The 478,744-nt window shown below is 42.4% G+C and overlaps 2 protein-coding genes across 3 annotated transcripts; one reads left to right on the top strand and one right to left on the bottom strand.

Moving 5' to 3' along the window:
* Positions 1-24,843: 24,843 nt before the first annotated feature.
* LOC308118723 (inactive dipeptidyl peptidase 10-like) lies at positions 24,844-156,011 on the top strand (the record flags this gene model as incomplete). The annotated part of the gene is made up of 26 exons (XM_080478234.1): positions 24,844-25,177; positions 109,387-109,498; positions 113,366-113,461; positions 121,156-121,250; positions 121,857-121,931; positions 133,341-133,393; positions 133,781-133,862; positions 135,347-135,467; positions 137,004-137,158; positions 140,381-140,478; positions 140,558-140,681; positions 140,758-140,796; positions 142,067-142,174; positions 142,634-142,725; positions 143,106-143,153; positions 144,326-144,447; positions 146,132-146,179; positions 148,123-148,221; positions 149,945-150,014; positions 150,146-150,340; positions 152,178-152,232; positions 152,320-152,419; positions 152,700-152,758; positions 154,644-154,716; positions 155,009-155,082; positions 155,877-156,011. Exons 1-26 carry the CDS (start codon positions 25,118-25,120, stop codon positions 156,009-156,011), a joined length of 2,388 nt encoding a protein of 795 aa, XP_080334360.1. The 5' UTR covers positions 24,844-25,117.
* Positions 156,012-162,732: 6,721 nt separating this feature from the next.
* On the bottom strand, positions 162,733-430,772 carry dpp10 (dipeptidyl peptidase like 10). Of its 2 annotated transcripts, none has more exons than XM_080478071.1 (26): positions 430,565-430,772; positions 272,614-272,728; positions 269,921-270,016; positions 231,986-232,080; positions 225,309-225,383; positions 199,880-199,932; positions 198,782-198,863; positions 193,576-193,696; positions 190,889-191,043; positions 190,380-190,477; positions 189,168-189,291; positions 187,570-187,608; positions 185,712-185,819; positions 183,348-183,439; positions 183,106-183,153; positions 182,113-182,234; positions 177,850-177,894; positions 175,712-175,810; positions 175,550-175,619; positions 172,176-172,370; positions 169,459-169,513; positions 169,237-169,336; positions 168,069-168,127; positions 166,563-166,635; positions 166,075-166,148; positions 162,733-164,369 (listed from the first exon to the last, which is right to left on the bottom strand). In XM_080478071.1, the coding sequence occupies exons 1-26, from the start codon at positions 430,622-430,624 to the stop codon at positions 164,232-164,234; spliced, it is 2,391 nt and encodes a 796-aa protein (XP_080334197.1). In that variant the 5' UTR covers positions 430,625-430,772; the 3' UTR covers positions 162,733-164,231. The 2 variants fall into 2 exon arrangements, with proteins under 2 accessions (XP_080334197.1, XP_080334198.1); XM_080478072.1 differs by lacking the exon at positions 430,565-430,772 and adding an exon at positions 301,411-301,861.
* Between the last annotated feature and the right edge of the window lie 47,972 nt (positions 430,773-478,744).

The following is a 478,744-nucleotide window of genomic DNA, read 5'->3' as shown; positions in this document are numbered from 1 at the left end:
TTCTGCTCCAGCTGTTTTGTTTTCTGCTTTCCAGCAGCAGCCCGAAGAACAGACGCTCCCCTGGATGCTCGCCAACGCGTGGGGCGTCAAGTGAAATCAAAGTGTGCGTGCATCGGCTCAGACTTTACAGTTAGCGGGGCTCCACGGCTGCCATGATGGCCGCCGCCAAAGACGGCGATCCAGTGGAAACGCATCAATAATGCAAAGTCTTTTCTCTCCTCGTCTTTAACAACCTGCAGATGAATGGGCTGATGGAAATGTTTAAATTCTGTGTGAAGCAAACTGCTCCAACAGGCTCTTCTTAATGACCGGTAGCTCACACGCAGCACAGCCCTTCAGAAATATTCAAGCTGAAAGTTTTATTTTCCAGGACTGCGAGATGCATCCCCATGGTCTGGCTCTTACTGCGGCCTTGTTTCAACACACTTCATCTGTCCACTTGTGATGTACATGTGTGAGTGCACGAGTAATAGCTTCCATTTGTTTGCACGCCAATAATATTCAGCTTCACAAAGCAGCTTCCTTCACTCAACAGCCACATTATTAGACCACCTCTAACTACCTGTTGACTACCACAGGCGGGGTTAAGGTGAGACGGTAAAGTTCAAACTGAGGCTTGTAAATGACAAGAAAGGTGATTAAAGTTTTTCTTTAATCTGCCTCTTTAATTTTCATTTTAATGTGCTTGTAGATTTTTTTAACGAAAAGTGCACTAGAAATAAAATGTATTATTGTTATTATTACTATTAAAGTGACTATGAGTGTGGATGTGGATTGTATTATATGTCGAGGTTATTGCTGCACAAACACTGTGGAATCCTTCATTGCGGTTGTTGTCAGTCTACTCTTGAATGTGCAGAAAACCTGTTGACAGTGACGGTAGTTTGTATGCGTCAGCATCACAAATTACAGAAGTTCTTAAACTACCAAAATGCAATGTTAATTTTACTGTTGTTACTTGAAAACGTTGAGTAACTAAGACCTTAAAGTGTCCATCAATGAGTCCTGACCTGATTTCAACTGCAAAATGTTTGAACAGAGCTGAAATTTGAAGCTGTAGAACGAATTCCTGCAAACTTTAGAGAACCTGAACACATCACAGAGGAAGAGACAGAAACCAACGGCAGACAAGAGGAGAACAGTCCAAACAGTTTAACACAGAAGCTTCTGGGTTGATATAACGGACACTTAAAGGTTTCCTAATCGTATTTTGTAACAGGTGGTGGATTTTCTCTCTAGGTTTCTTTATTTCATGAAAACAATAATAAAAACTACGAACATAAAACATTTGTTTGTTAGGATCTTCATAATTACCGGTGATTTAAAAGAATCGGCATTAAGAAGGGTTGTTGTTGTTATTCAAACCCAAGTTGTAGCTATTTTTCATTATTTCCATTGATGCTTTGACATATTGACTCTTCATGAGAGGCAGACGAGGGGCTTGGTGATATAGACATTTAAAATCTCTGCGTCCAACTGAAATCTGTCTTTCAGGGGATGAACTCGCTCTTGGCTCTCGTCACAGAACAAACAGATACTAAACGAATAGATTAAATTCAACATGAAACGTCAAACAGTCATAAAAGCATCCAGTGGATTAATTTCTCGGTCTCCTCATAGAAAAAGAAGATTAAATAAAAGTCCCCGGCTGAATAGAAAAACGCCAACAAATTGAGTCACGTCCAAAGGGAGCCTCTCAACTCTGAACGTTATACAGCAGAAAGGCTGACGTTTAAATTATTATTTCATGAGAGTTTTGAGCCGAAAGTCATCTTGAGATGCTGACCTTCATGTTTTTTGAGGAGTTTGAAGTTTGTTAGTTACTCCTGACAGGTCGATCCAATCGGTGGAACACTTAGCTGCTCTCTGGGTGCTGCGCTACAGCAGCCCTCTTCTCCCAGGATGTGGAGGTTGACTATGGCCGTTTTCCAATACCCATACTTGTCTATACTTGTGCTCTCGTGTACTCGTGAAACGTCATCAGTGGGAGACCAAGTACTGTTCCAATTCTTAGGCCGTTTCTCACCGAGTACACATGGAATACCCGGATGTATCCTCGCTCCGCCCACTTTTTCGAGGATGCATCGACACTGACCTGTGCAGACTTCGGAAGCTAATTTACCCATAATAAGCCGGAGGAGATCGAGGAGGAGGAAACACACAACGGTGCGTAAAAATCTGAAATATTAGCGTCATTGTTCAACAGAGTGCAGTTTTAAGAGTATTTTAGGCCAGAATATAGTTGTTTAAAATGTTGTTATGAGGTTGATATTTCAAGATCACGTTTACTTAAACATTTGTTCTGAGGTTTTCATGAGATCTAAATGTTTTGGTGTAAATCTAACAGTGTTCATGTACATTTAAATTTGCTGCAGAGGGGAAAGATCATGTTTAAAACTATTTAACTTGACTGAGAGGTGAAGGTTCTACTGGCCATAGTGTTTTGTCTCAATTGCACTGAAGTGTTCTACCCATTATACTGGAGGTTCTACCGGAGGTTCTATCGGAGGTTCTACTGGTTCTACTGGAGGATGCTGTGGATTCAAACTAACACCATGCACTATTGTAATCCAGGACTCCTGAGGAACCTGAAGCCTGATCCAGTGGAGAAGAGGAACTCCTCCAGATGAGGAGTGAGGATTGTTTTTGATGCTTGAATTATTACATGTATATATTTTATCCATACATGAGTTAATAACTTACTGAACTGGTAGTGTGTCATTCTTTTTGTTCTATGTCCTCCTCATAGACCTCATAATTGTTGAAATTCACCCGAGACAATTTCTTCTTTAAAGCAACATTACGTTGTTTATCAAATAACACAGAGAAATGTTAAGTTCTATATTTTACAGTCATATACAATCATTTACAGTCTGTTGATCTCTCTGTTGATCTCTCTGTCTTTATCCATCTATCTCCATATATTTACACGAGTAGAGAACATGACCACATGAGGAGAGCTTCCTGTCTAGATGTGGTTCTCCTCTCTGAGGCCTGGAGGTCGTTCTTCAGGAGCAGGTAGCTGGACAGTGAGTGTCGCTCGCACATCACTTCCTGCCAGGTCCCTCTGGACGCCCTCAGTGTCACCTGGTCGTCTCCATCATCATCCCTGGACCTTCCTCCTCCTCCTCCTCCTCCTCCCTGGACCGTCCTCCTCCTCCCTGGACCTCCCTCTTCACCTCCATGATGTCACCCGATGCCACACAGACAACACTCAGACAGCAAGGACGTCTCTCCAGGCTCTCAGAAAGACGGAGCACCAGCAGGTTTGTCCTGGTGTCTGTTGGGTTTCAACCTGCCTGTCAGTTAAAATTCACATGAAAACATTTGATATATTTTGATGTAATCATGAATCAGAATTCATTGTGTAACTTCATGTTCATGATTTTGATCATTGAAATAAAGCAGGTTGCCATTCCAGTGATATAATAACAACTGTGCACTGCAGGTATGGATACAGTACTTCCTCTGTCCCCCATCAGAAAGTACTTGGTGGATACAGTACTTCCTCTGTCACCCAGCAGAAAGTACCCAGCTGGTACCAGTACTTGCTGGTACATGGAGGATCTGTGCAGGACAAGAGCATCCTGCACAGATCCCCAGTTGCCAATGTACACATCAATAAGCCTCATATATTTGTATTTTTTAACGACAGGTAGATGCAGGAAAGATTCTACCTTGCTGACATGTTTCAGCTTCATCTGTAGTCTTCCTCAGAGCTTCATCTGGTTGTGATGACATGTCGGTCTTTATCAGGTGACGGGCCAGATGAGGCTCTGAGGAAGACTAGAGTGCCACCCACCCCCTTGACCCAGATGCAGAAATAAGATCAATAAATTCATCAACTGTAATAATGTCCAATATCTTTATGCCAAATAACATCAACAACAAATGTGAATGACTAAATTTAAAATGAAACCAATCAGCATTTAATGATGTCCGTGGCTCACGGCGCTTTTTGAATCACCCATGACCAGACCTGCTCGGTGATTGGCTTAAAGTCAGTTCTGGTTTGATTATTAACCCTGTCACATCTCTTCTAATTTAAATAGTTTGAAAGGAGAAATTTGGCTGAAAAGCTTCAGGTTCAACTTTCTCCATTGTAGTTATTTCTAAATGCACACAAACAGAAATGCGTTCAGCTCGCTCACGACTCTATCAGTCATATTTTAATCCTGTTTGGCATCTAGTAGTCTCGCTACTGTAGTAGCACCAGCAGCTCGTTCACATGTCGGGGGGCGGAGTTACGTGATGCACCTGAACGCATCACTCAAAGCCGTCAGCTCCAGCAGTTAAAACCAGACCAACATGGCGGCTCAGACCCAAACTTTCTCTTTTATTACTGAAACAATTCAGAGAAATGTATTTCTGAAAACACTGGAGGCGAGAAATCAGCTGTGCAGTTGAAAAGTTAAAACGCCTCTTCAAAGACGTGTGGCTGCTGTGAGGGGGCGTGGCCTGCGGTGAGGGGGCGTGGCCTATGAGTTTGACAGCTTCTGCTCGGAGTATGAACAGTCCTGGCAGCTGGCTGACGTCACAGCCCAACTTTCTTCGTGTTCTTATGGCTTCTAAATGGGAGTATGCAGTAACGCATCATCTATTATCATAATGTAATGGTCCCGACTGGTGGCGTCGGTTGTAGCTCCTAAATGTGGTGAGCTAAATGTTTATATCTACAGTAAAGCTCCCCCAAATGATTCGCTGAAGATGCTGCGAGGAGTTAAATCTCTTCAGCTGGATGAAGTGGGCTCGGAGTTGAACTGCTCCTCATGGGAAAAAGTTGAACTGCAAAGACCGCATTATCTCTTCTCCTCTCGCTCATTTGATCTCCTTTGAACCTCAGAAGTGTCACATCTCGTGAAGGCATCGTCTTCTTCTTTTTTCCTTTTTTTCTCGGCGCTGACTTTGTCTTCACGGTAAGAGGCATACTAATGTTGAAGATCAGCTCGGCCCGAAATAGAAAGGAATATTAGCGCGGCATTAAATTTCCGGAGAGTTTCTGCAGGTGCATATTTTTTAAAAATTTATTTAGAAGCGGTGCCCCTGGGATGTGGAGGGGAAAAAAAGGAGAAACCTCACATGCGGAGAAACAAAAATAGCTGCAAGAAATCAGAACAACAATAACAACAGGAGCTGCAGGGGAGATTGACGAAGTTGGGGATATGGAGTTTTAGGAATCATTTGATCTGTCGGAAAGGTGTGGATATCCTCCAACCGGGAGAGAGAAAGTGGAGATGATTCACTCTATGAAGTAGGCACACTAATAATAAAAGAATCCCACGAGCTCAACTATTGTGTCATAGGACACACTTCACAGTCTGATATCGTTTAAGTGAATGTGGCCATGGTGGGGAAGTGGTGAAGCGATTAGCACTGCCACTACTGGGCAGCGACATGGATTCCATTCTGAAGGCTTCCTGTGTGGTGTTTGCATTTTCTCTCTGTTCTCACATGTGACCCTCAAAACTAAGATCAGGTTACAGCAGCAACGCCAAGGCTGACACGAGAGCTGAAAGAGATTGGTGTCGTCCCCCCCCCCCCCCCCCGCCATCGCCTTTATTTCCATACAACACCAACATCAAGTGGAATATTATGTCACAGCCAAGCAGTAGTAAAAGTGACAATAATTGAACAAGATTCTTCACTGTCATTACAAATGAACATACTGCACAATGTGACAGAATTGTGACGCATCATGAAAACACAACACAACACAAATACATTTAATTTCTAATGCACTTTTCATTTAAAAATCTCAAAGTGCTCCAAGCATAGGGGTGGGAATTGATAAGGTTTGAGCAATATCAATGCCACTGTCAAGTCTGCTTTTCAGTCCAATTCCTTATCAATTCCTCTAACGATTCCTGAGTATGTCTTTGAGGGGAAAACAGTAGTTTTACAGTCTTCTGCACCAAAAGGAACAATTTAATTTTTTCCAAACATGAAACTTGAATTATAATTGTTCCCTTCAAAAAGAACAGTCAAATGTGTATTTGCCTTCATTGGATGCCCCTTGGAATTTACACTTTTTAGAATTTTGCGCTGTTGATAAGACCTCTGGGAGGTCGGGGACTGGAGAGGAATGAGGAAGTGACGTAGCAGGAGGAACGCGTTCTCTCGGTCTGCAGGGAATCCCGAGTTTTCATATTGTGTTGGTGCTTTATTTGTGGGGATTTTCAACAGAATGATCTAATAAATAGACATACAGTAGTAGACCTCTATATGATGTTTATATGTTGTTAAAGCTAGAGACTCACGCATAAGAAGATCTACTAGCATATGTCTACGCTGTCGGCTCGTTGGAGCAGACATTCACACACGGGACAGATTGACGGCTGTTCATTTATTAAAAGTCCCTCATTAGTCCTCCGACAGGACATTTCTTCACTAAATGGACCGTCTTCAGCAGCCACACAGCGCAGCGCTCTGGGGAGGTGATGGAGCTGAGGGTGTAGCTCAGGGAGTCATGGTGCAGGTTGTTTTGACTATCGGAGTAACCCGGAGTACCGGAGGAGAACCAGCACACGGAGAAAGAACATGGAAACTCCACACAGAAAGGCTCCTGCCGGGATTCGCACCGAGACTTTTTGTTATTCTTAACTGGACCTTGTGGCTGTGAGGCGAGAGGCGATGGACTCTGTGGATTCAGGACGTGGTGAGTGGAACATGTATTAACGTGTCGTATTATTTAGTCGTTTATCGTCTCCCACTTTAGACCTTCTTCCGCCATGTTTTCTCCTGGTTGCGTCGCAGAGTGTGTGACGTCATGCAACGCGACTTGACGTCGTGCTGGAAAATGAATCATTACTAAGAATCGAACACATTTAAGGTGTACGATTCTGATGGAATTCAACCATTTGAACCGGTTCTCAGTCAGAACTGGTTTTCGATTCCCATCCCTATACAAGCACATTAAAAAGAAGCAAAATACACCAAAATTAAGAATTTTAAAAATTCGCTTTGGATTTTTTCCGCAGTTTTTTGGGACTTATTCTGAAACGTTAGCCGTAAACGTCCCAAAATATATTCAATTGGTCCTTGGGTGATGACAAATCATCCCTGAAGATTCCCGAATTTCATGCAATTCGGGTGAGTAGTTTTTGCGAAAACTTAGTAAAATACGTACAAACCGATAAATCAACACACACAGATGAAAACACAACTTTCTCGGCCAAAGGTAATCAGCTTTAATTCACATGATTGTATAAAAGGGCAAGTAGCAGGCTTCATACCATTTCTACAAAACATCTATACAAAATACTAACTGGTCAGATAGTTGGTGGACGACTGCTGTGTAACAGATTTCTGGGTGACATTGACAAACACTAACTGGTTGTTATTGCACACTGTCCTTGTGTCGGAGATGAGAATATAATGAAGGTCTCAATGCCGTGTGTGAATATGGCAGCGTAGCCTTGTAAATGATGGATTCCTGAATCCTTACATTGTCGGAACGTCGCCATCCCCGTGCTGCTTATTTGCTGCAGTGGTTCTACAGTGCGGGACAATGCAATCTGCACACAAACACCTGTTGTGGCGCTCGACACAACACACTGTTCCGTTTCCCAGGGAGGCTCATATTGATATCCTGACTGGACGGGAAAACATATTGCAGTCAGTTCCAGTCCCAAGGTGCACATCTTTAATTCCAAGTCTAAAAACTATTTTGTTCAGAGTCTGGGTGTCAATCATGTTTAATTCATGGGATTTGTGTTTTATATTCCGCTGCTCTACGGCGGGCTGCTACTTCTACTCAGCGCTTCGCGCTGCAGAACAACTACTGAGTAATGAATTGTGTCAACGCAGACTGCAGGCTCCTTTATACACAATCCATTTGCTGACAGGGTGCTAATCAATTAGCAGAAAGGGATCTTTGTACTGGAGGAAAATTGAACTGCTGGCAAATGATATATGGGCTTTTCAGTCTGCTAATTACAACGGTATGTTGCAGTGGTACTGAAAGAACATGAAATAAGACTCTACTTGCATGACCACTGGTTCTATTGGAAAACTGTGTTAAACTCTTTGGACTATTAAAGTCTGATCACCTCCTTATGGCCCAGGGACACGTTCTCATTCGTTTCTTTTTCTCTATCAAAGACAACAGCTGTAATTTATCTGTGTAAAAGCAGCTCTGCCTCTCACACTTCTGATCCACCACCATTTACGGTCTTAAATAAAGAATGAAGATTTAAAATTGCCCCAGGTCATGGGCGCAGACGGCGATCTCCTGCTGTGTCGGGAGCTGATTTCACCCACTTGCCAGCCTTTAAATAAAACTTTTTGGTTTGATGTTAGCCTGCATTGGTGAACATAAATTCACAGTGATGATGGAAACTGAAATGACCTGATAAAAGAGACCGTTCTTGATCTCCAGGATTCTTGGCACACCGTCATACAGTGTATTACTCCCTCCAATAGTCATTACATTGTCTTCATATCATCAAGAGTTGCTGTCACGGTAACCATGACGACTGCTTGCCTCTCCATCAGCCTCACTTACATCAATTTCCCAGAGGCTTGGCCTCACTGACAGCCTATTCCCGGGAAACCAAAGGTTGGCATTGTGCTCGATGGTAAAACTCCCATGTTTCTGGCAAAAATGTGTTTTTAATCAATGTCCCTTGGTCATTTTAGCACACACTACAATTCACCAATATGGTGAATAAGTTGTTGCTATTGTGTTTGTGTGGAGAGGTTGGGCAATCGGTAATGATTGGGGTTGACAGGGATAGTCTGAAGGCCTCTTGTGCTTTAATGAAGGAAACAAATGATTTGAATGGAAAATGGTTCAGATCCACACTGAGAAACCATGACAGGATGATCTTTCTCATCATTTCCCATCAAAAACATGCAAGTGGGGAATATTGGTGTGTGTGTGTGTGCGTGTGTGTGTGTGTATCTATGTATGTATGTATGTAAGAGATGGAAGGAAGTAATTATATTATTTACTTGTGACAAGGGGTGAGAGTAAATAAGTTTTTACTTCTTCTCACTCCTTTTCGAATACTCATCTGACGATGTTTTTCTTGATTTATTTTATATTATTATTACTGTTATTCATTTATTTATTTATTTGAGAGGAAAACTTTGTTGTTAATTTTCTTTTCTTTTTTTCTTATTGTTTTTGTACCTTATTCGAAATAAACATTTCAATCAATCAATCAATCAAGTCACTGCCAACAAAGTGTCCGAGGGCAGAGTTGTTGGATCTTCATCTTTGAGGATGGTTCTGACTAGTGTGTTCTTTCACTTCCAAACAGCAGGCTCCCTGTTGAGGGATACAAGCTGCACTTATCAAATCATTCACCTGACCATTTCCTGCCCAGAGCATGAAGACCGTGAGGGATGGAGTTAGAACGTCTATACGTGCTATAAAGCACCTTGTGATCTATATCTGAGAAAGATGCTATATGAATAATTTTACATACTTTCATAAGGCTACAATTGACCTTTGGCTAAGCCCCACCAACTTAGTTAATGTTGTTAACTTGGACAAGCCGACATGCAGGTTTACGTGGCGACGGTCAGTATAGAAACCAGTCAGACAAAAATAAAGGAAATTAGTTAAATATTTTTGAAAACAACCAAAAAGTTATGAGCTCTAATGCTTCTCTACAGAGTTTAATGCTGAGAATGTTAGTCCAGGAAGTTGGCAGTTAAAGGTGGTTGGTTAAGGTTAATAAAAAAAGAATAAGTCGGGTTCGCACCAGGATTTATTAGAATCTGATCAAACAGGACATCTCTTCTCTGTCGGGTTTTAATTCCAGTCTTTCTCGTCTTTCTAAGTTTGTTCCTTGTCCTGTTAGTTATGTGGTTTTGTTTGTCTTGTTGTGTCTCTGCCATGTCCTTGTTTGGACTTGGTTTGAGCCTTCATGTACCTAAACTCTGACCGAAGGGCAAAAAAAACCTCAACCCCAAGTTTGTGCGAAAGTCCCTGACTCCAGTCCTGCTCCTGCTTCATCACCATCACAGATGAATTCACCGGAGAGGTCTCGCATTTTATTGCATTACATTGCCAGTGGCTGTTTGTTATCCAAGTCCGAGAAGTTGTGCCAGAAGAGCAGTGAGCGGCTGCACGCATGCAAATCAATCTCTACGATGTAAACCTACGGCCATCACTGGCTTTTCTGTGTATAACCACAAAATTACAGGGCAGAGTTTGTTCTCTTAGAAAAGCTTGAAAACTGCCAGAGGCACAAATGAATTGAATTAGAGGGAAAAGAAAAAAATTGTTATAAGTCAGACGAGAGCCAGAGAATCACAGGGTAACATCGATGTGCAGCTAAAGTCACAAAAAAATAAAAATAAATTATAATTCTTTGTGTGGCTCCTATTGAGTAAAAATCATATTTCAGGAGCAAAATAATTACAATCTTTTAATAATCGTTCAATCAACCCTGTTCTCCAGCACTGACTGGTGCGTGTCTGCAGACCAAATCTAAATATATGTTCTGAAGGCAAATCACGGGTGTTCCGCGAACGCACTCCGAATGGAGTGAAAACAAATGACGGCTGCCGCTTTCCTCTTTTCATCCTGCACATTATGATTGCTGTCAGATTGTAATACGCCTTCTGAAATCGGTGGCTTGGTAAATAGATTTGTAACAATAAAATAAAAAGACCAAAGTGAGTCTGAAGAGGCTCGTCCCCGTCTCACACTGGATGTTTTGCGACTGTCGTAGGAATTGATTTGTCTTTCTGTCAACTGAATGTGCCAGATACCTTATTATGAACGATCGCCAGCGATTCTGTATGGTAACATTAACACAGTTGCGCATACAGATTCGTGTTTGTTAAAATGGGCAAAGCGAAGGCTGTTTTCTTTAGAAGGCAGACACAAGTTTTAGTATCGACTCCGCTGGAAGTCCTTTAGACTTCTTTCATTGAATCGGACCTGGCTGTGAATTCAAATGAGCTTCGCCGCTTCCATCAAATTGGGGCTCGAAAACTAAATCCAGTTGACTCCTTGTACACCGAGGTAAATTTTCTTCTATTTGGGTAGTTTTCCTCTCCCAACAGATAAATGGGCTGTTTTATCGTCCCTCGGCGATTGTCTTCAGCCTGTGGCTGCAGTGAATCAGATGAGGTGGGACACCTTTTCATTGCTTCCTCTGGAAGTGAGAATCAGTGATATGATTTATGGGAGTGTAAACGTCTGAGAACATAAACTTCTCAGTGTTTTGGTTGTTTGTTTGTTTTCCCCCCACTGTTCTCTCTTGTCTTGTTTGTGTTGTTGACCACCATCTGCACACTAAATTGGCCCTTTGGGGCTGAAGCTTTACGATGCGAGTCCAGAGCGTCGGCGCTCCGTCAGCCTCGCCGGTAATTTGTCTCAGACTCAGCATGTGGATCAAAGCAGAAGCCAAACAGATGTGACTTCATCAATCACGTTTATTTATTTGCGGCCCCTGGATGAGTGAACTTAGTTTATGTTTTAGGCGCCGAGGTGTTTAGCGGTTACTTCTACTTTATCTAAGGCGATTCAAGTGAAAACGCATCGATTTTTGTTTCAGAAAAGTTTAGAGAACTCCTGAAAATCATGTCGTTTTTCTGTAAGGCCTCTAGTGGGTGCTGTTTTTATGTAATAAAAACCACCTGCTGTACAGTACACTGTTAACCCGTTGACGTTGACTCGACTCAAACAATGTGACGAAACCGGTGGCCTTAAAAAAGAAAGAAGCTTAAACGCTTGACTTCAATGCACTAAATGCCAAGTTGATTTAACTTAAAATCGTCTGTAATGTCAGTTACTCTGTACAGTGAATACACTTTGTTTTTCCAAGTTTAACAAACTAAATTCCAAGTTGATTAAACTTTAAATATTGTAATATTTCAATTGCCTTGTCCAATTACTTTTACATTTCTGTTGAATTGATCCAGAAATCTACATAAAGAAAACATCAAACACGCGGCCGTCTCCCAATCGGAAGGCAATGAGGTAAACTCAACGCTCAACATGATGGTACACGTGAAGAAATGTGTCTTCTTAAATGATAAAACAACGTTTTAATGGTAATCCACTGCCTACAACCAACCCAGAACTCTGGTTTCCACAATCATATATTTATTGATTTTACAAAGTCTGCTAGTTTTTAATCGACTGTGCTTTGACTCTTCTAATAAAACAGGTAGCGCTTAAAAGTCCACCTGTGTGCGAACGCCTGCCTCCGGCTCAGTCCACCAATTTACCATCAGTGCACATCGTCAGTCTCGTTTCAATGCAGCTTCCACCGGCAGCAAGCGTGTTAGGAATTGATGGTCAATTCACTAAAACTCTGCCTGCGTTGTAACTGCTTTTACTGCTGCCCGTTAGCTCCAGCGGGGCGTTTATCGGCTTTATCATGGAATCAGGCCAACGGAGCGCAGGTTTGCTGCATGCTGTAATATTTGCAATATAGGGAGGGAATTTAGGAAGGGAAAAAAATTAAGTAAAGGGCAAAAACATCAAATACACCTAAAGGAACTCACCTTAAAGCAGCGGTTTTATCTGCTTTATCACAAACAGCTGACAAAAGTATTGAGACTCTTGAACCTTTCCACAAGCCACTGTAGGAGCAGCAGTTTGCCTTTTATTTTTCAGCTAGATTTATAGTTGATTTTCTGTAAAAGATTTTTTTGACATTTGCAGTGTCAAACACAAAAGCTCCAATCTGGCCAAACCACCAAGCAAATAGTCAAAATTTCTGAGAAAATATAGATTTTTTTTAACAAATGTCATAAGAGTAGTGTCACAACACGACACTGAGATATCAGTGATGCTCCCATGAGGGTTAGCAAACAGCATTAGCCTCAAAGCCATGCTGTCAGGGTGAGTTTGAAAAAAAATACCCATAATGCAACAGCTATAGGAGAAGATTGTTTTTGGACATTTCACTGTGTTTTGCACCAGAGGGTTTCATTAGAATTGACTTTATGTTGAGATTTTGTAGTCATTTTCAGTAGTAATTGTTTGGTTTTGTGAAAATATATGACAAATGCATTTTAGCTAATATTTTGAATCAGAAGAATTTAGCAAGAGGAATATCATATATCATTTATTGCATTAAGAAATCTGCATTCAACAAAATAAAGAAAATGACTGAAAAACTCCCACATCAAATCAATTTTTCACTCACCACCAAATTCATGGCACCAAAGTGAAAAGCAGCAAAGAGGGACATTTGATCATAATCCCAGTGAGCCACAGGGGAAGAGTCAGGAAGCGGACAGAAAGGACAGGAAAAGACGTCGCCTGAGGCTAATCCTCCCACACTTAAAAAAAAAATAAAAAGAACCGGCCTCAAAGCAACCGCTGTAAACAGAAAAAAAAAAAAAACAGCCGAAGAAAGAAGCATGATTGACGAAAATCAGCTCCGATACTAAGTAAAACATGGTGAAGTGACAGAGCGCCTTGCATTTCAGTTATTACGAGTTTTTACTTCAGCTGCTTGAGAATACCAACTATCGAGTACTCATACAGCCTATTTCATATTCCGTACACAATCAGTACGAGAAGGCTATGTATTGCTGTGAACCACCTCCGCACAGCCTCTGATCAACCCCCACCACAGTGTACTCTCCAGGATTACTATTCTAACAACACATCATCATGACGGTACAACTAACCTCTCCTATCTATCTACGTACTGCGCTATGCATACTGTACTCCATGTGGTATCGGACCCGATACTGGTATCGATATCCCTAGTTATTACTCCCAAAATGAGCCAAGTAGAATCAAATCAGCAACAGTAAAATGTTCTGAAGTTTTCACACCAGCTTTGAAATGGACAGAGGCCCAAACACTTTCCCGAAAGGGAGTATTTCATAAATTGCTGAAATGGCTGAAATTGGTTTAATCTTCATTAAAATGATATTTAAAAAAAAGATATTCCACTACTTGGATAAAGTATGCTGTTACAACTTGACTGTTCTAAAAGTCATTGGTCATTTTTCTATAACAAGGAGATCCCGGGCTCCGCGCTTTCATATTATCACTCCACAATGAGAATGACTAAAATCAATGTATTAACATTAACTCCCAGTGTGGTACGCTTTTGTTCTGGCGGTTATCCGATTTCCAAAGCTGTACTTACCACGCGGCACTTCCTCCAATACTAGGTCAAACATCATTAAAATATAATAAAACATGTCTCACTGGTGCCTACGTCGCAGGCTCACTCCTCGATTCATCACTGACGTCTCGCTGCGAGGGCAATTCCCTTTGTGGATTTAGTTTCTCTTTCTCCCCCTCATTCTTTCAGTAATTACAAAAAGTCTTAAATAGACCCCGACATTAATCATTTCCCGTCGGCCGTGCGGCCTCGCGCCGCTGTGAAGTGTGTCACGGTGCCAGTTAGCGAGCTGCCGAGAATCCAGAGAAAAAGAAAAGCGGAGATGTGGGTTCAAGGTTGAATCTGTTCTCTCCTCGCTATAATGTAACTGTAATGAGTATTCACATTAAAGCCGCAGTCGGGTTGAAATGGCATTTTGAAGATAAACTGAGTGAGACACACTTCATGGGCTGATCACAGTGGAAGTGAGCGATTCACCTGAAGGAATCTCCATTTTGCTCTTCAAGGAGCGGCTCAATTCCCAGCGCCCCCCCCCATACCCCCCCCATACCCTTGGCCCTATATACCGTCACCGCTCTCTTCAGAGACCTCAGGCTCATTCATAATTAATGGGAGACATATGAAGAGGTGAGGGGGGAGTGTGGAAACAGGGCTTCAGGAGGTGGGCCACGTTAAAGCAGAATAGTAATGGGAAAAGGTATATAATAATTCTTTTTCTTTTTTAAAAAAGGACCGCAGTGCATTACCTGTGCAGCATAAGTAGTGATTATATCAGCTTCCACTTTAAAAGGAGGCAGGGAGGTAATCAGAGTGGAAGCGGCGAGGTCACAGTGCACACAGAGAGTGAATGGACCTATTCTGCTTCCACATTAAACTAAATGCTCGCAACCAGAAGCTCTGCAGTGCTGTATAACTACGCCGAACAAAGAGGAATGGCCTTGTTTGTAGAAATCATTTTCCTGGTTTCACATCTGCTGCTTACAGAGATTTCAGAGGAACGTTTCCCAAGCTGAGGTGCGGGACTCCGATGAGAGCCACAGCTTTTTTATTAAAGAGTTTATTAAAACTGTCCTGGTTTATGACCTCATCTCTGTGGTTACATGAAATCCACTTAATTTTTTAACTTGTTTTCTTTTTACAATTAAGATCACCAGGTATTACAGGAGAAACATGCAGACTAGTGCAGTTAAATATCCTCACACGCTTCCCGTTTTTCCTGAAGACTGTGATTGAATCTCTTCTTTTCCCTTAATCCCAGAGATTTGGGCCTTTTTACAGTCAAAAAGATGATTTTACACACGAGGGATTAGAGAATGAATGCAGCCTTTTCCAGCACCTCTTCATGAATTCCCAGTCTACATCGAGGAGGCATTAGGATTTGCTATTCTGGTCGACTTTTGTGGGGTTTGACAGTTTCATCTCCGAGGTGTTGCAGTCTTGACAAAATGAAAATGAATCAGAAGCACCGAGCTCGTCTCTGCCATCAGCTCGTATTTATTGTGTGATGAATGGAACATCCAGTGCTGCAATGTGACGATTATAATCAGCGTTACAGGAAAATATTATGGTGTTTGTTTTTCCACCAGGCAAGGTGGGTTTATTTAATTCACAGTGATTTACACGGCCACACAAAGATGCAATAGAAACATAAAGAGTGGAAATGCATTAGAACGAAGCAAATGAGTAATCCATGAAAGGGGAAAAATAAATAATGTAAAATCTTTATCAAACTAAAGGAAGTAAAATAAGTAAAATCTGTTGTTCTTTGGAAAGCCCGAGCAAAAGATAAATGTTTTGAGTCTTGAATTATAAGAAATGAGTGTATCAGCTGCTTCACCTCGTTTCTTCTGACTCTGGGAAAACTTAGCAGAGCTCTTCCTGCGGAGGTTTTATATTCTACAAGTAAATCTGTGAGGTATTTGTGCTCCAGACCATTCAAAGTGCAGGTGTAATGTGCTCCCTCCTCTTTGTGTTGGCGAACGTTCTGAACCCAGCCGAATGGAAATAAAAGCAAGTTGTGAATGTTGAGTGTGTTGTGCTGTGATGGGTGGATGGATGGATGGGTGGATGGATGGGTGGATGGGTGGATGGATGGATGGGTGGATGGGTGGATGGGTAGCAGTAGTGACCAAAAGGGCAGAGCAATAGTGTAAGTTGCAAGTAGCTGTGAGCCTTATATATTCATTGTATGAAATCATGGCGATGAAACAAATTGTGTCTTTGTGTTGTTAGAATATACTAACAGAAGAAAGTTCTGCTCCTTTTACATTTACATGCATCTATCATCATTCCAGGTAACTATTTAGGCCACAACTGTTTTGGTCGACCTGCACTGCTGTCATGTGATCATTTATAAATTTAATCCAATACCACCTCAGCACAGTCACGAAGCAGATGGTGAACACAGGGGAACAATTTGGAAGTTGGACGGGTGGGATTTGGTGGAGACCATAGGGACATGCAAATTAAGGTTTCCAGGTTGATTCACCTTCGTTGTAACCCGTTTAAAATACTCAATATACATTGAGTTGACAGCCGGGCTCCGTTTGGGCCAGCCCACTGGGGCCACAGGGACGGTTCTCAAGGTCCTGGGGAGTTTCTCTCCCAGTGAACAGTCACCTTGACCACACTACAAGCAGATGTGATTCAGAACAGACGCTCACAGTGAAGATGGGCACTCATAAATATAATATAATATCAAAGTGCATCACAGTGTACTGGAAAAACCTGCGAGAGCAGCAGAATGGACATTAGATGAAAGGGAGGGTAGAAGTCGCTCTTTTCACATGTAAAGACTCCACATTAGGATTGTTTGTGCTGTTGGTTTGTGGAAGTAGAAACGCTCAGATCAGCACCAAGGAGATCAAAAAAAAAACTACAACTTTGTTTACAGAGCCACTGAAAATCTTTTTAGAAACGACTCCCAAGGTGGAACTTTTCAAAAATGCTAACGGACAAGTTAACGGACAAAAACGCTTTTATTTTTTGGAAACTCTCAGAATGTTTCCTCCAGAGTGTCATGACTCCCAGTTCATATTCTTGGTACTTTTATTTTGACAATCACTGTGATAACAATCCAACTTGGTTGTCTGTCCTCAAAGGGTCTGTGTATTCGCCATTGTTGTTGTTTATAGAGTGACTACATCACCCTCAGTGTTTCTGCCATTTCCGTGTGAAGACATCGCTTTCAAAATGTTGTCGTGTAACGAACAGTGAGCGGACCAAACACAGGATGGGATGGACTTTAGAAACCCTGTATATCCTCACAGTCGATCTTATTTATGTGGCTGAAGGAAGAATAAGTGCAACTGTTTTCATTATAATAGAATCACTGTAAAAAATAAATAAAAATTCACCACAATGATATAACCTTCCTTTACAATCAAAATGTAATGTGTGAGCGTGAAGCAAATGAAACCAAAATGAAAACATTTCTCTTTGTTTCCAGCTACCAGGATCTGTACTGCCTTAGACTCAAATCAAGTCTGATTGTTTGCAAACTAAATAAGCCAGAGCCATAGATCTCAACATGTAAAGGTTCGGGGACAGAAAAGAGACTTTTTTATTTTCAATTTTAAATATTCCATTATTTTCTTTACTATTGATGCTTTTGGTGTCGACCGGGCCTCAGGAACAGGATTTCATAGCAGGTCAACCTACCGACAACAAGGCAACTGTGGCTACAGGTTGTTGTTGATGTTCCTGACAGTGGGAGATCTTTTATGCTGCTTTCAGTAAGACTGAGTTGGTGCAGGATCAATAAGTCATGTCTTCAGTAAATGAGAGGTTCGTGAAATACTGCAGTACCAAAGCTGCCCTTCACTGGACACAATAGCTTTTGTTCACTGAAGTGAAACTGTCTTGTTTCTTTGGTGTTGTTACTGTAGAACTATGCTAACCTGGTGCAACTCTGGAGCTGTTTTCATTAGTGATGCACTTTATTAGTGATACCACAGGTTTAAAGGCATCATATTGTGCAAAATGTACTTTCTATTGTTTTTGTACTAATCGTCCCCATACCTGGAACGACGCCCCAGAAGTGAAGACAGTCTGTCCTCTCTGTCCCTGGCTTGTTTCAGGTTTTAAAAAGTGTGTTGCTCCAACCAGCCAATCAGAAATCAAACCCTATATAGTGTCATAGGGGGTTTAGCCAATCCCAATCAAGGTAGGCCCTCCCTTTGACTCCTCCCACAATTAGGCAGCTCTGCTCTGGCACATGGCACCATGAGAGGAAGTACTTCCTCCTCTTCCCAAGATGGGCATGTGTGAGCTCACACAGACACAGCAGATTCTGAATGCAGCTCCTATGATCCAATATTCAAATGGAGGAAAATCAAGGAGGAGCTAGAAACTTAGAATACTGAAGGTTTCTGGACCGACCAGACCAGGAGGAGGAGGAGAACAGGAGGAGGAGGTGAACAGCTGGAGGACAGGAGAACTTTAAAGAACGAGTACAAGTGTTAACATTTTTACTGATACTGAGTACTGACATCATGTAACACTCGCTGGGTTGTATCTGAGTTTTTACAAGAACGAGTGCTTTGTGCAGTATCGGATGTGATGACTGATACTGGTATCGGTAACGGTGCATCGCTATTTTTCACATATTAACTGAGTAAGTCAAAAGTCATGATGATAGTAACGAAGCTTGTCATAAGTACACCGTACTTTTACGTTCGTACATTACTGTGTGGATCATATAAGTGTAACGGACTCCAGTTATTGTCTGAGATGAAGCGGTGCATAAACCAGACTCCTGGATTCATCACCTTAGATTTTCATCAAAGCTGAATGTAAATAGATCAGATGAAAAGTTGAGCAGGAAGTGATGCTCTTTGGAAAAGGGCTCGTGTTGCGTGAAGACGATTCAAACAGCATTTATTTGTGGAATGATAAATAAATAAAGTCCAATAATTAACTGTGAACAGTAACGTTCCAGGAGCGCTGACGGCTCCAGGAATCCATCAAAGAGGGAAGACTGGCGCTCCGCTCGTCTCATCTGTTTTCGCATCCACCTCGCGCTAATATGCCTCGTCTGTTGGAGGAACCAGAAAACACATCAGTGGCTGCTAATGAAAGCACCGGACAGAAATAACAGCGTCTGGCTTCGTGGGTGGGAAGAGTGGTTTACATTTTGTGTGTGTGTGTGTGTATGTGTGTGTTGTGTGTTGTGTGTGTGTGTGTGTGTGTGTGTGTGTGTGTGTGTGTGTGTGCTGAGACGCGCAAAAACAAATAAATAAATGAAAGAAAGAGGAGATGTGACAGTTAACGAGGATATGTACAAACATCCAGACTCTCTCTGGGAGTGAAAGATGAATGATGACTGAGGGAGAGATGAAGCAGAGACGCCCCTCGTGCTTTCATTTCCTGCCGCAGATTGAGGGAAGTGGGGTGGACAGATTGACGGACAGATTGCGGCATCAGGAGGTCAAGTTTGGACTGACGCAGCGCTGCTCCCTGACCCGTACGCCGCCGTCTCCTTCTCCAACCGACGCGCACCTCCGAGCTCTCGGCCGGGCCGGCGGGGAATAACCCTGTCATGTAGATCAAAGAGGAATCGATCATGGCGGCGTGGAAGCGTGTACACACACACACACACACACACACACACACACACACACACACACACACACACACACACACACACACACACACACACACACACACACACACACACACACACACACACACACACACACACACACACACACACCCGCGTGTGAATGAGCGCTGCCACGGCAATGGGTAACAGACCGAGACAGATTAAAAGGAATTTCTGAGTGGACAAAGTCAGAGTTGTGCTGCGCTGTCACTGCAGAGGAACATCACATGGCTGCCTGGATGAGTGGGTGAACCTGCGCTCGTGCGTTTCGTTCTCGATTCCAAGTTTAGACCGAAAAAAAAAAAGGATCAAAATCAGAGCATTAAAAGCACCCTGAAGTGAGGGCGTAAATAGAAATCAAAAGAAGGCGAAAAATAGAACAACTACAAGGAACTAAATAAAGAACAGGTTTAGATAAAGAATGAAGAAAAAAAGACGTTATGTAACGTCAGGCATATTATCCGCGGGCCACAGATTATAAAAGAGTCTGAGGGATTAGTACACTTGGCACCCGGGTGGGCAAGGCCAGCGTGGCAGGACTGAATGCACTGAATCAGCTTATTGTAAGCTGGACCAGATCAGCCACAGCAGCTGATCTCTTTAAACAGATACCGTGTAATAGTGGGCTTAAGAAGCAGCAGTCATGTCTCCTTTTTCCCTGCAAGAGGAGAACTGTCAAGAAGAGAAGTGGCCGAGTGCACAAAAACTGAGGCGTGGAAACAGGAAGAACGTGGCTTTTATCCGCCTGCTCAGCAGTGTTTCACTCTCCGGTTTTTTCTTTTCCTCATTTTAGGGAAAAGTTCTTCCTCCGGGGCCAAAGTCAGGACAAATCACAAAGAGTCTGAAACGAGCTCATGGACAGGCTCAGTCTAATGCGAAGCTCAGAAGACTGGTGAAACACAATGAATGGTGAAACAATTTCAGTATATTCACTATTCATTCAAACGTGAGCAGGGAGGATCCCCTTTTGAGGAAATAGTTTATCACATGAATTCTGGGTCAAACAGATGGGAGGAGCTAATTGGATGAACTGCCTCCCTCAATAAAAGACAATGAAGAAGGTGCAATAAATAACATAACCTGCAACAGGACCATGGGATTTGACCACTCTCTAACCTCTAGGCCATCACTGCCCCAATGGGTTGGAATATAATCCCAGAATTATTAAAGGTCCCATAGTTTTTCAAATATTTCACAGGTTTCAGACGTCAAACCAAATTGTATTCAATGAGTATTTCCTCAAGTCCAGTCCTCACAGGCCTTGTGGCCACACATCACTGTTAAAAAAAGAAAAAACATTAGAAAGTGTATTTTGCATAAAATGAGACCTTTAATAAATACGCACAAAAATCTCATGTTGACCTCAACAGGTCGGCTTCGTCACGCGGTGGTTCTGTGATCAGCACACTGGTCTGGGGTTCGATTCCCAGTCCAAAGATCGGCTCCCGGTTCCCGAGAGCCTGTTGAGAATTAAGAGACTTTGAAAGGTAAATGATGGGATTATGGCTGTTTCACATTGGAAACGCACAATCTGGATACATAATGTTGTGGTTGCTCAGGTCTCGTTGGCAGACATGAATAATTGAATTTCTAAAACGATGGAGGACGACTGGCTGTGTATTCTTGATCTCTTTGCTACAGTGAATAAGATTCTTCTGTCATGATACAGAACTGTCAGTTGTTGGGATACACGCGCCTCCGTCTTTTCTAACTTCATGGGAAATGTGTGTGTGTGTGTGTGTGTGTCGGGAGGGGGATGCCAAACTCAAACCTCAAACACATTTGGTACTCCCTGGGTGTTCCTGTTGCCTCCAAGAAGTCAATCTCCAAGTTTCACTCCACTTCTTCTCCTCCTCGTTTCATGTCGCTGCCCGTGAAACAGATCTGAGCTCCGCTTCCCGGTTGGCATTTTGCCGCTCGACCGTCGGACAATGACACATTTCCCCTCGCGCCTCGACCTTTTTGCGCATCAAAAGATTCCGTCTCCCCCTCGCTGAAAGCAGACGCATACTTTCAAGTGAAGGCGAGCCGCAGCCATCAAAGCGTTCCTGCTCATTGATGTCGAGATCACCGGGCGGAGTGGACCATCCCCAGAGCTTCAGTCACCGAGCCCTGACTCCTCAGAACAAGACACAACCGGCATTACTCCCTCTGTCGCACATTTCCCGTCTCCCACGCAACTAGTGTGTCGTCCTTCGGAGCATGTTTCAGGCTTATTCTCTCAAACTGGAACACCAACTCGGATAAAATAACAACAAACCCTGTGGAAATGGCTTTTTTTTTTTTTAAGCAACCTATAATAGTTCTGTGCTGAGATATTTAATATATGTAAATGCTAAGGGGAAGGTTTTATCTCAGGAAATACTGTCTGAGCAGCAGCAATCCAGCGTTTTCTGAACTAAATTTACCACCAAGGAAGAAAAATCCATGGATGAACAACGAGCTGCCATTGAAAGTGGATGAAAATGGAGGTTTCTGTCATTTGTGTCCAAAGCACTTTTCCACGTTGATCATATTCACTCATTGAGGCTGAGAGTCTTGCTCAAGGACACTCCGACCACTGGGGGATTGATTTAATTTGATTTATTTAACCAGGAAAGTCCCGTTGAGATTAAAATCCTCTTTTTCAAGAGAGTCCCGGCCAAAGAGGCAGCAAAAATACAGTTACAATTTCAAATGACAAAACTCAAAATAAAATTACACGTTATGAAAAACAGCTACAGTTTAAAGAGCTCGTCTCAAGTGCTCTCAATCTGGACATTCAATAGAATAAGTTCAGTGATTTTCTTTTTGAAGCATGTTCCATGTAGAAGGAGCAGAGTCAGCAAAAGACCTTTTTCCCAGTTGTGTACGGGCAGATGGAACATCGAGCAACAAATGATCATTTGAAGGTAAAACTGTAAGAGTCAACACTCCTCCGTGTGATTAAGTTACAGATATAGGAGGGCAGTAGACCAAGCACAGCCTTAGAAATAAAAGTGTGCAAATGCTTGATCACTTCTTCTTAACAATAAAAACAATAAAAACACAAGTATCCATTCAGCTTAAGGGGAATTTACTGCCGGTCAATGGAAGTACACGTTACACGTACAAAGGACATCCATCAATTGAGGATATTTAATAAGCAATTTCCCCGCGAGGTCAACTTTGTTGCGCAGGTCTGCATGTGATTGCAATAAAACATTGGCTTTGAACAACTTTATCACGCTGATAATCCTCATATAAGATGAGTATGCAATGTTTAATTTATATTTACATGTGTGAATAATAATGACCTTTTTATTCTCCCTCCCCTGCCTCATTTCTACTCCACTGACTTTTTTCCAATCATCGTAAACGAACGCTCGCTCGGCGTTGAGGATGTTGCTCAGTCCAGCTCTCGTGCAGTGCGCCATTTACCCAGCGCCGTCGCCTCGACCTTCGGCGAGGTTCAAGGAGGTTCAGCTGAGAGTGTAACCCTCCTCCCCGCTGGGTTCTGCTGCACCAGCCTCAGGCAGCAGACCTCCAGACAAGACCTTTTCAGTCCTCCGCCCGCCGACACACTCGTAATAAAGGCACTCTAAATGGAGGCCAAAGCGGCACGACCTGCCCGCGACACATTCGTCCTCATTATTCACGCCGACGCCGTTCTGTTCAGAGGAAAGATCATTTCCCTTTTTGTTCAAATCCAATCCCCAAGCTGCTCTCAGCTGATTGTAATCCACCGGGGCCCTCATTGTCTCATTAACCTCTTATCATGTCATCTGTTTCATTTCACTGGCATTAACATACGGTTACGCTTAGATGCTGGATTGAATTAATCCTGTTGATGTGATAGAAGAGGTTCTGTGGTCACTATAACAAGATCAATAAAATTAAAAAATAAAATAAAATCTAGAGTGGAGATGTGTTGGGTTAGGTCCACACAGCTACATATTATTGCTAAACAAGGACGTACCACTAAAAACATAGAACATCATACATGACATCACAACACAGAGGGCTTGTTGTGTGCTGAGGCAGCAGATTTAGAAGAGCAGATGCTGATCAGGAAGGCCAGCGATGGTGTTGGAGTGTCTCTGGCAACAAACAAGAGAACGGTGCATCACTGCTATGATGTAGAACAACCTTCATCCTCTATATGAAGTTCTCGTGAAGCAGCTTCAGCTGAAGACACTTCAGGACTAAATGCTCCTCAGAACACAGCATGCACTTTTACTGAAAAGCACACAGAAAAGTACCACATTTAAATGGAATCCAGCAGCTAATCACTACTGCACCGTACTTACTGACATCGATGAAATAATCTTGAGGATAGATGCTCTATAATCTGGACGTTACTGGAGCAAGCACTTCTTAGAAAAAAAGCATATAAATCTGCTGCAGGTCCTGTAGACAAAGTGTAATGTTGATGTCACTCAGAGTGACGGTTAGTTTGAGAAAAGCAGGTTTGATGAGACCGAAACAGAAACTGTGTGCGGTGGACAGAGTTGGGTCTGGAAGCACTTTGCCGTGCCGTACCAGCACATACTGGGCAGTGAATACGATTCTATAGCATATAAAGTATACGTGTGTGTCTGTGTGTGTGGGTCCCAAAGTCAATGTTGGAAATGCAGAATATATATTTCGCATATACATGAGGAAACGTCTCTGAAACACAATAACGGCCGCATCCCTGCTCATTTCCAAATATGATAATAAAAAAAACCCAGAGGGTTGCACATTGTGACACACATTCTGTATAGACGGATGCATCCACATTGAATGGACAGCATCTGACACAATTCTCACTATGCTAGTAGATCAGCTCCAGCATGTGTTATCATGTTTTGTTTTTTTTCCTGGCGATCGTGAGCAAAGGAACCTTTTCAGTTCCTTGAAGAAAAGAACCTGGAGATACAGACGACGGGAAACTACGTGAACTGAAGGTTTCGGGTAGTTTTGGGTCAAAAAGCAGCTTCACTGATCAGTTCAGTCAGTTTACAACCCATGGCTTTACACTCCATTGTAAGAAGCTGTTGTGATCATGTTATATAACCTCTCTCTCGGCTGGATGAAGGTGGATACTTCACCAAATGAATCGAAGGTCGAGCCCCTGCACGCGCCCCCCACCTGTCCACCCTCGTCAGGAAACATTCAGGTTGATATTTGTGCGTGTCGTCCAGCAGCAGGATTGTTCTCAGCAGCCTGTGACGGTCGCTGGATGGATGAATGAAAGTCTCCTGCCTCGCGCTCACATCTGGCGCACCGGCTCAGCCGAGGCTTTACGCGCGCGCGGCATCATTGGCTGAGAAGCCACGCGTGTCACACACAGAGGAGCGGAACCAGTAAACAGCTCGTTTCACTGACTCTGCATCGTGGGCTTGTTAGTGTCCGAGCGAGCTGTGCTCTGCAGGTTTTCCTCTGCGCACGGATTTAGTCTTTTTCGCCCTCGTTTTTCTTTTTTTGTGTGTTTTGCGTCCTGGAGCGGATCTGAGCCATGAACCAGAGCGCAGGGGCGGTGCAGCACACCCGGAGATACTCCGTGGAGGGGGGAAAGGTAAGAGCCACTTCGTTCAGCTTCACTATTGAAGGTGCGCAACCTGCAGGAAAACTCTTATGAAAAAAAAAAAAAAAAAAAAACTTGTGAGGAAGTTTTGAGGACTGTACCACGTGGAGAACGCGCCACGCGCTGCGCGCATTTTGGCCATAGACTGCGCGTCAAGACGCGATCGGTGCAGGAACAATGTTGGATGAATGATTTAGCTGAAAAGCGGGACAAATGGTCTCTTCCCGCGTGAGGACGGTCCTCTGCGGAGCATCCGCTGGGTTAAATGATTCATGCTGAGCCTGAACGTACAGACAAATATGGCAGGACTAATATTAACATTTCATATCGAACTTGGCAGAGGACCTCGAAACGCACTTATGGAGGGGAAAAAAAGGAGGGACGTCAGATTGTGTTGCGAGACGAGTTGATGAAGAGCAAAGTGGTGTGAGGGAGGTGGAGAGGTTTACTGGGCATCTCTGGAGAAAAGAACTTCAACTTACACATGGAAACATCAACACGCACAAAACAAAGTGACACAGGAAACACGAGCATCATAACAACTCCTGCTGAGGAACACACAAGTGTCCCATGCATGTATAAATACAAGGAATGAATGAAGGAGACATTTATAGGATGTCTGAATTCATGAATGAGCATGAATGAGTAATACACACGCAGTATCTGTATATGTATAGCAAACATGTCATGTGCGTGCATACAAATGTATATTATGATAATATTGCCTATGTAGGCATATGTTTATGTAACTCTGTGTGCATATTTGTACTTACGTACAACTGTTACATCGCTTACTCAGTCATAAGTAAATGTACAAACAAGCGACTGAGATGTTTGCGTGAAAGAAAATCACGCTTACATTTACTAACATACTTGCTCAAAGTGATCTTTTCTTAGTTTTACACAGAGAAAAAAACAAATGGGAGGATCAAATAAATTAGGAATATAAACTGCTCTAGAAGGAGGAGGGTTAAAAAGAAGTGGGATTGTTTGAACATTATACAATAGAACTGTAGGAGTTTGCAAAACATTTCAATAATAATCCGTCAATATGAATTCCAAAGAATGTAAACAACAATAGATAGAATAGACAGACAGACATCTTAACTTGATGTTTGTGCATCAAATCAATTCAACTTTATTTATATATTACTACATAGAACACGTTCATTATAAATACTAAAGTTCAATCTAAAACAACACGTAATAAAATAGAATGAAAAACTTGCTGGGAGTGTGCAGAGAAAGTTCTCTGTTATTGATTTTAAAGCAATTAAAATGACTTTATGCCACTTGAAGAGGGATTAACATGAGCCATAGAAGCAAAGACACAAAGAAGAAAAGAGAAAAAGCAGCGCGGAAAAAAACTTAAATGGAATAAAATGAGAAGATTGGTGTAATGTGAGATGATAATCAAAGCCAGCAGCAGAGTTGAAGAAGACTTTTGTATATTTAAGTGTATTTTTCTTCACGTAAAGCAGCAACTCGGCTCTGTTGTTTGGCCTTGACCTTGTAATTTGTCTTCTGTCATCTTCCAGGGAAACTGAGCGTTCTCCACGTTTCAGTGCTGAAAACTAGTGTGAGTGTTTTTTCTGCAGGATGAGACGCCGCGTGCACAGAGATGAGAAACTGAGTGTGTGACGTGCGAGGCTCATGTATAAGCTGAATCAGTGCTCGTGTATCTCAATATGTGTGTGTGTGTGTTCGAGTCCTGGCTTTGCCCCCCTGTACATGTTCTCCCTGCCTGCTCATGGGTCTTCTTCAGGTGTACTTTGATTTTCTCAGCCCAGTTGTTGATGTACCTCTCTAATACGTTGTCAATACTTTTCTGAAGGAATTTCATCATTTCACTCACACAAACATGTATTTACAGCATTTATATTTCACGAAAGATACCTGTGCTTGTTGCTGAAAGCGTCCCGGAATCTTCCGAAGATTCCCGAAACAAGATGGTGTTTGTACGCTCGATCTGGTTAAAACCATTAATGACCAGTTTCACAACATTTAAGACTGAAATACTTTAAGACTCTTTCTTTGAGAAAGTCCGGCTTTTTTTCTGGATGAATCGGTCAAATGTTGTGATTTTCGTTTGAACTGCTGCGACGCCATCTTTGATATCCCAGAATCCCTTGCGGCAGGTTTCCCAAGATGACGTCACTTTAGTGAAACATAAACACAGTTTGAAGGCTGCAGATTCCAGTTTGTTTGTAAACATATTGACTTTGGTGTGATGGATTTAGTTGGAAATGAGTGGGGATGGTCTTGTTTTGAGGTCTTGGTTTGTTATCTGTGCAGAAAGTATATTTTTAAGCTTTTTTCTGGTACAGTAAAGAGTGTGTGTGTGTGTGTGTGTGTGTGTGTGTGTGTGCGTGTGTGTGTGCGTGTGTGAGAGGATAATTTCGCCGTCACTGAACTGTGAATGAGTGAGAATGTTAATAAGATTCACATTTTTATGGGCGTGTCAAGTGATGTGTGAGTTTATAAAGAACTGTGTGTGCATTTGTCTTGTATATGAACTAATCTCAGAGAGCAGACCTTGTATAATATACTACACACCACACACACACACACACACACACACACACACACACACACACACACACACACACACACACACACACACACACACACACACACACACACACACACATACATCTCATTTTATACACACAAAACCCATTATTCACACACAATTATCTTCATGCTCACTCATCCATGTCTGCGGTGTGTGTGCGTGTGTGTGTGTGTGCGTGTGTGTGTGTGTGTGTGTGTCTGCACTCCAAAACTGTGTTGTTTATTCGATAGGTGTGATTGTTGAAAGCCGTTTTCACGCCACGCTGTCAGAAGCTCCATTCAGCTCCCTCAAACTAAAATGTTGACCAGAGAATGTCTGATGTCTCTCTAAGCGGTGGATCAATGTTCAGAACGTAAACGCGATCCACGTGATTGATTGTCACTGTGGAAGCGTCGGACCGACGGGATAATGGCCGAACGGACCCGCAGAGTGGCGCTGCTATTTTTAGCCCAGCATTACCTGCAATATGTGGCTGAAAATGGAGGGTTCTCTCCGAGGAAGAGAAATTAATTTCACTCACCTTGGCTGTGCGCTCCACTCATTATACTCCATTCTGGAGCCATTAAGAGCAGCTGAAGCGAAATTGGAAAATGAGGATGATTGTGACATCGGGGGGGGGGGGGGGCTTCGGGAGAGACGAAGAAATATGTGGAAATGTCTGGTGGTCCGTGCTTCTGTACTCTGGTAACCCCTGAGTGAGAGATCCAGGCTTTTTTTCTTTTTATCAAATTTTGTTTATTTTCTTCTTGAATGTGTGATTTTATACATGAGTTAATCCATATTTCAAACAAGAGTATCTGTGGTTTAAACCCAAGCGAGTGGAAAACACAAGCAGAGGATCGAGTTGGATGGCGTCACACCATCAACGTAGCCGCCTCAACCTTTGAGAGTGAACGTAGGAGCAACTTAGCTGAAAAGAGACAACAACGGAAAGACCGGATAGCACAGCCATCAGACCCAGATGACCAATCCTTTATCTGTCGACACTGCAGCCGAGCCTGCCGTGCTCGCATTGGACTTATGAGCCACGTGAGGTCTTGTGGGAGAAAACGGGGTGGACCTCCTTCATGAATCTTCGTTCGCGAAGCCAAAGCCATGAATCCATATTTCAAACAAGAGTACCGGTGAACTTCAGCTCCAGGTACGTCTCTGTGGCCATTATTGGCCGTGTGTCCACCTGATGTCCCGCGAGCATTACTCCTCCAGGCTGATGGGGAAAAGCAATGAATGCAAATGAACTCCAGCTCAAACTCTGCGGGGACCGATCAGGCGAAGAAGACCAAAGTCATCCAACAACGACGCCATAAAAGTGAGCGTGCGGCTGACAGCCTGTTTAGACTATAAGCATGAAGGAGGTTCAGTTTGTGTTGTTTTTGATTGGTGTTCAATCGAGACAGCATCGGAAAGGAAACAAACCCTCGTAGTTTGTCTGTACCAGTCAAAATCTCACATGCGAGAGGAAGCTGCCGTATGAAAAAGGGTCAGAAAAAACTCTAGACTTGATTTGTTTCCTGATAAATTTAAGAATTGATTTAAAGACAATTCAGGGGAGACTGGATACGTGAGAACAGCAGGTGATGATCTTCCTTTGGTGTGAAAAAAACCAAAATGTTGTGGGCGTAACTCTGTTGACAGTCTATGTAGGTTTTCTCTCAAAACTGAAGGACATGATTTCCATGTAAGCTGGTGACCAACAAATCATTTCCCCCAATGTCAGCTGGGATGGAGTTCAGCTCCTCATGACCCCCACCTGGATGAAGCTGGAGGGATTTAAGATGGAGGGATTGGTGGATGTGGCTGCAGGGGAAAGTAGATGGAAAGAGACTGACCTTATCACTCAAGGATACAGAACAAGACCCCGCAAAACTGTTCATCAAACAGAGAACGAGTTTTAAAAACAAGGTAAAATGTTTTGTCCCTACTGTTTTATTTTGACACTGATAACTCTACAAGAAGAAAACGCACAGAGGAATGGGGAAACCAGACCCAGCCGGAGCAATCAGGGGAAAACAACAGACAAGGTGTCGTGTTATTCTGTTTCTGAGGAACAGTTCACAAGTGAAACACTAAAACGGTCCACAAAGAAAACTGACAACTTGAGGAAAATAACACGAAATATGATAAAACAGAAACACCAGTAGCGGGGAGCGAGGTGGGGCGATCAACAGAAGACTCTGGAACAAAGGCAAAGGAAATACTGAGATTATGGGTTTCAGGTGAAGATCTTTTCAAGCCTGCAGCACAGATGAAGAAAATCACTCAATAAAAATACACTTAACCTGTAATTTATTTAAAGCAGTTTACACTTTTTGACTATTCTCAAGGTTTTGGCTTGAGATTTGATTTTTCTTTTCTTACTTGAATATCATATAAGGACATTTTCCGTGTAAAAGTAAACTATATAAACGGTTTTATTAGAAATGAATAAAAACTAAAGTCACCCTTGTAAAAGAGATCTTGATCTCAATGTGTTTTATTTTCCTAATCCATCATAAATGTACTTCTGTGCCGAATAAATATCTATGAAAAAGAGTGTAAAAATGAATACATATTAATTAAAAACATGAATTAATAATCATCTTTATTGTATTATTTAGTATATATGATAACTCAAACTATTTATGGTGTGTGGATTTGTGGATTTATTGCAAAGGTTTTTTTTTCATTCATTTCATTCATTTCCAAATTTATTTCGAGCTACACAACACAGGCATAAAAGCCAGAAAAAAATACAATAAAAGAAAAAATAATATCAACACTCTAGCTCGAGGTTCAACCACAATAATAATAAAATGTATTTGTTGGTTCATGCCTGACAAAAGTCACTACAGAAATCATGATATAACATTCTGATCTTTAGTAGACATTGCCTGTGGTGAACCGTTGTTGGTGTAGCCTTCTTTTACCCAGAACTGGACTTTAATGGTGCAGATACTTGAAAAGTGACCTAAGAAAAGACAAATGGCCAGTAAGTAAAAACATTGAAAACACAGTATTGTCCCTAATAGACATGAATTCAAACGTATCCCTCTTAACATCTGGATTTCAAAGTTGTAGTTTTGCCAAATATGTACAATGAGTCATTTACCTTTTCCTTTTTTTTTTGTGTGTCCTGAACGGTACTGAGAAGCTTGTGTAACAAATGTGTGCTACACTAGTTGATCTCGTCTGTGATTGGACAGTCATGCGGACAATCATGACTATATATGACTGAATATGGGCCAAAAGTCTCTGGATTTTTTCCAGTTATTAGAGTTATGCTCATGAAATGTGTAAATCCTGCCGGCGGTGACAGGAAGCAAAGGGTGAAAGGAAACAATAACTGTAGGAATCTGTCTCCAGGTGAAAACGCTGTCATGAGGGATCATTTAGCATCTATCTTCATCCATTGGATCTCTTCTTTTTTTCTAGTGTGTCAATAAATATGTCTAGATCAAACAACACTCTTTTTCTACCAGCAACAACTCCCGACTCCTTTCATTTCATGCACTATACATCCGTCTTGATCCTGCTGTTATCAGAATAAAGACGAAGTGCTTCTCTCTCTCTCTCTCTCTCTCTCTCTCTCTCTCGCTCTCTCTCTCTCTCTCTCTCTCTCTCTCTCTCTCTCTCTCTCTCTCTCTCTCTCTCTTTCTCTCTCTCTCGGCGGACCCTCCAAATACTTGAGGCAAGACTCGGAGCTCAGAGCGAGATTTCGAACATCACTTATCCTTCATCCCTGCCTTGCTCTCGTGAGTGTATCTTCAGTTGTGATCACAAACCTTTTTCTTTTTTTTTTTCCTGAACTGTAGATTGCCATTATCTGACTTTTGTTTGGATTCCCCAGCAGGGACGTTGTGATCAAAAGAAATATGTCACCAGGATATAAAAGTGCTGAGGGGCTGGACTGCATCTGCTGTGGGGAGCAGAGGAGATGAAAAGGCACATGGCGCCGTTTGGAACAGTGGGTGTTTGCCTTGTGCTCACAGCATGACTGGTTAAGGTTTGGCTCTGAGCTTTTATTGTTGTGTGCTTTGTTACCTCTCTTTTTTATTTTTTGGTGTCACATCTCTTTCCAGTGGGTTGGAAGAGCTTGCGTGAAACACACTTATCCATTTATACACAGTCAAGTGTGCAGCCTGGATGGTAGAATGGCTCTGATGCTTCAGAAAAATACAAGAAAACATGAATGGTGGAGAGAAATATGACCAAACAAACGTGTACAAGCTTAAGCGCAAGCTGCCTCATTTCACTTCTGCTCTGTAGAAATCAATTATTCATGCGTTTCTGTAAAGCTGTACACAAAGAGGCAACAAGCCTCTCTCAAAACCAGAGAGCGTCGATCGAGAGTGTATGAATGGGACATGAAACAAAAGCCCCGTCAGGAGCAACATTAGTTCCCCTTGGGAATAAAATTGGTACCTCTCTTGATGGAAATATGGCCGAAGCACTGATGCATTTAGAATGCTGACACATGGACTCTTGTCCATGTGTCAGCACTTGATTGGCGATACATTTGATGCACCTTGTGGGGATAATAAGTGACCATGTACGTTGGTGCACGCCGGTGCACGCCGGCGTTTTGTGCACGTCGCGGTGCGATGGAAATGTGCGGTAATGATGCCATGCGAAAGTGCCAAAAATGTCACATTTCTGATACGCTGTCGAGATTCGAGATTCCCCGCTACCCATCCCCCCCCCCCCCCTCCCCTCAGCAACACCTCAAGTCACAGTGGCCATGTAAATGACCCTGTGTCAGATCTCCCAGCGTGGGCCTGCAGCTCACTGCAGGGCCTGTGTGTGTCTGTCAGACCCGACACATTCAAGTTCATCGAAGTTCAAAAGATATCATTTTCACCGTGAGGTATCATCAACTTATCTTACTCTCACAACACCAAATTTAAGATTAACCCACGTAGTCAATAATAGCACATACAACTGTAAAATATCAGGGGAAATCTTGGATCAAGCATGTAAAGTTTTAGGCTCATTGCAGCATGTAGAGCAGAGTGACTCATCACTTCTTGTTTCAAGGCGAACCGTCAGGTTTTCAGGAGGCTTCCATGACCACGCCTTTTGACTTTTGCAAAGAATTTTGAGGCCATTTTCTTCGGGAAGGACTGTTATAAATACGGGCCAAATTTGAGGTTTTCCTGTTGGGATTAGATTATGGATGTCATGACATTTTTGTGCTTCATGTCCCGACCAATCTCAAGGATGGTATCACAACGTTTGGGGCCGTGATGTGTTGCATTTTGCGGAATATAGATATGATGATCATAGAATTGGATTGAACAGGCAGGTAAACCCACGGATCCGTCACAGGTCTAACACAGAGAAACAGTCACACGCTTAGTTCAAACATGTAAAGGAAAACCCAGAGACACCGACAAACCCAGAAGGGTTAGTAGATATTTTCCTCTCCATCATCTCCCGTGCAGCTCTTTGGCTCATGCTGTTATCAGACTTTAATACTATAATGTACTGTAGGTATAATAGCAATGCAGCAGCGTCTGTTTACACGCATCCTGAGATTTGATTTTTAAGAAGAATCCTTATTGTGCGTGCGGCTGGGTGTGAATGGAAGTGTTCACACTTCCACAAACCGAGCGCGCTGATGTGTGTTTGTATGTGTGAACACGTTCTCAGAGAAGGATGCACACAGTATGATAATACAGTGTTGAAGTTGGACATGGAGTTACTATATTGCAGCATATATAGATATATATATATATCTATATATGCCCTGATTTTGGTATTAATTTTAGGCATACACAAATACCCATACCAGTGTTAGGTATACTGCACGGAGTACTTGTACTAATAAAAGATATCAAATCCGTGCTACATGCTACATGCTAAAGAGCTCGGGGGCTCACAGGCCAACAAAGCTTGTGAAACATGATTAAAATAGGACCGATGATGGGACTGAGGGTTTTGTGTTCCCTCCACCCGCTCCAGCTTAAAATACATTACAGAAAAAAACCTCACTGCTTACCACTGGGCTCTTATAGAAAGAACCTGTACTATAAGTGGTAGAACTTACTTTTGTTATGCTTTTGTTTATCAGCTATGTTGAAATGCCAAAGCCATGAAAACTATACCGTGGATGTTCAAGTGTGAGATCAATCTTATCTGAAATTCAAAAGCATCAGATAAAAATTTTACATTTTGAAAACAACTGGAATGCAAACAGCATTTAATAAGTAATTGTATTGGTGCTCGTTATCGGCCAGTAACTAAAGGTTAGTACTCATGCTTGTACCGGCCCTTTAAAAAAAGTGGTTTCAGTAGATGATCCCTAGTTTAGCTATATGTCAATCCAGGATGAGGTAAAAGTTTTAGTAACAGAGGTTTGCAACAGCATTTAGGTGACATTGTTTGTTATATATTCTGATATTGTTTGTTTTGTTATTGACTTTATTGTTGCACCCCGCAAAAAATCATTAATGTCAAAGATCTGCTGTCTGAACTGGATTTTCTGAATTTAACTTTCATATTCAGGTCATTTAGTATTGCTTCTCTGTCCAGCTACAACTGGAGTGGCTTCCAACAGAATAAACGCCAAGCGTCCAACAAATATGACTCCAGTTTGATAATCCTCTGCGGTATTCATCACAAACAAAGAGGAACTTCAGTGTAGTTTACTTCTACAGCGTCTCATGTTTGCTGCAGCCACAAGAGGGTGCTGTTAAGATAAATAAATAAATGACTGTGGTTCTATGAGCACACAGCTGAAACAATATTTTCCTCCAAAGCAGTGTAAATGATTGGCATCTACTTAAAACAAGATGACCCCCCCCCCCCCCTCCCTGTTGTGGCTGGTCGCAATCACCTCTATTTGAAATTCATAGAATGAAAACTGGGAGATTGGGTGAAGGATTATGAGCTTGTCCAAAGTGATGGTTTGTTCTGGAAAACAAGCCAGAACTTGTCCCTTTGCCCTCGATCCAGTGTGGGAACCATGGAGGACTCCCAGGGTAATTGACAGACGTGAATGAAGTTGTGGCACATTTATTGTTCCGTCCAGGGAAATCTGCTGATACACCGCATGTGGAGCTCAAGGGAAATCCCTTTGGCACATTAGTGTTCACCTGAGAGAGTCCCAGGCACCAAACCAGCGAGCTCCCGCAGATGGGCGGACCGACGGCCGAGCGCTCGCCGCCTCGATCCCGGTAGAGCAGCTTTCAGGGGATTGGCTGAACAAGAACCCCTCATGAAAACCCAACACATCTCCAGGGCGGCTCACGTGCTCAATCAGCCGTGACAACTCTTGCAGCTTCGTTGGAAGTTGATTTACAGTCAGTAAATATGAACCAAACAGCTGAGCGTTCTCTTAAACGACAGCTGAGAATCATCCCGAAGAATGTGAGACATTACATTAAAATAAAGAATATTCACTACAGCCAATTATTTACCTTACTATGTTAAAGTTGTACGCTCAAAGGAGTGCGTTAGAAAACCTAAAAATGATTTCCCTGTTATTTTGAAACCTTCAAAAGAAGACAAAGTCTCTCCTTAATGTTTTCAAGTGTAATTTCTTAAGAAGGAAATAAGTGTGTTAGGGTTAGTACATGTGTTCTGTGTATTGACTTATCCACACTCAGGAGAGAAAGGCTGAGTGCTTATAGTGGGTAAAGAGTAAACAAGGATTGATGACGTCTAAAGCCCCGTTTGTTCCACAATGTTCCAAGTGAAAACACATAACTTTAGCAGTTTTGGTTTCAGAAAAGTTTACACGGCAGCATTTTAATAATAATGTCAACTTCCCGCTGAAGCGCTGAACACGATGTAGTTAGCATGTTGGGCCACTGCTTTGTGCTGTCTCTGTGAGATTAATAGTAAATGTGTTTGAAATTACAGTAATTTTCAGACTATTTAGCGTACCTGAATATAAGCCTCGCCCACCAAATTAAAAAAAAATTAAAAAAGGGAAAGGCCATAGTTACGTGATGCACCTGAACGTATCACCCATGCATTAGCAGCATGAAGCTCGTTAACCTGTACAAATCCATAACCTGGCGCGTCATTGTTCCAAGCATGTGAAAAAAGTAACGGCTTATAGTCCAGAAATTACGGTAGGTGTGATGGTGTTGGAGAACAACAATATTAAAGTCAACAGCCTGAACTCTTGCTGCCTTTTTGCACGTGATTGACGTGAAAAACAAGCGCGACTAAAACGGAGCCCCGTGAGACGGTGGAGGGCTGCAGGCGCACTGCTTTTATAGTGTTTGACAAGCCGCTGTGCTTCTGCGTCTTCAATACAGGAATGGCTGCAGACAGATGTCAGAGAGTCCACGACAGGATTTGAATTGTTATTGAAAGATGCAGCGCGCCGCTCAGGATGGATCCGTCTGTCGTCTGTTGTGTGGCGTTGGCTCTCCTCCACGCAATGAGGATCTTTGAAAGTGGTTCAACTCTTACTCAACCGCCGCCAGCTGGAGCTTCGCTTTGTCGTATGTAAGCTCTTTAGAGTTCGTGTGGCAATTGTAAATAGTAAACAAAACAACGAAGACGGGATGAGTGCGGGCCTCTTGTCGTCAGACCGATCTGAACACTCGCTAACACTCCACTCTCTGTCACTCTTGCTTTCGTATTCGCCAAAGAGGCATTAAGCAAAAGAGACCTGATTCCAAAAGTACACTTCAGCATCTATGGAGCACTTTTAAAAGAAAAATGAAAATCATGGGCCGTTGGTTTGAATGTTGCCTCAACTAGATTTTATTTTTTGTTTCCAGTGTGTGTGCATTCAAGAGGTGGAATTGATAGAACAGCTGGAAAATTGTTATGAGCTTCAGTTTGAAAGGAGATGATAGTGGCTGTGTTTAACCGACAGCTTTCTGCAGAGTGCAGAGCTCTGGAGGCTGGATGAAGGCAGATTGAAGGCTGGTTGAAGGTAGATTGGAGGCTGGATGAAGGTAGATTGGAGGCTGGATGAAGGTAGATTGGAGGCTGGATGAAGGTAGATTGGAGGCTGGATGAAGGTAGATTGGAGGCTGGATGAAGGGAGATTGAAGGCTGGATGAAGGTAGATTGGAGGCTGGATGAAGGTAGATTGGAGGCTGGATGAAGGTAGATTGGAGGCTGGATGAAGGTAGATTGGAGGCTGGATGAAGGTAGATTGGAGGCTGGATGAAGGTAGATTGGAGGCTGGATGAAGGTAGATTGGAGGCTGGATGAAGGGAGATTGAAGGCTGGATGAAGGTAGATTGGAGGCTGGATGAAGGTAGATTGGAGGCTGGATGAAGGTAGATTGGAGGCTGGATGAAGGTAGATTGGAGGCTGGATGAAGGGAGATTGAAGGCTGGATGAAGGTAGATTGAAGGCTGGATGAAGGCTGATTGAAGGCTGGATGAAGGCAGATTGAAGGTAGATTGAAAGCTGGATTAAGGCAGATTGAAGGCTGGATGAAGGTAGATTGAAGGTAGATTGAAAGCTGGATTAAGGTAGATTGAAAGCTGGATGAAGGTAGATTGAAGGCTGGATTAAGGCAGATTGAAGGCTGACTGAAGGCTGGATGAAGGCTAGATGAAGGCTGATTGAATGTATGTTGAAGGCAGTCAAGCAATCCTGATATATTATATATCTGACCAGAGGTCTAAAGCTTTTTTTTCCCTCATCGCCTGTCAGTTTCATTTTACTGACATGATTTCATATAATACTGCAGCCTTAAGTGTTCTTGTTGTGTAATGTAATACTTTAGTAAGAATAGCTGCACTATAGGAGATTGCTTTCATTTCAACAATACGTTTCTTTTTTGCTTCAGTTATTTTCTAATAGTGGAGCTTATATAAGGCGCAGACAGAATCACTCTGATATTCCCATCAAATAATTAAAGTCCTCACAGCTTCTCTACAGGTATGAGCAGCGGAAAAAGTATTTTATGAAAATAACTTGTCTCCTGTGTTGCGCAACGATGTATGACAGATATGTGTGTATGTGAGCTAATGAGTGGCTGCTGTTGTATAAAAGGTATCAGGAATCATATTACTGACTACTTCATCGTGGGGAGAGGCTGTTTCATGTATTATTACAGAAACTGATAGCAATTTTCCACCTTTTTCTCCAGGCGTCAAGGCAATCAACAGAAATTGCGTATGCCTTCTAAATTGTAATCACTTGCTTTAACAATGCACATCAGTTAAGTGTGCCCATTTGAAAAATAACTGCGATTTCTCCACTTTTGATTTTGATTATTTGCACTAAATCATGCGCTCCAGTGTTGTTGTAAAAAAACAAAAAAACAAAACAGACTGATTATCATGAAATGTGACAAACAACATGTAAGCAACACCCTGTGAAAAAAACAGAATGCGTCTTCACTGCTGGTTATTTAAGGCTGTTTGGGGAATAAGAGCGTTTTTCTGGTTCTGCCGGGAAAAAATATCCATCCAGAAAAGTACTTCTGCTCACTGCAGCCACCAATAGCTTCTCTGCTCAGTCATCCCAGCTCTGTGTCCTGCTGCTCTTTGAAAAAGGCCAGTGAGGCGTGCAACCTAATTGGGCAGCGCAATCATTCCCTCCGGAAATCGTGGGAGCTAAACCCAGCCGTCAAGCAAGCAGACAACAAGGGGCAGCACCTTCAGCTGACATTCACAAGAGGGGGCAGGACGGAGGGAAATGCTGAGAGGGGGAAAGTCTTTGCCTGCTCTCAGTGTCATAAAGATTCATAACTTCCAAAAAGAAGACCTGGAGAACTGCACTTGTGTTCATTTTGAACGCTATCAAACTAGCATTCGCCTCAATGCCAGGGTGACTTTGTAAAAACACAAAGTATTTTTGGACGTTTCGTTGTATTTTGAACCAGAGGGTTTCATTGAAGTTTCCTTCGTGTTAAAATTGTCGTCATTTTCAGTAATACTTGTTTGGTTTTGGGCAAATGAAGACGTTTTCATCACGTATATATCGCCATTTCCGGATTATAAGCCGGTACTTTTTTGAACAATGACGCGGCTAATTTCTGTATTTTTACGTGTTATCGAGCTTCATGCAGCAGATCCATGGGCGATGATTTCAGGGGCATCAAGTGACTCCGACCTTTCCTTTTTTTTTTCTTTTTAAATTTGGCGGGTGCGGCTTATTGTCAGGTGCGCTCAATAGTCCAGAAATGACGGTACTCTGGGCCACAGCAAAGAAAAACGTATTAAGTTGTTATGGGACTATTTAACTGGTGTGGCCCATTGATCTGTTTATGGCCGCTGAACTAAAACGTGTTTGACGGCCCTTTCCTTAAGCCTTTAAGGTTCACTATTAAAGTGAACTTTTGGTACTCTGTCTGGATGTGTTCAAAGAAAAACACTATTATCATTAAGAGATGTAGATGGAAAATGTTCCCAACCAGTCACTTCCTCATTCTTCTTTCTGTTGTCCATTTTTGACAGAAAGACTTTCAAATCAAGATAGAAATGCATGTATAAAAACGGCAGGAAATCTGAGAAATAATTCTTTAACCTTGACTGGATTCTGCTGTCCAGCTGTGTTTCACCAGAGGCAAGAAAGTTTCTGCCATCTGCAGCGACATGATTCATGCTGTGACGGTGAAGCTGGAGCAGAGCTGATAGTGAGGGGAGATTATTGGAAGACATGAGCGAGGCTTCCCGTCCTGGAGCTTTTTCTTTCCCTTCAGTCAGGTTCTTGAATGGCTGACGCCACCGCGGCACGCTGAACGTAACGCAGGCTACATTTACTCAACGCTCCGTCCCGCATTCACGGCGCAGTGTTTTCAAAACGACGTAGTTCGCATGTCAGGCCACTAGTTGGTGCCGTCGTCTGTTTTTGTCATGAAACCAAGCACATCGGCGACATTAATAATGGCGAGCCCACGGACAGGGAAGGTGTCGTCTACGCCCGTCTACACGAAGACGAAGTTGCTAATCTCGAGAAGCGGCATTTTTCAGTGAGTCGGAGCGTCGCCGTCGCGTAAACGGACGTCCAAAACGCTTGTTTTCAGAGTTAGCCGTTAAACCAGAGCAGGTTAGGTCGTCTGCTCTCACGACATTTTGCTCCTGACCGGACGGTCCAGACTCATCAGTCATTGTTAAACAAGCTTATTGGATGTTGGGTTGGACTTGTTGATCATCAACACTTGGATAATGGACATCCATTAAATACACAAGACCGATTTGAATGCTTACGGAATAAGACGACGGTACAAACGTATGAAGGATTTTGCAGATGGATGATTTACTGTAAAATTCTTATTGCAAGTGCTCCTAATAGAAAACAGGCTGTAGTTGAAGGCAGTAATGGATTTTCCTTCTCTGTGCTGAAGCGTGTGTGACCACAGAGATTCAATTGGCATGAGATCTATAAACTGTTTTGTTTTGGGGTTTTTAACCAATGTCACTAAACTCAGTGTCAGTGTTTTACTTTTCTTTATCTTTCATTCTTTCTTTTCCTTATATCTCCTATTTCTTCATTTGGATTTGTTCAGGATCTTCTGTTCTGTTTGAGTTGAAAAAATTTGAAGAATAAATAAAAACTAAACTGGGGGAAAAGAAACGCTCGGTGTCAATGTAAAAAGAAGTGACAAAAGCATGTGGATAATTTATGAATACCAAAGTATGTCTGCTGCTTTGTCTATAGAGGAGCATAGGAACATATAGACACTGGAGGAAAAAGCAGAAAACGAGGCACCGGTGGGACACAAACTGGACAGAGAAATCCTAAACATCACAATCAATCAATAAATCAAGACGTTATTCACATTCACAAGACATTTAGTCGACATTACGGAGCAGGAAACATTGGAAATAAGAGTCAGAAGAAACTGAGAAGGAAACAAATGGCAGAGCGGAGCTAACGGAGCGAGCGAGATAAGATGATGAAGATGATGATGAAGATGATGATGCAACACACAACCCCAGGACACAAGCGATCATGTTTCTTATCTTGAGTGTCGTTTCAAGACGTGTTTGCCAATAGAAGCGTGAGAATGAAAAAATACTGCATGGATTTAAAAGATGAGAGGAGTTGTGGCCAATTGGACCAACACTTGTGAAGATAGGGTACAGATTAACATTTATGTTAATTTCTATATCTTACCTCAGATTTTACGCTGTTCTTCACAATCCACACGTTTTAGTGAATTTAAAAAGAAAAACAAAGAGAGAGGTTGACTGAATTTTCTCATCAGGGAGATTTCTGCTAAAACCACAAACACAAGGCCACTGCCTCAAATCCAACCGTGGCCTTTTTTCTTTTCTCTCCAATCTCAACAATTTAAAATGCAACGGGATTATCTACTTTTGTTAGATTCAGCTTCAGTCGGTACAAACGATTCATCTAAGCTTCTGTTTTGTTTTTAGGAGGTCAAGAATCTGCTGATTCAAGCTGATCAGTCTGACAATGCCAGTTGCATAATGTCAAATATTCTTACGTAACTATTTCCAACGATCACTTTCACATTATGTAGCATTTTGTTTTAATCCATGTTATCAGCACGTTGGATATTATATATTAATATTATATGTTATTATATATAACACCTTTTATAAGTCAATTACAAAATGTGTAGCTGGATAATACCTGTATTGTTTCAGTATCGAGTTCTGGAGAGATTCGGTCCTCAGACTTCAGCCAGGCCGTTTAACAAGCCTTCGCTTTTCTTTGGACCATTTCTTTTTTTTAAAAAATCATAAAAAGTGTTAAAAGTGTTTCTACCTTCTGATATGATGGAGCTTTTAGAGACGAATCAAAGACCGGAAGCTGCTCAGTCCCTGAGGCAGTGAGGCAAACTCAAATCCGAATGTTTCCACCACACTGACTCACAGTTTGCAGGTCTTCCCTTCTTTTTTCTCTTGAAGTCTATGTTTGGTGGGATTTTTTTATTTATTTTTTATTTTTTCCAGCCCCATCATTGCCGGTAATATCATGGACCAACTGTAGTTGAACTCTATTGTTGCTTCATCAGTCTACGTCCTGTAAAGTTACGTGTCGGACGGATCGCCCGTCTTTTTGCTGACTCACATTCAACGCAGGTCAAAGTTGTTTCAGTCTCTCGATCACTGTAGAAGCAAACATTGTTCTTATTGTCCATCTACTGAGCATGTGCAGAAGAACTATGAACCATGGAGCAGCCTTTCCGCCGCACGCCTTCTCAAAAAGTTGCGTTTTTTCACCCCATTTCCATGAAGACGGAGACAAGAGTGTTTTCAAAAAGTTGCGTTTGGAGTGGAGTGGACACAGCCGCCCACCCACCCACCCACCCACCCATCTTTCTAGGCATCCACTCACCAACACGTTGATCTATCCATCTGTCAGTGCATCAATACGTAGATCAATTCTTCAACCCTTCCATTCATCCAACCACCCGTCCACCCATCATCCACACATACACCCATCTATCATTAAATCTGTCCATTCTACCCATCCTTCTTTTTATCCGTACATCCAACCACCTTTCACCTTCTAACGATCCATCCATTCATTCAGCCATTGATCTATCGACCCACCAGTGCATTAATTTGTCTCTTTATTCATCCATCTATCCATCGTTCATCTAAGTGTCAAACTGTTCACCTCTATCATCCAACCACCTGTCTACCCATCATACATCCAGCCTTCTTCCATCCATCTTTCTATTTATCTATTCAGGGACCCATAGATCTGTCTATGCATCACTGCATTAATATGTTCATTAATTCATACAACCACCCTTCATGTGCTGTTTGTCCATTCATTCACCCGTCAATCCTTCAGCCGTCCATCCATTTATTCATTGTCTGTTCATCCAACTTTCTATTCAGGCATATTACTTTGAGGTTCTTGGTTATTGGTCTTGACCAACCAAGAGCAAAAACCAAGACCCTCTCAAAAGCACCAGTAGTGCAAAAATATGAGAAGATTTCATTTTCCTTTCATCGCTCTCTTTGACCTTTCTCACTTCCCCGTCCCACCACTGCATTCTTGCAAGGTACAGGAAAATAATCAAAAGTCCCCGTTCAACGAATTTTAAAAGAATCCTTTATTGTTCACACAAACATCCTCCGTGAGAAAACCCAGCAAACTTTTCCAAATTGGGTCATCGCTGCGCCTTTACCCCCCCCCCCCCCCCCCCCCCCCCCCCCCAACAAATTAATTATTCTCAACTGTCATTAAATCTGGTGCCGTACACACTCCAACGGCAATTATGATAATTTGTTGTCTTTGATGGTTTCAGGCCTGTCAGGTCTTCATACGAGAAATGCTCCACATACAACAAAACATTTGAATATCAGAAGATTTGCTGCATAATTTCTAATCGCGGAACCTGGAACGTTGAAAAGTTCACGAGCGCAGCAGAAGTTTGGTCGTCACAAGTGTGAGAAATGCTCCGTGCTGCACGATATTCAGATATCTACAAGTAAAACAGATTCAGAATTGATCAACATCTGTTTAATTTGCAGGCGGCTTGATGGTTTGTGTTTTTTTATTTGCGTGGCTTCATTGAAGTATGAGCTATATTAGGAGGGAGTTTCATTCGCAGTCTCACCTTTTTCTTTTTTTAATTTACGCCCCTTCCTTGATCTCCAGAAATAGCTCCTGTTAATGAGCTCAACCGTGTGGGAATAACAAGTTTTTCATGAGAGGTGGCAAAAAGACGGCAGTGAGCGAGAAGAGAGGGAAAGTACAAAGAACGCACGAAATCTATCAAAACACAAGAAGAGAAAAGGAAGCCGTGACAGAAAGAAAATTTGGCGTGGGGAGCGACGGGGCGGAGCTGCAGAGGCGGCGGGGGGGGGGGGTGGGGTGGGGTGGGGTGGGGGGGTACGATCTGACTCCAGAGGATGGAGGCAGAGTCTGGGGAGTCAAACACCGGCGGCACAGAACTCCAAACACTTCCTCGGCTCAGTGTCGTCTCTCCGAATGGACAAACAGGATTATTAGCTCTAAAGTTCTCCAAGTGAATCTGGGTCGGGGGAGAAGTGATGCTTCGGGGGGGGGGCATATAATTTGCTGGGGAGCGAGCGTGGACTGTGTAATAAGCTGTGTTCTGTTTTGTTGTTGTTTTGGTGGGGTTTTCATCCGCCTCCGCCCTCATTAAAACTGGATCATATTCGAAGTGCATACATTGATTTTGATAAGTGTAGAAGACGACGCGCAGCAGCCGAGGACCCGGCAGATTCAGCCCGAGTCGACATGAAAAACAAGCTGCCTGGAGGTGACGGCATTTACAGCAAATAAAGCAAATCTGGATCATCCGATTATTTCACAAATATCTCATAGTTACTAAAAAAAACCCCAAAAAAAGAACTAGAATGTGAAGTTTTCTTCATTTTCATGTAATTCAGTTGAGCTTCTTACAGCTGTAGTCGCCTGTAATTGTGTGCCTGTAATTGTGTGCAGTTTTGAATAGAACCAGCAGATGGCGATAATGTTAGTGTACATTTAAAAATAACCATGCCAAATTTGTCCTTTCAAAAGGTAAATTAGAAGTCAATAATGACAATAATGACAGTCAATAATCAGAGACTCACCGTTTGTTGTCTTCAGCTCAACGTCTCGTAGAAACACCAGAACCAACCAGAGCTGGCTTTAAGCCAATCACTGAGCCAGGGGCCATTTAAAAGTCTCAGAAAAAAAAGCGAATACAGTTCAGAGCCCTTTCTTAGTTTGTTGGCATAATTATAGATTTAATTACAGTTTGTTAATATATTTTATATTTAAGAATATATAAACTTCCTTGCTTCCAGTAGGTGGTGCAGCGCCCTGGCGCCCTCTATTGGCCAGCCACCACTGTGCAATAATGAACACGCCATAAACACACAAATGCACGACATAAAGTTAAAAGGTAAGAGATTTTGGTTCCTCAATAGGGGGATAACCACCATATCTGGCAACACAGGTCGGCTCGTGTTTATCTATTTTCCAGTGGTTGTTAAATACGAGCCGACAAACTCGAGACAACATGACGAGGGAAAGAAGAAGAAGAAGAATTAAGAAAAAGCGGCGGCAGCCGGTGCAGTGGCTTTTCTTCAATCTTTAACATTTGACAAGACAAATCTCCTGCCGATGAAATTCCCCGTAAAGTTCATTTACTATTTACACGACTCAGTGCAGATCACCTTAAACTAAAAAAAACTAAAGTATTATTGGAATGGAAACAACAAAAACAACAGGGAGATAAAAAGAGAAATCACCATATTTATTAATAAAATGTCTATAATTGCTGCTGATTGCATGATGTGGTTACAGTTACATTAAAGTACCATTACAGAGCATTGTTTGGGTGTTTGTTTCCTCCATCATTTTGAGCGTATCAAGGACTTCCTCCCGTCTCATAACTCTTGGAGAGTGTGGCTTATCAGCTAATGGATCATCATGAACATATTCGGAGCGGCAGATGGTATCTAAACCGCTGGATTGGAAGCAAATGGAAATTACCGTTCTCCTGTTTAATTTTAGCATCAGATCAGCAGAACCGAGGCTTTGTAATCTTTCTTTTCATCGACTCGCTTGATGATACACTGGCGCAGACGCTGGGAAGTTGCAAATATGAATCCGATATTACAGCCGTGACATGATCCACGCCACAAGGGACCTGGAACTCAATCGCAATTACCTACGCAGACCTCCCGCTGCCGATATCGCAGTTTCTAACAAACACTCGCCATTTATCAAGAAAAGTGAGAACAAACACAAAGCTGCAACAAAAAAAAGCTCATTCTAGCTTGTCAAGCAGGTTCAGTGGGCCTGGATCGATGCAGACCGTCGATTTGATTAGATTGAAAAGACTTTTGAGATACAATGGATATGAAGGCTGCAGTGCAACAGGCAGCTCCCAGTCCGGGTTGTTTTTAGTTCACGGTTTCGTTTTGTGCCTAAGGAGATGTTGTTTTTTTTGAAGTGGCACTAAAAAACCGCTGAAAACCATTAGCCTGGTGTTACCTCGTGGAGTTCTCGACTGTCAGAAAGCCTTACATCAGACGCTTACTCTGGAGATCCATGCTCATATTGCTCGTGTTTCCTTCTACGTATGGGACATGTTTCAAGCCACATTTGAAGGCAGTGGAATTTCTGTTAACTGTTTTTATTCCCTCGTCGATGTCTTGAACAGCAAAAATGATCGCACACCAGAGATTTGTATGACGCCGGCGCAGGGAGTGGAGGTCCGACGCGTCGCATCACTTTGGTAAAACTAGATGTAGTGGAACCAAAAGAATGTTTTCAGAGGCACTTTTAGCTGAAGCTTTTGTGTATTAAAAGAGAAAACTTGTGACTGAGCGGCCATGTTGGTTTGGTTTGAACTCCAGGAGCAGACAGACGTCCAGGCGACACATGTGGACGCAAAACTTTCCGTGGCTCCAGATGGGTTCAATGTTTTACGGAGAAAACCGTTTCATCAGTGAATACATAGTTGAAGGTTATCCCGATTCATTCATTGAAGTGCCCTTGAGTTCCAGTGAACTGAGCGTGGAAAGTTTGGAGATCGTTTCCATGGCTTTAGTTGGAGAGGTACAACAAAAGCTTCAGACAAAAAGATCATAAGACAGAGACCGAACAAGTCGCCATGAATAGGTTGGCTGGACAATAAGAAAAGCCATCATTCTAGCAACTGCAATTTAATTAGATTCCAATTCAATATCTGTGAAAGCATGTGGCAGATTACCAAGGATAAATGATCAGATATTGTCCCGGTAAAGCCATTAAAAGCATTTATCTGCTGAGACAACATCCAGTTGGATTTATGTTTGTCTTTGTCAGGCATTGCCACCTTATGTGTCTTTTTCTGGTCTTGCGCCAACTCAGAGTCTTCAGGAAACACATTGTCTGGAAAGAAATATTGAAGGCCATTATTGAACTTGGGGGACTTTTTACATTTCATCACAAATGAGCTATGTAACTCTAATCCTTTAATGATGTAGTGTCTTCATATCACTGATGAATCAGAATGCTGTGGTCTAGTTCAATGGTTCCCAACCTTCTTCTTTAGGGAGTCAAAGTTTTACCATTGAAAACGTAGGCGACCTGATCCTGAACCACACCCTGCACATTTCCCAAAAAACTGAAGGAACCTCATAATAAAATACTATATGTAAAATCAAATTTCACTGTTATATTCTGAAACGATGAATACCTTTCCTCAGACGATGGGTGTTCTCAGGATGTCTGGACCTGCTTCAGTTTGCAGTTTCAACCTTTCATTCACCAGTTTTTCACCACAAAAGATGCATTCAGCTTTTGTCCATTGCGACAATAAAGCCATATTCTCTGGAACTCTCCTGGTACATTCTTTTCCTTTTTGACGGATTCATCTTATCTCTTTGGCCTGATGCTCTGCCATTTGTTCTACCACTGCTTACACCCCTAATTCCCCTTGGACCAACTCAACCGTGAGTTTCAGAGCTTTGTGGTTCCTGAGAAAACAATTTTTTTGCTTCACGTATCTCAGATCTCGTTCTTTTGGTCCCTTTTCTACGACAAGTGAGCATTTTTGAGTATCTTGGTTGTCGCCAGGTTTTACGAGCATCCAGTGTTAATGTCTACTGTTGGTTTTAGAAAGTGTAACACACATAAGATTTGGGCCATAATTGAAATAACTGATACAGAAATTTAATTTTAATTAATTTAAAAATATTTAAAGGAAGCACCCATCTATATTTTCTCAGTTTTACATTCCTAAATTAAGAAATTTAATTCAATCAATGAGGCTAAAAGAGAGACGTGGATAGCGGACCAATCAGAGAAGCTGTTATGGACAGGTGGTGTCGCCCCCTGATGACGTCAGTCCCAGTTGCAGTGTGGCGTTACCCGGCGCCTGCAGATCGACAGGGGAGAGACGCATGTGGAGCAGCACCCAGAGAAATAACTCCCAACGGATTTTTATTATAAGAAAAAAGTAGTTTCTGTTTACCTCCAAACTTTTACCAAGTTCTGATCTCGGTTCAACAAACAATAAACCAAAGGAACCAAAAATCATAGAAACACGTTAAAGTAATAAAAATTCATCCGGATTTTGCATTAACTGTGAATATCAAATAGTATCTATCGGATTGGTATCGACAATACTGACCGTGTGTTTTACTTGGTATCGGGCCGATACCAGATCATGCAGCATCCCACACCACCACAGCCCACCCCTCACACAGAGATCTGTGAGCACAAGTCTTGCCCTCATGCACTGTTTACTAACGGTTTTGCACTCACACTGTTCTGAGCAACAACTCTTCCGGAGTGATTTTAGTGGATTGAAATAATTTTAGTGAACTTGTGAATTATGGCAGCGTAATTGCTAAATTCATACAGTGCACATTTATATAATGCACTTTAAAGGGGCATATGTGTAAACAAGAACAGATTGTGAAAACAATTCATTCTGACTTGAAAGTCAAGACGTAGCTTTTGTTCATAATATTCCTCTGGCGCCGCTGTCTGTTGACAGGTCAGGTTTTTTTGTTTTGAGTTGTCTTCTTTTTTTTAGTACAGACCCCCCCCCCCCCCCCCCCCCCCCCCCCCTCCCATAACACACCTGTTACAATGGTCAGACAAACCTTTTTCTTTGACATCTCTTTGGAGATCTGGACTCATTCACTGTTTACTTCTGGACTGAATACCATTGACGATTGTATATTGACCTTGAGCTGTGTGGTTTTTCATTTATGTGGTTGAGGTTCACTTCAGGAGATTGTGCATGAGTGAAGTAAATAACTCTGAGTTTGCAGATTAAGATTGAATGTGATAACTGGACTATAAGGTGAGTCTATTCTTCAGGGTATCAGGGTGCACCCGAATAGACAACTTCTAGATGGATATATATATATATATTTTTTTTTTTCTTATTGGCCAAAATTTAAGGTTGTCATATACCTGTTGTACTGTAAACTATTTGTTTACATAATTTTATTTGATTACTAAAGTTGGCAATTGTTCCAAGTTTAAACGGTGTCCGAGTGTCTTTCCAACACTCCATCAAGCTCCAGTAGTCGAACCCACTGGTCCATTCTTTTATTCAACCGAAGAGTTCATTGTTCAACCATTCTAAGGTCACAGGAGCTACGAAAGCAGAATATTTTAAGAGAACTCTCCTCTCTGCTTCTCAGTCTTCTTAGGACCTCCTCCACTATTCCACCTGAGGTGTACAATCGGATGGAGGAAGAGGTAAGAGGGCAAAGGTCATAGGAGTTCATCACCGGCCGTGCTATCGTTGAATGTTTTCTCTTTTCTTTCCATTCCATCAATACGTTCTTTTTCCATTCGTCTTTAACAGTATCGGTGATGGTATATCAAGCCAGGTTTTGACCACATTTCACCTTCAGATTGTAAAGAAGAGCAACACTTTATTTTCTTTGTACAGGAAGTGAAGCTGCTTGGTTGTTTAAGGAACGGCACAAAAAACAAAGCTGACACAACCTTCACAATAAAACAATATTCTTCCATATTTCCCCTCCAATATGAGGATGAAATGATTTGTACTGAAAGTTTTAGTTGAAAATATTTTCTTTATTATTGTGCAGAAGATGATCTTTGGAAAATTTGCAGAAAATCACACGTGTCGGCTAAAAAAAAAAAAAAAAAAAAAAAGGCTGGACACAGCTGCTCTGCATGTTATCTTCTGCAGCACATTTCCAGCTGGCTGAGCATTTCCTTCACATATGTGTTGCATGTTGCAAACCGACGCCGCGTGTGCACTTAATGTGTTTTTGGATACCTGTCAATTCTGATTACAGCTAATGGCGTACGGCTGCAGAGTTATCGCCTCACTCCTTCACAAAAGGAGCGATTTGATGAAGAACGGAGGTGTTTCCTCCCCGCTTGGTAATAACAACTGTCAGCTCATGAAAGGTTTTCCAGAACACAGCTGTTCTTCTCGTGGGGGGTGGGGGGGGGGGGGCCTCCATAGCAACTCTGAGAGGAGACGGGGCATTCGGAGGAGCGCATGCTGGTGAAATATGTTAAGGAATGAAAGGAGAGAGAGAGAAACTGGCTGGAAGGGAAAATATTCAGATTAGCCACAGCTTTGTGAGCGATTCTTCGTCTGTTACCCCTGAAAATATACTTTATCTGTAATACATCTACCTTCCAAATCCTTTAACAATACGCATTTATGTATTTCTAAAAGGTGAAAGAGAAGGTATGTACTCCAGATATCATTCACAATAACAGCTATAATATATCAATTCAAGTTGTTAATCAATGGATTTACCTCTTTAGTTGAATGGTTGTGGTTGCTTGTTAACCAGGTGCACCACTATTACTAGCTGTGATGTGCAGATCAACGACTAACTATTGTGTGAAAATGTCAATATTTACATTGTAGGTACTGTTGATTTTAGTTTTTTTTTACGTTTGTGATTCCGATCCGTGTTTTGGTCCAAAATTGTAGCTTTGAATATAGATTAAAACATGAAGTAGTTGTCAGGAATAATCTTTCAGAATTGAACTGAATTAAAAACACTTATATAATTAGTAAATAAGTAAAGTTTATATATAAAGTGCTTTTCGCAGATTAAAAAAAGAATTCTAATTTCTAAAGCCACTAACAGCGGCAACTCGTGTCCCAACATGAAAACTACATCGTTTTCAACGTTTCTGCCTTTTTCATCCAAACTGACCTAATTTCAACACGTTGCCGTGGTAACGGGAAACTTTGATGATGTGAAAGCGCAAAAACAATTCAGTATGGCGCGACGACTACGACCGGCTGTGGTTTGGCAGGTAGAGCTGGTCGTCTCTCTGTCGGAAGGTTTCAAGTTTGATTCCCGTTCTGTCCACATGCCGAAGTGTCCTTGAGCGTGACGGCAGCGGCCATGGTTGTATGAATTGGTGAAGGTGACAAACAGCGTGAAAGAGCTTTAGGGACTGCTCTAACATGCTCTATAAGTGAAATCCGTTCAGTAAAACTTTGCAAGGTGATGCCGTGATTCAGATTCCTCGTGTTTCAATTGAATTGAATTCAATTATTTGATAAAATAAATGTCCTCTAACTTGAGTTCTGTTGTTATGGTCGTCTGGTAACCACATGCCTTGACTTGTTAATTTCACATTCAGGTCACAGATGTGGGATTTAATCCTTGTTCTCCGTCTTTATGAACTCCTCCATACATAGACGAGCGGGATACTCAAACAAATCCTGATTCTCGTGTGGATTCTGAGTAAATCCAGGCCAAAGTCAAGATTACAAACTGTGTGCTTCACCTTCAGGTTCCTTGTTGAGGGGGAGTTCATTTTCGTTATCTCGTTAACACACACACACACACACACACACACACACACACACACACACACACACACACACACACACACACACACACACACACACACACACACACACACACACACACACACACACACACACACACGCAGTATCTTCTCCTAAAGAGTATTGATTACATTCGGCCCGTTACCAGCTCCGCTCTGCTCTGCTTCATACACTCTCCATGCTCTCAATTTCCTATCTACCATTTTGTCCTTCATTGCACCTCCATCCAGATGCTCTTAATCCGCGCAGCTTCTCCGTATCTATATCTGATTACACTTGGGTTTACGGGCGTGCGCTGTGCGTGCACCCAATATCAGCGGAGAGCCCTCCCACGCCGCTTTGCACGCCGCCGTCGGCAAAGCGGGGATGATGGCCGCCATCATCCAGATCTGAGGTTCAGGTGAAGAGAGAGGCGGCGGACGCTGCTTCGTTATGCTAATCCTCCACAGGCCGCCGCGCACACGCTACCGGCTTCAGCTCTGAGAAGGAATGAAGCCGCGGCGGCGGCGCCCTCAGAACATGGGACACCATAGGACGAACCGCGGGGAATGTCCGCCGTTGATCCCAGATAGGAAGGACGCATCACGAGCAGTGTGTTGCCACAGTTACCTTTAAAAAATGTAATCTGATTACTAGTTACGAGTTACTTCTTTAAAAAGTAACTTAGTTACGTTACGGATGACTTGTTTTTAAAAGTAGCTGAATTAGATTACAAGTTTTTTTAGTCACTTTCAGCAGCTGCCCCCCCCACCACACACACACACACACACACACACACACACACACACACACACACACACACACACACACACACACACACACACACACACACTCGTTATATTTATATCTGACTCAAGCTTTTATGATCTGATTTTTACTATTGCTGGTATTTATTGACCCGGTGATGTAGTTGTAGTTTGTTGTTGCACTATTAATTCATTTGCACTACCTGCTCTATGCGACCTTTTAATTGCCCCCCGGGGACAAACTGAGTCTTTCATTGATTGATTGGTTGGTTGGTTGTTTGAAAAAAGGGGCGGGGCTTCCTGCCAATATATCTTTGTATTCAGGAATTTTACAAAAATAGTGTAACACCTCTGCAGTTGTGTTATTGAAGGTTAATAATCAATGTTTATTTTGTGTGTGTGTGTGTGTGTGTGTGTGTGTGTGTGTGTGTGTGTGTGTGTGTGTGTGTGTGTGTGTGTGTGTGTGTGTGTGTGTGTGTGTGTGTGTGTGTGTGTGTGTGTCCATCCATTTGGAGGAAGCAGCGCCCGGTTCTGATTAATCATAAAGCAGCTTACAGTGGTAACGCACAGTGACTTGAACAATCGGATTACTGGTTTGGAAATGGCAACGCGTTAAATTACTCGTCACGGAAGAAAGTGGTCATATGACAGCAAGTCGTTACTAACGACCGGCGTCACTGATCACGAGTGTTCGGACCGAGGGCCGCGTCCACCTGTCAACATGTCCAACACAACCATGGAGAGCGTGACGATCCTGTTGCACCTTTATGAAAAAGATTTCAAGATGTAAAAACCATTTCTCAGCAAATTTCCTCCCGTGCAGCCGATCCTCTGATAGGAGACGTATAAAAAGTCTTGTGGGTGGATATTGGCTGGAGGAATACTGGCTGGGATTGAGATTGTTGGCGGAGATGAAGGGGAAAAAAACGTCTCCACGTACAATAAGGAAATCTGTAAATATACTTGAGCTGAACCCTCCTGCATGTTCTGGGATCACAGTGTGTGTCCAGTGTCCAGGAGGACGACCTTTCACCGGTCAACACGTAGGGAGCTTCAGTATCTGTAGCATTCAGTGTATCAGAGTTGAGTTTTATGATCGGTGCCTGAATCAGTGATCAGTATCAGATAGTACTGTACGTCTCTGTGCGGACGCTCGATGAAGAGAAGGTCCACTACGTCTGAGGAGCCCGAGGAGTCGCTGGATAGGAAGGATCATTCTCACCAGGTAGAATCAAAAACAAACTGATTTCACTGAATTTTCAAGTCTTCTGTTGCACTGATGCATCATGGGAGTGTTCACCCAGTTTAAAGGCACGGCGTAGATATTAAAGTAATCAGATTGAAGTAATGAGGACAATTAAGAGCATATACAAACATGATATTCTTTCATGATATTTAGTTACACACCATAAATATCACTTTTAATCAGAAATACATACATTTTGACACAATACTGGGTTTAAAAAAAAAAAAAAAAAGAATCTTAGTGGAATTAAAAAGAGAGGAGGATGAGAAAGGATGCGGTGCAGTGGTTAGTGCTTTCACCTCACAGCCAGAATGTTGTGGGTTCAAATACTGTCCGGGTTCATTCTGTGTTTGTTTCCTCCTCCAGTCCTAAAACATGCAAGTGAGGTTAATTGGTGACTGTAGGTGTGAATATGAGTGTGTGACTTGTCCAGGTGTATTCTGCTCTCGCCCATAAATACCTGGAATTAGTTGCAGTGGGACCTTGAACAGGATTAGGTGATATAGAAGACAGAGGGACAGACGGACGTCCACCCATCGACTTCATTTTATGTTTTTAACCTGCAGAAAATTCAACAGATGGACACGGCGCCTCATCGTCACCATGCGCCTCTGTGGTTTCCTCAGAAATGAGTTGAGGAGATTCAGCTGCTTGTCGTGTAGTATTGAAAAAAGGAAAGAAAGGATTGTAACGAGCATTTGTAAAGCCCAAATGACAGAGTGAGTGAGAAGCCGTTTCATACCTGAAGAATCCATGAGGTCGCTCGCAGAGCGAAGTGCCGCGAGGCGTTAGCATCAAGGCTGCTTGATAGATTCACACTGTGTGACGGCTGGAGGGATGGAGGGAGGGAGGGAGGGAGGGAGGGATGGAGGGATGGATGGATGGATGGATGGATAGCTACCTGTTAGTTGTGTTTGTCTTGTGTCGGCTGCTTTAGTCGTCTGACATCTTGATACTCAGTATTTACACACGGCTCTGAAAGCACTAAAAGCAGAAAGACATGTTGTCTTTCACACATTTTTATCGCAAACACTTTTTTTCTTTATTCGTGTGCGCAGAGACGGACTCTGTCTTCTTGTCACACTGAAATTGGATCATAATTAAATCTGGAATGTGAAGACGGAGCAGAAGCCGGGTCAGGCCAGGTTACAGTGGAAGAGAGATTATTCTGTTAAGATGGAACATTTCGTTTTAGTATTGGAGCTTCCTGTTTAGATGTGTAGGATCTGTACGTTAACCTTTCATTTTCTTTTTGTACTTTGGGTTCAGGTTCCATACTAATGTGTAAAATGCCGGAGTCAGAGATAATCATACTTTCAAGCACATTGCCTAATTCGATATACATCATCAGAATAAATGAAAGTGTCATCAGGCCCATAACAGTTTCTCAGAGTTGCAGTTTGTGTGTAGGTTTAGCATTTCCTCACATATGGAAACGCTGTCACCACATCACTCTGTCTGCATGGCTGCTTTTTCATCTTCAACTTCTCATGCTACAGTGCATTAAAAAAAAAAACAGGTTTGATTCTGCTCAGCAGAAATCACTGCATGGTCTGAGAAAACCATCGTCTGTAAGCACAGTTCATCACTGCATCCCAAATAAGGCTGCGCCAAGTCGAGCAACTCTCAATAATTGATGCCTGATTAAAAATGAATGGATTTACATAAAAAAAACAAGTGAAATCGCATCGTTTTTGCATTTTAGTTTCAGAGAAGTTTTGCTTTTTCACGCCAACGTTTTGAAGACGGAAGTGGCAGAAAAGCTGAAAATGATGTGATTTTCAAGTTGGGCCACTAGTGGGTGCTGTTGTTCCTTCAGTGGCTCGTAACGCCGTTGTTGTGTAAGCATACAGATGGACGTTTTGTGTTTTCACTTGAAAGCGTTGCCTATAAACAGGGCCTAATACATGTTTAATTTGGAGGTATGGAGCGCCGCATTATGTAATAATGGTGCAATGTGTAGAAATGTAAGACATTTTCTACTTAATATGTAATGATGCTGCATTTTGTAATAAAATTCTTGAACACATTTTCTAATAAACTTGGTAGACATTCTACCATTGTGATGTTGGCAGGACATTCGCAAAATCAGAGAGTGACACAACTGAATCAGAAATGATTTTGTCATTATTAAACATAGAAACATATATATGTATAAAGGGCCAAATTGATTACATAATGCACAAAATCATCACATTTTCTTCCCCCAAAAAAGTTGGAACACTCATTTTGTAAAAACTGTTGTAATATTTAACAAGTTATTACAATCTGGCAGATTACTACAAAATGCTGCATTATTACATAAGTTGAAAATGTATTACAGTATTACATGTTGCACCATTATTACATAATGCAGCGCTTCTTGAATTGCATTTCTTGTTGTATATTTTGCATGCAGACATGCTGTTCTTCGTGTTCTCATCCCCCCCCGTCAGTGTTTAAACCAAAGCTTTCCGTCCATCTCGACTATTTTCCTACATTCAGGAGCCTCCTGTGCTTTCCCGCCACATTAAGACATCATCTGCATTTACAGTGGAAACAATAAAGCTCTTTGAAGGTCAACTTCTTTTCTTTTTTCTTTTTTTTTTTTAAACTCTGTGAATCTTTTCAGGTTGTCCTCTTCATGTCTATCTTGTCCCACTTCCTTTTCAAAAGTTTGAAATCACGACAGAGAAGACGTCAGTCTGGCAAAACCTCAAACGCCTCCTCATGTTAGATTCTAATGCTGAGCTGAAGTTGGCTCTGGAGACACTCCCGTCCGAGTGTGGCAGCAGTGAGCAGACGGAGGCTCGGGGTCGTTGGGGGTCACAGTTCAGTCTGCGCTCTGGCGCTGAGCAATATTCTCTTTTCATGTAGAGTGAGTCACTGAGACGGTAATGAGTTATCACATGACTGCGCTCACACCAGTCAGCCTGTATGCGTTAATTATGTCCTCCTGCTGTACTGTGAAACGTACACGATACACAGCTTTATGACTGTAATGTATGCGAAGACTCCATGAGGCAAAGGCCAGAGGTCGCTATTAAAACTCTGCTTTGTTCACTCCTTTCTCACCTTGTCAACCCCAGAGAAATTAATTTCAGGCGCGATGTTACATCACATTAAGCCTGACTGTGTCCTCGTGGTTGTTTTTGCTCATTTTTCAGGGGCAGCAGGATCAGATTATTACTACAGCCTGCGTCTGCACCGCGCTGCTCGTCCCTCCCTTTTCTAATTATGATAAACCGCTGGCTGCTGCCCCGCCTGTGATACATTTACCTACTCCTCGCTAAAGTAAGAGAACTATTATCAAATTTATGCAGCTGTCATCCCCTCAGGCAGGTCTTATGAATCAAGCTGTCAAAGCCTTGTGCTGCAGCAGCGCCAGAAATGGGTGTAATGAATGGCTTCAACCACCAGGGGGCAGTGTAACACTGAGCAAAAAACTGCTTGGTACATTGGAGGAGCAATAAATGAAGAGGACTAAGAAAGATGATAATAATGAGAGCCGTGTGGTCCGGGTGAATACACCCGATGGTAAAGCTTCAGCCGGGAATCGCAGTGTGTGTTCGCGTCAGCTGATCGCTCGTCTCCTGCTCTGAAGGGTGCAGCGGGACGACTTCATCCTGGTCATGTGACCGTCCTGCAGCTTTCGCTGCTGCTTGATTACACTCAGCTGCAGCCCAGGCTTTGACTTCTTGCCTCATTCCAGCTGCACGCTGAAAGATAATCAAAGAGCCGCGGTGACCCCGGCATAACGGAAATGTAAATGACACTGGAAGAGTTCAGGCCTTCATGCAGCAGCACTCCTTTTAAATAACACTGATGGATGATGAACTCCTTGGTAAAGACACGTGTCCACTGTCATCTGCACAAGTGGAAGCAGGTTACATCACCCAGCGTCGAGTTTCAACACCTCGATACTGCTGACGATGTCTTGACGTGCCCACTGCAGGAGGGTTCAATCTGGTGAGGAACAATGATTCTATAGTGAAAAATGGTGATGGACTGGAGCTGTGCAGGATGTACCCGGTCTGTACTGAAAGCTGGAGGTTGGGTAAATGGATGCAGTTCCTGAGTTCCACACTGGGAGTCACAATGTTTTAAGTAAAATTGGAGAACAAACCAAACTGTTGAGACTGAAAATGACCAGCCGAAGGATCAGTGTTGGTTTGTGAAAATGTGCATGCAGAAGTGGTGGAACCTTCATTTTTACTGGCCCAAGCAAGTTGAGATTAAACTGCAAAGAGTTTCATATTCCTGTCGTAGGCCATTTAGGATATCTGAAAATCCATAAAACCAGAAGGAACCAGTCAGGTAGAGCTTTGCACCCATATATCAATTCAGTTAAATCAATAAATGTTTATTACTATGGCTCCAAATACAACACAGTCATCTCAACGTACTTTTATTGAGAAAAAAAAAACTATTTCTCATGGAGCAAGTAGAGGAGAGGGTGGAAAGAAAAGAAAACCCCTTTAACAGGAAGAGACCTGCAGGACCAAACTATTTGCTGTTGCGTCGTCTTGAAAAGAGGTTAATCTAGTAAATCTGTCATACAATGAATAAACAAACAAAAAGAGACAAACACATGGAGACTTCTGTCTTAAAATGCTACTTAAGTAGATATGAATTGCACAGCGTTGCTGGTGTTAAACACGTATGAGGACGCACACTGAAAAACTAAAGTGAGTTCACTACTGTTTAACCCGACCTGCTGGATGGGAGAGGTGGAACGCTCGTCGTCAAAGAGCAGCTTGTAAACCAAGAGAAGTGTTGTTATTATTATTAGCATTATATTTTTTATTTCTGATCGGGATCGGTGGACTCGCCGTTTAAATTAGCGAGGTGGAAACGCGTCAGCGCTTTGAAACGCTGTCGTTTTCTGCATGACTTGTTCATAATTGTGGCCTGATCTGTTATTAAAACATTCACGGCGCTGCAGCCGAGGGGAAGACAACCCTTCAGTGAGTCACCAGTTGAACTTTCTTTGGCAGCGGTAATTTAATCCGAGTTCCTCCTGCAGCCGCGGCTCGGCCCCGCACAATGCTCGGGAGGGCTTTCAGACCGATCGCTCCTCACAGATCCTCAGTGTGTGTCTGCTGTGAAAGACTTCCTGCGCTCCGTCGCCGCCTCCCTGCTGGACCCGGGCCAGGTCTCTGACTGTAGGTCTCAGGACTTCCATTAGTTCAGTGTGTGATTGTCCTGCGGCCCGGGCTGGTGGACCGTACGGCGAGAAGCTCCTCATGCAGTCGATCTAGAAGTAGATCTGCAATTCTTGATTGGTTAACATCAGAACATCTTTCTTCACTAAGTTGCATTTACAGCAAATGATCTTAGCACCTTTTGTAAACATAGTTTTATCGGTTAGATTTCAGATGAGCAAACATATAACTCCCCTTTACCAACAGTACTCTGAAGGCGTCATGTTAAATAGTGACATAAACATGCCGTTTCAAAAGAGGCGACACACTTTGTTTCTTGGTGGTTGAGGCAATCGGGTCGTTGTTTATTGTCCCGGAAGTTCTGAAAATTCAAACTGCATCGTGTGATATTTGTACAGATTCTATGCTCGTGTAATTTAAAATATGTTACTGAGTTGGACAAACACTTAAAGTTAAATGAAAGTAAAAGACTTTTCTTTGTATTTGCACAAAATAAACATATACCAGAGAATTACAAGACGATGAAACCAACGGTGCAGGAGAGGAAAGAAGCTCAACATGTTTAAATGAAATCCTCCCCGTTAATATACGTATATTACTGTAAAGGAAACTAAAATAACAAAGATTGGAGGAACAACAAGCAGAGAAATATAACAAAGACGCTAATTCACTTCAGTTCAATTTTATTTGTATCGCGTCAAATACAACAGTCATTTCAAGATACTTTAACAGAGAAAAACCAACAATAATTAAAAAAAACAAAAACTGTTAATTAAACCACAAAACATGTCAACTCAGAATCAGTGGAATCTTATTTAACAGGATTTCACTGAATAATTTAGCCTTTAAAAGCGTAAAGCAGTTGAAATGATCTGCCCGTGGAGTTCCAGAGTTCAGAGAGAAAACCTGATGATACGAGGAAACAGACATGACGAGTCGTGATTATAAGTTGATTGTTGACTTATGAGATCATTAACATTAACTGTTTGTCTGCCTGCCTCCTGATTGGTGTTCCCGTGCGGCAGAGGACGGCGGCTGCCGCTCAGTTGTTTTCCAGACAAACCGTCAAACCCTTCCAGAGTGGAGCTGCTCAAACATGAAGCATGTCACGCTTCCAAAAGGATATCAGCAGCTTGTCAGTTGGAAGAATGAATTTGTGCACTTGGGCCTAGATTGTGCCCCCACACCCCCACCCCCCCACCCCCCCTGCTCTCTCCCTATCTCTGTCTGGAGCGCTTAAATTCATTGGCAGTGATATCAAAGGCTGCTTTCAGGAGATAGCCTATCTATAAATTCATCCAATGCCCCCACCACAACCACCGTCACGATCCTCCAGAGGGGCTGGGAGTTCTCCACTTCAATCATGCTTCATGCATATCATATCACTTCATATCTGATAGGAAAATGAAACTCGAGGGGAGACTGCGTATGCCGGTGGGGGGAGGAAAAAAGAAAGAAGGAACGGAAGAAGAGAGAGAGAAAGACGGCTCAACTCTGTCGTTCTCTTTGGGAACAGATGCGTGTCCACCGTCGGCAATTGTGACGGAGAGAAGACATCCAGGAAATTGTCAGAACATCCCTCTATTGTTCTGCCCCCCCCTCCTCTTTTATGTGCAATCAAATCCTTCATGGACAGGAAGTGGACCCCGGTGGAGGAGACTCATAATTTATGCTAATAGTCTGAGTCAGAACAATTAGGAAATCCTGATTAATTGTCATAATGGGGATTATGAAGGTGCCATAAGCAAACTTAATTAGATGTGAGACTCCCAGCGATTGTATTTCAAATGAAATGGGAACGCACACCGCTGATATCGAAGAGAACTGTACAGTGAGGAACCCTCTTTGGATTATACCTGATATTTCCTGTACTTTACCTCAAAATGTTTAACTTTGCGATCTATCATCTGCCGTGCTGCACTTTTCCTTTCAACTCTATGGTATCATACTTTTATTTTTGCGGGGCCTCAGCGGCAGCTTCAAGGAAGGCGATACGGGTTTTCCGGCAGATTATTTTCACGTGAACAGGTTCCAAAGCTCAAAACATTTAAAATATGATATAATATTCCTGTTTTGGGTGCCAGGTCACTTGAAGTGTTATTCTCACCTGAAAAAAAAAACTACAAGCTAAACTCAAAGGTATTTTTATTTGCAAGAGCTTAGAGTTTAGCTCATTTTTAGCACTAAATAAATGAGCCCCGTATTCCAGGAGTCTGTAACCTGTGGCTCTTCAGCTCCCCTGTAGTGGCTCCCTGACATTTTCACAAAATGATTTGTAAATATTTTCCTTATACATTATATTATTTTATTTTTTTGCATGCCAGACTAATTTTCCAAAAAGGATCTAATCCCGGCAAAAACTGCTAAATAAAGTAAAACAGACAGAATAGCTGCAGTTGCCTCCCGAAATGGATAAAATGGATAAAACAAATCAAATAATAATATATACGTATATATATATATATATATATATATATATATATATATAAAAGCGGTTCAATTAAAATGATTAAAACTACTTCTAGAGAGTTTTTTTCAAGTAAAGAAAAAAGAAAAGAAAGGGGGCTAAAGAAAAGAGTATTAATAAAGCTGAAACTGCCGTCACCACGAGGAAACATGCAGCAGATATAAATAATAAAAAAACAAAAATCCGAAAAAAAAAAGGAAAAACCTCTTAAAATGCCTACAAGAGCTAAAACACTGAAATTGTACCGATGACACATAATTAATACAAACTAATTTAAAAAAAAAAAATATATAGGCATTTTTTCAAATGATGTTTTTTCTTCATCTCAGAGGATTAAATGGTTTGTGGCTAAATACAAATTTTCTTGGGTGGAAAATAAAGGTTGCAGACCTCTACCACAACAGCGCCAACTATTGGCTCGACATACGAACTACATTTTTTTCTGTGTTTGTGCTGTTTCTGAGTAAACGCACATCATTTGCTGAACGTTGCCGTTGAACGTGGACTCTTTTTTCTACTATCACCTTCACATCACGTCACTTCCTCTGATTCACTGGAACAACAGTTAAAAGACATATTTGGTGTCTTTGTACTTCGTGGCAGCCGTTCACAGTACTGTAAACGGTACTTTACAGAATTCTTGACATATACCCAATTGTTTTGCTACATGTTTGGTCTTCAAAGTCCCAGAAATATTGATTCTCTTGTTTGTGATTACCAGCATAAGGTGCTGAATACATTCTGCACGAAAAGACCTGAACTTTGTTCAGCAGAAGTAGTGAAACTGCACTTTGATATGAATTTTCTCCACATAGACATAAAAGAACCCTCTCTTTGCTTTCTTCTTTTTTTTCCCACCGAATGTAACTTATCAGACAGAGACATACACATCTTTTAAGTCTGCTTGCTTTTTAAGTGTGTGTGTTTTTGTGTGTGTGTTTGTGTGTGTGTGTGTGTGTGTGTGTGTGCAGCGTCCATTTAATAACCCAGACACTGCCTTATTCTCTGAGGCTGTTAGTACTATTCCGAGGGAGGAATACGAGTAAACCAACCCTCTCAGACATTCTCTGTAAAAAGTTCACGAGCAGAAAATAAATAAATAAATAAATAAAAAAGACGGTTGCCTGCTTTCTCCGGAGGAATACCATGGGATATCTTGCAGCTTTGCATCCGTCTAGCCTTTCACGGACCGGTGTGTTTCTGAGCACATCTCTGACACTGGGAGGCTTGTCCATGCTCCATTTATTTATCTATTTACTGCACTGCTCAGACATATCTGGCCATCCATGTCTGCCGAGCCAGGATGATGACACTCTCCTCCAACACCAAGGCATCGCATTCAAAATGAAAAGAGGGTATACTCTTTTCTTCCTCGAGAACCACATAAAGCAAGTTATAATGAGGTTTCCTCTCTTTTTTTTCTTTCCCATCAGCAATACCAGAATTAATGGCACAGAGGAGTATAAACACTTTAAACGTTCTAACAGCCGCACACTGCACACACACACACATTATCTCCCTTACAAAAAGCTCCTTTTCTCCTCCGTATGGAAACAACCGCCATCAGCAAATTTGCCGTAATGAAGCATCTTGAGCGTCAAGCAATGAGTCATGCACTTCATGAAATCTTCTGCAAAACACTCGAAAGTTCAGCTTCGCTCTTCATTTTTAATGCAAAGATAAACCTGTCCGTTCCTCTGAGCTGCTCGGAGATTATGAAAAATATTAAATAAATCAAGCCAGCAAAGGAGAGCTCACGCTCAACTCGCTGCTGTTTAGAAGTGAAAACGCAGCTGGAGGAGCATCGTAGAGGTCGACGTTTAAATCACCCTTCTGACAGTCCGACAGCTTTATGAACATATTCCACCTCGAACTGGGATCAGCAGACTACAAAACAATGTTATATTCATTTTAACTTCTATATGGATTATATAATAGCAAGGATGCCAGTTTTCCTCTGCTGATATACATCGTTGGCCTCATTCCTTCTAAATGGTTACATAATGAGTCGTCAACACCTATTACACACACACACATATATATAAATATATACATAACAATAGAAGTTAATGGAGTGTTTTTTAATAATATTCCCTGCAGGAAGGATTATAAAGTGAAAAGTATAGGACCTAAGACAGAACCCTGTGGAACTCCATGTTTCACTTCAGTCTGGACTGAAGAGTTATAGTGAACATGAACGAAGTGGAACCTGTCTGATAAATATGATCGGAACCAATTTAGTGCTGTACCTTTAAGCCCGATGATGTGTTCTCGTCTCTGTAATAGGATGTTCTGATCAATAGTATCAATGTTCTGATCAATAGTATCAATGTTCTGATCAATAGTATCAATGCTCTGATCAATAGTATCAATGCTCTGATCAATAGTATCAATGTTCTGATCAATAGTATCAGTGCAGCATTGAGATCTAACAGGACCAGAACAGAGACCAGTCCTTCTGTCTGAGGACAAGAGACGATGATTAGTAACTTTGACCAGAGCGTCTCTGAGCTCTGATGAATCTCCAACCTGACTGGAAAGACTCAAATAGGTCATTTGTACTTAAATGGTCACACAACTGACTTGTAACCACTTTTTCTTGGAGTTTAGAAATAAAGGAAGGTTGGATGTTGGCCTGTAACTTGCTAAGACACCTGGGTCAAGGTTAGGTAAGGTAAGGTAAGGTAAGGTAAGGTAAGGTAAGGTAAGGTAAGGTAAGGTAAGGTACGGTAAGGTTAGGTAAGGTAAGGTAAGGTTAGGTAAGGTAAGGTAAGGTTAGGTAAGGTAAGGTTAGGTAAGGTAAGGTACGGTAAGGTTAGGTAAGGTAAGGTAAGGTTAGGTAAGGTAAGGTAAGGTAAGAAGAGGTTTAACAACAGCAACCATAAAGGTTTGTGGTACATAACCTGTTATTCGAGATCTGTTGATCTGATCTAGTACTGATGTACTGGAAAATATCTTTAAACAGTTTAGTAGGTATTGGATCTAGTAGGCAAGTTGTTGGTTTAGATGAAGCCACGATTGAGAACTCAATGAGCTCTAGAGGGTGGAAGCTGGATAACTGGAAATCTCTTATCATTGGAACATTGGAAACACTTCTGTGTGGAGTTTACGTGTTCTACCAATGATAGAAAATATGCAGTGGGACGTACATAATGAGACGCAAGTTCTCTTCAATATGCAGATTGGGTTTTGTAGTGTATCTGATCAAAGTTGATATTTAAAATATCTAAAACACGATATGTTGATGGTGTCGCAGTGAACACGTTCACCACGTTCACCACGTTCGCCACGTTCCAGTCTGGTGATTGATGGTGGATTTTCAGCATTTGGGTTTGAGTTCCTTCCCACCGTCCAATAAGGTTAATTGTTGAATATTCATGTACTGTAGGCGTGAGTTTGTGTGTCTCTCTGTGTTTGTCCTGTGATGGACTGAGGACCTGTCCAGGGTGCATCGGCTTTAACCCATTGTTAGTGGATGTCTTGGCGCCCAGCGATCCTGAATGGACTTTTGACTTAACGCCATATAGAAGATTGGTTGGTTGGAATGTTAACAGAAAACAAATAGTTTTCCAAGATGGAAAGATTTGGCGCGACGTGACGTGTTCATCCAAGAAGCTTGACAAGATATTTCCATTAAAAATGTAAAAGTGCTCACAGTTTGATTTCAGATCTGCCCCTGCAGAAAGACGGCGCCTGGTGCTTCGGTGGGAAATGTTTTCCTTCTGCGTCCTGACAGGAGGAGCCGGACTAACCAACTGTAATCACCTGCCGGATCGGCGAAGCAGAGCTTCCTCTTTGATCCTGGGCTTATGATTGAAACCTGGACAGCACCTGAAAGAAAACCCAGCTGTTTTCATCTGCCTCTTGGTTGATTATTTGCCCTTTGTTCCACCGGTCCATTATTCCAACCTGATCTGGCTGATCCTCGCCGTATGTATTTCCAGCTTGCAGATGAGGTCAGTCATCTGCTGCCCATAATTGATTCCCTGGCTGGGAGAAGAATAAAAAAAGGCACACTTACTGGGTGCTGCTCCATCTGGTACACTGTCCTTTCTAACATGATCAAAACCAAATGGGTGAGGAAACGCTCCATGAAATATCAAAGGCACCGCCGGGGCTTTGTCTCATATCTATGGAAATTTATGTTTTCTGCAGTGACAGGCTTTTCCCGGCACTTCTTCCTCCGTCTCTTTCACCTGAAAGCCACCGCAGTGTCAAGGAAACACAATCCGCTGGCTTTTATGGACACAACATATACCCTGCATCTGCTTTCGCTGAGATTTAGGAAGCAATATTTTTTGGGGAATGAAACAGAAACACGGTTGAAGCGAGATCGGGGCTTTCTTCACCGAATTAAGTAATAATGATTAATGACGATGTAATTAGCGACATTAAACAAACAAAGCTTGTTATTTGTTTCAAAGCTGCTGTGTGTTACCATCAGCGTAAGTTAAAGCTATTTTAAAACTCTTACTATTTAATTAGACGACTGTCTATTGGAGGCGTACCTCCTTAGTCGTGACAGCAGAACTATTAGCATTAGCAATATTAGCAATAGCATGTATCCATGCAACTTTAATGCACAGATTATAGAGCATCTTCCTCCACGAACATCCAAATTATAGAACATCATCTTCCAATTAACATTCAGATTATAGAGCATCTTCCTCCACCAACATCTAGATTATAGAGCATCCTCCTCATTTAACATCTAGATTATAGAGCATCTTCCCCCACTAACATCTAGATTATAGAGCATCTTCCTCCTTTAACGTCCAGATTATAGAGCATCTTCCTCCACTAACATCCAAATTATAGAACATCATCCTCCAATTAACATCCAGAGTATAGAGCATCTTCCTCCACTAACATCTAGATTATAGAGCATCCTCCTCATTTAACATCTAGATTATAGAGCATCTTCCTCCACTAACATCTAGATTATAGAGCATCTTCCTCCTTTAACGTCCAGATTATAGAGCATCTTCCTCCAATCAACATCCAGATTATAGAGCATCTTTATAACTTTTTAAAGGCTATGTGTGTAAAAACCCATATACACCATTTACATATTTTCAGTTTGAAAAACAAACAAAATCCAATGTCTGTCTTCATTTCTACTTGTGATATATTTTTAATGGAATTCTGTTAATTATTATAGAAACCTGATCCGACAACGGAGCATCTCTGTACTATATAAAAAGTCTTTATCTACAAAACAGACTATTTGCTGTAAGGTTTACTAGAAACATAGTGTTGATGAATTATTATATTATTTATAGCAGATATTGCACATGTTCTACTTTCTACAATAGTTTTTTCTTATAGTTGCGGGTATTTTGTTAAAGTTTCTGCCACAACGTGAAGGAAAAAAGTTTGTCACAGATTGATAACTTTTTTTTTTTTTTTAAACTTACAAAAGCAACACCTATCCTAATGTTAACCTTCAGGCCCCATTTACACGAAAACCTTTCAAGTGAAAAGTTGAGATTAGATTAGTTTTTTATTTGTCATACATATACATAGTATGACAGTGAAATGCAGCAAATGTCCATGAGGCTCTACAGACACACACAATATTCCAAAAAATGAAACAAACATAAATACGTAAAACTATTATATATAAAAGTCATGACACTGCATGCACACAATAGAAAATGCTGTGCATCCAAACAGAGAATGGGCAGTCGAAGTGATGTGTTGGTCTGTTTGTGAGGTCCAGACAGGAGGTCAGAGTTCAGTCCTGACAGGGAACAAGCTCCTCCTCGGTCTCTGTTTCCTCCTTGATGAGGCGAAGACACCATAAACATTAACAATGGGAGTAGGCAGACAATTATATAAGTTGGATTGCTATTTCTTTTGACTCTCAAGTAGAAAACTACCAAGTCCCTGGAGATTATGGACTGGAAGTCGTGTCACTCTGGAGGAAAACGTCATTGTTATTCTCCGACTGCTCGTGCATGTGCGGAAGAAGTATTTGCTCCGGCCGTGGTGCCCAGTCGCAGTGTTTCTGCCACCTCTGCAGAGTCGGACCCTTAGTGTTTCCAGAAAGGTTTGTTTTCGTTCGTCTACACAACGACTGAGTTGTCTCACAAAAAGTTGTCTCGCAGGATGTTTGATAAGTTTCTCTTTCTTTGCTCCGTCCTCCGTCCTGCCAATCAAAAGTTGTTTTCTCTTTTACTTATAGTCCAAAGTGCATCTTGTCAAAGTCCAGCTCTAATCAGCCGGCTGTGGCTGGAGGTGCTGGTCGGCGGGCGATGGTCGAAAAATCAAGTCTATCCGCTTAGCCCTCGCACCTAAATCACCATTAAGCAATATGATATTATTGAAACAAATGAGTCTCTGTCAAGTGAAAGCACCGCCGATCCCTCGGGGGGATCAACACTCACCGGCTCCTCTCGAATTAAAGCTGCTCTCTGCTCGTTGTTTTGCTTTGCTGCTCGGTATGATGATGTCCCAGAGGCTCTGCCTGACTCCTTCCCTCCCACTCAGCCCACCTCCAGAAGTGTGGGCAGCAGCACGCACCAGCCGGACTCCTTTCACCCCGTACCAAATAACAGCGAGCCAGAGTAAACAAACTGGAGTTTTGAAAAGAGTCAAACACTCAACGAGCCAGAGAAACTCTGATACTCTGCTCCGGAGTCGGTGGAACAAAGGCAGGTGGAGAACATCAATTAATATTTCATTTGAGGGGTAGCTGGGGAAAGAAAAGGATTTCAGAGCATCACCATCACGCTGACTTTATGTGAAGTTCAGGTGAAGTAGGAAAACACATCTTCTATTCTATATTATCGCAACTTGATAAATCAGTTGAGCTGTAGCGCTTCATGACACACAACAGAGCTGGCACACTGCTGGCTCCGCCCCCCCCTTCTCCGCTCTCAGCAAATCACATGACACCTCACTTCAACTGACACAAACCAACAGAACATCGTCATTTAACCTTAACGTTGCAATGCGCCGTTGGCGAAGGTTATGCTCTCTACCGAGTGCCTGTTCTAGTTCTAGTTGACAGTCGCCTTAAAAACAATCCAGCTTGGTCGTCTGTCCAAACGGATGTGTGTGTTCTCTCATTGTTAATGTTTGGAGCGTGTTTGAAGTGTGTGTGGCTTCAGTACAAAAAAAACAAACAACAGCATCCAGTAGTGGCCCGACATGAAAACTATATAGTTTTCTGTGTTTCTGCTTTTTCCATGTAAACTGACGTTGTTTTCCAAAGTGAAACGATTTTTTCCTTTTTTCACTTGAAACGTTGTCGAGCTTTTAAGACGGAAAGAATTACATTTAAGATGGATCCGGTAGATTGAACCAGTGAGGGCCATCTTTTGTATAATGCCAAAAGGTATGGTTCCTTTTTCATGCTCTTGCCAGATTTACTTCATGATCAAAGTTTTTCCTTTTATTTATTTTTTTAATAACACCAACGTGCACTAACGTTTCCCTGTTCTAGTTATTCTCGAGGAGTTATTTGTTGGTAAAAGTTTAGTTAGAGTGTGTATTATAAGATGGTGGTAGGACCAACCAGTCATCTCTGTACTATTTATACAAGTTTGGATGTTTTGTGGAGATTTAACTGTGATGTACAGATGGATGTCAAAGGCAAAATGTTATGTGGAGAATTTCGTGAACCATAAAAAAAACCAATAAAGGAATAAATAAAAATGTTGTCACGTAAACAAGGCCTGAGTGGTCCCTTCAGAGGCAGGGGGATCTGTCATTTCTCCAGAATAAAGTAGTTGATTTTTTTAATCTCATGTACATCAGGAGTTTTGTGTTTCAGAGTTTTCACAAAAAGTCCGATAAATATAGAAAAACTGTCAAGAACGCCTTCGCTCATGTTTAATTCATTTAGAACCAAATATGTCAATTTCTTTCACCCAGACTGAAACATTTCCCATCTAATGTTCTCACGAAGCAGCTTCAAATATGGTTCAGTTCAACAGGAGCTCTCTTGTAAATAGGGTCAAGGCCATTAGTGGGTTCAAGTAAAGAGCACTGACATCAACTCTTTGGCAACCAAAGCTGACTGATTGATCTCCGATGTTGGAGGTGTTACAGAAAGTGGATTTCAATCAACCACCCAGACGTTGCCAGTTTTCCATTTCAGGCACATTTGATACTCACCGAAGGGTTTCAGTGTGAGCTGGAGGAGAGAGAAACTCGACCCGGACTATTTTAGTGTTTTTTTTCCTTCTTGGACCAAAGAATTGAAGGTGTGCGCTGTGTTTGCAAGGTCAAAAACACAATACAACGCCGAGGACAAAAAAAGTTAGGAACACAAACAGATCACATGAAAACTATAAACTGTTTTCTGTACTTGAATGTAAGCTTTTGTATCTACATCAGAGGTGCCCAGAATGTTGAAGTTGACTCACAAGTAGGTACAAGTAGGATATGGTTAGAAATATGTGTCTTTGTTAGTCCTTTGGGGAAATTCCTTTTGTCCACATTGACCCATCCGATTTACAGTATGTGTTGGACGACCACATTAGTTCTGTCGGCAAGATGGGTGTCATTACATGGAAAGGGAAAAGGATTTGGTGGAGATGTGACAGATTCGATCTGTTGTTAATTTATTGTTTCCATGGTAACGTTAGACCTGCTTCATCACGAAGATGGAGCCGATGTTAGAAACGGGTGAAAAACACATTGGCAGTTCCTGTAGATTCCGTCACTGTTGTATCTTATGAACAATAAACAGTCGATATTTTGGGAAGTTTCTGTGGATTTTTGACGAATGAAACCGCACGTACTTATGACGTTTGTTGTACAGAAGCAGCTTAAAAAATCTCTAAACCAGGAGTGTCAAACATAAGACCTAAAGTGAAACAGTTGCCAGGTGAATAAATAACCAATCAAACTGAGAAAAAAACTTTACTCTGTTGGTTTTACAAAATCCAGAACATTCCTAGTTGGGATCTGGGTTCTAGATGATTTCAAGTTGTTCTAGGGAGATTATTGCTTTTGTAACTTACATGATCTGCTCCTTTTTCAGTCATCCTGAGTTTCCCCGAACGCTCCGATGAGCGGGTTCCTTTAAATGTTGTCGCCGCAAGGAATTGTGGGGGAACATGAACTGGTCTCCTTTGATAAAGGAAGCATCAGTGGTTCCTAGGCTAAAGGAGTTTCTAAATGAAGCATCAGTGGTTCCTAGGCTAAAGGAGATTCTAAAGAAAGCATCAGTGGTTCCTAGGCTAAAGGAGGTTCTAAAGGAAGCATCAGTGGTTCCTAGGCTAAAGGAGGTTCTAAAGGAAGCATCAGTGGTTCCTAAGCTAAAGGAGGTTCTAAAGGAAGCATCAGTGGTTCCTAGGCTAAAGGAGGTTCTAAAGGAAGCATCAGCAGTTCCTAAGCTAAAAGTGGTTCTAAAGGAAGCATCAGCGGTTCCTATGCTAAAGGAGGTTCTAAAGGAAGCATCAGCGGTTCCTAAGCTAAAAGTGGTTCTAAAGGAAGCATCAGTGGTTCCTAGGCTAAAGGAGGTTCTAAAGGAAGCATCAGTGGTTCCTAGGCTAAAGGAGGTTCTAAAGGAAGCATTGAGCCTCCTTTCCTTAGCTTATAGAGAATTCCAACGCCCCTTATCATGGCCGCCACTTAATCACTTCCAGGGTTAAGGAGAAGTGGATAGGAAAGGAGATAGGAGGGACTGTTAGCACACACCCTTAGTCTCCGAGTGAGGACAGAGCAGCAGGGGGGAGAGAGCCTCGGCTGTGCAGGAACTGAGAGGGAGAGACTTACAGGGACTGGGCTTCTCAAGCCCGGGGCACTGAGCACTGCAGAGAGAGACCCCATTTTGATGTGTGTGTGTGTGTGTGTGTGTGTGTGTGTGTGTGTGTGTGTGTGTGTGTGTGTGTGTGTGTGTGTGTGTGTGTGTGTGTGTGTGTGTGTGTGTGTGTGTGTGTTTGGGGGGGGGGTGTCTATTATTCAACCCGTGGCTGTTTGAGGAGGCGAGGGTGGGGGGCAAAGTGAGAGGCACGTAGCTGAGTGCTGGCAGCGTACTGTCTGTCCCACCTCTCTCCTTCATGTTTCTAATGAGCAGCAGAAGCACGGCCTCGTGACTCACTTCTCAGCTCAAGGTCTCTGTCTGCCTCCTTCTCTGCACACAGCCTGCGTACTAATTCACATACAGAGAGACTTTGGGCTGGGGAGTTTACTACATGGAGAAAAAAAAACAAGAATATTCAGCCAAGAGCTGGTGATTTAAAAGGCGAAAGAACATGGCCAGGGCACGAGGTGTCTTAAATTTCAGAGTGGCCGCGGTGATGTGTATGTAAAATACAAATGTATGTATCTATAAATATGACCCGGTTTCCTTGGTAGAGTCAGAACTTAGCTGAAACCAATTATTGCCTCGGACCTTTAAAGCGTTGACATGATAGCTTGATTTTATTTTTTTTATTTATTTTTTCAGCCTAAGCCTTGCGACAGAAAGAAGAACACCAAGTAAAATACAATTAAAAACTTTGGGAGACTAATGTAGAACTGTGCAAGCCATGAAATTGGGAAGGTACATCAAAGACAGCAGGTCAGTACAGGAGCTAAAGCCCAGAATCCAAATGACTTTCTGCTAATTGCCTAATGAATGCCGAGGCTGGAAAACGGCCAGTCTGAGTGAACTGCCATCATCTGTTAGTGTAGAGTTCTTGGAGGAAAAAGAATCTGCAATCGTACTGTTATCTATGGAGGTGGACAGATGCAACAGCCGGTGCTTGGCAAAGTACGAAGGCTCCGGTTTTTGCATAGTTTCAAAACACATGGGAACTTCGAAATACAGAAAATGAATGAATCATTCAAAAATAAGTAATTGATGGTAGAGGGGGAAGCAAACGTTTTGCATTAACATGGCCATTGCCAATTACAGTAGGTCAAATCGTAATACAGCCTGTCAAAACTGTTTATTACAATACACATGTTCAGTTGCATTGGTATAAAAGACACACTTATTTGTTCATGTCCCGATGTAACTGCAGCGTTGATATTCCTGGTCCAGCAGTTGCTGTTCCAGAACCTTCTGCGAATTTGTTCCTCAGCTCTGCTTTTAGCCCACGATTATCCTGAGAAGTTTTCCTGTAGCAGCATTCTGTCACAGTGACACCCGATATATGTTTTGCTCTATACAGTGAGTTACTTCTTTATATAAGTCACCTGACCAACCAGACGACTGACAAAGGTGCAACAATTTTGGCAAATATTGTAAAAGGCTGTGTGAGTTCCCCAAGCTCTTGTCAAACAACCATATTTCCCAGACTTTAATAAATGAGACTATATTTAAGTCCCATTTATTTCTTCATTTCAGCTCTGATGATAATCCTGGTCCAGCAGCTTCTGTTCCAGAACCTCTTCTGAATTAGTTTCACAGCTTTTAGCCCACAAATCTTTGTTTGTTTCGTCACGGTAACAGTTTCTTTTCTCCGGCCCCTCGCACATTTCTCACACACGCTGAACTCTTTATTGTTTTGGAGACATTTTATTCTTGCTCAGTGAAAAAAAACCCAATACTAATACAGGTTTTTCTGTGGTACTGTAGCGTCTTTCTGCTGTTATACAGTGACATCTAGTGGTCACACATGGTATGTTCCAGTCCATTTTAAAGTCACAAAAAAAAAGAGGACTATATATATATATATATAGTAGAGAAAATACAGTAATTGTCCCACAGCATACTGTAAAAACATATTGGGAGATGGCCCTAGATGGCCCTGGCCATGGAAATTCCCCTTGACTGTACTGTACGATCAAGTTGAAACAATAGTCAGAGTTTGATCATTTTCACTTCTCAACAAAACAACGTTAATCGCAGACAATTGTGGAAATATGAAACGTATTTAAGAAGCATGCTTATCTCAAAATAAGCAGCAGTGAAGTCAAGCAGTTAAATAGTCCTAGCTCTAATTCTTCAGCTGCAGGAGTTTATTTGCAGTTTTTTTCTGAGAAAATTACTTTTAGAATAAATGTGTCCATGATCGACTGAATCACCCGGCAAGAAGCATCTCGTGGTTGAGACGAACTGATTCAATTCAATTCAATTCAACTTTATTTATATAGCACAAAATACAACACAGTCATTTCTAGGTGTTTGTAACAGAGAAAAGAGAAAAACCCAACAAATCCACATGAGCAAGAAGATTTATTTGCAACTGTGGAAATGAAAAACTCTGCTCTGCTCTGCTGCTCTGATCACATTCGTATGTCGTCTATTAACAACTTAATGCATTTGAGCTGCCAGTTTAATTAAGAATGTACAAAATATTAATAATACAGCGGTGGTACGGTGTGTTATTTATTTGTACATATAAACTGTGTTCTTGAACCCAGTGGATTTCTTTGTGGTCAGGGGTTTCTAAGTACAATTGTGCAATTAATCTTGCTTGACAATGTAGTACAAGATGCTGGCAGCTCTGACAAGACTCCTCATGATCCACGTAAAAGGATTCAGATTGAGGCTAAAACTCCCATTCGTAAAAGCACTTTGTAAAAAGGAGCATGCTTTCCTGTTTGGGTCTGTCGCTTCTCTTGGTCGTAGTTTTGACTCCAGTTCCAATCATAGTTGGGATGAACTTTCACCCCATCAGTCCTCCCATGGCGCGCTGGCCTTCATCCAGCCGCTCAATTACAGATGTGAAATGACTCATAAAGATAATAAAAATAAAATGTTTATTCATGTGGAATAAAAAAAAAAAAAACATTCATTAAATGTGCAGCATTCTTACAAACAATCCCATGTGGCAATGAAAGAAACATTTTCTATCTGGTGACCTTGAAAAGGTCTGTCAGCACTCTTTTTTACTTCTGATTGTTTGCTTTATATCTTCTGCTCCTGCTTCTATTAGAACTCCGTAAATGTGACATATTCACACTCTGATCCATTTGAAGAACCAGTTTGTTGCTGATTTTCATGCAGGCATGTTTGAATATTGACTCTTAGGCAGATATTTTTTATTTTTTTTTGTGGAAAGACGACTGTGAGCTTCCACTTAGCAAGCCACGGGAATCCTTTGATTTTTTTCCTCGTCAGAGGTTGCAGGTCAAATTTCACTGATCTAGCCGGGCCCCCGTATGTATGTACTCGAAGGGGCTTCCATTTCCACTTAACATCCCAGCAGGTCGAGGCATCATGCAGGAAAACGAGACAAACGGCGAAGGCGAAAATGCCATTAATCCAATTACCAGCTTGCTGTGAGGCATAGATTTCCTGTAGCCCGGCATTTTACAAAGCGGCTCCTCAACGCAGCAACTCCTCGCCTCAACCTTCCTTTAAAGAGACGTAATAACTGAATCGAAGACAAAATAGAATAACTTTCACAACTGTCCATTTTAAATGGAGCGAAGATAGCCGATCCCGAGAGGAAATGAATTATCTGTCACATGGCTTTGACTGGAATTGTGGCGGTATCTGAGTACTGAGGCTCACACCAACTCTTTTGAATATGAGCGCATTAGCATAATCTGTCGGGCTGATTATGTTTGGGCAGCGGTGACATAAAACTCCGGCCCTGTGATTAGGCTCCGTGGGGCTGTCAGCCAAGGCGGCTGAAAAGCAATCAGCGGACCAGATTAAAATGTGCGGCGGAAAAACAAAATGAGGAAGGTGCGGACTACCAAAACGGCAGCGGCGCCATGTTCCACCCTGCTGGAGGGGACGGGTCAAGAGATGATGAGTGACAAGTTGGTTAATAGAAGAGTCCATCACCTCCTTGTCCCGTCCTCCTGGCTGATAAGTTGGAAGTTAGCCGTTGGTCCCGCCGGTCCAACGAGTATCGCACTACGTCACGGCTGCAGCTGGAACGGTCACCCGACAAAGCATCCCGTGGTCATATGGCCGAAAATATGCAGTGACAAACGAGGGCGAGCGTCATAATTTGATCCTCATCCGGGCGCATATGCTCGGTGGCACTTTGGCCTTTGCTGTCATCGCTCTGCCTGAAACAAAGGATGACTCGTGAATATTCATGACCGGAGCCCAGTCCTGAAGCGATGCTGCAGACGCCCCTGTGGATTGTGGGTACTAATGGCGTGGTGGAGCCCATCTGTTCGGGCAGGTCTGTTGCACATTAGTCTGATGCCACAGGTGCTCCTTTGACAGCGTTTTGAGGCGAAGAGACACTGAACAGTGAGGGCGATTACAAGTATTACACCCAAGTGTTATACCAGGTGAGCTGCAGTCCACTGACTGTCTACTATTTGACCAAGAACTAAAGGAATCTATTGTTCTACTGTAAAGTTAGAGCAGACACAGTCACGTGGCTCTTAGGTGCCTTGTTAAGTTGTACAACTTTTAGGATTGGTAGTTTTATATTCAAGAGTCACCGTAGTAACAGTCCAACTGGTCGTCAGTCCATATGAAAACAGCTGTCCTCCAGAATGTATAAAGTGTCTTTATATGGCATTCATTGACATTAGAATATCTAATCTTGATAGAGTAAAAGCCTCAGACATCCTGGGATCTCTGGTCCAGGTTAGAACCTACTAATATTAAATAAGAAGAAGAATGCGTAGGTTTTATATAGCACTTTTCTGGACACTCAGACGCTTTACATTGCATTATTCATTCCCTCCATACTCGACATAATGACAAAGCTGATTGATATTGTTCAATTCATACAAAACACAGCCTTCATGTGTTCACAATCGCAGGAAGGTGCCAAGTGATTACTGTGTTGATTACTTTGGATTAACTTGCTGCACTTGAAGTAGAACTCTTCAAGCTTTGCTTTTCGTGTTTTCTGATATTTGATATTCTTACATGTTTGCAGGCAGCGTGATTTAATTGATGGCGGCGCTTCGCCCACGCACTGATTCCTGCGGAGGAACTCCTGATGAAACTTCCCCTCAATAAATACCTCCAGTTTGACTCTGTCCCCGTCTTACACGCCTTTTACATTTTTCTCGACGTCCGCTTTGATAATTCCTCAGTTTAATAATGTCTCCAAAGAATAACGAGATGGTTTCGACGCTTATCTGTGCTCCAAAACGCCACCTCCTACACGCTTAATTGTATCACCCAGCTCGAGATGGACCAAAGTGCTATCCCCGGAGATAAATCAAAGCATGAAATGTAATGCAGTCCTAAGCACCTGCTAAATTGCTCCCCACACAATTTTAGCCGAATTACAACAGCAAAGTGTAGGGCTTGAGAGCGTAACTAGATTGTTCATGCTATTAGGGAATCGAAAATAGTCTGCGAGGCCGTTACTACAACCGTGTCCAATATTGGCTGGGATTTTTTTTTTTTTTATCTCCCCGTCACCAAACCACCAGAAGGTTTTTTAAACGGCCTCTCGAGTCATCGGGAAGAAAAGTTTATTTCCCTCAAAGCGGTTCTGTGAACACACCGAGCTGCGTAGTCAAATCATTTTCCTTTTCCCCTCCTCCCATTCACATCATCGAGGACATCGTGCCTCTCAGGTCAGAAGCGTACGAGCCGCCGCGCCCCAACTAATTCAGTCAAATTACAGAGTCGAAGCCCAGAATAAAAAATGCGTTTTTGCTGTTGCTGAGTAGTCTGAGGATACTTCAGACTGTAGTGGTGATGACTTGATTCTATGTGGCCGCTGGCAAAACTCCACAAGTTCACAGTCGCTGTACATACGCTGTTATGAAAACAGCCAATCCCGAAATTCTTTGCATCGTGACAGTGGATGTTTGTAACAGCCAGATTCACTCAGAATAGCTCCGGGAATACAGATGGACGTCTCAGCTCAACTATGAAACATCAAACAAACATTTTCCTTCTTATGAGTCTGACCAGAAAGAGACAGGCACAGATTACGTACATTTTTTTTCAGTTATATCAAATACTTTTAAAAACCACGCTGTCTCCTCTTTTGACCGGCAGCCTGTTGGGCAGTGTTTGGTGGAAATGATGAGAGACGTAGGGCCCGTGGACTAGAAACAGCCAAAGAGTAGAATTCAGCCGTAGGATGACTTTTTCCAGCTCTGAGAAATAATGACATTTGCTGTGATACATTTTTTGACCACCAGGGGCGCACTTTAGTCCTTATTCTGTGGTGAGGATTTCTACACAGATGTAGACGTGTCGACAATAAAGCTCATTTCTAGAAATTAACAAGATATTCTGATCAAAATATGAACAAAACAACTATTTTCTTGAGTTCCAGCTACATGTGGCCAAAGGTTTTATACTTTTGAAAATGTAAATAGTTTTAATATCATTGTTGAAATTGCAGTTCTTTGATTCAAATTTAAGGTTTGTCATGTGTTGAAAAAGGATAATTCATTAAATGTGAACTTATTAATGATATAATAATACTTTGTTGCACTAAAACAAAAACAAAGATGTAGAGTTACGGTCATTTATATATTATAATGCTATTTACTAATTCATTCATTTGAGATCAAATTACAGTGTATGTGGCCATTGAAGTGAAATGAATTAACACCCCTGATTTATAGCTTTCTTTTTATAGCTTGATTTGTAGTTCCTGTGATGAAGCCCGGTTTGGAAGGAAGATTTACAAATTTAACATGATCAAGTCTTGAACCTGCGATATCAGTCTGAAGCTTTGGGTTCGTTTGGTCATGAAGGAACTCTAGTATGTCATCGTCAAAGTGGATAAACCTGCTCATCATCATCAGTTATTTCTCCGGGCGCTTCGTCAAATGACTCAATACACCATCTCATGATGAAAGCTGGTACTGCAATTCTAAACAGACTGCTTCTCGTTAAACTAGTAAACTGCTTTCAAGCCCAGTCGTGTATCTGTCACACTGCCGGGCGGCTGTGCTCTCAGGTGATACATTATTGAATTACATATGTGAAGGTTTATTTCAATCTTACAAAAATAACTTTATTCTTTTACAATGAACTATTTCACAACTTAACTTGTACAGTTCATTGAGAAAAATACACAAAACAAAACTTTAGCCACCGGGTCTAATACGTAAATGTTTAACGAGCATACAGCTCATACAACTAATAGTATATTTAATGTCACAGAAAATCATAGAGAAGAGGAATAAGTCCTGGTGAAGTATATTTGAAACCAGTTCTTTCTATTTAATGCTAATAAAATGTATTCAGACGCTTAAAATCTCCATCCATTTAAAATATCTGAACAATAAAGTAAAATACTATAATTGATTGCAATTAGAGTAATTCACAACATTTGGTGGTCTTATATTTTACACTTGACAATAGTTTATCAATTCACATAAGCCCAATGCTGAAGTTTATATTGATACGTATAGTCAGAATTATGACCACGGTTGAAGAATCCTTCTTGGATGAGTTTTCCATGGTAACAAGCAGAACTCAGGAAACACAAAATGCCACATTGGATATTTAATTGCCTTCGGATTGCTGAAATGTTTCTTTGTCTTGAACTTACGTTAAGTTCCCTATAATTAGTTCAGAATAAGCCGTGTACATCGATTGCCGACAGCCTTGCAGGCTATCGTGACATCCATGGAGGTACTGGAATCTTAGAGTACTCTCCCATAAACACAGGATCTGACAGGATTTCACATTTCTTTGCTATGAACGGTCTTGAAAACACACACAATTCTTACAATGCTTTAGTAGATGTAAACTGAAAGACTTTCAGTGCTTCTTGATAAGAATTTCCTTTTGTGTTTCTTCTGAGAATGTGAATTTAATGACTAATGTTGGGGTCTTTACGATTCAACACGTAGAGGCGGGCCTGTGCCGTACGATCTTCAACAGAGTCCTTTATGTTGAACGTAATCACGTTTCATCATCGGTCACAGGGCGCTGCCGCTTTAAGGACTCTGCCTTACATTTAACTTCCATACAGCTGATGGAATATGAAGCAACACAGTTTGATTCAGTTTTTAAATCTCCAGTAGCTGGAACAACTTCTGTCACTGCTCAGTGCCGAGTACCGACTCTGACCAACATGAGTGCGGCTGAAAAACCCAAGAATCAGCCGGCGTGCACAGCTGCAAGTATTAAAAGATTATCACGCTTAATCATGGAGGGCCTAATTAAAACACCAGGGCAAAGTATGAGGAGTTTCTCCTTCTGCTCTGTGATTTCTGGATGTTTTACACCCCTCCACAGCCCAGTCGGGATGGGATTAGTCCTCCCAGGGTGGTCGGATGACTTAAATATTACATGGTCAGTGGTTTTTGCTCGTTTGCCCGTAATTTAACTTGAATCCGCGGGGAAGTTTTGCATATGAAAGAGCGTGTGTGTGTGTGTGTGAGCTTGCACAGAGTAGTGCATCACCGTTTCTTCAGCTTCATGAGACAGCTGAGGAAGATGAGGGATTTGTCGCCAAACTATAGATTCATTCTGCACAGAAATATCTAATAAAGTTCTTTCTAAAATCAGAACCTTATACAGAAAGAATTCTGTTGGTTTATATACTTGTCAGGTTTTTATCTTTCTATCCTTCCTCTACCCAGTATTTCATCCATCCATCCATCCATCCATCCATCCATCCATCCATCCATCCATCCATCCATCATGGGTGTTCAAGATGGCGGCTGACCTCGGGTTTGGAGGACGAGCCATTCTATCGAGGAATCGCTTTTCCCTGGAAACCCTTAACGTTAACCAGCGTTAGCAGTGGTTCTGTTTCTATGGAAAGCAGTGGAACGTTCCAGTCGAAGCTAATACATACAAATAAGCCGGGCCTCCGCCTGAACCACCTCAGATTAAAATGTACTGAGCTCTGATGGAGGATTCTGAGCATCCAGCTATCTCATGCCAAGAGTGATGTATTAATAGGTTGGGCTGTTTTTTTTGGGGGGGGGGAGAAATGTTTGTGTTGATGAGCTTGATGAGGTCTGACTGTAACAACAGAATCACAGAGACGTAGCTTCCAGTGAATTACTGAAATTAACCGGGGCATGCGGCTTCATTCGACGAGCCTGAAAGCCCGGTGCCAGCCTGTGAAATTGATTACAGATAGGCAGGATGAAAAGCATGTTTTTCAAAAGCAAATTATCTCACCTCTACATTTATAGCACATGGCGATCACAGAAGATTATAAGATCAGAATTGCTGGGCTTTACTTGATGTTGAAAACCTTTGTGGAACGACGTTTTATTGCCGATCTTGCTAATATTTGATCACGTGCATGTGACCTGTGAAACACCACCGTCACCCCTCATATTATTATTATATTCTAGCCTGTGTATACATACAGTAGATACAAACCAGCGTCTCAGTCGTGCAGGTCCTGGTTGGTCGGTTTCTATAAACTGTCCTAAAACTGTCCTGCCTGTCTCATGTCTGGATGTTCACTAAAATGTATATTTATTCTCTTGTAAAACTGTAAAATAAGGACTTTTTCAAGTGAAAACACAAAACTTTCATTGCATTTTGGGGCGATGCTTGGAGCCACTGAAAACACAACTTTCTGAAAAATGCCCTTAAAAGGTGGGAACGCTGAATCGGCTGGCTGGGTTTGTCTGTCAGATCTGGCAACCCTGGGTGATATTTTACGCTCCTCTTCAGGTCAGACAGAAGTGCCGACAGTTTTATCTGTGGTCGTTCTGCGCTCAGAGCTTCGGCTGTCACTGTCAGTACTGCTGGGCATTTCCAGTGCACAGAACCAGAAAGTGGGACGTTAATGTGACCGGTTTAGTTGATATACACACTCAAGAGTACCTCCAAATATATGAACGTATGAATGGCCTTGGCTAAGTTTTAGACCTTCCGAACCAGTTCCCCAGTGTGACTGCTGACCGGCTCATCCACAATATGATCACCTAAATTAGACAATTCTGATTTGAACTTTTTAACTCACTTCTGAATATTTATGCTTTTTATTGTAAAACACATTTTTTATACACATATTGAGCACAGAGCTACAAGTGTTGCTTGGTTCTGAGGCTCACCATCGTCAGTATATAGGAATGCTAGTCTACCTTTTCTAGAGGCGGGACTGTTTCTTGTCTGGGACCATTAAAAACACAACTGCTCACCCAGATAAAATGAAATTGTCAATTTCCATGCACTCCCATGGTAACGCTGAAACGTCAGCATCTGATTCCGAGGAGATTCCTTCATCCAGTGATTTTTAACTGAATTCTGAAACCCTGTTTGCTCATGCAGTGCGAAGGCTGCACAGATATGAGCTGTTCTCGTCTTTCTTGCACTGGTTCCTGTGCATTTTACAGTATAGTGTGGCACAGCCCGGGGCTCTATATTCCGTAATGAACACAGCTCAGATATGTCAGTAATGGGTTGCTTTCTGCTGGAGGAACTGTGCCCGGAGCAATACACAGAGTGACTCGGTTTCTCCGATCCGACGCATAACAATTTCATATCTCCTCATCTTAGTGACACTCGAAAGACTTAAACCTCTCAGCGAAGTTATCTCGATGCTTTTGATGAGATGCAGCTTTGTCAGCTGGGAAAACAAAGGAGACTGCTCAGCAGGCCGTAATGTGCTTAAAAGATGCCGATCCACGAGCAAGACAAAACAATCCACATTGCTTTGATGGAGTGGAAAGTCTGATCCATGGCGGTTCAGCATGCTTCATTAAATCCAGGGAGGAAGTGTTAAAGATCTCCTAATAAGCAGAAGGCAGACTTAAACAGATCTGTTCTGGATACTTTTGACTAAAGCCAAGACTGAATACAGCTGACGCCTTCAGGGACGAGCTGATGTTCTCAGTGTGTGGTTTCTAAACAATCCGGAAGGTGTGATACTTTATTTCCTCTAGTTTTGTGGTTATAGAATAGAATAGAAAGAAATACTTCATTGTGCAAGACCCAACATTGTTTTCCCCAACCATCAACCACCAAACAGTAACCCAGTGACAACAACTTTAGCTGGTGAAATTTTACTGTCCAGAAAGTTCTGGAGAGACTTGAAGGTTTTCTTTTCTCCTTCAGTCAACTAACTCATTCTCAATTAAATGAAAAACCAATTCAATTCAATGCACACATTCAAATTTATTTTTGTTATCAATACAATATGTGCTGTTATATTTTCTCAAATAAATAAATAAATAAATAAATATATAAAGCTGTCAAATGTTGTATAAAGCAGGCCAAGTGTTTTTTTAAGTTAGAGCGAAATCAGCAGATCTGGCAACCCGGGTATCATCGGCAGGTACATCCTGAGCCAACATGCCCCGTGTTGCCAGATCCGACATGTTTCCACCCAGCGAGGTTTGTCTCCAACACGTTGAGAAAACAACATTTGATTATAGTTGTTAGTGCTCGCCGTGATGCCTTGGTTGGGCGAAGAAGTCTGTGTTTGTTGCATGGATGGATGATTGCATGCTTTCAAAACTCTACTTGTGCTGCAATTTTCCTTCATTACACGTGTGATCATTTCAAGTGCGGAGAGAGGTTGTGATCTTTGCTGGGATTTGTTGAGTAGGACAGGTTTTATGTTGGATTTGTGCTGCACAATATCAGTAAGATCTGGCAACCCTGCAGAAGTAAATAACGACATTATCTGTGAGAGTATTTGGACTATTCTAAATACTCGATGTACTCTGGTGAGACACCTCAAAGAAGAGCAATCAGTGAAAAAACGATTTCAGATCTGGATTTCTTGACTACGGTCTGCAATATATGTTATGTACTATCTATCTGTAGCATATAACCAGAGTATATGGGCTGATATTGATGAATGGGTGCCAATTAAAAAGGGGATTTTTGCACTTTACTGAAACCAGCAAAGGCCCAGCAACTGCAGTTCTGTGCCGCTCTGACAGATGTCAGATTTTGCCCTGTATGTCAGGTGGTGTCCCGCAGGGCTGGATTCTGGGGCATCTCACTCTCTCCGTTTTAGATCCCTTGAGATAGTTTTAACAAACCATTTCGTCTCTTTGCAGGTGTTCTCCAACTTTGCTCAACCTTGGTGTTCTGACCTTATTCAGGAGTTTGCAGAAAACAAAAAAACTAAAAAAACCTTCTTGCCACTAGTAATCATGACTTGCACCGCTAATGGACCACGTCCCACAGCTTTCCACTTCATAGTCGTGTCTTATGTAGACGATCAACACTCATGGGGTCAGGTCTGGATTTTACTAAGGAAATAATAGTTAACTAAAATCTAAACTTTGAACTTCGAATTGAAAAGACCTTATTCACACTTTTAGCTCCCGTCTTGATCATGAGCAGGGATTTCAGAGTTCTTCTTTCAAGGTCAGAAATATGGCTTCATATCGTCCTCTTGAGTGAATTTCCTTCCAGGCTGCTGTGTACAGGGCAGCATTTCAAACTCTCTGTTGCAGAGTCTTACGAGGTCAGGCTTCTGCCAGAGTGGCTGAACCAGGCTGATGTTACCTGCTTCCCTTTTGTGCAAAAAAAAAAGGAAGAAAGAAAGAAAGACGCTAAATCTATTGTCTGCTTCACATCCTCAGACTGGTGGTGATTGAGTGTTTTGAGGGCACAGAAGCTACTGAATGCCACCTGCATCTGTAAAGCCCTCTGAAGCCGCCTACGGTGAAAAGCTGCAGTGCAAGGGCCAGTCCATTTATCATCCATTTATCATGAACCTGAACTGACTTTTGATTGTGTGGATTCCTTTTTTTTTTTTTTTCAAAAGAGGCAAATATGTTCCTTTTGGATGACCTAGCTGATGATTAGGGCCGAGTTCCAAGTGGAAATGAAAAACTTTTGTTGTCTTTTGGGTGTTTGATCACAGAGTTTTGTACGAACTTTGCCGAGTCTGAATCTTGACACGTTTCTCAGATTGACCTCATATCATGGAGTATACAGAAGAAGTGGCTCTCTGTGGTACAGCTGTAGCTAACATGTCATTAAATCCCATCTTTCTGGGAGTTCTGTCATCTGTCATCTCCTTTTTGATGGTTGTGGACAGATGATGTTTCTGTTTGCAGCGTCTACCGGGTTCGACCCCGCGGCCCTTTGCAGTTCCGAGGAAACAGATAATCTTTGTTTCTTTAGAAAATGAAAGGACTGATTGTATTTGGTGAACTCTTCCATAATGCACAGACAGTAGAACTACATTTCTGAGCCCCACGAGACGAATCCACTGATCCTGGTGAGCTGGTCGTATTTGTCAAGTCAAGATAAGCGTTCCTCCTCACTGGGCGATGTTCTGCCCTGCGTAGGACGGCCGTCACCGCCGATCCTTCGCGTGTTAAGAGGTGACTCCATCAATACACCTATCGCTGATAAATCTAGTAAAGCGGCCGGACCTTTTGTTTCAATATAATACGGTTGCAAAAGGTCAAGAATGAATTCAAGAGCTCAAGAAAAGCCTCTTTCATGTAGGTTCAGAGCCATTACGGTTCACAATATATTGCAAATAATAAGAGCCAACAAGTCAGACTTTCTGAGCCCACGATAATGATTGCTTTGAATCCAGGTTAAATAGCCCTCCGTGACATCCACTTATGGCTATCTGTGGGAGTGAGCATTGAGCCGCCGTACAATGCCTGGAATTAATGAAATGGAACAATGCTGGAACGCCACGTACACATCTGAGACGAGGACCGCAATTCCAGTTTGTTGCCTTCCCTGATTTTCCGCGGCGGACAGACTTTCATTGCTGCTGGCTTCTTGAAAGAGATTGTAGTTCAAACCTTTCATTCAGCAGCTCCTTTTGAAGGTCTGTCAAACGCTCTGAAAGCATCAGTGGATATGAGTTGAGCAGAAATCACATTATACGCATGCATGCCTGCTATTACCGCTGGAATAAATTGCTTTTCTCCCGGCTGTTTTGCAATGCAATAAACTGATGAGCTCAAAAGGAGTTAAAATCGATATGGTGAATTGATCTGCCTCCGGCTACTGCCAAGGATGTAAACAAATCCCCCAGTCTTTTTTTTGTCTGGGTAGAGCGGTGCTGGTATGAATTATTTCATATTTAAAGTAAACAAGTTGGTTGCCATATCGACACTCTCCTCTATTATTTTCTAAAACTTCTCAGCAGTGTTGAGTCACTGGAGGAAGATTAACTTTTTTGTGTGACGTTATGTCAGAGACTCCGCGCTGCATCATGTAACAATAGTTAATAATAATAATGTAATAATAATCATTAATAATGTAACAAATGTTCAACTCATTATGTAATAATGTGCTGCATTGTAGTAACTTGTTACATATTGCAACAGTTATTACAAAATGTGGGTGTTCCAATATTTCTTTTTAAGAAAATGTAATAATTTTCTGCATTATGTAATAACTTTTGCCCTTCATCCATATATACATGGTTCTATGTTTAATAATGAGGAAAAGAATTAAGATTCAGTCGGACTAGAATCCCATATCACTCTTGGCTTTAGCTCATTTCCTGCCAACATACCGACGGTAGAACGCAGCTCTAAATCAGGTTGAACTTTTTAGATCAGCCGTTGTGGCTGGTAGATTGTTAAAGTTACAAGCAAAACAGTATTTCTACCAGCCATTTCTTTTTTATTGACTTAAATTAAACCAGATTGTAAATTAAACCAGATTGTAAATTAAACCAGATTGTGCCACTGAGTTTATTTAATCATTTCACTTGCATTTTGTAATAACTGTTGCAATATGTGACAATTTATTACAAAATGCGGCAGATTACCACAAAATGCTGTGTTATTACACAATGAGTTGAAAATGTATCACATTATTACATAATGCGGCGCTTCAGGGCTTCTTCTGTGGTTTCCTTCTTTTTACAGTCAAGACTCCCAGTAAACCGTCCCTGACTGTCTTTTCCTCTGCCTGCTGTTAAAGCCAATCCCTCTTTAGCGGCACATCGGAAGACGCCGTTCTCCCCACCCCGGACCGCCCCCATCATTTCGCCTGTCAGCCAGACATTCCAGCGGCTCAATGAAGATTAATTATGATCCGGTTGTCGTCGGGGCGGCCCGGGTAATGAGCCGGGCCGCGTGGAGAGGTTTTTTTTACCCTCCCTGTCACATGCAGTATCCCGTCTCATCTGCGTGCCACACTTCCAACAGGCCCGGCCTCGCACGTCAGGCCTCTCGGTGACAGCAGAGCTGAGCAGAGACAGGAAATACGCGCCTGCCCCGCCGAACGACACAGTACCAACCTCATTATGTCTGCGTGACGCTCGTACCTGCTTTGGTTGCACGTTCGAGCGCCGTCACTGTCCAAAGGTGGAAGGAAAGCCACAGGAGCCGTCGACAAGGTGCGCGCATTGTTATTTGGTAAGGAAATGACAGGAAACTATTTATAGTTCCCATAAGAAAAAGAAGAAAAGATGGTATCCAGTTGCTTTGTTTCCAAACGCTGCAGAGACATTGGTTCCTCTTGACAGTTACTGTCGTCAGGAATATCTTTTCTATTCTTTCTATTCCATATTATTTCTATTCTCTTCACCAATGTAAAGATTTGAAAGGCTCTCCAGTCATTTCCACTTCCAAAACTTTAAAGCCAAATGTTGACTCTAAAATCTCCAGCCTCTTGAAAGGTTCTTCTTTTATTGTGGTAGTTATAGCAGTGATCAGTGTAAATCGTATTGATGCATTTCTTCTTGTTTCTAGTTCTTTGATTGTTTCTGGTTACAGATAAATCACACACACAAAAAAGTATTCTCCACAAGTCATTCAACTGTTTTACGCTTGAGAAATTAATCAGTACATAACCTGAAAATGAAAATAATGAATAGCAGTTCTGTGAAAACCCGGCCAGGTATCAACACTGCTGAATTAGCTTCGTGTTTGTGAAACAGCTCTTGTTAATTCGTTCATCACTTTATATTAAATTCAACTTTTCAGTCACAAAGCAATGTTTCATAGAGGTTAATGTTGCTCTTCTACCACACTACCATGTCCCTCTAATATAAACAAACTGGATGTTTTTGTGTTGAAGCTGCAGGGAAAGAAATGCTGTTTTCGTTTCCAGGTTTGCCTATACTCTCCTTGTTTGTAGCAGGATTCAGTAAATGTGCATTACCACTTTCTTATGAGAGGCATTGAAGCGCCTCTCATTGAGAAACTGATGCTATATGTTATATCGATATTGCAGAATGAAAGATTCCTCCTCTCCATCCTGATGGAAGGTCATCTGTAATCACTAGCATGTAATCAAGCCTTTACAGAAACACGAGCACTATTTCATACAATCCCAAGACTTGTAAACAAGAAATGGTGAATATTGTGTGATCTTGTTCATTATATTGCTTTTGAAGACGTTTTATCACGTCAGGTGTTCGGCGTCCTAATCTATATGATAGATAATATTCTGGTCAATGGCATTCAAATGAATGAACTATAGAAAGAATCAATGTTTCCACGTTGGGTTTTTACCAAAACGGACATTTGCCCCTCCACCTTTTAAAAAAATTAAAAAATTAATTCATTTACATGGACCCACTAATCCACCTGGTTGAGAGCTGTTATGAGCATGCCAAACCTGCAGGGGGCAGTGTAGCAAGAAGCATGAAGCCATGATAGCCAATCAGAATCTTGGAAAAAAAAAACCTGATGCCAGGAATTGTGACGTAAATATCCGCCTACCCCCGGAGACACAGAGTCTGTCCAGATCTCCACTGTGTCCAAACTGAGTTTTCAGGAATCATCGTTTGTGGCGAGTCGCAGCTGCGTTTAGGTGTAAACGCCCAAACGCAGAGAAATACCACAGTTTTTTCAAATACCCAGGTACGTGTAGACGTGGCTTGAGGTTCACTCTGCCAATAACAGAGCGATTCTTTTACAATTACTATGCTGTGTTGTTACTGTCGACTTCCAATATCTTCTATTGTAAAAAAAAACAAATCAGCATTCATCATCATTTGGAAGCTGGATTGGACAAAATAAATCCCTGCAGTCTGGATACTGGAGGTCACTTCTCCATTTCCTTCAATCTGCTTGGATTTCAAGTCCCAGCGGCTCTCATTCACTTGCTTCGAATGAATCGCGTCCAGTTCGTCGTCATATTTCACAGAAAAAGACAGATGCCGTTTGGAGGATCTAACATTCGCCGATCCACGATTTGGTTCGCTGGCGTGTGTCGATGTCCCTCAAGGTTAAAAGCTCCTTAGCTGCTGGCAGGCGCGCTCTGGCTGCGTTTCCGCGCTCGCCGACGCCGTCCAAGTGGAGACTTGAATCCTCGGCAGCTGTGGCTCTGCAGGGGCGACGTAACCCTGATGCCTGATGACTGTTTCCTTCCAGCAGAACCACACACACACACACACACACACACACACACACACACACACACACACACACACACACACACACACACACACACACACACACACACACACACACACACACACACACACACAACTTGTTGCTGGCTGCCTGTTTATCATTGAAGTGTGTCCTTTCATTACAATGATTAACGGTGACACGCCATCGGCAGCTTTTTGTGTACCTTGTTTTGGTGAGTTGTGCGATCTACTCTTGTTTATGTGTAATTAGCAGCAGACCTCCGTCGACCTCTTTGTGTTGTCTCGGAGAAGTGACATGTCTCACCACTTGAAAAAAAAAAAAGGAACTAGTGGGGATAATTATGCAGAAGTGCAACGATGGTGATAATTAATGGAACTATGAGTCTCATCAGAAGAGCAGAACATCAGTTGAAGCACAAATCATGCTGTAAAAAAACAAAAAAATCTTCTTCGGTGGATAAAATGCAGCAAGAAAAGAAATAGGTCTCCAAAAAAGATTGCAGCTTCAGCACAATTCTGATGAGTCAAAGGAAAATGGCTCATCAAAAGTTTATTATCTGATTGTGACAGTGAACCGACATTTTGTCGTACACTTGTTTGATTTGACAACCGGATTCCTTCCAAAATAACTTTGACCTCCTTGGTAAAAACAGCTCACATATTTCAGTAGATGAATTCATTTAACAGATTTATAATTGCAAGTTGCTAAAACCATTGGCTAAGTTACAAGAGGGAAAACATATTTCTATATTTAGTTGAAAAAAACGTAAAATCAGTCCAAATGGCCAAAATTTCAAATAGAAATCTTCCGTCTGATACGCAGGTGTTTCTATTTGTACTGTTATTTCTCTTTGACAGAGAAATGTATCTCTTAGCCACGATAGCGTTCACTGCCATTCATCAAACTGGAAACTTGTGGAAGCTTTTTAAATTTCTTTTATTCTTTCTGAAATAACCTCGGGCATTTTAACACCATCGAATCTGAAAAAACAAAGGCTGAGCCATCACTGTATTACAGCCTGTTGATGAGTAACTTCCATCTATTAAATCCTGAGGAGAGACAACACAGAAGGATTCACGTCAGCAACACATTTCACACAACACACAGCCGTCACAATCGGCTGATAAACTGACTGACCTCATTTTCATAATGCAAATTGAAGTAATTGTGACACTGCAGATAAATCAATCGATTGCAGTCCCTTCCTGTTTCAGCCGGGACGAGCAGACTACCTTTACCGGACTTTTCCTGTTTTTAATTAAAAAGCTCATTGAAGAGAGATGGATCGGCTGATAACGCCGCTACCTTTTTTTTTTCTTTTCTTTTCTCCGTGACCTCAATTTGGCTCCGCTCACCTCTGCAAATGAGTCTGGGGAAGCTGTCTGTGCATGAAAACTCACTTTGTTATAACCTGTCAGATGAATTCATTAAACCCGGCCGACGGTTTTCTTTCCTTAACGTTGTGAATCGTCGTCGGTCGGAGGCGGGAGTCCTCGGCGCCGCCTAATGGGCTCGGACCGCTGATTAAAGCTGAGCTGAAACGTTTCAGGTGAACGTGGAGATATTAATGTCGCCGCGGGTTTTCTCTGCAGCTCTCTGAATCGCACGGTGACACCGAATATTTTAAAGTTGCTTTGGAAGTACTTCCCTGTAAGTAATACTATTAAAATCCCCCGTTAGAGTAATGGAGGAAATGGGTGAAATGTAACTAATTTGGTGAACGCCATAGCTTTTTGTATTTACCCTGGAAGGGAATTATATGCTACCCAGTTCATTTGACATTTGCTAAAAGAACTTTGTAGTTTGGTGGTAATTATAAGGAAAACAGTGTTTAATTAGTAATCTCACTTTCAGTTAATGGAACGAGTTTTACACATGACCGAGAAGGTCGTGTTTCCCTCTTTAAAGTGTTTGTGAGGAACTCAGTGTGGAACAGCAGAGGAAATTTCACCTATTTGTTTAGAAAAAAATACACATTACATTACATTAAAACTATACGTCAAATATTTTATTTATTTATTCATTCATTCATTCATTCATTCATTCATTCATTCATTCATTTATTTATTTACAGAATTTCCCCATCAGGGACTATGACTTGTGCATGAATATGTGAATATTGTGAAACAAGGGAGACCCAAAAAGCTTGCGAGCTCATCGTGCAGAGGTCCATCACATCCACCCATCATATGTGGGCAAAGGCAGTGAAGTAAGATCACGACTTTAACAGGGGCTATAAGAGGGTGACCTCTTTTCTCACAGTTAACATGAAACCCAAAATGAAAACGACATAATTTTTCTGCCATTTCCATATTAATGGACAGTAAGTAGTTGGTCTGCACGCGCTCAGTAGACGGACAATAAGAACAATGTTTACCTCCAGAGTGTCGTGACTCTCAGTCCATATTCTCCTGGGACTAGTTTTATAGTTGTCACCGTGATAACAATCCGACTTGGTCATGTACTCGTCATTGGTAATGTTTAAGAGTGTTGTTCTCTGTATGCATGTGTCATTCATTACAAAAAAAAAAAAAAACAGCACCCACTAGTGACCCAGCACGGTAACTACATCAGTTTAGGCGTTTCTGTCGTTTCCATTTAAACTGAAAATCTTCAAAAACGTCGCCGGGTAAACGCAAAACCTTTCTGAAAAGACAAGAGACGTAACTTCAGTTTATTAAAGATTCACGGAAATCTAATAATTTCTGGTTTTATCTTAATATAGTACGCAGGCTGCTTCATGCGTTTCTTTGAGGGAGATACTTAAACTCCTTGTCTTATCTTACATATGGCCCTACACACACACACACACACACACACACACACACACACACACACACTTGCATATATTCAGCCCACCTCTTTAGAAAACAGGCAAGCTGTGGCGGCTTGATAGCATATTTAGAAACGCAGCGCGAGCAGCACTCCAACCATATTGAGAGCCTTCAGTGCTAATGTAACACATCCTCCCGCCTCCTGGATCTGCTGCCTCCGCTCGCTGTGGAAATGCCTCTAATGTATCATACCGCACTTCATTGTTCCATCAGGTCACATCATTACTTCAGTGTTTGGCGAATACACAGTGTGTATTTACAACACAGCCCAAAGCTGTGAGTAATTCAAAAAAAGACTTACAAACTATACTAATGGTTTATACCCATACTGTAGATCAGACACAGAACAGTCTTTCCCCATTGATTTATATCCTCCATACTGGCTTGTTAAAAGATGTGAGGTTGTTGAAGTTCACTTTGCCCGCTTTCCCAAGATCTTTTTCACTGCGTACACTCAATGATCAGATGCAGATACTTTTCAAATGCCTGAATGATTTTAAACGGCTTTTGCCCTTCTGGAAGCCAAACACTTAAAAACAGCTGATTCAGCATTCGTGGTCATTAAAGTGAAACACCTCGTTTGTTGGTATCATGAAAATGCACCGAGTTAAGTAACAGATGGGTAAGTTATATTGGAACATATACACCTCATATAGCAATTTAAAATACAGTTATCTGCATAAAAACGTGCAGACGCAGTTGATAACTGCTTGTGTGACAAAATGTATGTGAGTTGTTAAAAACACCCATAATGCAGCAGCTAGGGGAGACTTGTTTTGGACACTTCATGTGATGCAAAGATACAGAATGACGTGAATACAACAGTTGATAAACTCAATTAGGGAAGTCAGTAAGTTGCTTCTGTTTCCCAGCCAATAAATATACAAGAAAAAAACAGTTTGTTTATAACCAGACCTGCAGAATGTATCTCAGATTTATCATCATCCTGCTCTTAACATGAACAATAAACAGAGTCTTGACTGAAGTGTGATGAAATGTTGGTCAAAGTTTAAAGTGGCAGAATTCTAAATGCCCTAACTGATCAAGATTCATTCACAAACGTGTGTGATCGAAGCATTTTAAGAGCTAAATTGAGACAAAGAGCAGTAATGTGGAGGAAGATCACGCGTTCGTATTCATCGCAGATCGTTGCTTCTCCGGTGACTAAAATCACATTTACGCGTTTCACCTGATATCCTGCAGCCTCACTCTAAGCCCTGATTCAAAAATCTTCACTCCTGCCTCTCAAACTTCCAAAGAAAGATGTGTCCAAAGGGAAACAAACAGACTTTCTCTCAGACAGCGAGCGGTGTAACCCCCCCCAAGGATTCGCCTGGAACAGGGACAACCGGAGAGCAGCTCCAGGAGAGCCGGGGGAATGAGAGCATGAAGCAACGAGACTGTGGAGGGAATCCAATCCAGGACACGCAGAGTGGTTTCAAACAAGGCCGGTGCTGGCAGCTGCTCCAGGAATGGAAGATATACAAAGTCTTTTGGATCTTTGAGAAGTTTAGGTGTTGTGTTTGTGACCAGTGGAAGACCCCAAAGATTTCTCCTGAACAGGGACAACAAACGACCAGCAGGAAGTTTGGCAAGAGTGTCGAGGAAATTCAGCGAGTGCCAAAGAGACCAAGGAGGGAAAAAAGAAAAGAGCCAAACACATGAAACCTTCCAACTTTTACAAACTTAAGTTACTCTGTATAGTTGAATTGTGTTCACTTTGTCATTCTAAAAAAGACTCTTTTTTAACGACAGGTTTGCTAATGCAAATGCATTATTCAAAAACAATGACTGTAAATTCATTGTTGTAAATACTGGAAGGACCTCATGAGACCAAGAGTACCTGTCCTGGCCCATGGGTAGCTGGTACTCCAGTACGCTGCATCAGATATGAGGAGTTGGACGGGTCACTTTCTCCTACTGAAATACAAATCCTGTGTTTATCTATGCAACTGGCTCCATTCTCCCAGTTCCAGCATACTTGATCAATTCATTGAACTGACGTTCAATAAGGTCACTGTAGGTCACAGTGCACGGGCACATGGTGTTTCATTGACAGGGGGATATCGTTGTGAATTCTCCAGGATGATACCATGGGCTCACAGCGGCTGCCTTTAAACACAGACGCCTGCCAATCACCAAGATGTGGGTTTTGATGCAAATTATTTGTAACCCCTGACAGAAAACTGCTAAAATCTGCAGTTTTAAAATCTCAGTGAGACAGAAATGGAGATGAGCTTGGATAACGAGGTGTCAGATGTCAGTGGAAGCTGGAAAGTTGAGCTAAGTGGAACTTATTTGGACAGAATGCGAGTGAGAGTTTGGATCACTGCCAGCAGTGAACAGAGAGATCAACAAGATCTGCGGGCGCACATGGGACGGAGCACATGTCTCAGGAAAACCTGCCGCTTGATCGGGGACCAGCCACACGGACGACCTCCATCTGTGCTGGAGATGCAGACCTGTTTCAGGGCAGATGGCCTCCGTCTCCTCCCTCCTGGAGACGTCTCGGGAGGTGAAAGTGCTGACGGGCCATGTTGGTACTGGGCGTGCAGCACCCACCGGCCAGGTAGCCGGACATCACAGTGTCACTGTGGACGTGGCGACAACTTGCATGTGGATCAGGCTCCTGATCCTTCTGCCTCCTTTTCCCTGTGGCCCGACTCCACGAGGGGATGAAATGGACGTACTGAGCCTCTGAACCAAACATGCTGAGTCAGCAGAACACATTAACAGGTCCCTTGCTTGATTTAGTACAGACACAACTTAAAGTAAAAGTTTTCCTGATGATGATCTTAAAGCACATAAATGAATTGCAAACCTTTTTTAGGGCAAAAGTAGTTTTAACACTGACACTGACATTTGAGCCTGCACGGTACGGTACGGTACGGCACGGCACGGTACGGCACGGCACGGTACGGCACGGAAAGGTATGGTACGGTACGGCATGGTACGCTACGGTGTGGTACGGTACGGCAAGGCAAGGCAAAGCGCACCCAGACCCAACTCTGTTGCACGTTTCCACTGCAGAGTGTACGGTTAAAATGTAGGCCAGGTTGTGTACAGCCGAGTACAGCCGAGTACAGCCGAGTACAGCCGAGTACAGCCATAAGCCTCCGTTCTCTGTGACACAGCTTGGAAAACTTTCTCATTCTGAACAGCAGCGTCCCGCTCCGGCTGAACACCAGGGGGCAGTGTAGCACGTCCAGTTAAAAAGTTTCATGACATGTTGTTTCTTTTGTTGCATATTTTGTACCCAAGCGTGCTCGTCTCCACTCTTCATCCATCAGACGAAGCATCACCCTCTCATCTGTTGGCCTGCTACTGGTTTTAGCCGTTTTCCACGGGACAGTTTGTTGTTTTGTGATCGGCTGCGTTGGGACTGAAGCTGACAGGAGGAGGAGGAGGAATTGTCTTCAAACTCACTCTTTAAATGGGTGAACACATTAAACTGCTGGCCGACGTGTTGTATATGGACCCCCTACACAAATGTGCTTATGATAAATGCTCTTGACTGGAGAATGGACCCCCCCCCCCCCCCCCCCCCCTCATCTCGTCCAGATCTCAGAGAATATCAGTGCTCATCATGGGTGTCGTTGGGACAAAACAGGTTTTGAAAATCTATTTAGTTAATTCACACTTTATTATTTAGAGTTATATATTTCTGTAAAAATAAAGGTTTGAGCTACTTAAGTATGTAAAAGAAAAAGTTCAAAATGAAAATGAGTTTTTTGATTAATAGACTTGTTTCCCTATCAAACTTGATTTGTGTCGACTCCGTCAGAAACACTAAGAAGAAACACTAATTTAAATTCTTCCAGGCCAACAAGGATCTAACGTTCCTAATGATGTTGTTATTGGGTTTAGTCACTCTGATGTGTAATAAAATACATCATGTAAACTTAAGTTGTGATTTCACACTATTCTGAAAAGTCTGGAAAAGATTTCTAAATGTCTTCACATTCAAACTGGTCCTTTATGTGGTGGTGGTGGGGGGGGGGGGGGGACCCACAAATGGACCCACAAATTCCATGTGGGTCCATTTACAATCTTACACCAAAACAAATCAACAAGTCATTTTCTTCAGCTCTGCTCTCACTGCGTGCACACAACGAAAGACTAAAAACATAGAACCTCAGTAAATGTTGCTTTATTTTCCTAGTGAGAACTTAGAGATGCTTTACTGCTGAAGGTGATGACACGTCTATACTTTATACCGTAATATCCAGAGATCTGCGGAGGACAGCAGTGCCTAAAATCCTCTTATTTCTCAGACGTCCATAAAGTGCCTCAGCATGTGATAGCATCTCTCTCTCTTTTTTTTGCATGTCTGACTTTGTTGTGGCAGATGTTTCCCACTGATCTCTGTGTTTGCTTCAAGATGACTATCTTTGTTCGGAGTTAACAAAAAAAAAAAGAGAGAGAGAGAGAGAGAGAGAGAGAGAGAGAGAGAACGCTGTGGCACTGAAAGCACCTCACCGCTGTCATTCGCTGGAGTTCCTTATTCAACGTTTGACCTCCGCCTGGGTTCAGAATCACAAATGCTGTTCAAGCCAACATGTCAGAGGTTGTGCGTGTGGTGACAATAGAAGCTGCTTTGATAACGAACTCAAGGAGAAGTTTGGAAAAGCTCAATGCAGTTTAAAAAAGAATTATGGCATATCTGAAAAGAGAGCAGTCAAACATTTAGAAATCTGAGCTTTAAAGTGCTGCTCTTGCTGAATCACATCACATTTTCTGTTTAACACTTTTATTAGTCTTGAGAGGTGAAGCTTTCAACTCACTTTCAAGCATAATTACCTGTTAGTTTTTACTTTGACAAACTCTGCGCTCTGCTTTTAACAGTGCAGTTCCACCGACATTTACTCATTCGAGCCAGTGACAATCCGACGTCCGAAACTATACGAGGGTCTGATTTACTCTGATCCCGCATAAAGAATGCTAAATGGCATCGCTTTCGCTCTTTTGATTTTTGCTGCACAGCAGAAAATCTTCCAAAGAAAAGTCCAATAGTTTGTGGATTTAAATAGAAACAATCTGCGCCACGATAAACGTTTGAGTCTCAGTGAGCTGATAACGAAGCAACCAAGAGAAACACTTTAATCAAATGGACAAAAATAAATCGTCTGCACGTCACAGTCTCACTGAAGTGTGAAGATAAACTGGAAAGTATCATGATGAACTTTTGAAATGTCAGTTTAGTCTTTAATTGCACATAAACCAGAGTTTTGGTAATTAGAGAAAAACTTAATGAAAACAATAATCTAAGAGGTCTTCATGTTAAAATGACTGGAGCAGCTATAAGTAGTTTTTAACATACTCAGTGCAACATGAACTACCGTTTTACTTCATATAGAACTTAAAATACACCAAAAGTTAATAAGCAGGAATGCTGAGCCCAACAAACACAAAATGATGATAAACCATGGAGTTGGCTTTCACCCTGAATAAAATGTGGAAAATAAATATGAATTTGGCAAAACAAAAAAAGAAAAGTGGAACGCAACATGGTGGATGATCAGTGACACACAATACATCTTATAAAGTGGGAAACGCCTCTCAACACAAAAACAACAGTTTCTCTCCTGAAGGCCGGGCGGCTTTACGTCTCGTTAATGTGACTGCGTTCTCAAGTAAAGACAACGAGGCCACTGGAAACACAACTTTTCGAAAATGCTCCCAACGTGGAACTTTTTGAAAATACTCCCGACTCCATCTCCATGGCAACCGGCAAAAACAACCTTTCCTAAACGCTGCTACTGTTCATGTGCACTACGGCTGGAGTAACTAGTAGTTCTGCACATGCTCAGTGGATGTACAATCAGAACAGTGTTTTCCTCCAGAATGTCACGACTCGGTACTTTTATTTTGACAGTCACTGTAATAACAATCCAACTTGGTCGTCTGTCCACTAGAGTCTGCGTTCTCCCGTTGTTAATGTTTATAGTGTATTATCCTCTGTGCACGCGTGTGTGTGTGTGTGTGTGTGAATGTGCGTGTACGTCTGTGTACGTCTGTGTACGTCTGTGTGTGTGTGTGGTTTCATTACAAAAACAACAGCGCCAACTCATGGCCTGGCATGCGAACTACACTGTTTTCAGCATCTTTGCCGTTTCCATGTAAACAGACATCATTTTCAAAACAAGAAACTTTGTGTATTCCTCCTTTTCAAAAGCTTAAAAAAGCGACACGATCAACAAGAATTCTAACGTTTTCAGACGTTTCAAATCACAATTAGCAGTTGGAAAAGCCAGGATTACTCCCTGAAGTTACCTCAATAAGAAAACATCCACAGTCGTAGTATCGGCCCCGGGACCATTTCTATTTTACCTCAATAAACAAAAGGGATCATAATAACATGCAGACCACATTAACTCTTTATATTAATGTCATCATATTATTGTGATTCATAGGTTCAATTGAGAAATGATATTAAAACAAATAACTGTCTGGAAGCACAGACAAGAGCCCACAAATCAAATCGGAATATTGTATTGCATTTAAATTCTCTCTTCTAACTTGGTTAAAAACAATCTGCTGCCACCTGAAGAAGGAATCACCACTTTTCTCTGAGCTGAACTTAGGATGAAAGTATTTCTTTCCTTAATCTTCAATTTAGATTTCAGTGTTTCGCTCCACATATCTGGAACAAGCTTGCAGAAAACTTGATCAGTTACAGCCTTTTCAGCTCAGAGCTGAAGGATTCTCTCTGTGCCGCTGACTTTTACTAAATTAAACTGATAATTTATTCAAGTGTCACGCAGCAGTACAGCAGGTCTGTACGTTTCTAGTTCTCCGTCTCTCGCACGGTAATCGTGTCTCACTATACTATTGATCTGCTTTCCTCATCAAGACTTTTTTCTAAATTACGTCTTGTTTTATTTACATCTCAATGCATTTGTTATGGTCCTCTGCAATAGTTCATTGTTGAATTAAGTTCTCCAACCAAACCTGTTTTACTTTCAAGAGGAAACGTAGTGAATTCAGGACGGCCAGCATTTCACTGTTCCATCAACAACCTGCACAGGAAGTATTAGTGTGTGAAATATTCAGATTAGTGTTTTCATATTTAAATAAAATAACTGATTTCTACAGAACAGTAGAAGAATAATCTGCTAAGGATAAACAATTAAATCCATTCAGGTCCGTACAGTTGTGTCGTGTTTAGCATCAACAGGGAGAATATCACTGCTATTTCCCTCTAATGGGATCGATTTTGGGTTCAGAGTTTTGCTCAAGGAGATTTTGACATGTGGACCTGCAACCTTCCGATTCAGAGGCGACCGCTCCACCAACTGTGCCGCAGCCGCCCTGCTTGTTAACCATTAGCATTAGTGATATGCTCGCTGTTAGCGGCCCGCAGCAGACCTCGCCAGTCCAGCCCTGCTGGAGCTGATGGACGAGGCGCTGGAACCTCCCCTGGGAGTTCTTGGTCGGGGTGGTGCTGAGGAAACCACAGAGCGAACAGACCAGAGCCGACCATGCGATGGAGGTACCTGGTCCTGGCTCCACCCCCTGTACCACTCCTGCTTTGGTCCCGCCGACCAGCATGTGGCCTCCCAGCTGCAGCCGGTTCTTCTTCATGGGATTTCTGCCTGGATGCTGGAGGCTGGTGCTGTGGAGGCGTGAGCCACCGAGGAGCCATTACCGGCCGGTGTAGCGTTAGCAGCCAGCGTAGCCTTGCCGGCTGTGGCCCCTCCCACTACTCCTGGTGGTTCGCCCTGTGCCCTGTTGACCTCCTCTGGCAGAACCGTCCTGGACAGTTTGGAGGTTCTTCAGAAAAAGCCCTCCCATCCTTGTACTGGAAGTACTGCATTAGTGGCCTGAGTGGCATTAGCAGCCTCGCAAAAAATCAAAACAAAACAAAGATTGGTGGATGTTTTTTGGGGTTTTTTTTCCTTTCGCTTCAAGCATTTATTGTTTTTAGACCCATATTGATTGGCAGGGGAGGTCGGTGTTAATACATTTGAATGGCTTTTGTTTCTCAGACTCCTGACAGGCAGTTAGAGGGAGAAATAACTGGATAAAGACGAGCCTTGATTACCTGGCGTCGCAACCCGGGGGCCCCTTGTTGGTGTTTTGCTCTTGTTTTCTCTCCTGTCTTCAGGTGAGACCCCCCCCCCCCCCCCCCCACCCCCCCACCCCTCCTGAAAGTACTCGTGGATGTGAGCTGTTACCATTGTTGCAGTACAAAAGAGCTTCACTGGAGCCACACAAAGAAGACAGACCCGGGGAAAAGATGTCTGAAAAGCTGAAAAGAGAGACTGCAGCTGAGGGGCTGCGTGTAGTTTGAATAATTTTGGATGTGTTCCAGTTTCGTGGCCTCGCTTCTTGCTTGAATATGAACCTGGTCTTTATTTAACTCCTCTCAACCTTCACGGGTGGAACATCTAGACAGCGCCTTTCTCTGCATAGTGTGGCCTGTAGGAACAGACAAGCCAGTGGAAATGTTTGATGCTTAGATAAATAGAGAGACTATGTCTCTTTCTTAATTATTCATACACTTGATTTATAATATTTAATATGATGTACACACGTGAAATATGTTCAAGATGGAAGGTTATATAGCAGATACAGCATGTAAGTAGGTGGTTTGTCCTGAAGGTGTATGCATGAGGTGACCTTCCTCCTGTCCAGGATGAGTAATGAAGCCAATGTTTCTCCATCTGTATCGCACTCTCTTATCTCCTTCGGTTTGTTTGCAAAGATTACAATTTCCATAGACGAACCTTGCAAAGGTTTTCTTTTTTCTTTTTTTTCTTTCTCCCACTCCTTCTCTTATTATTCAGTGTCCTGAAAAATCGCTGAAGCACAGCAGTCCTCCCTGGTTTTCTAGATGACAGAAATGTCAAGTGGTCCCAGCCTCACACTCAAAGAGAGGTGACATATTATCTCTGCAATTCAGCCTTTGGGATATTTATTAGAATATTTCAGACTGCCAATTCATCATGAAAATGTTGCTCCTGCCCGGCAAACTGCGCCGTAATAAAGTATTGCATTGAGGCATTGCAGGCACTAACAGAGGAGCATGCTGATGTCAGACACATTAAATACGTTTCATAAAAATGGATGTCAGAAGATAAGCCTACAAGACCATGTCACATCTAAATAAGGCGGTGCCTCAACCTAAACACAGTTACTTAAGCTGACAGTCAGCATTATTGTTGAGTGAGTGCTAAATCATGGGAAAATGTTAATACTGGAGTTATACAGTCATCAGCCATAACATAATGACCGCCGGCCAAATGTTGCGTGGCTCTTTCTGTTGCAGCTAAAGAAGACCTGTAGTATCGAGTCATGTAATCAGAGAGTCTTGATCTCATGTGATCCAGTCTCCAGTTCACCGCTTTTCCATCATTGGGTCACTTTTGATAGATACTAACCCACTGCAGACCAGTAAAAGCCCGTAAGAGCTGTACTTCTGGAAATGTTCCGACTTTATCGTCCAGCAATCACAGTTTTATCTGTCATATATATTGTTTCAAAAAGCTTCAGGGGTTTGCACGTATCATCTGGAATGGAGACACGAGACCATACGGAATTCTATATCTTTTATCAAACTACAATTTTTTTTATTTTTTTTTTCAAAGGCGAATGTGAAAATTCACCATATTATTTGTAAATAGTATGCATAGGGTGTATCAGGCAGACTTTAATCATGTTTAGCATGTAGCATCGCTGGTGTGTGAGCCCTGAAACTCTTTAGCATGTAGCATCGCTGGTGTGTGAGCCCTGAAACTCTTTAGCATGTAGCTTGTAGCATCACTGGTGTGTGAGCCCTTAAACTCTTTAGCATGTAGCATGTAGCCTTGCTGGTGTGTGAGCCCTGAAACGCTTTAGCATGTAGCATGTAGCATCGCTGGTGTGTGAGTCCTGAAACTCTTTAGCATGTAGCATGTAGCATCACTGGTGTGTGTGAGCCCTGAAACTCTTTAGCATGTAGCATGTAGCACGGATTCACTGAGCAGTTAAACTACTGAGCCACATCGGGACAACTCTGCTGGTCCAAATGAGCCATATTTCTCCTCTTGATATTTTAGCAGAACATAATTCATAGTCCGTCTTACTTTTGTTATTCTTATTAATATTAAAGAATCTCCAAATCACAGATGTCACGTAGTACTTGCCAGGTTTTATCAGGGATTTTTTTACGACAATGAGTACTCTGTGCAGTATCGGACCTGACGCTGGTATCGGTATTGGTGCATCCCTGTTGAATAGCAAAGGGATGATGAATTGTCTGAAGAGTGATAAGATCTTTGAAGGCCTTTTTCAGTTTTTATGCGCCTGTAGCTCTCAGGCTGCTTTGTGCTGATTCAGAGCCGGTCAAGTTTCAATGGATTTTGTTTTAAAGTGTCAAGACTTTGTAAAACCAAGCATTATCACTTTCACCAATACTTTGTCTTTGCTTTGAAAATGTTTCAGAAAGAAAAAAATATTTCCATTTGCCTTTCTAAAATCACCTCCCATTTGCATTGATGTCATTGGAAATACATTCTCCTTCCAGACTCTAATACTCTTCCCAAAAAAAATCCAATAATTAGTTTTTGTTCCACACATACATCATGAGCATATCCCTCTTCATCAGCGACTGAGAAAAACCTTCAGTCAGTGACAGTTGTACTGTGGGACGGGAATAAAAAGCTCTTTCCTGCAGCTGAGATGAGCTGAATTTAGAGCAGAGAGGCTTGGTACCGGTCTCTCGGGTGATGGAGGATGACAGTGATAAATACTCCCGACACTGATGCGGTGGAGCACTCCATCAAATGCACACGGCCACACTCACTCAGGGATCTGGGTTTTTTAATGAGTGAACACAAAACGCTTATAGGAAGAGGACTGGGGTCTCTGGCTGCTGAATAATTTGCCGCTCGTGGTTTAAAATAGGTGTTTGAAGTAGCGGTGTAACACTTGGTGTGACTTTATGACGAAGCTTAGGTCGTGTTCACACATTTTGAAAACGTATTGTTTTTGTTTTCATTTCAGAATAGTTTCACATTTTTACGACACACATTGGAAAACGATGTCCGTTTCCATGGAAACGACAGAGAGCATGATGTCGTTCGCGTATCGAGGCACAAGTTGGGGCTGATGGTTATTGTTGTAATGAAACACATTAACAATGGGACTTCGTATGGACAGACAACACAGTTAGATTGCTGAGACAGTGATTCTCAACTATAAAGCTAGAAGAAGTATTTTCTACGGCAGGAGCAGGATTCTATGTGCAGGAGCAGCGTTTTCCGCCATCTGCATGGAGACAGCGTCTGCATGTTTTGAAAAATTAGTTCTCTCAGAAACGTCTCATGTGCTGACATAATCACCGATGTGTTTTGCTCCTGTTTCTTCACCCGCTACTCCCAGTTAATGCACAAAGTTCTTTTTCACAGTAAAACAAGTAAGAATCAGCAAAACAGGAGCAAACCCGTGTTCGAAATGTCATATCATTAATGATCTAGATGTGCCAATAATATTTGGCGGCCCCAGAAAAATCGTAGGTTTAGACTACATTTGAGTCTATAAATCATGAAATATGGGATTTTGTTCAGTTTTATTGATTTTATGACAAATGAATGGGACATAACAGCGTTAATTTCTTACTTTTGTGTAAAAGCTGAACTTTAAAATACTTGTCAGAAAGTCACACGGATCCATTTATTTTACACTTCAGAGTAATTTAATGAGTTCCCTCTAAAGGGTGAAACAGTTATAATACTGCTGCTGATGTCTGCTCAGGTTGGCCATAGAGGTGATACCTGGAGCTCTGCATGTTCTCAGGTGGTGCACCCTGTAAAACATTCAAGAACCAGACCTTTGGAGGTTTAGATTACATCTCGAGACTCACGCTGCCGAATCAGGCGGACCATTTCTCATCATGACAGTCTTTAATCCTCATCCATCCCTTTTCCACTCACTCATGTTCCAGCACAACTGCGCGCAAACTGAGTGGTTCTACCAACATGTGCTACAATCTTTCTGGTGCACACAGTTGGAAACGTGCGGTGTGTGATGTTGTCTGTGGTGTGTGTTGCTCCTGCGTCACACAGGCGGTGGGTCCTGTTCATTCGGTGTCACTGTCGGTCCTCAGCTGGTTGGCTTCTCCTCCCGGTGTCAATAAGGTTTGTGCAGAAAATAACACGCGGCCTGTTCTGCATCGTTTTCCCCGGCATTTGACTTGAGGACACTATCAACAAGCCGGAGGCACACTGTCGGGACAAAAGCCTTCATTTAAGATGAAGATCATGCCTCACATTCCCCGCTCTCCCAACGTGACGCAGGTTTCCTACCTTCCTCTCGCTCTGTTCTGCTCAATTTCTTCAGCCGTGTATCTTCAAAACAGCACCTGGCACTGTGCTACGTATGGTCGAGTGCATTTCACTTGAAGTGAAATCACACGGCGCTCTAACAGAGGGGGGAAAAGGAAAATAGTGTGCACACTTGAGTCAGGGAGGAAGCGCTTTGGCTCTCTGGACAGGTTCGCAGGTGAGATGTGGTATTTAGTGCCCGCTTGGAATTATGCTGCTGCCTTGTGAGTGGAGGAGCCCTCCAGCACGCCGTTGACAAACAGAAAGGCTGCGTCGCCGTGCCTTAAAGAGCGGCAGAAGTCTCCTGCACCGTCTTACGTGGGAGACCCGTGCACGCATATTTCCCTGGCTGCATCCTTTCCTTCAAAGGCAAACTGGCTTAGCGGGTGTGGAGCAGATAAGAAGATTACACGTGTGCGGTCGAAGTAATTTAACCCAGAAATCCTCTCCGCTTTTCACCTTGGTGTATTGATAGTCGTGATGGATGGATAGTGGTTTTCCAGTCTTGTCTTCCAGGCGCCGGGGATACAATCATCCCAGGCTTTGCTCAAAATCGGCATCAAAACAAAGTTGTGACGGAGCCAGGAACAGATCCAGAGCAGACACTGTAGCCTACGGCACATCCTGTGAAGCACACAGAGGTGGTGTGTTTTCAAGTTTGTATTACGGCTCAGGGTTACTTTTGTTTGTCTGTGTTTGGGAGCCGCGCTTGCAGACTGACTGTTGTAGTGTTGACTTTCCAGACCAATGTTGAGACAAAAGGTTTTTTCCCTGAAGAGACTCTGGTCCGGATCAAACAGGGGAATGTGAACACGCCCCTAGTGGTGGTCCGTTTCAACGCGGGACTCTTTAGCCTCATCTAGACAGGTCATCTAACGCCACCAGATGACATTTCTGACAGAGTAGAGAATCCAGTCGGATGGTAGTTTTATTTTGATAGTCATCATAGTAATAACAATCCAACCCGGTCGTCTGTCCATATCAATGTCCGCGTTCTCCCACTGTTAGTGTTTATAGAGGATTGTTCTCTGTGTGTATGTGTGTGTGGTTTCATTACAAAAACAGACAGCGCCCACTAGTGCCCCGAAATAAAAACTACATTGTATTCAGTGTTTCTGCTACTCCTGCGTGAACCTGAAACTTTTCTGAAACGAAAAGCGCGAAAACGATTCCGATGTTGTCGCGTAAACAGGATCTAATATTCTTTGTGCCAAATAGTAAGACTGCAGACTTTTAACTGATTAACCACGTAGACATCTGGTAAATTTGTCCATTTAAGTTTGGGGATGTGGGGATGACGTAATCTTCCAAACACCAGCTTTGACTTGTTCCACTAGTGGTTGTCAATAATTATCAGGCTGGGAAAAAAAACTGCTTATTGAATAATAGCAAAGTTATAAAACAGTCATTCCTTTTAGTGTTGTGGTTGTCTGAAGCTCCCAAACAAGAAATACAACAATAATGAATCAATATTAATCAGCGCACCTCGTGTTTCTGCTGCTGACAAACATGTTTTATTAGTTTGGTTTTCACACTGCCCTCTCATTTCATCTGTATGAAACAAACATTGCAGGAGACATAATGTTTTGCTCAGACTTGAAATGTATGCAGCAAACAGTGTTTTACTTCATAGGCATTAAAGCTGTAACACGCTGACCTTAATGAGTTATTACACTGACCCACACCATTCTGATATTCAGCAAGACTATATTAACTGTGAGAGCATTATTAAAATCAAATAATGAGGGAAACTGTAAAAAATAACAGAATGACTATAATAACTAACTTGTTACTTTTTATTTGTAGAAACTTCAAAGGACTAGAAAGTGACATAAAGCTTTTAAAAACATCCTTTTGAAGATGGAGTGTGTCAGATATGCTGGAATTCATCTCAGGAAATAAAGACCAACAGATAAGCCACAAAAAAAGCCAGATGTTTCTTGGTGAGACCCGATCACCTTCACCAACGGAAGTCGGTTCGTTGGTTCGTGTTTTCATCTGTGTGTATTTATTTATTGGTTTGTATGTATTTATTTTACTAACTTTTCACAAAAACTACTCACCCGCATGGCATGAAATCTTCAGGGATGATTTTTCATCATCCAAGGACCAATTGATTCGATTTTTGAATAAATCCCTCAAAACAGAGGACAACATGTCACATCATGGAGGAGATCGAAGGAGATCAGCATCTGCTGCCATGGTGACGCTCCCTGCTCAGTACAATTACAAACCAGACTATTTAAAACAGAAAGGTGAACATTCTGATATGTCAGCCTGGGACGACTGCTTTGAAACAAACAAATGGTTTGATGGTAAAACGATGCCGTGCGTTACAGCTCACCTGTGTAAAAGCTTGATCTGCTGTCCAGCATCACAGTCGGGTACTGCTGTGGAACCAAAAGGTTTGGAACTGCTCCTTCGGAGATGCTTCTCAAACTCCTGCTGCTGTGTGTCGCTGCAGGTTTTTTAATAAACTCGGTAAACCGGTATATACTGTATATGTGTGCTGTAACTAGATTTCTTTTTCTTTATTGGCTTCGAAGGCTGCTTCCATGTGATGTGAGCCTCGTTGGGCCAGTGTGGAAGCATCAAACAGAACCTGTACGACGGCGTCTCAGGCCAAAAGGTTAAGGAGTGGTTAAGTGTGAAATAGCTCAAAGGCTGAACAGGTTCAAAACTCTGTCTGAAGCCTTCCTGCTGTGCTATACATACTTAAACGTACCAAACACATTAGGCCTAATCAAGTCTCAGCAGGTGGTATTCTGTGCAACTACAGAAAATCTAAAAATGCCGTAAAATATAGGCTGTTATATTTGTACAGAATGGTGGAAGTTTTCTTTCCATCCATCCATCCATCCATCCATCCATCCATCCATCCATCCATCCATCCATCCATCCAGTAGTTTAAGCCGTATAGGTCTTGGACCAATCGCACACAAATAATACGAATAATAAAGAAACACACAATTACCGGTTCAACAAAGGCCATTTCAATTCAATTTCATTTCTCATTCATTTCATTTAATTTCAAGGCACTTTTACAGAGAAAAACCAACAATTCCACCCGAGCAACTAGAGGAGATGGAAAGGAAAATTGTTTTTAACCTTTTAACAGGAAAAAAAACCCTGCAGAACCAGACTCAGAAATGAAGACTGACTCAGAGGAGGAGACTTTCTTCATACTTTCTGCTGATCCAGGTGGGGTTAGAGAATTGAAAGAGAGGAAAGGACAGGACAGACAGATTGTTTGGAGGATTTCAAACCCTGGTTCGGTTCAGGGGGAAGTGATTCTCTATTGAATCCAGCAGATATAAAACCACTCGCTGCAGACAGGTGGGGGCGGGAGGCTCACGCCACAAACTTCCACATAATAGTTATGAAGTGTACCATGTTTGACCGTGCAAGTTTGCTTTTGAATATTGAAAAGAAACTAACACACCCCGATCAGCCACAGCAAGAAGATAATCCACAAAGAAAAAAGGCCAACCTGGAAATGAAGCTGGTTCCTCTGAGGAAACGATGCGAACCACAATGGTTATAAAATGTCTCATTCCAGGAGAAGTCATAGGATTAAGGACTCATGTGGACCAAGCCTGGACATCTAGTCCACGGATGGCTGCTCGAAGCAGTATGCCCCGCAACGCGTTTCACATAGACAATGAATGAGAAGCACGAAATCGACGGATCCTGTGGCCATCAGCACATCTCCAATATCGCTGTAGTTCAGCGTTTCCACAAGCAGCCGACTGAAGCGAAACACACTGAAGAGTCTGACCAGAAGCCAGAAGCTTGAAAAGGACCGTCTTTGTGTTTGGAGTCGGTGGACTTTGAAACACAAACACCTCTACAGCTTTTTCAAGCAGTTGTTGCCCTCCGTCCTGCTATTCTCACTCTTTATCCTTCAACTCCAACCTGGCAACACAGAAGTTCTTCCCCTCGGTCCTGTTCAAACTGTGTTATTCCTCAACACTTCAAAGTGGATTTGTTCTTCATCTTTAATTAAATAACTGAAGTATTTAGGCTGGTATTGTGTTATATTTCAAATGCATCTTTGTATGACCTTGTATCCTTGTATCTGTGCAAAGTGTAAATAGATTCAAACCAAAGAAAGTGAGAAGAGACACAAATAAAGCAAAGTGGTTAATTGGTGAGATATAACAGGAGGGATGTGTATGTCATTAAAATTACATTTGGATAATAAAACTAGAATAAAGCATATTGAAGCCTCCTTTTATACGTTCTTCACTCTGTTTTGGTCAATAAAACATTGACAAGAGGGACTGGATTTTCTCAGAAGCAACCTGGAGGTCCTCCAAAGGGAAAATGTAGAGCTACGGATGGAAATGATGTCAATATTCAATTAGAATGGTAATGTTCACTTTTTCTACAGTCAAACTAAAATGTGGATAATGAAGCCGAGGAAATGGGATATCAATAGTCTGCAACAGTAATAACGTCTTATTTTATCCATTGAAAGGATGCCGTGCTTTTTGTTTGTTTTGCAAACAAATTTCATTTAGCGCTCCGCTCCCTTTCGAGTTTCATTTGAACTGGATTCATCTGAGGAGTTTTTCTTTCCTCGGTTTATTTAATGGCTTTTTAAGCAATTTCTAAGATGGATATGTTTGTATTTTGAGCAATATCTTCACGGGGGGGAGTACGATTTCAGGAAATACAAGTGTATGAAAATGAACTCGAACCCTGCGACGAACATAACGGCCAGGATGTGTCAGTGGAATTGTGAGTAATGATGTGACAGGGAATGGCGGATAATGTTCCCCCGATGTGTAATGAGGGCCGCTCCAGCTAATGGCGCCAAACGAAACGGGGGGAAAACACAGACAGAGCAAACAGAAGGGATGTTGAACCTACGCCAGCGGAGGAGTCCTCTCGTGGAAACCGTCTCGTCCTCCTGCGGGAATGTGAATCAGAAGGAGCCACGGGGATGATGGGTAAAATGCTCAAGTTGTAGAGTGGAACTACAAGGATCGGGGGGGGGGGGGGGGGGGGGGGGAGCTGGCGAGGCTCCAGGGTGTTTATCTTACAATCATAATTCCAATTAAAACACTCACAAAGCAAATAGAACCATAAATACACAGACGGGGTTCCTGTAGCCCGCGGCTCTGTATGCGAGACAGCTTTATTTATAAGACGGCTCTGTCAGTGCAAATGAAATAAGGCGCTGCATAATTGATGTCAAGAAGATAAAGGGTTTGAGACACGTCCAAAAATGGGTCCGGTCTTCGGAGAGTCGATCCCTTTTCCTTCTTTCTTTTTCTCAAGCCTGAAGCGTTCATCAAACTCGGCACAGGGAGAGCGGCGATGACTCAGGCTGGAAATCCATAAATAGAGGAACAAAGCAGTCTAACAGCAACAAAGTGAAGACAAAAATAAAATGCAAACATTGTCCTTCTGCTTGAATGTTTGTAGTCAATCTAATCCTTTTCTTTATTCTGCTCTACTTTATGTGAACACATGCCCCCGGTTTGTCCAAGTGAACGTCAGGCATTGGGCAGGTCACCAGTACATCAATACACAGAAACACAATCAGTTTAACAGTTTTCTTTAGTCTTGACCCCCAAACCACCAGTCCGTCTTGGGTTGTACATTTTGTCCTACTTTTGTCACCAATCAAAAAAAAAAAAAGAAGGAAGGATTTCCTGCAGTGATGCAAGGTGATTTGCTCCAGGGTTTGAGTCTGTTCCTGTTATGTCTGATTGGCTTTTCTCGGGGTAATCCTGTTTCCTCCCACAGTCCAGAAACGGGCAGCTGAGATTAACCGGTGACCCTCAAAGTATGAACGTGTGAATGTGACTGTCTTTGCGTTGGCCCCGGGATGGACCGGTAACCTTGTGGCAGATTGCAGTTATTCACCACAAAGCTCCTTTTTCAGTCATCCTGAGTTTCCCTGAACGCTCCGATGAGCGGGTCATTTAAATGTTGTCGCCGCAAGGAATTGTGGGGGAACATGAGCTGGTCTCCTTTGGTAAAGGAAGCATCAGTGGTTCCTAGGCTAAAGGAGGTTCTAAAGGAAGCATCAGTGGTTCCTAGGCTAAAGGAGGTTCTAAAGGAAGCATCAGTGGTTCCTAGGCTAAAGGAGGTTCTAAAGGAAGCATCAGCGGTTCCTAGGCTAAAGGAGGTTCTAAAGGAAGCATTGGGCCTCCTTTCCGTAGCTTATAGAGAATTCCAACGCTCCTTATCATGGCCGCCACTTAAACACTTGCGTCCATTTTACATGAACGGGAGCTTCCACAAGAAGTCCAGAGGAAAAACAACTGCAGCGATGAGGCCTCACGCTCTGGAGCCTCAGTCACAATCCAACAATGACGATACTCAGTGTTTATTTCTTCTCTTTCTCTTTGTGACTGTGTGAAAGTCTCCATGTGTCAGGGACAGACATTGTTTTGCTTACGCAGCCCACACTCCGCGGAGGACAATCTTCCCCCGCTGTCAGAGCTTTACCCCCCCCCCCCCTGGGGAACACCGTGAGCTTCTCATGCCCTCCGATTCCTGCACCAGCTCAGTCAGCCACTGCTGAGCCTCTAAAGCCCCGAGTGGCCGAAGTCTTCAGCTCGCTGCACCGCAGGAAGTCCTTTCTCCTGTGCTGTTTGGATTAATTTGCTTATTTTGCATCGTGTACTTGTTTTTCACAAGCTTTGTTTTCTTCCCCCTTGTTCTCTTTGCAGGACATCGGGCCCATCGGGGGGGACAGAAACTGGAAGGGCATCGGCATTTCTCTGCTGGTTATTGTGTTGGTGCTCTCGCTCATCGGGCTGTCCATCGTTCTGCTGTCCAAAGGTGAGGACTCTGAAACGTTGATGGAAATGAGGCTGTGGGTGAAGATGAGACAACCCACCACGGGGTTACACTGATAGGTGGAACCGGCAACACTTAGCTGAGGATGCAAAACACCACTGCACTTGTACGAACACTGTTTATTCTTGATGACGTGGAATAACATTTTATTGGCCGATACTCAGAGTAGCCAAGGCAAACTACTAAACTACTGAATGAATTTTGTGTGTGGGTGTGTGTGGGTGTGTGTGTGTGTGTGTGTGCGTGCGTGCGTGCGTGCGTGCGTGCGTGCGTGCGTGCGTGTGTGTGGTTTCATTACAAAAACAAACAACAGCGCCCATTAGTGGCCCAACGTGCGAACTACATCAGTTTTAGTGTTTCGCCCATTTCTGTGTAAACGGACATCATTTTCAAACGTTTTCATGTAAACGAGAAACGTTTCTGAAACTCGAATGCAAAAACGTTTTCACCTGAAACGTTTACACAAATTTCAAGTGAAAATGCATCGTTTTTAAGGTAATCTGGTCCCAGTAAAATATGGTGTATTCTACGTTATTTGTCCGTAGTTATGTTTGTGTTTACCTGTTTGCCCTGTGAAGGGATGGTAATCTACTTCACTCAATGTCAGCTGGAATAGGCTCTGATTCTAAATGGTGTATTTAATAATAAATGGTATAAAAGATGGTACTCTGTTACAGATTTATAATATTTCAGATACTTTAAGGTCAGCACATACCAGCCAGTGAGAATTCTCCGTGTCTTGAAAATACAAGTAATACGAAATACAAGCAAATTTTCCCAAAACACTTTTTTGAATATGAATTCACAGCTTGATTCCAGGCTTGGCGGCTTTTCGTATGAACTTTATATCTTCTCCCTCTGTACATAGATTTTCTCTGTTAGTTACTCCACTTTTTCCCAAGAGGCGCAGTGAAGCTTTTAAAGACCTGAAATCTATGATATCTATTATTTGGTGAGATATCAAACTCCTTTGGGCTGCATAAAGCCCAACGTGATCTAGAGAGAAACCAGACCCATCAGATTACGGTATAATAATCTATAAATCATCAAACAAACACAATTCTGAATGTTCTAGCTTTACAGAATATGAGTAGACTAAGATTAAGTTATTAAAAGTTTTGGTTCAAGAATGGAGAATTGAGCTGGGCAGAGCTGCTGCCTATGAACAAATATCATATAGGATGCTGGACAGAAGTTTTTATTTGAATTTCCGTCTCCAGACGTCGCAGTAAAGATCAGTTGGAGGCGCGAGGATGTCGATGAGCTTCTACATAATATTTTTGCCTTTAATTGACTGGTTTCATTGTTCAGCCATCTTAACCATTATCTCGACTGTCTTATATAGCAGTTTATTTGTACACAAAAAAAAAAAAAAAAACTGCAAGTCTTTCCACCTCACTCCAAACTTCACTACATGTCCTTGTTTATTCCCCCTGTAGTTTCACGTTGCTTCTATCTGCAGCCTAAACTGAGCTCCTGTAGACTATGAAATAGTTTCTCTTCTCCTCTTATTAGTTTTTAATTGAATATTAGATCTTATTTGTTCTCTGCAGGCCTCCTATAGCTCAGTCCAACACTTTACAACGTCACAGTCACACAACATTTATTTGGTAGGAGAACAAGCATGATCGTCAATAATTATATCAAAATCAACATTTTCACAGCAAAGAATATTTTATTCTTCAATGAAAAGCATGAATGATGTGCAGATATCCAAACATGTGTCAACATTTAGGAAATGAGAAATGAGATCATAGATCTATAGAATTAGTCTCACCTGTGTGGATTCTACAAATATAATTCCTCAGCATCTTGGAAAGAAAATTCCTACAAATTCCTCCTCTGCTTCAGCATATATTTGAATATATATACCACATGGTATCAATTGACCAATCACGTTGCTCGTTACTGCACGTAATACAAAACTGAAAGTTAGTCGTGAGGTGTGTACTCGAGCCGATAATTCGCTATATTTTGTTGGAAAAATATTGATTGAGACAAAATTAGACGGTGAAAGTAGTGATGGTCATTATATATTTATATTTTAGAGGCTTTGAACAACGTGTCCACTGTTTTTTCTGAAAATCGAAAATTGCTCGCAGCCTAAAACCAAGCTTCTACACAACCCGATAAGGTTAAGATTCACAAAAGGTGTGTTGAATACTTTGTAATGTCTACTGCAAACTACAAATACAACAAGACTAAAGGGACATTGTCTTAAAAGACGGAGAGCTGAGCCGGACGTGGCTCAGTCCAAGATGCTGAGGGTTAAAAATGAATCGATCAGGGACAGTTTAGGTTGAGACGTTTGGACGTGTGCTGAGGGCAGATCGTCACAGATAGTTGGTGTCACTCTCTGATGACACGCAGGTTCGGTTTCATGATGTTCGACCCCGTAATGGACGACTGACCTGCATTCTGCCTTTCACACAATGTCACATGGAGGTAAAGTAAATGGAAGAACAACCGTTTGTAAAGCTTTATTTAGGCAGTGTAACACATTAGTTTGTCGTGTCACACAGACACAAGGCTGCACAATCAGACTCCAAAATCAAAATTGCGCTGACAGCCTCTTTCTTTTCTTCTCTTTTTTCGTTAAAAATGAAAAAGTGAATATAAATTGGATTTTAAGCCTCACATTTGTATCCTCACAATTTGCATATGTATGTCAAACTCTCCCAAATCACCGCCGCTTCCTTCATTAGCATTTTTATTCATTTGTTAACAGTACTGAATGTACCCAACTTGGAAGACACAGTCAAGGGTTATAATTGTTTACCGAGAAAACGAGGGGAAAAAAAAGGTGTTTGGAAAATAAAGTTTGGATGGAGGAGTTCCCGTCAGCTCTGTCAGTCAGCCTCAGGAACAAAGCTGCATTTGGAGTGATGGTCGTCCTTCTTTGTCTTCATACGATGTACGTGGATCCTGAGAGTCCTTGGTTCGACCTGAGGAGAGGCGCAGGTCACCGCCGCGTCACAGCAAACTCAATACATCCTCGGAGCGCCCTATTATCTAATAACGGTACAATATGTAATAACGTAACACATTTTCAACTCATTATGTAATAATCGGCCGCATTTCGTAATAACTTGTTACATGTTGCAACAGTTAATGCAGAATTCAGTTGTGTAGAGCCTCATTGTGTAATAATGTAATAAATGTTTGTTTGTTTTTATGCTTTTTTATCATATTTAATAATGCAGATTGCATGTGTTTATGTCTTGCAGAATTTCAACGCACCCATCATTTTCGTGTCAGTAATAATTAATTAGTTAGTTTCTAGCTTGTGAACAAATTCTCCATTTTAATGAATGCGTTACGTTTGATTTAGACCTGAGCAATAAAACATCCCACCAGTTTGTTTGGTTTTTGGTTTTTCAAATAAATCCTAATTAAGCTGGAAAGCTTAATGTTATTCTGATTGTATGATGTCTTTTCTGATAAAATGTTGATGATTTATTACATAATGCACCAAATTATAAAATTTTCTTTAAAAAAAAAAAAGAAAGAGAGAGAGCATTTTGTTATAACTGTTTCAATATGTAACAAGTTATTACAAAATGCAATGTTTATTAAGAAATGGAGCAGATTATTACAGAATGCGGCATTATTACTATTATTATTATTAAATGTATTATATTATTACATATTCCACTATTATTACATAACACTCGCATTTTGTAATAACTGTTGCAATATGTAACAGGTTATTACAAAATACATCAAAGTTTATTACAAAATCCGGCGTTATTACGTAATGAGTTTAAATGGTATTACATTATTAGATATTGCAGAAACTCAGCAGTCGATGTTTGTTATTACAGATTGTCTCTGTCCGTCTCTTTACAGACGATGGCGGTAAAGGGTTCGGCTCACAGCTGACACTGGACGACCTCTTTCAAAGAAATTTCCAAATCCATGACCCCGAGGCGAAGTGGATCAATGGTGAGTATCTTAAATATGGAGAAAACTAACGCAAATACAACCAATGAAATGACATGAACTCCTACACGCTGGTGTTGAGTGCACAAGGACGTCGATCTGGGGATTCTGCTCTTCCAGGAAATGTGGTTGCCGCACACAGTGGCAGCATTCCACAACAGTAGTGTACAAATCAGTTTCCACGGAGACGGAGCGTTTTCAAAAAGTTCCACCTTAAGAGTCGTTTTCAAAAAGTTTTCATTGGCTGTCGTGTGAACAGACCCCAAAAACACTCCCAACGTTTTCTGTCTTCACTTGAAGCTTCGTCGTGAATCCGTCACGGATAGTAAACAATGATCGGACGAAAGACTTCCTTCTTTTGATCCAACAGAAACTCTGGATGTTGCATACTTTGGCTTTTCTGAAGTATTAAAAGTAATTCTCTCATTTCTACCGTCTGAACTCTGAAGGTTTTTTGAAGATTCTGTTCAGAGTCAAACTGCTTCCATTTCATCTTTATTTTCCCGTCTCTTTTTGTGTGTCCTTGTTCAAGTGTGAGGTCAAGTAAGCTTCCTTCTTAGCCGTCCTGCGTTTTTGTTGAGCTGTAATTACAACTCAACAAATCCACAGAGTGAACGAGCGTCTTCGTATGGGGAGTTAAAAAGTAATAAAAACCTGGAGAAAGGAATCAAGTGTTCTGCCGCTATCAGAAAAATACTAAGCTGTCCGAGTTGGACGCGCCGATCCCCACGCTGTGGTTTGGACGAAGAGCAGGAGGGTGAGACGAAGACGAGGAGGTGTAATCATCTGATCATCTGATTGTAGGACGACTCCATCTGAATTTTTTTTGAGAAAATAAATCCTGTACAATGTACCTTTACGTATTGTTATCACACCTCCCGATTTCCTGCCTGGCATCAGCCACGACCTCTGCCCCCCCCGACCATACATACACATGAATACACACACACAAATACATAAATGTACACACGCAAAATATGAAAATATGCACATACACACTCACACACAAATACCCACACACATACATAAATACACACACACACACACACACACACCTGCTATAGGACTCAATGGTGTAACGTACTGTAAATATTCCATATCATATATTTTGAGTTAATAACAGAATTCCTACTAAAGGGCTGCATATTGTAATGAAAATACATCATTGTCCTGCAACCAGCGTCACAAAATACACGGAAAATACAAACCATGCAAAAAAGTTTAGACACACACACAACATACATCTGCTTGTTTGTGTTGTTGTCGTTTCCTGAACAGAGTAGAGTGTGTACTCCGGAGCCAAGCACCAAGCTTTGTATGTTTCTCACCAACGCCAACGGCGCTTCATCGCTTCGCTGTGCGTCCGTCACAACTTTCACCACTTCGTCTCACTCAGCATTCGTCTGGAGCCACTTAGCATTCCGAGGTCTCAGCACTGTTGAGAGGGAAAACAATCATCGTTCATCCCTTCATCTGCTGGCGGAGCATCTGCAGGCAGCTTCAGGTTTGGAGCCGCTGTTCGTCTCATGAAGCCTGTGAACGGCTCACAGACCTTCACTCTCCAGCTTCAGGTCGATGTGAAACCTTTATGGCTGCAGCTTGGTGTCGGTGCAAACCTTTACTTTCTTTCTCAATCACATTTTGTGATCAACTCATGCAGAAAATGACTGCAGGCGCAGTGTTGTCGTTTATTAACTGCTTGTCCTCCCGAGAAGTTAACTGTCTTCACCTTTAGGAGACAACTGGAGCTTGTTTGTGGAAATAGAGATAGAATTATGACTTCAGTATTGCGTCAAACAGCTGTTGTCCTTTAAACGCATTACTAAAAGAATAAGTTCATCCAGTTGAGTTTTCGTGGTTCTTTCTTTCTTTGGAATGGTATGGACTAGCTGGAACCAGCAGATGGCGGTAGTGCAGCTTCACAGATTCCAACTGCCGTTGAACCGGCGTGAAGAAGAAGAGGGGAAACAGTCATCAGGGACGACGAGAGCGGCGGGAAACAATGTAGATAGAGCCAGCAGATGGCGGGAATCCAACTTTATGGATGCAAACTGCTGTTAAATAAAGAGGAAGAAGGAAGAAGAAGAAGAAGAAGAAAAGAAATTCAACTGGAAAAGAACCCACAACGGTTGAGTAGAGCCAACTATGAAGCATGGAAGTGGTCATTTCATACCTTGAGCTTGTTTTGGGTCCAACAGTGAAGCAATGCAAAATGAAAAACTGCGAGGACACTGAAATAAGGATTATATAGTTATAATGAATACACAGAATTTGTCAGGCTGTAATTTCGGTTCTTCTGATGTCAAATCATGTTGATGAGAAGTTATTTTAGGAAAAGAACGTCTGAAATTAATTCACTGGCAGTTTCCTGGAGAACACTGTTCAGGGAAATCACGTCATCCTAATTCTTTTCTATAGAATTCAAATAGTATAAATAACTGCGGAGCAGTCCACCCGGGAAATATTTCATCAGAAGAAAGATAGAATCTTTAATAAGCTCCAGTAAAATATGAAGGTGTTAGAAAAGCAAAAGAACACAGATGTGTTGAACAAAGCTCTGTTGAACTTCTCCCCGTGGCTGCACTTTGAAGTCTTTGATGACAACTTGGATTTTTGAATTCCAAGCACTGCGAGTAAGTTTGTACTTTCAGGTATAATGGAAACCTGGACTGGAAGATAACTTTTGAACTCAAGCCGACTCAATTTCTACTGCGAGCTTTGACGAGCGCTGACCAGGTTCACGTTACAGTTTAATGAGTCCGGCGGCTTTAATTCTACCTTTACGGTGGTAAGAAGGATCACATCTAGTTCACACCGGAGAGGTTTTTAATTGAAGTACTACAGTCATTCTCAGGCTCCTTCCCGGTAGATTGCGATCTGTGTCTCATAAATAAATATTAGGAACTGAAATGTGCATCTTAATGTGGCCGTTGCTCCTTTTAAAGCTTTCCAGCTCATGTTGTGGGAGGCTTTATTTCCATTATATGTGCAAAGTGAATCCGAATTCAGAGTATTGGGTCCTTTTGTCCTGTCAGAAAAACCCCCAAAAGTTTTTGTTCCACCTTCCAATATAACTATGTGAGAATGTTATCGGGGCCAATACTGCTCGGAGTATTCGTATCGTTACTCGGTATTGGCAAGTAGCTAAAGGTCCTTTATTAAGTGTCATTGGCGCATCCTTAGTCTTTACATAATAATTTAGGTAAAAAAATGCAGAAGATAGAAGGAAAATAGATCCATTTCTGCTCCTCTTTCATCCACCTAATTACAAAACATCACAGCTTTATATCTTTTTTCTTTTTTTTTTAAATCTCCCGTATTTGAGCTTTACTTTAACATTGTCTTGAATTAGTTCTATTTTATTTTATTTTTTTAAATGTACACACAAACTGAAATATCAAAGTTATTTTGCAGAAAAACCTTCCAACCTGTGATGAAATCGGTTAAGTTCAATTCTACCTTCGTCTTTAAAAAGCTGAACTAGGACATCGACATTATTCAGTCGTCAGGGACACTTGGAGGTTTCGATGATAATTGTTCTTCAGTGAACTGGTGGCGTTACTCTCGCTCCCTTCACGGCCATGGGCACAGGTTCTTTTGGGAATTGTCGTTTATTTTCTTATACAACTTCTTGCAGAGTACTCGGACGCCGTGAAAACTACAACCAACACGAAATGAAAAGTACAAACTGGCAAAAACGCACATTGTACGGATCAAATTACATCAATATACATATACGATCAAACAGTACCTCTTTCGCCGCATGCCATGAAGAAGAGGCTTTTTAACTTTAAAGTCCGTCTGTAATCTCCGCCGTAGGAACCAAAACTCTCGGAACTTATGGTTCCGCCTTAAAACACATTTACCATAAAGTCCATTTAAGTTATTTGTACAAACGTGAAATTACCAAACATATATTGACACATTTCCTGAATCATTTCAAACATAGATTAGAACCGTTTTACACTTTGTCTCCTTTCACACGGGGAGGGATTAAACAACGGCTCTTCTAATCCCAGGTGCGATCACGTCGCAAGCGTCCTGAGGACAGCGTCTCTTTTCCAATTATTTTTTTGTAAATTGTTTCTTTTGAGTATTGATTTGACTGCAGCGCTGCATAAGAAATAACAAGACGTGCTTTGTCTTAGCGGGGGAGGGAGATTTTAAATGACAAGAGCTCTTCAGAGGATTTTCTCTCCTGAACACAGGCAATCCATCTGTCTTCCTCATATTTATTTCCCTGTCATTATACTCCAAAGTGTTTTTGAGTGTTTGCTAGCGTGTAGAAACTCTTGTGGTGAGATTGATGCCTCAGAGCTCATTCATTGACGTTTACACGAGACGGGGACCTTGAGATGATTCAGACCTGTCAAAAGCATTAATGGAATCGGCGACTCCGCAGAGTGTGCCGTTGGTTTGGGATTAGACCGGAGTTATTGCAGGAACTCCTCTTATTGTTTCCATTGTTGTTTTCATTGAGCTGCAGGATGATCTAACTGCGGATTTGCCTGGACAGAGCCCACTAAACAAGCCTTTGTTGTTCTCGTCTGCTCTAAATCCTCCGTCCCTTCGGGGGCGTTGCCGGCCGGGATTCTTCACCTAATCATCTGTTGTGTGCTGGATAGCGGGGGGGGGGGCGCCTATTTAACACCTCCCGGGAATGTTAAAATGTATACCGTATTGCACATGATCGGGAAGCAGAATGGCTTTTTTGTCAAGTTGAGGATTGTCTTTATTTGTTAGAAGCAGTGAGGCTCAGTGTGGCCATAAAAAGAACCATCCACGCGTGACGAGTGTGTATATATCATTTGATTTACCTGCAGAATACGCCCCAGAGGCAAGGCAGTCTGCTGCACTTTCTTTACAAAATACTCAACCCTTGGATGAAGATACATGCTAAATACCTTGGCAGGATTTTACAAGGACCTTTTTTATGGCTAATGAATAACTGTTGTCATAACTAAACCAGCCCGAACATCAAACTGAGCCCTGCTGGTGAAAAGTGCTGACACGTACTGTTAGATACACATACTACTGCGCACATACCAGCTGCAGTAAATAGTTCTTCTGCACATAACTAAGTTTGTTAAACCTCTTGGTCTGCATTGATCCATCATATTTCCAGGATGCAGTAGACACATTACAGCTCATGGACCCACAGCGGTGACTTATCCACTGTGAGGATTGAACCTGCGGACGTCCGATCCCAAAGTGGGATCAATCAAAGAATGTTATAATTTGAAAGAGACTATGTTTACATGCCAATGGTGTATTTAAGAAAAAAATATGCTGATAGTATGTGTGGGTTTATTTTTTTTTTAAACATTTCCAATCATCCCTCCATCTTCCTTCATTTCCATTAAAAGGATCATATCATAGAAAATTGATTTTCTAAAAGTTTTCCAGCAGTACTAATCGTCCCCATACCTGGACTGACGCCCCAGAAGTGAAGACAGTCTGTCCTCTCTCTCCCTGGCTTGTTTCAGGTTTTAAAAAGTGTGTTGCTCCAACCAGCCAATCAGAAATCAAACCCTATATAGTGTCATCGGGGGTTTAGCCAATCACAATCAAGGTAGGCCCCTCCCTTTGACTCCTCCCACAATTAGGCAGCTCTGCTCTGGCAATTTAAAAAATATATATTATTCTAAACGGTTGATTTTCTCTTTCTCACACAACACCACCATCATCTGCCGCGAGGACCCTGTTGTGTTGTTTACTTTGTTTACGTGCTGCTCACACACTGCGACTGAGTCACACCAGAAAAGCCGTTTGAGTCGTAGCTTGCTAGAAGCTCACCAGTTGTTCAGATGGGAGAATCCATGCTTCCACTGATATAACCGGCCCACTGAGGAGACGCCCAGAGTCTCATGACGCGTAAAAGACGCCGTAAACGTAGCCGAAGTATCGAAGCACCTCGAGGTGCATGTATTCCTACATCAAGTCGATTCACAGGTTCCAAGACGGGACAGAAAAAAACAGAACAATCTATAGACATTTATTTCCAATGTAGCTGCTAAAATAAGATCTTTTAGTTGCTTGCTTGCTGACAAAACTCAGACCTGTATTTAATAAAACCTAATTAATTTTAATTCATAAGTAAAACTGACAAAATGCTATAACATGAATACACATTCAAGCTGCACTGACGACTCTTCCTCACATAGAACCCGCTGCCATTGTGCAGCTGCAGACAGATAAGCCCAGGAAATAGACCTTCCCAGGATGTCTAGTGTGCACATGAATAATAGAGTCCACTTCACTCCAGACTGGATTCACCACATCATCCGCTTTCACACAGTAACTCACGTGCAGCCGGATGATGCCAGTTCAACACTGTGAGCTGGAAACTGTTTATATTCACAGTCCTGGGAGATAAAATGATGTAAACTTTGAACACCAAACTTTTCCAAACCACCTCCAGTCATTCTGCCCAAACAGCTTGGAGTTTGTTTTTCTTTTTTTAAATCCAAAAAGATGCGCATGAATCGATACATCTGGATTATAACCGTACATATTAAAATAAAAGTGCATCCAACGTGTGTCTGGCCTGAAGCTACAAGAGCAGGGGCTTTACTAAAATGTGTTATTCAAATCACATGAATAACACATGCGAGGCTGAGGTTGCAGTGGTAATACGAACGCCGCTGTGTACATCTGAGAATCAACAGTCCGGGATGGAAACAACTGATCAGGGTAAGTCAGGTTGAATGCTGATTCCTGGAGGAGTCCTGTGAGAGCTGGAGCTTTTTACCATGACGGGAGGGACCAGAGAAACTAAATCAGGAGCATATGATGGACTAGATGGACTATTTACAAGTTAATGGCCATGAAGCCGTTGTTCACCTTTCATCGGGAACAAAATAAGAGCTTTGTTTTGGAACTACTTTCCTTGAGTGTCCATTTGCACTAATAACTGACTCTTGAAGTGGACGTTTTTGAAAACACTCCAACTAATTCCACTTTGCTTGGGCTAACATGCTAAAAAGAAAAACAACCGCCCAGAATCAAACCTTGACTTTCTGCCTGTGGAACAGTGCTGTCCATCCTTTGACCTTTTCTTCCAAAGGTTTCAGACGATTCCACTGATGCATGTTCTTACATCAATCTACACAAATTACTGATTCATCTCAACACAAACTAATCAAATGATTAGGATTTTTTCATAGTTTTGTCTTTGAACAAACTCTAGCTTCCTTCAGTCATTATTTTTTAGAGTGGTTTAGACTGTTCTAATCTCAGAATTAAAGATAATTATAATATATAACTATTGGATATTGGAGAAGGGGTAAGATTTGATAAGTTTACTTCTTCCTACTCCTTTTCAGGCATGTTAATCAGATATATGAGATACGTGTGTGTGTGTGTGTGTGTGTGTGTGTGTGTGTGTGTGTGTGTGTGTGTGTGTGTGTGTGTGTGTGTGTGTGTGTGTGTGTGTGTGTGTGTGTGTGTGTGTGTGTGTGTGTGTGTGTGTGTGTGTGTGTGTGTGTGTATAGGAATATAGGATAAGTGATTGCACTAAATGTATTAAATGTCTCATGCCTGATATGAATGAATAAAAAAAATAAAAGAATAAAAGTTGATTGTTTTTTCATTTAGGGTCCGTTTATTGCCAAATTCGATGATTCACTTCCTTGCACCTCTAGAAGTGAATATGTTTGGCAGTAGTACACCAGACTGATTGCTTATTTCTGTCCCAGTGGAGGACATCGTCTTTCGGAGTTGGGACGGCAATGTCTTCAAAGTCAAGACAGAAGGAAACGAGACAGACCTGCTACTGAAAAACACCACGTTTGTAAGTAATGATGGGAATATTTCTGGGAAAGCAGATTTGTGGATAGCGCGATGTAACATTTCTCTCCATAACTGGTCTTACGGCATCAGTTCAACCAGTTGAAGCTGATTCACGACCAAGTTGGATTGTTATTACGGTGACTGTCAAAATAAAAGTACCAAGTCCAGGAGAATATGGACTGGGAGTCATGGGCGAGTCGTCCTGCAATCCGGCTGAGCACGTGCAGAAGGACAACTTACTACGGCCGTAGTGCGCATGCACAGCGGCAGCGTTTCCCAACATTAACACGGAGACAGAGTCGCATTTTCAAAAGGTTCCACATTGGGAGCTGTTCTCAAAAAGTTGCGTTTTCAGCGGCACGGCTTTGTGGTGGAAACGGACAACCAGAACGAAATGAAAGTTTTTGTGTTTTCACAAACATTCGCATGTAGGCGGGGCCGGAACCAGATGAACTGGAGCTCCAACATCGGCTTCATCAGAGACATTTTCTAGTTGTGTCAAAGCAAAGCCAAGGAAATCATGTTTATGTGGTAAAATCTGAAAAGAAATAAAAATTCTGGCTTTGGATGCATGAAAATACTCATCCGTCTGTTGTTCTGCCCACAGGCAACTTTCAAGGCTTCAAAGTTTGCAGTTTCTCCAGATCTAAATTTTGTTCTTCTGGGATACGACGTCAAGCAGGTGAGGACCTCCTCCGTCTTCTCTTTCTCTAAACGCCGTGTTGTTTGGCCTCGGAGCTGCTCTTACTGCTGCGTCAGTGTCCATGTGGGGAAGAAGGGCTTTGACCAAACGACGGAACGTTTTCTGTGAGGATCAGTGATTAAAGTTCAAAAAAACACATTTCATTTCAGAGCAAACACGATAGCAGGAGAGCACAACCTTCTAGGAGGTAAAAAAAAGAAAAAATAACAATGATTAATACATTATTCATAACTGGAACATGTTGAAAAGACTTGAACAGATTTGTCCAAGACACAGTTTAAGACTCGAGTCTCTGAGGAGCGGCGCCGTTTCTCTGAACGCATCGTGATGCTGGAGGCGAACGAGCACAAACTAAAAAAAAGTGATTTTTTTTTTTTTCAAATTCGAACTTGGTTTTAAAAACAAGGCGGAGGGGTTGCCAAAGGGCCGCTCCAGACGGGGATCATCGTTGACGGCTGTCACTCATCCCAACAGACGCGCTCGCTAACAGCCTCAGCTTTGACACGTGCGAACGCGACGCCGCGCGTCGACACACGAACGCCGCGCAAAACGCTCGACGACACCGTGATTGATGGACGCCTCTGTCAGCTCACCTGATAGATCATCGCAGTCCTGTCTGCTGCGGTTGCTTCACCCATCATCCCGTTCTGTCCGGTTTCATGATCGCTCACGTAGGGTCACCTTGCAAATATTGTACATTTCCCTTTATCAAATATTCACTGCTACAATTTCCATGAAATACAAACGAATCAGTGAAACTGAAGAAAAAACAACTATTTCCTGTTACTGGCTCTTTTGAATTTGATCCATCAGTTTGAATATAGAAAAGTATAAAGAGATCTTATTCTTCTTTCCAGTTGATTGTCATTGTTGTCAGAGAGTATGCACACGATGGTTAAAGCGAAGCACTCAGTCATTAATCTTCTATTCAAGCCCGACTGGAGTAAAGTGGGCTGCATCATTTCTAGTGTACACAACGGTCCACCGGGTTCACTACAGAAATACATTAATCCGTCTATATACAGCCATTCAGTCACCAAATAACCTAAGATACAAAAAAAAAGAAAGACATGAAATACTTTAATATTCTCTAGCAAACTCTATAGTTTGTGCGATTCCGTCAGGAAGGTGGTAAATCTGCGTTTTATTTTGCTAAGACCAATATGGAGATCCAGAAGATCTTCACCAGCAACATGGAAGCAGTTTGACTCTCCAGTGCTGAGACCTGGAGGGGAACTAAAACATCACCTGACGGGTTTCAGGTGTTTTTTTTAACCGGCGTCTGCGTTCCGTCCTTGGGATCTGGCGGCTTTTGGTAATACGAGGAAGATCGATGGGAGATTAATAATCCAGGAGGGAAGGGAGCGGCGGCTGCTCGAGCTCACGCTCAGGAAACCTCGGGACTGCGTGTCACGTCGAGTCACTCCCTTGGAAGAGGCAAGAGAAAAGTGAGCTGGAAAACAATCGGCGGAACAGGAACCGCGTCAAACTGGCATCGCTGGATTAACTGTAGAGCGGGTTATAAGAAGATAGAAATGATTCAATCTGGAGAAAGTTACCTTTAACATGCAGTGAAGCTCAGCACTTTAATTGCCTTTTGTCTATTAAATGCACTTTTATTTTGTTATTATCTTCTTTAATGTGATTTGATGCATTTCTTTGTCTCTGTGAAGCACTTTGAATTGCTTTGTTGTTATAGGAAACTTGTTTTTGCCTCATAAAGGCTGAAGTGTGATTTTTTTTTGTCAGTCTGTGTTTCAAGGATGACCTGTGTCAGCACTTTTGCAACCTTCAGTGTCAGGAGGCACGTGGATCTTTCTCAAAACAATTCGGCCTTTAAGAAAGCGCTCTCCGACTTCACTGTTAGACAAACTCCTGGGCACTCCCACAAAGGTTGGACTGTGACATCGTCTCTCCTCGCAAGAATATTGTAATAAAATTCTCTCAGACTTTTTAATTGCTCTCAGTCTGATTCCTGTGCTTTCTGTCTCCTTGAGTTCTTAATAGGAAATTCTCCTGACACTTGTGTATGAATGGTGCGGTACAAATAAATTTGGCTCTCTTATTTAATTTTTTTTTTCTATTATATCGCCTCTCGTCTGATGCGGTGTGTGGAGGTGATTTGTTTTCTTTGTGTTGAGTAAATGTTGGTTGTGATGTCGAGATCAGTCAGCTAAATGGAGCTATTGTTCTAATGTTGTTGTCCTGTGTGTGTGTGTGTGTGTGTGTGTGTGTGTGTGTGTGTGTGTGTGTGTGTGTGTGTGTGTGTGTGTGTGTGTGTGTGTGTGTGTGTGTGTGTGTGTGTGTGTGTGTGTGTGTGTGTGTGTGTGTGTGTGTGACAAAGTTAGATTGTTATTACGGTGACTGTCAAAATAAAAGTACCAAGTCCCAGGAGAATATGGACGGGGGAGTCATGCCACTCTGGGGGAAAACATTTTTCTTGTTGTCCGTCTCCTGAGCATGTGAAGAGAAAGTAGTTACTGCGGTCAAAGAGTACGTGTGCAGTCGCAGCCTTTCAGATGATGGAATTGGAGCGTTTTCAAAAAGTTCCACTTTGCCAGTGGTTTGCAGAAAGTTTTATTTTCAGTGGCTCCGAGCGCCGCTGTCGTGTGAACAGATTCCCGAAACGCAACAAAATTCTTAGCGTATTCTTACGGACCATGTCCATCCTGAACTGAAGCAATCTTATCGGACTGACGTGACCTCGTTCAGCAAAGTTTCATGTTTTCTGCCACAAAACAAAAAGTGGCTCAAGAATGATTCGACTTTCAGTTGTAGACTTGTCAGTCAGACTGAAGGATGCACTGGTTCATGGAGACGTCACCACATGTCCCCCGGGACCTCGCGTCGCTGCTGTCTTGGTGCCAGATAATCACAAGCCACCATAGAAAGTCTCCTGGAGTCCATGTGTCCACTGTCCACTGTCCACTGTCCACTGTCCACTGTCCACTGTCCACCACTATTCTGACTGGAAGAGTTTTACCAGGTGATTGTGATCGATCGATCTGGCAGCTTCTTATTCATTTCAACATCAACATTAAAAACTATTAATTCAGTGACTTCCTTCACTTGTTGAGCCACAAGCCATTAAAAAAGTAATTTCTCTCACTGTGAGCGTCTTTAAGCACAGAGACGCGTTCAAGGACGCTTCTTGGTGAATGAAGCAAAGGAAGCTTTTGTTAACTTCCTCTAAAATGCAGTCTCTATATATTCCAGCTGTAGATTTTGAAATTGTGTCCAGCAATGTTACCTCAGCGTAAAGGTTCTTCTGTTTCATGGCTCTATCGACAGATTATTGCCCCAAATGAAAGCAGAATATCTTAATCAAATACGTACATAAGCTTCTTGGCTTTCAGAGCAAAAGCAGACAGAATTCTATTAGTTTTTGCCCGCAGTTATTTAGAATAGTTAGATTGCTTACTGTGGCGCTGGGATTGTGGTCCAACACACAAACTAATCACCATTCGCAGACCCCGCGTCGAGCTTATCAGGAGTTCTCTTTGTCCTTTGAGTTAATCTCATCGCAGTTGAGAAATGTGATCCAACCGCCGAGCGGAGATAAGGGAGTGCTACCCCCAAGGTGAGAATCTAAAGATAGAAACAGGCTGTGCACACAATCCTGGAAAACTCATTAACATTGCAGCATAAAAGAGCCATTTGTCTGCAAGAGAGCGGCACGTTCAAAGACCAGGAAGAGGCCCAGTCATTGTGATTCCACACAAGGAGCCGATATTCTTTTTCTACTTCGTCTCTTCAATATTTTAAACATTTGAATGGGGCCCGCGGCCGACTGGAGAAGCAACGTGTTCACAGTTCCAGAGCAAGAGTCCCTACCTGACTCATCGTGCTGCGCTAACGGCGGACTGCTTGGCGTGAACGTGACTCGAAGCGATGGAGACTCGCTGAAGCCCAATGAGCTGAGGCGATGCTAACAGGCCTGTTAGCACCAAGTGACACCGAACGTCTGGGAATGGCTTTAGAGCTGCTTTCTGCTGTGGCGTTCAGCTGACGACTGCGCCAACAATCAGAGCAGGGTCCCGCGTTTGCTTAAAGCCCCGGCAGCACCGAGGAGGGGAGATGGATCTTCTTGCACAAAGTCACATCGATGATGGTAATGGACATCAGGAAATGAGGCCGATGGTGCACAGCAGGAGGGAACTCACATTTCAATCATTTACAAACGTACAAAACACCTTTGAGAGCCGGGGCATTTGATGGCGACTGGTGAAGCGTGCAGAGTTAACCGCGCCTTCGCTCGCAGGCCCTGAACAACATCCAGCATGGAAGACGGACGTATGGAGGATGTTCCCGCTGTAGTGACACGTGCAATAAGGAACATGGAGGAGAAACAATCGCTCCATCGGGTAGAAATGTCGGACGAGTCGTTAACGCAAATGACTAACTGGCCAATCACACGTCGGCAGAGAACGACGAGGAAAAGGTGGTTGGAGAGACGGATGGTTGACAATCTACTGGGATTCTCATACATCGTTTGTTGGGTTTACAGAGAATGGTGTGAAAAAGTGAAAATACCCAGAGAGCAGCAGTAATCTGGGACAAAATGTGAATCAAGAGGAGCTGGAACTTCGATATCACCTGGTTCCACGGAGAGCGTCTCCGAGCTTTTCCAAACAATGAAACTTCAGGCTTCATTTACATGAAGTGAAAACGCCTCGTCGTCTCAGAAAAGTTTTGCATTAATGTTTGGAAAATGATATCTGCAGTGTTTCCTCTACTTTCATCCGGGAGTCCTGACCTGCACTGGGTCTGGTACTCCTGAGCTCGTCCTCCGCTGGGCTCGGTGGGCCAGACTGAACACAGCTGCTAAAGCCAGTTCCAGCAGCCTCAGCTCCAGGTTAAGGCAGCGAGCCTCCACACGTCATTTGGACGGTCAATGTTTGAAAAAGCCGGCTGAAAAAATATTGCTCGGTTTGCTCAAATCCGTCTAAATTATGTGTGCAGTAGAACCTCGGATCATGGTGGAGCATTTTATACAAATGTTTTTTTTTTTATATATAAATATCAGGATGTTTTGATCTAAATTTGCATTTTTCTGTAGCGTTGGCAAGAAAAATGTAGATATTTTTTCCTTTAAAGTCTTTCCTCCACAGAATCTAACCTGAAGGGTATTCTTATTTTCTAACAAGTTTATTCTCATCCCACAACATGATCATTACTGAAAACACAAATGCAAATATATTTGGATCCCTTAAATGTTTAGTTTGAAACAGCCTCTCTATGTTTGGTGACGGTCGTACAAACTGTCCATGGATCCGGTGGAACCAGGATTAACTTGCATTTGTGGCTTCATCACTGTGAAAATCCATTTCTGACTTTACTGCTTCAGCTGTAGACTCTTCCTACATTTTCTAATACGTTTACTTCATGTGTTGGTAGGCTGATAAAAATAGCAATTTTCACTCTGAATGGGAACATTTTATCTCTCGCTGATATATGGAGATATATTATAGGAGGTCACTCACATTTTAAATGACTTCATTTTGAAATGACTTCATTATTGTATTAAAAAAAGGTAAAATGAACTAAAATCTGAGTCACACCAAAGCTGAAGTCTCCTGTTAATGCTAAAGTTTGGAATATTACCAACTGAAAAGACTTACTTGCAGATTAAAAAAAAAAAAAAGAAAGAAACAGCAAATGCCTGAGGCCACAAAGGTGCTTTATGAGGCTGAATTGGTTCTTAAAGTGGATTTCCTGAAACATCTCTTCAGCTCGTTTCATGTAACTTGATATGAGTTGGAAGTGTGAAGACTGTTTCCAAATGTTCACACAAATTCAAATTTACACAAAAAGTGAACGGGTTCATTTTTGTCACCCCAGCTTAATATTAATATTAATATTCACATTCATATTAATATTAATATTAAAGATGAGCCAGTCCGATGTCGTGAACGGTATGAACTGATGAAGAAACTCAGATAAAGACCAAGTCCAGTTGAATTTATTGAATTGCTTTAAAATTTAAAATCAAGACATATAGAAATCCGTATTTGAACTTTGTAAGTTTGTGTTAATCAACATCTTAAAATCTTAAAGTTTAGGTTGAACCACTTCCTTCTATGTTTTATCAGATGACTGACAGCCTATAAATAAGTTATTTAATCAACTTTGCAAATTTGTGATTGGTTAGTGACTTATTAAGTACCACGTCGTCTAATGGCCGGGTTACACGACAACGTTTAAAGTGAAACCACATGGTTTTTTGCGTTTCTGTTTCAGAAAACTTTCTTGTTTACACAGCAATGTTTTGGAAATGACGTCTGTTGGGCCACTAGTTGGTGCTGTTGTTTGTTTGTGTAATGACGCCACACACACATGCAGCAGAGAACAATGAGCTCTAAACATTAACACTGGGAGAACGTTCTAGTGGACAGACGAGCAAGTTGGATTGTCATTACGGTGACTGTCAAAATAAAAGCACCAAGTCCCAGGAGGATATGGACTGGGAGTCATGACATTCTGGAAGAAACATTTACTGAGCATGTGCAGAACAACTAGTTACTGTGTTTACAGTTTACACTTTATTTACAGTTGCAGCATTTTCAAAAAGTTGCGTTGTCGGTGACTCCGGGAACCTTTGTTATTTAAACAAGACGCCATTTCCTGTTGAAAACTTTAGCCTGGGTCCAGCTGCGGCCGTCAGGGTAACGCCGTTTTCTCATTCCGAACAGCAAAATGCAGAAGAGCGTCTGCACCTCGCAGGAACACCAGGGGGCAGTGTTGCACGCTGACATTTTACTAAACCCAGTTAACCAAACAACCGGTGAGCACAAAGCGATGTTTGTGAACATCAACGGGGCGGATGAGTTATTTAAATATTGCGGCTTGTTGTGGTGTGACGGTCGCCACCGACCAATCAGCGGACGACTGCGTTGTTGCTCGTCCTTATGGAACCGTTCCGTTGTGCCGGGGAACCGGAACACACGCTCCTCTTACTGCCCTGCTGTGCCACCCAACACAAATACTTCCCCGAACCTCAGAAAGAAAAGCACGGATCCATTAATTCCTGACTTCACAATAACGAGCGATTTAATTCAGTGTGATTTGACTGCTATGTAAACACGGCTTGCTCTTCACTCCTCAGTTCACCACCCATCCAGCATCTTTCAAGTGATCTGACAGCGATCATTTACCACTTTCATTTTACGCTCCAATATCTGCTCTTTCCTAATTCCACGGATTAATCCCCAAATCAATGCAGATTAATGCTTGGACATGCTTATTAAGGAGATTATACCGGTTTCAAATTACCATTAATGTGGAAAATTTCCACTGACGGGTTGGATCTTCACAAGCCGACCCATAATTCATTTTCCTCACTGGAGCTCTGGAGAACAGCTCATGAAACAAGTGCGTAGTGAGGAACATCGTCAAGCAGAGATCAGTGGTATTTTCTACTCCACAGTCCCTCACGCGTCCTCTCAGGACAGCAGAGTCAGGTGTCGTGTCCATTTATTGCACCAGAAAACTAACCAGCGTGGGAACTGCTGGTTGGAAATGGCACTCTGGCTTGTTTTTTCTTAATTCCATAATGAGCTCTGTGTTCTTGACGGGACCGACACGGCAGAGCTTCAGAGGTGTGATCTGCCCCCGAGACGCGCCGGGTAGATGTGTTCATCATCAAAGTGACAGATGAGATATGGAGAGTGATGGCGTGCCTCTGCACTGCTGTCTCCACGTTGTCTCCTGAATTTATCATCATCACACTGTCCGTCTATATACTGCCGCGTCGTCGCTTTCCATACGTCGATGCCTCTTTGTTATCGTGGTCGCGCGCCCGTCGTGAGCCGTTCTGGATCGCTTTAGTGAGTCTTTTTTTCTTTTTCTTTTTTTTAACCCGGCTTCGTCTTAATCAGCACAACATCATGGAAAGAGACATATTGATGGAAAACAAAAGGTGCTTTACCAAGTGAGCAGTTCATTTTCTTTACAAGAACAAAATCAATGGGGAATTACAATTGAAGAATCTTTCAGAATACCGGCAATATAGAATATCAGTGTGGAATTTTCACGTTATTGTCTCGAAATACGACAAAACCAAATGCTATTGTTTGGCCCAACAGCTCAGAACATATATATTTTTCATCTTTATGGATTAGACCCTCTTAAGACACTCAAATAAAGGTGATTTACTTCAATTAATGAATTTTTTTTACGTTTTTTTTTTTTTTTTTACTTGTGAGTCAGTTATCATGTATTAAAATATGAGTTATTTCATATCCTACTTTCATCAGGCGACATCAGCAACTTGACACTCAACTTCAACGAAGATAATAAAATCCTGCATGGAAGTTTTTATTTACAGCTCAACCAGAACAAGATTGAAGTTTATTCAATAGTGTCGAGACTAAGAAAGAGAATTACATTACGTCTGAACTGGGCCGTCATTCTAGACGTTTATTACAGTAAACAATTAGTAAAAAACAACTTTTTACCGTCTCGTAGTTCACCCATTTCTCTCTGTGGTTCTACACTGAAGCTTTCACTTCCAGTTATATCGATCACGCAGTGTTTACTGTGAAGTATCTCCACAACAAGGACCCGCTTGAAAGGCTCCTCGTGTTTTCTATTGTTTTAAAATGTCTGCATGGTCTTGTGCCTTCTTATCTCAGACTTTGAGTTTTGAATCCGGCCTTTTAGCGAGCCCATGTTAACTCAGCCTGGCAACACGTTTATGACACGGTTTTAAAAACAGGCTCAAGATGCACTTTTTATCATCTTAAAATGAAGCTTGGAGCTTATTTCATTTTTTTCCCCCCAATCTTATTAGCCTTGGAATTACATTCCAAAAGTTTAGACTCTTTAACGTGACACACTGCACTGTGTTGAGACGAGACATGGATTGTGATTCTGAACATTCTTCTCATTAATTCAATCACTTAATAAAAAGTATCGAGGCAGAGCTGAAAACAAAAACAAACAACAGCAAAACGATGCAATTTGTTCAATAATCAATGAACCTTTGTCCAATTTCACAAACGCTTTCACACTTGTTTCACGGTTGTGTTGCTGTAAATCAGCTCCAACTTTAAAAAGGAAACAGGCTTGTACTAATCCAGATGCGAATACTCACATGACTTTTACCAATTACTCCGTCACAGAATTTCCTTCCAGCATGTTCGTGTTGTCAGTGGAATGAATAAAAGGTATCTGAAATCCTCTCCATAGTGTTTTTACATCTTCTAGCAGAACCAGAAATTCACAAGAAAAATATTCACCCCGTGTGAAAATGTGACTACTTATGCAGCTGACTGCTTTTGATTTGTATGTGGACTGCAATTATACGAGTCTCAAAGACTTTTATGCTTTTATTCACTCACCAGCGATGATGGAGTAGGAAATTGGACCACCGGCCGTGCAATGACAGGGCCATCCACCTACGTCTTGGCCATTTGTCCTGTCGTGCTACAAAGACCAGAAAAATACTGCGTACTTCAGCCACGACAGGACAAACACAGAGGGTTGAGTAGGCTTCCTCTAAGACCATAGGTTTGGCTCGGAAAATGGCTCTACACAGGTTCAAAACCGGCTCCATAGGGTCAGAACAGCTTCTATTTAGTCAAAACAGGTTCAGAACAGGCTCTTCAGCGTCAAAACAGGCTCTATTTGGTCAAAACAGGCTCTATTTGGTCAAAACAGACTCTATAGGGTCAAAACAGACTATAGGGTCAAAACAGGCTCTATTTGGTCAAAACAGACTCTATAGGGTCAAAACAGGCTCTATTTGGTCAAAACAGACTCTATTTGGTCAAAACAGGCTCTATAGGGTCAAAACAGGCTCTATACAAGCGACTCACGACTCTAAACAGGATCAACACAAACAGGCTTAAAACATGTTCAAATCGTCAACTAACGATTCGGTGCTGATCCATTAAACTGTGGATTTGTATTTCTGGTTATTCGATTACTTTATGTAGCCAGGTAGGTTAATCAGAACATAAGAAGAACAAAAAAACTGCATTTTATTAAAAAAAAAAAATAATAATTTCTATAAAAGAGCTCAAACATGACACAAGGAGCTTCAGTAACGCTTAATGAGAACCAATTGGATACTGAGCAGGGAACGTCTCCATGGCAACAGACGCAAATCTTCTTCAAACTCCTTCATGAGGTGCCTCTTTGAAAACACGCCAAAGTTGTCTTTGTGGAAACAGGGGGCATTGCAACTTTTTGAAAACAGGCCTACGTTATCTCCGTGGAAATGGGGGGAAATGCTACTTTTTGAAAACACACCAAATTTGTCTTCGTTGAAACGGGGGGTGAAACGCAACTTTTTGAAAACATGGCAGCGGAGCAGGGTGACGATTTCAACAACACATCAGTAGAGTAAAACTAACCTGTCTCACGATGGTCTAGTCAAACAAAACAAACATTAAACAGACAAAATAATGTTGACAGTTTAAAATAAAACAAGTTAGGCAATATGATTCTTCTAAAAAAAAAAAAAAATCTAGGAAGTCGTTTTAAATTCTTCTATTGCTTGGAAAAACTTAGGTTTGGTGATACTGTTTTTCAAAGCTCTAATCTTTGCCTCAGTAGAAACGGGGGGGGGAAACCAACTTCTCCGAAATGCTGCTATTGCACATGTGCACCACAGCCGTCATAGTAGTTCTGCACATGCTCAGTAGAGGCAATCAGAACAACGTTTCCTCCAGAGTGTCACGACTCAAGTCCCTATTCTCCTGGACTTGGTACTTTTGTTTTGACAGTCATTGTAAAAACAATCCAACTTGGTCTTCTGTTCAGAAGAATGTCCGTGTTCTGCCGTTGTTCATGTTTAGAGTCTATCATATTCAAAACGTTGCTGTTTAAATGCGAAACTGAAAATAAAATAGCTTGACCCGGGTTGAATGATGTTTTTGTGCACTGCGCATTCGATCTCTGCAAATTCAAAAGGATGTAATTATAAACAAGAAAGAAAAGTGAATAATCACACATGAAATCAGAAAAAAAATAAGAGAACACACACGAAGAGAAAGCATATAGGTCGAACTAATCTCAAAGCACAAAGACCAAATGTTTTCATTAATTACAATATTTGCATGTTTACATGATATTTACTTTACTAAATGACGCAGAAATTGAATTAAAGAGTGGCAATACATTTTTGTTAGAGAAATCAGACTAAAGTCTTCTGGTAGAAATGTGTTTCTTCAGGTTCGATATCTTTGCAGTTGGTTTACTGAAGCCTGATCTCAGTACTGATCACTTTTCACACATTGAATGTAAAATTATTACACGTTCATGTTTGCACAGCTTCTGGTAAAGTTTTATACATCAACTGGAAAACTCCAGTATAATCAAAAACAAGGCTTTCAGGATTTTCTGCACCGTCTGATGTGTTCCTCTTTTCCACCTTTTGTTTAGATCTATAAACATTCCTTCCTGGCGTCATATTTGATCTACAACTTGTACACAAGGTGAGTAAACAAGTTCAAATTCTCTTTTAGAAATCTGGTTTTCTGAAGGACTTTAGTGGCGAGCTTGAAGTGTATCGAGATTTGAACCTGGTGTTTTCTATTCGTTTACATACAAAGAGGATGAACTAAGTCCAGTATGTGAGAAACTAAAATGAAAGGAACCCAGAATGCATTGCGCTCTACCTCACGTCCTCTCCGCGAAGCGAGACGGGACCAGAGGTCTTCTTCGCTCCGGTTCAGAGTTGGTGGGATTGTTCACGTCGGGCAAACCAAACGGTTTTTCCCTGAGGAGACTCTGGTCCGGATCAAACAGTGGGAATGTGAACGCGCTCTTCAAAGAGTCCGACGGACTAACGGACGCCGCTTTGTGAATGCTGTGTTTTCCAGAGAGGTGCGGGAGCTCAACCCTCCAGAAGTGTCCGACTCCGTCCTCCAGTTTGCCTCGTGGGGCGTTCGAGGGCAGCAGCTGGTGAGTCGCTCACGCCGTTCACTAAAACTTAGGTGTGCCATCAAAATAAATCTCTCGTACGAAGGTTGTTTCTTTACTCAGGCATGCGCGTGCAGCTGGAATGTAACTCACCGGTTTATTACCCTTTCAGGCCCGAGTCCCGCTTGTCTGTGATGAAAATCTATATTGCAATTATGCTTCTTCTCATCAAGATGCAATAACTTCAGCTCATACTTCTTCTTGTCTCATAAATAATACTGTTATCCCCCCTCCTGCAGCCACCCACCCACCCACCCACCCCCCACCCACACACCCACCCACCCCAAATAAAAAACATGCAAAATATTCACGACAACCTCCTGCCTCTGGATATGAAAATCAATGCATAAATAATCCGGATGCAGCTTTAGACTGTCGGAATTCACAGATTACGTGACGTGCAAAAGGACAGATAGGCTTTCTGATGACCCTCATGAATGAAGATGGGAGATATTTTATACGATCATGCATTTTAAAACGTGGATGTGTAATTTTCCTGTAATTTTGATAAATGGCCGAGACTCTTTTTTTTTTTTTTTCCCAAAACAAAACGTGGCAGACGACATCTGTTTCTACATTCACTTTCAGCTGTTTGTTCTTTTCTTTTTTTTTTTTACATTAAGGTTAGTGTGTTGGATAAGCCAACACGTAAAACCTGGGCAGCGTGGAAATTACTTGTTTTTTTCAACATTTCCTGTCGTTTCATCAAGCAGACAATGGAGCCAATCAATGAGAAGCATAATCACTATAAAAGTGCAGCTCATAATAAGAACTGGAAGGAGAAGGAGTCTCGCTGCATTCACAGAGGTGCAAATCAATGTTTAATTCAACGTCTTACGCAATATTGTTTTATGTATAATTCATGGCGCTCGCAGAGGCCTTTCTGCTCCGAGCTGAGCGCTGATCAAAGACTGCATGAATAAAGCCAACCCCCCCCCCCCCCCCCCCCCCCCCCCCCCCCACCCCCCCCCCCCACCCCCTCCACCCAAAGTAAACCAGTACTTTCAAGTACAACAGCTTTGCTAATCAAGCTGTTGCTCGACGACGTCTTGTCGGGCAGCTGAAGTTCTCCGGGTGAGTAATGTCACGGCGAGCGTTTACGCGCTGAATAATCACGCCGTTATCCGACCCTGCTGCGGAGGGGGAACGTAATTAAGCGTTTTTAATCTGGTTTCCTCTGAGTTTATACCTGAACCCGGAGGAACCAGTCGTACCAAGTAGCCTTCATTACTCAGGAGCTCTCGCAGCGTCTTGTGGTGGAGATGAGCCAATTGTAGTTTCACCTAAAGCTTAACGATTTGAAGAAATCACACAAACGGCTTCACCCAATAGCATCAGCGAATCTTTCATATATACGAAGGATTTACTCCCTTCAGTCGACATACTCCTCCTGCTGTTGGATCGTTTCCTCTGTGCTTGACAGTACAAACAGCTTCCACAGTGTTTTTTTTCCCTCCAATCCACAGTTGTACATCTTTGAAAACAACATCTACTACCAAGCGGATGTTCAGAGCAGCTCCTGGAGGCTCACGTCCTCGGGCCAGGAGGGGCTCGTCTTTAACGGCATTGCAGACTGGCTCTATGAGGGTAAGAGAGGAGCTTCTGTTTCTAAAAAATAAAATAGTGTGTCTCATTTAAAGAACTTGAATGCCTTTCAAATTTGATGGATTTGTCTCGCAAACAAAAAAAAAAATGGGTCAAGGAAGTCATTTAGTTTTAAAAGCAATGTGTCTGCATCATCACTCTTCTGTGCAACAGGTGCTCACGTTGGAGTGCCACAGGGCTAAATACTGGGTCCACTTCGCTTTGTTTGATCCCATTTTAAACCTCAGTGGGTTTTTTTCCTGTGGACACAAATCTTAACTGTGCCCTTGAAATAGTGGCTACTGTCACGATAAACACTCACTGATGCCCGTTACATACAGTCGCTCTATGAAAACTGGAAGTCAAACCGTCAGTCCCATCATACTTTCAAAAATGTAAAAACCTTGCATCTGTTTAAGCAATTCGGAAATCCATCAAGAGAATGGATTTAGGGCTTGATTAACGAACAAAACTAAAAGAGGGAATATTCAACCCAACTGGCGGCGGGAACAAAAACTCCCCACAGGGAATGCTAACGGCCAGCAGAGTGGAAAGAAAAGAAGAACATCATGATGCAAAGTTCCCAACTGAAAATATTTACAGAACTCTTTACAATATTTCTATTAAAAGCAACCGATTAGTTATATTGTAGTATATATATTTTTTGTACTAAATTATTGAGACCCTTGAAATGATAGGAAGTGCCATCTCCCGCTCTGCAATGTCTTCCCAGTGGCCATTTTTGGTACTGCAACAATGATCGCTCAGTGGTAAAAATTTCCCCACAAAATGCTGCTGTAAAAGACATGTCCGACTGGAAACAAACTTAAATCACATATAGTTACTTTTGTAAAGTCTCTGGCGCACCTGGGACTGCAACCCTGTTTCTTCATTTGACTGAAGGCCGAGCCAGAACTCAAGGTTTTCATCCAAACAGCAAGACACCCTTTTTATATCCAGTTTTCCTTCAGCCATTCATACTGAATACGATTATTTGAAGAAGGACATGTGCTCCAGCACAGTGTGCAGTAAACAGCGATTAGATAAAAGAGCCTGTTTTTTTTTTTGTATGAAAGAGAAGAAAAAGGTTTATAATACTGCTGACTGAAAATGAAGCTCGGGGTGACAGTTAATATTTTCACAAGTCTCCGAACACCTGTAGTGTCTCGTATCGCAGACATAATTATAACGTCTGCGTTATCTGCCGACCTCGACAGACTCTACAGCAAACACATGAATGGGTTTTGTTGCTTTTTGTCTTGGCTCTCTTTTCAGTGGTCCAAATCATTTCTACCGAAGAATAGAACTCTTATATACTTAATGCATTTGAAATTTGTTTTTGAACAATAAACAATCTTCAATAGTGCCATTGTTGCATTCTTCGTTGTAAGTTGAACATTGTGATCAGTGATCACGTCTCCTTTTTCACATATTTCAATTCAATACAACCCCGGTGGTTGTAAATCAGCTGTAAATCGGCTGCAGACGGTCTCGTGTGGTTTGGAGATTCTCAGCTCTCCTGTCCGGTGGGTTTTGCAGAGGAGGTGTTGCACACGCAGGTGGCTCACTGGTGGTCACCTGACGGCTCACGACTGGCCTACCTCACCATCAACGACTCCTCGGTCCCCACCATGCTGCTGCCCCGGTTCACCGGCTCCCTCTACCCCAGGGGCAGGGAGTACTCCTACCCAAAGGTAAGATCATTAATACGTCCCGCCTCTTCTTTTTGTTTTCCAGTGGGGGAACAATGAGCATATTGTATCAAATACATTTACATATTGTGCAATACAACTTTCGGCCACAAGAGGATTGAATTTGTTCTCAGTTCAACAAAAGTGAAAGTGAAGAGGAACTAATCCCCGTTCACCATTAGTGATCCAAGTTGGGCCAGAATTGAAAGCAGTGGAGCGTTTATTATATTAAACCCACACACAGTTCTTTTCAACAAACTTTGTCGGGTTCAAAATTCATGTTGTTTTTATGTCCATGGAAGCTGCTTCTGAAGAGAACAGGAGAAAAGGAATCACATTTGATAATCCTGACAGATTACAGGTTTTTTATTGGCGATGGAACAGCTGGTTAATTCTGTTGGGTCGTCGTTTGATTATAAACCAATTAATCATAAAAAAGAATCGAACAAATATAAGAGAACAAATATAACCTATGCAATTAGATTCAGCACATTGTGATTGTCTGTATATAAACGCAGAAAACTTTTCTGACGTCTCGTATACGACGTCCTGCGACTATATGAGGAATAACTGGACAGCGCTGCTTCTCTGCAGTACAAATGGATCTTTTCTGGTTTAATTCCACCTAAACAACGTTAAGTCGCCACTGTAGAGTGAACTTATTGCTATTTTGATCCACTGCTTGGCTCATGCAGTGCGACTCACAATATATCTTGTAGATTCAATTATTAAAAAAAAAACCAAAACAACCTTATATCTTTTCTATTTCTAAGATATATCCATTGAAAATAAGACAATTGCAACATTTTATGTCCCTACAACCATTTATTTCTCAGACAAGAAAACACACTTTTCCGGCCATGGATTACACAACCACGGATCAGGAAGGGTTAGTGCATCCTTTTGTAGTTTAATTCACGTGAACGCCGGCGTGTTTCCCTTTGAGGGGGGGGGGGGGGGGATCTGTGGCTGTGATTCGCTCCACTAAGGCAACGTCGTGCACCTCTCGTCCTTTGATGGGGACGTTTAGCGTATCAAATGCCGTCTCGACGGAAAAACAAGCTGTGAAAACCTGCTGGAATGGGGGTCAAGGGGTGAAAGGCAACCTGGCCTGTCGTGTCCGAGCCCGGCGGCGGATGGTGATTCAGTGGAAGAGATCTTAATTAATGAGGCACCGCATTCGATCCGGGCTTTACACATACAGTGCAATAAGGAGTGCACACCCAGACACGCAGCGTGTGACTCATCCGCGAGTAGGGTCAGGATGTGATATTGTGGGAATAAATGAAGGCGGGATGTAATTACCTTCTCATTCCTTTTGACCGTGACGCCGTTTCACTGCAGCTGACTCGTGCGGGCTTAAACATGGCCAACACTAATATAGACATTTGAGAATTGCCGCATCAAAAGCTGAAGATATGCAGTGGAGGAGCAATCCAGCATTCCTGCCTCAGACTCTATTCTTAAAGTTTTCTGAGGAGGATACAGACCAGGACACCCAGTGGTCCTGACAACTGGACTGAGACCGGTCTGAGCATGCTCTGATGTCTGTGAACTAATCAGGGTTAACCAATCCCTGTCGCCTGCAACTTCTTTGAGTTTAACCGCGGTAACGAGCCCTGGGCCTCGTCCCAGTCGGCCATGCAGGGTAAAGGGGGGGGGGGGGGGGGGGGGGGGGGAGTCCAGCCCGAAGAGATGCCCGAATCACCTCAACACGCTCCTCTTAGCATGGAGCAGCGAAGATTCTGCCATGTGTTCTGGCCGGACGGTTGAACTTCAGAGGGAAAAAACAAAACAGAAAACATGATTTAGTGTTAAAAAAAAAAAGAAAATGGCTTGGCAGGGCAAATATATTTATAGAGCACCATTCAGACACAAGGCCATTGACAGTTGCTTTACAAAGGAATACATTAAAGCTTTGCAAAGAACTAAAAGAAACACATTAAAGCAAGCGATTAAGAATCTCATTCTTAAGCGATTTAAGAGTATGAAATACTTTATAACCTCACATTTCTCATCCTTTTCACTGGGCGCTTTTCCCAAATTGGTATTTGGCGTCACAAATCACCTACTAATAATAAAGTTTGTTACATAATGCACTAAATTATGACATTTTCTTTAAAAAAAAAAGTGGAACACCCACATTTTGTAATAATTTGTAATATGTGACAAATTTATTCAAAATGTAACAAAATCTATTACAAAATTTTGGTGATATTACATAATGAGTTGAACATGTATTACATTATTACATGTTGCATCGTTATTACATAATGCGGCGCTACATGACCCCATGATGATGGCTGGATTTCTCCATGTGAGAAGAATGAAGTTTCATCGTATCTCATCGTGAGCCATTTGAAGGAAGTGGTTATTATATTGTTAAAAACAATAAGATGTTGAGTCTCGAGCTTTTATTTTGGAGTCTCTTCAGTAGGGTAGGGGTATACAAACATTTGGCGTCACTGTGATGTTTTAGAGGAGGACTTTTCTTAAATTTAGTCCGAGGAAACTCCAATAAAACAATCGGGAACCATTGAATTAACCTAATCGCCTCATTTTATCCTTTCAATAATAATTGCCTATCTTTTTCTGTCTCTGAGCAAAGATCTGACTTGTATACTCATGTCACCTAAATGTCGCAGTCAGTATGAACCCTGTGGGCAATAGCATGTGGACGTATGAGCCACAACTATAAACCCTTTATTATTCTTTCTTTCATCTTTGCTGCTCCACCAGTCGGAACATGTCCTCAGGTTACAAACCGAAGTTAGAATCTCAGAACCTAAATTTAAAGAGTTGGTCATACCTCCATATATGAGCAAATGGGGAAGGGCTGGAGAAGTCGTGAACAATTGGTAATTAAAAGGAAAATGTGTGCTCAGACCAGAGTAGAAATTCTTCTTGCCATGTAGACTAATGAGTTGTATTTTTGAGGGGAGCTTAAGCAAAGGAAAACCGATTTGCCCAAAGGGTCTGTGCACTATATAGACGCTGAGCTGGTGGTCTGCTTTTTTCATATTCTCATTATATTCCCAGCTATAGTCAGACTGGCAGTGTTCACAGTGAAGCATATAAAAATGGAAAAAATAAATAAATAAATAAAAAGTCTGTTGCTCGGTGCTCATTGTTATTCCAGAACGACACGCATTGCATCTTGGATAGATTCTATTAGGCCTGGGAATGTAATCGTCCAATTTGTGCTGTTTTATTCCCCCCCCGCAGATGGGCCAGATCAATCCCGGCGTCCGACTCTACGTCGTCACTCTGGACGGCGGCTCCCTGACGACGGAGCTCAGACCTCCGGACAGCTTCGAGAAGAGGTAACGAATGAAGAGGCAGCTCTCCGGTGAGCTCGCCCTCCTTCGCCTGCTCATGAGTGGCTGTGTCGGTCCTCCCCAGTGAGTTCTACGTCGCCATGGTGCGATGGGTCACGCCGGAGATGCTGAGCGTGCGTTGGGTCAACCGAGCCCAAAACATGTCGATCCTTTCTCTGTGCGACGTGACACTCGGCTCCTGCACGAAGGTGAGGGGATTATTTCACCCTCAGTAATCGTGACTGTGAACACGGTGAAGCTGATGAGTTGATCTTCCAAACACAGAAACACGTCTTGACGTCAGAGAAGTGGCTCGATCGACAGGTGAGTGTCTGTCCGTAGTTTAACATCTTTCAACCCAAATATACCCGTGAAACAACAGCTTTCTGAATAATATCCACCTTTTTATATAGATTCAGTGCCAGAGACGTAGGAAAGACCAGGAGTCAGCAACTGAAGAGTTCACTTAATTATCTGGGAATAACTTTTTTTTTTTGCACACTTAAATATCTGTCATAAGAACTTTAAATTTCTTGGCTTAAAATGGCTCGGGGGGAAAAAAGAAGCAGTTTTAGCAACAAAAAAAAAAGAAATGCTAAAACTATTGTGGGGAAAAACAGCGAAATCCACTAAAATAAAAGATAAAAAATAAGAATAAATCTAATTGATGAAGCCGATTGAAAAATGAGAAAAGGTTAAAATGAAATGCAAGAAGCTGAAAATCCTAAAACAGTTTGGTAGCACACGCAAGTAAATCCTCCAAAAATGTATGAAATCAATTTAAAAGGACATTAAAAATGGCAACACAGCCGTTATCGCTGAGTTAATGCGTTAAACACTCAAGAGGGAAATCTCACACTTCAGACTGGAAGGTGCTCCGATTGGACCCAGAAGCTTGCCAGGCTGTGTGCCAGGTGTCAAATTACAATAACCCGGTGCTACGGCCACCCCCTCATTTGCATCTGATGCATGTTTTTAAAAAGAAAATCGTCCTTCAAAAAGACAATTCAAGGGGAGCATTTCATTTGCAGAAAATGCATGGAGGAACAACGCCTCAAACCTCAAGGTGGCAGTGTTGAGTTCCTCTCAGCCATTTCTCCTCCAGGTGAGCAGTGAGCGAGGGATTTTTTAAGACACACTGTGTGTTTGATTACACGCTGCTGTGAAGCCTTTCAGGTTGGGGAAAAGACTCCTTCTGCTCTTAGTGGCCAGAGGCGGCATTACAGGCCCTCCATCCTGGAATCAGGACATTTATGTCTCCCGGCTCCTGCCTTCTAAAACACACAGCCCTGTGTATTTACACATTAAAGTTCTGCAAACAAATGGCGAAGGTGTGCGCTCTACCGAGTGCCCGCTCTAGTTTATAATTAGAAATTCTGCAATCTGCAATTCCAATACGATCATATAAAATAATAAGATAATTCTTTGGTTTTTCTTGTTTTAGAATGTTTTGTCCTTAAGAACGAGACAGAAAAAGCGTGACCCTGACCCCCACAGTTTCCCTTGTATTTTAGCAGCTTCCCATGGTAAAGCCAGTATTTGTTCTTTGCACCTTTGGTTCTTGCAGTTCGTCTTTATCTGTTTGCATTCCCAGAATGAGGAGCCAGTGTTTTCCAAGGACTGCTCCACTTTCTTCATCACCATGGCCCTGAAGCACGGCGGCCAGGGGACGTTCAACCACATCACAATGATCTCCAACCAAGTAAAACCATCCCAAACTTTTAATGAAAAGAAGGTTTACATTGTTTTAATGCAACTTCTCATTTCTCTGCACTTTTCTTTCATTTGCTTCTCTTATCTGACCCGTCGACAAAGAGGAAAAAAAACAGAAGCCGTCCAATTATTCACACGGCTCATATGGTTCCATTTTGAAGTCTCATCATTTTAAATTACATCCCAACTACATTTCCTGAAACTGCAGAGAATTAAGAAGGCATTTACTTGAAGACATTACAGAGAGCGCGGTACAGTCGACGCTCTGGAAAGTCAGTCACATTAATTCCAGTTCCTGCGGCGATAATAAGCCGAGAAAGTCTGGCGATTGAACGTCAGGACGAGGCAGTGCGGTTAAAGTCAACAAAGTGCAGCTCCTGCCGGCTCTTTGGGTCATGGGAGGTCAGTTTCATGCACTTTTCTTTACTCCCGTTTTTCTGCTCCTCAGTCAGAAGGTCAAGAGGTCAACGTCCGCCACCTGACCTCGGGAAGCTGGGAGGTCTCTCACATCCTCGCCTACGACGAGAACACCAACTCTGTGTGAGCGCCGACTCCGTTCAGTCCCGACACTGCAGCAAGAACTCGTTTCACAAACTGACTTTGTTTTTGAATTTGAATTTTGAATTTTTGAATTTTATTTTGGCAATCTTCAGAAAACAAAACGGAACGAGAAAACCCTCAGTTGACCAACTAAAATGATATATTATTGCTGTCCTAGATAAAATCGTTGCTCTTCTTTCTTATACCTGCTAATGATCTATGACTTAAAAAGCTTTTAAACTGGTTCATGTTGGTGCTTTGTTTAGTTCCTCCTTGAGGCGGTTCTATCATTTAGCCCCTGCTGTTGTTCTACTCCTCCTTTTCAGGATCGCTCTAGCATAATGTATCTTGACATGTAGTTTTCCTCTTTCATTTTTCAGTTATTTCCTGAGCACAGAGGAAGGTGCAATGCAGCGGCATCTGTACAGGTACTGTGTCTGTTTCTCCTTCAGTCGTCTTTTCAAACATGAAGGAACAGGTCCACTTTGTCGTTGTGTTGATGAGAGGCTTGGTACGTTGGAATATCTCCAGACTAAGCATGAGCTTGAAAACCGTTGGTGACTTTAAGGTTATAAATTACTTTTTGTCCTGGGCAGTGTCTTGAATGAGTTTAGCAAACTCAAATCATAGTTCCTCATAGAGCCGTAGATGTAGAAGAGGTACGAGAAGCCTCCTCACCAGCTTCATCAAGCAAAGTACCACCTTTTGGAGACAATGGTCATGTGACTGTGACTTATATTAAAGTGGTCATATTATGGAAAATTCACTTTCTAAAGGTTTTACAACAGTAATAATCGTCCCCATACCTGGACTGACGTCCCAGAAGTGAAGACAGTCTGTCCTCTCTGTCCCTGGCTTGTTTCAGTTTTTAAATAGTGTGTTGCTCCAACCAGCCAATCAGAAATCAAACCCTATATAGTGTCATCCGGGGTTTAGCCAATCACAATCAAGGTAGTCAAAGGGAGGCTTTGACTCTTCCCACAATTAGGCAGCTCTGCTCTGGCACATGGCACCACGAGAGGAAGTACTTCCTCCTCCTCCTCCCAAGATGGGCATGTGTGGGCGGAGCCAGTCCTATAAATCTCCTATAGCTGCTGCATTATGCTGGTTTTGGCCTCATGCAGCAGCTTTCATGGCAGCGCCGCCGACGTCTCTTCTCAGGTCTCAGTGTTTTGTTTTATTGTGTCACTACTGTTAAGAAAATGTGTTAAAAAATACAATTTTGAAATTTTCACTATTTCCTTGGTGGCTTGGCCGAGTTGGAGCCTGTTGCGGGCCGGTTGTGGCCCACGGGCCTTACGTTTGACAGCCCTGATCGATTCATACCCACCAAACCGTAAGTAAGAGTCTCTTTAGCTGAAAGGAGTGGTGTCGGGTTTTTCATCCTCATTTCTGTCTGATGGATCTGCTGGGTTCGACACCCCAGAGGTACTGCCTCTTCTCAGGTTGTGAAAAATTAAATATGCAGAGGAAGTCAAGGATGAGACCGATTTCTGATTTCCTGACCAACTCCACATGTCTTTGTTCTTCCTTGCCGCTGAGTACATGTTGAATTACCAAATCTAAAAATGGCTTCTTTTGTTTTTTCCTCTTCACACAGAGTGTCCTCAGTGGATCCGTCCCATAAAGAATGTCTGACCTGCTCCCTCTTCAAATCCAAGTGCAGCTACTATGACGCAGTCCTGAGCCCCAGCTACCAGCACGTCCTCCTGAACTGCAGAGGTAGTACCCACCGCCCCAACGTCTCCTCTGACGGCTCAGCCTACTGTTGATCCAGTGTCCTGATCTGGCTCAAACATTGAAATAGTTTTGATGGAAGCTGTGGAAAAGCCTCAAGGAATTGTACAATGATTTGGCTGTTGTACAGTTTCTGTTAGACAGTGGACGCTTTTCTTCTCTTAGTCTTCATACAGTGGTTTTTTCCGAGTCATTGATTGGTATTTCTTTTATGGCAGGGGTGTCAAAAATAAGGGCCGTGGGCCAAAACTTGGCCTCCTATCTGGCTTGACAAACCACCAAGCACACCGTAAAAATTTCAAAGAAACCATAGATTTGTTTTTTCTCTACCTTTCTCACGCAGTACCGAGCACAACAGAACACTGAGACCTGAGCTGAGGTATCAGTGACGCTGCCATGAAAGGTAGCAAACTAGCATTAGCCTCAAAGCCATGCTCTCAGGGTGAGTTTGTAAAAACACCCATAATGCAACAACTATGGAATACGTTGGTTTTTTTTAAACATTTCACTGTATTTCGCATTGGAAAGTTTAATTAAGTACTCATATTATGCAAAATTCACTTCCTAAAGGTTTTCCAACAATACTAATCGTCTCCATACCTGGACTGACGTCCCAGAAGTGAAGACAGTCTGTCCTCTCGCTCCCTGGCTTGTTTCAGGTTTTAAAAAGTGTGTTGCTCCAACCAGCCAATCAGAAATCAAACCCTATACAGTGTCATCGGGGGTTTAGCCAATTCCAATCAAGGTAGGCCCTCCTTTTGACTCCTCCCACAATTAGGCAGCTCTGCTCTGGCACATGGCACCATGAGAGGAAGTACTTCCTCCTCTTCCCAAGATGGGCATGTGTGGGCGGAGCCAGTCCAGCTCACAGAGACACAGCAGATTCTGAATGCAGCTCCTATGATCCAATATTCAAATGGAGGAAAATCAAGGAGAAGCTGGATTTGGGGAATACATTTTTGGTTACAACATTTTTAGACCAATGGGACCATGTGAAAATGTTGAAAACCTGAATTATATGACCCCTTTAAAAAACAAGTTTCAAATGAAAATATACCATACAAACCATCTGTGACCACTAGATGTCACTGTCTGACAACAGAAAGCTGCTGCCGTAACAAAAGAAATCCTCCACTACTACTGTATTTCACAAGTTACACGGCAGAATTTAAACCAATAATTTTATATTATATAACTTGTAAAATAGAAATGGTTCCGCTGTATAACATGACCCTTTTAAAAATTACTTTATATTGAGATTATAGTTTAGATTACAGTTTTCAGTGTTAATTGTTTGGTTTTGCGAAAGTATTGACTTTTTCACATGTATACTTTGTGCCACAAAAAAATAGGTTTAAATTCTACGTGCGTAGAATGAGAGGTGACGTCCTTTAACATACGGTCATGCCAGTTACGCCATGCGTCAATACACTGATGCTGGTTCCTTCACGTTCTGCGGCATTTCCACGAATTGTTGAGAACCTGAAGGTGGCGCTGGAGCTGTGCAGTGTCAGTGAGTCGGGCGGCAAGCTATTTCTGTCACCGTAAGACAATTCTGTCTGAGATGGTGGAATTGCAGAGCAAACTCGAGAAAAGTTGTAACACTGAGGATAAGCGACACAGTCATGTTGTATTTTCTGATCTAAACTGGTGAAACCTTTCCCCTCAGGTCCTGGGATGCCTCAAACTACGCTTCACAAACTGAATTACATGTCTGGTAAGTTCTCTCTTTGGACTCTTTCGCTGACTTGCATCAGGTTTCTTGTGCTTTTGGTGGAGGCACAGATGGATTGTGGGAAAGTGCATGGATGAGTCAGCCGCTGTTTGCATTTTTAAGTTTTAAAGATTAAGGCATTAAGTGAACGGTGGCGGTTCACGTAAGAATTGTACAGAGAGAGACATAAAGACGGCATTAAGTTGCGCTTTTAAGTGCTTTGCAGGTTGTTGAGTGTACATCAGAGTCCCTCGAAGCAGCACCGGGGGACGCTGCAGCAGCTCAGCCTCCTCTCACACACACACACACACACACACACACACACACACACACACACACACACACACACACACACACACACACACACACACACACACACACACACGACAGGTGGTCATTAGCATTAGCATTTTCATTTACAGCGAAACATCTGGCCCAAGCCGCAGTGCCCCCCGAGCGTCCCGACTCCTGGAGCCGGATCACAGGAAGCACGACGTTAGGACCACTTTGACCTCTTGTCAGGAATTAAAAAGGCGGCGCCGGTTTGGAAGCAGAAGGCTGGGACTGTTCTTCTTCTCCTCCGCGGCTGTGGCAGCAGCTGCTCTTAACGGCAGCTGTACGCCAGAGGCCGCGGCGGCTTTCAGAGGAAAAGCGCTTCAAGTGGAAACAAATAAAAAGGCAAAGTCAGACATCACGTCCGAGTTAACCTCCGTTCCACCATCTGCTGCAACCCAGCGCAATTTCCTCGTTCATCATTTCTGGGAAAATTAAGTGGGTCCCTCGAGTCCGTCAACCAGGAATTCCCCAGTAGAGACGCATTTCTAGAAAAGCACAGGCGGCCCTGCAAGAAGGGACGATACAAAGTGAAGTGAAGGTGTGTGGAGCCGCATTACGTAATAATGGTGCAATATGTAATAATGTAATAAATTCAACCCAATATGTAATAATGTAATAAATTCAACTCAATGTGTAATAACGCTACATTTTGTAATAATCGTACGCATTTTGTAATAAGATTCTTGAACGCATTTTGTAATAACTTGTTACATTACAGTTACAGTTATTACAAAATGCTCTCTCTTTTTTTTAAAGAAAATAATAAATAAATCATCGAAATTGATGCCTTAATTAGAACAGCCATCATACCATCAGGTTAACTTTAAGCATTCCAGCTTAATTCAGATTTTATTTTTTTATTTTTTAAACCAGTAGGATGTTTTATTACTCAGGTCTAAATCAAACGTAACTGCATTCATGATAATGGAGAATTTGTTCACAAGCTAGAAACAAAAGCTAAACTTATTAATTATTACTGATACAAAAATTATAGGTGCACTGACATTTTGCAAGACATAAACACACATAATCTGCATTATGTTATGTAATTATTATAGATTATAAAAAGCATAAAAACACAAAAACAAACATTTATTACATGATGCGGCTCCACACACCTGCATTTTGTAATAACTGTTGCAATATGTCACAAGTTATTACAAAATGCGACGTTATTACATAATGAGTTGAAAAGGTATTACATTATTACATAATTGTTATATTATTACAAGGTGCATGTGAAATCTCACACAACCTGTCCCCGAGAAGAAGAAGAAAAGAGAACAAACAGTGGAACTAAAATCTTCGTCGTCACACAGAAAGCGTTCAGTTAAATGACGTTGAGCTTCTAATGAAGCAGAAAGAGTTCAGGCTCCTCCGTACGTCAAACATTGTCCTTGTGGTTCCATTCATTCTACACTTAAGGTTTCACGTACGTGTTTCATAACGATCCCGAAAATATCTCCACTATCTATAACATTTATGTTAAATGTGAACCGTTCTTTTTTTTGCCTGAAATAAATAAATAAATCTTCAAAAGAGCTGTAGGTGCAGCGAGCCATGTCTGAATGAACTTCTCAGAGCTGCTGTCTCATCATGTCATCCCACAGAGCACAAGATTCTGGACAGAAACGCTGAATTGAGACAAGCGTTGATCAACAGGACAGTCCCCAAGTGGCAACGACGGGTCGTACAGGTCAACGGCCTCGGTAAGAGTGTCCCAACAAACTTTGTAATGCTTTGTTTTTTTATTTATGTTTTTGTTGTCTCCCCCTCCACCGCCATCGCTGTATTTACCTCAGGTTGTGTGCCGATCAGAAGCCACGCTGGAAGCTCGGAGAAAAGAAAAGCCAGGCAGCCATGTTTACACTCGACTAGACGAGCTGCTTCAGAGCTCCGATCGCTCTGCCGGCCGCGGTAGTTGTAGATTCCTCCGTTCGGTAACCATCAAACAGGCCTGGAATCAGAAGCACGGCTGTACATTGTGTCAATTTAAAGGGACGGCTCGCCATATGGCTCCCCTTCGCTAATCTGTGTTCACTATTAGAGGATTCGGGAGAGGAATCTGCAGCCTTTACAGGCAGTCAGATGGTGAAACTGCCTTCAAACGCTGAAAGGAAACAAAATCACAGGCTCGTTTTTGTTGATCATAGAGGTTGTTGTGTATTTAGGATTTTCTTCAAAAGAGCCCCTGGGGCGGCTACAGACTGTTTGGATCCAGCAGAAGTTGGTGACGTCAATTGAGTCGAGGGTTAATGCACAGGAAGGACAGGAATGTCGATACATCTGATCCACCAAGATCCTGGATAAGAAGTCCTAAACTGCAGGTTTTCACCATGGAGTGGATGGAGAGCTGAGCACAAAATCAAATGAGATGTATTGAATCATCACAACAAATAAATCTGAACTTCTTCTGTGGAGAAGTTCTGTCTCAAAGTCAAACTGTTTGGAAGAAGGAGAGAAACTGAAGGAATTCAGAAAAGAGTGGGAGGAGTAAAACATAAAATATCCTAAAATAAAAGCTGCAAATAAAAGTCACATCTGACGAACTGCCTCTTACCTGGTAACAGCTGGATCCTTTTCAAATATTGTAAATCACATTGAAGGATTTGATTTAATCTCCTTGAGGTATAATCTGGAATACACAACCAATGTTTTCATATTCAGGAATAACTTCCGTGTTATTTTGTCTGTCACACAAAATCCTCGTGTGACCCAACGGCTTCTACATCCGTGTGGATGATATGATGTTTTCACCTGATTTAGAGCCTGTCCACACCAGAATGCATTGTTTTTGCTGATTATCCACACGGCGCATCGTCTTTGGAGCCCGAAAAGGTTTTGTTTTTTGTTTTTTTGTTTTTTTTGTTAGCACGCGTTCCAGAGTTGGGAAATTCTAAATCGCCGACTCAGCATTGAGGTGTGGAAAATGATGATCTCATCTTCTGCGATAAGGTTAGGGTCTTCTGCGTTTTTGGTGTATTTGGTGAGTCACAGCTCCCCCTAAATGCCTGGCATATGTACTACATCGTGTTGAGCCGTGTTCACAGTGACGTGTGGATGGAATTTGTTTTTTTAGAACGCTGCTGAGATAAAAGATCGTTTTGGCTCGTGTGGACGGGGCCTCATATGCACGAATCTTTAGTAGATCGGACTAAATGAAAACGAGGCTCCTGCTACTACATCTCCAGACGGTTGTCCTCTGGTCACAATCTCACAAACTTTAGTGTTTTGTTTGCAAATGGCACTTTTTTTTAAAATGTGCATTTTTACCTCCATAACAATGTGTACACTTCTTCTGTCAGGTTCACAGTGAAGTTAGAGACCTTCCGCATGAGAAAAGACATTTGTTCTCAGATTCTGAGAGTCTTCATCTAACATGATCCAACGTCTCATCTGAACTGGAGCTTTTGTTTTTGTGATTAATTACAGAACTTCGAATGGAGTTAATCGTCCCAATCAACTTGGATGAAGCCAAAGAGTACCCACTTCTACTGGTTCTGTACGTCGCTTCGTTTTAATTCACTCTCTCTATTCCCTCACGGGTTGTATTACTGCTGTCCTTTATAATGCCATAAAGCCTATAATTTATACTCCAGACGTGATTGAAATGCCCGTCTGCCCTTCCTTCAGTGACAGCGCCCCCGGTGGTCAGGCCGTGAGTGACCGCTTCTCGCTGGGCTGGGAATCGGTGCTGGTCAGTTCGGACAACGTGATCGTGGCTCGTCTTGACGGCCGTGGCAGCGGCTTCCAGGGCCGGAGGATCCTGCAGGAGGTCCACCAGCGACTGGGAACCGTCGACGTTCAGGACCAGATAGCAGCAGTCAAGTAAATACTTTCTTTCTGTAAAATGGTTTACAGAAAGAAAGTATTTACAGAAAGAAAGTATTTACTTTCTGTAAAATGGTTTACGGCTTTACCTTTCACCTGTAAGGAAAGATTTACTATCTCCTGCAATGAAGCACATCTTTGAACCGTGTACATGACTACAATAAAACACCATTTAGACTTCAGTCTGTGTGAGATAAGATAGTAACTTCAATAAAAAAAAGAAAAGAATGATGAAGAAAGGCACCTTGACCAGAAACCAATACGCTTTTTCTCTGCATTTGTAGAATTAAACCAGCTTGTCCTTTTGCCTTGCACTAAGTTTAAGACCTTGTGGAAACTAACAGACCTTCAGTTTACCTTCACAGTCTATGAATGCATTGGTTTCGTGTATTCAGCATCAGGTATCTGGTCCAATACTGCACGAGTTCACAGCGATGCCGATGGTTTAGAGAATCTTTAATATTTATGAGAATGACAAATATAAGGTACCGTATTTTCCTGACTATAGAGCGCACCTCAATAAAAGCCGCACCATCAAAGTTTTTAAAAAAAATTGGAAATGTACTTATATATGCCGCACCGGCCTAAAAGCCGCGGTTAACTACTGAACTGAATATTTAGTTTAACTGAACATAACTGAACTGATCAGTTTCCGAACGGTGCCCAAAGCATAAAAGTGCTTATCAAACAAAACAGAAAAGTTATTGATTGCTTTATTCGTCGTCCTCCTGCGCACTGAAACCATCGAAGTCCTCTTCTTCAGTGTCGGAGTTGAACAGCCTCAGAAGAGCTTCGTCACATACCTTTTCTGTGGCGATGTCAGTGTTGCTCTCCGTGTTGCTCTCCCTGTCGCTGTCATCATCCCGGGGTGAAGCTGCACCCCGCAACAGTCCAGCCTTCGTGTGGTTTCCATGATGAAGGGGTATGGGTTTGAAAAAAAATCTCTGTCTTGCCTGCTGCTTGCATGTGCGAAATGAAAATTAGCACTTTCTTCTTTTATGTTAAAATTTGACTTTCACCGGTCTCGTTTTTTTCACTTTATACTACAGCGCCCCCTGGCGGGTGAAGAAAAATCCACAGAAAAGCCGCACCACATTGTAAGGCGCATAGTTCAAAGCGTGGGAAAAAAGTAGCGGCTTATAGTCAGGAAAATACGGTAGGTTGTAAGTTATGTTCTGGCAAAATCAACAGGAGGAGGAAGACGGTTCGAACAACACCAGCAACTTAATCATCAGAGACATTTGGACCAGAAGAGTTAGTCCGATGTCGCTCATTAGTTTAACTGCAAGCCGTGCTACATGCTACATGCTATACGCTCTCACACGCCAGCGATGCTACATGCTAAGTAGGTTCTCACACGCCACCGGTGCTACATGCCTAACATGATATTTGCGCTCGGCTATCGCAGACGGTAGCAGTAAAGCGGTGCGTAGCGTCTATCTACACTCTGTCCTACGCCTTCTGTTGACGGTGTGGCTGTTAGAGGTGGTTTGCGGCGACTCGTAGCCGTCGCATGTTTCGTTTGCGTGTGGGGTATAAATTTGTGGCATTTAATAAGTGCTCATATCAGGAAGTAGCTAACGGTTAGCACTCGCCCTTTTAAAACAAAAGTGGTATCATTGCATCGCTGGTTTTGTTCCTCTTTATGTCCTCAGACGCTCCCAGCCTGGAGCGCAGACCTCATAAACTCCACCGATGCAACACATAAGTGCTTCATTCCCTTTTTGCTTGAATCACCCAAACTGCCTGATGCACTTTTGCCTTTAAAGTACCTTAAAAGTACTCGGGTAGCGTTCAGACATTCGCACAGGGATGACTCAGTCTTTCTTTCCAGGTACCTGGTCAGGCTGCCCTACGTCGATGGAAAAAGAGTTGGAGTTTACGGAAAGGTAACGTGGCCTCGGCGTCTGATCAACTCAAAATATGCATTTAAATCTGTGTTTTCTCAATGGTGCCATAATGTGTCTTCCTCCAAGGCGTACGGAGGCTTCCTGTCCACACTCCTGCTCCTCTCCCACAACACCGTGTTCAAGTGTGGCGTCGCTGTGGCTCCGATAACGAGCTGGAAGCTCTACGGTAGAACGAGGAACACACACACACACACACACAAAACATAGCAGTCAGCGATAATACCTGAGGAAAACAATGAGTCCAGTTTTAAGAACTCGGTCGATATCGCAGGAATACACTCTTTTTCAAGTGACAGTGATAGAATGATCTCCGGAGGTAGTAAGTGGCGTTAAGCGAAGAAGCCAACAGAATTGAAAGGATCAACAGTTGTGTGGATGAGAGCAACAATGCTGCTCCTGTTCGGTATCTCCCCACTAACCTTTCCGTTTCCTTTCTCCTGATAAAGGGTCGGCGTCGGCTGAGAAATACTTCGGCTTTCCTGTAAAAGAGGATCAGAAGTATCAGGTGAGTTCAGTTCTCCGATTTCTGATCGTTCCCTTCAAGTCGGAACTTCAAGCGAAGGCTCGTTCCTCAGACATGAAGGAGGGAAAGTTAGAGACTGAGAGACAATGGGCATCACACTTGGGTCAAAACACTGGAAAATCATACACAGCTCGGGCAGAGGGAGGAGTCTGCCATAACATTAAGACCACCAACAGGTGGGGAACCTACTGACCTCCAAACACAAGTTCACTTCTCAAGCCTGTAGCCACTTCCTCCACAAATCACTTCATATCTTCGGCGATCAAAGATCGTTGCTCTGGTCTCGGTTCGCCACTACGGAGTCGGTCCGTATCGTCGACTTGGTTCAAGCTTTTTCTGCCTTTCATGCACTTTTTCACAACTTTTAACCTTTAACAGTTGAAATAGTTTGTTAAATGTGACCAGTCCAGAGCTCTGCAGCCTTTATGACCAAAAGAGCCTTTTTTTGTGATTTCCACCAAATCTAATTTATCTGAACACATCGAACCTTTAAAATGAGGCTGACGCAGCTTCTAAAGGTGTTTTAAAAACCCGTACAAAAAACGGTATCTTGTGTTGTGCTTATGACTTTTCAATTCAAATTTCGGAGCATAAATATTTCAGTCGATTTTCAGCTGTTTTGGTACCTGAGTTTAGCAGCTTCAACCTTCATTTTTTCCAGACAACTTTGACATTTTACGATACACACACACACACACACACACATTTGGTATATTATTCAAGTTGTCTGTTTCATGGGTCTAATTTTCAATGTTAACTGTAGAGGACAATACCTTAGAATACGTACCTCAGAAAAAGCTAAATTGTATATTATGTAATTACCCGCTCATCATGCTTCCCTGTGCAGGAAGTTCAGTATGACTATACAGCAAATAAAGTTGTTTTTGTGTTTTGTCGGTTATAGTTGCTCCACTTGGTTTACCAACAGTTGTTAGCCTGTCAAATGTGTCCAAACACCAGAGCTTCCTTTTCTTTGATAACGTTGACATTTTGTGGTTGAGTTTCTTTTAAAGTAGTCCGATATTACAGGCTTTACAACTTCCTATTGAGTGTTATAAAATAAATAAAATGACTTCATATGGGTTTTTATCCCATTTTTCTCATTTTTTTTAACAAAAGTGTTTATTAGATCCGTCTTAGTTGTTTTATATTGTCTCATTTTAGTCACCCAAAAAATATTTTGTGTACAAAATCAACACTGGGATGAACACAAAATCATTTTTGGACAAATTGGAGGATTTTAGAGTCAAAATCTAGACTGAACAAGTTGAGGAAAGAGTAGAACTAAGAAGGGTCTCGGTCCGATGGCTCATAGATAAGAAGCTCAGAATAGAGATTTTCAAGGATTTAACATGTGCATCTAAGCTCCAGAGCAAAAAGTACAACATCCACTCAAGTCCAAGTAAAAGATTGTCGTGTAACACAGAGGTAGAATGTCCTTTCACTGTTCAGTGACGATGCTGCAACAATATAAATCCTTCAAAAGAAACACAACGAAGGAGAGACACGACCAGACATGACCAAACAGGCGTAAACTGGATGATCTGTAGGAAAAACAGACGTGACCCAGATTTATGAAACACAATGATAAAGACATTTGACTTTTAAAACCTGATGAACTACATTAACCTCAGACTTAATAATAAAAAAAATACAAGTAATGGAAGAAAACCCATTTTAAAAGACAAAAACTGAAAGTGAGTACATAAAGAATTCAGAGGGATTTAATGAGGCTGCAGGCGTCTGTTTTCCTCTGCTAATATGTTGCATCGCTCTGAATGTGGGATCACAGGTTTAACGTTAATTACCGGTGAATTAGATGTGAATGCGGAGCCGTTAAGACTGGAACGTTCTCTGTCTCTGGCAGATTTCCAATCTGCTCGGTAACATCACAGCGCCGGGTCCTCTGAACTTTCTCATCATGCACGGCACAGCAGATGGTGAGTATGGATGCAGGTGCTCACGATGAAGCAGGTATGTGAGTGTGGAACACAGACTCCCAAATATGCCAAATATAAGTGTGCGGCGATTCAACTTTTTCCAACAAATTTGAAAGATGCCGCCACCATCTATACAGTGTTTTTGAATTCTGTCGTCGAGGTGCCGTCTTTTTCTCAGCATCAGCTTCTGTTTTAATGATTTGCATCCTCACTTCTTTCATTTGTCAAATGTTTCTGTGTTTTTTTGTTGTCATATCATAATATATATGTTTTTTTTTTACTTGTTTCACAGCGACAGTTCATTTCCAGCATTCGGCTGAGTTGGTGAAGCTGCTGTCTGCGTCCAAAGTGAACTACACCCTCCAGGTGACTCATTTGTTTTAACCAGAACACCCATTCATGATTTGTTTATTGGCCTGTCCTAAGATGGTGAGGACCATAAATTAGCAATACATTTCTGTAAGTAATAGATTACTGAAAGTAATAAATCACTGTAAGTTATTTATGAAAACATTTTAAATTCATCATTGAAGTAAATGATCATTTCCTCATCAAATATGACAGTAATTAAAAAAGTTAATAATTTATTAATTGAAATTAGATTGAATAACATTTGTATTTATTAATTAATAATTGCGGGGCACCACCGGGAATCTGTAATTTTAACTAATCACCAAATTATCAGTCTCAGTTGAAAGAATTGACTTAAGTTAGTTGATATTTCTTTACAAAATACAACAGTACTTAAAGAAAAGAGTATTGTAGTGGTTCTAAGACTAAGGGGTGCGGCCTTTGTCAGGACAGACACAGACAACCAACCACACCTGCAAACAGTTTACTGCAACTGCAGTGGTCATGTCTGTGGATTGCAGAAGTCAGATTATAACATAGTAGCTCTTCATAGAAAGATTCACCAGATTCAAACCAGGAACCGCTTTTGCTATTTTCGAGGCGATGCATATCACAGCAGCACCGCGTCACTTGTTGAGTTTCCTTCGTATCAGCGTGTAAATCTCAAAGTGCAGCTAATTTGTTTCATCAGCAGAACTCGCAAGCAGATTTCAAATGGAAAACCAATTCAAACAGGAAGGCTGAACAGATCAACCTCCATGTTCTTAGTTCTCTCTTTTTTTTTCATATATCTGTATATTCTTGCATAGATTTTCCCTGATGAAGGACACGACCTGGTCTCCATCAAGAGCCGGAGCTACATGCTGACCTCGGTGCTGACCTTCTTCAGGCGCTGCTTCGAGGAGGAGGTGCCTGTTGACAAGCAGACTAAAGAAGATGAATAAGCCCATTGACACTCCTATGGAGAGATTTCTTTTTTTTTTTTTTCTTTTTTTTTTTTTGCAAAGTATGTACTGTAGCAACTGCTGTCATGAGCCAACCGGGAGAGGCTGTGTCGGAGGTGAATGGCCGCCCTCTGTTAGTGTTAGTGAAAAGTCTCCAGAAATACGATGTGTACCATAGGTGGCGTTGCATTCTTGCAAAACCGGCTCAGCGTGGTAATCTCTGGGCTGCTGTGTCAAATGACATGACATGACATGACATGACATGACATGATAGTCGCTGTATTCTGATGCTTTAGATGAGAGTAAGTCTTTGGAGTGTTTTGCACCATGTACAGAGTACAAACGTCAGGGAATCAAAGAAACTTGTATTTTTCCATTTCAGAACCTAACTTCAGCTGTGATCTACTGTGAATTCATATTTCCCACCAACAGATCCTGTCCACCTCTATTGATGTCAGTCAATTCGGAGAGGTCTCCTCATTAAACAGTTCCTGCAGGTGCCTTTAACCTCATACACGTCATCTCTCAACACCAGGAGCCAAAACAGACTTCGTCGCAGTACAAGACGATAACGTGATCGCATCTGCCTTCAAATTCTGCTTCCATCTGCACACAAAACCAGAGAAACGATAATAGATTATCTTTTCATTGCTTTTCTCTTTTGTTTTTCAAAAAACCTTTGTGCATCTATTTATGATTTAAGGTGTGTCAGGCCTTCACATTCTTTATGGTTCCTTTGGTTAGGGAACAGAAATGACTGATTGTAGCCCCGTTTACACGACAACGTTTTAGGTTTTCACCTGAAAGCTTTGTGGTTTAAACGGGGCCTGATTGTGACTCCAGAGCAATATATTTATTACTTCCAATAAGCTATGTATATTAGTAGTAGCAGATCATTATGCTGATCACATAAAAGTAGCCTGGCACTCTTGTTAATATCCCAAAATGTGACCTGAAACTGAGCAGTTGTGTAGCTTTCAGCAGAAAGTGTAGGGCATGCCTCCCATTCGGGAAGGGGGGGGGGGGGGGGGGGGGGTGTTAGGGGGGACTAATCCAGAAGCTTTGCATCAATTCCATGAGCTCTGAGATTGAAGTAACCCCCCCCAGAAATGACTGACATTGATAAAGATCAGTGACAAAATGATGGAAGCCTTTACGACTACACATGGGGAATCCCTCTTACTTGTCACTGTCGAGTAACTTGAAGGGATTCTCCTAAAGATGATTGACATGTTGTCCGAGACGTTCATATTCAACCCACAGGAAGCTGAAATCAGTAGTTTCTAGTTATTTAATTCATCCTGAAGGCTTATTTATTCTCTATGTACACATTAAAAACAGACATGTACGCTTCAAACACCATAAACGCCATAGATTTTATACTTCAGTACACTGGAAGGGAGATTTAAAGGTCCCATATTATACAGTATTTCAACAATTTCACATCGGTGTCAGACGTCGAGCAACATTGTATTCAAAGTGCCGAATTTCAGCTAAAAGTATAAAAGTCCCTCCAGTGAGCTCTACTGAGAACAGGCGGTGTCTGTCCAGGCCGACTCCAGGCCCAGCTCGAGGAGGAGAGCTTTCCGGTGTTTCAGATTAAGTGGGTTCCCTGTTAACTGGTGACTCTTTAGCATCCCTTGTTGTTGCTAATAACAGACGTTAAAAACTCGACAGAAATCCGTAGCTGTAATGATAAACGCCGTTTACCAGCATTTACAGTGACGTTTCCAAGTGTCGTACTTTTTGTGAGTCTTATTTTGACATATAATGATAAATTTAATTTAATAATATTGATATTTAATATTTTTTTAATATAATATAGTTGCCTCCTGGCTGGTATACAAACTGTCTGGAGAGCTAAACTTCAAGTTTTTTATTTGTCCCTTTAGGGGCGATTTGTTGCCAGAAGTAGTGAGAAAACTAAAATTGACCTTTACGAATCGGCTGTGATGCTTCACAACTACATTCTTGTTTTGGGGGAAGAAAGTTGAGAATGAAGCAAAACGTTCCAGAACTCCTACACTTTGAAATTCCTCCGGTCCACGTGATTCCAGGTATATTCTGTACATACATATATCCTGTACTGAATGCTCGGGGATAGCTCTATAACCACTAAGGCACCCACTCTGATTAAACCACACACAAAGAACTGTCAGTTTTTAAAAAGTCGATTTCAAGTTGCAAAAATATGAATAACGATCATAATATATTTGTATAACGCTTTTAAAAAACACTGAACGATGCACTCATTTTATTTTGGTATCATGAGTAGCGGATGGATCGTTTCCAGTAGGTTTTTGGGGAAAAGGCTAAATGAATCAGACTAACTGTACGTCTACATGTACTTTTATAAATCTCAATGTTGATCGTCCATTACCTTGTTAAACTTTGTCCGCTGGATCTGAGTGCCTGAAATTTAAAGTCAGAGAGCTCTTATTTATTTATCACATTTTACCGCTTCAACAGTGTAAACAGGCTTTATACACTGAAAAAAGAAACTAGTTGGACCAGGTTAATTGAATTGCTTCAGCTGGTAACATCTAAATGAATTATTATAACTATTAATTTTTTTATTATTTATTTGATTAATTGTTATAATTCTAACTTAAGTTAATGACTTAGATGAAGTTGGAAGAACTTGATTCATTTAGATGTTGAAGGATTTCAGTTAATTTGGTCCAACTATATTCATTTTTATTTTCAGTGTACGATCAGTCACACTAACGGCACCACTGGAAGCGACCTGGACTTAAATGTCTCACCTGAGTCTTCTGGACGAGCTGGGAGACTGGAAGTCGATCCGCTATACCAACTGAGCCACAGCTGGAATTATACTTGTTTTATTAGGGTGATTATTTGACCGGCTTTACGGTGGAGGGACACGAAGAGAAACGAAGGATCCGAATCAAGAACTCTTCGTGTTTTCTAGAAATGATCACAAAGCATGCTTGTTTAGTTATTTATCAATTTAACTACAGTAGAGCCAACTGAAGGCACTTTCACAGAGAAACACATCAACATAACAGTGGAAACTAAAAACAATGTTTCAGAGGAGGAGAAAAAATACAGACGTTTCCGTGTGAATATATGGAATTTTATTGTGACTTTCCCTCGGTTCTCAACTGATCACATCTGTTCTGATCCTCTGCTCAACCACCCGTCAAACTGCATCTCGTCCATCCAGTAACACTGTACAGCGTCATTCTGTCCAATACGCCAGTGATGATTGTTTACTTCAAGAACTTTCTACACCAAAATAAAATAAAGCTCAAGCTCCCAGCCTTTGCGTCCGTGCACTCTGATTTTCCTAACCACGAACGATCTCTTGTCTCGATTCATTGAAGTCGTGGTGCTCGGAGGGAATTGTTAAATATATGAAGTTAACTTGTTGAGCAGAGCCGCGCCTCAGCCACTCCTCTAATCGATCCCGCAGCTACTTAGAGCTCATCACAGCGCCCGGCACTGCTTCTTTAACTGTTCTGGAGACGGAGCGAGAATCCAAGCTCAAGTCAGTGTCGAGCAGAAACCAGCACTTCGGGGAAATTAGAGGAGAACCGATTGATTTTAGAATGCGCACAGGGCTTAGGAAAAAACAGCATGATTGAATTATTTTAGTTTTAAATGGAGGTATGATCTGATGCAATAAGTTTCACATTATGAACATTTCAATAAATTTTGCAGGAGAAGAACTCCAGTAGAGAAATGCATCAGGAGAGATGATAGAACCAGAAGCGTAACCCTTAGAACAGACGCCTCCAACCTGCTGCCGCGGCGCCTGAAGGGGCCTGTCAGGGTCCGACCCAGCCTGCAAGGCACCCTGGGAAAGTGTTGAAACTCCACAACCTACAACTTCCAATAGAACTGCTGTTTCTCTTTTATTCAGTGGGGATTGTCTTTCATTTATTTCTTTATTTTTTGGTTGAACTTACAATAACAGCACACTGAAATCTGATAGATTAATGATGTACCAGTATGTTACTGTACTTACACAAGATGAATGCTGAAGATGAATGCTGAAGGCTGCAGAAACGGTGAGAGCTTATAGCAAAATAGAGGAGATGGTTTTTGCACAGTTCACTGTATGTGGCATCAAAAGAACTCATTTATGTCAGAATCTCGAAATTGTTCAAATTCTTCCTTTGCAACTCTACATTTTATTTTTTTTATTTTTAAGATGGTTTCATTTTTTTTGATTCTGTAACATTTGGCTCAGAGAACGACTCCAGACGCCAATAAAGATGAAACAGAATCTAATCTTTATTCTCAAGAAGAAAAACTAAAAATGACCACAAACCAAAACAACAAAAAGTCCAGGAGATCAAGAGATCAGCGGAAAACCTTCTCAATCCGGACTGCAGCGTCCATCTCCTGCTGGATCTCCTGTCCTGCTACTGAGAGGAGCGTCTGAACCTCGCGGCGCCGTGGAGCAGCGACGTTTCAATAAACCCAGTCAACAAAACAACCAGTGTGTGCAAAGCAGCGTATGTCAACAATAACGGGAGTGTTTACAGCAGATGAGATATTTTGATATTGACGACTTGTTGACAGTGACGATCGTTACGACCAGTCAGCAGACGTGTGGAGGAACGACGCTTCACGCTCACAGCCTCAGAGAGCGGCCAGTGCTCACTTAACGCTAAGACTGGGGGCTCCCAGTGTTCAGTGGGAAAACCAGTCCAAATGGCTCTTTGAGCATTGAAGGTTGCCGACCCCTGCACTGAGAGAAGCTGGAAGGTTCAAACACAGAAAAACAGAAAGGAAGAAACAGCTGAAGAATGAATATACACACACCGCTGGAGGAAAGCAACTGCCTGAAGCCAGAGGCAGGCTGCATTTACACTGCAAGTCTTGATACCTACACCTGACCTTTTTGACTGTGCATTTACACGTATATTATCAGGTGACCTGTATATCTAATTCTTGAAATTACACTTGGATTTGTAGTGTTTAGAGTGTGTTTGATGAGCTGCAAACAAAGTCCAAATAAGTGCCAGCAGCGAGCGCATGAGAACATCTCACCCTGTCTTTCGTTCCACAACCTACAAATGTACTTCGCAGACACTTTAATCCAAGGTGACCAACATTTCATAGAAACAAGCAAAGCTGTGGCGGCAGGACAACCTGAGCGTCTGTCAGGCTGACAGGGTGTCGGCGTGAGCGGACAGCACCGGGACGGAGTAACGACATGTTTTCTTCCTTTTTCATGAACGATTTCCCGCCGAGCTCAGCGTCTGACAACCATTTGGTGGATCGGCTGTCGTCTAATATCAATTTGGAGTTTTACTGAAACATGTTTCCATGTTGGTGTATTCCCATGAATAAATCTATATATTAAACGTTTAGTGCCAATGTTGGTTATTTTGGACTTTATTCTTTTAATTTCCAGACTAGAAGTCCCATTATTTGGGGGGTTGTTTGACCTGTCATGTGACATTTCTGTAGAATATTTTACGTCATACCACCTGGTCTGACATGCGTTTAGTCATTTTGGGGATGGCCTCTATTTCCGAGCCACGACTGCTTCCATATTCTCCTCTTTTCGGGGGATTTCCCTCCAAACACATAAATAACACAATGACGAGGGCTCACGCAATATTCACAGTCACAGTCACACGTTTTTGTAAAATCACATCAACTCACGTAAGTCGTTGGCTGCGATTTAACTCGTGTTTTCATCGAGCAACCTGCAGAGCAAACCTCATGTCGCGACTCAAATGGGTCAAATTCTCCTCCTCCTCCTGGTCTGGTCGCTCCAGAAACCTCCAGTATTCTAAGTTTCTCGCTCCTCCTTGATTTTCCTCATTTGAATATTGGATCATAGGAGCTGCATTCAGAATCTGCTGTGTCTGTGTGAGCTGGGCTGGCTCCGCCCACACATGCACATCTATGGAAGAGGAGGAAGTACTTCATCTCGTGGTGCCATGTGCCAGAGCAGAGCTGCCTAATTGTGGGAGGAGTCAAAGGGGATTGGCTAAACCCCCGATGACACTATATAGGGTTTGATTTCTGATTGGCTGGTTGGAGCAACACACTTTGTAAAACCTGAAACAAGCCAGGGAGACAGAGGACAAACTGTCTTCACTTCTAGGACGTCCGTCCAGGTATGCGGACCAGTAGTACTGCTGGAGAACCTTTAGGAAGTGAATTTGTCATAATATAAACCTTTAAACTTGATAAGTTTCCGTTGTGTGTTTTGCTGTGAACTTATAAGATTGTTAAATTTGCATGTAGGAGCCTTTAGATTGAGTGGACAAAAGAAATATTAAAGACTCTCTTTCTTTTAAACGTGCCCTTCCCTCTTTCAGCTTTTTCAAGAGACACAATGAGTAAATGAAGTATTACCTCCGTGTGAAAGGCGGTAAAAAAAAAAAAAAAAAAAAAAAAGCTAAAATGAAGTGTGGCACTTGAGCTCTGGCACATTTAAGAATTAACATCTGCTTGGTCATTCAGGTTGGTGAGTGCAGGCGGTGATTAATGCGTGCAGACATGCAGCGTTGATCCGGCAGTGTTCGACTCTAAATAAGCAGATCTGGGCTGCTGAATCATTCACCTCGGTGCCCCGAGGCCCTGATGGACTACCTCGTCTCTCTAATGTGGCTCCCAAGGTGAGAAAAATAAATGAGACATCGGACTGAGGACCTCTCCCACAATCAATCCCACCCCACCTCAGAGAATCACACGTGCTTTAAAAATCAGCATCACTCCACTTCTTCTTTTTCAAAATGTCCTTTTTTTTTTATTATTCATAATCATCACTAGAGGACAAACACAATAATCCCGAAGCCTCGACCCAGCCCTTTCCCTTTTTTATTCAACTTTTTTTTTTTTCCAAACAGCAAAAAGAACGAGAACAAGCAATACAAAATCCAATCCTAAGAAGAAAATCAACAGCTGCAAAGGAAAGGAAATCGGAAAAAGAAAAAGTACAAGACATCCAGGTCAAATGAATCCATCCCCATAGACTAAACTTTCTATGAGATTTGACATCTTAAAAATATATTTATGTACACACTCTGCTTGTATTGTACTGTACAAAATGTGGCAACACTTGACACATTCCCTGTAGACATGCAAACACCTTACTGACACTGGAAAGTTGTCCATCCTAGTACAGCTACTTTGTTTACTCCCAACGTGTACGCGGCGGGTTGTTTTGTTGAGACGACGCCGTTCCAAAGGAGACGTGATCTCGCGCCTTCGTCGAGACTCGCTCACTTCACCTGTGCTAAAAAATAAAATTAAATAAAAAAAAAGATGGAGAAGTTTTGCAGTGTGGCTTGAAACTGAAATGACTATCTATGGCCGACATCCACTTTTCAATGATCTTGATCCAAAACGTCTTCATGAGGGCTTCTAAACTGTCTCGAGGACCTGAGTTGACATCGGTTAAACAATGACGCTGCTAATGGAGGGCTACGACCGTCAGCAAGGAATATTACAGTGTGTCGAAGCTCATAAGGCATTGTACATGTCTACACAAGACCCCTGTACAACAAAGTGTGACCTCTAAAGACTGTGTCCACTTCAGGGTGGGTCGTGGTGGCGGCGGCAGCGGCGGCGGTGGAGCGGTTCGGCGGGAAATTGCACTTATTCGGGACCCGCTCAGATCGTGACTTGAACGTTTTGGCAGATGACTGGAGCGTTTTCCTTGTGCGACGACACAACGACCAGAAGGAGACGTGAGATCGAAGGTTGGTGGTCTGTGTTCGTTTTCTCCCCAAAGTGCTACCGCGACGGACATGGCAGGAGTGGAGAGACGGGGTGGGGGGTAGGGGGGGTGGAGGAGAGGGTGGGGGTGAAAAAAGAACCATGCACTTGGTTACGTGTAGATGAGTGCCTGCAAAAGACGGAGGCCGTCCTCTGTGTGCTTTGCCGAGAAAAATGGAACGTCCCGAAACGGAAATGACTTTATGCTGGAGGGCAAGTCCCCGCCTCCATGTCCCGGCAACGCGAGTGTCACTGTCGTGTCCTTCAATTGTGTCCTTAACGGGCGCACACACACACACACACACACACACACACACACACACACACACACACACACACACACACACACGCACACACACACACACACACACACACACACTGTAGGAGCATCGGCTCCATCCCGGTGTCCATATCTGGCGAAACACTTGGTCCAAAAGCAAAAGGCCTTGACGGATTTGAGCAGAATATTCTTCAAGCTCTGCCAAAGGTCTGATCCTGCACGCCTCCCGCCTACTCCTCCTCCTCCTCTTCCTCGTCGGGCAGCGGTAGAAACTCCTCCTTCAAACACTCCCTGTAGAAGCTGGCCAGTGTGGCGTAGAGGTGCTGGCGGCTCTGCTGGGACAGGAAGTGACCCTCGTCCGGGTAGATCTGGTGGAGAAGAGGCAGGTTTAACGACGGGCACTTTCAAATGATCGCAAACGTTTTTGATCAATAAAGTCACAGTTCCTTGTTTGGTATTTCCTTTTTAATTAGTACATTAGTTCCAAACCTGGTTGGTCTGTTGTCAGAGAACACTACAGTACACTAGCAGTACCTACTAGTATAACTACTGACAAAGAAAGAAACAAATAAATAAGAATATAAATGGGGTCTGAGAAAAAATGAAATCACAGTAGTCCAAGTCAAGAGGTTCGAGAAATGAGGCACTCTTTAAAAAAAATTAAAAAAATATAAAATAAAATAAAAATTCACCAAGATCGTTCCTGTCAAGTCGTTCTGGTTTTACCAAACTCATTCTCCCAGTATTTTTCTCTCTTCTCCTTCTGGAGCTGAAGAGAGAATGTCTTCTTTTCCACTTCGTCAGGACTTTCTCGCTTGTGACCAAAAAGATCTTCAGAAGATTTAAAAAAAAATTTTTCCACCTTTACAGAAGTCGCCGGGGATTATTATGTTTATTTTCTTAATTCTTAAACTTCACATCAACAACGAGTTACTTTGTTCAACTCTTTTTGATTGAAGTTACAGAACTACGGTGCAGAGGGAAACATTTCTGTTGTAAAACTTTTGGATTCATTAAGTCCAAATGATCTTTAATATCTTTTATATCCCAACATCCCTCGACTCTGACAAGCGACTATGTCTGTAAATGAAACAAGCATTCTCATTGGTCGAAACCGTTCCTTCTCAGCCAATCACTGACCCATGTGCTAAATCTTTGTGTAAGACACTTCATTCCCTGTTGTCAGCGAGGCAGCAGCAGAGCCTTTGGTTTCCATACGACGTGATGCTAATCTCACCTTATGTTTGATGACAGTAACAATCTGTCGGGCCTCATCAACCTCCACTTTGTTTCTACGGGTACAAATCTGTAAAAGTGTAAACTGCAATAAAACTACTATTTGCTTTAAGAGATTAAAGGTCAACACAGGAGGTCACCAACCAAAGTCTGGATCTGATAGATTTACTCTTTTTTCACCACCGTCAACCAGCCTCCACGTGTTTCTGCAGCACTGGTGCTTCCATCGTTTTGCACCATGGATAGAGAGAAGCTTTATTGTCATTGTGCAAGTACAACGAAATTCCGTTTGTTGCATCACTCATAGCAGCAGCAGCCTGTCACATTCACATTTAAATAAAAAAATAGTCTTTGGTAAGGTGCGGTATTGAAGTGCAAGTTCTTTTGGGGGGGGTCATGATCCCTGCAGCAGTCTCTTCACAGCCATGGGGAAGAAGCTATTCTTCAGTCTGTTGGTGCGAGCTCTCATGACTCTGATTCTTCCAGAGGGGAGGGTGGAGAACAGAATGTGTCCTGGATGGGCGGGGTCATTTCGGATCTCTGTGGCCCGTCGGAGGAGCCGGCTCGAGTAGATCTCCTCTAGGCGTGGTAATGGGGATCCAATGATCCACTGAGCAGTCTTGATGACCCGCTGGAGTTGTTTTTTTTCATTTGCAGTGCAGCTGGCGTACCACACCGTACAACCGTAGGTGAGAACACTCTCTATTGAGCAGTGATAAAAGTTTTTCAGCAGAGGTGGAGGGAGTTTGTTCCTCCTCAGCGTTCTCAGGAAAAAGAGTGATGGATGTGATACAGAGCGCACATTTGGTTTGTTTTAAATCATATTTTTCTACACACCTGCATCGAGTAGTTGGCTCCAACTTTCACCAGGTTCTTGACGAGCTCAGCAGTGTGCTGGAAGTGGATGTTGGCTGGAAGAAAGAATCAAAACCAACTCAGCAACATTCAGCCTGAATCTTAACTCAACAAAGAAGAAGAAGAAGAAGAAGAAGAAGAAGAAGAAGAAGAAGAAGAAGAAGAAGAAGAAGAAGAAGAAGAAGAAGAAGAAGAAGAAGAAGAAGAAGAAGAAGAAGAAGAAGAAGAAGAATCAGACTGTGTGAGGATAGAAATGCCTCAATAATCCCACATGCACCTTTCATCAGAAAACTATTCTCACACCGGAAAATCCCTGCATCGATTTAAATAACCCACTTTTATTTTTTTCTTTCTTCCTTTTATCTTTTGATTAAAAACCATTTGGCTCATTACCTTCCAGGATGGCATGCTTCCCTGTGCGTGGCGGCGATGCGCCGCAGATAGCACCTTTTCCATTTATTTGCTCTTACCGTCCGCCGTGCCGTGAACCAGCAGCAGCGTCTGCTCCCGGAGCGCCTGCACGTTCTGCAGCACGCTGGAAAACTGCGGGGAGAAGCACAAACCCAGGCCAGATAAGAAAACTGAAAGATCCGGTCAGAGGCGTTAAGGAATGCAATGAAGAAGGGAGGCGGGCGAGTCGGGATCCACCGAGTGGGACTGGGGTGGAATCCCTTCAGCATGCAGACTCTAATTCAGAGATTAACTCTCCACACTGGTGTCAATCCAGGGGCCACTTCCAGAACAATTACATCTTAAGTGGGCCGGACCGGTAAAATAATGCCATAATAACCTTTAACCTTAAGCTTTTTCTTTGCTGTGCCTCAGAATGCACACGATGAAAATGTCTAGATTTTCTGAAAACCAAACAATTACTCGTGAAAATGGCTAAAATCTCAACATGAAGCCATTTTAATTAAACGTTCTGGTGCTAAATACAATGAAATGTCTATAAAACTTCTCCTATCGCTGTTGCATGATGGCTGATTTAACAAACTCCCCCGGACAGCACGGCTGTGAGGATAGTTTCATAGCAACATGGTAGCATCAGTGATATCTCAGCTTGGGTCTCAGTGTTATGTTGTGTCCGATTATCCTAAAAAAAAACTATATTTAAATTTCTTTAAACAAGGTTCTTGCTGGTTTGGTGGGATTGAAGCTTTGTGCGGGCTGCTTTTGGCCCATGGACTTTATGTTTGACACCCCTGACTTAGTGAAATGAGCAAAGTAAAGAATTATAAAATTAAATGTCATGTTGCATTTCGTTATTCAACATCTAGTAAGTTCCTATAGTCTGGTAAATACGGTGTTTAAAAATGTTAAACATTAATCATCCTGTGTTCGTTAGAGGGTTTTGATTCAAAATAAATGTTTTTTGGCTTCTTTTTTTTTTTGTCCAATAAAAGTCAATTATATGGTTTTACTTTTTAGCCCGAACGCCATTTTTTTAACTAAAGTGAAAAATAAGAAATAATAAAAAAATTTTTTTAATCAATCTACACATTTTAATAGTCATAATTTGTCTACTAGGGGTTCCTATGTTTTTGCATTCACAAAGAAAGTAAAAAAAAAAAAAAAGACAGAAGTAAAAATGAAGAAAGAAAAACCACACAAACGATAAACGAGGTGGTTGGAAAACAGTTTTGTTCTTCTCCCCTCCCTCTTTCCACATTGGCGTCTGATATCTGCACATCAACAGGCCTGAGAGACTCCGGCAGGCTTTTTTGTGGCTTTTAGAAAACCTCCAGCATGTGATGTGACACACCGGCGTGCGCAGGTACCAAAGAGAGATTAGTGACAAAAACCCAACAGAGCACGAAAAAAACAACAACAGAAGAAAAGGCAAAGTGCCGCCGCTTCTGACTTTGATAGCGGAGGCAGACGTTGGGAAACCGCGGGAGCTTAACTGTAGGTGTGTCAGTGATGTTACGCTTTCTAAGATCAACGGCGAACAAGTGCAGGAGGCAGTAAACACACACCTGATATCTGCTGTCGTCCCGTAATGGCATGCCGAGGAATCGCTCGGAGAACGCTGACGCTGTGCAAATGAGAAGTGACACAGTCTTAACAGTGGGGAAAACAGAGCGTGCTTCAGAGGAGCTAAGTGCCCCGACAAAGTGGAGCCCCCGTCATCCTGACCAGGAGGAGGAGGAGGAGGAAGAGGAAGAGGAGGAGGAGGAGGAGGAGGAGGAAGAGGAGGAGGAGGAGGAGGAGGAGGAGGAGGAGGAGTCCTCTGTGTCATGTCACCATTTCACTGCTCCACTCTGCCACTAAAGCCACATTCACCTCACACTTAACACCTTTCTGACCCACGTAAACACAATCTTCACACACAAGTTATTAGAAAAGAAGGAAGAAGTCTGTCGACCCTTTAACACAACTATTAGAAAGGTTTAGGTCTTTATTGAAGACCTGAAGTCCAAACAATGAAACAAGAGGTGAGTCTGATGGAAAGTTTCACTGACATTTAAAAGAGATTTCTGAAGTCTTTACATTAATAATTATTGAATCGTATACGATGGAAAAGACTGAGGAAGTTGTAGCCCAGCCCTGAAGCCACTTCCAGTCCTGAAGCCACTTCCAGCCCTGAAGCCACTTCCAGTCCTGAAGCCACTTCCAGCCAGGAGCCACTTCCAGTCCTGAAGCCACTTCCAGCCCTGAAGCCACTTCCCGTCCTGAAGCCACTTCCAGCCCTGAAGCCACTTCCAGCCCTGAAGCCACTTCCCGTCCTGAAGCCACTTCCAGCCCTGAAGCCACTTCCAGTCCTGAAGCCACTTCCAGTCCTGAAGCCACTTCCAGCCCTGAAGCCACTTCCAGCCAGGAGCCACTTCCAGCCAGGAGCCACTTCCAGCCAGAAGCCACTTCCAGCCCTGAAGCCACTTCCAGCCCTGAAGCCACTTCCAGTCCTGAAGCCACTTCCTGCCAGGAGCCACTTCCAGTGGCGACAAGCATGTCGAGAGCTTTTCTAAACAGTCACTTCTTTGAATATATTAATTTAGTTATTGCCGCCAATGGAGGTTTAAAGCCTTCAAACAGTTTGTGTGATTTTTATTTAAATGCAGATCATCTTACTAAAGGGTTGACAAACCTTTTTCTGACTGAAAGTGTGACGTGTCGAAGGAGGTTAGAAAGGGTTTGCTCACTCACCGTACAGTTTCCAGTCCGTCACCGGCGACATGGCGCATGCACATTTCAACAGGCCGTCTGTCGACTTCAGCATCATCAATGCCAAATAGGCCCCGTAACCCTGAGGAAGCCGGCAAAGCAGACGTTTGTTCACCTCCAGACCACAGAATCCATCCATCACTGGACTCCTCCAGCAGAAACTCATGCAACACTCGTGTTTTTACGTGGTCCAGCCGGGCTCACCTTTCCAAACACCGCTATCCTCGTCCGATCAATGTACGGGAATTTGATCATGTATCTGCAACGGCACACACACACACACACACACACACACACACACACACACACACACACACACACACACACACACACACACACACACACACACACACACACACACACACACACACACACACACACACACACACACAGCAAAGGTTTTATTCTCAGGTGAGATGAGGGCAGCGACTCTTTTGTGTGTGTGTGTCCTGATCTTCACTAATTATTCACTTCGCTTTGTTACTTCGAGTCCGAACTCAAGACAGTAACACCCGGCGTCACTTTTAATGTTTTCAATGCTGCTTACATGCAATCTGACCAGATTTATTCTATTCTATTGTTTTTCTTTACTCGATCGCTTCACCTCCCACACTGTATTGTATAATTACCGGACTATTGAGTGCACCTGAATATAAGCCGCACTCACCAAATTTAAAAAGGAAAAAATAAGAAAAACAAGAAAAGTCGGAGTAACGTAATGCACCTGAATGCAACGTCCACGGATCGGCGGCGAGAAGCTTGTTAACTCGTAAAAATCCATGAATTAGCTGCGTCAAAAAAGTAGTGGCTCATAGTCCAGGAAATACGGTATCTTGCCTATTTTGCCTATGCAGTACATCTTAATATAATCTTCTTTTATGCAAACATTTGATTTTATTATTTATTGTTGTAAATCTAGCTTCTTATCAATACTCCGTACCGGAGTAGGTTTTTATATTTTTGTCACGCCCCCATGTATATTGACAATAAAGCTATACATTCATTACAATGGCCAGATGTTGTGTTGTTCTTAATAGTGGTATTTAAGTTACAGAAGGTTTGACGTTGACCTATCTGGGCCACAAGACGACATTACGACCAATAGTCCGACGGTCATTCCATATCCGGGAATCAAAGTTGCTGCATGCATTGACAAAGAAAGCAGTGATATTGGAATTTGGCAGCTTGGAAACATGTCAGCTATGAGACCATTAAAGCAGAAATGTTTCAGTCGATGGGATTCTACATGCACAAGTCAGAATTGGCCTCATTATTCATAATTAGGAGTGTGAAGAAGCTGCAAAGCACTTTATTAGACAAGCAGATCCTTTTAGTTAATTGGCTTGGACCTAATTAGAGGTTCTTACCAATTAAATGTTTCTCAGGAACTGTTGGATCCGTTCGGTTTGTCACAGTAATTGTGATGGTTTTAGGTTTCTTTTGTCATATTTTTGTATCACAACTTCACAAATGTTAAATATTTTAAAGGTACATTTAAACACATAATGTGCTCAGAGTTGTTATTATTATCTAGTTCGTGCTACGTTCAAATGCCCAGTCAGACAGGCTGGGGAAAAAAATCCTCATAGAGAATCTTGAAAACAGAGTCCTCTGTCTGATCAGGCAAAACACAAATGAAAACATGTTTGTTCAGTTTTCTGATACGGCAGAGCAAATGTCTTGGTAACCCCGGGTAACAGATTCCTTCGGTACGTTCAATTCCTCCATTACCAGAGGTGGTAAAACAGTTCCCCCGCATGATGAAGACTCTCATTCATATCGGGTCTGAAGACGACATAACTCGGTTGTTTGTGGCTACCAGTTAGCCACGAGCTAACTAGCCTAGCCACTACAGGCTTTCGGTTCGGACCAATCGGTGAGCCGTGTTTCATCTTCACTTCCTCTCTGGTCAGTGTTTGTTTCGGGCAACAGCGCCCCCTAACCACCAGCTGTTGGAATTGCGTGGCATTTTCCTGTCTCTGAAGTGAATGTGAACGCCACCCGAACTAAATGAAGGGGTGAAACTTCTCGACTCCCGTCCCTCCCAAGTGAACCCAGTCCTGGACTACCCCCTCACACACTTTTCTCAGTGGTCCTTGGCCTCGGTCCACTAGTCCAGCTCGGTTTCGTGTTCGGTGTTTTCTACAGACTGAAAGCTGCAGCTCAGTCTGAAGCTCTTTACATGTGGGGTTCTAAACGTCACACACTTCATCTGAAGACTTTGAGGACTTGCTGAGAACAAAGAGAAATTCAACAGTTGTTGAAGTCTTTGGAATTGTTGCGGTTTCTGACAAACATCCTTGTTTCTGGTTGTGGCGAGGAGTTTGAGTGGTCTGCCACACAGTTTAATCCACGGGAGACATTTGTCCATGTTTTGTTTTAGAAATGGGATCAAGTAAACCCCGTTGTTCACCCTTCCAGGATACCTCGTATCGCCGTTATCGGGCTCCGGAAACACAGTTTGACCTTTATTGCATCTTAAATGAGTTAAATAGCCCAGAAAACAACAAAGGTGTTAACAGCTCTACGCAGGTTTACACTGAAGGTTTGTCTGAGTCTGTCGATTCTCATTAACTTTGGTCCTTTAGTATAAGTTAGTTCACCTCTAATTATTAGTGAATATTTTCTAAATTCTCTTTTTAAAATCTAAATCAAACCACGAATTCTCAACAGTCCTGTGTGAAATCACCAGAACAGCAGAAAGAATCTGTGAAAGAGTTTTAACCTTCAAAGGTTTTTGTTCTTTGATTAGTTTGACTCGAGAACATTCGCAGCAGAGTGAACTCAAACAAATATTTTCCCATGTGAACAAGAGGTGCTTTTCTGCACTCAAACCCAGCAGAGCTTGTTCACGGCACAAACTGCATTTCATTAAACTTGTTACATTAAAAGAATTAAAAGTAAAAACTGTGAGCTCATACTCGACTGCTGCTATCTGGTCCTGAACGTCGACGGTTCCCAGTCGCTGGTGGACCTCGTGCAGGATCCTCTGGCCCTGGAAGCCGCTGCCCCGGCCGTCCAGACGAGCCACGATCACGTTGTCCGAACTGACCAGCACCGATTCCCAGCCCAGCGAGAAGCGGTCAGTCACGGCCTGACCACCGGGGGCGCTGTCACTGATCAGACACATTACAGACAGTTCAACAGAGTTCAACTGTGTGTGTGTGTGTGTGTGTGTGTGTGTGTGTGTGTGTGTGTGTGTGTGTGTGTGTGTGTGTGTGTATGTGTGTGTGTGTGTGTGTGTGTGTGTGTGTGTGTGTGTGTGTGTGTGTGTGTGTGTGTGTGTGTGTGTGTGTGTGTGTACAGTTAAATGGATAAGATTAAAAAAGAAACTATTGGCCACAGTGGAATTCGAACCAAGCGAACAAACACAAAGGCCTTCAGTGTAATACTCGGGAGTACTCAGAATACTCAGAGTGGAGCCGTCCTGCAGTTTCAGGCACTTTGTTCTCCAAGTATTTGGTCCATGAAAACGTTTTTTTTGTTTCTATGGACAGAAAGCTGTTAGAGCCAGATGAACTGAAATATCTGGATGGATCGAAACTTAACAGACAATCTGAGATGGATTTGGGCCTGAGCCTTTCAGAGCTTCTTTTTAAACCAGAAAACAGACAGAAACTTTTCACTGAGCGAGAGGTTGGGGAGGTTATGATGACAGGATTTGGAACAAACTCAATCAAGAACTTAAACAAAGTCCAAGCATGAGACTGTTTGAAAAAAGAGGCTCCGATTGATTATTTTAAATAAGTACATGGTTAAAGGTCGGCGATAAATTCATCTGGGTGTTTTTACCTCAATAAATAGGAGGTTACACGGGTGTATGTTTGTATGTTTCAATGTAGGTGTGTTTGGGTGAATATATATATATATATGTATATATATATAAGTCTGGAGAGAAATGCACTGTGTGGATGAATGTGAATCCAGGTATGATTATCAAGATATACAGTTATTACTGTGTGTGTGAGTGTGCATGTGCTCGCACAAGTTATAGCCATTATTACTGTGTATATATATATATATATATATATATATATATATATATATATATATATATATATATATACATAAACAAAACTACATTTATTACACATAAGGAGAGTCATAAAATGTGACTTTTGGAGAAAGGGTAGAATTAAATAAGTTTGACTTCTTTCTACGCCTGTTCAGGCATGTTGGACTAATATACTGTATATATATCAGTATGTTTAGGTGCGGGCATTCTCTGATATAGATTAGTGCAAACGTAGTCCCATAAAATACACATTTAATTATTTATATAGATTCATTCATCCATTCATTTTCTTCTGCTTATCCGTTTCCGGGTCGCGGGGGTGACAGTCTGAGCACCGTCACCCAGATCACAATGCACCGATTAAGAACCTTCCTGCAGGTGGAGAGCCCACAGGAAGGTGACGCCCTGCGTGGGACACGAACCCACTACGCTGAGATTGTGAGTCTCATGCTCTGCCAGCTGAGCTAGCCGGGGGAGATTTATATAGATCAACAACAAATTGTTTTTATATAGAGATGTATATGTTTTTGTGTATATGTGAATCAATTTGCCTATGTACGAGCAAAAAGGTTTTCTGACGTCTGAAATTAAATTAAAAAAGAAAATCTTGTGTGACTGAAAGTCGGCGAGTATCAATCTGATGTGTTCCACGTTCATTTGTGTTTGTGAGCAGCAGTATTTTAAATCAGCAGCAATTGTCTGATTGATTTCGATTTTTCTTTCAGCAGAATAAGTGAGGAGAGTTTTACTGTCGTCAAACATCGACCGAAGACTAATTCATTTATTAGTAGGAACAAGATACAGCGACGATAGTTCATCTAAAGTTGAACCAAACACATTAAAGTCTCTCCGGACTCATGAAAATGTAGAAGACGCTTAAGGAATCTGAAAAGGTTTCATTTTTGCTGAGACGTGAGATGATTGGGGTGAAACATTAATCAGATTTTCAGCCTCGTCTGGTTCCTGTTGATGATGGTGGAGACGAAGAAACTCCATTTCACAGGTTTGTCTCTAAATGACTTTAATATAAGAATTAATTATATATTTAATTGTTATCTTTTTAATCGTATACAGGTTCCCACAGTGCCTAACAATTACCTCTTGTAATGTGAAAATTATTTGGAATATCTGACATGCAAGAAACAAATATCGGCCATTGTTCAACACAAATAAAATACAAGCACCAACAAAATTCGGTTTATTTTGAAAGACTAAGAAAAGCAACAGGCTGAAGCCCGTCGACGTTTATCCTATAAATTCTACGGAATAAATTCAAATATGTACAATTTACAAAAGAAAACCAAAAACAACAAATCCCACTCCCTCACATCAGTCTGAACTGTAACTCTTAATTATTTCGTATTTTACATCTTTTTTGTAAAGTTTACAGTGAGCTACTACATTTAAGTTTATCATTGAGTTTACCTCCACAGATTAAAACCCAAAACAGAAACACAACTATACTCTTAGTTCTCACTTTACGTAGCTCAAAAATATACATATTTTCTCTCAAGATAAAAAAAAAACCTATTGAATACAAACAGGAAGGCTTTTGTACTGCACCAGTTATAATACTTCATGTTTTTAAATACACAATGTCTGGGAAGTTTAAAGTGCAGGACTGTACTCAAAATAACTTTCATTATTTATTTACTTATCTAATAGCTCTTTTCTGTAATTTGATGATTTAATTTATTTTAGAGCCCATTTTTGTGTTTGTTTTTTAATGAACCCACACACACATGCAGCAGAGAACAAAACACTCTAAACGTTAACAATGGGAGAACACGGACATTGTAGTTGACAGACGATGGATTGTTATTACGGTGACTGTCAAAATAAAAGTGCCAAGTCCCAGGAGAATCTGGACTGGGAGTCATGACGCATTGTTCTGATTGTCCGTCTACTGAGCATGTGCAGGACTACTAGTTACTACGGCTAGTTGGTTGGTTTCATTTGAAACCGTTGTCGTGTAACAGAGTCTTAGGTGTGACTTGTGTGAAATACATATGAGTGGCTGAGCTGTTGACTAGTCGGGCATGTAAACACTCAGAATTGTTCTCTTTGCTGCATGATTATTCAAATAGGTGTTAAGAGAGTCAATGACTGGGACCACAGAGGTTGGCTCTGATTGACTTAACATGCTCTCACTCACTCTGTATGCAAATCCCTCCATTCTCAGGGGTCTGATTGCAACCGCTCCCCTCAGACACTCAGCATGCACGTTTTAATGTCTACAGACAGGGACGGCTTTCTCGCCGGGTAAAGGAGGAGACGTACATCACCAAGAGGAGTCCATAGTGACGAGACTCTGAGAAGTCCGGCGGGTAGGAAATCTTCAAGGGCAAATCTGCCGAGAGATATAAAAGGAGGTGGAGTGTGAAGTTCAGTCGGTGTGGTTCACAGTGGCGAGGGTGCAGAAACAGAAAAGTTTCTCCTCACCAAAATGTTCCATGGCCACACTTCTGAATTCGGTGAGCTGGATCCTTTTGTACGTCAAGGCTACCTTCAGCAAGGAGTTGTTCTCAAGGATGTAGTAATCTGTAAAGATGAGGGTCATGTGTTTTTCAGGGATGAAAAGAGTCCGTGAATTGTCCTGCTGCCAATAATCTAAGGTGAGCTGAACACACTCCTGGGGTTTCATCTAGCATGTTTTGGTGTTCTGCTTCTGACTCCCAAAAAAAAAAGAAGAATTTGTCAAATACCTCACAGACAAAAAGAAAAGAAAACACAAAGCTTGATGGCGTTTGTGGTTCAGGTAATTTGACTCTGACGTTCATTCAAAGCAGAATAATTTGCTCACCGGTGCTAATGCTAAACCAGCATTACCACCAAAAACAAAAGAATGTTGTCCAAAGGTCAGGCTTTTTAGAATTTCTGAAAAACAGTTTCTGCACAGTGCTTGGTTCACTCTGGCCCCATTACGTTCAGTACATGCGATAAACAATGACTCTGATTTGGACTTTTTTTTTTTCCCCATTCAAGCCGCCCGAGAAGCAGCTAAATGAAATGGAATTCATCCAGCGTTTCTAATGGAAAACCCAAAATCAATAGACGTCTCATTATGAAATCACGAGGGGCCTTGAGCTCCCAGCTGTGGATGGAGGGCCTGTCCAAATAACCCCGGGCAAATTGCTTGCTTTTCTGCAGCACAGCTGTTGATTCAGTGCTTTTTTTTTTGGGGGGGGGGGGGTTAACAATAAGCTTACAAGAGAAAAAAATTTAAATAAAATACAAAAGATCGGAGGAGAAAAAGTAAAAATGGATTTAAAAGTAAGTATGGCTTTATACCACAAAATTAACAAAGAAAAACTCGTGCGGAGGTTTCACACTGAGTAAACTTCTGTAGCCTGAGACCTCGACCTCATCGAGGAATTCATTCGATCACTGGTTCTTACTCCAGTAACGGACGTGAGTCTGACAGTGAATGTTACACACCATCACATGTAACATTAACTAAATAAATAAAGTGCATGGAATAAAAGCTCAGAGACAAAATAATAATAACGTTTAAGTTCAACTAGAACACCTACGTACATCGGTGGCGCCTGCTGGTAAATTGTGTTAACTTAAAATAATAATAAATAAAAAATGTAATAATAGGAAATAAAAACAAAATAAAAGCTCAGCTAGAACAATTACATCAGGAGCGGCTGCTGATAAATTTCTAATTCCAGCCATTATTCTGGGTGTTAACTTAAAATAATAATAAATAAATAAATACAAATAAAAGTAAAATAATAATAAATAGAAATAAAATAAAAATTCAGTTGGAACACCTACATCAATGGTCGCTGCTGGTGAATTTATAATTTTGGCCATTATTCAGAGTGTTAACTTAAATATAAACTATAAGCCACGTTACAAGCACAAAGCCAACCTCAGATATATTTTCACGCAACACATCAATCCATTTTCCACACAGAGGACCGGCCCGACCCCGCCGGCGCCCCCCACAGGCAGACCACACACACAGCTCTGGAGACACGAGGGTAAAATAAATAGGAGCTTTTAAAATGAATCATTGAATGAAATAAAAGAAATTGAACTAAAACATTGGCGACGTCAGAAAAATTCAACAAAGAGAAACTTTGGAGTGTAAATTTGAAGATTATATCAATATTTTACCACTCAGGATAAACCTAGTCTGTGTTTGTCCCCAGAAGTAAAACGTGTTTGACACTTCTGCCTTAAAGTCTTGGTCTTTTGTTAAGTTCTGGTCTTGGTCTGGACTCGGTCTCAGGTTCACTGGGTTTGACAACATCACTACTGTCCACCAAAGATTTACGTTAGACGCTAGAAAAAGCAGCGGTGCTTGATGTTTCAAGCTGAATTTTAATTGTTGTCTATGAATCGAATCTCAGGACTCTAATATGTGCAAATGCTTATTAAGCTGAGAAATAAAATACGACTTTTTGAAAAGTGTCGTTTTATGACAATGGATTTTAATCTAAAATTTGGTAAAGTTTGCTGATTAGAAGCATCTTGAATATGCTCGTGTATTCAAACATGAACATCTTCACTTCTAAAGTAGTCCTTTAAGAAACAAACTGTGCACTTGTTATTCCTGGAATACTTACTGGAATTATTGAGGCTGTGCAGGATTACAGTCGGGGCTCCAGGACCTGGAAGAAAAATAACAAAGGATTGTCAGTGATTAAATAAACTAAAGCTATTTGTCATGAATGTGTTTTTTCTTTTAAAAGCCTCAAAAAACTCTGGAGATTTAAAAAACATTTTTTAAACGTTTGGGAATTATTCTAAATTAATTCCCGCCATTTCTTACACGTCAAGCTTAAAAACGTTATTTAAAATAACATTTTATTATTTCATAGTTTGGAGTCGTCATGATGAGCGCTGCAAAACTCCACATATCGACAGTTTGACTTTAACCGGAACGGAGAAGCGAGAAGATCACAGAAGAACGTAGAAAGAACAACAACTCAATTTTTTTTTTAAAAGTCCGAGGAGGTCTGGCGACTTTCAGCACATTCAATCTGAAATCTCTTAAGAAAAAACTCATTCAGATATTTACTACTGATGCACAATACTGGATATGTGCCAATATCCGATATACGCGGTAAAAGCTGAATCGGGGATTTTTCGTCTAAAACTCACAATTTCCATGTAAAGTCTGACCCCTCGACAGGCGACAATTCAACCTGATTAACAAACAAAATGACCTAAACCGTGCTGTCGTTGAACTTTCATGGGCAGATTAAGAAGAAAAAAACAAAAACGTCAGAGCTTTCGGGGAATTGAACTGTGTGATTGTCCAATAAATCAGCGCTCCAAAAGCTCATCTGCTCCGGATGAATTGAAAACGCAAACAATATGAGTTACTGTCTATTAAATGATCGACTTGTTGCCCAGTAACGCTACCTAAACATGATTAAACACAATAGAGTGGTTAATCGTTCCATTTTTACGACTCTCATTTGGAGCCGATGAGAGCTTCATTTCAAATTGAACAGTTGGAGGGTGACAGATTACGACACGCCAACCCCAGCGTGTGCTGGCTGAATACATGAATACTGACTCCATCACAAACACAACAGCAACTGTATTTCCACTTCCAGTGCTCTGCAGCTGGATGGGGCGTTTCACAACCTCAAATCCCCCGAATGGGTTGGGAAGATGTGTAATATAAAGATACGAAACAGGAGAAAGTGTCTTTAAATCTTTACAAACACAGAGGACATATTTGACAGTGATGGCAGTGTCCCAGGAAATATGTTAGCTTGTTGTGTATACGGGGGCATCTTTAAAAAGTTGGCTTTTGAGCGAAAAGGTTTGGAAAAGTGGTCGGTAACAATGGAAGGAGGAGCAGAAGATCAGAAGAAAGTCCCCTCATAAGCAAACTGCTGTAAAAAACGTTTTGGTTTTTTTTTTGGAAATGGTTTCCAAGGTGGAACTTTTTGTGAAATGCTACGACTCCGTCTCCGTGGAAACGGGGTAAAACTTTTTGAAAACACTGCGGAGACGGTGGAAACTCTGCCCCTGGTCATGCGCACCAAGGATAAATAGTATTTCTGCACATGCTCAGTAGAGCCAATCAGAACAAAGTTTCCTCCAGAGTGTCATGACTCCCCGTCCATATTCTCCTGGGGATTGGTACTTTTATTTTGACAGTCACCGTGATAACAATCCAACTCGGCGGTCTGTCCACTAGAATGAGAATACAAATTCTTACGTATGCAGCGAGGAAGAATATTTTACTGCAGTGCATCAATGAAAACATACCAACTGTTAAAAGATGTGGTGTTTGATCTAGTTCCATGAGAGTACCCGTACTTGTATACTACATTTAAAAATGGAGCAATTCTTTAACGTTTGGGAACCCTATTTGAACAATGTTTTCATGGTCATCATGCACATTTTTACCCTGTGACCCCCGGTCTTATTTATGTGTTTGGGTTTGTTTGGTCCGTTTGCTATTTATGGCGACCACATTATGTATCCGTCCTTTACTTGTAAAAGTGAAACAAATAATAATAATAAAAGAACAGATTGCATTTTGCATCATATGTGCAAACAAGAGTATTTAATTCGGTTTTTCAAAGCATTAGTTCCTGTTTCCACACGAACAGATGGAGATGGTATCGTCTCCATGTTCGCTTGCTTGCTTGTCTCCATGGAGTAAATAGATGAAGTCTTCACAAGCACAATGGAGAATATGACAACGTGGAGATGGACGTGTGGCAAGAGCAAGATATCAGATATCAGATATCAGATAGGTCCGAATGTTAAAATTGATCTAAATTCAGGAAAGAAAGAGAAATCTGAGATACATTGGAGGGGAAAAGAGGAGCAACAGAAAAGATTTAACTTTGCAAGAACTAAAATCAGCGTTTTAAATATAACATAGAAAGAAAACTCAGTTTAAAGTCGATAAATAAAAGTTGCGGGGAGCCAGCTGAGGTCTCTCACTGCCACACCAGCAGTGTCGCTAAAGGCTAAGCTAACATGGGCGTTCTTTTCCAGTCCACTAGAAACAGTCGAGTCATGAACCAGAAACGCTTTTCGACAGAATAAATCACATTCCAGTATTTTATGCGATCTGAAATCTGAGAGTTTTGCTTCTGGCCTCAGAACTATCTCGATAATCTACAGTACATATTTGAATCAATCTTTTACGTTATATCGACAAAATGCAAAAGTGTGAATGAAATTGGAAATATTTCTGAAAAGTGAACACGCCCCCGTTCACTTTAAGTAGCGATCCAGATTTTGGGAGGGGGGGTTGAGGAGAAGCAGGGCCGGTTGTTACTTCTCACGTCAGCGTCGGAGTTAATCGCATTTCCCTGATTGAGAAGCGAGTGTTTACCCGAGGAGCGGCTCGGCTGCCGTCCGAGCCGCTCCTCCGATAAGGAGGCCTCTGTCAGCATTCGAGCTGAATTGCAGCGCGCTGTTTGAGATGCTTTCCTAAGATTTAATTTTCATGTATATTGAGGCGAGTTTTAGCCCGCTCAGCAGAATCCTTTTTCTGCGGCTCGGGTTTATCCACCATCAGCAGAGCAGTTTCCCTTAAATTTACCTGCATAACTACAAACAGAAGCATCAGGGATTATTTCATTTTTCAAGTTCGCACTACGAGCATAAATCAGCTTTAATCTGTCGTGTTTTTTGAACTGAATAAAAGTTTCCGGGATGACCAGTGAATGGAAGGCAGGATCTCTCTCTCTCTCTCTCTCTCTCTCTCTCTCTCCACCAGTTTATTGTTCAATATTTCTCCTGCCTCCTGCACACACAGACGTATTTATCCAGCTGCACCATATGTGACGAGGCCAGCTTGTCTTCCGCTGCCATGTTGGCAGGAAACAAGCCCGAACATCTGCAGTCTGTGTGTGAATGTCAGCCGGGAGAATAAAGGAAGCGTTTTAACCTTAAAAAGGAGCAAGGCTGCAGCCTCGTACCGTCGTTTGCCACGACCACAGGTGAGAACAGTGTGGGTGGAAGCAGGCCGCCGTCTGCTGAAGCTTCCCTGCAATAAATGACGCTGCTTCTCTAAATCGCACCCGCATTCAAATTACAAAGCCCGATTTTGGAGGTTTTTTGTTTTTTTTAAATGAAAATCGGCTTTATAATTACAACGCACACATTTTCAGATTGTCAAATCGTGGAAGCCAAAGAATCTGCAGTTTGACAATTCAGCAGCAGGAACACTGGAACAACTCTGAAGACTCTGTTTACACGTTTTCAAGTGAAAACAGAAAACTTTGGTTGCGTTTTGGGTTTTTGTTTAGACGACAACGGGGCTCGGAGCCACTGGCAATGGAACTTTTTGAAAATGTCCCGACTGTGGAAGCCGGAGAAACACAACTTTTCTGAAACGCTGCTATTGCGCATGAGCGCCACGGCTGTAGTAAATAGTTAGTATTAATAAGTAGTATTCTCCTGGGACTTGGTAGTTTTATTGACAGTCGTCGCAATAACAATCCAGCGTGGTCGTCTGTCCATACGAATGTTCGTGTTCTCACACTGTTCACGTTTATAGAGTATAATTTTTTTCGTCTGCGTGTGTGTGTGTGTGTGTGTGTGTGAGAGTGTGTGTGTGTGTGTGTGTGTTTGTGTGCAGTTTCATTGCAAAAAGAGCAACAGCACCCACTTGTGAACAACATTAAACTACCATGTTTTTACCGCTCCTACGCTTTCGTTTTGTTTTCAAAACGCAAAACCTTTCTGAAACGAAATCGTAAAATCGACTCAGTTTCACCAAAGTGTGTGTGTGTGTGTGTGTGTGTGTGTGTGTGTGTGTGTGTGTGTGTGTGTGTGTGTGTGTGTGTGTGTGTGTGTGTGTGTGTGTGTGTGTGTGTGTGTGTGTGTGTGATGATTGATTCTACCTTTACACTGGAGGATGATGTGCAGGTTGGTGGGGCTGATGTCGGCGTCGAAGAACAGACAGTGGGCTTTGTTCAGCTCGCACGTTAAACACCGCCGCGGGAACAGACCCACAGTTTTCACGCTGTGGAGAAAGAGTAGCACGGTTAAACAGAATCTACCAAACTGTAAAGAAATGGTGACCGCGCGAGGCGTCGCCAGCACCACCTTGGCTTTATACTTTCAGTTTTGCCAAATCTAAATAACATTGTTACACAGATTTTGACCATTAAAACTGTGGTGACCTGATTTAGTGACATTATAGATCTATAGAACAGAATAGAATAGAATATATTACAATAGAATAGAATAGAATAGTTCTTTATTGTCACTCTGTAGCAATGTTAAAACAGTGTTAGCAGCAGTGAAATGTGACAGCAAAATCAAAAAGAACACACAATGGTAGAAAATATAATACAGCAGAGGTAAAATATAAATGTTAAAATATCAAATATGTACAACCAAGTCTGGGAGGAGCATTTAGCATGTTAGTTTTTCAATAACTGATCAAAATCCAGGAATAAAAACTACGCAAACATAAAAGAAAACCTCACATGCTGTGGATGTTTGGTGATTTGACCCTATTGGCCAAAAAAATGATTCTATAAGGTATTACATTAAATGTATTTCCCATCATTCGTAGGATATGATTCATTATAACGGATGTATGACGCTCATTTAGATGGAGACGAGAAAGGTCTAACATAGCAAACTGTGATAAACGACAAAAGAAGACATCGGTTTTTATTATATTTGGAACAGCGACGCTTCTCCGCCCCACTGACACGTACAAATCCCTAAATGTGGCTGCCACAGCTTTCATTGGCTGTGCAGGAAGGAACATATGTCTCGCAACGGTTCTACAAAGAAGTGAGTAATTCTCATCCATGAGAAGGAGAAAACAGAAAGGAGGAAATGCTCTAGTTGTGTTCCACAGAACCGATAATGAGACAAACCTGAAGAGTTGTCGTCTCCGTGGCGAACCCTCTGTGCTGAGAAAGTAGCTGTCAGGAGACATCGGAGACAATTAACACCAATCATCCCACCAGATTGATTCCAAACATCTCCTGATTGCAGTCTTGGTTTCACGTTGAACTTATACATTCAATTATTAGAAACATAGGCCTTTTTTATTTTTTATTTATTTAACTGGAATGTGTCGTTCACAGAGACATTTGTCTCGGGCTGTTTGACTCACAGGTTGTCAGTGTTCTCGTCGTAGGAGATGATCCGGGTCACCTCCCAGTTTCCTGACGTCAGGTGTCGGACTTCGTTCTGATCGGCTCTGAACTGAAAGGATCACGTGACGAAGAGGAAGAGGAGGATGGATGGATGGACAGTCAATTTCAACACAGATCACAATATATTCTTAAGAACTCGTATGGTGTTTTTCCACCACGTGTTAGTACCTGGTAACTAGTTTTAAAACCGGATCACAACAAGAACAGAAATAGATCAGTTCTTTTGGCGATAATGGCGCATGGTTGGTTTGTTTGGACCGATAAAGAAGCAGAGCTCGTCCTAAATGTGGCGGTAGAATATAAAGTAAAACAGAAAAAAAAACAAGCAATGCTTTCACCGTGTCCATTTTCACCACAGCAGTCAAACTAAACACGGGTCACACACAGATGAAGCTGATGAAGCTCCTGTGACTTAAATCTCCGTCAAACCTTTAAATGCAAATGGAAGGAGTTTTTCTAAATCTCCACTTTGGCCGGAGTTTTCAGAAATCATCGTTTGTGGAGACTGAATTTGGCCCAAATGCAGAGAAATCTCAGTGTTTTTGTAAATACCCCAACTACGAGTAAACGTGGCCACAGTCTCAGTGTTTCATGCGTGTCTGTTCGTCTGTCTACTTTAGTACCTTGTCCTTGCTTGTTCTCTGTGTATTCTTATCTATTTCTTATTATCTTAATGAAGATTCCATTGGGTTAAAGTCTGATCAATCTTTCTTCCCGACTGTCAATTTTTAATCTTAGCAGTGAATTGATGGATTAAACAGTCGGACTTGGTTAAATACAAAATCATAAAATATACTTATTTGGAGACTCAATAAGCTAAATGGAGACACACGGTTACGCTGCTTAAACACAGCTGAAGCAAGTGTGCCAGAGAATCCTCTGGCAGCTCAGCAGAGAAACCATCCAAGTGAACTGCCTGGATGTGAATGCACCCCCATGGAGAAGGTCAGGTGGATGGTTGGGCGCACAGCGGCCAGTCTTCAGCATACTACTGGACTGTCCTCAAGAAAAACACTCTTCCACAAATCGATGCTGGTTTCAGCTTTTAATAAGCACAGGGAAGAGAATCTCTGGTAACAGCATGGTCAAATGGAGATCTCTGCAGACACCCTCCCTGCAAACACGTCAGTCAAAAGCACACCAACAAAAGCGTTTGCAGTTCAGCTCAAAAAGTCGAAGAAAACGATGCTCGGTGCTTCATAAGTGAGCGGTAGATTGCAGCCAAAGTGAAGGCAGGCAGGAACACAAAAAGACAGAAGCCAGCTTTGGAAAACAGCGAAAAATCGAGTGAATAGGAGAAAAAAACAAACAAACTACACAGTGAACACAAGATCCAACGCATATGAGAAGGTTGAGGGTATGGCTGCATCTAATGAGAAGCAGGGTCCAGCTCACACTGAAGCTCCTGTCCTGGTTGTGGAAGTTTTATAGTGTCTTATCATCATTTGCCACGTCATCAAAAATATCGGATTATTATATGATAAATAGAAGTCATGGGAGAGCAAGTTGGGGCACAATGGTCCAATAAACACCTCTGCTATTGGCTGATGATAACATCAACATCAAATCCTTTTCAAATGTTATAACTCACAAATGAATCTCTTATTTCAAACTCCGCCCAGTTTTTTTTTTCTGGTATTGAACATTTTCCGTATTCATGAAGACAAAACGCTAAACCGTCTGGCATCCGTGATTCTCAGTGCGTCATGTTAGTTGATCTGCGTTGATCCATGCAAACGATCAAAAGCCTACGATTTCACACTGAGCTGCGTTTGAATTTGTCACAAAGCTCCTAATTATCTCATTTCTGTGTTTGCAGCTTTTCTAGAGAAACCACTCCGACCGCTCCTTTTCAAAGTACCCTTGATATTGAACGCATATCACAATATGAAATGAAAAATATAAATATCTCATGTTTATATTCACGATTACAGGACATTTATTCCAACAACTCTCCGGCAACCTTCTTTTTAACGTCATCAGCAGATGTTTGTAATATTCACATGTTCTCTAACTCCACACACTTTTAAAAGACCTGGCACATCCGCTACGCTCCAAACAGGCTCAGCCAGCAATTCATTCATTCAGGAACTGATGCCGCACAAATTATATGTTGGAGCAAAGTGTTCCCATGTTTTACAATAAAATCCGAGGGGGTAAATAACAGACAAACAGCTCGATGATTCAGATTTATCACACAATAGTTGGTTAAGATGAACCCTGTCAAAGGATGTGACGTATGAATGTTCTGATAAAGCTTCCGTTATGTCACTAATCTGCACTGTGAAGGTGATTTTCCCCGTGTGAAGGTCGACGTCTACCTGTGTGGTGAACATGGCGATGTGATGAAACTCTCCACGTCCGCCCTGTTTGACCGGCACCGTCAGGAAGAACCTGTTGCCATCTTTGGAGAACACCGGTTCTTGGTTCTGCGGGAAGTAAAGACACATCAGTTCTCACACGGCGAGATCAAACGGTGTGCGATTATGCGGTTATTTGCTGATTGTGATTCTGAGGAGGAAGATTTCTCAGCCACGGAGTCCAGCGGGCGGCTTTACGTGATGCACCTGAACGCATCACGGCCGTCAGCTGCTGGAGTTCTGGACCACGGAAAGCAGCACGAGACAAGATCGAAGAGCAGAAATATCACTTTTAGGGCAAGTTTTGGAGAAGCAGAGGCCGAGTATCTACATGCAGAAGTAGAATCTGGCAGCATGAAGCCCGTTAACCCGTAAAAATCCATAAATTAGCCGCGCCATTGTATAAGCCGCAGGGTTCAAAGCGTGTGAGAAAAGTAGAGGCTTATAGTCCAGGTGAGCCGTGACGCCGACGGTTTACACTTGTTTGTATCAGGCGTTTCGGTTGTATTACTACCGGAGTTACTTGGGACTCGGTTCAGCAAAGGTACCTTAACAGCAGAAAGCCTGCGTTACAAAGTGCTGATATGAGGCTGTGATGGGAAACGAGAGTTTGACAAAAAGAAGCGGTTAAATGTATCGTGGGAGTTGCAGAAAGCAGGACTGGAAGTCAGGATGTCTCTAGATTACATTTAGATTACTGTGTATTCACAAACGTTGGAACATTGAGTACAATGTAAAAACAGACAGAACACACCCGTGGTTAACCGATTAGCTTCTACTAGAAAAATGCTTTTTTGATTTTTTCTTATTCCAGAGCTGAACTCTTGAAATAACCCTGGACTCTCTTGAAACTAGAACTACTCTTTAAACTTGATGGAAACTCTACAGAAGACCCAGAATCCTCAAACTAAACTCGAAGCCATTCCTAAACATTTTAAAACAGACTTCAATGTTGACTTTACAGGAGTCACATCATACAACTTTTCGGTCCAAAAATGTTGTATTCAAAGTTTATTGATTTTCCTCCATTTGAATATTGGATCATAGGAGCTGCATTCAGAATCTGCTGTGTCTGTGAGCTGGACTGGCTCCGCCCACACATGCCCATCTTGGGAAGAGGGGGAAGTACTTCCTCTCGTGGTGCCATGTGCCAGAGCAGAGCTGCCTAATTGTGGGAGGAGTCAAAGGGAGGGCCTACCTTGATTGGGATTGGCTAAACCCCCGATGACACTATATAGGGTTTGATTTCTGATTGGCTGGTTGGAGCAACACACTTTTTATAACCTGAACAAGCCAGGGAGAGAGAGGACAGACTGTCTTCACTTCTGGGACGTCAGTCCAGGTATGGAGACGATTAGTAATGCTGGAGAACCTTTAGAAAGTGAATCTTTGCATAATACGACCGATTTAAGGCTAAAATTGTTCAATATACAAAATTGAATGACTATATGAGTGTTTTTACATAGTCAGTGCGTTTGAATGATGAAATGATGAAAACGTTTCAAATGGATGAAAATCAGGGAAAAAGTAGATTTGAGGCAATGAACTTTGAATCCAATGAGAAGTTTTGTTGAACCAACAGACTCTCGCAGTACGAAGAGCGTTGGACGGTTTGGAGACGGACAGTAAATCCAGAGGTACAGAATCCTGTGACGACGGCGCCGCGGGTCAAACAGAATGAAGGAAATGTTGGACGCTCCTTCTTGCTGCTGCTTGCATCATGAACTCAGCGAGGAGCTGCACGTTCCGTCGCATTACTGGAGAGTTCTGGACCCGGACGTGTTTTCATGTGTGAAAGTGAGGAATGTGAGGAGTTTACCTGCTTGGAAAGCCAGAGCTCGGAGCTTTCTTCATGCCTCTGAAAACACACGAGAGCAAAGTGTCACACTTCTTCATCAATCCTCCTCGTCCGGTGTTTGAATAAAAAAAACCAATAGATTTTGTAGCTTAGGCGCTCCGTAATCGAACTGATCTCTTATTTTCTAAAAGTGGAGCTTTTTGTGTGGGAGTTATTTTGGGACGCACAATCATCCGTCACATAATGGCGCTCTTATTGAGCCGTTTATTTTAACACCTCGCCGGGGAGGCCGTTCCCGCTCTGATCCTCCTCGTTTCCAACCAATATGCAGAGTTTTGGCAGGAGGGGGGCGGTTGGCTGCGTGGAGCGTCAGTTCCTGCGAATCGCAGCCAATCAGCAGCTGGAGAGCGGCCGGCCGACTCCCGCAGGTCGACTGTGGGATTAACGTGGCTCCAAACGTGGACCGGACGAGAGGATTTCACTCCAGCAAGTGCAGGAAAGTTACGTTTCCTGTCACTAATGTAGAATGAATTCACTAAAATAACAAATAAACACACGGTTGGACATTTACTGAACAGTCAGACGTCAATTTAAATCTACACCTTCTTCATTTATGCAGGGAAAAACCTAAAACGGCAATAAAATACTATCTTTTGATCAGCCTCAACCCTGATCACAACTATCAAATATCCAATTTCAACCCTTAAAATGTCACTTTGATTACATAATACTGATATTAATTTCAATTAAAAATACACACGTTATTTTCCATATAATAACGTTGAGTGCTCCATATTTAAAAAGTTCATTTCTCGAAACTGTGAAAAAATCATCAAAATTCAAATTTTTTCCAGCTTTTTGGGGTTAAATAGATATTACATTAAAAAAAATACTCCCATCTATAAGTGATTTTGAACTGTTGTAAAATAGCACTTATACTATTTTTGCGCCCAGCTTTTTTATTATTATCATTAGGACTTTAACCCTTTTAATCCTCAAAATTGATAAATGTTCCGTATATAAGTGTTAATGGGAGGCTGGGATTTCCATTCAATCCATCAGGAAATGTCAAAATTTGCCAAAATATTGACTTTGAGTTATTTAATTTGTTCTCTTTGTAGATTCAGATTCAGTATTCAAATCATTCTGAGGTCGAAAACAACAAACTGACACATTCTAGGCCGAATTTGTAAAAGTCAAACCCATTACCAAACATTATCCTGCATTACTGAATGTTGAAATTACTTTTTGGGGGAATAATAGTGACATTTCTTTCTTTTTAATACTCACCACCAAGAGTAGTGACGCTCATTAGATGATAACAAACTTCAAAATATCAGCATGTGACATGAATCAGCATCCGGTCCTTCAAATATCTATTTAAAAAAACTTTTTAATTCAAATATTCAAAACCTAATTGAGGCTTCAAAGCAGAATATATTGCTTAAACTGGCATTTGAGGGGTTAAAATGTGAATAAGATGGTAGTACGTTTAGATGTGAGGGAGTAGGAGGATTTTTTTATGGCTTAAATCGACCAACATGCAAGTAAAGTTAGACTGCACCACACACGCACGCACGCACGCACGCACGCACGCACGCACGCACGCGCTCACACACCGTGACGCAGGCTCCGGTGGTGGTGTCGCACACGGTCAGGATGGAGATGTTCTGGGCTCGGTTCAGCCACCGCACAGACGTCCTGGTCTTGCTGATCCACTTCACCATGGTGACATAATGTTCCCTGGAAACAGCCAGAGGTCAGAAGAACGTCGGTTTACCTGCCGTCCTCTGATCACGTTCGCTCTGCGCCGTCAAACACATAAACAGTTTGTTAATTGGAGCCTCGCAGCGTGACCCTTGACCTCCGTCAGCACCGAAACGTGTCCACAGTTTTTTTTTTCCTCCCTTGGAAGAAACCTCACCACATCTGACGATCACACGCTTGGCGGAGCGTTTCACTCGTCGGCCACTAGGCGGTGTCAAGCTATAAAGAGGCAACTGCAGCACTTTGTTACAGGACGGCGCCTCAGCGTCTGGTAAAGGTTGAACTGGAATACTTTATCTCCAGATATCTGAGAAAGCTCCACCTTTAACGGACGGTACAAACAACCAAACTTGTGATCATTAGGACAATCACGCACTTTAAAATATAAAATATAAATAAAAAAATGGCACTGTGTCAGACTACTTTAATATTTGCACTTTATGGTGTTTCAGGTTTTTATGAAGAATTATTCTATCATCTTTGTTTTACCATGTTGTTTTTATATGTTCAGAACCTTGTATGGCTTTATGTGGGACAACGGGTGGAAATTAGCCTTGTGCTAAATCTGGCATATCACCTGTGTCTGTCCTCGTTTTAGTCCAACCACAGCGAGTTTAGACCGTTTACAAAAGTTGTGCAATGCACTGGAGCTCAACTCCTCGTTTTATGAACTTTAATGAGCTCCACACCGTTTCACATAGACAATGAATGGGAAGCATTCAGGGCTAATTGACAAACATTATTATTATTATTATTATTATTATTATTATTATTATTATTAATATTAATAATAATAACAACAATAATAATATTAGTATTATTATCATCTTTTGGATTTTGTTTGATTAAAGTTTTTTACTTTATTTAGAAAAACAGAAACACACGTTCAGATTCTGGCTGCTCTACTTTCTGACTCTCTAACAGACGGCAGCACGGTGCAGGATTCTCTGGACGACGCCTCCTCGTGTCCGGCGAGGATAAAATGATCCTCTGGGGCGCTGGAACGCCAGCGGCACAGCAGTTGATGCTGAATCCTGACGGAGGGCCTCGCAGCTCCGCCTCACCTCAGCTTCAGCGTCTCCGGGGGAACGAGCTCCAGCGTGTGCGTCGGACCGTACAGATTGACGACGAACAGCTTCACAGCCGGGTTGGACTGGCCGGCCTGCGCACACAAACAAAAACAATCCCTGTTGTTTTAGGACACTCATGCAGAAGAAATAGAGAAATAGATTACAGATTACAGAGACCTAAAGACTATAAATGACTTGGGCAACAGCAATCACGCATAAATACCATAAACTGTATAAAGTTATATACGCATAAACAAATAGCCCAAACTTTTAGAACTCGTTCTTTCAGTGTTATTCAAAGTGAAGCAGCTCAAGTTCAAACCATAAATCATCGACTCACTTTATGACGTAATGACATTATTACAATATTAGGGAAGAAAAATATATTCTTACATTATTAACCAGTTATTACATTTCAGGTTTTATTACATCACATTGTACCACAATTCAGGTCGTTGTTACATATCGGGCTCTAAGGAGGCTTGTTTTGAAAATGGAGGTACCTTTGGGTAGGGGTACTGCTTCCCTCTTGGGTACGTCATGCCGGTGAATCGAGGTAAAGCCATGTTGGGCACCAGGGAGTCGTTGAGAACCAGGAAGGCCAACCTCTCTCCATCAGGGGACCACCAGTGAGCCACATGGCTCTGCAGGATCTCCTCTGTTGGGCAACAAAAGGAAGAAATACCAACGATTCAATCGACTGGAAACAAGACCTGGTGCTCAGACCGTCACAGGGTAAATATCGTAATGTCTGGCCTATAACACAATAGTAACGCTGCAATAGTAACTCTACAATAGTAACGCTACAATAGTATCGCTAAAATAGTAACGCTACAATAGCAATGCTGCAATAGCAATGCTAAAATAGTAACGCTGCAATAGTAACGCTGCAATAGTTACGCTACAATAGTAACGCTGCAATAGTAACGCTACAATAGTTACGCTACAATAGTAACGCTACAATAGTAACGATACAATAGTAACGATACAATAGTAACGCTGCAATAGTTACGCTACAATAGTAACGCTGCAATAGTAATGCTACAATAGTAACGCACAGTGACTTGGATAAGTAACTTTAATCCGATTACTACTTTGGAAATAGTAACACGTTAGATTATTTGTTACTGAAAAATTGGTCATATGAGAGCAACGCGTCACTAATTAACGTGTTACCGGCGTCACTGACCACCGATACATTGGTGACGAGTTCAGGTACATCATGTAACTACGATTCTGATCTTAAGATTGTCATTAAAATGTATTTTGAGGATCACGTACTCTAATGTTATGTAACGGTACTTTTCTATGATTTTTCATGTTTTCTGCTAAAGTCACCGAATATGTTGACTTGAGCCGATAAAGGGTTACGGTTGCTAAAGGCGTGTAAGTCGAGTAAGTAACACAACAACATATCTCCATATTCTTTTTTCCAACACTCACTTTGAATGAGCAGTAAATATCTGAGTAATCAATTTGACATGACTAATTACGCAGCGCGACAGTCTTGATAGACATTAATAGAGCAGTGTGTGCTGTGGGCAATTCCAAATTCAAAGTGAATAATACTATTAACTGCTGTGAGCGTCGGAAACTTCAGCTCCAGAGAGCAATCCGGACGTATGTGTGAAACTCACTGCAGATAAGTTGTTTATGTACGATAGGCACCAATAATGACTAAGATGCTTGATAAATCATGCTAATTTGGATTCTCACAAAAGTAGATATTGTGGGATGTATGTGTTTAGAGAAAGAGTAAAAGAAAATTAGCAGGAGGAAGATGTGGACGCAGTTCTGAAAGAGAGGCCAACTTGGGATGATAATTTTGCAACACGAGCTTGAAGCACATGCTTGTTAGCATCTACTAGCATTGTGCGCTAGCAATGAGTGCTATGGTCTTTCAGTTTCCAACAAACCGCACGACATGTAAACAAAACAAACGGCGGCGGAAGCTACGATCACCCTAAATTATAAGTATTATAATAAAAGACTGAACGTTGTCGCAGGTTGTCATTGAACCGATCTCACAAAGCGACGAAGGATCACAAATTTAGAACCAAATGAACGGCACTAAATTAACACGCCTTTCTCTGTACTGTATTACACCTTAATAAGCATACATTTGTGAATTAAAGACCATATGCTGGATGGAAAAACGACAGCGGACCTTTGTAGCGTTTATACACCGAATCACATGATTCAGCAGTGAGAGGGGTCAAACCTCTAATGTTAAAGATGGTATTTTTAAAGTTTAGAATCACTTAGAACTGATTAAAATGCAACATAACGACAAAAAAACCCCCACAAAACAAATATATGGGTAATATTATCCAAACAGTTCTTTATTAACAAGGAAACCCAGCGATCTGTGGCTGCAGCAAACTCCCCAACTGCTTGAGGCAGATGGCCGCCCGCCTCTGAGTCCGGCTTTATCTGCGGCTTCCTCCTGTTAGAGCTGCGCTTTCCTCTCCTGCTGCTTTAATGAGAACTGTTGGTCTGGCTCGCATTAATCTTATCCTCGGCTTTAAAGCACACAGAGGTGAACTTGGTTGTGATTTTACGAGGTTCTATGTAAACGAACTTGAAATACATCAAATAAGCTTAACAAAGATTCCGGTCCATGACTTATTTAAAAGTATTAAAATGTCTTAATTGTTCTGCGATTTGGAAAAATTACACAAAGGAGGAGAAAAAGGGTTGCTGTAGCAAAAAAAGGTTTCGAATTTGAGGTCAGATCACTGATTGTTCTATTATTAAACTGCATAGAAGTAATTAAATATTTAAAAAAAAAGACAAAACAGCGGTGCAGTTTAACACAATGGCTGACCTTTTTTTTTTTTTACATAATCTTCCTTCCTCCTGAGAGAAGGGCCAAAGTGTATGCAGTGTTTGTTTGCTCCAAGCGCACAAGACGACTTCTCACACCCAGTGGGGTTTTCAGCACCAGCACAAACATCATGAATATTTAACCAGCGCCGTTAATACGACTAGCGTTTTATAAACCCAGGCATTTCCACTTTAATGAGACAGCATGTCGACGCTTTGAAATTAAGCTGCCGTTGATATTCTCATCAGAATCTTGGCCATACTTCTACAAGTCCTTACTTAAGATCGTATTTCCTGCCAAAGACTGCGGGCGGGAAGACACACACTTTGATGAAATGAACTGAAACGTTGAAGTGTTGCGTACCTTCGTAGAGCCAGTCAGCAATCCCATTGAAAACAATGCCTTCCTTCCCCGAAGAGGTCAGCCGCAGCGAGTTGCTCTTGACGTCCGATTGGTAGTAGATGTTATTTTCAAATATGTAGATCTGTAGAGACAAATCACAGAGGCATGAATTAAATGACACATAGAGAGCAATGAAGGAGGATGTGGCAGTCTCTGGACATCAGCTCATATTGTTGGTACTAAATCATATCTTTTACCTTGGCGTCACACAAAGGATGCCAAAGATTTATAACGTTTTATTGGGATAACCACTCGAGTTCCACTCTTAGATAATCTAGTATCCCTACAATATTCTATTCAAGTTTCATTCCAGACTATACTAGATTACTTACTCCCAAAGGTCGAAAGATTTGTTTATGCTCTGCCTCTGCATGGAATTGGATGCATCTTCAACAATTACTGCCGCTTAAGTTACTATAGTCCTCCACTGGGGGGCAGCCACGAGTCAATGGTCCCTGGCAACGATTTCTATGGCGAAAACAATGATATAGTGCTTTTCCACTGCTTGACAAGCCCCCAAAGGCCTTCACATTGTTAATCCCATTCACCCATTCACATGCACATAATAACACAGTTCCGGACTGAAGTACGCTGGTGCCGCACTGCGGAAACTTCAGCATTGCCTTGTGCTGCGCATGCACTTTCCAGCTCACTAATGACTATCATTCATATTTTAATCATATTTAGCTTGTAACTTCACTACTATACGAGCCCCACAGCTCGTTAACATGTCGGAGGGCGGCTTTACGTGATGCACCTGAACGCATCACTCAAAGCCGTCAGCTCCTGCAGTTAAAACCAGACCAACATGGCGGCTCAGACACAAACTTTCTGTTTTATTACTGAAACAGTTCAGAAAAATGTGTTTCTGAAAATACTGGAAGCGAGAAATAAGATGTGGAGTTAAAACGCCACGTCACAGAAGTGTGCCAGCTGTGAGGGGGCGTGGCCCGCTGTGAGGGGGCGTGGTCTACAAGTTCAACAGCTTCTTCTTGGAGTACAAACTCTCCAGTTGGCTGACGTCACAGCCCAACTTTCTAAATGTTCTTATGGCTTCTAAATGGGAGTATGCATGGGCCTTTACCCGTCTCATGACGGTCTAATCCCAGCTCACATTCCCTATTAGTGGGTGAACCATCCAGCGCTTTGTGAATTCTGCTTCACAATGACAGGAAGAGTCGACATCGGAGGATCAAATTGGCCGTCACAAGCCAGTTATCCCTGTGGTAACTTTTCTGACACGTCCTGTTTAAAACCCAAAAAGTCAGAAGTATCGTGAGGCCCCGCTTTCACTGTCTGTATTCAGACTAGAAATCCAGATCAAGCAAGCTTTGGCCCTGAAGTTTAAGGTTTTCTCGTCTCGACCAAATAAACAGACAGCCCGTCGTTTCCCTACCTCGCTGGTTCTCTTCCACGATCTTTTACTGGTTGGATTGGTTTAAAACAACTTCAGTTGAAGAGCAAATAATTGAGAGTAAAGTTTGAGGAGACAGAATATCTGGACTACGTTGCACAGCCGCCACTGAGCCCCAGAAAATGGATGGCGAAAGGAAGGCAGAAAACTCTCAGGTCAGTCCTGACGTTACAGGGAGTTTTGCTCAGCAGCTCCATCAAACATTTATCAGATACACAAAACACGATGGTGGTATTGTGAGGTGATGCGTTGTTGTTATTTGCATCTGCAGAAATACTCAGCACAGGGAGGGTGAGGCCAAAATGTCCAAGAAGAGAATAAAATAAATCTGGATGTCAGCACAAATCCATCTGATCAAACAAGCAGTCCATCATGAAAAGTAACCCAGAGCAGAGTCGACCTCGGACTGAAACATCGCCCCGGTTCAGCCTTTCCAATGAGCTCGGAGTCTGCTGATCGGTGTGATCCCACATAAAAATTCATTTGGAAAGGAGGAATCTCCATGAGCTGACGTAACGTCACACTCATCCAGACAGCACCGGTCTTGACGGCAACACGGCTGAAAGATTTAGAGAAGAGAAAAGGTAACGGTGGACTCGCTTCAAGTGCGCCGTCTTGAAAGAGAACACCACTAAATGTGACGGTGGATTATTGTGTGGAGTAGTGTGGAGTGAAGCTCTTCAGCTATTCCAGGTGTTTTTACTCAAAATAGAAAAGTCTTTTGGGAAATCTTTACTCCGGAATCAGAAAATCTTCTCCTGGCATGAACTCAAAAAGTTATTTCAGCGAACAAAAGCAGCATTAAAGAGTTTGTTGTACATTCAAGAAGTTATTGTGAAATAATTGATGTACTAGTCTTGTTTTTTTTGGTGTTTTGACTGGAGATAGAGCTGTTGGTGTAGATCTGGGGGATGAATGGTGATCCTGTCTGCATCCCAATTCAACCTGGCCGTCGTCAGCTCGATGCACGCCATGCATTCATTAGTCCATCTTCAAACGATGCATCTTGATCTCATCCAGGGATTCAAACGGATAAATCCTCGACTCTGCATTCTCCTTTCCATCTGCTCTGTATTCCTTTGTCCTCTTGGACCAAGAAGAAAGCAGGTTTCTACACGGAGACCTGCAGGTATTGAAGCCCGTCTTCATCCAGGGATTGTGAATAAACTTATATCCTGTGATTGTAAACGGACATAGTTAAGCTGATTTAAATTGCCGAGGGTAGGTAGAATAGAGTTTTCTTATGATTGCTCTCACTTGATATCGATGGTGTTTAATTGTACAAAAGTACAAAGAGCCTTATTATGCCCTTCTATAACAATAATGTCCTGAACTACACAACCACAGAATGTAGAGGATAAATGGTACAGAGGAAGCATTGGGGAAATTGATGGATTCATTTAGTATTTGGGAAGAAGTCGTGAAGAAGCCAATGCAAAAAAAAATTTTTTTAGCTGTGATTTATATACGAGTACGTGAATGGGAGATTCCGATAGATGTTGAGAGTCGTCATGCAGTGAAACACAACATAAGAAAAGAGGAGTGACTGAGGAGCACAGACGGGATCGCTGAGATTTCTGTTTGATGTTCTGAGAATGTTCATCATCCTTGAAGTTCACTAATGGTCAAAGCAGCTCAAACAGAGTTTAATTACAACTTTGCAAAGTGAGGAAAGCCATTACCCAGTTATTTAGTGTCATTGTGTGTGCCCGACGCGTTCCTCCAGACTGCGTGGTGATAAATGGACGCCGCTAATTCATATTCTACTTCTAACACTCAGGTACCTCCCTAATGAGAAAATGCAAATACCAACAGAAAGGCTGCGAGACTCATTTACAGCCTGTTGCGGCAGGCGCACACATCATGTCCTTTCTAAAAAAAAATGTGCGTCTGGCTAATGATGCTGCGTTGAGCCACTCGAGATCCAGAGAGCCTCCACATCCGTCTAGCTCTCACCTTATTGTCATAATGACTTCCTAATGGAGGCGCGTCTGATTTATGCTCAAAGACTCCACGGGGAAATTTGCAAATATGGACAAAACAACTAGGCTATGCTTTTTAGGCCTTTTAGCTGTCAAAAAAAAAAAAAAAAAAAAAAAAAGGCTTCCCCATCTGTCTGGTACTGATACATTCCGAAAAAAGTAAGAGGGGATAAAATTTGCATATAATTAGGTTCCCCTGAAAAGGTGAATGTGTGCACATTTTAAGCTGAGTGGGAAATTAAGAACAGCAGTGCCGCTCAGCAACATGGTCCTCGTTTCATTTTTTGTGCATTTTGTAAATGTTTTTTAAGCTCCAAGTTTTCCTGCAAAGTGTCACGACAGGACAACAACATCCAGATGCCTGGAGCTGCAGATAAAGTCTCATTCTGTGCTTCTCTATTATACCTCTGAAATGTCTGTTGGATTTCGGATAATAACTGTTGGACTCAAGATATGCTGAAGATGAAGACCACCGTGTAGAAAGTGATGATTTTATGTCAAAACAGATAGTGGAAAGTTATTACATTGCTGGGTAATAATGCTGCCAAATTATTACAATATTTAACCAGATTAATCGCAGGGCTGCGGTGGATTAATTTCAGTTAATCACAATTAAATTAAACAAATTTTTATTGTATAATATCCGTGTTTTATTTTGCTTGAGCAAATATATATATATATATATATATATATATATATATATATATATATATATATATATATATATATATATATATATATATATATATATATATATATATATATATAAGCAAATTAATTTCCAGAAACTTTCAGGGATCTCCGCTCTGCAGATGGTTTAATTGTGTTAAAACTTTCAATCAGATAAATCATGATGATAATTGGGGGTGCACCAATACCACGTTTTTTGGTACTAGCCCAGCTACTACCTGATAGTGAGTACCGAACATATTAAATGTCGATAAGCCTAATTCACGCTCCACACACAAACAATATGTGAAGGCGCTTCATCGATGCTACGCACACCTCACATAGCCTTACATTCCAGTACAAATAGTGTACTACCCTTAGCTGTTGGAGGAGAGCGTAGCTTGATGCCATTCATTAAGTACTTGTATTGGTGCTCGGTATCGGAAAGTATAGCTGGGTTAGTACTCACTAACCCAGCTATACTCTGCAGACTTTGTGACCTTGGACAGTCACGTCTTAGTCTCATGGTCATATTGTGATGACCATGAACCCAAGTTTTATGACAAAGTACTGATCTGATTCGATTTTCAGGAAAAAAGACTAGGAAAAAAAGTCCTCTTGGTCTTGAATCGTGGTCCTGGAACGACCCACTTGATTTCAATAGGGGCTCATTATTGGGCTTTTTTTTAGGAGTTTGGTGATTGATGCAATCCTCAGGTCTGTTCAGGCTGACGGCTATCAGAGGCCCCGTTTACACAACACCTTGTCTGATGGTGTGGAGGACATTTTCAGATCCTCAGTACGACCTTGTACCTGACCATGTCCATCCTTTTATGAGCAAGGAGTTCCGCCTTCTAATGGCTACTCTCCACAGGATCGCAATCACAAATCTCAAATCATCTCCAGATCGCAGTCTAACAGAGCACATTTCCGGTGCGACGCCGTCATACAGTCCATGATGGGATCTTACGATCAATAAAGTAGAGGGTTAACCTGCTATTAGCAATCTGCATCTAACATTGTGTCCATTCAGAGGAGGATATTTGATCTTCTCTCATCACAAAATGCAACAGGGCTGATGGCAGAGTGTGAAAAGCCTCACCAGTTGTTGGCCTTGGACTCCCCAGGCAGCGTACTGCAGGACCGAGTTCACCACCTCAGGAGGATCCAGCTCCCAAACCTCCCTACGAGAAGAAAATACATCTCATGGGTGAAATCAGCAGCAAATGAATTACATAGAGACATTTTTACTTTAACCAACCAGAGGTACTTTATTAATAAACAATACATTGTTGGAAGCTTGAAGAAGTGCAAGCATTCATCATTCCAGGGCGGTTTCTCCCGTTATGGACATGCTGTGTGTCACTTTCTCTGGCACTGATGCTCAAATTCACATGAGCTAAGTTTGGCCACGGACCTATCAGGACGAACATGACGGCAGATTAAAACAAAGCGCCTCAAAATGATAGAATATCTGAGGGATTTATCGTACAGCCTGTAGAAACATCGCTCATGGTTGAAAAGGCTAATCCCGTTAGCTGTATCAAGTTTTAGTCTCGCTCTGATGGATAGAGGGACTTTTGCATATCGGTGTGCCGGACTGGACGGCCGCGGCGTCTGTGCCCGAGTCTGTCTGGGATTCGTATGAGAACAGTGGGATCTTTTACAGATCCATGAGACATGAAGTAAAAAGCTCCAGACTGCTGCTTGATCTACTGCTAAATAAGTTGCAGCTGAACACAAAGTGAACTTTCTTTCTCTTCAGTTCCTCGGAGAGCGTCCAGATACAGATTGTGCCTCTGCTCCACATGCTGCAGGAGCTAATCTGGCCAGCGCTGAAGCATTACGTTCTGGAGAACTAAATAAAACACATTGGGCAGTGATGATAGAGCATCATTCCAAAAGATCAACAAGTATGTGCATCACATGCTTCTTGTCTGACTGCTGGATGTTTAAGTCTTCATGCCCGGGTTGGATTTGCTGCTGAAATCAGATTTTTTTTTTTCTTTCTTTTTTCTTATCAAGTGACCCATATCTGATTCTCGCGACACTTGTCTACAATATCAGAAACATTGTGCACTCGTAGTGTTATCAAACTCCAGGCTACTTCTGAACCGATCATCTTTTGCATTTGTTGCAATTATTCCCTCCAGAAGTCATGTGACCTCCTCGATTAAGGCCCCGGCAGAGGAACACTCACCTGGTGTGGATGTTGTAGATGCTGTAGGAAGCCATGTAGGAATGGCGGTAAACCTGCAGAAGACAGAGACGGGGAGCGATTAACAGATGAGCGTCTGAAACATTAAGGAGAGAAGCGGCGGTGCCACAGATAATGACATTGGGACAGGGGGGTGGATGAAACGGAGGAAGGCATCACAGAAAAACAGGCCGCTGGCTGTTCCCGCTGATAGAATCTGTAGACAATGCAATTTGCATGGGTGACAGCTGTGAGACGAGACATTTTAATTCCATCTGAGAAACCCATCATCGCCGAGTGCCTCGGCGCTGAAAGCTCGGGAGAGAGAGGGAGGCATTCAAAGTGACAGAGGGGTGCATGTAAATCCTTCCCCACACCAGGAGAAGCTGTGCCTGACATGATAATAGACCTCTGACCGCGGCTGGCGGAGGCAGACAGAAACAGGCCAGGTTTTTGCATTCCGTCACGGAGACGAGCGCGGAGCATTAGGTTGTGATACGAAGCAGAGGAATCAATTAGACCGGAGCACGCCGACAGGAGATTCTGGGTTAATGTACGAGCTGCTGACAGTGGAAGGAGATCGCTGGATATTAGAACATGTTGCTCATCAAAGTGACTCAACATGTGACAGATAGTGCTGACATTCGCACCCAATGATGGATGGATGGATGAATGGATGGAGAAACAGATGTGTGGGCAGATGGACAAAGGGATGGATAAAGATATTGACTGTTGGATTATTTGTAGACAAAAAGGACCAGGCATGAAATAGCCCCAAAAAACATTATAAAATTTCTAAACGAGCGAATACAAACAAAATAGTTCTAAATGGAGTAAGCAGACAAAAGGAGGACATATCATCTCCCATTTCTCACTTCTCCACGATCTGTTTCGGTATCATTACTGTGTTATATTTTGCCGTAGTGAATCAGTAAATTTGTTTAAGACAACCAACCCAACAAAGCAGGTCAATCCAGATGATTAAAACACATAAAGAATTTGATGTTGACCAGGGATCACCGAAAACAAAAGTCCACAAAGTTTTTATTCTCTCCCTTTTTAATTGATTCGTATAATGCCAATCCATAATTTCAGGAATTCCAATCATCTTTGGAAACATTTCTTTCACTTTCCACACAAAGCATCTTTATAAGTGAAGTAATTTTATCTCAACTTGTTGTGATGGCTTTATCACATAATTGAAAATAGCGATCGAATCTCTCTACATGGTATTTCCATTATGTTCCTGAAATTAAAGCGTCTCTCCGGGTGACAGCTTGTAGTTACGCAGTGTAGTCTGATTACATCTGCTACCAAACTGGTAGACTGATTCCTGACCCTTCCACCACCCAAACCTCACGAACGACTGGATTCTCCTTGTGTTGTCATTTTCTTTCTTCTTTTTTTTTTTTTAAAGAAAGAAAAAAACAAATAAAAGCCACGACTGAGCTGGAGTGACTTTAATGCAGAGTAATCTGCAGAGAGGGGCTGGAATGTGTGGCAGTTGAATGACTGTGGCTCCATCCGAAATAGCAGCTACAAGTCAACATGAGTGATCTCCCAGAGCGGGACAGAAGCTGATCTAACTCTGATGACTCTGACAAATGCTGGCGTTTCCCGCAGCGTGCTGCACACCAACCCCATCGCAATGAGGCACACAGGGAACATTTGCAAGAGACACAAAACATTTTGTGGAAAGCCGGGACCGCCGAGGCGGCTGCATGGGAGTCAGTGACTGAATGCGTTTTATAGATGAAGCAGACGTTCTTAAGAGGATGAATATTGAACTGAAAAGTAGGCAATCCAATCATCCAGTCGTTGGTTTGAAACCCCTCCCCCAAAAAAGCCTGAGAAGGGCAGACGGACATGACTGGAAAACCAAACCACCATCAAACTCATGCCACAGATTCCGATCGCTAATGTATTTTATATTGGAGACACCATACGAGAAAACCACTTCAGATTTGACATTTAGTTGGTTGACGCTGCACTCAGCTGCTTTTGAGAAGTTCTATCACAGTGAGAGCAACAGTGATGAAAAAGGACAAAAGTGCCACCGTTCTTATAAAGAATCCACGTTTAGAAAGATTCAATTACAGGCTTGAAAAAGCTTTTGTGTGATTACTCTGGACGGCGATGACTTCAAGTGAGTGACATCCTTCCCCCTCGACGCTCAGCGCGATATAGTGTAGTAATGTGCCTTAAATGTCTGATTTGTGAAGAAAGTATTTAGCATTATTTAACTGATGGAATACTTTGTGTATTTCACTTTTAGGGAAGATTTGTTCGTCAATGTCAATGAGAGAATGTTAGCAGATTGTTATTGTGTTATCCAGGAATCATTAGCCCCTCGGTTGTGGCTCTTGAAGCTTTCAAACATTGTCGTGTACGTAGACATTTTTAATCTGTATTTTATTGGAGCTCATGCCTCCTATAGCACATATAAAGGTAAAAAAAAAAACGGACTCAAACCGTCTCAACCATCATTTACTTTGTAGTTTCTCCTGTTTTAATGCCATTGTTGTCTTGTTTGTAAGTTCAACAAATACTGTTTTCCTCCATCAAGTCCCAAAGTCTTTTGCCAAATACTGCACTCGACGCCATCTTGAAAGTTAGACCTCTAGATGTGTGACCTGCTGGGATCCTTTGTATGCGATCGGCATAAAGAATCCCAACAGCAAGGTAAAGGTAAAACTGCCAACATGAAGAAGTCATCATCCGTATTCCATACTGCTCACAACTAGAAGTAACTCTCCCATCTAAGTGACATGATATGGACAAAAGAGCAGAAATGTGAAGAAGAGTAACAGCAGCACTTTAATCATCTGCTCGCTCATGAAGCAAAGACAGGGAAACATGTCTTTTCAGTCAGAGTGACCGGAGAAGCAGGAGTAACTTAAAACAAAATGAGACAGCAGCAGTGAGAAAAGCTTCTCAGCGTCTGCTCCTTTCACCGTCGAGGTTAAGAATGAGAAGTATTGCACACACCAGTGGCACAAATGAGACATATGAGTGTTTCCTGGTACAACTCAGGGGGCGAGCCGGAGGCGACTGTTGCTCCACATCAATCTGAAAGGTGTTTGTCCAGGATGGGCTTCGCTTTGGCCCCTTCCTTCAGGCAGCGCAGCCCAGCGGAGGCTAACCTTTTGTTCTCGGAAGTGTGCTATGCCTGCTGGCACGCTCGCTCCACCGGCACACAAAGGTGGCAACGTGGCACAACTTCCTCTATGTCTCGTACGACTTATTTACTGCCTGGAAACACACAACCTCTCTGGGATCGTATTGTTCTTTACAAGGAAAAAGACATAGGAACCACCGATTCACATGAGAACGATCGGCTGGAAATGGGATTGTGTCTATCATCAGCTGCTTGGATAGAGTGCCGAGTCCCGACAACCACTCAATAAAGTGTCATAACAAATAGAACACAAAAGTTTCCGGGTATTTGAAATCACATTGTATAATAAACCAGCCACAACTTGTTTGGAATCCACACCCAATATTGAGGCAGACAAATGCAAATGCTACACAACCAACGTCCAGCCTCGTATTTTACATAACCGTCTCAATTAAGAACTCTTCTTTACAAGAGAAAGCTGAAATCCAGGAGATAGGATATTGTATCGTTCCGCGTTGGGAAATTCATTTTTCTGCATCAGATTTGTAGGATGCAGCCACATTAATCCAGCTGGGGGGTCAAAGGTCATGCTCCGGGACCCACAGTGGTGACCTGTCAGCTGTGGGAATCCAAATTGTCAACTCTTGTTATCAAGTTTGCTTCTTTAGCCTCCGTTCGAGGACCCCCCCCCCCCCCCCCCCCAAAAAAAAAATCTGTGACACTGCATGGGGGGGAACATGCAAACTCCACACAGAACAAACCCTCAAAGAGTGGATATAACCTGGTGCTCTTACTGTCAGACGAGAGTGCAAACGACAACACCATCATGCCACTTCACTTTTGGACAATTATGAATTAATCAATCAACATAATGAGTGGACCGCCTGGATTCATTTAGTTTTAGTCGTCACAGCTTTCTGACGGACCAAATGCTCGACCATGTCAAGTTTGAAGTAAAGTTTATTATTATAAGTTGGGATGTTTAAACTTAAAGCTGAGGAAAGGGTAGTGGGCAGAAATCATCCAAAACAAGCAGACATCCACAGAAGAAGGCAGAACTGAGCAGACACTAAGAACTAAAATACACCGGGACACACTGTCCAGGAGGAACTCTTCTGAGAATGATGTACACAGGGGAGGCTTTGGATTAGTTGGGGCCCGTTAACGTGCATTTCAGGTGATCTGAACACATTCGAGCGCTAAAAACATTATGTGGATACTGGGGGCTCCCAGTGTGTTCTGTTCAGTGGGAAACGAGTCCAAACGGCTCTTTGAGTGTTGAAGGCTGCCGACCCCTGGTCTAGAGGTAGTAACACAATCCGAAGCCGTTACCCTGAAACGCATGATACAGACTAATGTAAACAGTCATGACGAGTCAGATCATATAAACGAGTATTGAGACTGTTGTAGAATTAAAATGCGGTATACAACCATGTCATTGGCAGACAGGACGGAAATATAAGGGTTAATTGGGAGCATTGGTAATCTGGCTGGCTATTATACTACGCTCTGTTACACTATATACAATGCCAATAACCGAACAAAGAAGCATGTGTGCAAGTGAAAAGAGAAAATTCATGAATATATAAAATTTAAAACCCAAGGTTGGTATCAGGATGCACATTTCCAACAAAGATGCATTTCAAAAAAATATATATACATATACTGAGGGATCTTACAGCAGTTAGAGGACATTTAAAGCACCAATACACATCCCACAACAATGAAGTGGAGCATCAATAATAGCAACGATCCGCCGGGCTCAGACTCATAATGACAGCATGCAGACTGTAACTTCTTCCACTATTGCTGCTGACACCCGGGTTGAGAGCGCTCAATGTGAATTCCAAGGTGTAATTATAAATGTATGTCTGCCTTCCCTCCTTTTCTCCACTGCATTCATTCGCAGAACATTCTTGAAATCTTGAATTGATTAAAAAAGAAAAAAATAAGCTATTTATAGGCCCCAAATGAACTTTTCAGTTGTATTACTCTGTAAGATGTAGAGCTCAGGCATGTAGGCTGACCTTTGTTGCCGGCTGGATTATAAAACTAAAAAAAAGGTTGTGACATTTTCAACACTGAAATGCAAAAGTAGCTACTGTGGAAATCGGCCAAAAATTCAAAGCTATACAAAAGCAGTGGAACACAAAACCACCCCGCTGTTGTCTGAAAGTGTTTCATTGACCCCTGAATCCTTTTCCATCTCTTCCAGTTTAACGAGCTCCAAATTCCAACATTTGCAAGTTAAAAATAACAATGATTCCAGGTGCTATTTTTATCTGTAATTACTTCTTGCTGGCTGATGAAGCAGGGACGCTACAGATTGAAGGGGGCAGCCTAATTAACCTCAATCTGCCGATTCCAACTGGAAATAGGATGGATGCTGTTAGATATGAAAAGGTGATGTGGTGATGGAATGTTTTTATTCCGACTTATTTTGTGTGAAGGCTACTGTTCCAGTTTTCCCCCTAAAAACATCTACTGGCAGAACTTCTAACTTAGATAAACTCAATATTCTATACATGCTTTTAAAAGAGCACCAGAACGACTGACGCTGACTCGATAGATCATGAATGTGTCTATGTGGCTTAATAGGAACAACAGGAATTATGACTGTGGGAATTTGTCAAGTGAAGGTAAGTATATGCTCTTAGTGTCAAATAAATGACTTAGGAAGTCATTTAACTGCCAATTTGACCATGTCAAAACATACCAAAATGGAAAAATATTATTCCAAAACTTGGATTAATCCATCATCATGATTAATCTGATTAAAAATGTGAACTCAATTAACTGATCTGCAGTGCAGCACTAAGCACCATTTCTCACTTCCAATTTGTTGTCTATGTGAAACGCAAAAGGATTAACAGGAACACATTTTTATAGATCATTGATTTGAAAAAAACAAACAAAACAAAAAAAAAACCATTTTTTTAAATTAACATAAACTGTTAAAGGTGTTCAATAAACACGCTAAGTGCAGATATATTATATGACTCTGTTTGCTCATGCAACTTGAAGCACTATTAATTTACATTTAAAAAATTATTGATAATTAATCATGATTAATCAAAATTAATCCACAGCAACCCTGTGATTAATCTGATTGAAAATTGCATGTTTGACAGCACAAAGTTTAGTGTGTGTGTGTGTGTATAGATATATATATATATATATATATATATATATATATATATATATATATATATATATATATATATATATATATATATATATATAAACACATATAGTCAAGAATCAACCGGGGAGGAAATCATTCCCATAAACAGAAACTTGGCAGAGAGTTGAACCCACAACAATCTCTCTATGAGGCATGAGCACTAACCACTACACCACCATCCAGCATCACTGCTATCAATAACAGACTATAAGAAGGCAAAACAAACTAGAATCATTATTTCTAGAAAAGGAAAAGAAAGGTGTGCTTGTATTGTGAGCTGCAGAAGATTTATGATGTAGGTCTAGTTTCAGACTCATGATCGATGCACTGGCCTCGTTTTGTCAAGCCGGTGACATTTCTCGAGACTTGAGGGAAATAATAGAAGTTGTTCAACGCGGCTCTTTTTCCATGGAAGAAGAAAATGCTTAATTTCAGCAGAATCTAATGTGAGACTTCAGAATCCCAAGTGAGTCACAATCCCTTGGTGGTATATCAAGACAGTCACTGCTTCAACGCTGAAATAGACAACATGGATGGTTCTACTGTTTTTGTCAACATATGGAATTATGTATATGGAAACAGGGATGCATGAATACCGATACAGGTATCAGGTATCGGGTCCGACACTACACGGAGTACTTCAAGTGTACAGTATCCTGATACAACCCGGTGAGTATAATGTCAGCAGCAGGTCGACGAGAGCGGATGATCTGAGGTTTGGACACAATTGTGCTGAGTCGGTACACATAGTTGTTAAAATTAGGCTTAATGGCATTTATTGAATACTTGTATCAGTACTCAGTATCGGCACGTAGCCAAAGGTTGGTACTTTTCCTTACAATAAGTGGTATCAGTTCGTCTCTATATTTACCCAATTTTAAAGTACACAAGAATATTCAACTACTTTTAATAATAAATCAAAATGAAGAGCCGTCAATCTTCTGCTGACAACTGATTTGTGTTCGTAGCAATATGTCCCCGGAGACTTTCTTCTTTGTTGCATGAAACCCAAATAACAACAACTACAACAAAAATTAAAGAAACAAGCCCCACCAAAGATTTCAAGTGTCTCCAGAGTGTCACCACAGACAAAGTGTAGCTGAGCCTCCCCTTCCTGAGCTCCACGTCAAGGCCACTTAAAAGTAAAGAGAAAAATCCATAGCTCAGTGTGGGCTTCCTGGACAGGTCCGTGCGGTGGAAAAAACTAAACAAAAAACAAAACACATCCAAGCCAAATGGCTTCCAAAGAATAACAAAGCTGTACAGTATAGGATATGTGCAGCTGCCACAGCATGCTGTACCTCGCCGGTTGCCATGGAGCTGTTGCCTCGAGCGACTCTCTGAGAGATAAAGCTTCAGGCTCTGAGCCATCATGTTTGTATTCCTGCACTTGATTCCTGTTGTATTGGGCCCATTTAGAGAATCCTTGCCTGAAACTTGGCTTCTCGTAAACCTACAAGAGATCGTTCATCTCACCACACGATTCGGATTATGAACCGAACAAGCTGCAGCTGGTGCATCTGTTGACTTCTTCAAAGGAAGGACAGGTTGAAATACAGTAAGACTACTAAGGGAGGAGGCAAAGCAAGCCGCAAACAGAGAGGATGGGGACAGATTTCTTTGTCTTGGACAAGAATTCTGTCCTGATCCGCTCTGTTTGCCATGTCGGGGGAAAAGATTTATTGGTCCCAGACCAGGTCCGGAGTGATCCAGGCCATATCGATAAAAAGGAGATATTTCAGGACTCTTGTTTGCGGCGGTCCAGAACTGCTCGAGATAAATTCATAGCTCAATGACCCGGCGGAGTGCTGGTCTTTTTTGGTCCTGTCCTACACAATCTGCTCATTGGTGAAAACGGATGTTTTTAAAAACATAAACAACAAAACATAACAAAACATATTTAACCTTCAGAACTTTGTTATATTTACCCAAACTGTGGTTAAGATTGCTTTCATGCTATTGAAAAACTACAGTTCTGCAGTTGTAGCTCTTTAAGCGTCTTCTTTTTTCAGCCATTTTATCTGTTTGGTTTCAGCCATTTTCACATTTTCAGCTTTTTTGGCTGTTTACCGAGTTGAGCTGATGTAATCGCGGTGAGCCACTGTTTTCACCATTTTGGCTGTTAAAAGTAGTTTTGTAAAAAATTAATTCTAGGTGTTTTTTTCTGTTTCGAGTGTGTGTGTGTATTTTTTCAATGCATGTTAGTTATTTTAGCCATCCTATCTGTGATGGCCAGCTCAGCCCTTGTAGCTGTTTGACTTGATTGAACTGTTTGTTTTTTGAAAACCTCCATCGTCGTGTAAACGGGGGCAAACGCAACTATTGAAAAACGTTCGGGCTCCACCTCCATGTAGACGGCAGACATGCTGCTATTCTGCAATCGAACTTGGTCGTCTGTCCAAACGAATGTCCGTGTCCTCCCATTGTTACTGTTTATAGCGTTTAGTTCTCTGCTGCGTGTGTCTGTGGTTTCATTACAAAAACAAACAACAGCTCCCACTAGTGGTCCTACATGCTAACTGCATCATTTTCAGCGTTCCTGCCGTTTCCATGTAGAAACAGACACCATTTTCCAAAATGTTATAATGATAAACACAAAAGTTTTCCAAAACGAAAACATTGCCGTTTTCACTTGAAACTTAGAAAAGTGGCACGGATCAAAATAACATCTCAATTGATGGCAGGATCCCAGGTCAGAAGAAAATGTTGTTTTTCACAAAGGACCACAGTTTTCCATCGCATGAAAATTGTTGGTGTTTTCAGGGATGAATGAGTCGGCATGTTTACCTTGACCCTGATCGACGTCCTTCCTTTAGATAGATACTGATTTCTGCAGAGTGAGATGTTCTAGTTTGGAGACGCTCTGACTCAGTAGTTTAAACATATTAATTTAACCCTAGTCAAAATGGCTTCAATAATAAAAAAAAAAAAAAACGTTCAGTTGTGGCAACAGAAAACATGACATGTTAGATGCACTAGAGCAGCACTGAAACTTTTTCATCGTGGCTCAATCAGTGTCTGACGATGTGTGTGTTGTGCATGTTGATATTGTACAGCCCTCATTGCCGTCTAATATATTCCACCCACTAACAGGTGTTATGATAAAGAGATGATCACTGTCATTCACTTCAGCTTCGTGTGACCGTACGGCTGTGGTTGATGATAATTAGAGGCAGCTGATGAAAAATAAAAGTGTAATTTCCTACATATATGCGCTTCACGTGTGACGCAGCCTGGCAGTCTGACAGAGTCATGTGGTTGGTTGATAGCCTTCATGTGGTTCTGTTCATATAATACGGCCACATGACATGCGTCTTTATATGGACAGAAGCAGAACTTGTGAGTCCACGTCGGAACTCCTGACAAATTAAAAGTGTGAATGTAAGTAAATCCACATTAAAAATATATCATTGAAACTGTGGACATTAAATACTCTTTCAATGGAAAATCACAGAAGCCTTTCCTCTTCTGCTGTTTTAAGCTGTAACGACTTTGTTCAGTCATTTTCGATCAACGAAACCTCGTCACCACAGTGGAAAGTATCCCATTTGTTTTTAAATGACTCAGTCTTTATACTTAATTAAACTTGTTTAAAGATGGTTTCTTGTCTGTACGCCAATGAATACTGCTTCTAACTCGGAATGTTTCTGAAACTGAAATGCAAACATAATCCAACACCGCCGTCTTCCAATCCCAAATCCACTGCTCTGACCTCGAGGCCACCACTTCCCCAAACTTCTCTTTTCAGCCAGAAAAGCAAAAATAAGGTGAAAAAGCACAGGAAGCCAGTGCAGAATGACTAAAGAGCCTTGGTTGCAGACCCCTGACCTCAACTTTGACACTGCGTTTATAGAGTTTCCTGTTTTCAGGTCAGAGGTGCAAGCAAGTGTCTACAGAGCACCGAGTTCATCCTATTTACTCCAACCAATGAAATAATGGTGGTCAGGAGGGTTTCTGCAGACGAAATAACCATATAGTGTTGTTTTTTTTCTAAAACCCTGCGAGCAAACAGATAAACCACAAAAAAAATTAATGTACAGAAATTATTATGCTAATTTTAATGACCAACAATTGGTTATATATACTCATTACATCAGCGCAGTAATGTCTTATTATAGGATGAAGTTCAGAAAGTCACTCCTCCAACAATACCCTCAAAATGGGAGGAATACGAAAAGGGCAGATAAGATCCTATTATGTGTGTTTTATTATATTGCAGAGGCTTATATAAGTCATTGTCTGATTTATCTGTGCAAATTCAATTTCTTCTGCTGTGTTGACTTGACTCCTCTGCCCTCCGTGTCTGGGTCCCAGAATATTCTGCTTTTTTTCCTGCATGGTCCAAACCACAATAAAGCTTATCACGAGGAATGAAGGAGTACTTTAAATTACGGAGGCATACTTGGTATTTGTGTTGGTATAATTGGAGGAATGCTGACGTCTAACACCTTTTCAATGCAGCAGCTGACGCTGATCCCACCGGCTGATTTTCGATGTATTTGCAGACAAACAGAGTGCAGAGACGCAGGTGCTGTTTCCCTCCATAGAATTACACATCAGGAGGATATTTGTTTTGGTTTTTGTTTTCCCTAAAATACCAGGTGGGCTCAGCTGACACAGCAAAGATACTGTAGTTCCCTGCTTCATCTTCTCCCTTCGTTTTCATCTGCGACTCCCCGGTCGCCACTTCGCTCATTTGTTCCTCTTATCAGCGATTCATCCCCGAGCTCGGGACACTGAAACCACAAGCACGCTAAATTGTTTGCTGAAGACAACTCCATCGGCATTATTCTCCACCTGAAGGGAAAGTTATGGGAGAAAACAGGCTTTCCGCTTTCCGCTTTCCGCATTCCGCGGCTGACAGCCAGCAACAAGCAGAGCTCTCGGACTGAAATACACAGAACAAATGCAAACCTTCAATCCAGTTACCGCCGTGACATGCAAACAGTGGAGGCTGTCACTCTGAGTCATTGAAATATCCGTCAATGTCACGCCCACGCACCGCTGCGCCTCTCGAGCTTAAAGCTAATGAGCACTTTTACCTTCCTCTTTGGTGGAAACACAACACAGAACTTGCAAGAGTCGCTCAGATCCGTGGGACTGAGCTCAGCCATCTGCAGAGATGACGGCTGATGACATACAAATGCGAGAAGAGGAAACAGGAGGAGATCCAGCACAACTTAAAGCTCTAATATTTAGCAAAATCTGCTTTATAATGGTTTTCTAAGAGTAACATGTATCCCTATAGCCTGTGTACGAGGCCCCAGAGGTCAGGGAAGTCTGTTTCCCCTCACTTGCTCCACTATTTTACAAATATGTGCTTTTACAGGAGAATCTGAGGTTTTCCCTTCATGATGTCATGCAGGGAAATAGCCACTCCCTCTGGTAGTGGGTACTCACTTTGACCCTCCCACAGGTAGGTGAGCTCTGCAGTCTCAGGCGCCTTTTTTGGGTACAAACCCAGAAAGAGCCTGTTCTCAGCAGAGCTCACTAGAGGGACTTTTAGACTGGCTGAAATTCTGGATTTGAGGAAATACACTTTCAATACAATATTGTTGGACCTCTGACACTCATGTGAAATTGAAAGCGGTATAATATGAGACCTTTAATAACTCAAATATATATATTTTCTGTAGTTTAGTTGATTTGATAAAATGTACCACTTACAAATAGGATATGTTTTTACGATTCTTAAATGTCTCGCCTATTTTCGCAGGTCTAACTATTCTTTTAACCCTGTTTCACCTCTTCAACCACTTTTAACCTTTTGAGCTGTTTCAACTTTAGCACTTTTAACTCTATTTTGCCATTTTGTTCGCATTTATTCAGCAATATTTTTTCCCACAACTGCAGTTGGAAATTGAGCATTTATGCCTTGAAATAATTACATTTTGTGATTTAATTTATTTAAGTCATTTGTCACCTCAAACACAATGAGAGATTCTTTAAAATGTGTTTTGTTGCACAGCAACATTACAATATGATAAAAAAAAATATTCATCCAAGCATAACTTTGTGGTTGCAGACCGCTGAGCTGGCAGATTTGCAGGTGTCTACTAAACAACTCTCACCTGCTGTCAACAGTGACAAACAGAGAATTATGAGCTTTTATCCGTCTGGATCGGACTCGGATATGTAGTCAGATAACAGCATGTATTCCCACAGACATGTGGCGCGAGCTGCGAGAGCGTTCTCCAACATCCTGTACAGACTCCTTCTCTAAGATCCACACACCCTGCTGCAGCTCACAGGCCGCGGCTACAAAGGCTGAACTCCATACAGCAACTTCTCACTTCAAAGGCAGCGCGGCATCAAAGTGTGTGATTAACAGGAGAGCGCTTTACCTGTTTCACATCACATCCAAGTCTCTTTGTTATTCTTTTCATCATCAGTCATTACAGGTTGCCATTAACAAACTTCCCGGTGCAGCACACCGATCAAAGCCTGGGATTACACAAAACCTTCATTAAAGCCCTCCGTTAAGAAAAAAATATAAAATATATGTAAAATATTTTGAGAAATAATCATCTTGAATGACTGAAGCAGCACAAACTGACTTTGGTAGGCTCATCAAATTATGCTCGTGTGGATGTGATCGCATTTTACTGCTGACAAAAGCTTTTAAATGATTGTGTTGAACTTTCAGGCGCTGCTGCTGCTGCTGCTGCTGCTGCTGCTGCTGCTGCTGCTGCTGCTGCTGCTGCTGCTGCTGCTGCTGCTGCTGCTGCTGCTGCTGCTGCTGCTGGTGTGTTTACAAAGCTTAATGCTTTCAATAAAATGGTATTTATGTGCAAAGACAAAAACGTCAGTGCATCGGTATTCAAATGTGAACAAGTGGCAGCGACAGACAACTGGGCTATGACTATTGGGACTCTGAGGTGTCAGAATGGACACAATGAAGAACGGTTTAAGAGTTTTCAACTTAAATATCACCTGAATAAAAGCTGCACCCACCAAATGTAAAAAGAAAAAGAAGAAAGGTCGGAATTACGTTATGATACATCGCCCATGTATCAGGCGTTAATTAGCCGCGTCATTGTTTAAGCCGCAGTGTTCAGAGCGTGTGAAAGAAGCAGCAGCTTCCAGTCCAGAAATTACGGTAATCCACAAGTTACCCACGCACCGTGTTTTAAAGCAGGAGATAAATATTGACTAATGTCTCAGTATACGAAACTAAACGCGAGAGGTTCTTTATCGATTAATCTTCTGAAACGCCTACAGCGTTGCTTTAGCGGGGGTCCATTATCCTCATTTAGAAGGTTAAGCGTGTTTCGCTGTTTCTCCAGATGAACTGAATAAAAAACAGCAGCAGAAAAAGGCTCTTTTACTCTTCGACCTTGCAGAACTCTGATTCTGCGTTCGCTCCATTCCTCTGAAGTCATTCTCATGTCGATTGAGCTCCATTGCTGTGAAGCGTCACTCAGTTTCTACCCGATCAGACACATCGATAAGCCCAGGCGTTCATTTCCCTCCATGACAGCGATGCAGCCCTGGACCTTGATGCTCCCTCCTCCGTACGTTAATGTTTTCCAACACGTTAATCTTGCTGCCCAGCAGTATGCATGTAGGTTAATAAGGTGCTTTTTGGGGAACTTGAGCCATATTGCAGTGTTTTCTTCATCAGCAGCTTCCCCTTCCACGCTCATCAGAAATCTCTTTACTGCACCTCATGTTTTCCGTCTGCGTACTTGCAGTGAATAGAAAACTCTCCTCTGTACTTCCCCAAAAGAAAATATTGCTGTGGAACTGGCCGATTGTAATCAGTGGCTCCAGTCGACATCAAGTCTGCAGAGTGTTCTTTCTCACTAACCTGTAACCTCCGAACACGAACCCGCAGAGTCTGGCTCTGAAAAACTTTCTTTCTGGTAAAAGGGATTTTTTTTTTTTTATTTTTTATTTTTTATTTCCACTGTCGTCAGTGTTTGCCCATGTGGAATCGTAGTGTCAATTAGAAGACAACTGAAATGAATTATAATGTCTTAACTAGGTCAACAGACTCACTTCTTTTAAATCAGGATCTAAAACATTTTTATTTGCTTTCAAATGAACAATAGGTTTTACTTTATTAATTGTATCTTAATAACGCTCTTACCTTATTTATTCAGATTTATTTGCTGTTTTTAAATTCCCTGAACTGACTTCAACCACTGACCGACTATGGCGAGAGTTTATTCAAAATGTAAATCTTCACTTTTATGACAATTATAATTTAATCATAAAAGTGTCATAGAAGGTAGAGTAATACTTGGGTTCCATGTAATTAATACACTGGTTTTACTCCTTGTACTTAACGAAAGAAACTGGATTATTTAAGGGGTTTGATTTTGCTGGTACCCCAACAAAGGAATAGATTCACCTCCTGATGGTCGTCTGGCTGGTTTATGCTCCTGGTGAAGCTTCATTAATAGTTTTAATGTATTTCTTTCATTTCTTTTAAAGCTTTATTGTGTTTCTCTTATTAATATATTTCTTTGTAAAACCTTTCTGGATTTCTTTCATTTCTTTGTAAAGCGCTGTGAATTGCCAGTGTTTGAATGGTGCTCTATAAATACATTTGCCTTTATAAAGTCGTCATCAGATGGATTCATTTCCTCTTTTTTTATTTTATATAAATGCATGAAAGATCACAACAGTTTGTAACGGAGCACATTGTGTTGGAATATACTTGTGACAATGATGTGGATAAGATTTTATAAAGAAAAAACTACATTTCAAGTGATTTAGACTTTTTTTTTTTTTCTTCCTCTTTGGAAGTGAACGCGCCGTCTTCGTCTGTCCACCAGAGTTCTTCAAATATTCTTCAGCCGCGTTCTCCACCTCCATCTCCACCTCCATCTCCACCTCCATCAGGACCTCCATCAGGACCTCCGGCTAAACCTGGGCCATGAATCAGTCACATGTCGGCAGCCTTGCACAAGCATGCACGCACGCACGCACGCACGCACGCACGCACGCACGCACGCACGCACGCACGCACGCACGCACGCACGCACGCACGCACGCACGCACGCACACACACACCGTCTGTACTGAAACACTAAATGATTCAGACAGCATGACCATCACCACTGATGTGTGTTCAGTCAAATCAACGGTGACGACGCTGTTGGACTATTTTTTGAAGAAGAAGAAGAACAAAGCAGAATATGATGTAACATTCATATTTTATAGATTTTGCAGAGCAAATTTCCTTTTATTTTCTCCTACAAATGAGCAGTTATCCCAGCATGCACCGGGATGAAGCAGTGGGTTGCAAGGTTACCGCAAACAAATGAAGACACACAATGACTCTCAGTCAAACATGATCTGCTGAAAGCAACAATATCCAGATGAGCCGTTAAATTCTTATTAGATATTTCTATTCCCTCAGTACTATGGACCTTGATTGCGGTCTCCCTGTGGGACTACATTAATGTTCTATTTATCACTGTGTTTAAATACTCTGTGGTTTATTTAGAATCGATGGCTCAGTCCCAGAGTCCCTGCTCGTACACTCACCGAGGTGTCTGAGGTTCTCTGGCTGACTTTATAAGAGCACACCATGTAGAGAAATACAACATTACCACATTAGTGTGAGTCCACTTTGGGTAATGGGGACAAACAAAAAAGCAGTCCACCGCATTTTCCTGTAATGCTCTACACATAGATCAAATCTGATATTCTACTTGTTGATAATCCAAGAAATGTCACTCAATTCTGATTTTCTTTACTCACAAGTGACTCATATCTTACCTGTTTTCTGGCCGTGTAAAAGCGCCAATTAAGACTTTTCCCCACCAGACCCAGGCCTCGTTCAAACGTGGAACCAACTCAGATATTTCTCTACATGCGACTCCTTCGTCATCGACGTGTGACTGATGTCCCTGATAAGCGCCGGAGGAAGCGGCTCCGCCAGAATAAAAGCTGTTAAAAGCCGTGCTCTCTTTTTTCCTCATTGTTCTTCTTTCCTCCTCATGTTGTCCAGATTTTGTCGCTCATATTTAACAACCACTTGAAAATGGAGCCACATAAGCTGAACAGTGTTGCCAGGTATGGCAGGTATCCCCCAATTGGGGAGCCAATTTGAACTTTGTTTATTTTGTGCATTTATGGTGTGTTCTTTATTACACACACACACACAGTGTCAATACATTAAATAAAAAACATGCAAATTTGCTAAAATATAATAGTTTTACGATTTTAACATGATTCCTACACGGGCTGAGGTTTGGGCTGGTTTTTATTGAGGTGTTTGGGTTTTACCTTGTTTGGGCTGAACACAGTGAGTCACATCTGGCAACCCTGGTTGCTGAGCGCCGTGACATGTGTAAATAGCGTGATCGGCGTGACTTAACGTTGTCTTCTGCGCTCTGGGGCCCGAAAACATCCGGTCGGATCACGTTCACACGGCAGGTCGTGTTTGAAATGTGAACGGAGCCTTAATGTCAGTGTTCATCGGCTTGTGGGACAAAGTGAATCGATTTTAAGGCCGTATTCATGTGTTAGAAAAGTAGTAAGAGTTAAAAGCCAACGATACAGTGTGTAAGTGTCATCTAGTAGAGCTGCTCCCATGTTAGTTTGGCTTCTTACTAAAAATACAACCTGCTGATTCTGTCACTCTCCTGACCCGTCTGCCTTTGAAATGCCGGAAAAGATTCCAGTAACGACGGGAACTGACATGATGCAGTCGACAAGACTGATGTATCGTCACAAGACGAAGCCACAGCCGAGGTGAGGATCAGCCCCGCCTCCCCCTGACTGATGAGCGCCCTCGCCACCACCTGAGGCTATGATTGAGCCTGATCCAGCCTCCTGTCTTCCAGATGATTCTCTGCCTCCATCAGCCTGCCAACGGCGACGCGCAGCCTCATCTTACACGGAGATTGTGAATGAAGCCGTTCCTACATCCTCCATTTCTGCCCACCCACAGCCGAGCGTCCCCTGTCACTGCATTGTAACACCATATATCCAGTATATATACACACATCCTGTGGATTTGTGGGTTTGGCCGCACGACAGAGGAATTCAGCTTCACGGACAAGCGGCGCATTGTTTTCTCAAGCGTTTGCCCAAAACGAGTGCAATTTAAACAGCAGAGCTGTGGAGATGACAAACAATTTAGTGGTTAAAAACCCAGAACACTGCACGGCGTTATTCCTTTTATACTGGTGAAGAGAACGGAGCGCAACAAATTGTAATATCTGATGCAAAACAAACAATTAAATGCGAGAATCAAGCTGTCACAAGGTGCTAAAATTGGCCACCGAGTATGATGAATGGTTTATTTTATTCATCACACAAGAGATGAACCTATTCCAGAAGCAATTTATTTCTTACTTGAACAACTAATGTTATTACTCTTATTCCCAAAGGTGTCAGACTTAAAAGGCGTGCTGATCACAACGCTCCAGCTCCATATGACACCACACAATAGATCAAGCTTAGCCTAGTTTTCACAACTGAACTCCTTGTAGCGCCGCATTATGTAAAAATGGAATACATTTTCAACTGACGCCACATTTTGTAATAATCTGCCACATTGTGTTATAAAATACTTGAACATATTATGTAATAAACTTTGCAGCATTATGTAATACCTTGTTACATATTGCAACAGTTTTTACATAATGTAGGTGTGTCGAGCCGCATTATGTAATAATGTAATACATTTTCAAGTCATTATGTAATAACACAGCATTTTGCAATAATCTGCTGCATTTTTTAATAATCGTTGCCGCATTATGTAATAACTTGTTACATATTACAACAGTTATTACAAAATGCTGTCCTTTTTTTAAGAAACTGTATTAATTTGATGCATTATGTATTGTATGATTAAAATTGATGCGTTAATTAGAAAAGCCATCATACCATCAGAATAACATTAAACATTCCAGCTTAATCAGGATTTTTGTTTTCTTTATCGCTCAGGCCTAAATCAAATGTAACTGTATTCATTATAATTATTACATAATGTGGCGCTACGCACCTCTATAGATCTGAGTCGGTGAAGTGCTGGGAGTTAAACTCGACTTTCTATTATTATAACACTCCTGAACATTGAAACTGTACGTTTGGTTAAATCCCACTGCGAACAGGTGACCACTAGACCTCCATGAGCAAGAATCCTAAACCAGCAAAAGATCCCGGCTGCCGCAAAGTCACACCTCCTCTGGATGCATCTCAACAGCCATGTTTTTTAATAAGAAATGCTAAAGCTTCAGTTTTATGACCAACAAGGTGAAAGAACCATGGCTCATCATGGAACGATGTGAAGCTCACTAGAAAATTACTTAAAAAAAACACAAAACAACATATTCAGTGAGGTTGTGTTGAGTTACTTTGAGCATAAATTATTCCCTCTTAGCATCATTAATGCACAAGGCTTTTACAGCAGCGCATAAATAAAGGGAGAAGCTTCACGATCATCCTGCAGAAAACTGAGTGCATGTGTAAAAAGAAGCTTTTTAGCCTGCTTTATATTCCCACTGCTTATTTGTTGCATCTACTGTTGCTGGTAGCAGCTCATCAATCCGACACGAGTTTCCGTTTATCAGAGGAATGAAGCTTTGAATGACTTCCATATCTTTACTTGTCACACGTGTGTGCAGGCTGAGGACCCGGAGCCTGAATCTCTTACAGCGCGTTCACAAACAGCTTTACCGATTCAAACAAACAAACAAACAAACCCGGGCATGTCTGTGTGGTCTAATAGTTTCCATTCACACCCCGGCACACACTCAATAAGCAGCATTGCAGAAGTGTAGAGTCTCTGTCTGCATCCAAAGCAACTGTGGTACAGTGTGATTGAAGTTCATTTGAAGCTCCGACACGGTGCAGTTCTCTGAGCGGCCGAACGCCAATATATACAGTATATATATCCAAGACTGAAAAGTTCAAGTACTAACAGGTTTCATTCACATGTGATGGGGGGGTAAAATAGTTTCTATTTTGGAGGGTGGGGCCGTTGGGTTAGGTCAGTGAAGCTTGGCTCTAATGCAAAGGTCTCACTGAAGGATGCACCGATACCGATACCGATACCGATACCGATACCAGTGTGGGGCATCAGGTCCAATACTTCAAAAAAGCTCAGCAATATGATTCAAGTAATACGTGACGCTGTGCATCAGAACCAGGTAGACAAGAGAGGATGAGCGATGTGAGTGGTTTGGAGGTGTGTACCACATTATGTAATAATGGTCCAATATGTAATCATGTAATAAATAATGAAATAACACCACATTTTGTAATCTACAAAAGCTACACTCATTAATAATTACTGACACTAAACTGACGGGTGACATTTTGCAAGACATAAACCTCCTTCTGCCAAAACATGAAGAGGAGGAGAAAGACAGTTGGTTCAACACCAGCAACTTCATCACCAGAGACATTTGGACCAGCAGAGTTAGAACGATGTTGCTCAGTAGTTGAACTGCCCAGTGGATCAGGGGGACTAGACTCGTAGTCATGCTACATGCTACATGCTAAAGACTGCCGAGAACCTTTGACAAAGAGATCCTTCGTCTCACTGGAAAACTTTGGAAAGAACGACGCGTCATCTGAGGAGAGAGCCTTCTGGTGGCCTCCTGTCCAGTGTCCCTGGCAAGTCAAAAGCTGCAGGTGGTCCTGAGGTCAACCCTCGACCTGACTCGGTTTTCACGATACCAGTGTGGCTTTATTTGGAGTTGATGCGATACGTGTAGAAAACCTGCAGGCAGAACATTCAAACGTTCCACAGCTTGAACTGCTTCTCTCACTCCAAGCTGCAGCACGACCGCCTCTCACCTAAGTTAATGTGTACTTACACCAACGTTCAGTACAAACGGCAGAAAAATCATTTGAATATAGTCCATCAGTCCATCTTATAGAGAAATCTCCCTTCACAATAACATTGTGCTGAAAATAAGTTGTGCTTCTGGCGATTTTCCTGCGTTACTCCAAAGCGCCTGTTTGGAGCAAAATATGCAAATCAGCTCTGATTAATCGCCTTGTCACTAATCCTCGTAGTCGCTCCCTCCAAGAGTGGAGGGCCCGATTTGCATATCTCATTTTGCATCAACTCGTTTCTGATGGAAAGCTGGTAATTATGGTTCGAGCTCGGCCCGCTGCTCCATTAGTGAACGGACGTGACCTGCCACTCTCACTTGGGGGGGGAGGGGGCAATCGACCCCCTGACCCCCAGCCCTCGTCAAGATTTATTAAGCCCTCGACTACTGTGGATGTTTATTCAACCCTCGTGGCGTCTTTGATTTTGAAACACCACGATGTTGTTTAGTTGGAGCTTAGTAAAAACAGGAATGACAAGAGGAGGAGAAACAGTCCGTCATCTTAGTTACAGTCAGTCAGATTGACTCTGAAGTCCTTTCCTAAGCAGAACGCCGAACTTTGAATTCTGATTAAATCCTTTGTTCAACTGACTTTTTTATTGAATTTTTTAAAAGCAGTTCAACGTGCCTGTTCGAGCAGTAACAACGCTTTTACACAATCACAGCTCACTAGAACGCAGTGAGAAATTGAAAATGTCATCCTGTTTGGGCACCTGCAGGACTGATTATGATGACAGGCTTTTCCCGCGGGGATGTTGAGCACCGGCGCTGCGAGATGGGAGCGCTTCAGAAGATGCTGAGGGTGCAAATAAGCACATCATAACCACAAGGTCAGAGAGAGCAAGAAAAAAATTAACTGTTCCTGAACCCTGAAGCTCAGTGTGCTTTCCTTTGATGAGGAAAAAAAGACTTCAGGGATATGATTGGTTAGTTGTCGTAGTAAAACTGGTTCCAGAGAGAGTAGAGGCTCATGTGTGTGTTAGCGTTAGCGGTACTATCTGGGTATAAATATAAAGCTACAGGCGATTCCCAGATCGTTTACGAAAAAGGTTCTGCTGCAAAAACGTATTTCGGTTTAATAAAGTTTTAAACTTTCTTCAGAGAGATGTGACGAGGCAAGGACGATATCTTCATACCTGCTTGTTGATGATACTCTAGTTTATAAGTGCAGTTACCCAGTGGAGTAGTAGTTCCTGGAGAACTGTGTTTACACCTTTCTTTTTATTTTTGAAACAGTGGTCAGTAAGACGACTCTATTCAGTGAAATTCTCTCTAATAAATCTTCTCATTGTCACATGATTTCTGTTTATTTGACCAATTAAAAATATTTGTATTCATCATGCCCTGCCCTAGTCTGCCTCTGATTGGCTCGTTAGAGGCAGATTAGGGCGGGTCATGGTTTCCTAGGAAAAAGAACTAGTTATTCTGGCATGTAGATGTTACTGACTGGTGCATCATGGGGGATTTGAAAGAATAAGTAGGTAAGTTTCATGCTATTGTATTGCATTGTGTACCATAATACTGTAACATACTATCATGAAACATGTCGCGTCATATTCTCCAATACTGCAGACAGGAACATTAGTCGGGTTTGTAATCTTTTACTATGTTGTGAGGCAAAACATCACACCTGACTTAAAGGATCAATATTAAAAAAACACAATTTAACATCGATCGACTGCAGGGCGAGGTAAATAAAGGTAAAAACCTACACATTTTCCATGGTATCTGCCTGATTATTGTTGTTTTGAGAAACATTTGAGTTTGGAAAAGCAGCAGAACAGTAGTTCGCCTGGAACCTCTGGAACTGGAACCCAGCTATGCTGGCAGCAGTCATTAGCTGTGTCGTGTTTCTGCCCACTGCGCTGCAGACGCTGGACTCCTGCGGTCAAAACTGCAGACAGTTTATGGCTCGACAGGTTTAGAAAGAAGGGAAGAAACTACAGTTCTGCCACGTACTCTCTCTCTCTTATTGCAAAGTCAAGTACCGGTTCTGTGTCTCCATGCTTAATCTAGCTCTCCGATCACAACACTGCAGGGTCATTTTGTCCCTGGTTCGCCTGTCGCCCTGCATTTTAACCAAACTGGACGAGGTCGGATCAGCGATTACCGTTCAGTCGCCGTCACACGCTTTGAGTTGGTGTGGACAGAGGCTGTGATGTGAACAGACGCAGGCTACTTGTTAGCCGGAGGAAAACATCCAGACTGAGGCCGAGGACGAAAAAGATCACCTCAGGAAGCCTTCCTTCCTGTGGTGATCCAAAGACATTAAATCTTTTCTTTTCCAGTTGCCTGCTAAGGTGTCGCTGGTTTATATTTATCAGTGGAATATTGACTGCATGTTTGTAGTGTGCTCATGAATTTTGTTCTTATTTTACTTGGGGTGACTTTTAAAGGAGGGTTGAAGCTAAATGGATTCCAATGTTTGTGGGGGACGCAGCGATAATCGCTTGTCGGGTCAAATACTGGAAGGTGTACTCGTACTCATGAAAGTTCCACGATATACAACTCGGCAAGTATTACGTGACGTCATCCATCAGCAAGGTCACCCGCAGGCACACAGGAGAGCAAGAGCGATGTCCGCCATTTAGAGATTCTTTAATATTAATGATGAAAGTAAGACAAGATTTTAAATTATGTTCTGCAAAGATATCAAGAGCAGGAGAAAGAACCTCGTCCTTTAAAATACTGATATCATGCATTTATTTACCCTTGCTTGGTATTTTTTTGCTTAAGTTGAAAAGTTTCCACTGGGAAAAAAAAGCATGCAATAAAAAGCTTATAGATATATATGTGTATATATGTATATATGTCTGTATCTATAGTTATATCTACTGTATCTATATCTGGTGTATCTACATGAATATCTCTGCCAATCTGCAGATCTGACTCACATTCATCTGCTGATTATCTCCAATCTGTGCTTCCCATCATATCGTGAGACCAGCCCGCATTCATCCAAAAGCCACGACTGTAAAAATAAAGATTGGCTTCATCAGTCCTGCCTCGGTGCCAAAGTGCTCAGGGCCTTGAGTATTTCCATTGTGTCCTGAGTAATGAAGCTCTGTGCAGTCTCCAGGTTTCAAATCGAAGCTGTTGGATCCAACCAATCACACGCCAATCCCAGTCTTCATATGTGACCTCATGTCTGACAAAACCTCCAAAATAACCAGAGGAAAACTGCCTGGACACTGACTATTGCTACATGTGTTATTACTATAAGATTTACACATTTCTTCTTTTCTGGAGATGTTGTGGTAATAATTGGTCTTTCCTTGTTTTGTTTTTTTTTGTTTTGTTTTTTTAAAGTAAAGCTGCACATTATATCGCAAATCAATGTTATCACAATTCTAAATATGGCAAAAGACTAACATAAATGATGTTTCCATGTACAGTGCTCATACTCTGATTTGTGGTGATCAATTTAGCACAAATTGTGCTATTGTGTAATTAATATACGTAGCAACTGAGAGTCCTCTTCATTTCACACCTTCAGGCTGGAATCAGAAGCACAAAACTCAAGAAAAAACCTACAAAAACAACAAAATCAAAGTACCTCGCTTCAAAAATGCTGGAAAACCTCTACATTTGCATTTTATTGTCAACAGTGATGAAAACAACTAAACTGTTTTCTTCTAAATGCAAAGGAGTCACATTTAAGGCTTAAAACTGTATTTCTACAGTCATGGTACAAATGTTGTTCAGAAAGTGACAGAATGAGTTCAAACTCTACGTTGACATTGGAGGTGGGAGGATTTATTATTTAAAGCTCTGATCATATTACTGCAAAGACAAATATATGTCATTTCTTCTAGTCAGAGCTCACTTTGTCATTTTCGTCTCCCACGCGCTCAAAACTAATTCTCCATTTCTTTTCCCCCACTATTCCCCGATGACGTTGTTTAAACATCATTATATTTGTGTCCTTTTGCCAGTCAGACCTCTTCTCTATCGCCATGGTGATCGCCGTGATGCTGAAAGAAACTCAACACCTCCATCTACGGTGTGACGCTTCACTATTTGACTTTTTACGACCATATTGAGACTCGAACCATCACACAGCTTAAAGAGCAAGTACTTAATCAAGTAATCAAGTACTACAAGAAGAACTCAGGTGAAGAAGGACAAGCATAAGTTGGTTTTGTAGAAAATGAAGTTAAAAAAAGTAAAGTTGAAAGTCTTGAAAAGGAATGATGAACATTTGTCACTAACTAGTGAGATTTATAGTATGAATGTCGTAAACGTCCTACTTTACAGATATTTTCAGTCATTTTGCATTTTTCATAGTAAAAAATGTAAAACAAGATATATTCAATTAGATTTTAACTACACAGGATTAAAGCCAGCCAGCAAGGTAACCAACAAAGCAACAATCAGCCAGCAACCAGCAACCAACCAACAATCAGCAACCAGCGACCAGCAACCAGCGACCAGCCAACCAACCAACAATCAGCCAGCAACCAGCAACCAGCGACCAGCATACCAAACAACAATCAGCCAGCAACCAGCAACCAGCGACCAGCCAACCAACCAACAATCAGCCAGCAACCAGCAACCAACCAACCAACCAACCAACAATCAGCCAGCAACCAGTGACCAGCCAACCAACCAACAATCAGCCAGCAACCAGCAACCAACCAACCAACCAGCAACCAGCGACCAGCCAACCAACCAACAATCAGCCAGCAACCAGCAACAAACCAACAACCAGCCAACAAACTAGCCATCCAATGCATATATTGCATTGTTGTAATGTATTGGACCATATTAATTGTATTCTGTATGAATTGTATGAAACCAGGTGATACATATTATTACTACTGTTATTAACTTCTACTTTAGATTATATTAGCAATATGTATTATTAAGTCGTGTGCCGGGCCGAGGACTGCAGATGGAAACTTCCCACGGCTAAATCTGGTACAAAGCATCTTTTCTTTAAGATTAATGTATTTAGTAGTATTAATTAGTAGTATTATTAGTATTTATTTAGTACATGGTCCCTGAGAAATAAACAAATAAAGACATTTTTAACAAGACTGGAGCAATCTTTGTTAGAACAGCTCTACGACTGAAAGTTTAAATTCAGTCTGGCTGACATTACCACCTGCTCAGCTTCTCTGTGGCCAACAGGAACTCTACAATTCAGAATTACAGCGATTCTGCGTAAAATGACTTCTTTCCTCTTTCAGCCAGCGGAGGAGTGCCGGCTCCACTCCGGCGGCACAATGCTCAAGAACAAGTCGGTAAAGCCGCTGAACAGAATGAAAACCAAGCAGGCGGCCCCTCGCTGCTCGCTGCAGGGGTGAGATGGAAACTTACCTGTTTAACATCGTAGGCAAACAGGACGTACTTCAGGTCGGGGGAGACGGAATACTTGGCCACGTTGAAATTTATCTGGAGGAAATAAGAACAACCAGAGAGAGAGAAGAGTCAGTCCCAAGTCTTCAGTCACTCGTCATTGGCTTTGCTTAATGTTTTATACAACAAAGCTAAAGATATCGAAAACTCTTAAATAAAACATTTGAGTCAATGTATTATTCACGTTATAGATTCAGCATTTGAATAATTTAGCTTTGCACACTCTTTGATTTCTCAACCTCCTTTGGCAGGTGAAAAGTGAGGCTTTTCTTATCGTCTCAGAAGAACCTCCTCGTTTCATGTTTCCTCTCCAACCACCTGAGTCAAGGTTCAGAGTGAAAAACCATGGAGGTCGGGTGTTTTGGTTCCCACGGTTCCATCAGCTGGAACCTCCGCATCTGGGATTGACGTTCTTCATTTTTATAAATTCAAGTGAAAATGTTAAACTTTCGTTTTGAAAACACAACTTTCTGAAAATGGCTTCCGAGATGGAGCTTTTCGAAAACGCTCCAACTCCGTCTCCGTGGAAACGCTGCTACTGAGCACGTGCACTCCGACCACAGTAAACAGTTCTCCTGCACATGCTCAGTAGATGGACAATAACGGCGACTACATCCTTTTCAGTGTTTCTACCGTATAAACAGGTATTGTTTACAAAACGTTGAGGCGTAAACATGAAAGCTTTCTGAAACAAAAACACAAAAGCGAAGAATTTTCACTTGAAATAGAATCGGGCCTTAGAATGTTAAAACAAACAATAACAAAACCAAAAAACAAGCAAACCTGAACACATGGATGAGGCCACAGCATCTCACTCTCTCATGTAACTTGACGCACTCTCACTCACTTTTACGTTACGCTGTGCGATATTACCATTTTACACTTCATGCTGTTGATTCTGCAGTTTTTTAATTCAACTCACTTTAATTCAACTTGCACTCCCTTCTGCACTACTTTGTAATACTTCTGTTTGCTCCTCCCAGACATAATTGTACACATTTTTAATATTCTAATATTCATATTTTACCTCTGCTCTATTATATTTTCTAACATTGTGTGTTTTTCTACTGCCGCCTCTGAGGGAGCTGTCACAGCATTTCACTGCTGCCAACACTGTTTAAACATTACTACAAGGGCAATAAAGTAAACTCTATTCTATTCTATTCTATTAATTGCTGCTTTTAATATTAATATTCCTGCTCTTTTATATGGACAATACCACCTTTACAACCTTCAGCAACTACTCATACTTTTACTGGCAGCAGGCCAACCTCTGCACGTAATCTGCTGCTTTCACCCACCTAGTTTTCTTCTTTCTTTTTCTCTTTTTTAACCTTTTCTTTTCTCACCCACCCTTTTTTGTTTTTGTTTTTCCTCTCTATTTTTCTCGTTGTAGCCTCCTTTTTCACACCTAATTGCCCCTCGGTGATACAATTTTTGTCTTATTATTATTAGCATTATTATTTTTCTGATTTTGTTTCTATTTAACGAATTAATTCCGATGAAGAGAACCTCACTGAAGTTCAACCTGTTGTCTGATCTTGATATTTACCGTTGGTTTGGATCATCAGTGTCACTGTCACGGCTCCGCCACCTCTCTCCACGACGGAAAGCAGGCATGCATCTGTTTGCTTCCTCTGATCTAATGAGTCCAGATGTTTGCTTTTTGTTTGCAGCTGCCATCTGTTTTTGAGACGTATCGGGCCTGATTTACTAAGATCCTGTTACAAAGAGGTTAAATTACAGTTTTTGGAGGTGATCAACTGAGAATAATACAATGAGTGACATTAGGCACAACGAGACGCATTTAAATAAAGTGTTTTAAGTGCATTAGATTGGTTTTGAATGAGGATAATCTGCTGGAAACGGTGCGGATTCACTGCTTCACGAGGCGGCTGCTGCACGGAATGAATCTGATATGGAGTTGAACGTGTTATTTGAGGAAGATGTCAAACATATCAGAGAATTACAACAAATAAATGAAGAAATGGAAAGAGGCAACGTGAGAGATGATCTGAAAGCCACAAACAAAAGTCGTGGGTTTGGAAAATTGTGTGGGAAATCTGTGACAAAGGCTGAGCTGATTTATTTCTCCATTTAAAACGTGTAAAAGCAGACACAGTCACAAACAAGACTAATGTTTTCAGATAAAACACATTGCATGTTGTACATTTATCTCATAGCACAAACTAGTCACAGTATTTTACACCATCAGGAGCACACACCTGGTATTCCATATTCCTGAAAACATTAATGATAAACCTCCAGTAGATAAGACCAATAGTCCACTGGTCTCATGATTTATTAGTTTAGTTAATTTATTTATTTCAGTCATTGTCAAAATAAACAAAAACAACAACAAACCAACACCATAAAAACAAAACAATTCAATAGAAAACAATACAGGACAAAGGTTTTCAAAATCCAGAGTGAAAAGAAGATTAACTTGTATAATCTGCCCCTTTATCTCAATTAATCCTTTCCATTGAAAATGAAAAGAAAACAGCAAAAAAATCTAAATGACTATAAAGTCTGAGTGGCTTACATAGCCACTCCCACTTATATCAGTTCTGTTTTCAAAAACAAAAGAACAACAACAACAAAAACAACAAACAAATGAATAAATACAGAAACATTGTGATTCTCTTCTTCTTCTTCTTCTTCTTCTTCTTCTTCTTCTTCTTCTTCTTCTTCTTCTTCTTCTTCTTCTTCTTCTTCTTCTTCTTCTTCTTCTTCTTCTTCTTCTTCTTCTTCTTCTTCTTCTTCTTCTTCTTCTTCTTCTTCTTCTTCTTCTTCTTCTTCTTCTTCTTCTTCTTCTTCTTCTTCTTCTTCTTCTTCTTCTTCTTCTTCTTCTTCTTCTTCTTCTTCTTCTTCTTCTTCTTCTTCTTCTTCTTCTTCTTCTTCTTCTTCTTCTTCTTCTTCTTCTTCTTCTTCTTCTTCTTCTTCTTCTTCTTCTTCTTCTTCTTCTTCTTCTTCTTCTTCTTCTTCTTCTTCTTCTTCTTCTTCTTCTTCTTCTTCTTCTTCTTCTTCTTCTTCTTCTTCTTCTTCTTCTTCTTCTTCTGAGCTGAGTTCTAACCTGGTATCTACATGAACAGCAGATGGAAGTTCTGCTTTATTCTTTCAGGAAGTTCTTCATCGTCTCTGAGACTCGCGGGCCATTCGGCTCTAAAGCAGCGTCCTGCAATGCTAATGTTGGGGTACCAATGCCCGCCATGTTTTAGACCTGGGGTTAACATGTGTTTCAGGTGATCCGGTCTCATGCATATGTTTATATTCCTCCTCCCACACCAGCATGAAACTCTCAAACATCTGATTAAGACCATCTAAACATGCAGGGCAGCAGCTTCCCAGGATTAAACTTGGAAAACAATATTAACGTCTGGCATGGCTGTTTGTTTTCCTTTTAATTAGTGAAGCAAGTGTTGCACCAATGTGGATAATAGATAGGCTTATTTCAACACAAATTAAAAAAGGAAATTAGAAAAAGGAAACATGGACACGGGGAAGCTTGAGACTCAGTCAGGTTTTCTAGCAAAGGAAACTCTGGGTCTGATCCAGGGTAAGAGCTTGATATCGTCCACAAACTCGTGTGGAAGTGGATTTTCTAACAGGACAGAGACTGATGTGGCCATTTGATTGGTTTTGTTCTATTATCAGGAATCTGTGCAAAATGCTTCATAATGCGTTAATGTACGACACACAATGTGATTCACGTCTGAATATATTTTGATGTCAATGACTGTGTCTGCGGTTAACGTGCTAGAAAAGGTGTAAATCAGTTCAGCCTTCAGCGGAGATGCAGCTCTTATTGTGGTGAGAAGCATTTCCTCTACTGGCTCCCCATCAACCAGTCGATCTCAGTCGAGTGGAAAATGTTCCTCCATTTCCAGCAGGTCATTCGCATGTAACCAGGGTTGAAATCAGGGAAACTCATTTTAGTTCAGGAGCCACATTCAGCACAATTTCGTCTTGGCTGGTGAAATAGTGCCACAATATCCTTTCAATTTAAACTTTAGAGTTTTTCCTTGTTGTGGTGTCGAGAACAGATTTAATAAGGTCTATATTTTTGCAAAACCAAACAATTACTACCAGAAATTGCTACAATTTTCACACAAAGTTCATTTTAATGAAACCTTCTGGTGCAAAATACAGTGAAATGTCCCCACAAAGAACCCTATACATTGAACTTGTATTGCATGTTTCTCGTCTGATAGCAACGAGCTTTCATCTCTCATCACTGACATCTCAGTTATGTCCACTACTCTAAGGAAAATTGTTTTAAAAAAAATGTTTTCCTTGATGTGTTTACAATTTGCTTGGTGGTTTGGTGTCCAGATTGCAGCCTCTTATTTCATACCCCTGGTTTAAAGCAAGCAAACATCTCATTTAAACCCTGCGGTTTTTCATGTCCACATGGCTTCTTGGCAAATGAGAAAGTGTGACTGTAAACGCTCCGTCCTTCAGTCTGACCTGTGGGGTAATCAGCAGAGCTCCAGCCACGGAGAGGACAGGTCTGGGATGTCTCCTTTATTAAGGCTACTGGAGACCTTTAAGGTGCCCACCGGTCCATATATCCTCCCTCTATAATCGCTCCTTCCTGCCGGGTCACAGGGAGCTGAAGCTTAATCCAGCTGACATTGGGCCAATGACAGGGTACAACCTGAACCGGTCACCAGTCAAGGTGAGAACACATGTTTCATGTTCCACCGGACATTTTCAAAGGAAACCATTCAGGGTCGGTATGATGGCATTCTCTGTTTGGGATAGGCTTTGTAAAGGCAATTTTGAGATATTTCTGTTCCGTAAGAAGCATGATCACATGATATTTCTTCATTAGCACACATAAAATAAGATTTACCTAAACTTGGGGTGCATCCTAACAGTCCCTCCTATCTCCTATCCTATCCACTTCTCCTTAACCCTGGAAGTGTATAAGTGGCGGCCATGATAAGGAGTGTTGGGATTCTCTAGAAGCTAAAGAAAGGAGGCTCAATGCTTCCTTTAGAACACACGTGTCGAACTCCAGGCCTCGAGGGCCGCAGCCCTGCACGTTTTGCATGTCTCCCAGCTTCAACACAGCTGATTGTAATGAGCAGCTCGTTATCTGGCTTTGTGCTGAATGTGATGATGAACCATCAGGACATTCAGGGGAGGGAGACATTGAAAACGTGCAGGGCAGCGGCCCTCGAGGCCTGGAGTTCGACACCCCTGCTTTAGAACCTCCTTTAGCCTAGGAACCACTGATGCTTCCTTTAGAACCTCCTTTAGCCTAGGAACCACTGATGCTTCCTTTAGAACCTCCTTTAGCCTAGGAACCACTGATGCTTCCTTTAGAACCTCCTTTAGCCTAGGAACCACTGATGCTTCCTTTAGAACCTGTTCTCACTCTGATTGGTTCTTTATTCACCTGGCAGCCGTTTACCTTTTATTCCGTTTTTCCTTTGATTCACATTCAAACCTTGAGATATTTGACATTATATCTGTGGTTAGAAACTCAGAGGAAAGTGGTAAAAAATTAGCTTTTTGTAGTCCATTTTCTGACATTTGTAGTTTTTTCTCCACAGCAGACGTCACTGACCTTCAGCGCCGTCGGATTATTATGACGCCACCCAGTGGAAGTGTGGTCTGACTGTCAAAACAACATGATCGCTTTACCTAACTTCTTTAGGAAGCCTCCTAACACCTCTCCTTAACCCTGTTACATCATCCACGGGGGTTAAGGACAAGTGGATAGGAAAGGAGATAGGAGGGACTATTCGGAAGCACCCCAGCCCCCATGAGCTCTCCTAAAGATGGTAGCTAACCTACTGTGAAGGAAAAAATGTCATCAAGCAAAACAAAATCTGTTAAAACAAAACGAAAAACTTTCTTAGGTGTCTGTTTACACGACAATCAGTGTTCAGAATCACCGAAAATGCAACTTCTTGAAAACGGCTCCTGAGGAACAACTTTTGTAAAAGGTGTGTACGGTGAAAACGAGACTTTCTGAAAATGCTCGGGGGCTCGTCTCTTTGTGAACGACGTAAACGCTGCTCCTGCACATGTGCACCACGGCCTCGTTTACGCCACGACATTTCAAGTGAAAATTTTGCGGAGACGGAGCCCCAATGTTTTCAAAAAGTGAGGTTTTCAAGCGTTTTCAAAAAACTTCCACCTTCCACTTCAGCGGTTCCGAATAAACCATTGTCATGGTTTTCCATTTTCACTTCTAAATGTTGTCATGGTTTTTCTCTCATGCAGATTAAAACAGATTAAAAATAAAGATGACACTGCATATATCAATTTAAACTGCTACCGAAAAATGCTGAGGAATGACGGATTGAAATAGAACTAATAAACAAAACTGCGTCTTTTAAAATGAACTAAACGTCAATAGAAATTGATGCACCAATAAAGACTTTGTCTCCCCCACATGGCAGGTAAGAGTCATGACAACTGAACTACGATGGCTGTGCAGGTGAATCAGCTTCAGAGGTTTCAGTTCAATCTTTTCAATTAAAGGATCAGTGACAGAAGTTTGATCAAACCAATCGGCGTCTCATCACAGCCTGGCGTCTTTGTTTTAAATACGGCGACCAAAATACTGCACATAGTATATTTCAGGGTGTAACTTATCATAAATACTGTTGTTGACTTACAAATGTTGTGTTTGTCAGAACGATTTCTGTTTCGTTGGTGAGGATGTTAAACTTGATGACGTGGCCGTCGCTGTTCCTGTAGATGACTTCCGAATCTGTGCGGAGAAAGAAAACAGAGGAACGGAGGAAGAGCGGGTGAATCAGAGGCGGGTGTCAGGAAACGCACAGGCGACAACTTCAAAAGGCAAAAAAACCAAACCTGAATCCACTTCAAACGGCCCAGGTGCCGATTTAAACACCTTCTTTTAGCTCCATTGCTCTTCCAAATTAAACAATATCGACTCAACGGCGATGTGACGTCACCAACTGGCATTTAAAATGAGATTTAACTGCCAGAACTACGGAACGAAAAGACTTTCGGTTTGTCAAAGTACAGGTAGCATAGCATGTTGACGGGGGTGTGTGTGTGTGTGTGTGTGTGTGTGTGTGTGTGTGTGTGTGTGTGTGCGTGCGTGTGTGCGTGTGTGTGTGTGTGTGTGTGTGGCATGAGGACGTGCTCATAACATGCACGTACTCCCGTTTAACAAAGAGGAAACTGGAAATCACCTGAAATTGATCAACAATCTTTGTCAGCTTTCTCGGACGGAGGGAAAAAAAAAAAGATGAAAATATTCAATTTTTCACTCATTTAAACTCGTTCAATAGAGAAATTAGTGATCTTTGAAGCTCGCGAGCTAACCCTTCAACATTTGTCATCGCAGCTGGCTCAGTTATTAAGACTCCCATTACGAGTGAATAAGGGTGTTGAATTTACTCTTCTTTTATTCTCGCTGGCATATTCGCTTTGAATAAAAGAACCGAATCTTCAGGCTGAAGCAGAATGAAGAAATGTGGGCAGAACGAAAGGACCCGTGAGTCACAGCTTTCAGAAATGGTGAAGAAGAAAAAAAAAAAAGCCAGAACAATGGACATGTACAGGGAGACAGTTTGGTGACAGAAACTGTTATCTGAAACACAACAACAGCTTCCAGCCGTACAGGCGTGACAAAATGTATTGATTTAGGGAGGAAAGGCTTGTAGAGTGGGCCAACACGGTGAGCCGCCAGGAATAACAGTGTTAACCTGAAAAAGCTGATCGGCTCCAGGACTTCGCCCAAGCTTTTTCTTTTTCTTTTCTAATTATTGGCATTGCCTGTTGGATGGTCATCAGTCCACCATCAGGTCCAGCCTCCTGTCTCTCCACAACTATTACAGGGACTCTAATGAAATTTGGACCACACGCATCTTTAGTTCCTTCTCATTTGCTGCCCTGATCAGTCCCAAAAAAAACCAAAAACAAAAACGTTCCAAAACTTTGGTGTACCAACCTTTCTGTTTCATTCTGATTTTGCCTAATTTGGCTAAAGCTTTGGTCCAAACTGGCAGAAAAAAAACTAAAACGGAGCCCCAGCAGATCAAGGTAGAGCCTTTTATTTCTACCGTTCTGAGCGCGACACAATACCCAGCAGGGAGATGCAACTTTGTCGAAGTTACAGAAGCTTTGACGACTTTTTTTTTTTTTTTTTTTTTAAAACATTGTGCTCCGGTATGAATTGATCAAAGCGACGCAGCAGGCTGGAGTTGTAGCCGGCGTATCGTCTGTCCAAGTGTCAGGAAGGTGTGTCACTCGCCTCATAAAACAAACCCTCACATTACTGACCCACGTCTTTGAGGACGTCGACGACCGGGTTGGGAATGAAGTCCTTTCCCAAGGCTTAATAACAACATTGTTTATGTTGATTTATTCCTTCTCTGTTAGGTCAAAGACCAAAATATTAAAGCATTCACATAAACAACAACTATAAAGATATAAAATCGAGAAATGAAATGAGAGATAACTATATTTTACAATATGTGGCAGAAGCACGTATGAAAGTCGCCTCAGGTCAGATCTGAAAACAGGTTAGTCCTGTTCATAAAAAGAAATCCAATACAGGTCACATCTGGGCTAAAGCTATTGGATATGAGCCACTGTTGCTGGCAGTGTGAACAAAACCAAAGAGGCACGGACATAATACAAAAGTATAGACCACTGAGGACGTCTCTGGAAGTTAACAGAACAGTGAGAAAAGTCAGATCATGTCTCAATGCGTCTCCATCAACATGATTGGACACGAATGAGCGTGAGGTTGCTGATCATGAAGGAAGTCGTACACGTCCATCAGCTGATGCAGGTGCATAATTACAGTCAAGCCTGATCAAACACGGAGGCTCCACTTCAACAAGGTTCAGACACGCAGCGGTTAGCGGCAATCCGAGCCGTCAGTCTAATGTCTAAATGAATATGCCGCTCGCTGCGATACATCTCTAATACTTCAGAATCACTTTCAACATGCAGCAGGTCTGAATGAACGTAGTGATACTGACAGATCGGCACGGAGGTAACCATGTATTGATCGTCCACAAAAACCTCGAGAAATCTGGATGAAGCTACGGAAAAAAAACACCCAACAACACAACTAGGGATGCACTGACACCGATACCGATACCGATACCGATACCAGTGCTCCAGTGGCGGCTGACCAATAGAGGGCGCCGGGGCGCCCACCCCCTGGAAGCAGGGAGCAAAAACAAAAGAGAGCACAATTAATTAAAAAAACTGTAATAATGTTGAAATATACTGATGCCAACAAACTAACAATCGACCCTGAACTATATGCTTCATTTTCTATGGATAATCTTCAATAAAAGAGAGGACTGGGGGGGTAAGGCATTGTGGGAAGGCTAGGTATTGTCATACATGTGATTGTATATATATATATGTACGCTTTGAATATGTATGAATCATGGGGGTGGGGGGGGGGGGGGGGGGGTGGTGCCTTTAAGTTGTAGGATGAATATCTTATCTTTATTTTTATTACTTTTTTCCCTTTTTTTTCTTTCTTCATGTCGTGTGTTTGTTTCTTCCTTTTACTCCATTAGACAGGATAATAATATGCTTATTCTACATCTGTGACACGTGAAATTGTTTCTTGCGATATTTGAGGATTTTCTTCTGTTTTCTCTCTCCAGTCGTGTGTGTGTGTGTGTGTGTGTGTGTGTGTGTGTGTGTGTGTGTGTGTGTGTGTGTGTGTGTGTGTGTGTGTGTGTGAGCAGCCTGGGTTAAGAAGTGGTATCAGTGTGTCCCTGAACACAATCCTCCAGACACTGCCATCAGATAAATAGCTCTTATACATTAGCGCCGATGTTGTTGCGATGACCATATAATTTGCCACTTGCCACATAACAGTGTTCTATTTTCATGTCCCGTATTCACAGCGACTTTGACCGGACCGTGTTCCTCCGCCTCCGACTACGTAGAATCGGCACGACGGTACATTTGCGGTGTACTGCATGGCCCGGCGACTCTGACACAGGCTGGTATTTCTCTGCCGCCTCCCGGCTCAGATTGCATTCGGTGGGAAACGTCTGCTCAGATCAGTGCAGAGTGATCAGCAGCCTCGGTGTGGACAGAAGCCGGTGGGACGCTGCAGGGGCCTCCATCACAACTGTCACTTCGACACTCGGAGGAGGAGGATTCATCTCTCGCGTCTGTCACGCGGTCAACACTGACTTTATCATTGCGAGCGATTCTCTTCCGTGTGGACGTGCAAACACGATGCTGAAGCCCCGGGAACATCCATGTCACGTGATTTGTCTTTCTGAACCCGTGAAGAAAACTATCCAGAAGCAAAATGTCAAGTCTCAGGGAATAAAGTGGGTATTTTCCTGGTTTTTTTGGTTTGTTTTTGCTCTGGTTATTGCAGCCGCTTGTGTTTTTGAGAACAGCTCTGTGTAGTTTTCAGCTCATTACTTCTGCCAGAACTTATTGTCTGATGCTGCTCTTCTTATCAGGATTCCTTCTTCTAAAGGTTTCTGGTAGAAAAAGAGACGTTATGATCACCCGTCTCATATCGTGTACCCGTTCTAAATGTACGTGTTGGTTTTGTTTAATGTTTTACCGACAATATTCTTTCACCCTCTTTGGGTCAACTGAAGCAAATGTGTGTAAAATGACACCTGGCTAATTTACATGACGTAGCAGGAAGCAGCAGCCAGACGTTTGGCTGCAAAATGCAGATTTGAAGCTTTTATGCAAACGGTTGCATATAAATGTGCTTTTTTTTTAAATATACATTTATGTATTGGTTTGTACATACAGTAATTGGATATGCTTTATAAGTTATGACAACTTGTACTGGCACTCAATATTAAAAAAAAAGAAAATCAAATTTTTTCCCCATTTGAATTTTATATTTTATTTTATTTTTGTAGTTTTAGGTCCAGTGTGTTCAGCAGGTATCTAAAAATGAGTAAACGTTTGTAGAATCACATAGGTCAGGTTGTGCAGGGAAATTCAAGATAAACAGTGTTTAACGTTGAAATATAGAGGTAAAAGTAAAAACTAGTTAAAAACAGCAAACTAACCGCCCTGGGCCCAAAATATTAAACACTCCAGTCTAATGTATTAGTTTGACTTTCAATTGTCATTGATGATTCCCTTCAGTGACAGCAGGATGACGTCGTAGAGCTTCCTGTTTTCAAATCACCAATTCTCCGACACCATGCGGAGGGCGGACTGGTATTTCTCCTCGGTCCAGGCTGAGAGGATTTTGGTATCCAGGTGCTAATCTGAAAGACGGAAAACATTAAAATAACAAATGTTCTCTTTGTTTCTTTGGTTTCGTCTCCTGAACAGCCGCTCCTTGTCCCCGGAGACCAACACGAGACAGAACCTGGCCTGATTGGAATCGCTTGTTGTTTTCTGAGCAGAATCTCTGGCGTGTCCTCTCCGCCTCTTATCGAACAAAGCAAGATCTATTGATCCTCAGGTTGATGTCCTCCACTTTCGGCCCGTTTGATCCCATTTTAGGGGAAAACGGTTCCAGTGTCTGCAAAGTGCTCAAAGCGCTGCCCTCTGAGGAACCTTCAGTTTAGCCCCTCTGGAATATTAAAGGGGATTTTTGTGAATATTTCTGTCACGTTTATCAAACATTTTGATTTAATTAGACTTATTGGGAATTGTTGTAGGAGATTGCTGCTGTTTCAAGTCAACGGAATGGAATCTGGTGCGTCTGGTGTAAAAGACCAAGTTACTGTTGAAACTGGGTAGTATAGATAGTTAACGGATCTATACAGGAGGTTTCTGTGTACTAAGGAGGCACAAGTTTGCCCCTTCATTATCATTATTTTTTTTACCCATGTACAAAGTTTTGTAAACTTGTTGATCGTCAACAAAGAATTTTGTCTCACCAGATATACCAGCATACAGATACGAAGCTGTGAAGACAATGACCCAACTTAGCTGCTGTGTGTATATTCTGAGAGTTAATTATTTATTATTTCAACATTTTATTCATTGAAAATTACTACTCTGTGGGCTCCAGTGCCGTAAAGATTTTCACCTGGAGGTTAAAAAATTATTTGTATTATATCTGTAATTTCAATAATTGGGGGAAAAAAAGTGTAAAACACAAGCAAACCTGAAATAAATTCAACACATTGTTTTCATTGGTTGGATGGAGCAGTATACAGGGCAGTTGGATGCTTCGATTAGGGGAAAACATGCACCAATTCTATTGTATTGCAAAGACAACATCATCATTTAAGTTTGCAATGCTTCCTTTTTTGTACCAATTAAAGCAAAAACATCTGAAGTTGGACGTCCTGTCAAGCTCTGTCGGACAAAAGACTCGGAAAAAAAAAGATTCCTTGGGACTTTTTCAGAATGAGCCTCATACTTTTCATTTAGTATCCAGGGGTGATAAAGTCCAAATCAGAGCCTCTTTACAGGGGAGGGATTAATATTTAGAGCTGATAAAAAGAAAGTCATTCCAGTGATCTTTAAAACATTACCATAGGTCTGTGCACCGCTCTGCTCTTGTCCTCTTAAATAATACAATCTTCGTAGCTGAAAAAGAACAAGCTTCGACTCTAATGTATAAGTAATGTCCTACGCCTGTAACCTGATGAATAATGAAATGCCTCAGCTTTTTTTTTTTTTCTTCCCACCAAGCTTACTTAAGTAAAAGCGACAAACCGCCACATGCTTCCTCTGCAGCTTTTGTATGGAAGTAAATGTGAATTCAGCGAATTCAGTTCAAAATCAGAAGAAGCAATGAAATCCATTCTGTGCCAGAGGTCAAGGCAACACGTTTCCCCAACATAAAATCCAGAAAATGAAAGTGCAGTTTGGGGTTCAGTGTCTTGCTCAAGGACACTTTAACATATGATGAAGGGGGAGATATAGGGAATAGAACCGGCAACCTTATTTAAGCAGTCTGTCTCAACAACTGAGCCCCAGCCACCCCGGATGTACGATAAAACGGACAAATTGAAATGATAAAATGTGGTTTAGTGCAAAACAACTGTCGTAACATCGGTTGTCGACCAAATTACTGCGTCAGGTTTTTCTTTACTATCAAGCGTCTCAAACACTCTGAACTCTTTCTGCTGCTCTGTTTCTGGTTTATGAAATTCTTCTGTGCATATTTTTCTTTTAGGAGACATTTTTCTTTCAGTCTCATATGTTTTTCTGTGGCGCTGTAGCAGCTTTCTGTTGTCATACAGTGACATCTACTGGTAATAAATAGTATTTACTGGTGGATTCTGATATGGAAGTTGCTTTTTAATACAAGTCACATTACCATTCCAACAATTTTTAAAAAAAAAAGGGTCACATCTAGTCCGGATTCTGTGGTACTCGCTGCTTAATGTTTATCAATTAAAGTCACTAATGTGTTTTCTGCATCATCATCAATAAACATATAAAGAAGCCAAGAACAAGCAGTGTGCATGCTTAAGTTTTCATTTTCCTGTCCTGTCCCGTTTGTGCAGATTTCTTTACAAGCAGTGATGGAACAGTGCGAGGATTTGAAGACAACCTCTCTTAAACATGTTATCCTCTGGGTGTACACTTTGATTGTTTCCATGAATTTGAGTGGATATCGTCAAAAGAAAAAGCAAACCAGACCATCTTATACCCTATAAAGCTTTCTTTCTAGAGTGCTAATTTTCATATTTGCAGCAGCTGAGTAAGCACACACTATCAAAACGAAAAAGAATTTGTTCAATTCGGCACAAAAGAAGGAAATTTTACCAAATTAGAAAGCAACTACTTTTGTTTGGATGAATACCTTGAGAGATTACTTGTTATTCAGGGTAGAAATGAGAAATAAATCACACAAAAGGCCCAAGAAAGGCCCATAAAACTATAAAAATAATTACTTTTTTTTTTTTTTTCTTGATACGATGGTCATAATATCCCCCATTTTAACCATTTCCTTCCGATAGAGCTACAGTATGACAGTCATTTATAACATGCACAAACATACAGGCCCATTATAGCTAGACATCCAAAAGGCCCAGATTTTAATGGTCAAACATCTGCCACTTTACCACGACTGTCAACCCCCTGAAAAAAACAACCTCTAATAATCCCTTAGATTCTTCTCTCGGTTGGGTTTTCATACTGGTATGATTGGTAAACAGCCGCGTGCAGGACGGCTGGAGAAAGACTAAGCGAGGTCGTGGTAATGATATCTCTCTCCTGGTGTTTGTGTCTAGTGAGCCACGAGACACATCGTAATTTTCCTTTGAAAACAGCAGATTTATTTGGGTTTTAACTGTCCGGCTCCGGAGTCTGCTGCCCACATAACTGCCATAACTGTCAGGATAGAGGAGATTAATTCTGCCCACTGACTGCAGGCGGGGGCGGCAATGAGGAAGAACGGCGTCCGAGTGCTAAAATGCAGACGCCAGTAATAATGACGTGTCGTGTTTCCTAATCGCATGCTGGTTCTTGATCACTTGAGGAAATGGTTATGACACGGTAGATATCGTAATCTTAATGCCTGAAGAGTGAGTCTTTGCTGTCGTTTAAGAAATGCCTTTGCCGCTTCTTCAATTGCAGTACTGAAGCCATTCGAGGCACTTTTGGACGCGGGGACGATTATCCCAGTCTGAGCTCAGCCCATTATGGGAAATCTTAATCCTACAGCTTTCATTGACATTTTGGACAATAATGTGCATTGTTGTGGAACAGTTTAGGGATTACTCCCTCCTGTTTAATGATGACAAGGACGCTGTGTCCAAATCCAGGAGAATGAAGTCAAGCCTTTTCTCAGTAATATGCATCACAAAAATGGTCCATTCGAGGCTTTTGGGAGTTTTTATTCACAGCGATCCAAATGAATGCAGACCAAATGTTGAGGTTTAGCTCGAATCAATTCAGAACCTGTTTGTGTCTCACAGAATCGGGAAATAAAAACTACATTACATCTTTTCTTAGCGGAAATACACAAATTGGATCCAATCCAATAAGACACTAAACGGCACAGATGAGGTGAGTGCTAAAGTCATCCAGTTCGTTCCAATCGTCAGGGTTCAAGAGAAAAGACAACACATCGGGAAGGTTTAGCCGGAGTCCCAGAATCCCAAACAGACTCCCCATCAGAACTCATGTTATTTAAATCTGCTTTATGAGCTTTATATATCTGGCCTCTGGTGTTTGACTGGACCAGTAAGACTGTAACAGGTACCGATGCGTCACCAACAGTGCTTGACGACGTGGGGATAGTTTTGCCTCGACATTCAATTTTCTATGTTTTGGATCTGGTTCCATCAAGAGAAAAGACTCCAGAGTCTGCAGTGACAGAAGGGACGGTTGTTTGGTCATCGGGTTTGTCCACGATCAGGAATCAAGCAGGGTGGATTATTTTATACCTTTTTTTTTTTGTTTAGTTTTTTCTCTACATTTAAACAGCTTTAAAGGCCATGGAAATTGATTTTCAATACGAGCTTCAAATAACTTGATTAATTCAGATGTTACCAAACTGACACAACTCAATTAACTATTTCTAATTTCTTTATTTAGTGTAAATCGTACACAAGATATATGAAGTAATTACTGTGCTATAAGTACATCTGTACCTTACTTTATTTATTACTCATACATTGAGAGTGGCTTAAAATATTATCATGCATTTACCAATTCCCCTGAAAAACATGCTATTGTTGTTGTGTAAGTCTATCTGTGAGTCTTTCCTCAAATAAAATGTGTTTTAATTGAAAAATGGTCGCTATTATAATTAGACAGATTTTTAAATAGAGGCTCAGCAAGTTGAGAGACTTTGTGATATAATGTAAATGTGTTAATGCTTCCAGTCACTTCCCCTCCCTGCCAGGATGACATTCATGCTTTTTTTTTTTTTTTTTTTAACAGTTATTTGGCCTTTTGCTCCTCAAACAACTTGCAGTCATGTGTCCTGCTGCCGTGAGGAAACCAAAAGCTTTTGGACAACTACAACTGAACGGGAGGTCAATAGCAGAGTGTTTGCTTGTTATTTGAAGGGTACATAGCGCCGTGTGTACATAGCTGAATGGCTCGCAGCTCGTGTCGTCTCAGCTTGGTACACACTGGAGCTTTGCCAAAACTTAATCAGCGGCTGAAGTTGTATTGACTGCTTCAACTCTTTGTTGGAGTCTTTCCAGTGAGTTACTTAAATCCCTGCAGCAGCCGTACTATGGGCTCCTCCAGAGCATACGTTTACAAATGTGACAGCGGCAACCTTCCTGACTGAACCCTGACACAATGACAACGCCCACAGCAGGAGATCCTGTGTCAGTTTATGCCTTCAGACTGTTGAGCGCACATACAAAAACTGTTTATTTGTTACACAGCTGTTGTTTTCTCTACTGCTCTCATCTTAAAAATGCACCAACATTCAGGTACATGATATACAGTACGCCGCGTTAGAATAAAGATGAGCACAAAAACTTCATTACGTACGTGTTTATGTCCGTCAACTGGCCAAACATAGCAGTACCACATGTGGTCACAGGGGGCAGTGTTGACCTTAGAATGACTTTGTCTTGGATTGTTCCTCTTTCTCAAAGTCAACATTAGTGCGTCTCGAATCTGGTGGATTGAATGCTAAATGCTCCTTCTATCACACTGAACACATGGAAGTATAAACGCAGTGACGGTTACACAACGTGAAGACGTGTATGTGCGTTTGTGATTACATGGAGCAAAACTGAGCCCTTGATTTAGAATCGCGCAGGATTGGCCTGAAAAGTTGAATTCAAAAGGTTACTTCAAACTGTAAACCATTGAAAAAGTTCCCAGATGAATCAGGTCAAAACAAAGCATGTTTTTCAGGATTTTCATTGGCAGTTTTAAAGTTATTTGCAGGATTCATTGATCTCTTCATTATTCACAGATTTCTCTCTCATGTATTTTAACATGCTTCCATTCGCATGGCAGCGTCGTTTTGGATGTTTTTCAGTGTCATTCTGGGTCATTGAGGGAATCTTGACTGCAACATTCACCAGTGAAACTGTATGTACATGTGAACTTTCTCAGGAAGTCCACATTTGTGAATTGATAGACCAGCAGTAATAAATGGAACAAGAACTAAGTAGGCTTAAGTTAATTGCGGCAGGAAGTCGGTGCAGGGAGGAGGTCAGGGAGGAAAGGTGGGTTAAATAAACTTTGCTTTTGAATACAGGAAAGCAATTTTTTAAAGGGGAATGTTAAATTCACTTTCTAAAGGTTTTCCAGCAGTGAAGACAGTCTGTCCTCTGTCTCCCTGGCTTGTTTCAGTTTTTAAAAAGTGTGTTGCTCCAACCAGCCAATCAGAAATCAAACCCTATATAGTGTCATCGGGGGTTCAGCCAATCCCAATCAAGGTAGGCCCTCCCTTTGACTCCTCCCACAATTAGGCAGCTCTGCTCTGGCACATGGCACCACGAGAGGAAGTACTTCCTCCTCTTCCCAAGATGGGCATGTGTGGGCGGAGCCAGTCCAGCTCACACAGACACAGCAGATTCTGAATGCAGCTCCTATGATCCAATATTCAAACGGAGGAAAATCAAAGAAAAGCTAGAAACTTTGAATACTGAAGGTTTCTGGACCAATGAGACCATGTGAAACTGTTGAAAGCTGAATTATATGACTCCTTTTATAAAGACTGTTTCATTGCCCTTACATACATTATATTGTCCATACGATGGTCATTTCTTTAACCCGAACACCATGATCTTATTCTAATCATAACCACATATCCCCAACAGAGCTCCAATACGTCTTAAAGGGTTTAGTTTGATGATTTTAAACACTGAAGCATCTGCTCATGTGTGTTATTTTCTCAAACCAGCCACTCCCGCATGACCTACTTTCACACAATAATACTTTTTTTATGTGCCACAGTGTCTGTTTGCTCATCGATGCATGCTTTTGATTGTCATGCCTGACTAATGATGCATGAAAAACATGGGAAAAGAAAATTGTTTACACTTTTCACAGCACTCCTAAAGCCTACAACATCTTGCTCGGCTCAGCGTGGAGAGGCATGTGCAAAACAATGGCAGGCAAACCTTCCTCCAGCTGCACTGGCTGCAGTCCCCCGGGTGCAAAGAGGTGGGAGGCTGCAAGCGGCAAGGAGCCAAAGTTTAGCCCGAGAGCCTTCCCACCAGCACATTATGATGACGATGAGTGCAGAACCCGAGGGCCGAGTGGGAACTCTGGGCACAATTCAATATGCATAGCGCCGAGTGAATTATTTAGCCAAGGTTGCGTAATGGCTGAATGCTGCATCTGCAGTCCCTGAGGTTCCTGCAAATGTCACAGCTGGTCAAGCTCAAAGCCAACTTGTTAAAGAAAGAACACGAGCGCTCCGTTCTGCGGGAGTCGACAGTAAACATGCTGCTGCATGTGTCGGGGTGTGCAGCGGCAGCGCCAGCCACTGCAGGCCCTTACAGTGTTGAATTTGAAATGTCAGAAATTACATAATACCCCTTTTGTGCATCGCGTTGATTGACTGCAGCCTCCAGTCCGTCCTCGGTCTGGTCTTCCACAGTTTTGCTTTGTGTGTGTTTGCTGCTACAAGATGTACCAGAGACTCACACCACCACCTTTTGCGGTAATCTGGTATTACACACACTTGGAAGTCTCAAAGGGATTGAGCTTTGGCTAAGCCCCACCCCCAAATGCAAACGAACCAATAGCAACTACCAACTGGTCGGACTTGAACAAACATTATCAGCTCACTAGAGAGGCATGAGAGCTGGCGACACTCTTGTTGTTTTCAAGGCTAAACTAGGTGGCTGAACACTCTCTCGTCTTTTACACCAACAGCTGCCATTGAAACACAAAGTCAGCTGCGACAGCTTGTCTGACTTGGCAACAGTAACTCAGGGGGGGGGGCGGGACTCAGCCAAAGGTCAATTGCATCAGGTACATGGGACTTTGTCATGTGTCTCGGAAGACATTTATTCCTCATCCAAGTGGCTCCATCGGTCCATGTTGTTCCCCTTGACGAGGCTGGCTGGTTTCGGTAAATGGCGGCAGCCCGGGTGTTTTACCTCTTAGGGTGTACCACTGAGGTTTCCTATGTAATGGACCCCATGGCTCCGTATATGGCTCATTGATATGACATTGTGTTATAATGACAGACATTGTGGTTGTTGAAGTCACTTGTGATTGGCATTGTGAAGCACGCCCTACACACCCTATAGCTGGTGCTTTGAGGATTTTTCCATGCCAAGACTTGAAATGTGTGATGTACTGTATTACAGTGTAATTATAGTTCATTATCTCTCTCCACTCAGATCTTTTCTGTCTGCATCAGTCTGAGAAGCTGCAGTCTGTAATCTGCATCTTAAAGCTCCGAGTGAGCTGTGATTGACAAGATAAGAGCTCACGTGCTGCTCTTGATCTGAAGGCCACTCCTGGAATCTCCACAAGCCTCCAGCACTCTCTCTTTTCTCTTCTTCTCCAGAGATACAAGTGATCGTAACTCTCTGACTCGGTGAGAATATTAAGAGTTAGATGAGCACAACAGCCTCGCTCAACCTTTTAGACTCCGTCAATGAAGGATGTCATTCATTACTATGCATCATTTCAGCTGACTGGACCACCGGAATGAGTCTGAATGGTTGACCTGAAATCTGACTGGCGGCTTTCGATCATCTCGATGTGACCTGCTACCATCTGGAGTTTGCATGGATATATTCCACCAGATAATCTGTCAGACAAAACCAGAAGTGAAGACTTGCTCCAATTTTATTCTCCAGTGGAAAGAAGGAGGCTTTTGAAAATCTGTTACAAATCCAAGGTGAATCATCAGAGAAGGTGAAACAGAGTATTAGGCCCCGTTTACGCGACAATGCTGCATCGGGAAAGTCACATGTACAAGGCAAAACTAATGAGCAACAACGGTGCTAACTCTGTGTCTTTACATCAATGACGACGCGCAGCGTTCATAGCGTGTTGTTCTCTGCCCACGTCTGTGTGGTTTCATGACATTAACAAGGAACAGCGCCCTCCCGTGGCCCGGCAGACTAACTACATGGTTGTCAGTGTGTCCACTGCTGCAGTGCAAACTCTCTCTCTCTCTCTCTCTCTCTCTCTCTCTCTAACGGATTCGGTGTTGTCACGGTGAAACGTTGCTGTATAACCGGGGCCTAAAACCATCAGCTACAAACATAACGTCCTGGACTCTCCTGTGAACAGAAAGGCTCGGGGGAGCAGAGCGCTCTTCAAAGGTGCCTTTCTCAGCCTCCCTGGCTGCACCTGAAGGCTGCACTGTTCCCTGCAGTCAGCAGTAACGCTGGTACCCGGAGCTTCCCCTGTGGCTCCGGCTGGAACATTTCCATTATCTCAAGGTCTTTCATCACGGGGTCACCTCAGCAGCAGCAGCAGCAGCAGCAGCAGCAGCAGCAGCAGCAGCAGTAGCAGCAGCAGTAGCAGCAGCAGAACGGTAAGAACACGACAAGGTAAGGACTTCCTGCAGGGCGCTATGCAGAGCAGTGAGAACGTGACTCCCGGCAGGAAACCCTGGGACAGTTGCCTATCGCATTTGTTTCTCAAACTTTTTTTCTTGAGGGAACCAAGTTTTTTTGTTTTTTTTACCAAGGTAAACCCCGGTGACCCCGACACCTCCACTGCTGCCGCTTCAGCTTTCAGTTTCAAACTTTCATCCGTCAGTTTCTCCCCACAAAAGATGAATTAAGCTCTAATTTTGTCCTTTGCTCTGATGAAGTGATAGTATATGTAAATCTCTTTATTTGAAGGATTCATCTTTCTCTTTAGCCTGACGCGCTGCGCTTTCTTTTGTGAAGACAGAAAAATGTTACAGACCTTAAAATGAAGAGGGCTTTGCGACCACCATGAATCTTTTGTGCCAAACAAATGAAAGTGAAAATAATAAACAAATAATTTTTTCTACGTTTTGGAATCTACATCGAAGCAGATTCTAACATCTCAACATTATTATAATTATATGAAATGTTTATTCTGATGCTCAGATAATGACAGTCCATTCTCATCTTCATATTCAACATTCATAGACACAGATCTAAATAGTAAATCCTTAACAAAAACAAAACTCTTCTTTATATCGTTTGCATATTTTCTCAATAATTATTGATCCAAACATATTAAGTTAAAATGATAAATTTTTAATTTAAATGCTCCATGCCATGAGGAGAAAACTGATAAACACGTTAATCAAATATCCATCCTTAAAGTTTAACGACGACAAATTCAAATTAAAACAAGCATCCTGGGTAACGTTATGGATTCAAGGCAAAATTAAGGCTTTGGCTTCAGCCTAAACCCATTGTGGCTACACAAATTGTAAAAACTAAATAAAAAATATGTGTGTGTGTGTGTGAACTTTTAAGCACCATAAACCAAAAGCACAGAAGCTACATTTTTGCACTGTAACCGAAATAAACCATTCATTCATTCATTCAAGGAATCGTGCAAAACTGCAAGTGCAACAGCTCCAACACAGTCTCTGCTTGGGAGGTTCGGTTTAAGACTTTTCTATTTAAGAGAGCTTACAGTTAGGACTGGTCCAGGACACCCTGGACCGTTTTCTAGTGACGCTGCTGTAGGTTTACACTGCTAGGAGACCTGCACTGTACCTCTGGGATTGTTGCCTATTTTCTGTATATTTATCAGTGTCGAACTGCCAAATATCTAAAATGGTGATTGACACTTTATGCAGAACACCGAATCTAACTGAATCTGCCAATCACAGCACGCACACTGATTAACCTGTAGATACATCTATTACATTTCAAAGTGTATTTCATCAGTTGGTGGATAATCTTTATTGCCTTTGCCAGACGATGAGAGAAAGTCTCTAAGACAAGTAAACAAGTAAAAACTCACAAGAGAAATAGAGAAAACCAACTGTAACTTACATTTAATTTGATGGAGTTGCATAAACTTAAATTTGGCTGCGTAGCTAAAAATCCAATTTGCTGAGAAGGTTTAATTACTGCTTCACTTTAATTATCATTTGAGTTTTATGAGAAAACAGACGGGTGGCCCTCATTCAGATTGCACATTTTCATAGAACCGAAAAAAATTAAATAAATAATTGCACACTTTGTCTCCACAGTGGAGGCATACAAACATTTTAATTTTAGTCACTTTCTTGGAACTTGCATCCTTTCATATGTCGCCATTGTGCTGTTGATGGCCCTGCCATGGAAAAGTGAATGATTGGTCACATTTAAAATGATCCCAGAATGAAGCAGCAGCAGCTCTCTTTAATTTCTACCCTCTGCCTTTTGATTCCTCAGAGTGTGTGAGTGGTTTAAAGGAAGTGAGTGTGTTGTATAATCTGAAGGAGGAGAGGCAGAGCTGAGTTCCAGCTGTTCGTCCTCTCCCCTTAACCCACATCAGATTAGCGTCGCCCAGCCAGTGTGGCTTGAAACCTGATTAAAAAAAACCCACAACAAGAACACAGATCCCCCAAAATTACAGCAAATCTCTAGTTTGAAGGTGTTCAACCTGAAATAATAATGTCAAGTATTGAAATATGACCTGTGGGAAATGTTTGGCGTCATTTATTTCCTTGTTTCAATTGGATTTATAATTTATAAATCAGTGACTTTGGTCATGTCGCCACCATGTATGGATCAATGAAGATGGATAAATGTAGTGATTAAAGGCTCCGTCTGACCGGTCCAAGATATTCACATGAATGCAAAGTGCTTTTCATGCTAACAAAATAAAAGTATTGATATCACAACGACAATACATTTGAAGTTTACCACAAATGTACAAAATTCCAATATAAAGCCGTCACAGTTCACCTGACTCCACGAGGCAATAATAAATATTGGATTTCCATTAAACAAAGAGATCAGATGAAACTACAAATATCTCAGTTTTATTATAAGCAACACATCCAATAGCAGGTGAAACACTATTTCAGAATAAAAAAATAAATTTCTTTACATTTTCATTTCAAGATTAACTTCAAATTCATGTATGTTGGTTCAATACTTGAATGTTCTCCTCGGATACTTCTTTTAAAAGTTCCCTTAATATGCATTTTCTTCTGATAGCAGACAGAGTTTAAGAATGTAAAAACAATAGAATTAATAAGAATACCATAAAAAAGACCAAATCTGTATCAATTTTCAATGCAAATTTTCCAAACACAATATCATGAGTTTAAAGTTCATGAACTAAAATTGTGATTGTCAATAATAATTCTAAATGTCAATATTTTTTACTTTGAAAAGCTGCAGATGTTTTTATAGAAAATTATGATGGATTGCTCAAACTATTTCTTTTTAGTTTAATAAAGAATATGACACAGAAGCTCGGAATAATCCAGTTCTAAAAAGGTTAAATGTTGTTTGTTTAATTAACTTTTTTTTTTTTTTTTTAAGTATTATTTGAAAAAAACGTTTTACAGGTAATAACAGAGAATTTGATTAAAAATTTAAACTAAACCCAAAGAGGCTGCTAGTTAAATAAAATAAATAAATACCTGTGTATAAATGCTGATAATTAATATGAAAGATGGAAAAACTACATGAAGGCAAAATTATAAAAAGTAGAAGTAAACATAAAAGCTTGTTGAAATTAGATACACGTGAAGAAAAGTTGTAAATTAACATGAAAGATCAATGGATTCATAAAAACAGAAACCTTTAATAAGAGCAAAGTGATGAATAACAAGTAATTAAAGCTCCTATCATTAGCAAATATTAACTTATTTAAACTGTATGGAAACACAAAATTCAAAGTATTTGAATACTCTAGTGCACACGACTGAATAAGAACCGCGGCTATGGTGAATAATGTAGAGTTTAATAACGATTTTAAACTCTTTAAAATTCATGGCGGCAGAGGAATTCAGCACATTGCAGTTTGTTTGCTGAAAGTTGAACGTGTTTTAAATGAAGTGATAATGGATTTGACAAACAGCGGGAGGCCTGCTCTCCTCCAACATGCTGCGTCTATCCAGGCCATGCCGGTAATTAACACCAACTGGGAATTGGGAAAAGTGGAAGCGTTCCCGCAGGAAACTTGGAACGGAGGAACCTCCCGCACTGCGCTCGCTCTCACGTCGACTCGCGGGAAGCCAGATTCTTTTTTTTACATTTTTTTTAGAAAGAGTCCTGACAGATCCTGGCTCCGGTTCTTCATATGAGCTCGGCTCGCCAAAGACACACATCCCGGTCAAATGTTTGGGCGGCTATTTTTAGGGTTAATGACTAAACACAAGCTCGAAGCACTTCCTCAACAGATCATAGAGTTCTTTTGGGGTTTTTTTTCCAAAGGAGCTTCAGTCGACTGGAAGTGTTAAGATGCGTCACCATCACCGAAGTGGCGAGATGTGAGGAGCTTGGGAATGAGACGGTATAGAGCCACTTCTGTCTCAGGGAGTCTATATTTAAACCTCCATGTTTAATTCATCGTGTCTTCACTCCGACACCCCCCCTCCCGGCATGTGAGACAGGACATCAGATGTATGACTTAATGAAGTGAAACGTCACGACCTGGTGGTCGGGTTATGGATGGGACATGAATTCGGCTCCATGAAGCATCGGAGCCACGCGAGGGAATCTCCACCCGAACCCACCACTCAAGATGAAATCGGCCCCTGGAGTAAAATGTGTTTTATTCTACTGTTCTCAGTTCTTCACGACAGTCTTGGAAGTTAAGGACTTCTATCCAGGATATTTGTAGAATTCCGTCCATTTTTAATGTAATAAATCAATAATAACTTGACGATAACATTGTTTACAACAATAGAGCGAGTCACGTAGTGTGTATCCTCAATTAATGAACAATTCTGATAGCCAAGACCTGCAGAAAAAAATATTTATTGTTCCAGAAATGCAGTTTTATTAATGTATTTGTACAATATTAAGTGTTACATTTTGAAAGATTATTTTTCCTCCTTGTTGAATTAACTTATTATTGAGAAAATATTATGAAAATGGTTGAAATATCCTGTTACACTATGACCAATTATGAAATAATTGAATTAATTACTTTGAAAATGGCAAAAATTGTTACATCATTGGGTTAATTACTTTTAAAATGGTTAAATTATTGGAATAATTACATTGAAAAAGGTTCAAATCTTAACATTATTGGATTGTATACCATTAAAGAGGTTAAAATTGTCACATTATTTACGTAGAAAACACCAACAGAATCTTTAATGTGCCATTTTTACTTCATAAATTCTCTCAAACGGCATTAAACCTTTAAAAAGTAACTAGTTCTTCCTTAAATATTCTTTAAATTGGAAAATGCCTCAGTAGATTCCTACAAGATCCATTTTTCATTATTTCTTTCCTTTTAACTCTCATCTGTACAGAAAACTCCCCGGATGAGAGTGTCTGAGTTTGTTGACGAGCCAAAAGATAAAAATTAGTGTTATCAAAAAGCAGCGATACAGATTTCTGGGCGTCTCCTGCATCATGCATCTGCTCCGTTCATAGTGAAGTACAACGGTCAAATATATGCAGGTTTTTGTCAGTATTCTAAAATCTGGTTAATCTGTTTATCTTCAGCCATTAAAGCTCAAACTGTGAGTCGACCGACAGACACAAATAATCAATACCGAACATTTTAATCCTTTCAGGTATTTAAATTTGTAGGCGATAAGGTGACACTTTTAAAAGTTCTAAAAAATCTAATCAGGGCCTGAGCACTGAACGTGTGGAGGACCCTATTGGAGTTCCAGGAATTATTATTTTTCACACAAAACAAAGGCGTTCATTTGAAGGCCTCAACGTGCTGGAAATATTTTCACAGACATCAGAACCGGCAAAAAAAGAAGTCAAATTTCATGCATAACTTTGATAGTTTATGCAGAAATATTGTAGAATCTAACACAAGGACGGCGCGGGTTACCATTTTGTTCCATAAAATTGCCCAACATTTTAGGCATTTGGTGTACAAATGATACAAAACAAGGTCCTTGACAGAGTTTCCTAACCATGCCTGCAGATACCAACAACCGTAGCTAATCACACACTCGAGATTTTAACCACGTTGAAGTGGAGCATTCAATAACTCATTGGAACGCAATAATAAAATAAGACTTTTCATGTGCATTGCCTTGAAAGCAGAGGGTATTTTATTGAAAGCCTTGCAGGGCTTGGCGTTTCACACGAGCCGGCAAGTCGACGCTGACTCAGAGCTCAGAGAGTCCGACAGGCAGCAGGAAATAAACAGCACGTTTACCGACATGTCAAGCTGAGAGAGTCTGCACCCCGGAGTTCAAGTGTGGACCGTGAAGTGTAAAGAGCCGCTGTCGCCGAGGAGCAACCCCGGGTCTCGGGTGGACGGCAGCAGGACCAGAGAGCCAATCAAACGGCTGTCGGGTCATTTCAGGTGACTGCGATAAATGTCAACGTAAAAATCTGTGATCACGGTGAAAACCCCCTTCCGAGAAAATATCCTTCAATCTGTAAATGCTCTGCGAGCTCCAGAAAAAAACCTTCAACTACATTATTCTAGATTTTGGATATTTCTAGGAATTTATTTATCTTCTGTTAACCCGTCCAATCTGTCGCAGCCTGGCGGTTTTTTACTCAGGGAGTCACAGCGGGTGACCTGTCAGCTGTGGGATTCGAACTCGCGAGTTTAAAGTCCACTTCTCTAGTAACTTCTTTCTGGTCCTCTCTTCGTGCTGAATCGTTTCTATCATGGGAGTTTAAGGCCACGTTTACATGTACAAGTTTTTACAAAAATTGATATTTTCCTCCTCTGAGTCCACAAAAAAATAAAATAAAATCACTGACATGGACCTGCACATACACCTGGTTCAGAGCTGCCATAAGCATGCCAAACCTGTAGGGGGCAGTGTAACAACCGGAGACACAGAGTTTATCCATTGTGGCCGGAGTTTTCAAGAATCCTCGTAGCTCCGTTTATGCCCAAACGCAGAGAAATATCAAATTTTTTCCAAATACCTGGGTACGTGTAAACGTGGCCTAAAGGTACTTCATCAGTCGAGTCCACAAAACACATCAAATACATGCATTTTAAAACCAGCCCACGACAGTATGCATGGAGCGGCGCAGAGCATCGAGACAGTCGCTTCACCCCTGGAAGTTCAGCATTTAGGTTTTTGAAGAACGCTAAGTAGTTCACCACCATAACGGCATAGAAGGGTCGTACGAAACTGCATGAAACTCATCAGTGGGATTTGTTTTCTTATCATAATGAGCAATTTGGAGTAATGATGGGCAGTGACGCTGAACTTTTAGCTTCAAGCCCAAGCCAGGCGACTGTAGCGGCGAGCTACAAGCTAACTTCCTGCACGGTGTCGGCCATATTATGGATACGCGATATTGGGATGTGCCTGTCAGGTGATGCAGATGCTCTGCGTATGATTTAGTTATGAAGTAGACCTAAAACAATAGGCGTAAATAACAAACTCTTGACTCTGAAAGGCTTGTTACCGTAACGACTGACTGGCTAATGTCGTTCTGTTGTTCTTGTAAACATTCATTTGTCTTTGTCGTTTCGGTCCATTCGGTATAGCGGGAAATGAGTCTCCCTGTATGCAGACGATGGTGTAGTAAATGTTAATAAAAATAAATTTTATTGGAGGAGTGTTGTTTAAATGTAAAAGTAGCACAAACACTCTGAATTTGTTATTGATCAACTAATGACACAAATTTTTAATTATCATGAGATAGAAGCAGCATTTTATCCACTTTTGAAAGTACCTATGTTTGTTTATCAAATGATTAAAAAGACTGTTTAAAGTCAATCATAATCAAACACACAAAATAAATCTGTTTTTAATTTTTTTTTCCAAAACAGAACAAAAATAATTGGACCTGCATCAAACCTGCTGTGAAGCGACACAACTGGAGTGAAATATTCAGGTAGTTGTTTATTTGCATTATCTTATGAAAAAAATTACATTTAAAATCTTAATTTATTATTATTTGTACTGCTTCAAGAGATCTCACAATGTTTGTTATGATTAGAAACTGATATTCTGGTCAAAAGTTAATTCATGTGATGAGCTGCAGAGACAAACAAACTTCATTTCACAAACTGTATGAAAAACAAGATACCACAAAATAAATGTTTTCTCCATCATACAGTCTTTTATTATAAAAAGGCCTGCAGCTATTAACTGAATCTATTATTTAATGACATGACTGCTGGCTGTTTGTCATCTTATGGCCGTAAACAATGTTCAATCCATCATAATTACATATTGAGATGATTATCTAGTAGATTATATTATCATATATTGGGTACATGCATAAATTAGGCTATAAATTAAATGTTTTGTGGTTTAGTCGCTCATAGTGTATTATAACGTGGCTTTACACATTAAAAACATTTTTTCTCAGTATTTCTTTTTTAGCTTCTGTTCTGCTGTAAAATTAACGTCGACTCAAACCCACACAGTTCTTGTATTTGTTGGTGACACTGACCATAAAGTGAAGTTAATGAAGGAGAGACTCTGATGTCACTTCCTGTGTCTGAGTCGTTGCTGGACATCCTGGATGATTTGCTGTAAGTAGGTCTACAACCTAGTTAGCGCAATCTTCCCTGTCTGCTCCCGAGACTCGCTCACATTATTTTTAAACGGGCCTTATGCGCCTGGGAAACCAATAAAACGCGCGGCGTGTCTTTCTGAGACTCTTGGTACTTTATTGCCTTCCAAAGCAGTTGGCATTGAGGCGCCAACCCGACGGCGCTTTCACTGTATTTCACCTGCATTTTAACTCCCCGTCTGCTTCTTCTTTTCAATCATTTATTAATTCATTAATTTTTCTTTTCTTGGACGGGAATCACAACGTGGAAACAGAAAAAGCGTGCCCGGTGCTTTTCGCCAGCCTCAAACGAAACGCGACGAAAAACCTTTTAACTCGCTTAAAACTGAACAAAAAGTTAGAGCAAGACGACGGGCGTGGAGCCATTTCCCAGAAGCCACAGGGACGAACCAAAGGACTAATCCAACCGTTTATCACTGGAAACATTTATTTTTAGTCAATTTGCTCCACTTCATCAGCTAACCGAGCGTCGCTTCACAGTCCATCAATTTATCTACAATAATGTCAACTTTAACACCATGAAACGCAATAAAAACTAAAATAACTATATAAATATGGTTCTGCAAACATGTACACATTTATATACAGCCACATACAAATATCCAGAACAACAGAATTAAAGGTAAAGACGAAAAGCACACCTCAAATCGTTAAATAACCCCCCAAAAAGAGGAATTATATATATATATATATATATATATATACTTAAATATGTTAGACTAAGTGTAAAAAAGTTTAATATTTAAATAGTGATAAATAAATAAATTTAAATAATGCATATAAATGCATAAAAGTGATTCATTAGTAATGTAAGTAAACAAACAAACACATAAATAAATAAATACATTTGAAACATCTAATAAGGTGAAATAAATAAATTATATTGTATGCCTGAGATATAAAAAATAAAGGTTAGGGTGTTTTTAGGGAAAATAATACAATATAATGCAATATGAAATAATATAGAAATAAAACTAAACTAAAATGGGGGGGGGGGAAGTAAGCAGTAAAATGATCCAAATTAGAACAGATGAATTCCAACGAGCTACGCAAATAAAAGTCTCTGATCCTTTGTTAGACTTATAGTGATTCCGAGGACCGTGATTAAAAGATTAAATTAAAGCAGAATCAATAAACTCAACTAAAAAAAAGTTCATAAGCTACAATCATATATCTGGAGTTCTGCTTTCAGACCATGTTAAAAACTAATAAAATGAATTTCAAAATGAAAACAAAACCTGACTGGTAGCCAGTGTGAGGACTTTATTATAATCTGAGGATTATTGTTCTCCCTGTGGAGCGTACTTATTACTCCTGTATTCTACTCATGTCTTGTTTGTATGAATATTTAAAATTGCAACATCTATTCACCAATAAAGGAGCCATTAACCTTCAGCCGCAGATGACGACACATTTCCGGTGAGTATTTTATTTTATGTAGTTCAATACCAACAATTCTCACTGAAAATGTGTCGAGATCCAGTAAAAACCACTGAACTCCATTTGATTTAGGTATCGTTTTAATTAATAGCACCACCAAGAGCGAGCTGATTGGACAAAATCAGCCAATCAGAAAGACACAAGTGTGTGATTGGCTGGCTTTTTGACACATTTGTATCCAAGTGGAGTGAGGCAGAGTGAGAACGAGAAAGATGTAGGATTGGGTGTGTAAATGGATAGTTGCAGACATAAAAATATAGATTTTTCAGCAGTCTCGATTTTTGTTTCTTCAGATTAAGTTTTACTTTCGTCAAGTAGTTTGTTTTTTTTTCATTCTTTTGTCGGTGCTAATATTTTCACACTGCGCTCAGGATTGTGGCTCAAATATAATTCCATACTGCAGCCGATGGATACGCCGCCCTCGTCAGAAATCTACCGCTTGAGCAAATACCGAGAGCCATTCATTATATCTGCGCGCGCACGCACACACACACACACACACACACACACACACACACACACACACACACACACACACACACACACACACACACACACACACACACACACACACACACACAAAAGCAGTCGCATGTAGAAAAATATCCGAATTGGTACCCCATATTTCACACTTGGTCTGGTGTGAAAGAAATCTGAATTGGAGCTTTCACACGGCCACAAAACAGGCCGGACACGACTCACTTGTGAGTGAAAAAAATCAGAATTGAGTCGCAGATCCCCGCAGTGTGAAGGAGGCCTAATAGAGGTCGTGTTACAGCCTGCCCCGCTGACGTCTCGGGAACGATCGTCTCTGTGTAAGATGATGACCAACAATACAGCACCAATTGTAGAAACAAGTCGAGCCACCACAAGAGTAATAGATCAGCATCGATTGATTGAATATGTTTCCGTTCCTTACGGTTTATCTCAATGTATAGCAATGTAATGGTAAATGACACAAGATGAAGCTGTGATTCATACTCTGAAGAGGACGGGGAATAAACCACGGAAGCTGTGAGGAACAACCAGTTGGAACGGGTTGATAGAGAAGAAGAAGGACATGTATGAGCTCAGAGCTTCAAAGAAATGTCCCAGGGTTTCTACAATCGGAGCCAATAAAGGCAGGTGGAGGAGTCAGACCGCAGAGAAGAAAAGAAACCAAGGAAACTGCAGGAAAACACAAGCGTGATGTGAAGATGAACCAGAGCCGAGTGAGGATCTGCAGGAGTGGGAACCTTCAACGTTACACACAACATAATGAATCTATAGAAGAGAGAAACCATCAAGTAGACGTGAATCTTTTTTCTGATAAGTGAGTCTGTTAATTTGTACACACAACAGTAAACATCAAACCCTTTCATAAAGCTGCACATCAAATCTATTATTGTAACATCAATATGCTTGATAAACATACTGCAAATAAAATGTTGTGTTTCCATGGGCACTACTGAACAGATAATTTAAAATAACAGCGTTGTAAATAATGAAGGAAAAAGCAATTTTTTGTAAGTAATTAACAAACAATTGTGCAATTAAACTCAGGAATCTATTGACAGCCCGAGTTTTTTTGTCCCTGGTGGAAATGGGGCAGAAATCAGAAGCACAGCATCTACAGATAAAATGGCCTTAAAATAGCTGAAATTAGAAAAAATAAAGAAAAGAAGCAGGTCCAGAAAGAACCCCTGACTGCAGAGCGGAGCAACGTCGGGGCAAACATTTAGGAATGTGGGCGGAGTCAAACGTTTGCAAACCTTTTAACTGCAGGCGAGAAATAAGCTGTGTGAGAAATATCACACAGCTTATTTCTCGCCTCCAATGTTTTCAGAAATACATTTCGCTGAACTGTTTCACTAATAAAAGATAAAGTTTGTATTTGAGCGGCCATGTTGGGCCGCTTTTAACTGCAGGAGCTCAGTGATGCGTTCAGGTGCATCACGTGAATCCGCCCTCTGACATGTTAGCGAGCTGCAGGCTCATACAGAAGCAACGTTACAAGCTAAACATGATTAAAATATGACTAATAGTCATTAGGAAGCTGGAACACACATGTGCAGCACACACACACGCAACCCACGTCAACGTTGACTCCGCCCACATTGGGGCACGTTGAGCTCATCAACGACGCAGCCAGGGGCTTCTAGAGGAGATCCAGTCACGGCTGGTGTGAATTCGGGGCAGGAGAAAGATTACTGTTGTTTCTGAGTGCAAATCTTAAAGCAAAAGACAATATATCTGCGTGAATGTTTGTATATATCACGTGTTTACCTGATATGCCACCCACCAACAATGTTTACAACGAGACTTCATGATTCTACTTTTGTATTTCAGTGCAGTAATCAGTTTTCCAGCTCGGTACAAACAGCTTGAAGCAGCTCTGAGGACACAAACAGGTGAACAAATAACCCTTCTTTATCTTTATTTTTCATATGAGCAAAGAATCGCTATGCCATCGCCATGATAGCATTGGATTGGATAGCCAATCAACACGCGCCGAACATCCGTACCAGTCAAAATCTTGCGGTATGAAAAAGGCTCAGAATGAGCTCCATGTTTGTTTTTTTTTCCCCAAGTAAATTTTAAGAATTGATTTAAAGACAATTTAAGGGAGACTTGAGAATACCAGGTGACGACTACTTTAATGAGGCGGCGTGTTTACTTTTTAAAGGATTAGGCTCCATTTGCACAATAACGTTTTTAAGTTGAAACTTTTGTGGGGTTTTGGGTGTGAATGAAAACTAAATTTTTTTATAAAAAACCTTTGCCTCCATTAATGGTGGAAACACTTACTGTAACTTTTCTGAAACAAAAATGAAAAAAACAAACAACGATGGGTTTGTCACTTGAAACGTGGTGTAAACGGAGCCTCTGTGTCTTCATTAAAAAGAAAGTGAAATGGCAACCACTTAGACAACATAATGTACGTATCACTTTATAATTTCCATACGTGAGTAGTTGTGCAATCTGGGTGCTGCTGTTCCTTACTGTGGATATTCAACCACTGGAATCACCTACGATCGGACCGGCAGCCTGAACACCGTTATTCTGCGGAAAAGTTTGGATAACAGCGGTGAATCATCGGGCTCCTGATGCAGTAATGGTCGAGTCCGTGTGTGACTGCGCCTCAGAAGCTGCACACAGTGATCCGGGGAAACAGTGGAGAATTCAGTCTCTTCCCTTTTAATCAGCGTCTTTCGGCGCTCAGAAGCAGCGATAATGGGCACGTCAGGACGGGCTAACGCGAGCTTAATGGAAGATGGAGAAAAGTGTGAGATTCGCGGGGCTTTGCGGGTGAAATGAAGGAGAGTTCACACAAACGAGCCGCCGTTTCTACCCCACAATATTTAGTGTGAGCGAGATTCGGCTCTGTCCGGTTACTTTCAACTAAAGAGCTGCTGAAATCTGCGTGCGGCCATTAACAACCTTCACGCTCTGACAGACAAGCATCGTGTACACACACACACACACACACACACACACACACACACACACACACACACACACACACACACACACACACACACACACACACACACACACACACACACACACACACACACAGAGACGCTTCAGCACAAGTTCCCAGCACAGCTTGGGGAGTCTCTAATGTTAATTAATGGGAGGCACCAGAGCATGCGGTTTGTAATTAACCCCGGAGAACGATCCCCACAAAGCATGAGAGCAGAAAAAACTGCTGAAAAACCCCCCAGACTTTTCTCCCCGAGACGTCGCCTCCGTGCCGCATACGTGGCGAGGCACTTCGCCGATCGCTGGCAGCTGACAGCAGACGCGGCTGATCTGTTATTTCTTCTGCCGCCTCATCAAGTGGCAGGGAAATAGAGATTAATTGGAGTGATCATGTAGCTAATTAGGAAAATGAAAGAAAATGAAGGTGGGTTGATGGCTCGTCGCTAGCGGACCTACTGAACTGAACGATGGAGCGATTAGTCACCGCGCCGAGGGAGAAACGTGGCCGCCGGCGCTCCAACCTCGACTCCAAATCAGAGCGAGCTATGTCATTGACATGCGATCGCTGTAGGCTTTCCACTTATTAGCAAAATGTGCACGCTATCTTGAGTCCACACAGCCGTGAAATACGCCCACGAAGAGTGGAGGAAAAAAAAAAAAACAAACTTGAGTTTGGAGCGTGGCAGTGTATGAACGCTCCACCCGACTGCAGCTTGGGTCACAGCCCAGTTCCTGGCAGCGCAGCGAGGAGCTGCACGCTGCATGCCAGACTCCTGATTCAGAAGAAAAGGTGCAGAAGAAAAAACAACAACAAAAAAACAACAAAAAAACAACAACAAAACAACGATTTGCCAAACGCGGCCTCCGCAGCAAGAGTAATGAATCGTGTCGGTGCCAGGGTAAGTGGTGCACGCCGGGTTTGGGCGGGGCGGCGCCAGAGCTGATGGCAGAGATCATGTAGAAGTTATTGGCCTTCGCCGCTCGTGCCAACATGAATGAGCTTCAGCGGCTGTTTCCAGGGCAGCGGGCCTGCACACCTCAGGGGAGCGAAGTGTAGTTACTCATTAAAATATCAGTTTATCAGTCTGTCCAACTCAAACAGTGTACCAGGGCCACGAAGCTGTGGACGGAAAAAATCCTACAAAAATATATATTAACATTTCACCAAATAAATTAATCTTTGTCAATTTATTTATTGTATTAGAATTTATTATAACATATAAAATTAATAAATACATTCACAAAAATGTATTTCTTTGATGAATTGTGACTTTATTTATTTATTTTATTATACGTTATTGGATAAATAAATACATAAATTCAAATAAATAAATTTTCTTTTAAATAGGTATTTTTAATTTATTAGAATTTCAATATTTTTATGATAATACAATAAATAAATAAATAAACAAATAAATATGAATTTCTTTGGTGAAATTTGAGTTTATTTATTTTATAATACTTCAATCATCCATCCATCCATCTTCTCCCGCTTATCCGTTCCCGGGTGGTGGTGGTGTCAGTCTGAGCACCGTCACCCAGATCACAATGCACCCATTAAGAGCCTTTCCTGCAGGTGGTGAGCCCACAGGAAGGTGGCGCCCAGCGTGGGACATGAACCCTCTACCTTGAGGTTGTCAGTCTCATGCTCTACCAACTGAGCTAGCCGGGGACATACTTCAATTAATTAATTAATTAATTAATTCACAAAGATTAATTTCTTTGGTGAAATGATAATTCATTTATTTTATTATATTTTCATAAATAAATAAATAAATAAATAAATAAATAAATAAATAAATAAATAAATAAATAAATAAATAAAGCCACCAAAGAAGTTCATCTTTGTGTCACCTCCATGCTTGACCATGCAGCCAGTGGTGCAGTTCAGTGTATACAGTGTGTACTCAAATCCCCCATGATGCATCACTTTGCAGTCAGTTTGCCTGTTTTCTTTTTCCCGAAGGTGACGGAGCCTCTGCCTGTGATTGGCTAGTACTCGCTGCATTTACTGGTCTGATTGGTTAATGTTTATATTTACCATGCAGCACAAGGGCTGACGAGCCAATCAGAGGCAGAGTAGGGCGGGTCGTGACGAGGCACATATTGCTAACTTATACTGAAATTATGTGACGATGCGCAAATAGTATGGATGGATTTTTACTGAACAGGGAAATATTACGTAGCACTGTTAAAAACAGTTGGTGGGCTGCTTTAAAAGACGGCAAACATGGAGTGTGTATACCCACTTCAGGGCCACGACACACTGCATGTAGCCCCAAGCTAACTTTAAGATTACGCCCACTGTTATTTTTCAAGTACATTCAAAACATTGTGTTTCATTCATTTCAAAGGGAAGGGAAACATGATGAAACAGAGGGTTTTTTTGATGAATTTTTGTTAAACTCAAAAAGACTTAAAGGAGACATATCATGCTTTTAAATCCTTCCTTTTTACATATAAATCATACAGTTGTGGTCTATACAACGCGAAACTGCAATGCTTGGGTCTGAATTCCTCATTATTAGAGCTCCACAGGCCCCTTTTCAACCCCTTTTCTGATGCGCTTCTGAGAGCAACTCGTTTTGGGGCGGTCTCTTCAAATGCAAATGACACACTTCATACCCCGCCTCCTCTCCAGGTTGCAGAGGTGATACTCGGTTCAACGTCACCCTTTTCGGCCATCTTTGTAGTTTGATAGAACAGATACAATTATCTAGCGGCGCAGAAACTTTATATTCACACATTATTTACAAAATGTCAACAAGGGAAGATTTGTCCATCCAGCCATACATGTTGGAGCCAGTCGGACCCGGCGGAGCGAGATGAAAATGACGATGATGCAGCTGCAGAACAACGTCTTCATATGGATGTAACGCAATGGTGTGTTACTATATTTACACTAACTTCTCCATCCATGCCCACTACTACAATACTGCCTGTATTACAACGACTATTTAACACAGAAGTTACATTATAATCTAAAACGAGCACACAGCGCTAACATATGAAGACGGTGCAACTGCTAATGCTAACAAAACAATGACAGGGATGTCTTATCATCACACATTTTAGCGTTATATACAGCTTACCGAAGTGCTCTGTTCGTCGTCTCCATAGATAGAAGGAACTGACCGCTCAATCAGACGAAGTCTTTCGGCAAATCCTTCTTTATACTGGCGGAGGTTGTTGAAGCAGTCGTCCTTAAAGTGATTCGCGCACACAAAAATGACCTTACCCACAGATGTGGGTACATTTCTGTGAAAAATAAAACTCAACCAGGCACTTCGAAAAGGTTCTGATGCTGGGAGACGGTGTAACGAAGCTTGTGGGTTACTACATCCAACAACCGAACATTTCCACTTATCCTCTCGTAACTTCGGTTGGACTACAAAATCGCAGCGAGAAACAAAAATGGCGGATTGCTCGAAATGTCGATGTCCTAATTTGGCAGTTCCGCTGAGAATACTGTGACGTCATTGTTCAAAAAACGTAATAGAGAATAGAAAAATCGAAACCGATCGCAAAATATGACCAAAACAGAATATAAAGATATCAACGGAGCACCTGAAGAGACTACTTTGAACTTTTCTGTACTTCTAAACACTCTAAATATACAACAACATGCATTTAAGGGCTAAAAAAGTGGATTTAGCATGATATGTCCCCTTTAAAGAAATGTAATCAAACTGGCTTCCTGCAGCGAAACTTTGTTCTTATGGTTCATTTGGTTGAAAAGCCTCCTGTTTTCCAGAATACCACATCCACTCCATCTTGTCAGGACCAGTGAACTTAGGTTTGGTAATGTCTGTGGAGCCGCTATCTGCTCTTGGAACTTCTGCCAACTCTCCAGTCGAATGCTGGGAAACTTTAGCCGGTTCATCTTAATTATCCCTCTGTTTGAGAAATGGCCTTCGTTTTCCCAGAAATAATCTGAGCTCTCCAACAGATTACGGTTTCACATCCACTCTTGTTGGAAACCTCGTCCTACCTTTTGAATTTGGCTCTGTATCTGCTGAGATCGGCAGAACTTGTGCATCCTTCAGCAGAAACCAAGCCAATAGTCCCAGACAAAGCTGTTTTCTGCTCCCGTCTCAGAGCGTTACGCCCATTTCTTCTTAATGCCTGACGGGAATCAAGGACTTTGGTATATTAATGAAGTTGCTGTAACTCACTGTAAACTGTTTGTCTTTGCCCTTCGGTCTTGGCGTTGCTTTGGTTCGGTTAGATCCTCGGAGCAGTGGAGTATCTGTGCCCAGGCTTTGGAGAGCACAATTCACACTTCACCGAGAACATCGACCCTAACCCTCCCGTTTGTCCAGTCCAACTTGTCTGTCTCTCTTTTTGATGGAACATCCATTGACGGCGTCCACATGGATTAACACTATGCCAATCCTGGTTCATGTGTGCTGCGTGTTTCTGCTGAAGTATAGGCACAACCTTGGAACCCCTCAACAAAACCCCCCCCAAAACAAAACACTTGGCTTATGCACTCGTGTTTTGACAATGCATGTTTGGTGAATGAGTGTTTCTTGGATTTGCCCTTGTTTTCACCTCTGCACTCACGCTGCCTCTAGACTCTACAGGATCCCCTCTAGATATGCTCAAGGCTGCTATAAATAGTGAATTAAACCCTTTACACTAGTTAGAAATGCTTAAAACACTCATGGCAGCTATGGATTGAGGTCTCATCATAACTTGACTTTACCATTTTCATTTGTCGGCTTCAGCACAACGAAATACAATAAAGCTCATTACCCCGAATGGAAATAATTTTCCGAGTAGAGACAAGCTTTCATAAGAAGCTATCAGTCATAAATACAGAGAGCGTAAGCAGAGGTGGAAAAAACTGGGAGTAGTTGGCCTCTATGGTGCATGAACACGAGATGTACTGTAGCACTCTCTTTTCAGGTATTAACAGTCTTCGGGGCCTTGTCCATTACAAGTATTCTACTCATTATGGCTCATGGCCATTATAAGTTTAGTGTGAACTTCAGATTCACTCCATCTGAATATGCCCAGTGTGTGTGCCTTTAACATTACATTTGATTAGTATTCAAGCTGTGTAAACTACAGATTTGGGCAAAATCTGATTCCAGTGAATTGAACCTTTCTGCACACATTCGATGACGTGCAACTTTACATCAGTTCAAGTCAATGGCATTAGATTAAAGGTATATGGGATAGAGAAGTAGATCACACACCTTGCAGAGTGGCTGTGGAGGCTATTATCAAATATTGTACCTTCTCATTGGTGGCAAAAGTGAACACTGTTTAACACTGTTATTGTCCATGTGGTGTTATAGTGGTCACGACTGTTCCACGACTGTTCCACCACTGTTCCCTCAAAGTGAAAAAAAATAATTGGGTTTGACTCTGATATGGAGTCTTCTTCGGTGGATTGCATCCTGTGCTTGTCGTCGAGAAATGCTCCAGCCACCATGACAAACGTGACTAAAACAATTATATGTTTCAGATTGAACACACAGTTACTGTTTGTTTTGGTTCAATAAAGAGATGAAGAGACGTAAAAGCTGTGGGTTTGTTTGGAAACCTTCATCCTGTTTCACAATACATCTCCTTACTTTGCCTCAAAGAAAATTAAAATTGCACAGGCAATTTGTAAATCCAGGAGCAGAATCATGCAACTTGACTAAATATGGGAGAAGAATAGTGCTTCTCTAGACATATGTCTCTATAACATAGTTGTAATCATTTAGTCTCAATCATAGCATTGGCTGTAACAATGCCCATAGATGGAGGAACAGTTGTGGTCATAGCGACGACACTACCCTTACCTGTATTCATACTCATCTTCCAGATCAATAGATCACAATCATGGCCACATTAGATGATGCATTATAACTAAAGACATGGTCATAATAATATACACAGTCACAGTCAAAGCCGTTGTCATAGGAACAGCCACCGCCATAATTCTAGCCACAGTTTTTGACATAATCCTGCATCATATTCAGGATCAAGTCATAACCATAATTATAGCCATCATCCGAAAAATAGTCCAAGTCAAACTCTAAGATGTAAACAAAGTCATATATGTCATAATAGCCAAGATTATAGCCACAGTCTTCGCTACAGTCATAAAAACAGTCATAAATGTAGTTATATTCAGAATTACAGTCACAAGCAGTGACCTAAAGGCCAGAGTCAAAGTTATAGTCATAGTAATATATATAGCAGCTATGGCCATGTCTGCAGACATAATGTATCATAGTCAAAGTTATAGCCGCGCGTCTAGTCATAGTCAGTGCAGCAGTTACAATTAGAACCACGGTCATAATCCTCGCCTGAGCCTGAGCTGCCGTTGAAGCCGTAGCCATTGGCCATAATCAAAGTTTTATCCATCAGCCGTTAGCCAACATAGCATCCATTAGCAGCTTACAAGTGAACAACATATTCCAGATAGCCAAACGGAGAGTCATTAACAGCCCCTCTGAGAGGCAGATCATAGTCGTCCCCTCGGTTAAATAAAGAATCCAAATCTCTCACGGCGAGGCGCTTTTCATTTCTACAGCGTTTTTCCACATAATTAAACATCTGTGGAAGCCGCAAAGCAAAACTGTCTGCTGGGAGTTCAACAACACCACGTCTGCGTCTGAACGGCTGGAAGCCGGCGTTGTGAGGTGAAGGCAGTGAAAAGAGGTGAACGAGTGAACGCGGAGCGCCGACCGGCCGAGCAGCTGACGACTGACCCACTGAAGTCAAGGGTCCATTTGTTTGAGGGAAACGGTATCGACAGCTCAAGGCTCAATAATGGATTTTTAGAGATTACTGTAGTACTTTCTGTTTATCGAGGTGAGCAATGATTTGTGGGAGCTGGGAGGAGTACACACACACACACACACATGGACACACACACACCTTAAAAACTTTGGGAGTGTACTATGTATAATTACCACAAAGTCTTCTTTTCAACCCACAAGCACATAAATACGAAAACACATAAATACTCAGGGAGAACATGGAAACTCCACCGAGGCAGAGCTCAGTGCTTCTCACTGTGAGGCGACGGTGGAGTATTAAAGGAAGATTTGCTATTTAATCATTTAAAAACTGACTTTTGCCTGAAACCTATGTTGTTTTGATTTTGTTCCAAATTGACGCTAGTATTTGTTTTAGTTTTTGACTTTTAATGGTTCTAATTGGGAATGTTATCAATATTTCACCCTGTCTTGATCTTGTGATGATCTGACCAAAGTGTTTTGATTTTATTGTATTTTATTGTTCGGTATCAACTGAATTAACGCAGTAAAAGTGGAAAAAAAAAAATCTCAGACAGTGGAAGTAGAATAAAGCTTCGCTCAAGTAAAAACCGAACTGTTAGGCAATAAAAATAAGGAGAATAAGGTCAACAAACTAATTAAACCTAATTTAGTTAAAAATTCTGTTTCCCCCGTTTCCACGGAGACGGAGTCCCATGGTTGCGTGCTGGAAGCCATTTTAAAAAAGTTGTGTTTTCTGTGACTCTCAGCACCGTCTTCATGTAAACGGACCCTCAAAGCGCACCGGAACTTTTCTGTTTTCACTTTAAAACGTCGTCGCGTAAACGAGGCCCGAGTGTAGAAATCCATCCGGCTGCTGGTAATGTTGGCGAGTATTACCTTTTGGCTGAAAACACTTTCATGCACGTTACATACACAATTAATTGCATACATTTTCTAGATTATTTGGGAATAACCACTTTTTAGTGAATGGATTCCTCTTTTATTACATTTATTTAAGTAAATATCATGTCAACAATGAATTTGTAATATGTTGTGCGGCCCCGTAAAGAACTTGGAACTGTATGAACCTGCTTGGAAAGTACTATAGAAATAAAGTTATTTGATCTATTGATAATATGTAACAATAATTATTACTTGATATCAAGACAATATTGAATTTATGATGTACCGTGTACGCCTAGCAATACACAGCCAATACACGCAGACTCACGCTCGCATTTAGAATCAACAATTAGCTTTGTACACAGGTATGAAAAACTACAGAAGAAAGCCCCGCCCCTCGAACTGGAGTGAGTATTCTGATTGGCTGTTGGCTACAGCCATCCAATGAGGGCAAAGAGAACCGGAGGTTGATCTGCAGGCTGAAACAAGCTTGACTGGCCACAACAAACATTCTTCACTGGATCTTGCCTGAGTTTTAAGACTATAAACCGAGATTTGTAAAACTACAAATATATTTCTTTATTTTCTTGATAACTGATTTAACTGAAAATACGTCCGTATTTAACACATGTTGTAAAGACTTTTGACCAAAAAACACAACACATTTTTAATACATACAAGACTAAATGACTTTAGTCAGGGCTACAACTCTGAATGAATTTCACACACCGGGGGGGGGAAACAAGAAAACTAAATAAAACTGCCTTCTGATTCTATTGAAGTATCTCTGCCGTGGAAAGTTTGACAAAAGCAACACACACCTCAATGTACTGAATCACATTTGGCAGCAGCTCAATGTCACTATGGCAATAACACACACACACACACACACACACACACACACACACACACACACACACACACACACACACACACACACACACACACACACACACACACACACACACACACACACACACACACACACACACACACACACACACACACACACACACACGCACACACACCTATAATTTGTGTGCATGCGTGCGTTTACAAGAAACAGCTGCACCGAGTGCGTGCATGTCATTTCTTTTTCCTCGCATGCGGCGCTAAGCAGACTTCTCTCCATAATCTGCGTTCAGGATCCCATCAATAACGAGCTCAGCTGCACGAGACCGACAGCGAATGGCAGTGCAGCGAAATGTCAGGCCGCCACGTCGGCGAGTGACATTCTGCAAGCGGCTTTGAAAGACAGGAAATAAGCGGCATCGCGTGAAACGGTACTCAGTGATGCGTGGGCTGAAAAACTCTATTATTTATAGTGCGATCGCGGTGCAGCGGTGACCCCCGTGACTCGTTTCAAGATGCTGATTCACGGAGCTGCAAACTGCAGGAAACGTCTTTCTTTTCAGATACAGAGTTGCTGCATCTCTGTATTCAAAATGTACCGGGTGGCATAAGGGTAGCAGACTGAACAAAAAAATTACTTTATTTTGGCGGGATGTTTGGTGAAATTGAAGCAGTCCATCCACAAGTAGTTTTAAAATCTAGATCATGTATGACATAATCATTAAAAAATGAAACTTTGATGAAATAAAAACGTTCATTTTTTTTGTCTTGTGCCTTCACATTTTTCCTTCAAAATACAGCAATGACTACTCTACGGACATTTTCTGAAGACCGGGCTGTACATGAAAGGACATCTTGAGCATTAGCTTCTGTTTTCGTTCTTAATTAAATCCCCGAATACGGGATCTCATATCTCTTAATGCCAGTCGCTATTCATAAGCTAATAACAAACGTGGAACCGCCGGGATTGCAGTTTATTTCCCGTCTCCTGTAATTAAGCAAACACGTACAATATGTTGCCAAGCACACACTTCTGCATGTTATTTGCACTCATTAAGCACCGGGTCACATTATACACTTGTTTATCTTGAATGGAGACACGGACTGAAGAGTATTGAGCGAAAAGCCTTTCGGGGGGAAAAAAAAAGAAAAAAAATCACATTTTTACTGTGAATCCGAATGATCAATCTTGCCTCTCTGTCCCGTCTGTTATCTGCTCCCATTTGTCTGGGGGTCTATTTTACCGCGTCCATCCATCCACGAGCCGCCTTCTAAAGCTGACTTTTCTGTCTGCCTGGTCGCAGCCGCGGCGCTGCGCTCTCCGTCTAGCCTGAGGTCAGCTCGGGGAATGAGATGGCGTGGCGGAGATAGTGGAAAAATGTCACCCCGGAATGAAATATTGACGGGCAGAAAGGGCCTCGCCTGCTCCCCTCGCCTTCCGCCCGGAGAGCCAAAACAAACACGCTAATCCGCAGGAAGGGAGGGCAGGCGGAGTGCGACGCGGGAACGCCGCGGTCCCGTTCTCCCCCCGCTCCCTCGGAGGTATTGTTATCTACCCCCCCACCCCCATCCCCCCCACCTCCATCCCTCCGAGCAAACCGTAATCAGATTCACTTGCACTTGACTTGATGTGGTTTATTTCCAGCCGAGGCCTTGCAGGCGGAACATATGATCCCGCTTCTGGCAAATAAGGAATCAATACAATGTAAATAAGGAGGCGGAGAGGGGAAACAAAAACAAAAAAAAAACATCTTAACATTTACATTTTCTGAAAACAGATGCCTTCTTTAACTCCATGAGGCATTCCTTGATTATCCTCTGGAGATAATTCAATACTTTGAACACAGTGTGAAGAGAATAGCCTTGATAAAAGATTTCTATGTATGAAAAATCACATGTACGCCACCATGTCTGCCTGAACTGATCACAGGGGTAGTGCCTCTATTGATGCAGTGTGACCTCCTCGCCACAAGGTGGAGCAGAACTGAGCTCGCTTTCTTAAAGAACCTGTGCCGGTCTTTTGGTGTAACGCTCCGATATGTTGGATAACTCCCTCCACATTCAGCGCTACGATCGCTCCACTGAGAAAACATAAGAAAATGGAAGTGATTCCTTTTCAAAGAGTTTATTCTCGTGAACTTTTCTTAAAACCCGTATTTGAATAGACACATTTTCACAGGATGTCACTCCGGCCTTTAGTGTTTTATTCACTATATCCATCAGTCTTAATGTTTTGGTCGATCCATTAATGTAGCTGTTGCCAGAGGCTCTTACTGTAATCGCACTGGAGCTGGAAGCAGGTTTTCACCGTACAAACTGCTTAGATTCTTATTATCAGTTCTTTGTTTGGTTTTGTTCTGTTCTGGTTGATGGGCTGTTTGATGGTTGAACGATTACTTCACAAGTTAACATGTTATCTCCTTAAAGAAATGTATTCAAGGATATTTTCAGCACCAAATTGTTTACACGTTACATGGTTACACGTCTGCGGACTGTTTTCACCATTGGATGTATTTCTTTCATATCACTACTTCTAGAATCAGCTGTGCAGTCTTACAGACTCCGGGGTCTTAGTGGTGTCCAAAAAAAATAAATAACCGCCACTCAAACCATAATTGAAAAACACAAAACTCTGCGTTGCTTACATTCCACTGCAGAAAATGTCCGATGTACCAACAGTTTACCCGCTCTGAATCCCAGCCGATCCAGTTAGAATACACACATTACTCACCGTTGATCCATTTCGCCTCCGGGTCATGAACTTTGAACTCCGGCTTGAACAAATCCTCCACGGTCAGCTTGGTGTCACTTCCAGCTTGGCTATCAGCTGCAACGGAAGAAATACAAAAAAAACCTTTGAATTGTTTTATGATTGTCAGACGTGGCTTCTGGGAGGCTAAATCCAGCCGGAAATAAATCCCCAGCATTTGTTGATTCAGATGTTTCACCGACATCAGAATATCTAAACGCAACAAGTCACTATTGGAGAACACACGACCATGAGCACAGAAAATAAAGGTTCAAAGTAACGCTGCGTTTCATGTTTGAGAGAGAAAGCGTTCAGACTTGCACTGCTGCGCAGAAGGACAAGTGAGATTGGGAAAGTTAAACTAAATGCTTTTTGTAGAACCCAGTGATCTGACAGTAATAAATACATATTAACTCAATATCAAAAATAAAACCTGAACAACAATTCAGCTGAGTTAAAACCACTAAGCTCATAATCGTCATTCTAACTGGGCCATCATCACAAATATTCACAAAAGTTCATAAATTCTAGTCTTTTCACATGGTTAAGTGAATTACTTTCACTGGGGTACAAAGAACATTTTCTAAATCTATTCACTAAACACACACACACACACACACACACACACACACACACACACACACACACACACACACACACACACACACACACACACACACACACACACACACACACACACACACACACACACACACACACACACACACACACACACTGTTTGACTGGAGGTACAATGTGTGGGTAGAAAATCACGTGTGAAATTTCCCCAAATAATTGGAAGATAAATCAACAAACAATAATAAAAACCCATATTTGAAAGTATTTCCAGATTAATAAGAAAAAAACAGCTAGTGTGAGGCTTGACCTTGCAGTACCACTTTTTACCACAAGATGGTGTCGTTTAGCCTGCAAAATATTAACTAATTGCATCAAATCACATGGCCGACCTGTTTTTGAAGAAATCTTGGTCAGCGTCTCGACAACAATTTAAAATCCAAATTCCAGATATGGAAAAGCGTTTTGCTAACAGAGACATTTGCGTTAATAAAAAAGACGGACAGCGTCAGGCATCGCACACCTTCATTACCGTGATCATCACTGGGCTCGAAAAGTCCTTAAGCCGCTCCAGCGCGGCCTCTGGAAATGTTTGATTTTTAATTACGAGATGTTTTGCCTTCAGCAGCGGGAACATGCCAGTTGTAAGCGCCTCGTGAATGGGACAGCTGCTGACTGTGAGCGGAACAGTGGGGCCAAGTCGTTCTGAATGTCAGCCATATTGGCTTTCCTCGATAACTCCGTGCAGCATGTTTGTTTATGAAGGCAATGAAAGTCTAACCAAGCGTGGAATCCACCAGGGGGGAGTGCGGCGGCGCGGCCGCTGGCTTTTACATGTGAATGAAGAAAAGCCTCCGTCAGGTACTCAGGGTGAGGCGTATCAGAAGAGACAAATGCTGCTGATGAGCTGGTAAATCCTCAGGATGAGATGAAGAATGCAGAATATTTTAAAGCCGAATCTGTCTGATGTTTCCTCTGCTTTTTAGGCAGGCGCTCCACCACGTTGCCCACAGTTACATCACCCACATGCTCCCCGACGAGCTGAAAACGGGGCTAATCGGGAAGTAGATACTAAATCCAAGCGGTGAGGCTCAGCTAGATAACTGAAGCTCTGGCTATGGACACTGACAACAACAAACAAAAGCAGCAGCAGCATTGAAAATAACAGCAACTTACAGGTAAAAAAATTAATTAATCTTAGCTCGGAGAAAACCTCCTTGTCCCTCAGTGGTTTTATGTCAAGGAAACATACAACATGCAATTATATTGTTGAGTACTGTGATCACGATGTAATTAATGATAAATATGCAAACCCGTCTATATATGAGGCTGATTTCTTTATGTTTTTTTTCTTTATTTAAATAACAGTGCCCTTTGTCTTGCCCCTGATGTACACCATCTCCAGTGGTGCATTGCTCCCTGGAGAAGTGGCAGTACTATGTTGTGTTTTAGAAACAGCGGCATGAAAAACTACACTAGTGACAAAAATGCACGTATTTGCTAATTTTTACACAATTTCAGTAGAAGTTATCGGTTAACAATATTTGCCTCGTCGCGACGCGCCATGCCAAGCTCGTCTGAACCTTGTGCTGCACGGTAAACATGGACATTGACCAATCAAAGAAAAATAGGCAATCTGACTCATCGATACTGCTCAGTGGTGCATCGTGGGAGTTTGGAAGTGGGTGTATGCTCACTGAAAAATAATTTGGTATAGAAGCTGCATCTGAAGGGTCCAATAGCAGCGTTTCAGGGTTGAATTTCTAGTAATTTATCCTTGATTTTCAGGCAGAAAAAGTAAATCCTCCCGTTGCGACGTTCTGCACATTTTTGCAAATTCACCCTCACAGTTTGGCTCTTGTTACTTATTTGGCACCTTTATTAGTAGTTACTGTAACTGAAAATTATGTGTGTTTTTTTTATTTTATATTTTCAGGTGCCAATATAGAAATACTCAAGGTTTCACTGGTCATAATATTCTACTATCTTGTTTGCATTGTTCTGTCAGTAGATTTTGCTCTGGGCCTGTGGCTTTGTTTCATTATTACATCTGTTTGGTAGTGGAGGTGATTTACAGACGCAGGAGGAGTGCAGGTTACCTGGCGTGAGCAGGATGACCGACATGGTGATGAGGGAGCAGACCACGAGGATGACCAGCAGAGCGATGGCAATCCCCTTCCAGTTCCTCTGAGGAGGACTCACTCCACCCAGGTCCTGCAGACAGACACGGAGGGAACAATGGGGTTAGAAAAGAAGAATTGATGATTAATGCCTTTACTTGGACAAATTCTCCTGTTTCAGTTTGAGTTGAGGAAATTATGCCCTCACAACTCTGTGGTCTTGTGTGCTACAGTGAGACGGGTTCAAAGACTGCTGATATCTTAGTAGTGGCACCGATAACAGTCAGCTAAACTTTCCTGACCACATCAGAAGTTCCACCATGGCCCGACGCACCAAATAATCAAAAAGCCGTAGAACATGATGCAACGATCAACGTGACATGGGACCAAAACGTCTAGACAGATTTGAATGGAGGTGAAAAGCAGAAGAAGGTTTGAGAGCAGAAACCTTGTTTGCACATCATGTATAGGAGCTCCTAACATGACCTCCACACTGTGATGTTAAGTCATTGTCCATGCAAGGCAAGGCAAGGCAAGGCAAAGCGTATCGACGCTTGACACGGCCGGCGTCACTTTATGTATGAAGACGTCATCTCCGATTCAGAGGAGGCAGACGTGTGATCAGCCAATCCACTGCATTCCGATGGTTTCCAGTCTCAAAGCTCATCAAACTCAAACGGCCTCCCTAATCAACAGACATCTCCATCGTTGGAAGGTGAAGCAGGAGATTCACATCGTGGACAGACGAATCTGAAGCAACTGCTGCTCAAGGTCTGAACCTTCTGTCAGACCGACATCTTTCAAACCTTTAGGAATAGTTTTCAATCAGCCGACTAGTCAATTTGACACACAATGATATTGTGGAGACGCTCTGGTTGAGTTACCATGTCAGTGGACATTAACCTATAAGATGCATTTTAGTCTCAGCAAGTTTTAATTAGCCTTATTCACCCGGCGATCTCACATCTTTGGAATCAAACACTTCGACAACATCTAGATTTTAAGATAACCAGATCGGAACAGCCAACCCTGTTCAGGTGGATTCGGGTGTTTCAATCAGACACCTTGCCATAAAGCGGATAAAAGAATATCATACCAGGGCACTTTGAACAACACTATCCCTCCACTTTTGTAGCAACGGCTTGTGGGAAGGCCCTTTTCTATTACAACACGAGTGAGGACCAGGGCACAGAGCAAGGTCCATCAAGCTTTGATGAGCTCGGTGTGGAGGAACTCGACTGGCACTCAGAGAAATCTGACCTCGACCCCATACAGCATTTTTTGAGATGAACTGGAACAGAGATTTTGTGAGTCAGAGCTTCGTGTCCACAGGAGTCATGAAAGTCAGAACAGAACGAAAAGGGCACAAATTCAGAAAATCTTTTGGATCGCCTTCGTGGAAGCTGTTGCAGGTGTAAAAGCAGGTCCAACACAATAATAAAATGCATGTATTTGAATAAATGTACACCGTGTACACAGCATAGAGACTGAATGATAGCTGTACATGACCCAGGACTTACTGCCAAAACAACCAATATGTACTGTGAAAGATATTGGTGCAGATAAATCACGCAAATTATGACTGACGAATGGATAGATGTGTTATATTGATGAGACATTCACATGCAAGTAGTTATATTTACCTCGGTGAAACTTCATTGTCAGCATTTGCTCACACATACCACTCTCGCATCACTGTTAAAGGTATACCTCTGGGAAGTATTCTCGGCCCGGTTCTATTTATTACTGAATATGCCCCCACCATAAAGCACCATCATGTCAGTTGTCTCTTTTATGCTGATGACATTCCGTTATTTAGCACCGTAACACAAAATGATCTGACAATGCCACAGAAAAAGACCGTCTGCTTGGAATCAAACCAGGTGTTAACCACTAGACTCCAACACGGTAATTCTTTAAAAACATGTAACATGATAAAACGTCATGTGCTTCCCACCCTTGAAAATCCACATTCTTGTGTGAAAGCTGACAAAAATGAGTTGACATTGGCAGAAACTTGAAGTTTGAAGGGTGTGACTCTTGGATTATACCGGAGAAGCTGAAACACGACACCACCTAAGCTGAATATTCACTTGAAAAGCTGAATGATAGAGACGCATGAGGACACAGCTCCACCCTTGTGACTACATCCTGAACACCCGGCGCACTGCGGTGTCACTTACAGTACCTATTAACGTCGGTCACACCGAGGCTTTGTGCTTCTAATCCGCCCCCTGCCTGCTGGAGGATTTTCAGTGGCACAGTAATCCCCCCCCCCCCCCCCCCCAAAAAAAAAGAAATAAAAAATTGAAACGCAGGCTTCCTGATGCGCGTCTCTGTGCTGAAGACTTTGCATGCCTCAACGTTTCCTTTAATTTCCAGCTTGTGGGAAGCTCACTCTTTATGCTGGAGGCCCGGTCAGGTCACTCATCCCGACGTGAGCGGCAGCTTCTTTCCTCTCAAACACAGAAGCTTGCTCCGTCTGTGGCTGAGAAGAAACGCTGCAGGCATTTGCATTCAGATGCTCAAGCTTGCCTTCAGCAATCCCAGTGACCACAGAGTACTCCGAGTGTGATATTATCGACGGTGAAATAGCTATCCAGGAGAGTTTGTGAAGCCTGGCATTAAGGATTCTTAAACGTGGTCTTCCAGCACATCTGTTGCCTCTGATAAGGTGAATTAAGTCTCCTTCTCCTTACTATAAATTTCCTCTCGTTGCAGCTCCTCCTGGCCTCTATTACCCACAAAACCCTGCAGGTGAAAAGCAGTGATTACCACCCACCTACCCACCTACCCACCGCTACGCTTTGATTGGCTGGAGGGTGGGGGGGGGTCTGCGGTGATTCACAGCTGCAGAAAAGACAACTTACAAAACGGGTGGCTCACCCGGTAATTTGAAGTCACGACGAGAAAAAAAAAAGTGTCATATTGTGACTGCTTTGCTCTAATTATAACTGGAGCACCTTTTGGTTTTCTCCCGTGTCGGATCAGTCAGGGCTTCGCTGCTTTTAAAATCAATTTCCTTATTCTAAATGTACAAGATGGATGATTTTAAATGAAGGCACTAAAAATTTACCTGGAGCCATTTGTGTGTAATTTGATGGAATATAAAAATAATTGAGTGGGGAGAAAAATGTGACTTCTTTTTTTTTTTTAACCTCTGCGTCACTTGTTTTGATGATGATCCGGCTTCATATTCCAGAACTCGCTGCAAATGTCACAGCTCTGGTTTGTCGTTTGATTTCATTAGATTTAAAAGATTAAGCCCGACAACGTTGGAGTTAATTCACTCATCTATGTCGGTGGAGCTTGAAGCTGTAGGTCTACGGCAGCGGAGGACCACAGTCAGCTAAGAAGACGAAACTGAGGCTACACTTCACACGGGGCCACCAGACCTGGACCAGAGAACAATGATGAGTTCACTCAAAAGATTCTAATACCAAAACTCCAAAACAGCATGAAAACGACTCTTTTTGAGGTGTGTGTCCTTACAGTTTTGCTAACACTTGCAAAACAACAGCAAACTGCTTTGTTTGGTCTCTCAGAGTTATTTCTGTTGACGGGAGCGAGCCGCTGCTGCAATGTCCTGATGTCAGAAATTAGTTTGTTGTGTGAAGAGTAACAATATGACAGGAGTTCTGAACGTTTACATTACCGAGTACAACTATTGTCAAGTTTTGTTGCAGAAAGAAACCACTCAGAAAACACTCAAAATCCTATAGAAAGTATAAAATAGCAAGTGCGATGTATTGCCTTGCCACAAAAGTGGTCTGTCTTTGGAAAGGAGGTCAAAGTGGTGCGATACGTCCATATCGAGGAGCCTTAGCAAAACGTCTGGCCAACAAGAACCCAAACACTAAATCCCAAAACGTTCTTGTTTTATAATCAAATTCTCGTATTGTTTTGTGGAAGAGATGCACCAAAATGGCTAAAAGTCACATTGTAAGATTCAGGGGGATCATTTATTTCTTTCACAGGACAGACTGGACAATATGCTGACTCATCAAGGCTACCCAATGGAAATAAAAAACAACTGACGTGTTGAACACACTAAAGAGCCTGAATTGCCTCATTGCATAGACAGACCCCTATATAATACACAGCACCCCCCCCTCTCCCCCCCGGACTCATAAGACTGATCTATTATGAGGACTCGGACCGCTGCTCATTTCATTAATACCAGCGAAGGCCGACGTGTCCTTGAGAGCTGACAAACTCTAAATTGCCCTTGTGCCACCGTGCATGAGATTCTTCTTTCAGCCGCTCTTCTCTCAGTGCGCTCCCGCCGTCTCATTTTCTCCTCCCAATTTCCCATCGAGCCACTTTTGAATCATCAGCCTCAATTTATTAACTCAATTATAAGCGATGATGGAAGCAGTAAGAGAGTCTTTTAAACGCTGTATTGGAAGCACGGGCAGGGCGCCGATAATCGGCTAGCCTATACCGGAGGGAAGGAGAGGCGGGGAGCCGGACTTTACCGGAATCATTATGCCCTCATCAGAGAGAATAAACTTCTCGATAAATCTATGTGGACGTGAGGGACGGGCTGGACCTTGGCACCGCCGGCGTTGTTTTCCAACGTTGTAATCACGATGACGAAGCAGAAACGAGTCTTCAACACGGAGCGTAGGCGTTGAAGAGAACATCCGGGCTGGAGTGCTCTCTCCTGGCGCGGCGCATCCAACACAGCTCGGCAAGTCGCATTCTGTCGCTCACGTCGGTTTACCTGGGAGCCATTCCCTTTGTTCTGCTCACTTTGTCTCCAGCTCCTCATTCATTTTCAAAATGCGTTCATTCGCCTCACGTGGAGGTGCGGGTCTGCGCCGCGGAGGGACAAGTCGGGTTATAAATAAACTCCTGACAGGCCGGGCCAAGGCCTTCATTTATTTATCTGTTTATGCATTTGTTTACTTTGTGGCTGAAAGTGAAAGTACAAAGGACAAAGGGCTGTGTTCCTATCAAAGTACTTTCTTTGTTTCCTGGAGCACTCCAACACGTTTATTACAGAGCGGGAACATTCGGGTTGTGCCGCCGACAACGCGATGTGCCATTCGGGAGGCAGATCTGTGAGTTCTGCCGACATATCACAGAATCTATAATGTCTGCTGTGAACTCGACGGAGCCTCGCCTGGCTGTCACAGCCACGATGACTGGATCGCTTTCAGTATGAGAGCAGAAGAATGCCTCCATGCCACATGGCTATTTAGCGCAAAGGGCCAGTCTTCACAAACGTAGAGCTTTACAGACAGAATACTGAAACATTCAAATATTAAGATTAATGATTTAGTGAGCTGTTAGCCTAGTAGCATAGCCTCATGGCTACGCTTTAGCTTTTACCACATTAAGTGGTAAAAATAACCAGCATGGACAGAAAAGAGAACAATAATCAAATCAAAGTAATAATCAGTATGTGAACGAGGTCAGTTCAATCATTTCTAAGGTGTGTACAAATTAAATAAATTTTTCTGAGTTTCATAAAATAGACATAAATAATTTTCATGATTACACATTTTTAATACAGCCCAAGATATTTGATTTGATTAATTCTACTCTCCGTTCATCACTCGGAGCACAGAGGCTTCTTTCTTCCTTTCTCAAACAACCAATCAGCTTTCAGCAGACTGCACCATACATAGCAACGGTCTGATACCAATAAAATGCATTATTATTATTATTATTATTATTATTATTATTATTATCAATGTGGCTACTTTTGTACAGTTTTATATAACGTCATGCAGAGTAACTACACATTTCTACTTTTTGAATCCATGACAACTCATCTGAATAACTTGAAATTCGGTATAATGTGCACTTTTCTTAGCAATGGCTTTACTGTATTAAAGTCTGAGCTCTATGAGCCACTGCCCCCATAAAATAAGCAGCTTACTACAGTTGGTAGAGTCTTTCGATTGTTGTGTTGCTGGTTCAATCCCCCACCCCCCCCCGACTCTGAACCCCAAACTGCTCCCATTGGATGGACAGAGTGCCTTGCATGGCAGCCACATCTATTGGTTTAAAGAAGTTATATCTACGATTAATAAAAAAAATGCATATTCTGTAAAATTTTCTCCATTTATACGGCAAAAACTATAAATATTCGTGTAAGTTTTGATCTGCATTAAGTCCTTCACCCTCAGCATGTGTGTGGTTAAGTGCCGTGCTTGTGTTTTTTGTAGAACTTCGCAGGGCTTTTTAAAATTTTTAAAAATAAAACCATCAAGGGTACAATGCCTCACTTTGAGACCAAAAAAGACCAGCACACCGACTGTCGAAGTATTTCTCAGCACCACTCCAGGGACCTCTTAGATTGTTTAAGACTTCCTTCATGATTGATTTGCTGTCATTCATGATTTCCAGTTTTACTCCATGGTACTGAGGAAGTGACAAAGGAGTCGTCGTCGCTGTAGTCCACATTTATGCTCAATCTTTTGAAAATTGAGCCGATGGGCAGCTGCAGTTATCAAAAAGGGCTCGCCCATCAGTCGATTATCGTTTCATTGCGTTATTGGAGCAACTGAACTGTACCTAACTCACAAATTCACACATGTGTTTGCTTGTTGACACACAATAAATAGTTTTATTTTAGTGTTTCAGTGTCTAGTGCACTAGCCTTGGATAAATTATCATCGTGTGACACAATGGCAAAACAGCATTATTACCAATGTACCGAATCCGTTGTTAAGTAACACTAAGTGGCGATTTATTTATTTATTTTTTTAAATGCACTAATTAAAATGTGCTTGACAACTCTTGGCTCATTGGCATTTAACCATGAAACTATTCTGCACTGACTCTCAGCGTCCCGACTAGAACAAAAGGAAACAGTGGAAAACTGCACATGGTGGAGTCCTCGTCTCTTATGTCCCTTCCATCACTCCTTATCTATTCATTCTGCCGAGGCAATGCCTAGGACCCTCTTTTAATTAAACTGACTGACTGTAATTCTGCCTGGCTCTCTCTGGAACGAATGCCATCACACTCAATCAATACAGTCAATTATTCATCAGGTCAAGTGGACCAGAGGAATAATGGGGCTCAGGGGATGTTGAGGAAGTATTACGGGAGGACGTTAACACGTGTCATTCCATACGTGGCTTGGAAGGAGCGCAGCAGCTGCTAACCTCGCTTCTAACATACAGTATATACGTATATCGCGAGTGCAAGCCTTGGGGGTGCGCGTCTATTGGGAACATGCACAGTTTTAGGGTGCAAGCCGTCCAGTTGTCATTGGAACCCCAACAAAAGGCTCCAATCCAGGCCCACAAACCACCAAGCAAGGTGCTCATATAGGATTTATTGGAGGTTTTCCAATCACGTACACTGTGCGCCACAACAAAGCAAAACTTTCATGTGTACACTCAAAAGTTATTCTAGCAATATTTTGCAAGAATACTTAAGATGAAACGGGACTGTACATGGCGGTTCAGTCATGTACTTTTATGCGAGTATGTTTCTTCCCAAACATATTTGGTATTTGGTTCGTTCAATATCTACTGCTTCTACAATTTATTACATCACAATGTAGTATTTAGTAGGCCACCATGCATTAGAATGCAACAAAATTTCCGGGTGGAGGCCACTAATTACTGAGGTTTGTTCTTCCTTGGCATGCGCCACATCTTTAGAAAAGGGCGGTGCTCTTCTATTGGGAACTATACGGTAACCTTTGCCATGTGTATATTCCACGTGTCGACATTGTGACGCAGTATATTATATATTTCTGCAGTTTCTCCTGTATTGCACGAGGAAGGACAACTTGAATTGCAAAGAAAAGAAAACAGGTTTCATACCATCATATCAGGTTTGCTTGAATGAGCGTGCAGGCTGGTAAAGATCACAAAGCTCTCTTTGAACGTCACTGACCAGGATGAGAAAATCGGTGTGGCATTAACAGTGTTTTCGCGTCCCACACTTTCACAATGAGCCATGGTCCGGAGAGGCGTCCGAGCTAAAAAGCCATGCAGCCGGCAAAAAGACTGCAGAGAAAGACTCGCCTGATTGCCGCAGAGTAGCCTGTCTGTGATGACACAGCTTAGCTGTTCACTCACAGAAGCTATTTTCTATAATCTCATTCTTCACATACCAAAAACAGTCCTGGTGTTAAAAAAAAAAAAAAAACAACTACTAGCAATGACTCAGAGTGTTACAGTACACTACTGATGATGACTGGAGCGAAATCCAACATGATCACACCGACTCAGAACAATCATTTTAACATATTTTATAATCCGCCTCTTTTTCAGCCCGTCTGGATTAGTAATGTGTAGAAACACAAAAGGGGCAATTAATGGGTGTATTCACACATGTCCCCACACATGTTCCCTATTTCAGGTCCAGACTTCCAGAATACTTGGAAACAACTGACTTGAAACAAAACTGAACATCTTTCGAATAGCGACTGCCCTTTTTGAAGAAATGACTGTACTTCCCGGATGATTAAACACATTTTATTAGTTGTTCAGCTGTTCAAGTGACAAATACAGTGGTACATACCATCTGGAGCCACTAGATGTCTCTATATCACAACCGAAAGCCGCTACAGGGCCACAGACAAACCTGCATTACTACTGAATTTGACTGACGAAGAACAAATGTCCACAAGAGGCAAAATCTACGCAGCAGAATTTAAAGTGAAAATATAAAACAGAAAAGTCAGAGTGGGAAACTAAAACAAGGACCGATTCGGCAACTGCACAGCTTATTTCACGTCTCAAATGTTTTCAGAACGACTTTTCGCTGAACTGCTTGAGCGATAAAAGAGGAAGTTTGTGTTTGAACCCCAGGAGCCCCTGAGCGATGCGTTGTAGACGCCACCTGGTGGCCAGAGAGTGGCACGCCACCCAAGCATGCGATTTTCAGAAGTGCTATGTTTTGGTCGCATCGCTGCATTCATCACCGAGGCCGCGCTTTGTCGTGCTGAGTGCGAAGGATTATGGAAGAGTGGAATGATTAAGACCCCCACCATCTTCATCAACGGCCAATAAGCACAAATTGTACTGGCTGTGAAGTGCACGTGTGTTTGACTGTGCTTATTTCTGTTTCAATGTACTTGGGTTGTGTGGATTTCACCTTGATGGGACAAACAGCAGGTTTTTACAAGTTAAAAGATCAGATTTATAAAAGGAATCTTGTTTTGAAGTCAGATTATCAATCAGAGTCAATAAATTAAAATCAGAGGTCAAGAAATGAATGGAAGTCGATGTAAAACCCCCTGGAATGTGTGAGCGTGTGTGTGTGTGTGTGTGTGTGTGTGTGTGTGTGTGTGTGTGTGTGTGTGTTCCTCCGTGCAGCAGTGCTGCTATTTTTAGCACAGCGAGCTTCACCCTGGGCCGTTCTCTGACCTTGGCGATAGTGTGACAAATGACAGCAGCGTTCCAGCAGAAGCTGAGCCATTTCAACAAAGACAGCAGGTCGGAGAGGGCGGGAGCAAAAACAACAACAAAAAAAATTAAAAACAACGGCACAATAACAATGCCATCTGTACAGGCTTATTTTTGTTTACCCACGGAACACCATTTCTCAGAGCCGCTGAGTCACCGACGGCCACGCTGCCGGAGCCACGCCGAGGTTTCAGGCTTAACGTCTGACATGCATCCCGCCGGCGGATAGCGACGCTCTGCATGACGCCTCCTCGCTGCGTGACGTCTGATCACGACGCCCCTCAGTCCGGCTCACGTCACCTTCAATTAGTCTCCGTGGCTTGTGTCACCTGTGCATGTCCGTGCAGCCCGTTTGCGTTTCTGCATATTTATACGCGACGGAATTTCAATGGTTATCTCCTCACGTATCGCGGAGAAGGAGCTGCAGGAGGCAGTGAGCAGCTTTAATAGGCATGCGACTGATCTCTGGAAAAAAAATTAAAATTGAATAAAGAGAAACATGAGCTGAGGAAAACCCACAAAGCTCTTGTGAAGGTTCATTTACGCACGTTATTTTCCGTCGTCTGTTTCAACAATGTAGAACTCAGAAATATGGAAGTTTAACGAGTTTAATGAAGCTGAAGTAGCTAAACTTGCTGCTTCTTGGCCTGCAGGTTAACGTGCACATCATGATGTTACTTTCCCTCGTGTAGCAGAGCTGGAGAACGATCGCTAAGTATCTTTAGAAAGTACATTTAGTTTTGTTGAACGCGGTCTGAAGTCCTGTATTTTCACACGGAAGAGGACGTTCCAACTATCATCACATTGCACTCTGATATTGTTTTGTTCGGGGCACTGCTGGCCTCAAGGTTAGAGAAGCCGACTTGAGATCGGGAGTTCGCAGGTTTGATTCCCAAAGCAGGAGCCTTTAACCCCATCAGCTCCCCGAGGGAGGGATATCCCCTAGGAATGCTTTCCTTCTTCTTCTAATCAGCTATCAAGACACAGACCAAACAGCAACAGTGTGCCTTCCAGTCTAAACCAAGGGAAAAAAACCCCTCAGCATTATAGACAAATCTATGCCATGGTAGCTTGTGCTTACCTAACAAGGATATTTAACAGTCCACAAGCGCGTAAATCCACAAGCAGAGAGCTGCTTCAAAACTAAAGACGTGTAAATGAAATGGTCTTGAACCCCACTGAGGCATGAGCCCTCTCTCAAACGCTTAAATCGATAATCAATGATGACGTTTATAGTGGAACCCTGTTTGTGATGGTGACGAGGCGGTTCCGCAACATTTGCATCTTGTCGATATTGAACCCTTCAAAGCGACATCAGTCCAATTTAAATCCACTTGAAAAGTGCCTCCCTCCTTCCTGCACGTACAGTGAGCAGAACCATGTCAAGCTCAGACATTTGGTTGCTTGACTTAATGCAAACGTCATATAAATCATAGCAATTCGGGGTTTCGGTATTTCCGATCATTTAAACGGTGTTAAATTAGGAACTAGCTTAGCATATGCAGCGTATACTTTTATTACCTCCTAATATAAAACACTAATGAAAATAATGATATTCTATGATATGGACATACCACATATTCCTACAAAATGTTTAGACAACCTAAAAAAAAAAATCATTGGTAACAATTGAGTGGCAAAGATCAGTTCAGCTTCAACAGGAACTATTGTTAGTGTTTGTTAGTTTTTCATCTGCGTGCTGGTTTGTTGGTTTTCTCTCTGTTACAAGCACCTAGAAATGACTGTGCTGTATGTGGTGCTATATAAATAAAGTTGAATTGAATTGAACTGAAAACGCAAAAAAACGATGCGTTAAAACGTCGTCTGGTAAATATGGCCTCATAATATGAGAGGAGTTCTTCTAAAATGACGCCCCTTTTGTTCTGATTATGTATAACACTGCCAGCGATGATGTGAAACTAATGCTGTGTTAGCATTATGGCTAACCAAGCAGTTAGCCTTAGCGACTGCTTCACAGTTTTGAATCAGTTTTAGGACTTAATTCCAATTTACCATGTAAAAAAGAGACGTGAAAGTGAAGGTTATGGCCAAAAGATAATCTGTGTGTTAGCTGATGATGTTGAATAGTCCCCAGAGTGTAGGTGATATTAACCCTGTAATAGACCTACTATCTGTCTTTTCACTGCATTAGATCATTAGATCACAAAGAAAAGAAAGGGGGGAAAAAAAACAAGCCACAGGAGCTAAATTCTCTAATTCTTTCCACATAAGTATTTTTTGAATGCTAATAAAAGCTGTCAGCAACATTTCATCTTGTTATACAGGACCTCCATCACCGTACACAACATTACGTGGTTGGATTCATCACTGTACACGTTTCACAGTATTTGCATCCAGTTCAGATAATGCAATCGGCGATTTACATTTTTTACCAGTCACAGTGACTGAATTATTCACCAGGCATCGAGGCTATCTCGAGTGTCTGTCAGTTAACGTTAGAAGCGACTTCGGCGGCAGGTGGCTGATATGAAAGGATGTCGCAGGATAACGCCAGCGACATGAACCACACTGGGTTCGTCACCGGAGCGACGATACATGTAAAATGAGCTTTATAAAATCAAGTCATGAGACAAAAGCATTTTTATATAATAAAGATTGAAAGAAACCCCTTCACCGAAGAGACGCCCGGTTTGCCATTCAGAATATCTGCAAGCCGCCGTTTAGTGTCTCATATGATAAAACATCACAAAATACGGAAAAGTATGCTCAATGTCAAAAATGATCTTCCTTTGTGTTTCGTACTGGTGTTCTTTCATTTGTCAATAATTCACATCAGCTGTTGCTCGACTATTTTTTGGTCGACTTTGCATTTCTTGGGCATTTTTTTGTTGATTTTGGTGCTTTTATGTAAATTTTTTAATTAAAAATGTTGTGTAAACAGTAGCTGAGGTGTTAGAAACAAGTTGTATTTAAATCCAGATTTCCCTGATTGTCCTGCTCTCCCTTCATCATATCCCTGACTGAAATGAAATGTGGTGTTGAGGACGCTCTGCCCTCTACCGAGTGTAGTTCTAGTTTCTCTGTGCTTTTAGATTTCCTCATTTAAATAACACTGCTCTTTCTCTCGTTCCTGATATACACCTGTGCTTCAGACTTCTGGTCACCAGATGTGAAATACCTCATATTGTAAAACATCAAATCTCAGTTTTTGATAAATATACATTGAATTCTGGAATAATGACAAATTTGCCGCCCTGAATATACCGAACTATGTCAGAAGTTTTAGATCAATGCTCCCATGTAGGGACCAACTTCATGTCCTGGAACTCAGATTTCCACTATGAAAGCAGGCGAACCCAGGTACTGTCCACCTGCCACAAAATTAATTCCATTAATTCGCTGTCACTGTGAGCTTTAAATGTGATTTTATAAGATTCACACAGTGAGTTTCAGAGTTTTCCTCTGTCCCTGCAGCCCCGAGCTCTCCCATCTCCGATCTGAACACAATTAGACGCCGCTGACGACGTTCCTGGGTAAATTGCACTGCGGAGACAATTCCAGCCACCTCCTCCCAATTCAGAAGCAAAATCTCATTCATCAAGAGGAGTGAGAACGTGAGGAGCGGCTGACGTGGCTGTCAGAGGAAACGGGGATGGATGGATGCGTCTTCGGCCGGCAAGAAATTGTCTCTCAGTTGTGCGGCGGGAAAAAGTGTTTCTGTTAGTGTGGGGTTTTTTTTGTATTTATTTATTTTTTTCATCCCTAAAGGGTGACATTGGAGGATTCAGCAGGCACCGAGCTATAAAATTGCTAGTTGAGAGGGAATTAGTGGGGATGGAGAGGTGGAGAAGGAAGGACAGCACGTTGGGGAGTCGGATGAAGAGGTGTGCCTTGGAAACTGATGTGATCATCTCGCCGTCAGCCATGTTTACAGTCCCCCCCTCCCCAGAGGTCTTGACAGGTCAATACAGAAAGGGCAGACTTATTAGACTAAGGCATGTCCGTTACGATCAAAATAAAGCAAAAGGCTCCAGTGAACGCAGTGACAAGACAATAAGCTCTCCGTTAAACTGTTATCGTGGCCGCTCCAGACCTTGGGTCTCTTTGTTGGCGGTAATTAAGTCGTGGACATTATATTCATGTCCACCTGCAGCTTAGACATAAGAGACCATAGGCGGAAGCCTTGTTCGCTTGTCTGACTCACACAAGGTCTGTAATTAGGATATATGTTACACGGGAGCTTTACTCAAACCAGCCAAATCTGTATTGTGTAGCAGTTGAAAGCATGTAGATTAACCCCTGTCAAGCTGAAAAATCTTCATATCAGTGAATGAATTCAGGGCTAAACAATATTAGATTAACATGCAGAAAATGCAATGATGTGTTTGAGTATTGCGATTATAGTGTGAATTGCAATAAACTCTTAAGTGAATGTCCGTGCTTTTTTAGCCTAATATATCTGATTCAATCTTCTTTTTATCGTATCTTTTGTGCAATGTGAAGCTACAGTGATAATTAAATTACCCAAATAGGAGCTAAATAAAGTCTTATCTTATGTAAGTTGACCTGATCTGCCTGTAACTTCTGAAATAATTGTGTTGAATCAGACTTTTTTTTGCAATGACTTAATGTGTGTCGATAAGAAAAAAAGTAAGGTAAGTTGGAAGCCTGAGAGAACAGGGTGATTTCATGATTAATATTGATAGAGCTCACTCATTTGATTTATGCATTTGCCCCTGATTTGTTGGTCGTTATCACAGGAGGACTTTGTAAATAAAAGTTCACTTTTTCACTGAGAAACTCTTTTTGTGTCTCTGTTCGGACCATAGCCCCCGGGCTGAGGTGTACCAGGGGCCTTGATCTTAATTAAATGTGCCCCTTGAGGATTTCACCCTAAACCTTCAGTCTTTGAGGAAATATTACATGAACCCGCCGCGCTGCTCCTGCCCCCTCCCAGAATCAGAATAACTGCATCACTGGCCACTCAACACCCACTATATCCTCTTTATATCTGCTTACGAGCTCAAAGCTCATAACTAGTGAGTTCCACAGCTGTCAACACATCTCACACCAATAACACAACATTTCCTCTCAGAAACGTTCAGGCTGAATTCTGCAGACACATTTTTATTAAAGCTTCCTGGAACAGCTGGGGACTGGAGCTTTTTTTTCTTTTTTTTTTTTTAAGTAGCAAATATAACTCATATTGTTAAAAAAAAAAAAAAAAAGTGCATCTGTCCTGGACTATTTTCACCTGTGGATGAATCCACATTTTACAGCTCGTCCTTTAATCACAACCCATGAAAGACATCAGCCGACACGACACCCATGTGCCTGTAATGGAGCGCCTGTTTCTCAGAGCCAGATTCGGCGAACACGTCGCCAGCTTGCAGAAGCACCGGGTAGCTTCTCACAGATGTGATATGACCGCCATTAATTATATTTCGAGATGTCTGGAGTGGGGGAGGGGGGGCATCTTGAATCGTGAAATGGATGCTTGAAAAACACGGCAAAGGGAGCGTAACAGATGTGTCTGTCTGGGTAAGCGGGCTGTAAAAAAACAGGAAGGTTGACAGAAAATCTGTTTTATGACCGACTGGCTGTTCGCTGTGAAGGGCGGCACGAGATTCCACAGCGAAGGGCGGCGAGGACGAGAGCGGCGCTCTGAATGACAACATTTAGTCTGTTAAGGCTGCGTGAGCATCGGGACTCAGACGTGGCTCAGAGAATCCGTCCTGGAAAAGGATCCTGTTTTTACCCGACAATGTTTCAAGTGAAAACGCTTTGGTAAAGTTTTGCTTTTACACGGCAGTGTTTTGAAAATGACGTCCGTTTCCATGGTAACGGCATAAAATGCTGATACCGATGTAGTTAGCATCTTGGGCCACAAGTTGGCGCTGCTGGTTGTTTTTGTATTGACGCCACACACAGGTGCATGCAGAGAGCACTACGCTATAAACATAAACAATGAGCGTAAACAGATATTCTAGTGGACAGACCACCAAGTTTGATTGTTATTATCGTGACTGTCAAAATAAAAGTCCCATGTCCCAGGGAGCCATGAAGGAAACATTGTCCATCTATTGAGCATGTGAAGAAGTAACTAGCAACTAGTTACTCCAGCCGTGGCATTTTCACCGTCTACACTCAGAGCATTTTCAAAAAGTTTCACCTCGGGAGCCGTTTTCACCAGCTCTAAGCACCACTGCAGTGTGAACGTAGACATTGTGGTGGAAATGGAGCCTGAGTTAATGGGGTGTGACCTTTGCAGCCCAGGTGAGCGCTCACCTTGTTTGAAGTGAATGAAGCCCAAAGTGACGCTGCTGCTGCAGAGTCTCTCAGCTCACTATGGTGAAGGTCACTCTCTTTGAAATACAGCGTTTCACTTCGACTGAAGGTAAGTCGCACCTCGCAGCAACAGGCTCATGAAAAAGTAAAGAAAAATTGACAAAAAACTAATTGTACGTGATTTGAGCAGCTTTTCGGGCTTTTCGCGTCACTGTGCAGTTACTTGATTGCCAAACAATATGAAAGTTGAAATTATCTCCACGAGCCGAATGCAAATAAACACATTTTATAGCCGCGTCTGTGCGGCTCAAACTGCTCAAACACATTATGCAGCGTCTCGCAAAGAAGACTTTTAATGAGCTTAATTTGCAGAATCTGTCACCTTCAGAGTCATTCGGAAGAAATACTGCATGTTTGCAACACGGCGGCTCATTTCTCATCACAGCACTGAAAGTTGAATTGATGTTCATGTTTCAAATAAGCAAAGCCTAAGTCAGGAGCGGGCAACTCAGTTCCCCAAAGGGTCACATGGAACTTAACTATTGAGGCCATAAGTTGACTTGAATTTTGTTTAATGAGAATTATCACCTAATTGGACAAGCAGTTTTTTTTTTGCAGAATTCTTATGAGATACTGTTGCTCTGCTTCAGTCTTTGTCTGGAAATCATCATTACATTTGTCTGAATCTCAAGTTGATTTTAAAAAGTAAATAAAAACAATATTTTATCTTGAGCTCTTAGCGAGCTCTGCTAGCTACGGTGCTATACCCAAACAACAATGCAATAATTTTCCAATATACACATTTTCTACAGTAGTGGACAGATGAACGAGTTGGACTGTTATTAGGATGACTGTCAAAATAAAAGTACCAAATCCCAGGAGAATATGAAGTCATGACACGACGGCGGAAACCTTGTTCTTATGTTCCATCTTATTGCACATGCACAGTGGCAGACTTCCGGAAAAGTTACGTTTTTCACCCCCGTTTCCATGGAAACTGAACTCTTTCGAAACGTTGTGCTTTCAGTGACGTCAAGCACCGTTTACATTTGAAAATGTCGCGTAAACAGGGCCTGAGTCCCGTGTTTACCGCACAGCATGCAGCTCTGGTAATAAACTGAATGCAAAGTGAAGATTATAGGATTATTAAAACATTTAAGAATCTTTGTTAATAATGACTTGGCTGCTTTACGATCTAGTTTGATCCCAGGAATGACTTCGCCTGCGCTGCCATGTACCGACAACCGGGACTATTTTTAACCGCCGAGAGCGAGAAGAAGTCACGGGATCAAAGCCTGTCGCCTCCTCGCAGCTGCTGCACCTCCAACAGAAGCTCCGTATACAGTGGAGGGAGAGACGGCGGTCCATCCATCTATTTATCTATCTCTCTGCAGAGTGCTATCAATACCACTGCCCTTTCAGATGAGCCTTTGATTATCCACCCGGGGGAACGCGATCAATGCCCGGCTGCCCTCGGTGCCGACTGGAAGTCCTGGAAAGTGGCTGGAAACCTTGTTTGCCAGAGACACTTCCTGCACTTCATCCGAGCCGGACTGATGAACCGCTGGCGAGTAAAAAAAGCCTGGCGCGGGAGTCGCCTCGTCAATATTAATGAGAGCAATATTCATGAGGGAAGGTGTAAAAAAAAAAAAAAGGAAGAGGCGGCGCTGCAGTTCGGGAGTTCTCAGAGAGCGGGCAGCGCCATCAAAACACCGGCACGCCTGCGCCGGTGACTCCACGTTGCATCATGGGCTTTGAAGACGAGGGGTTCCGTGACGACGAGCACGCGGCCGGACCCGGCGCTCCGCCGCATATCAAAGAGGACATGAGAGGGAGACGGAAGGCTGCTTCTGAAGGGACGCCTCCCCCAGGACACGTGTTGGTGTAATTGCTTCTATTGCTTTATTTCTTTGTTGTTGTTTTTTTTTTTGTTGCCATGGTTTCTCTCTGATGTGGGAACGGCTCAACCACGGCGAGAGCGAGCGCTCCCAGAAAACTCAGATTCATGACGCACTTTAAAGGTGGTGAAGTTTCTATTTACTGAAAACAAAACAAACTAAACGACCGGTTATTTGGCCGATGACCGTTACAGGATAATTGGCCAACTTTTAGTCGACTGACGTCGATGTTCAGCAAATTTGGTGCTTTTCTGACGCCCGCGTGTTTCGCATCCAGCAGAGGGCGCTCTGACTTCCCTCACCTCACACTCTCGTCGCCTTGAGTGAACGTTAAGTAGTTTGTGAAATAAACAACAATTCAGTAAGTCTCCCATTTCCTGTGTCGTCCATGTTTGATTGAGACGTTACTTGGTTCTCCGTTCGTGCTTTTATTGCTGCTGACACGGTGACCGGATGTCGCCATCTTTGATATGGTGCATCGGCACATGTCATCACTAACCGGTGTATTTACGTTGATGCATCATTTATTGGTTATCAGTATCTTTTATTTCCTAATACCGGAGTCGACCTCGGCCCCCAATAAAGTGCATATGGGTCGGGCCCTACAACTAAATTTTTCCTTTGGTACCGTGCTTCTTAATAGGCAGTGATTGTTTAAAAATATACATTTAAAATTAGTATTCATTCAAAAGTACTTTAAATTTACTCAGAGATACGATAATAAACGTGCTATGTTTTATATTCAGGCTCCCCCTCTCAAGCCTGGTTGGTTTGACCCAACTTGCTGATGACATCACCTGTCAATCAATGCAGATCTTTAATATGAACTTAATTTCATCTCTTTACATTGATATATATACGGTATTATGTTATTTTACAACATTAATATATCACACAATAAGCTAAATGCTGATAATTAACTGCCCAAAGGGATCATTGAGATTTTTATTTATTCTAATCAAATGATTGGTAATGTGCATATATACAGTATATATATTCAGAAACTATTGCGAAGTTTGTAATTCATGAGCAGTTCCTTGTAATTTTTCACAAAATGTTACCATAAAGCAAAAGTCATTTCTATATTATTTCTCGGACAGATTACTGAGAAATGAGAAAAAAAGAGGGTAAAAAATGGGGACGAGGGCAGAAAGGGAAAATAAAAATTAAAAAAATTGGGAAATTTTGAAAACGACTTAAAAACAGAAAAAAGTTTTGTGAAAAAAAAGGAAAAATACAGAACAAAAAAAAACCCCAGAAAATATGGACAAGGAGAGAAGTTTATTAGAAAAAAGAAAAACTGTCAAAAATGTTAAAACTGTAAACAGAAATAAGAAAAAAGCAATGCAAAACCAAAAAAAGGAAACAAGCGTAAAACGAAAATAGAAAACAGAAGAAGAAAGAAAACAGGAGGTCAGTGAACTAATAACTATGGCAGCTACCGCTAACTCTGAGGAGAACTGTTGTCTTCAGAGCCGGGCAGCGAGACACGGCAACTCTTTGAAAAAAAAAAAGAAAAGAAACCTGCAGTAGTTTCAGAAATAGTAGCAGCGTTATTGATTTCATAACAGTTCATCAGTTTCGAGCATCTTACTGCATGACGTGGTTGTATCACTGTCAAGTGGATTAGGGTGGTCAAAGTATCTGTTATAACACACACACACACACACACACACACACACACACACACACACACACACACACACACACACACACACACACACACACACACACACACACACACACACACACACACACACACACACACACACACGTGTCCCCTCTGCCTGTGTCACAACTCATGACTCAAACTTTGTAATTGCCTTTTAATCCTCGGGAGGGCAGAACATGTGTCGGCGCCGGTTAATTCGGGCCGGCGGTCGCCTCGGGACGCCACAGAGGAGCTTATGACACGAAAGGTAGCGAGTATTAAGTCGGCGTCCGCCCGGGCTGCAGCGGTTCGGCGCATTAACGTGAAAAAAGGCAGCAATTTTCCAAACAACGTTGCGTAACAGGAAGGGGAGTTATGAAAAACAATCTAAAAAAAAAACAGACGTCCGGAGATAGCGAATAAAATGTGTCTGCACCTCTGAACCGGTAACAAGTGCATTTGTGATATTCTTTTTTCAAAACGCACTCCTCTGCGCAGCGCCGCGGCACTCGGGGAGATAAGTGCACATGTGGCTGAACATTTATTAAGATGACCTTATACCACATTCATCCAAGGACACAGCCTGAATTCAAATAGCCTTGCCGGAGTGCTTTCAATAAAACCAACCGCGTTCTGCACCTTCTTCTAAAATCTACCATCTTCTTCCTCATCATTTATCCCTCTGCAAAATTTGCACCGACATCTCATTGTCAGTATTTCTCATGGACCAGACGGGCACAGCTCTTTGGGTTAGTCTTATCTCAGCAGCTCAAAGACATTTTTGTTTTTGCATTCCTTCTGTCTAAACATGGCATTTGTGGCACGTTTCAGGCACCCTCTACTTCAACATGTCCTCCTTTATATCATTTCCTTCTGCGTATTTCTCAGTTTGAGGAATGATGGAGGCAGTGAGTGGCTGAATTCCTTCGAACAGTGGAAGCAGTCTGGAAATACTGAGGGAGACTTGTTCCATCATGATGGTGGCGGAAATTCATTTTTCCACAAGGAATGCATGAAAAACCGCCTGGTGGAGCCAAACCATGGAACGTTTCCTCATTTTGCAAAAGTGATTCAAATTCAAAATCAAAGAGACTGCTTCAGATTGAAGGTGAAGCACCTCCAACACAACGATCCCGTTCACATGACAAGTGAAAATGCATCGGGGTTTCTTTGTGTTTTTGTTGCATCTGTTGTTTCAGAAAACTTTTACATTTTTCCAACAACGTTTTGAACGTTTTGCACATAAACGGCAAAACAATGTACTTTCCATGCAGTTGGTGCTGTTTGTTGTACGCTATAAACGTCAACAATACAGGCCGCCATTGTTATTATCGTCCTTCTACTCGCACGTGTGCAGAAGAACCTTTCACCATGGCCGTGGTGTGTGTGTCCACAGGCGACACGGCGGCGGAGCCCGAGCGATTTGGAAAAAATTGCATCTTTTGTGGCTCCAAGCACTTTTGACACCGATTGATTCTTTCTCGATGAGCTCAAGAGAGACGGCCGACCGCACGAAATCCAGTTCTGTTCCAGATGTTTGAAAATGATGCGAGAAATCAATTAAACAATGTGATTAATGCACTTTAAAATTCTAAACTGGGTTTATATTCCTGACAGATGATCCAAAGAGCTCGTATCCAGCTTCATCCAGTTAACGGTCATGGGGCACTTGAGCCAATCCCAGGTAACTAGGGATTAAGGCTGGCTTCACATTCAGTCCATCAGATAAACAAACACAGAGACAAACAATCACACCTGCAGGCGATATCCAGTCACCGGAAGTTTCTTGAGGAATCCGGAGAAAAAAAAACCCAAGATGCTGGGAGAACATCCGGATTTGAACCCATTGACTTCCTCACAGCTGTTAGCATTAGCAGTCTTTACATCTGAAGGTAACGTCACTAACTTTATTCTGCGAGGACAGATTCATGGATTATCTGCTGTCACTGCTGAAACTATCCAAAATCTGTCATCACATTACAATTAGTATGAACGGGCTCATATTATGCAAAATTCACTTCCTAAAGGTTTTCCAGCATTACTAATCGTCCTCATACCTGGACTGACGTCCCAGAAGTGAAGACAGTCTGTCCTCTCTCTCCCCGGCTTGTTTCAGGTTTTAAAAAGTGTGTTGCTCCAATCAGCCAATCAGAAATCAAACCCTATATAGTGTCATCTGGGGTTTAGCCAATCCCAATCAAGGTAGGCCCTCCCTTTGACTCCTCCCACAATTAAGCAGCTCTGCTCTGGCACATGGCACCACGAAAGGAAGTACTTCTTCCTCTTCCCAAGATAGGCATGTGTGGGCGGAGCCAGTCCAGCTCACACAGACACAGCAGATTCTGAATGTAGCTCCTATGATCCAATATTCTAATGGAGGAAAATCAAGGAAAACTAGAAACTTTGAACACAAGGTTTCTGGACCAATGAGACCATGTGAAAGTATTGAAACGCTGGATAATACGACCCCTTTAAAGTACATACAGTACTTTTAAACAAAGTAGTCCAAGAAAAGCCTGCCAGGTGACTTTCAGTTCGTCATTCACCAACAGAATACTTCCACAAGGGAACTTTCTTGTAAAGTACCCACAAGTTTCTGGACGCTTCATGAGTTAAACCTTTGTTTTGCATCTCTTTCGGGTTTCCACCTCCTCCTGAGGACATCTCGGAGTTCACCTGCTCCAATCCGCCGATGATTTGTAATGACGGCTTGGCTCACAGTGGGTTTTACAGATCTTTCAGAGGAAGTTCACAGATTTATCGTCCACTAAATCAGTTCCTAACCTGAGTATTACTCAGATGTGCCCTCACCTTCATACCACTTCCTGCTTCTTTTTGTCCTCTTCATCTCTTTCCTCATCATCTGCTAACGATTCCCACAGTTTGACCTCCACGTTCTCCCCCTCCGACAGAACCCTTCCTCCTTTGTCTCTCCCTTGATCTCCTCTGTTTTCTGTTCCTTGCCTTCCTTTTGCTTTGCCACTGTCCTGGACGCTGCTGTGAAGCAGCAGCAGCAGCAGCAGCAGCAGCAGCAGCAGCAGCAGTCGTGTCATGGACATTTTCTCCATCAGTGTGAATTACAGTTTTGCAGGCCGGGGGATCACAGCGTGTGAAAGCGCAGCTCTTACTCACGACAGGGTTGGCATCCCTTTTCCCTCCAGTGCTTTTCCCTTTAGTCCGGAGGGAGGACAGCAACAATGGCTTCATTACCGGAGTCGAGGAGGACGCTCTGTCAGGCGGACCGCTGAGTCCGGCGCCACCAGGGTCACTCGGAGAGGTCGCCCCCTTCAGTCAGGCTGCATTATGTCGGCAGTTACAGGAGGCAGAGACGCAGCTTGACACTGCCCGGTGCCAAATGAGTCGCCTCACTCCGATTCCTCTCCAAACCGTCTGTTTCCAGGGCACACGGAGCTCCCGGTCAAAGTTGACTGTATTCTCTTCAGAAAGCCAAATCAGGGCTGCAGTGACACATGAGGAACATTTACACACATGCTCACGGAGCTATTATTACATCTAAAGTCCTTCAGGTTATCGTGTGTGCCAGGCGAAGGCTGAAACATGCACGGGAGGGAGAGAAAACAATTCAGACAGGCAATTTCCAATCCTGTCTCTGGACGGGCAGACAGCCGAATGCGAGAGCCAATTTCACCCGACGCCTTCAAACTGAGAGACTCCAGGCTGTGAAGTGACAGTGTTAACCACTGCATCACCGAGACGGCTGCAGTGTTCCACCGCTGCCTGCTTTCACCGGATCCCCGACATTATTTAAGAGAAGCTGCACATCTTTCTCTCGGCCTACGACCCAACGACAGCAGCACTTCTCCTGGTTTAAGGTTTTATAGCAGCATCAGACACAATGTACAGAAAGCAGAAACCCAGGTACCGGTGCAGTGTTGGATCACTGGTGTGAGGTTGCTTGTTTGAATCAGGTTTGTTAGAATAGCACTACTAAACACACAGCATCTACAATAAAGAATGGCTCCTCGTAACTGTATTGATAAAAGTAGAACCAGAGGAAGTGTGGTGGGAAACAAAAAGTCAATAAGGAATTTGCTTTTATTTTTTGGGGGGGTTTGTTTCTACCTGAAATAAACAAAACACAGCTTCATTGTCCCAGAGAGATTAGAAAGTTTAGATGCCCCCCCCCTAAAAAACTTGGTTTCCTCATCAAAACTTGAGGTTTAAGTTCAGGCATTGGAAGACCCTGGCGAGATTTAGGAAACAAATTCAACTAATGGGTAAATTCAAGCATCAAAGCTGTAAGGTTATGTTTCATTCATCTGTGGTGGGTACATTTCACTTCTCCACTCCTTTCACGAGATGCTTCAGGGATTCACAGTCACCCGTTCACACACCAATGGTGATTGCCGTCGTCCTTTAGGAGCAATTAACGGTCCAGTATCCCTCATCAAGAACACTTTCACATTCTGTCTGAACATTGGGAGATCGAACCTGCAGTCTTCTGAATGGGAGACGAGCCACTCTACTAACTGAGCCAACTCTGTGAGGTTCCAGCATCAAACCTCCAGTAGAAGCTCTGGCGAGGCGACGCCATGAGAGTGGACAGCCTGTACTGAGCGGACGGAGCGGACGGAGCGGACGAATCGGCGTGCACGGACAGGTTTTTAACTCTTAACCCCGAAATGAAAACCACAAGACAAATGTGGGAAACGGAAAGGTTTTCCGGGCAGATTTCAAACCAAACCGACACTAAAACGGTGTGTGTGTGTGTGTGTGTGTGTGTGTGTGTGTGTGTGTGTGGGCATAAACAAAGACTACTGAACGCATACGGAAAGTGCCGAATCCAATTACACTACATCGTTGTTTACCATTTTCATAGTATCTTCAAGGTAACTCACTCTCAGCTCTTATTAAAGCGTGCATACTGGGACTAATATGATTTGATACCATGATAACTGTGTTTGATTATGTGCAACTGCACAATAAATGGAGTGACAAGAGTTTTTTTTACCGCGATCAAGATCACGATTCATGTCCTTTTACTCGACTCCCTTCAGACTTTGTTCCTCACATCAGGAGCCATAAAAAATAAATAAATACCCACCAAAAGTAGTCGTGGTATCATTGGTTGCTAATTACCATCATCACACATTTTAAATCCACGCAGATTCTCTGCAATAATTAACTTTCTCTATTAAATCGTTAAAACTACTATCCAAGGGGAATAATCTCACACGGCTTAGTTTATCATAAAAAAGAAAAAAAACTAAACAGAAATTCATCATCGGTATTAAAATAAAGGATGTGAAGAATAAACTAAGCTGTGTGTTTTGGCCTTTTGCATGAAGAAAATCATTTTCAATATATCTTTTGCACATTTAACTTCTTACGATTTTTCTTGGTGTGGAAGTGAAATTTGTTCTGGCTGGTTCAGGAGCCAAACCAACAGTGAGACGGCTGCGGCTGCGGCACCAAGGATGTTTCAAAGAAGAAAAGAAAAGAAGTTGAAGAGTTTATGGATTTCTGCGCCTCACAGTTCCTGCCAACGTTATTTTGTTTGTGAGCGCGGCGAGAGAAAAAAACTCTCAACGATCTCGCCAAAGTCACAAAGAAACGCATTCAGTGAAAGTACAAAGGGTTTAAGTGCAGCAGAGGGAGAGTCCTTCACTGGAGCGGCTCAGGTTGATTCCTCTCCTTCACCTATTATTTAACGATCTCCCCCTGGTTTTTTTTTCCCCCTTTCCCGCAATTCCCCCGGCGTCGCCATGCAACTTTGATGAAGAGTAACTCTGTTAAGAGCCGTGCACGCACACCGCGGGTTGACAAGCCGGGACACGTGCGTTACGCAATAACCTCCCCAGAGCGACGCAAAACTCAGACTGTGTGCCGCCGCCATTTTTAGATCCAAACCAGCTCACTTGAAGATCGTAGAAATTCAGGGATTAAAAAATAATAAATCAGGAAGTTACAGACTTCAAAAGGCCTCACGCATTATAGACATTATAAATAGACATTAAAGGTGCAAGGTGTGGGCTTTAGTAATGCCACACTTGTACACTAGGTGGTGGAATTGAGCAGATGTAGAACTCAGTTCGGCCAAAACAAAAGAGACGCAAACGGTACAAATCCCAAACAAAACAGATTTATTTAAAATACATTTCTTAAGGGTAGCGGACACTTCAGGCTCCGTTTATACGACAACGTTTTCAAGCGAAAACTGACAAACTCTGTTGCATTTTGGATGTCGGAGGCTCGGAGTGACTGAAAACGCAATTTTTTGAAAACGGCCCTCCAAGGTGGAACTTTTGGAAAACGCCCCGACTCTGTCTCCATGGTAACGGGGGGGGGGATGAAACCTTCCTGAAATGCTGCTACTGGTCACGACCAAGGTCGCAGTAAAAAATTCTTCTGCACATGCTCAGTAGATGGACAATAACAACAACGTTTTCCTCCAGAGTGTCATGACTCACAGTCCATATTCTCCTGGGACTTGGTAGTTTTATTTTGATAGTCACTGTAATAACAATCCAACTAGATCATCCATCCATACGAATGTTCATGTTCTCCCATCTAAAATGTTTTTAGTGTACTGTACTTCAATACAATAACAACCAACAGCACACACTAGTGGCCAAACATGAAAACGACATCATATTCGAGCCATTGACATGTAAACGCAAAACTTTTCTAAAACGAGAATGCAAAAAAAAAATAGTTTTCACTTGGAATATTGTTGTTTGAACGGAGCCTGATATTAAACACATCACATCCTGGAACTTTCAGTGTTAGTTTGATTCCCTGAAAGGATTGAAGCGTCTTATTAAGAGTATCAACATCAAGACATGACGCCTCCATCATCGTAAAGTTGGCAAACGAGCATCAGCACACAAGCCTTCAGAAGAGAGGAACCATGAAAGCTGGAGGCTGCAGAAACTGTGCAGCTGTGGCGGAGAGGATTTAAGATTGTACGTATTATTTCCTCAGATTTGTTGATATTAGCGCTGGAAAATATGTTGAAAATTTACAGTTTCATTATTGACAGTATCAACCTGCGCAGTGAATGTCGCAAAAGTCTGATGAATTATACGCATCGATTCACGAAGGCAGTATATTTTGCTGTACGTGTCCTCTTTTTATATATCCCAAAGCTCACGGAGGAGGAGCGTCATGAGCTTGGTGATTTGCTAAACAGACCAGCAATAAGTTGTGGTTGAAGAAACTGCGTGTCTGGAGGCAGTTTGGTTAACGGAGAGATGACACGTCGCAGGCGCAGATACCCTGTAAGTCATCCTGTACAGTCGTAGCAACGCGCTGGGAAAAGCACAAATAAACCTTATAGCAACCTAAAACAAAGCCGTAAAGAATAATCTAAAGTGTTTCTCTGGTATTCGTTATAATCCGTCCTGGTGTTTTCATCCTGATGCTATTATTTATTTAATTTTTTTACAAAACCGTGACACTGACAGTCATTTCTTCTTGGAGCGACAGCTAAAGCACTCAACTTAGGCTAAATACGAATGAAGGACAGAACAGTTCAGCATTCATCAGAGGTTGACCAGTGTAATTCCTCCTCAAACACGCCACAGCTCAGTACAGTGAGTGAAGCAGATTCATTCATTTTTTATCACCACCATCGTGCACGCCACCGTCACCACCGCCGTCACCATCCGACTCTCAACAACTGTAATGCACATTCATTACTCCACTCTCCGTTCAGTTCAGACTCATCTGTACGTGGCCCCTGAACTCAAATGACTTTGACGCCCATACGCCCTCAACACACACGCACGCACGCACGCACACACACACACACACACACACACACGACGGCGCCCTGCAGCTTCACAAAAAGCACCAAAACACTGTCTGCACCGACAGCCGGCTCATCAACGAGACCTCGCAGCTGTGATCAGACGCTACAGTATCATCACTAATTAAATCAGCCAGCAACACACACACACACACACACACACACACACACACACACACACACACACACACACACACACACACACACACACACACACACACACACACACAGGAAAACCAACAACGTGACTTTGGAAGACGGCCCCGAGGCCGCCGAGCAGCCTCTGTTAAGAGGAGCCGGGAGCACGTGGGATTCCAACCGCCGACTCCCGCGAGGCCCTCCGAATAGTTCAGGCTTGCAAACTCAATTATGAGGCCCGAGGTTTTGATTTCTTAGAATAAGGCTACAAGGCTGGATTGAATTAAGAGCGCCCAGAACGTGTTCGGAGGCAGATTACAATTGAGATATTGTCTTTATAGAAAAGTACAGTGTGGATGCTGTGCGTGCCTGCAGTGAAAACTAGTCATTTATAGAAAGAGGGGGGTGGAATCAATAATTGATGGTGATGGAGGCTCAGCAGTTTGACGCTGAAACAAAGTGTGGGTGCAAGTCAGGAGATTACATGTTAAATGTGGAGGAAGGGGGGGGGGGGGGGGATTTGATGTATTGAATGAGACAATTATCCAAATATTCCCAAAATTAGAAACCAGATCAGAGCAAATTCATCCTAATATGCATCTATTTATAAATCTATATATTTGCATGCACTGTACATTCATAAGCTGCATGTATTTGGCCAATCAGATTGCTGCTCTGCTTGTGTTGACATCAGACAGTATTCAACCTCATTATTTCTACTTTATCTCTGGAAAATTGAGTATAAACAACAGAGCACTTTTGAACTTGCACATATACGAGGGAAAAATCTAATCAAATATACAAATTGAGTCCAACTGGAAATCCCAAAGCACACAGACTTCAACGTCATACACTCCAGTGCCTGTTCAGTTGTGGCAGGTCACATGTGGTGGCAATACGTTTAATATGAGCAGCCCTGCATGAGCTCATCCCTTTGGAAAAATAAACATAAATAATAAATAAATAATGATTGCAGAGTGCAGCAACGCCACCCGTGCAGAGGTGTCCAAACAACCCCCCTACACCCCCCCCCCCCACCCCCCCACCCTCTATCCACTGTAATGAGTGCGTCCACACAGCGCGCAGTGCCACGCGTAAAGCTCGTGCCTCTGTGAAAAGGGGGGGGGGGGGCAATACTGTGTCTTTCAGGGAGGGTTGCAAAATGATCTTCCAGGACTGCTCTCTCTTCAAGGTGTCGGGGGAGGAGGGAGGGAGGAGGAGGAGGAGGGGGGCAGCTGACAGGAGGCAACGGCTGAATTACAATGCGCCCTGCGCAGTCCCCCCCCACCCCCCTCACCCCCCCTCTCTGTGACAGCCCGCCCCCCCCCCCCCACTGTCAACCAAAGCCCAACTTGCTTTGGCCCCTCACCGTGCAGCCTCATCCTCCTCCTCTGTGCTCAGAAAACTGATGCTGATGGAGCCGCCGGCTCAGAAAAAAAATGAATGAATTAAGAAAACACACACACACACACACACACACACACACACACACACACACACACACACACACACACACACACACACACACACACACACACACACACACACACACACACACACACACACACACACACACACACACACAAACCAAACCGTGTGCGACTCGTGGAGAAGAAGAAAGACGTGATTTTCGAGCAGAGTTGAGCGTGAAGTGTCAGCCTGCAGTGAGTGTGTCAGTGCGCCCACCTCATCCTGCTGCGGCTGGCCGCCTCTCTGGTTCGCCTGCTCCTTGGTGGCTGTCATTGTAAACTCCTCCGAGGGTTAAAAACTTGCTGGCAAAACCGGGACGGATCCCCGTTGTGTTAATTCTCTGATTCTCTTCCGATGGGAGCGTGGAGGAGGAGGAGGAGGAGGAAGGAGGAAGGAGAAAGGAGGCGAGCGGCGGTGCGCGCGGCGGCGGAGCAGAAGGATCCGTCACGATTGAAGCTCTGCGAGCAGCCAGCAGCAGCCCGGGCACAGCAGCCTCCTCTCCGGCCGAGGGAGGGGAGAGTTCGACTCGTTATCAAACCGAGAAAAGCCAAAGACTTGTCACATTTTAACCCTCCGCCTCCTCCTGCTGCTCCTTCAGACACTTCTTCTCCTGCGCGTCTGGCTCACGAAGGAGCTGTGAGCATGAGAAATATTCTCTCTCTCACTCTCTCTCTCTCTCTCTCTCTAGTCCCACACGTAGGGAAGGAGGAGGAAGAGGAGGAGGAGGAAGGTGTTCAAGTGGGTTTTTGATGGTTTCCAGAGAGAGGGGGGGGGGGGGGCTCTAAATAAAAAATTAGGAACACATTAAAATGTCTTACAGCAGCAGGGGCGGAGCTTCAAGTGCATCCTACAAATGCAGCTTTATCTTACTTTATTAGATCAACCTAGTTTCTTCTGGACGTTTTGGATTCAACAAGGTTCTGTAAATGTTCCTCGGAGGTTTATGTTGTCAGGATAACTTTACACAGATTTGTTGGCTGAACATCCATGAAGTGAATCTCCTGTTCCTCCATATCCCAGAGGAGTTCTGATGGACTGAGACCCGAGACTGTGGTCCAGAAGCCAGTCTGAGATGGTTTGAGTCTCCATGAGAAGATGGTCCACTGTGGTTGTGGAAGGGATGGAGATGCTCAGGTAGACTGTGGAGTTTCAACCTGCTCAGTTGATACTCGCAAGAAGAAATTCTCTTTCGTTTCGGCTGATCACAGGATGGAAAGTACTTCTTCCTACCGCCTTTTGGAAATGTCAATAAAAACAGAAGCGTCTCAAAATATGTACAAACCAGTTTTTTGTATGTGTGTGACTATATGTGATGTGTTCATGCTTTTATTTGCACACGCACTGTTTAGTTTTAACTTTTTAAAATATTCTTATATTTATTACTACCTGTAGTTTCTAATGTGCTTCTATGGTATTATATCTGTATACGTGCTCTTAACCTGGCTGATGTGACATTTTAATCCCCCCCCCGCCCCCGGGATCAATAAAGTAAAATCTAGCTATCACAAATACACAGACAAAAATACTCAAATTTCTACTTGCTATTGAAATGAAAACACGGTTTATTTATGGAATACTGCACACTGCGCCGAGTTTATTTATTCATTGATGCTATTTGTTTGGATGTCTCTTTGTATACCAACAACCACACAACACAACATTTACAGCCTCAGCTAGTTTGTAATTCCAGTCCCTGGACGAACATAGAGGTAGAACACATGAGGATCATTTAAAAACAAAAACAATAGAAAATACAGAACAACACAAGATTCGGGTAATCCTTCAGCGATACCAGCTTAAAGAGTTGTTGTTTTTTTTTTCAGTATCTTAGGAACACTAAAAACACCGGAGGATTCCAGGGTCTGATGCAAACCAGTGTTGCATTGCACAAACTCCTGAAGGAGTGACGTAATCCTCCACACATACAGAACTCGTCACAACACCGGGTTCCTCTCGGGAGCTGTCCGCGGTGCTGAAACCTCGGCACACCAGTCCTGCTCCGCGCTGTGGACCGCTGCCTTCCGCTCCTGCATCGCTGAACGTGAAATGAGCTGGCGTGCTCTTATTGAGGAGGTGAAACGTGCACGCCACAGCCTCACGTGGGGTGTAAAGTCAGCATTTACTCATTTCCCTTTGCAAACTGCTCAGAAACAATCGAGACAAGCAAAGGAAATGTAGGCATGCGACAAAGTTGTTGACCATAAATACAAGAGGAGGTTCAACTTGTTCAGTGTATTATTGCATAAGCAGGTTATTTAATACAACACTTGAAAAGAGGAAAGCCATTGGAACAAGATGGATCCTCCATTTGAGTCCCCCCATTAGTTCAAAGCACAAAATCAATGAATGAAGAAAATATGTCGTCTCACAGCTGCTAAACTAAATGATCTCTGAATCAGATATGTTGAGCACTGCAACGCCCAAAATTAAGTTTTTGATTCTTCAGAAGTACTCCCATACAACCAGGGAATTAAAGTGGAGTAAATAACTCAGTTTGAACTCTGGTACCATCAGTAGAAAAGCAAGACGTTCCCTTGATGGTTCCTGTACTTGGACTGAGAACCATCGGTTCATAAACAAAACTTTCCTGTGATTGTCCTTGGTACAGTTTTTTCCTGAATATGAGTCGCACCTTTTTTTTTTCATAGTGTGGCTGGTCCTGTGACTTATAGTGAGCAGCAACTTATATATCAAAATATACAACACAGCTGGTATTATGGTGAGCTTCTGTCCCGTTCTGTCTGTTGAAAATACTGAAAAACTCGCCTTTACACAGGAAATGTCTATTCCTGGTCTTGGATTTTGTGAAATTAATTTTCAAATAAATGCGACTTATAGTCGGGTGCAACTTATATATGGGGTTTTTCCCATTACGCATTTTTTCCCACTAGTGCAACATATATACTGAGGAGCAATTTATAGTCCAGAATATACGGTACTTGGACTTCGACCTTAGTGCCATTGGCTGGAACACATAATGTTTGTGTCGTAGTTCCTGCTATTTGGACTGAAACCCTGGTACAAACAGTTGATGAACATAAAGTACAAAATCAAAATGCATCAAATTCGTATGAGGGTTCCAGGAATTTGATAAAAGCTCCTGTGGAATAAAACCAGCTTCCTTTGTTTTTACACAGAAACACAGAAGTACCATTTGTGGAAAAGCATCAAGTTCCTGTGACGGTCCCTGGTACTTGGTAAAAGCTCCTGCGGTCTGAAAGCAGCTTTTGTTTCACAAGTTCTTCTGCTCAGCCTCAAACCAGATGCTCCAATGGTCATTAAAAGTGGATCTGGACGTGGCTGACGGGCAGCTTGCATCAGTTTGTGGAGCTTTTCGCAGAGAAACGAGACTCGCCAAGCAGGAAACTGTACGACACTCGGAGGGAAACCCAGAGATACATAACTGTGGTTAACAGAAACACAGTCTCATCAAGCAGGAAGGCCACGTGGTCACGGCGAGGAGAGGCTGTGATATTAGAGGCTCATATCTTTAACGCCCGAACCAAACAAAGATCGATAGACATTCTGTCTGCGTTTGACTTTCTAAGCTTGTTAAGGATTGTGAGAGCTAATACACACGCACGCACGCACGCACGCACGCACGCACGCACGCACGCACGCACGCACGCACACACACACACCTGAGAGAGAAATGATCTCAATGAGTAGCAGTAATCCAGCCAGTAATCCCCAGGAGTGCAGAAAGTACAAGCGTCTCTTCTGTTTGCACTTGTGTCATTTCACATGAGTTTAACTACCATCTGTACCGTATATTACACGACTATAACTGATGTTTTAATGTTGAGTGTGGCCACGATTTGACTTCACGTTCTTTTCTTGACTCCAATTTCACAGTAAATAAATTGTAAATATCTACATGCGTGTCATTCACTCTGGGTACCACAGTATTTGTACTTATTGCTTCTTTGTTTTTTAGGTAGTTATGCTTGAATATTCATTTTTTTACGTTTTACTTCAAGTGAAAATGCATCCTTTCTTTTCAGAAAGGTTTTGAAAGCGATGTGCGTTCACACAAAAAAATGTCAGAAATGCTGAAAACAGTGTAGTTACCATTTTGGACCACTAGTTGGCGCTGTTGGTTGTTGGTTGGGGGCAATGAAACCACACACACATGCCAGCAGACAACAATACACCATAAACGATAACAATGGCGAGTACACAGACATTCTGATGGACAGACGATGAAGTTGGATTGTTCTTATTGTGACTCTCAACTATAAAAGTACAAAGTCCCAGGAGAATCTGGACGGCGACTCACGACACTCTGGAGGAAAAGATTATTCTTACTGTCCGTCTACTGAGCATGTGCAGAAGAACAGTTTTCCACCGTCGTGATGTGCAGCGCAGTGGCAGCGTTTCAGAGAAGTTGCGTTTACAGACATTTTTAATGGAGACGACCGTTGACGTGTCACCAGAGCCCCAAAACACCACCAACGTTTTCCGTCTTCACTTGAAACGGCGTAAACATGGCATCTCTACCTTTTTGACATTTTCATCTGTACATTCTCCTCCCGTCAAACGGGCGCCGGCGCCATCCTGGAGGGAAGCTTCGGCGCTCAGCAGGAACGAGCCTCCCAAACCTGCAGGACGTTTCCATGCAGGTCGAATGCTGAGAAGACTCTGCTACTCAAACCACTGCAGTAACGCTCTCCTCTCCTCTCCTCTCCTCTCCTTTCCGCCATCGATACAGACGCCTGAAGGCACAAACTGAGAAGATGAAGAGGAGTTTCTCCCCTCAGGCCCAAACCCCCCCCCCCCCCAACATACAAAAGAAATAATTTGCATTTCATGCTGCACAAATGGTCATTTTTCCTACTGTATATATTTGATCTCTGTTCTTCCTTTCTGCATTTAAATTTTACACAAAACCACATTTCACGGAACTGAGTACGAAAAAGAGTTAAATCTTTAAAAAGAGTTTTGACAAACTGGTGAGGAAGGCCAGCTCTGTCCTGGGCTGCCCCCTGGACCCTGTGGAGGTGGTGGGAGACAGGAGGATGTTGAAGAAGCTTTCATCCCTGATGGAGACCGTCTCCCACCCCCTACATGGTACCGTCACATCACTGGGCAGCTCCTTCAGTGACAGGCTTCTCCACCCGCGGTGTCTGAAGGAGAGACTCCGCCGGTCCTTCCTCCCTGCTGCAGTCAGACTCTTCAACCAAGCCTGCTCCCAGTAGACCACTGCACACCACCACCGGACAATATCACTCCACTCCAGCTGGACAATAAGTGGTGCAATAACTACAATAATCTATAAGAACGTATTTACTATGTAAAATACATCCACCCCCATATTCTGTACATGTTCACACTTGTAGGCACCGTGTGCATATTTTTCTATTATATTGTATTTTTATCTGCTTTTTTTAGTTCCTGCTATGGGTGCTTCTTTCTCTGTACTATCCTGCTGTACCACTGCAAATTTCTCCACATGCGAGATAAATGAAGGGATATCTTATATCTTATCATATTGAAACAATCACGACTATGAATGACAAAAAACCCAAACTGGTGAGTGGAGGAGACTGAAGCAGTCAAAGACAGATACGATTTATCAAAAGCAACAACAACAAACTTTTTTAATTACAGCTCATAAGATGTTTTCAGCTAAATTGCTATGTTTGCAGTGAATTATACTACACAGCCTGCGAGCACCATCAAAGTGCCACTTACATTCAGAGGAAGTCTCTTTGAGATCTTCTTATATTTGGGAGGTTTTATGTCCACAGCTTCTTTTTTTGTCCTCTTCACAATAGTTTCCTCTCCACTCTCCACTGAGAGAAAACTTTTAACTCAATTCCGTGGGAACGCACTGGTGTTTTTTTTTGTTTTTTTTGTCGATACTCTGACTTTTGCACTCCAGCCGAGCGTAACGGCTCTTTGCAGCAGTTTGAGATTTTCGGCATTTCCACTCCGAGGTGTTTATGTGCTTAAAAACAAGTGCGGCGGTGGAGACGGTGCCCATCAACAGCACACTTCACAGACATATTCCAAGTGAGTACCCTGACTGCGTGGCTGTCATTTTGACTCAACATGTCACCTGTTGGTATTAACACTGGACGAATTGAGGTCTCAGGGAAAAACAGAAAACATTCACAACTTCACAATCACATGACTTTCTTCATTAGATGCTCCATGAAATATTTTTAATTTACCTTGAAAGTAACTGGGACTGTTTTGGGTTAATGCACATAAAAGTTCCAGACAAATGATGAACTGTCTTTTAAAAAGCGGCTTGTTCTCAAGTCATAAAGATTCTAAATGTTGATCCTGCCAGTTTTGTTCACTTTTTTTGCCAAAGAGTTCCCCCTCACCCTCACCCTAGGTACTGGCCTTACCGGCGAACCCAGAGTACTAACCCCAACCCCAAACGCCTAACCTTATCACCGAACCTAGAACCCTAAAGCCTAACCCTAACCTTACTGTCTAACCCAGAGTATCCCACAGAGGCTGCTGGTGTCCTTCTATCAATGTACCATACAGAGTATCCTGACATACTACATTATTATGTGGTGCAGCTCAGTACAGCTGCACAGAGGAAAGTTCTCCAGAGGATCATCAGAACGGCTCAGAAAACCGTCGGCTGTGTTTTATCCAAACTCTCGAAGAACCGCAAAGTTCAATCTCACAATCTCATCGGGGACAGTTCTCACCTTGGACCGTCCCGGTTTGAAGGCGTGAACAATCAAGTCACGCTGCTCCTGCCTCAGTACAGTAGCGCCACCACTGCCATCATTCTGCCGAAGTCTTTGGGTGACTTTATGAAAATGAATGAACCTGAGGTTTCCACTATTTGTTGTCCGCGTGTAGAGACGGATCACGTCTGACAGGCGCAGAGTGGGAAATATGTCCGCGCTGAAAAACCAGTCTGCTGGTATTATAATAAAGGCAGGAATCGATCCACTCCATTTCGTGGATGGGGATAATCAATCCACTTCGAGAGGGAAGTGGTCCAAGTCCGCTGGCGGCTCCGCTCGCTGCCGCCAAGCGGTGGATTATGATGAAGAGCCGAGTTGATCGTTTGGTTATCCGAGGTCCTTTTTCCCTCAGAGACGCTCTCGCTCGTCTTCATTTCACTCACACTTACTTCTCGTCTGCCAGTCAAGGCTGCTGTAGCCTGTTATTAAAACCCACTGCTATTACTGTTGGTGAAATGACACGGTACTGCTAATGGGTCATTGTGCCCGTAACTTTAAAATACTCCTGACTGGAGATCAAGCTTTAAATATTTACAGATCACGAACCTGATCCCCGATCAGTCTTCATTTAGCTGTTCCACATCATACAGATGTTAAACATGTGGCCCAGGAGAAAGAAGTGGGACTCAGGAGCGCTCAGCATGGCCGACAACAAGATCCCCTCAATATTTGGCCAATTTCCTGCTTCATAAATCACATTAGAGAGATCAGCGATACCAAACTAGAAACCGTATTGCTCGCAAAATCACATTAGCAACACAGCATTGGGCGAGTTTATGAAGAACCAACAAAAATACTAAATGTTTAAAATTTTTGTGCTCCTATCAGAGTAGTTCTGAGTTCCTGGTTTGCAGTGATTTCTACAAAATAGAATTCAACATCTTTTTGACAGAGAGAGGCGGGAATGGTATGGACGAGCTGCAACCAGCAGATGGCGGTAGTGCAACTTCACGGATGCCAACTGCTGTTGAACCTCAGTGAAGAAGAAGAAGGGAAACAGTCATCAGGGACGAGGAGAGCGGTGGGAAACGATGTTGATAGATAGAACCAGCAGATGGGAAATACAACTTTATGGAGGCAAACTGCCAAAGAAGAAGAAGGAAGAGGGGAAGAAGGAAGTATAATATCTGTGGTTGTATTTTTGACCACTGTCTCCGGCTAAACAGGCCAAATGTTTTCTTGTGATCTGAACTGGAATCGCTCGTTAATGTTAAATTTGTCAAATCCTGATGTGTCAGACTGAAAAACAAGATAAATGGTGAAATTATAGACTCTTTGGTAAAAATAGTCAATTTTTATTTCACTCGACAAGTGAAAAGCAGATTGCAACTTGTGTTAACTGGAATTTAAATATCAGCAATGAGTTAGTCAGTTATTAAAGCTAAGAGTTAGCAGGTAGCATACTTGACTAAAAACTTCTTTACTTCATTTTTCTGTTATTATTTTTTATATTTGTTTTATAATTATTTTACTTAGTTTGATTCTCTTATAATCTTTAAAATTACAAAAACGTTTCATTCATGAAACAAAAGTACAATTAACCACACTAAATTCACACAATGTGTGAGATTAATTGATACTCGATTGACAGATGCAGTAAGTTTACATTATTTGCTAGAATTTTCATGTTTCTTTAGTCAACAGTGGGAGAAGTTTCATTATATTTCCATCGATATGATCAGAACAAAGAAAACAAACACCTAAAAGCCGTGGTTTATGGAGGAAACCTTCAGAGTCCATGAGCAATGATGTTTAACAGATTTAAAAGGACGCGACTCTCTTCTGGAACCTTATTGGGAAAGTTCCTCATTAACGAGTTCAGATTTCTGCTTTCAGAGACGGGTAAGCGGTAAGAACTGGTTTCAGTCTCCGTCACAGACTAAATCCTTTGTCAAATCCTTCCCGGGACGGTGAGAAATGCCAGCGGAAGACCTTCACGTTGCCACTGAGCGCAGACTAAACATATCTCTCACCTATAACACTGACACTCAAATATCGACACCGTCTGTTTGACCCGCTCTCCTTTCAGAATGTCAGAGACGTGGAATTAATCCAAAGTAAACCCGGCGTGGAACAAATGTACAAACTGCAGCAGGTGGTCGGCCTCCAAGGTCAGACGAGCGTCTGTTCTTGTTCCGGTAATAAGTTTAGGATCAAAATCACACAGAGTGAAAAAGAAGAAGAATCTCTTCTTTTTTTTTTTTTTTGCGAGGGCGTGTTGAGTGCATTAGTGGAGCTTGAATCAGCATAAGTTCCTCTTAACCTTTGCTTGTGTGCGCCGCTTCCCGAGGGAAACTAATGGAGTTTGTCTGTTTTTGCCGGCGAGTGAGCGACACTCGGCTCGGAGCCGCTCGGATGATGAATCTGTAGGATAACCTTTGGAGGATCGTTTCATCTAAAGGTGAAGGTTGACTCTATTTTGCTTCAAACTTCTGCAGACTTTCTTTATCTAACAGGTTGATATTTGGGGGGTTTTACGCGTTTGTATAAGTCTGCGATAGAAAGAAAAGCCTGATTGGAGCCGTGATTAGATAACTGGCTGTTCTGAAAGAGCACAAATCATTTGGAACACGATGCGGCGCCTCTGAGGAGAGAAAGACGCAGCAACGAATAAAGAAAAGAGTCAAATCAGACTGAACAAGTGGACCTGGTTAGTTTGAACTATTCTGCTGATAATGGAAGATACAGAAACAAATTGAATGGAAATTTTAATTAGTCACTGTTCTCATTGACTTCTACTTTTCTTATAATATTGTCGGCTCTGAATGAATGAGCTTTGTCAAGTAGACAGTGGACTATATTAGTACTGAGAGCGAAGAGCACTTTGACCCCAAACAACAACAACAACAACAACAAAAACATGAATCCAAGAGCTGAAATGCATCAACAGAGGGAGAGGAAAGAAGAAGGACGACCTCGGAGTCCAACGCAGCGTGGTAACGAAGGACACTTTCAAGCTAAAACATGACATTTAAAATCGTATTTCAATTTTTCAAGTAAATTTCCAACATCATTAAGATTCCACTATCTGGCGAGCCTGAAAACATCAGTGGAGGAGCCACTCTGAGAAAGAGATTAAAGGTGGAAATGAATCCACTTTTTGGAACGACACTCCAGTTTGAACCCGAGTCCAACAGAGACTCAGTTTCTCCAGAACATCATTCAGCTTCTGGGGGAACGTGTTCAAACTACTGCCATTAATCCAATGTTTACTGAAGATATGAAATTATTTGTGTGGCATTCGATTAAGCACATTGCAGCAGCCTCAGATGAAGACTAGTCGACATTTTAAAGTGCTGACATTCCTTTCTTGCCTCTGTGTATGAAATAGGTGTCCTCATTTTGAATTAATAGTCAAACATATAATGTAATGTCCTGGAAGTGGATTCTTTCATTTAATTGGTCCTGAAAACAAACCGTTTAACTCTTAAACCATTTGGTCTTCCTCCAGTAAATACTTGATATGTTTCACAGTGTAAAGGCAAACAACAGATGTAGCTACACACAGACCGACACATGAAGAACCCGGATCAGAACGCCGCGGGGAACAAGGAGTAGTTCCAGTTGAAGACTTGAAGGCGAGTTGAGACAATCTCCGACCGGCTCAGCAGACGATCGCAGCCTGATTAGTCGGCGCTTCGCGGCGCCCGGAGCTCGGCTCGCGCGCTGATTGCACTCAGATTGCTGCAGGATCGCACTTCTCTTTTTACGCCACTTCACACGGAGCGCCGGCTCGATCGCCGTCTGCCGAGGTTCTCGCCGCTTCGTTTCTGAGGCGCCAGGGCAGAGAGAGAGCGTCGAGGTTTCAAAGCCAAGCAGGCTGACTTACTGCCACAAAGAATAAAGGCAGAGTTTAGTGTGTTTTTCTTTCTGTCTGCCTCCTTCCCCTTTTTGACGATTTCATTAAGCTCCTGTTTACTGAAGAAGGAACGTCTGATTAATGTCGTCCCATTAAAAACATGAAATGAGTCAAATTAAACATTAGTAGCCCTAAAATATGGATTTCAAACACGTGACACATGGGACCAAACCAGTGTGGGATAAAAAAAAAAAGTGTAAAAATGACGAGGAAGACACACAAATGATTCTGCAGTGAAAATTGAAGTCGCTTTAGTGTCAAAGTTAAAAATGACTTTCTTTTTTCCGTTCCTCGCCAGTAAGTCACACACACTCTCACACATGTAAGATCCTCACTCAATGGCGATTCGACATGCGAATCAGGGGGATCGCACCTGCAACCTTGTAATTAAAAGTCAACTGGCTCTACCGACCGAGGTACAGTTTCAGAATTAAAACGATCAATGAGTTACCATGAGATTTGACCCTCATGTGTGATCGTTGTTGAAACTTACAGTTTGAAGTACGGAAGCACCGATCCACATTTTTTTCACTTCCGCTCCGATCCCGATACCTGAATTTGGATATCTGCCGATACCGATACTATTCTGATACCAGAGCTGTTTGGTTTAATAATATTATCATAATTTTTTATTTTATATGAGGCTGTAATAAACTCCTCTCAACAATAAAGTATGAAATGTAGTAATGTGTACATGTCTACTCCCAAAAGGCAACTTGAGGTTAGTAGTCCTTAGTAGTAATAGTAGTAGTAGTAGTAGTAGTAGTAGTAGTAGTAGTCATTGAGACCCACCTCCCTTCAGGAAATCCAGTCCACAGTTTGCAGCCAGCGAGCAGAGCGGTGGCAGGGAAACACAGTGGATCATTTCAGCAACATGAAGCAGACGAGGCTTCATGGATCCGTGAATTACGTTGATATCGGAACCAGATACCGATACTAGATCGGATCCCTAGTTTAAAATATATATATATTTAAGTTGAATCCTGGTTTGATTGCTGATTTATTACACTTTAGTTTGAAACACAGACACTGTAATCCCAAAGTATGTAAATCAAATATACTTTTGTGACAGACTGCAGTGAAACACCTGACGGGCTGATTTCCGTCCCCAGTCTGTATGTTTGAAGCAGTTTTGTAGAAGAGTACTTTTACTCGAGTATTTCAAAAGCAACACTAATGTCGTGTGATGATTAAAACAAGAAGCGTACATGAACGTGAAGAGACCCGACTTTGATATTTACTGCAGATTTACGAGTGGCGATGTGTCCTGCGGTCTGAGGCGGCGGCGGCGGCGGCGGCGGCTGCATTAATGTGACGCTCTGAATGTGGAGCCGCTCTCCGCTTTACGCCGTGGACGGAGTTCAGTCATGAAACTTTCATCAGGGGCGCGGAGCTCCAGAGTGTCTGCACTGAGCTGCCTCCGGGTCATGAATACTTTATCAACAGCAGACACCTCAGCAGAACACCTCCCCAGGGCTCTTCAGCCACCCCACCCCCCCACCCCCCCACCCCCACCCCACTGCTGCCAGTCTAAAGAGACACGTTTCACCTTCACTCCACATCCTCATTCAGTCTGCAGACGAGCTTCTATACCATCAGTCAGTTCATGTCTCAAACAAGGCGGCAGGGAAACGACACACAAGATCAAAAAGAAGGTTTCTATGTTGCTGGAGTAGGGAGCGTCTCCGTGGCAACAGACATTGATCTCCTCCATGAGGTACCTCTCGCATCCGCTTTGTATGGGAAATTATTTTTGGGAGTTTTTGGGGGATTTATTCAGAAAAGTTTCGCCGTTCACGTCCCAAAATCTAATGAATTGGTCTTTGGATGATGACAAGTCGTCTATGAAGAGTTCATGGAATTTGGGCGAGTAGATTCTTGCGAAACGTTGGTCAAATACATACATATATACAAACCAATGAATGAATCCAGGCAGACAAAAACACTTCCGTTGGTGAGGGTAAAAAATAAATAAATATATATACATACACATTTGTGTATATTACAACCCCACAAACCAAGTCAAGAAACTTCCAAGAAAGTAAAATCAACCTTTAGTCACGAACACATTGACGTCACAGTGCAGAGGTTTTCCTGGGCTGAGGCACACTGCTCTCTTTGCTTGTCCTAGAATGAAGTTAAAAAGTTGACATTTCAGTTTGTTTTTCTGCTGGTACTTTTACTCTAAGATATGCACTTGTTTGGAGAAGGCTTCTCCCAAACTTCTGAATCACGTTGTGAAGCAGCTGGAACAGAACTGCGAGTCTGCTGCGCTCCGGAAAACTGCAGGGTTTATTACACAAACAGAGGAGTTTCCAGCGATGGCGCCATGCAGAAGAACAAGACGTCCTGCTGCAGAGACGTGAAGCTTGTGAAGTCCGAGGCCTGATCTTCACACCACTGAGTCGGTCTGGGATTCACATGGAGACACAAAAGACTCTGGGAGAGGACAAGAAATGCTTGAGCATGGTATTCTCTCTGGATCAAATCAGCTGCAAATACAAATACAGATGAAATGCCTTCTTGGTTATTACGCAAGGGGATGCAAATAAATGCAAGAGATTTTTCTTTTTTTTTGAGATAAAAATGCTGAAACTTTGAAGCTGTGAGATAAAACGGCGACTCCATCCTCAGCGGAGCCTCCGCAAGCTAGCTGTGTATCGTCAAAAATACACGATAGTCTGTATTATTCACATTTATCACTCAAGCCATCCATTATTGGCTGTTTGGCAGCCCCCCCCCCTCCCCACCTCCCACCCTCCCACCCTCCCCCGCAGTTTTCATTTGCATATCTGCACCAATTGGAGCTCCCTGGCGCCGTGAATACCGACATCAAAACGGTCAATTGGCTTCGCTATTGAGGTTTTTCAAACAATCTGCCCCGGGCTGCGAGAACACACACACACACACACACACACACACACACACACACACACACACACACACACACACACACACACACACACACACACACACACACACACACACACACACACACACACACACACACACACACACACACACACACACACACACACACACACACCAAATGACCAGCAGAAGCTGCTTTCATCACACGAGGAGAATTCTCCCAAATGATTCACAATAACGAACAGTTCCGGCCCCGTTCACACGACAACGAACACGTGTGGGTCCGCAAAAACTTTCTTCACTTTCGGGGGGGGGGGGGTCCGTTTACACGACACAAGTGTGCGGACCCACTGTATCCGCGAAGTGGAAAACCTCTTTCATGGTCACGATTCCCTCCTGCAGAGACTGCCGGAGGCTATGAGCGCTGTTACTGCACATGCCCCCCCCCCCCCCCCCCCGAAGAGAGAGAACGAGGCAACAAAACAGAGATGATTTAGCTCATCGTAGCTCGATACGGAGCAGCGAGGGAAAAACAACAACCTGATGCAACACAACAGTCATAGCTTCATGATCTAACCTGTGTCTGCGTGTCGGAGTAATAACTGCAATTATGTTGTGAGACAGGATGAATGCGGCGGCTGAGCTGATTGAGGAAATAGCATCACACAGCTTCGGCCTCTGAAGGCGCTCCGTCGACTAACGCTAATTGGTTGATACTATTGGACGTGGCGGTGCTGGGATTATCACCCTGCCGGCGACACTGCCTCGTCATTTCCTTTCCCTTCCTCCCGCCAGTGGAATTCAGTAACGCTATGGGGGGGGGATAACGTAACAAGAGGCTCGCCATCGCCGCTCCGCCAGACGCAGCCTCGCCACTCGTCTCCAGCTTTGTTTTTCTGTCTAATCTGTTTTCACAGGTGACGGATTAGCAAAGTCAACAAGTTGTCAACAAGTTGTCAACAAGTCTCAGTAATACACACCCTGCTGTTCCTCAAAGTCCACCGGAAAAATTGAAGCATTTAATCGAGCATGTTTTTTCTCTTTTCTTTGAAAAGAATCGCTGCTCATAATAATCAGGCCTAATTTCTTTTGTCTTCAATGGAGTGGAAGTTTTAGAAAAGATTGGAGACGGTTTGGTTTTGTACACAGCTGGTTCATTTTTGTCAAAACTTTTGGGTTGTACGAAACTGTCAAACACAGTCCTGATGGAGTTCCCCAAGGCTCCGTTCTTGGTCCTCTAACGTTGCTTTGTGCGTTAGCATTACCATTAGAGCACTTTTACCATTTCAATGCAGACGATGTATAAATGCTGGAAGTGCCTTGAATGAAATAAAATGTAATTAAGAAAGTAAATACTGTGGCTTGTAGATAATGTGCTCATTGTGAGACGTCATTTCATTTCGAAATGTTGGTCGGATCAATGTTTACTCGCTAAAAATGCCCAGATGAAACAGTGGGAGGACGTTTACAGGGAAGCTCCGGCAGGAATACCTCCAGATATTAGAAATAGATATGAACCCAACAAAGTATGGTAGAATTCTAGAACCTTTATACGATGATGACATGTTGGATAACGTGTCACAGATGTTTCACAGTTTCTTAAACTCAGCATTTCACAACTGAATTTCTAGATTTTTTTTTTTAATCATATAGTTAATGAACACAATGTCAATATTGGTCAATAACATTGCCAATTTAATTTAATTAATAGAGAGTGGTAAAAAAAACAACCTTTCAGAATCATAAATATCTCTTCGTTTGCTCTGCCTCAGATTGAGATGCCCGTTTATTAGAAAACTAAGCCATAAAATGAATCAGATTTTTTCCTATTCATCTGTTTTCCTCAGCTTTATTTGCGGTTTCTACAATCAGTGTCGGGTTTCCAAAACGTCCCAGGCTGACGCTTCAACGTGTTTATGGACGCATCGCCATCACACACCCAGACTGGGCACAGAGTGAGTAATACTGGAAGTCTGGCCAAATCCCATCTTATACATATTTCAGCATCATTTGGAAATGAATGGTCTTCTTTTATAAACGCTTGTAAGGATGTGAGGATGTTCCATTAACCAGGACATTGAGATAGTAGAACAACACTGCGCCATTGTTGTCATTTTGTTCCTCAAGCACATGAGAACATAATACCACTGTTACAACCAAACAACTCTACTGAATATACTCTGGGAGAGATAAAGCAGGAGTTATAATTGAGTTTGAGTTCAGTACTATTATTGGGTATTGGTTGGTGGAGTGGTTGTCTCTCCATCAAAACAATTCCCCCTGTCCTTGAGCAAGACACTGAACCTCAAAACTGCCCCCAATGGATGGATTGAGCGCCTTGCATGGCGAACACCTCCATTAGTGTGTGAATGGGTGAATTTGATTAACACTGTATGAGTAATATTTACCTTTTTCTATGGCAAACAATGTGTCAGAACGGTTCCAGTTGTTAACTACTGATATGAAATGCATGTGTTCTCACTAATGTGTGAGAAAGAAAAAATACAAAAAAAATAAAGAAATAAACAATGTCGGCACCTTCCTGGTGGAGGCTGTAGGTTAAGGAGAAAAGCAGGAGTTTTATCTGACGGGCAGTTTTAAAAACTTGTTTCTGGCACCCGCAGAATCGATTCCCTTTTCTTTCACAGTCTCTCAGCAAACACAGGCAAGTCCAAGAAGCAAAAACTTTGACCAAATCGCTCTACTGACTCTCTGCACATCGTCGAAGATGTAAAAGTACGAGATGTCCCGTCTTGGCGGATCCCCCGGGTCTTCAATCGAGAGCACATCACCTCGAAACGTCTCGACGAGCTCAGGAGTCTCAGACAGAAGGCGTTCCGCCGTGCCGACACCACAGAGCCTGAACAGGAAACCTGCTTCTGCTTGGAAGACTGTTCAGGGTGAACCACGCCGCAACCTTTGTTTTTGGTCTCTATCAAAGGACGAGCGTACAAACCGTCAATACCAGAGCAGGTCGGTTTCTCTTCTCAGTGTACGGTTTCTCAGGTACGTGAAAAGGAATGAGTGGAAATGTTTCGCACGCTGAAAACGATTTTTCCCTCATTTTTACACCATTTTGACACTTTAAGCATTTTGTCTTGTTTTTAAGCAGTGTTTTTGGGGGCCAATTAAAAAAAATAAGTATTTTACTAATCCCAGTCATTTTAGTTTTATGCTTTAAGCTGTTTGAGCTGCCCCCTCACCCGCATTGCTTGTGGTTTTAAGTTCTTTTTCCACATTTTTAAAATATTTTTTTTTATCAATTTGTCTTACTTTATAGCACTGTATTTTAGTTGTGCCTGTTTCAAAGCACTTTTTAGCAAATAGTTAAAAGTTCAACTCTTTTGAAAATGACATTTTATGTGTAAATGAAATAAAATCAGGAACTTTTTTTTTTTTTATTGAGGTAAAGTTTTCTGAAAGCTTCAGGCAGCCATTCCAGACGGGCCAAAGAGCCACATGTGGCTCCAGAACGGCAGGTTGCAGACTCCCACTCTACTTCACGGTCATAGTAGAAGATGCAGTTCAGACAGCGAACCATTGGTGAATATGTGTTATGGATGACAAAAATCTCCTTCTAGGATTGTCCTTTCTGGAAGTGAAATCCCCTTTAAAGGTTGGAATGTGTTTTACTGGCAGGACGAGGACCCCGGAGCTCCTTCCTATTGCTCACCACCGGCTGGATGAAAGTGCCAGTGAAAAGCCAGAATTCCCCACTGGGATCAATAAAGTCCAACATTTCACACTTCATTATAACAATATACTGCTGCACCAGTTCCGAGCACTGCAGCGGAGAGTCAGTAGAAGGAAAAAGGTCCAGGCTTCTCTCCTTCATCTCGTTTTAAAGCAGTGCTGTGCCGGTCGGAGACGATGATGCAAGACTTTACTGTCCAAATGAGTCCTGAAGCTGTCGATACTGTGTTTTATTGACTAAACGCTTGATTCCGTCGACAACAGAGTGTTTATGCAAAGCTTCACCTTGTGGAAACATCAAATGAGCAGAGAAGCGGTAATATCTTCAAGATGAACAGTTCGATCCTTAATGTACCTCAACAGCCTCATGTCGCGTGAACAGTAACAGGAAGGGATTCCAACATCTCGCAGCATCTTTTGTTGGAACAAAAGCAGGTGGAACACACAGTAGAGGTTCTGCGTGTGAATGACATGTGAAGGAATTCTACATTCGGCGTTACAGTTTCAATGTCTGAGGGGAAATATTAAGACAAAACACTGCAATGGGAACTTGTGCTAAACATTGAAAAGAAAATGTTTTGAAAATAAAAAGCCATGGTCTATACTGATAAGGGATGGGAATCGAAAACCGGTTCTGACTTAGAACCGGTTCCAATTGATCAATTCCATCAGAATCGTACACCTTATATCTGTTCGATTTTTCTTAACGATTCATTTTCCAGCACGACGTGAAGTCGCGTTGCGGGACGTTACATGACGTCACACACTCTGCGACACAACCGGGAGAAAACATGGAGTAAGAAGGTCTAAAGTGGGAGACGATAAACAACTAAATGATACGATACGGTAATACATGTTCACTCACCACGTCCTGAATCCACAGAGTCCACCGCCTCTTGCCTCACAGCCACAAGGTCCAGTTAAGAAAAAAAAAACGGTCTCGGTGCGAATCCCGGCAGGAGCCTTTCTGTGTGGAGTTTTCATGTTCTCTCCGTGTTCTCTCCTACTAATGAGCGACTTTTAATAAATGAACTCTGCCGTCAATCTGTCCCGTGTAGAATGTCTGCTCCAACGGGCCGACAGCGTAGACATATACTAGTAGATCTTCACTATCCGTGTGAGCCCCTAGTTGTCACATTATTAAACGCTCTACTAGAGTATGTCTACTGTGTAGACATACACAATTTAGAGGTCTACTACTGTATGTCTATGTATTAGATCATTCTTAGTTGAAAATCCCTTCACAAAAAGCACCAACACAATATGAAAACAGCATTCCCTGCAGACCGAGAGAACGCGTTCCTCCTCCTACGTCACTTCCACATTCCTCTCCAGTCTCCGACCTCCCAGAGACGGTTTATCTTATCAACAGCGCAAAATTTGAAAAAATGTAAATTCCACGGGGCATCCAATGAAGGCAAATACGCATTTGACTGTTCTTTTTGAAGGGAACAATTATAATTCAAGTTTCATCTTAGGAAAAAATTTAATTGTTCCTTTTGGTGCAGAAGACTGTCAAACTACTTTTTTCCCCCTCAAAACAATACTCCGGAATTGTTAGAGGAATTGATAAAATCTTATCAATTCCCACCCCTAGTAATCTACCTGTTAATTCTCCTTTTTAAAAATAATAATAATAATAATAATAAGAGAAAAAAAAAACACAGATAAGAGAATCGATAAAGAATTGAATCGTTAAACAGAATCGAAAATGGAATCGGAAAAATCTTATCAATTCCCATCCCTAATACTGATTAAAGTTTTGTATCTGACACTAAGTGTAAATTTTTTTTTAAAATTAAACAGTCAAAACTCATTTGCTGTCATCTCACCATCAAAAGAAACTCACCAACAGTGTACTTCAGAGTATATCCAGGTATTTAGTATAAATTCACCTATTTTTCAGTCACCATTGTGGACGCCTACTTCCCATTCCCCCATGATGCACCACTCAATAGTATCCCTGAACCAGCAGTAGCTCTGGTACCGGATGGAATTACAGACTTACAGAATTTCAAAATGAGCTTTGTGCTGTTTCCTTATCAATCAGAATCCAAGTAGTCCGCGAGCGTTGGAGTTCAACCACCTCAACCACCAGCTGAAACAATGCCAACTAGGTTCTGCGTCTTTCTTGTTCTAGTTTGTATAAGTCTATAACAGAGAACTGATCCAGACTCAGTGGGTCTAGTTAGCGCATCAGTTTCCACGTGTGTGTGTGTGTGTGTGTATATGTGGACAATATCTCGGTTTTCAACCATTTACTGAGGTGGTGTGTCCATCTCTATTTCCTCCAGCAGACTCAAGCCTTCTTACGAAGGTTGCACCAATGTTGCCCAACACTTTAGCAGAGACATTTTCTTCTCCAGCCGTTATTTGCTGGAGGGCTGATGTTGCTTTACCTTCCCTTGTTAAAAAAAAGAAAAACCCCAGAAGATGTTCGATTGAAAGCGAGCCAGACAGCACATCACAGTTTCTCCTCTTTTCTCTCCTCAGGAAAACTCTTCAGGGTGGATTTTATTCAAAATGGCCCAAAAAATATTATTGCGCGAAGCTTCTCCTGACCTGCTGGTGGCTTAAGTTCAGTGTCCTCCCCCGAGTTTCTCCAGCATCCTGGCCAGCGTTAATGTCAAACACACTGGATCACATATACACAGATCTCATCAGTTTCGGTGGTATCAGATTCAAGTCTGCACTTGAAGCAACCCTCCGGCTCCTTCTGAGCAAAGTTTTATCTTGCAGGCTTGTTTTTAATCCATTGTCCTTCAGTCTGCCGGAGAAACCGCCAAGGACATCAGGAGCTCTGATTCCAGTGATAACACCGTGCCAAGCTGGAGGAACTTGCCCATTTGTTTATTTATGAACAAGGTTGAGCAAGTAGAAGGTGATATCTTGTTTTTCACCAGTGATTTTCTGTTTGTGGTGTCCAGCACATCATTTTCGACACATTTCGGCTTGTTTGAGGAAAACAAATGTGTTGAGAGTGGTTGTAGCTGTACTCCAGCGATGTTTAAATTGTTTTTGAGTGGACCTGCCACTGGTGTTACTGTAATCCCATTACATTTGAGAGCGATGCTGTAACAGGTTTTCTCCACTCAGATCCACTAAAAGGGGTCATATTATGTATAATTCACTTTCTAATGGATTTCCAACAGTAATAATCGTCCCCATACCTGGAGTGATGACCCAGACGTTATTATTATTAATATTATTTATAGTGTTTATAGATTTGTTTCATAAAAACAAACATTGCCGATACATGTACATTGTTGAACGTCATAGTTTTCTGTGTTTTCTGCTGTTGCCGTGGAAACGGACATCATTTTCAAAACATTACTGTGTAAATGTAAAATGTTTGTGAAACAAAAATGCAAAAAAAAAAAAACAGTTTTAATCTGAATCGTTGCCGTTCAACTGGAGCCTAATGGTCTGAATGTGACCTGGAGTGTCTTTAGCAGCAAAATGAGATAAAAACAATCTAATATGTGAATAACCACAATCCTGAATGGTTTCCCCTTTTAGTACAACTGAAAAAAACTACAGAAAGTTTACTCTGAAATATTTCAAGGTGGTCTCGTCTGGTTTGACCGTCCGGTGGGGCCAGTTTAGCCCACAGGTCACATGTTTCACACCTTTGAGAGAGAGACAATTAGAAGTAGTACAAGAGTTGCTGTCCATAATTATTAGTGAACTTTGCTTTTCATTCATAGCGACCAGTAAAGCAACTCCTTTTAAAGACTGAATACGGCTCCGGGATTGTAAAGCCGGAGAAGTTCATTAAAGCATATCGTACCGATTCGCACTGCAGCACAAAACCGTGTAAATCCACAGGTCGGTGAAGCGATGCGAAACTCCGGCTCAAAACAAAGACGTCTCCTGGCTTGACCTCTGGTCTGGCAGCGATTCCCGCCTCCGCCACGAAAACACCAGCAGAAACATGCAAACACGCTCCTGGACCCGCTGACGCAACGGAGACGGGTTTAGTGTGTACGCAGCGGCCGGAGGAAACACAGAGTATTATTCTAAAATCAATACAGCCTGTGGGTGTGTGAGCAGGGGTGGAGGGGGGGTGGAGGTGGTGGTGGTGGTGGGGGGGGGGAGCTCCAGCCCTCCTCCCCTGATCAAAGACTCCTCGTCTCGTCTCCCCGTGTAGCGGAGGTGCAGCGCCGCTTTCTGCATTCTGAGAGTTTGGGCTGCGAACGCCTTCGGGCGGTCCTCGACATTGGGCGAGCCGAGGCGGCCCGCGTCCAGTGAAGCCGTAATAATCACCGACGGGGAGGCCGACGCCATCCGAGGCGACGGGGCGAGCTCTACGACTTCTGGAGCGACGCTATAAATGATCTGCCTGTGGACTGTAACAACCAGAATAAACAACAACGCACGACTTCCTAATGAAAGAACAACAGAAGCAGCCGCCGTCTCAGGAGGGAGATATGTAGAAGCTCACGAATTAAATGCTTCAAAATTTTTACTTAATTTGAACTTGATGATTCAAAATAATAATTAAAAAAAGTTCGGACTGATCTGCAGAGTTTGTTTTCTTCCTCGTCGTTTTAAGAAACACACAACTTTTCCAGTCTTGTTGCCTTTCAAGGGGCACATAAATTGCAAATCAAAACTGAAATCAACATTTCACGTGTGGTCTTCGCTCAGATCAGAATAAAATGTCGGAATAACCCCCCCCCTTAAGGTTGTGCACTGCTTCCTGGAGGATGACCAGCATGTACATTTCACCATAACCGTCCCATCAACAAGACGGAAACGGTGGAGAGAATAACAGCCCTGAATACATTACCTCCAGTGTGTTGGAGTGGAAAAGCTGGCAGGCGTTTGGACCAGATGAAACCAGGAAGGCTTTGGTCTGTCACACCGTCAGATCTGAGTGTTTGAATGTTCCTCAGAGGCTTTTAAAGCCCCTTTAAACTCGCCTGCTGACGAAGGAAGTTACCCTCAATTCAAAGAACTGTAGTGATATATATATATATATATATATATATATATATATATATATTAAAAAAGGAAGGACACTGATGTTATAAAAGTGAGCAGGAATCAAATAGAGAGACACTGCAGGGAAAAGCAAATCAATTCAGAGTTTTTACTCACACTGACTCGTATCCGACCTGTTTTGTTTCCGTGTGAAAACTCCAAGTCCAATACTTTTCACACCAGACCCTGGCCTCGCTCATATGTGGTACCAATATTTTTCTAAATGCAACTGCTTCGTCATTGACGTGTGACTGACGTCACTGAGAAGCACCGGAGGAAGCGGCTCCGCCAGAATAAAAGCTGTGCTCTCTTTTTTTTTCCTAATTCTCCTTCTTCCCCTCGCCAGGCTGTCTAGATTTTAACAACCACCTGAACATGGACCTACACGATAAGCTGTGCTGCCAGATTTGGTGGGTATCCCCCAATTGGGGAGCCGGATTCCCTGACCGTTTAACTTTATTTTCTTGTGTTCTTTATTACACGTATAATAGTTGAACAGTTTTAACATGATTTCTACGCAGGCTGAGGTTTGGGCTGGTTTTTATTGAGGCGTGTCGGTTTTATGTTGTTTTGGTCGAAAACGTCACATCTGGCAACCCTGGTGCTGACCGGCATGATGTCCATATTCACGTCTGTCAACAGCGTCTTCTGCGCCCTGGGGCCTGATACCGTTTGGGCCGTCAGTTGGTAGAGCGGTCGTCTCCCAATCGGAAGGTTGCCGGTTCAATTCCCATCTCTGTCTGCCGACATGCCAAAGTGTCCTTGGGCAAGACACTGAACCCCAAACTGCCTGGGTGAATGCAGTGAGAGAGTGAGTGGTTGGTGGTGGTCGATGGCGCAGATTGGCAGCCTTGCTTCCATCAGTCTGCCCCAGAGCAGCAATAAAGTCACTTTTGAACCTTTAACGTCGTAATTACAATTGATAGAGAACAGAATGTGGTGTAATTACTCCGCAGAAACCCCATGTAAGCAGTCGTGTCTGGATTTCTTGAGAATAAGCTTGACGACCAAAGACACTAAGGAAAAAGAGCACTCATTTTTTAAAAACGCTTCAAGGCTTCTTGTTTGGTTTCTGCCGTCTCTGTCCATCAATACCTTCTAATCCAGTTTCTGCCGTCTTTCGGTTAACGCCGGCTCGTGAGAGCCCCTCCTACACCTCAGTTGGCTTGTTGGCCTTCGATCTATACGCCTTCTTGTACAAGTTTCGCAAACCGGAGCAAGATAAGCGCAGCTCAATAAGGTGGCTTGGTCATGTGACCCTCCCGTTACGATGCTAATTGCTGAGGTCACATGACCTTTGATGCACACCAACAATTATATAATCAGCACCGAATTGTTCACATGATTAAGTTATTGAAGGTTACTCGTGTGGTCCCTAAGGGGTTGGTAGCAGGTCAGTTATTGATGATCCACCTATTCAGGTGATTTACCCTCTTTATCCGACAGGTCGGGGGGGGGGGGGGGGTCCTTCAGGTTTACTGACACACACACACACACACACACACACACACACACACAGCTCACAGAACCAACCCCCGATAGATACTATCCTTGTGTCCCATTCCGGTGTCATATAGAATTCGGGTCAATTTTCTATGTAGAATTATGTTTCAGGTTTGGAAAAATGACCCATCCCATGAAATGTTGACCCCTAATATGAAACTTTACCTTCTACTAATAAGAATGTTCTAATGTAGAACTTTAATATAAATATTATGCCACTGCTTTTGTGTATTATTTGATCTTTCCTTTCATATATACCATTTCAAAATAAGCCACTACTAAATCCTATCACATGCACAGAAATAAAGTTTAAGTCTCTGTATACAAAATAGAAATATAAACTTTTTTTATTAATTCCTAAAATTTATTTCCAAGCCTAAGCGATGCTAAAGGTGCATTACTTAGATTACACATGTGAGAGGTGCATTTATTATTTTATAACTAAACAATACTTAGATATTAGATCACAAGGGATATGATTTGCATAGTTTAGACATCTCTAAGAGGAGATGTTTAACTATTTGACCCAAGCTTATTTTAATGTTATATCTATTTCCTTAGTATGTATGTAAGGTGGTAAAATACTATGCAGTACAGCTTACGTTTTTCCCTGTACCATGTATTTGTAAATGAGTTTGTTACTTTCATTAATGGCATTTATTTATACAAGTTTGCATACAGTGTTTATACATTTTTAATGACTTAATGGGCGTGGGTCACTATTCTGTCTGACACCGTCACTGCCATTATATAGTAGAGCCACGAGACGCCGACACAAACCTGACAGCTCCAGTGGGTGAAATAGTTTTAATTTTTCCCTTAATTATTTTAATAAAAGCCATTAATTCATGACAATTTATATTCTACATGTGTTGGACCCTCCAGCTCAAGTGTTCCAGTTAAAACTAGACTATTCAGTTGACCGGTTGGGTCCAAGTGCAATATATTTTTAGTTTGTCAAACTGCTGTTACCATGATCACACCCTCCCTCGAGGAACTCAGGGCTTTTTTCGGCGACGGCACCAAATGGAGCAAAGTGCAATGTTGCACAGGGTTTCTTGTTCTGCATGTTTTTTTTCTTCCATCTGTTTTTGAACATGACCATCAGCCAAACGGACCATCCTGCAAGTGCTTCTATCCAGACCTCCTCCTCAAATTCTATATCCCCGTACTGACTGCATTTCAATAGGAAGCGTGAACAGCCCGCGCTCAGCTTTAACCCTGCAAACACTTGCACCACATTTATCTACATTATGTTTAACTTTGTCTGCACAATCAGCCAAAGGAAACAGATCCTGGAGAGACCGCTTCATTATTCTGCAATGTTGGAAATGTGTGGTTGCCTTGTGTGTATTAGGGACATCGCATGACGTCAATATAATGGCTATAATCATGAGATTGTGGGACGTGTACTGCAATCCCTCTCAGGATAAATTCTGCCACGTTCCGTTGCTTAGAAATATTCTGGTCACTCACATCCAGAGTCGTCTGCACAGCCGTCCCTGCACACAATCCTCGAAGGAGTCGCGAGTTTGAGCTTACAGCGGTGTGCATGTTCTTCTCAGACATGGAAGGAATTAAAGCAGCAAACTTTTCCCCCCTGGGCGCCTCGACAGAGAGCGAGGATGAGGAGGAGGAGGAGGAGGAGGAGGAGGAGGAGGAGGAGAGGCAGAGGCGTAGACTGCAGATGAGATCAGTGAGGATCGGTGTTGCCGGAGACAGCCACCCCAAGCTAGCTCAAACATTTACTTGCAACTGCCTTGGGATCATTGATAGCCCAGATAGAAAATCACCAGTGGCCATTAAGTGGGCCAGAGTCTGCGACGGGAGCAAGAGCAAGAGCAAGAGGAAGAGGAAGAGCCCTCGACCAGACTCTTCAGAGGAAGTATTGGTGCACCCAGTGGTGCGCGGGGGGGGGGATTGGGTGTTTACTATGAGCTTGTTTATTCCAGGTCACAGGTTCACTTCCACAAATTAACGCCTCGCATTTTCAATCTTTTCATCCCAGTTTCAAACCTCTTCAATCTCACAGAGTGACTAAACAGTAGTTTAGCACAATTTATGGTTTGGTGTTTTAAACATCCTCCCTAAAGTGTGACGTGCATATCGAGTTGTTTGAAGCCTAATTTCACCAACTTTGTGTCTCCGATTTTAAATGCTGCTGAAGCACGAGGCAGTTTGCATCCTAGCACCATTTACTCACCTTTCAGCCTTTAAACCATCAACACATCTGAATGTGATTGTTTTGATGAGTGCTATTATCTCAGGCCAGGCTGGATAAGCGCTTCCAATAGGGGTGTCAAACATGAGGCCCACAAGGGCTGTTTTGGTACCTGATTTTAGAGGTTTAATCTTTCTTTTCCAGCATTTTCCAGACTATTTTGACATTTTGGAATAGAATAGAATAGAATAGAATAGAATAGAATAGAATAGAATAAAATAGAATAAAATAGAATAGAATATAAATACTCTATTAATCCCAGATGGTAATTCCCTTGAGCATTGCTTCACACAGAGTTAATAGAATTAAGTTGAATTTCAAATAAGACAGAATAATAATTTTAAATATTAATATGAACAATGCTTAATGGTGACAAATAAAAGCACAGAAAGGATGAAATTAACCAAAACACAGCAAACACAATTAACAGGCAGGAGTTATAGAGTCTTATGGCCACAGGAAAGTGGGACATTTGAGCCATTTTATCTCTTTTCAAAGCAGTTTTGCTTGTTCATTTTTCTCGTTTTAGAAATCCTCATTATTTTAGCATTTTTTTCCCCGCATATCATTGAGCCTTATTTAAAGCCGCTTTCATCCATTCCATAAAAGTCATTTTGAAAATAACTCTGGTATGCAAATAAAATAAAAAGTTTATTCAGGTATAATTTAGTGAAAGCTTCTGTGAGTCACTGTCAAAGGGCCAAAGAGCCACATTTTACGATCCAGTTAATGATAATATAGGATAAAAGCAATTAAAGCCAATACATAGTCACTAATGAGCCTCGAAATTACAAAACTTGACAAAGACACGACCCCCCGCTGAGTCTCCAACTCAAGCAATGTTGCTCTGAGGCAGCAGGGCAAATCATCAAACCTCCGTGCTGTGCTTCTGTGTTTTAAAATTGCACTTGAATACAGCCCTTCAGCAAGTGCTCCTTCCAGTGCTGACGATTGTCAGTAATTGTTCGGAGGGAAGAAAGAAATCTGAATTCTGAACCGCTCGCGCACAAAGAGAGAGATTTGTCGTATTGACTCAGCATTTTACACCGCTGCCTTCAGGCGTTTGTGTCAAAACAAAACAACCGAATCTTAGCGCGCAGCAGCCGACAGGATTAAGACAAGAACTTGAGGGGAATCTCCTGCTTTTCAGTGATATGACAGCGAGAGGAGGGGGGTAGGGGGGGGAGGGGGGGGGGGGGAGGGGGGGGGGGGGGGGGGGGGGGGCAATGACGACGGGAAGAGAGGGAGAGGACGACAGGGAAGTGACACGATCGGCTGCCAAATCTGCTGCCGGCTCTGTGTGGGAGGAGAACAACGGCCCTGATGTGGAGAAAATAACCAGCGCTGATGAACGGCCACTCAGCCGACTGCAGCCAGATGGGAGAGGCCGTTTCACCCACCGACGTTCGTCCGGTTACAGGATAGGTGTGCTCATCTGTAACACGAAGACGCGTGTCAACAGAAAAGAGCCGTTACGGCGCCCCGACACAGCTTGGCACATCACCTTACGGCTTGGATCAACCCCGTGAATCACTCACTCACTCCCTCGGCCTGAACTCGGTGATTGGCACGGCCTCAGCCGCCTTTTCCCAATTGAAGGCAGTCTTGACAAATGGCTCAGAAATCTCGACTGCACTCGGCGAGTCCAAATTACACTCACGAATCAGAGTGGCTAATGGCGTCAAGCTCCACTTTGCCTCAATAGAGGATAAAACTTCACAGCACTCAGATTCACATTTACCTGTGAGATTCACCGACGGCGGTGCGATTGCGTCGCAATCAAGCAAACATCCCGACAACTGTCTGTCAAAGGAAATATTAATGTGATTGAGCGCGCAGTAATCCGGAGTGCATTCTGTGGTTGTGGTTGGGGAGGCAGCGAGTGGAAGACACGACCAGGAAGCTGGAGGGAGCTGGAAGGAGCAGCTGGGTTTCTCTCAAGCCGACAAAACACCGACTTCATTTGACTGAGACGAGATCTCCAAACAGCTGGAGCAGAATCAAGCACCGACAGATGTCTTAAGGGATCGAGTGCAAAGGGTGAGATTTGTTCGGGGGACCTTCAGTTGTATGTTGATTGTGGCAGAGCCACTTCCGTCATTGAAGTACAAACAGTTGAGCTTTTTTATTTGGTATCGACCTTTATATCAAGGACTTTGGGTCAGGTCCTGTTTACAATTAAGTGAAAACGCATCGCTTTGGCGTATTTGTTTTACGTTTACACTCCAACATTTTGAAAACAATACCCGTTTATACAGAAATAGTAGAAACACTGAAACTAGAGCTACACTCGGTAGAGTACAGACCTTCGCCAGCACCACATCTGTTTGTAGCATCGCTAGCATGATAGCCGTTAGCTCATATCGATGCTAACTAGCCTATCAGGTAGCAACATCACTGTGTGAAACACTGAGCAGGGAGCGTCTCCATGGCAACGGACATGATCTCTTTTGAGCTCCTCCATGAGGTGCCTCTCTCATCCACTTTGTATGGGACATTTTTTTCACAGATTTTTGCGGATTTATTCGGAAACAGTTAGCTGTTATTGGTTTGTATGTATGTATTTTACAAACTTTTTGCAAAAAATGTTAAAAAAATCTCCAGGGATGATTTGTCATCATCCAAGGACCAATCGATTACATTTTGGGACGTTAACGACCAAACGCTTCCAAATAGATCTAAAAAAAGCTGCGGAAAAATGTTCCATACAAAGCTGCGCTCTACAGAGTACCTGTTTTAGTTTTTGTCATGAAACTACACACACACAGAACAATACCCTACAAACAATAACAATGAAAGTACACGGACATTGGTACTGACAGACGAACAAGTTGGATTGTTATTTCGGTGAATGTTACTATAAAACTACCAAGTCCCAGGAGAATACGGACGGGGAGTCACGACACTCTGGATGCCGCCGTCAAAGTATTTAGTACGGCCGTGGCGTGCGAGCGCAGTAGCAGAGTTTCCGCCGTTTGCACTGAGACGGAGCCCGAGCGTTCCCGGAAAGTTTACACAACGATGGAGTCGGAGCGTTTCGTAAACGTGGCCTCTGGGCAAAAACCCAATGACAACTGCAAACGCATCAATCAATAGTTTTTCAACAGTCTTTTCGAAACAGCTTTGACAGCAGCGTCTTGCAATTAGCCATTCAGCTCAGCGTCGTGTAATCTCTGAACACCAGAAAGGGAAGATTAGTTTCTTTATTGAAAAATAAATGTCAGTATTGTCTCTTTTGTCATTTGTACACCGTTATAATGTCATCTTGGGGCCAAGTTGGACTGAGGTACAGCTCTGTCTGGACCTCTTAATTACTTTGGGAAATCTACTCTTAATACGTTCTACGAACAGTACTGTACACATTAAAGACTTGAATCAGTAATGATCCTTTTTCCAAAAGTTTGTTGATAAGTCACTCAGAATGGATCTTGTTGATGACATAAGAACATTAGTGGTGGTTTTCTTGAGTAAATGAGATAAAAGCATTGTAAGTAACATGTGTGTGTGTGTGTGTGTGGGGGGGGGGGGGGGGGGGGGGGGGGGCATTACTCACGTTATACAAAGCAAGAATCCATTTCCTGTTACATGATTCTAAGACATGGAGCTATTTACATCTCACCAGTACAGATCGCTCAATGACGACATGGAAGAGTGAAGTAGTCATCAGTAACCACTCCATTTGAAAGAGGACGGGTGGTACCGGTTCAGTCATTGGATAGGATATCAGCTTGAATATCACATTTTCACAAAATGTTGCTTCAAATGTCTCCCCGTGTAAACTGAAAACAGGGATGAACAGGAAATGACTTCTTTCCATAGATACGCTGAGATAAACACCCCAACATTCACGTTTAGAAAACGTGCGTCTGGCTAATTAGTAATCAGCCGTGCAGTTTTTGCCGTGTGTCACCATTAAACGCAAGCTGCTGTATTTGAACAACAGGATCTCGCTATGAGAACCCGGCGCTTGTTAAAGCTGGTCTCCTCTGTGATGTCCAGTCCTGCTCTGCACCGAATCAGCTGTCTCAGACGGAGGAATTAACTAGAACATACAAGGCCGCAGGTTAGCTGCTTTGCCACGTTGTTTACGATCTCATTATGCTGATGTTTACGTAAAACAACACCGTAGCATCAGCAACACCGTGAGCTGTTACAGTGTGGAAATATCTCAAACTAGAAGGTGAAAACAGTCTTTCATTATCTGTGCTGCCAGTGATTCAACGGGGGGAAGCTTCACTCGGCAACCACAGAAAACTGATTTGAAAAAACAGAAAGTGGGTTTTTGTTGAGCACGGAGCCGAAAAACAACGTTCATGACAATATGCAAGATTATTTTCAACACTTCTACTTGGTCTCGTTGGTCCAGAAACATTATAATCAGAGTTTCTAGCTTTTCCTTGATTTTCCTCCATTTGAATATTGGATCCTAGGGGCTACATTCAGAATCTGCTGTGTCTGTGTAAGCTGGAGTGGCTCCGCCCACACAGGCCAATCTAGAGAAGAGGAGGAAGTACTTCCTCTGGTGGTGCCATGTGCCAGAGCAGAGCTGCCTAATTGTGGGAGGAGTCAAAGGGAGGGCCTACCTTGATTGGGATTGGCTAAACCCCCGATGACACTATATAGGGTTTGATTTCTGATTGGCTGGTTGGAGCAACACACTTTTTAAAACCTGAAACAAGCCAGAGGACAGACTGTCTTCACTTCTGGGACGTCATTTCAGACAAGAAGTCAAGTGAAAACGCATCGTTTTTGCATTTTTGTTTAAGAGAAGAATCCAGCAATGTTTTGAAAATGATGTCGGTTTCCATGGAAACGGCAGAAACACTGAAAACGATCTCGTTTTTCTCCACTCATTTGATTTTGTAATGCAACCATACACACACACACACAATACATCAATAAACATTAACAATGGGAGAACATGGACATTCGTCTGGACAGACGACTAAGTTGGATTAATATTACAGTGACTGTGAACTACAAAACTGCCAAGTTCTTATTTTTGTTATTGTCCACCGACATGGCCTGTAGCAACATTTCAGAAAATTTGCGTTTTCAGCCATTTCCGCAGAGACCAAGTGGAAGTGTTTTCAAAAAGTGAAGTTAACATTGCGGTACATGACACACTCATCTTATCAGGCACTTCTCAGAGCCAAATAACACGTCACAGCAAACCGTGGGGGGGTGAAAAAAAACGTGATCAAACATACAATTTTGCTAAAAGTGATAAAAAAAATTTTTTTAAAAGTTTGATTTCAGTACAAGCTGTATAAATTAGAACAGTTTGAGCTTTTTGTCACGAAATCCTGGAGAAAAATAGGTTGGAAATGTCAACTGTAAATCATTTGGAACGGCGAAGCTCATTAATAAGACAATTAAGCCGATAAGTCTGCAGCAGAGTGGACAGCTTAACAACATCTAATTAACACCAGGCAGCAGGAGATGACATCCAGACCTTTAGCATCTCGAACAGGAACAAAAAAAAAAAAAACCTGACATCTAGGTGAAGTTTTAATGGGACTGCGACCTGCAGCACTCGTCGTTCACTTGACCTGCTTGACATGACTTTAAAAATTTTTTTTTAAATACTGTTGGGTTCAAAACGCATGTTGCATCAGCTCGTTTCACAGAGACTGCGCCATCATGGCGGTCCTCAAGTCACCCTCATCCGCCACAGTGTGCAGGCTTTGTCTTTCTTTGAGCTATTTTTATATGATGACATCTGTTCAAAAAAAATAACTGTAATTTTCAAAAGGAAAAAAAAAAGGTCAGAAAGATCAGAGTTACGTGATGTTCCTGAACGCATCACCCATGTATCGGCATCATGAAGCGCTTTAACCCGGAAAAATCCATAAATAATCCGTGCCCTTGCTTAAGCTGCAGGGTTTAATGCCTGTGAAAAAAGTGGCGGCTTATTGTCCGGAAATCACGGTAAATTGAGATCTCATATTTTAGCATCTTTATATAGAAAGTTGTGAATATTTGTTAAAGATTAACTATACTCTATTGCTCCACTATTAAATTAATTGTTTTTTTGGAGCTTTCATGTATTCTGATTCACCTTTAGAGTTATTAGTTTGGATGACAAAGAAACGTGGAAGTTATAACGTACGCTCACTTGTCTGATGAAGGGTGAAACATCCAAAGACTCAGAAAATGACGAAAATTACAAGCTGTTGGATCCTTCTACTTCTTATGCTTATTTTCACAAAGTATTTAAACAGATTTTACTTTTAAACTTAGTCCACAACTATTCCTGAACTTTTCATTTCTCCTTTTCCACGTGAGCGTCATGCTTGCTTCTCCATCTTTGACTGACGTCATTTCTGTCCCGTCACTTCCTATATGCAGCAACAAGCCTCTCCTCCTCCTCCTCCTCCTCCTCCTCCTCTTCCCTTAAGTGATCCATCACGCCTCCCCTCCATCTCCCACCACCATCTCAGTCCTCACCTTCTACTGTACCTTCAGCCGCTATCGTAATGAAATCTAAATTACCGGCTGTGTCCTGAGCGTTCATCCATCCAGGTTAGAGCCGCCGCCTGCCGTCCCCGCTCCAAACGGCCCGCAAAGAGTTATTTTGGGTGCTTGACATTTAATAAATATGTCCTGGGGGGGGGGCAGAGGCAGGGAATGGTAGGAAAGGGAGTTGGTCGGGAGGGGTTTCGGCCTCTGGTGACTTTGGCTCGTCCGTCACTCGTGACTTTGAAAGTGGCGGCGCAGGGGGAAGAAGAGGAAAGAGCTGCGGTGAGAGTGTTGGATGTGTGTCCGGATCCCCGGCCTCACCTGGAACCAGACCCACAGTCCAGCAGCTGTAATTCATTAACGCCCGAGCAAAGCAGCACCCACAGAAAGACAATCGGGATACAGAATTGAGTGTAACCTGAGCAAATGGAGTCCCTTTCAAATCCACTTGGGGTAGTTTCTTAAGAGTAATATATTTATATATTTCCTTTTCTCATTTCATTTTGGAAGTGAAAAATTAGATCGATCATAGATCCATATAATTAATCCCACCTGTGTGGATTCTGCAGATATAATTCCTCAGCATCTGGCAAAGGAAATTCCTCCCCTCTGCTTCATCGCATCAGGATGAGTCAGAGAATTACGAACCAATCAGAGGCCGCCTTTCAAAGGCTTTATACCACGTGGTATCAATTGACCAATCATGTCGCTCGTTACGAGACGTAATACAAATCCAGAAGTCGGCCTGATTTCCTCTTTAGTGGGCCGCACCGGGAAAATAGTGCATTAATAAGCTTTAGAAGTTTTTCTTGGTTGTGACACAGAATATACATGATGACAATGTCACCAAACGATTATTGTGGAAAATGACAGCAACACAATAAAATGTCCAAAAAAAACCCTCCTGAAGCTGTCTCACTGTGACTGACGGCATTGAGGCTGGTTTGCATCACCGATATCTCAGCTGGAGCCTCAGTGTTGTGTTGTGTCTAAAACTCGAAAGAAATTTGTTTAAAAACCTGCGTTTTCTTTCAAATCTGTTCGTATTTGCTTGGTGGTTTTTTGCCGAATTGCAGCCTCCTGCCGGCCTTATGTTTGACACCTCTGGTATAGAGCATTCAGATGAGGGTTTTGCTTTCATTTAGTCGTGTTTACACGAGGAGGACCTACTGGAACTGGTCTCGCTTCCACCTTCAGCAGCTCGTTGGAGTGATTGAATCGACACAAAGCACAGAAATGATGAGCTGCTGGATGAAGTTATAAAAGATATTGGGGCGTGACCGCAAATAAATCAGGACGTTTTAATAAACAGATGCAACGTTTAGCGGTGATCAGTGCCTTTTCCAAAAACGTGGGAGCATAAACTCCTCCCAGTGTTCGGCATGGTCGAGAACATTCGCCCAATATTCCACAATCATGAATCCAAAGTGCGAATCGATGTCTTATTAGTGCATCCTGTTAGGAAATCAGCTTCTACGTGTTTTCATTCACTCTCAGGTTAGAATCTGATTTTTAAACAACTTTTACTAGATCAGTCCCAGTCTGAGACTGAGAAATGCTAAGATAGAAACACTGGGAACATTTGTCACATGGTAAAGATCATTTCGTATCACAGTGACGTGAAAATACACGTTTGCAATAAAAGAATTAGGAAAAAGACTTTTCACGCAAAAAGCAGCATAAAGTGCTTCAGAGAAAAAAAAAGAAAGGCAATTAGAAATAAAAACGATTCCGTTCTGATATCTAGTGTGACGACACCTCTTCTCCTGGTATATTGCTTAATTAATGAGCCGTCATGGTGAATTCTGAAAGCACCAATTAGCTGTGGTGATCTGAATCTGAGCCAGAATCTGTTTATTTTGAGCGATTTGCAGCATCATTCAGTCAAATCTCCTTTATCTACAGTTTGCAGCTCCTTATTTCCGCAGCCAATTGTGTTTTAGTCGCACAGTATATAAAGCAAAAGCAATGAAATTAAAAGTTAATTATTGGCTGTGAGAGTTGTAAGACCGTTATAAATGAATAGAACTGACAGAGCTGTGTTGCAGGAGAATGGTCTGAAAAGTAGCTCAAGAAAAGCTCAGAAAACTCAATTTACACGACGACTTTTCAACTGAAAACAAATCTGTTTTCTTTTTGTTTTTTTTTGCTTTTTCCTTTCAGAAAAGTTTTGCGTTTAACCAGAAGTGTCTTGAAATCCAGGTCCATTTCCACGGGAATGGCAGAAACGCTGAAGTCGATGTAGTGAGCATCCCAGGCCACGGGTTGGCGCTGTTTGTTGTTTTTGTAATGCTACACGCTATAAACAATAACAACGGGAGAACGCGGACATTCTAGTGGACAGACGATCAAGTTGTATTGTCATCACCGTGACTGTCAAAATAAAAGCACCGGGTCCCAGGAGAATATGGACGGGGAGTCATGAAACTCTGGAGGAAAACATTGTTCTTATTGTACGTCTACTGAGCACGTGCAGAAAAAAATATTTACTATGGGTGTGGAGCGCATTTCAAAAAAGTTGTGTTTTCCTACGTTTCCATGGCGACGGAGCACCGATCTGGAAAAGTTCCACCTTGGGAGACGTATTCAGTCCCAAAATGCTGTGGAAGTTTTGTGTTTCCTGTGTAGCCAGTCGTATTTTCTGTCGGCTCTAGAAATGAAATGTGCCTCGGAAAGTCCCTCCGTCTCCACAAAGGAGCAGCTGAGCTCAAGATGAAACTGAAGAAACCAACATGGCGGCAGTCGCCTCTCCTCCCCCTGTGGACCATTTCAAAGCTTTTCAGGAAAAAGGAAACGAGGAGAGACTCGGGAGCGCCGCTCCACTCCAAACCAGGGTGAAGTCGCTTGGTCGCAGCCGAGACGCTGTGAGCCACTTGTGGAATATTAGACAAGTATTACTAGAGTAGTATATACCTGCGTCCGATAGCAGCAGATAAAACACAAGCACTCCACTTTTCTTTGGATTCCGTCGTCTTCGTTTCCCTTTGTGGGTTTTTCACGATGACAGCCGAGTTCTCTGGCAGGAGTGGAGTTTTACGAGACAAAGCGACTTAAGTGAGGGTACTTAAAGCGTGTCTGTCTTACCTTTTAACTTTAACTTTGTTTATTTTGTACATAGCATGTTCATTATTAACCCCCCCCACACACACACACCAGCAGTGACCCTCGATCAGTCTTCTGGGCTCGATATTGTGTGTTGACGCACACGTGTGGAGGCAGAGGACAAAGAAGTGTTGCAATATAATATGGGCCGGATTAAAGGGGGATTAAATGTAGGCACAATAACAGTGCTTGATAACCGGTAACTCATCTCCGCCACACACTCTGCCGAGTAACCTTCATCAGACAGAGGTGAAAAGGAATCATGGAGACAATCCGGGCGGCTCTAACACCATTATCTCACTTCAGCTGTGTCAGTTAGAGCTTTGAAATATGCTTTAAACCACTGGATCCCAGTGTCTTCTCCCTCGGAGTCTCCCGGACGGCCGCTAGGAAACACTGCACACCAACTTTATGATCTCACATTCAGCAAAAACTTTACAGTGAAGACACACGCTCACACCAACGTAAGGGGAGCTTGGGAACCCCAGTGTGGGAACCCCAGTGTGGGAACCACCCCCCGTACCGCCGCTTTATGGAATAGTGTAAATACATTTTCAACTCATTATGTAATAACAGCGCTTTTTGTAATATTCTGCTGCATTTTGTAATAACCTGTTACATATTGCAATGGTTATTACAAAATGCAGGCATGTAGAGCTGCATTATGTAATAAATTTGTTTATATATATATATATAATTAAATAACATAATGCAAATTGCATGTTTACGGCTTGTAAAATGTCAGTGCTCCCATAATGTTAGTGTCAGTAATAATTAATGAGTGTAGCTTTTGTTTATAGCTTGTGAACACATCCTCCATTATAATGAATACATTTACTTTTAATTTAGGCTTTTAGCAATAAAATATCATACCAGTTTTAAGTTGTTTTTTTTTTTATCAATTTTAATTAAGCTGGAAAGCTTAAACTTATTCTGATGGCATGATGGCTTTTCTAATTAAGGCATCAATTTTGATGATTTCTTAGATAATGCACCAAATTATTACATTTTCTTTCAAAAAGAAAAAAGAAAGCATTTTGTTATAACTGTTGCAACATGTAACAAGTTATTACTAAATGCAACGTTTATTACAAAAGAAGATTATAAAAAATGCAGTGTTATTACATAATGAGTTGAAAATGTATTACATTATTACATACTGCACTATTACATAACACCCGCATTTTGTAATAACTGTTGCAATATGTAAGTTATTACAAGATGCGGCAAAGTTTTTTACATGATGGGTTCAAGAATTTCATGACAAACTGCGGCAGATTATTGCAAAATACAGCGTTATTACATGATAACAACAAAAACAAGACCTCTGGATGACATGATGCAATAAAAGAAATTTAATAAAATTACTTTGATTCTTATATTGATTTTGTAAACATGACACTCATATGACAAGCTTAAAGTATTGTGTGAATCAATGTTACTTGTATCGGTACTCGGTGTCAGCAAGTAGCTAAAGGTTAATACTTAAAAGGTTAGTACTTAAAAAAGTGGTATCAGTGCATCTCTAATATATATAAATAAAGCTCACATCACATCATTTTTAATCAGAGACCTTAAAAATGCCGTGTTTAATTAAAGTTTAATCAAACAAACCTGGCTGCCCTGAAAAAAGTTGGATTATTTTTACCCTTGATATTTAAAAAGCACACTTATTATTCAGACCTCTCCTTACAGAATGTGTTGTGTGACACGTATGGAAAACAAATCTTAATTTTTTTTTCATTTTAATGTTCTTGTTTACCTTCAGGTGCTGACATTTCTATTAGCTCACAGAGAAGCACAACATTTGTATTTACCAGACAGTAACTGAGAGTGTACACTTGCTGTCGATATATTTTAAATGAAACGTGTGCCGGTGTTTTCGATGAAGGAGCCACGTTTCTCTGACAACACCTTATTTTCCCTTCTTTATATCTTTCCAAAGGCTGTGACGGCTGAGGTTAATATAGGCTTAAAATACACTGAATGTCTAAAGACTCCATGTAGTATTGATTGAAGTTGTGCATTTCCTTGAAAAGTATTTCACTCAGAAATCAATGGTATCTGGCAGGAACAAGCCGCTATTTGAAATATCAGATCAGTTTCTCATGTTCACAATTTAGAGAATAAAAATACGCAGTTTCCTTTCAGAGAAAGTAACAGAATTTAAAATATACACAATATGATAATATAACAGCTCCTGGAAAAACTGTTGAGAATCAACTATGAACTGCATTTTTGGTTTTTGAAGTAATGATGATGTTTATGTCATCACTAAGGCCCCGTTTAGTGAAAACGCATCATTTTTGCATTTTTGTTTCAGAAAAGTTTTGCATAACATTTTGAAAACAGTGTCCGATTACAGGGAAACGGCTGAAGCCCTGGAAATGGTGTAGATTTCATGTTGGGCCACTAGTAGGTGCTGTTTGCAATGAAACAACACACGCATGAACACAAATCAATAGGCTCTAAACATTAGTGATGGGAGAACATGGACATTCTAGTTGACAGACGACAGAGTTGGATTGTTATTAGGGTGACTGTCAAAATAAAACTACCAAGTCCCAGGAGAATCTGGGAGTCGTGACATGATGGAGGAAAATCTGACCGGTTCAGCGGCTTCATTGGTGCCACCGTTTTGGGAATAACAGGATGTCTGATGTTTGACATCGACGTCTGAAAATTGAACAGGAAGTTAAAGGAAGTGAAATGTGTGCAGAGACTGTCTGGAGACGGACAAAACGCCACACATCAGGTGAGACTGAACCTCCTCCTGACGCTACCCCATCCAGAAAGGACCTGAGCCGTATCTCCATGAGGCCAGCAGGGCTCCCTCCGTAACCCTCACATGACAAACGACGTAAAAGCTGCAGTGGCTCACGTAAGTAATGGAGAAATAGATTTCAGTGTGTGCTGCGTGTCTTTTCCGCCCGGGTCCTCGCTGGGCGCCCGTCTCGACTCCATTACGCCGTCTTTTAAAAATGATTTCTGCATTGGCAGGATTACAGGTCGGGGAGGGTCAGCGTGTTCTTCCTCCCTCGTCACCAGGTTGTTCTTTTCTTTCTGTGATGGTTACAAGACCACAGAGGAGTCAGAGGGCAGCCGTCGGCCGACAGCCCGAGGAGTCCGGGGTATGATGGCGGCGGTGTGCCGGGCGACGGAGGGATAAATGTCCTTTTCCGGGGCAACGCAGCTGGGAAACGGCAGGTTGTGTCCACCGTGTCTCCTCACCCGGCCTCGCTGCCTGTAGGTGTGACTGGAAAACCAGAAGTCATGGAGAACGAGTCACTAGAACTTTAGAGGCGCCTTGAATCAGGGGGATGATTTGCTTCAACAAGGAGAGTAAAGGTTGTGGGTTCGAAACCTTTTGTTTATTGCGGCGTTTGCGTGTGGTTCCGGTGAGATGGCGAGATCTTCACTTCCACAGTCTAAAGATCAGCATGTGAGGTTGATTGGTTATTGACTTGCAGGTGTTGATGGATTGATGGAGGGATGGATTATTGATTTATGGATGGATGGATGGATGGATGGATGGATGGATGGATGGATGGATGGATGGATGGATGCATGGATGGATGGATGGATGGATGGATGGATGGATACCTGTCGTAGAACTTTTTAAACTTGGCGTGTTTATTTTTAAAAACCCAAAAGGCTTTTCGGCTGAACTGGCAAAATAAAAGTCAGACGTAATATTGATTGTTGGGAAACGCTCTCAATGTCAAAGGTCAGGAAGATAAACGCTGTGAAGACGATCGTTCCGCCTCGCCGCCTTCATCTTTTCCAGTCACTCACATGTTTTGTTGCCCTGTCATATTTTAAACAGACGGACTTGATAATTTACACCTTTCATCTGAAACTATAAAGCTGTAAAGTGAGAATTACCCGAGAGGCTGCCAGCTTCACGGAGTATTGTCGAGCTGCTCACATGTCTTTTCTCACACCTCCAGCGACTTACAACCCCGATACTCAGTGAGGAGACGTATACGAAACTTTAAGCTTTAGAGGCAATAAACAAACTGAATCCTCGATGCAACCCGTGAGGCAACTTCATTCGTCTATCAGATCCTCCATAATAAAAGCTCAGGAGTGTGAAAGCAGGTATGGAGCTTGTTCGTTTCTGCTACCAAGTACGAGAAGAACTGCAGTTTTGTTTGGGTCTGGTCGTTACGAAGAAGTTAATTCTGCAAATGCGGAAACTGGATATGGCGCCCACATTCGATTTGGGGTTGGGAGAAATAGCGAACAATCTACATTTATAGAGGCTGAGATTTTCTAACGATAAGGAGGAGATGTGTCTGATGGGGTCTGGGACTCGAGGAAAAGACGAATGTGAAAATGCTGAGCTGTGAATCAGCGTGTCGAAGTTTGTATGTGTATGAAGAGGCGGTTTTACCTAATGTAAGGACTGCCGCCATTGTTATTACGTCCGTTATTACTGTAATTAATCAGTCGCGTATATTTATTTACCTGTTTGTATATCTGTTAGCAAGAACACTTCAAAAGTACTGCACATATTTTGTCAACGTTTTCAGCAGATAGATGTTAGGCATTTTAAGATTCCATTAATCCAGCTTCTGGATCAGGGTTTTAATCTGGAGCCGTTTATGGATTACATCAAAACTACATGACAGATTTTCACCGAATTTCAGAATCCAGGTTCTGCAGCCATTTCTGCCTGAAGAGGATACTTTGTTCATGCTGTCATTTTCAGCAGCTGCAGCTGCTCCGTTTGCTTTTCAAAATAAAATAATTTTAAACTATTCATTATGTTGCTTTGAGGTTCAGTTTTAACCTTTTTTTTTTTTTTTTTAATTTGAGGCTTTATTTCACTGAATTACTGAGCTATTGAGAAGCACTTTGGAATGCCTCATGTCTGAATGGTGCTATATTAAATAAACACTGGTTAAATAGTCCATCAGAGCCAGAATCCTGACTGACACACACACCTGGACCGAGTGCACTTCAGCAGATTGCACTATTACTTTAGTGAGACTCCCTTGCACCATCAGCACTTCGGTCACAAAGCGTTCCCGATGCAAACCTTGGCTGAGACGTACAAACATACGATGAATCAACAGCCTCGGCTATTTGAAGATTTTCGACGATTCGGAATCACCCTATATATAGCGCAATGAAAATTTGTGACAGTTATTTTTGATCTGATCACCACCAAACTTTATTGAGTTCTTTCTTTGACGAAAAGACGCCTGTGTACCAATTTTCATGAAGATCAGCTCGTTCGTTTTTGCGACGTCTTGTGAGCAGACAGACTGACTCCTTGGCAGAGATGAAAAAAACTGATGCTGGAAGGAAATATTTGCCAGCGCCAACATTCACATTCCCATCACAGAAGATGAACCAGCCGGTTCCCGGGTCCAACGTCAGTAGACAAGTCAAGACAGAAGTCCTTCAATTGGGACGGTGCTCTGGTACGTTGGGGTTTTGCAGGAATCTTGAAGAGGTCAGTCTCTCTGAATGCAGAGCGCGAGCCCTGATGAAGGTGCCCTTGACGCTCTGCTCTCTCCTGAGACGGATGCTCTTGACATTTTAACCAATGAGCCGCTATCGCGGAAAGACAAACAAGGACGCGGTGGGGGAAAAAATAAAACAACAACAACAACAAAAAAAACTCACTTATGCATCTTGCCGCCTGCTCACAATCACCCGTGTATTGACCGTGTCTGTTGGTGTACATGCAGAGTGCCGGGTCGCCGCAGAGTATTTGTCAGAGGCGGCGTCAGGATCGCTGGCGTTTAATGAACCGTGCCACCGTCTGCCGCCGCCGCCAAACAATATGCAATCTCTCATCTCAAATTTATATAGAATGAGCTTCTCCTCTTTGCTCTTGAGAGATCAATGATTTGTTTTGCTCCTGACGCGACAGTTGTGCGACTGAATTAAGTGTTTTTTTTGGCGGCGGAGCTGGGGACGGTCTCTCTGTGTTTCGAGAGGCTGGACGGTGACCGCCTCTCGCCATCAGAGGCGAAACGAGTCGTTTCGCGGCGTCTGTTCGCCCGGGCCCCGTCACTGTCGCATTAAAACACTCTTTTCCGTTTCATCCTTCAACGTGTGAAAAATGCAGGGAGAGTCCAGGTGAAAATAGAAAGTTCAATTACTGAGGCGTTTTAATTAGTGAAGGCAGCCGGAGGTGGAGGTTCTAATACCGTGCCAGGCGGCTGGCGTGATGGATGAAAGGTGCTGATTAACAAAAGTCCTTCATCTATACGTGGGCGAGGGTAAAAGTGGAGGAAAATAAGGTGGGAACCCCACCCCCACCCCACCCCCACCCCCATGTCCTTTCATTTAAACAGCGATAACATAATGATAAGATTTTATTATGAATAAAGTGGGTCGTTTTTAGACATGACAGCCATGAGCCACAGTTACACCAACACGTCTCCACTGCCGTGAATGAATTTAGTCCAAATGAAGACTTTAGGGTTGTTTTCATGGACCAGATGTTTTATTGTAGCCAAGCTATTTGTCAATGTGTATGGACAGTTGTCTGTCTGTATCTCAATCCGTCTGTCCAAAGTCAGAGATGTCAATGTGTAAAAGAACCTGAATCTGCAATGTCTGTAATCAGGTATTTAAATGGTGAATTTAAATAAGATTTTTCATTACGTACAAAGATATTTGTTGTTGAAAAGTTTGTTTTCAGCTTCAAATCCTGAAACTACAGAAAAAGTCCACAGTTATGAGTCGAGCAGTTTCACAATTGGCAGGTTTTTTTTTACACTTGACTTTTGCTCCAGTTCTGCCTCTGAAGGATTCAAAGTTGTAAAATATGGGTTTTGCTGCCCTGAGCTCAGGCTCACAGGCACCCTCATTCTGGCTGCACGCCGCTCTTCTGCCCTGTACCTCAGTAGGTGGTACACCCGAAGGTGTCATCCATCAACTTGAAAATGTAAAGATAAACAATTTCTAGTTCAACATCGTAATATATAATATTTTACCATGTAAAACGTAGGCTGACGTTATGTTCATGTATTGTATATGTTCGCACACAAAGCCTATGTCATACGTTTCTGGTAAGTATGAGAAACTTGGTATATTTTCCTTTTTCTGACACGTCTCTTGAGGTGATTGACATAATTTTCAGTATTTGCATGAGAAAAAAACAAACATGAAAATACTCCTACATGATCGTCTTTGTTTTTTTAGAATTAAAAAAAAATTAAAAAGACATTTATAGATCCTGCAAATTTCCTGTTTCTAAAAACAGTAATGATGACGATTAATATTATTATTATTATTATTATTATTATAACAATATACTTCTATACCCACAGATTGTTTAGATACACAGATTATTTACCGATTTAAAAAATAAATGTTTTTAAAGAACTCTGAAGACTCTTCTAGTCCACCAGCCTTGTGTGATCCCACAAACAGGAATCGGCATATTAAGCAGCTCCAGTATTCCCCTGGTCTGATCCATCAGCATCAGGCCGTCAGCGCCATTAGCCCGCCGCCACGATGACAGTGTGTTAAATGATAGATTACAGCTTCAATCTTCGTTGCATTTCAACAGCATGTGATCCATACGGCGGTAAATATTGACAAAGCCCTGACAGATTTGTAGCATGCCCGAGTATCGACGTACACGAGGTCGATATTGTGTACCAGTGTGTGTGTGTGTGTGTGTGTGTGTGTGTGAGATTCATGTAATCATAAAGCACTGCGAGTGAGGCTATGGACTATTCAGTACAATACACCAACAGCAATTTCCTGCAGAGGGTCTTGAGTGGTGACGCGGAGCCGATCGTTCAAAATGATCCGTAACCTCGCCCGTGACACCGTCGCTGCAGCAGCACCGTTTCTATCGCCACAGAGGTGGCGGCGGTGTCACGAGGGGAAACGTCGGCGAAGGGACAACAACGGCAGGCGGCTCCTGAGACGCGACTGTCCTTTAAAGACGAGCAGAAGAAGGCCGAGCTGTAAATCCGCTCGGTGCGACGAATGTGTAACGGTAATGCGAACGCGCCAATTACTTAGGATGATTAGAAATTGCAGCTGTGCCCTTGCGTTTCTTTGCTGGCGTCGTAAATTCCTGACTGCTCCCCTAACTCTCCGTGCAGTAACCCAACAATGACAACAACAAAAGAAGAAGAAACCTTGTATATTCGTAGGCGGGCGGCGGCTCGGTGTTTGGGTGGAGCAACCAGAAGGAATGTTTCTGTGCGTTTGTGTTTGGGCTGATGGAACGGCTTGGCGGGCCCAGGTGAAATATTACAGCTGTCAGTGTTTCTGACAGAGCCTTTATTCTGGCCGCTGCTGTTTGATGGAGGACTCCAGCGAGTTTGACACCCTGCTAAATGTCTCCGCCTCGCTGCCACTCTGGAAGCAGTGATAATGGCAGCACGCTGGCGTTCGGTAGCGGGAGTGGCGGCGTCGCCCCGGCGCGCCCAGACATTATATTTTGAAGCCGAGGCGGGCTGGGCGGTGGGGGGGGGGGGGGGGGTTGGGGTTGGGTTTGCAGAGACAGAGCTGTTATTAGCCCGGTGGGACCGCCAGCCGGTTATTCTGGTCGTTGCGTCCTGTCAGGGGACGTGCCGCTCGCGTCGTGTGGTTACATTTCATCCTTGTGTGGGATAACAGCAAAATCCACGCCGTGGCTCACTGAACCGCTGGAAACTCGCCAGCTCGTCTCCGCCTGCAGCTTTCTCCTACGTCATGCAGCAAGGCTGCGCTGTGTGTCCATCTAGCCATCCACTAATTACACCGATCAGCCACAACATTATGACCACAGGCAGGTGAAGCATAATAGCGCCGGTCATCTCGTCGTCATGACGCCTGCTGTGAGATTCGAGGATTTGAGTGAGTTTGAAAAAGATAATGTGAAAGAAAGAAAAAGCTTCATGGAAACAAATCCATCAAAACTAGTGCTGTCAAAGTCAGATTAACCACAGGGTTGCTGTGGAATTGGAGCTTCACACGGCCACTGTGAGCAAAGAAATCTGAATTGGTTTCCCTGCAGTGTGAATGAGACCCGAGCGCTTGCTTCGTCCAAACTGTTATCAGTGATCAAGCCAACAACCTCTAAAACACAAATCTGTCTTTTCCTGACCAGTCCTGAAAATGTTTCCTTCATTGTTTCAGTTCTTAAAGAATTGAAAAGCCGGCCGTGAGATCATGTGACCGTCTCGCAAAGCATCATGGGATTGATCCACAGACCGACCCGGATGATATCGCTGCTGCAGATAAACCTGCACATTTATTTCTCACTTTAATAAGTGTCCAAGCAAACAAGTCAATCTGACCTCAACATGTAAACAAAACAAGTGGCCAACGAAATTCTGTTCCTGGGGAAGGAAAATAAAATAAAAATAAATTTAAAAAAAGGTTTCTGGTGCTATTCTGCAAGTCTGATTTGGATTAAAAAAAAAACACCTGAGTTTAGGAACTACTTTGTTATGTGGTCTTATGTTCTGCATTAGGATCAGGACTTTAGGCGGAGTTTCTGCTTCGGCGCCTTCACTGGACCGTAAGTCGTCCGTGCCGTGAAAACGTTTAGCCAAATCACAGCTCAGGACGCGGCTGAGTGGCCGGCACTTCTGAGGACAGGCGTTCCATCATCCGGAGGCCGCTCGCCACTCCACACCATTAGAGCAAAGGACTCGTGGAATATTGTGCCAAGGAGACACTATTTATCACGGCGTAATTTCAGGTGGACCAAAGGGACAAACGTGGCAAACTGGGACGCGGGGTAATTTGTTTCCGGAGAAGAAGCAGAATGCCATCTCGTCTGAGCGTCAAATAATAACAGAGGAGTCGGGCGAGAGCAGCAACATTAGTTTGACCCGAAGGTGGAAGATATTTTCACATCTATTATTAAGGGAACCGTGTCAATATCACGCATCAAAGAGTCCAGCCCCGGCTGCAGGAAACTATGTCAGCGCTCGAGCTTTATGAAAAACAAAACCCAAAACACTCAAGCAACATGGATCGCAAAAGGATGATCATTACGACGGGACCGATGGAGAAGGTGAGGTGAAAGAGGACAAAACGTCACAAATAGGGGACGCACCAATCGGGTTCCATAAATATATCAAATAATAAATATATAAATGTATTAATTGCATTTTAAATGTTTTAGTGGTAATTACATTTATTTATTTAACTTATGTGTGTATTTATCTATTTATGTATGTATTTATTTATGTATTTATCTATTACTTAATTAATTGTATCGATGAGTAGCTCAGACTAATACTCGTACTTGTCCTTTAACAAAGTGTTATCGGTGGATCCCTGCTTTCACCAATTCCCCAAACCCACAGTGGAGACTTAAATGGGTTTTATTTGAATATTTATTATTTCATGACTCTGCCGCTGGTTTCATGTTAACCAGGTGTGCTAATGATGTGACCTTGCCGTCATATTTAATAGTTTAATCCGCCTGAGGGAACGTGTGAAGGCGGGGTGAACCCTGAACGCCTCGGCAAAGGTTGTTAAAAGAATGGTTTTCAAAATACATGTCTTGAACAGAGACCCCACACTGATTGAGGACTTTTCTCCCATAATAATTAAACATGATGCTGATTGTATGTTTCTCCAACAAATTCAATGCAAACAACAGTTTTCACTTATAACAAATGAGGCGGTTTTAATCTAATGAGCTGCAGCATTCATGGATTTGTCCACTATTGAGTACTTCCTTCTCTCAGCTGGTTTACCTCATAATACAAGGCACAGCATTCACTTAGAAAACGAGCGGATAAAATGTAAACCAAGCAACAAATTTCATCACGCGGAGCAACAGGATGCACAAAACGCAGAAAAAGCCTGCAGCAGTGATAACAGAGCGGTTCGCTCAGGTTTCTGTCACGCAGCTATACGAAGGGATGAAAACGTTCTTGTAATAATGGCAGTCTGCAATCTAAATTGTCTTGCGGTTGTGAAATATAACCGCAATAATGTTCTCCAAGTTCACCCAGACAGTTAACTGTAATTCAGCGAGGAGGCAAATGAGCCATTCTGTGAATGAATTGTTGATGAGCGGAGCTGATGTTCTGCTCGGTGAGCTGACCTGGAGCTCTGTGTGTGTGTGTGTGTGTGTGTGTGTGTGTGTCCACCTTCCATTAACCTGTCGATAAATGAGAACATCCTCCTTAACCATGCCAACAGAACCCTACAGCCCTGATCTACTGCAAGCATGATGTTGCACACGGGGCCAAAACGTGACAGAAGCTCACAATAACACTCAATTTAACATTTTTGCGTTCATTAATGCAAAATATTGGTTCAAAAACATTGCTTGATGTTGTTTTGGTGAGTTCATGATCATAGGTTCATTGTGTTGTTTATGACTGCGTCTGCTTTGCTGTGAACATGTGAGAGGCATTTTCAGGACTTTGTCTTCCAATCGTTTCTATATCACTTTTGTTGGTCTTGGAGCTTTTTTTGTTAGGTTTGATAACTTCCTACCAACAGTGGAATCACATTTCATTCTGTGCTTCTTGGTGCTCAGTTCATTCAATCCAGCACTCATGGTGAACTCAACTCCATCCATCCATCCATTCATTTTCTTCCACTTATCCATTTCTGGGTTGCGGGGGTGACAGTCAGAGCACCGTCAGAGCACCCAGATCACATAGCACCGATTTAAGATGGTGGTGAGCCCACGGGAAGGTGACGCCCGGCGTGGGACACGATCCCACTACCCTGCGATTGTGAGTCTCATGCTCTACCAGCTGAGCTAGCCGGGGGACTTGAATTCAACCCAAAAAACTAAATTATTTTTCTTTTGCCTTCAATCCTTGGAGCCTCTAATGCTCAGTTGCTAAACACAAAGTGAAGGCCCAGTTTACCTGTGTGCATTTCAGCAGTATTTATACGATATCTTAGTAAATCAGGAGGAAAGACGGTAATCTCTCTGTAGCTTTTATACCTTTAGCAGTTCAGCCATTTTATGTAGTTTAAAATGTAAATAAAAGCTGGAATCAAAACAAGGACACCTGACTGAAGTCAATACACACTTAGGTCAAGAGACAAGTTATACTTTTTCCTTCCCCCTTTTCGGACATGTAACCTACCTAGCCGACCTTTTCTTGCACCTCATCCTTCACGCCACCTCCGTCGGTGAAACAAAGCTCCGTCCACAAATCATCAACAAATCGACGACTGACTGAACTTCCTCATGAATGAAAGTCTTTCCTGCAGCAGGACAAGCAGCAGTAACAAGCTGTCGAGGTTAGAAAGAAACGCCTGCGTTCCTCAGTGCGTACTTGAGTTATTGTGTCTGATGTGTGTGGAATGAACGTCTGCTTTGTGTTTCCCCTCACCTCCATACGTTGCTCCTCTTTGCTGTTTCAGTTTCTTCCTCTTCGGTGAAAACTGCTGCCGTTTGTACAGCCTTGAATTCACAAATGAACAAAGCAGCATTCTGTTTCTTTACTATCACACCAAGACAGAATCAAACCTTTGCACACAGTGCACCAGTAACAGGTCAGTTGTTTCATTCACCTCATTCCTTGGTATCAGTGAAAAAGCTTTCATTGGTAATTTATGAGGCCTGGGGGGGGGGACTTCCTCTTGCTGCATAGAGAAGCACTTATGTCAAAAATGGATCTCTTGATTACAGCCTCCGCCTGGCGACTTCAGCTAATAAAGAGCAGGTTTTAAATACTGCTTGTGCACACGAAGCCAAAGCTTGACGCGTTGCTCCTCAAACCAAATCTGCACCGTGAAATCAAGTTGCGCTCTATGCAAAGCGCGCAAAAGGAAGTCAGGACTCTGGCTTGACATTTCAAAAAGCAGGGAGAAAGAAGTCAACAACAACAAGCAGCTCTGGCAGTAGCAGGTCTCACCTTGAGGGAAATCCTCTGCACTGTGTTTGAGTGTGTGTTTGTCTGGCTTGAACTCTTGAGCGACTGTGAGCAGGTGAGAGGAGTGAGACGCCTCACTGGGAGCATTAAGTCACACCGACGCCTTGTTGTCATTACCTCCTCCGAGGAGGTTATAGCATCGTTTGTCTGCCGACAAGATATCTTAAAAACCAATGAGCTGATTGATCTTCGTGAAAATTGGTACAAAGGTGATCCAGATACAAAAATAATTGTTAAAAATGTTAATTTCGCCATTTATTGTTACTCGCTCAGCCTGCCACTTTAAATGACTAGTGCATTGGGGGAAATGGAGTCGTAACATGTTTTGGGTTTTTTGGAAGTGGAGTTTGTTGTCGTCCCGCTGCGCTCCGGTGCTACGCAGCTGACATTAACAACAAGTGAGTGAGTGAAACTCTGCGATGAGACAGATTTTGGTTTAGATGATAACCTGGAAGAAGGTAAGAATGTTTTTGTTTTGTTTTGGGGGACGTTTCATTGTATTTTGCATCAGGAGGTATCATGAAAATTGGCTTTATGTTGAGATTGTAGAAACTTGTGATAATTTCATAATCTGTATAACAACAAAGAAAAACTTTAAAGACTATATTTAAACATCATGGCACCATACCGCCGTCCTTATTCACTCAAGATAGTTGAAACTGAACTGAAATGCGTTTGACACCTCTGACTTTTACACACCCGCCCATGTTTTCATGATTTCTTTCTCTTGTTGATATCAAAACGTCAAAGTGATCACAGATTTAAGAATAGAAGTGGTCATTTACCATTTACCACCTACATGCTGCCGTGCCCTTCCATCCCTCACATCCTCTTCCTCACCTTGTTTTCTACTTTCTGCTTTCTTATGGAATGAAAAATATCTACCATTGGGGTAAACCAGGAGATCAATATCAATTTCACATCCGTTTGGCTGCAATGCAGTCGTGAGGCCGAACGCTGCGACCTCAGCCGGGGTGCAGACAGACTGATCTGTGACAATCAAATTGGCAGAAAGCAGCACAGCAAATCCAGAGAGTGACCGCCTTCTGCCCGTCGGGACTCACACGGTTTGGTCCTGTAGTTGGAGGCAGACGGAGGCCGTGGCCCGAGACTCCATGCAAATGCAGTCGGTGTTTATTAAAGCCGAGACGGCTGAATGATAAATGACTTCATAGCGAGGGGAACCCTACACAGCGTGATGAGTGAGCATGGCCGCTCTCATAAGTCTCACACTGTCTGCTAATATCATTATGCAATATATTGCATTCTTGCAAATTGAATCTGTGTGTGTGTGTGTGTGTGTGTGTGTGTGTGTGTGTGTGTGTGTGTGTGTGTGTGTGTGTGTGTGTGTGTGTGTGTGTGTGTGTGTGTGTGTGTGTGTGTGTGTGTGTGTGTGTGTGTGTGTGTGTGTGTGTGTGTGTGTGTGTGCGCGCGCGCGCTGGGCTTCAAGCTATTAATGCAGACTGGCTCATAATCGTATTTCTGGCACACAGTTGGAGGTGGCAGGTTTATTTTTGCAGCAAGGTGACACACAGAGCTTTATCTAAGACGTATAAAGGTTTTAGGAGAAGCTGAGAAAAAACCTCCAAAGAGAACGGTCCCTCCATTCATGATCTTTTATATGCTCTTGATTGTAAATGAAGTTGTGGGAACTGGAGCTCATCCCACTATTAGGAAGAACTGGGGGGGGTTCCAGCACTATGACCTTGCAGATCCCCTGAGAACGTTCATTGTGGTGAGTTCTTCTTGAAAGACAATAATCCATCCATTTATCTATCTTCTATACATCGTTGGAAAATAGAGCCAATCTCAACCAGCAACAATCCAAACAAGGAGACAAAACCCCTAAACATGAATCGCCACTGAGTGGATGTCCAGCGTTATGTCTCTGTGGAACCACAGTCATCCTCTCGTCCATCTTCTACCTTCTTGACTTCGACGATGATAATGTGGATTAGAACTAGAGACGCACAATATTAGATAAGTACCGATGTCTTAATATGCCAATATATTCAAAAGATAATATTGAGGATTGTCGAAGGCAAAACTGATAAAATCCAGGGTCCTGTGCACGCGTCAAAATCACGCGTGCACAGGATTCGACAGTTTCCCAGCGTGCACTGCGGTTCGAGTTGCGTTGCTTCGCCTCAGAAGCTCATAAGCACCTCAGCTCATCTCAAATGTCTTCAGAAATACTTTTCACTAAACTGTTTCAGTGACAAAAGAGAAAGTCTGAGCTCCGGGAGCAGACAGACGTGGAGAAGACGCGTTTGTCCAATCAGATGCAGTACTCCGAGTCGTGCTACATGCTACATGCTACATACTAAAGTGTTTCGGGGCCCACAACCCAGCGATGCTACATGCTAAACATGATAAAAGTATATCTGATAGAGTTATTTACAGCGAGCTGGAGATTGTGGTGGCACATGGCGAGCTCGGTTCCTATAGACACTCCGCACGGCCCTGCCCTGTCCGACAGGTTAGCAGTTGATGGAAAGCCTCTCATCTCTTTGTTTTACCATGACGGGCTAGTGTGCTTTTAACTTGCTCATGACATGGTCACGCTGATTGTTCCGGAAAATATAAAATCAGAATACGACTGTCGGCGTTTCGTGCCGAAGTTTAATAGTTTGTGTTTATCGACATTAACATTGGAACTCATCCCAACTAACCCCAGGTAAAAAGCAGGACGCAACCCAAGCTAGACACTCTAAATGGGCAAAATATTGAAAAAAGGTTTGTGTTATCATGAGAGAGCCTGAGAACTGAGTAAATATAGCCGTCAACCCAGCAGGAAGCTGTTGGCTTCAGTATCACTTTGCCAGTCCCCTGAGAGCTCCGGTTCTGGTGAACAGCTTACACCAGCAGTAATTCATCTGTCCGTCATAGTTAACAATCCAGACTGGCTAAAAACAAAAACAAAAGATTGGTTTAATCCCAGAAGCACGTTCCAACTGATCAAATACACAAGACGACACACCGCTCTACTGTGGGTTCTGTCAGCATGACCCTGCAAATCCCCCCGAGGGCAGCAATCAGGTAAGATCTCCTACTTTAGAAACACACATCGACTGGCGGAATCCACTGCAAGAGTGGAGGATGATTTCCCATGACGAAGACAAAAAATAAATAAATCAAGGCCTCCCATATCAGGAGTTGTAGAGGACTGTGATTGAAGCTAGAAGAAGGAATTTACTGGCACGACTCCCTCAGATGAGAAACAGGGGACTCAGTTCCACTTGGGACTTCACTAAACCAAACCTCCGAGAATATCGATTATTTTACTGTCTGAGGGAAAAACTTCAATCTGAAGCACTTTGGGAGGAAAATTCTGAATCCAGATCAATAAGAGGATCAGGACGAAAAACTTCATACTTCCGAATTTTAACATTCCACAAACGTTGCTGTTGAGATGCACGGCAAAGACACAGCAGGAATGTTGGAACGTTAGAAAACAGCTTGACGTCCGATCATGAAAGATTAGGTGAAGCCAAACTTTTGAGTCCCGTTTAGACGATTGGAACGTGAAAACATAAAACTTTCGTTGTGTTTTTGGAGTCCGTTCACATGACAACGCTGCTCAAAATGCAAAAAGTTATGCGTTTTCCCTTGAAATGTCACTTAAATCAGGATTTAGACACACTTGATAAAGTGTCAACAACTAATCTACAGCCTCTCACCTCAATAGTATAAATGTTGCAGCCTTTACGAGGCACCGAGGATCAGCTGGACCTCCTCTACCTGCCCAGGGGCCGTTCACGTTGCCGAAAACAGCAGTAGGACTTAATTTCTTCAAAACTTAAAACGTATTCATTCTCTCAGGCACAGACTCGCGCTGCACTGTTATCAGAGTTTCTGTGCGAGGTGCTCTCACACCATCAGGGCCAATTTGGAGTTTAAGTTTTCCCACAGAGACTTTTGCAGTTTGGTAAAGATCAGGATCAATCATGGAGGACGACCTGCTCAGCCACACAGAACGGAAAGACATATCTGGGAAACTGCTTTGATTTTTCACCACTTCCAAATGACTCATTTACATCAAGAGCGATTTCTGTCTGGCTGTGAGGGAAATGAAAACAAGCAGTCGAACGTGTGTGTGTGTGTGTGTGTGTGTGTGTGTGTGTGTGTGTGTGTGTGTGTGTGTGTGTGTGTGTGTGTGTGTGTGTGTGTGTGTGTGTGTGTATTCTGTCCAACTTCAAATTCAATTATTTCAGGATTGTTCATCAGAAGAAAAAAAAAAAAGAAAAAATCACATACTTCAAAACTAAATTATCTTTACAAACAAGGTAAAGTACTATAGCTGCATTGAGAGGAGAGGAGTGAGTATTGCAATCATTGTCTGAGAAACACTAGCACGAAATCCTCAAAGAACTAACACTCTATCAAGTATATGAACTACATAAGAACTCACTAACAGATCACTATCATTCGTCTGCATTTCATTTAACTGAAGGTCTCCTGTGCTGCGTCACACCCACGGTATTATAAGTAAAGCGGGGCTTCAAATTATACCAAAAATAAACAGGTGAAGCAATATCAGATCTTTCTTTACCATTTTGGATTTGTGATGAAAAATATTCAACCAATAACTTAAAGTGGAAGAAATGCCAGTTTGAACGCTTACTGGTAATGCAAAGTATCTGGAAAATATTACAATACAAATAACATTTGCTGTTGGTTATATGTTTTTTTTTTTATGTGTTTATAACAACATTAATACTTGTACAGTCAAATGATTTGTAGCGTTGGTAGAATAGAATATGAGCATGAAATGATTTTGGAACCGTTAACTTGTTAGTCATGACATCTGGTGCATGCTGTGTTTGTGTTATTCCTTCATCCAGCTTTGTTTTGACGGTTTGGCCAAACCACCCCAACCACTCTTGCTTGTGCCCGTTTCTATTTTCTCATAATACCTTTTTTCTTTTTTTCGTGGCTGCTGGGGACGTGATGCGAACGTTCTCCTGACCTTCCCACTCAGCCACCCCCAGACGAGGACTTGTAATGGGCGTAGCATGTTGCGTTGGGATTACAGCACCAGGGTTTCGCGTGGCGTGTGCAGGCGGGTGTCGATCTGAGGTTGTTTAGTTTGGGTCGGGGGGACAGAGTCCATGTAAATATCAGGTCCCTACAGACACAGGAAAGTGTGACGCAGCAGACATGAAGACACCCCCTCGCACTGAAATCTCATATCGGAGGATCAGATTTTCTGGGTTTCGGATTTATTTTCATGAACCTCATTAAACGTGACATTTTTCTGAAACATAAATGCAAAAACAATTAGTTTTAACTTGGAACCTTGTCGTGTAGATCGGGTCCAAGTTTTACAGTTGTTCAACTAAACACACCACGATTAGCCACTTCCCATTCAGGAGGATTGCTAAACAAGAATTCATTTTAACATTTCTTTCAAGGCCTGAATATTGTACCTGTGTTTAATTGTCTTACCTTTGTTTATAATGTCTATTTCTTGACCTTTTAAATGCTTTATTCTGACTGTAATGTGAGCCCAGAGGGAAGACGTCTCTCCTCACAGTTTGCTGCTTTGGTTTTAAATGTAATTATTGTGTTTGTGGTTTTTATTGTGAAGAACAGATTGTATGAAAAACGCTCTGGAAATAAAGATCGGTTTGGCTCGGTGGGTCAGATGGCTGGCGGATCTTTTTTTGGTCATTGATTGAGAAAAAGAGCAGCAATGGAAAAGACTCATAAAGCAATACTTATATTATATATATACACTAATATCTTATAAAGTTTGCAAATAAAAGTCGAAGAGAGCCAGCAGACAAAAAGCTTCTGACCACAATAACAGCGTTTGCGAGTCAGTGAATCCGGTGATCATGTGCACACTCTTCATGTTTGTACAAACCTTTACTAGGTCAGGTCCTCTGGTTCAGTTGAGAGATTTAACCTCCAGGGGCTTTGCTATTGGGGGTCACCCTTCTTCTGAAAAGCTTAGATGAACTGGAATCGATCTTGAAGCTTGGAGCTGCTTGTTAAAAGAGGGTAGCAGTTAAAGAGTTGATCTACAGTGGCAGTGTGCAACTTAATTTATATTCTATCCTGATGCCAACAAGCTCGGAAAAGAGAGTGATTACTTTGTGATGTACACACACATGACTGGGTGATACAGTGGAAGCACAATCATGTAGCCTTGTAGTCAGAATGGAAGTATAAGGTTTTTGATGTTATCTGTCATCGGCCACTGGGGCCAATTAAATCCATTATTCAAATCAGTTGGTACTGACATGTGAATCCAGATGGAAAGTTATTGATGAGAGTAACAGATAGGTATCAGCCGAGCCTCATCGGATCCCAGAAAGAAAGGTGTTATCTCAGCACAGCAGGGCCGCCGCGACATGTGCACCGCCACCGCCAGCGTCCGTCCACACAGGAAGCAATATACAGTACACACACACACACACACACACACACACACACACACACACACACACACACACACACACACACACACACACACACACACACACACACACACACACACACACACACACACACACACACACACACACACACAGTATCGATCCTCTCCATTGTCAGATATCGTACGAGGCGCGGAGCTGAGCGTGACGGACGAGCGGCAGCGCCCGACAGCCAAATTGATTGAAGCGTACAGTTTACGGCCTCCCTGTAAGGTCGGGGGTGGGGGCTGTCCACGGCGGCCATTATGTCTCTTTCTCCTTTGATGAATTTTAATCACCCCGTCCCCCCCCCCCCCCCCCCGCTCCCCCCTTCCCCTGCATGCTGGGGTCAATCAATAAGCTATTTCATGGTATCCACACTAACACGTGTGCAGCAATAGCAAATGCAGCGCTGCCAGACTCAGGCTCGCTTAAATAACGCTGCCTCCAGTCGTCCGGCACAAACCTACAGCCATTTATTCATACAACCAAGGGATTGGGCTTGTGCCAGATAATAGCTTACAAAATGCAATGTGTGTGTTATGTAATCAGGAAACTCGAGCTCATCTATTGACTCGTGAGCAGACCCTAGAAAATAACTCCGGAGGATGTATGGGCAGGACGATATCACACACAGACACAAGAGTAACGACTTCAATCTTCTTTCAGCTGCGTTTGGGGCAGTTGTGGTTCTGTTGGCAGAGCAAGTCATCTTGGAGTTTAATGCCCATTTGGCCCCAAAGTGTCACCGAACCCCACCTTGCATTAAAGAACCAATGGTGCGCGTCAGTGAATGGGTGAATGTGACCAAAGGTCAATTCATACTCCACAAGAAGCCGAAGAAAAAAGTGACGCAATTTTCTTGGTTCAGCTCCTTCGTTCCGAAGAAATGTTCAGATGTTCCAACCTTCCCGGCCGAAGTATTTTCTGCTGCGTGGACCGCTAACTCGTGTGTGATTGGTCAGATTTTTCTTGTTTACTTCCGCATTCCGCGAGAAGTCATTTTCAGGGCAGTGCGTGGCGTCTATTTACACACTGCCGTGTGCAGCGCACACACATTAATGACTTCACCAGTCATATTTTAATCATGCTTAGCATGTAGCCTCACTTAGGCTAAATAAAACTAAAATAAATAAATAGAATAAAAAGGACCTCCTCCCCCTCCAGCCCAGTGTAAAACAGATTATTTTCAATGTGGTTCTCCAGACTAAATAAAGACGACTGTGTGAGCCCCGAAGCTCATTAGCATGTAGCAACGTAGCATGGATCAGAGTTTACGTGATGCACCTGAACGCATCACTCAGCTCCTGCAGTTCAAATCAGACCAACACCGCGGCTCAGACACAAACTTTCTCTTTTATTTCTGAAAATATTTCAGCCAAATGTATTTCTGAAAAATGTGAAGGGAGAAATAAGCTGTGCCGTTGAAAAGTTAAAACGCCACTTCACAGAAGTGTGCCTGCTGTGAGGGGGCGTGGCCTGTTGTGAGGGGGCGTGGCCCCTGAGTATGCCCAGCAATTTTTTTTTTCGTGCTGAAAAAAGTTTCTTTCTTGTTCTTATGAGAGCATGCAGAGGCCTTAACGCACACACACACAAGATTAAAAAACACACTTTATTATTGTCAACAACTCTTTGTTTTGAGCTTGAGTTTGTACTTATTTACTGTAAGAAGAATTTAAAGTTGCGTTCAAAAGCAGACGATGTTTGTATTTGTGACTCCAGGTAGTTTTGGATCATCTTTAACATTTGTACTTATCGTCTGTTTGAGTCTCCATCTGGTCAGTGAAGAAAGTGAAGAAAGCCACAAGCACAATTTGAAATACTTTCAAGTTGTATCTTCCCAATCAAACACACATTTGATCATTTCTGAAACTGAAGCTGAAGAAGCAGATTTGAAAACGCTGCTGAGGTTTGATAATGTAACATGTCTAAGCTACTTTCTGGCAGTTATGCTTCACAAATTGAGCATTACCTGGGAATATTATCTGCAAAATGAATAAAATCTGTTGGGATTTTAGGTTTTTACCCAAAAAGAAGAAAAAAACTCATGACATCTTGGTGAATAAACCACAAGTTGCAATGTTGGTTTTCATGCTTCATTTCTGCTGCACTCTGTTGTCACTTGTTATTCCGTCCAGGCCGTCGATCCCGACACATTTTAATGAGGCAGAAATGCCTACATTTCCTCAGAAGAGGACATACGGCCTAAAACAAGTATTTCTATCTGCCTGTACCCGTGTGAGTGGCTTTAATGAGATGGGGTCAATGATTTTCATCGATGAAGTAAACAGCACTGCCCATCACCTGCCTCTGATTGACAGCCTCAATACGGCTCACACGAGACTTGGAATACTCGAAGCGGTGGTCTACCCAAGGTTAGCACCATGAAACTGATGGATCTTGATCCTGGTTAAATATTTCATTTGGAGTCACTGACATCAGGAAACCGGCCACACAGGAAATTCCCGACGACCTCTAGCAGTTTAGCCGATTGAAAAACAAAGAGTGGCAGCACTTAATACAGGTCAAAGCGTTGCATCGCAAAAGATCTAAATCCAATCCAATCCAATGTATTTATAAAGCACTATTAAAAACACCTCAGTTGACCAAAGTGCTGTACAACAATATAAAAATACAATTATAAATACAACAATACAGTGGCAGCACAGAATACACTTTGAGCAGTAAAAGTCAACTTCAACAAGATCTAAAGGGTCTTTGTGTGGCAATACAATCCCAACTCTTGAGATAAGGTTAATTCCGTCTACTTTTTATTGGTGTGGGAACTTGAGCTGTTGCCAATAGTCGACGAAAGCGATATTATATTTACCTATTTATTACAAAGACAATATAGCAAGTTATATGCACAAGCTAACATGCTGGCATGTAAAAATTACCTTATTTAAAGCCTGCCACTGTACACTGCCCCCTTGTGGTGTAGTTACAGCAGAGCCAAATTGCACAAGCTTCAGGTTTTCATGCACGATGCACTGGGTTTGCTGCTGAAGGTCCCACGGTGGACCAGTGCCTGACAGCTGTTTGTGATAAATAACATGTCCACTCTTAATGCAGCTATCAGAAGTTTAGTATTTACATTTATGATGAGACTGGAGCTGTCCAACAATGAAATTATAAAGGTTTTAATCAGACCAAAGGAAAGTAGTGTCAGGTACACATCTGCACATTGGAGGCGCTGGAGACAGTGTTTATATGGGTTTTAATAATCTGTCGTCTGCCGTCTGTTTGCTGTTTTTTTTTCATATAGTGTTCACTGTTTTTACCTGTTTTTGGTTTTTTAAATGTTTTTATATGGACCTAAGAGTCTGCAATAAAGATTGATTTGATTAGATTTCTGGTCTCCCGCCTCAAACAGTTCACATGGTTTCTGTGCGCTGGGCTCACGCTGCTGGTTCAATATTCTTTCCCGCCCTTCACTGTTTTCATATTAAAAATACCGTCAGCAGGTGAGTCGGAAGCAAGATTGGTATCGAGTGAGACAACATCTAGTCCGAGAATAAGACCAAAAGTAGAGGAATATTTCAGGTCAACTGGTGAGAAAGGGTCAGTCTGTACAGGCTGTAAAACTTTATTGGCTAATCACAGGAGCAGAAGCGACAGCGGAGGTGTAGTCCAGCGTATCCCCACTTATTTGATGAGCCAATCAGAGGCCGAGTAGGGCGGGTCATTATGTAGTATTGCTAATGGCTAAATTATATCGAAAATATGTGTTAATGAGCAAATCCTATGGAAAGATTATCATCAAATAGAGTTGTCTTACATACCACTGTTTCTAAAAGAATAGTGTATCTGTGCTGCTTTAAATGAAGGCCAATGTTTACCCGCTCCTCCAGGGAGCAATACACCACTGAACTAAAGTACATGATTATTATGATGAAAAGGTGGGATAGTCTGTACTTTAAGTATTTAGAAGAATGATCACTGTCTTTGGATGATAAGCAGGCTACTTAGACTGGTTGGCAGTAGTGTTTTAAGAAAGAAGGCTATCGTATTGATGTAAATTTAGTTTTTTTATTCATATACAGAATATTGTTTTTTAAATTTGTATTACTAGTTTTGCTTCATTGTATTTATTATATTGTATTTTATTGTTACATTTGTCATGGTACAGGTGAGATTTTATGTTTTGGCCCTTGAGTTGTATTCAAACTAAAATAAACACAAATTAAATAGCAAGCACTATTCTTTTCTTTTCTTTTTTTTTTAATTCAGCCATTTAGATTGGACAATTAATTGAAAAATGTGTCAAACGTGTGAACAGGTTGAAGAGGTGTTTTGCAGAGCTGGGAGCATACTGCGATGATTGGATTGAAACGTGGGCAGGAAGTGATAGTAAACTCTAATCTCTTCCACTGTTTTTATAGTAAATATCCAATTAGATGGTCTCAGAGAGGTGAAAGGATAAAAGTTGCTCCATCTATTCAGTTCCCACTGTTATTTACTTTTCCACGTTGTAGCGTGCATTATGTAATAACGGTTCCATATGTAATAATGTAATCCATTTTCTACTCATTATGTAATAACGCCGCATTTTGTAATAAAATTCTTGAACGCATTTTGTAATAAACTTTGCCGCATTTTGTAATAACGTATTACATATTGCAATGGTTATTACAGTGGGTGTGTAGAGCCGCATTGTGTAATAATGTAATCAGTGTTGGTTTTATGCTTCGTATCATCTATAATAATGACATAAAATAATGCAGATTGCAGGTATTTATGTCTTGCAAAATTTCAGTGCACCCGCCATTTTTGTGTCAGTAATAATTAATTAGTTCACCTTTTGTTTCTATCTGGTGAACACAATCTCCATTATCATGACTACAGATACATTTGATTTAGACTTGAGCAATAAAATATCCTACTAACAATGTTTATTGAAAAAATACTGCAAATTTTTACAAAATGAGGCGTTATTACATAATGAGTTGAACATTTATTACATTATTACATGTTGCACTACTATTACATAATGCGGCTCTACACACCCTCATCATGTAATAACTGTTGCAATATGTAACAGGTTATTACAAAATGTGTTCAAGAATTGTATTACAAAATGCGGCTTTATTACATAATGACTTGAAAATGTATTCCATTATTACATATTGCACCGTTATTAGAGAATGTGGCGCGACACACGTTCAAACATCATCTCTGTTTTCCTCTTTGCACGCTCATTGTTTTCACACTTAAGTGTAACGCCAACATTCAATGTGAGACTTTTTGTTGTTTTGCAACTGGACCGTAAAAGATTTTCTTACCAACGTTCCAAACGGAGTTCCAGCAATCGCCAACATAATTACCGATCAGCCGAGGCGAACCTCACGGGCCGAGCAGAACAGGCGAGCGGGGGTCTGCTATTTCTGAGGGCAGTGGACCAAGAACATCTACGCTCTTTACGCGCCGGCCATCTCCGAGAAAAGGCCACATGAAAGGTTCCTTTCTCTTTAGAACAAAGACAGCTCTCTGTAGTCACAAAGAAGTCTGACAAACCCACAATACTTCCTGTGTGAAATGAGCAAATATGAATGCGTCCATAAGACAAAGCACCCTCTGTACGGGCGCTTTGTAAATTGATTTATTGACTTTCCGCAGTGGCCCTGAGGTGCAAAGCGCCGCACTGAGCAAAAACCACCTGCCACTTATGAACCACAGAAAAACACTTCAAGACACATTTTTAAGAACGAGACACAAAAAAGATATATGTGATATATATGTGTTATTAGTATAAAACACATGTGATTCACAAAACAGCTGAGCACACCAACCTTTCTCACATCTCCTTTCGTTAACTGTCCAGCACTCGGAGCCAGTCTGGTCTTTTGTTTTCAAGCTGTATTGTTTGGATTTCCAGGTCTTATTGAGTCGACTGAAGGCCGCTCTGACTTTGTTCAGGTGGGCCTTGATATCTTTAGCAATCTATTTTATCCGCCGGTGTCCCCAATTTAAAAAGTATAAAGATAGTCAGATGGTTTAGAAGTCCTGGCCTGATATACCATAACATTTAGGGAAAGAGGAGAACGGGGAGATAACCAGAATTAAATCCAAATTAAAGGAAATGTGACGCCAAAGTGTGATTTTTTTCCATCATAAACACCTATTTACTTCCACTTCCAGTGACACCGGTTCAGCTGTTTGTTTGCTACGAGGAGAGAAACAAATAAAAACAAAACAAAACCAAAAAGCCGTGTGGAAGCCCAGCGCTGTTCAGACTCTCCAGTTTTACTGACTTTAAGTGTGACTGGTGCAGAAGAGGCAGTAGGACATTAGATGCATCCCAGGGAGACGGCGAACGCCGTTGGAGGGATGAGAAAAAACACACAACACAAGGTAATTGGTAAAAAATAAAACCCTTGATAGCATATTAGCCCCTGTCACATTGGAGGCTAATGTACAATCAGTGTTTGGAAAAGGTCTCAGCTGCAGTTTTAGCGGCGGTTACTATAGCTTCAAGCCGGCGTTATGGCTCCTCAGAGGTCTGTTGTTATTGCTGTCTTTGTCTTGTGAAGGAGCCATTGTGAGCCGTCTTTGTACAGCCATGTGCTCTCTGCTGTTGTGTGTAGGAATATTTATGTCTCCTCTAGCTGCCTTTCGATTTTATCAGATGCCGCTCTTTCTTATACGCCTTTGTGAATTCTCCCCGTGTGCCTGAAAGCTGCCGTTTTATGATTACAGAATGATGGGCAAACAGCGGCAACAACTGTCATTCGGGGAGACAAACAGAGCTTCTGAAAGGTGTTTGCACATGAACGCCACACATAGGTGTGTTTACTTCAGCAGAGTTGCAAAACCGAACAAAACACATAACAGCAAAATTCGTGGCGACCTCCCGCTGCGACCGGCCGGCGGCAGCACGGACGAGACAGGGAGGACGACTTCAGAGACGTTTGCATGCGTTGACTGTTCAGCGGAGACCTTGATGTGAGAGGCTCACGCCGGCTCCTTCATGAACCGGGCTGCATCTCTCTCCAAGATCAAAGCACGGGGTCTCGGCTGACCTTCATCGCACTCAGCGCTCCCGGAACAGCCTCTTCATCCTCCTTCAGTGGGGGTGAAATCAAAGACTTTGTTAGTATAGTCTATTTGCCTCACTTTATGGTAACGAAAGCCTTTTTTTCCCTCTTCAAATATATATTGACTTGTCAAAAGCTGAGGAGACATTTGAATTGTCTCCAACTCAAATTCCCAACATTGTTTGGGCCTTGAAGGACCCATATCATGGAGTTTTTCCACACACGTAGGTGTCAGAGGTCCAAATACGTTGTATTCAAAGTCTTTTTCCACAGATTACTTTGGTCCTGAATTTCAGCTAAAAGTCTAAAAGTTCCTCTCGTGAGCTCTACTGAGAACAGGCTGTTTGTGTGTCTGTCTGGCCACGCCGACTCCAGGCCAGTCTTGGGGCGAAGAGCTTTCCGGTGTTTCAGAGGAAGTGGTTACCCTGTTAACTGGTGACCATTTAGCATCCCTTGTTGTTGCTAATAACAGACGCCAAAAGAAATGACAAACTCTGTTTAACAGCGTTTATGATGAAGTTTCATACTTTTAGTGAGACTTCTTTTACTATATGCTGTGACTAGCAGAAACAATGGACGCAAAATGAATTTGGTCACCATTCGACAAGGGAACCAGTTAATCCAAAACACCAGTACCATGAGCTAAAGTTTACTGTGGATTTATCACTACGACGCGTATAAACGCCGTCGTCCAACCAGTTTGAAGCAGAATCTGACCCATAAGTAGAAGCTCCTGAAGATGGTGAGTTAAAAAAACTGTCTGAATAAGTTACTTAGTTTGGTCGTATGTGTTAGTTACTACCAATTAGTTAATGTTAGCTTCTGCTAACTGTAAGTTACGGTTATGGTTATGGTCAAATTTTTTCCTTTTTTTATACTGAATTTATTCAGTATATCAGTAGGGCAGAGCTCTACTACCGCGAGGGAGTGGTTATTTCCCTGCATGATGTCATGAAGGGAACATGTCACATTTTCCTGAGTGAGCGCATATTCACTTAAAAGTAGAGCAAGTGAGGGAGATGACAGAGTTTCACACGCAGGCTATGGGGACATGCGTTACCATTAGAAAACCATTAGAATGTCAATTTGTATAATATGGGACCTTTAACTTAAAATCACTGCCCATTTTCATCATACTGCAGTAATGTGGGGGAATGACAGGTGTGATAAAATGTGACGAACTATGAATGGTTTTCACTTTTTAATGCTTTAAACAAGGTTAAAGTCACAGTCACCCAGTCACGTACACACCAAGGCGGTAGCCGCCATGCACAATGCTATTATACCATCAAATTGAAAGGCAGTGTTTTGATCATGGACACATGGACAATAGGGAGTTGATCACTCAGAGGACTGAAGGACATCCAAAGACGTGTACGGTTCACTGCTGAGTCCTGAAATGGTTAAAATGCTGCATAATGTATGTGATGAATCTGTTGTTTTGTTTTGTGTCTCAAAAATGACAGACAAATGTGTTTAATTGCAATGAATTCACAAGATTTCCGGAGTGAAAACAAAGCAATTGTGTCACATGTAAGGCCACAGAGTAAAATGGAAGAAAAAAGAATAAAGTGAACAAACTGTTCTGCTTCTGAAGAACACTGCTGAGGGGAACAGCAGAATCATGTGTGACGGGAAAAAAAACAACAGGAAAATAAACTGGCGCTAGTGTAAAATGAGTTGTGAGAGAACAAGCACTGTTATTTGAGAATTAGAAGAAGACATTAGCATCGTGTGCGAACATGTTTGTATATCATGTTTACACACCGTTTTTTCACAGAGCAAAGCCGTGTAGAAAACTCACTTCAGGGACTTTGAAAAGAAGCGTCACCGTTCTGTGCTCTTGAGCACGTTCCCTGCACGATTCTCTCACTTGTCCTTCTGTACATCGGAGTTACAAGGCTGCTGCGTCTCACACGTCCACAATGCCGAACAAAGTTTGTTATAAAATAAAAAAAAAGAGCAGAGGTGAGCCTCGCCTCACGCCGACTTGAGTCTGTGTGTTTGGACCCTTCATCGATTTCAGTCAACTTTTCACTCACGGGTTGCCAGGCAACAGAGGAAGGCCCGGCAGAGCGGCGGAAAGATGAAACAAGAGGCTGAAAGCCAATATCAATTCATATGGCAATTAGTTTCAATTTGTGTACCCGCAGGCCTCATAGTTTCTGATTTTTAACATCATGTTTATTTGATGATTCATATTTTTAACCAACTGTTCATCTCAGGTACAAAATACAGCGTGCCCTTCTTGCTCTCAGAGAGGTGCTCGTTCAGACGTGGCGTTAACATGCCTTTCTGGTGATCTGATCAACGTCAAGCCATAACGACACGTGTGAACAGACACCAAACCACTTCCCCAGGTGGTCGGGGAGCATCGGACCACAGAGGAGGTGTAGTGTTGGGCGAGTGCGTCCCGGGACTGTGGCGTCGCAGGAAATTACACCATACATAGTACATAAACATCATCAGTGTTTTCATTTTAAGGTTGTCATATTATCCAGCTTAACAATACTTTCACATGAGTCTTGTTGGTCAGAAAACGTTGTATTCAAACTTTTATTGCCCCAAATCCAGCTTTTCCTTGATTTTCCTCAATTAGAATATTGGATCATAGGAGCTGCATTCAGAATCTGCTGTGTCTGTGTGAGCTGGACTGGCTCCGCCCACACATGCCCATCTTGGGAAGAGGAGGATGTACTTCCTCTCGTGGTGCCATGTGCCAGAGCAGAGCTGCCTAATTGTGGGAGGAGTCATAACTTTGAACGCAATGTTTTTTTTTATTAATGAGACAGAAAAAACTGTATAGTATGTCTCCTTTAAGTACTCTGTAGATTCATAAGGTCTAGTACTTGATGGATAAGAAAGAAGATTCAAGGTATGGTTTTAAAAAAATAAAAAAAAATAAAAATAAATTCTTTCTCTTCATTACAAGAGAACTCATTCATATTAAATCAAACATGAAGAAAGAATGAAAGTTCTGTGTATTTCACAACTGTCTTTAATGATGGAGAAGCACTGAGCACCAGCTTTACTGACATTATCAAACAGAACAGAGGAGTCATTGGAAATACAGACAAAAGAGTCTATTTCTGATCATGAAACCCAGTTTGACGTGTCTGGTGGCAGAAGAGAAAAGGTTTTTAAATAAAAACAGTATCAGCCAGCTCCAGTGTTCTGGTGAAACACAGGAACGATCAACCCAGTAGATTTTAGCAGAGTCTGCCGCTCTGAGCAGCGTGTAAATTGATTTCCAACCAACATCTGTATCAACAACCAAACCAGTCAGCACGGTGGAAAACATCTGAGCACAGGGTAGACATATCGATATCAGGAGGCTAATCCAGGAGTTAGCATCGCCATCGTCTGCTCAGCAACAACAACAGAAAACACGAGTTTTCTTCAGCCTGTAAATCATTTGAAAAAGTGAGAGCTGTGAAAAATCAATAGGCTACTTTAGATGGCTTATTTAGCAAAATGCCTCGAGACCTAGAACTTCTAGAAAGCTAACATGAGGCTAACGGGAGCTAACGGGAGCTAACGGGAGCTAACGGGAGCTAACGAGAGCAATATACCCACCGGTGTTGTTCAAGGAGTTATTAGTCAATGACTTTCACTAATTCCTGGTAAATGTAAAAACTGTAGTGACCCTCAACTCGACATTTTGTCTCCCATCGAACAACCAATTCTGATGATTTGTTTTTACAAAAACTTGGTCAAATACATACATAAATACATACATACCAATAAATAAATACACGCGTACGAAAACAGAACCTTGGCGACCAACTCTGTTGGTCGTCCAACTTTCATTGGCGAAGTTAACAACAGCACCTTCTAGTGGCCCAACATGAAAAGCGTTTCAGAAAAGTTACGTTTCCTTGTTTCCGTTGTAATGGAGACAGAGTGTCTTTCAACAGCTTCACCTTGGAAGCCGTTCTCAAAAAGTTGTGTTTTCAGCGGCTCCGAGCACCATTGTCGTGTAAACAGGCACTGAAAACACAACGCAAGTTGAAGAGAGAAAGCGTGCGTTGTGTTTTCACTACCTGAAAGCGTTGTCGTGTTAAAAAGGGGATTAAATCTGATGTAAAGTCATAATCCAGCCTCCGCAGGCAGGGTTGTGGGGAATTCTTCTCGAGTCAGAGCGGAAAAACAAACAAGCTGTGACGTCAGCGCCATCGGGATTCTTCAATCATTTCCGATTCCGAAAATAACCTTTAAGATAACCGCTTCCCTCAACGTCGTCCATCACGGTGCGCTGCAGCTGTACCGGGGGGGCGGAGCTGATGAACCCCCCCCGGTGACAGCCTTCATTTCTGTCAACACTCAAGCACTCGGCCTCATGCCGCTGAAACCAATAGGCAATCTGAGGTGCCATTAGAAATGACAGGCTGAACAAATGATGTGATATACCGTCACGTGGCGGATAAACCCGGAGCCGTGTCTCCGTCCTCGGGGCTTTAACACATCATTAAAGGTCGGCGGCGCCGGGCTGATTGTCACCGTTTCAAAATGGCTTTTTGGCCTCAAAAAAATTTGCCCGCACCTTCTTCCGAACCGCCGTGGAAAGGTCAAGCTCTCACAGTTCCTGTGGCTTAGCGCTCAATTAGTTGAAAATTGTCTTTTGTCTGCTGGGAGCAGGTGATAATTGCTGTGGGTCACGAGCGATAATTGCCAGAGAACCCCTCGGAGCCACTGCCTATTAAAAGGAGTTATTTAAATCACATCACCTTCAGGGTGCTTCTCTCTTTTATGCACATCTTTAATTGGGGAGCGGATTTATGAAACTTTCCCCGTCACCTGATCCGCTCAGAGCTGCAGGACGGTGGCAGGGACACTGGAATTAACACAACGCTGGAACTTCTGACAAACTGAAGGCGAAAAACGGCCGCGGCACCATTAGAACCGGAGAAACTTTTAACCATCATAATAGTTCCGGGTGCAGAACTGGTGGTGGAGGTGAGGAGAACTATAAAGCTTTAGAAAGAAACTTGATGAGCATATTTCCTGGAATCTTGAGGCTCTTGAACTTTCACACATCCAATGAGGGAACCTCCACATGGGAATTTGTGTCGCTACTGGAGCCACGTGTGGCTCTTCAGCCCCTCTGTAGTGGCGCCCAGTAAACTGAACCATCAATCAACAAGCTGAGCGTCACATGCCACCGTGTTGCTCTGCCTTTAACACGAGCACCGATTCAGACCTCGAATTACCATGAATAGACCTGTGCTTTAGTGTTATTTAATTATTACATTTCTATTTTAATACTTTATTAATTATGATTTCTATTGTTTTTCTTATTACTTCTGCTGTTAATATATTGTTGTTGTTTGTTTTGTCCAAAGTCTTTCTTTTGGGCCACAAAAAATAGGAAAAAGGTACAGTTTTATTTAACTTGTGGATGTGAAATGATATTGCTCTGCCATGTCTTCTAATAAAATATATTTTGGAATGTACGTTAGATACGTGAGGGGAAAATTGAAAACTTTAAAAAGTTAAAGTAAAAAAAAAAAAAATCAGTCGTCAGGAATTTCTTGCATAAATAATACAGATCGATGAGGAAGTATAAAATCATTGCGAGAATTAAAGAGTAGACTGACTCCATTATTGCCAGCAAGATGGATGGATGGATGGATGGATGGATGGATGGATGGATGGATGGATGGATGGATGGATGGATGGATGGATGGATGGATGGATGGATGGATGGAAACTTCATTAAAAGTTGCAAAAAGAAGATCAATTTCCAGCCACGAGTCTAAAAGTTAAGTTGCTCTTATTTAAGAAAAGGAGGAAAATGTCATAGAATCAAAAAGTGTTTGTATCTAATTTGAAAACAGACTCTGGTTATCTGGACGTCAGCCTCAGTTGTATTGACAACATTCAAGCACCATATCAGCAACAATTAATGAGGGAACGACCATTGCTCCGTTGCTCCACAGTCACAATATTCTGACCTCTAACCTGTCAGGTTATATGGAGACTCTGCCCTGGAGGCTCAAAATGAGCACAGCGCTTATCTATTGAAGATGAAATTAAACCGTCAACCAATTTCAAAACTGCTGCATTAGTTTTCATGAATGTTCCCGATCAAGGAAACTTTTGTTGTCCTAAATAGATTCAGCCTTGAATTGTTACTCTGGTGTGACCAGACCTCGGCGCTGAATTTATTAAAATATGCAGCAAAATGGAAAAAAAATTATATGAAAAAAAAACGGTGTTTGGCTTCCAGCTAAACATTCAGCTGCAACAAAGAGACATTATGGAGTGATGAGCAAACATTGTGATTCGGCCTTGTGATTAATAGAGATTCTACACGCGGCACATTGAGACGGACGAAGAGACAGAGACCTCGGGCTTCCGAAGCTACAACTCATTTCCTGGTCGCACGGCACAGAAACGAGTGTAAAAATGAAGGTTGTTAAGTACAGGAGGGGGGGAGGAAAAAAGAAGCTGAGAGATGATGGGAGGTGAGCTGACGGCCGCTCATCAGACCAATTAAGTGTGTGCTTAACGGCAGCGAGAGCCACATTGTGGGGACAACACCCAGGGGAAAGTGCCCGCTAAGCCTTTTCTAATTATCTCAAGTGCACAACAGAACATCTAATCTGCAGAGCGGGACTGTAAAAGGCAAAATTACTGTCCCTCGTAAAGTTCCTCAGCATGCACCTCATGACCCAAACGCAGTTATAAAAAAAACCCACCGGTTGTAAATATTCAGACTGCAGCAGAGAACTGGACTTCCATTTCAAACAGGTAAAAATACTGTAATGTGTCTTTAGAAAGGGAAAGATTGAATTTCGTGACACTAGAACGACTTCTGGCAGTACGATCTGAACTCTTCCTGCAGGATTCTTCTATTTAGAAGAGTCCAAAAGGCTAAGATCCCCTTTATTTCCATGTTTGGGTGACTCGTTTCAATCCAACCTTTACTTCTTCCGCCTCCATGTTATTAAACCTTTCAGTCATTGAAATATTTTTATAATGAAAGTTTTCACACATCGGTGTTTAAGGCTTTTTTTATTTTATTTTACAGCTTAAGAACAAAAATCTAAAGACCAATAAACTGTATTTTAAGGTAAAATTGTGAAACTGACAAGAATCGTACATTTTTGCTGATTTACAGCTTGAACATGACGTTTAAATCAGAAATATTCTCACTTTTGTTTTCAGCAAAAGGTTATACAATCTCAATTCGGTCAACTGTTTTACAGTGTAATGAAGTAATTTAGTGTTTTTATTATTGTTTATTTTTTGTTTAGTTTGATGTTGTTTACTGAGCAGTTATAGAAACAACTAAATCTTAAGAAGGGGCAATGTAGTGTATTTTTACTTTAGTGCTGTTATTTTATTGTGAAGGTAACCGCATGTAAATACGCATAAATATCTTCTGGCATCACGTTTGCATTGATGGGACCGATGAAGACTAAAGTTTGACTTGCTGCTGCGCCGAAGCGTCATCGTCCTCTCAAGTTACTGAAGATTCATCCAAACGTTACAATTACAGAACTATTTTACCCACTGAAGATGAAGTTGGGCTGTGTGTTGAATTAGAACTAAAATGAGTTTGACACCCCTGAAACCGACTCAGTGAGTTTTAACGGAGTCCTCAACTGGTATTCTCATGTATCCAGTTTCCTTTGAATTCTCTTTATTTCAATTCTTAAATTTTATTAGGAAATAAGTAGCGGTGCTTTGTGCACATGAAAAATAAAAATAACCGATTGTCTACAAACATCCACGCCGCACAGTAAACATGTCAACCTACACCGTGGGTAGAGGTGAGCGCTTCAATCTGATGGAGGGAAGATCCAGGAAGTGGTGATTTGCACCGTTTCTTCTCAGTCAAGCTCGGGAGCTTTAGCATCGTTTCTCAGCACAGCCTCAGCATGCGCTGGGTTTAAAAGTAAGTGAGAGTAACTGGTGATTTAAAATTTCCCTGAAAAGTGAGTGTGTGTTTGTCCTGCGATGGATTGATGACCTGTACAGGTGAAACCGACCTTCTCCCACCAACCCTGGCAGGTTCAAGGCCCTGCAGGGTTCATTTGAACCCGAGAATCAAAAACTGAATGACTTTCTCAAAAAATGAAAAATTTGCAGCTTAAAGTGGGAACTGAAAAGTTGCTCGGTCATTTGCTGTGTGGGCTTGTGCTAAAAGGGTGACCACCCCCCACGCTCCCCCCCACCCCCCCCCACCCCCAAAGTTCTTTGACTCCAAAAATGTCAATGCCAATCACCAGAATGAAAAGTAATGTACACTTAGCTGGCTCGTCATGGATACCCCTCTCAAATGCAGCATTAAAACCAGTCAAGGTCAATCAGATTGATGGCAACAAAAGCAGGCAGTTTTCTTTCACAGAAATTGGATGTTCGGTGCCTCCAGAGGCCCCGCGGGAGAGTCAAGTTGATAAGGGAGCTCTTAAAATGCTCTTGAGAGATCGCTGAAAGAAATAAATGCACTTGTGTCACTGACTTCTGAATTAAGCTTTCCACTTTCTTCTTTCTTTTTTTGTGTGAGAGTGCACTAAGTTAAGAAGCATAACAGTTTCAGTTGACCAAATTTTGAATGTATGAGTCATCTCAATATGAGATCAGTTTTTTCCAAGCAATCTGCATTGGGGGATAAAAAATAAAATAATATAGGCTGAAAACTTCCCATGCTCTGGCAGATACAAACAGGAGATAGGCTATAGCTGTCACTAAGGGGCCTTTCACATTCGGATCGTCCGGGACTTGGTTCACCCCGAACCTACATTTGGTTCGAGTGACGTTCACAGTCACTTTAGAGACCGGATCAAACTGTGTCTGCATTTACAACAGCTGGTAGTTTGGGGGCGCTGTCGCCCCAAACAAACACTGAGCAGAGAGGAAGTAAAGAAGAAACACGGCTCATCGATTGGTCCGGACCGAGGGAGGAAGTCCCGCCGCTTTAGCGCGTGGTGGCTAGGCTAGTTAGCTCGTGGCCAATGGGTAGCCAGAAACAACCGCGATATAAAGTCTTCAGACCAGATATCAACGAGAGGCTTCCTCACTACCTATTCCTCTCTACTCCAACTTTTTCAGCCTTCAGATTAAATGTCTGTTCTTGGTCTTGAATTTTATGAAATATATATCTTAATAAAAACTATTATATATTGTTTTCCTCTTCATGATGCATTTTTTGGACTGACTGCGGCTTATAGTCCGGAAAATGAGCAGTCGCAGCTTTTCTCCCCCAATTGCACGGAATTAGAACATTTCCAAAAAGTTTGAAACACTGTTGTGTAAACGGGGCCTAAATCCCTCAAAGCTGAAAGCTCTGGAGGAGGATGGGGTGGATGGAAGGATCACACAAAAATACTTTCATCCAAGAAATAGTCCCGAGATATCATACCAATACAGAACTGGAGCTTCCTGCGGTTGTCGCTGTTATTTCACAATAAAACATCTCACCTCGATTGCGGTAAAGTTCTTGTTGTATTTGGCAGACATTAGTATTAGTTCACAGACATGATGATTGGGCAACAGTTTTGGGGAACAATTGCAAATTAATGTATCCGTGTCACACTACCAATGCAGACCAAGTGAATTCAACAAGAAAATCCCACATTGCTCCATATAGTTACTTGTAACTTAAGTATTCCTGAAACTACTGACATCCATTGAGCGACTTTCAGGCTGTCAGACTCCATCACAGGACCATGTGAGGTCCCCGTCCCGCGGGTAGCCAACAGCAAACCCAAGGCTCCAGGGCGCACAAACTCCCCAAAACTGGGCCGCCACGTTTCGCTCTGTTCAACCTCCATTTCTATTAAGGTTGCAGATGGTACGCTCACAATTCAGGGACCACAGCATGGATCTACCCAAGCTGCCTTGTGTCAACAGTCCAAGCTGCTGCGGCTTCTGCTGGTGTAATGATGTGCAGAAAGTTTTCTTGGCACATGCTGGCCTCCTTAATAATGATTAGTCGTGGTTTGAATGCAACAGTCTGTCTCGCCACGTGCAGCCCAATAGTGGTGCACGTCGCCCATTTCCATTGACCTCCAGCAGGTCAGGCAAAGAGATTTGAAAGAGTTTTCGGGATTGTGAAGGAACGTGGAGCTGATAGTCGGACCGCCATGACCAGAACCGTGAACAACAGTCAATACAGTCCTACAGAATCACTCACTGGATTTTAAGGTTGGTTGATCAGTTGGTTTACGTCAGACTCAACTAGTTTGGATAATCTTTACAGCTGAATGATTCACAGACATTTATACAAAGAAATACCTCACTGACTTTGATAATCCTTATAGATGTCCTCTGATTACCTTTTCAGGCAGATATTCACAGTCTTTACCCAAGAGTTTCAACAATATTACATAATACTCATGCTTTCCAGTAGTTACACACCAAGGACTCTAACCTGAAGTATCGTATTCAACATTTGTAGTCATGCTTTTTGTTGAAAAGTTTCAATGACAAAAATAAGCTGGGATGATTTGAAGGACAAGTGGAGGCCAGACTCTATGAGCATGATTTTTTTCTCAGAGGTTAAGCTCATGGTTATTTGCTTTAAAGGGCCCATAGTATACAAATTCACTTTGTAATGGTTTCTAGCAGTAACATGTGTCACCATAGCCTGAGTGTGAGGCCCCAGAAGTGAGGAAAGTCTGTCATCTCCCTCACTTGCTCTACTTTTTAATTGAATGTGTGCTCATGCAGGAGAATCAGAGGTCTCCCTTTGTGACATCATGCAGGGAAACAACTACTCCCTTTGGCCGTAGATACTCACTTTGACCCTCTCACAGGTAGATTAATACAAAGATTACTGATAAATAAATTCAGTGTTTCATGAAAAACTAACAGTTACCCTTATACAAACATACTAATAATTTATCTGAAGGAAGAATACTGTCTCTTCTCAGCGGGAACAGCATTGTGATGGCAGTATGGTTTAACGATCAGGACAAAGAGCTCAGCAGCACATAAACTCTCTCAGATTAAATCATTTCTATTTACACACACATCAAATACTCTGCTATGAAGAACTTCCACTTTATTCTTAGATACTGACAGAAAGCTCAGAACACTGCAGAGCATGAAAACAGCAGTGTGGTGTGACATTATCAAACATTAAATATGCAAGATATTGAAGCATTTATTGATGTACGACACAGAAACAATAGCTCCCTGCAATTACAGTAAAACCTCTGATGTAGGGACTCCCTAAAATCTAAAATGTCCCCTGAATATACAGTAGGTGTCCTCTCTTCGGAGGGACCAGTCACGAGGACAAATTGTAGGACGCGTTGATAATGAAAGAACCAAACAACAAAAATATTATGGTTATTTAAAAGCACATAACTGAACCAATACAAAGATGTATATAATATAAATACATATAGACATATGTATATAAGATGTATGCAAAATAATTATTACTTAAGAATATTCCAATAATCGGGTCCAGCCTAAGGATTTTGGCCGTTTCAGTGTCGCTCAGCTTGAAATTCGCCAGGAAAACCAGTCCGTTGTCCGCGTTTGGCAGGTTGTCACTCATTACGGTGTGTTAACAGTTAAATATGTGTCCGTGCACAGTGACGTGTCCGCCCGGTACAGGTTGTCCACTCTTTCAAAAAGTATTTTCACCACCTGAAGCAGCCTCTTTTATGTGACTGCGGGGAAATAGTAGCGTTTCCAATTTTCACACCAGAAAAACTTTAATAGAATGACTCCTGAGGGGCTACTTACAAGTTGAAGGGATAATTGGTTAGCAACTACAGGTTTCCTTCTCTGCTTGTGTCTCTCTGCAGGGGGTTTGCATGTTCTTACCGTGTCAGCTTGGGTTTTCTCAGGGTTCTCTGTATACGTGCTTGTTCAGTCAATTTGATTCAAAATTGCAATGACCTTTGACACAGCAGCCACAGCAGGTTAGCTCAGTTGGTCAGAGCGTGGTGCTAATAACGCCAAGGTCGTGGGTTCAATCCCCAAGCTGACCATACAACTAGCTGGCAACTCAGTGGAAAAGAGGCGTCACACCTTTTGACTTTGTCACTGCCAGAATGAAACGTGTACAAATAACCTGCTTGTGTTACGTGACGTCATCCATCAACAACATCAGCAGGGAGACAAGAGAGGACGAGCGATGTTGGACTTGTCAATATTAATGACAAGACTGTAAATTATGTTCTGCCGAAATATCAAGAGGAGGAGAAAAGTAGTTCGTACAACTCCAGCAAGTTAATCAGCATCATAAGTACTTTATTAATCCCTGGGGGGAAATTCTTTATTCACCAGAAATACTTGGACCAGCAGAGTTAGTCTGATGTTGCTCATCAGTTTTAACAGCTCAGTAAGAAGCTCTGAGCTATGCTACATGCTACATGCTAAAGTGTTTCGGTGCTCACACATCAGCGATTCTACAAGCTAAACATGATTAAAGTATGACTGATACATTCATTAACAGCGAGCTCGGCCCCTCGGTACACAGTCTACAGTACTTGTAGATTGAAAATACACACTATGCGTACTGCAGATTGCTGCTGGAGGTGTGTGTAGTACCAAAGCAGACGCTGTGCGGAGGTGGTTCACGGCAACACATAGCCTGAGCATATTGTTTGCGTATTGAGTATGAATAAGGCTTTATGATATTTACTCGGTACTCGTATCGGTAGCTGAAGGTTGGTACATCTAGTTAGTAGCATCTCTAATCAGAGACAACTGTGTAACATTTAGTACCTGGTACAATACATGAGTTCATTCATCACAAAGACATTCCAGATTGAATCGAAAGAGAGATATTTTAAGTTCCACAAAATATTTTCTCCCTTGCTGCTTCATGTACCTCTTTATAAAATCATAAGTGTTTGTCATGTATATACAGTATATAATCATAACCACAACACTGGGTAAGCCTGCTCCTGGTTGATAATGCAAATACCGATCAGTCATTTCCAATACAGTCTTCCAGCGAGTACAGGGTCAGGACGAGACGCTGAAAGTCAAGTTGAGTCAGAATGAGGAAGAGAGTCGAGTTCAGTAACTGAGGGCAGCATGGTTACGCTCTGAGTGCTTCACAAACTGCTGATCTGCTGGGATATTTGACACACAACCATGTGTTGGATGTCAGGGGAATGTGAAAACAGCAGTGTTTGAGTGAAGATGTCTTGTTGATGCCAGGGGTCAGACGAGAATAGTCAGACTGGTCGGATATGGCAGAACTCAAACGGCCAATGATTACAAACCAGTGCTCTGAGCTCACATCACGGTGAACCTTGAAGGACGAAGGAAAGCAGTGAGGTTTACCACTGAGTGCTAAGAACAGGAAACTGAGGCCACATTTCACACGGATTCACCAAAACTGCTGAAAAGGTTAGAGGAGGGAGATTGTTTGTGCCTCAGGACCAACTGAACATGTTTTATAGCCACACAGCCAACCAGAGTCTTGTTCCCAACCGCGACCATTTCAGTATGAACACAGAAAACCATCCGGACTCTCTCAAATTTCATTGTTGAACACGGTGAGCACCACGTCGCAGTCCAAACGGAAGATGCAGCAACAACAATCCAGCTTCGTCGTCTATCCACCAGAATGTTTATGTCGTCACACATTTGTATGTGGTTTCTTTACAAAAACAACCAACAGCATCCACTTGTGGCCCAAAATGAAAACCGCATCACTTTCTACATTCCTGCTTTTTCAGAGTCAACTGATGTAATTCTCAAAACGTTGCTCTGTAGATGTGAAACTTTTCTGAATCGAAAACACACAACAACAAAAAAAAAACCGCTACGTTTTCGTTTGAAATTATGTGCAAATGGGCTCTTGAGTGATCGGCATCAGTGTGTATGTGTCTCCTGGTCTCTCTCACTCCCTTGTGCCAGGTTGTGTGTCTCACGGTTGATCGCTGTCCACCTGTTGGATCCACGGAGGTCGCCACCACCGGCTACCACACGCCGGAGCCAACCAATCAGCCTCCAGCTCCCGAGACAAAAGAGCTCAGCAGAAGTCCACGGTGGCTGCACCGTGCTGCGTTTCAGCCTCGCTGATATTTCTGCTCCTTTTTTATTCAAGGTCAAAGGTTTGTGGATGAGTTAGGTTTTGGTAATCGTGTCCGTTGTTTTCAGTTTAAACCACTGGATTATTGGTTGGTGCCCAATTTGTGTTTTCGACGTGGTTGGCTGCAGGTTGGAGGATTTAATTTTGTGCTTAATTTCATCCTCCCCCACAGTTTGTGGAGCTTTTATATTGTCTTATATTGACTTTTTGTATTTTAAACATTTTTGCTCTGTAGTAAGCATCTTTAGTCGAGGACAAAAGAAACTGGTATTATTTCCCTCCCCATACACTGATTGATCTGTGTTAGTTTCTAAACATTTTCGACAGGAGGAAATAACATAATAAATAACAAGAATAAGAAGTCTTGTTTAATTACATGCTGCACTTGTAGTTTCTGTGTGTTTTGTTGGTGATGAACTGAGAATAACATGTATATTCAAATTACAGTTTTACTTGCAATGGCACTGTTTATACGAGTGCTATGTGACGAACCCCTACAAGCAAAATATTAAATGTATTAACACTTAATATTTTAACATTTATTGGACAACCACAATGGAAGTTTAGCATATTCACTCAGTAAGAACATACAGTATATCTGCCTTGTAATGCATGGCTAACTATTATTAAATGACTGTGGCGGGGTAGTGTGTGTGTGTGTGTGTGTGTGTGTGTGTGTGTGTGTGTGTGTGTGTGTGTGTGTGTGTGTGTGTGTGTGTGTGTGTGTGTGTGTGTGTGTGTGTGTGTGTGTGTGTGTGTGTGTAGGTGAGCAATGTGTCACCCCATGAGCTGAGGTTTCATTTCAACAGTGTGCAGAGATAAACTGCAGAGCCCCGAGCTACAACACTGCCAAGCCTCCGTCACACACCAACATCCACCCAGAGCAACACTGCCCCCCTGTGTCCACACGCAGCACCTGTCCTGTACGTCACACCGCTCAGGTTCTTATTCCATCCAATGTCTCGCTAAGTAAGACTGTCACCCAATCTCTCACTTGTTCACTTTCTCTCTCGCTGCCACTCAGCCGTGTCCCATTCTCTTATTCAGTCAGTGCCTCGGCTCCCCAGTCTGTCACTCTCTCACTCCTTCAGTCACTCCATTCCTCTCCACAGCATTTGCAAAACCTCACTCCCCCTTTCACTCGCTCAACCTGCAACTCCATCCCTCCCTCCTCCGTCCAGCTGCCTGCATTGGTCGGCCTTCTCTTTCTCTCCCAGCAAAACCTTTTTTACTCTCCGGGAGCTCCTCGTGGATTTTTCCTTTTCTGGCTTTGCAGAACGATTGCCGAGCTGCCTGCGCTCCAGACTTCTTCATAGATTTATTCTCCCAGGCCTCCAGCAATTCATTTAGAGCCTGCCACTCCGCGCCACTGCTTCATTGCTCCATGGCACCGTCAACTTCTCCGGCTCATTCAGTCTCCTTTCTTTTGTTCTCCCACCCCCTCACATCCTTGCGTAGAATACATCACAGGCCAGTATCCTAGTGAGCAATGCTGTAGGGAGTGATTGTGCTTGAGGTGCCTCCAATAGCAGCATTCAGAGTCTCCACAGCAACAGGTGGAGAGAAGGTGAGGGGATGAAGATCAGGGAGGAGGATGGGAGCAACAAACAAAACAGGCTGGTCAGCGCGTGGTGCTAATAATGCCGGGGTCGTGGGTTCAATCCCCATACTGGCAGACTGGATCTCTGATCTCCTCGCTACCCCCGTCCACTCCCCTACATACTGTAGATCCACAAGTTTGCTGATGACACAGTTCAGACACTTGCAGCTGAATGTCAGCAAAACCGAGGAGATGGTGTTGACCTTCTCCAGCAGCTGGGGGTGGCTGTCACTGCCACGACCCCATGGCTCACCTTTCTTGGAGACGGTAGAGGAATACAACCACCTGGGTACCGTCTTTGACAACCAACTGAAGGATCATGAGGACGTACTTCTCAGAAAACTGACCTCCTTCTCTGTCAGCAAGAATGTCGTCTTGACATTCTATCACAGATTCACTGAGTGTCTTATCTTCCCTCACATGCTGCTGGTATCACTCCATCACCCTACAGGACAGGAACTGCCTGCACAACATTGTGAATGTGTGTTCTAAGATTACTGAGCACCATGCATGTGGCCTGTCGGCTCATATCCTCAGTGACTCAGTATACACTCCGCTTCCCGCGTTTGAACAGTCGCAGGTTCTGTTGTTCGGCCAGAGAAAGAGAGCGACCTTCGTCCCCGTCGCCATTCTCCGCCTGATTTCTAAGGGGTTAAAATAACGAAGCTTTGTGCAATGTTATCTCATGTGCAATTTTACACCAGCAGTGTTAGATACGATCTCACCTTTCACTTTGACTTGACACTGTGTGATTATACCGTTCTTCCGTTATTTCTGCCGTTTTTTTATTGCTGCTTTTAATATTCTTGCTGCTTTATATAAACAATACTGCCTTAACTACCTCCGCAGCAACTGCTCATTCAGTCCCTGACAGCAGCCCTGCCGCCGTACGTAATCTTTCTCTTATTCTTTTTTTAATGTGCCATTCTTTGCCTACACAATTGCCCCTTGGGGATAAATTAAAGTTTTTTGTTTTTTTTTCTGATTCTGAGCAACAAAGGACATTTCTATTTTTAGCCATCACTCTTTCAGAGATGCTCATTGGTTGCTTTAAAAGGAAACTGAAAATCTCAATGGATAGCTGTAAAATCTGCATTTATTTATACAGAAGATGAACCCTTTGACAAATGATGTGATTGTCCTGGAACACATTCAGATGGTCTTGTATGGTTTCCAGTCACTACAATATCTAAAATAGAGGGTTGGAAGGATCACTATTGACTTGGACAGGTTAATCCACACCTTACCATTCAGGGTTTTTCAGAAGGACACGCATGTTAATGAGAGGAAATGCTCGTATTGGCGATTGTAAGCATCTTAATTGTTAGATAAGGGGTGTCACTGCGGTGTCACGATTCAGTTAGCTGCAAACAGAGCGGATTATGTAGCACCGTACAAAATAGAAAAGTATTCTTTCATCACTACTGGATGAATCACAGGCTAGGTAAACTCGTGAAGAGGTGCCAGTTTGTCAGGTCAGGAAATGGCTGAAAAGTGACTTTGCTTCTATTGGTCATTGATCTATGAATCCGTCTGCAGTTGTCCGGGATCATCGCAAACAGCCGGGACCTTTTAGTCCAAGTCCAGAATATATGGCCAAGATCGCTCCGGAACTGGTTTAGGATCAATAAATCCACGAACAAAGACAAAAAAAAATTCTGTCTCACTCTGCTAGTTGCTGCATGTGTTACACACGTGTGTGTCATTTCATCACATAAACAAACGAGAGCTACACTCGGTAGAGCGCAGACCTTCACCAACGCCACATTTGTTTGAGGAACCATGCTAGCATCACTAGCAGTTAGCAGTTAGCTCATATCGATGGTAACTAGGTAGGCCAGGTAGCTACATCACTCAGCGTGGGGCGTCTCCATGGCAACAGACGCTGATCTCCTTTGATCTCTTCCTTCTGCTTTGTATGGGACTTTTTTTTTAACGTCTCAAAATCGAATGAATTGTTCCTTGGATCATGAGAAATCATCCCTAAAGAGTTCATACAATTCGGATTAAAGGTTCTTGCGGAAAGTTGGTAAAATGCATACATATAAAACCGATAAACAAACAAATACATAAATTAATACACAGACGAAAACTTTCGCTGCTCACCCAACTTTCCTTGGCGAAGGTAGCAACAGCACCCACTAGTGGCCCAACATGAAAACTACATCATTTTCAGTGTTTCAGCGTAAACGGACATCGTTTTCAAAATGTTACCGCATGAACACAAACTGTTTCTGAAAGTAAAACACACAGAAACGTTTCCACGTCGTCATCTAAACAGGGCCTTGGTGTCAAATGACATTTATGAATAAATACTGAAAACACCATCTTTCAGTGTGGCGTGGGTAATCCTATCCTGTACATCTGAGAATGAATGTAGCGCTTTTGCAAGAAGATCCTGCTTTACAAAGATTCTGATTTCCATTTACTTCCCAAATGTATTTTTAACTATGTATATAGTAACTCATCCTCACAGGGAGACCTCACAGCAGGAACGTAGAGATTATCAAACCCATTTTTTTTTCCATTTGAAATCTCAATGGTGCAACTTTTTCTGATGACAAAACATAATCTTGGGTTTTCTTCTATTCTTCTCTTATCTCCCCCTCTCACTCGCTCCCCTCTTGATCTTATACTCCCCCGCCACCACCACCTCCACCACCACTGTCCTCTAATCTCCCTTGGTGCTCCTCCCCCAGGACCCATGCAGGAGAGCGGGGGGGGGGGGGGGACCGCTGCCATAAACCTTGGCATTCAAACCAACGAGGCTCATGAATTTTAATACGCCGCACAAGACCACGAGCAGGAGTTGGGCCGGCGTGCACGCTTATGCTCCCTGCATCGCACGCCTTTCCTCGGCCCTGACGTCACGGCGCCAAGGTCGCTCCCTGGTGGGCTCGGTCCGGCGGGTGGCCCGGGGATTCAGGGTTTTATAGCGCCTGTTTGGGCTTATCTCAGCACCGAGCCTGCAGGCCAAGGTCAATTTCATGCCTGGGCAAGGGGCGATCACACTGTGGAGAAGAGGTGGGAGGAATTACTGTTGTGGACAACCCAGGCCGCTTCCTTCTGGAGGCGGGTCAATAGCAGCAAAATATAAGCCATAAATTGAGCAGAGCTAATAGTCCACTGCCAGAACAGCAGTGGCGCTCCGGAGGGGAAAGAAAACAAACAAAAAAACATCACGTTTGCATGAGGAATTTAAAATAACACGGAGTTTCCTGTCCGGCAGTTTTCACTCTTTTTATAGGATAAAAGATTTTGAATTAAAGAGACCCTTCTACAACTTTTACTCAGGAGTTGTGCAACACCACTGAGACAATAAAATAAAATAAAAAAACAGGTTTTGTGGCTCCAAAGGAGCTCAGCTCAAGGTTCGTCCAGTCAAGATGACTTAAATGGAAATAAATACGAAATACATTTCTCTGCAAAATATGAAGATTTTATTAACCTTTTTATCAAAAATGAACAAGTTTATCTTCAGAAATGAATCAAAATAGGACATCCTCAAGTTCATAATGTTTCCAAAGTAATGGGGAAAAGTCTTTGGTTCCTTTGTGTAATCGCTTTCATCTGATCCCATTGTATTTGTATTTTGATGTAGATCAGATCAGTTTGTTTTGAACTATATGGATTGTATGTACAGGTTTTGTTTGTACAAGATATCAGGATATGATTCATTTATTTCTGTGTCTCTCACTATATTGATATATTGATTTTTTTGTGGGATGTCTTTTATCATATTGTGGATGAAATGCATTACTAAATAGTTTTTAGGAGCATCTTTTGAATATTATGACAATCCAAAAGTGATGCTCGCTGCTCCACCCAAAAGGTTTCCCACTGAGGCTCAGCGGGCTGAATCGATATCAGATGGACGGGCAACCTGAGGCTCAGTCTTTGCAGGTAAATGTGTTACTGCTCAAGGCTAGACCGCATAAAGCGACTCGCCATCTAGTCTGCCAAAAGACCGGAGGACTTGAGAGAGATGTCAGAACAGAGCGCTGCTGAATGGGCTCGTCCGGCCCGCAGGTAGCGTCGTATCTGATCTCAGAGCTGCGATAAATGTAACGGCGTGAGCTCTGGGATCCCTCCCAACACTGTGGGAAGTGAACACAATACACCGCTGCGTCCTGAATCGCAGTCTGAAACAGTGGAACAGTGCTGTGGTCGAAGGAGTTCACATATATATATATATCATAGAGAGAAATGGACGAGCTGAAACACGCAGGGAAAGACATCTGAACTCATGTTATGCAGAGATTCTGAATATATGACTTCTTGCATCATGTTGGGATGAGACATTTCCACTCAGAAGTATCGGTGACTTGACGGGGACAATTAAACGATTGAGGACGGCAGTTTATCACGAAAAATCAAGCGGAAGTTACCTGCAACAAATAGAATCAACAAGCCATCGGATGAAATGATAAATCCAAAGTGTCAAACACGTTTTAGTCCAGGGGCTTTATATATATATATATATATATATATATATATATATATATATATATATATATATCATTTCACTTTCAGCAGGCTGGACCAGTAGAATAGTACCAAAATTAACTTTAAATTCACACTTTAAAGTTTCTCATTGTTGTGGCATAGAGTCTATGTGATGAACAAATTTTTACGCTCCTGGGGGATTTAATAAAAAAAGAAAAATAAATGGCCAGAGGTGATTGTCAAATTAACTTTAGAAATTATTTTGCTCAGAATCTTTTTAAAGTTGTACAAACCAGAATACTGTATCTCCAGCTATCCAAGAAATCTCCACTTTTGTCGCTTTAAAAAAAACAAACAGTACAAGATATGGTTGATTAACAATCAAAGTTATGATCATTTTACCTACGTCAGACTGCTGAGTAAGCACTTTAATATTTGCACTTTATGGTAGGTTTTTAGGAACAATTATTTAATCATCTTTTCTTTTGTTTAACCGTATATTTTTTCATATGTTTTTATTGTAACTATGTATGGTTTTATGTGGGACAACGGGTGGAAATGAGCCTTGCGCTATATCCAGCATATTCACAATAACCTTCTGAAGAGTTGTCTTCTTCGTTGTTCGCGTCCAAATAAACAAAGAATTGAAATCGAATGAAATATTTTCCCAAAACCAAACAGTTACTGCTGAAAATGACTCCGATCTCAACATAAAGTCATTTTTACTGAAACCTTCTGTTGCAAAATACAATAAAATGTACAAAAAAAAGTCTTCTATTGCTGTTGCATTATGGATGTTTTTACAAAATCACGTTGACAGCATGAGGCTGATTTGATAACAACAAGGTATAGCTTTCTGCCCATACTCTTAACACATTTGTCAAAAAAAATAAATTAAAAAATCTATGTTAAATATGATATTTCTACAATTTGTTTGGTGGTTTGGTCAGATTCTTTTTCCAGTTTTTGGCTCACACTAATGTTTGACACTCCTGTGATAAACCATAAAACATTCAAATCCAAGCTGAGCAGTTTTAAGAAAAAGCATGAAATACGTCATTCAGGAATCAATTTCCACATCACTTCTTTCTTCCTAATAGCAAAATGGTAAATCCTAACAGGGAAACATAGTCTGAGTTCACATTTCTGTCGTGGGTTTTATATTGTGACGTTTACAAATCATTAAACCAAAGAACAAATCAGTTTTAAATGTGCCAGGTTTGTTAATACTAAGCTCCATTATCTCTCTATGAAACCTTTTAACAATGTATGTATAAATCTAGATTAGAAATGAACATATTTGTTCAATATTAGTAAGTATTCTGAGTTATGTGGTAGAATAACATAAGTTCAGACTTCCTCCAAATCATTCTTCTAGCATGTTTTCTTCATTTTCATTTCTACGATTATTCAAGGTGTTTGCAGCTAGGTGGCGCCCCGAACGGAACTTGTACTTGAACCAGATGAAATGTGAGGGCCTGGACCCAAAGAGCTCCTCTCAGTACATTAAGTACACGCTCAAGCGAATAAAACGCTCATGAAGCACAAGATGCACACGCGACATGAGCGGGTAAGAAATGAGCCTGAGAGCAGATTTAGCCAAACGTAGCCGCGGCTTCTGACCGCGGATCATAACTCTGTTCAGTGTCGTCTCTTACAGCACTTTACCACAACACAGTTCCATCACCACTCGCCTCAGTTTGAGTACTTTTCCAATACAATATAGTGCCACCGCGGCGTGGGCGGAGTCGTCAGAGCAAATGAACCCCCCCCCACCCCACCCCCCCTGATAGAACCTGCTGCGGAGGGCACAGCCATTCTGAAAGGTGGAGTTACAACTCTGTGTTGGATATCAGTTCAAATTATTAATATTACAAAATGTGTATCGTTACCATCGTGCTTTATTGTCAAACATGCAATTTGCTGACCGGTGTATCAGTTTAACCGGTTCTCCAGTTAACTGGTGACTTCTGCCACCAGCCGTTAGCAGCTGATGATAAAATCAGACAAACAAACGGTACGATACTTTAATGTTGAATGGAAATGTTTGCCAAGACAGCCACAGATTTTGGTCGGATTTTTAAAAATCTGCTGTGAAAAGGAGGACACCAGTTAACAGGGGAACTGGTTAATCCGAAACACCGATGGCTGTTTCCCGCCGAATCCTCCCGTTGGCCACCAGACAGAGAAATGTCAGCACCTCGTCGTTGCTCCACGGGGTTTTTATTTCTGTGTGTCAGTCTCTGTTCAAGAGGCGTGAACGAGTCGCTCCCCGCACTCGTCTACTGGGGTCACGCAGTGCCTCACCTGCCATCATGGAAAGAAAAAAAATGTAAAAAGAAAAAAAATTAATTAAATTGTTATATGTATCCAGTGATTATACTATAAAGTTATTTTCCATTTAACTTCACCAGTTTTAGATTATTTTTATTCAAAATCGCTGAATTTTCACATTTACCGTTCAAATACTGAGAAGAGACTTGCGGTGAGGCAGCAGCCAGCTGAGCCTCACCATGGATTGTGCAATGACTCGGCTAACTGCTGGCCTGCTGTGCAGTGAGACCGTATTGCTATCTCTCTGTATGTCGCTATTAAAATGTTCAAACACTTTTGCTATATGAATTACATTATAAATTTCCTTTTTATTTATATAATAAATGTGCTTTTTTGTGTGCTACAGTTTGTATGTGTAAAGAATGCTGGTATGAGCTTTTAAACATAACCCGTTAACTGCTGCCAATCAAATGGTGAATAAGATACTCTTTAGGGTTCATATGTTTGTAAATCTGACTGTGATGAAGTCGGTGCCTCACCAGCCATGAACCTCACCGCACGTCACTGCGTCACGCGAATCAGCGGCCTGCACACGGCTGATGTCACGTGAACCTCGGTCGAGGAGGTACCATCAAAGTACCTGGTATCAGGTACCAACACGGAATGGAAAAAGCCAAAAAGGCGAGGCGAGTCAAGCTGAGTCCGTGTTCCTGGAAAGACTCTTTCACACCGAAACAGTCTGATTTCACTCATGATAAACCACAAAGCTCACATCCGCTGCCGTGGCCCAACTAATAATAAATTCCGCGGCGGTTTAATCCTGTGATGCACAGCTTCAACGACGCAGTACGGCGGCAGAACGCACAGCAGCCGTTTAACGGGACGGCGGGCCCCCGTTCTGTCAGCGACCACTGGTGAATTCGATTCCCCCCGGCCGACCGGCCCCACGGGAGACGAGGGGGAATCAGGTTAGAGAGCCTGGAGATGAAATGAAGAGAGCGCTGCTTTCAGAGGGTCCTCCATTGCTTAGCCACTTGAAGCTAACTGCGGCTGCAGCGCCGCGCAGGCCGGGACGCCGTCCGTCGGTGAAAAGAGGCAATTACAGCGTCATGCAGCGTCGGATGAGACTCACTTTGAGGAGATAGAATATGATTCAGGTCGACTGGCCTCATGCTTGGTCTCCCGGATGAAGGTGCAGTTATACCGAGCAAGACGGTTTTCCTTTACTGATCTCAGGTCCCGCTTGTATGTTTCAAGTGAAAAGTTTAAGTTTTGTTTCAGAAACACAGAGTTGTGTTGTGTCTGATACTCTTAAATCGTTTTCACCATTTTCTTGGTGGTTTGGCCGGACTGGAGCGTCTTGCCGGCCGGTTCTGGCCCAAAGTGTTTAAGTCTGAAACTCCTGATCTCCAGGTTATAGAAGCAGACTTATGCATTGGAGGTTCACAGGTTCGAATCCCACTGCGGCTCCCTGAGCATGACCTTTGACCCCCATCAGCTCCTCCCACAGCTTCCCACTGTAAACTTCAGCTTCACTTTATAAAAGAGGATAAATGCAGAGAAGGAATTTCACTTTGACTAAACATGTACTGCGTGATACTGCGAGCTTTTGGCTGTGAAAGAGTAAATCAGCAATTCTACACTAATTCAACTTAAGTCCAGTTTATATCTCATTATAAACTGGACGATATCTTATTATAAACTATATTATTATTATATCGATGCTAACTAGCCTGTCAGGTAGCGACATCACGTTGTGAAACAATGAGCAGGGAGCGTCTCCATGACAACCGCTTTGGATGGGAATTTTTTTTTGTTTTGCAATTTTTGGCGATTTATTCAGAAACAGTTAGTCGTTAACGTTTCAAAATCTAATCCATTGTTCCTTGGATGATGACAAATCAACCCTGAAAATGTTGTGCAATTCGGGTGAGTCGCTTTTGCGAAACGTTGGTCAAATGCATACATACAGAATTACAAACTAATAAATAAAAAAAATAAAAAAAATAAAAAAATAAATACATTTGCAGACGAACTCATCACCTTCTTGGCCAACTTGACGACCTTTTATATCTTTATCTTGTTATAAACAAATAACCAGCTCATCATCTCTTCATTTCTTGCTTCAACAGTTGTTTAACCGACAATGTGGTTAAATAATGTAGCAGGTAAGATTGCAGTTAACAAGAGAAGTGATTCGCACGACCCTTAAGGACATTTAAATGGCCAGAGGTTGGCAGTTTGATTCCTTTTTCCATCCACCAAAGTGCCTTTGAGCAAGACACTGAACCATAAGTAGGAAAATGACAATATGTGCTACATTTCCATACAGTCTGGAGTGAAAATTAAACCAAGACAAGAAATTAAAGAGCGACTCCCTCAGCATATCAGAAGATCTATCATTTATAATGAAATGTGTCTAGAATTTGTATTCGGAGTGTGTACTATAGCCACAAATGAAGCAAATCAATAAAATAAGGTAATATTCTCAGGTGTTCAAACCCCAGATTTATAAAATATGATCAAAAGCAGCTGATAAAGCTAAAGTTATTTTAAGCTTAATTCAGATGTGATGATTGACTATCGTCGTTTCAGAAAAACATAGCTTTTTACTGAAAGGTTTGTATACTGGATAGTGGAGCACCAAAAGCTGCATTCATTCACCCGGGGTATGATATTTCCTCGGGCCGAAGTAGCTGGATCTCCTATCTCGTGAAATATTGGAATTATCCCCAAAAGCTGGAACTGTGCATCTAATAACAACGTGGTGCCACGGTGCATTACCGCGGCCGCCGCTGTGATAAGAAATACATTACTGTGAGCCGGTGGAGATAGTTCAAGGCAATTCTTCTTCCCTTTCAAAACTTTTATGGGAGATTTTACACACTGGAAGACTTCAAACAAGCGGAAAGATTGCAGATGGCCCGGATGGACGCTTCCCCTCATGACACCACTCCCCTCCAACTCAAGCAGATTTTCATTATCTCCGTCTTTGACCAGCAGATCAATGAACTGCATAACAATGTCCATATCTGATGAGGCGCTGTTGAGGTGAGACGCTCCAATCAGACCTCATCGCTTCCCACTGCAGTGTTTTGGGGGGAAAAAACCAGTTCGGCTGGAATTAATTCCTCCACAGTTGTACCTGCGTGTCGATGGCAAGTGTACCACAAGCTGTGAACTTTAAACAAATCCCGTCTTGTATGAAGAAAACCAAGCAGTTCATGTACACAACGAATGTGTGTTAACGGGGGGAAAGATAAAGGTGAGAAAATGCGGAAGTCTTTAATAGCCGAAATAGTTTATGACACAGGAAAAGAGTATAAAAACACTTATATACCGTATGCAGTAACGTTTTAAGTGACAATGCATAATTTTTGATTCGGAACAGTTTGGCGTTTAATACAGCAACTTTTTGATAACAACGCCTGTTTACATGGAAACAGCAGAAACCCTAAAAACGATGAAGTTCACATGTAGGCCCACTAGTGGGTGCTGTTTGTTTGTTTGTTTTTGTATTGAAGCCATGCGAGAACAATACGCTATAAACAGTAACAATGGCGAGGACGCAGACCTTCCTATGATCAGACGACCAAGTTTGATTGTTATAATGGCGACTGTCAAAATAAAAGTACTAATTCCCTCTGGAGCAAACGTTGTTATTGTCCATCTACGGAGCATGTGCACAACAACTGATTACTCTGGTCGTTGTGCACATGCACAGTAGCAGTGTTTCATGAAAGTCGCATTTTCCCATCCGTTTCCGTGGAGACGGTGTTTTTGAAAAGTTACAGTGGCTCCGAGCATCGCGGTTGTGTAAACAAACCCCCAAAACATAAAGTTTTTCATTTCTACTTGAAAACATTGCCACATAAAAGGAGTACACAATTGCTCCCTGCAGGTTGCCGTGACAACAACTATTGGCTGGACCACGATGGACGGATGGAGACAGCCTAAGACAGCCCGGCCTGAATCGACCTCCGACGGTGTCCTGTGGCATCTGGTGGCGAGACATTTCGCAGCAGAGCCTTTAATTCCCGGGCCTCCGTGGATCGGACTTGTTTGTCCTGCTCATCTCACAGAGTCTCAGTTTGGATTAAGATCTGGGGAATTCAGAGGCCAAGTCAACAACCTGAACCGACTGTTTGTTTTTCCACCGTGGCGGCAAAACGTCGTCAAAGAGGCCAACGACCGCACGGAGGAGGGCTGCACCATATATCGCAAACTCAACGCTGTTCACCTTGTAATCGCAGAGTTGGCAGTTTGATGCAGCGTTTCTGTGATTGTTGAAAGCAGTGAAATCTGCAGTTCTCTTCTCTGATTTGCCCGAAAATTACAGTCAAGCCAGTCCAACACAGTGGAGCACAATAAAGACATCAGGCTCTGGCTTACTAAGTTTTCCTTGGCATGTGCAAATCTAATTTTACAATAGCAGAGCACCCCCCCAGCCCCCCCAGCCCCCCCAGCCCAACCCCCTCTAGGGATCTGGGGCTGCAGTCAACAAATGGTGTGAAGTGTTAATGCATAATGCAAGTGAAGTCGCTTCACTTCAACGTGTTCCTTTACTCAATCCTTTGGTTTTATTCGGAGCTGCCTGCTGAGTTTTTCTTCACAAGGGGCACAACTTCAAATGAGAGTGGCAGTTAAACAGCCAAAGCATTGGAAGTCCTTAAAACATGTGAAAGGAGCGTTTGGAAAGGCGTTGATATATTTTCAGATGGAGCCAGGCCAGTGGATTCTGCCTGTTGTTAGTGTGCAGAACCCCGACTCAGCCAAGCTGACCGGCTGCTGGCTGCAGCTTCATGTTTGGCACACAGACATCAGACTCTTGACGAGAAGGACCGCTTTCTAACCAAAATGTGAAACTATTACTTTACAATTCATAGTGGAAACATTTACCCTGAAAACAGTGAAGAAGACGAGCAAAGCACAGAATCAATGTTCCTCTCCAACCATTCATGATGACTGCCTGCCTTTACCTTGTTGCATCCTTGACTCCACCTTAGTTCAGGGGGCACATGCATAATAACCTCTAAATTGAAACTCTGAAGGTCCCATATTATACTACAGTTTTTCCAATAATTTCACATGAGTGTCAGAGGTTCAACAACATTGTATTCAAAGTGTTTTTCCTCTAATCCAGCCTCCGTCCTGAATTTCAGTCTAAAATTCCCTCTGGTGCGCTCTACTGAGAACAGGCTGTTTCTGTGTCTGTGCCTTTAAATGCTAATGAGCTGTGTCTGCCCACGCCTACTCCACAGATTTAATCTTAGCGCTTATTTCCCCACATGACATCAGGAAGGGAACATTTCTGAATCTCTTGCACACGTATGCTGAAAAGTGGAGCAAGTAAGGGAGGTGACACTTTCTTCACGTCTGGGGCCTCGGACACAGAATATGGGGACATATTACTGAAAGAAAACCATTAGAAAGGGAATTTTACATAATATGGGACATTCACATTTTTTCTTTGTTGTGGTGCAGATTATTCATGATGCAAATATCAACAACTACTACAGAAAATGACTATAATCCCAACGTAAGGCCAAATTTAATCAAACTTTCTGGTGCAAAACACAGTGAAATGCCGTCGCCTTCTGCATGTTATTTTTTTCAAACTCACACCGACAGCGTGGCTTTGAGGCTCGTCTGATAACAACGAGGTCGCGAGCTTGTCTCAGCTCGGGTCTCGCCGTTGTGTCGTATCCGTTACTCTTTTAAAAAATGTGTTTAAAAATCAGTTTTCTTTGACATTTTTACCAATAGCTTGGTGTCTAAACTAAAGCTAGACGAACCACCCGATGACTCTGTGACTTGCTTTTCCTCAAGGGTTCCTGACCTTTGAACCCAGACAAACCAAACACATCCAGACACAATCAAAAGAAACCTCCATGTTTACACACACTGGGCATCAGCTCACCTTCTGAGCACAGACACTGGTCCAAGAGATCAGCAAACCAGGCAAGGCAGCAAGAAAGGAGCCAGTCGAAATATCCATTATCATTAATCCCATTCTGTTCAAAACGTTGGCACAGAGTTCCAACGTGAACACGTGCCAAGTTCCAAACATCAGTAAAACTGCACGATGATGAATAAATCAATAAAACTCAGCCCCTGCACTGCCCGGTCATCCTGATGTACAATATTCCAACGACTCTCACTGAATTTGCAGTATTTCCCTGCCAAGGACTCCGGGAAATGTCAGTCCAGGCACTAAATATGTTTGATAGATTTATTACAGCATGGCACGATAGTGATCCTGAAAATAACAGACCGAGGAGATAACTGTATTTTCATTAAAAAACAAATTGCACAAATACGAGATCTGCCATGTTCATACTGTGAACCAAACTTCATGTGAGAGGCTGATTTTTGAATTTGTCTAAATTATGGCTGCTGCTAAATACTCAGAGGACAATGTAACTACAAAGGTCTCGTTCACACAACAACGATTTCAAGTCAAAATGCTAAAGCTTCATAGCGTTTCAGGCATCCGTTTACACAACAATGATTCCAAAGTGGAACTTTTTGAAAACATTGCAACGCAGTGCCTGTGTGTGCAACAGACATGCTGATTACTCCCAGTCAATATTCTCCTGGGACTTGGTAGTTTTAGAAACGACATTCAGCCATAGTAACAATCCAACTGGGTCATTAAAAACACCAAAACAAACAACAGCACCCACTAGTGGCCCAAAATGTAAATGCGTGTTTAGGCCCCTAAGCTCAGAATCGAGGATAAGTTGACGTTCAGGCAAGCCGCAGGACGGAAAGAGTGGAGGACTTTCTTCTCTAGCGGACGAGTTGGACCCCATGTGACAACCAATGAACATCTGAACATTTACTGTGGGTGTTTTTAAAAGACACTGCGTGTTTATTCTATCGTATCTTAAGGCTAGCTCGTCACTCGGTACACATTGTGGCTCACTGACGTGCTCCGATTGGAAATAATGAAGCATTAGAGTATTTTGCATTTTGTCGTCTCAGGGTGGACCGGGCTTTTCTGGGGATTTGATGACAGTTAACAAAATATGCATTATGACATGTCTCTCTATTTTATTTTATTTTTCCTGAAAGGACATGTGCAGATTTTCCCATCACTTCGAGGTCATGCGGGGTAACGACTCAAGCCCTCTGGATAAAACACTGATGTAAAAAGAAGGACAATTTCCCAACAAAGGGAGCGTCTCCGGGAGAGAGAAAAAGCCTGTGTTGTATAATTATGCACGTCCATGCATCACAAGTGCCTCAGAGCTTTGTTTGGTATTCATATTGTGTGTGATTTAGTATGCCGAGGAGTCCCCACTGTTTTACTGTCAAGGCTCCGAATGTCAGCGTTGTACTTGCTGATTATACTGATATGTGAAAGATGAGAGGCAGATCCGAGCGTGGGGAATGCAGATAGGTGCTCATTCTGGGAGGAAGCCTTATAGAAATTCAAAAACATTATGAACAGATCAATTGAATAAGCGTGCGCACACACACGCACACACACACACACACACACACACAAACACACACACCACAAGGGCACAGTCGGATATGAGGAGGTGTAAATGAAGATGGATCGTCTTCATCTAGTCTTGTGGTGCAGTCTAAAGGGGTCGTGTGAATATCAGAGCAGCGATCCCTGCACTGCCATCGCCTGGAGGTGGGGGGTGGGGGGCGTGGGGCGGGGGGGGGGGGGGGTTGGGGGGGGGGGGGGGGTCAGGTTTTCCATTCATCACATGATGCTGACTACAAAGATTGTAGGACGACTCGTCCACGGAGGAGATTTCAGAATTTTTCTGAGAAAATAAATCCTGTACAATGCACATTTATATTTTTCATATATCTAGTATATGTCCATATATGTTTAGTACAGTGTCACATGGCTTTGTTTGTCTTTGTATACTATTCTCCTAAAGGTAAACAAGTTGAACAAGTGTGTGTAAATACATTTTTAGGAATAACTTTCGAAGAAAAGCTTGGCTGGAAGCCGCATATAAACATCCTGAAGAGTTATGGTGTGGAAATAATTATAAAACAAACATTGATCCATTTTTTTTTTACTTCAGAAGAAGAATTAGACTCATAAATCAAACTGATTATTATTATACTCCAACAAATCCTCTGTTTGCTAAATCAAAGTTGCTAAAAATACACGATATAGTCGACCTTAATACACTAGCACGTATTTTGTGTCAAATATACTTCGAAATCCTTCAAATCAATAATGTTGACGAGATCAGTTGTGGACAATAATGAAATATATATCTTGTGTTTTTGTGTCGAATATACTTAATAATAATTTGCCTTTGTGGTGTAAAAACGATGACGTCATCACCCCACGACTCTCCGCTAAGTCACTTAACAACAACAACAACAATGGCGGACTGCCTGCTCCAGCTCCAGCTGCAGAAGCTGCTGATGCTCGTCGCTTTAATAAGGTCGGATATCAGAAGAGCAGAAGTATTCTACGTGTCTTCTTCTGCATTTTTGGTGTATTTCTGTCACAGAGTAACAGCGCCACCTAAAGTCCTGGCATATGCTCTACATTATTTTTAGCCGTGTTCATAGTGACGTGAAGACGTAAGTTGTTTTAACAAACACAATGAAAGTTTTCCATTTTCCCTTGAAAACGTGTCAACGGAGCCTCATATGGAGCCCGTCTAGTCCGAGATCTGATCTTTCCCTGCCGTCTATTAAAAAAAAACCTCCTCACTCCTTCCTCTGCTTTGGCATCTCTGATTTTCAGGTTTCGCAGCACATTTCATTCCTCTTGACAATGCCCTACTTTCAGACATCTTGTTCAGGGTGTGAAATTGAAAGAGTGACAGCTGGTAGTGAGGGTGAGCACTTTGTGTTGAAGTAGTGAGCATATCTGATAAGGGCAGATGAATTTGGAGATTGGAGGCAAAGCAAGAGCAGACTCCATTTTTACTTTAATTGTTGAGGTGATATTTTTATTTCTGCTGGTAAATATTGATTTATCCATCCAGATATTCATCTTTTACACTTCTTATCTAATTAAGGGACGCGGTAATGCCACCCAATGACCACTAGTCCACCGCAGGGTATTTTTTTGTTTGACAATAAGTACAAAAGGAGCAATAATTAACTTTTAAAGGAAATTTGTGTGAATATTTCTTGCCAAATTATCAGTGGTGCACAGACTAACCGCGTGTACAAGCTTAGGTCGAGTTAAAAAACAACCATTCTGTGGTCAGCTTGCTAATTTTCATGCTCATTTAATTGAGGACTGTCCCTGAATCAGGACATTGGGTTGATAATGAGAACATTATCTGTGGTTACATGAGCTCCAGCACAGAGTGAACATCCATCTATGAATTCACTGCCTCTATTAGAGACTGTTCTCAATGTGCTTATCATTAGCATTTTCACTGCCCGTTATTTTACTTAAATATTCATATTTCCATCAATAAGACTGATTTGATAAAGTTTTTAATGAACCTCTTTCTCCACCAACTAAAAGCTCATTTAGAAAAAAGAAAAATCTCCAGAAATGACATTCTGTCATGTTTAAACGGTTTTGTCCAACATATTTTTGATGTCGTTTCAAGTGAAAACGTATCGTTTCAGAAAAGTTTCATGTTTACATGTTTTGAAAACGATGTCTGTTCACATGGAAATAGAGGTTTCCCTGAAAACGATGTAGTCAGCATGCCAGGCCATGAGTTGGCGCTGTTGTTTGTTTGTGTAATAAAACCACACACACGCGCAGCAGAGGACAATGCACTATAAACATTAACAAAGGGATTACTCAGATATTCGAAATGGAAGTCGTATTATTACGGTGACTGTCAACTATAAAAGTGCCAAGTCCCAGGAGAATATGGACTGGCAGTCATTAAGGAAACATTGTTCTTTCTGTTCCATCTACTGAGCATGTGCAGACGAAATATGTACTATGGCGCGCATGCACAGTAGAAGCATTTCATAAAAGTTGCGTTTTCACCGGTTTCCATGGAAAATCTGGAGTCAGAGCATTTCTGTAAAGTTCCACTTTGGGAGTTGTTGAAAAAAGTTGCATTTCCAGTGGCTCTAAGTACCGTTGTTGTATAAACATACCGACAAAATACTACAAAAGTTTTAAATTTTTCCCTTTAAAACGTCACGTAAATGGGGCGTCAGCAGATACATTTTGCTTTTTGTTCTTTTTGCTGGTCGCATTGGCTACAATGTACAATGCTGCCCCCACAGGTCATCAGTGGTACTAACTTCAGGACGTCTAATTTGACAAACTAATGATTCTTACAACATTTACATTCAGACATTGATGGTTGATCATTTGCCCTAGTAAACGTGTTACCCCACTAAAACAGTGTTTTAATGGGAAAATATAGAAAGGATAGCTGGACACCACACGAGCTATTTATTACAAAACACGTTTTTTCTATTGTTTTATTCATCTTCAAATTAGCTGGAAATTTTGAAACACAGCAGTCAAAGGAACAAAACATGCACCCAATTGTATTATTGTACAATGTACTATTGTACAATGCTTTTTTGGATCTTTTTATATATATACATACATACATTTTTTGTTACTGTTTGTATTTGTCAGTCATAACTTCCAAATGTTAAAGTAGCACAACTACAACTGTCAGCACAGATTCAGATGAGTTTTTACTTTCTATACATTAAGACATTAATTCTTAGTACATGCAAAAACAACAGAGCTGGGTTTTGAGTTTGCAGCATTTCACTTATGAAAACCTTCAAGACGTGAGACTACAGAGCATCTAGAATTGACAGATTTGTGTTTTGGGTGAACTGGTCTGTGACGCTTTCATTAAAATGCCTCCTCATACAAAACATGCTGAGAGCAGAGCTGCTCCTCTTCAGTGGAACAATGGTGACTCCTGCTGGCCGGTGGAGGGAAATGCACCAGCCGAATCTGTGCACAACACAACATGTTCACCTTGTGTGCAACTTTTCCCCCGCCGCCATCAGAACAGCTCCTGTAGGCTCGCCGCGGCTCCCCGGAGACGTCGCCGACGTGGCTCGAGTCGCTGAATTTCCTCTGAAGGAACGCCTCATCACCGAGGCTCGCTTCTATTGTGTCTGCGCCGGATTGCCACCGTCACCCCGGCTCATTTGTGCCGCTCACATAAATAATTCTGAAGCTGGAGTTGTAAAGCAAAGCCTACATATCGAGACAGTTTTCTGTTTAATCTGGGTGGCGGCGGCTGTTAATATGCAGAGAAGGAGGGACAACTGAAGAGCATTCACTGAGAGGGGAGCGTCTTTTCGCTCGTCCTGTGGATTTGCTTCTTTGCGGAGACACGTCACGTTTGTTTGCTCCTTATGTTCAATGTGCTCAGGTTGACAATCAGCAAATCCAAACCGAGCGTGCAGACTGCCTCCGGCTGGTTTTCCATCCTGACTGGGAGCCGAAGATACGATTGACATTCAGAGAGGCGGATGGAAACGAGCGCTCCCTTCTTCTCCCCAAATTGAATCATATTGAAAAGAATCGGTCGAGGCCCCTTAATGGAACTATCGCTCCGCTCTTCTCACCGCTTTAGGAGGCAGAATCCGGCTTCATCTTTATTTTTTTATTCGGGCCAATATCCGTCTCCAGTCGTTGGAAATGGCCTATCGGGCGATCCCCGTTTTTCACAAGACCATTTATCAAGTCGCTTCTTTACTGCCACCCCCCATCCCTCCTCGCCTCTTCTTTTAGGGTTTTACAATCTCCAGAAAATATAAATATATAAGTCGCAGCGCTGGCAACTATAAATCAGAAGGCGTCGCTTTGAGTTTTTAGTTCAAGTTACAAAGTGTGAGGTTTATTCGCGGCTCGCTGACTGAGTGTGACTGAGTGGGTGAGATGTGGGAGTAAAGTTAATTTCTGTGTATGTGTTATCAGATTGAATCACACCGACCGACACAACAAGCGCAGTCTGCTCACATTCGCTCCAGCGCCACTCACAATCCTCCTGCCGCTACGTGTTTACACTCAAAGGTCGATGCGTTTCACTTCACTTGAAGGCGTTTCTGTTTACATGAGCTAAAGCTTAAATATGCCCGTCTTAATATCGTGCACAGAACTGCATTGTAGTATGTTGTGGTAACTTCTCAGCCGGGCCGAGGCCGTCTGAGTCTCACATTAAGTTCAGCGGAAATCAAAAAGTGGGAGGAAGTTTTCCCTATTCCACTCTGGATCATATGAACTTTATTCTGTGGCTATTATCCAGAATGGTATCTCGGTTACTCTGAAAAGAATCACAATTATGTGTCTGTGTATAGTTAACCATTTATAAATTTGTTATCATTTAAAAAAAGCAAATTTTCTTCTCGATCCAAAATATGATGCAAATCTTAAATCATCTCTTCTTTGTCTCATGATGCCTGCCAGTTTGTCGATGTCAAAATGGATCCAGAAATTTATGTTATCCTGTCAGTCAACCAACCAGCCAACCAACCAGTAAGCCTGTAAGCCGGTTAACCATCCAGCCAACCAACCAACCAACCAATCTGCCAGTAAGCCGGTTAACCATCCAGCGAACCAACCAACCAACCAACCAACCTGCCAGTAAGCCGGTTAACCAGCCAACCAACCAACCAACTAACCAACCTGCCAGTAAGCCGGTTAACCAGCCAGCCAACCAGCCAACCAACCAGCCAACTAACCAACCTGCCAGTAAGCCGGTTAACCAGCCAACTAACCAACCTGCCAGTAAGCCGGTTAACCAGTCAACCAACCAACCAACCAACCTGCCAGTAAGCCGGTTAACCAGCCAACCAACCAACCAACCAACCAACCAACCAACCAACCAACCAACCTGCCAGTAAGCCGGTTAACCAGCCAACTAACCAACCTGCCAGTAAGCCGGTTAACCAGCCAGCCAACCAACAGCAATTAAAAACAGAAATTTCCTGGAGGAAATCTTGACACTCCGGTCATCAAGCTACAAAGTGGTGTGAGAACCTCTGAAGACACTGCTTTCAGCTTGATATATATATATATATATATATATATATATACACACATATTCATCACTGGGCTTCACTGTGGCCGCCAGTGATTTTCCATCCTGCCACCAATAATACAGCTCTCTACTACCAAGATAAAAAAAAGACATACGGTCACCTTTTCTTCCACGACTGTACTGCAGTCAGTGTTCAACAACTCCAGAAGTTAAGTGTTTTATTCTGGATGTTCTGAACAGAAACAAGTGAGAGCTCAGTGGAAGTGAGGCAGGGTTATCCAGGGACACGTCCTGGCCCTTCTGTAGCGGCTCTGTGCCAATCTACTCATACTAAAGGATAACGTGGATAGTGTTCCACCTTTGTATGGTTGGGAGAACTTCTCTGGGATGACAGTGGCTGAAATATTCACAATTTTTAATCCCCACGTTGGCTCTGAAACCACAAACCTCCCAGTACAGATTATAGTTTGTGTGGATGTATAATTTCATCTCCCCCGTCTGTCCATGCTCACAAAAGGTCACTGAAAATGACAATGCATTACTGCAACCAGAGTACTAATGTTGGATATCAAACAAAGAGATTGTAGGAAAAGTACAGAACAGTTGTTTGTTGACGGAGGAACCAGAGGTTAATGTAGGAGTACTGGCATTATGGTTTAACCAACCAAATCAAACTTTATTGTCATTATGCTGCACATACAACTGTAGTTCAGGCAAAATGAAGCTGCTTCTCTCCTGGATCCTGTCAAGACAAGTGTTAATCTCATCAATCACTGATTTCCTAAAACATTACAGTGGAGACAAACACTTGTGACCACACCTTCAAAATGAAAGGGTTTGTCTTCCACTGTAGATTCTAACACCTCCATTAGGCTTTTCTTTGATTTTCATAAACTCAACAAACACAAAGTCTCAGGCCATTGGGGGCCTTTACTACGACCCGGGATAAACATACCCGGGATATCTCTCTGTTAGCTGGGTTAACTTATCGAGACATGCGCGATCCTGATCAGTGTTAATACAAGAAGCACAAGGTGGTCATTGGTCACCAAGTTTGTGGGCTGGTGTGGTCAAAAACCATTTCTTGATCAGTGCCAGTAAGATGAAAGAGATGATGAAAGACTTTTTTATATAAATATATATATATGGGGTTTTTCAGAAAACAAAGCAATCCTTTGTAAAATGTTCAGAAGCAGAGAGAAATCCTTCGTCCTTCATATTATTTGTGCACTCATAGGCACAAACAGAAATCCACTCTTATTGGCCCATAGGGGGCAACAGTGAGACAGTGAGCCGGATGGACAACATGAAAAGTGACAAAATAACGATGATTACCTGACGTGTTAACCTACTGGAGCTTCAGAATGTTTGTGCCATGTTGTGTTTCTGTCATCCTGACTGAGGGGCTCCGGGAGTCGTTACAGTTGAAGGACTACCACGAACCCTAAAATACTGTAGTAAGGAAAAACATTTCGAGATACAATGTGAACAACCAGGAAAAACCTTTCGTCGCGTCTCTCTAAGTGTGTTGATCTACGTTTTAACATATTTTCATAGTGGCAGTAAATAGCTTTCACTCAAGCGTTTTACTTTAAGTGTAAAATCATTGGGGGGCAAAAAAAACGTCTTTCATGTTTTACTGTACGCAGCAATAAGTGAACTACCTTGACAACTCTGGAGACTTGACTTATCTCCTCGGCTAAATTACAGTCGGGTAAACTACACTGCTCTCTAATGGCGCTTTCATTTTCTTTAGAGCCGAGCCATAATTGCATCCTGACAAAGAACCTTGAGATCAAAATGCTGGATAATTAATTTTCACTCTGTGACTAACAGGACAGGACTGATCCTGTTATTCCTCTGTAAAGCCAAAGAGAAGGCTCGGCTCTCGTTTAGAGGTCAACAAGCTTGTTGACGAAAACAAGATAAAAATGCTCTTTTACCGGAACTTTTCTCTACCATCAATCATTTTTCTACTTTCTTGCAAACGACTGTGCCGTCCGTCCAACAAGAGTCACTTCTGAGCGTCGTCTTCTTGAGGTTTTATTTTCTCTCTCTCGCTCTTCGTTCAAAAGAGCGAGCGCCGATGAGACGTTCTGGTCAATACTTGAAGCAGCTGGAGCTCCGCTCGCCGCCCACGTGGCTGCCAGAACACCGCGACCCCGTCAGTCCGGCTCCTCGCGGCGGCGCCGCACATGTTGCCAACGGAGTCTCGTTTAAAAAGGAGCCGAGTCAACATGACAGGAGGAACCGAGCGCCGCAGCACAACCCGTCCAACGTGCCACAAACCGGCCGTGAATAATCGCTACGCTTCGCCCTCCGTGAGACGGTTTTAATTATGCGTCGCAGGCGGGTGGGGTTCACAGCCTGCTGCCAGTCGGCTATTTCATCATCGCAGTATCACTCCCCACACCAAAGCCATCCCACTGCGTCTTTGCCGGAGTTAAATGCGCGTTGAAGAAGAGGGTCACTTGAGTAGATTACACACAAGACAAGACGTGTCCCATCTTTCAAACTCCGTGTTATCCCAAACACAGCGTGCAGGCTGCTTTAAAAAAGAAACCATCTTCACATGCGGAGCAGTAATAAAACAGGCCTGCGGCTGTTTTCATCATCCTTAGATCCTAGAAGACTCTGAGACCGAGCGCTTAATCAGATTCATGAACTATTAATTGATCCATACATATTCATCACCTTCATGAGGTGCAATTCAGACCAGGGTTTTCGGGGCTTAATGGGGTGGGCTTCCTCTCACAATCAATTAAAATGTGTTTCAGTGTAAATTGATGGAGGGAGAAACACCTCAGCCGTTTGCATTCGTGTGCGTTTGATTCAAATGCGGTGCTGTTTTATAGAGTACAAGTGAGACTGGATTACTTACATGTGACTGGTTTCTAACACAGCGACAGCGTTTCAAGTGATCACGCATTATTCTTGCATCTTCCGTTCAAAAAAAGTTCCGCTTTGTCGTTTTGAAAAGGAAATCCATTTCCATTAGTTGGCGCTGTTGGTCATTTCTGTATTGAACCCACACACACATGCATGCACAGTTGCAGCGTTTCAGAAGACGGAGCATTTACAAAAAGTTGCATTTTCAGTGACTCCCCTTGTCATGTGAATGTCGACCGGCGGAATTTTATTGTTTTTATTCGTGACTTTATTAGTGTGTTGTCTGCATGCTTTATTTTTATTTCTTGGCTTGTTTCTACCTATTTTTTTTAATCGTGCGTTCAACTTGAATTGGCGAGTTTCATGGTTGTACTGTGAAACTCCGTCACCGCTTGATTTTTAGAACTTACATTGAACTATTTCTTTAAATAACACACTCGCCGCACATCTCCTCACATAAACAGACCCACAAAACACAACAAAAGTTTCCCATTTTCATTTGTTAACGTAAAAAAATAACTGAAAATAATCTACAAACATTACATTCTTTACGTAGTTTTAAAGATTGAAGTTGGCCCGCACAGTCCTGTAATCCGACTTGAATTTTTAAAAAAAGCAGCAGGTCCTCGTGGTGTTTGATGAAACACAAAAATGACAAATATCAGCGAATGTTCACAGGAAACTCTGACACCTAAATTAAAATAAAAAAAAGGACAGACTGGACTTTAACGAAAGCAAAAACTTTCCCGACAGACTATTTCTACTGCATTAACAGCAATTAGCCAGGGCCAGCTTGTAATACCGCCTTCTACCTCAAGATGGTGTCGTGATATATATAAAAGCTGGACGCTAAACATGAAAACGACACTCATCCTCGCAAACTGCTTAATGGCGGCACACACGGTTATATAGCAACTCACAGCTTAATTCTCTTAAGTCGAGCACAGCGGACTTTTAACGCTCCAAAATCAAGTGGCCCATCTCAGACCGGATCAGACGATACACAGAGCAGCTGGTTTCATTTAGAGGAGCGGGATTTGTAGAAGGATTTGTGCAAATTCATTAAACAGACTAATCTTAAATATCCTCGGGCAGCGATGAGGGATGATGTCGATTCAAGGAGTCTGATGAGGTTATAGGAAAACAGGTCCCCGCCCACAAACCACTCAGGTGTGTGTTACTCCAGCGTTCAGTCTGTTTAGGGTGCAAGAACCAAAAGATAAACTCTCACTGCTCCGGGCGACAAACTGTCAAAAGCTTCAACGCCAAATACAAAGCGGCTGCTCTGACAACCAACGCTTTAAAATCTCACATACAATGATGAAGATACGACTTTAAGTACATTCATTAGTGAAAAAACATTACGACACTATGGGCTCTTTTTTCAGAGTAGTTTAGAAAAACAATCAACCAGGTGTGAATAAATCTTTGAAAACATTCCGACTCTCTTGGTGTTTTGAGCAGATTGGAGCCTCTTTGGGCCGGTTTTGGCCCCCGGGCCTTATGTTTGACGCCCCTGATTTAAAGAGAAACACCTCCAACTCCTCGCTCCTCCACATTAAGCCCCTCTTCAGTGGACATTAAGTAGTGATTCACTTCTTAATGACTTCCCCTGGCAGAGAAAAATGACTTTATAACCCAACCTGTTTTAGTGTGTTTGTTCACATGAGACCGGGTTGTCCCCCCCCCCCCATCCCCCCACCACCCCCAGAGAGACCAACACAAAACTCGTGGATGTTTTATAATGAACATTAACTACTTTAATAAGCTCTTACGGCATGATTAGGATTGTTAAGCTGCTTGTAGGCTGATTAATAACCAGTAATAAGAAGGAAATGCATATATACAGTATAAATATATATATATATATATATTTATATATATCCTCCTACTCAGTTAGATTCTTGAGGATTAGATGTGCAAATATAGACAAAGATACATGCAAATTGCACATTTACACAAACATGCTGCCAGCGAAACTTGTTTTAACATTCAAGGGTATACACACACACACACACACACACACACACACACACACACACACACACACACACACACACACACACACACACACACACACACACACACACATTATGCAATGTGTTTGGCAGACCAGAGTACATATGTGCATGTTCCTATCACTATGTACTCACTTTGTGTGTGTGTGTGTGTGTGTGTGTGTGTGTGTGTGTGTGTGTGTGTGTGTGTGTGTGTGTGTGTGTGTGTGTGTGTGTGTGTGTGTGTGTGTGTGTGTGTGTGTGTGTGTGTGTGTGTGTGTGTGTGTGTGTGTGTACACTACTTATGTCCACTCACACCTCTTCCCTCACTCGCAGCCTAATACCTTCGTCTCCACTGTCGGCCGCGGTGCCGCGATGAAAATGCATGCTTCATCAACTTTGTCACAAAGTCTATGCATCCTATGGTACAGCGAGACAGGCGGCGCCGCCGCAGAATACCAATGAACATCCGGTGTTGTGTCCCTGTCAGCCTCACCAAACCCAAAAAGCATCCCTGAGCCGCCGCACGCCGGCACAAAAAAAAAAAAAAAACAATCCCCGGCTAGACTTACATCACCTTTCCAGCGCGCCCAGTAATCTCTTTCCAAGTAAATAATTTGCAGAGTACCCAGTCATATGAAGTTGGGCTCCGAGCGCGCCGGAGGATTGTGGTCTGTTCACCGAGATTAAAGCACAGCCCAAGCTTCACATCCCATTAAACCAGATTAGAAGAAAAAAAAAAAAAAGAAAAGCAAAGGACCAGGGGGAATAAAAATTGCATCACCTGTCAGGTTTCACTGCGAGAGATTATTACCGCCATTAAATCGACTCGCTTTCCGCGGGATTCTCTTGTCCGAGCGGAGTGGAGGGAAAACGATTAACCAGCCGGGGATTGGAGCGAGAGGGACGGCGGTTTCTTAGCTTCTGTAGTCTGAAGTCAGGATTATAAGAGTCGCACATATAGAGAACATGTATGGAAACCACATGGCAATTAGTTTCAGGTAAAACAGCCCCCCCCCCCACCCCCTTCACCCCCCCACCCCCGCTCTGGTACTGGGATGCACTTTGGTTTCCTCCTCAGGCACAACAACACTTTATCCATACAAATGCACAGAGCGTACACACAACACTCTCTCTCTCTCTCTCTCTCTCTCGCCCTCTCTCTCCCTCAGGCCACTGCAGAGGCAATGAGCAATACATTCATTTCACAGTCCAGCCTGTTTTGTCCGGTGTGTCTCCAGTCTGGAGGTGCGGGATGCAGATTCAGGTGCCTGGCAGCACTCAGAGTTCGCCTCTCCAAGCTGGATGTGATCAAAATCAAATAAAGTGAGTGAAGACGGGAGAAGGTTGCTTCACTGTGTTCATTGGAGAGCAGCCAAATGATGACATGGAGGCAATGTGTGGTAGTGGGAATCTTGCATTTTTCACCAGAACACATTTTATTTCTTTAAATAAAGACTTAAAGACCAAAACAAGCCATTATCAGATGTTTTTGCATTATTATTATTTATTTATTTTTTTTAATTATAGATTGCTTTGCTGGTGGACACAAAGCATCTTGGAAATCCATGTGAGGTAGACTCTCTACGTCGTCACAATGCTTCCTTTTTATAAAACAGCCCCAAAGTGGAACTTTTAAAAAAAGTGCTCTGGCTCTTTTTCAAAGGCATCCTTACTATAACCGTTTTAACTAGTAGTTCTGCTCATGCTCAGTAGACGGACAATAAGAACAAAGTTTTCCTCCATGGTGTCATGACTCCCAGTCCATATTCCCCTGGGACTTGGGACTTTTATTTTGACAGTCACCGGAAACGTCATATAAATGGGATTAAGATTAAGATTACACATGTGTAATGTGACCTCGGGTTTGCCTCTCAGCTTTGAGAAGATGCCCAGGAGAAGGTGAAGTACGTGAACTTAAAGTGGCAATACTAAAAATGGTTTGTCGGGATTTCCAGTACAATCTTCATACGGCGGTGTATTGTAACCGAACGTATATTAACTCCTCAGGTTTACAAGGGAGCTCATACATTTATTTTCAGGCAGCAGCTTCACTCATATCAAACTGATTTGTTAATTTAATGATGCTGTTCGCTTTGAGGAGGTTCAGATAAAATGAGACATAACGTCCTTGTCCCTGGTTACAGTGAGCTGCACCTTCAGTCCAACAAGGTCTACGGTCATTATCCATCTAATCGCCCTCAAAGCTGCTCATTTCCCCTCCTATTGTTTCCTGGGGTAATTACTTCAGCCATTACAAGTCACCTTCAGCCCGATGAGACGGATCGATGAAATGAACGGTTTGCACTAACAACTGTACGCTGCCGGTATTGTTTCCAGGAGGCCGAGACGTCCCGCACACCCGTGTTTCCATTAACTCAGTGAGATGTGTGGTTTCAACTCATATTCAACAATCTTCTAACACTGTTTAATAGATATGAGCCGTTCATACGGATGTGACGGAACATTCCTGGAGGCTTCAGTACAGAAGGAAATATCAAAACCAGCAATAATTTTGAAATATTTTTCACTTATTGTTCAGAGCAGGGATACTAAACAAAAGGCCCGTGGGCAAGGCATACCACTAAGGAAATCGTAGAAATGTAAAGAAAACTGATTTTAATTTTTTTACAGCAAATTTCTTAACTGTAGCTGACACAACACAACACAACACAACACAACGCAACACAACGCAACACCCGAGCTGAGCTATCGTGACGCTGCCATGAAAGCTAGCAAACTAGCATTAGCCTCAAAATCATGCTTTCAGGGTGAGTTTGTTAAAAAAAAAACATGCATAATGCGACAGCTATAGATGGTTTCTTTGGGGATATTTAAAGGTTTTATGGCTCTATCTTATTGGTCCAGCCCACTCAAGATGAAATTGACCTTTGGATAAGCCCCGCCCCTTTCTTAAATACCGTTGCTAACTTGGACAAGTCGTCCCAGGCCGACTGCAGGCTACGATTGTTTTATTCTTAACGTAATGCCGCTCTATTATCGAGTAGCCTAGTAGACTTACCACAGACAAACTAGTAGTCTGGTCATCTAGTTCACCTGCGGTAAGCCGCCAGTGTAACTAGATAGGTATAACGTAGCCACCGAGGGCTAGCGTCGGCCGCTCGCTGCGTTGCAGAGCCGGGTCTCATTCTCGCCGAGCTTCGCCTCCAAATCAAGCAAACTGCTGCACTTAATGCAGATACCATTATCAGTAATGGAGGCCGAGGAGCAAGAAAACATCAGGAGGAGAGGACAGAGAAGCCATCACAGAAGCTAATGCTAATGAAACGAATTTAAACAGTGGAGGAAAAAAAAGGCTGATTCATTTGGTGCTTTATCCTTCTGGGATACCTCGTATCGCTGTTGCATGTCCCCAAGCACACCGTTTGATTTCATTTCATTTTTGTGTCTTAAATGACTTTAAACGCCCAGAAAACAACTAAAGTGTCGCCAGCTGTAACACTTCTCCACGGAGAGAATGTCCGAGGGAATGCTTCAGGCCGGTTGGTAGTTGAATGCTACTGGTTCATTCTCCATCATGAAAGTTTGTATTTTGAAATAATGTAATAAATAATAATAGTAACTAGTAACTAATGTAAAATACATGTAAATGTAATAATAAAGGCAATACATACATGTAAATATTGCAATAATGTATTTTGAAATAATGCTAAAAAGAAAGCCTATAAACTCTGGAAGTTGAGCAAAACCATTTAAAAGAGAGGAGAGACCTTTGCACTGAAGCCTGGATTTCATACCTTCTGTTAATTAGCACGTTTTTCACACCGGAATCTCAAAGTGCTAAACCAATCAACACTTTTTCCCTCTGCCAGGTGAACCAAGGTACCAAGTGATTGTCATGATACGCGGCGAGGAGCCACCTTGCTGAAAATCCCCCTCAGTGCTGAAAACATGCTGAAAGAGAAGAAAAGACAATGGAGAATTGTTCCTCGGCTAATGTTGAAAAACTGAGGCGGTCAAACTGACTGATTTCGATCCATCACTGCATGTTCCTGCAATAATTATAATTACTATTTGTCCAGTAAAGGTACATCGGAACTCTTTTTAAAAGACAGTTTAACAGGTGTGTCTCTTTAAACCTGATTTGTGGAAATAGAAGATTAATACAAACGTACGACAACAACCAAAGTCCAGCTTTCTGCCTTTTTAACAGCAACATCAGAGTCCCTCATGTCAGACTCACCTTAAAGTTACTCTACCAGAACTTAAAATATACTTCTCATACAAGGTCTCACTTCTGCACAGAGAATAAACCAATACAAGACCATCACCACTCATTCCCACAAATGTCCAACCTGCAGTTGCCTAAATGGATCAAACCAAAGTCGATATGTTTACAAACCAGCCGTCCATCAAACTGTGTTTAAGTTTCGTTAACTGACGTCACCTTGGGAAACCTGCCGCAAGGGTTTCTGGGATATCAAAGATGGCGCCGCGGCAGCTCCAGTGAAAATATCAACATTTGACCGTTTCAGCCTGAAAGTAAAAGCCAGACTTTCTCAACGAAAGAGACTTCAAGACATGAGAATAGTCGCAAGATCGAGTGAACAAATGGGATCTTGGGGCACGATGTCTCGGGAATAAACGGGAGTTTCCGTGATCAGAGAGATGTACACCGACACCATCAACTAAAGGCGGGTCCTACATTTTTTCATTTTTCCCCGTTTGGATCCTGGAAGAAAACTGATCGAGATAAAGATGTTCTAAAGTCAGATTTCTGGTTTAAGGTAGTGTCTTTGCCAGTAGACATTTGTCCATGTGTTGTTAAGTAGTGTCCCTTTTTTGACTAAATTGGCCCTTTTGACCTGCGAGTGCAGAGAATCCTGCTTTTATCAACCGGTTCCTTTTTCTAAAAGTTCAAACCGTTTAATGAAAGTTAGATCTGTCCTGCAGATGTGTTACTGCTTCACTCAAGACTTTTATCTGACTTGTTCAGCCAGATGCTGGAGCCAGACCAGCCTCCTCCGCCCGCTGTTCTTCGGAGATTCTCTTTAAAGAGTAACCTTCCAGCGGGCGGCGGTTACAGTGAGACGGATCACATGTGTTGGTTTCAAGCCGGGAGCGAAGTGAAGCGAGACCGTCTCCCACACAGCGCCCCCCGGAGACGAAGGGGAGGTGGGACTGTGGGAGTCCACCGCCAATCGTCTCTGAAAATAACTATCCAGTCATTAGAACGAGACCCGGCTCGCACGCTTGCAGTAGTTGTTTTAGTCGGCGGAGACTGTTTCCTGAACTGGAGAGGAGCAGATTTTCCTTTTCTTTTTTTTTTTTTATTAAACGAAGCTTGTTTTCATTTGGAGCGAGACTCTGACACCTCTCCTGCACCTTACATCATCTTTCACAGATCCTCCCACTGTAAATGAAACGCCCAAGAACAAAAAGCTTGAAACACGCTGCTCCGGAATCGCCAACTAAGTGACAAGAGTCACGGATTAGTAAGAAATCAGTTTGCAGCAAAACACTTGGATTTATTTCGGCTGCGTTCCTACTCGTGATATTGGAGATCAGAGCTTTGAGCTTTGCGCTCGCACTGGGATTGTGGAATAAAAAAAGCTGTAAACAGCTGTGGTGAAGCGTATCATCCCAAAGAACTTCTCTAATTTCCACAACAATGCCAAGAGCTGCTATATCTGCTTTCATGGGATTACTGAGGAGGTATTTATTTGGAATTTGTATGACAGCAGCAGCAGATCCTCCAAACACAACACGAGCAGCGCGCGGCGCTTCCTGTGTGCAGCCTCTTCTCTTGGTTTTAATTCATATATCATCAGTAAATCATATATCATTAGCAAGTCTAATAAAGTAGAGCAACAATTTTCCCTAGGACAGCAATAATATATAATGGTATAAAATATATTAATACTTAATAATTATATAGTTATATTGTGATAGAGATTCTAATAATAATGTTGTTTCTCCTTCAAGAGCTCAGTCAGCGAGATGGATGTTTGTTGATCTTTGTTCGACCCTTGAGACACTTATATCAAACTGGAAGTTTAATCACAGATGCCTCATAATTTAATACACTCAAAGTCAAAGCCTGCTCCTCTGTATGCAGAGAAATCAACTAATGTGACTTTAAAAACCAACCACGTAAATCAAACAGGCTTCTCAGATGTCACTAAACGTGATCGATTATGCTTCAAACAATCTCACTCCAGCAAACAACGGTGCTAAAGTAACTTTAAAATATCTGGAACAGACATTAGACTAGATTAGATCAGACTATTAATTATATATGATAATTAATGACGCTTCTTCTGGACAGAACTATCCTAAACATAGTCACTAGATAAAAGATCTCTTGTCAAGTCGTATTAAAAAATAAATGTAAATAAGTAAACAAGTATTATTCAAAATTAAGTTTTTTTAAATCCAGCTTCACCAGAACATATCTTTGTTACCTTCTCCACGGAAAGTTGGGCAACCAACACAGTTTTTATCATAATGTCAGATTATATAGCAAAATTGGAGAAAAAAATTAAATAAATAAATAAATCCTGCTCACAGACCTCTGTGGACACTATTGTTCTGCACTGGAACTGGAAGTGTCCAGCTGTGTTGGAGCCCATGTTCTGAAACTAATTCAATAAAGTCAAGCATATGCAGCCAGTTTCGTCATTTGCGGCCTCAATCGTATCGGAGGTCAGAAATAACACAACTCAGTTCTTAGGATGTACTAAATTTTTCAGGTTGTTTCTCTTCTGGCTTGCAATTTTGGATAATTCCTGCGATTTTCCACCAAAATCACATTAAAATGCCACAAATTGCACCGTAATTTAGGACGAAATTTGCCTTTTCGGGGTAGCAATACTTTTTTTTTTTTTTTTAAGAAGAAACTAGGGCGATAAGCTCTTGGAGGGATTGCTGAAGACTTAACGCCTCCACTCAGCCTTGGAACTCCACGTGTGGTGAAGCTTTCACATGCTGAGATAATGAGCCAAAGATCATTACACGCTGCCCTTATCGGGCTCGTGTTGGGATTCGCCTCCGCTGAGCACTCAAAGTACTTGGTGGACCGCAGCACGTGCAGGACAATCCAAACGGCCTGCACCGGAGGATCGACACCCCGTTTTGTGTGTCCGGTGGTTGGAGCGTCTGATGACGCAGTGTCATGAGTCACATATTCCTCTGGGACTTGGTAGTTTTATAGTTGATAGTCACCGTGATAACAACCTACACAACCAACAGCATCCGCCCAATGTGCATTTTCAGCATTTATTTATTTTTCCCAAATTTTATTTATTGAAATTTTACAGGAGAAATGGTATTTTATCAGAAGCCAGTCATAATGGTCTGTGATGATTCCTTTTTTTTTGTTTTGAGGATGAAAAGACAAATCAAAAAGACACAAGACAAGTTTCTGCAGTGTGTTATTGTTTTCAATCAATTCAATATGTCAGAATTGAGTTCTTAACTACCAGTAGAAGAAAGAAATTTGTTCCCGAACAAATTAATTAAAAATATAACTCAAACAAAACAAAATGCCATGAAAATTTCTTTGGGGAAATTAAACAAAATTAAATTAAATAATTTCTAGGTGCTTTTAACAGAGAGAAACCAAACAAATAAAATTAAATAAAATTAAATAAAAAATTCTAATAAATTAAATTACATCCAAATCCATCCCTATCCCTAAGATAAACATCACACACACCTATTCACACAAATGGGGTTGGGCGTTTTAAGCATTTCTGGCGTTTCTGTGGAAATAGACGTTATTTAGATGTGGCCCGTCGGCCCCCTGGCGTTAACGTGTGTTTCAGGTGATCAGATCACATGTGGCGAGCCACGACGAACACCGTTTACACTTGTCCACATCATGCACCTCCGGCTAACCACCTGAGATCACGTTGTGTCAGATCAGGCTCTTCCTCTACTTGTCAGAATCACAGTGAAATACTATAACACCAACCGATTTGGCTTGAGGACACTCAACTACAACCCACATGTATGTTTGGAGAAGTAAGGTTTCCGGACGATACAGTTTTCACCTTCCAAATAGTGAGAATCCATTAAAGGGGGAAGCTGTGCTCGCCATCTAATTGCCCGTCTTGGGAGCTAATCGAGAAATGTTCTCAGGCAGTTCCTGGCCGGTGCTTTGTGCAGGGCACTTTGGGGTGATGGTGACATGCCGGACTCTGTCCTGAAGGGATAACTTGACATTTCGGGCTCTCCGTCCCAGCATCACTTTAAAATAGACGGATACTTTGGACATAAATAGATAAATTGATGGATTATTTTCCACCCGGAAAGGGAGTAAACTACTCAGGCATACAGGACCTAAATGTCAGAGGATGCCTTTTAGGCCCACGCTAACATTTCAAATTAAACCAGCCCCAAATGTCTTTTATTGCTGGGAGTCAGTCCTCAGAGAGCCACGGTGGCCTGACGGCCCCTCGCTGGTCATGTTACCTGCAGGAACAGTCAGATGTCAGGACATGCTAATGCTGCTTTCCTTTTCCCTCCGGTCCGAGCTCGTCTCTACCGCCTCCTCTCTCCAGATGCACCTTCACGGATCATAAATGCCGCCGTGTGAGCGAATTAGGAGTCAACGTATGTATATGTGTAATGCAGGGAAACAGAAAGTGGTGAAGTGGAGCATCGGCGGTGTTTGGAGGAAAGGCTTAGCCAGCTATTGTGAACAGGATGTGACATTTACATAATGCCTCTGCCGAGAGTGAAGATGTAAAGACTCTACAGAGGGGTGGAATGTTAATGTGCTTCCACATAAACCTGTGAAGTACTTAACAATGGAAAAGACGGCAGGGCGCATGGCAGAGGAGGCTACCTGTTTACTGCCTTCAAAGGTATTTAGGAACATTTTTTAGGATGGCTAAATGTAAGAAGCGCAAAAGAAAGGGGGATTGGAACGGAGCGTTTTTACCAGATCTGTCAACTATTTCTCAGACTTTCAAGTCAGAACAGAAGTAGTTTGACGACTGTTCAGTACATTAAGTGGCGCTCTGGTCCTAACTCCACTAAGCTTCTGCCTTTTCTCCAACATAATATGACGGATTCATCCATGTTTCAGCTCGTCAGTACCGGGACATTTCCTGTCGACTTTCGAGGTCAAACGCCACAAAAGATTGAAGTGTTTCTTTGTATTTGTCCAAAACATCCGGCGCACGGAAGGAACGTCTCGTCCTGTTCTAGTCTGATTGCTCTGTCGACATGTAGGAGAAGATCTCAAGGAATCATCCAGGTATTTGAGTTTGACTTCACTTGAAGTCACACGACTTCTCAAGACCAGTTTTAACCGGAGCATCGGAGTAATTCTTGTTTTTTGGGTGTAATGTAAACTGAAACCATTTGGATCGTCTTTGTTCCAGATGATCATTCAGTGAAACATAACAGGAGCTTAGTGCTCAATTATCAGCAGCAAAACAAAAACAACGAGACAACAAAACTAGAGTAATGTATATCGTTCAGAGAGAGGAAGAAAGAAACACCATTTTCTGGATCCATCCCAGGTACATTTTGATCATATTAACACTTTGAGTTCATATCATATCCTGCAGAACTTTTCAGGCTCACAAAAATGTTGTTGCTTTAATCTCTGTGTTAATAGATGGAAAGAAGTGAAGCAGGGGAGACAAGAGAGGGAAAGACTAGAGCATGGAGAGAAGAGGTAGCCGCTGATGCAGCTGAGAGAGAAAGGAGAGTATAAATCCCCCCCGTGTGAAGCAGGTAGGGGGTGATGAAAAATAAGACCAAAGAAAACAAGCTCAAATAAATGAAAAGCAGTAAAAACTTGAAAGCGTTATTAACTTTTGATCTCTTTTAAAGTTCCATCGGAAGAAACACAGTTTTCATTATGAATCGGTGACAGCGAACGTACAGTGATCTCAGTCGAGTTGCTTTGAGAAACCCTGAATACAAACCGGAACTTTAATTTGAACCTGCACAATTAACTGATGTCCTGCAGTTACTCTGGTGCATTTCGACTTTATGTGACTGGACGTTGGTGGTCTGAGCCTCCATCATGTCTGCAGGGAGAGGATTCATGTCTGATTGATTGTTGCTCCGTCCTTTTCTCTCCTCCTCCTCCTCCTCCTCCTCAGAGTCTGGCTCTGCAGGCTTTTTCTTGTTAAGTCTTTCCTTTCCACCGTCTCCTCTACTCGTTCATGTGAAAGTTGTTTTGTTTTTTTCTCTCCAGAAGTGTCTTGAACTGACCGAGTTGTATTTGGCGCTATAGAAATTGAAACTTTCTCAACGCTGCCCTGGTTTTTGGATCGTTCTCTGTGCGAGCATGCCGCAGTGAATTCTTTATACATTTCATGCTTCCATAAACAGCAGAGTGCCTTCAAGTGGAATCCGAACCGAGGTCGAGGATCTGGCGAACAGAACCAACAAAAAATAAGAAGCAAACTAATGATATTTGCAGTCGGCCTCACAGAAAAACAAACTCAACGTCAGCGTCAGAGAGCTGAGCTGTACCAACACCTGGAGGAAATGATGAACAGGTTTGGTTTGAATGACTATGTTTACCACCGGCTGACACCCCCCCCCCCCCCCCCCCCCCCCCCCGCCCATGTCAGCCTGAAACGAAGCCCCCATCAAGTGCTGATTAACTTTTGTTTTCCTCTGTGCTTGTGCATATACTGGATAAATTTGAAGTCTTCTCTCACTCCAGACGGGGTCGTGGCGGCCGTGAATCACCCCCGACGCTTTCGCTCTGGAGTGCCGACGTTGATTAGAATGAAAACATTCAGATTCGGTTCCCTCTCATCAGGCGGCCGTGTGTGTGTGTGTGTGTGTGTGTGTGTGTGTGTGTGTGTGTGTGTGTGTGTGTGTGTGTGTGTGTGTGTGTGTGTGTGTGTGTGTGTGTGTGCGTAGGAGAAGGAGACAAGGACGGCATGCTAATGCACCCACCGTAATGCGGGTTGTTTCCACGCTCGTCCTCAAATTTAATGTCAAATGCAAACACACAAACAATCCAACGCCAGCCCTGTGAGGATCAGCGGGGGGGGGGGGGGGGACAAGAAACTTGCCGACATTTTTACGAGATAATGTTTTGTGTGTCATGGAAGAAATGAAAAATGTGAGGATGAAGAGTAACGAAGTGAATCGCCGCACCGAGAGCGGGAGTCTCAATTAGAACCAGCGGGGGCGCTGGAGGAGCCGTGTTTAGGTAAAGCACAAGTCTCTCTCAAAACATCAAATCTCACCATCGGCACCAAACAGGCGAGCGGCGGCTGCGGGTCACTAACGCAGCGACCTCGCTTCAAAGGACCGCGCCTCCGATTCTCCTCGCCGGCTGTTCCCCTCGTCATTATCTCCCGATTCGAAACGACAACAACGGCACCGTAAACACCCAGCATCCACCGAAAGACGGCAAAAAGGCAACCGGCCGCCGACGAGAAGCCTTTCGTCGTCCGCTGACAGCAGCCTGTTTGTCGTCGCCACCCGGCGAGACGCCGCCTCTGTCCGACCCGTTCGAACAGATTGACACGACGATGTTCCAAGTGACGACGGCGTTTCATGTTGACACGGCAACAGAAGAGACACTGAAAACTGTGCAGTTTTCATGCTGAGCCACGGGTTGGCGCTGTTGTTCCCTTCGCCAACGAAGTTGACCAAGAAGTTTATGTTTTCGTCTGCGAGTATTTATTAGTTTGTACGTATGGATGCATTTTACCAACGTTTCGCAGAAACTACTCACCCAAGTTGCATGAACTTTTCAGGGACGATTTGTGATCATCGAGGGACCAATCGATTACATTTTGGGACGTTACCAGCAAACCGTTTCCAATTAAATCCCAGAAAACTGTGAAAAATGTCCCTTTCGTCTCGTCACACTAAATTTCCTTTGACATTTTCTACTAACAACGGCACTAATACTTCTCCCAGAAAGCCTTGCAGCCTCTCCGTAACCTGGTGGCCGAGCCGTTTCCATAGCGACAAGTAGCTACTGATCTACCTGATATTACTAACTAGTCGCAAAAACTACTCACCCGAATTTGACGACTTGTCATCATCCAAGGACCAATCGATTAGAGCTTGGCACGTTAGCGGCTAAACGTTTCCAGATAAATCCCCCCAAAAATTACAAAGGAGATGAGAGAAGATCAGTGTCCGTTGCCGTGGAGACGCTCCCCGCTCAGTGTTTCAAGTCTCCAGACCTTCTACTTTGAGCTGCTCTCACATTTCCCTCCTAACTGGCTGATATATCCTGTGATTTGGTGATAAGCCATGAAACTCTGTATGGGCCACACTCTTTTCCACCTACACACATTTGAAGCCACTTTTCGACAGAAGGACTTTTGTGTTCACTCATAACGCTCCTCCAAATCTCTACACTCCTTCAAAACCAGCCCACTAAAGATTTGTTCATTTGTTTTTAGGTATGGCAAAATCTTCTCCTTGACATGAAATGCCACGAGTGCCGTCAGCTTTTTCAGCCTTCAAGCAGGATTTTGCCGTTTGTCCTGGACAATAATATGGAAGAAGCATCTTTACCTGCAAAGCGTCTTTCACCTGTGGAATGTCTGCAGAGTTCAATGTTTTTATGGGAACTTTCTCATTTCTGCCAATTTAAACATTTAAATGAGCTCATTTTGGCCGCAGCAGTCGTCCACTTGGAGTGTCTTTTTTGGGGGGGGGGGGGGGGGGGGGGGGGTAGTTGGTGCCAAAGTGCTGCTCGGTGGCAGCATTTTCCATTCAGCTTCGTCTCACGTGGTAGCAACACAATGCTTAAACTTTGAAATGCTTCTTTTTGCTGTGAGGCAGCAGCGCTAACCACTCGCTCTTACGTAGATCCATCACAAACTGCTCAAACATCTTTGGTCGTGCCATCGGTCTAGAACAATAACTCTACACAGCTTTACACCTGCCTCTCAAGACTGAAGTGGCTTTACGTTGGATGAATCACACGGGACCTCGGAGTTGGTTTTGTGTACACAGCTTCTGAGAAATGGCTCACGTTTCAGTGTTTTCACCCCAAATATCGACGAGCAGAGGAGACGAAGACATATGGTCGATCCATATGGAAACACCGGCAACCACAGAAATAACAAAACACAAAGAAAAAACAAACAAACAACACCTGCGGGAAATGAACACCGACAGACCAGTTTATGGAGAGCTTTTCCTCTTCTCCTCTGTAGTTTTTCTCTCTTATCCCCAAGAGCGTCAAACTAGGATTTCACGCCATATGGGCGCCAGGTTAGACACGCAGAGATTAGTAAATGTAATGAACACTAACTGCATCCTAATCGCTCAACGCCCCTCCTGCTGCTCTCCACCGCAACGTCCACAACAAAAGCTTTCCTTCTCCCACACTTCAGGTGAGAGGAGACGAGTATCGTGTGCGGCACCGAGGACGACGGGGCTCGTTCATTACCATAAACTTCATTGTGCCTCCTGGTCCATGCTGCTGGTTTCATGACACGTTCACACCAGCTGAGTCCGGAACCAGTTTGGCTCCACAGATTAATCCACACACACACACACAACGGCAGTTGTGAAAGCTACTTCAGGGCATTTCTGTTAATGGAGCAACAAATTGTCGATGTATTGAGCAGCCGTGATGTAACGTTAACAGAGGACAAAACCTGGATGTAAACAGAGGATCTTCTCACCGTGAGGCGACAATATAAACCACCACAACTCCGTATACACACATACAAAAAGAGGGATATTTCCAGAGAAAAACACGAGGCTGTAAGATTTTTGAAAGTGTATTTTAATGGATTTCTTTGACATATACATTCCTAGTTTTGACAACCACAGAACAGAAAAATACGAGCATCCCCCCCTTGTGAGCTCTGTCTCCCGTTGACCTCTGTATTCATCACCTGTGTGCGGCTGGCAGAAGTTAATGCTGGGAGCTAATGGAGGTCACGCGAGTTCCTGGAGGGGAAAGCTTGTGAATTCAGAGTATTTCAGCTCGGCTCTCGTAGTTTTATCTGAATACATCGAGGTGGATGTGTGCACACTGAAACTATTGGGGATGTAACGGTTCTCGGTAAAATACTGACCCGTTGACTTCGTCCAGAACGGTTCAGTCCGCCCTGATGGACGGCTTTACAGTTTATTATTCAATCAGCTGCTGCATTTACATGGTTGCTCTTTTTGTCAATCTGATTGAATTATTTCCTGTTCTCGGATCAGATTTACTGGTTTACATGAACACTGAATCAAGTAATTTTGTGCCGGTTTACAAGTACTAAGATGTGACCCCACTAATTTCAGTGGATCAATCCCATGTTGTTTTGCGTTGACGTTTTCTGTGACGTACGTTGACCCAGAATCCAACCTGTATCAAAAATGGAATGAAGTAGAGTGATTACCCTGGTGGTGCTTCTTTTGTAAACTGTGACATCAAAGAAACTTTCTCTAGGTTGGGGACAAGTTAGAGTTATGAGAAATTTCACTGTCTGCTGCAAATGTTGCTGGTGTCGCCCATCAGCCGTTTCCCCGGGTGTCGCCCATCAGCGGTTTCCCCGGGTGTCGCCGATCAGCCGTTTCCCCGGGTGTCGCCGATCAGCCGTTTCCCCGGGTGTCGCCCACCAGGTACCGCTTTGTTTTGTTTTTGCTCCTCATTGAGAAAAGTAATTTTGCTTTGTGGAATCGAAGCAGGCCTGTGCTTTGAGTTTGTTTTTGGTTCAAAATGATTCCAGACTAATTAACAGTCTGCACACTTTTTATAAAATTCTAACAAGACTTGTGAATCTTTGACAGAAAGTACGTTTTATTTAACCAGATTATTTTCAATGTCTAAACTCGGGTTATTGTAAAGTGTTGCAAATACTTTTCGTTTGTTTATGCACCCGTTTAATGAATTTTGGGTTTTAATAAAATGAGAAGGATTTTAGTTAAAACCATTTTCAAGGAATCATTCATTTCAAATAACTGGTTTTGCCTGTAGTGTAAAAATGATTAGAAGCCCAAATACAGAAAGACACAACAAGATAGTCAAGTGAGACTTGATCAACATACGAGAGTTTATGTGTCACAGAATTCAAGGCCCTTGGCTACAGTAAATAGGAATAGGTTGGGCTGCATGAGCATGAGTCTCCAGCGTATGCACCCTGATATAACAAAGTCTGAGAGTTGAGGACTCCAGGAGGAAACATCAACCACAAAACAGCTATCTATAAAGAATGCTTTTCAACAGATTTATAGTGCCACTTCAATAAACATGTTCTCTTTACGTTCAAAACACGTACCAAGACCGAAACAAAACCGTGACAAAAAGACAGAGATTCAGACCGAACCGCTGGGTACCAGGACCGCTGCAGCCATAGAAACGATAAAACTGTAACCATCAAACTATTGTTTTTTTCTCAGTTTCACCTTGTGATATGACCACTTCTTCTAAGTTATGGTAGGAAAACTGATGCCCGCGGGCATGAAGGCAGTTCAAAGTGAGTTTTCTAAAGAATATTTCAGCTTCTCTCCATCTGTCATGGACTGGTCTCAGTGTGGCTCTGAGTGAAAATGTCATCTCTCTTTTAGAGGAACAACAAGCAACATTTCTACTGAGAAAACTCTCAGACTGGAACCGAAGTGGCTGTTAGGTATACTGTGCCTCACTTCTACAACTCCTGGGGGAGGCTGAACATTATATAGTGTAGATTTCATCATGTCTGGGTTTTCAGATGGAGACATTAACAGTAATGAGGCAACCTGCTCACGTGATCGGCAGCCAGTTTAACTGCTTTAAATGGATGGATGGATGGATGGATGGATGGACGAGCAGACAGGCAGTAGATAGATGGATGGACGTACGGACGGACAGCTGGATGGATGGATGGATGGGTGGATGGAGAGCAGAATCAGAATAGATGTTCTCACAAAGTTATAACACAATGGAAACATGATTGGATTTCATCCCAATTGTGATCAATTAAACTGTGATTTTCAATGAAACTCAAACTTGGAAAAAAAAATAAAAAGAGTGCTACAAGTGCATTCACTTCTTTAAACACAACCTGAATTTAGGAGCTCTTGAGGTTTTACTGAGCGTTTCATTTATCCTTGCATCAAGGACATAATTATACACCTCATCTCATAATACCTGGGTTAACGCAATAAAACATGTTCACACACACAAACTCAACCTCACAGTACAATGTACAAGTCCCCACTGTTTTCTTTGCTATTGTTTAGAGTGAGAGACCCGTAATGGGTTCAACCAGACGGAAATAACTCAAGATAAACTCGGACGTATCAACAGACACATCAATCTTTCCGATTGCGTTCTGGAAAGAGAAAACATTTAGTTTGTGGAATCATTCATCAGCGTGTGTTTGGAGCACCCCTTGGAAAGTTTGACCTTGATGGAAAGCTCGCATCTCCAGCACACATTACTTTTTACCGTCGGAGTCAAAGCGCAAAAGCGCCAAGTTGCATTGTGCTCTCGGGAGGAGCTCCTTTAGATATTGGAGTGGGAGGTCTTCACGCAGCGGTGAGCACTCTACAGGACCCGTGAGTGCCGACACAACCGTTTGCATCCTCACAGATCCGTGTTTCTCTCACGGGCACAAATAAGCGCTCTCAACGTGCTCCTATGCAAATGCGCAGCAGATACGTCTCAATCACAAAACAAATTAGCCACACATCCATCGACGCGCTCCTCGGAGAGGACCGGGACTGGGAGACGTGGAGGATATATCGAGATCGGCTCCCTAATTTATAGACTCGCCGACTCCAGAGCCGGCGCGATCGTTCTTATGAGGCTGATTCGGGCAATCTATCACTCCCAGAGCGGGCCGGTCCCGAGCAGTTTTTTTAAGACTGTTTGTGTGATAGATCTTCTGTGCAGTGGTGGTGGGGTTCAATAACCAGCTGGCTGAGTCTCCCAGCATACGGGGTGCAGAGTTACCGAGATAAGAGCTTTCGGCGCCGTTTGTTGGCGGAGGGGCGTCGAACGAGGCCGCTGCCCCGGATGGGAAACCCTCAGAGGAGACTGCGTACGCACCGTGTGAAAAATAAATGAAAAAGTTTCTGTTTGTTTGTCCAAGAGAGACTCTGCCGGAGTTTGTTATCCGGCAGTATTCTTCAACACTTGATATTCTCACGGCCAAAAAAGAACATAAAACACAGAAATGAAGCCAACTTCCATTGGGCTGTCGAATAAATGGAGGAGACACTTGGATCTGGAGTGTGAACAACTGTTTAACCGGCTCACCGCCGCTTCAGAAGTCCACATGACGGCACCAGTTTAAATCCAACACTCCAGCCCCCCCACCCTCTCCCGTTGTCCTCATTATTCATCCGAACAATCCGAGAGCCGTTCCCTTTCGGTTGCCGCGTGAGAACTTATCAAAGAGTTTTATCAGAAGTGAGGCTCTGCGTGTGAGCTTGATCAAAACACCGTGGCGTTTAAACTCCCGATATATCTCCTCCACAGCAACCACAACGCTCTATTTTTGGAGCGGGCGGTTTCTATGGTCGGCACATCACAGTCGTTCCTCTCCTCCGCTCAGTGTGATGTAGCGTGCATCACTTCATGTTATCGAGGAGGCGGGGGTTATTTGGGGGGGGGGGGATCATCAGTGCAATCAATAAATAGTAGTAAAGCACGGCATTAACCTCTGAGATAACTACCTCCCACGATGGCCAGGAAATATAAACCGTCTTCGCTCATGATGTTTGTGTCCTGGAGTTAAATAATGTGGACACGCAGAAATCTGCACATTGGAACCACGATGGGTTTCGTCTTTGGAGAACGACCAGCAGAAATCAGTGTATCGTGACCGGTCGGTCGCTCCTCGGTAACGCCGGCGGATAATCCAGTTGAAACATGTCAAAGGTACGTTATAACAACCTGCTCGCCTGAAGAGAAGAAAATAGAAAATACTTGCATTGTAACCTGATCTGAGGGAAAACAAGCATCTTCTTGGTCTTTTGGTTCTTCGTTTCGCGGGTCAGAACCGTCGAAGTTCTACCTTCACCTCATCAGCCTTCTCTACCGTTACAACCTGTCATGGTGTGATGGTGATCTTCTGCGATTAGTTTACACGTTGATCCTTCATATGATCGGAAACAGAAACATATCATTTGGACTCAGTTTTAGAAAGTTGTGTATTTAATGTGTGTATTCAAACACAGACAGACAAAAACACTCTCACCTTCACACCTTGGACACTTCAGGTTCACCAGTTAATCTTTCATGCGTGTTTTTGGACTGTGGGAGGAAACCGGAGTACCTGGAGGAAACCACGGAGAGAATGTGCAAACTCCACACAGACAGGCCAGGATTTGAACCCACAACGTTTCCCGCTGTGCTAACCACTAGTCCATTATGCTAACTGCTGTGCTAACCACTAATTCAATATGCTAACTGCTGCTCTAACCGCTGTGCTATTATGCTAACCGCTGTGCTAACCACTGGTCCATTGCACTAATCAATATGAACCACTGAACTGCATAACTGTCATAAATGGCTGTTCCATTTGCAATAAATGCCTTTTTTTTTTTTTTTTTTTTTAGCTCTGCAGCAGCAGATTTCGCTGCATTTAATAGAAAAATGTGTCTGGTGGTAATAAAATGAGATGATGATGATTTTTTAAAAATGTCTGCCAGTTCCAATTGAACAGACTGAGTGACAGCGTCTGGGTTCTAGAGGCTGTCGTGAGTGTTGAATGTCGCACGTAATAACTTTAAAGACGTCGAAGACCCTCGCTAACTCCACAGCAATCAATGACGGAGTCTGCTTTGTACCCACCTGCAGGTCTACAGGCAAAGGAGCGAAATGTATTGACATACAAACATCTCATTACAGGCTTCTGCACATGATGATGGCGACCAGTCGGAGTCCAAGTACAGCTTGTTCATCCACTAAATGCACAGATGAATTGCAGAAAAATTGACATAATCGTTTCTTTTCCCAGGTAATTTATTTTTTTGCAAATTTTGCATCTATAAAAGACTTGAAAGTCGCTATTCCCTCCGTCCCACCGTCTTCTGTTGAGGATGTGTACCTTTATGTTACAGTGGTAATGTGGAGAGCAGAAAAGGCTTTAGGCTCAACTGCATATAAAGTGTTGTATTGGAGGATGACAGTTAGCACAGCGAACAAAACAATGACGAAAATTGAGCTTGCGTCAATCTTTATGACAATAGTTCCAGGATTCCAGCAGTCGGGTGGAAGCCCATCGGCTCGTTAGGGCTCCTGTTCACATATGACGGGGGTCTCCAACCTCGGTCCTCGAGGGCCCCTGTCCAGCATGTTTTAGCTCTCCCAGTTGTAACAAGCCTGATTGCAATGAAGGGCTTGTTATCGGGCTTTTTCACAACCTTGGTGATGACATCATCATTAGATTCAGGTATGCTGAAGCAGGGAGAAACTAAAACATGTAGGACAGGGGCCCTTGAGGACTGGAGTTGGCCCTCAAGCCAATTTTCAGGGCGGTCATTTTAAGCACATTCACACCTGGAAGCAACTGAAATTTACTGTATTACTGAGTTTATTTCTAGGTAGCAAAAGAACAATACGATAAATGGATTCCACTCGTGGCTTTCGTCTGCTTCCGAAGTACTTTACATTGTTAGTCTAATTTACTCAGTATGTGGGCGAGTAGGGGGGTTGTTGGGTAGGTGGGTAGGTAGTTGGGAAGGGGGGTACGTAGGTAGGTGAGTTGTTGGGTAGGTAGGTAGGTCAACTTCACTAGTTAATCCAAATACGCTAGTGGCGAAGCGCTAAGCTGTCTAGCGCCTGTTGCGCTGTGGTTTCTACACTGTCAGCTGCCGTGTAAACATGCAGTCAGCTGCGATGGCTTGTCGGAGGCAGCAAGAGTAACTGAGGGGGGCGGAGCTTAGCCAAAGGTCAATTTATTCATCTCTGAATCAGCGTAACAGATTCTATTGTTCCACTTTTGGAGTGGAGTTTCTGCAGCCTGACGAGAATCCACAAGTCTTCCTATCCAACCGGGGTTCTGCATTTGATGAAAGACAGCACCGTGCCAAAGACTTCATGTCACTTTCATATTTAGTTCCAGGCTTTTTGTCACTCAAGATCCGTATAAGTGATGTAGCTATAAATGGCTTGAAGGTAGCGGGTGTCAGAAGAAGACGAGCTTCATCTCGCCATCATGAAACAAGATCCTAAAATTGCTACATCAAAGTAAGAAGCTCAGTCCTCCTGCGCTTAAGATAAATGGCAGACTCGTCACTTTTCCAGAAACTTTCCGTGGAGCTCCCTACCGAGCTGACTCGGTGTGAGCCGCGGCGTGGCGGCACAGCTAGAGGAACATCGCGCCTGCTCAGCGGCGACCTCGCGCACCCGCCGCCGAGGCGCGGCGCACTGACACGGCTCCCTGCCTCCCTGACAGGCGCGCTTTATAGCTGCAATCTGCATGTGGGCGGGCGTCACATTTCCAAGGACCGCTGCTGACAGCGGCTCGGTGGCTTCCTGCTTCGTTAAAAGTCGGCGAGACCCCGAGAGTCAAGGCCCACGAAAAATCTGCCGCCTCGTGCTAATTGGATTTCTTATCTCGGCCGGTGGCATGAGGACACAGCTATGATACGAAGACGGAGCGTTTAAGAGGATAAGGCAGAGGCCCGGGCGGCAGACGACAGGGGGTCAGACACGGACAGATTTACCGCTAAACGGAGGCTCTTCCCGGGATTTAATCGCGACCGCGGTTCCTGCTTGTTTCACCGATTTTCCCGGACAGGTTAGCTGGAGGCAGAGGGCATCACGCCGAGCGGCTGCACACTGCAAACTATCGCTCCCTGCTGCCAAAACTACTCACATCTTCGGGCCTCAGCTACGATCCCAGAAGAAGAAGGGAAAAAGAAGCGTCAGCTCTCTTGGCATCACTATATGAAGCTGAATATTCTCAAGGAATGTAATACAAGCTCTCTTATGTTACCGCAGGACAAACCTGAAAGTAATTTAGACTTCTCTGAAGCCTTGTGGTAGTTGTGTGTGTGTGTGTGTGTGTGTGTGTGTGTGTGTGTGTGTGTGTGTGTGTGTGTGTGTGTGTGTGTGTGTGTGTGTGTGTGTGTATTTTTCCCCCTAAGCGCTCCCGAACGTGACGCATATTTCAAAGAATGATTTCCGTATAGAACGTACAGTTCTTGTTCTTTTATATACATAGAATGTGATGTAGAATATACCCTGTGTTCGTTCTGGAGGCCAGAAATTCAAAGTTAACTCTCTCCCTGTTATATGTCTGAGGTCTACGCAGACTTTTTGTCTGGACACCAAAATCCCAGAACGGGCTTCATTCAGTATACAGTGGGGCAAAAAAGTATTTAGTCAGCCACCGATTGTGCAAGTTCTCCCACTTAAAATGATGACAGAGGTCTGTAATTTTCATCATAGGTACACTTCAACTGTGAGAGACAGAATGTGAAAAAAAAATCCAGGAATTCACATTGTAGGAATTTTAAAGAATTTATTTGTAAATTATGGTGGAAAATAAGTATTTGGTCACTTCAAACAAGAAAGATCTCTGGCTCTCACAGACCTGTAACTTCTTCTTTAAGAAGCTCTTCTGTCCTCCACTTGTTACCTGTATTAATGGCTCCTGTTTGAACTGGTTATCTGTATAAAAGACACCTGTCCACAACCTCAAACAGTCAGACTCCAAACTCCACTATGGCCAAGACCAAAGAGCTGTCGAAAGACACCAGGAAAAGGATTGTAGACCTGCACCAGACTGGGAAGAGTGAATCTACAATAGGCAAGCAGCTTGGTGTGAAAAAATCAACTGTGGGAGCAATTATCAGAAAATGGAAGACATACAAGACCACTGATAATCTCCCTCGATCTGGGGCTCCACGCAAGATCTCATCCCGTGGGGTCAAAATGATCATGAGAACGGTGAGCAAAAATCCCAGAACCACACGGGGGGACCTGGTAAATGACCTGCAGAGAGCTGGGACCAAAGTAACAAAGGTTACCATCAGTAACACACTACGCCGACAGGGAATCAAATCCTGCAGTGCCAGACGTGTCCCCCTGCTTAAGCCAGTGCATGTCCAGGCCCGTCTGAAGTTTGCCAGAGAGCACATGGATGATCCAGCAGAGGATTGGGAGAATGTCATGTGGTCAGATGAAACCAAAATAGAACTTTTTGGTATAAACACAACTCGTCGTGTTTGGAGGAAGAAGAATACTGAGTTGCATCCCAAGAACACCATACCTACTGTGAAGCATGGGGGTGGAAACATCATGCTTTGGGGCTGTTTTTCTGCTAAGGGGACAGGACGACTGATCCGTGTTAAGGAAAGAATGAATGGGGCCATGTATCGTGAGATTTTGAGCCAAAACCTCCTTCCATCAGTGAGAACATTGAAGATGAAACGTGGCTGGGTCTTCCAGCATGACAATGATCCCAAACACACCGCCCGGGCAACGAAGGAGTGGCTCCGTAAGAAGCATCTGGAAGTCCTGGAGTGGCCTAGCCAGTCTCCAGACCTCAACCCCATAGCAAATCTGTGGAGGGAGTTGAAAGTCCGTGTTGCTCGGCGACAGCCCCAAAACATCACTGCTCTCGAGAAAATCTGCCTGGAGGAATGGGTCAAAATACCAGCTACTGTGTGTGCAAACCTGGTAAAGACCTCTAGGAATCGTTTGACCTCTGTTATTGCCAACAAAGGTTATATTACAAAGTATTGAGTTGAATTTTTGTTATTGACCAAATACTTATTTTCCACCATAATTTACGAATAAATTCCTTAAAAATCCTACAATGTGAATTCCTGGATTTTTTTTTCACATTCTGTCTCTCACAGTTGATGTGTACCTATGATGAAAATTACAGACCTCTGTCATCATTTTAAGTGGGAGAACTTGCACAATCGGTGGCTGACTAAATACTTTTTTGCCCCACTGTATCTGATTTGAAGCCTCTTATACTCTAAATAACCCTCATCACCACGGTGACAGACAGAATGATGAGATGACCTGACTCTTCTTTTTAAGAACATAGATATATTAGATTGTACTATAATTATCCCACAGCGGGGAAAATTGACATTGTTACAGCAGCAGCGAGGCAAAAGGAGCAAAAAAAACACAATACACTTGAACTTAAAGAAGCAGAAAAATACTTCTTAATAATACAAATATACCACATACTAGATTTTAGGAAGCAAAATTTACAATATACCAGAAAATATACATACAGCGTATTTTAACAGAAAAGATAAGCACTCCACAATAAACACAGCAACAATATACAATGAGCAAAGTGTGCAAAAAAAAAAAAGTATGGCTGTACACTGGAGGAACCCGGAGGAACACCGCACACAACAATGTAAACAATCCCCATGGAGAGTGGAATAAGACACAATATGACATGAAATGATAAACTAGGACATGATAAGAGATACGATATAAAGCAAAATTACATGATATTACTAGATATGACGAGTTATAAAGCAAAGAGAGACAGCGTTTCACAATATCACATAATATGATACGATATATTAAACTAGAGCTACACTCGGTAGAGCGCAGAACGTCGCCAATTTGTTTCAAGAACCGAGTTAGCGTCGCTAGCAGGTTAGCCGTTAGCTGAGATTGACGCTAACGAGCCTGTCAGGTAGCAACATCACTGTGTATAACACTGAGCGGGGGGCGTCTCCATGGCAACCGACGCTGAACTCCTCTGATCGCCTTAGATCTCCGCCCCGTGCGGCTTCCCTCATCCGCTTCGTATGGGACTTTTTTTCACAGCTTTTTGGGGTATTTATTTATTTTTGATTTAATTTGTACAATTCGGGTTAATAGTTTTTGCAAAATCTTGGTCAAATACATAGAAAATAAATAAATAAAACACACAGACAAAAACAAAACCTTTGACCTTCTCTGTTGGTCGTACGACCTTCATTTACAAAAGTAAATATGATCCAGTTTGACATGGTGTGCTACCAGACAAAACCCAATAACACAGTATGACACATTACATTATATTAAAGATGATACAATATTCTGAAATATGACATATCACATCACAAAATATGACATTTCACAAATACTATACGGATAATATTTATGAAATGATGGGACAGATTTTATGAGACAATACGATATGATACATTAACCTTCATTATATACAATAAAGTTCATTCTTCTCATGTTGCATGAGTTTTAATCAAAGTCGCTCAATTTTCAAGCCTTGATGAAAAAAACTCATGATACCAAACATTATTTTAATATATCATGATATATTGTGATTTTGAGCATATTTCCTTCTGCAGGTAAAAATACACTGCATAAACTGTATTTCAGGGTTATCTCAGCCGCGGCAAATAAACACAGACGTCAACAAAATGAGTGAAAGAGTCAAAACTTTAGCATTTGAATGTTTCAACAAACAGTGAAACGTCTTTTAGTCGCAAACAGTCAAAGTGAGCTTCAGATCTGGTTTTTAATCAGCCGAGCCATCTGGGAAACTGTTACACAAACAAACACATTACAATTTAGCCGTTATCGTGGTTAAAAAAATGTTTTATTAAAAGAAAAGAAAATATGCCGATGCTGTAAAAAAAAAAACAAAAAAACTACATGACAGGACATATCAGAGCACGAGCACATCACAGCAGAGGATTTATGGAAATATATCAGAGCAGCTTATACTTTCTCCACATGCCTGAATTTGTTTGCATGACATAAATGTCACGATATGGGCAAGCTTGGTGCATAAGCACATTTATTTATTGTGGTATTCTTTAAGACAACAACATGTAACTTTTACTGTGTCTCCCACGGTGAGGGAATGGCTCAGGAAAATCTGGATCCGAGTCCGTGTCAAACTATATTACAGTGATTTGCATGGCGTCAGGCTGAAGAGAGCGTCTGACTCGACTCGGCGGGGAAAATTCAGGTGGAATTAGTGACGTGACGGAGGCTCGGTAAGCTTGAAGCGTCTCGCTGAGGCAGCTCACGTCCCCAAAGTGGGATCACACACCTGAGAGTTCCTGCTTTGAACATATCTTTTAGTGAGTGCAGTAAAACTGTCTGTAACAGCTCCACCATGTGAGCCAGCTTGTCTTTTTGGGGTTTTTTTCCCATTTAAAATCGTCTCATAGTACGACGCGTGTGATGTGTTGAGACTGCCCTTGTCTCATAAGACATTTTTCAAGCTCGGGCTGCTCTGGTATCTCACACGTTTGAGCAGGTTACTGAAAATAACTGCGGATTATGGTTGCTTCTTTGAAAAAGAATTGTTTATGTCATAGATACTGTAGATAAAAAGGTAACTAGTTACTGGCGTTACTTTGAAATCCTTCACTTAGTCCAGTTATTAACAGCAGTTAAGTTGGAGGAAGATGCTCTGGAATCTGGATGTTTGTGAAGGAGGAAGATGCTCTATAACCTGGATGTTAGAGGAAGATGCTCTATAATCTGGATGATATAAGGAGGAAGATGCTCTATAATCTGGATGTTAGTGCAGGAAGATGCTCTATAGTCTGGGTGATATAAGGAGGAAGATGCTCTATAATCTGGATATTAGTGCAGGAAGATGCTCTATAATCTGGGTGATATAAGGAGGAAGATGCTCTATAATCTGGATGTTAGAGGAGGAGGATGTTCAATAATCTGGATATTAGTGCAGGAAGATGCTCTATAATCTGGATGATATAAAGAGGAAGATGCTCTATAATCTGGATGATATAAGGAGGAAGATGCTCTATAATCTGGATGATATAAGGAGGAAGATGCTCTATAATCTGGACCTTAGTGGAGGAGGATGTTCTACATAGTTCTGTCAGGAGGGTTGAGGTAGTCCAGTGTAAATGGGGAAGCAGCTTTATAGAATGCTAATGCTAAAGTGAGGCAGACAGAAGCATTAGTCTTCTCATGTATCACACAAGTTATGTCAGCAGCCAGAATCTGTTGTCTTTCAACAATATTTGACAAAGTGTCTCCTCAGATCTCTGCTCAGCTCTAAGCAGGCGAGGATGTCGTCGTACTCGGATGCACCACAGGGTCTTCCCTTTGATTTATTTTCAATCTGAATACGACTGTGCGAGCGATCCGGCTGAATTGCTTGATCTTTCATGAAGAAAAAAAAAAAAAAAAAAAGTGTAACCATTTGACAGATTGTGCCTCATTCCCCCGCCTGACTTGGCGTGTCGCAACTTCACCATATCCCCGGATCGCGGCGATTAATCTAGCGAGTGTAATGCTATGGTGACAGACAGAAAACACACTCAAAACTGCATCCAAGTTCAAGGCGACCAAATTCCACGCGAAGAGCCTCTCGAGTAAACGTGTATTGCATCGGGAAGATTGATGGGATTGAGCAGGAGAAAAAAAACAAACCTGGTGTGAACTATTCAAAGGTAACCCAGTGAAACCGTTAATATCTTAAGATTATTAACTCTTATTTCATGGGAATCGTGGCATTGCAGACTTTTCATGGCGGTGATGTGGTGACCGTTTGCTCCACACATTAAAAACATCAAAAAGTAATAAAATAAAACAGCAGTCGTGATTTAATTTGTCTATTGTTTCGCAAAAATAACACTAGTTTCTGCCACACGGTGGTGTTGTGAGTTACTCGAACCTGTCAAAGAAACTGAAACAAGCGGTTGACATGAAGAGGATTTCATAGTTTCAACTTCAGGGCTTCAGACCAGGAACCAGGAACCAGAAACCAGAAACCAGGAACCAGGCACCAGGCACCAGGCACCAGGCACCAGGCACCAGCAGCAGATCGTCTCCAAACAGTCAAACAAAGCGTCAATCATCCCCTGGGACAATTTCATCATTTCCCACTTGCATTTTATCCTATGGACATGGGGTGGTCTCTCTTTCCCAAATGGTCAGTGGGGAGGGGGATCTGTGGGGGGGGGGGGGGGAGTAATCAATACATTTTGCCCACAGCAGAATTTCTCTGGTGGGACTTCGAGGTTGAAAAGTGATGCAGAACCAGCAGTCAAAATCAATACACTGTTGAGTCACACACACACACACACACACACACACACACACACACACACACACACACACACACACACACACCAGTTTTAACAGCTCCGGTTTAAATGCTCATGATGGAGACAATGCGGTGACTCAACCTGTCCTTCCACTTCAGCTTTAAAACGCGCGCGCGCTCGCGCGCACACACACAGTTTGCAGCCACTTCAGGTTGCACGCGTCAATTCCGACAACAGGTCGGAATCGGGAATGCTCTCCTCGGTGAAGTTAAGCAACTGCTGCACCTTCACACATCCTACCAAAAAAGCGCATCGTTTCGCTCTTCGTTCGGAGAGTCAGACTCTTCTCAGCACACAGACTGTGTGAAATATTAATGATAATATAATATATAAACAGGACGACGTGATGAGAATGAAATGTGGCCACTGCGCCAGAGTGGGACTCCTCGCCGGTCCTCTCACAGCCTCGCAAAGCAGCTGTCACACCGACTTGCTCCGGTCCCAGCTCCGGTTACCGGAGAGCGCCTCCAAAGTGCCGCGCGTCATTGCGCATTATCAAGTTTTGGAGCCGCAGCAGAGTTCCACACAGCAGGGGGACAGAAGTTGATGGCAGTCATGCACAGTAAAGCCTACCTTGATGGCCTTCGTGGACTGGCACTTCACCTGGTGCGACACGGTGGCGGTCTGGTTCATGACTGTCCTCCAATCCAAGACAGAGAAATAGGAAAGAACGACGCGCTGCAGCTTCTCCTGAACTGTGAGGATGAATGAGATCCGTCCGCTCTCTTCACTCTTCAGTCCGGTGTGTCGGCTGAAGAGCGCAGCCGCGTCTCACGGCTCTGAGTGTGTGAGTGTGCGTGTGCCTGTGTGCGCGCAGCGCAGCCCGGAGCTTGGTTGGTTGGTTACAATGCAACAAATCAGCGATATTAACCAGTAAGCAGGGGCGACGGCAGAAAGAAGAACAAAATCATTCCTGGGTGACCAAAGCGTAATAAAGCTGTAAAGTTGCTCCATCATTATGTCACCACATTTGTTTTGCACTGATTTAATTCCTGAGGGAGAATCACACTTTGAATCATCTCATTGAATCGAACCACAGTCATAATATTTAATCTTTCTGTAGCGCGGTGAAAAATATCAATAAATATATGCTAATGATAGATACTTGTTTAAATAAAGAGTTAAAGGTGTATTAAAGACTGATTAAAATACGTAATTTTAAGGCTTGTGGAAGTTTATGTGAATGCTTAATGTATCTAATTACGTTTATTTCGTAAACCAAATGTTAAATCTGTGTGAGTGTCTGTCTGTTTGCTCGCTGCTGATTGGATAAAAGGGGTCCTGGAGGTGAGGAGCAGTAGAGCAGGTGGAGGTGGTTCACAAGTCTGGGAGAGACACAGAGCAGGAAGAGGGTGTGCCGCACCATGGGTGCGTCCAAATAGTCCCTCCTATCTCCTTTCCTGTTCACTTGTCCTTAACCCCCGTGGATGACGTCACGGGCTTAAGGAAAGGTGTTCAGAGTCTTCCTAAAGGAGTTAAAGGAGGGCGATCGTGTTGTTCTGACAATCCGACCGCACTTCCACTAGGTGGCGTCATAATAATCCTTCTGCCGTGGTGAAAAATAAACTAGCCTGAAATAGACCACAAAAAGCACATTCCTCTCACTCACTTCTAAAGGAAGCATCAGTGGTTCCTAGGCTGAAGGAGGTTCTAAAGGAAGCATCAGTGGTTCCTAGGCTGAAGGAGGTTCTAAAGGAAGCATCAGTGGTTCCTAGGCTGAAGGAGGTTCTAAAGGAAGCATCAGTGGTTCCTAGGCTAAATGAGGTTCTAAAGGAAGCATTGAGCCTCCTTTCCATCGCTTAGTGAGATTTCATGGCCACCACCTAAACACTTCCTGGGTTAAGGAGATGTGGATAGGAAAGGAGATAGGAGGGACTATTGGGACGCACCCCAAGCCTCAAGGAGTTGAGCATTAAAGTGCAGGTCACATGTCATGGTCATAGGTTGTCGGTCAAACAGTCTGAACAAAGACACATCAGGTGAAACTTCAGCCCAAAGTTTCCACGTGTCTGGACTGGATGAGCTGCTTTTGACCAGTTAGTGAGCAGAGGCCACGGCAGGCTAGATGTTCACCACCAGATGGCGAGCCACCCTGGATGCTCCAGAGTTCCTCTGGCTACTTTGGACGCCTCACAACTGCGTCGTGTTGATTAATGGTGAAAAATGTGTTTTTCTTTTTTTATTAAAATAAGACATTTGTTCTCTCTTCATATGAATTTCCTGTGGTTCTGTTTGATGTAAATGTATTTTTGGCGAGGGTTAAAGGTCCTCAAACATGAGTTTGCAGTTATTTTACTTTCTCAAAACTAATATTATACTGAGTTGTTTTATTAAAATACTACGAAAGAGCTCAGGGACAAACTTCTACTCACTATGGTTGGAAGACGGGTCCGATTTCATCATTGGATAATAAGAGGAAGCAGTTTAAAGTTCATTCAAACTGGTTGGAAAAGGTTAAAGTCAGAGATTGATGAAGACAGTCAAGAACTTCTACGTTAAATCTTTATGGAACTTTCAGACTCTCGTGTTGAAATATAAAGAGACATGTCTTTCCCAGACTGAAATCATATCTAATATGTCTTGTGCTTGATTTCATACATCTGTGGCGAGATGTCTGAGCGACGCTCTGAACTAACCCCGTCCTTCCTGAGCGATCCGGAGCTGATGTGGTAATCTTCTGCCTCTCTGAGCCAGTTCGATGTCGTCCCTGTCCCGCTGATGGTTTCCAGCTCAGTTTTCTCTTCCCCTGCGGGTTTCTCTGAGCGTGAGCCCGATCCACCGCCACGTCCTTCGCTCCTGGTTGATAATCTCCCTCAGTAATCTTCATCATATTACCAAAAGCCACCAGATCCCAAGGACGGAGCAAAGGCACCGGTTCACAAACACCCAGACCCCGTCGGGGATGTTTTGGTTCCCTTCCCGGTCGCAGCACCGTAGAGTCAAACGGCTTCCATGTTGCTGGTGAAGATCATCAGCTCGGTCTTAAAGTTTCCATGTTGTGCAAAATTCACCCTATAATGGTTTTCTAACAGTAGCATGTGTCCTCATAGCCTGTGCACGAGGCCCCAGAAGTTGCGCCATGTTTTAGTGAACGTGTGCTCATACAGGAGAATCAGAGATTATTCCCTTTATGACATCACGTGGGGAAATAAATCCTCCCTCTGGTAGTGGATACTCATTTTGATCCTCCCCCCAGGGAGATAAAAGAAAACTCACAAAGAGTACTGATATACTGAATAAATTCTTCCGACCAAACTAAGTAAGATATCAGTACACATATTTGTTTTAACTCGCCATCTTCAGGAGCTTCTCCTTCTACGTCAGATTCTGGTTCAAACTGGTTGAACGACAGCGTTTCTCCAACTCGACAATAAATCCAACGTAAACATCAAGTCAAAGTCAAAGTCGCTTTAGTTGTTAGTTCAGCTACACATTTTCACACGAAGACGTTAGTGCATTGTGCCGGTGTATCGGATTAACAAGTTTCCCTGTTAAACGGTGACTGACTTACTTTTGTGTTCATCGTTGCTTCTAGTAACAGAATATATTCAAATGTGAATCATAAAAGTTACAACACTTGGAAGCTTCATCGTAAACGCTGTTTAATGGCGTTCGTCAGGACAGCTCAGGATTTATGTCGGGTTTTTAACGTCTGTTATTAGCAGCAACGAGGGACGCTAAAGGGTCAGCAGCTAACAGGGAAACCACTTATTCTGAAACACCGGACAGCTCTTCTCCAGAGACGGGCCTGGAGTCGGAGTGGATCGACACGGAAACAGAAACAGCCTGTTCTCGGTGGAGCTCACGAGAGGAACTTTTAGACCGGATGGAATTCAGGATCAAGGCTTTGAAAACAATGGACCTCTGACACAAATGTGAAATTGTTGAAAAACTGTATGATATGGAACCTTTGAGGCTAAAGTTGCTGGATCTCCCGACACATCGAGTTTTACAAATTGTTGCCTGGTTTTCAGAGCCGCCATCAGTAGAAAGGCAGCATCTCGTAATTAAGAATGACAATAATACAACTGTTACTTTGTGAGTTCTAGTACTTAAAGCTTCATGAGCATAACGTTGAAACAATGAAGAATAAAAAAAGGTTTGAAATATTCTAATTGTATTCTTCATATTTTCTGCGAAGCTCCTGTATTTGTGTTCTGTATTTTTAGACGACTAAAAAGTCCAAAACTTGAACTCACGTTGGCTTTATCCACACAGCCATAAATCCCACATTATGAATTTAGCCCAGATGGCTCTAATTTGCCATTAATTGCACACAGCAGGCTGAACACTGCTTTGTTAAATTGTGCCCTGCAGCCACGTAAACCATCGGTGCTTCTGCTGCAGAACAGTGCGTGTCCAAGTTTGACATATATCAATTAATTAGAGGTAATTTGACTAAACATAAATGCGCTCAGGTACGGCGCTCAAACAATGATTAGCTGAAGATGCGAAGGTAGTAAAGTTGACCGTGGCTTAGATGGTTATTGTTTGTTCACAAGCACACGTGTGTTTAAACAGGCTGCAAAGCACCAACAGACACACGGTGACACACTCAAAATCTGCAGAATCAATCGAACGGGTTGCAAGCAAAGCATTTTACCAAAGTTCAGCCCCGTTTGCAGGACAACACTTCAGGTGGGAATGCATTGAGTTTTTATTTTTAGAAGAGTTTCATGTTTACACAGCAATGTTTGTTTTAGAAATGAAACCATACACACACACACACGCGTGCAGAGAACAATACGCCTTTATAAACATTAACAATGGGTGTACGGCGCACATTCGTATGGGCAGACAACCTCGTTGGATTGTTATTACGGTGACTGGGAGTCATGACACTCCGGAGGAAGACGTCACTATCCAGCTACTGAGCGTGTGCAGAAGATCCAATTACTACGACCGTGGTGCGCATGTGCAGGAGCGGCGTTTCAGAAAAGTTGCATTTCCATGGGGACGGAATCAGAGTGTTTTCACAAAGTGTCGTTTCACGTCGTTTCCATGGCGACAAAACCGCCGCATTTTGGAAAAAGTGGCATGTTTCTCCCTTTTCCACGGAGAGGGAGCGATTTTTGAAAAGTTTCACATTGGGAGCCATTTTCAAAAAGTTGCTTCAACAAGAAACCAAACGTGCCTCTCTGGAATACGTGGAGAAAAACACACCAGGGCACAGGGAGAACATGCAAAGTGCACACAGACGATATCAATCCAGTTCTTACGAGAGGAAATACAATCCACTTCGTGTCGTTGCAAATTTAGTTGTGAATTTGTCGTGAAGTCTTTTCGCTTTCTTTGCAAGTTTAAATAGTTCGGCATTACGTTTGAGTGCAAAAAGTAATGCCGCGTGGACAACATGTGAAAGCGGGGCAATTATACACAGCGCCATGACACGTCTGTAATTACTTGCCAGGGGCCAAATTGTAGTGTTCCGTGTTTCCGCCCTTTAAGTTGCATGATAATAGAAGTGAATGTCTGTAATTGTGGCTAAGTGCTGAGTTTATGTTGATAAGTAGACGTCTTAGAGTCAGCTGCAGAGAGATGTGTGCCAGATTCCAGTTTAGTAGCTCACAAAATACAGATTATAATGTAGGAGATCACAAATAGGATTCATTTTACAGAAGTGATACCAAACAGTTCTGTTGAACACGGAATTACAGACATTCTTTTTATATGCAAAATGTAGATTATCTTCACAAGTTCACAAGCAATAAAAAGCTCTGTAATGATAGGAAAGCAACACAGTGTGCCCTCGTCATGATTAGCACCGACTTTACTCTGGTAAAGTCTTATTTACCTTATAGTATGTTTACGTTATTTGTTCATCGGCAAAATTGCACAAATGATATAAATTGAAATAAGTTCAGAATTGTTCTTTGGCCTAAATTGTCCTTTTTTCTGTTGGGACACTGTTTTACATGAAGAACTAGTTTGGTTGCTCAGTTCAGAGACTTTCAAATTAAAATCAAAAATCAAAAAGAACAGTGATCGTGATTTTATTCCCCAAACAACATCCCCCACCCCTACCCTAACCGAACTGTAACCATCCATCCATCCATCCATCCGTCTGTCCATCCATCCATCCATCCATCCATCCATCCATCCATCCATCCATCCATCCATCCATCCATCCATCCAGCGTTCTGCTGACAATTTCCTCCTGGGTGGGTCGGACCGATAATATAGTGCCAGGACAACCTTTAAATTAAAACTACATTGTTTCTGACGTTTCTGTGAAAGCAGACATCATTTTCAAAAAGTTGCCGTGTAAACATGCAACTTTTCTGGAACAAAAAAGCGAAAACGATGTGGTTTATCTTGAAACATCGTCATGTTAACGAGGCCTAAAGGCGACACTGATTTCCATCCATTCCAGACAAAAGGCTGCAATCGTGGGAGAATCTTTGGTCTCTCTTAATCAGTAGTCTTACAGTGATGCCACTAACACCTTATTTAGTAATACCTTATTCTCATATGACCATTTTTTCACTATTTTCAAACCAGGATTAAATTAAAAACAAAATTAAAGTTACTTATCCGAGTCACTGCGTTACTATTGTAGCGTCTAGCAGGACGTTTGAAAGGAAGACGTTCTGTTGTGGCTTTCTGCTGTTGTGTTGTGTCTTTCTGTTGTTGTGTTGTGGCTTTCTGTTGTTGTGTTGTGGCTTTCTGTTGTTGTGTTGTGTCTTTCTGTTGTTGTGTTGTGGCTTTCTGTTGTTGTGTTGTGGCTTTATGCTGTTGTGTTGTGGCTTTCTGTTGTTGTGTTGTGGCTTTCTGCTGTTGTGTTGTGGCTTTCTGTTGTTGTGTTGTGTCTTTCTGTTGTTGTGTTGTGGCTTTCTGTTGTTGTGTTGTGGCTTTATGCTGTTGTGTTGTGGCTTTCTGTTGTTGTGTTGTGTCTTTCTGTTGTTGTGTTGTGGCTTTCTGTTGTTGTGTTGTGGCTTTCTGTTGTTGTGTTGTGGCTTTTTGTTGTTGTGTTGTGGCTTTCTGTTGTTGTGTTGTGGCTTTCTGTTGTTGTGTTGTGGCTTTTTTTTTGTTGTGTTGTGTCTTTCTGTTGTTGTGTTGTGGCTTTTTGTTGTTGTGTTGTGGCTTTCTGTTGTTGTGTTGTGGCTTTTTGCTGTTGTGTTGTGGCTTTTTGTTGTTGTGTTGTGGCTTTCTGTTGTTGTGTTGTGGCTTTTTGCTGTTGTGTTGTGGCTTTCTGTTGTTGTGTTGTGGCTTTCTGTTGTTGTGTTGTGGCTTTCTGTTGTTGTGTTGTGGCTTTTTGCTGTTGTGTTGTGGCTTTCTGTTGTTGTGTTGTGGCTTTTTGCTGTTGTGTTGTGGCTTTCTGTTGTTGTGTTGTGGCTTTTTGTTGTTGTGTTGTGGCTTTCTGTTGTTGTGTTGTGGCTTTTTGCTGTTGTGTTGTGGCTTTCTGCTGTTGTGTTGTGCTGTTGGCTCTTCTATGCCACCGCAGTAGGAGCCTTTAACCAGGGAAACACATACATTCAGTGGTAATCAGATCACCTCACAACATTATTACATACAGTATTTAATCCCTCTGCTCCATCAGTTTTCTCCAGGTTCTCCATCACGCCCATTCTAAGTTCTTTAGGTCCGCTGCTGAACGCTCTGTGGTGGTGTTCTTAGTGAGGCTGCGTTGGCCTGGTGGTCTGTTCAGGCTGATTCTCTCTTTTCAGCGGGTATTTCTTACAACGCTGTCCCTTCACACTGCTCTTGACAAAGCAGGTATAAATGATGGATGGATGTGTTGGTTAACTGGGTTTATGGTGAAGCTCTTGGGGTATTGAACGGGACAAAGAGCCACAGCTCACGCCCAGCAGCACAAAGGGAAAGATGGACAGTTTTAGAGGGACCAGCGGTGACCTTTGACCCCAAATCCAACTATAAAGTTTGGAGAGCTGCACCGTTTCACAGCAGAAAGAACAGTGGAAGTTTTGTGTTTGTGACTAACGTGGTCCAGGATGTTGCTGCTCAATCTCACTGGAGGAAAAGTTCCCAGAAAGAAAGCTCAATGACCCACCGAACCTGTAACTCATCATTTAAAGCCGCTGAAGTGATAAACACACACTTATATCTGGATGAAGAAGCTATATACACCATATTATAAGATTTTTTTTTTCAATTGTTGTTCTTACAGTTTTTTCTTACTTTCTCATATCATATTTAAAATTCTGTACTTTAAATTTCTGCTTGTCACTGATTTAATTTATTTCTGCATATTATACCTCCATCGGCAAACCGGAAGAGGTAAGTTACCATATTTTCTGTATAACAACTCAATTTTTTCTTTATTGTTTGTTTGGTCATGAAACTTTTGGCAAAAAGTGACTTGTACATCTAAATATACCATGTGACCACTAGGGCCGGGCAAAAAAAATATATTTAACTGATTTATTTTTATCTTTATTTAGCAAATTCAAGTTTATTTCCCTTCATGGTTTTTCTGAATTTTCCGGGTTCTGTTCTAACATTCCTTGTGGGTTTCTGTAGCTGCTGTTGCACTTTTGCTTAAACTTGGATTAAAGCTTGAATTTGTTGAATGACGGAGCCTCATTTACTTTTTATGGGATTGTTTAAATGTATTTTAACTCTCAGGACAATCACAACAATAAATTTGCACTTTGACAATATATCTGATGTCTGCAGTCATTTTTAAGTGCAAATATCAAAAATCAAATCAAAACTCGAATTTTTCTTTAAAAAAGCACAATTCTTTTTTTTTTGGGGGGGAGGAGGGGGGGGTCGCCCAGCCCGAGTGACCACTAGAGTTCAGAGTGAAACTATAAGGGAGTGGAGAGAAGAAACTGTTTCCGTGATGGAGAAAACTAAGAAGGCTAAAGGATGAGGAAGGAATTCACAGACGGTTCTGGGACTAAAACTGCTGGACGAAGATGATAGACGGTGCAGTTCCATCTGGACATGGAGGAATAACTGTGACTTAAACACCAGTGACACTTATAGATGTCGTTTCCTCTTCAGGACAGATGGAAGTTATAGTCCAAGGCAGACGCTCCAACGTCTCCAGCTCTTGTAGGAATCCAGTTTGATCTCTAATATCATGAAATTAGAATGAGAATGAATGAACGTGTTATTCTTCCTATGAAGCGTTTCAACATCACACCTTCGGAGGAGTCTGCTCGTTTCCAGCTCCTCCAATCCCCCATTCCTGCCACCGTGGGCGCCGTAATGTAATTCAACTTTGGAAACATCCTTAATCGCGGATGGCGTCGCCGCGGCGACACGATCTTATTGCACTGCAGAGAGAGAGAGAGAGAGAGAGAGAGCGAGAGAGAGACTCTCAGTTATGGAGGGGAAAGGCTGAGATACGATGTGGGGAGAGAGAAATATGTTTCTCCGTGACACCGTGAGTAAACGAGTCCACGGCGGCCTTCAGACGCTGATAAACTGCACGAGCGCGGCTCTCTGGTGACGCTGCGTTTCGGCAGAAAAGAAAAGGAAAGAAGAGCGGATCTTTTTCGCGCCGGTTGTTTGCCTCCTCGGTCTCGTTCCGGTCCTCCCGGCGTCTCCCCGGGTCCTGCGTCGCAGATCGTTACGTCTGAGCACGCGGAGATAGTCGGGGACCCTCCATATCAAAGGAGTGAAGGTTAATTGAACAATTGTAGCACATCTGTTTCCCATCATGCATTGTTATCGAGGGGGTTCATTAGAGGAGTTCTGCACGGCGCAGCCCGCTCGCAGCATCTCCACGAGCTCCGAGCGTCTCGGGCTGCATATCAATATGTGGATGTCTGTTTACGAAGTGTTGTTGTGTCATGCAGCAGTACATCAATACCCAGCGCGGCGGCGGCGGCGGCGGCGGCGGCATATTCATGAGCGTTAAAGCCTCCAACGCTTTGATATAAAGCAGAAGGGTGGATGCAAACGCTGGAAGGAGGCTGTGCTGCGCTAATTAACAACGTCTGATTATACACGGCGAGGAGAGCGCACCGCGAAGCGCCAGGTGTAAATTGCTTTAGGTGGCTGCGAGTACATGTTCAGATTTTGTCGTAATTACTTCCCATGTGTAGACGTACATGGGTGGGTGAATTAAGAGCTCAGTGCAAAGGCGTTGCAGGCGGGGGGGGGGGGGGGGGGATGGGGGGTGGTGACTGAGTCAACACCTTCAGGTTGCCTTTAATCCGACACGCCTGGACGGGCGATGGCGGCGTGCGTGGATGCGTGGATGCGTGGATGCGTGCAGCAGACAGAGCGTTTGAATGCAGAACTTGTGTCTAATTAGACCAGTTTGACGCTTCCTGTTTACGATAACGCTGCCAAAATATACGACGTGTGCAAATCCTTTTTTTTAGTCCGACGCAAGAAGGTCGAGTGTGAATAAATTCAGGATACATTCACCTGAGGCTGTTCGCACGTTTCCTGGTGAAAATGGAAAAGTTCTCTTGTGTTTCGGGGTCCGTTTACACGACGACTGAAAACAGAACTTTTTTAGAAACACAGCGACTCCGTCTCCGTGGAAACGGGCGGAGTCGCCACATTTTGAAAATGGCTTCCAACGTGGAACATTATAAAAATGCTCCAACTCTGTGGAGGAAAAGGCGAGAGACGGGAGAACACGGACGTTCTAGTGGTCCGACCTCCGAGTTAGATTGTTATTACGGTGACTGTCAAAATAAAAGTACAGAGTCCCAGGAGAATATGGACTGGGAGTCATTACAGCGGGTGGTTGGGGGTAAGGAAAGAAACATTATTTATGACTTATCTGATCCTGTCTTGGTTTCACCGTGTTGTTTTTCTTTTTTTGTTTTATTTTGTCAAATTACTTTTATTACTGTTATCACTACGACCAATTTTACCTAATGTCAGTACTATTCCTGGCATTTTTGTTGTATTTTTATTATTTTTCTTACCTATTTTCTGTACCTTATGAAATTATTATGATTTTATTTCACAGTATTTTATGTTTATTTGTTATGGACTTATATGAGGGAAAACAATCAAAATTGAAATAGGATTTTTATTTCTTTTTAATATGAGATGCTTAAAAATAAATTTTACTTGACGAAATGAGGAAACTTTGTGCAACGTTCATTCTGCGTCTTACTGAACAGGCGTGCGTCACGCATGTCGAAGTGCGCTCGCTCTTCCCATCAGTGCGTAGAATTAAACCGACGGTGGAGGAGGATCCACTCCTATCGCTGCTCACTGGGTAATAGTTCCTCTGTGGGACGGCCGCCGGCGAGCGCAGCGCCACAGGCGATGTGCACGAGTGAGCGTGGCGTAATGGCGTCTTTCAGTGACTCGCAGGTTTTATTGGGTCATTACAAAGCACCATTGTGTGCACACTGCTCGACGCACAGCGGATGGGAGACGGCGCCAATACATTTTTAAGACCTGGGGGGCAAAACTAGATGTATCTGCCTAAATGGACGAGCCTTCTTCTTCTCCTTCTTCTTCTTCTCCTTCTTCTTCTTCTTCTCCTTCTTCTTCATCTTCTACTTCTTCTTTTTACGCCGCAGTCCCTTAGAGCTCGGCTTTAAAAAACATGTGAAAGCAAATGGTCCACATGTATGGATCAGATCCATTCAGTTTAAGAAGTCCAGCCCCGTTTTGATCTATAGATTTATGAAAGCTTTTACAGCCTCTTACGGCACTTTACAGTTAAAGTGCGCTTCCGTAGAGCCTCAAAATAGACGCTGCTTGGATAAAGTGGTGGCTCCTAGAAGAAATGGTATTTGAATAAAAATCCTACCGCTCTGCTCAGGTTTTTTTCTTCAATACGTCATGAACAGAATTTTATTCCTCGAGGGCAGTAAGAAATAAAATAAAAATCTTATTCATAGATTGGGACCTCTCACTGAAGTGTTCATGCTGTGACAGATATTACAGCGGCGTGCTGAGCGTCTCCGAGGCGTGGGACTGAAATTCAATTTCTCCAAAAACATGCAAAGAAGAAATGGGACTTCCAAGCTTCTGACCTGAACGCGGACCAGGTTTGTTAAATTCTCACAAGCTGCTCTTGTCACATTTCTGTCATTTCTCAGTGTTGGAAACACTTTGCACTGAATTGTTTTTGTCGTTGGCCTTTCTGCGAAGTTTGCATGTTCCTCCTGCACGCGGGAGGATTTTCTCTGCAGCATCGATCAGATTCGGAACCGTGCGTCGGAGTTCGGCCCCGTTTGCGCAACATTCCAAGTGAAAACACGTTAAAAACGTGGATTATTGTTTGTGCACTGCAACATTTTGAAAATGATTTCTGTTTCCATGGAAACGACAGAAAGACGAAAACAGTAGTAGTTGGCATGCCGGGCCACGAGTTGGCGCTGTTCGTTTTTGTAATAAAACCACTCACACATGCAGTAGAGAACAACATGCTACACACTTTCACTCTGAGAGAACACGGACATTCTAGTGGACAGACCACCAAGTTGGATTGTTATTAAAGTGACTGTCAAAATAAAAGTACCAAGTCCCAGCAGAATATGGACTGGGAGTCATGACACTCTGGAGGAAAACATTGTTTTTATTGTCTATCTACTGCGCATGTGCAGAAGAACTATTTACTTCTGCCGTGGCGTGCATGCACAGTAGCAGTGTTCCCCACGGAGCATTTATTTTAAAAAAGTTCTACCTGGGGAGCGATTTTCCAAGAAACCTCTCAGTGTCTCCGAGCACCGATTCGACAAATAAAATGAAAGTTTTGCGTTTTCCCTTAAAAATTTAGTAAACCGGTCCCTTGATGAGTAGTTTATTCTGAATCGTGTGTGTGTGTGTGTGTGTGTGTGTGTGTGTGTGTGTGTGTGTGTGTGTGTGTGTGTGTGTGTGTGTGTGTGTTTCACACTGTACCTGAGCGTGTTGAGTCTAATTACCCCCAAATTAATTGATATTTGACAAACTGTGGTTTACGTCATCTGATGGCTGTGGGGCTCAATACAAGCAAACTGTGTTTTGCCTGCTGTGAGCAGTTAATGGGGAATTACAGGCATCTGGGACAAATAGATGATGAATGATTATTAGCTGCACTGATTAAAGTAAACAAACAAAAAAAAACCAATATGACTTTAAAATATTGAGTTTCTGATTCCCATTCATCATTGGTCAAAATTTGTATTTTAAATAATTTAGAGAGAGTTGATTAAAGCTTTCTGCTGGTAACACCTGCTGGAATTTCACAGTAAAATGATCTGAGTTGTTTAAGTTAATGAGACATAATATATAGTCGTAGTAGCCGGTAGTACATTCCAGGAGAAGCTTTTGCAGCATTAATGAGCTGCAGGAGAGAAGATATCTGCTAAAAATTATTGCAACACTAAAAAAAAAAAAAAAACTCTTTTCACAATAAGAAATTGCAAAGATGTATTTTTTGTTTCATTGTAAATGAGCATGTTTCATGCTAATGCTAACTGGGCTAATTTCAGGGACACGTTTGTGCGAACGAGGTCTAACAGTTCTTTAAGATACGGTGGAGTCTGATTGTTAAGAGATTTTAAATCCTCTCTATGGAATGGACTGCTGACCTGACCAACACCTCTGGCAGAGCGTCTCCTCTCTCCAGAAGAATCAGTGGATGGCTACGAAACCCTCCAGTGTAAAGCACCGTGCTGTTATTGGCAAATCAAGTTCCCAAGAATCAGTGCGGCATCACTGTGTCTGTCAAATGTCCCGTATTCAGAGTTGATCTTATCAAGTGTCTTTCTAACCCTGATAAAAACGAGCCATTTCATGTGTAAATACAACGCTGCACTCATGATGAGCCATTAAAGTTTCCTAATCACAGTCCGTGGCGTTCATCACGCAGGACCAAGAGCGTGGGATCAAGGATGAGAAGGGTTAAGCTTCTCCTGAAAACTTCTATTTATGAACGCAGCGGGAAATCAGTGTGATTAATCGTTACGGCTTTGGTGGGAAATTGGACTCGCCCAAATTCAAAACATGCCCAGAGGATTTGATTGAAGAGACTAATTGTCTTTTAGAGGAATTAATTAAGTGCATGTTCACCGGGGACCGGATCACACGCTCGACACGGGGGATTTGGTTTGCTCCGGCAGAGACGGCGCCGGCTGCGAGGCCTTGGAGGAACGCCGTCTTTGAAGCCGCACTCTCGCCGAGGACAGGGACGGAATCAATTCTGTTCAATTTGCTTTGAAGGGGGGAAAAATAGCTTCCCTCATCTCGCTCGACTCCAACGCTGCTCAGTGGGACACAAAGACGTGTCCCTCTTTAGTCTTTTTGTTGTGAGACCAAAAAGCTGGCAATTTGCATTTTTTGAAACCAACTGATTACCTGATTTTTCATTTATTTATTTATTTATTTTTAAAGTCCATGCAGAGTCGAAATGAAAGAAAAACATCCACAGAAGCTCTTTCATCTAACGTCACACTGTGATTATGGTCATTGATGATACTCCGGGACCTTTACACCCGTATCACACTGCTCTCTTCCTTTGCTCTTGTTTTATGTCATCAGACTGTCAACTTTAAAGGAAATAGCAAAACAGTGGGTGGGGGTGGGGTGGTGGGGGTGGTGGGGGGGTGCATATGTACATCCTGGAATCCATTTCTCTGTTTGCATGCTTTCCCTCGTCCTGCAACCTCTCTGACTTCGCCTCCTCCGTCTCGCCAGGTTTTGAAATGAGCACGGGGCCGATGGAGGCTTCGTCCGCACCCTGATTTCACGGGTCATCGTATCCTGGGGGGGGGGGTTTCGCTTCACCTTGCCCACGCGATGGACTCCAAATGAGATTTCAAGGCTGCTCACTGCTGGATTTACCTGCTGGTAAAGTCTATAGCCTGTTTCCAACGACAGTTTGAAGCCGTCGCCCCAAGAGGGGCATTAAACACAACGTCCCCGCGGACCTGATGTCATTTACTCTCTGAAACAACAAATAAGCGAGGCGCCTGCAGTTTCCTAATTATTTAGATGGAATACAAACAGCGTGCAGAGGGGAAATGTCATAACATAGGCGCCAGAGTTAATGAGAAGCCTCGGATTAGCAGAAGTCTCATTACATTAATGAGGTACAGCTTAACAAACACAATCCAAACGTCTAATATGAAGGAAATAAAATAATAATTAAAAAAAACACCTGGAAATATGAGTCATATGGAAACATTCAGTGACACAGAAGGTTTTTCATTTGTTTTGTAGCGAGTCCACGTAATCTGATATTCAAATTAAAATTCTCTTAAATTGTGATGTTAAATGAAGAAAGAACAAGTAGAATAACAGTCTTGTTTTGTTTATGGTCTTAAGACTACATATCGCAGTTGTTTGTGGCTACCCATTAGCCACGAGCTAACTAGCCTAGCCACCACGGGTTAAATCGGCGGGACTTCGGCTTTCGGTCTGGACCAATCAATGAGCCGTGTCTCTTCTTTATGCCCTCTCTGGTCAGTGTTTGGTCCGGTCTCAAAAGAGAATGTGAGAACGTGAACGCCACTCGAACCAAATGAAGGTGTGAAAACCCCCAGCAGTGCTCTTCAGAGAATTTTTCACTGTTTGTGCGTCTTTGTCAAGATGCGGCTCCAACCGTTCGTGTTTTCTTCTTTCTGAAATGAGAACATCAGTTTTACTTTGGTGATTTGTCGGCTCATTTCAACACATTTTCTCTCCAAAACAAAACCTGGAAGTGTCGCGCAGAAGGAATCTGTCACTGGGAGCACAGATGGCTCCACGTTGACATTTGGTGAAGGTGCTTTAGACAGGCTTCGTCCTCAGGCTTTAAGCTGATGTTAAAATAAGACAAACAAACGATACTTTAAACTTAAATGGAAATGCAGTCCAATGGTTACATTTCTGTGCGTCTCTCTCTGTTTGTGAGCGTTCTTGTTGTGATCAGGTTTAAGAAATGGCGGGTGAATGAGCCGCCCCCTGACTCATCTAAGTCGCCGGCCAATTGGCGAGCCTGCCGTCTGCCGGCGTAACATTATCTACTCGGCTCAGCTTGCATGGAACCTCAGTCTAGCAGGTACCGTGAAAATACCTGGTACCAAGTACTAACACATAATGGAAAACCGTCAATTACCAGATAAGTCAAGTCGAGGAGGGCTGAGTAGGAACTAGTGGAAACGCGCCAATAGAAAACACATAGAGTTGGTGGACACTTCGAAACAGGCCCCCTTTATATACATCGATGTGATTCTCATCCCACAATGTCCTCTGCATTCTTCAGGTAGAGATTGAGGTTCCCAAGGCGAAGGTCCAGCCTGGTCCTGAAGCATCAGTACCCACTGGTCCTACAGCCATAATGGGCTTCCAGTGTCACTCACCCACACAAGATTAATAGCGCTCACGCCGTCAGCGGAATTACTGTCATCATGCTACATTACCATCATTCTTCACGGCTCTCGGCTTCCCTTCCGACAGCTGACGACTCCCTCGTAATAAACTACTGACAGATCTTGACCCGACAGGCCTCGCATGAAGGCGTCCAGCTCTGCTTCTTATAGTAGTCTGACACCGTGTGTGATAGAGTGTGTGTGTGTATGTGTGTGTGTGTGTGTGTATGGGTGGGTGGGGGGGGTGGGGGGGGGGGGATCAGGGAGAGGGTGAGACTATTGGAAAGAGATGATCAATGTAAAGAACAAACAACTAAATATTTAAAATAACTACAATAAGATGTATTTCTGATCGTTGATCATTAAATCGACATATCGATCTGTATCAATGGGTCGTTACAAACAAACTGACCACACCGTTTTCAGCGTTCCTGCGGTTTTTGTGTAAAGAGACATCATTTTCAAAACGTAAATATAAAACATTTTGGAAGCAAAAACACTTAACAAATACCATTTATTGGATCAGCTGGGATTAAGTATTTCTATTCTATTCTATTCCATTCCATTCTAAAAAAAATGAAAATAGAAAGTTTAGCATTCAACCAGTCAGTGTAGTGATTTAAGTGACCCTGATCAGCCATAATTTTATGGCCGCTGACAGGTGAAGTAATTATCTCGACAATGTGATAAATGAGGCAGAAAGGGAACGTTTAGTCCTCAGAGCTGAACGCTGGACAAGTGTCAGGATATGAGTGAGTTTGACAAAGGCTAAATAGCTATGAGCAGATGAGTGCTTCACTATCTATCAGAAGTGGTCCAGTGAAGGAGAGACAGTGACCCCGCGGTGTGCTCATGGGCAGCTGAGGATCAATAACCCCTGTGATATCATGGAGGAACCTCTGAACAATGCAACCGGCACATGAGAGATCAATGACCAACATCTTGTCAGACACCGCAGCACACGCTCCACGGAAAGATGAGACAGGTTGGTGTTGAAAGGGAGATTTACACATGGTGAGGCTGGTGGTCATAATGTAATGGCTGATTGGTGTAATTGAGTCAGTTTCACTCGAGATGTGTATAAAGGTGATAGCGCTGATTTACATCGTTTTTAAAAAAAAAAAAAAAAAACCAACAACCAATAGGCAAGTTTTGGGTTTTCTTTTTTTCCAGTGTGTATCGGTGAAGTAGAAATGTTCGCTAAGAGAGGACGAGAGGGGATTTGAACCTTTGACCTGTAATGTTTTTGCCCTCAGAAAGCGGAATTCTTATATTACAAAGCTTCAACAGCTTTCAAGCTTTCCTCACTCTATATTTGCATGTAGTGTGAAGTCAGCCCGTAGTTTTTTCTCCCCATTGGCGCCCTGCAGCTGAAAATCTGTTATTCCTCCAACACCAGCAGCATCATTACGAATGTACAGCTTCACACACAAAACATCCACACTGCAACTTTTCACACATTTTAGGCGAAGAGTTGATGAGCAAAACTCAGAGAATCTTCCTTCAGCTTTGTGGTTTACCCATATTTAGATTTCCCAGTTTGAACTCTTCAGGGCAAAAGTGAAATAATACAGAATAAATCTGAAATGGAAACACAAAAATAATGGGTTTTCACTTCTTCTGAAATCTTTTGCATTTAGAAGCAGTAGAAATGCTGAAAACGATGTAGTTTTCATGTTGGGCCACTAGTGGGTGCTGTTTGTTTGTTTGTTTGTTTAAGTAATTAAATCTCACACACGCAAGAATATGGACGGGGAGTCAGGACACTCTGTTCTTATCGTTCTTCTACTGAGCATGTGCAGAACTACTTACCACGGCAGTGGAGCGCATTCGCAGTACTAGAGCACTTCCACTGGCCACCAGGAGACGGCGCTCAAGCATTTCAAAATAGTTGACTTATCCCCCGTTTCCATGGAGACGGATCATTTTCAAAAAGTTGCATTTTCAGTGGCTCAGAGCATCGCTGTTGTGTAAACAGACCCCCAAAACACAGCAGTTGTTGGTTTCCACATGTAAACGTCTCGTAAACGGGGCTTGTAAAGGTTTAACTACTCAAGTTATACACTTCTTCAAATTTCACCAGATCCATGAGTAAGTTTACTCTCCTGCATCGTCTGAAAACTTTCTGAAATCACCTTTTAATGAAGCAGACATTCACCCACTGGACACTTCATTTTTGGGACACTTGCGTTCCGGGACAATAGCCCGGCCATAAATCCAGCTTCCATGACATTTACAGTTCTTGTCTTTTCGCTGACACGGTGAGGACGGCCATAACTCTACTTTATGTTCATTACTGAGGTTGTAGTGGGCGGCGGGGTTGTACAGGAATGTATCATCTTGAAAGGTCTTCCTAATACCTGATACCCCCTCATGTACTTTAATGGGGCGGGTTAGGAGTACCTCAACGAATACTGCGGTGCAATGTCAGTGTTATAAGAACTGGACGGCGAAAGGTTGCTTTTTATGAGGAGTGCTTGAGGTTTATGTTGTTAACATTGATGACTACAGGTATGACAGAGTGCAAGATAAATAAATCCCAAAATGCATCAGATGAAAGTTCTGCGGGCAACACAGACATATTTCTCAGAATGTCGTGATCACAATCCCACATGTTGGTACTCGTTTACATCAACTGCAGTGAAGAAAAGTACAAATCCATGAAATGCCTCTATGAATATGATCTACAGTCTCAAGGTCCTGCTCTTTTGTATTTTTGACAGATGGTCAATCATCCATCCATCCATCATCCATCTATCCATCCATCCATCCATCCATCCATCCATCCATCCATCCAGCCCTCCATCCATCCATCCATCCATCCATCCTCTACACCACTTTATCCAGTACAGGGTTGCTGAAACGAATCTCAATGGACGAAAGTGAAAAAATAAATCTGAGAAGTAATTTAACTTAATTGAATCATCTGTGAAGTCAACCACACACACACACACACACACACACACACACACACACACACACACACACACACACACACACACACACACACACACACACACACACACAATAAAGTTGTCTGTTTGATCTGCTGACTGGGAGATAATTGTTCCCTCGATTCACGGGGCTTCATTCTGATGCTCTGGAATCTGATGCAGGAGAAGCTAAAGTGAAAATCACTTGTCTTCCCTTTCACAGCGTTTCCAATCATGTATCGTCTGGAAGACGGCGGTGGCGGCGAGGTGCTTGGGCCTGGAAGTCATTATAATCTAATTGATGCAGGTGGAGCTTATCTCTGACGGTCTGACGGTACAGATGCAGACACAGCAGAGGTCTCCGGGCCTGAAAGCCTCATTCATCTGCATTCCTTTATCCGTTTACTTCTGTCACATTAATCACAGTGTTCATGTAGAGTCTGATGCAGATGAAGTCGACGTCCCCGGGTCTTGGAATCACAATAGTCTTCATCCTGTGATCTATTTCCTACATGAAGTTTCCAATCATAAAGCGTGGATGTCAGCACAGCGGCGGTCTCTCCGTCTGGAAGTCTCTAAATCTGCTCCTTTTGCATCTTTAACAAACCACTTTGCTTTTGATGATGTGGAGTTTGGACGAAGCTGAGTTTTTTTAATTCACACTGCAGGTTTTGATGCTCAATTCTGATTTCTTTTTTGTGGTGCAGTAGAAGCAGATCAAATCTAGACAAATCGATGAGGGGAAGAAGAAGATTGAATAAAAAAGCATTATGGGATTGATCCACTGAAATCAGTCGGGTCACATCTTGGTTCATATAAACTGACATATATATAATTAGTCAGTGTTCATGTAAACGGGCCAATTTGATCATTTAATCGTAAAGAATTCAACCAAAAAGTAACCATGTGAGCGCAGCTAGTGATTTTTTTATAAGCTTTTCATTCAGAAGAGGAAACTGTACATTCACACCTTTAGGGGCCACCTATGGTCAACAGATGGAGTATGTCCTTTCCTGGCAGATGTTCTGCACTGTGAACTCGACCAGCAGCTCATCTGAGAGACTCCACTGTTGGAGAACGGTGTTGTATGACGGCCATGGAGCTCAGCCTCTCTCATCGTTACAATAATACCCCACAGCACAGTCGTTCCGCAGAGCCGTAATTTGCCACGACGGTCTGACGGGACAGCGGATTCATGCGCCGTGTCTCACGGACGAAGTTTGCACTCGATGGCTCCATATGGCGTCGGGCCTATTAGGGTTCTGGGGGAGAGATGAACAATTAGGGCTGGGCAATTAGACCAAGAGCCAGAAAGACGCTCTCCATACAAACACAATCAGAGAAACATCATTACACATGATTAGTGTGAGTGGATATTGAATGATGTAAAGTAGAGGAGTGATTTTGATTAGAGTCGACGGCTGCAGTTCGGATAAAAGCACATAATTGCGTGCAGCCAAATCCAAACAGACAAATAAGGAAGTGGAGCAACATGTTGCTGGGTGGAGGGGAAAAACAAACCCCCCAACAACAGCAGCCACAAGAAGACAGACGGAAACCGTCCAGCACAAGCGTAATGAAAGAATAACTCACATTCATTGTGTCTTCGTCTGTCTCTCACTTGATGAATTGGGGTGGGAACGCCAGAAAAGAGGCTGGAATAATTACTGGCAAATTCCAAACAGCCGTTAAGACGGCGGAGCGGAACAGATGCAGAATCTCTCCAGAAGACTGGAGGATACGACCCTCTGAAACATGATGAAAGGATCACACCTGGGGAGAGAGAGAAGCCGCGTACCTGCGTTTATTGGAAGCACGTCGTTAGTTTTGTTTGTTTCTGGCACTAATCCTCTCAACGGTCCCCCGCGGTCCATCAGCAGCATTAGAGCAACACTGACAGTACCAGCTTTCCCAGGTGAGGAAATCTGGTCCAATATGGACGGCTGAGTTCACGAGCATATCACGCTATGGAAAATAACACTAATACACTTTCCTCTATCATATTGGATCATATTGTTTCTCTTGGTTGTGTAACCCTGGATTCACGGAGTTCCAGCGATTGAATTGGAGATATTTTACATCTTATGAAGCAGAATTACAACTGCTGCTGCCGTTCCCCCGCTGAATTAGATTAGAACTGGACCTCCAGACATCACCACTTAGATGTGCTTTTATTCCATCATTATCTTTTAACTCGTCAGTTTCTGGTGTGAAAACTGGACAAAGGAAATACGCAAGGAGGCGACACGTGCCGCGACTGCAGAGGGATGGAAAGATTGAACCAAAAAAAAAAAAGTGAGAATCTTCCTGGTTTAGGCTGTTTATTGAGTTGTTGTTTTTTGTCAATAAGTTGAATAACAAACCACAAAAAAAGTCACAACACAACAACATTCAACCCTCCGACCTTCAACAATAGAAGATTATCAGCAAAGAGAAAGAAAGAAAAATAAATAATTGAACAAATGACTGACTGACTGACTGACTGACTGACTGACTGACTGACTGACTGACTGACTGACTGACTGACTGACTGACTGACTGACTGACTGACTGACTGACTGACTGACTGACTGACTGACTGACTAAATAAATAAATAAATAAATAAATAAATAAATAAATAAAAAAACACAGAATATAATAAAATTGGAAATCCAATCTGCATGGAATCAAGTAAAAAGAGTAAAAAATAAAGTAAAATAACAAGTAGAAAACTTTAATATAAGAAGCAGGCCCCTGATCGGGCGTTTCTAAAAGCCTCTCAGAGTTCCGTTAAGGAGGTCTTCATGTTCTCCACCCCGTCCACCACTTCTTCCTCCTGTTTTGCTCCATGAGACTTAAAAGGCTCATCCAGGTTTGCTGCAGTCGTTTCGTTTCAAGGTTCGTCTCTCTGTTGGTAACTTCATCGTTCCTTTCATTCTGACTACGTTCCTGTTTGTGCTGCAGCTCTGACATTACCGGCCTCTCAAACCATGGAGAGTTTAGATGACTTAAGTGTTTCTGTGGCTCCTGGGAACAGTTAAAGCTCTGTGTAGAGTTTGAAACCCTTGTGCTGAGCTGCGCTTCACAACAGTTTCATCACGGAGCCCTACAGAGCGTCGCTCCAACTTTACAGCTTCGTTTTAGTCCTGACAGGAGGCCAAAGCTGTGGGATCTTAAAAACACGTGGCTTTTCTGCAGTTTCCCTTCGTTGGCTGCTTCCCTCACGAATAGTTCAACCAAAACAGACTCGAGTGTCACAAAACAGAGGAACTGAATGCAGGATGTCAGTGATTTATCGACCATGAATGAAGTTTTATTCCTGCACTATAAAATCTTAAACGCAATAAATTATACAGATAAGAAGGGCTCTGAATATCTTTTAAACCAATTCCGTCATAATCCAATCTTTTTTTTTTTTTAATATTATTCAGTTTACCAACTCTTCAATGTTGCCCCCAATGGCACAATGCCAAAGGAACAAAAACTCTATTTCATACAAAAACAAACAACAGCGCCTACTAATGGCCCAACATGAAAACTACATATTTTCAAACTTTCGGCCATTTCGGTAGAAACAGACATCGTTTTCAAAACGTTGCCGTGTGAATGCAAAACTTTTCTGAAATGAAAATGCAAAAACGAAGCGTTTTCACTTGAAACGTTTTGTAGATTTTATCAGATTAGACTTTATTAATCCCACAACGGGGAAAATGTACATTGTTACAGCAACAGCTGTAAAAGTTTATACCATATACCAGGACTTAAAGAAGCAATATATACTACATAATAAAAGAAGCAGAATATACTATATACTAAAAGACGCTAAATATATGATATACCAGAATTCAAAGAAGCTATAAATACTGTATACTAAAAGAAGCAGAATATGCAATATACTAAAATATACTCAATGTACCATATACTAGAACTTAGGAAGCAAAATATACAATATAGCAGAAAGCCAAATACACAATCTACCTTAACAGAAAATATAAACACTCTACTATGAATATATTTACAATATACAGTAAAGTGTGCAAAAAAAAAAAGAAAATAGGGTCTGGACATGTTTATCCTCTTAATAAAGTTATTTCCTGAAAAATAATAATCTCATTTCTAAGATGCATTCCACTATTTATTGTTTTTTTTGTCCAACTTGTGGGGACGTCCACATGAGACAGGCGGCCTACTTCTCTTCCTCCACAGAGAAGGAAGGAGTTCTCGGGGAAAGTGACGCTTTTTCTTGAAAATCCCATTTCGCTGCGGCTCTGTGGCTCACGCAGCGGCAATAAAGCTGCTTAGCGCGGCACTCCGACTAACTAGATGAAAAGAAAACATCAGCCGGTGATGCCTCATCTTTCATCCGGTGACAATTAGAAGTTTTAATGCTGTGCAGGTGGAAGCGGAGCACGACCAACTCAGCAATGGAAAGTCGCAGGAAAGCTGCTCACCGACGCATCGGGGGCGTGAGCGACGGCGTTTCCGCCAGAGGTCTGGGAGGGCAACAAGCAGCACAGGCCCGCAAACCAGTTTCCCAGCATCCTCAGCTGCGGAGCAAAAAACGGCGGAGGTTGAGCCAGCCCGTCATCCCCATCCATCTCGAGATTAATAATCTATAACCTTATCCATCCTCTCATATAGATTAGAGAGGGCTCTGGGAGGAATCCCTGAAGAAATCAACACTTCGGTGCACAGTGATGTATTCAGTATTCAATACTCCCCAAAAAATTCAGCGGAGAAATTTGCTTGGAGCCACAGTTACACTCACATGGCTTATACTGTAAGTGATAAGAAGGACTTGTATTTACTTTCTTTTCTGGGTGTTTTGTTGGGAAAGAATGATGAGAGGAAAGCGGGGTGAACTCACCTTCAGGGCTGCAGCAGCAGCAGCAGCAGCAACAGCAGCAGCAGCAGCAACAGCAGCAGCAGCAGCAACAGCAGCAGCAGCAACAGCCAAGATTTAAATGAGAAATCAATGCTGTTAAAAGACTGCTCCCCAGAGTCCTGCCACACAGATTTAACAGATAGTTTTCTCATATTCGACTCCTAAGATATCCAGTCCTTAATACTGCTAAACTTACCCAACTTGTACAGTTAAAGTACAACTGTTTCCGCAGTTCTCAACAAGATGGACACAGATGGAAGAATATCAGCTTACAGCATGTTGATTTAAGTTCGTGATACAATTTAGTAAAAATAATAACTATGTACGATCATAATAATATAAGAAGAAGAAGAAGAAGAAACACATTTTTATATGTACATACCCAAAATAATAATGAGGTATGAACATAATCTAAATGTGCATCAATACAAGTATTCGTAGATGGTCCTCAATTAAAAATTAAAAATAAAAGACAGACTTTAAACGGTGCAATTTATTGCATTGGGGACTACTAAATTCTACAATGGAACTATTTCAGGTACACACACAGACACACACACACACAGACACACACACACACACACACACACACACACACACACACACACACACACACACACACACACACACAGATATCCTCGTAAACAAAACACAGACAAAGTTGCTCGCTCTGCGTTAACTCCCGTTGACTCTGGCGCGATCCGAAAGCGAGATGCCCCATCCAATATGGCGGCGACGCTGCCTCAGTCTCCAGCACGGGACGAGGCGTCTGTCCTTTATAATGTCTCAGGACTCGTACTTCACCTGTAAAATGTGGATTTCAGTGCTCCTCTGGCTGAAACCTGTCGTCTTTAAGATTGTTTTGACTTGTTCAACATTGTTTGTCTCATTTTGGGTCAGCACCAAAGGCAACAACAACAACAATAACAAGGTCAAGCTGATTTTCTTAAACTCTGGGTTGATTTTATTCATCAGACAACAGGAGACGGCTTTTCCTCCCCGTCGATGCATCTTTTCTCCGTCCTTCTTTTCTTCTTGCATGGATGAGTTTTGAAATCGCAGTTGCACTAATGAGTTGTGTTCAAAGGCTTTTTCTTTTATTCCTGAGTCTATCAATTAATTCCTAAAACACAGTTTAGCTTTTAAGAGATTCCGACATTGAATACTGAGATTTTCTGAGCGCTTTGCACAATCTGCCTTCTCATCCTGAATCTTTCTGTGAAAACAGACATCCGTAGTGTTTTGGGTGTCTGTTCCCATGACAACGGTGCTCGGAGCCACTGAAAAATGCGACTGTTTGAAAACACTCCAGCTCCACTGGAAGCCAGGAAAAACGCAACTATTTCAAAGTGCTCCGTCTCCATGGAAACGGGGGAAAACACAACTAACGCTGCTGATGCGCACGCGAGACGCGGCCGTAGAGGAGCGCTCTTCGGGACAGTGAGACCAATCCAACTTGTCCGTGTACAAATGTCTGTGTGCTCCCATTGTTAATGTTTTTAGCGTATTGTTCCCTGCGTGCATGTGTGTGTGTGTGTTGTTGTTTCATTCCAAAAACAACCAACAGTGGACTAGCCGCCCATCACTCGCAGTTTCTGTGTAAACCGGCATTGTTTTCAAAACGTTGCCGTGTCTGATGGAAGCCGGACACAAACCCATACAGAGAGAGGTAGAACAACAGACGTCAAGACGCTGGTGTGGGAACGGCTGCTGTCGACGCCTAAATCCCCAAACTCTTTAGTGATCTTCATTCTTGACTCGCTGCCTCTCAAACCATGAAATATTTATTTTCTCCTGACATGAGCTTTAGGTGCAAACGTGATATTGTGCACACACACTGTGTACGATGAGCTACTAACAGGACTGAGTAAACCAGACCCTCGGGTGTGTTATTGACCTGTGAGTTGTTCAGCCTGTTATTTGATAATGTTATGTCACATTAAAGTCTCCGAATTAGATGTTCACACATCTCGTGTTGTTTGGGCCCGTGCTTGTGCTGAGTTATTTTCAATCCATCCATCCTCTACGCTTGTTTTTATCCTGGATAGGCTGCAGACCGCTGGAGCTGATCCCGTCCGGCTGCAGCTGGAAAACATCCTGACTGGATCAGCAGGATTTTGTATGGCTACCTCTCAGAGACACACCGTTCCAACACACCCACGGTCCATTTAGAGACAAAGAATAACCAAACTTAACAAGCATGTGTTTGGATTCTGGGGAGAATCTGGATTACACGTTGAAAACATCATACCTGGTCAATGAGAATGTTTAACCTTCAACAGAACAAAGTGCGTCACAGCTTAAAGGCAACACAGAAACTTCAAAGTAGACAGCAGTAAGGTATACAAATGAAAATAAAAGTAAAGGTAAACAGCAAGAAAACAGCATTAAAATATACATCCAAAAGAAAAGAAATAAAATAAACAAAAGGTTTCGAACAGAAAGGTTCAGAGTTTTTATTTAAAGGAGACATATCATGCTTTTAAATCCTTCCTTTTTACATATAAATCATACAGTTGTGGTCTATACAACGCGAAACTGCAATGCTTGGGTCTGAATTCCTCATTATTAGAGCTCCACAGGCCCCTTTTCAACACCTTTTCTGATGTGCTTCTGAGAGCAACTCGTTTTGGGGCGGTCTCTTCAAATGCAAATGAGACACTTCATACCCCTCCTCCTCTCCAGGTTGCAGAGGTGACACTCGGTTCAACGTCACCCTGTTCGGCCATCTTTGTAGTTTGATAGAACAGATACAATTATCTAGCGGTGCAGAAACTTTATATTCACACATTATTTACAAAATGTCAACAAGTGAAGATTTGTCCATCCAGCCATACATGTTGGAGCCAGAGTCAGACCCGGCGGAGCGAGATGAAAATGACGATGATGCACCTACAGAACAACGTCTTCATATGGATGTAACGCAATGGTGTGTTACTATATTTACACTAACTTCTCCATCCATGCCCACTACTACAATACTGCGTGTATTACAACGACTATTTAACACAGAAGTTACATTATAATCTAAAACGAGCACACAGCGCTAACATATGAAGACGGTGCAACTGCTAATGCTAACAAAACAATGACAGGGACGTCTTATCATCACACTTTTTAGCGTTATATACAGCTTACCGAAGTGCTCTGTTCGTCGTCTCCATAGATAAAAGGAACTGACCGCTCAATCAGACCAAGTCTTTCGGCAAATCCTTCTTTATACTGGCGGAGGTTGCTGAAGCAGTCGTCCTTAAAGTGATTCGCGCACACAAAAATGACCTTACCCACAGATGTGGGTACATTTCTGTGAAAAATAAAACTCAACCAGGCACTTCGAAAAGGTTCTGATGCTGGGAGACGGTGTAACGAAGCTTGTGGGTTACTACATCCAACAACCGAACATTTCCACTTATCCTCTCGTAACTTCGGTTGGACTACAAAATCGCAGCGAGAAACAAAAATGGCGGATTGCTCGAAATGTCGATGTCCTAATTTGGCAGTTCCGCTGAGAATACTGTGACGTCATTGTTCAAAAAACGTAATAGAGAATAGAAAAATCGAAACCGATCGCAAAATATGACCAAAACAGAATATAAAGATATCAACGGAGCACCTGAAGAGACTACTTTGAACTTTTCTGTACTTCTAAACACTCTAAATATACAACAAAATGCATTTAAGGGCTAAAAAAGTGGATTTAGCATGATATGTCCCCTTTAAATAGACTTGGAGGTGGGTGGGAGAATAAAAAGGGGAAAATGGGAAGAAAAAAAAAGAGAGAGAGAATTTATTTTTAAACGCAACACAGGAACTTCAAAGTAGACAGCAGTAAAATATCTAAAAAATTAAAAAAATTAAAAAAACAGCAACAAAACGGCACAAAACATTTAAAGAAGTTAAAATCGGATGAAATGTCACCATGCTGCTTGGCATTAAAATTTCAGTTTTAATATTTGGGTTCTTTGGTCCTATAATGTGAAAAGTTTGGATAAAAAAGGTAGAGCGAGTCTGTTAAGAGCTTTACAAACAAACAAAACGTTTAAAATGAACTCTGGGGGACAACAATAAAGGTGCAGTGCAGCAGTCTAAGCTTGAACTAATTAAAACATGAATGAAATGAAATAAAATGACAACAATCTCAACATAAAGCCAATATTAATGATGCAAAGATAAATAAGAAATGTTAAAAAAACTGTTGCATTGTGCATGTTTATACAAACTTGTATTGCATATTTATTTCAGGTTAAATCATTGATTATATAGGCAGTGGGTGGAGATGAGGATCAGGTGAGGGTGGTGTATTTGTGTTATTGAAGGAGGTAGGAATACACTTCTTCCTGTTCCTTTTGTTTGTTGTTGCTTTGTTTAACATATTTTTTATTCATTAACTGTTTTTTAAGCCCGAAGTAAATCCAAATATAAAAAAAACATCCCGTTCAAATCAATGTTTTTATTGACATTTTTACAGTTTGCTTAGTGGTTTAGCCGGATTGGAGCCTCTTACGTGATCTTCTTATTTTTTTGTATTTTACTGCACTTTATTATTAAAAAATATATACTTTTATTGCACTGTATTATTAAAAATATGGATACTTTTATTGCACTGAAAACCATCGGTTTTCTGTCGCTGGCGTCCAACAATGTGCAGTCACATGACTGTATCTGGTCCTCGTGAACAAATAGATCTTCTGCAGTACTTTGCTTCACTTTAACAAAAACAAACTTGTTTAGAAACATTAAAAACCAACACTTGATTTTTTCCTTTTTTTTGTTTCTAAAGCTCACTCATCTGACGGCGAAGTCGAGGACAGCGTCCGTTATCCATCTCAGATTTGAACGTCTTGAGTTTAGATATCTTGCCTGAAACTTTAATGTTCGTCTGATTGAACCGAGACATCGAGGATGTCCTGGAGACGCTGCTCTGTGACCGAAGTGAACACGTGGCAAGTGCAATTAGCCCACGGAGCCGGAGCTCTGAGGGCAGCCCGGACGGGGTCGCTGAGGTCGGGTGGACCAGCCGGATCCGTTATCGTCGCACGGATTGGTGGAAAACTTTTTCTCCTTTAATCTATTCTTAGTGTGCATCAGATATGAGCGTTTTTAAATGAATGCTGACCTTCTGCTTCTCACGCAACTCAACAGATCCTCTAATCTCCGTCAGACATTAAAGATGCTCTCTGTGAGAGAAAACCACCAAAAACACTTGGAAAAAAAAAAGATTATACATTTTTGATGAAGTACCCCTTTAAAGCTTAATTTCTGCCACCCTTAGAGGCATCAATCACTTGATCAAAGGCTCTGAATAATTAAGCACCTTTCACGGAGATCAGAGAGATTAGCCTAATCTGACGGCGCTCCAACATAATATTTAAATAATGACTAAATGCGCCCGGCTGCGGGGGTCGATCCTGCTTGTTTACTTTAAAACCAGGTGACTTTACCTTCTCAACTCTTTACAAACTTTAAGAAAATTACAGCCGAGGTTGAGGAAGTGAAACGTTGCGGGGGCGTTCACGGTTCCCTGTTTGATCCGGACCAGAGTTCTCTCCAGGGACTTTCTGGGAAAGTTTGCTTTGTCTGGCCGTCTGTGAACGCTCCTGGTCTCTGATCCGGATCTAACGAGGAAACTGGTCCCCTTGAAAACCTGTGTCGGTTCTCATATCTGCAGGCTTTCCAGCGGGCGGGGTGAGGCGACGTGGCGTTAGAGCACAGTGCATTCTGGGTAGTAAACAAACAAAGCTAACCGCGCGAATCAGAAGAAGCAGACGCAGAAAGTAAAAGTTGGAAAATATCTGGCGGGCAGACATGGAGGAGTGAGGAGGAGGAAGAGAGGAAGAAGTAGTGAGGAAGACTCTCATTGACATTTTGTCTGAAGACTTTATTTCACGGTTGTTTGCAGCTACCCATTAGCCACGAGCTAACTAGCCGAGCCACCAAGGGCTGAAACGGCGGGACTTCCTGTTTCGGTCTGGACCAATCATTGAGCCATGTTTCTGCTTTACTTCCTCTCTGCTCAGTGTTCATTTTGGGAGACAGCGCCCCCAAAAGAGCAGCTGCTGTAATTGCATGACATTTTTCCAGGTGGTTTGATCCGGTCTCAAAACGGAGTGTGAACGCAAACCGAACCAAATGAAGGCGTAAACCCCGCCCCCTTTCAAGCGAACGGAGTCTTAAAGGTACATGATCTTCTTCTGAGGACGTCACTAATGAGGTTATCTCCTGTTCTCCGTCGCCCAAAAGCAGCTACTCATTACATCCAGCAGACAAAGAGTCCTAAACTTCACGCGACGACACCCGACCAGATAAACACCGACGTGGAACGAGAGGATGAATTATTTATGACTGACAGCCGCTGAGTGAGGAGAATATCTCCACAAACAGCAGCTCGTAGTGCTGGGAGCTCATGGAGAATGTTCGCTTGTAATTGGCCAGAGAATATGCATTATTTATAGATAACCGCACTGCTCTGACAAGCAACCTTCGTTACTGTTATTACCAGTAATAAATACTAACAGTTGCGAGCCTTGGGTTTCTGTTGGGCTGGTTGCAGAAAGGTTCATTCCAGTGTTGACAAAGACGGAGAGTTTCAATAAAACCACTGAAGCTGGTTAGCAGAATAATCCATTTCCTCTGATAGATGATGATCCCGATGGGCTCATATTGAACACCGTGAATACGAGAGTTGGTCGTTATGATCTTCTTTTGTTTGGTCATGTTTGCAGTTTTGGTGGAGTGTTTCAGAAAAACACTCTCTTGTGTTTGTTCAGTGGCCACATCAAGGTTTACGTGCGTCCATCTTTTTAAAAGCTCTTTGTAAAGAAGAGGAGTGGTGAGGATTCCTGAATAATGGGGCAGCAATTTGTGATAAAAAAAGAAAAAAAAGAAAAAAGCACCAACTTTGGCACAGATGTACCTTAATATGTAGTTAACAAATTCAGATAGCGAGTCACTTCAAAACTGATCAGGTGCAGCCACGGCAGCCATTTTACAAAATGGCCGCCAGAATACTTGCGCTGTTTTCAGAACTGCCATCTACAGTAAACCTGGGTAATTTCTCATATAGCTGCTATAAGAAAATACTATGAGGTTGTGTCAAGGGTTGTTGGCAACTCCTGATCATTTTGATGGATAAGTTCAGGATAAAGACACATATTTAGACAGAAATGTACAGTTTATTGAATGTTGAATTATCATTTTAAATCTTTGACAAAAACACTATTAGGCTTATTACTATAAAATTAAATCAAATAAGTTTTATATTGTAAAAAAAAATAAAATCAACAGCACATCAATCAGATAATATTAGTCCAAAACGTATATGTATATTTATATTCATTCAGATTTTGTCTCTATTACAAGAGGAGAGTGAGGATGTGGTATTGGTCATTGTCAAGGTCAATATGTTACCAGTAAGTATATATACTGTAAATATATCACTTTAATTGGCGAGCACTCTCCTTCACACACACACACACACACACACACACACACACACACACACACACACACACACACACACACACACACACACACACACACACACACAAAGGTGTACGGCCAAGTCGCAGCTGAGTGACTCCAAATGTTTCTTCAACACATTTATATGTGTGTATTGATTTCTGCATCTTTAAATTTGGACCTCCAGAGCACACGACCAAGAACCTGCTTCCGGTTGGTTTTGTTTTGATTTGAGACAACGGGACACCACCGACACGCCTGACCGCACTTCACTTGAAGACCGACGGGAATCTGTGCAACACGTAAACAACGGTTGCATCAGCCTGCAGCTGTCAAAGACGTGTGCTTTGCAGTTTTGAATCCATTATGCATACGTTCTTAAGGCTGTTGGTGAGTTTTCAGCTGGGAAAAAGAAAAGAATAATCCCCCAACAGGATTTTCAAACACGTTGCTTTGCATTGAGCTCAGCGCAGTGTACCTGTAGAACTTAAACTTATATTGCAGAATATAATTTTTTTGAATCTGAAGTTGAAAATACCTGTGTAAGGGGAAAAAGAACTTCACACTGTTAAAAAAAAACGTTTTTCAGGAGATTTTCTGGTGAAAAACTGTCAAACCATGACAGTAAAAACCTGTAAAGCTGTTTCTTACCGTCAATATAACACTGAATCCCTGCAAGCGGGTAACTCAAGAAAAAAAAAGCTGTATTTAAAAATTAATTATTCTCCAGAGAAAATACATTTTGATTTACTTGCAAAATTACTTGAAAAATGCAGTTCAATGTCAAACAGTCCATACTGTGATTTTTGCATTTATTTCTGGAAAATATATATATGTTTTTTTTTTTAAATGTACTGTACTGTAATGTATGTACTGTTTAGTGGCGGCTGGCCAATAGAGGGCGCCAGGGCGTGAAGTGAATGAAAATAAAGGGAATAAAACTTATTCCAGAATACGACAGGGCCGCTCGGCCTCCAGCTTTATTAGCTTCAGCGGTGATAGAAAAGGACTTTGAAGAAAGGAGGATAGCTTTTGTGTTGAAATAATCAGGATTTTGAGCGAGTAAATGTTGCTATTTTACTAAATAATATTCCACTTTTATGAGGTTATTATTGATTTGTATTTATGCAGGTGAGCAGCAGGAGGAGAGTTTTGCACTGCGGGTTTGTTTCTTGAGTAAAGACATTTCTTCTGGCTGCACGAGTATCTCTCTGCGACGCAACGGCTCCTTATACTGCATTTCTGCATAATAAGATGCTTTTCATAGCCATAAAAAAAACAGTTGGATTGATTCAGACCGAGCACGACTGAAGGCCCAGGAGTGAAATACTCGGCCCGTCACTGGTGTGTGTGCACAATGTTAGGGTTGCACACATTTTTACATTCATTCGAACAGTCAGACTCACATCTATGAATCTGAAGTCACCAGTGACCGATGTAGGAAACACACACACACACACACACACACACACACACACACACACACACACACACACACACACACACACACACACACACACACACACACACACACACACAGGCAGAACGAGGTGGATTCTCACTGAGAGGAAGGATTGGTAACCAGCACACCGCCGTGCAGCCTCAGGACCGATCAGTACTCGCTCTGCTGGTGGAGGAGCTCTTCATTCGCAGTACTTTCTACGGTCACCACGCTCACACATCCTGCCACAAACCGTCTCGACAGAACGCTGTGTGTGTTTGTCTCTTTCCGTGTTTCACACCGAACATTGAGTCCCGACACGCCTCGGGGCTCGATGAGTGTGCGAACCGAACCAGGAGGCACGAGGATCAATAACACTCCAGCTGCATGCGAGCGACTCAGAGGACTGAACTTCAGTTGTATCACTAAAATGACCACCCTCACAAATGTGTGATTGGTGATGTATAGCAGAATACACAAAGATCCACGATTGTTGAGGTTTTATGCTTTATTGTTTAAAAAGCCTCGGTGAGCTCGTCTGCCTCCGAGCAAGTCAACAATGAAGTTCACAGGTGGTCGTCTCCTGTTTGTTCTTCCTCCGGGGCTGAAGCCATATTCCTGCATCTGCACATAATAACACATGTTAACAACGGGGGGGGGGGGGGGGGGGGGGGGGGGGGGCAACCTGTGACACTCACACCTGTAACCCCCTCCCCTCTCCCTCTCTCCAGGCTTTCTCTACTGCTGTGTTCTTCAGAGCTTGTTTCAGTAGTAAAAAAAAAAAAGAAAAAGGCAGCCTCTCCCTCTCTGGCCACTTTATGTGAAGACTCCTGCATTATTGATGAAGGTGGAGTTGGAAGAGAGCCTCGCAGGGAAGCTCACGCAGGGTTTAAAACAGGCAGCGGGTTACGTTAAACACACACACACCTCATTAACGCGGTTGCAGCAGTTCATTTTATTGCCGCCGAGTCGATTGTTCCTGCCGATTTGAGGCTTTTCGAGGAGAAGGACGAGGACGATGCTGCACGGCGAGAGCAGGGAGTTCATCCAGTGATACTCAGGCCTCGTTCGCACAACCAGGAACTTCTGCTGCGTTTCGCGTGTCTGTTTACACGACAACGCAACTTTTAGAAAACGCTCCGTCTCCGACGTGGAAACGCTGCCACTGGTCACTCGCACCACTTTTGCAGTTTTATTTTGACAGTCACCGTAAAAACAATCCAGCTTGGTCGTCTGTCCACTAGAATATCCGTGTACTATCATTGTTAATGTTTATAGCGTTTTGTTCTCGGCTGTATGTGTGTGTGTGGTTTCATCATAGAAACAACCAACAGCACCCACGAGTGGCCCAACATGAAAACTACATCCTTTTCAAAACATTACGGTGTAAACGCAGAACTTTTCTGAAACCAAAACGCAAAAGCGACACGTTTTCACACACCACCAAGTAACATTTGTCTTTGTGATCATTGAACGGCGAACATTTATTACAGCAGGTACAACTTCCAATAAGTTTGTGACTCAACAACGTGTCAATTTGAATTTTTATTGAAATTTTTTCCTCCAACACTTTTCTGGTTTAGTAATTTCAGTGGTGACGCTCAACATGTACCACATGAAGGACAAGATATCCTGTCACCTCATTACTCCAGTTAGGAGACGTTTTTAAAACTGTTTGAACAAAAGTAAACATCTGATAGCGGTTAGCTCCGTCAACTCACAGTGAGAATACATCCGGTTCAACGCTGGATGGATGGATGGATGGATGGATGGATGGATGGATGGATGGATGGACGGACGGACGGACGGACGGACGGACGGACGGACGGACGGACGGACGGACGGACGGACGGATGGACGGATGGACGGATGGACGACAGACAACTAAAAAACTGATTAATGGATGGATGGATAATAAATTGATGGATGGATGGGTGGATGAGAAATTAATGGATGGACAGACCAATGGATGAAGGATGGACAGACAGACGGATGAGGGATGGACAGACCAACGGATGAGGGATGGACAGACCAACGGATGAGGGATGGACAGACAGACGGACCAGTTCAAAGTGAGGAAACAGAACTTCAGAGGAAAAGTTCTGTGTTTTTCTCTCAGTTTTACCTTCATGACGGCAGAAATGTTTTCTATTGATGTCAAAGTTGGACTTCAGTGTAGAATGTCTCTCCCAGACAAGACTGAGATGTGTCTCTAAACTGCTCTTCTGAGATGACAGATCTTCACATCAAGAGTGGAATTCAGTTCATTTTGCAGATTGGATTGATTCCACAGATCAGTGCGGGACGTGCTGCTGCTGCTTTACTTTTATTTAAACTCGTTTGTTTCCCTCTTCCTTTCATTTCATGGGAGGAACATCTGCTGTGAGAAGCATTTAGTCGTGTCGCCAAATCCTTGAAAAGTTGCGTCTGACATCAGTTAGGATTTCTGTCATGGGGAAGCAGTCTTTCCATCATTCCCCCAGAAGCGGCGTGTCCTCTGGGAGCACCTCACTCCGGTTTCTGGACACTTTATTCTCGCGTTTGATTTAAACTGATGGTTTTCTCAGCTTTGATGTGTTATTCCTTCTGAATGTCAATCTCTGAGGGGTGAGAACTCTCACAGGTGTCTCTCCATCTGGTTTTTTTTTTTTTTTTTTAAACCGATCAATGAAATCTATTTGAGAAGGTTTTTGGGTTTTTTTCCTTTCTGTAAGCCACAGGCAGTGTAACGGAGAGCTCTAATCTGAGATCTCATTCATGGGGATGAGCCGCGGGTGGATTTTTTTGTTGTTGTCGGTCGAACTCATCGAGTAATTTGCATTTTGAATTGAAAAGACGGAGAATCGTGACGTCGTCTTTATCAGATACAAAACGACCTAAACGGTCCATCACGGAGCCGAAGGGTCCGCCCCCTCCCTCCCTCCCTCTGTCCCCCCCGCCCATTCGCCCATTACTTATTCAAGGTAGCCCGTTGTGAGCGCGGGATGCGCTGGCAGGCCGATCTCGCAGCGAGGCGGGCTGATGAATAGACCTTATCCAGCGCTCCATCAGACACCAGGTGAGCGCCCGCCCCGGCCCATCACTCTGCATTTTCTCTCTGCAGACCCCCCCGAGTGCTCCACATCTATCTCGCCCGTCTCGCTTAAAGAGCTGCATGGCGGCTCGTACGAATTACACCACTTCTTCCTGCCCGCTCCCGCCGGACGTGTTCCCCCTCGTGCGTCCTCGCCATCTGAAGCTGTATGCATCGGCGTTTAAGGCCCCGTTTACACGACAACGAGGCCCGGCATACTGACTACATCGTTGTCAGTGTAAACACACTCCTTTTGCTTTTAACGGATTGGGTGTTGTCACGTGAAACGTCGTCGTGTAAGCGGGGCCGGAAACTCGGCTCACGGTGTCGGTGTGAAGCAGCTCGGCTCGGAAAGCGTCTGGTCCGCCATGCGGGGGCGGAGGAGGGGCGGAGGAGGGGCAGAACGACGCTTCAAACCAGAACTGAACACAAGTGAAGGAAGGTTGGAATCCAGACGAACTGAAACTGAGCCTGTCAGACTCCAATTAATGTAAATTTGAATAGAATAAAACCCAAAATTAATAAATTAAACTGTCCTTTCAGGGAACACGGGTGAATTTCATGTTTCCCTTCCTGAGCTCAATATTTTTCAAAAATAGTGAGCTTGAACCGCCGTTTAAATGTTTTAAGCTTATTTGAGTTTTTTTAAATCACCATCCAGGTTATTCCATAAACTCTTACAGAAATGCAGCTGCTTCTACTGCTTGCCTGATTGCTTTTTTTTTTTTTTTTTAAATGTGTTCTGGATCACTACTCAACATGAGATAAAAGCGTGTGTGCTGTTTACTGCTCTCACCTCACTGTATTCACCAGATAATCCACTCATCCATATTCATTCTTTCATGGACGCTGGCAGGCGGCGCTATGCTAATGCTAATGCTACCTGGCGCAGAGAAACAGCTTCCTGCTGTTAAACAATCCAGCTAATGTGTGTGCTTGTGTTCAGCTGTTTGTTCTGTTTGCTCTGTTTGTTCACTGTTTGGCTGCTTTTCCCGGTTCTGCAGTGACTATTTCAGGCCGCGTCTCATGTTCCTGTGTTGCTTTCGTTCATATAGTTTATGTACTTTTTGTTTTTTGTTTCCAAAGCATTACAATATTGTTTTCTTCTCCCAGTCGTGCTTTTGGATTACATTTTTTTTATATATATTTCTGCATTTAGTTTTTTTCTTTAGAGTCTGGGCATTTTTGTGTTTGTTTTGATTTAATTTTAGTGTAAATCTTTGTACTTCTACTGCAGTGCAGTGTTGTACTTCTCATTTCTGTCTTTCTGCGCCGTGTTTCTGTACATTGCTGTGTTTTTCTCAGGCCCCGTTTGTACATCAGTGTTTCAAGTGAAAACGCATTTTTACAGTTTTATGTTTACGAAGCAACTTTTTTTCTTTTTTTTTTTTTTTAAACGAGAACTGTTTCTACGGAAACGACAGAAATGCTGAAAATGGTGTCGTTAGCATGCCAGGCCACGAGTTTATTGTTTTTAAAGTGCATTTTCCTTTTTTTTTATTACACATCTTTACACATTTATTTAATGTTTCTAGTATTTTTATTATAATTTTTTTGGTCTAACTGCTCTACAGGAACAGGACAGAACAACTTTTGTTTGTTTGTTTGTTTGTTTGTTTGTTCCCTTGAGCTTCGTAGGCAAATGATTGAGCTCTAACAGCGTCACCAGGTCACACTGCTGAGCTCGGTCCTCCAGTGGGCCCAAAATGAGTTTATGAAAATGGCGCCCTTCTTCATCTCTCTGACCTAAATTTTGAATAAGAGCAAAAACAAATGATCAATACAGAAGTGAGCCATTAGCAAGCGTAATTAAAGCCATAAACATCCTCTGTTTTTATGAGGAACCACATCAGTTGTTACGAGCCGCGCTTTACGACCCAAATGCCACAAGCTTGATTTTTTTATGGGTAAACACGGACGGGCCTGAGGGAAGATGAACTCATCAGTCGCCACTTAAATATTTCCCTCAGAATCCAGATCGTGAGCGATGAGGCACCCGGCGGCCGAGGCGACCTGCTGGCGTTTTCTGATCCCTCAGCTGTGCCGTCTGAGCGGCGAGCTTATTCAAATAACTCTAATTGATTTTCTTCTGTGCAGAAAGCTAAATGGCTAATTATGAGTTAATCTACCAATATCATTGTGTAATGCGACTGAACCGAGTCTCCACACTACAGGGCATTTTCAATGAATTCAGCCACGGGGTCAAACTGAGTTCTTCCCTTCCGGCGTCTCAAACTCCCGTTTCAGCTGCATTCATACGCTCGTAAATCTTCACCTGCATTTCATTCTGCTCCTCGCCGTTATATCATCTGCCCAAGGTCAGAAATATGAGGTCGGCCGTCTCGTGTTTACTACCATCTATTTACGACTTTCTTCTCCACACGGCAGAACGGCGGTCCGGTGACAGACGTACGACATTTTGAGGCGGCTAAAGGTCGGTGAAGTCTGATTCCACATTCTGACACGGCGGCCAGGATTAATATGTTTTTGACTTTCCTGGAAAAAAAAAAAAAAAGTCAATGGGGGAGTGATTCAGAGAGAAGCATCCAGGCAGAGGATGAGAGTCTGTTTGTTGCCTTATGTTGAAGATACAGTCGATTGTTTGAAAGACGTTTTGAGACTTTGAGAGTCGAGGAGTCAGAACTTACCTCCGTACGGTTCAGAGTCAGAAATATTGATGTTATCCACGTGTCTTCCTGTGATGCAGTAACACGTTACTCTCATATGACCACTCTATTCAAACTAATCTAACGCGTTTCCAAGCCAGTAATCAGATTAAAGTTACTTATCCAAGTGTCTGCATTACGATTGTAGCGTTACTATTGTAGCATTACTATTGTAGCATTACTATTGTAGCGTTACTATTGTAGCGTTACTATTGTAGCGTTACTATTGTAGCGTTACTATTGTAGCGTTACTATTGTAGTGTTACTATTGTAGCGTTACTATTGTAGCGTTACTATTGTAGTGTTACTATTGTCGCGTTACTATTGTAGTGTTACTATTGTAGCGTTACGATTGTAGTGTTATTATTGTAGCGTTACTATTGTAGCGTTACTATTGTAGTGTTACTATTGTAGTGTTACTATTGTAGTGTTACTATTGTAGCGTTACTATTGTAGCGTTACTATTGTAGTGTTACTATTGTCGCGTTACTATTGTAGTGTTACTATTGTAGCGTTACTATTGTAGTGTTATTATTGTAGCGTTACTATTGTAGCGTTACTATTGTAGTGTTACTATTGTCGCGTTACTATTGTAGTGTTACTATTGTATTGTTACTATTGTAGCGTTACTATTGTAGCGTTACTATTGTAGTGTTACTATTGTAGCGTTACTATTGTAGCGTTACTATTGTATTGTTACTATTGTAGCGTTACTATTGTAGCGTTACTATTGTAGCGTTACTATTGTAGTGTTACTATTGTCGCGTTACTATTGTAGTGTTACTATTGTAGTGTTATTATTGTAGCGTTACTATTGTAGCATTACTATTGTAGTGTTACTATTGTAGCGTTACTATTGTAGCGTTACTATTGTATTGTTACTATTGTAGCGTTACTATTGTAGTGTTACTATTGTAGCGTTACTATTGCAGTGTTACTATTGTATTGTTACTATTGTAGCGTTACTATTGTAGTGTTACTATAGGCAAGTTAAAATATTTTAAAATGTCTAAAAGATTTTAAAAAGTTCCAACATAACAAGAATGTCTTTACAAAGCTGCACGTTTTGATCCTTGAATGGTTCAAAACGGTGCGGGAGCCAAAGCGAGTCAAAAAAATGAAAATACTTCACAGACTCATCGTTCACACATTCAAATGTCAATAATTGCCTGAGTGAAAATCCCCCAGCGTTCGTGTTCCAGCGTTAAAAAATACTAACAGTGTCGCTTCTGTGTCAACAGGCGCTACGTCACAAACAAAAAAAGCTGATCCAAGACTGCCGACTTTATGAGTGTTTAACTGTAACTTTTCTCTGTCTCACTGAACATTTCCTGAATGATGCCCGGCAACAAGTTTTTCTTTGCTTTAAACAGTGTTTGGACAGTTTTAAGCTCAATAAGCTGAAGGTATTTTAAAGAAGAGTAGATTGATGTGAATGAAAGCCACTGTTGTGTACAATTCTTACGTATAATTACAGGATGTGTAACTGTGATTCCAGAGTCACAAATATGAGGAGTATGAGGCCTTCTTTGTACTCAGAAACCATGAGGACCTCCGTGAACTGCAGAAGAGTTTGACTTGTCTGATAACATGAAGTAAAAAAAAAAGAAAAGCTGCATTTTACCTTCCCATCTCTGGAATTTAACATAGTTGACCCACTTGCTCAAAGCAATGACTCATTCTTAAGATTTCCTCTGTTACCGGCCGAGTCGGTCATTCTAACGCCCCACCAGGAAGTCGTTGACGTTCACACACTGAGAGCGCTCAGCTCGAAGAGACCTGGCTAATTACTTCTCAGCTTCGTGTTCAGCTTCCAGATCAACAGCATGTTTGACTGCAAAGGGTCAGTTTTGTTGCTTCTTTTCACTCCAGTCGTCTTCGGTTTTCTGTCACATTTTTCCAAAAGCACAACAAAGCCTCTACTTCAATCTCTCAGCCAAAACAAATTAACTTCGCTGTAATTGATTTTTTTTTTTTCTTCTTCATTTTTATATTCAGAATTCAAGGCCCACTGAGTAATTAATGGCATTATGATATTCTTCAACCAATTTTCCCCCAATAATTCACTGAATTAGGGAGCATTGAATGGAAAGCCAGAAGAATTATGAATGGAAGGGTGTGAAGCCGGATGATGAATTGCCAATCAGCCAAATGCATCCAAATGTCAAACAAGCCCGTCTCTGATCCTCGGTCGGCTGTTGGCGGAGCTAATAAAATGTTTATTAAGTATGTCCCCGGGTGACGAGGCATTCATCAGCGTCTCAGTGCTTCAGCGGGTAACGACGACGTGCCGATGCTAAGCAGACGGGAGATTTCTCCGGGGAGCCGTGGGTCTGTGAAGTCGCCGGGTTGCCGCCGCCGCCGAGTACATGAACCTCGTCAGGGCTGCTTCGACTGGAAATCTCCACTGGAGCGCCTGCAGGAGAGCAGCTGGTGAAATCACCAGCTCTTTATCCCTGCAGCACCTTCGCTGTCATGGTCAGTGTTGGTCAGGTTGCCTGGAAATGGTAAGTAGTTACTTCTCCAAGAAAGTAATCCAGTTGCTTTAATAATTACTACGTTACTTGATGCACAGTCTGAATACGCTGTGAAGCAATAGACCTTTCAGCCTTGTAGCGCCGCATTATGTAATAATGGAGCAATATGTGATAAAATTCTTGAACTCATTCTGCAGGGATTCTACCCACACCGGAACGCAGAAACATAGACGACCAGAGCGCTCAGAAGACGCCCAATATGAACCAAAGCCGCCACGTGAAGACGATCAGGCTCTGGTGAAACACATCAGGGTGGGAAGCAGCAATCAAACAAGGAGCCGGAAACCACAGACAGTCAATAATGTCCAAATAACACAAAAGATGAAACATAAACCATGACATTGTCTGTGTATCTCATTCTTGCCAGTTGGACGATCTGTTTCACTTCATCAGTTGCTCCTCATCACTTGTTTTTGTTTTTTTTCATCAGTTTAGGCTTTGATTTTACAACCTCCTCCTGAAAGCCCATTTCTTAAGAATTCTCCCCTTCTTTTATTGAAGAGTGTTTTTTGTTTCAGAGACCTGGTGGAGTGTTTGGATCCTCATTCCTTGTCTTTGACAATGTCTGTAATCACTATTTTTCAATGTGCCAGTGGCCAGTTATTGCCATTATTAAATTCCAGTCCACTTACAGTTTAGTTGATGGTTTGTTTAATGAAAGTAGATGATAAACAGTACACGTTTTTGCAAGATGTATATTAAGCCCCGTTTCCACTGCACAAAAAGTGTGAAGGAACGGGATGGTTCAAGTTTTCATTACTTTTCCACTGCAACAATTGAACCCAAATAACCGCTCCAAAGGTGGACGCTTTTCCGTCGCCCTTCCGTTGGAGTACTCAGGACAATTGAACGGGTCTGATTTTGAGGAGCCGTCTACTGATTGGACGCCTGCAATATCTTAATATGTAGGCTGTATGAATCCTCTGTTAACATATTCAGCTTTGCACTGGTCGCTTATTTTTTTTGCCGCTGCAACTGTCATGATGATCCTGAAAGAGCAGATGCAACGCAGGGATGGAGACCATCGGACTCGGACCGCGTCCGTACACGGTGCGCCGGGACACCGGAGCTGCTCCGAGCCCCAGTGTCCGTCCTTACATCGCGTCCACTATCTCTGCCCCGACACGGGAGGGAACCACAGATCTAAAGCCACATGTCATACAGTAACTGCTGCTTCTTCTTCAACGACCGCTCATCCTACAGGCATGTCTCGCAGCAACCTTTTCACTTGTCAGTCATTCTGAGAGAGTGGCATTTGTCCACCATCAGTGGCTAACAGGAAGTAGAGTCTGTTAAAGGTTGTAGAAACCAAAACATTACAACTGCAGCAATCTTACATTATTAGAAAATGACGGCTGCTGTTTCAAGGGGCATTAGTCATAATTATATGAATTCCATGACATTTATGCAAACTGCTGACAACAAGCACTTTAAAACAGACACAATGCTGTCTCCACTAGAAAACATTCAAGTATATATATATATATATATATATATATATATATATATATATATATATGAGTCACCTTCGTTTCAAAAGACAAGAGCACAGTCAAACGTCAATCCACCGGAACTGGAAGCGATCGAATCAAATCAAGTGTTATATATACATATATATTATATTTAATCAAGCAACTTACTCACAATAACAGTTGTCCACATTTATTATATCTTTTCCACCTCTCTGACATTTCTTGTCTGTTCCTGCCTCTGCAACAGTCTGCAGCGGTTTTTGACGGAGACGAGCTCACAACGATCTTATCTTCTGCCTGATTTCAAATTATCCATAAACTCAACAGAAAACAAACCTTGCTGGTCGTTTACATCCATCATACTGAACTCTGAGTTTTCAATTCGCTAAAATCTAGTGGGAGAGAGATACATTTAGAGTTGGAGGATAAGTGTTTATTGAGAGGCCACAGGCTGGTGAACGAGTGTGTGTGAGATGTGATTTTAATAGAGAGCCGATGAGGAGACGATGCTCCAGTGCAGTGTGACACTGTCGTCTGATGGAGGGGGTTTTCTGTCGCCTTTGGAGGACCTGAGGAGCTTCTTCTGCTCTGAAGGTGAAAATACTGCACACACATACAAAAGATCTAAGAATATCTCAAATAACATACTGCATTTGTTCTATTTCACAAACTAATTAGTTGTAAATGCTTTGCCCGTATTCCTGGAACACTGTTCGGAGAGGCTGTACATGGTGTCTGTACTATTTGTGATCCTCTCCAAAGAGAAGAGAAGCCAGCCTGGTCGTCACATTATAAACAGCTCAGAGTGTTCAGAAAACTGTCCTCTCGGAGTTGGGACAATGTGCATCACACACAGACCTCCGCAGTGTCTCCAACCACGGACAGGAACTGAATGGTTTTGCTCTTGAGCCCTTTGTACTGATTGACTGCGAAATTGTGTGGTGATGTTTTATACACAATCTATTGAGCAGTCTCACAAAGGACCTGGATTGTCTGCAATAGAGTTTTAAACAAATCCCAAACAAACAAGGTTTTATGTTGGACGCTCCTCCCCTGTGGGCGTTTAAAGCGTATTGTTCTCTACACACGTTTCTGTGTAGTTTCATTACAAATACAACCAACAGCGCCCTCCCGTGGCCCAGCATACTAACTGCTACGACCCGGCTCTGCTAGGCGAAGGATGTAGGTGTGGGAAGTCACATTCACCTGGTGAGTTTGGGTGAAGTGAGGGTTTCATTGGTAGTTCTCAGGTTTACAATAATCAAATAGAAATTCAAAGACACATACAACAATACAGCAAAGGATGACCAATCAGGTACTGCTCAACAAAAAGGGAAAAACAGCGGGGCATTACCTGATGGCTAACTACACAATGATGTATTTAATATAACAAAAAGGCAGCTTCTTCACTAGAAGGACGTTAACTAAAGTTTCAACTAACACAGATTTACTAAGAGAGTGGCAGACCTGAAACAAACAAACCACCTAATTAACACAAAACCAAACAGCTGGTACCTTCACCAAGCTGCTGGACAAAGGTTCAGGTTGACTAAAGCGAGTTCAATAGTTCACTTTAACTAGTCCAAATACACACCAAACTTTTCTCTTGACAGACTGAGCAGACACCTTCCACATCTGCTGGAGCTGTTTAAATAGTCTCAGCTGGTGGGCGGAGCTGAGCCAATCAGCAGTCATCCTCCAATCAGAGAGCTCCACATCAGGACAGGAGGAGGAGGAAGTCAACCCGGTCTGGTGCCTGTCACAGTAACGGTTGGGAATTTTTTAGTTTGGATTCTGAGTTCAAGTGGACCAACTTGTAGGAAACCAGATTCAAAACCTGTGAGAAGAAAACGGCAGATTGACTGATATACTGTTAGAAAAGGAAAGGAAAGTGCACGAACTACGGTGACGAGAGGAAGCTTGTAGAAAGTTGAATTTGAAGGAATACAAATTCCTAGAATGGGTTAACCACAGTAGGAGCAGAGGCTGGTTAAAGTCAGTTGAGGGGGGAATAATGGTATGAGACGGAAAAAGGTTTGTGTGAGAGAGAATGGAAGAGGTTTTATTGTGTTTCATAATTCTTAATTGCTTTGCTTTAATGTTTTTCTTTTATTTCTTTGTAGAGCACAGTGAATTGCCTTGTGTCTGAATGGTCCTCTATAAATATGATTGTTTTGCCTGGCCTCCTCACCTTACGTGTATGGATTATATTTGTTCAACACCCCTAAGTATCCAGTGTGGATTTCTAAATTAAAGGGGTCATATCATCCAGTTTTTCAACACTTTCACGTGGTCTCGTTGGTCATTATATTCAAAGTTTATTGTCCCAAATCCAACTTTTCCTTGATTTTCCTCCATTGTAATATTGGATCATAGGAGCTGCATTCAGAATCTGCTGCGTCTGTGTGAGCTGGACTGGCTCCGCCCACAAATGCCCATCTTGGGAAGAGGAGGAAGTACTTCCTCTCGTGGTGCCATGTGCCAAAGGGGCTCCATAATGTCTTACCAAGTAACAAACAAGATAAAGTTTAGCAAAGTATCTTTTATGACATTCCCCTTACTGTTTACTTAGTATGAAATACTTTGTCTCAGCAAACTTATTTACCTACGAGCTGTGAGTTCATGATTTATGTCAATGTGGACCAGGGACAGAGTAACTTCTTCAGCCGTGAGAAGATCCCAGTAGAATCAACCCGACACATGATTAATGGTGGTCATTATTCTCCACCAAACACTCAGACCCATCGAGATGCCCATGGACCAATCTACTCTGTATCCAGCATTTGGCATTTGACTCTTGATAGATGTTAAGCTCCCGGCCAGTCTGTGTGCAGTTTGAAAAGGTTCCACATTTGGCAGCTTGTGGATCCGTCAATTAGGTCGATATCATCATTATCTTCACCTTCATGCAGTGTCTAATACTGCATTTGGCACCTTGATGGCTTCATTTTGTTTTCTAGGTATGTTCTTCATTCCAGTGCGGATGTGAAGATGTGATAAACTCGTGATTGGCCTTTATATGCCAGAGACAGTCTTAGGAAATTGCTCACTACACACAGACATCTTTAAGTCTTTAAACAGTCTGCCCATGCAGTGAAGTTGTCTTTACAAAGCCGTTGCTGAAATTGCGCACAAAATAAAATCTGCAGGTCCAATAAACTTCAGTGAAAACCAATTCAAGGATCATACTTTCCAGTCTGTGGTGGACTGACATCATTTTCATAATATATAAATAAAATGTAAGCTGGACAGTCGAAGGACTTCTGCTGCTCTCACACTGGATGACTCCGAGGTTATTTGGATTCTCAGCAGTGAAGACAGGATTGGCTCATGTTGCTGTTTGCATAACTTCCGAGTTCATGAAGTGTCCTGAGGCGTTTCCTGAGTTTCTGATTCTGAGCGCGTCTCTTTGACCAAATCATCCACGTTCAGGTTTGTTGGATGTGATTTCTTTTGGATAATCAGTCTTTTTTTTTTCCTCCTGTTTGAAAAGCCCCCCCCCCCTCGGTGATATGCTACCGAGTGTGTGTGTGTGTGTGTGTGTGTGTGGGGGGGGGGGGGGGGGGGGGGGGGGGGTGTAAGCCTGTATCAGGTTCATCTGCAGGTAAATTATTAGTCCAGAGATTCACTAATTCAGAGGAGGAATTTTGATGTCCTGGACGGATCATCCTCTTCATTCATTTATATTTCATAAACCCAAAAGCAACCAACCAGTGAATCAGGCATTCCTCTCTGACAATCTGTGAAATGTTAGCAGAGCCTGCACCTCCACTGACCTTGGAACCTTGAACAAGTGCAGAAAAATTGTGCTTTTATTTATTTATTTATTTATTTTGGGTAATCACTCACTCTCGAGCAAAACACAGATATCCTGAACCTCCTTTCTTGCTGTGACCTTCTCGTTTTCGTTTCCTTCAATAGACGTAATTCCTCCAGATTTCCTTTTAAAAGTTCCCTCCCAAGCGTCGTCAGACCAGAGAAGGACGGCGCCGAGGCATCTCAAGGCCGTCCACCCAACTTTATCTGCCGTGTGAATAATTCAGAAAGCCTTCCACATCAGAGAGATAATTAGTTATGGACTGAAATGTGCTCCAACCACCCCCCCCACCACCACCACCACCGCCACCACCAACAGTGGCACGGGGTCAGCACTGGAGGCACTCAAAGAATCTGCACCGATCCAAACTGGTATTTAGTCATTTTAATAACACCTGCAAAATTCATGAAAAACACAGGATTTGGGGAAGAGCCTCTCCTGGGCACTGTGAAGCTTCACAACCTGTGGTGGTGGACGCCACAATATTTACTGTCACGTTGCCTGTGCACTTCCTGCTTTGGAGCACAGGCAATAATGGCGTAATGGCGTGATTCAGGATGAATACGAACACTCGATTAGGGGATGTTTTTCTCTTTGGGACCGATCTTGTCAGGGTTCATGTGTTGTCTCGTTTAGTTTTGTTGTGCAGCCCAGCACATGACCAGTAGCAGCGTTTCCCCTCTGTCTACACGGAGATGGATATTCTAAAAGTTCTACCTTGGGAGCCATTTTCAAAAAGTTCTGTCTTCTGACTTGCATCCAGAACGGTCACCCTAAGAGGGCGCCGTCAAGGATCTGACTAAATGCTGGAGAATCCTTGAATCTTTCCAAGGAGGAGGAGGAGTGTGTCAGAAAGTCTGAGTCATCTCGAGTGTTTGGAGAAGTCCCAGCGGCTCACACTTACACATCATCCTTCTTAAATGAGCAGATGTGCAACATCAATCACGAGCTGTAAAAGTGGCACCAGAACAAATCAGTCCCACTAACGAATGGCTTTTACAGTCGTGTCGGCAGCCGGCGTTCGCCCTCCATGATGGACACGAGCAAGCCTCCACATGGGAGGAACATCTGTGTTCTGACTTAGAGTTTACATCTCCGTCACCATCCCTTCATCCACACTGCCGGCTCTCAGCCGCTCCACAGGTACTGGATTTGTAAAGTAGGCCATATCGCTGCTGCAAATGGAGGCTGTATATCAGAGGCTGCACCTCTCCCCGACTCCCAGCCCTCACGGAAATATGCAAATTTCATGATGAATCTCTAAGAGCACCACCGGACACGCTGACATTCTCCATATCGGGGGGAAAGATACCCGGGGGGGAACCCCCCCCCCCCCCCGCAGCCACACTGTGGAGCGGTGGAAGGACTCCCGGGGGAGGGGAGGGAACTCGTAGTTACCACAGTGACCAGAGCTGAGGAGGAGGGAAGCCGTCATGAGCATCTCTCAGGGATTATAAAGTCTGATGGATCTGAACCATGGCGAGTTGATGCTGCATATGTTAACAAGAGACGGTGCAGTTACCATTAAAGAACCTATTTATAGCTTGTCTCATTAGTTAGCTCTTGGTTCAATCTGCTAACCCAACGTTTCTTCATCTACACCACAACTGCAGAACTTCTGGTGAACTCAACCGTTTCTCTAATGACAAAATATGAACCCAAATTCCTGAACCAAGGAGTACAGGAGCAGGACAATCCAGTGTGTGCTATGTGATGGAAACACACAAATCAGATCATAACTTGGTGTTCGTAGCGCCTTGCTGGTGAAACTCCCGCTTGTGACCACTACACAGATGCGGAGGGTGAATTCAGGACTGTTCCACTGCTCTGCAGGGCTGCTTTGCATGTGGGAGGCATTGAAGAACGAGCTTCAGCTTCTCCTGCAGCACCAGAGCACCTTCACATACAGACTCATCACTCCACCTCAGAGCATCACAGGAAGTCAGTCCTGCCTGTGGCCATCACACTTCATTCCACCTCAATCTGACAGTCTTTGTTTGTAGCGCTCCCCATCTTTGAAAAAAGGGGGGTGCTCTTCTATTAGGAACTATATGGTATCTCCAGAAAATTACCACAATCTCGACTCAAAGCCAATTTTAGTGAAACCTCCTGGTGCAAAATACAGTGAGATGTACAACGAAATTCTCCTATGACTGTTGCATTATGGGTGTTTCTACACTCACTATGACAGCATGGCTTTGAGGCTAGTGCTACCAGAGTGTGTGGCCCCTTTAAGAGATGCTGTGTCTGTGAAGTCAAGGAGTG

The sequence above is a fragment of the Lipophrys pholis genome, assembly GCF_963383615.2.
Source record: "Lipophrys pholis genome assembly, chromosome: 13".
Lineage (NCBI taxonomy): Eukaryota > Metazoa > Chordata > Actinopteri > Blenniiformes > Blenniidae > Lipophrys > Lipophrys pholis.
Note: the sequence above shows the minus strand (reverse complement) of the source record. Positions and strands in the feature narration are given on the sequence as shown.

Bases quoted from the DNA above. Each gene is read 5' to 3' on its own strand.
- dpp10 (XM_080478071.1), bottom strand. From the start codon at position 430,624: ATGAACCAGACCGCCACCGTGTCGCACCAGGTGAAGTGCCAGTCCACG. The intron at 232,081-269,920 runs GTGAGTAATGTG...TTCTCCGCACAG, and splicing joins GGAGGCGAAATGGATCAACG to ATTCGGAAGTCATCTACAGG. The intron at 189,292-190,379 runs GTGAGGCGGAGC...GGCTGTTTCCAG, and splicing joins CCGGAGACGCTGAAGCTGAG to GGAACATTATGTCACCATGG.